General features: G+C 37.4%; 11 protein-coding genes and 1 long non-coding RNA gene across 17 annotated transcripts; 5 read left to right on the top strand and 7 right to left on the bottom strand.

Annotated features, from left to right (window-relative positions):
- The first annotated feature begins 50,144 nt into the window (after positions 1-50,144).
- LOC125803957 (uncharacterized) lies at positions 50,145-53,853 on the top strand. Its single transcript, XM_049482774.1, has 4 exons — positions 50,145-50,210; positions 52,355-52,507; positions 52,664-52,756; positions 53,166-53,853. The coding sequence occupies exons 1-4, from the start codon at positions 50,145-50,147 to the stop codon at positions 53,484-53,486; spliced, it is 633 nt and encodes a 210-aa protein (XP_049338731.1). The 3' UTR covers positions 53,487-53,853.
- A 20,584-nt stretch (positions 53,854-74,437) lies between these two features.
- On the bottom strand, positions 74,438-104,393 carry irf4a (interferon regulatory factor 4a). Of its 2 annotated transcripts, none has more exons than XM_022678168.2 (9): positions 103,981-104,393; positions 103,389-103,718; positions 99,263-99,449; positions 96,347-96,426; positions 95,525-95,678; positions 91,517-91,618; positions 87,230-87,625; positions 79,150-79,262; positions 74,438-76,808 (listed from the first exon to the last, which is right to left on the bottom strand). In XM_022678168.2, exons 2-9 carry the CDS (start codon positions 103,623-103,625, stop codon positions 76,668-76,670), a joined length of 1,410 nt encoding a protein of 469 aa, XP_022533889.2. In that variant the 5' UTR covers positions 103,626-103,718; positions 103,981-104,393; the 3' UTR covers positions 74,438-76,667. The 2 variants fall into 2 exon arrangements, with proteins under 2 accessions (XP_022533889.2, XP_022533891.2); XM_022678170.2 differs by having other exon boundaries at positions 103,389-103,588.
- A 7,994-nt stretch (positions 104,394-112,387) lies between these two features.
- Positions 112,388-149,941, bottom strand: dusp22b (dual specificity phosphatase 22b). Its single transcript, XM_049482066.1, has 7 exons — positions 149,854-149,941; positions 147,023-147,056; positions 146,828-146,910; positions 133,876-133,925; positions 128,093-128,167; positions 122,591-122,762; positions 112,388-115,962 (listed from the first exon to the last, which is right to left on the bottom strand). Exons 1-7 carry the CDS (start codon positions 149,872-149,874, stop codon positions 115,819-115,821), a joined length of 579 nt encoding a protein of 192 aa, XP_049338023.1. The 5' UTR covers positions 149,875-149,941; the 3' UTR covers positions 112,388-115,818.
- A 2,678-nt stretch (positions 149,942-152,619) lies between these two features.
- ripk1l (receptor (TNFRSF)-interacting serine-threonine kinase 1, like) lies at positions 152,620-179,269 on the top strand. Of its 3 annotated transcripts, none has more exons than XM_049482061.1 (12): positions 153,379-153,527; positions 154,666-155,546; positions 155,674-155,841; positions 162,916-163,069; positions 164,844-164,981; positions 166,713-166,950; positions 167,878-168,027; positions 170,139-170,215; positions 171,133-171,208; positions 173,194-173,796; positions 174,002-174,145; positions 175,409-179,269. In XM_049482061.1, the coding sequence occupies exons 3-12, from the start codon at positions 155,681-155,683 to the stop codon at positions 175,702-175,704; spliced, it is 2,037 nt and encodes a 678-aa protein (XP_049338018.1). In that variant the 5' UTR covers positions 153,379-153,527; positions 154,666-155,546; positions 155,674-155,680; the 3' UTR covers positions 175,705-179,269. The 3 variants fall into 3 exon arrangements, with proteins under 3 accessions (XP_007240946.3, XP_049338018.1, XP_049338017.1); XM_049482060.1 differs by having other exon boundaries at positions 153,379-154,348; positions 154,637-155,546; XM_007240884.4 differs by lacking the exons at positions 153,379-153,527; positions 154,666-155,546 and adding an exon at positions 152,620-152,858.
- A 6,386-nt stretch (positions 179,270-185,655) lies between these two features.
- LOC111194206 (opsin-5-like) lies at positions 185,656-199,838 on the bottom strand. The gene is made up of 5 exons (XM_022677675.2): positions 199,750-199,838; positions 195,141-195,303; positions 192,391-192,518; positions 189,939-190,273; positions 185,656-187,258 (listed from the first exon to the last, which is right to left on the bottom strand). Exons 1-5 carry the CDS (start codon positions 199,835-199,837, stop codon positions 186,632-186,634), a joined length of 1,341 nt encoding a protein of 446 aa, XP_022533396.2. The 5' UTR covers position 199,838; the 3' UTR covers positions 185,656-186,631.
- Positions 199,839-208,442: 8,604 nt separating this feature from the next.
- LOC103047051 (alpha-N-acetylgalactosaminide alpha-2,6-sialyltransferase 1-like) lies at positions 208,443-238,797 on the bottom strand. Of its 2 annotated transcripts, XM_049482064.1 has the most exons (10): positions 238,668-238,797; positions 228,951-229,067; positions 227,635-227,890; positions 220,374-220,536; positions 219,490-219,652; positions 218,077-218,215; positions 217,301-217,407; positions 216,180-216,263; positions 215,427-215,526; positions 208,443-209,985 (listed from the first exon to the last, which is right to left on the bottom strand). In XM_049482064.1, exons 1-10 carry the CDS (start codon positions 238,775-238,777, stop codon positions 209,803-209,805), a joined length of 1,422 nt encoding a protein of 473 aa, XP_049338021.1. In that variant the 5' UTR covers positions 238,778-238,797; the 3' UTR covers positions 208,443-209,802. The 2 variants fall into 2 exon arrangements, with proteins under 2 accessions (XP_049338021.1, XP_049338022.1); XM_049482065.1 differs by lacking the exon at positions 228,951-229,067.
- A 10,329-nt stretch (positions 238,798-249,126) lies between these two features.
- LOC103041003 (E3 ubiquitin-protein ligase RNF138) lies at positions 249,127-268,224 on the top strand. Its single transcript, XM_022678173.2, has 8 exons — positions 249,127-249,264; positions 252,119-252,283; positions 253,938-254,091; positions 259,140-259,309; positions 261,174-261,245; positions 264,538-264,652; positions 266,138-266,245; positions 267,237-268,224. The coding sequence occupies exons 2-8, from the start codon at positions 252,162-252,164 to the stop codon at positions 267,324-267,326; spliced, it is 831 nt and encodes a 276-aa protein (XP_022533894.2). The 5' UTR covers positions 249,127-249,264; positions 252,119-252,161; the 3' UTR covers positions 267,327-268,224.
- A 2,748-nt stretch (positions 268,225-270,972) lies between these two features.
- mep1bb (meprin A subunit beta b) lies at positions 270,973-294,433 on the top strand. Its single transcript, XM_022678174.2, has 14 exons — positions 270,973-271,113; positions 272,880-272,907; positions 273,043-273,090; positions 273,177-273,217; positions 275,051-275,129; positions 279,113-279,230; positions 281,664-281,842; positions 284,923-285,141; positions 287,616-287,768; positions 289,027-289,242; positions 289,382-289,852; positions 290,676-290,855; positions 292,495-292,765; positions 293,729-294,433. The coding sequence occupies exons 1-14, from the start codon at positions 271,036-271,038 to the stop codon at positions 293,955-293,957; spliced, it is 2,310 nt and encodes a 769-aa protein (XP_022533895.2). The 5' UTR covers positions 270,973-271,035; the 3' UTR covers positions 293,958-294,433.
- Positions 294,434-299,434: 5,001 nt separating this feature from the next.
- Positions 299,435-301,793, bottom strand: LOC111194245 (calponin homology domain-containing protein DDB_G0272472). The gene is made up of 2 exons (XM_049482063.1): positions 300,188-301,793; positions 299,435-300,157 (listed from the first exon to the last, which is right to left on the bottom strand). The coding sequence occupies exons 1-2, from the start codon at positions 301,577-301,579 to the stop codon at positions 299,753-299,755; spliced, it is 1,797 nt and encodes a 598-aa protein (XP_049338020.1). The 5' UTR covers positions 301,580-301,793; the 3' UTR covers positions 299,435-299,752.
- A 3,041-nt stretch (positions 301,794-304,834) lies between these two features.
- Positions 304,835-429,718, bottom strand: phlpp1 (PH domain and leucine rich repeat protein phosphatase 1). Its single transcript, XM_022678175.2, has 17 exons — positions 427,857-429,718; positions 339,765-339,961; positions 337,665-337,790; positions 333,250-333,398; positions 330,700-330,846; positions 326,356-326,583; positions 324,824-325,026; positions 324,534-324,594; positions 323,667-323,762; positions 321,322-321,477; positions 319,873-320,073; positions 319,490-319,652; positions 318,496-318,626; positions 318,232-318,348; positions 314,122-314,316; positions 312,149-312,377; positions 304,835-310,824 (listed from the first exon to the last, which is right to left on the bottom strand). The coding sequence occupies exons 1-17, from the start codon at positions 429,427-429,429 to the stop codon at positions 309,535-309,537; spliced, it is 5,262 nt and encodes a 1,753-aa protein (XP_022533896.2). The 5' UTR covers positions 429,430-429,718; the 3' UTR covers positions 304,835-309,534.
- LOC125803805 (uncharacterized) lies at positions 317,340-489,705 on the top strand. The gene is made up of 2 exons (XR_007440175.1): positions 317,340-317,431; positions 489,602-489,705. It is a non-coding gene; the product is annotated as an uncharacterized LOC125803805 (long non-coding RNA).
- LOC103044371 (phosphatase and actin regulator 1) lies at positions 433,029-572,202 on the bottom strand. Of its 2 annotated transcripts, none has more exons than XM_049482062.1 (12): positions 572,028-572,202; positions 509,198-509,362; positions 485,177-485,257; positions 476,748-476,960; positions 471,032-471,314; positions 464,035-464,228; positions 462,463-462,619; positions 449,012-449,067; positions 446,518-446,579; positions 443,550-443,690; positions 440,547-440,623; positions 433,029-439,675 (listed from the first exon to the last, which is right to left on the bottom strand). In XM_049482062.1, the coding sequence occupies exons 1-12, from the start codon at positions 572,137-572,139 to the stop codon at positions 439,660-439,662; spliced, it is 1,557 nt and encodes a 518-aa protein (XP_049338019.1). In that variant the 5' UTR covers positions 572,140-572,202; the 3' UTR covers positions 433,029-439,659. The 2 variants fall into 2 exon arrangements, with proteins under 2 accessions (XP_049338019.1, XP_022533899.1); XM_022678178.2 differs by lacking the exon at positions 572,028-572,202 and adding an exon at positions 520,764-521,453.
- Positions 572,203-576,716: the final 4,514 nt, after the last annotated feature.

Raw genomic sequence — 576,716 nt, 5'->3', positions numbered from 1 at the left:
CAGCACCTGCTGCCTCAGCTCCAGCTCCAGCACCTGCTGCCTCAGCTCCAGCACCTGCTGCCTCAGCTCCAGCTCCAGCACCTGCTGCCTCAGCTCCAGCTCCAGCACCTGCTGCCTCAGCTCCAGCTCCAGCACCTGCTGCCTCAGCTCCAGCACCTGCTGCCTCTGCTACAGAACTTGCTCCAGTGCAAGCAGTGCCTGCCACTCTTGTGGTGCCCGCGGCTCCGGCCGCCTCTGACCCTGTGCCCGCGGCTCCGGCCGCCTCTGACCCTGTGCCCGCGGCTCCGGCCGCCTCTGACCCTGTGCCCGCGGCTCCGGCCGCCTCTGACCCTGTGCCCGCGGCTCCGGCCGCCTCTGACCCTGTGCCCGCGGCTCCGGCCGCCTCTGACCCTGTGCCCACTCCCAGAACTTTGTATGCCCCCCGGCCTATCCCCAGGCCTGCTCCCAGGTCACGGGCTCCTAGGCCCGCCCCAAGGCCCCTGGACCTCTGCCCAAGAACTGTGCCCAGGCTGGCCCCTCTAACTACCTCACAGACTTTAGCCAGTCCTGGGCATCCCCAAGTTTTGTTTGTTCCCATGTCTCTCCCTGTCCTAGTCCCAGTGTCTGTGTTTGTTCCCATTCCTGTCCCCGGTGGTTTTTCTGTTCCCATCCCGGTCACCGTATTTGTGTCAGTCCCAGTAAGTGTATTTGTCCCGGTTCCATCGCCCTGTCTTGTCCAGACCCAGTTTGTCCAGCCCAAGTCCTCTGTCCAGTCTAAGCCCCTTGCCCAGTCTATGTTCTCCTCCACAGTCGAGTCTCTGTCCCAATCTAACGTACAGCCCCCTGTCCGGTCTTTCGTCAAGTCTCAGTCCCCTGTCCAGTCTTTCGTCCAATCTCCGTCCCCTGTCCAGTCTCCGTCCCCTGTCCAGTCTTTCGTCCAGTCTCCGTCCCCTGTCCAGTCTTTCGTCCAGTCTCCGTCCCCTGTCCAGTCTCCGTCCCCTGTCCAGTCTTTGTTCATGTCCCCTGCCCTTTCTGCATCCCTGCCCAATGTACAGCCCTCTGTCCAGTCTCAGTTCTCGTCCCCTGTCCAGTCTCTGTTTTTTCCACCTCCCCAGTCTCCATTCCAGTCCCAGTATGTTTCTCCTGTCTAGTCTCCTGTCTCAGTTCCTGCCCCTGTGTTCTTTCTCTGGTCTTGTCTAGCCTTGTCTTGTTTTTCTGTTCCCGCTCTCTCGGCGCCTCTGGTAGTGGCGCCGTTGAGGGGGGGTAATGTCACAGTTTAGCCCATGTCTGTCTCCCTCATTTGGTCTCTTGTGCTCCTGCCCCTCTGTTTACCTGTCATGTGTTCCCTGCCATGTGCTTGTGTTGTGTTTTTGTACCTGTTTCCGCCCTAGCCCCGCCCTAGCCCCGCCCTAGTCCCGCCCTAACTATTAGTGTTCTCACCTGTGTCTTGTTTGTAACCCTGCCCCCTCGTTATCCAAGCCCAGGTGTTCCTCACTCTCCTCATGTATTTAAGCCCCTCTGTTTGAGCGTTCAGTGTTGAGTCTTTTGTATCCTTGTCCTCTGTATGTAAGTGTTCCAAGTTTGTTCAGGTTGTTATCTTTGTGTTCTCAGGTTATTTTATGTATAGAGTTATATTTAGAGTTTCATGTTTCCTCAGTTTTTCTAGTCTTTGTCTTAGTTAGATTTATATCCTTATCTTGTTTTTTTGAGTTATTGCGCTACCCGTGTTTTGTTTTCTGTTTTTATAATCTAGTTTGTTTAAATAAACAATATTGTGCACTTACGTCCATCCCTCCATCTTCATTCGTGACATTTACTCTGATTTCGTTCAGTTTCCTTAGCCTCCAAATGTATACCAACTGGGTAGGTTAGGGTAGTATGCTTGATTAAAAAAGAGAAACTTAATTTCTCTTTTTAAATCAAGCAATATAGAGAAAGCTGTAAGAAGGGCAGTATAGCATTATATTTGAATCCATAATAACACAAAAATCCAACAATGATTTATTAGCATAGTGGTTGTCACATGTCACATTTTTCTGTAAAATTATCCACTGGCCACAAAGTAGAAATCTGTTTTTTTGCCGGAATGTGTCTGATTATAATGATCTAATTACCCAAGTGTGTGTAACATTTAAATTAAATAAAAGGGTATATTACAAATATAGTACCAGTCCAGACAAACCTTCTTATTCTGAGGCTGGTAATTGGGAACTTTTGCTCTACTTTTTTTTCTGGAGTGGTCCTGATGAGAGCCAGTTCCATCATTGTAACGATTTTGATTGTCTTTGCGGTGACTGCACTTTCTCACAAGTTCTTGAAATGTTTCAAATCGACTGACCTGCATTTCCTAAGATATTTTTTTTTAATTAGTTGAGTAATTTTTGTTTCTTATAATATAGATTAGAAAATTAGTCAAATATTCACTATTCACTGTATACCTGTAACTCTACCTCTTCACTACTTTACTTTAACTGATGCTCTCAAACACTTTATTAAGAGGCAATAAATTCAAGTAATTAACTCTTGATGAGTTCAGCACAGCTGTTAACTGAAAGCCTGAATTCCAGGTGACTCTACCTAAAAAAGCAAATCCAGCAAAGATGTGCAAAACTTTCTCTAATCTAAGAAGAATATAAAATATAAAACAAATTCTGACCCTTTTTTGTTACTTTTTACTTCATAACTGCTTGTGCGTTCCTTCATAATTTTGATGTTGTCAATATTAATTTAAAGTCCTAAAACTACAAAAAAATAAAGAAACATTATTGTATGCAGTGCAATAAAGCTAGAAAGACTGTATAAATGCACCTAAAATGCGATTAAAGTTCTTTTCTTAGAAAGTTGACCTGATTCAGAATCAGTTATGCTGTTCTCCAGCACTGCAGTGAAGCAGCTCTGGAGTTGAGCAGCTGGTCTGAGATCAGGAGTTGAGTGGAATACCAAGACCCCCGGCTCTGAGGGGCCGAGAGGACCGGGGGGGGAATGGGCCAGCGACTCGCTGGAGGTACGGGTTATTAGCAGAGATCAAAGTGCATGTAAACATGACAGCCACTTCACATAACCACCCACCAGAGCAGCTCAGAGCCCAGCTTTACTACCAATATAACCCCCCTCAACCCTCCTCATCCTCCCCAGTCTGCCCACCGGGCTCTCAGCGCCCCCTATGGGTTAATACTGAGGCCACACTCTGTTCTAACTCCTTACTATACAGCTCTGGAAAAAAATTAAGACACCAATTCAGTTTCTGAATCAGTTTCTCTGATTTTGCTATTTATAGGTTTATGTTTGAGTAAAATGAACATTGTTGTTTTATTCTATAAACTACAGACAACATTTCTCCCAAATTCCAAATAAAAATATCGTCATTTAGAGCATTTATTTGCAGAAAATGAGAAATGGCTGAAATAACAAAAAAGATGCAGAACTTTCAGACTTCAAATAATGCAAAGAAAACAAGTTCATATTCATAAAGTTTTAAGAGTTCAGAAATCAATGATGGTTTTTAATCACAGTGTTCATATATCTTGGCATCATGTTCTCCTCCACCAGCCTTACACACTGCTTTTGGATAACTTTATGCCTTTTCTCCTGGTGCAAACATTCAAGCAGTTCAGCTTGGTGGTTTGATGGCTTGTGATCATCCATCTTCCTCTTGATTATATTCCAAAGGTTTTCAATTAAATAAAATCAAAGAAACTCCTTATTTTTAAGTGGTCACTTGTTTTTTTTTTTTGTTTTTTTTTTTCCTGTATTTTATGAGTGTCATACTGTTTGGCTAATTACATAAAAAGTTGATCAAATTTGACAAAAAGAGTTCAGTGGTGCCCTGATATTTCCGATGTCTAAGAATGTGTTAAAATTAATATCCATTAATGTTTCATAGATATTTAGTTAAATTGTATGATGTATATAAAATGAAGTTTTCTTATTTATGAACAAAATGATACTTTTAATAATAACCTTTACAATTACAAAAATAGATAATGTGACTTATGAGATAATAGCAAATACAGCATGGCTTTAAACTGTATACTTTTGATCTTGAACATGTTTTATTAAAAAAATACAGTTCTGTTGAGGAGCGTTTTGGTTTTGTTCCATGTTCTGAAGTAAAACACAAAGAAGTTAGCTTTAGATACTTTGTAGATTATCCATTTCGATGAATGACTTTTAGAGGTGAATAGACATTTATTTAAATGACAAAAATCATAAAAAAATATAAAAATACTAAAAAGAGTTAATCTGAGTGATGTCACCCAAATAACCAATATTAAACTAGTTTAAAATGAGCTCTAAATCTATTTTTTCTTCTTTGTTTCTTGAGCATATCACTAAAGAACTGTTGAATAGCTTTAATGTTTTGTTTCATGTTTGTTACAAGTTTTTGATACTTTTTTGACAAATTATTCACTTAGATGGGTAATTCGCAAATGTAGAGACTAACTATTGAGGAGACTCAATATTTTGTTCCATGTTCTTTTAAATAAAGTATTGTTAAGTTCAGAAAAGATACTTCGTAGATGATCAACTTGGTGGGTGACTTGCAGAGGTGGGTATAGACTAATTCACAGTAAAATTACATAAAACGTTACAAAACTAATTTAGTAATAGAAGAGCAGATAATATAAATAATTCTAAATTTAGTTTATTCATGTTTGTCTTTAGTGTAACTGTAGAACCATTGAGAAGTCTTAATATAACTTAAAATTTTAAGTTCACAATAGAAACTTTATAGATGATTCGCTTGTCTTCAATTAAAGACGTTGGGAAACCTGTCACTCATTTGATTGGTAAATGAACAAATTCATTGATAGGTAAGTTTGGAATTTTACCTGAAAAACTGTCAATTCTGAATTATGTATTCAGTATACATTATTTTTTTTTTTTTTAATAATCTGCCTAATATCCATCTGTCTGAAACATTTCAAGAAATTTTAAGATATCCTTAAGTGTAAAAGTCACAAAGACCATCAAAAATATTATGATAGAACTGGCACTCATCAGGACCGACCCAGGAAAGGAAGAGCGAGAGATTTCTCTGTTGCACAGGGTAGGTTTTCAGAGTTCCCAGCCCTTAGAAACCCTAGAAAAGTTTTTTTGGTTTACAATAAGATTCTATATGTGTTTCTTCATAGTCTGGATGACTTCAGTATATATATTTATTCAAAATTTAAGAAAATAAATGTAAAAAAAATTAAAAACAATAAATGAACATTAAAGAAGGTGTGTCCAAGCTTTTGACTGGTACTGCATCTCATTATATTTGTATATACAGTCTATATAAATGTGGAAAAAGTAGGGAAACCTGTCACTCATTTTATTGTTAAATAAACAAATTCATTGATAGGTAAGTTTGGAATTTTACCTTATGTAAACTGTCAATTCTGAATTATGTATTTAGTATACTGTATTTGTTTTTTTGTTTTTTTTTTATCTATCTGAAACATGTTAAGAAATTTTAAGGTATCCTTAAGTGTAAAAGTCACAAAGACCATCAAAAATATAATGATAGAACTGGCACTCATCAGGATCAACTCAGGAAAGGAAGAGCAAGAGTTTCTCTGTTGCACAGGATAAGTACCAGCCTCAGCCTTTTGGTTTTCAGTTGACTTTAGTAGATATGTAAGAAAATAAATATAAAAAAAATTAAAACGTTGAATGAACATTAAAGGAGGTGTGTCCAAGCTTTCAGCTGGTACTGTATCTCATTAAATTAGTTATAAAAAAAAATATCTAAATGTATTTGCTTATGTTTTAAATGACTGTCTGTTTGAGGATGGACCCCCGTTGGGAATAAAAGCTCTTTGGTGGTTTTTGGCTGAGGGTTCAACACCACTCTACACTGTCGAGTTTGAAGTTGGTCCATTTAGCTGGGTATTGACGGCCGGCTGGGTTAACTGATTGATTATATTTCTTTTTTCTGCTTGTCGTTGGCCGCAGGGTCACATGTGAGTGCTTTCCCCACGCTGGTGAATGGTAGGAAAATATACAGCCGACAGGCTAAATTGGCTTCTCCTGCAGAGATGTTATCGTTGCTGGGTTTGTTTTGAAGCCGAAAGCTCCTCGGTTAGGTATGTGTAAGAAACCGTGGAGACAAAACACGCTCAGTTCACGGCCAAAAAACGTGGGCTTTCTCCAGCCGGACTCCGCCGCCGCCGCAAATTCCATTCAGAGCGGTAATGCCGAGGTGCGGATTAGAGTATACAGACCTGAGAATGAAAGGAAAGAAAATGCAGCGTTCAAACAGACGCACAGGACAAACAGCTGTTAAGTTGGAAAACAGTGAGAAATGGATAAATGTGTTTGTGCACCGAAGAGCACTTTCAGGTTCAGCTGGGGGGGGCTTGGGGGGTTGGATTCGTTTTTTTTTTTTTTTTTTTTTTAGGATAGAAAAAACACTTTATCATAACTTTCATTTATATATTTTTGACTAATGATCACTCTGTAAACCCACACGTGGTTTGAACTCAAATATTTTAGTCTGTTTTACATAAAACTGTATATTTCTAAACAATACTGAACTATTTTGAGTTAGTTGAACATTTGTGGGCACATATTCTGTACTATTCAAACTGAGAAAGCTTCCTTTCCATTGGCTTCTGTCACAATCTATTTGCATACTGGGCGTGTCCAACAGTTTCTGACTAACACTCACCATCAGTGTGTAGTGATTCCCCCTCTGGGCTACCTTACAAATAAATCAACTTCCCCTTTAGTTGTAATAACTTGATGTTTTAATTCATGCTAACTCAAGTTTTCATTACCCATTACTTATAAAATTGAGCAAACTGGCTGCTTTAAAAAAGTCGAATAAGGCTGCAAACACAATGTAAACCCATACGTTGTTTGAACTCAAATGATTTAAGTCTGTTTTACATAAAATTGGATATTTCTAAACAATACTCAACTATTTTGAGTATTGAGCTGAACATTTGTGGGAAAGGCTAGGTTAGCTAACCTAGCTAGCTAGCTAGCCTTAGCTTATATTAACTGGGCAACTTATCTCAAGAAACAACCTAAAGTTAACTAGCTAGTTTGCTAGCTGAAGTGAAATTGAAAAGTTCTTTTAGGAAACCATTGCTAGCTATTTAGCTAAATGGCACGGTTGTTAAATTCTGGAGTTTGAAGTCCCAACATGAGGGCGAGCTAGATAACTTCCGTAGCTACCATTTAAGGTGGATTTTTTTCTGGTCCACCTTAAACTACAAAATTACTCTTTTTGTACCTATACTGCAACTTGATTCATATCAATGAATGTGTTTAAATGTGATGCATTTAAAATAAAAAAAAAACAAGAACCTGAGCACTAAAAAAGGATACGTTTTCGTCTTTTTATTTTATTTCATTTTCACTATCTTATTAATGCTGAGTTCAACATTTTAATACTTAATATTTACTTTTGTTGTGTGGGGCCATATATAGCCTACTCCACCGGTGTAAAAATGAACCCTTTAGGTGTTGCTATAACACTAGTGAACAACACTAGCATGAGTAAAATGGTACACTGCCAAGTGTCATATTAACACTTAACATTTAACACTGCTATCAGTGTAATTTGTACACACCGTAGAGTGAGACCATATATGCTCCCAAGTAGTGTTAAAGTTAACTCTTTGCTAATTTTACTGTGCATTACTTAACCTTTTAAAGGCAACCGGTTTCCTCAATTTTTTTTAAGTAAATTCAACTTTTTCGAGCTTACAGTGCAGAGATTTACTCACACACACACATACTTTTATAACAATGTGAAATCTGTAAAAGTCTGCGTAGCGTCAAACGAGACCACGAAAACATTCCGATTCGAACAATCTCTCAGTAAACAAAGTGTATGACTCCTGGCCCGAGTGTGTGCACCCACGCACCCATCCCACCCAGCGAGTGTTTGGAGAGAACGCATCCTCCGAGGAGTTCTCACAGATTCTGGACAAAAACACGCCACACACACACACACTATACCCCACACACTCTGTTACTGGGCTGCACCTCGACCAGGTAGCCCAAATAATCGCTGGCTTTATCTCAGCCATCTGTTTACAGGGTCCGGCCCGTGCCAGAGGGTCTCTCCCAATCACTCATTCAGACAAATTTTATTACAATCATACCGCAGTTATTGCTTTCCTGATGCGAACGCAGACTCATTGTTTTCATTGTTCGCTCCGAGCCCCGAGAATAAACACAAGCATCCAAATACTCTTATCGCAGCCGTGGAGGCTTTTTTTCTTAAATCCGATTTCTCCAAGAACAATGCCTGCAGCTCCAAGGATGTGCTCCCACTGCCAGATTTCTCCAGGAACAAGTTTCTTATTCAGAATGCAACTTTTTTTTCATGTTTTTTTGCGTCATATTTGAGATATGATAACTGATCACATATCTTTTGTTTTATTTTGGGAGGGAAATAAAGAGAAATCATAGGCATGAGCTGAAATTAAAAGCAATAAAAGCCCTTTCACACCGAGTAACATTTTGGTAACATTTGATTTGGATGGCTCTGGAAAAAAAAAAACTGATTTAGTTTCTGAATCAGTTTCTCTTATTTTGCTATAGGTATTAATAGGTATATGTTTGAATAAAATGAACATTGTTGTTTTATTCTTAATACTACAAACAACATTTCTCTCAAATTTCGAATAAAAATATTGTCATTTACAGAATTTATTTGCTGAAAATGAGAAATGGCTGAAATAACAACAACAACAACAACAAAACAAAGATGTAGAGCTTTCAGACCTCAAATAATGCAAAGAAAAAAAAAGTTCATATTCATAAAGTTTTAAGAGTTCAGAAATCAATATTTGGTGGAATAACCCTGGTTTTTAATCACAGTGCATCTGTGCATCCTGGAATGTTCTCCTCCTCCACTAGTCTTACACACTGCTTTTGGATAACTTTATGCTGCTTTACTCCTGGTGCAAAAATTGAAGCAGTTCAGTTTGGTTTGATGGCTTGTGATCATCCATCTTCCTCTTACTTATATACATGATACTGGTTCCTGTTCCAGAATATTAGACCTAGGTAAAAAATTGATTAAAATAAGATGGATGGGCTGTGCTGTGTCACTCAGAAGAGGGCGTGGTCTGTTTTCTTCTCTAAAGCTCGAGTTCAGACAGCAGCTAATAACTGACCAGCCCTTACTGACCAGAGATCAGCTAAGGTCAAACAAAGGTCAAAAAGGCCAATCGCCCTACAGCCACATTTCACCCCATTTCACCCTGATTACTTAACGAGTGAGAGAGTGAGAGAGAGAGAGAGAGAGAGAGAGAGAGAGAGAGAGAGAGAGAGAGAGAGAGAGAGAGAGAAAAAAGAGAATAAGAGACAAAGCAAATAAAGACAAATAGAGACAAACAGAGAAGATGAAAGACAATAAAGAAAACAATGTGACATAAGAGAAAGAAAAAGTGAAAAGAGAGAAAGAGATAGATATAAATAATGTAAGAGAGGGGGATGAAAAACAACGAGAGAGAAGGGTGGAGATGAATAAAGAGAATAAAGAGAATAAGAGAGGGAAGGGAATAAAGTTAAATCTTGAAGGAAAGTGTAGGGAAAGAGAAAAGTAAAATGATGCGAGAGTTAGAGAAATAAGGAAAAACAGAGAGAGAGTAGGCAAAAGAGAAAAAAGTAAAAGAAAGTGGCAGAAGGGAAAGATAATTGAAACAGAAAGAAAAAATAATGAAATGCTGTGAAAGAGAGACGAAAGGAATGAGGAAAAGAGAATAAGAGAGGAAGTAGAGAGATAGAGGAAATAGAGAGGATGAAGGCAGAAAGAAAACAATGTGATAGTAAGAAAAAGAAAAAAGGGAAATGTAAGAAAGTGATAAATAAATAGAAATAGATAATAGAGTAAGAGAGAGAGAGAAGACAGCAGGAGAGAGAGATTGGGTAGAGATAAGGGGGATGAAGAGGAAAAGAGAATGAGAGAGCTTAAGAGAGAGAGAGATTAAGTGAGAGAGAGCAAGAGAGAGAGAGAGGGAAGAGAGAAAGACAGCGAGAGAAAGTGTGGGAGAGGTAGAGCGATTGAGAGAGAGAGATTAAGTGATAGAGCAAGAGAGAGGGAGTGAAATAAAAAGTGACAGAGGATAACAGAGGATGGGAAAAAGAGATATAATGAAAAAAGAGAGGGACAAAAGGATCAAAGAAATAAAGAAAAAGAGCAGAAAAAGAAATGAGAGATTGAGTAAGTGAAAGAGCTAAATAGACAGAAATAGAGTAAGAGAGAGTATAGTAGACATACTATACTATACTATATAATACTATATAATAATAATAATAATAATAATAAGAAGAAGAAGAAGAAGAAGAAGAAGTGAGATCACAATTTCATTCCACATGTGATACGAAGGACAATAAAGTCTTCTTGAATCCTTGAATCCATGAGAAGGAGGGATGAGGGGAAAGAGGAAAAGAGAATGAGAGAGATGGCGAGAAAGAAAAAAAGGAGAACCGGGAAAAATAAAAAGTAACAGAGGGTAAGGAAGTTGAAAAAAAGAGATATGATTAAATAAAATAATTAAAAAAGACAAAAAGGGACAAAATTATCAAGGAATACAGGATAAGAGAAAAAAAGAGAAAGGAGAGAATAAGTGAGAAAGAGAGAGAGAAAGAGAGAGCAGTAGATGATGTGTGTTGTCTGTACTGTTGATCTGCAGTAGTTCAGCTCTGGCCGGGTCTCGGCGGCGGAGAGATTTACAGCCGGTCAGTGCTGGTGTTTACTGACGGGTTCAGCTGGAAGTTTATATGTGGAATACTCCGCTGATGAGGAATGTGGCTGATGGTAGTAAATACTGTATTTAAGAGCAGGGTGAGATTTACAGCACAGTCTTATTTAATTCAATAATAACAGCTCCACTCATCCAGACCTGCTGTATAACATATGGACCCGCTCACACAGTGCACACTCAACCTGCTCTATGTCTCCAAAAGTGCTCAAACACAACAGAATAAATATATTTACTCACTGAATATCAGCACTGTACATATTTAAACATCTCCTAGACACTTAAATACCACACTCCCCCCAGTGGGAGAGAAATGAAGAGAAATCTTAAGCATTAACTTAAATTGAAAGCAATATTATGTATCATTCATAACTTAAACTAACAAATTCAGAATCATTTTGATTTTCCACTGACCATAAAGGCACTTTCATACAATGAAAATTTTTGATATGACTTTATGTGGATGGTCCATAACAGATTACTTATACTACTGCATCTCAATATATATATATATATATAATTGAAAAGTTACTTTATTTACTCTAATCATTTATTTATTTTATTGTTAATGATAATGGCTTACAGCCAATGAAAACCCGAAAAATAGTGTCTCAGAAAATTAGATTATTATAATTGGTACTTTTGGCAGTGTGGGCAGTGTGCCAAGTCCTGCTGGAAAATGAAATCCACATCTTCATAAAAGTTGTCAGTAGCAGAGGGAAGCATGAAGTGCTGTAAGATTTTGTGGGAAAACAAAAACTGCACTGACTTTAGACTTGATAATAAAACACAGTGGATCAACACCAGCAGATGACATGTCTCTCCAAACCATCACTGATTGGTGAAACTTCACACTAGACCTCAAGGCCAGGCCGGTTAAGGTGGTAAAGAATGAACAAAATATTGAGATTGATAAAAAAAAAAAGCTATCAGTCCTAGCAGCCTTGGATATATACATATGTAGGTATAAAACTAAAGAAGCACACTTATGGGATCAGGCATGTCTTGGCTGATTGATTAGGGTACATCATAACTCAGAACCTGTTTCTACATTAGCTATACAGGGGTTGGGCAATGAAACTGAAACACCTGGTTTTAGACCACAATAATTTTTTGTGGTGACGGACAGTTCTGGTGGAAACAGGAGAGTTGAGGTGCACATTGAATTTTGCCCTGATTTGATCAGCCGTGGTTTTATGTTTTTTTGGATGCAATCCAGGTTAGCACCCGAACATCCCTTTCAGACAGCTTCCTCTTACAGCATCCACAGTTAATCCTGTTGGATGTGGTTGGTCCTTCTTGATGGTATTCTGACATTACCCTGGATACCGTGGCTCTTGATGCATCACAAAGACTTGCTGTCTTGGTCACAGATAATCCAGCAAGACGTGCACCAACAATTTGTCCTCTTTTGAACTCTGGTATGTCACCCATAATATTGTGTGCATTGCAATATTTTGAGCAGAACTGTGCTCTTACCCTGCTTATTGAACCTTCACACTCTGCTCTTACTGGTGCAATAATGTGCAATTAATGAAGATTGGCCACCAGGCTGCTCCAATTTAGCTGTGAAACCTCCCACACTAAAATGACAGGTGTTTCAGTTTCATTGTCCAGGTCGACCACAGGAGGATGGGTTCCTCTTACTGAGCTTTGGTTCCTCCTAAGGTTTTTTCTCTTAGTTTAAGAAAGTTTTTCCTTGCCTTTCTTGGGACTTTAGGAGGTTTGGGGTTTAGAAGTAATATTATTTGGTGAACAGTTCCGCTGAGCTGTGATTAAGCTTTGTGGAGGGTTTGAGACGGTCCTGGATCATCCACTTTGAATCATCTCTAGTGTACTTAGCTCTGTGTTAGATCTGCAGGTTCTGTGGGATGTGTAAGGTTGGGCCGGGCTTTGGGCCGGGCTGCTGACTCACGGTGTGAGGGATTACAGTGTGTGCAGGGTGTTTAGGTTTGGGGGCTCTCAGCGAGAGCGTCCATTTGGCCTGATAATGGATTATAGACAGTAAGACAGCTTCCAGCTGGACCTGCACTGCACCACCACAATAAGCTGCGCTGATGAAGGCCAGAGCTCCGGCGGGACGGGCGAGCTCGTGCGTGTGGAGGTGCGTCTGCAGATGTACAGTTGTATGCGGAGGTTTGGGCAACCCTGGCAAAATGATTTAGTAACACCACCCTTTAGCAGGAATTACAGCTGCCAAAAGCTGTTTATTATACATGCCCAACCAGCACCAATACGCACTGAAAAAAATGATGAGTAAAATTTACTTTAAAAAAGTTTCGCAACTTTCTGCATTTGATTTTTTAAATTAAATTAATTTTAGATAAATTTAAGTAACTTCAAGACTTAAATGTTACATAGAGTAAATAAGTGAACTGAACTTCAGTCAATCCTTTCTTTTAGTAAACTTTACTTCATTTATTTTTACTGAATCAATCCTTTCTTTTAGTACACTTTAATTCATTTATTTTTACTGAATCAATCCTTTCTTTTAGTAAACTTTACTTCATTTATTTTTACTGAATCAATCCTTTCTTTTAGTAAACTTTACTTCATTTATTTTTACTAAATCAATCCTTTCTTTAAATAAACTTTACTTCATTTATTTTTACTGAATCAATCCTTTCTTTTAGTAAACTTTACTTCATTTATTTTTACTAAATCAATCCTTTCTTTAAATAAACTTTACTTCATTTATTTTTACTGAATCAATCCTTTCTTTTAGTAAACTTTACTTCATTTATTTTTACTGAATCAATCCTTTCTTTAAATAAACTTTACTTCATTTATTTTTACTAAATCAATCCTTTCTTTTAGTAAACTTTACTTATTTTATTTTTACTGAATCAATCCTTTCTTTAAATAAACTTTACTTCATTTATTTTTACTGAATAAATCATTTATTTTAGTAAACTTTACTTCATTTATTTTTACTAAATCAATCCTTTCTTTTAGTAAACTTTACTTCATTTATTTTTACTGAATCAATCCTTTCTTTTAGTAAACTTTACTTCATTTATTTTTACTGAATCAATCCTTTCTTTTAGTAAACTTTACTTCATTTATTTTTACTGAATCAATCCTTTCTTTTAGTAAACTTTACTTCATTTATTTTTACTAAATCAATCCTTTCTTTTAGTAAACTTGACTTCATTTATTTTTACTGAATCAATCCTTTCTTTTAGTAAACTTTACTTCATTTATTTTTACTGAATCAATCCTTTCTTTTAGTAAACTTTACTTCATTTATTTTTACTGAATCAATCCTTTCTTTTAGTAAACTTTACTTCATTTATTTTTACTAAATCAATCCTTTCTTTTACTAAACTTTACTTCATTTATTTTTACTGAATCAATCCTTTCTTTTAGTAAACTTTACTTTGTTTATTTTTACTGAATCAATCCTTTCTTTTATTAAACTTTACTTCATTTATTTTTACTGAATCAATCCTTTCTTTTAGTAAACTTTACTTCATTTATTTTTACTGAATCAATCCTTTCTTTTAGTAAACTTTACTTCATTTATTTTTACTAAATCAATCCTTTCTTTTAGTAAATTTTACTTAGTTTATTTTTACTGAATTAATGCTTTATTTTAGTAAACTTTACTTCATTTCTGCATATAATATTACCTAATTACAATTACCTAATTTATACAATATTACTCAAATAATTTATGATACATAATAAATTATAGTTCCTGAAATTTAAATTATTTTAGTTAAAGCACACCTTCAAATATTTACATAATCTCAAAGATTTAGTTTGTGAACAGACCAAGTGTCACTGTCTACTAAAAAATATGTAAAAATATTACATGCTATACATGTGTTGAGACAGTGTATAATGTGTGTTTTAACTCAAAATAATTATTATATGTCTCTTATTTTTATTCTTATGATTGATTTATTAGCACTGAGCTTAACTGAGGCCTCAAGTGAGACCTGCAGTTCTTTTTAAATGTTGTTCTGGGTTCTCTTTTTTTGTGACCTCATGGATGAGTTGTTCATGCCCTTTTGGTGTAATTTCTTTAGGTCGGTCACTCCTGGGAAGGTTCACCAGTGTTCCATGTTTTTTCCTTTAGTGAATAATAGTGAATCACTGTGGTTCTCTGGAGTCTCAAAGCTTTACAGATGACTAAAGCTTTAGATCTTTTCCAGACTAATAGATGATCAATGACTTTGTTTTCTCATCTTTTCTTATCGGTGCATAATGTGCTGCTTTTTTTAGAGATATTTTATCTGCTTCATGTTATCAGACAGGTTCTATATTTAAGTGATTTCTTGATTCTACAGGTCTGGCAGTAATCAGGTCTGGTTGTGGTTAGTAGTGAAATTTAAACTCTGATTATTCACAGTTAGTTTACTTTTTTTTATGAAGGGCTTGATTGGTTTGGATAGTTTTTTTCCCCTTAATAAATAAAATAATATTTTAAAAAGTGCTTTTTATATTTACTCAGGTTATATTTGTCTGGTATTAAAGTTGGTGTGATAATCTGAAAAATGTAGGTTTGACAAAAACAGCAAAAACAAATGAAATCTCTAAGGGGGCAAATACTTTTTATGGCACTTTAATACAGACTTATCCTTTAAATTTCAGTCATAAACACAGATTACATTTATAGAAAATGAGAATATCATCTGTAATGTCAGTCTATCCCCTCAGAGACAGGCAGAGTCTCAGTCCTGTATGGTGGTCTGTTGTCTGTGGTCTTTTTTTTTTTCCTCCATCAGGAATCCGGGAATAAGCGTCTTTTGTTTATTGTTTTACCTCCAGTTCCTGAAATTGAAAATGTCCTGGCCTGCTGCCCATCACACTGAGTGACAGGGACATTTCTGCAGGATCTGGACGCGCCGGGTTAAAATAGGACACCCCTCAGCTCGTCCAGAACTGTCTGCTTATGCTTCTGTTTTGTCCAGTTGTTGTCGGGCGTAGGTGAGACGTCTGTCCCAAACATTCCGATACAGATCCTATTCTTAGACTCAGAGTCGTCTGACTTTTTCTTTCCTTTTTTTATTCAGGTTTGAGATTAGATTTGTCCTCCATGTCTCTGTACACAATCAGAGGGGCATTTGTTCTGTGCTTTTTGTCCTTTTTTGGGCTTGAAAGACTTGCATTTCTTATGACTATTTTTAAAATTTATCACAAAATATTAGATTTCAGACTTTAGACGACACAGGAACCGTATTCTCCAGCTAAAACACCTAACAGGCTACAAGTGTATGTAATGAAAATGCCTTTTTTCTCTACAGTAAAATATGATATTTATATTCTGAAAACTCTGAGGGTTTTGGAGAAGACTCCTACAGGACATTTAAAGAAGCTACCTGTCCACTTCAATCATTAATCATTTCAGATCAATAACAGGAATCAGCCTCAAATTTTGTAAGCTGGAAATAGAAATTAAAAATTGTAATAAAACAAAAAGGTGTAGAGGAGGTAAAATGTTTAAATTGGATTCAGGAAAATATTTTCTATTATAATTAAAATTAAGATGTTCATGAAACATGAAACCTTTGTATGTAATTTTTCAACATAAATCCTAAAGATGTAGGCGTTTAATATCAGACAGAACATTGTCAAAAATGCATGGGTGTTTAAGGGGTTATTTTTTATTTTCACTTTTATTTGTTGTTAATCGTACATCCACCTTGTTAATGGAAGCTGCACCACAGGTAATACTTTTCCACCAAAGTAGAACCGGCACCAATCTGGTTTGCAAACCTTATTTTAAACTGGTTTGGTGCATTTCCACCAACAAAAGTAGGTTGTTTGCAGCGGGAACCGAAGAATAATAGGTTATTTAGTGCAAACCGTGACTGCTTCTGTTTATCGCCACTGTGCAGTGCCCTCTGTTTATGACGTATGTGCCTTTTTGGCGGTTCCACTAAAACTGAAAAAGCACCACCGAACTGGTTCTTTTGGTGGAACAACACCAAGTGTAGACAATTTTACTGAAAACTAGCAGTTTGTGAAAACCTAGTTAACCTAGCATTGCAAAGATTTTGAATGTTTCTTTCAGTGTTGACCTTGTTCTGTCTCTGAGATACATTTTGATTTGCTAAAATCTTATTTTTAAATTTTAATCACCATGATATTTTACACTGAGAGGTTGGACAGCTTAAGTTCTACCTGTTTAAGCTGAGAATAGAGACAATATTAAGTAAAAATCATATTATTAATTGCTGAACATGCAGCAACGAATTATCTTGAATACCTTAAAAATGAAACAATGAAAGTTGAGGTGGGGCTATCCCAAGACGACTAGCTGGACAGGGATTTTTCAGACATGTTTAAATAGCTTGATATAATTAAAATATTTAAAACATTAAGAAATTTATACTGGGCATAAACATTTTTTTATATTCTTCTATAAATCACTAACAAAATTTTTTAGTATTTTTAATCATCATTAAACAGTCACAGCCCTAATTACATACCAAATGAGAGCTACTGAAGACGTACTTGTACTTCACCAGTAATTATACTGTTATTACACAGGTTATTAATGTATAACTACACAGATCTTTTAGACGGATTATAAATTGGGACAAAGTATTGAGTATTCAATTTTAGTTTAATTTTAATTCCCAGCATGCTTTGCGGACTATAATTCTTCGTTTGGGATTATCATTGGGTTTTATGTTGGGATTCATGAATGCATGGTTATGTCTTACATTTCATTGTTTAAATAAAATCTATTTAATTGCATTGGTTGCATTGGTACTCTCTTGATGTTGGGTTGGAGGGTGGATAAGGGTCTCCAACTGAACTGAGCCAACTTATACAAGAACTACTGCTCATTTTATGGTCTTCCGCTTTATGTTTCGTATTGTTTTATGATCTCTCTGGTTCTGAAAATAGCTTACTTTGGGTAAATCAGTTTAAAAAGTTTTATTGCAGTATTATTTTATAACCTCCAAATTTTTGCACATGTACCTCCTGCATGTGCTTTTTTCATTTCATCAAGAGTTTTGAAGTTTGAAGTTCCAATAGATGTTCTCCAATGGAGTTAAAAACAGTTAACACAGATTAGTGTTACATTATATGAGACGTTTAATATATATATATGACTCCATACAGTGTTGAATTACTGTAAATGTAGAATGTTAACTTTTTAACTTTTTTTATTTAGAGTTGTTTAAACATTTTACCAATTTGGACCCTATGTTATATGGGATCATGTTAAATGTTTATACAGTGTATATATGAATTTTACACAATTATAATGCAGATACAAGTGTACATCATATAGATATTGACTGGTAAACTTTTCGATATAGTTCTATTTTTATAATCCAGCACACTTCTAACCCCTTTTTTTAAAGTTTTAATACAGATTTTAGATTTAGATGAGAGCTGGGGGACAGAAAGAGAAACAGAGGGGGCGTTTGTCCTCTTTTATAGATGATGTATCCGCTCCCCTTGATCTCGCTGGTTCATTTGCTTAACCTAAAAGTTAAACACATGAGAGGCACGAGCAGATGTCAGGTTTAGGGGGGACGCAGTGTGTACAATGTTTCTTCATTTAGCCGCCGCTGCGGACCACCCATAGAGCTGTCAACTGAAAGCGATACGCAAACCACCCAGCAAGACCAATGTCAACCCCTTTTACTGGCACACACACATACACTGGCCCTTACACTGCCCATACACACACACACAGACACACACACACACACACACACACACACACACATGTGCGCAGACGTATACCCAGTGAATGCAGACCTCAGTGCAGATCCTGTCACTCACACACATCCTGTTTTCCTGATTTCCTGTTTTCAGCCCCGTTCAGCTTCTAAATTCACAGCTTATATAAAATCCTTCCTATAAACTTCCATCTAATTCACTTCTGTATATCAGACTCATCAGATGTGTATAGTTATTATAAATAACAGTTAAAAACATGAAGTTTTAGGGGTTTTCTTATTGTTATTTCATAGTATTTCTCTAAGTAAGTCCCCTAGACTGTGTTTATTAAAAGGAAGAGAAAGGGAGGGAGGGAGAGAGAGAGATAGAGAGAGAGAGGCATAGACAGAGAGAGGTAGAAAGGGACAGAGAGAGAGTGATACATAAAAAGGACAGAAAGGGAGGAAGAGAAAAAGACAGAGAGAAAGAAGGCGAGAAAGAAAGAAATATAGAAAGAAAAAGAGAGAGGTAGAGAGAGAAAAAGGGAGGTAGAAGGGAAAAGAGAGAGAGATAAAGAGAGAGAGAGGCATAGAAAGAGAGAGGTAGAAAGGGACAGAGAGAGAGTGATACAGAAAAGGACAGAAAGAAAGAAAGAAATTTTGAAAGATAAAGGGAGAGGTAGAGAGAGAAAGAGAGAGGTAGAAGGGAAAAGAGAGCGAGAGAGAGAGAGAGAGAGAGAGAGAGGCATAGAAAGAGAGAGGTAGAAAAGGACAGAGAGAGTGATACAGAAAAGGACAGAAAGGGAGGAAGAGAAAAAGACAGAAAGAAAGAAAGAAATTTAGAAAGATAAAGGGAGAGGTAGAGAGAGAAAGAGAGGTAGAAGGGAAAAGAGAGAGAGAGAGAGAGAGAGGCATAGAAAGAGAGAGGTAGAAAAGGACAGAGAGAGTGAAACAGAAAAGGACAGAAAGGGAGGAAGAGAAAAAGACAGAGAGAAAGAAAGCGAGAAAGAAAGAAATATAGAAAGATAAAGAGAGAGGTAGAGAGAGAAAGAGAGAGGTAGAAGGGAAAAGAGAGAGAGAGAGAGAGAGAGAGAGAGGCATAGAAAGAGAGAGGTAGAAAAGGACAGAGAGAGTGATACAGAAAAGGACAGAAAGGGAGGAAGAGAAAAAGACAGAAAGAAAGAAAGAAATTTAGAAAGATAAAGGGAGAGGTAGAGAGAGAAAGAGAGAGGTAGAAGGGAAAAGAGAGAGAGAGAGAGAGAGAGAGAGAGAGAGGCATAGAAAGAGAGAGGTAGAAAAGGACAGAGAGAGTGATACAGAAAAGGACAGAAAGGGAGGAAGAGAAAAAGACAGAGAGAAAGAAAGCGAGAAAGAAAGAAATATAGAAAGATAAAGAGAGAGGTAGAGAGAGAAAGAGAGAGGTAGAAGGGAAAAGAGAGAGAGATAAAGAGAGAGAGAGAGAGAGAGGCATAGAAAGAGAGAGGTAGAAAGGGACAGAGAGAGAGTGATACAGAAAAGGACAGAAAGAAAGAAAGAAATTTAGAAAGATAAAGGGAGAGGTAGAGAGAGAAAGAGAGAGGTAGAAGGGAAAAGAGAGCGAGAGAGAGAGAGAGAGAGAGAGAGAAAGAGAGGCATAGAAAGAGAGAGGTAGAAAAGGACAGAGAGAGTGATACAGAAAAGGACAGAAAGGGAGGAAGAGAAAAAGACAGAAAGAAAGAAAGAAATTTAGAAAGATAAAGGGAGAGGTAGAGAGAGAAAGAGAGAGGTAGAAGGGAAAAGAGAGAGAGAGAGAGAGAGAGAGGCATAGAAAGAGAGAGGTAGAAAAGGACAGAGAGAGTGATACAGAAAAGGACAGAAAGGGAGGAAGAGAAAAAGACAGAGAGAAAGAAAGTGAGAAAGAAAGAAATATAGAAAGATAAAGAGAGAGGTAGAGAGAGAAAGAGAGAGGTAGAAGGGAAAAGAGAGAGAGAGAGATAGCAATACAGAAAGGGAAAGAAAGAGAGGGAGAGAAAAAGAGAGAGAGACTGAGCAAGAAAGAAAGAAAGAAATAGAGTTTATTTCTTTGACAGTTAAATATACACATAATGCAAAATGTCCACAGACTGAATTAAATATGTAATTCCAAAAGATTAAATATTTACAGATTTTAGAAATTACCAGCTATATTTGTGTCTAAATTGAAGATTTTATATAAACATTATGTAATATACAGTACTAGTCAAAAGTGCTGTACAGTACTCAGTCAATGTTTTCCTTTCTTTCTTTATTTCATTTATTTTCTACATTGATTAAAACGAAAGAAATGTAGATAACTAATGGCTTAGGGACATGTATGTATCTATGTAGCAAAGAGTAAAATAAAACTAAACCTGATCAACTGAGAAGGTTTTCTTCACACACACAAACACACACACACACACACACACACACACACACACACACACACACACACACGAAAGAAAATCAGACAGATCCTAGGTGATCCCATAACAGCTAATGTACAGAATTTTCAGATTCTAATGGGAAACAGCACATTGTATAACATATACATAAGTATATATCTATATTTTTTGTCAAAACCTTTATTTTATTTAATTTTGTCTTTTTCTCCAGCCCAAAAAATATTCCAATCAACATGAGGGATTTTTACAGACTTATTTAAACAGCTGATCCTAAAGAATGAAAGTATACAATTTCATTTTCACAGATAATTCTGGAAGAGGGATAAAACAGCATCTCTCAAGAAAACTTTTAGGAAAAGTCAATATTTGATCAATTTAGGCAAAATATGTATTTGTGTATTGTTATTTAATATACAGTATATTACTATAATTGTTGTAATTTTTTGTTGTCTGTTTCTTGCTGTTGTTTCTGTAATTCTTTGCCAGTTACATCAAACAAACATCAAAAACTCTCAAGTAAAGTAAATCAATAGATTAAATTTATGATCACAAATAAAAATAAATTGACCTGTATTGAACTATATGAAATTGAATTTCAAGCTAAACATAAATGTTAAACACAATTTCTATTAATTGTTGCTAAAATGTGCTAAAATTTGCTTATACTTATGCACTTACTTAAAATAAACGTCTAAAAAATGATTCACACTTCCCTGTTACAAAACAAAATTGCTTATTTTTATGTCAAACTTACGGTGGCCGAGAAAGCCCAGCGCAGTGCAAATTGAAAAGCGCTGCAAAAGCACAAAACACATCCATCAAAATTACAACACAGGCGCAGCAAATAGAAAAACGCGCTGCAAATAGAACCACAACACAATGGAAGTGAGTCACAACACAACGGAATTTTCCCGGGGGACCTTAAAAGATGCTGTACCAGCTGTATACAAAGGACAATAAGTGGCAAACAAGCTTCTGAAAAGTAAGTTATGTTTATTACCTGTGATTACCACGGTTGTGTGCATATTATTAAAAGTTCTGCTTCACAAAACGCCTTGTTTGCCACTTATTGTCCTTTGTACACATAGTGAAGTCCGAGACACTGAAGATGCAGCTTAGCTGGTACAGTATCTTTTAAGGTCCCCCGGGAAAATTCCGTTGTGTTGTGACTCACTTCCGTTGTGTTGTGGGTCTATTTGCAGCGCGTTTTTCTATTTGCAGCGCGTTTTTCTAGTTGCAGCGCGTTTTTCTATTTGCTGCGCCTGTGTTGTAATTTTGATGGATGTGTTTTGTGCTTTTGCAGCGCTTTTCAATTTGCACTGCGTTGGGCTTTCTCGGCCACCGTACAAACTTGATTTTTAGGAGCATATAAGTACAATATTTGTATTGTGGACTTCAGTGCATTTAGTGTAATTGTAGTATAGAGAATGTACAGTAAATCATAATCTACCTTTGATCAAAAATTACAATTTGTATAATAGATATAAAAATCCACAGACCCTTCTGATTCTGATTCTGATTCTGACTCTGATTCTTATTGGTCTTATTGATAAAGTGGTGAAAATTTATGACCAGTGAAATATGTCCTTGATACATTAAATTTATACATGGGAAGAACATTTAAAAGTATCATTAATTTAGTATTTTCAGATTGTTTTAATCAATACTCTCTGTGAATACTAATAAAATGAATAAAATAATGTATGATACTGTATTTATGATTAATATAACAATAAAACAATACACATTTAAACAAATAACCAGGTTTTGAAAGGTTCTTCACTTTTGTACGTTTTAAACAATTGAACCATATATATATATATATATATATATATATATATATATATATATATATATATATATATATATATATATATATATATATAATTAAGAGTCTTAGAGATTTTAAAACTCTCACAGTATAATCAATCGTATTTATGCTGTTTTTTAGCTATATAATCATAAAATTGGTTGGAAATCATTAAGTATCTCCAGCAGAGGGCAGCAGCTTACTCCTTTATAACTCCATCCCTGAACGTCAGGACCATCAGACTCTTCATATTTCAGATCAGACTCAGGCTTATAGACTGATCTCAGTTCAGCAATGTGGACATTATTTATTAGTTATGTGTTTCAGAAGCTGATCTAAACCCAGTATATAATCCTTGCTGTTAATAAATCTTGTATACAGTACCAGTCAAAAGTTTGGATATGTTCTAATAAATATTTGCTCTTTATTTGTAATATTATTTAGTAGATTGTAGATCAATATTAAAGTTTTTAAACTAGAAAGGAACACATATGCAGTTAGGTACCAGAGGTATCAAGCAACAGAGTTTTAGGTTTGTTTGTTAATCAATGTAAAACCAGCAGAAAATGCAGCATAAAAGTGAAATATGATGTTAATAAATTATATTAATACATTGGAACAACATTTAAAAGTAACATTAATTTAGCATTTTCTTTAGTTTTTTTTCTTATGTAAAGAATAATAAAACTAATAAAATAATGTATGGTACTGTTTTTATGATTAATACAACAATAGAAAAAATGACAAATTTAAACAAAATTTAAACCATTGTTATTCTGTTAAAAAGGATTTAGACTTTGACCAGAGGTGTCAAGTAATGAAGTATAAATATTTGGTTATCTTACAATTACAAATTTAAATTAGCTTATTAATCAAGGTAAAACAAGCAAGAAAGATTTGATAACTGACTGGATAAATGAAATAAAAAGATGCCAAATAACAAAAAGTCTAGTAAGATTAAACAGTGGCGTGAAACAAAAAGTATTTATTTATTTATTTTTATTTTTTTTTTTTGCTTTTTTGTCAAAATTATATTTTTTCAGATTGTTATGCCTACTTTTATATCAGACACATATGATGACAATATGATGATGATTTTATTAAATAAAGCAAAAAAGAACAGCTATCCTAATCAATCTAGTCCTGTGTGAAAAAAGTATTTGCCCCTTAAACCTAATAACTTGATTGTTTCACCCTTTTGCATCTCTGTGGAAACCATTCAGAGGTGCTTTGGGTCATTGTCCTGCTGCAGAACCCAAGTACACCTGAGCTTGAGGTCACGAACAGATGGCCGGATTCTGATTCTGAAGTTTTCCAGATCTTAAAGCAGCAAAGCAGCCCAGACCTTACCACACTACCACCACCATGTTTTACATTCAACTTGGGAAATATATGAAAAGTGTAAAATGAATCTTAATAATAACATATCTGATTAAATCACTCCGTATGTTAAGCTATAAAAATAAAACCACTTTTAAATCGTCTAAACGTATATATTTTTAGTTATATTTTAGCCCCCAAACAAACTATATTGTTTCTATTTTATTTACATTGTAATCATTTTAATACATAATAATAATCCTAGATATTAGATAACCCAACTAATCTTTTTTTTTTTTTTTTTTTTTTTCAGGAACTACACATCACCACTACCAGTCAAAAGTTTGGACACACCTCTTCTCATTCAATGTGTTTTCTTTCTTTTTATGATTTATTTTTACATTATAAATGTATTATTGAATACTATATATTAAGGCTATACAGGAACACATGCTGAATTATTCTGTAAATTTAAAAAAAAATGTCCAGAATATATTTTATACTTTAGATTTGTCTAAAAATAGCACTTTTATCTTTGAGGACATATCTGCACAGTCTTGGTTTTAATTTTAATCTCAGTGTCTTCATGAGGGAGAGTCACCTGGAATAGTTTTCTCAGCGTCTTGAAGGAAGGAGTTCCTGGATGTGCTGTGGACTGTTGTAAACTTGAACAACGATCAGCTGATAGACCATCATTACCTTCTCAAGGTTCTAGCAAGGTCCAAAAAAAATCAGTTTTCACAAAACCAATAGAAAATACCGAAATTGTTCCAAAAGGGCATGGACAACTCATCCAGGAGGTGACAAAAGAAACCAGAACAACATTTAAAAAACTGCAGATCTCACTTGCCTCAGTTGACCAGGTTTAGATCAGGGGATTCATGTGTAGGACAATCACCTTTTTTTTGTTTTACTGTTTACTACATAATTCCCTATGTGTCCCTCAATCATTACCATGTATCATTACCATGTATTTAATATTAATCTACAATGTAAAAAAAAAAACAAATTAAATAAAGAAATGAAGAAAAAGACTGTCTTAAAACTGCTGCTGCTGCTACTGAGCTTTCTGTAGAAACCGTCTCCTGACAAAAGTAGAGAACTCAACATCTATTTATTGATTCTGTCCTAAAGTAAACCTGTACAGGGAACTGTCTGATTTACCTTAAACACACTTCCATCAGTCAGCGCACCTGATCCCGGATCAGTGCTCTGATAAATATAGAGCTACAGACAGAACCGATACCCCAGTTTTAGCAGTGTGAGTTAAAAGAGGGTTACTGCAGTTCATACACTGACGTGCCAAAAGTCATGAACTTAAAAAAAATATGAGTAAAATTTACTTTAAAAACGTTTCGCAACTTTCTGTATTTGCTTTTTTTAAGTAAATTTAATTTCAGATAAATTTAAGTAACTTCAACTCGGTTTAAGGCTTAAATGTTACATACAGTAAATAAGTGAACTGAACTTCAGTCAATCCTTTCTTTTAGTAAACTTTCCTTAATTTCTGCATTACAATATTACCTAATTACAATTACTTCATTTATACAATATTACTCAAATAATTTATGATACAGTAATTGTAATTAGGTAATAGTGTATGCAGAAATTAAGTATTAGAAATGCTATTAGAAAATCTGTGCAGGATAAAACATTTATTTAAATGGTAAGAATCTACAATCTAATAGGGCATTCAAAAATAACAATATTGATAGTACATAAAACAGACAATTTCTAGAATTTCTCCATGAAAATTATAAGACCTGTAGGGATGATGTAAAGAATTGCTTTCACTATGTAATTAAAAAAAAAACAATTTATTAAAAATGAATTCTATAATAAAGCTCTGAAAAAAAAATAAGAGAGCACTTCAGTTTCTGAATCAGTTTCTCTGTTTTTGCTATTTATAGGTATATCTTTGAGTAAAATGAATTATTTTACTCTTATTTTATAAACTACAGACAACATTACTTCCAAATTCCTAATAAAAATATAGTAATTTAGAGCATTTATTTGCAGAAAATGAGAAATGTCTGAAATAACAAAAAAAAAGATGCAGAGCTTTCAGACCTCAAATAATGCAAAGAAAACAAGTTCATTTTCATAAAGTTTTAAGAGTTCAGAAATCCATATTTGGTGGAATAACCCTGGTTTTTAATCACAGTTTTCTTTCTTTTCTTGGCATCATGTTCTCCTCCACCAGTCTTGCACACTACTTTTGGATAAATTTATGCCTTTACTCCTGGTGCAAAAAATCAAGCAGTTCAGCTTAGCTCATGTTGTCTTGCAGGCTCAGGGTGCATCAGTTTCAGCTTAAACTAAACATGAGCATTTGAGTGTTGTAAAAAAAAACTAGACTGCAGCTGACCAAATTATACATAAGTAAGATAAAAATGCTTCTGGGAAAACGTCTTGTGGAAAGATTAAACAAAGTAGAGCTTTTTGATAAAGTATTTCATATAATTTCTTTAAGTAAATCAGAATGAGGCATTTAAAAAAAAGAACAAGCAATGAAGATTTTTTAGTTTTGTTTTTTTTTGCTGCATCTTGCACTGAATGCCTTGACTGTGTGCAAAGCATCTTGAAATCTAAAGACTATCCAAAAGATTGCTGGTTGCAACATAGAGCCCAGTGTCAGAAAACTGTATGAGGGGTTGTGCTAACAGCGGTTAGCCGTGCTGCTAACTGCCTCTGATTTCCAGTAGGTTTTGTTTCCTATAAAACCTGCCCACTGACTGTCCTGCTTCTTATTTTTGGGAGGTAAAAATAGCGTGAGGGAGAAGTGTGGACGAGAAGCTCCTGATAGGAGGGTCACTTTCGCTGGCTTCACATCGGGCTCATTCCGAGAGAAGCAGAAGTGCTACCTGGGCCACTTGAAAACAGGTCGATCTTTCAGATTCACTTCACAATGAGCCACTGTCTCTAACTCAGACCGACGACTAAAAATACTGAGGGACTGGGGCAGGGGCCGAGCGTGTAAAGAGATCCAACAGACGTCCTGTTCTTAACATAGTAATAGAAAAACGGAAATGACCGTGGAAACCTGTGGACTGTAGTAAACCTGAACAACGATTAAATAATAGGCCATCATGAACTTCTCAAGGTTAAAGCATGTCAGGTCCATGCTATATAATCACAAAATATACAGAGAAAATGACCCAGAAAAATGTATTCTTACAAAACCAAAACTGGTGAACCTTCAAGGAGTAGCCGGCCGTGACAAGTTACTCCAAAAGGGCATGGACAACTCATCCAGAAGGTCACAAAAAAAGAACCCATAACAAAATAGGTTAAAGAACTGCAGGTCTCACTCGCCTCAGTTAAGATCAGTGTTAATGATTCAATAATAAGAAAGAGACTGGGTGAAAATAACCTCCATGGGAGACATCCAAGATAAAAAAAAAACACCATCCATCCAACCAACCAACCAACCAAACATCCAACCATCCATCCAACCAACCATCCAACCAACCAACCAACCAACAATCCATTAATAAGAGACCACTTAAAATGTGTATGAGTTTCTTTGATTTAATCAAATTTTTAAAAAGTGGAATATAATCAAGAGGAAGATGGATGATCGCAGACCATCATACCAAGCTGCTTGTTTTTTTTTTTTTTGCATCAGGAGTAAAGGCATAAAGTTAAACAAAAGCAGTGTGTAAGACTGATGGAGGAGAACATGATGCCAAGATGCATAAAACTGTGGTGTAAGACCAGGGTTATTCCACCAAATATTGATTTCTGAACAGTTAAAACTTTATGAATATAAAGTTGTGGTTTTCTTTGCATTATTTGAGATCTGAAATCTCTGTTTCTATGTTAAATATTCTTTGGACTGACAAAACTAAAGTAGAATTTTTGGAACTTTTTGTGTCTCGTTACATCTGGTGTAAAACTACACACTTAGAAAAAAAGGGTTCTATATAGTACCTAAAAAGGGTTCTTTGGCTCGTAACAATAGTGGAACCCTTTTTGGTGCTATATAGAACCCTTTTCACACCACTGTATATTTAGAAAATGACTTTGTCCTAAACCTTATGGCAAACACGACAAGAGTTTTTGCTCCTAGGCGCTTTCTTCTTTGCTTCAAATGAGTCAAACCTTACTTGACTCTATTGTCATTATTATAAAGCATCATTATTATTATCATTAACAACAAAAGATGCACTCATACACTTATGAGTTTGCTAACCGCAAAGAGGGACTGGTAGGTCAAGGAAGTCCCCCACTGTTCCCCACTGTTCCCACTGCATACTAACTGACTTATGCAATGAATATAAAATGAATATAAAAATTTGCCTTAAATCTAAACATACTGTACCAATTTAAAATAAGTGTCCTCTATAAAGGGTTTATAAATAGTTTAAAAAGCAGTTTAATAATGGTTATTAATTAGGTTGTTAATACTTTAAGAAAAATATTAATCACATATTAGCACTTAAAACATGTAAATAGGAAGAACAACAGTATCAATAAGATTTGTAACATTTTTTATTAAATAATATAGAAAGTCTAATGCTAATATGACTGAAAATTTATGGGAAAATAAAAGGAAACAAAACTGTAAATTTAGATAGATAGTATAAATACTTTTTCATACATTTTTACACATGTATTTTAAAGGATAGTCCCTTATAAATATGCAATTTTCCAGACTTTTCCAGACAATTAATATATACAGCTCTGTCAAATAAATAAATAAATAAGAGTCCACTCAAAAACAATGAGTTTCTTTGAACTTTACAAAATCAAAATCTTCTGGAATGTAATCAAGAGGAAGATGGATGATCACAAACCATCAAACCAAACTGAACTGCTTGAATTTTTGCACCATGAGTGCAGGCATAAAGTTATCCAAAAGCAGTGTGTAAGACTGGTGGAGGAGAACATGATGCCAAGATGCATGAAAACTGTGATTAAAAAACAGGGTTATTCCACCAAATGTTGATTTTTCAGCTCTTAAAACTTTTTGAGGTTTGAAAGTTTTTTTTTCAGCAATTTCTCATTTTTGGCACTTAAAAATGGATTCGTTTCTTTTATTTTACCAAATAAAAAAAAACCCTCTGGAATATAATTAACAGGAAGATGGATGATTATAAGCCATCAAACCAAACTGAACTGCTTGATTTTTTGCACCAGGAATAATTATAGTTAAATGAATAAAGCTATTAACAGAAATGTTAATGGTAACTAATGGGAAATAAAAAGTTTAACAGTAAAAATAAATATTTGAATCACTATTTGATAAAAAAAAACAGGTGACTATTCTGTTTATGTGTATTAACTGCATATTACTGGTTCAACACCTAATTAGTAAACCCTTTATAAACTATTTATAAACCCTTTATTATAAAGAAACCTTATTTTAAAGTGGTACCAAACATACATTAATTAGCTTTTTCTGAAAATGACATTGTCTTTGTCTGTACAGTATTGCAGTGTTTGTACTGTACTTCAAACGTGCACACACACACACACACACACACACACACACACACAGTCACATATATCATGTGTGACTTTGTTTCCCCTCTTTATTCTCTTACCTCAAACCAGCAGCAGCAGCAGGCCTGTGCCTGAGGTGGGGGGATTTTCTCTGATTTCCCAGCACACTGTTCTGGGCAGTCATGTCATTTTAGCGCTGTGTGTGCGGGTGTGCAGGGGCTTTGTGACACAAACCTGTTTACTGTACATGTTTTGGTTTAAAGGAACTCCTGCCTGCTTTTTGCTGTGTGTGAGAAGATGAAGAGTGTGTCACAAAGAGAATGTGGAGAACAAAGGGGGTGAGGAGTAATCTACATGTCATCACATCTTCTGCTGATAATGTCACACCAAAATATATATATATATACTGTTTTTACACTACCTTTATCACATTAGAATAGTTCGAAAAACATCAGTTTAACCTTGGGAGAAAAGAATGCACTGGTCAGCTTTTTATGGGATCAATAAAGTATCTACCTACCTACCAACCAACCAACCAACCACCCACCCACCATGCATTCAACCAACCATCCATCCAACCAACCAACCAACCATCCATCCAACCAACCAACCAACCAACCAACCAACCAACCAACCAATCATCCATCCATCCATCCAACCAACCAACCATTCATCCATCCATCCAACCAACCATCCATCCATCCATCCAACCAACCAACCATTCATCCATCCATCCATTCATCCAACCAACCAACAAACCAACCATTCATCCATCCAACCAACCATTCATCCAACCAACCAACCACCAACCAACCAACCAACCATTCATCCAACCAACCAACCAACCAACCAACCAACCAACCAACCAACCATTCATCCAACCAACCATCCATCCATCCATCCAACCAACCAACCAACCATCCATCCATCCATCCATCCAACCAACAAACCAACCATTCATCCATCCAACCAACCATCCATCCAACCAACCATCCATCCAATCAACATCCATCCATCCATTCATCCAACCAACCAACAAACCAACCATTCATCCATCCATCCAACCAACCATTCATCCAACCAACCACCAACCAACCAACCAACCATTCATTCAACCAACCAACCAACCAACCAACCATTCATCCAACCAACCAACCAACCAACCATCCATCCATAAGAGAACACTTAAAATTTGTATGAGTTTCTTAGATTTAATTAAATAAAAAAACTCTGGAATATAATCAAGAGGAAGATGGATGATCACAGGCCATCAAACCAAACTGAACTGCTTGTTTTTTTTTTTTTTTTTTTTTTTTTTTTTTTGCATCAGGAGGAAAGGCATAAAGTTATCCAAAAGCAGTGTGTAAGACTGGTGGAGGAGAACATGCCTGAAAGATGCATGAAAGCTGTGATTAAAAACCAGCGTTATTCCACAAATTGCAAATATTGATTTCTGAACAGTTAAAACTTTATGAATATAAACTTGCTGTTTTCTTTGCATTATTTGAGATCTGAAATCTCTGTTTCTATTTTTGGTTATTTCAGCCATTTCTCATTTTCTGCAAATAAATGCTCTAAATGTATAATATTTTTATTTGGAATTTGGGAGAAATGTTGTCTGTAGTTTATAGAATAAAACAACAATGTTCCTTTTACTCAAACATAAACCTATAAATAGCAAAATCTGAGGAACTGATTCAGATACTGAAGCTACTAAATTACTATGATTTAGATAATAGTAATTTAATCAGGGTCATTTAACCTTTGCACAGGGATGTAAACAAGTGTCTCATCAACCACCTCCATCAGTCTCCAGCAGAAATTCTCTGAAGTGAAATAGAGCGGGTTCTTGCTGAGTTATCACTGGCTTTCCCCGGCGCTGATATCTAGTAACAAGCCTTTAGTAGAGTAAAGAGAACTGTCCTATTTTCAGCTCTCGGTAATCTAACATCTGTGGCTACAGCAGCCTTCTATCAGAGGCTCATCTCTACTGAAGAGTCTAGACCCTTCCCTATAGTACTGCTTCCAGGAAAGTTAGTGAACAGCAGTGTTACATAATATCACGTCTTCAAGTAAAGCAGGGCATGAAGTGGTTAAACTACTGTGAAAAGTCTTATATCAGTGATATCAGAGAAAATTATATTTGCAGTTGTTTGTAGGACATTTTAAAATTGTACATTAACCCTTAGAACCCTACTAACAGATATTACGTCCCAAATCGCACCTTGTGTTCTCAGCTTAATTACTCAGGAATCCCTTCACACATAAACATAATCCATATATGGTTAGAAAGGGCGGAACTTACTCTTACTAAAATTAGTGATGAAATCCCAGTGCAGTAAAGCTAAATCTACAAGAAACCCATTGAGAAAAACACCTAAAAAAGTGAGATCTCCTTCCCCAACCAATATTAAATCAAATTTACCTTTAGTGCTTCAAACATATTTATATGATGTTTCAAACCAAATAATATCAGTAAATAAAGACTCAAAAGTGTACACAGAAAAAGTGTGAGACTACCTGCTTTACTCAAACTAAAGCTAGGTATGGTGTGCGCACTACTTTATATAGTTTTAATTTTACTTGCACTATTTTACTAAGTAATTATTTTGCACTAAACATTTTTATTTATTTAGACTAAAAAGTTTACATTTTTGTATATAGTTTTCTTTGTGTGTCCTGATATTAAAATACTGAAAGGTATAGGCTGCTCTGAGTGTCAGGTTTTTAGTATCTACATATATCCTAGAGGTGTGATTATTGATTATCAAGAAAAATAACTCCGCCTGATGCTGTTTCTCCATGTATTTTGTCAAAGTAATAATTAATAAACCATGTAATGAACTCAAATCATCAATATTCTTATGCTTTCAGCTCATAAACACTCTAGTCTAACCATTTTTTGTAAATATATCTTATGTATGAATATATTTAAAGTCTATGCATTCAAAAAAAAAAAAAAAAAGAGGCGTTCCTTTTACATTTTAAATGATTATATTTTTGAGCAGCTGTATGTCTTCTGGAGTAAAAGAGCTCATGGCTCATGTGTCGGTCTGATATAATTACTGTGTTATAAGACCTAAAAAAGAGCAACTGACAAAAACGAAGAAAAACACACCAAAACAGCCTAGAGTTCAAAGGGTTAACCTAATGCTAAGGCATTAAATAGATTGGCACCATCATATATTATAGATTACAGTCTATCTATTTATGTTCCCAGTCATTCCTTAAGATCCAGCACTTCCAGTCTGAGTAGAGTAGAGTAGAGAAGACAAGACAAGACAAGACAAGAGAAGACAAGAGAAGAGTAGAGAAGAGAAGAAAAGAGAGGAGAGGAGAGGAGAGAAGAGAAGAGAAGAGAAGAGTAGAGTATAGAAGAGTAGAGAAGAGTAGAAAGGAGAGAAGAGAAGAGAAGAGAAGAGAAGAGAAGAGTAGAGTATAGAAGAGTAGAGAAGAGTAGAGAAGACAAGACAAGACAAGACAAGAGAGGAGAAGAAAGGAGAGGAGAGGAGAGAAGAGAAGAGTAGAGAAGACAAGACAAGACAAGAGAAGAGAAGAGAAGAGTAGAGTAGAGTAGAGTAGAGTAGAGTAGAAAGGAGAGGAGAGAAGAGAAGAGTAGAGAAGACAAGACAAGACAAGACAAGAGAAGAGAACAGAAGAGAAGAGAAGAGAAGAGAAGAGTAGAGTAGAGTAGAGTAGAGTAGAGTAGAAAGGAGAGGAGAGGAGAGGAGAGGAGAGGAGAAACAGCATCAGTAAACAAAAAGTTTTGAAAAAGCAAAAAGCAGTTAAAGGCATATTTTTACAAGCTTTTAATATTTGAGCCGTTTTTATGTTTTCTTTTTTTTGTTTAATGTTTTGAGTTTTGTTATCTTTTAGTTTTAATTGATTTATTTTAATATATTACAGTCACAACATTGAGTAATTTTACTTGGTATTATTATTTTATTTGTCATTTTTACAGTTTTACATATTACTAATTTTATTATTGTATGTTATTTTCTATTTTCTCATCTTCATGGTTCATTTTACTTTACTTTAACTGTGTTTTTTTTTTTCTTTTGCATTTTTGCATCAAAACTATGAATGAACACATGTGGCGTTTTATGTACTTAACAAAAAATGAGCTGAACCTCCACAGTCACCGGACCTGAACCCAATCCAGATGGTTTGGGGTGAGCTGGAGCTCAGAGTGAAGAAGGCAAAGGAGCAACAAGTGCTAATAAACACCTCTGGGAACTCCTTCCTTCAAGACTGTTGGAAAACTTTTCATTTCAGGTGGCCACCTCTTGAAGCTCATTGAGAGAATGATGCCAAGAGTGTGCAAAGCAGTAATCAGAGCAAAGGGTGGCTGTTTTGAAGAAACTAGAATATAAAACATGTTTTTAGTTATTTCACCTTTTTTTGTTAAGTACATAAAACTCCACATGTGTTCATTCATAGTTTTGATCCTTCAGTGAGAATCTACAATGTAAATAGTCATAAAAATAAAGAAAACGCATTGAGTGTGTCCAAACTTATATATATATTGTGAATAATGATGCAAGCCCGGATGTCGGAGAGTATCAACTCATATAAAGAACAGACTGTAGCTAAATCTGGAAGAAAATGAAAAATAAAAACAGGATGTTATTTTTTTTTACCTGAGACCTTTTTTTTTTTCAGGTTCATGACCTTTTGAAAGAATATGGAGATGGAGCGATGAAGCTTTATCTCTGGGTTCTTTCCCACATGACTCATTGAAAAGCTGATTGGCACCAGGCTGCACACACCGCTTGTGGGCGATGACGAGTTTACGAGTCATAGATTTTAGAGTTAGTTCATTGGGTTTATAGAATAAGTCTTTGTTCAGCTATTACTGGCTGTGCCGAGTTGTTTAGGAGGATGTTAAGTGTGGTAGGACATGGTGGTTTGGCCAGAAATCAAATGTACAAACTGTCCAAAATCTGCCGTCAGATAATCTTCCAAGACATGCTATGTTGTTTTTTATTGGTGCTACAGGGCTAATGTAGCTAAACAGCAGCGTAGGTTTATAATCATGGGATTATTAGCATGATTTAATCATCACAGACAACTTTTATGGAGATGCGGGTTTCATTTTTCAGCAGGACTTGGCACACTGCCCACACTGCTAAATGTACCAATTGATCTTATATAATATTCACATTTTCTGAGACACTGATTTTTGGGTTTTCATTGGCTGTAAACCATAATCATCAACAATAAAATAAATAAACGCTTACAATAGATCACTATGTGTGTAATACATCTACATAAAATATAATATATGAGTTTCACATTTTAAACTAATTTACTAAAATAAAGAAACTTTTCAATGATATTCAATTTTTTTTTTAGTTAAATAGTTTTAAAAAGTTAAATATTTTCTTCTGAAAGCTGCTCACGCTTTGCTATATAAACAAGTTGTACAGCTCAATAAACATCATCATTTAACCGGGTCTAATTAACAAATTTACACCAGAAACACCAATCTGTAGAACAGTGTAAGATTCTGGAAATGAGTTTTTTTTTTCTTATTTAAAATATAATACATCTGTTTTCAAGGGTAAATCCACTATATTTGAAAACATTACATTATGTATAGATCACAAATAAAAAATGTCATAAAATGTGTTATAAAATGAAACCACTAGTGTCTTGAGAAAAACGCTATTTTGTTTTAAATAGACCAGAATTTAGACTCTCCTAAAACAAGAAAATAAAAGGATTGTGAAATAACATCACTGAAATCTTGAAGAACACTTGTAATATTATTATTTATGTAAGTTTCAAGTAATTCTACTGTAAGAATTTGAAATTATGGGATGGCAAATATAAAGGAAATTGCCTATTTGGTTGTATAGACACCAAAGTTTGGAGTCCTATAAAACATCAAAGAGTTATCATATGTCCCCACTAAATTTGTAAATTCATAATTCTTTTGTTTTCAATTTCTATGTTTTAAGTGATATTACTGTAGCAATTTGGAGTAATGGGAATATAAAATGAACATATCAAACTTAATCAAATGATACCATTAAATCCATAAAGAACATATTACATACTATTAATCATAAAAGTTATAAGTGATATTACTGTAGAATTTTGAAGTAATGAGAGGCCAAACTTAGAAGAAGTGTCCATTCATTTTTGCATAAAGCAGATTTTGGAGTTCTATAAAACCTGCATATTAAACTGTTATCAAACGACAGTAATACAATTACAAAAAACACATTTCATTCTATAAATTTTAAAAAGTTATAAGTGATATTACTGTAGAATTTTGAAGTAATGAGAGGTCAAACTTTGAAAAAGTGTCCATTCATTTTTGCATAAAGCAGATTTTGGAGTTCTATAAAACCTGCATATTAAACTGTTATCAAACGACAGTAATACAATTACAAAAAACACATTTCATACTATAAATTTTAAAAAGTTATAATTGATATTACTGTAGAATTTTAAAGTAATGAGAGGTCAAATTTAGGAAAAATGTCCATTCTGTTTTGCAGATTTAAACCAGAAACCAAATTTTGAAGTCCTATAAAACTAGTAAATCAAACTGTTATCAAATGACAGTAATAAAATAAAAAAAACACATTCCTTACTATTGATCGTAAAAGTTATAAGTGATATTACCGTAGAATTTTGTAAACCAGATTTTGGAGTTCTATAACAGTTATGAAGAACCCTTTCTATACTATTAATGATATAAGTATCAATTGATATGATATTACTGTCGCATTCTGGAGTAATGAGAGGTCAAACTTAGGAAAAAATGAAGGTTTCAAACTAGAATAATTGCATTAAACTTTTATGATAAAAAAGACCAATTTTGCTACTAAAAACTCAAAAAACGACCACTCTATACAATGCAACACACGCCATACATATCAAACGTTATTTTTTCCACAGTGTTTCAAATGAACTCACACATCTGACACAAAGTGTGAAAGCACCAACACTTTCTTTCATGAGCTCAGAAACTTGATCTCAAGCCCTGCTTTAGATTTCACTGTTAAAGATTCGTAATAATAGCAAATCTAAAGTGTGAAGTTGCTTGTGTTTGGCTGTGATGTAAGCCTTCACTGCTCGGTTTCACTCACTCCTACACACTCGTGCACACTTACACACACACTTTACTACTTTTATAACCAACCGTGCACGGTGTATGTGTAAATATATTTATCAAATGCTAAAATAAATTAAAAAAAAAAGATTCTTATCATGACTTGAACCCTATCTGCAAGCAGAATCCTAAACCTAAGTCTAATACCACACTATAAATAGAGTAAAGTATTTTTATCTTTCACACATTTCGGCCCACGTTTACTGAAAGGCGTGGGAGTGATTAAGAAACGTGATGAACTTAAATTTCTTGGGGGATCTGGGGTTTACTAGAAAACGAAAGGTTAACGGCCTGATGTAACACCACCTTAAAATGTAAAGTTTCTGTCATGTTACAACCTTAAATAAAAAAGATATATGTATAAAAAAATATATAGTCTTTAGCTGACATTCTAGGAATCTTCCTCGCCTCATTGATCATTCTGCGCTGTGCTCTTACAGTCATCTTTACAGGACTTTACCACGCCTATGGAGAGTAGCAACAGTGCTGAACTTTCTCCATTTGTAGAGCGTCTGTCTTACTGTGGACAATAAAACATCAAGGCTTTTAGAGATACTTTTAGAGTAACCCTTTCCAGCTTTATGCAATTCAACAATTCTTGAACGTAGGCCTTCTGAGAGCTTGATCTTTTATGCGAGGCGTGATTTACAGGCGTGGGCATGTTTTTTTATAGGGCAGGGCAGCTTTAAAACCAACACATCCAATCTCATCACATCCTGGCTCCAGTTAGCTCTTAGAAAAGTCATTAGCCTAGAATTTCACATACTTTTACCACCCTACCACCGTGAATGTTAACATGTAAACCATGCAAACATATATATTTTTGTGCATGCTATCAGTTTAAGCAGACAGTGTTTGTCTATTTTTGCGACTTAGATGAAGATCAGAACACATTTAATGACCAATTTTGCCGAAATCCAAGTAATTCCAAAGGGTTCACATATATACAGGGGTTGGACAATGAAACCGCAACTGTTTTGGTGGAAACAGGAGAGTTGAGGTGCACATTGAATTCTGCCGTGTTTTGATCAGTCGTGGTTTTATGTTTTTTGGATACAATCCAGGTTAGCACCCGAACATCCCTTTCAGACAGCTTCCTCTTACAGCGTCCACAGTTAGTCCTGTTGGATGTGGTTGGTTCTTCTTGGTGGTATGCTGACATTACCCTGGATACCGTGGCTCTTGAACTCTGGTATGTCACCCATAATGTTGTGTGCATTGCAATATTTAGAGCAGAACTGTGCTCTTACCCTGCTAATTGAACCTTCACACTCTTACTGCTCTTACTGGTGCAATAATGTGCAATTAATGAAGATTGGCCACCAGGCTGCTCCAATTTAGCCATGAAACCTCCCACACTAAAATGATGACAGGTGTTTCAGTTTCATTGTCCAACCACTGTCATATTTGTATATGACATACTATAATTGTGGTAATCTGATTTATCCCACAACTTGCATACCATCACTCAGGTTTGTGGACAGTGGAGTGGGTGGATGCCAGAGTTTCAGAGTGCCCTCATGTCTATGTTACCTTCTGTTTTTTTTCTTTCTTTTTTATACAGGATGTTGGAGAAGAATGCATTCTCCCAAAATCAAACCAGTCTCTTAACTTTTTGTGCACTAAAATGAGAAAAAGAAATGCATTTGTTTAGCCTCAACAGTTTTCTGACTACAGACTGAGTCACTGTTTAAAGCTTTTCTTATTTATCCATCCCGCTCACCGCCGTTGTAACAAGAGCAATGACTTCATCCAGAATGCAGCCACAGCTGGCTACAGTTGGACCAGTTTTGGCCAAAAATAGAAACACTGTACAAACATGTCGCACGGTAGGTTGCATGTGGACCACGTGCCTTAGAGTTCAAAATCAATACCATGACAACCCATAAATATTGCGACTTCAGACACAATACAGTTGGCATTGTCATAAACAACTTGTAAATGCATTCAATTTGGCTTTTTTTACTTGATTTGTTTGTGATGTGGCAAGTGAAAAAGATAACTCTTGTTATCTTGCACAAATAATGTAAAGATAAAGTATTTGTTTAATTATCTAATTGAAATGTATTGCTGTTTTTCCAACATAAGATCCATTAGCCACCACTCTACTCATACAACTCTACCAAGCTCAATGATTTACAAATACTATATTCTAGAGATAGGTACTACATCACATCCTTTATATGCAAGTACCCAGCTTACAGAGAACATTCTAAAAACATTTGTCATGTAATGTTACAGAAATGTTCTTCACATTCAGGGGTTGGAGAATGAAACTGAAACACCTGGTTTTAGAGCACAATAATTTATTGTGGTGACGGACAGTTCTGGTGGAAACAGGAGAGCTGAGGTGCACATTGAATTCTGCCGTGATTTGATCAGCCGTGGTTTTATGTTTTTTGGATACAATCCGGGTTAGCACCCGAACATCCCTTTCAGACAGCTTCCTCTTACAGCGTCCACAGTTAATCCTGTTGGATGTGGTTGGTCCTTCTTGGTGGTACGCTGACATTACCCTGGATACCGTGGCTCTTGATGCATCACAAAGACTTGCTGTCTTGGTCAAAGATGCACCAGCAAGACGTGCAGCAACAATTCGTCCTCTTTTGAACTCTGGTATGTCACCCATAATGTTGTGTGCATTGCAATATTTTAAGCAAAACTGTGCTCTTACCCTGCTAATTGAACCTTTACACTTTTACTGCTTTTACTGGTGCAATAATGTGCAATTAATGAAGATTGAACACCAGGCTGCTCCAATTTAGCCATGAAACCTCCCACACTAAAATGACAGGTGTTTCAGTTTCATTGTCCAACCCCTGTATGTTCCCAGCTAGATGGATACTAACCTTATGGAAATGTTTAAAAGTAACATTACAATTAAAACACTGAAACAATCGATGTTGCAGCAGTGTCACCAAAACGTTTAAAAATGTTACATAAAAAGAAAACTGTTAGCTGGGTCTGTTGATTTAGTGTCTTTATAATGACACAGAACATTTTTTGTTCAGTCAATCAAGACCAGGATTTCGTCTTTATGAAAGTGAAAAAAACAAACTACTATCTACTAAAATCTGTTAAAGATTTGTGGTTTAGATTTTTCAGCTTGTTCTGGATAGTGTTTTAAAGTGCCTTTATGTCTCTTCTATTAGACTTGTTAGCCAGATGAAAACCTAAAAATCAGTGTCTAAGAAAATTAGAATATAATATAAGACCAATTGGTACTTTTGGTAGTGTGGGCAGTGTGCCAAGTCCTGCTGGAAAATGAAATCTACAGTAGAGGGAAGCATGAAGTGCTGTAAGATTTTGTGGGGAAACAAAACTGCACTGACTTTAGACTTGATAATAAAACACAGTGGATCAACACCAGCAGATGACATGTCTCTCCAAACCATCAATGACCGTTAGTAAAGTTTTCCCAGATTTCATTTTTCAGCAGGACTTGGCACACTGCCCACACTGCCAAAAGTACCACTTGTCTTGTCTTACCAATATAATTTTAGTTTAGTTTTCTGAGACACTGATTTTTTGGGGTTTTCGTTGGCTGTAAGTCATCAGTACATCCTCAATACATCTATACAATATATGAGTTTCACATTTTGAACTGATTTACTGAAATAAAGTAACTTTTCAATGATATTCTTTTTTTTTTTACAGTATATTCAAGAACGTTCTTAACCAGAGATCAGTGTGACATTTACTCAAATTGTTATTATGGAACATATACATGATTATGATTAAATTGGGCTCTTTTATCAAAACTCCCCCCCACAAATATAGCACAGAGTGTGAGAAAATAGGCATGTGGGGATTCTAAATGTGGTAACATGTTTTGAATCTTCGCCTTTAGAGCCTGTTTTGCTTTGACTCATTAGACGCTGGGTTCTTCGAGCCATGCCAAAACCTCAAAGTCTTCCTTGTTTGTCCTTTAGAAGCCGTGTAACTTTTGTCTCCATGTTCTAAATATCCTGTTTACATGCTCTTCTGACAGTCATCAGCGCATTGCGGTTGAGAAACTGGAAAAATGATTGAATGGCGTAGCCTGCTAGAGTGGAAATGGCTCTTCCTGTGCGTGCCCACGCTTTCATTTCTTTGACAAAGGCGATAATATCATTTGTTTACATCGGGACAGACAGACAGCACTTTCTCTCCATGTCTGCGGGGAAGGTGAAAAACGTGGCCATCCTGACTCGCTGTAGAAATGTGTGTGTGTTATGTGTGTGTGTGTTTGAGAGACGTAGCTCACGGAAAGATGTCTTCCTGCTGGGGAAAGCACCAGCTTGAACGCGGGTGTACCACTCTTCCCGCTCACACTCGTTTTTCGGATCTACCGCAAGACGTCTTCCAATTAGTTTCTAGATAACGGACCTCCCTGTAAACAGCCTTCTTTTCATGGAAGCCCTCCCGGAGCCGGCGGGTTCAACGAACCCTGCGACTCTAACCGTCGCCGCTCCTGCCGCTCGGAGTGGAGTTGTGAATGAAGAGTGTGTGGTATGGGCTGTCAAGCTGTGGTTGAAGCCGGGGGAGGTTCAGGGTGAAACATGGGGAAATAACCTGGTGATTGAAGTTCTTTGAAATACATAAATAGACTTATCAGAAATTTTGTCTGTAGGCTCCATCGACAACAAAATACATTCTGCGTAGGAAAATCGACAGAGAGCTCCCAAGCCCAAGCTCATGTAAGCATGAGTGTCCTAGAGTACCCTCAGCCAAGAGAGTGTGGGTGAATTAAGTGGAGGCAGCTACTGATTGATTGGTAGAGTATACCCATTCATTTCAGTGGTGGCTGAATCACAATGCAATAAGATTGTATCTCTGACTTCTGAGATGGGCTTGTTTAAATTGAGCAATGATCTGATGCATTAAAGGACTTTTACATACTTCCTTATATTCAGAAACGTTCACCTTAAATGTCCAATTACTGGCCACTTAACGGACAGCACCTTCTTTTCTATTCAATCACTGGCCACTTTACTAGATAAGCCATTCATGGCCATTCAGCCATTCAGGCTGGATTGCTGGATTGATGTATTGATGGATGGATGGATGGAAGGATGGATGGATGGATGGATGGATGGATGGATGGATGGATGGATGGATGGATGGATGGATGGATGGATGGATGATTCCATCTCAGATAGCATAAAAGATCCTGTGCTCAGCTGATTATTGGTCATGCAGAATTGGGCAGAATGTAATTTACACTCATCAACCCGAGAGCCGATTCTTCCATAGAAAGTGTGTCTGTTACCATTGCCTTTAAGAGTCAGATGAGCTCTGTCTTTGGCATGTTCATATCTTAACAGCGCAGCGCTTTTGTGCTCAGTCTCAGCAGAGGAAACTGACCTGCACGTTCACGCTGTGAAAATGCACCAGCAGCTCATTTAGGGGAACAGCAACGTTATTTTATTCTTTATTCTGATTATTGCTGAGTTAAAAGTCAGGTTTGAGCTCTCCAGAGCGTCTGTGTGTGTGTGTCTGATGATTGACTGTTGTCAGGGTTTTAATCAGTCAGTGGCACTCCTGTGTTTTCTGCCTCCAAGATAGAAACACGCCAGAAATTTACCTGAACACACCTCACTTCCAGACAACCACACCCATCAGTGTAGATTTATTTTTTCTAAACTGTGTACATAGGGCCTCATGGATTTACTTAGGAACAAAAATTATTGTTCTCACTTTCTCACATTTAAAAATACCCAGTCATTTTTCCCCTTGATTAAAAAGTTATCTTGTGGTTGTTATGAGGAAGCGGCTAGACGATGATTTCACAATAATGCAACAACAGATATATATATATATATATATATATATATATATATATATATATATATATATATATATATATAGATAGATAGATAGATAGATAGATAGATAGATAGATAGATAGATAGATGATTATTGTTGTCTATGATTATAGTTTTGGAAGGGGAGGGCCAGACACTAGACAGCTACACTTACCCTCGCTGAACTTTCCCGACAGAATCTAAAACTGCTCTGGTTTTAGATTATGCACAGAGTGGTTACGCTGCGATGCTAAGCTATTGTCCTGGCCTCTGTTTACTTTGCAGCTGAATCCTCTTACAGTAAATGTGTATGTGTGTGTGAGATCGTGTGTGTGTGTAAAGGGGGGGGGGGGGGGTTGTGTGTGTGTGTGTGTAAGAGAGAATGAAAAGTATTAGTCAGCGAGCTTCTAGCTCAGCTAACCCGGTTATCTGCAATGTGGGTGGGGGAGCTACATATGTGTTGTGTTCTCGTGCTTTGAAATGTCATTAAAACCCTACTACCATCTATACACACACACACACACACGCACATATACACACACCTTACAACTCTTACAATTGTATTTACTTACTTGTTTTATTTTGTATTTCCCACTCTGTCTAAAATATAACCATATAGTACAGAAAATTGAAAGTAATGAGGCTAAACAAGCTTTAAAAATGTAAAATAATGAATTACAAAGTCAAACACCAACTCATGCAAGATTCTGCTTCAACTACGGCAAAAAATAAGAATGCATACACATACATTTAAGCTTATCAGACACTATATATATGTATATTTTTTGTTTTAATTGGGTGCATTGTTGGTAGCTCACATTGCACACGGACTTTATGGTTTGTCCATTTTTCAGAGAGAATTGGAGATACAGTATTCTGTTACTTCATTGTACACCTAAGGATCTGAAGTATTGTCCACCGCTATGTGCATTTAGAAGACTTCCCAAGTCTCCCGGAAGTTGCGGGAGACTACCGCATATCAATAACAGCTTTCTGATGCCCGCAAGTCAGTTAAAATATCCGGGAATCTAGAACAAGTGGCCCAAGAGTGAACACAAACGTGCACACTTCCTTTACTGCATAGTGTTTTTTTTCCCCTCCTGGATGGGATGCGTTCAGGAGCATCATGGCTCCCATTAAAACTCAGATCACCTCTGACTACTCTAAAGTATATCCATGTCTGGTAAAAGTACAAAACAATGAAAGTCTTGCCCGCTGTAGCGTTTGTAACAGTGATTTTAACATTGCTCACAGGGGACTAAATGATTGCAAAAGGCAATTTGAGGTAAGTTAATGTGACATACTCACTTTCCACCATCCAACTGCTCATTAACGCAAATGTCGAATCAACCAATCACATGGCAGCAATTTAATGCATTTAGGCATGTAGACATGACCAAGACGATCTGATGCAGTTCTGCTGCAGTTGTTGATGCCAGAGATCAGAGGAGAATGGCCAGACTGTTTCCAGCTGATAGAACATCAACAGTAACTCTATAAATAACCACTCGTTACAATCGAGGTCTGCAGAAGAAGAGCATCTCTGAACATTAGCACAACACGACGTCCAACCTTGAGGAGGATGATGAGCTACAGCAGCAGAAGACCAAGACCACACCCGGTGCAGCTCCTGCAGCTAAGAACCTGAGAAAACTGAGGCTACAATTCAAACACAGGATCACCAAAACTGGACAATAGAAGATTGGAAAAACCTGGTTACCTGGTCTGATGAGTCTTTGATGATTTCTGCAGCGACATTTGGATTGTAGAGTCAGAATTTGGCGTCAACAACATGAAAGATGGATCCATTCTGCCTTCATCCCTAATCAACAGTTCAGGCTGGTGGTGGTGCTGCTCAAATGGTGTGGAGGATATTTTCCTGCCACACTTTGGGTCCATTAGTACCAATTGTCTACCTCTACCTGAGTATTGCTGCTGACCATGTCCATCCCTTTATGACCACAGTGTACCTGTATCTTCTGATGCTACTTCCAGCAGAATAATGCTCCATATCATAAAGCGCCAATCATCTCAGACTGGTTCTTGAACAGGACAATAAGTTCACTGTACTGGAATGCTCTCCACAGTCACCAGATCTTAATCCAATAGAGCAGCTTTGGGACGTGTTGGAGTTTCGGGAGATTCACATCATGGACGTGCAGCCGACAAATCTGCAGCAACTGTGTGATGTTATCATGTCAATATGGACCCTCAGAATCTCTGAGTAATGTTTCCAGTACCTTGTTGAATCTGTGTTACGAAGGATTGAGGCAGTTCTGAAGGCAAAAGGCAAATACATACCTCCCTGAAATTAATCTTAATTGCAATTTGGGATGTATGATTGAAATTATTGGGATTTTGTCTGCTGAATAATTAAGTTAAATATCCAGTATGAGTATTTAATGGTCTATGCAATTTACAATACTGGTTTGTAGTTGGATGATATAAAGAGTTTTTTTTGTGACTTGCTGTGCATATAATTTGAGGACTTCAGTGAAATTTCCTCGAAAAAGTTTCTCCATATATCCAGGAGCAAGATACCCATATGAGAATGGCCATCACTCCAAAATAAATACTTTTTTATGGGTATATTTGCAGTGAATTTGGGAAAAACTGATCAAGAAGTCATACTGCAGAAAAACAGTCACGATGAAGCTAAAATTGGACCAGATTGGGTTTAAAATCAGGCAAAAATTGCACAGCATCTTCCTGCCTTTATGCACACACATACACACACATTTCGAACTGTGAAATAAATGTGACCTTAAAGTAAAGAAAATAGAAAGAAAAGAGGCTTTAAAAGAGCTTTAAATTGGTCTCACGAGTGACTCTGCTTCAATAAGGGTAAAAAAAAACTAAGTATGAGAACACACATAATCACACCCATACACATACACACACACACACACACACATACACACGTACACACACACAGAAGTATCGTATGGTTTTGTTACACATGTGTGGGGCCATAGTGAAAGTGTAGCGGTTTGTAAAGGTGGAGGAAGTCCTGGTCAGAGAACAATGCTGCTGCAAACCAGGATTTACAACAAAAAAAGCTCAAGCCTCGCTGGGAAGTTCTTTAAATGGTTAAGAATGAAAGTTGGGTGTGGTGGCGTAGACTGAACAGACCTTTCTGTACAAGTTTGGATGAAGCCTTTGTTCTCATACACCTTTTCTCTGCTTTATGGGACTGTTTTAAAAGTGTTGAACAAACCAGAATATGTTTTATATTTTAGATTAGACAGTTTTTGCACATCATGGCTGGATTTTCTCAGTCAGCTTTATGAGTTAGAGTCACCTGGAATTCAGGCTTTCAGTTAACAGCTGTGCTGAACTCATCAAGAGTTAATTACTTGAATTTCTTGCCTCTTAATCAAGTGTTTGAGAGCATCAGTTAAAGTAAAGTAGTGAAGAGGTAGAGTTACAGGTATACAGTGAATAGCTCTATTTGAGTAATGATTTGAGTGATGTTCTAATCCAGATTACGGCATAATACAGCACATACAGCAGATTAGGAATAAAAGTACTTTAAGAAGTGAAGGTCAGTCAATACAAAACATTTCAAGGATACTTTAAGAGTATCCTCAAGTGCAGTCACATAGAACATCAAAAACATTATGATGAAACTGGCTCTCATCAGGACCACCCCAGGAAAGGAAGAGCAATAGTTGCCTCTATTCTACACCATGCAGCTGCATTTAGGGTGTGCCAATGTATCTTAACTATCATAACGACAGGAAAAGTTTGCCTTATGTGGCTTAAAACTCACAAAAGACACGTACTATTTTTTAAAAATTAATCATGGGTGTATTTTGGGCGTAACATACAATAAACCAATCAAGGTGTCATGTGTCATTTCCTTTAAGAGCCAGGTGTGCTCTGACTTTGGCGGATTGCTATTTTAATGGCGCAGCTATCTGAAAGTGTCCAACTCTTATCAACAGAGGAAACTCATCTGCTCATTCTCACTTGTTCATACTGATTTTTGTTGAAATAAAAGTTTACATAGCTTCGATAAGACATGTGCTATGGGTTTGTGCGCTGATGCATTTTCATGTGTGAATAACAAGTCGGGTATACGAGTGTTGTGGACGCTGTGGTGCCAAGATAGCAATAAACATCTGACTGTTGACTGTGGTCTGTCTAGGTTGTATTCAGTCAGTGGAGTGCCTGTGTTTTCCGCTGCCAAGATAGCAATATGCCAGAAATTTACCTGAACACACCTCATTTCCAGACCACCACACCCATCAGTGTAGATATATTCAGAAGCACTGTTGCTATTTAAACAAAGAGGCATAAGGCATGGAAATGGTCTGTTGGTGGGGTGTAAGATAGCAATGACCATCAAATCAAGCCTTGTGCAGTGTGTAAAATTGTGCCCTTTACAATTAGATAATGTGTTAGCTCAGGTATCACAGTAACAAAGAACATCCTTTGTTTTAGTGGACCACAGAGGCCATCTCTCTACTGAAACATCATTTACTATAAAGCAATGAAACTCAGCCATGCTTTCTCTTCCCTAAATAATTCTTAATCACTCTACTGTAACTCTCTAGGTTAGCGGCCAGTAAGTATTAAAAAAAAGCAAAAATGATTCTGTATTATATACTATTCTAACAGTCTATTTTCGAACCTAAAAAAAATGTTTAAGTAAGAATTTTGTATGTTAAGTTTAGGTATCTTCTTGAATTGACCTCTATAGAAAGAGTGAATCAGCTGCTTTAAAACAGGGAAACCACACAAATATTAATTATTATTATGAATTATGAACTTCTGTGGTGCACCTTTGTTTATTTCAGGGTACAAGTGTCTCAAAATAACAGTCTTTTTTTTTTTTTTTTTACCAAGTTCTATGTTTTCCTTTAATACAAAGAGGCAATTCAAAGTGCTTTACTGAAAGATTTAAAACACAATGCAGAACAAGTTTAAAATAAGGTTTTAAAATGATAAATTAAGGGGAAAAAAACTTACAAAATGCTCAAATACAGTTTTACAAGTCTATTTACCCCTCTTCTTATTTTGCCTTTAGTTTTGACTCTTTTTTTAGAAGGCTCAAGAGAAGAAAATTACTTAGCATAGCATAGCATAGCATAGCAAGCTAAGCGATTTACAGTTTACAATTGTTTCAGAGTCTTAGCCTATAGTGTTGCTGTGGTGTGCAATTGTTTATATTTTGCTAATATAAATTGCAAACACTTAAAAATTACAATTTAGAGTAATAATGCTATTTAAAATTAGTACAACTCAAATAAATGGAATATATATATATATTTTTTTTTTTTTTTTTTTAAACAGTGCACTTTAAGTTTACATAACTTACAGGTTTCCTCATTTCTAATAAAGTAAAAACAACAGATATTATAAAACCAACAAATTTTACAGTGTAGTAATGTTTAAAAATGCTATTTAAAGTTAGTTCAACTCAAATAAATGGAATAAAATTGTTTTTTTTTAAATATTGCACTTTAAGTATACATAATCATAGATTTCCCCATTTCTAATAAAGTAAAAACAACTGATATTATAAAACCAACACATTTTACAGTGTAGTAATGTTTTAAAATGCTATTTAAAGTTAGTACAACTCAAATAAATGAAAAAAAATACTTTTTTTTAAAAACAGTGCACTTTAAGTATACATAGTTATAGGTTTCCCCATTTCTAATAAAGTAAAAACAACTGATATTATAAAACCAACAAATTTTACAGTGTAGTAATGTTTAAAAATGCTATTTAAAGACTCAAATAAATGGAATAAAATTGTTTTGTTTTTTTTAAGTATACATAATCATAGGTTTCCCCATTTCTGATAAAGAAAAAAACAACTTATAAAACCAACAAATTTTACTGTTTAATACTGTTTCCACTGGTCAACTATTACCCTATTTCTGGTTGGTTAGCATTAGCTTTAGCTTAGCTTTTAGTGCATTAAGCCTCACTACCATTTTCTCCCAAAGCCATCATTGTGTTTAGCCTTGAATTCAAGAATGATCCATATAACCTTTGGCTTTGCTTCACTTTCTTTTCATGGTCTGTTATAAAAGTGATACATAGAGTTTTCCATTCTAGGACAATTTTAAAAACAGCTCTGTTGTGAGATCTTAGATGCAGATTTAGAGAAAACTCTTGCAGAGTGCTGTTTGAGAAAGGAAACAGGAAATATCATCATCTGAAAGCTCCACAGGCTTAAGTATTATTTGTCACAACCCATGTTTTCTTGACAGATAACTGAATATTAAAATCATTGCTTGGAAAGAGAAACTGCATGAAAACAAGGTACCTGGAAAAAAATGTTTCAAACAAAAATTAATGCTTATAAGTTACAATAGTAAAAGTATTTTATTTCATATTTAGTATTTAGTAGTAAACATATTTAGACTTTTTGGTAACACTTTACATTATTAAGTGTTGACTAACTAACATGAATAAATGCATTAGTTACCATGAATAAGACAAGAGGTAATACATTAACAATGCTTAGATAATGTTAATTAAACTACACGAAACTACAGCATTAATTAATGTTACTTTCACAATAACTAACATTAGAAGTAAAGCATTTGTTAAGATAAAAAGAATAAATCATACACTTTCATTAATAATGTTAACTAATGTTCAGTAAATGAGTAACAACTGCATTAGTTAATCTTCTTATCATTTGCTTATACAGTATGCTGCAGCTGTGCATACAGTCATTGTTAAATATATATTATTAAATTTATTAATTATTAGTTATAAATATATTTGTCTGTGATAACACTTACACAGTGGTAGCCAGTTACTTGTTTTATTTACTGATGTCAGTTAATTAATATAATATTATATATTTTACATTTTTACTTTACATTTATTTACTATTGTAAATACATCTTTACATGGATTAGAAGTATTTCAATTTTACTTTATATCAGGTATATTTATATATTACTGAACAGAGCTTATAAAATAAGTATAAGTGCTCAGTAATGTTTAACATATGTTAATAATGCTAATATATGTTATTAATGCATTGGTTAATCATGGTTTATATTTACAATTTCTGCATGTAAGTTAAATTCCAACAAACACACACACACACACACACACACACACACATATATATATATATATATATATATACATGGTGAAATGAAGCATAAGCACCATCCAGACTAATTTAATTTACTTAAATATATATTTAATTTACTTAAATATTTACTTAAATCATGGTTTATATTTACAATTTCTACATGTAAGTTGAATTCCAACAAACACTCACACACACACACACACACACACACACACACATATATATATATATATACATATATATACGTATATATGTATACACATATATGTATATATATATATATACACATATATACGTATATATATGTATATATATATATATATACGTATATATATATATATATACATATATATACGTATATATGTGTATATATATATATATACATATATGTGTATACATATATACGTATATATATGTATATATATATATATGTGTGTGTGTGTGTGTGTGTGTGTGTGTGAGTGTTTGTTGGAATTCAACTTACATGTAGAAATTGTAAATATAAACCATGATTTAAGTAAATATTTAAGTAAATTAAATATATATACGTATATACGTATATATATATATATATATACACTGTAAAAAAAATTAGTTCTCTTATGTTCTGTGAAAATAAAAATAAATGTTGGCACAACATGAAATATAAAAATAGTTACCCCAAAATAAAAAAATAGGCTGTGCCATCAGCTGCAGAATTTTTACCATTCAACATACAATTTTAAATTCAGTGAATGAACATTACTGTTCTCAGTCAACATGTCAAGTCCAAAGCAAAAAAATAAGTTGAGTGAACGACAGTGAAACTACTGCACATGCGCACAACAGGGAAGTATTTCTGGCGCGTTCTAGACCAAAATGAAAACGAAGACCCAGACCCACGGCTTGTTTGGAGTACTTCAGAGTGCATTGAGAGACGTTCAGGTGAGTTTTACTCATAGACTGTCTCTGGTTTTACTGGCCGAACACAATTAACTTAGTATTGTTTGTTGAGTTCGAGCTTTAAATTAGGTTTTACTCAAACATTTTCAAACGCAACTCCAAGCTAGGTAGCGCTAACTGGCCAGCCACTCATGATACTGTTTGAAATAGTGCACCATTCGTTACTTTTTGCAGTAGTGCTAGCTAGCAGTTCCCCTATGATAGCTACTTTTTGGACGAGTGCTTGCAGGTCAGCCACCCTTGCAGCAGCTAGCTAGGTTAGCTAACTCACTAACCTAAGCTAGGTTAGCACTTTACAGACTAGTGCTGGCTAGCCAGCCCCTTTGTTTGCTAACGCTACTTTTCGGACTAGTGGAAGCTAGTCAGCCCCCTCTGATTGTTTAACCTAACTTTTTAGACTGAGTTTTATGTCGTGGTTTAATAAATTGATTTGCGTAAACTGTGTGTTACGAATTTGACTTAACTAACACCACCTGGGCAAACTGTAGTTTATGGTAGGTTAGCTTAGCTGGATCGTTCTGCGTTTAAATTAACGTTTGCGAAAACCCAGTTCGTTTCTAAATAAATAAATAGCTAGTTAGCTTGCTACTGGGGTTATAGTTGGAAGCATTTTTCAGATGTATGCCATTAAAGTGTGGCGCTCCGTACACAGACATACAAGGTGTAATTTTGTTTCTCGTTAATGTTCTCACGGCTAGATAAATTCTGTCGTATATAGTTTGTGCATATTAATACTAGATACTGGGATAACCTCTTAACACGCCCTGGCCCGCCGGCGGGCCAGAAAAATATGATATTTAATATCTGGCGGTGTTTATGAATAGTTATAGGTTCAATATAGATACCCAATATACCATTTTAAAGCTTAGAATCTCTGCTTTTCGGTTATTTAGCATGTTTAGCTGTATCTCCTTTCAGAAATATGCCTTGGTTATGAAAATATGAAATCATAATTTTCATATTTCCGTTTATCGTACGTCCATATTTGATCGAATGCGGACATGTTATACACCATTCGAACCGTCTGCCCCTCCGGATTCCGAAACTGTTCTCCGTTTTACTGTAGGATGTACGGTTTTGCTCTGTAGTTACCTAAAGTCACTCCTCCCCCCCCCCCCAACACCCACCAGCGCGTCCCCCACTCTCTTACCTTCAAAAGGAGTCCAGACTCAAGAAAATCCATCAATCCAGTCTCCTATAATCCACAGTTATATCGAGGAATAATGTGACACAGAATCTAAAGTTTAACTCCTAATTAAAAGCATTTTATTCGACGCTGCGCCGATTCTGGCCCACAGCCAGACAGGGCGGAGCCCACTGGACATGACGGTATGCAAATGAGGTCTGTCAGCCAATCAGGTGGCGAGCTCGGCCAGCTGAAAGGCTAAAGAAGAGAGATGCTTGGCCACAGATCCTGAGTCTAATAGATTTCCACTCAGCAGAACAACCGCTCTTAAAGAGACAGTGCGGATTTCTGTTTGTATATGAGTAGACCACACAAAAACCCAGAGTTTACTGCAAAATGAGTTATAAAAGTGGTAGTTTTTATTCTTATAAAGTTTCCAGTCCTTTGGAGAGAGAATAGACCATTACTGGTTCAAATCACTATAATTCCTAACCAGTAATAGGTAGCAGTTTAAAATTTTATATGATGATTGTAAACACATTATAGCAAAATGTAGAGCTGCCAAAACCCTTGTTCCATATAAATAGTTTATTTTATGTGTCTGAAAATAAAAAAATAAAATAGAAAATCTGAAAAGCGTCTAAAAAATTTTCCTGGTTTTTACCATATTTTGGCCATTACATGTTCAATTGAATAATTAAAGTGTCTTAAATGAATTGTCTAAAGGCTTCTAAGTAATATTAATTCATAGAATTGACTCTAAATTATTTAATATTGGAGTGATAAGCCTTCAAATGTGAGTATGTAATTTCAGGCGGAAAATGGTAAAAATAGGCTTGGAGCTTAAGAGGATAAATAGCAAAGCTTAACGTTTACCCTTGGCATTACATGTGCAAAATGAGTTAATAGAATTAGTACATTATTTCAGTCTTTATGTGAAATATGACGAAATTTGACTGATGGCTGTTTAAATGGTTATTATTGTGTTTTCGTTCACAAGGTGGAAATGCAGTGCCGTTACTGCAAGTTCTCCGCACAGCATCAAGACAATTTGGACAGTCACACCAGAGGCTTGCTGAAAATGTACAGAGCCAAAGCAAATCAGGGAAAAGGTCGAGAAATGGAAGCACTTTTGGAGAATCTGGATTGTCAGGTAGCTTAGCAAATTTAAAGCATGGATTCTTTTTTTTTCTTTTTTTTTATTATTGCATAATCTGGGGAATTTTATGCAATTAATTTAGGTCAACATCTTAAGCTGCCAGTATTAACCACCTCTCCACTGTTTTCTTTTTTTTTAATTTTGAGACAGACCACCAACTTGACAGCACATAGAAGATGTACTGTTCTCCGAGGTCTTCCATTATACATGAGGGAGGAGCCTTCCATTTCGAAAACCTTACTGGTAATTTTTCTTCTTTGCTACTACTAAAATAAAAAAGGTTACAGATGTTATATAAATAAATAAATAAATCTGTAACTATATATGCGATTTAGGATATAGCTAGACTCCTCTGTATTTAGGTCTGTTGCAATAATTGCACTGTCAACGTATTGAACAACAAATTAACATGACCATGATAGTTTTTGCTGCCCTTAATGTTGCAAGTCTTGTTTACTTGTGTATATTACAGTAGCGACATTGTCATTTGTGCTGTTCTGGTCTCTCCTCTGCTCTGTGTCTGTGCTGAGAACGAGTCTCCTCCACACACACACACACAGAGTATTTCACACAGTTTAACTAAGCGACACATCTGCAGTTAGTCAAGATTTCTTAGACACAAGTTTGACTACAATATTATTGTGTTTCATAGGATACAGAGGCATTGGAGGACCACACGAAGAATGTGAAGATTGGAATTTTTGAAGTGGTGAAGGGGAGTGCTGAGCCATCGCGATCACATACAAGTGTGGTCAATGTTGCAGTCGTCCTTGAAGAGGAGGTAGTAATGGCTAACTTGCCTGACTACACTAATGCCTTCATTCTTCTCTTTGGTCTTTTGTATGCACTGAACATAGAATATACAAAAGACTTAAAATACACTTTTGAAGTGGTCCAAAAAGTGTTCCTCCACCTTGGAAATGAGTGCACAGCCAGAGTGCAGTCTCTCAAGAACAAGTTATCGCACATTTAATCAATACATGCATACGTGTTTTTTTGTTTGTTTGTTTTGTTTTTTAATGGTGGTGATGCGACACACAGCCGCAGTGCTTTTATTTTATGTTGTTCATGTGCACCTCTGCTTGTTTTGCTACTCATTTAAAGGGACACTATGTAGGGTTTTCTTGATTATTCATACTTTTTAAAGAAGTAAATTTACAACTTCAAAATGACTGTTCCACTCCATTGAGGTGTAATACACATAATAATATTCCTCTCATGTCTGATCTGGGCTCCACTGTGTTGAAACAAGGCTATGTAAGTTGTGAGAGCCCCACCAATGCTCACATAGCCTTGTATCAACACAGTGGAGCCCAGATCAGCATGAGAGTGATTTTTTTCCTGCGTATTACACCTTAATGGAGTGGAACAGTGACTCTGGAGTTGTAAAAAAAAAAAAAAAAAAAAAAAAGAATTAAAAAAGAAAATTGTACATAGTGTCCCTTTAAGAGTACCTGTTTTGAATCTAGTCTGAGATGTCTGATGGCTGCACAAGTTATTGCACATGTAATCAGTATATGCCTACATGTGTGGCATATATATATATATATTTTTTTAAATAGTGGTGATGCGACACAGCCACAGTGCTTTTATTTTATGTTGTTCATGTGCACCTCTGCGTGTTTTGCTACTCATTTAAGAGTACACATTTAAAATATAGGCAGAGATGGCTGATTTTTTCTGCTCCACATGAGTTCTTGTTCATTCTTGCTTTTCCCTCTGAAAGGGACACTATGTAGGCTTTTCTTGAATTATTCACATTTTTTAAGAAGTAAAGTCACAAATGTGTATATTTAAAGTGAGAGCATTGTTTTGTTTTTGGAAAGTTTTGCTACCTATACTACACAGTTGAAATAATGCTGCTATAAAGAAACTATTCAGTAGTAAAGTAGATTTATTTTATAACTGTTAAGTGTTAAAATCTGATTTCATATTTTTGGAAGAAATATGTGCAAATAAAAATGCATTTGTTAAAAAAAATCGGGGTTTCTTTAATTTTCTGTATATTTTATATTTACTTGATACAATATAAAATTGTTAATTTGGTCAACTTTGATAATGATTATTAATTAGCTGAACTAAACACATGTAGCTGACGCAATGCAAAATATTTAGTTGGACCCACTAGATGTGTTTGGTTTACATATAGTATTTCATTGACTCAAATTATTTTCTTTAATTGGGCCAACATTCTAGGGTTGTCAGCAGAACTTAAAATATGCATCTCGTAGAACTTAAATTAGACCAACTAAAAAAAATAGGTGCAACGGGTCACTTAAAACTTTTAAGTTGGTGAGAGTTAAATTTTTTTACAGTGTATATATATATATATATATATATATATATATATATATATATATATATATATATATATATATATATATATATATATATATATATATACACGTTATGGCAAGCCAAACAGGAAATATATAATAAAAGCTGATATATATATAATGAAAGTCGATATATATATATATATATAATGAAAGCTGATATATATATATAATGAAAGCTGATATATATATAATAAAAGCGATATATATATAATGAACTCCGATATATATATAATGAACTCCGATATATATATAAGGAAAGCTGATATATATATATATAATGAAAGCTGATATATATATATATATAATAAAAGCGATATATATATATAATGAAAGCCGATATATATATAATGAACTTCGATATATATATAATGAAAGCTGATATATATATAATGAAAGCTGATATATATATAATGAAAGCTGATATATATATAATGAAAGCTGATATATATATATATAATGAACGCTGGTAGACCGTCCCCGGCTCGGGGAAAGTGAAAGCAGCTCGCGGGCCGGTGCTTTTTTGCCACCTTCGCCCCCTGACACTTTAAAGCCAGTCCGAGGCCGGTGGCGCTGCACCTCCGTGGAGAGAATGCGCCGCGCTGCCTGCCGGTGGTCGGCCTTCCCTGCGCGAGGAGCTGCGGCCGGCTGAACCACAACGCCACCTTCAGTCTCTCAGGCTGACTGTGCGGACCACCCGTTTACCTCTTAAAGGGTCTTAACAGCTTTCGTTATATATATATCAGCTTTTATTATATATATATCAGCTTTCATTATATATATATCAGCTTTCATTATATATATATCAGCTTTTATTATATATATATATATCAGCTTTCATTATATATATATATATCAGCTTTCATTATATATATATCAGCTTTTATTATATATATATATCAGAGTTCATTATATATATATCACTGTCATTATATATATATATTACTTTCATTATATATATATATATATCAGAGTTCATTATATATATCGCTTTTATTATATATATATTGCTTTCATTATATATATATCACTTTCATTATATATATATCGCTTTCATTATATATATACCGGCTTTCATTATATATATATATATATATATATATATATCAGAGTTCATTATATATATATCAGAGTTCATTATATATATATCAGAGTTCATTATATATATATATTACTTTCATTATATATATATCACTTTCATTATATATATATATATATATTACTTTCATTATATATATATATCAGAGTTCATTATATATATATCAGCTTTCATTATATATATATCGGCTTTCATTATATATATATCAGCTTTCATTATATATATATCGGAGTTCATTATATATATATCGGCTTTCATTATATATATATATCGCTTTTATTATATATATATATATTACTTTCATTATATACATATATCAGAGTTCATTATATATATATCGGCTTTCATTATATATATATCAGCTTTCATTATATATATATCGGAGTTCATTATATATATATCGGCTTTCATTATATATATATATCGCTTTTATTATATATATATCGGAGTTCATTATATATATATATATCGGCTTTCATTATATATATCACTTTTATTATATATATATCAGCTTTCATTATATATATATCGGAGTTCATTATATATATATATATATCGGCTTTCATTATATATATCGCTTTTATTATATATATATCAGCTTTCATTATATATATATATCGACTTTCATTATATATATATCAGCTTTTATTATATATTTCCTGTTTGGCTTGCCATAGCCATAATATATATATATATATATATATATATATATATATATGATGAAATGAAGCATAAGCACCATCCAGACTAATTTAATTTACTTAAATATAAATATTTAATCATTACCGTATGCATAACTGCAATATACACAAGCAAATGACAAGAAGATTAACTAATGCTGTTGTTACTTGTTTATCTAACATTAGTAAAGTATATGATTATAAAGTATATGATTTATTGTTCATCTTAACTTAAATGATTCACTTGTAATGTGAAAGTAACATCAATTAAAATGCCATAGTTTTGTATTTAATTAACATTACCTAAGCATTGTTAATGCATGGGTAATTACCGCATGTCTTATTCATGGTAATTAATGCATTAATTCATGTTAGTTACTCAACACTTGATGTAAAGGGTTACTACGACTTTCTTCCTAAAACAAAAATACAAAATATACTATGTGTTTTTTGTACTGATTCAAATTGCTAAAATATCATTTTACCAATAAATACATAAAGAAATATAATCTGTTTGTTTGAGAGTGTATGAGTCACATGTGCTGGAGAATGCATGTTTGCTATAGCTGCTGTTTGTTACCTTTCTAGACCTATAATTTACTGTAACCTCCCAGATTATAAAGTAATGAAACTCAGCCGTGCTTTCCCTTCCCTAAATATTTCTGAGCAAGGAACTCTCTAGGTGAAGAAGCCGTTAGTAAACCAGCGAATTCACGATGCACCCAAACATGTAGTTTACAAATAATTTTGCTGCTTCATTTTATATATAGAAAGGTTTTATGTACTTATGAATGAAATTTACAATGCTAGAAATTAGATGTGTTATTCTATCTCACATATATACATACAAATACATTTATATATCATTGAATATCATGGAAAAGTTACTTTATCGCAATAATTCATTATTATATAGGTGTATTACATTTAGAGTGATTTATTTTGAGAGTTCATTTCTTTTATAATTGATGATTATGGCTTACAGCTAATAAAAACCCAAAAATCACTGTCCCAGAAAATGTAACATACAGCTCTGGGAAAGAAATAAGAGAGCACTTGATATGTTTCTTTAATTTTACCAAATTAAAAAAAAACTCTTTCCACATGGAGTAAAGGCATAAAGTTATCCACAAGCAGTGTGTAAGACTGGTGGAGGAGAACATGATGCCAAGATGCATGAAAACTGTGATTAAAAAAACAGGGTTATTCCACCAAATATTGATTTCTGAACTCATACAACTTTATAAATATGAATTTGTTTTCTTTGCATTATTTAAGGACTGAAAGTTTTGCATCTTTTTTTTTGTTATTTCAGCCATTTCTCATTTTCTGCAAATAAATGTTCTAAATGACAAAAAAGACGACTTTTTCTCCTACTTCTTACATTTTCACACAATTATCTGAACTTATATATGAAAACAGCCTCGTTACTCCTGTTTCATTTCAGCTCGTTTTCATTCCGGCTCCTCATCGTTCAATAAAACCCCTATCCAGATGAATCTCTCCATCCAGATAGAGTGAATCTGATTGTGATTGGATGAGAAGTATAAACGTATACCAGTCTGACACCCTGTATATATACAGCTTTGAAAAAAATGGGGGAAAAATCTGATTTTATTACTTATAGGTTTATATTTTAGTTAATTGGTTAAAATAACACCCCATAATACCGTAAAAGAACTGTGTGAGAATATTAGAGATGCATGGGATGGATTATTACAGGACTCCATTAGGAACCTCTACAACTCTCTACATGCATGATGCATTCGTTACACTTGCATTACACATTACTTCTGTATGTGTAGCTCAATAAATATGATCCAGAGATTAGACCCATTAGACCCAACTTTTACGTTTATCGTCCTTCTTAATAGCATTTCAATCCGACATTTCCTTCAGTGTTGAACTGAAGCATTATTATTTTGATGATAAGTGTATCAAAGTGTAATTAATCGTGTATATTATGAATGACATGTGAATGAATTCACTTCAGTTCCCAAGGTTCTCCGCTGGTCTCAGCTAGTATAACCACAGCGAAGAGGCCATCCAATGGAATGAGTTCTGCAGTTTACCGTGTTTCCATAGATACTCAAAAAGAGGTTGTGGGAAAGTGGATGTGAAACACCTGGTTGGTCAGCAGGTTCGCCATTTTTTGCAGAGATGTTCAGTTTCGCATTAAAGGTTCGGGGGCGAAAACTCGTACTGTCCACCGCTGAGCCTCCGCCTGCGTCCAGGACTGACGCTATACAGCGTTTACTGTCAGAGGTGTTACCTTACTTTCTTTACCGGAGTAATTATTTATCAGACGAAATTTTGCTTCTACTTCTTTACATTTTCACACAATTATCTGAACTTTCTACTCCTTACATTTTAAAAACAGCCTCATTACTCCTATTTCATTTCAGCTCATTTTCATTCCAGCTTCTCATCCTTCAATAAAACCCCTATCCAGATAAATCTCTCCATCCAGATAGAGTGAATCTGATTGTGATTGGATGTAGAGAAGTATAAACATATACCGTTCCGACTCCCTATTGGTTTATACTGTGATCCATCACACCTGCACACGTCATGCCACACTTCAGAACATAGCAGAGAATTCAACTATAATAATCTCTCAGCCTGAAATCATTATGAATAATTAGTGAATAAAAAATGAAAGATTAGCACATTTAATGGCGTCCCACAGGGCTCAATTTTAGTGTTTATGAAGTTTAAGCTAATTGTCGTAATTTAATGTAATTTAACTCTTTAAATCCTGTGCAAATGAATACTGACGTCATCCAGACTAGGAAGGAACACAAAAGGAATCATGTAGCAACTTCAAAAAAGTGTTAAACAAACCAAAAAATGCTCATACTAGACATTCGTCCAGTTTTAAGAGAGATTTTACTTTCCCACACTCAACTATAGTTAATAATCTTTCAGAAAGAAACCATTATAAATAATCAGTGAATAAAAAAATAACAGATTAGCACATTTTATGGCATCCCACAGGGCCCTGTTTTAGGGTTTATGAAGTTAATGCTAATTGGGTTAATTTAAAGTAGTAAAAAGAGTGAAGAATCCCATGTAAATGAATAGTGAAGTGATGCGGACTATAAAGGAACACATAAGGAATCATGTAGCAACTTAAAAAAGTGTTAAACAAACCAACATACTCTGTGAAGAAGCTTTTAGATGCTCTTATCTGGGGTTAAGCTGTTAACTTGTGGTTTCTGATGCTGGTAACTCTGATGAAACTTATCCAGTACAACAGAGAGAGTTCTAGCTCTTCCTTTCCTGGGGCGGTCCTGATGAGTGCCAGTTTCATCATGATGTCTTTCATGCTCTTTGAAACTTCACTTAAGGATACTTTCGAAGTTCTTGAAACGTTTCAGATTGACTGACCTTCATTTTTTTATCTTTACTTTGTTGAGTAGTTCTTGTTTCTCATAACCTGGATTAGAACATTACTCAAATATTCACTATTCACTGTATACCTGTAACTCTACCTCTTCACTACTTTACTTTAACTGATGCTCTCAAACACTTTATTAAGAGACAAGAAATTCAAGTAATTAACTCTTGATGAGTTCAGCACAGCTGTTAACTGAAAGCCTGAATTCCAGTTGACTCTGCCTCATAAAGCTGACTGAGAAAATCTAAAACCAAGATGTGCAAAACCTGTCTAATCTAAGCAAGAGGGACTAATTTGAATAATGTAAAATATAAAATATATTCTGGTTTGTTTAACACTGTTCTGTATACTAAATAATAATTCCATATGTTTTGTGTTCATAGTTTGGATGACTTTAGTATTAATCTACAATACAGAACATTTTAAAATAATGAAAAAACACTGAATTTAAGGTTTTTCCAAACGTTTCAATGATACTGTATGTTCATTTTTGTGCTTTTTAATTTCTTAGTAGTGAAATAAAAAGTAAAACAAGACACAAAAATTAAATACAAAATACAACCAAAAAACATTGCCTTATACTGTAACTACTAATGATGCTAAATGTGTCTAAGTTCATTCCTTTTTTTAAGTTATGCTTGTTATGCTTTGTTAAGATTAATACTTTTCTAAATACAGTATGAGACAATATATTTATTAGCCTTCACTACTTTCTCCTTTTTATTCTATGGACCCGTATGACACTAAGATGCAAAGGGAAATGAAAGAAGGCACTGCGGTTCTCACATTGCATTCTGATGGAAAATATGTGACCGATTTCCAAAAGCACTGGTGTCGAAAACAATTTCATTTTCATTGTGTTTTTTTTTCGATTTTAATAAATGTGGAAATTAAAACTCCAATGAATTGATTATGTCTTATTTTATATTTTAATATAACATTATAGTCATTGTGGCTTTTAGTAAAATGTGTTTTGGGTAGGCGGGGTAGTGCAATATAGGACTATAGGTGGTGTGGCCTAAGCTTTTGTTCTTGATGGCATTTTTTCTTTATATTACCATACTTTTCAGACTAGATGTATTTTCTGGTTTATTATATATATATTTACACGTGTCATTTTAGTGTGGGAGGTTTCATGGCTAAATTGGAGCAGCCTGGTGGCCAATCTTCATTAATTGCACATTATTGCACCAGTAAGAGCAGAGTGTAAAGGTTCAATTAGCAGGGTAAGAGCACAGTTTTACTCTAAATATTGCAATGCACACAACATTATGGGAGACATACCAGAGTTCAAAAGAGGACAAATTGTTGGTGCACGTCTTGCTGGAGCATCTGTGACCAAGACAGCAAGTCTTTGTGATGCATCAAGAGCCACGGTATCCAGGGTAATGTCAGCATACCACCAAGAATGACCAACCACATCCAACAGGATTAACTGTGGACGCTGTAAGAGGAAGCTGTCTGAACGGGATGTTCGGGTGCTAACCCGGATTGTATCCAAAAAACATAAAACCACGGCTGATTAAATCACGGCAGAATTCAATGTGCACCTCAACTCTCCTGTTTCCACCAGAACTGTCCGTCACCACAATAAATGATTGTGGTCTAAAACCAGGTGTTTCAGTTTCATTGTCCAACCCCTGTAGTATTTTCAAGTCTTTTTTAATTTTTAAGTCAAACGATCTACACAGATTTCCCTCCTGAAAAGTAGTAAAGCACTTTTTTATTTACAGTAAGCTTAGATATCCAATATTTTGTCTTAGGGTGAGTTTTCTTTTCTGAGTGAAGTTTCTCCAGCACTAAGGCTGGGTGCAGCAGCATTAGCATTAGCATTAGCTGATAACCACGGCGCTAGCAGGAAATAAATGCTGAACAATAGTGCTAGACTGAGGAATCCTGAGTGTTCTTGTAATTCAGGGTGAAATCAGCTAGCAGTACATTCCACGTAGCTTGTGAGCGAAAGAGCTAGTACTGTGTTTAGCAGCTAATGCTAATGCTAATGCTGCTGCTCCCAGCCTTAGTGCTGGAGGAAATTAAACACTGAAAACTCGCCCTTATAATGCTTCATTTCAGCAGAGTGGCTTTACTGCTCCTTAATACCTGACTGGGAGAATTCATACATAAGGCACATCAGATTATAAGGTGCACTGTCAATTTTTAGGAAATTTAAAGTTACTTCTACTACTTTTAATACTTTAAGTAGTTTTGAATCCAGTACTTTTACACTTTCACTTAAAAAGTAAAAAGCTTGAGTTGATGCTTCAACTTCTTCTACAGAAGTATTTTAAACCCTACAGTAGTATATATACTTCTACCTACAGAGTAATGAATAAAAATACTTTTCACACCTATTGGTTTAAAGTTGCTTCATGGTGAAACCGTCCATGGTTATTTGGACGCATGACAACACTCACCAATATAGGTGACATTGTCCTCATCCCAAAGCCAAAAGGAAACTATTTTTTGATAACCATTTCCTCTTCTACTCCATTACAGCAGAGATAAGATCAGCCTGGCTGCTGAAAGAGTTTCAGATGCCAGATCAACCAGGGAAATAAAGAAGAAGAAGAAGAACTTTAAGGGGGAAGAAGTGTTATAAAGAGAACTTTTTAGATGGAAAGAAATGATGAGTTAATGCATGTTGTTTTTTTTCCTTTCTTGGCTTGATTAATAAAGCAGAATTGCTTTTGTAAACAGTGCTTTGCAACCTTTCCTGTAATTATATTTGATGTGTGACTCATGTAGTGATTCAGTTCCGTTCCAGGATTATTAAAGTGGTAGATCAGCAAAGAGTCAATTTTATCTTACTTTACCAGTGTTTACCAATGGCCAACGTTTGTGGAGTTTGTTAGAAACTTTGAACGATCAAAAACCTTAATTTTAAGTTTCATAAAGATTCTTTAGCAGTTTAAAGTTTTTTTTACACCTAATCATCTCTATTAACATGTTTTTTATGGATCCAAAAACCATATTTTTTTTCTGGGATATAGCTTAAATATGCATATATCTGTTGACTCCACCCTCAGCTCAAATTTGAAAAAGTTTGGGAGAGGCACTGGGTGATGTATGGGTTTAGAGGTAGGGGAGGAGGCAGAGCTGATTGGCTGAGCTGCTGCAGTGTGTCTTTTATAGCAGTAAGACGCAGATGGTTGGAGTCACCCGGGGGGGAGGGGTATTATTGATTTACTGATCTGCATATTGTACTTTGGTATGAAGACCCATCATCCACGCCTATAGCACAGTTGAACCTGAGAGGGCGCTGCAGAGCTAGAAATTACCACAGTAAAAGCATATTTTAAATGCAAGGAAATGTTTATACAAATTTTAAGCAGTACTGGTATGTTCAGTACTTCAAAGAAACACATTTTAGCTATTAACGGAAAAAAATATATATATGGTTTAGTGTTTAGTGGCCCTTTAAAGCCCCACTGATTAAGCTCCTGACAATGTGAGTATCAAAATATAAGCTTTGAAAGGTCTAAGACTCTTTGGGTTTTAAATAACCTTCTAAAGTGTCTAACGAACCTTGGTTACCTATGTTTAACCAGAGATCCATGTTTGTAAAGATGTTTAAGTGTGAAGAACCTTTGAAAGACCTTAATTTAAAGGTTCCTTAAGGTTCCTTACCTGTTTTAAGGTTCTTCACACTCAACCATCTCACAAAACGTGGAAGAATGAATTTGAAACTGTTTTTTTCATTTAAAGCTAATTTTAAGACTTTACTTCCACTATACAGCGATCTACTGCTGCTGCTAGCATACATGTAAGGAGGTGAAAGGGACTTTCATTTGGTAAAAAAGGTTCTTTACCAGTGTTTACCAGTCATTCATACATTTCTTAAAACTGTTTCTAACCTGCCATTTGACTCAAAGAACTCTTTGAAGCATTTCTATTTTTAAAAGTTTTATGCCACATCACTTATAGTGTGGCTGTTACTGTATATTATGTTATAAGATGAACTTTCTTCTGCTCTGACTCATATATTTTTCATCAATTTCTTTTCTTTTCACTGCAACTTTTGGATCATCTCCAGCGTTCACGGTTTTGGTTCTGTTTTGACTGACACAACCTGTGCCCTCAGTTGACTTGTGCTATCTTTGGACCTGTTATTGATGATAAACACTTTCAGAAGTGAAATGAATAAACACAAGGTGCTTCTGGATTTAGATCAAGCTTTAAGATGTCCTATTTGTGCTCTGGTTTGGGCGACAATATTGTGGCTCTAGTGAGGAAATTGAAAGTCCTTTCAACCCATCATCTTCTCAATGCTATCAGTTATGTCCAATCACACAACAGCAGACAAGACAATTTTGTGTCAATGGGACACTGGAAGATCTCCAAAGGATCTCCAAAAAGACACTTGGACAGTTGTCCAAAAACACATTTGGAGATGTCCAAGAAGACACTTGGGGATGTCCACAGGGATGCTTGGAAATGTCCAAAGGGTTGCTTGGAGATGCCTAATCGGACACTTGGAGATGTCTAAAAGAACGCATGGAGATGCCCCAAGGGACACTTGGGGATTCCCAAAGGGACATTTGGAGATGTCCACAGGGATGCTTGGAAATGTCCAAAGGGTTGCTTGGAGATGCCTAATCGGACACTTGGAGATGTCTAAAAGAACGCATGGAGGTGCCCCAAGGGACACTTGGGGATTCCCAAAGGGACATTTGGAGATGTCCAAAGGGACACTTGCAAAGGTCCAAAAGAACACTTGGGGATCTCTAAAAGGACATGTAGAGATGTCTAAAAGGACACTTAGAGATGGCCAAAAGGATGCCTGGAGATTCCCAAAAAAACACTTGGAGATCTCTAGAAGAACATTTAGAGCCTTAGGAAAGGACACTTGGAGATGTCTAAAGGGAGACTTGGGATGTCCAAGAGGACACTTGGAGATGCGAAAAGGGACACCTGGAAATATCCAAAAGGACACTTGGAGATGCCCAAAGGGACATTTGGAGATGTCCACAGGGGAACTTTGTTAATCTCTAAAAGGACACTTGGAGATTTCAAAAAAGATAAGTGGAGATGTCCAAGGGAACACTTGGAGATGTCCAAAGGGACCTTTGGAGATGCCTAAAGGGACACATGGAGATGTCCAAAAGGACACTTGGAGATCTCTAAAAGGACACTTGTATATCTTTAAAAGAACACTAGATGTTCAAAAGGCCACTTGAAGATGCCTATATGGGACATTTTGGAAGTTTACAAAAGCACACTTGGAGAACTTAAAAAATACATTTGGAGACACTTAAAGGGACACTTTGAGATGCAAAAAGATGCTCATTCATATTCTGACTAGCTTAAAAGTTTTTTCACTTTCATTTTTAGTAAATAATTTAATTTGTATTTCTTCAAAGTTTGGATGACTTTAGTCAATAAGTCAATAACACAGAATATTTCTTAAATGTTTTTAAAACATTTTACATTTTCTGAACGTTTTAAGGTTCAATTGGCACAGTATTACTGATAATGACCCAGAGATAATAGACGTATAGTGGCAGTAGGTTAGTCACGAAGTCTCATTACTCAGTAAATTAGTTTGGCTTCCATCCCCAGGAAACTTCTGAAGTGTTTGGTGAGTCAAGAGCGTGTGAGCAGATCAGTACGCAGAATATCCAGTGCGCTCAGAGGCAGAGACGGGTTTCTCTGAAACGCTGTGAGTGCGGGTGTTCTCTGAAGGCGCTGTACGTGGGCAGACCAGCAGCTGGAGAGGGCAGATGTTTGTCTTCAGAAAACAGCCTCGACCTGGTCTGAGGAAGGAGCTGCTTATTTTTAGGCAAGAACTTCAAAGTGAGGCTGAGGGTGAGGAGGAATCCCCTAACGCCCGTGCCCTCCATATCCTCTAACTGCTCTCCGCTTAGCTGCAGTGACACACACACACACACACACATTTACCAGAAGTGTCACATCACACTTACACACTTACATAACAACACAGCAGAGAGAGAGATAACACTCCATAACACCTGCTAAACAAATACATTGATACATAGTATAGCAATGATTTTCTATTTATAGGTACTGTTTACGTTTGAGTAAAATGAAGTGTTGTTTTATTCTATAAACTACCGACAACATTTCTCCCAAATTCCAAATTAAACATTTATTTGCAGAAAATGAGAAATGGTTGAATTGACAAAAAAGACGCAGAGCTTTCAGACCTCAAATAATGCAAAGAAAATTATATTCATAAAGTTTTAAGAGTTCGGAAATCAATATTTGGTGGAATATACCTGTTTTTTAATCACAGTTTTTCTACCAGTCAGCATTAGCATTATCCACTAACTGTGCTAAGCGCTAGCTCTTTCACTGTCCAGAGGTGAGTTTTATCAGCCTATAACCTGCTGCTAACCCTGGCTAACACTGCTGGAGCAGCGTTAGCATTAGCTACTTACCACACTAAGCAGTAGCTTGGTATATCGGACTGTAGCCTGCACATTTACTATGTTAAAACAAGCAACAATACACGTGGGACGAACCACTAGCTAACATCACCCTGGCTTACCAGAACACTCAGGGCTCCTCAGTGTAGCGCTGTTGGGCAGCATTTACTCACTAATTTAGCCAGTAATGCTGCTGCACCAAGCCCTAGTGGAAATCTGGATATCTAAGCTTATTGTAAATAAAAACAGAAGTGCTTTATTCACCCAAATAAATGGTTTTCAGGAGAGAAATGTGTGTAGATTAACATCCAGAAAAATAGTACAGTTAAACATAAAACTTTGAACTCTATCCCAAAAATGGCAACTTTATAAGAGAAGAAAAGGCTATAAGTTTTTTTAGAAGTCCATGTGAAAAGGTTCCCATGCATGTTATTTCTACATTCTCAGAATAAACGGTACCAAACTGCCACTAAGGTGTTTCCCCGCTTGGCACTGGGGTCTTAAGTACTTAAAGTTAGGGGATATTTTGGTACTATATTCTCTTACTGTAGTTTTTTCCCTAATTTTAAGGGACACATTTGAACTTGGTCTACCATTAAGGGCACACATGCACCGTTTTTTACTGTTGTGAAACTTTTTCTACTGTTGTGAACCATGTAACAGTCCATTCGTCATAAAATGTTAATATACTGTAAAGGACATCCAGATTCTCATTATGTCAAAAAGCCAAAAAACTAAAAATGGAGATACAAGAATTATTGAGTTACAATATAGTTCGCTCACTTTGTATGTGTATACCTATATATTTAAGCAGTTATCTTATTAGCCAATCATATTGCAGCAGTGCAATATACATATAGCTCTGTAAAAAAAAATAAGAGACCACTTAAAAATTGTGAGTTTCTTTGATTTTACCAAATTGAAAACTTCTGGAATATAATCAAGAGGAAGATGGATGATCACAAGCCATCCAACCACCAAACTGAACTGCTTGAATTTTTGCACCAGAAGTAAAGCAGCATAAAGTTGCCCAAAAGCAGTGTGTAAGAGGAGATCATGATGCCAAGATGCATGAATACTGTGATTAAAAACCAGGGTTATTCCACCAAATATTGACTTGTGACCTCTTAAAACTTTATGAATATGAATTTGTTTTCTGTGCATTATTTGAGGTCTGGAATCTCTGGACATTTTTGTTAATTCAGCCTTTTCTCATTTTCTGCAAATAAAAGAAAAGAAAGAAAAATATTTTTTTTGGAATTTGATAGAAATGTTGCCCATAATTTATAAAACAAAACAACTGTGTTCATTCTACTCAAACATATACCTATAAATAGCAAAATCAGAGAAACTGATTCAGAAACTGAAGTGATATATATTTTTTCCAGAGCTGTATTTAGGCTACAATCTCAGGGAATTTCACATTGTGACATAATTTTTGGTGGTGTCAGAAGTGGCCTGCTGGAGAGGTTAGAGCTGACAGAAAGGCTACAGTAACTCAGATAACCACCTACCAACCACCACTTATTACTACTTACACTCAAATATCGGTCAGTCAAGAACACAAAGCTGAGGCTGCAGTTTGCAGTTTTCACAGGCTCACTATCCCTGGACTTTGGAGCCTAATATGATAAATCTTGATTTCTGCTGAGAGACACAAGTGGTAATTCAGTTCAGAATTTGATGTCAATTGCTTCAAGACCAATTAGATACAACCTGCCAGCCTGCCCGGGAAGTGGAAATGGATGTGGTTTCCTTCTGTTATAGCCCATCCCTCTTGAGATTGAATGTCTTTTTTCTTTCTGAGATGCTTCTTTGGCTTTGTGGTAACATCACCAGAAAGCTCACACCTCTTACCATGGCAGTGTGAGACCTGCTAGCTGTTTGATGTTTTCATGGAAATTATAAATAATCCTAAAAATATATATTTTTGAGTAAAATCTGCTCCAAAGATTATACTCTCCATTATTTTCACCCAATCTTTATGGTTGTGCTTTTTGTTGGTTGTTCTTTTTTACATTCTAGGTATACAAAGAACTGTGGGTAACCCAAGGCTGGGAAGGATGCATCTGTTGCATCCCACTCCAAGAGTCAGGTGCATTTCTCAGAACATCCTTCTGTGACAGTTGAACATAATAACATTGATTATCTCATAACAACAGCATATATAGCAATCTGGGTTTTAGATTAGGGAACACTTTATTTGGAGCGTTCATTTTTAAATCAAATAGACAATCAGACTTGTACTTATCTTATCTAACTTATCTAAAACATATCAGCAGTGTAGTAGCATTTAAACATTCAGTAGGTCATTAAGATTGACCAATTTCATAAATTGTACAGTGGTAGTTGTTCTTTTTCTGAAGTTATGTGTTAGTTTTACACCAGATGTAACAGGACAAACACCTTCCAAAAAGTTCCAATTTTTCTCTACAGTCCAAATAATATTTTTCCAAAGTTCTGGAGATCATCAAGATGTTTGTTGGTAAATGTGAGATGGATGGTTGTGTTGTTTTAGGTCAGCAGTGTTTTTATCTTGGAATTCTCCCATGGAGACCATTTTCACCCAGTCTCTTTTTATTCCTATTATTGAATCATTAACACTGACCTTAACTGAGGCTTTAATTGAGAGCTGCAGTTCTTTAAATGTTGGTCTGAGTTCTTTTTTTTGTGACCTCCTGGATGAGTTGTTCATGCCCTTTTGGAATCATTTTTCAGTCGGCCGGTCACTCCTAGGAAGGTTCACCAGTGTTCCATGTTTTTTTTCCTTTAGTGAATAATAGTGAATCACTGTGGTTCCAAAAGTCCCAAAGCTTTAGAAATGTAGACTTTATAACCTGTAATCCAGGCTGATAGATGATCAATGACTTTGTTTTCTCATCTGTTTTTTTTTTATTACTTCAGATTGGGACATGATCTGTTGCTTTTTGAGATCTTTAATCTGCTTCAGGTTGTCAGAAAGGTTCAATATTTAAGTGATTTCTTGATTCTACCAATCAGAGTGCCCAAGATAAACCCTGTGCACTATTGAAAGCACCCACAATAAACACGAGTATCAGTTTCTATGGTGTGGTGGTTATCACGTGAATGGCCCTTGTTTGAAACTTTGAGGGTAGCAGTGCTTCAGTGGTTAGAGCACAGGACTATTGCTCTAACTATTGATACCATGGTCCAGTAAACTACTACTCTTTGACCTTTAAACAAGTCCTGAAGCATCTTTGCTCTTGGCTTTCTTTTCTTTTTTCTTTTCTTTTTATAGATACAGGGTAAGAGCACAGTTTTGCTTAAAATATTGCAATGCACACAACATTATAGGCGACATACCAGAGTTCAAAAGAGGACAAACTGTTGGTGCACGTCTTGCTAGAGCATCTGTGACCAAGACAGCAAGTCTTTGTGATGTATCAAGAGCCACGGTATCCAGGGTAATGTCAGCATACCACCAAGAAGGACCAACCACATCCAACAGGATTAACTGTGGACGCTGTAAGAGGAAGCTGTAAGAGGATGCTGTCTGAAAGGGATGTTCGGGTGCTAACCCGGATTGTATCCAAAAAAACATGAAACCACGGCTGATCAAATCAAGGCAGAATTCAATGTGCACCTCAACTCTCCTGTTTCCACCAGAACTGTCCGTCACCACAATCAATTACTGTGGTCTAAAACCAGGTGTTTCAGTTTCATTGTCCAATCACTGTATAAGTTTGAGTAAAATGAACATTGTGGTTTTATTCTATAAACTACAAATATTTCTCCAAAATTTCAAATAAAAATATTGTCATTTAGAGCATTTATTTGCAGAAAATGAAAAATGGCTGAAATAACAAAGAAAATGCAGAGCTTTCAGACCTCAAATAATACAAAGAAAATAAATTCATATTCATTAAGTTTAAAAAGTTCAGAAATCAATATTTAGTGGAATAACCTGTTTTTTAATCACAGTTTTTTATGCATCTTGGCATCATGTTCTCCTCCACCAGTCTTACACACTGCTTTTGGATAACTTTATGCTGCTTTACTCCTGGTGCAAAAATTCACGCAGTTCAGTTTGGTTTGATGGCTTGTGATCATCCATCTTCCTTGTGATTGTATTCCAGAGGTTTTCAATTTGGTAAAATCAAATTGTTTTGCAAGCTCTCTCTATTGCACACCAAATATTTCTTTCTAGATTGTAGGTCTTTTGCCTTCTACTTTGTCTAGTTCTGTTTTGGGGTATCTATATTTTCTCTTTTCAGTTATCTTATCATATTTGCTAAATGGTCTGGATTTGGTCATGCCTATCTGTCTCGCTATCGTTTTATGGTGCAGCCTAACTATTGTTAATCTGCTTTGTTCTAATAAACCCCATGTCTGTGTTACCTTCTGGCTTTTTCCTCTTGCTTAGTCTGCTATAATCAGATCTGATGTTAGTATTATTTTTATTTTTCCATCATTATTACTTTTATTACTCTTAACACCATCTATACCACTAGTACAGCCAGGCATAGCATTAGTAACATTAGTCTTATATATAAAGGAAGATACAGTGGCCTTGTTCCAAAGAATTTATAAGTTGTAACTAAACAGAAGATGATGGACCCCCCCTTGTAAATCTTAGTTCTTCCTAATGTTTCTTTTCCCACCTTGAGGGACTTTTTTCATGCCACTGTTCCCTTTCGCTTGCTCTGTGGGGCATTTATGGTTTACATGTTGTTGATATGTTGTCCTATTTCTGGATTTCTCTTAATGCTGATTTGCATTATCAGCTGTGAAAAGTGCCATGACTGATTTTTGATAGATTTTTGCCTTCCTCTTCACCACTGTTTCCCACATTTAGATTTCTGTTTGTGTATTTCTTCTAGGAGTCCTGGGTTCCCTTTAAACTAAGGGCCACTTCTCTATTTTAAACATTTATCCTCTACACATTTTTAATATTTTCTATTTCTGACTTTGTAACCTTTTCCAGATTGATAGATGATCAGTGTCCTTTTTATTTTGTCAGATTAGTGCATAATGTGTTGCTTTTTAAAATCTTTTATCTGCTTCATGTTGTCAAACAGGTTCTACATTTAAGTGATTTCTTGATTATACAGGTCTGGCAGTAACCAGGCCTGGTTGTGGTTAGTAGTGAAATTGAAATCAGCTTTCCAAAAAGTGTGATTTATCACAGTTAATTTATGAGGAGGCAAACTCTTTTTTTTTTTTTTTTTTTTTTACAAAGGAATAGATTGGTTTGGATAGTTTTTTTTTAAATCATCAATTAAAAAGCACTATTTAAATGTACTTAGGTTATATGTGTCTGATATTTAGGTTTGTTTGATAATCCAAAATTGGGTAAGAAATGCAAAAAAAAATGCAAAAATAAAAGAAAATACTTTTTTCACAACACTATTGATGTTCACCTGAGAAATCATTCAGACCATCTCAACTTAATTTGTTACAGACATGATCCTGATAAAAGTCTGTAACTGCCAATTAACCTGATTGAGTTGAGATTAAATGTCAGTATTAGTGGTTAGTATTAGGTCTTGGATCTAGATTAAAGTTAAAACTATTTTATTCTATTATTAGTTGATTGTATTTACTTTCTTTATGCTGCAACCCTGGAGTAATAAGTTGGGCTGTAATAATTGTTTTACATTTGTAAACATCTAGTTTCATGAAAAGGTATGTATGCATGTATGTAGCTGTAACAAATCTGATTCTTGAGGGCTCCACCTTCCAACTTACAGACTTTAATATATTGAATCCAATGTTTATTATTAATTAGCATAAACTATAATGTAGATATGTAGAAACTATAATGAAATATTTGATCACTGTAGTACATTTACTGGAGTCCCACAGGGTCCTGTTTTAGGGTTTTTAGGGTTTGTGAAAATGATCATTAAAACATTCATGTAGTAATGTAAGTGAGTAACTGAAGTAAGGGCCTACGCAAACGTTCTTCAATGGTCAGGACCCTACAGGACCACCACAGAGAAGCTATTATTTGGGTCATGGTCCTGTGGACAGCTTCCTGTGAGTAGCAACAGATAAGCTCGGGTCTCTTATGGCATCACATCAATGTCAAAAGTCAAGGGAAATGCAAATTACCTGCGGCTGCTGTTTTTACCCGAGTAAAGTTTTTGCGCTCGAGTGTAGATGGTGTGGTTTTGACAGTTTGGGGGTGGGGTCAGATTCCCTCCCTCAGTGAATGCTATTGGCTGATATCTCCAGGGTTTATGATGGACCACCTACCTCCAAGAGCCAGAGGAGTGCGGAGAAAGAAAGACAGCAGGAGAGTAAGCTAGCTATGCTTAAATCCAAATAACCCACTCTTTAGCGCTGTTAGCTGGGGTGTAGTGCCTGGAGCGACTTGCCCTCCTAAGGCTCGTTCTATGTCGCTGAACCCGGGCTAACAGCACCAGAGAGAAGGTTGCTCCAGGCACTGAACCCGGGCAGACAGAGCCGGAGAGTGGGTTATTTGAATTTTAGCATAGCTAGCTAACTAACTCTCCTGTTGTCCTTCTGTCTTTGCCCTCCATCCATCTGTTGGTGGTAGGCGATCTGTCACTAATCCTGGAGATATCAGCCAATAGCATTCGCTGAAGAACGTAACTTTGACCCCACCCCCAAACTGTCAAAACCACCCCTGTATACACTTGAGTGCAAAATCTTCATTACCGCAGGTAATTTGCATGGTGCGTGAGGACAAATGTGAATTTTAGAGGACAAAAACATCCAAAAAGGGAGAAAAATTAAGCTTGAGAGCGATATTTTGTTCAGCGTGCACACAATTCCCTTTTTTTTGCTAGCAAGTTTTACATTTGCGCTTGCAAAAAGAAAATTTACACACACAAAATGTTAAAACATGCAGATTTTTTTTTCACCTGGTATTTTTGCACCCCAACTTTTGACATTGATGTGACGCCATTGTCTCTGATTTTACTGGTCATCTACAAGGTTAAGCAGCTATAGGTTGAAGTGTCTAATTGAATAAGCACAACGTTTAAAAACTCCAGCAGCACTGCTGCGTCTTATCCACACGCACCCGCAAACACACGCTGACACACCAATCAAATAATTCATGAAATGACCTAAAACTAATGTCATTGCTCTTTATTAAGCCAATTCCTTGACTCCCAGACTCCTAGACGTTGCTGTCATTCAGAAAATCCAGCAGAACTGAGAAAAGGTCTCTATGAATTTCTATGCAATAGAAAAATCTATTCGGTGTATTTAATGCTCCACACAGTTCATACCTACTTCCGTGTGTATATTTCTACATGTATATGTATATACTATGTGAGAGAGCATGGTGGGCTTAATGGGCGGCGTTCTATAGCTGAGGCCTTGACCTCCCCATCCCCCCACCCTCTTCTCTCTCTCTCTTTCTCTCTTTCTTGCTCTCCCTCTCTGTCTCTCTTTTTTGTTTTTCTTGTGGGCCAGCCTTTCCTGTGCACCTGTGAATGTAACTTCCTGTCTCTCTCTCTCTCTCTCTCTCTCTTTTTCTCTCTCGCTGTTTTTATTGCCCCCCCTCAAACCGCACTCCCCTCTCGACTGCCATCACTCAAGCATATCTGAAAGTTAAACAGGAGGACACACACACACACAGACAGAGAGAGAGGCAAGAAAACATGTTCATAAATATATATATATATATATATATATATATATACAGTATATATATATTGCTGCTGTCCAATTAAAAATATGTATCTGCATTTTAGTTTTTACCCTTTGAACCATAAGAACTCCGGATGAACATACCTAAACAGATAAAATCCTACATAAATATATATAAAATACTTGATTTATACGCTTATTTTGCATTGACTTCCAGTCTAAGTTAAAATTAACATTTTTTGCCTTCTCCTGTAACGTGATCATTCTGGAGCTTTTGAGATTTTGAACACGTCTTTCATTGTACAGCGACAATATAAACTCACGTGCATACATGGATGACCTTGTGCATGTGTTCACAGAGGCATGTATTTATAGTTGCACACACAGTTCAATAGCAAAATTTGCAAAGCATACATAAGAGGCAAATGATAGGAGATAATCAACAAAAATCTTTATTATCATTTATCATGATTGTACCAATATTGGAAAAAAATAACAAAAATTACAACTTTACAAAAATCTAACATTGCTTGTATAAAGAGAGAGAGAGAGATAGAAAGATAAAACAAGAAAGAAAAGAGAGAGAGCAAGATGGAGAAGTATGGAGCTTAAATGGTGATGAATGTATTTGTATCTACAAGATACAAGATATTATTTCATATTTGCATGCCATTTAATCATTTTAAAGGCTTAATTGTGTTATTCCAAGAACAAGCCTGAAGCTATTTTTGTTTCAGTGAATTTAGCAATTGCAATAGCAAAAATATACATTGCAAATAAATTCAAGGAACCCCAAAAAAGTGTGAATTAAGCCAAAAGGGAAACATCCAGACTTTAACTCATTAAGGCATTCAACCAATAACAGAGCACCATCTCACAACTGCCAATCAAAATGTACTAATGTCTGAAGTCTAACACAATGGTATTTTAATTAAATATTTTCTAAATATACAAAAATGACAAAATTCAGCTTCTTCTTTTACTCTTTAAGCTCCATAGATGTTTGTTACCTTCCCATCATTTTCATTGTAGCCTATTTTTACACTGTTACCACAGTATTGTGGCCAGTTACCTGCAGGCAAGTTTTTCACCAGCACTCAGTTCACCACAGACAGATAAAGAGACAGACAGACACACAAACATTCTCTGCACCCGAAAAAATAAAAAACATGTCGGTCTTTGATTGTACGATACAGACTCATCTGTAGCCAACAGGTCTCAGAAGTCCTGACTCTTTCTTAGTATTCAGAATTATATAACTTCTTCTTCTGGAACTTCATTCACAGAAATAAACAGAATTAGCTTGATTACATTCAAGATTAGACAGCTTCAAAACAGATCCAGCACTCGCACTTCATTCACTATAACTATATCAAACAGTATAAAAATATAAATAGCCTATAAATCAAGTCGAACAATGTACAGTAAAAAAAAAATGAGAAAGATCTAGCTTGATTTGCTTGGGAAAAGGTCATTTACACAAGGAAGTTACAGTCAGTCATGGAAATTGAAGGAAATGTGATTTAAAAAAAACAGTCCTGAGAACATTTTATACAAAGTACTACAAACGTAATAAAAAGGTATAAAAACTAATACAAAATGCAAGTTAAAAAATGTAAATTTTACGACATTTACGCTTGCAATGAGTTTGTTTTTTTTTACTTAGCGTAGTTTGAGCATTTCATTTAAAAGCTTCTTTCGCACACATTCTGTACATTCATAAAAAAATACATTTTTGCCTTTAGATCCTTCCAGTGCTGGACATTTAGGAAAATAGCCAAAGCCTAGGCAGCAGTCTAGCTATGTTGCATTTCTTAGGCATTATGGCATAGAAGGCTGTCCTAAAGTGATGGACCCTTCGTATACAGCCTAGAAATGCAGGGTATATTTGGAAATATTTTAGGTATGCAACTTATGGGTCCTCCCACAACCTCAGTTAATCAATTCTTTGCATGCTTACAATGCAAAGAAAGGTCAAAAAAGCACCACAAACATGTTGGAAGACACAAAACAACAGGCCTTAGCTTCATTTACAGTCTTACTTTTAGGTAAGTTTCGCTGGAAAAAAGTTCTTTGTGTCACAATGAGCTTAATCTTTTGTGAATTTCCACCAGGTTATAATGTGAAAGAAATAGTACCAATTGCAGTCTCAAATTAAAGTGACTTTGCAAGATTTTGAAGTGATTGTCATTTCTTTTCAAAGACTTTTAGAGTACAGTTGTATGATGTCTGAAGGAGTCTTTATAGCACCCTTCCTCAGCTGCAGCCTATGCTTTGGAAAGTAGCTAATGTATACAAGTATGTAGGTTAGAGATTGAGTCATTAAAGACATCAGAAAAGACGTATGATTTACCAATTGAAGGACCTTAAAAATGACATATAATCGCATCCATATGATACAGATTTGATTGGGAAAACAGCATATAAAACCATGTACCTGTCCGGCCCTCTTGACTCATGACTCGTTCTGAGAGTTCTGAGACAAGTTACTGGCCTGGCATGGTGAGATCTGCCTATTGCATCAGTCTGGCAGTTCATTTTAGTCCTTGCAAAGGTTCCTGCATTGGAAACTTGAATCGTTTCCATTCTTCAGTAGAAACTGGGCAGGTTGATGGAAGAGGAGCATTGCTGAGGGAGTCTGTTCAGGGATTTGGTTCATTGGAAGCTCATTCCTGCATGTGCTGGAGACTTCTCTGGTAGTCCTCCACTGGTAGAGCACCCTGGGATGGAAGCTCATAGCCCCGTAGGTAATGACCATTGGTCTGGCCTGCAAAGTACAGGAGCTGCCTGGCAAACATGGGTTCCACCTACGCAGAAGACAGAACAAACATTGGATGTTAGAATGGAGAAGCAAATGAACTTCGTAACTTGAGGCTACGAATGGTCCAGAAGACTAAGAATCATTGGTTTGAATCCCGAAACATGCTTCTTGGCATCAGCAGCCAAAGTCTGAGAAAAAGCACAATTAGTCATGTTCTATCTTGGGGGGGGAGATAGATGGTGCTCACTCCCACATCACCAACATCACTCACAGTGTTAGCTAATGCTGCATCAGTGCCGGGTCACGGCACCATCTTCCGAGTGTGCTGGCTACCCATTGATGCTGCATCACCAGCAGTTGGAAAAGAGGTGGAGTCTGAATTAACCTGATTGTAGGAGGTGTGGTTGAGGACATTACTAGTGATAAAGTGAGTCCTAGTGAGTGGGTTGAGTATTCGGATACATTTAGAAAAAGAAAAGAAAGGACTTCTTGTCTTTTTTTGCTTTTAGCAATGATATAAAACCCTGTAAACTTGGTTCAAACAATGGATTTAGAAGAAAAAAGATTTAGAAGAAAAAAAGCGAATTGCAGACGTACAAGAAATTCACTCTACAGCAGGAAAACCACTAAAAATGTGCAGGGCAAGGTGCTTCCAGAACCAGGGTTGAGAAACACTGCTGTAAACAACCTAATTTGCACTAGAGATTAGAGATGAGCATGAAGAACGTATATATGAATAAATAACCTCTTAGTTTGCACCCATTAAAAGATGCAAAAACCTTGCTGCAGTCTAAAGCCAATCTTTATCTCTATCTCTATCCATTAATATTAACTGATTTTTGGTCTCTGGAAATTGTTTGGGCAAATGTGTGCTATTTAAGGGGTATTTAAATATATGAAACGAAAGTTTAGGGAAGTGGCCTCATGTCTACACTGTCAGATATTTCCATAAGTACTTCAAAAAGTTATTTACTTACTATGAGCATCATTTCATGTTCATAATTCTTAAATACTTGACTACTGATCTTCTCCATTCTGATACACCAACCGGATGTGGGTGGTTTAATCACACCTGTAAATCTAAATGAATCGATGACATTTAGAATGGCATGACTTATTCAACTCTATTCAAGATCAGGTGAGGCTACTTCTCATTTAATCTTCTTCTAATTCCCCTCCACATTCCAATTCCTAGCAGTATTCTTACAAAAACAGCTACTTAGAGAAACCTTTCAGGTAAAACTGGATCTGAAACCCAATGAAGTGTTCCAGATAACCCAATGCTCAATACCGGAGCAGGAGAAATGAGGATTTAGTGTATTTTCACAATTGAAAGCCCAGAACAAAATGTGAGCCAAGGTTTTTATCACATTCTACCACTTATTTGGGTGAGTAAAGCACTTAAGATTATTTACAGTAAGCTTAGATTTCCAAGGGTAAGGTAGCGGGATGTAAATGTTGCTCGATAGCACTGGACTGAGGAACCCTGAGTGTTCCAGGAAGCCAGGGCAATATTATCTAGTGGTTTGTCCAACATAGCTTGTTTTAAGATGGTAAACATGCAGACTACAGTCCAATATGCCCACCTCTGAACAGCGAAAGAACTAGCACTGTGGTTAGCAGATAATGCTAATGCTGCTGCACTCAGCCTTAGTGCTGGAGAAACTTCACTGAAAAGTCAACCATATAACGCTGTACTTTAGCAGAGTGGCTTTACTGCTCCTTAATATCTGACTGGTAGAATTCATACATAAGGTACACTGTTCATTTTTGGGAAAATTAATGGATTTTTAAGTGCGCCTTATAGTCAGAAAAATGGCTTTTTCAGGTGTTGTCATGAATTCTGCCCCCCTGTTATGTTTATAAATAAGGTTTAATCTATAGTTACAGTAGATACAGGAATCACCAGCATAACCTGCGGTAGACTTATTGCTGCTTGATATGCCTGCACACAATGGTGAATCGGATTTTGACACAACACCAGTTCTTTTTCTTCTTCTATTGTTTAACAGGTGACAATAGCCTGTCTCCACATCCTGTAATTGGTCTGCATATCCAACTACCACCAAAAAAAAAAACATTTTCACACTAAAAATGAACCAAACCATGGCAAAGTTGATCAGGACCAAGACCACCAAGATCACCTTTTGGTTTGGAGCATGGTTCGCAGCACCTTTCACGCTTACATTTTGGTTTAGATGGAGGATGATATGCAGCTACAGATTCAGAGTTTCTTCCTCTGACTTTACTTTATCTACAAGGTGTAGCAGCTACTATAGGTAGGCTTATCTATTAGAATGGACAGTTAATGACCAAAGTGTTTAAAAACTCCAGCAGCACTGCTGTGTCTGATTCACTCAATTAGTTAATAAACAACACAGACGTACCTGAGCTGTGATCATCTTGCTCTGTCGCTGCGGATCTGGATACTCGTCTCCAAAGCACAGCACCACCTGGTACCTCGGCATGGGACGTCCATGATGGATATAACCCTGTAATTCTGGGATCAGAAGAGAAATCATTTAGTCTAACGATTATAAGCCAAGAGAATGATACAGAACAGCTCAGTTTACCAACCTTACTACTAGGATGACTTTTACTTCAATAGTTGACTTGGTTTGCATAGTATAGTGGATAACATTACAGTGAGTAGTTTACTATCTGACAATGAGTGCATTCCCATACATGTAATATTTCAATTATTGCATTACATTACATTTACCTTACATTTACATTCAATTCATGGCAATAAATCTTATCCAGAGCAACTTTTATATACACCCTTATTCCTTTTATATAGTTGGGCCAATGTAGTGTTAGGAGTCTTGCCTAAGGGCTGTTATTGGTGTAGCACTGCATAGTCACCCAGACCTGAAATTGAACCCCAGTCTCCCACATGGTAGCCCACTGGCAGGTAGTGGTGTTATCCACTGCACCGGATAACCCCTTATAACCCCTTTCTAGAAACCCAAGGACGCTTTACAATTTACACATTCTATACAAACAACCATTCATACTCAACACTAATCCGCACACCAGTGAGAGGCTGCAGCCAATAGCGCACAGCGTACTCTCAACCGGAAACCACCGGACTGCATCCAGCACTACAGCATTTACCCAGGACAGAGTGCCAATCCATATCTTATACATACATTTACACACTAATGACTACCGTCCCATTGCACTTACTCCCATCATCATGAAGTGCTTTGAGAAGCTGGTCATGAGGCACATCAAAAACCAGCTCCCGTCCTCACTGGACCCTCTGCAGTTTGCGTATCGTCCAAACAGAACAACAGACGATGCCATCTATACTGCGCTCCACCTGGCTCTCACCCACCTGGACAACAAAGACTGCTATGTTCGAATGCTGTTCATCGACTTCAGTTCAGCATTCAACACCATCATCCCTCAGCATCTGATCGGAAAACTGAGCTCCCTCTGCAACTGGGTTTTAGACTTCCTGACTGAGAGACCACAATCAGTCAGGATTGGAAACAACACCTCCAGCACCACCATACTGACCACCGGCGCCCCCCAGGGCTGTGTGCTCAGCCCACTGCTGTTCACTCTGCTGACTCATGACTGTACTGCAAAGTACAGTTCAAACCACATCATCAAGTTCGCTGATGACACAACTGTAGTTGGCCTCATCAGCAAGAACGACGAGTCAGCATACAGAGAGGAGGTGCAGTGGCTGACGGACTGGTGCAGAACCAACAACCTATCTCTTAACGTGGATAAAACCAAGGAGATGGTTGTTGACTTCAGGAGAGCTCCAGGTGTCCACCACCCGCTGAACATCAACGTCTCTGCTGTGGAAATTGTGGATAACACCAAGTTCCTCGGTGTTCACATTGCAGAGAACCTCACCTGGTCCCTCAACACCAGCTCCATAACCAAGAAAGCCCAGCAGCGCCTCTACTTCCTGCGGAGACTGAGGAAAGCACATCTCCCACCCCCCATCCTCACCATGTTCTACAGAGGGACTGTAGAAAGCATCCTGAGCACCTGCATTACCGTCTGGTTTGGGAATTGCAACACCTCAGACCGCAAGACCCTACAGCGGATAGTGTGGACAGCTGAGAAAATCATTTATGATTTCTAATAATTCACCACGATGCCCTTACAGCTTTCTCTAAAACAAAGACTAGCTTTAATTTGATCAAATGTCTGTCCTGTCTGGTTTGATTTGCTTGGATGCCCACAGTGTCAAAACTGAAAGAAATCATATTAAGAGTATACATGCACTAAAAAAATATGATTACTGAGCTAAAATCTAACTCTGTTTATAGGACCTATTTATAGGATTTAAAGGCTGAACTCATTGGAATTTATAATTTGTAAATTGTTACATAGGTATGTAGTTAGGTAGATGGGTAGGTAGGTAGGTATGTAGTTAAGTAGGTAGGTAGGTGTTTAGTTAGTTAGTTAGGTAGGTAGGTAGGTAGGTAAATAGGTAGGTAGGTAGGTATGTAGTTAGGTAGGTAGGTAGGTAGGTAGGTAGGTAGGTATGTAGTTAGGTAGGTAGGTAAGTAGGTAGGTAGTTAGGTAGGTAGGTAGGTAAATAGATAGGCAGGCAGGTAGGTAGGCAGGTAGGTAGGTAAATAGGTAGGTAGGTAGGCAGGTAGGTAGACAGGTAGGTAGGTAGGTAAATAGATAGGTAGGCAGGTAGGTAGGTAGGTAAATAGGTAGGCAGGTAGGTAGGTAGGTAGGTAGGTAGGTAAATAGATAGGTAGGCAGGTAGGTAGGCAGGTAAGTAGGTAGGTAGTTAGGTAAATAGGTAGGTAGGTAGGTAGGTAGTTAGGTAGGTAGGTAGGTAGGTAGTTAGGTAGGTAGGTAGGTAGTTAGGTAGGTAGATAGGTAAATAGGTAGGTAGGTAGAAAGGTAGGTAGGTAAGTAGGTAGATAGATGTCTCTTTGCTGTGAAGATGCTTATAGATGAGGAAGAAGACACCGCAGACATTGCCTTAGGTGTAATACAATTATTTATTACAAAAGACTAAGACAATATCCTTAAGGCTTCCTATGCCAGCCTTGGAGAGAGATGTTTTCTTGATTCTGATGTTCCTGCTTTCTCCTCTTCCCACTTTGGGAAGCTGCTTAAATGGAGTATTATGGTATACATCTGGAAACACTTAAGACATACATATCCATAGACAGCTATAGGCGGAGTCTACCTAGAGAATGGTTACATACATTTAGAGAAGAGAAATAAAGAGAATATAAAGAGAATCCTTAGACTTACAGCATCTTTCTGTAGGTTAAAATGTACCCATTTTCAGTACAATTGTATTGGTGAATAATCACTACATTGGCATTGCTTGCAACAAACTATGCATATTTGAGTATTTTCCCTCTTTTATTAATGTCCTAACAGTACTGCACACTGTAGTAAAAAGCACACTGATGTATCCCCCCGGGACTGAAGGCTGGTACCCCTGATAAGAATCCTCTAAATAGGGCTGTGATTTCTTCTCCAACAGTCATTCTGCTTCCTCTAATGGTACCAGTACAAAACCACCTGATGAGCAATACAGTGAACGCAGGACCCCTTTCCCACTCTGCAGAGGGGCCCTGATGACTGGTTCAGAGAGCTGAGCGGGCAGGTGCACTCAGGGCTTATATAAACCATGTATAATGAGGGGTCGAGAACATCTGCTTGTGAAAGGTCTTTGGAAAGTCCTCCAGCTCTGAGGTTTTATAAAAAAAACGTTTTTAAAGTGACTAAAATGGATGGAGCAGTGATACTGACGGTTGAGCCAAACCAACAGCGGCCGTGCCATGAGGTCAACCACAAAACGAGGTTACATTTTACCCGCTCAGGTCATGAATAGCATGCTGATGGTTAAATGACAGCTGCTACTGGCAGTGTAGCTTAGCTGTAGGCTTGATGATAGGCCAGCGATGGATTCTACAAGTAGTCAAATTGTGTCCCTTTCTGCTAAAATCCACTTTTTCTTGTTCTTTGTGAAATACTATAGGTCTGTCTGAGTTGTATATGATGCTGCACATGAAACTGTCCTTCAGCCTCCACTGTCTGTAATAGCTGGTAAAAAAAAATCCTCAGAAATACGAGTTGATCAGAGAGACGTTAGGGTGTCGACGTCAACCAGTAAGCTCATGGCCTCGCCCACCTTGGCTCAGGACCGCCCACGGACAGCACTGAACCCGGGACGGAGCAGAGCCTACACTGTCTCGTTAGCCCTGTTTACAGAGCTAGCTCTTGTGTAAGTAACTATAGGTTTAAATAGGATCTCCGGTTGAGAGAGATCTGTGTTTTACCGAGACTTTAAATATACACTAGGGAAGCACAGTTTGACAAGGCAGCACACCTGGACAGAACACCTGTCAAAGCAGGCGCCGTTTGGGTCTGATTTTATGAGTCTGAGGTAAAAGTTAAGTAGCATTAGTTTTCCAGAAAGAAACGTTATCAAAGGGGAGAACAGGAGGGGGGGGGGGTTGGGTTCAGAGCTCGAGTCTGATGTTAAGTGAAGTTTAAGGGTTAATGTTACTTAGCACTCTATTTACTGTATCTATATTACCAAGTGTTTATTATCTAAAGTATCTTTATTACCATTACTGTATTTCTGAAAACAATTTCTCCTCTGAGTTTTAGAGCTGTAAATTTGACTATGGTTGGGAGAGGGGGGCAATTGGGGGGGGGGGGGGGGTTCTCTGCTGCAATACTGTTAGCCAATCAGAGGCGATTTATGTTTGCATGTATGAATATTCATTAACAAGAGCCAAAACCTGTCTTTCTTCAGAGACCTCTAATTCAATGATCTAAAGCAGGACTATATAGAAACACCTGATTTATTTATTCATACTAGAGACCACGACTAGACCACAAACTAAAAAACGATGGAATGAGACCTTTATGTTCACTACTTGGCCAATCACAATTCTACACCCATTTTCCATGGGGATGGGTCATTTTCAGTCATTCTACAGTCAGACATGAGACACAGCAGTGCTGCTGGAGTTTTTAAACACCTTAGTGTCTACTGAACTAATAATAGTCCACCAAGAGCATCGTGTGACCACTGAAACACTGAAGCACAATGTTTAAAAACTCCAACAGCAGCTCTGTAATGGTTTTCTTTCCTGTGGGGTCCTAACCATTGAAGAATAGGGTGAAGAAAGGAGGATAATAATAGTATGTAAAAAAAAGTATGCAGAGAAATTGATACAAGACTACAGGCTACAACTATTATAGAACTACAAAGTGCCTTATATATGAACAGTCGAGCTCATAATAATAATAATAATAATAATGGGTGTAGAAACAAAGAAGGAGGTGGTCATAATGTTTTGCTTGATTGCTTTATCTTAAATAAATTAATAAAAAAAAACTAAACAAAATACACTGTTGCCACTGTTGTTAAATACATGTATATAAATGCCATTTATGGTAAAATAAGACAATAATTACCCTTAATTATCGTTACAGGCCTATTCATCACATTGCTTTCATTACTGATGTTCAGACGCTTGTTAACCCTTTGAAGATCTCCTTTTGTAATTCCCAAACTGGTTCTAGAAATAGCCAGTTAGCGCCTCGACAGACTTAACGCTTGAAGTAATAGTCAGTTAGCACCTTACCAAGACGAGGAAGAAATGACGAGGTGCTACCAAACACTTCGCAAGCGCTTCACAAGAGTAAGCCATAGAATAAGATCAATAGGATGACATTTCATTGTGGTTCAAAATGTTAAAACAGCATCATCTTCCTGACTTCTTGACTTCTTGCTCATTTTCTCCAAAAGATTGATTACTCTTCAGTAGAATCACCGCAAGTCTCATAATTTTTGATTTGCACTCAATTTTCCTTTTTTTTCTAGCATGATTCTACATTCATCATTATCATCATCATCATCATCATCATCATCATTATCTTCACACTCACTGACATCATCACTAATAACCCTATCATCACAGCAAAAGTCTTCATTTTTTTCAGCTGTGAATTTGCATGCCAAGTAGAACGGGGTGGAAACCTGACTCTGAAGGTCAAAAAAACCTCATTAAAAAGTCACGTTAGAAGCAGGCAACAGTCATCAGTGGTTTTTCTACTCATACTTTCAGTCTTAATCACATATTATTGAAACTTTCTGGAAACCAAATGCTGAGTCTAACAGCTAACAGCTGCCCTATGTAGGATATGTAGGTAGCAATCACTGGATTGACAAAGAATCCTAGGGCTGCGTCCCAATTGTGTAATTCACACTATTCACACTTCACAGTTCTGTTCAGACTGGATTAGATTTAGATTAGAACTTCACCACAGGATATCTGTAAAATTTACGATGCACTATATTATAATATTGCAGGTTTTATAGGTGAGTTTATTTTAACATACTAATCAGTTTTGCACTAACAGGAAAAAAATAAAGTGTTGCTATGCCAACATACAGTACTAGTGCATCTCAAAAAAAATAGAATATCATTGAAAAGTTACTTTTTAATATCAGTAATTCAGTTCAAAATGTAAAATAGAGTGATCTACTTTGTTGAGATGCGGATTTCATTTTCCAGCAGGACTTGGCACACTGCCCACACTGCACACAAAAGTACCAATTGGTCTTATATAATATTCAAATTTTGAGTTTTTATTGGCTCTAAGCCACAATCATCAGCAATAAAAGAAATAAACAATATTTTCTAATCATATTCGTTATTCGTTATCAAGTTCCTCAACTACAGTTGACTCTGCATCTACCATCTCCTTTTTTCTGATAACTTTAACCTATATAGTCTGGTTTTGGCAGGCTAGAAAGCAAAAATATTAACATACGGTACAGTGGGCTGTTGCCAGTGTTTCAGGGTGTCTCCATGTCTATATTACTTTCTGGCTCTTTTCCTTTAGTTAGGCTATTTTATTCAGATTTGCCTCAGTCATTAGCTGATAATCTGATAATGTTGCATATTGTCAGTTCTCCCTGAATTCCATCTTTCTGCCTTCTTCTATATTATTTATGCCAACAGCCTCAGCAGACTAGCTACTCACTTTTTTCCATACTACTACATTCTTTATATTCAAAAACTACACAATTTACCAATTACTTAGCCATTGGGATATCCCCAGTAATTCCAAATCATTAAGTTTAGAAGTCAAGATTTACAAAGTACTGTATATCTTCTTGCATTTGGTGCCAATCATTTAGTAGAAGACACTGTACTAAACTACTCAACAGACCTGGGAATTGACCCCACAACCATGTGATCAATAACCCAGTGCTCTAACCACTGAGCCACAGCTGTGCTTAATATATAAGATGTTAAACCACAGAATTATACCTGATTATAGTATATATACTATTGAAACAAAATATAGAGCTTTTAATAATATTATGCATTCAATATCTGTTGCCATTACCTGTATATAAATATGAATGCAAATGTAGCCAATATCTTCCTGTAAAACCTTAATTACACATTGCCCCAGTGATCAAATACTTCCAAGTTATAACCATTTATAACCAAGTGAAAAGTATTGCATTTAAAGGGGATATATATATATATATATATATATATATATATATATATATATATATATATATATATATATATATATATATATACATGTACTTCTCAGGCAGCAGCAGTCTGTTACTCACACAGACACAGAGACAGCGCTGTGTATCCACTTCTTGTATTAAGAATCAAAACATTGCAACATGATATGTTTGATTTAATTGCCTTAAGTGACATCACACATCCTGCGATGTGACTATTGCACATGTGCACATTGCGACGACGATGCTTAAACGATATATCGTGCAGCCATAATCTGGAATGCTCCTAGAAACACTCCAAATGCGAGAAAAAAATCTAGACTTATTCTAACTTGCGTAACAACAGAGATATAATACAATATTAATTCTCCATTTAATGTCAAGGATTTAAATGACATAAAACAGACGCTATTTTTCTCATAAAAACTTTTTCACAATGTACCCACTTAGGTAAAAACTGCCTAAGATGGGCACTGCAACATATGATGTCACTCTGTTGGGCATCTAAGACGAAAATCAGAAATGTACTGATAGAGAATCTTATGTTTAGAGTCGCTTCCATTAGAAAACCTAATAAGCCTCTGCTCTTCTTCACTTATATAGGAACATTATTTACAGCACTGTATCATATTCATTAATTTAAACACCTGTAGGAGATCCCTTTACAGAACTGTATCCCATTTATACTAGATTTCTATTGGAAGAGCAACCATGAAAGGGAACAAATTATAACACATTTTATTATAGGGTATATTATATAATTTATTGCCAAAAAAGGCACTCTAAAGGGCAGTCTGTCAGTTTTTCCCATCTAAAGGGCAGTTCACTGTGGCACTTTCTCTTGCTTTTGCAACTCTAGAGGGTACTTTAGCCTCTAGTGCTGTTATTTCAGCCATGAGGGTACACGGAAGTACAAGTTCTATGTTTTAAAGAGAAGACCATTATCTCACCTGAGAGGAACTGCTGTGTATCCATCAGTTTGCAGGTCTGCTCTTTCTCCAGCTTGTTTGGTTTGTCAGAGTACGGTGCCAGTGGCCCCTCCCAGTACACCCTGCCCTGGCACAGGCGCTTAGCGTAAAGTCCGTCGGGGGTCAACCACAGCAGGACGCCCCGCTCCAGCACGTTGGGCAGCTTGTCGGCGCCGCGCCGCTGCGACTGGGGGTAGGGGAAGGGGAACAGCACCGGCTCCGCCCCGCTGTACAGCCTGTCCTCCGGGCACGGGGAGGAAGGGGAGGAAGGGGAACCTGGAGTAGATGAGGAGGAGATCCGGCAGCCTTCAGGACTCGACGTGGTCACCTCCTTCACCAGGGACTCCCGATAATAGAGGGACACGTGCAGACGGAAGTCTGGTGAAAAGAGAGTGACATACAGGGGTTTGGACAATGAAACTGAAACACCTGGTTTTAGAGCACAATAATTTATTGTGGTGACGGACATTTCTGGTGGAAACAGAAGAGTTGAGGTGTACACTGAATTCTGTCGTGATTTGATCAGCCGTGGTTTTATGTTTTTGGATACAATCCGGGTTAGCACCCGAACATCCCTTTCAGACAGCTTCCTCTTACAGCATCCACAGTTAATCCTGTTGGATGTGGTTGGTCCTTCTTGATGGTATGCTGACATTACCCTGGATACCGTGGCTCTTGATACATCACAAAGACTTGCTGTCTTGGTCACAGATGCGCCAGCAAGACGTGCACCAACAATTTGTCCTCTTTTGAACTCTGGTATGTCACCCATAATGTTGTGTGCATTGCAATATTTTGAGTAGAACTGTGCTCTTACCCTGCTAATTGAACCTTCACACTCTGCTCTTACTGGTGTAATGTGCAGTCAATGAAGATTGGCCACCAGGCTGCTCCAATTTAGTTTGAGAATGCTGACAGATTTGCTAAACAAATTTTAGTATCAGACAAATCTACCCTGACCAGCCGACTGAAATTACTCCAAAAGGGCACGAACAACTCAACGAGGAGGTCACAAAAAAGAACCCAGATCAACATTTTAAAGAACAGCAGATCTCATGTGAATGTGTTAAGGTCAATGTTAATGATTCCATAATACAACTGATTATGGTTTGATAAAAAAAAAAACTGTTGTAATGAAAGAACTAAAAATCTTAAAAAAAAAAAAGAATCACTCATATATTTAAGAATATCGTTTTTTTTTTTTTGTACAATATCGTACGTACATATTTTATAGAAAGCTAATATTACCACCCACAGTGGACAGCAGTGCAGTGAGTGGTAATGATCGTGACCGGCAGCATCTGGCTAAAACTGTCCATGCCAACAGACAAGCGACTTTAGCACAGGTCAGTGGTCTTTAGTCACTGGGCAATAAAATACTACTAGTTATTGTCCCAAAAGACATTAAGCATGTCAATGTAGATAACAGTGTACCATATAATCTATTAGTAATACTTTAATAGGGAATTTCACCAATTAACAAGCAGTGTGAACATTTCCGATTCAGCACTTTCTTAAAAATTTAGTATTTTACACCAAACCCACTTTGAATGAAGTCTGGCAACATGTAAAACGGGTAGAAAAAGAGTTAATTTACGAAAATATTGACTTGAATCACTTGTGAGATTCATGTGAATTCCCTAAGTACATATGAAGTCCATAATTCATTTCAAAAGCTTCAAAAAGTACAGTTTATATTAGTAATTTTCAGTGAAACCAAAAATTTGTATTAGAAATAATCATGTAAATGAGCTCTACCCCCTTGAACTATCGCTTTAAACTGATCTACATCCCTTGCCTTTGTTCCTCTTTCTGGAAAAAAAAAACACACAGGTTTTGTTATTAATGTGAGAAGCTGATGTTTAACAGGGGAAAAGCTGCACCACCTGGAAATGGAGGCGACCAAAAAAGGAAAACTGCAACAATGCAGGGTTTTGTAGTTGATATTATGTGTTGAGGGAGTCTCAAAATTAAGGAAACACCAATATAAAATTTGAAAAAAGCTTCACCAGACTTCAATAATACAATTTATTGACACAAACTGAGTCAAGATAAAGGGGTAAACCTGTTAGACAATGTTTTCTATTAGTGTCTCAAATTGAACTGACTGCCTGCTATATTCACAGACTAATCGATTAATCGATCAGAAGAAAAAAAAAACAGCAGAAACTCATTTCTTTAAGAGAATCTACAAAAAAAACTCTCACCTTGCAGTACAGTCCTCTAAAAGCTTCAATTTCCACAGAGATAAAAGGTCAATGGAACCTATTGTACACCCTGGGCAAGGCGAGTCGCAATGCTCATTGCTATCTTACACTGCGCCGCTAAAATAGCCTAAAATACTACCTGGCTCCTAAAAAGCAATAGCAAGTGGCACCCACGAATATTTAGTAGAATTAGTACATGCCTTTTTTCACGTTTCGAGCTGAGCAAGGTGTACTTTTCTCGTCGTTATGATAGCAAAGACACAATGACAGCCACTAAATAAGCTGCACTGTGCACGGTTCACGGATTGCTAAAATTGGGAACCATAGTGTCTCGTTTACTGCAACCCTATGAACATCTTGCCCTATGGAGCTACAGAATACAGAATACAGTAAGTACAGTACAGTTTATATTATGACTGCACAAGGAAGATAATGTAACAGAATGGCATAGCTTTTTTAACTTATTTTTTCATATATTTTAAATATCCCTATAGACATATTGTCTAAAGTATGGGCCTATGTAATATAAAATGCATTAATAAAAACAGCAATAATAAAAAGCTTAACCCTCCTGTTGTGTTCATTTGTCAGGAACAGCAATGGTGTTTCAGGGTCATTTTGAAACGGTACATGTTTAATTATCCAAAAGATGATCTGAAACCCCAAAAAATCCTAACAAGCAGTGTGAATATTTCATTACTAACTCCATTACTAATTATTCTATCAATATTTAGAGCAATGGTATTCCTTACTTCTAACAGGTGATTGTTCAATAAAGATAATTCACTCCTTTTTCATTAAAAATAACACTTTCACTACTTTATTACTTTTAAAAGACCAACATATAAAACACACTAGTTTTACATAACATTAAAACATTGCAATTTTGTTTTAGCTTTTGTTTTTTTGCAGGGGGTGGTTTCAGATATGTGAGATGAACTATATATATTATATGGTGATTACACTTATTAAGCACTAACAAGCACTAGACACTAACAAGCAGAAGAAACATCATACTGAAAAAAATACTTTTAACCATTTTTACTAGATCTTTAAACTTTAAAACAGGTCAAATTGACCAGGAACATAAAAGGAGGGTTAAGCTAAGCTAAAAATGACTTAAGTTTCTTCTTGCTTCAGGATTTGCAATGGAATCTAGTGAAGCTTCACTGCTAAGCTAGTGAAAATTACCCATCATGCAACCCCTTTATACAGGTGCATCTCAGTAATTCAGTTCAAAATGTAAAACTTATATAATATACAGCACTTCATGCTTCCCTCTGCTACTGACAACTTTTATGGAGATGCTGATTTCATTTTCCAGCAGGATTTGGCACACTGCCCACACTGCCAAAAGTACCAATTTGGTCTTATATAATATTCAAATTTTCTGAGATACTGATTTTTGGGTTTTCATTGGGTGTAAGCCATAATCATAATCAACACTAAAATAAAAAATAGTACATTTTAATACATTAATACATTATAATAATAATAATAATACATTAACATACATTAACCCTTGGGTGGTGTTCGGGTCTGTGGGACCCGTTTTCATTTTTCATCAAATGATACTAAAAAAAGATTTTTTCTAACTCAAACTCATTGGCATTGGCTCATTTTTTCTGAAAAACATAAATCAAAACACATTTTCGATAAACACACACTGTACACCAACACACACACATTTATATTACATACAGTATGTTTGGCCAAGGGCTAATAAACATTGCTTCATTTGTAAATTTGAAACTAATCAAATTTTCTACTCATATCTTGAGTTTAATTCATTTTCTTTTACATTTTATTTAAAAACTAATAAAAAAAAGAGTAGCACTTTTTGAAAGAAATAACATAAGAAAGGTAAAGGGCAAATATTAACCATGTAAGCTGTTTATATTGCTCGCAATTTAGGTGAAGCAAGCATGTGTAAAGCATTTTAATGTAAAATTGCTTAATTTTGCTGAATTAAATACAAGTAACAAAGTAAACGAGTAACAAAAATATGAACACCACACAAGGGTTAATAAAATTTTGTGTGTATGTGTGTTTTTATGTTTACCAGAGATGGCCATGGCCTCCGCTGATCTCATGCTGGGGTCCACTGAGACGGGATGTGACTCTGTTGGGGTGTAGGTATAAAACGAGCCAGATATCTGATAACCTGAAAAGAGAGGATTACAGTTAATCTCATTGCTATCTTACACCCCATCAACAGTCTATTTTCACGCCTTGTGCCTACACTGTTAAAATAGCATCAGAGTTTAGGAATAAATCTACACTGATGGTTTTGTTTGGTTGTCTGAAAGTGAGGTGCTTTCAGATAAATTTCTGGCGTGTTTCTATTTTAGCGGAAGAAAACACAGGAGCTCCACTGACTGATTAAAACCCTGACAACAGTCAACAGTCAATCATCAGAGTCCATTCCTATAGGTGCTCCCAGCTCTCTGCGTACACCCCGGCTCACTAAACAAACACACAGACACACACACAGGCATGCTGCAGAGCCCAAACCTAAAGACTTTAAACTCAACAATAAACAGAATAAAGAATAAATAGCAACACTGCTGTTCCCTTAAATGAGCTGCTGGTGTATCTTTACAGTGTGAACACAAAACTGCCACACTGTTAAGATACGAATGTGCCAAAGTCAGAGCTCACCTGCTTCTTAAAGGGAATGACAACTGGCACACTGATTGGTTTATTTCACGTTATGCACAAGATTAAACACACCCATGATTAATTAATAGAATTAATACATGCCTTTTGCACGATCCGCAACGGATCAATGCTACCCCAAAGAAAGAGTTTCTTTTAAATACCGGGTTTGTGGCATTTAAAGAAATGTATGAAGTCATACTGTATAGTATTGATTTGTGTGATATTGTTTTGTTTTAATGTCATATGATAATGAAAAACAGTTCTTAATAGAGTACTTCCAGGCCTCTCATTTACCATACTTTGTGCAAAACACTCTCAGTGAGCCAAGAAACAGAGAAATAGAAATAGACCTTAGTGTAGAAGTGGGCTCCAAGAGCCAGGGCATTATATAAATGTACTTCCACTCATATATGTCAAGATAAAACATCAAATTATTCATTAACCTCCAATTAAAAAAGTCACATTTACAAAGAAATGCCAAAGTAATGGGTCAGCAACTAGTATCTTGTTTCATGACTTCAACAATGTTTAATAATGATTAAAGGGCCAAAGGCATTGAAAGTTAATAGTTTAATCTGTTTTAACAAACAGTTATTTCCTTTTTTTTTTACTATTTATCCAGAATTCCCAAAAACACCAAAATTACCAAAAAACAGTCTTCTGTGATGTATTCCTAGTACACACGTGACTCTGTGGTTCAATGAATGTTATAAAAACCTTCACAGGTTCAGAAATAGAACGCTCCATCATCCATCTGTACCCACTGCCAAGCCTCGCTCCATCTCCAGTAATTCACTTGTCACGTCTTGCCATGAGCACACTGGCTAGTGTTCACTGACTGGCCCTCACTCACAACAAGATAACACCTCACAACTTACATAAGCGTGGTTGTTCTCACACACTTTAAGATCAATTCACATACTCCTGTCCCACGACTGTTGGCACATTAGAGTAGTTTCACATGTTTAATTAGAGAAAATTATCACAAAAACACATATTTCACACGTCCAAAGCCGGTTCACACAGTGCATACATTATACTGTATGTATTTTTACGTGTGATCACACGTTTTTCTACGCAGTCACACTTTTTTTTTTTTACTGTTGCACTCGTCAGCAACCTCTCGCTCACACGTTTTTTTTATAATTAAGGATTAGAATAAAACAGTCAACCAAACATTAAAATCCTGTGCATCATCAACGCTTTAGGACATGAGGTCATGCTGTAGGTCTGAAGTGAGGTCGTGAGCAGGCAGTGTAGCGTACAGGCAGAATTCTGAGACGTTGAACCACTTCACGCATGATAGACTCAACTCTCGGAAAGCACATCAACGTTCAGCCATACTTATTTCTGTGCAGTTTCTATTTGCAGAGTTGCTACGCTACCAAACAAAAGCTGTGTGAAGCTGCTGAAGCTGTCTGAACACACCTTTAGGCTGCTAGTGTTGGTTTTTTCAAACCACACATTTAATCAAGTACAGGATTCTTAGATATATCATGGAGCGGGGTGTGACTTTGTGCTCTGCGCTTCCTCCTATTTAGCTTTAGCTTTCCATACAAAAAAAAAATCAGAATATCATTGTAAAGTTACTTTATTACAGTAACTCAGTACAAAAATGTGAACCTCATACATTATATAGATGAATACTATACATCTATAAATACGTGTTTATTTCCTTTGTTGTTGATGAATATGGCTTACAGCCAATGAAAACCCAAAAAATCAGTATTATATAATAATATGATCAATTGGTACTGTTTTGGCAGTGTGGGCAGTGTGCCAAGTCCTGCTGGAAAATGAAATCTGCATCTCCATAAAAGTTGTCAGTAGCAGAGGGAAGCATGAAGTGCTGCTGTAAGATTTAGTGGGAAAACAAAACTGCACTGACTTTAGACTTGATAATAAAACACAGTGGATCAACACCAGCAGATATCAGACATGTCTCTCCAAACCATCACTGATCATCAGTTAATTTTACATTTATATCAAGTCTAAAGTCAGTGCAGTTTTGTTTTCCCACAAAATCTTACAGCACTTCATGCTTCCCTCTGCTACTGACAACTTTTTTTATGGAGATGCAGATTTCATTTTCCAGCAGGACTTGGCACACTGCCCACACTGCCAAAAGTACCAATTGCTCTTGTATAATATTCTAATTTTCTGAGACTCTGATTTTTGGGCTTTATTTGGCTATAAGCCATAATCATCAACTTTAATAAAAAAAATAAACACCTAAAATAGATCCCTCTGTGTTTAATACATCTATATAATATATGAGTTCCACATTTTGAACTAAATTACTGAAATAAATGAACATTACAATGATGAACCCTAGGCCCTATATTAGGCCTGTCATGATTAATGTTTTTAATTGACAATAAATTGTCCCAGAGTTTATTGTGATACATTATTTTATTAACTTTATATATAGCTAATATATATATATATATATATTTATTTATTTTTTTCTGATTAGATTTTTAGTCACCAAGCATAAGCAAGCATTGTAAGTTGCTATTATAGGAATTGTTATTATAGTAACAATGACTTGAATCAGTCTCCAGTCAATTTTGTATGATTCTGAGGGATTTTTACTTGATTTAAGTCATACTCAATCTTAATTAGAATTCCCACCTTATTATAATTCATTTAAACTCAAAATAAGCACAAATCATTACCAGCCAATTTATTATGATTACTTTGTCCAAACATAAGTATACAACCAATGCAAAAAATGAGTTTTTTTTTCATCTGTCTCTTTTGTCAAGGGAAGGCTTTTTACTAGATTTTTGGAACATTGCTGTGAGCATTTGATTGCATTTAATGACAAGATCATCAGTAAGGTCAAGATCCTATCCAAAAGGATTGGTCGGAGCTCCATAATTCCAGAGAACACAGTTCCACTGCTCCACAACTCAATACTGGGGTCTTAGTACCCCTCTAGCCCACCCATGGCACTAGACATGATGCCAGTAGGTTCCAACAGGTTGCCATTCTGTCAGCAATACTGCTCTACAGGATTAAGACAAGCTGTGTTTGTGTTTGCATTTGCACATCCGTGTTAGCAACAGAAAATCAGAATTGCCTTTATTGTCACATGGTCACAAGTACCAGCGAAATTAGCCATCAACCCATCCATACAATAACATACAAGGGGGAAACAGGACAGGACAGGAAGACAGGGTAAGCTGCAGCGTGTGCACGCGCCGCCATCATTTCTTCAGTTCGAGGGATACAAGGGGAAAGAAGAGGGTAAAAAAACATACCCCTAGACTGTGCCCTAAAGAGCACATAGCCACATACAATATACACAAAAGACCAAGCAATGAAGGCGTGGAAAGGGTGCAATTTAAAATTGTGACTGATGGCTGATTAGTCCAATAGGAAGCTAAATACTGTAAGTATGTACCGTTGTCGCAGGGTGGCGCGTGCCACTGTAGAGGCCGAGCCGGTGGGTACGGAGGGCAGTAGGGCAGCTCTGCGTGGGGGGGCTGGTGGTGAGGGTGGTCTGTGCCGTAATCTCTCCAGTCTCTCCTTTCTGGGGATAACATGTAGCTTGACATCTGTGGAAAAAACACCCAAAACACACAAAACACATGCTGTGCGTAAGACCTTCATTCCATCCCACAGTAGTACAGTACATATATATATATATATATATATACTGTCTGGTCAAAAAACGTCTCCACCTGGATTTAAGTAAGTAAATGATGTGGGGTTGGTTGATGCTGCAGTTGGTCTGCAGGTTTAGGTTCAGCAACAGTATGTGCTGAAAGTATGAGATCAGCTGACTACCTGAATATACTGAATATAGACCAGGTTATTCCATCAATGGATTTTTCTTCCCTGATGAACACGAGCATATTCCAAGATAACAATGCCAGAATTCATGGGGCTGAAACAGTGATTCAGGAAACATGAGATCATCATTTTCACACATGGATTGAGAGAGAGAGTTCACCACAGAGTCCAGATCTTAACCTCATTGAGAATCTTTGGGATGTGCTGGATGGAGAAGAGAGACTTTGTGCAGTGGTCAGACTCTACCATCATCAATGCTGCTGCAAGATCTTGGTGAACAATTAATCCAGCAACACTGGATTGAAATAAATCTTGTGACGTTGCAGAAGCTTATTGAAGCAATGACACAGTGAATGTGTAAAGCTGCAATCAAAGCTAAAGGTGGTTCAACCAAATATTAGAGTAAAAGTCCACCCCAAGCTTAGCTTACCTGCGGCTGAAGAGGATAAGTAGAATAACCAAGCGACGTCACGTGAGCCGAGGTGTCCTCAATGCTGTTGGATTTGGCACCTAAATAACAAAAAAACAGCGTTAGCATTGAGTGAGAAGGTTCTACAGACTATTACAATTCTTTCCCTGTCCAAATCATCGAACTCAGGTTTCAATTAATCACTTCCATGTCCACAGGTGTATAATAGTAAAAGCAGCAGCTAGGCATGCTGGGACCGCTTCTACAAACATTAGTAAAAGAATGGGTCTCAGGCTCTCAGTGAACTCCAGCACTGTGGTACTGTGAGTGGATCGTGAAATTTTTCTCTACTCAATACTAAACATTCCACAGCCAACTGTCAGTGATATTATAACACAGTGGAAGAGACTGGGAACAACAGCAACTCTCACTGTCAGCCATGTTTCTTCAGGTTTTCATGTCAGCTCCACTAAGCATGTAGAAGCAGTTTGTAGTTCTATGATTTCTGACTGTAGTCCTGTATCTGTTTCTCTTTCACTTTGTTCTTCAATACTAAAGTTAGATCAGGTATAATTTGGGTGGTGAATCATTATTCTTAGCACTGTGCAATGCTTAGTTTTTTTTCTAATTTATATCCCATTTTCTCCCCAATTTACCAGGCCAATTACCCAACCCACTCATTAGGACTCCCCCTATCACTAGTGATCCCCAACACCAGGAGGGTGAAGATTAGCACACGCCTCCTGTTCCTCCTCCTTTTGGAACAGCATTGCTGAGTAGCATCACAGTGAACTCTGAGGAAAGAGCAGTGACCCGGTTCTGATACATCAGCTCACAGACGCAGCCTTGTGCTGATCGACATCACCTTAGGAGTGATGAGAGAAAATAGCGCCATACACTGTACCCACCCAGAGAGAGAGAGAGAGAGCAAAGCCAATTGTGCTCCCTCAGGGCTTTGATAGCTGATGGCAAGCTGCATGACCGGGATTCAAACCACTGGAGCTGCTAAACCACTTGGAGCCTGTTGTTGTAGAGTGTTCAAACACCAACAGTGCCCTATGGTTTGTGTACTGGTGCACTGATGAAGAACTAGGGGACAAACAACACTGTAAACTGTGCAGCAACAGTTTTACCAGCTTCTATCTCTGACTTTTTTTTACTTTATCTACAAGGTAGGAGTGTATAATAAAGTGGTAGACAGTGATTAGTTAAACGCAGTGCTTAAAAACTCAAGCAGCACTGCTGCATCTGATCCACTCATGGTTCTCTTAATGTCTTTTGGCTTTCAGACTCGCACCTGCATTGTTTTCTAAGAGTTGTTTGCGACATGTTTGCCTCAGATCTGAGGTAATTATCTATAGTTAGCCTTTGCACAGACACCACAAATAGAAATAGCTCTCTTATCAGCGTTTCTAGTCAGCCCGGTTAGACCAGTAGTATGATGAACATGTGAAAAAAGGCAGAGCAGCGGCAGCAGCAATAGCTCTCCATCCTCTTGACCCCTGATCGCACAGGCCTCGTCTTATGCAAGGCCCATGGGGCAGCAGAGCTGCTTGGTTCTGTGCTCTTGGTAACCGAAGCCCTCTATAAAAAGCATTGAGGAGGTTTAGCACATGCGGTGGCTTCCTCCCAGCTTCCTGCTCTACTGAGTGAAAGAGCAAAGCACAGTGCACACAAACTCTTCATTTTTGCATGTATGCAGTGTGCTGAAGCAGGGCTCATGCATCAAAATGCAAGTTTTTTCATTTTTGCAACACAGCTAAGAAATACGACCCAATGCATTTCCCTATTAATACTTAATAAAACTTCTGAAGACTTAAAATAAAGCATTCTGCTGCTGCTGCTACTGCAGCTAAACATCAATGCAGCTGCTCAAACTGTGCTAAATGCATAGGAGTAAGTATTATGAGTAAGTGAGCGAGTGAGTATAGAGGTTATAGACAGTTCAAAGCGCTAGACTAGGATCTAACATCTTCGCTACGAGACATTTTTAGTTCAGACAGTGACAAAACACTTGGTAGTATTAATATTTCCCTGATCTACAGTACTGTGCAAAAGCTTTAGCCAACAAAGCAAATTAGATCCATTTATCTTAAGTGTTTTTGCCTGAAAAAATTTAACAAGGATTTCCGATTTTTAACTAAGTATGTTATATCCTGTGAGCCAAGCTGAGGAACAAAGTGTAATTCCAGGTTAGAGGGGTCGGACAATGAAACTGAAACACCTGGTTTTAGACCACAGTAATTTATAGTTCCGACGGACAGTTCTGGTGGAAACAGGAGAGTTGAGGTGCACATTGAATTCTGCCGTGATTTCTGCAATCCGGGTTAGCACCCGAACATCCCTTTCAGACAGCTTCCTCTTACAGCGTCCACAGTTAATCCTGTTGGAAATGGTTGGTCCTTCTTGGTGGTATGCTGACATTACCCTGGATACCGTGGCTCTTGATGCATCACAAAGACTTGCTGTCTTGGTCACAGATGCTCCAGCAAGACGTGCACCAACAATTTGTCCTCTTTTGAACTCTGGTATGTCGCCCATAATGTTGTGTGCATTGCAATATTTAGAGCAGAACTGTGCTCTTACCCTGCTAATTAAACCTTCACACTCTGCTCTTACTGGTGCAATGTGCAATTAATGAAGATTGGCCACCAGGCTGCTACAGTAACACCACAGTAAGACCACAAATCAACGGGTTATATTGTAGCGTATGTTTCTGTATAGTGTTTTAAATTCATGCTTAAATTCGTGCCCCCTTTTGACTTTGAGCACCTGCACACTCCAAAGGTTTTTGCACGGCCCTGGCCCTAGATCTTATATTTCAATTAAATTAAATGTGCAAAAACCTTATTCTGAGCCATTTTGAAGCATTTCTATTGGTCCATTACGAACTTTGATATAACACTGAGCTACTGTATGTAGAAGAACCCAGCTTACCTCTCTTTGCTCCTTCAGGGATGATCCTGTAGACTTTATAAGGGTCTGATATGTCCAGCTGGCTCCTCTCCACCAGCTCGTCAAAGTCGTTGCTCTTGTTGAGGGCACAGCGGAGCCTGGTCTTCCACGTCGGAGGGTCCGGCTTGTCCACGCCTTCCCTGTATTTCCCCTTAAACAGAGCCCAGGCCTGGAACAACAAGAAAACAACATCAACACTGCAGTAAATAACATATTCTACTGATCACCTGCTGGATCCTGCCTACACTTTCTGTTTCTACCATCATCTAAACCCTCTGAGAGGCGAGAGAAGAGGAAAACATGAATGAACGTCTGGTCTGAGCATGACTACCACAGGTGCCGCCAGCTCGGGAACATGTGTGGGCTGCAGTACTCTCCCCGTTTAAACAGAAATGCAATAAAAAAAAAAATATTTTCTTTTATAACCCAAGCTTAGACACTTATAATTATATTTTATTTATATATTATATGTGTTTATTAAAATAACCACATTTTAGAAAAACTCACAGTAAAACACTATTATACTCATAAAATCTGAATTAAAGAACATTTTGGATCTAACGATACAGGTGAGCACAACACTACAATGGTGCTATCTAGTGGGCGGGGCTTAAACACCACACAAAATGAATATTTTCTTTACATATTAACTAATCGTAAAATCGCAAAAAAAAATTGTGATTTCAAAAATCTGTAGATTTTTTTGTTAATTTCTATATTTTCTTACAACCCAAGTTTTATATTATATTTTATATATATATATATATATATATATATATATATATATATATATATATATATATATATATATATATATATATATGCTTCTGTTTATACTGTATAATTAAAGTCATCAAATTGCTCCTTTTATTACGATGTTTTTTACAGCATAATTTGCACAAAACTTCACACTTTCACACAAATGACCTATGCTATATTATTGGAATAAAACTTCACACAGATGGCTCTCTTATAATAGTTTAAATATATTTATAATATATTGCTTAGCACAGCAAGGATAAATATTATGGTTGTATGGTTGCATTTAGGTATTTAAGGCAGTGATTCTCAAACCAAACCTCAGGCACCCGGGAGATGGTCCTGATTTTTGCTATAACCCAGCTGGTGAAACTGAGGGATTGAGCAAACATTTAGTAGACCATCTGGAGGTCCCTGTGGACGGATCTGAGAACCACAGCTTTGAGAAATCTATTTAGTGCAGCAACTTATTGAAAAAAACACAGTCATTGTAATTTATATTATATAATATAAAATATTTGTTATAAAATAACAAATAAGGGATTATAGGCCATATAATACACAATATCAAGCAGATATAGTCTGATTTTGGTAGAGCGGAGAACAATTATAAAGTATGGATTTGGTATTGCAACTGATATTGCATCTTCTGCGATATGACTTTTAGACATGGGCAAATTGTAATATATTGGGCAGCCCTGTTAATCAACTCATTACTAAGCTGTTGCAAAGTTGCAATGGGTGGGTTAAAGCATGGAATACATTAAAATACATTAAAATACAACAAAACTGCAAAGGCAACAACTATAAAGTACTTTCACAACATGCTGAACCAACGACCAACATAATCCAATAAAACATAATCCAACATAATCCATAAATCCACACAAACACAAGAAAGTAGAAGCTAAATGAATAAAATGAATATTAGAGTAGAAGAACCAAAGCAGCATCTTAAAGATCTACCTAATACTAAGTACTGGTGGAAACTGGATGGTCCAAAAAATCCCTCTCCAGTTCTAACAGTTATTAAGTCCTAAATTAAATCTTTAAACTGCTAATTGTTTAAAATTTCTAAATCTCTACATGAGCTTCATCATTTTATGTAGCAATAAAATGAGAAAAATATATAACTACAATATATTTTTGGTCCCATGTTGATGGATAGTGGATGTACTAGCGTAGTTCTATAATTTATTAACCCCTTAAACTCTGCGTTCCTAAATGATAACAATGACAAAATAAGACAGCAACCGATGGTGGTTCCTAAATTTAAGAACTGACATTTACTTACCAATGAATTTTTCGTGTTCCATGAAATTACGTTGGTTTTGTGAATGGTATAAACTCTGACTTGTGATTTTTTCACCACTAACATTATAGAGGTTTATTAGATTTTAGACAAAAAAAAGTATATTAGACTGGACAGATTGGATTGGAAAAATAGTATATGGACCTTGATGCTCTTCTCCAACTTTAAAAGTTAGTACTACTTTGCAATAGTTCTTACTTATTCTAACTTTACATCTGTATCATGTATTTAGAGTTTTAGAGAAATATGTGATGAATAATGTCTTAGAGACTTCAGTTCCCATACTGAATGGTGGATGGAGCAAGACATTTCTTTATATTTCATTCTTAAGTAGATCTTTTAGAGCTTTTTTACTTTTGTTCGTCTGCTCTAATATTTTTACGACTTTCTGATCTTTCTCTAGAACTTTTATTCTTTCATCGTTCATTCATTATTCTATTTCAAACCCAAAAGAAAAAGAGCAGACTGTAGTCAACTTGCTGATGGAAGCTTAGTATTTTTTTCCAGTTCCAGTTGGTGGAATTCTACCAAGATTGTCTAAGACAGTGGTTCTCAAACTGTGGTACGGATACCCCTGGTGGTACGTGAAGCATCCCAAGATGGTACACTAGATAACCTCAAAAAAAAATCAGCTTGCATTAAAATAACTCTAGAACTCTACCATAATCTATCATGTTTCCAGCTGTAATTTTCATTGACCCTAGAGTAAAACCCTGTGGAACACCACAAGATATGCTTATACCAACCAACTATTCACCAACAGTTCAATTAAATTAGTAGCTAAATAGCTAAAAAAGATGTCTTAGTAGGAAAACTGTATAAGCCAGAAACAATAATCAATCAAACAATTTACCACACAAACTAACTTACAGAAAAAAGAAAAGAAAAAGCAGACCACATATCAGGTGACGAACCACTGTCTACAGATATGAGGACATGTATATGTGTGGATTACACCTCTAGATTACTGTGTATAAATAACTATGTGTGTGGTAACTACATGTGTTCCTGTGAAATGGCTAGTAGGTGGTACTTGAACGTTTTCGTTTGGTCATTGGTCTAAAATGTTTTTTTTTTCTTCAGTTCTAAAGCTTCTAGAGCTTTGAGCTGAGACATCTGTTCTTCTTTTTTATTGTTATTCTTCTATTTGTACACTAAATGGTGATCTTTATCAGTTTATAACAAAACGAGAAGAACAGGGTCTTGATAGACTTCCTATCAACAGTTCCTACACTGACGACACTGGTGGATGGACCAAGAAGTTCCTCTTAAGTTACTGAAAGTACTCGGGTAAAATTTGGGAGATGCTACTTTTCATTCCTTAACTTGTTTTTAATTTAAATTTAATTTTTATTTGTTTTGCTCTAGGGTTTGTACTACATTGTGAAAGTTCTCAAATCTAACTATAAATCTGTATAATTTATTTAGAGTTTTAAGAGAAATATGAGAAGAGTTCTGGCTAAGATTGGATGGAGAAATAAACGCTTTTGCAGTTCAAAAACAGATTTCAAGTAGATCGTTTTAGAGCTTTTTAACATTTGTTTGTCTACTCTAATATTTTCACCTTTTTCTGATCTTCCTTTAGAACTTCATTCATCATTCATTCATCCTTTTATTTCAGACCACAAAAAAAACAGACGCTTGTCAACATACTGATGGAAGCAGATTTTCTTCCAGTTCGAAGAATCCTACCTAGATTGTATTAGAAGTTTTTTTTCTGCAGTTTAAAGCTTCTAGAGCTTGAAGCTAAGACGTCTGTTCTTCTTTTTTTATTGTTACTCTACTATTTGTACACTAAATAATGATCTTTATCAATTAACACCAAAACGAGAAGAACAGGGTCTTAACAGACTTCCTACCATCAGTTCCTATACTGACTAAAGGTGGGTGGATCAAGTAGTTCCTCTGAAAAGTTCTTGAGAACAAAATACTTGGGTAAATGTTGGAGATGCTACATTTTGTTCCTCTACCTTTTTTTTGAAAACTCTTGTCATACTTTCTCTGAAGTTAATATCAGGTATCTTCAGGTGGACTCACCTTGAAGAGCGCAGCATCCTCGTCGCGGTTGTAGTCCTGCTTTCCCGCGTGTTTCCAGGGTATCCTGAAAATGGTTTTCTCGTCATTCTCCCAGACCAGGCCGGGATATTCCCCGCTATCAATCTGCTCGATGAGCCACTGCCTAAGCTTGCCATTGCCACAACTGACTGACATGCTGCAGTCCCCATCTAAATTCATGCCTGCCAAAGGACGCATGCGACAGTGGTGACCGGACATGCAGGTGCACAGCTCGGATCATGCAAATGCCAACGTGCCTTGGAGAAGATGCTGAGCCTGCTGAGAGAAGCTGCATGCACTGGAACTGTGAGCCTGGATATGATATAATATCAATTATATTAATAAAATGAATCATGCACTGAAGTCTAAACTAAAATAAAATACGTGTGAGTGCTGAAATCAAAAGTGCCGCACTTTTTGTTTTGTGCTGCACTTTAATTTAATAAAACAATGAATTAAAATGTACTAAAATTTCACTTGAGGCTTCAATAATGTTCTATGATGTTCTAATGGTTCTAAAGGTTCTCCAGACTGCTCAGTCTCCAGGCTGCAGGCTCCGTTCCCCAGCTCTTACCTCAGTGATCGCACTGCGCAATGCTCCTCAATCGCAGCTCTGAAACTTCTCCTGCACCAGAGTGGGCTGAGAGACGCTCCAGCGCTTAAGAAGCCTTCAACTGCAGCGCAAAAGGGGCGGGACCTAAATACAAGTGGGCGGGGCTATAAAAATACACTGAATTCTGTCACCACAATTCACAGTCAACAGAAACATATTATACATATAAGTACTATAATACTTTTACTAGAAACATTTACTAGATCTGGTCACTGGCGTTCATTGGACCCAGGAGCGCCTAGACTCATTTCTATATATTGATACAACATTTAATACATTTAATAAATGTAATAAAAAGCTCATTAATATGTATGAAATCCGGTTCTATTTAAACTAGTTTTACACATATTCAGTACCATAGAACTAAAAAAAAATTCGAGTATGCATCTGCAATGCTTTAATCATGCTAGTAGTAGTAATAATAATAATAATACATTGTATTAAAATAAATACAAAAACATAAAAAAATAAAATATAAAGATATGTCACGTGCTGTCCAGAAAGTATGTTAATAGCGGAAAAGTCAATATTGTTTTTTTTTTTGTTTAATTATGCAATAAAAATGTATTACATCAACACGAAAGAACAACAAAGCAAGCACACAATGATTCAACGACCTCTTAGTTTTAACTTGTTATGATCTGTTGGACTGTTTAAAATTGTGATAGCCTCTATGCTGCGTCAATAATCCATTATATGGAATATATAGATGTGGCATTATATTATATTTCCTATATTATATTATAGGAAAACTCGTTTGTAAAATTGCGTTTAAAGCTTGTTTTAATCAACTTAAACGTGTTCATACATTTGTAAAATAATTCTGAACTGAAACTTCGCTTGTTGGCAAAAAAATTTTTATAGCCGATTGATTGTATCTTATAGAAACTGTTGGCCTTTAGTATTTTGCGTTTGTGTTTTATTTTCATTTTAATATGCATAATCAAACTAATCAACGATTTTGTAAGCCAGAGTGACTCTCTAAAGACTTCAACCAACTAAAATATGCTAATTAATCAGTTATAAAAAATGGCCATAGAACATTAAAGCATTAGAGAATTATCTCTATTTTCTTGTTTTTGATATCTGAGTGCATTGGATGTTTCATACTTTTGTACATTTATTTAAGTTAGGAGGACTTCTACTTTTACTGGAATAAAGGCCAACGCACGCTCTTTAGCGCAGCCATAGTTTTTACTAGAGGTAGGCACATTGAATCGGCGCTCCAGGACTCCGATCATGGTTAAATGTAAAGTCATTATTACATTAAGTCAAAGCCAAAACAATACTACAAAAATAATGAATTACTTTACATTTACAACAAATACAAGAATTCCAATATTCGAGTAGGCCGCCTCTCTGTAGCTTGTTAATATCGCGTCTACAATAGGATAAAACATATTGTGATATAAGCTGTTAGTGATGGTAAAAAGATTGTGATTTACACGACGAATTGAGATCAAATTGTACATAGTGGATCACTAGTAATAAGCAGTAAATACGTAAACATAACTTTACATACATACATACATACATACATACATACATAATTTTACTTAAGCCATAAAGGCACAGACGCATTTCAGAATATTGATACCAAGTTTAAAATTGAATCAGCTGATTTCAGTGAAAAGCTTATATTAATATTTATTTTTCTTATTGTGATCACATGACTGTAAATATTTTAGGTTTAAAATCCTGATGTAACACAAATAACACAACAATTTCATGACTTTCGTGACGTTGATTATATTTTAACATTTTGTTCTAGAAATCAAGTCAAAACTTGTTCAAATGGTTGGAACATATGCGTAAGCAAATAATGCCCTTTTTAAAGGATCTAAAAAATGTCTGCACTTCCATCTTTACAATCTGCAAATATCGCTGTAATATGTGCTGTGATGATGCTCTTAGGATGTTCAGTAGATGTCACTTTGGAGCTTCATGAATTAAAGTGTAAGACAGAGTGCTTTAACCCTTTTAGACCCTGCGTCCATTACAATGGACATCATGTATTTTCTTTTTTTTTCTTTGATGTTTTGTTGCACATAACATTATTTGAGACCTGTTGTCCATCAGAATAGACCATGCAGCAGCCAATAAAACAAGTCAATGCAAGCCAATGAAACAGTAGATTAGCCCCGCCCACTGCACTGAAAAAATGACAAGAGCTCATATTTGCTCATTTTATGTTCTTTAGAACCATTTTTATTAATATAAAATGAAATGTTAAACAGGTATTCAATGCAATGGGCATTTAAATAAATTCAATTTTTTAGTTGGATTCCATTTTTGTATAGATGTTTTATTAGAGTATTTTGCGTGTGCACTACAAGACAGAAAACAGCATTCTTACCGTTTTTTGTCACTGGAACATAATTCAGGGTTCATTCATAATGAAAGGGTTAAGGAATGTTACACAACATCTTTTAAACGTCTTGGGTTAAGACTACAATAAATCATCCATAGAAATTAAATGGAATTAATTTACACAGCAGTTATGGATTATTATAATAAGAATAATAAATGCTGAATTATATACATGTTAAAATATATATTAAAGGTGTGCTGTGCTGCTGGTGGGCGTGGCCTGAGCTCCACGCTCGAGGGGTTTCTCTGAAGAGAGGTAGAGTAGTAAACATCCCGCCGGGGAATCCCACCGAGCCGCCGCGCGCCCGGCCGCGGAACATCGGCCGTCCCAGCGCGCGCTCCTCATCACACTCATCCGTTCCGATATCCGCTGATTGCGCGCGGCTGTTTTTATCGAGTGGGCTGCGGGAGTTTACAGCCGCTCCGCAGCCCGGTCTGATCGGATCCGGTAAATCAGACTCCACCCAGAAATACCCGTCCTACCAGTTTAATGTCAGACTGGAGCTTCTTTCCACTGCTGGGGTTAGTGGTGTTCACCAAACCACGGAGAGAAACGGAGATAATAATACAAAAATAAAATACCCCTATTTAACCCAACCAAACTCAAGAGTTACTGGGTGAAATTAGTGCCATCTGGCGGAATGAAGCATTAGTACCACCTGTACAGGTATGAGACAGCATGTCCAGCTATGATTGTTGACTTACCTTTTTTTGGGACATAAATGCGTATTAGCTGAAACATCATCAATAACACACGAATCTGATCCAACATTAGTTAGTAAATGACATAATAAGAATTACAAAAGGATAAAAACAAGTTAATCAAACTGCCAACTGAAACAAACAAACAAAACTATTCCAAAATCATAATGCATCTCAAAAAAAAAAGAGAAAGGATGTCAAATTAACCCTTTCATACCTGGATTACGCTCCAGATAAGAATTATGTTTTTGGTCTATAATGCAAACAAAATAAGACACTACAACCCTAATATAAAATCTTAATAAATTAAATTTACTATAACCAATTAACTATATTTTTATACCTAAACATGATAAAAAAGTGTTTTAAATCACAAAAAATATAGGAAAAACGAGTTTGTATTACTTTGCCTCATTTGTTCTTTAGTCCTGACGCCCTAATGTCTCAGTTGCCGATTTTTTTTTGTCCAGTCCAGTGGGCGGGGCTAAGCTACTGTTTTATTGGCTGGTTTATAATCTATTCTGATGGACAACAGGCCACAATTAATGTTTGCAGTAAAATAACTTCTTTACATTCTACAAATTTTGAGGGCTTTGAAATCTCCTACAGGCCACTTTGAAAATCGGCCTGTTTTCTCTCTACTTCACTTAATAATTGCAAATTACTAACAGGAATCAACCCATGTTGAAAATAGTCGTTAAAAACTAGACAAACATAGTAAAACTAAAGGTTTGGAGCACATGAACTGGAAAATATTAATTTTAAATTGAAGTGCAGGAAAAAAGTCAATTTTATGATTTTATTCATTATATTTTGACATATTTTGGCAGATTTAGTTTTTTCTCTATTATGATTTCAATTATACTTTTCAGCAATGTTCCTTATCAATCATGAAAACTTTTAATATAATGATTGAATAGAAATACTTAAGATTAAGTGGTGTAATATCAGGCAGACAACTGACAAAAATCCTGGCCTCTAAATAGTAAGAAAGACATCTAAATAATTGACTTAATTTTTATACAGTACAGTATCTTAAAATAATGTCTTTGTGTCTTGAAATATAGAGGCTTATTATCTTAAAATAATGAAACGGTGTATCAAAACAACGACATAGTATCTCAAAATTATAACTTAGTATCTAAATCCTAAATAATACATTGTAAATGAATACTGAAGTGATTCACATTATGAAGGAACACATAAGGAATCATGTAGTAACTTAAAAGTGAACCAAAATACTCTGTGAAGAAGCTTTTAGATGCTCTTATCTGGGGAGCTGTTAACTCGAGGCTGGTAACTCTGAAGAATTTATCCTGTACAACAGAGGAAACTCTTGCTCTTCCTTTCCTGGGGCGGCCCTGATGAGAGCCAGTTCCATCATAACATTTTTGATGGGACTGCACTAGAGGATACTTTTAAAATTCTTGAAATGTTTCAGACTGACTGGCCCTTAATTTCTTCTTCACTAAGCATTTTTTCTTTACTTAGTTGAGTAGTTATTTCTTCTCATAATCTGGATTAGAACATTACTCAAATATTCACTATTCACTGTATACCTGTAACTCTACCTCTTCACTACTTTACTTTAACTCATGCTCTCAAACACTTTATTAAGAGACAAGACATTCAAGTAATTAACTCTTGATGAGTTCAGCACAGCTGTTAACTGAAAGTCTAAATTCCAGGTGACTCTACCTCGTAAAACTTCCTTAAAAAAAATGAAAAATGAGAATGTGTTCCCAAACAATTGACTGGTACTAGATATATGAACAGTAGAAAAAAATCAGATCAGAAAGGGTTAAGTAAAACAATTTTAAGTTTTGTTTTTATTTTATATAAACTTATGAATACAACAAGACAATGTATACAATAAAAATACCACTTAAAATTTATTAGTTTCTTTGATTTTACCAAATTGAAAACCTCTGAAATGTAATCAGGAGGAAAATTGATGATCACAAGCCATCAAACCAAACTAACCTGCTTGAATTTTTGCAAAAAGTTATCCAAAAGCAGTGCATAAGACTGGTGGAGGAGAACATGCCAAGATGCATAAAAAACTGTGATTAAAAGCCAGGGTTATTCCACCAAATATTGATTTCTGGACTCTTAAAACTTTATGAATATGAACTTTTTTTTGTTATTTCAGTAATTTATCATTTTCTGTTAATAAATGCTCTAAATGGCAATATTCTTATTTGGAACTTGGGAGAAATGTTGTCTGTAGTTTATAGACCTATAAATAGCAAAATCAGAGAAACAGAGAAAGTTTTTTTTTCCAGAGCTGTATGTTGCACTCTTTTCACATAATCATTATTAATTTTTTATTTCTGTGTAATTTACTATTTAAATGACTGTAAAAGGAAAGAAAGCAGCTTACGGTAAGTTTCTAGATCATGTGAACAGAAGTCATTCAGGGTAATGAGAGTCTGTTTCACAGCAGAAGCCGCAGAGGCTTTAAAGCTAAAATCTGACTCCAGAATCAGTGCAAATTCAGCACAGCGGCACCTGATCTGAGCACCAGATTAGCATGCACTCTCAGTGCCCTGTCCAGTTCACCAGGATCTGATCTGACGGCCCTACCGTGAATTCAGACCTCAGACATGCTGTTAAAGGACTGAGTTCAGTCAGAATATGAGCTACTATCGCTGAGAAAACAAGCAGTAAGCAGTGAGAATAGTGGACAACATTTCAATCATTGACTGTTTTTTTTAAAGAGTAAAATAACGTAAAATATTATTATAATATACTGTATTATATTCATTTTCCTTAATCCCTTAAAGCAAAGAAGCATAAATGAGAAGAAACTCATCCAGTACTGGATGAAGCTCCATCATTCCACAATCAATCCACAGCTCAATAAGCTCAATAGGGTTTATGCACCTCTAGACTATACCTGGCATTAGACTTGGGGTCAACAGGTTCACTACTGGGTCTGTCTAAATATCTGTTTTTGTTTAAATGATATATTAACCCAGAAATTACTGTGAAAAACAATATTGCTGTCTATTAATAATACATTAATAATACACTATTATAATAAATAAATGTCATGCTTTAAAAAAAATAACTTATTATATTAAATTATCAAAACGTTCGGCATCCTAAACAAATAAACAAATTAAATAAAAAAACACTTTTTTTTAACAAAGTCAAAATACTGACTCCCTCCCTGTTAGAAAAAAAAAACAAAAACAATTATTATTCCTAATTATTAATATACTCAGATATAATTCAATAATAATTCATAACTGTAAAAAACAATATATTACTGTAATTATAAGACAATTTTATGCCACTGATATAATGATAAAATAAAATAAAATAAAATAATGACATTTCATGCTTAAAAAAAGAACTTATTTATAATTAGCAAAATATTTAAATATATAATTATATTAATTAATGACTACAATAATAATAATATTATTAACAATAATAATAATAATAATAATAATAATAATAATAATAATAAAAACAATATTGTAAGATGTTTTGCCACTAATATAATAACAGTATAATAGCATAATAATGCAATTTCATGCATAAACAAATAATACATGTATTATTATTAATTAGCAAAATATTCAGATTTATGACTATATTAATTAAAGGCTATTAAAAAAACAATATTGCTGTCATTTTAAGACAATTTTATGCCACTGATATAATAACAATATAACAGCATGATAATGAAAATGAGCTTATTATCTAATATTATTTTAATTAGCAAAATATTTAGATGTATTACTACTATGATTTTAAAAGCATCTTAAATAATTAAACAAGTAATAAAATAAAACACTAATACTGACTCTCTCCCTGTTCAGAAAAAAATGGCCAATACTGAGGTCAGCACAAATAATCATGCTCATATATTAAATAAGATGTTCATAACAATTGTCATGACATGCCTACTCACAGCTCTACAAAACTGGCAAAAAATGTACCAAACCAAACATAAAGCAGTACTACTTATGAACAGTTCATGCCAACATTCACAAAATAATTACATGACAGTTTATTAAATAAATAAAACTGTATAGACATAACATGCATACATGAATGAAATCATATTGAAGTTTAAATGAAATATATTTCAATATATCTAAAACACTATACCTACATTTACCCCATTAACCCACAACCCCTGTGTTATTGGTAAAGCAATTTGCAGCACCTAAACTAAAGAGATGGACCCGATCTTCCTCTATAACACTGTAATAAAGTCTTATTCCAACTGGATGATGAATGGCTGAAATAACAAAAAAAGATTCAGAACTTTCAGACCTCAAATAATGCAAAAAAAAAAACAAGTTCATATTCATATTCAAGTTTTAAGAGTTCAGAAATCAATATTTGGTGGAATAACCCTGGTGTTTTTAATAACAGTTTTCATGCATCTTGGCATCATGTTCTCCTCCTCCACCAGTCTTACACACTGCTTTTGGATAACTTTATGCTGCTTTACTCCTGGTGCAAAATCTCAAGCAGTTCAGTTTGGTTTGATGGTTTGTGATCATCCATCTTCCTCTTGATTACATTCCAGTTTGGTAAAATCAAAGAAACTCATAATTTTTAAGTGGTCTTTTATTTATTTCCAGAGCTGTATGTAAATACAGTCTTGCTTATTTCATGAACTGTCTTATGTCATTTAGCAAGTGAAGGCATAAAATATTCATAAATTTTCAAGTACAGCTTTATAAATATATTATTTAGTGTGTATGAATATGCTATAGCTCTAAATCAAAATCAAATTGTACCATATTAAAGGAGAACTCTGGTGTAAAATGAACTTTTGTTGTAGTAAAAGATGATAAAAAGTTCTTATCTTTGATGAATAGCACACCTCCGTTCTTCCACAGCATTCTGAGATCCAGAAATTTTAACAGTTTGTTTAAACCCCCTTCAGACTGGGTGACATGGGGCATATTTTGCCCTGATAAATCGCTTTTTCCACTGTTATCCAGCTCAAAGTAGCTCTTTTTAAGTTATTAATGCCTCGTTTTTAATATCAGAGCTCTCCGGATTCTAGCAAGGAGGTGTGGAGCTACTTTGAGCTGGATAACGGTGGAAAAAGTGATTATTTGGGGCAAATTATGCCCCGTATCACCCAGTCTGAATGGTTTTGGACAAACTGTTAAAATTTCGGGATCTTGGAACGCTGTGGGAGAACGGAGATGAGCTATTCATCAAAGTTAATTACATTTTATCATGTTTTACTACAGCAAAAGTTTATTTTACACATCAGAGTTCTCCTTTAAATCAATGAATCAGTCCATCAGACCACCCAGCATTTGTAAAGGCATTCATTTTATTGGCTTGAAAAATGTATGTATGAATAGAAGCATTGGGTTCAGAGAGAGTCATTTCAACCAACCCATCACCCAGAAGGCTTATAACGCTTATAATACTTATAATGTTTTATTCCTTTGACTTGAAAAATATCCATTCCTGAGGAAATACAAGAAAATACAAATTCATATCCAACATCGCTTCAGTAAAAACGCAAGCATCACCTATTTACAAAAAAAGGCAATAAGTTAGGGAACAGTGCGAGCCTACGACATGAGTAAAGAGAGAGAGACACGGTCACAGAGCTGCATGAAGATGTCAATCAATTAGGGTTGCAACGGTAACCGGTTTCACGGTATACCATGGTATTAAAATGCACGGTTATCATACCGTGTGTGTTTGCTTATTACCGGTAAAAGACAAGCCAGCGGAGAAACTCACCCGCGCATGCGCAACTCTGCTCCGCTTCAGCTGCTCAGCACACAGCGGTGAGAACAGCAGAAAGTGCATCAGACTAAACAAATCTCCGTCCGCCTAAAAAAAGGCTAAACTAAAATCAGCAGTGTGGGACTATTTCAGAGACCCGCCGAACGCACCCGAGGATGGTTATCCGATTTGTAATCAATGTGGCCGTAAAGTCACAGCTAAAGGTGGACATACGTCAAACCTGTTCTCCCATCTCCAAGAACACCACCCCGCTGTGCAGCGCAAAGTATGTGTTTAGTTTATAATTTTAATCTGAACATAAATAAAACCTCTTTGTAGTCGTGCACAACCCATGCGGTAAGCGCCCGCAAAAGCGCTGAGTTATCCGAAATTTGGGCACGCAGGTACAGGCGTGAAGTGCGTGCTACGACGGATTCACGTGTCCGTGTAAAGGTCCTGGCCGGACTGGATGTGAAAGACGCCGTTCATTTACATGCGTTCATTTTCAAATTCTGACGTGCCTGTTTTTCATGTGTTAAAACCAGACTCGGTGTGAAAGCCTTAAAATAGAAATCTCTATTGTGAGGATCATGTCAGAAATAAATCACCTCTTTCTGCAGTATCTGGTTATATACCAACTTGCCAGTAAAACGGACGTTTACAACAGTTGTTGATCAGACACTGACCCAGGCTCAGTTTATCAGATATTAAATAATTTAAACTTAAATAATTGTACTGAATAGTTTAAACACAGGATCTTTACTTCTTAGAGGACATGTAATGTGTGACACGTGTGTGTATGTATATATATATATATATATATATATATATATATATATATATTTTTTTTTTTTTATATATACACCCTTAATGCCCTTAAGAGTAGTGGAAAAACCTGGTTTCCTTCACCTAATGGTGTACAGTTTATTTTTTTTAAGGAGACATTATCTATATAGTTGTTCCAGGTTTCTACAATAAATAGTTAATTGAACAAAAAAACCTTTGTTGTAATTTATTTAAGGGTCAGTTTAATAATATATGTAACAAACTGTGATACCGTGATAACCGTGATACCGCGGTATTTTCTGAGACGGTTATCATACCGTGAAAATCTCATACCGTTGCAACCCTACAATCAATATGCATCACTAACCCCCCCGGGAAGAGGCTGGGTTATCAATCATCGCCAACACAGATTCGGCAAGGCTACGTTCACACAGCAGTTACATGTAGGAATTTTTTTCGTCATTTGTGACACAGGTGTGTCACGTGTGGCAGTGTAAACGACAAAAAAATGACCTAATCTGATATATTTTAAATTATTTTGAACATTTTAACCAATGCAATACGTGGTATTACGTGGAAATCCGATACATACCCAATTTGTCGCTATTTGACTGAACCAGAGCAGTCAGATTCAAAGATATGATACGTATTTTATGTCAAAAAGAAGGAAAAAAGGCTGTAAAAAGAAGGGAAAATGGACCACAGCAGTGAGGAAGGGTTTCAGACCTCTAACAGACCTTAGATATTTGAGACTTTGAGATATCTTCTTTCCAATAATATTAAAATGCATGTGTTGAAACTGCTCAGTGTTCCTAATGAAATGGCCAAACTAGGTCACAGGGCGTAGCCACAGCATTAAAGGGTAAAAAAAAGCTGAACTATTAAGCTTAACCTTTTAAACCCCTTTTTTCAACAGTAAAATAACTTATTTATTATATTCTGAAAATTTTGAGGGCTTTGAAATCTCCTACAGGACATTTAGAGAAACTGCCTGTTCACTTTCTCTCTACTTCATTTAATAATTCCAAATCAGTAACTCGGGAATTAAGGAATCATACCAAATTCTGTGGGTTTGAAAATAGATGTAAAAACTAGACAAACATAATGAAATTTGGATAAAGTTTGGAGGACAAGAACTGTTTGATTTGTATTCAGGAAAATATCGATTTTAAAATAAAGACAATTTTATGATTTTATTCTTTACATTTAGACAGATTAACTTAAATATTTTCTGTTACAGTTACAGTTATGCTTTTCAGTAATGTTCCTTATCGAATATGAAAGTTTTTAATGTAATGTTTGAATAGAAATCCTCAAGATTTAAGCCCAATCTCAATTCACCATATTCTCGTTAAGCTATAGGGGTAAGTTTGGGGGAAGGGATAGGGCTTGTTAGACCTTCATACAGAGATTTATTCAGATGCACACTTCAAATAAAGGAGTATGAAAATCACTGGTGAAAAAAAAAAACACAAATATAAGAATTTTCCTTGTTAAAAGTGACGATTAGCTCTATATTACCATAGTTTTATGTGTAGTTTCAATGTTTTATGGCCAAATTCTTCATAATAACAAGCATAGAAAAGATCGCTAGTAGTTTGTCTCAGTAGCTAGCTAGCTAGCTAGCTAACTTTCCTGTTCCACCTTAATTGGTGCAACAGATGGCAGGGGCTGCAGGATTTAAGGTGGAATGGAAAAATAAAAGAAAAAAAGAAAAGAAAAGCTAATTAAAGCTAATTTCAGCTCCCCATCACAGAGGAATTAAGGAATGGACAATAATAATTAATTTCTGCACCATCTTCCTATTTTCTAAAGACATACAATAAAATAAAGCCCCTAAAGTTAACTAGTGAAGCAGCAGCAGTTAGGTTACTGAACTTTACTGAATCGCTCCTGATGACAAATCGGATGCTTGATGAGTTTCCCAATTCTTAGGTGGAAAATTTTGTTCCAAGGGGAAGGGTTACACTCGAAAACAAGGGGTAGGGGTAAGTGGTAGCCCTGAAACCTTAGTAGGGGTAGGAATGAAACCGAAACTTCACGTGAAGCGCCACTCTTTTGTTCATGCATGAACCGTCTTATTACAACAGTGTGAACAGCCCAAAATAAACATCACGTTTGGTGTGAACATCAGATCCAGTCCACTTTCACCTGCTGTGTGAACGTAGCCTTAATGATGGAATGCTTCAGGATTCAGACTCCTCAGCTCGGATACTCTCAGGTGTCGAAAGATCTGCGGTGGGTCAGAACTTCTCCATTCGCTGTGCCGTTGGTGGCAGCGCTCTGAGCCAGCAGGTTGCGTATGTGTTCTTCATCGTCAAATGGGCATTCTTTATACTCCATCCTCAGCCAATCTCTGAACTGCAAGATTAGAAGAAACATCACAGAAACATGAAAATCAATCACGTGTTATGACAATAAATCAAATGGTGGCTTTTTTAAAACATCTACTGTAAATTATGGCTGTGTTAAGTCCTATCTGGACAAGATTAGTTTCTCAGGGGGACGTCTGTGAAAAATATTTCACACTGATATTTCACAGTGATAAAACTCTTGATCCGGATTGCAGTTGAAAAAACAGGAGGACCAGTGACTTTTTAAGGCTTTCTCGGTCACATGACAGAGCGTTCAGTAGCTCCTCCATTTCCACTTGCTGTTGTGTTTACGTAAAAAAAAGTGAAATTATGTGTGCAGTGCAAAGCAGTGGACAAATACCCATTTTATTAAATGTGAGGTGGACCACAGAGTTCAGTGAAAAACATTAGATCATTCAGCCTGTAATTTTCTCAGAAGACATCTGAGAAAAAGACATACATGGTCATTCCGGATGAGAATAAAATCACAGAGGACCCCATATAAAAGAGAAAATGACCCCAGGACCCCCTGAGAAACTAATCCCATTCAGATAGGGCTTAAGTTAATATCTTCTGATGCTAGCACTTTATTTAAAGACTTCCTACACTGGAAGTTTCATCAAGGGGATTTTTAGGTCCCAAGGTTATAATTAGGTATGCACTAATATCAACTGATTTGTCACGGATACCAAACACACAGTTTATTATATAAAGGGCTGAGCATGAAAGAATACTCAGGGACAGGCAAGGTCAGTAACAAAAGGACAGCAGAGACAAGCAACATACCAAAGGGAGCAGGCAAGGAGGTCATACACAGGGTATCCAAAATTAGCAAAAGAGTAATCAAAAGTACAAAAAGGGTTGATAACAAAAAGACAATGACAAAGGAAACATAGGGTAGAAGAACTATAGAAAATAGATTCAATACCGGGTGAGGACTTAGGGGAACACAGGAGTATTCATACAGGGGGAACCAGGTGATAGCAATCTCGATAGCTAGGTGAACCGGAACGCCGAAGCGTCAAGTAATCAGGTATGTCCGGGAGGTTAGACGCAGGTGCATCCTGGGAAATGGAGTCTTTAGAAAGTGAACTAGAGTCCTTGGCAGGCAGACAATCAGCGACAGGACTGACATGATTGGTCAGTTTATGACAAATCATTAGTTTTGCCATTTTATTTACATTTGCATAAATTAAATATCCTGTATTTATTTTTCTCTTGTTTTTTCAAAGAATTTAAAAAGTCAAACCAAGCTGAACTGCTTGAAATTTTGCACCAGGAGTAAAGCAGCATAAAGGTATCCAAAAGCAGTGAGTAAGACTGGTGGAGGAGATCATTCCAAGATGCATGAAAACTGTGATTAAAAAACAGGGTTATTCCACCAAATATTGATTTCTGAACTCTTAAAACTTTATGAATATAAACTTGTTTTCTTTGCATTATTTGAGGTCTGAAAGCTCTACATCTTTTTTAGTATTTCAGTCATTTCTCATTTTCTGTAAATAAATGCTCTAAATGACGATATTGTTATGTGGAATTTGGGAGAAATGTTGTCTGTAGTTTATAGAATAAAACAACAATGTTTATTTTACTCAAACATAAACCTATAAATAGCAAAATCAGAGAAACTGATTCAGAAACTGAAGTGCGCCCTCAATTTTTTTCCTGAGCTGTTTATGGTAAAAATGGAAACACAGACAGACAGGGCAGCTTATCTCAGCAGTGAGAGAATTGTGACATTTTGACGTCTGAAACCTGAGTAATTTCAGCGATAATTGCCTGATCGTGGAGTAGATTTTAAATGTATTCAGAATAATCACTTTTTATAGAATTACTGTAATATTCACTTTATTTATATGCATAAAAAAGTGTATCTTAATTACTTTTTAAATTACGTTTTGAGTTTATTTATAAAATTAAATGAAAAAAGCTTTCAAATTCAGAATAAGCTTTATTTAATTAAAGTAATCAAATACATTTAGGGTTTGGATTATAATAGGGGTGTTTTAGGTGGTAGGTTTGTTTTATCTAGTTTTATCAAATTTATTGTTACACCATTTTTATCACAATACTGAGATGTCTGAGTTGGTGTACAAAAATGTATTTTAAAAAAATGATGCCGGTAAAGCTTATTTTAAAGCTATAACAAAATTAACTACTTAATAAATATAAAAGTTGAAAAAACTTAAAGTAACTACTTTAACAATAGAAATGTCAAATGTACACAAATTTAAAGCCTTTATTTAAATTAAAATGTATTGGAATAGTTTCAAAGCCATTAAATTACACCTGCACACAGTTGTTTATATATATATATTTTAAATATTATTATTTAGTTATATATCATGGGCAGCTTTTAGTTCATACCATCTAAACAAAAAATAACCCTACTATTTTTTGTTTGCAGAAGATCTCTTATAATGAATAATCTGAATTAAATTTAATTTGTTTGAAAAATAAGTTGGTGAGAAATGATGTAGCTTTGTAATTTCTGACGACCATTCAAAAGTTGGGACACACCTCTCATTCAATGTTTTTCTTTCTTTCTTTAATTTATTTTCTATCTTGTTGATTAATGACCTAAACCTGATCAAATATACCAAGAGTGTGCAGATCTGTCCTCAAATATAAATATATATATATATATATATATATATATATAAATGTGATACTTAGAAGAATCTAAAGTATAAAACCAGTATATTTTGGTTTGTTTAACAAAATATTTATTTTTGTTCACAAAATAATTCAGCATGTGTTCCTGTGTTACCTTAATAGCAAGTTTTCAATATTAAATGAAGATTCTCACTGAAGCATCAAAACTATGAATGAACACATGTGGAGTTTTATGTACTTAACAAAAAAATGTGAAATAAAAAAATAAATATTCTAGTTTCTTCAAAATAGCCACCCTTTGCTCTGATTACTGCTTTGCACACTCTTGGCATCATCCTTCTCTCAATGAGCTTCTCAAAGAGGTGGCCACCTGAAATGAAAAGTTTTCCAACAGTCTTGAAGGAAGGAGTTCCCAGCATACCTGTCAAGTCTCCCGTTTTGGCTGGGAAACTACCGGATTTTACTCCTCTTTCCCGCCGTCCTCCCGTTTTAGTATTTTCCCGTAAATTTCCCGTATTATATTAAAATAAAAAGATATAGAGACAGGGCACTGACCGCTCTGTGTCTCCTAACCAATCGTGGAGCCGGATCAAAGAGAAAGTCCCGCCTTTCAGGAGAAACAGCCAATCAGCTTGCAAAGGGGGGTCAGTGTGGGGAAGCCCCTCGTCGCTGTGAGTTCAGGCAGCTAGTTGGAGCAGCTGATGTTAAAACAGATCTGGATATAATAACAGCGATTTTTCTAAAAGAAAGGTAACGGTAGGCTAATCATGTAAACTGTGATGAGATTTGTCTGATAGCTGCTTAAAAATACCTGTCTTAAAATGGAAGGGATACTGAACCTTCGTTGGGCTGGTGGGACGACTTTAAGCGGACAGAGGAAAATATCCCTTATTTTTAAATCTAAAAATTGACAGGTATGGTTCCCAGAGGTGTTTATTAGCACTTGTTTTGTTAAGTACATAAAACTCCACATGTGTTCATTCATAGTTTTGATGCTTCAGTGAGAATCTGCAATGTAAATAGTCATGAAAATAAAGAAAACGCATTGAAAAAGAGAAGGTGTGTCCAAACTTTTGACCTTTACTGTATACATCATAAATGTAGCCATTAGATATCAAATCATAGTGTATAAAAATAAATGAGCTAACTAACAGGAAAACTGCGTATTTTACTGATATAGGATAACAATTAAGTGAGGATTTCTAATAATACATTTCTAATTTATTTGTCACATACATAGTAAAAGACAGTATGACCTGCAGTGAAATGCCTGGAACAACAGTCTGCTCACACATTATTACTAAGCTAAATTAGTAAACTTTTAAACTACACTAATTTAAAGTACAAAAATTCAAATGTGCAAAATATCTAGGTAGAAAGACTTAGATTTACAATATAAAAAAATATAGAAAATATATTTTACACCCTACGGAAGCCAGCTCTCATTTCCAGCAAGGAAGGAAGGAAGGAAGGCAGGAAGGAAGAAAGGAAGGCAGGAAGGAAGGAAGGAAGGAAGGAAGGAAGGACGGACGGACGGACGGACGGACGGAGTGTGCGGAAGCTCTCATTTCCATCCATCCAGGAAGGAAGGAAGGAAGGACGGACGGACGGACGGAAGGAAGGAAGGACGGACGGACGGACGGACGGAAGGAAGGAAGGACGGACGGACGGACGGACGGAAGGAAGGACGGACGGACGGACGGACGGACGGACGGATGGATGGACTAAAAGGACTAAAAGGATGGATGGATGGATGGATGGATGGATACTTTATTGATCCCTGCAGGGAAATTCCAGAAACCACGCAACTCAAGAAAATCTATCTACACTACACTGTGAAACAGCAGCCAGAGACAGTAGATCAGGTGGAAACCGGGGCGTGTGTGTTGTGATTGGCTGTAGGTCAGTATTGGAATATCTGCTCTGTATGTGGGAGCTGATTTCACCTTTATGTGGTGCTGAGCGTTCAGTAACGGAGCGACTGCATCACAGGGAAATAAACACAGCTTTGGCTTTTTTTCTGTGAATGTGAAAGTGTGCGGCAGCGTTTATGGAAATGACGTTGGTTGCAGATCAAAGTCAAAGCTTTTCTATTTCTCATGCTTTTTTATGTCAGAGACCCACAAACATGGAGCGTTACGGTGATGATCTGGTAAAAATGTCATTTACTGTACATTACTGAGTTATTATAATTACTGAAAATATAAATTTATTTCCTCTCTTACCGCAAACGTAGCTGCTCAGTTATAGATATAAAAGTCTGAACACACTTTTTCATTAATATTTGTTCTTTATTTGATTATTTACTACATTGTAGATTAATATTACAGACTTAAAAACTACACTCTAAAAAACAGAGGTACGGTATGAGTACTTTTTTGTACTCAAAGGTACATTACTCTTCATAATTTTACCCTGAAAGGTACAATATTGGTCTTTACAGGGTCAGATTTGTTCAGTCATTCCTAATAACAATAAGTACAGATTTGTACCATTTAAACAGCTAAACGGTACATTCAGTATTCTGTATCACTGTACTAATAAACAATATATATTTTAATTATACATTTTTTATATAAAAGCCAGACAATTTGTTTCATTTTGACATTTTATGACACTCGGTTACCTATAATCATGTTAAGCGTGCGTCAAAAAATATTTAACATTATACAATTAGGTGCAAATGTTGAGTTCTATAAATAATTAAACCATAACAGCTGCTAATTTAATTTTAAATGATGAATTGTTTCAAAAATGCTATCAAAAAATATATATTTTTAAATTTCAGTCGATACAATATAATTCTGATATTGAAATAAACAGTATACTGTAGAAGCCACCCACTGCCTCTGGTGTACAGGATGAACAGTAACCTATAGTGTTCTGCCCTTTTGCTCAGCTTGAATGCAGTGTAATAACAGCAGTGCAGGTACTGGGAATCTTGTTAAAGTTGAGGGTCATGTGGGTTCCAGTCAATATCAGCAGATTGAGAACGATGTTGAAGAATCAGTGAGAAAGTTGAAGTTTGAAGAGCCGGGTCTGGATACTTCAACAAGACAACGACCCTAAACACCCTAAACTCTGCTCAAAATCTACTAAAGCTTTCATTCATGCAGAGGCACAAGCACAACTACCAGATCTGAATATAATTATAGCTCTGTGATGTGATTTAAAGCAGGCTGTTCATGATCAGAAACCTGAATCAAACCTGACTGAACTGGAGATGTTTTATAAAGAAGAATGATCCAAAAATACCTTCAACCAGAAGCTTCAACCAGACTCTCATTGGAAGCTACAGGAAGTGTTTAGAGGCTGTTATTTATGTAAAAGGAGGATCTATCTATTAAATATTGATGTATTAGTTTCTGCTGGGGTGCCCAAATTTATGCACCTGCCTAATATAGTTTAAATAATTAATGCACACTTTCTGTAAATCCTAAAAACCTAATTTCACTTCTCAAATATCACTGTGTTCATCTGCTATATGATATATTTAACTGAAATAGCTGATCCGAACAACCAATGATTTATAAAGGAACAACCTGAAAATATTATTTTTCTATACCACTGTAGGAGCTGTGGTTTTATATGTTATGTGGATTATGATTATAGTTCACTCGAGTCTTTAGTTATCAACCTGGGATGCAGCAGCGACCCAACGCTAGGCTAGGCTAACAGAGTTCTAGAGTCAGTAGAAAGGGGAAACAGCTAACTGGCGATGCTAACTCTATTTCAGAGCTGAATTAATGGCTGGTTTTTAATTACAGATGAATTTGTGTTAGTTAAAGAGGGTAAATTCGTTTGTCGTTTGACGTGATATGTGGATCATGGACATAGTTGCTAAATTACTCACTGTTTTCATCGATTATGAGATTATGAGTGATATTAAAATATTTAAAAATTTTAACAAATATCAACATTGAATTATTGTCCAGCCCTACGCATACGTGTGATGTAAATCTGTGTATATTAGTATTGAGGTTAATTTTGACTGAAGTATCACTTTAACATCACTGTACCTCCTGGGCCTGTGTGTTCTGGAACTCCTCCAGCTGTTTCTGAAAGCCCATGTTGGGTCCGGCGCAGGGTCTCACCGCCCTCACGGCCGCCAGCGCGTCCTGCCACCCCAGCCCCGTCACCGTCATGATGTACGCCACCACCAGCGTCACGCTCCGCGACACACCTGCCAGACTGATTACAGGAGAAAAAACAAATATCCATCACTTACCATCAGAACTGCAGAGTGTTCTTTACACTCGCCGCAATCAGACGCCAATCAGCTAATCTTTTCATAGCATAGCATGTTGTTAACTCACTACTGGATTGTAAGGCATAATGTGCACCATAACATCCATACTGTGATGCATGGGATGTTGGATGATCAACCTTCTACCTCATCCTCAGTCCCCAAACCCAAACTCATTCCCAGCTCCCAAACTCAAACTCATCCCCAGCTACCGAAACCCAAACTCATCCCCAGCTCCCAAACTCAAACTCATCCCCAGCTCCCAAACTCATCCCAACTTCAAACTCATCCCCAGTTTCCAAACTATTCCCCAGCTCTCAAACTCATCTGCAGATCCCAAACCCAAACTCATCCCCAGTTTCCGGACACATCCCCAGCTCCTGAAATCCAAACTCATTCCCAGTTCCCGAACTCATCCCCAGCTACCGAAACCCAAACTTATCCCTAGCTCCCGAAACCCAAACTCATCCCCAGCTCTCGGAACCCTAACTCATCCCCAGCTCCCATACTCAAACTCTTCCCTAGCCCCCAAACACATCCCCAGCACGAAAACTCCTCCCAAGCTCCCAAACCCCCACTTATCCCTAGCTCTCAAACTCATCCCCAGCTCACAAATCCAAACTCACTCCCAGCTCCCAAACCCAAACTCATTCCCAGCTCCAAAACCATCACCAGCACCAAAACTCATCCCCAGCAACAAAACTCATCCCAGGCTCCCAAACCCACACTTATCCCCAGCTCTTAAACTCCTCCGCAGTTATAAAAAACTTATCCCTATCCCCCAAACTCATCCCCAGGCACCAAACTCAAACTCATCCCCAGCTCCCACATGTATATAGGAAATATCACATTTTGAACTTGAACATGATCCATTACAAAAGTATTTCTCAATACTGTACAAAAATGACTTCCACCCCAGCATGTTTCATACTTTCACTATGTGCTGATCATTTCCTTTGAGGTTTCAAGGTCGGCTATTTCTCAATATTTCATCAATAACAGCAGGTAAGCAGTAATACAGTTACTCTAGTGATTGATCATAAACACGTTACACGTAATATAGACAGAATATCGGGCTGAAATCAGGACTTGTGGTGTATAAACATTAAGTCAGTGATCAGTGAGGGTGCTTAACTCTTTGAATAAGGCTAAATAAACACAAAGTCATTGGTCAATAGTTATATAGAGATACACGCTCTCCAATAACATCAGAACAAACCCAAATAAACATAAACTCAGTGATCAGTGAGAGTGTTTATCTCTATATAACTCTATATAACATTAAAATAAACCCAAAAAACATAAAGTCAGTGATCAATGAGAGTGTTTACCTCTATATAACTCTATATAGCATTAGAATAAACTCAAATAAACATAAAGTCAGTGATCAATGAGAGTGTTTACCTCTATATAACTCTATATACCATTAGAATGAACCCAAATAAATATAATATCCGTAATCAATGAGAGTGTTCAACTCTATATAACTTTATAAAACATTAGAATAATAAATCCAAATAAACATAAAGTCAGTGATCAGTGAGTGTTTAACTTTATATAACTCTATATAACATTAGAATAAACCCAAATAAACATAAAGTCAGTGATCAGTGAGTGTTTAACTCTATATAACTCTATATAACATTAGAATAAACCCAAATAAACATAAAATCAGTGATCAGTGAGAGTGTTTAACTCTATATAACTCTATATAGCATTAGAATAATCTCAAATAAACATAAAATCAGTGATCAGTGAGAGTGTTTAACTCTATATAACTCTATATAGCATTAGAATAAACCCAAATAAACATAAAGTCAGTGATCAGTGAGTGTTTAACTCTATATAACTCTATATAACATTAGAATAAACCCAAATAAATATAAAGTCAGTGATCAGTGAGTGTTTAACTCTATATAACTCTATATAACATTAGAATAAACTCAAATAAACATAAAATCAGTGATCAGTGAGTGTATAACTCTATATAACTCTATATAACATTAGAATAAAATCAAATAAACATAAAATCAGTGATCATTGAGTGTTTATCTTTATATAACTCTATATACCATTAGAATGAACCCAAATAAATATAATATCCGTAATCAATGAGAGTGTTCAACTCTATATAACTTTATAAAACATTAGAATAATAAATCCAAATAAACATAAAGTCAGTGATCAGTGACTGTATAACTCTATATAACTCTATATAACATTAGAATAAACCCAAATATACAAAGTCAGTGATCAGTGAGTGTATAACTCTATATAACTCTATATAGCATTAGAATAAACCCAAATAAATATAAAACCAGTGATCAGTGAGAGTGTATAACTCTATATAACTCTATATAACATTAGAATAAACTCAAATAAACATAAAATCAGTGATCAGTGAGAGTGTTTAACTCTATATAACTCTATATAGCATTAGAATAAACCCAAATAAATATAAAATCAGTGATCAGTGAGTGTATAACTCTATATAACTCTATATAACATTAGAATAAACCCAAATAAACATAAAGTCAGTGACCAATGAGAGATAACTCTATATAACTCTGTAATAAAACTTCTTTAATCTTCTCTTTGAACTCCAGACTTCTTTAAGACTCTTAAACACAATATTAACACTTGTATGTCAATAATTTATTAGTTCTCATGTCATTAATATTGTATCACATTGTGAACAACAGGTTAAATAAGGAAATTCTCTCTGCAGATAGGCGTATTTACACTTTTGTATGATACTGTATCTTCACAGCATCTCAGAACTCGAGGGTTTAAATGGGGTGACGGTCATTTCTGTGTACCCACCCAAACAGATGCTGTTGTTTTTTTTAAAGTTCACCAGTAAGGTCAGTGAGGTGTTGGTGAGTTTCGGTAAATCTGGCAACCCGTTTCCTATAAGCTGGTGTTATTTACAGCCCCGGCTGGCGTGCTGGTGCGGTGTAAATGTCGCGTTTGGTAGTATCTTCGCTGGGCTGCTGGTCTAAGGGGAGTGTTTCTGAGAATCGCAGTAGCTGAGTCTGATTGGGCCTCGTATTTATGGTACTGTGCATCGTACAGCGCGCTCAGATCGGACAGGAACCCGTGTTACTGTACGTGAATTTTTGGGAAGTGTAAAAATAGGCTTCCCCTTTTAACAGCCAGCTATCAGCTCCACACCACGACACCCCGCTGAGCAGCGCAGGGCAGAACCTCAGCCGGCCGAGCTCTCACACGCTCTACTGACCTGATAACATCACCATACATCTATCTCCAGAACTCAGAGAGAGAGAGAGAGAGATACAGTACCTTGCAAAAGTATTCAGCCCCAATCTTTAGCCACATTTCAGGCTTCAAACATAAAGATATGAAATTGTAATCTTATTTAAAGAATCAACAACAAGTGGTAGACAATCGTGAAACGGAACAAAATTTATTGGATATTTTAAACTTTTTTAAGACATAAAAAAACCTAAAAAAGTGGGGTGTGCAATATTATTCAGCCCCCTTTACTTTCAGTGCATTAAACTCACTCCAGAAGTTCAGTGAGGATCTCTGAATGATTCAATGTTGATCTAAATGACCACCTGTGTGTGATCAAGTCTCCGTATAAATGCACCTGCTCTGTGATCAGAGTCTCAGAGTTCTGTTTAAAGCTATGTGTTTTTGTGCAGCAAGCATGTGGAAGAAGGTGCTGTGGTCAGATGAGAAGTAACACAGCTCATCGCCCTGAACACACTCACAATCCCCACTGTCAAACATGGTGGTGGCAGCATCATGGTTTGGGCCTGCTTTTCTTCAGCAGGGACAGATTTGGAAAGATGGTTAAAATTGATGGGAAGTTGGATGGAGCCAAATACAAGGCAATTCTGAAAGTAAACCTGTTGGAGTCTGTAAAAGACCTGAGACTGGGACAGAGATTTAGGGCGTTTTCACACCTGTAGTTCGTTTCTCTGGTCCGAATCAGTTAATGAGTTTGTTTACTTGGAGCATTTTCTCGCTCTGTTCAGTCTGGTTTCACATAGGCATAAATGTAAACGCACCAAAATGCGCATCAATAAACCACGCGAGCAGCCTGTGTCCTCTGATTGGTCAGAGCTGTCTGACACGGGAGTATGTTAAAAATAAATATACGAAAAAAGTAAATATAGTGAGAAGATTTTGTGTTCCAGCGCAAATATCTGTGCTTTAACACTGAACGCTGAAACACTGCACTTTCAGACACAGTGTTTCTACATGCAGCAGAGCAGATTTATACATAATAAACAGAGTCACGCGGCTGTGAGCAGTGAATGCAGCGCAGACGGCGCGTGCATGGACACAGTGCTTGTTCACAGCTGTGGTAATTAAATTTGCGTTATCTGGCTAATATATCAGTTTAAACCGTGCTTGCTTTATCAGCAGTTTAGCTCAAATAAATTGACTATATTTAATAGCTGGGTCGGATCGAGACCGGATCACGTTCTCACCACAAGCGAACCGCTCCAGAGTTCGTTTGGTACCGGACCGAGATCACCTCCTCTAGCTGGTCTCGGTCCGGTTCTTTTGATCCGCACCCGAGTGCGATTACTGTTTTCAGACCTGCTCAATCGAACCGCACTAAAGTTACAAACGGACCAGAGTTCGTTTTAACCGGACCAAATAGTGCTGGTGTGAAAACGCCCTTACTGTATCTTCCAACAAGACAATGATCCAAGACATAAAGCAAAATCTACAATAGAACGCTTCACAAATAAACATATCCAGGTGTCAGAACGGCCAAGTCAAAGTCCAGACCTGAATCCAATGGAGAATCTGTGGAAAGAGCTGAAAAAACTGCTGTTCACAAACACACCAACGCTCTCCATCCAACCTCACTGAGCTCCAGCTGATTTGTAAGGAAGAATGAGCAAAATTGTCAGTCTCTCGGTGCGCAAAACTGATACAAACAAGAAATACAAACCCCAAGTGATTTGCAGCTGTAATCCCAGCAAACGGTGGCGCTACAAAGTATTAATGCAAGAGGGCTGAATAATATCGCACGCCCCACTTTTCAGTTTTTTTTTTTCTTAAACAAGTTTAAAATATGCAATAAATTTCGTTCCGCTTCACGATTGTGTCGCACATGTTGTTGATTCTTAAAAAAAAAAAATAAATAAAAAAAATACAATTTCATATCGTTATGTATATTTGTAGCCCCAAAGGTGGCAAAAGTTTGAAAAGTTCAAGGGGGCTGAATACTTTTGCAAGGTACTGTATAACAAAAAATAATAATAATAATAAGGTTACAAAAAACACTCACCAGTGGACGAGGCATCCCTCTCCTTTCAGTCTTGACTCGTGCATGAACATGATGCTCTCCTTAAAATGCTGTGTCCTAAAGTGAGAGTGAGAGAGAGAGAGAGAAAGAGAGAGAGAGAAAGAGAAGTTTAGGATGGTATGTAAAATGCTGATTAAACACAGAGTTTCTAACATTTACATTGACTTTTATTTGATTGCGGATAATATATGAACCCAATCCATATAGGGCCCTATCGTACATCCTGCACAAGGCACATCATGATGCTTATTGCTATCTTACACCCCATCAACAGTCTATTTTCACGCCTTGTGCCCACACTGTTAAAATAGCATCAGAGCTCAGGAATAAATCTACACTGATGGGCGTGGTGGTCTGAAGTGGAAGTGAGGTGTGTTCAGGTAAATTTCTGGCGTGTTTCTATTTTGGCGATGGAAAACACAGGTGCTCCACTGACTGATTAAATCCCTGACAACAGTCAATCATAATAGGAGCAAATAGGAGCAACGAGGCTTATTTTAAAATGTAAAGAGTAGACGTAATCTGTTATTTGGTCTAAGTGGAATAACGATAACAGTGTTTACTGGTGAGTCAAATCTTTCCGTAATTAAAATGTACCCGCAATTCTAGAATGGGCTGCATGTGTGTGTGTGAACTGTATTACTGTGTGAGCTCTGTGTATCTCTGTTAACTGATCAGCTGAATGATTCTTTGGCAAAACTATGACTTAATATGGTCATATTGACTAAATTAAGAAATGCAATAAGCTTGATAGACATATATGAAACTGCTGTATACAGTATTCTCTGATATGAAATGTTGGTGTGGTGATTTTAATAACTGATATTAACCCCAGTCATAATCACACTGTTTCATACTGTACATACTGTTAACCTCACGTCTTTCAAAACACACACTCGCCCAAATAACACTGATTTCCATCATTATAATCTGTACAGCAATAGAGTATCAGCACTAAAAATAGCACTACATTTACTTTTGTTAATATAAAATATGTCAGCACTGTTAAAAATGTGTAAAAAAAAAAAAAGAGAAATCTGATTGTGGATCATTCAGTTTAACTCTCTTTAAAATTCATATTTGTATATTGAGGCACATGTTTGGATAATTTATTTATTTATTTTTTTTTTATGAAAGAAAGATTAGTTATGCGTTTAAGAAAATATAATTTCCCACCTCAGGTATGGTCATAATTTCTCAAGCAGTTATAATAATATTAAGATTTTATTTGATTTGTTTAGGCTACTATTAATTATGAATGCAGTCCAAGAAAAGCACTGCAGCATATTTCTTCAAATTATTAAATACTACGATTAATATCAGTGTGAAAGGGTTGCAAATATAATCTTTTTTTATGAAAGAAAGATTAGTTATGCTTTTAAGAAAATATAATCTAAAATATAATGGAAACTTTTTCCAGCGCTTGCCTTCATATTTTATTCAAAAATATGCATTAATATTAAGATTTTATTCGATTTTATTATGTTATTATTATGAATGCAATCCAATAAACATTGCATATTTCTTCTTATAAGCGAAAATATTAATAAAAATGATTAAATACTAGGGTTAATATCAGCATGACAAGGTAGAAATTCTGTATGGCTTCTGTATGGATCTATTTATCTGCTAAATTGATTGACATTAGTATTTTATTAAGCTTTTAGATAATTTTTGGTCCTGTAAATTACACATACAATTTAACAAACATTTTATATATACTTTTATATATAATAAAATAAATATTGTCATTTAGAGCATTTATTTGCAGAAAAATTGAGAAATGGCTGAAATAACAAAAAAGATGCAGAGCTTTCAGACCTCAAATAATGTAAAAAAAAAAAAAAAAACTAGTTAATATTCATAAAGTTCATATTCATAAGTTTTCATGAATCTTGGCATGTTCTCCTCCACCAGTCTTACACACTGCTTTTGGATAACGTTATGCCTTCACTCCTGGTGCAGAAATTCAAGCAGTTCAGTTTGGTTTGATGGCTTGTGATCATCCATCTTCCTCTTGATTATATTCCAGAGGTTTTCAATTTGGTAAAATCAAGGAAAAACATCATCATTAAGTGGTCTCTTTTTTTCCAGAGCTGTATGTCTGTGAGATGAATCTCAATAGAATATGGATCATGCATCAAGACAGTGACCCTTACCCTGCATTCACACCGGCAGATGACAAGTGGAAGTTGAAAGTTACCAATGAATGGAAGAATAATTTCATAATTATTATTATTATTACTCGTCGTAGTAGTAGTAGTAACATTATCTAATAGAGGGCGTGTTGGTGATGGGTGTGTGACAGTGCTGTCTGTGTGTGTGTGTGTGTGTGTGTCCTGACTGACAGGCTCAGGATGAGCAAGTGCCCGGTCTCCAGCTTTGTTAGAGAGAGTGAGTTTCAGATTCGGTGTGGCGAGGGGTTTCGCTGGGCTGGGAGGGGTTTACAGACTGATCGGGCCAGTGTCTGTGTGTGTGTGTGTGTGTGTGTGTGTGTGTGTGTAAAGGGAGGTGGTGGTGGTGGGGGGTTTTATAAATAGAGACGCAAAGGGGACCAGGCACAGCAGCAGCAGCAGCACACACAGCTCATAACTTCCTTCCTGAACACACAGCACCACAAGAGGAAGTGGTGTGTGTGTGTGTGTGTGTGTGTGTGTGTGTGTGCATGTGCATGTGTGTGTGTGTATGTGTGTGTGTGGCATCCTCTGCAGTTTTCTGTTTAGCTGGTTGACATTATTGTATAGTCGCTGCACACACACACACCCGTTTGCACCATTTAGGCTGCAGATACTTACAAGTGTGTGGACAAAATAATGGAAATAGCACATTAAATTTTGAATAATTGAATAATTATCAAAAAATAGAAAAATCCAGTACGTACAATGGTTATAATGTGTTGTAGACAAATATGAACCTAATGGTTACATGCCTAATCCGCCCCGTTGCAACAAGGCAAGCAAACCAATCAACTGCCTATAGGGCCCCGAGCTGACCTGGGGACCTTAGACAACAAGCCCTTTAAATTCTGTGACTGTCAATGCAGTAAAGTACAACACTGTTACCAGAATCCCCCTCAAGGGGGCCCTCCCACTAGTTACTGACACTAGCCAGCCAGCCAGGTTAGTGATTCCTGCAGTCAGCAAAATATGAAACTTCAGTTATCCATCAGAAAACCAGAAAAGAAAGAAGAGAAATGAAGAAAATTTTGCTTGGGGCCCCCAAATGTCTTGAAACAGCCCTGTATCTAATGCCATGTGTGGGCTAGAGGGGTATAAAGCCCCTTAGTATTGATCTATACAGCAGTAAAGGAACTCTGTTCTGTGGAACAATGGAGCTCCATAAAATACTTGAGATGGCAAACTCTTGTCTCTGAATGCAATCAAATCCTTATGATAGTACTCCAAATCAACAGTTACTCCAATAAAAGCATGGCCAACTATTTGTAATACCCTTGTTAGTGGGCCAGTTACTTGTGAAAATTGAGAAATTATGTAAAATTTAAGTTGCAATTTCTTAACAGCTAAACCCCATAATTTATTTTATATCACAAGGTGTTAAATCAGGAGCCAGCTTGGTTTTGAGGTACTGTCATGTAAGTGAGGTAGGTTGAATATTGCCAGTGTGCTCATGACAAGGTGATATTAACTATAACATTGTGTTTTCTTTCTTTTTATATATATATTTTTTTTTTCAAATTGTAAATTTAATATTGAAGACTATATTAAAGCTCTACAGCAACAGATGCATTATGAATAATTCTGTAAACAAAATGTGTTTATGTAAAGTATAAAGTATAAAAAAAGTATCACATTAATCTTTGAGGACAGATCTGCAGACTCTTGGTTTTAATTTTAATCTCAGTGTCTTCATGAGGGAGAGTCACCTGGAATAGTTTTCTCAGAATCTTGAAGGAAGGAGTTCCTGGAGGTGCTGAACAATAGCTGCTGCTTTTCCTTCACGCTGTGAAGCTCCAGCTCATCCCAATTAAATCACCTCAATCTCAGTTCATCAGGTTTAGATCAGGGGATTGATCAGGTGGAGGATAAACACTTTTAAAATTTTGTTTACTACATAATTCCATTTGTGTCCCTTAATTGTTTTCTTTAATATTATTCTACAATGTTGAAAATATATAAAGTAAAGAAACAAGAAAAACACTGAATGAGAAGGTGTGTCCAATCTTTTATCTGGAACTAAATAACCCAAATTGGAGAGCACAGTGAATGGTGTTAATGATAATGATCGTAACCGGTGGTGTCTGGCAATAATTGTCCAATGCGACGATCAGTTCTACCAGAAATTAAATCCACATTCAGTACAGGAGATTTTTGCTCACATATTCAGTGCAATATATATCCTCCTGAGACTTAGGCATATTCTTGGTGTCCAATTTTAATTTATTTTAGCTATTTAAGATTAGTAGAACCTAAATTAATAAAAACTAAACTTTGCGCAATGTTGCCATTCTTTGCAAATCTTTGTCATTTGGGATCAGAAGGACCCAATTAGTCCAAAAACAACATTTTAGCTTTGATTAGAATTTGTCTATGGCCTTTGTTTCTATCTGTACTGACTGTAAAAAGGTTGACTGGGATTCCTGCGACCTTGTTTTTAACCAATTAAGCATAATATTGTCATGTGACCACTAGACGGTACATGGTATTAAATGGAATTGTCTCTGAATGAGGCCAAAGGGTTAACATTTTTAAAAATTAAATATCGAGCTACAGAGAAGCAAGAATGTAATGTTCCTATACGAGGACGCCGGGTCTCAAGAGGATATTTTTAGATGATTTATTGAATCCTTTGAGATTTTATTTATTTTTTAAATCCTGCCAGATGTTACAATAATAAAAATAATAATAATAAATACATAAATAAAACAAAAAAGTAAAGCACATTTACTCGGATAAGTAACTTTAATCTCACTACTGGATTGGAAATAGTAACAAAATAAATGTTAGTACTTAAAAACACACAGATTTTTAATAAAAATATCACAAAAGCTATTTAACGCCTTATCCTCAGTTAAATATAATGTTTTTAAGATGATTTATTGAATCCTTTGATATTTTATTCATTTTTTACATCCAGCCAAACACTACAATATATTTTGTAATAAGTCAAATTACAAAAAAGTAACGCACATTTACTTGGATTAATAGCTTTAATCTCATTTCTGGATTGGAAATAGTAATAAAATAGTGTTAATACTTAAAAACACACAGATTTTTAATAAAAATGTAATTTAAGCTATTTATCGCCTTATCTTCGGTCAGTGCAATATAATTTTTAGATTATTTATTGAATCCTTTGATATTTTATTTATTTTTTACATCCAGTCAGAAGCTACAATATATTTTTACTATGTAAAATTACAAAAGAGTAATGCACATTTACTCGGATAAGTAAGTTTGATCTCTAATTACTGGATTGGAAATAGTAATAAAATAGTGTGAGTGCTTAAAAACACACGGATTTCATAAAATGTCACTAAAGCACACATCGCCTTTTCTTCAGTGCAATATGAATGTTTTAGATGATTTATTGAATTATTTGATTTGATTTGATTTATTTATTTATTTATTTCGGATCCACATTCTGCCTACTTTTATGCTGCCAGTGTAACCAAAGTAACCAGAGAAACCAGAGAAACCAGAGCAGCCGGTTGGCAGAGGAGAGGATGAGAGAGTGAACGATTTTGGCTCTTTTTTAAATGCTGGCGAGAAAACATCGCTGTCAGATGTGGAGCGTGAGCTACTCACAGGTTTTGCGTGGGAAGATCAGCAGCTGGGATACAGAGATAGGTCATCTCCTAAAAAAGAGAGAAAGAGAGAAAGAGAGAAAGAGAGAGAGAGAGAGAGAGAGAGAGAGAGAGAGAGAGAGAGAGAGAGAGAGAGAGAGAGAGAGAGAGAGAGGGATAAAACATCAATCTTAAGGAAAATAATATGATAAAGATCAGTGATGGCATAGTTACTTAATTAAAAAGTAATCTGACTACTGATTACTGATTGCCCCTTTAAAAAGTAACTTATTTATCTTATGGGTTAAGTGATTTTAAAAGTAACTAACGCTTTTGGGTCTTGTACTGTAGCCAATGTGACTGTAAATGTTTCTTCAAATTTGACGTTGTGTTTGAAGAGCTAGAGTCTGTAACACTTTGTCGGAGCACAGGGTCAGGGTAATGTCAGCATACCACCAAGAAGGACCAACCACATCCAACAGGATTAACTGTGGATGCTGTAAGAGTAAGCTGTCTGAAAGGGATGTTCGGGTGCTAACCTGGATTGTATCCAAAAAACATAAAACCACGGCTGATCAAATCACGTTATATATACATAAACATACATATATAGTGCTTGTAACAAGTGAAATCAATATTCAGGTGATTGGCTTTCAGTGAGGGCCTTGTGCATTGTCGTGATTGTGAACAGGAGTGATTCAGTCAGTGTGTTGTGCGTCTTGGGTATTGTAGTGTGGAGACTGGAGTATAGCTCAGTGTGGGAGAGACAGGAGCACATTTAAAAAAAAACAAAAAAAAAATGCTTATTTTATAATTATATAAAATTATATAATGTGACTCACAACAAAATCCAATATTATAAATTAAATATAAATAAACTGTTGAATTGTACTGATTGACACTATCAACTACACTATTACATAATGTTTCTAGTTGATTAATTCTAAGTAGTATCAGCAAGTACAAAAATACTGTACATACACTCGAATGAAAAAAAAAAAGATCTATGCATCCCTAAAATAAATACACTAAATACATTAATTAAATTAGGTTCAAGAACATATGCAAATGTGGGCATAAAGGCAGCGGAGTGATCTAAGGTTCAAACTAAGCTCTACACTAATAAATAAACTGCAAGTAATGAATGAGGGTGGGCTCCGAGTGGTCCAGCTGGCTAAGTGCTGCCACTACGATAAAGAGATTGCTGGTTCGAATCCTGTTCATGTAGCTTGCCATCGGCTACCGGAGCCCTGAGAGAGCACAGTTGTCCTTGCTCTCTCTCTCTCTCTCTCTGGGTGGGTACAGTAGATGGTGCCCTTTCCTCTCATCGGTCCTAGGGTGATGTGGATCAGCACAAGGCTGCATCTGTGAGCTGGTGTATCAGAACAGAGTTGCTGCACTTTTTATCCTCAGAGTGCGCTGTGATGCTACTCAGTAGCAGTAGTTCAAAAAGAAGCGTGTGTGAGTGTCTGTTTGACTTCACGTGTATCGGAGGAGGCACGTGCTAGTCTTCACCCTCCTGGTGTGTTGGTGCATATTTGACTGTGTAAATTGGGGAGAAAATGAGGAGCTATAGTATATATAAACAAAAATACAATTGCACAAATTGCAAGCTTTTCTTAATTTCTTCTTTGTTTTAATGTAATAAATTCTGATAATCAGCACATATTTTATTTAAAAAAACTATTAAACATATTCAGACTGATGCTAATGTACTCAGTAACCATCACAGTATATATTAAGTTGTGTATTTTTAACCCTTGTGTGGTGTTCATATTTTTGTTACTCGTTTACTTTGTTACTTGTATTTAATTCAGCAAAATTAAGCAATTTTACATTAAAATGCTTTACACATGCTTGCTTCACCTAAATTGCAAGCAATATAAACAGCTTACATGGTTAATATTTGCCCTTTACCTTTCTTATGTTACATTTCTTTTAAAAAGTGCTACTCTTTTTTTATTAGTTTTTTAATAAAATGTAAAAGAAAATGAATTAAACTCAAGATATGAGTAGAAAATTAGTTTAGTTTCAAATTTACAAATGAAGCAATGTTTATTAGCCCTTGGCCAAACATACTGTATGTAATATAAATGTGTGTGTGTGTGTGGGGGGGGCGTACAGTGTGTGTTTATCGAAAATGTGTTTTGATATATGTTTTTCACAAAAAATTAGCCATTGCCAATGAGTTTGAGTTAGAAAAAATATTTTTTTAGTATCATTTGATGAAAAATGAAAACGGGTCCCACAGACCCAAACACCACACAAGGGTTAAGTGTATGAGTGTGTGTAGAGCCGCAGAGTAGAGCTACACACAGGCTTGCAGAGTCTAAAGCCATGCTTCCTCTAGGCTTTATCTGATTGTGTATATGGTAATGATGCTATACTAGACGGGGCAGTTAGTTCACACAGCACAGTGAAGCAATGAACACCTATTGCTAATGAGCGCTGCACTCACACGCTCACTCGCTCAATCGCTCGCCCGCCCACTCGCTGCACTCCCCTCACACACAGTCTGCTCCCTCCATGCTCACACACTCCCCCAATAACACTTGCTTTACTGTAGAATTCAGAGAGAATGGCTTGTGCTACTTACTTACTGTATTTATGCAGTACAATGAGAGTTCAAGTACATCCAATAATAAAGGCTAGTTTATGTCCTGCAGAAAAAAAACAAGCAATACTGGAGCTACCGGGGTGGTTGGTTGCATAATAGCTTTGGTGTTTGGTGCACTTAAATTCCTCATTAGATTCAAACTATTAAGGTGTACAACATGATATTGTAGCAGCATTGGGTGAGGGAGGGATGTACAGCATGTACAGGTGTGGTCCTTATATACGGGGTTTAACATACATTATACCACAGTTCAGTTAGTTCCGAACCCTGCAATGTGATTGGCTGAGAGGCGTTCTTTAAGTACCGTTATCAGCCAGTAATGCACTGTAGCTCTCTACCGAAGCTCTCTATGTCTCGATGTATTACTCCGCCACATACAGGTAATCTAGCAAACTAGATGCAGCGCTTACAAACCAAACAGCGCAGCTACGCTGAAAAAAAATAAGTATAAGTAAAATTTACTTTAAAAAAAAGTTCCGCAACTTTCTGCATTTGCTTTTTTTTTTTAAGTAAATTTAATTTCAGATGAAACTTCAACTTGGTTTCAAGACTTAAATGTTGCATAGAGTAAATAAGTGAACTGAACTTCAGTCAATCCTTTCTTTTAGTAAACTTAATTTCTTAATTTCTGCATACAATATTACTTAATTCATTCAATATTACTCAAATAATTCATGAAACATAATATATTATAATTCCTGAAATTTTTATATTTTAGCTAAAACACACATTCAAATATTTACATAATCTCAAAGATATAATTTTTAAACAGACCAAGTCTCACTAACTCAACACATGGATGGCATGTAATACGTTATGATTAGTATACTAAAAATAATTTATTACATTCCATCCATGTGTTGAGACAGTGTAATATGTGTGTTTTAACTAAAAATTATTTTAATTTAATGAATTATAGTATATAATGTATCATAAATTATTTGCTTAAAATTGTATAAATTAAGTAATTGTAATTAGGTGATATTGTATGCTGGGACTGCTTCTACAAACATTAGTGAAAGAATGGGTCTCAGGTTCTCAGGAGCTCAGTGAACTCAAACACTGTGGTACCGTGACAGGATGTGACAGTCCAGTCGTGAAATTTCACTACTCACTGGTTGGGTTCACGTAAACGTGCACAGAATACATGGTACAGGCTGTCTGTAGGCACTTGCACCCATCTCTGTGCTGAAATCCCACAATGTCATAGAAAATAAACAGTCGCCTGTCGCTTTCCAGTGTGAACGCAGGGTTAGGCGCTCTTACGTCTCTCTGTCTCTTTCTTTATCGCTCTCATTTGTGCTGTCTCTCAATCTTTCTTTCTTTTCTCTCTCTTACTCACTCTCTCATTTGCATCATCTCTCTCTCTCTCTCTCTCTCTCTAAGATATTATCTCTGAGATCTGCATATTGTGATCATCCTCTTCTATACCACAGTTAAACCTCTGAGGGCGCTGCAGAGGCAGAAAGGACCACAATAAAACAGTTTTTTAAAGGTTAGGAAATATTTATAAAGATTTTAAGCAGAGCTGATTATGTTTCATTACTTTAAAGCAGGGGTGTCCAAACTACGGCCCGCGGGCCATTTGCGGCCTGTTTCCTTTTTTGGAGCGGCCCGCGAGGTATTTTAGAAATAGAATGAAAGTTGGCCCGCTGTTAAACAGGTTTTTATAATGTGAGATTCAAAGTTTGAACGCTAGGTGTCAGAAACGGGCCAAAGAGTCTAAAAGCGGAGAGAGTGCGCATTTCTAGTGCAGAAAAACAGGCCAAAGAGTCTAAAAGCGGAGAGAGTGCGCATTTCTAGCGCAAAAAACGGGCCACAGAGTCTAAAAGCGGAGAGAGTGCGCATTTTAGTGCAGAAAAACGGGCCAAAGGGTCTAAAAGCGGAGAGAGTGTGCATTTTTAGCGCAGCAAAAAACGGGCCAAAGAGTCTAAAAGCGGAGAGGGTGCGCATTTCTAGCACAGAAAAAATGGGCCAAAGAGTCTAAAAAAGGAGAGAGTGCGCATTTCTAGCACAGAAAAATGGGCCAAAGAGTCTAAAAGCGGAGAGGGTGCGCAGTTTTAGTGCAGAAAAAGGGCAAAAGAGTCTAAAAGTTACTGTAATTAAGGAGTTTAATATTAAGAGACATCATGAAATAAACATCAATTTGAAAAATCTTACTTTACACAACACTGTCAAAGATAGATAAAGATAGTAAGTCAAGTAAAATGGTGTTTACATAAAAATAATCAGGAAAATGTATTATTTAAAGTGGTATATTTCATTATTCGTGACTTCAAATATATTTCTCCTTCTGGCCCCCAACAAAAAAAGATTGGACACCCCTGCTTTAAAGGAACACATTTCAGCTATTAATGTAAAAAATATGGTTTAAGGTTTAGCTGCTCTTTAAATGTCTGCACTACACTTCAGAATGGAACGTCCCATCATCCGATCATCATCTGATATCTACTATCAGACCTCACACTCCCATAATAACTCCCATAAGTCACACCGCAAGATAACACCTCACAATGTATACAGGCGTGGGAATTCCCAAGCTAGCTATCCCCTGGAGAAACACTTTATCAAATTACATGTTGCTGTTGCATGACTTTTGGTATATTAGTGTAATAAAGTGTATTATGAGTTGATTTTTATTAAAAATGATTGTATGCTGCAATTGTATTGCTTGAAATGATGGCACACATTCATTGTACATGAGCTAGCAATCTCCTGAGAGTTTATCTTATCAGACTCATGCACACACACACACTCACACTTGCATACACACACACACACACACACTCGTATACACACACACACTGGTATACCATACAGTTCCTCAGTTAGCAGCATGTCTGTTATCAGAGCGGAACCAAAAAAGACTGTTCCCCTGAGAAAGGCCTCACTGTACCACCTAGCGTAGGTGTTTTATGAAGCACTGCATGATGGGAACAGATCTCCTGGCTTGTGAGCATACTGTAGGCTTTTCTACATAAATATCAAATAGTTTCTTTGATTTTAACAAATTGAAAACCTCTGGAATATAATCAAGAGGAAGATGGATGAACCATCAAAGCCATCAATTCAAGTTCTGCCTGAATTTTTGCACCAGGAGTAAAGGCATTCAAAGTTATTCAAAAGCAGTGTGTAAGACTGGTGGAGGAGAACATGATGCCAAGATGCATGAAAACTGTGATTAAAAACCAACCAGGGTTATTCCACCAAATATTGATTATTTCTGAACTCTTAAAACTTTATGAATATGAACTTTTTGTTTTCTTTGCATTATTTGAGGTCTGAAAGCTCTGCATCTTTTTTGTTAGTTCAGCCATTTCTCATTTTCTGCACATAAATACTTTAAATGACAATATTTTATTTTGGAATAAAACAACAATGTTCATTTTACTCAAACATAAACCTATAAATAGCAAAATCAGAGAAACTGATTCAGAAACTGAAGTGGTCTCTTATTTTTTTAGAGCTGTATATGATATTTATTTATTGCAATATTTTAAATGCAACAGGAGCAGCAAGATACTTATAGTGACCCAATACTGTCCCATACTTAGTACTGGGGGTGGGCCAAAACCCTGAAATTGCGATGTAACTCCCTTGCAATTTGCATTTGCCTTACTAAAGTTACTGCCTCATTACTCCACATGGTGGTGCTAATGGAATGAATAGGGTAAACCTGCAGCGAAGTACGTTGGTTGGTATTTGCTTGTTTAGGAGTATTTTATCATCTTTAGTAACATAGATGCTGTAAAATATAGCAGAGAATTAACTTGCGATATATCAAATATTGCAGAATCAAAGTATCACAATTTGTTTTATTTATTAAGGATATTTAAATTTTATATATAATCTTTTTTTTGGTAACACCAAAGGGGTACCATAGAGGTCCCAAACAACAGTACTTACAACAGTAATAAACATCATTAAATCATTTAGAAATATCTTAACTAATTATTAATTATCTTCAAACTAGTTAAAACATTATTATACATTACTTAGTTAATACAATTTTAAAGACTGTCGTAAATAATAAAGAATTGAGACATTAGTTTAAAAGAATTATTAATATTAATTTATAATATCCTGACTAATGTCAATTAATAATAATTAGTAGAGTTGTATTAATTGTAAGGTTTTATCCATTTATTAAGTGTGTATACACATTATTATATTATAATGGTGGCATTAAATAGTCTTAAAATGACAATATTCTAATTAAATGGAATTATTTCAATTATATATAATACAAAAATAGGTATTGTAAGATATGTTGATGCCAACATATTTTATTTTATTACAATATTGGATACATAGAGAACATTATTTATATCATATTAACATATAAATATAATAATTTATGTTTAATTACTAAATTCTGGTGAAATATTTCAATCTTTCTATCAATTAAAAAAAAAATCCTGTATTTTTTTAATATTGCACTTAATAAATTGCAATACTACAAATTCACAGAAAAGTCACAGATTTTGACTGACATTTTTATTAATATTTATTAATAATTTAAATTCTGCGTAATGCAATGCAGAGAAAAAGACATCAGTCTAACTGTAACTCTGTAAGATAAAGAGAAGATAGCTCGTTACAGTAGTTTGTTTTACTGTAATTCAGTATCAGGGTTGTGGTAAATGATGTGATGGAAAATCATGCTTTATATTAGCAGTGCAATATTGCCTCATAATGCTTCAGTCTGACGCTGGTGATTCACCTGCACTCATTATAATGATATTTCATATAGGATGAGTTATTTTCCAACATACAAGCCACATTTCCAAAATGACTGGAAACAGTATCAAAATGATTTGATTTTGATGAAATATGAAATTCTGCGAAGGACTGAATAAATTCCTAAAGAACTGTAATAAAAACATTGATAATATAAAATATAAAGCAAAGAATCAGCTGTGGGTCTTTTTAAATTTATACAATACTGACAAAAAACAAAACAAAAAAAAAATATTTAAACAAATAATATATATATATATATATATATATATATAAAATAAAAGGCACTTTAAACTTTGCAAAGACCAACAAAAACATTATGATGAAACTGGCTCTAATCAGGAAGAGCAAGACAGCTCAGCTCAGCTCAACTTAAGTCATCTTATCTAATCCCAACTCAACTCAACTCAATTCAACCCAACTCATGTCATCTCAACCCAACTCAACTCAACACATCTCAAGTGAACCCAACTCAAATCAACTTAACTCGACCCAACCCAATCCAACTCAGCTCAACTCAACTCAAATCATCTTATCTCATCCCAACTCAACTGAACCCAACCTAACTCATCTCATCTCATCTCATCTCATCTCAACCCAACTCAACTCAACACATCTCAACTGAATCCAACTCAACCCAACCCAACCCAACTTAAATCAACTTAACTCAACCCAACACACCTTACCTTAACCCAACTCAATTCAACAGAATCCAACCCAACTCAACTCAACTCGACTCAACTGTTTTGCTGTTTAATACAAAGAATACAGAATCCACCCCAACCCAACTCAACTCAACTCGACTCAACTCAAGTCGACTCAACCCAACTGTTTTGCTGTTTAATACAAAAGGAAAAAAACAAAATGTTCTAATTTTAATTTCTAACAGAGGCAGGTTAAATCTACTGCAATATCAGATCTACAAACATCTAACTATTATTATTACGATATGTTTATCATTAACTTTTGACTCAAAATCAACTCAACCTAACTCAACTCAACACATCTCATCTCAACTCAACTCAACCCAACCCAACCCAACTGAACCCAACTGAACCAAACACATCTCAACTGAACCCAACTCAAATTAACTCAACTCAGCCCAACCCAATTTAACTCAACTTGACTCAACTCAACCCAACTGTTTTGCTGTTTACAATACAAAGTACACAAACTCTTTTAATTTTATATAACATTTCCACCAGAGGCAGGTTAAATCTACTGCAATATCAGATACAAAAACATCCAAATATTAATATTATAATATGTTCAATCATTAACGTCTGGATAAATCTGGTGAGAATCTCTGTATTACTTTATTTAGCTATATTTATCGCTATATACCAAAATATCACAATGTCACTTTCTCCAAATATCAAGCTTAGGTTTTAAAAAAACACATAAATAATTGTTCAATAACTACTATACTATACTAATATACATATTCTGCAGTGAAGACCCTTTACAGGGTTACAGGGGTTAAACTGAGGGGCAAAAAGTCCCTGAAAGCCCCCCTAAAATAAGCTGACACATTTCTCACTCTAAAATAGCCCCTACTGGCATCTACAGCCGGCTAAATAGGATGTGAGCATGTCCAGACTGGTGATATCACATTACTGTAGACCAGCAGGACACAGAGCTCTGACCTTAGCTGGAGAACTGCATGCACCAACATACAACTGACACGTGCATGTGTGCAACTGTGTGTGTGTGTGTGTGTGTGTGTGTGTGTGTGTGGTTTAGTATAAATAGGGGAAACAGGTCTCATTCAGTTCAGTATTACAGTGTTTGATGTGTGGCGCCCCTTACTGGTGCTAAACGGGGGCTTTTTATTGGGTGGTCCGGCTTTTATTAATTTATAAAGCAAGCCAATTCAAAATTTACTATAAAATATGTAAATTCAGGCCAATTTATAGCAAATTATACTTAGCATTTACTCTACTTATTTTACTGCATAAATTCTCCCTACTAGGACTGAAAGATACGGTCAAAAATTATATCATGATACAGGTCTGGAAAAAAAATAAGAGACCAAATAAAAATGACGAGTTTCTTTGATTTTACCAAATTGAAAACCTCTGGAATATAATCAAGAGGAAGATGGATGATCACAAACCATCAAACCAAACTGAACTGCTTGAATTTTTGCACCAGTAGTAAAAGCATAAAGTTATCCAAAAGCAGTGTGTAAGACTGGTGGAGGAGAACATGATGCCAAGATGCATGAAAACTTATTAAAAAACAGGATTATTCCTTAAAATATTGATTTCTGAACTCTTAAAACTTTAGAGAAACTGATTCAAAAACTAAGGTGGTCTCTTAATTTTTATTGCATAAATACTGTATATTTCAATATTGTTTGATGCAAAATAATAATATTAATATAAACAGTATAAAAGCCATTGCAAGTGTTGTACATATTAACACCACATACTGACAGATCTGGGTAATATGAAAAAAATATATATTATATCTTGATTTAAAGTAATTTCATGGCAATATGTATTGCAATGTTCTGACACAGACAAAATGCATCAGCAGAGGCAGATTCCTAAAAACTGCTATTTAAATTACATTTAAATTTTACACTCTCTATAATAAAATGTACAGTGGAGTCAATGTTCTTTTAGCACTGATAATATCTTCAATGTGCTTAAAAAAGCAAACTGTTGATGCAATAAGAAAATGTTTCATGATACAATACAAAATATCATCATATTGAACAGTTCTCGTCCTAACTCACATTTCTAAAAATTTGGTCAACAATACATACAGAGTTGAAAATCAATAATAAATGCAGCTGAGAAATTTGCTTTGTTAAAATTTATGTAAGATGTTTATTCTGTGGCTCCTCCCCCTCAATCTATTTCCCATGTTTATTCCCAGCTATAGTTTAGCAATAACTAACCGTAGCAAATGTTTTCCCCAGACTGTGAGGCTTTTGAAAGTGAAGGGCTGAGCCCTGGCTAGGATTCAGGCTGATGATCTCCTCAGGCTTTTTGAGCAGCAGTTAGACTGTAGACCAGGGGTGTCCAAACTACGGCCCGCGGGCCATTTGCGAGGTATTTTAGAAATAGAATGAAAGCTGGCCCGCTGTTAAGCAGGTTTTTATAATATGAGATTCAAAGTTTGAATGCTAGGTGTCAGAAACAGGCCAAAGAGTTTAAAAGTGGAGAGGGTGCGCATTTCTAGCGCAGAAAAACGGGCCAAAGAGTCTGAAAGTGGAGAGAGTGCGCATTTCTAGCGCAGAAAAACGGGCCAAAGAGTCTAAAAGTGGAGAGAGTGTGCATTTCTAGAGCAGAAAAACGGGCCAAAGAGTCTAAAAGCGGAAGGGGGCGCATTTCTAGCGCAAAAAAAAACGGGCCAAAGAGTCTGAAAGCGGAGAGAGTGCGCATTTCTAGCGCAGAAAAACGGGCCAAAGAGTATAAAAGCGGAGAGAGTGCGCATTTCTAGCCCAAAAAAAAGGGCCAAAGAGTCTGAAAGCGGAGAGGGTGTGGATTTCTAGCGGAAAAAACAGGCCAAAGAGTCTGAAAGCGGAGAGGGTGCGCATTTCTAGCTCAAAAAAAAGGCCAAAGAGTCTAAAAGCGGAGAGGGTGCGCATTTCTAGCGCAAAAAAAACGGGCCAAAGAGTCTGAAAGCGGAGAGAGTGCGCATTTCTAGCGCAGAAAAACGGGCCAAAGAGTATAAAAGCGGAGAGAGTGCGCATTTCTAGCCCAAAAAAACGGGCCAAAGAGTCTGAAAGCGGAGAGGGTGTGGATTTCTAGCGGAAAAAACAGGCCAAAGAGTCTGAAAGCGGAGAGGGTGCGCATTTCTAGCTCAAAAAAAGGCCAAAGAGTCTAAAAGCGGAGAGGGTGCGCATTTCTAGCGCAGAAAAACGGGCCAAAGAGTCTAAAAGTGGAGAGAGTGCGCATTTCTAGCGCAGAAAAAACAAGCCAAAGAGTCTAAAAGCGGAAGGGGGCGCATTTCTAGCACAAAAAAAACGGGCCAAAGAGTCTGAAAGCAGCGAGAGTGCTCATTTCTAGCGCAAAAAAACGGGGCAAAGAGACTAAAAGTTGCCGTAATTAAGGAGTTTAATATTAAGAGACATCATGAATAAACATCAATTTGAAAAATCTTAGTTTACACAACACTGTCGAAGATAAAGTTAAATGAAAGTAATCCGGAAAAAGTATTATTTAAAGTGGTATATTTATTTGTTTTATTACAGAGTCTGTGGCCCGTGACTTCAAATATATTTCTCCTTCTGGCCCCCAACAAAAAATTTTGGACACCCCTGCTGTAGACTGTAAATCCAGCTCAAGACCAGCTTGTGTTGGAGGCTGGTTTCAGGTGGTTCAAAAATAAAATAAAGAAGTGTAATATCCCTTTTAAAACTGATATAATCTTGCAGTTAATTATCAAATCCCTCACTGGTCAGACATGTTTTTTAAAGCATGATGTGTCAGTCACTGCATTGCTGTCCTAACAAAGCTCCACTGTGTTATCTGAGATGCCTATCCGACTGCCTCACATGCCATGAGAGAGAGTAGCTTAGACAGACCATGCATACACACACACACACACACACACACACAGCACACAGCACACAGCACACAGCACTGGAACCAGTCCGGCAAGTACGACAGTCAGGCAGGAGGCGGCCTGATAATCATGCTTCATGCTAGAGGTGCAGAAATGCATCACACCGCTTGATGATGGTGATTCACCTGCATTCATTATACTAATATTTTCATAGAGGTAATTTTTTGAATGAAACTCATGGGCTTTCATTAACGTGATCAGCAGGTCGCTGGTTTGAATCCCGGTCATGCAGCTTGCCATCAGCTATCAAAGTCCCGAGAGAGCACAGTTTGCGCTCTCTCCCCACAACACTTCTAAGGTGATGTTGATCAGCACGAGGCATCCATTACCTCTTTTCCACCAACAAAGTGCTGGTGGCGGTGCCAGCCTGTCGCTTTCCAGTGTGAACGCAGGGTTAGGCACTCGTACTGTCTCACTGTCTCTCTCTCTCTCTCTCTCTCTCTCTCTCGCTCGCTCTCTCTCTTTTGCTCACACCGTTTGTTTCTCTCTTTCTCTCTCTCTCTCTCTCTGATATATTATAATACAGTACAAAATAATCTAGTCTGCAAGACCTAAACCACACAACACTATTATTACTCACAATTATACTGGGAAATTCCAGCATTAAAAAAGAATCATGATTTTAATTCATTTTCAAGTGACTGACACCATTAGTATATTTTAATTTTGACAATATAATGCTGATATTTCTTAAAAAGAACTCAAACACTGAAATGCATACAGTAATATACTTATGAAACAATATTTGTAGTTTAAGCAGTTCAATTAATTCTGTTTTTTTTGTTCTTAATAAAGCGCCAAAATCAGGCTCATTGTTTGTCTGTTCCAACAAGATCTAAAAGATGAAGTCTCTCATGATGACAGTAGGAAAGAAACCTGGTTTCAAGTATTTAATAAAACATTTTTCCACTAAACGTACCGAAAACATACCGATTGCGGTTTATACCGAGGTGTGAACCGAACCGTGAATTTTCTGTACCGTTACACCCCTAATATTTATGTATATTTATTTGTGTATTTATGTATAAGGCTTTACCTGTAAGATTGGAGCGGCCGTGTCGTGGATGGACAGGATGTGTGTGATGTTGTTTCTCGCCAGCTGCTCTCTGTCTCTGGCATCTACACATCATTACAACAGAGAAGAAAGAGAAGAAGAACAATAGCAGCTTTACTGACTGATCACTCTGGGTATTTTAGAAATAGTTAAAATTACACTGTCTGTGTCTGTTACCTTTGAAATTACCCAAGTACAGGTCAGGCAGGACCTGCAGAAAAAAAACAGAAAAAAACGAGCATAAGTTAAGACCTTCTAAATTTAGATTATTAAGATTTGATCCAAAACATCAGGTGTAGACGGTACTGTGGACCAAATTTAGTCAACTTAAGCACTTTTCTAGATGGTTCAGATTTTCAGACCAATTACAGGAAGTTAAAAAAAAAGTCTATCATCATCCATTAAACTACAGAAGAAGAAAAAGAAGTGGGTTTTTAAAGTGCCATAAAAAAGTATTTGCACCCATAAAGATTGTATGTGTTAAGAATTATATCAGACAAAGATATCCTGAGTAATAAAAAAGCAGGATAAAAGATCCTAAAAAGCAACACATTATTCTCCAACCTGAAAAAAAAAATCACTGATCATGTATCAGTATGCAAAAGGTTAAAAAGTAATTTCTAAAGCTTTGGGACTCCAGAGAACCACAGTGAGAGCTATTATTCACAAATGGAGAAAACATGGAACAGTGGTGAACCTTCCTAGATCGAAATTACTCCAAAAGGGCATGGAAAACTCATCCAGGAGGTCACGAAAAAAAAAACTAGAACAACATTTAAAGAACTTTTTGAAACGCGTGTGTCCCGTTATGTCTGGCATAAAACTAACACATCATTTCAGAAAAAGAATACTGAATGTTAAAACATGGTGGTGGTAGTGTGATGGTCTGGGGCTATTTTGCTGCTTCAGGGTCTGGACAACCTGCAGTAATCGATAAAACCATAAATTCTGCTGTTTATCAGATAATGCTAAAGGAGAATGTCTGGCCATCTGTTTGTGACCTCAAGCTCAGGCGTACTTGGGTTCTGCAGCATGACAATGACCCTAAATATACCAGCAAGTTCACACCAGAATGGCTTGAAAAAACTAAATGAAGGTTTTGGATTGGCAAAGTTTTTTAAACATAATCTGTGTTCATGCTCAAAAAACATAAATAGATGCACTGTTACAGCTCAGCAGACCAGGCTGCCTCATCTTCTTCAATACAGGCTTTTTGGAAAGGCAGACCAGCTCTGCTGTGTGGGAAAGAGAAGGAGGCCAGGCCTGGAATGTATGTGTGTGTGTGTGTGTGTTAAAGTGTGTGTGCACGTGTGTGTACATATGTATGTGTCAGGTGAGTATTTTTAGATTTGTGAACTACAGTGGTACTCTCTGTATCTCGCTCTCTATTTGTCCAAATGTTTGTGGACACCCCTTCCAACGCATGCAATCTGCTGCTTTAATTTGCTTTAATTTGCTTTAATTAAGCTTCCATGTCCAATGGAAGTTAATGAACACTATGGATATCTGTGATTTGTGTGTGGAGCCTCCTATATTAAATATGGACGTGATTTGAGTCCGTATACACTGTTCAAGCCAAATGCCAATGGTGACGATCATTACATAAAATAAAATCCACCCCTCGAGAAAATGAGCCAATCAGCTTGCTCGTTATGCCAAGAGTGAATGAGAGTCTGCATGCAAGTGGGGAAGCCCTGTCTGAAAAGCTGAAAAGTCTAATTCCTTTGGCAGTATTAAGGTAAATGCTACAAACTGTTCATAAGATTTTTTACAATCATGTAAAATATAAAATACAGTTTTCAGTATTTTGGTTACATTAACGACTTGCCATACATTTTCTTTTTTTATGACATCTATGTTGTCCATTATGCTTTTCTCAGCAGAGGGAGCCCATTAAAATGAACAGACCTTTTCACTGGATTTATATCTAATTTATTTAGGATTTATATATATATATATATATATATATATATATATATATATATATATATATATATATATATATATATATTTTAATAGTTGCTATTTTAACGAATTGCTATTTGAAATGATACATTGTATTTTGAATGCTACTTAGCAATTAATTCTGGAGTAATATTGTATATTGTTAGACAAAAGTAGCTACGTATGTTCACAAAACTTTGGCAATGGAACGTCCCGTCCATCTGACACCCACTATTGGACCTTTTCCACCAATGTGGATCAGGCTCTGTTCTGGAACCAAAGAATAGCAGGATCTTCAGTGCAAACCGAGAGCCACTGTGTGCAACTCCCTCTGCTGATTACGTATTCTCTGACGTATCCATTAAAACAGTTTTACTAAAACTGGTGCAAACGTGGGCTGGGTTACTGACAAGTTTCTTATAATCTTGAACAGAACCAGTTCCAGAACACAGAAATGAGATATTCTGAATATATATATCAGACCTCACTAGAACTTTGATAATGCATGTCGCCTTGCCATGAGCACATTGGCCAGTGTTTGTCTCAGCGGGCAACACCATGCCAAGGTCCATTGAGACCAATACAATGCCACAGAGGGTTAAATGCTGTCCCATGACTTTTGGCATGCTAGCATAACTGGTGTGTGAGCACACTGAAACTCATCCTGATGACATTAATATGAGTAGTGAGTACATCATGCTCCCTCTCTCTCTTTTCTCTCTCTCTCTCTCTCTCAGTGTACTGGTGGGTGAAGGCAGGGAGTGAGTGAGACCCCTCTGCCCACTCAGGACCACCAGTGTGGGTGTTTTATCAGAAAAAAACACAGAATAAATAAATAAATAATAAATATTCACATTAATACAGAGAAAAACACTGAAATAAAGCAGTAAACCTGCCTACATTCACTCTGATCCACTAACACACTTCACACACTGATAACTTTCCTCTGATTCACCCCCTATACACACACACACACACACACACACACACACACACACACACACACACACACACACACACACGCGCGCGCGCGCGCGCTGACCGCTGTCAGAGCGCTGTTTTACCTTATTAATCCCGTTCCCCATGTCCGCTCCGCTCCTCTGCGCTGCTCACACTGGGGCAGTTTGATTACTCCGCGTCTGATTACACTAGAGTTGCCCTTGCGCTGTCACCAAAACGCAACTGCGCATGCGTACAGCTCAGGCATTGTGGGATATGTAGTTTTGTTACCTTGTTAGGCTAAACGCATTTTTAAAGAGACGCACAAACTATATGACAGTTGTTATAAAACAAAATGGCTATTTATAAAAAAAATAATAAATGGTTTAAGATTATAGATTATCACACAGTCGAGCATAACCAGCCAGAAACAATCCTAATTCAAAATGCAGAGGTTTTAAGTAATAAAGTACAAATGCTTAAATACGGCTCTGGAAAAAATAAGAGACCACTTCAGTGTCTACAGACAACAATTCTCCCAAATTCCAAATAAAAATATTGTAATTTAGACCATTTATTTGCAGAAAATGAGAAATGTCTGAAAAAACAAAAAAAAAAAGATGCACAGTTTTTAGACCTCAAATATAATAATGCAAAAAAAACAAAAACAAGTTCATATCCATAAAGTTTTTTTGTTGAATAACCCTGGTTTTTAATCACAGTTGTTGTTATTTTTTTCATGCATTTGGCATGTTCTCTTCCACCAGTCTTACACACTGCTTTTGGATAACTTTATGCTACTCCTGATGCAAAAATTCAATCAGTTCAGTTTGGTTTGATGGCTTGTCATCATCCATCTTCCTCTTGATTATATTCCAGAGGTTTTTCGATTTGGTAAAGTGCTCTTTTAGCCATAGTTTAGCACATAGCCAAACGTTTTTGGACACTGCTATATATTCTATATTCTGTATGAGACATAAGTATTAACACCCCACCATTTCAGCCAAAGGTTTTGGACTTTAGCATTTAACCAAACATTGTTGGACTAACAGCTAACCAAAAGTATTGCCTGTCCAACATTTAGCCAAAGGATTTTGGACTTTAGCATTTAGCCAAAGGATTTTGGACTTTAGCATTTAGCCAAAGGTTTTTGGACTTTAGCATTTAGCCAAAGGTTTTTGGACTTTAGCATTTAGCCAAAGGTTTTTTGGACTTTAGCATTTAGCCAAAGGTTTTTGGACTTTAGCATTTAGCCAAATGTTTTTGGACTTTAGCATTTAGCCAAAGGTTTTTGGACTTTAGCATTTAGCCAAATGTTTTTGGACTTTAGCATTTAGCCAAAGGTTTTTGGACTTTAGCATTTAGCCAAAGGTTTTTGGACTTTAGCATTTAGCCAAAGGTTTTTGGACTTTAGCATTTAGCCAAATGTTTTTGGACTTTAGCATTTAGCCAAAGGTTTTTGGACTTTAGCATTTAGCCAAAGGTTTTTGGACTTTAGCATTTAGCCAAAGGTTTTTTGGACTTTAGCATTTAGCCAAAGGTTTTTGGACTTTAGCATTTAGCCAAAGGTTTTTGGACTTTAGCATTTAGCCAAAGGTTTTTGGACTTTAGCATTTAGCCAAAGGTTTTTTGACTTTAGCATTTAGCCAAAGGTTTTTGGACTTTAGCATTTAGCCAAAGGTTTTTGGACTTTAGCATTTAGCCAAATGTTTTTGGACTTTAGCATTTAGCCAAAGGTTTTTGGACTTTAGCATTTAGCCAAAGGTTTTTGGACTTTAGCATTTAGCCAAAGGTTTTTTGGACTTTAGCATTTAGCCAAAGGTTTTTGGACTTTAGCATTTAGCCAAAGGTTTTTGGACTTTAGCATTTAGCCAAAGGTTTTTTGGACTTTAGCATTTAGCCAAAGGTTTTTTGGACTTTAGCATTTAGCCAAAGGTTTTTGGACTTTAGCATTTAGCCAAATGTTTTTGGACTTTAGCATTTAGCCAAAGGTTTTTGGACTTTAGCATTTAGCCAAAGGTTTTTGGACTTTAGCATTTAGCCAAAGGTTTTTAGACTTTAGCATTTAGCCAAAGGTTTTTAGACTTTAGCATTTAGCCAAAGGTTTTTAGACTTTAGCATTTAGCCAAAGATTTTTGGACTTTAGCATTTAGCCAAAGGATTTTGGACTTTAGAATTCAGCCAAATGTTTTTGGACTTTAGCATTTAGCCAAAGGTTTTTGGACTTTAGCATTTAGCCAAAGGTTTTTGGACTTTAGCATTTAGCCAAAGGATTTTAGACTTTAGCATTTAGCCAAAGATTTTTGGACTTTAGCATTTAGCCAAAGGATTTTGGACTTTAGAATTCAGCCAGAGGTTTTTGGACTTTAGCATTTAGCCAAAGGTTTTTGGACTTTAGCATTTAGCCGAAGGATTTTGGACTTTAGAATTCAGCCAAAGGTTTTTGGACTTTAGCATTTAGTCAAAGGTTTTTTGGACTTTAGCATTTAGCCAAATGTTTTTGACACTGCTCTATTAGCCAAAGTTTAGCTTACTGTTTTTGGACACTGCTTAATTAGCCAAAGTTTAGTCAAACGTTTTTGGACTTTAGCTTTTAACTAATGTTTTTGGAAACTAATATATCCGACAAAATTATTAGAATTCCACAATTTCAGCAAAATAATTTTTGGACTTTTTGGCATTTTTCCAAGCCAACTCAAAGTTTCCCTTTCTAGTTATTATTATTATTATTATTATTATTATTATTATTATTATTATTATTATTATTATTATTATTATTATTATTATTATTGTACTGTAGGTGTGTGAGTGTGTGAAGCACTAGTCTGGTCTCTGGTGGTGATTAGTTTGGTCTGAAGGGGGTTTTTCTTACTTTCAGTTCTGCAGTGTGTGTGTGTGTGAACCCGGAACACACACACACACACAGCTTCCTCAGGAACTCAGAGGAATGTAGATCAGGGTGAGTGAAACACACAGTCTGATTATTATTATTATTATTATTTTACACTTTATGCTGATTATATACCGAGATTTTACTACTGAACACCCGGCCGGAGGAGCAGCAGCAGGAGAACATGAGCTTCAGCTGGAGTTACTGAAGATCCACAGCTACATTCAGATCTTCAGCCCGGTAACTTACTGCTCTCTGTACACAGTAACACTGATTCATCTGTAGATTGTAGATACTGGGTGTGTTAGGAGATGTGTGGTGGAGGTTTGGCAGTGTCAGACGTGTTAGGACATTACTGGAAGTGTTTTAGAGTGGTACTGGGGCTGGTGCTGGTTGTGGTTGTGCTGTGTTAGTAAAACGTGTTTCTTAAGTTGTTTTGGTGTTGATTTTAGGTGTTTTGTGGAGGTTTGGTTGTGTCAAAAGTGTTAGGATATTACTATTAAGTTGGTTCAGAAGGTTGTGATGCTGGTTTTAGGTGTTGGGATGTGTGCTAGTTGGTGTTTTGGGAAGGTTTGGTTGTGTCAGAAGTGTTAGGATGTTACTAAAGTTGGTTTAGAAGGCATTTGGTTTGTGTTGGTTGGTGTTTTGTGAAGGTTTGGTTGTGTCAGAAGTGTTAGGATGTTACTAAAGTTGGTTTAGAAGGCATTTGGTTTGTGTTGGTTGGTGTTTTGTGAAGGTTTGGTTGTGTCAGAAGTGTTAGGATGTTACTAAAGTTGGTTTAGAAGGCATTTGGTTTGTGTTGGTTGGTGTTTTGTGAAGGGTTGGTTGTGTCAGAAGTGTTAGGATGTTAGTAAACGTAATTTAGAGGGTCTTAGTACTGTGGCTGGTTGTTAAGTGTGTGATGGTGAGGTTTGGTTGTGTCAAAAGTTTTAGGATATTACTAATTTTGGTTTAGCTGGTGTTGGTTCTAGGAGCAAGGTGTTAGCAAGTGTTTGATAGAGGTTTGGTGGAGGTTTTTTGTGTCAGTAGTAAAAGTTGCTTTGCTACATTGCAAGTTGGTTTAGAAGGTGTATGGTTTGTGTTGCTGGTGTTTGGTGGAGGTTTGGATGTGTCAAAAGTGTTAGTATATTACTATTAGGTTGGTTCAGAAGGTTGCGATGCTTGTTTTAGGTGTTGGGATGTGTGCTAGTTGGTGTTTTGGGAAGGTTTGGGTGTGTCAGAAGTGTTAGAATGTTAGTAAAGGTGATTTAGAGGGTCTTAGTATTAGTGCTGGTTGTTGGATGTGTTAGTTGGTGTTTTGTGGAGGTTTGTTCATGTCAGAAGTGTTAGGATATTCCTAAAGTAGGTTCAGAGGCTGTTGAGGTTGGTTTTAGGTGTCAGGATGTGTGTTAGTTGGTGTTTTGTGAAGGTTTGGTTGTGTTAGAATATTACTAAAGTTGCTTCAGAAGACGTTTGGTTAGTAGGTGTTTGGTGGAGGTTGGTTTCTGTCAGAAGTGTTAGGATATTACTAAATGTGGTGTAGCTGGTGTTGGTTCCAGGGGCAAGGTGTTAGCTGGTGTTTGATAGAGGTTTGGTGGAGTTTTTTGTCAGAAATAGTAAAAGTTGCTTTGCTACATTGCTAAAGTTGGTTTAGAAGGCGTTTGGTTTATACTGTTGGTATTTTGTGGAGGTTTGGCTGTGTCAGAAGTGTTAGGATATTAATAACGGTAATTTAGATGGTTTTGGTACTGGTGCTGGTTGATGGGTGTGTGTATGTTGGTGTTTTGTGAAGGTTTGGATGTGTCAAAAGTGTTAGGATATTACAATTAAGTTGGTTAAAGCGTTTGGTTTGTGTTAGTAGGTGTTTTGTGGAGGTTGGTTGTGTCAGAAGTGTTAGGATATTACTATTAAGTTGGTTCAGAAGGTTGTGATGCTGGTTTTAGGTGTTGGGATGTGTGCTAGTTGGTGTTTTGTGAAGGTTTGGTTGTGTCAGAAGTGTTAAGATGTTAATAAACGTAATTTAGAGGGTCTTAGTACAGGTGCTGGTTGTTGAGTGTGTGTTAGTAAGTGTTTTGTGGAGGTTTGGTTGTGTCAAAGGTGTTAGGATATTAATATTAAGTTGATTACGAAGGTGTTTGGTTTGTGTTAGTAGGTGTTTGGTGGAGGTTTGATTGTGTCAAGAAGTGTTCAGATATTGTTCATGTTTGTGTTTTGTGTTTTGAAGGTTTGTTCAGTGTCAGAAGTGTAAGGACATTCCTAAAGTTGGTTCAGATGGTTTTGGTGTTGAATTTAGGTGTTTGATAGAGGTTTTGGCAGTGTCAAAAGTTTTAGGACATTTCTAAAGTCGATTCAGTTCAAGTTTTGCTGTTGTGTTTAGGTGTTGGAGGATGTGTTAGTTGGTGTTAGGTGGAGTTGTTTGCAGTGTCAGAAGTCTTAGGACATAGCTAAAATTGGTTCAGTAGGTGTTACGTGTTGGTTTTAGGCATTAGGCTGTGGTAATAAGTGTTTGGTGGAAGTAAGGTCTTGTCAGAAATGTTAGGACATGTCTGAAGTTGGTTCCGAAGGTGTTTGTGTTGGTTAAAGAGTCCTTAGTTGTTGTGGCTTGTGTTAGTAGGTGTTTTGTGGAGGCTTGGTCGTGTGATACTGGTCCTGGTTGTTGGATATGTGTTAGTCGGTGTTTGGTGGAGTATTGATTGTGTCAGAAGTGTTAGTATATTACTAAAGTTGGTTTAGAAGGCGTTTGGTTTATACTGTTGGTGTTTTGTGGAGGTTTGTCTGTGTCAGAAGTGTTAGTATATTACTAAAGTTGGTTTAGAAGGCTTTTGGTGGAGATTTGTTTGTGTCGGAAGTGTTAGGACACTCCTAAAGTTGGTTTAGAGGGTCTTTGTGCTGTGTGTGTTAGCAGTGTAAATCACTTCCTCAGTGGTGTCAGGTTACACAACTCCTCAGGTGGGCTAGTGTTATAGATAGATACAGAATATGAACACTATAAAAAAAGAATATGTGCATTAGTTTAATATTTTGAACAGTTTCAGGACGATAATACATTTTTATCTTGTAATCTTATCTTAAACAGCCACAGCATGGCTACAGGATCGAGCTTGGACATTTACATGAAGTCCTCGGACTTGATCAGGAAGAAGCGGCTGGACTATGGAGGCTTTGGAGAGGTTTACCTGTGCTACCACAAAACCCTGGGCCAGGTGGTGCAGAAGACCGTGTACACGGGACCACCTCGAAATGAGTGAGTGTTATTGGGTTGGTGTTCTTTAGGAAGGTGTTCATAATTCACCCAGTTCTCAAAAACACTCGATACATCGATTATCTAAAATCCTGTACCTGACATCAGTAACAGTGTATATTATATCTTAAATCATTTATTAATACTTGATTAAACATTTGACTTCAATAATGTTTAGTGAACGTCCAACTAGGGGTGGGCAATATTATATCGTATACAATATATCGTGATACAAAAATATCATGATATTAAAAATCCGTATTGTGATAATAGGGCTGTTCTGTCTTAAAAGTAGTCTATTATTTACTGGGAAGCTTTAGGTGTATTTATTGTATAATTGTTTTAGTTTGCAGTTTATATGCATGCACTAAATATTCTGCAATATTATTTGCTGCATTATATTATTTTATGCCATATTATTTATTTTGCCACATTATGATTATTCTGTTATACTATTATTTTAGTTTTCCTATATCGCCAAATATATCGTTATTGCAAAAATACCCTGAAATATCGTGATATTATTTTAGAGCCATATCGCCCACCCCTACGTCCAACACAAATTCTTTTTAGTACAAGTTGAAAAATTGCTCAGTTTTTCTCCATTTTGCTTCTACATCATAGACTGGAGGGGTACTTACACAGGATTATGTTGTTAAAAAAAAAAGAAAATATATATATTTTTTTTCACACTGTAAATTGAATAATATAAGGAACACATGCATAATTATTCTGTAAACAAAAAATGTTAAACAAAACAGAATACGTTTTATACTTTAGATCCTTCTGAATAAATATCACGTTTATCTTTGAGGACAGATCTGCAGACTCTTGGTTTTAATTTTAATCTCAGTGTCTTCATGAGGGAGAGTCACCTGGAATAGTTTTCTCAGCGTCTTGAAGGAAGGAGTTCCTGGAGGTGCTGAACAATAACTTCAAAAAGCTCCAGCTCATTTCAAATCACCTCAAATCACCATCTCAGTTCATCAGGTTTAGATCAGGTTTAGATCAGGGGATTGTGGAGGACCAACACTTTTTTTACTGTTTACTATGTAATTCCATGTCTTATATAATATGTCATATCATATATAATATTTATGGAATGTATTTACAGAATTAGTAAAAAGTATTAAGAGATATACAATCATGCATGCTCATAATGGAAAAGAACACGTCGGTTAGATGTTCTGAATGTTTATTTAAACTAATTTTCGATTATTTGCCCAGCCCTAAGCTGGTCTAACCTTGATTTACTTACTTACAATTACACTTATATAGCACTCAAGGCACTTAAGGATGCTTACAGTTACATTGCACACACTGGTGAGAAGTGGCAGCCAATCACGCACAGCGTACTCTCAACCGGAAATGACCGTCCACCTGGAGAACTGCATCAGGCACTGAGGAGTTGACAGTCCATATCTGGGTATACAATCACACACAAGTTTAGAATAACAAATTTACCTAAACTCCATGTTTTTGGACTGTGGGAGGAAACCGGAGACCCCAGGGGAAACCCCCGCAGACACAAGGAGAACATGGAAACTCCACCCAGATAAGGACTTGAACTCAGGACCCCAGCGTTTAGTACTAACCACTAAGCCACCGATCCACCGATTTACTCAGAAGTTGAATGTGACATCATTCACCCCAGTACTGATAATGCCACTGCATTGCTTACCTCTTAACCCACATTTCTCATACTTCTCATATTTTTTGTATTAAAAAGTGCACAATGAACGTCTATTTTCTGGTCTGTTTTCATACATAAGGCGCATTTTAAGAGACACTCAGCAGGTCTCGCCACTGGGTGGTGATGGGGAGGCGGGGTAGCAAACTAAGTTAAGTAGAGCTAAGCTAAGTAAACAAAACTGTAATAAAAGAAGACTTTCGCTTAAAGTCAAACGAGCACTGGATGAAATTCTACCCAGATTTCTCTCCTGAAAATAAAAAGTAAAGCACTTCTTTTTATTTACAGTAAGCTTAAGATTCCCAAATTTCTCCAGCACTAAGGCTGGAGCATTAGCATTAGCGTCTAACTGCTCCAACAGTGCTAGCGGGGGTTAGGAGCAGGCTACAGGCTGGTAACACTCACCTCTGAATGGGTAAATAGCAGCTAGCGGGTGAATGCTAATGCTGCTCCAACAGTGCTAGCCAGGGTTAGGAGCAGGCTACAGGCCTATAATACTCCTGGTATTATAGGGGAACAGGGATATAGCAGTTAGCGGTTAATGCTAATGCTAATTCTAATACTGCTCCAGTCTCTGTGCTGGAGAACTAAACTGAAACTCTTGTATAATACTGCAATTTGGTGGAGTAGCTTTACTGCTCCTTAATACCTGACTGGTTAAATTCATACATAAGACGCACTGTATTAAAAGGCGCACTGTCGATTTTTGGGAAAATTAAAGGATAACAGTACATTTCTCAAGTCCTGTGACCTAGAATCCTGTGTTTAGTATTTGCAAGCTTTTTCAAGAATATAGCAAAGAAATGTTCTGTGTAGAATCTCATTGGTTTTCATGGTGTTTTAAGGTCTTTATTATGTCTGTTTTTAAGCACACTGACCTGATGCATTGTCTCACATGACTGCTCTAGTCTGCGGCATTACCCACAATGCCCAGTACTGTGGAAACCTTCTGAAAGCCGCTCATGTTTTGCTGCATGCTGGGTTTTCTACACTGTTCCTGTGAGTTCCTATGAATGCTTAATCCTATTAATAGACGTCATAAACACCTTGTGAAATTGTTACTTCACAGCAGTCAGCAGCCTCTGTCTGTTTCTGCGCCTTCCCTTTTATTGAGCGCTGAGCTGCTGTGGTTTCTCACTGTTCCTCAAACAACTGATAAATAAAACAGTGTCCGGATGAGTTCCAGCGCGAGGGGAGGGGAACACAGAGCATGATCTGCGTCACAGCGCTGCGTTATTATCGCTTTCATTTAGAGTAGAGTCAGGAATTTCCAACAAAACTACTAAGTGTACTAAAATTTTGGAAAAAAATAAGAGAACACTTTAGTTTCTGAACCAGTTTCTCTGATTTTTCTATTTATAGGTTTATGTTTGAGTAAAATTAACATGTTTGTTTTATTTTATAAACTACAAACATAAAAATATTGTCATTTAGAGCATTTATTTGCAGATGCAGAGCTTTCAGACCTTAAATAATGCAAAGAAAACAAGTTAATATTCATAAAGTTTAAGAGTTCAGAAATTAATATTTGGTGGAATAAAACTTGTTTTTAATCACAGTTTTTATGCATCTTGGCATCATGTTCTCCTCCACCAGTCTTACACACTGCTTTTGGATAACTTTATGCCTTTAAAATTCAAGCAGTTCAGCTTATTTTGATGTTTGAATTACTTTTATTATGAATAAAAGTGTTGGGACACTGGGGAATTTGTTTCTTCCTGAATTAAGGGTTTTAATAAAGAGTTTATCCTATTATTGTTGGAGTAACTGTCTCTACTGTCCAGAGAACACTTTCTACTAGAGTTTTTAGAAGTGTTGCCGTGAGGACTTTATTGCATTTATAGCTACAAGACTGGTAATGAGCTCTGGAAGTTGGATGATCATCATCATCCCCAACTCCTCAACTAATCACATCCTAAAGTATGATGGATGGAGCTCCATCATTAGAGAGAACACAGTTCTACTGATCTATAATAGGAGTTTAGACAAGCAGTGTGTGCATTTTGCACATCTGAAAAACGGGCCAAATAGTCTAAAAGCGTAGAGAGTGAGAAGTTATAGCACAGGAAATCGGGCCAAAGAGTCTAAAAGCGGAGAGAGTGCGCAGTTATAGCATAGAAAAACGGGCCAAAGAGTCTAAAAGCAGAGAGGGTGCGCAGTTCTAGTGCAGGAAATCGGGCCAAAGAGTCTAAAAGCGAAGAGAGTGCGCAGTTATAGCGCAGAAAAACGGGCCAAAGAGCCTAAAAGCGGAGAGAGTGCACAGTTATAGCGCAGAAAAACTGGCCAAAGCCTCTAAAAGCTGAGAGGGTGCGCAGTTCTGGCGCAGGAAAACGGGCCAAAGAGTCTAAAAGCGGAGAGGGTGCGCAGTTCTAGCGCAGGAAAACGGGCCAAAGAGTCTAAAAGCGAAGAGAGTGCGCAGTTATAGCGCAGAAAAATGGACCAAAGCGTCTAAAAGCGGAGAGAGTGCACAGTTATAGCGCAGAAAAACGGGCCAAAGCGTCTAAATGCGGAGAGAGTGCACAGTTATAGCGCAGAAAAACGGGCCAAAGCGTCTAAATGCGGAGAGAGTGCACAGTTATAGCGCAGAAAAACGGGCCAAAGCCTCTAAAAGCGGAGAGGGTGCGCAGTTCTAGCGCAGGAAAACGGGCCAAAGAGTCTAAAAGCGGAGGGGGTGCGCAGTTCTAGCGCAGGAAAACGGGCCAAAGAGTCTAAAAGCGGAGAGAGTGCACAGTTATAGCCAAAAAAAACGGACCAAAGCATCTAAAAGCGGAGAGAGTGCACAGTTATAGCGCAGAAAAACGGGCCAAAGCGTCTAAAAGCGGAGAGAGTGTGCATTTGTAGCACAGAAAAACGGGCCAAAGAGAAGCGGAGAGGGTGCGCTGAAAGTAATCAGGAAAAAGTATTATTTAAAGTGGTATATTTCATTATTTGTTTTATTACAGAGTCTTTGGCCCGTGACTTCAAATATATTTCTCCTTCTGGCCCCCAACAAAAAAAACAAACCCTGCGCCTGTGCATGTATCGGTTTCAGCAAATCACTAACACGCCAAACTGTGTTTATAAGGAAGCGCATCGGTCTGCATGCATCTGCCAAAAATAATCACTGCACTTTAGCGGTACATCTTCTTTTTCATCCAAAAATATGGAACAGCCTCAAGGAAAAAGACAGTTTTTTGCTGTGATTTGTTTAATCTGGTTCATTTTAGAGCTTCAACTTGATCTGTCTGAATCCAAAATTATCTCAAACTGACTCTTAGCTTACTATTCATAATATGTTCTGCAGGTTAAATGTCGCATTTGTTTGACAGAACTGTCATATTATATCTACCTCCTCAATGTTGCGGCATTGTAGGGCCAAGCATGAGAATGAAGTCCCAGATAGACCCAGGATGAACTCATGTATACAACCATAAAGTTTTTTTTTTTTGTGGGAAAAAAAACAGTCCACAAGCATCCTCATTCCATACACATTCACTTAGATTTTCACATTATGTTACATGTTTACATTATTTATTGACTGTATCTAAGAATATCAAAGATATTTTAAATGTAGCTGAATATATGAAATAATGTAATATACAATAAAATACAATAGCTTAAAACATATTTTGTATGGACTAGGTCATAAAATCAGTCCGTCAACTAGGACTCAAAAATGCAGAGTTGTATTATTTATCAATAAATTTGATATTACTTGTGTGTCTGTGTAAATGGTTTGATGGATCTGGGATGGTGTGCTTGAACCGGGGTTTGAACTCCCAACCTTTGGAACTGCAGACAGGTGTGCTACCACTGCACTACTTAGAGTGTGTAGAGGGCCTTTAATGTGGCAGTGGAGAAAAAGGGCGGGAAAATCAAACAAAGGATCTGCTGCCACACGGCATGGCCCAAACAAAGGAAAGGAGAAGGAGAAAGAAACTTAGGAAAGGCTTCTTGAAAACCAAAACTTAGAAAAACACTGAGATCTTTTCTCTCTCTTTTTTGTGACTTCTTTTAAGATCTCTTATTTTTTGTGAGCCTTTGTTTCTTTTAGGATCTTGTTTTTTTTTTTTTTTTTCTTCTTTACCCACTGTTACCGGTCACCCCTCTACAAAGGTGTGATGTTGAACTGAGGTTTGGCTGGGGTTTTTAAGCTGTGTTCACAGCTGAGCCTGATTGGCACTAATTACTGCTGGGGATTCTGGGACTTGGAGTTTTTTTGCCCCAGATCCTCCAGCTCTTCTGCTGCAGTGTCCGGGCCCTCTGGTGGGGGTTGGCGGCACATGCCGCTTTCTTAGACTTTAGGACTTTTGTGGTGACATTTTAATAACCGTTTGCTTATTTTATAGAACAAATATTTCTAAAATATTACACTGTTTTACAGATACACATTTGTATGTTTCTGGGGTATGTGTGTGTTGATTAGACCTGGTTAAATTATGTTTATTTAGCTCCTCTAGCTCCGCTGCTACATGCATGCAGCTACCGTAATACACCGCTTAGATCAGGGGTGTCCAAACTACGGCCTGCGGGCCATTTGCGGCCCGTTTCCTTTTTTTGAAGCGGCCCGCGAGGTATTTTAGAAATAGAATGAAAGTTGGCCCGCTGTTAAGCAGGTTTTTATAATGTGAGATTCAAAGTTCGAATGCTAGGTGTCAAAAACTGGCCAAAGAGTTTAAATGCGGCGAGAGTGTAGTTGTAGCGCAGAAAAATGGGCCAAAGAGTCTAAAAGGGGAGAGAGTGCGCAGTTGTAACGCAGAAGAACGGGCCACAGAGTCTAAAAGCAGAGAGAGTGCTCAGTTGTAGTGCAGAAAAAAAGGCCAAAGAGTCTAAAAGGGGAGAGGGTGCGCAGTTGTAGCGCAGAAAAACGGGCCAAAGAGTCAAAAAGCGGAGAAAATTCTCAGTTGTAGAGCAGAAAAATGGGCCAAAGAGTCTAAAAGCGGAGAGGGTGCGCAGTTGTAGTGCAGAAAAACAGGCCAAAGAGTCTAATAGTTACCGTAATTAAGGAGTTTAATATTAAGAGACATCATGAAATGAAACATCAATTTAAAAAATCTTATTTTACACAATACTGTCAAAGATAGATAAAGACCACCATTTTACAACTGATGCTCTCAAACACTTTATTAAGAGACAAGAAATTTAAGTAATTAAAACTTACGAGTAAACTAAAACTTGACGAGTTCAGCACAGCTGTTAACTGAAAGCCTGAATTCCAGGTGACTCATAAACCTTATAAAGGTGACTGAGAAAATATGAAGCGGTGCTACTTTGAGTAATCTAAAATATAAAACATTTTTCTGGTTTGTTTAACACTTTTTCTTCATAAAATAATTCCATATGTCTTTCTTCATAGTTTTATGACATTTTAATATAATTTTGGACTGGTTCTGGTTCTGTATTTGAAGGCAGAAGCCGTCTCTGCTGGAAGAGGGCAGTCTGATGAGCCGGCTGAACCACGAGCGCGTGGTGAAGCTGCTGGGGGTGATTCTGGAGGATGGAGATTACTCTCTGGTGATGGAGCTGATTCCTCGAGGCAATCTGCTGGCCATGCTGGAGAGGGTGAGAACACTACACTCGTTTTTTTTATCACTTAAAGGTTGGGGTTTTCCCAGCTGATCTTCAGTGCTGGAGGACAGAAGTCTTGCGCAATAGTGGGTTTCCCTGCCTTTAACCCACCTGAGTCATGTGAGTGGATACGTCACAGAAACGTGTAGTTGGTTCACATTATACTGTTTGTGCTTAATGTGAATTCAGTGTGAGTATTATACAATACGTTTAAATATATTGCTGAGATCAAAAAAATAAACTGACCCCAGAAAACCCCTCTTTTTAGTCTTAAAATATGGTTGGCTAGTGCTAAATTAAGACAAATAAAGTTTGACTAATGGACCATATAAAGCACAAATGGTTAAAATAATAAATGACTATGTCATAGCACACATTATAAAATTATTATTATTATTATTTTTTTATTGAAGACACGTTTCTGCTCATTTTTGGAACTCAATTGTAACGATTGAGGTAGGTGTGATGGATCCAAGTGCAGAGCAGATAGTAAGATTTATATAATTAATATAATTAATTTTTATGTGTACATATTATTTAATTAATTTGCTTACATATATGGATATAGTTGTATTATTATTAATTAATTAGTTCTATTAATACTTTTAAAATAATAATAATGTAGAAATAAATGTGCTTAAATTATGGCTAGCTAGTGCTAAATGAAGACAAATAAAGTTTGACTGAAGGATCATATAAAACATTCATGGTTAAAATAATAAATCACTAAAACATAGCACACATTTAGATTTTATTTTATTATGAATGATACATTTCTGTAAAATTCATATAGTTATTATCTTTGTGTATATATTATTTAATTTAATTATTTATATATATGTGAAAAAAGGCAGGAAACAGAACAAGGAAAATGACACAAAATGGTATGTACCAACAAAAAACAGCTTTCAGCTTTAAATAAACCAAACTAAAAAAACAACCAAACTCAAAAATGGGCTTTCTTTTCAGATCTCTTTAGCTTCTTTTGAGATCTTTTTTTGAGATCTTCTTTTCTTTTCTTTTCTATTCTTAAACCCACTGTTACCGGTCACTCCTCTACAAAGGTGCGACAGAGATTGGTTTGACGGAGGTTTATATACAGTGCTGCACAGGTGCAGCTGGTTGACGCTAATCACCGCCGGGGATTCTGAGAGTTGGAGTTTTAAGATCCAACTCTATGCCCCCCTGCTGGCAGCCTGTGGTGCATCACCACCCATCACATCAATTGAAATAATCGAAAAACATGTAATGAGATTGATCAGTAAAGCAGTGTTCCACTAAAATCGTAACATATGACCACATAAATCAAAAAAAAAAAAAAAAAAAAAAAATATATATATATATATATATATATATATATATATATATATATATATATATATATATATATATATATATATATATATTTTAATCTTTAAATATTTGCCAATATGTTTATCTGTTAAAATGTTTAAGTGCTAACAAATTTAAATTCAAATCAACCATAAAAACACACTTTGTTTGACCCTAAGAAACAGATTAAAATAATTTATTATAGACTATCAGATATCAATTTATGAACATGTACCAGTTCTGCATATAGGAGTTCATTAGAAACTTACTTATTGTACACTGAATTTCCAAAAACAGCGAATTATGATATACCTACAGTATGTATACCTTTCCCAGTGTAAATGTGATTTAATACAGTATACAATTAATACAGTACATTTTCTCCTGATATAATTGTCATATTGTGTAAGAATGCTTTATTTTGTAATATTTGCAGGTCAGTGTTCCCATATCCATCAAAGGAAGGATCATTCTGGAGATCTTGGAGGGAATGGTTTATCTAACCAACAACCAAGTCATTCACAAGGATCTGAAGCCGGAGAACATCTTAGTGGACGAGCATTTCCACGTGAAGGTACAGAAACATCTAAAATAAAATCAGTAAAGTCACATTTTAATTATATGAAACCTCCAAAGTTCTGGCTTATGGTTTATGTCATTATGAAACAGAAACTCATCCATTCAGATGTATGACTCACCGCTGATGATATTATAGGACATTGTGCTGTATCAGCTTTTCTGTAGTCTTTAAAATGATGAAATACCCAAACTTTGTACAGTTAAAGTGAAAATACAGATCTGTTCATTTTAAACTCCTACATCCTTGTTTTGTATTTCATTTACTTATATGAGTTTCACAAATGCTGAATGTGTGGGTTTGTGTACTGAAAACATAATTTTCCACCTCCTCCTCTTTGCAGTGTATATAATTAAATAGCCCACATGCTTTATAACTTCAGTGTAAATGGCATGGACATTGTTAGACCTGTTTTAATGATTATAATATATTATAATATAAAGTATGGTTTAATTGATAAAGAAAATTAAAAGGATCGGAAGAAAATAAAACTAATACAACAAAAATTTGTTAAAATTAGCTAAAAATAACTTTTACATAATACAATAAAATACAAATAAAAACATGAACTAAAAAAAAAATAAAAGCAATAATAATATTTAAAAAATAGTAATAAAAAAAAGAAGTTAAAAAGCAATAATACAAGACTATTTAATAAAAAAAAAAAGTAAAATAAGGAAACAAATAAAAAAAGGAAATAAAAAACTAAAAGGAGATCTAAACCATGGTGTGGCCAACAACAGCTTATTTGCATAATAGTGACCAAGCTCTATAAATTGGCACTAAACCCACTGTTTTTAGCCTATCTGGGTGATGTATGGGTTTAGAGCACGTAGCGCATGTGTAAAAAAGCAAAAAGACGCATGAATCCCGATTTGACCATTCACATTCATGTCGCATGTCCATGGATCGTATACCTATCTGGTTTAGGACCACATATAAAAGTGACTCATATCTATATGATTTAGCAAGTTGACACCTGACATCTGATTGAGCCACTGACTAATAGTACTTACTGTATATTTAGTCATATGTGACTATTTGAAATCTGGTAGTATGTACAGCTCTGTACAAAATTAAGTTTTTGAATCAATTTCTATGATTTTTGCTATGATTTCTGACTAAAATGAACAGTGTTGTTTTATTCTATAAACTACAGACAGCATGTATCCCAAATTCCTAATAAAAATATTGTCATTTAGAGCATTTATTTACAGAAAATAAGAAATGGCTGAAAAAACAAAAAAAAGATGCAGAGCTTTCAGACCTCAAATAATGCAAAGAAAACAAGTTATCAATATTTGGTGGAATAACCCTGGTGGGTTTTAATCACAGTTTTTATTTATCTTGGCATCATGTTCTCCTCCACCAGTCTTACACACTGCTTTTGGATAACGTTATGCTGCTTTACTCCTGGTGCAAACATTCAAGCACTTCAGTTTGGTTTGATGGCTTGATTATATTCCAGAGGTTTTCAATTTGGTCAAATCAAAGAAACTCATCATTTTAAGTGATCTCTTATTTTATTGAATTTTCTTCAGAGCTGTATGTATAGAACTTTTATGTAGATGTATGTTGTTCACTATATAGGGAGTAAAGAGGTATTTGGGATTCAGACAGAATATCCAGCAGCATATTAAGCCAAATGTTTCAGCTCTATTGTATATAAGGAATTATAATAGGCTAAAATCTTGTGTTTTTTATTTATTTTTTTATTTTTTTATTCAGATTGCAGATCTTGGTCTGGCCACTCATCAGACGTGGAGTAAGCTGACCCGGGACGAGTCCCGCAGACAGAGCCGGCTGGGTGTGAACAGGAAGTCGTCGGTGCGAGCAGCCGGGACGCTGTGCTACATGGCTCCCGAACACCTGGAGAGCGTTCACACTCGCTCTAGTGAAAAATCTGACGTCTACAGCTTCGCCATCGTCGTCTGGGTCGTCCTCACCAGCCAGGAACCGTACGAGAGTCAGTGCAGCACCTGTTTTACAGCATAATACAGTATTACCCATGCTTATTAATGTTTCACACGGTTTATACTGAGCCAGAGACATGACTGACTCTTTTATTTATGTTTATACAGTAAAGATCACAGTGAACAGAGAAGCATGATTGGCTAAAAATGTTTCCGCTAAAATACATGCAAGTAAACACAACACAAAACTAGGGGTGTGACGAGACACTAATATCACGAGACGAGACAAGACGAGACACGATAATGGGTTCACGAGAACGAGACGAGACGAGATTTAAAAATAAAATAAAAAAAAAAACGTCAAAAATGAAAATGGCTTGAAAACTAGAGTTTTAATTGACAAAATGATATAACGCAAACTTAACAAGACTTCGCCTTGCTTTCTCTCTGGGTGGGTACAGTAGATGGTGCCCTTTCCCCTCATCACTCCTATAGGGTGATGTGGATCAGCAGAAGGCTGCATCTGTGAGCTATCAGAACCGAGTCACTGCTTATTCCTCCGAGCGTTAGCGCTGTGATGCTACTCGGTAATGCTACAGCATCAGCAGCAGTTAAAAAAGAGGCAGAGTCTGACTTCACATGTAACGAAGGAGGCGTGTGCTGGCCTTCACCCTCCTGGTGTTGGGGCATAAGTAGTAATGGGGGATATACAGCTAGGAGAGGAGCAGCTGAATGGGTGGGACAATTGGTCTAGCTAAATTGGTCTAGCTAAATTAAGAGACAATAGGTAAACATAAAAAAAATAATACAGCATGTGTTAATAGGCCTTTTGTGTTACATTGATTTTTATTTTTGCTGATAGAGAGAGTGTTTAGTGTAGTTCTGTGCAGCACTTTGTGTGCATGTATCTGTTTTAGTGCTGGTTGTTAATCTGGAGTTGCATCACAGTTTGACTGGCTTATCTCTTTTCTCTCTCTCAGATGCAAGAAGTGAAGATCAGATCTGTCAGTGTGTGCGTCAGGGAGACCGCCCCGATGAGCAGCTCATTCCAGATGATGCACCGCCAGAGATCACCCGCCTCATGAAAGCCTGCTGGGACCAGGACCCTCAGAAACGACCCACCTTTAAAGGTGTTTGGAGGAGGGAAATCTGAGTGCGCTCAAACAAACCAAAGAATATGTTTTATACTGTAGATCCTTCTAAAATAATTATCGCATTTATATTTGAGGACAGATCTGCACACAGATCTTGGTGGTATTTTAATCTCAGTGTCTTCATAAGGGAATAGTTTTTTCTCAGCATCTTGAAGGAAGGAGTTCCTGGAGGTGCTGAACAATAGTTACTGCTTTTCCACTATGAAGCTCCAGCTCATCCCAATTAAATCACCTCAAATCACCTCCATCTCAGTTCATCAGGTTTAGATCAGGAGATTAATGTGGAGGAAAAACACTTTTTTAGTGTTTACTACCTAATTCCTTATGTGTAATTAATAGTATTCATGTCTTTAATATTAATCTACAATGTAGGAAAAAAAATCAAATAAAGAAAGATGCTCAGAAATGAAATGTTGGATGAAATTTAACAAAATAATCAAATACAGAATCAGTTGTTTCACAGATTTTATTTATTTTAACGCTTCCTTCACCAGTGTGTAAAAAAAAAAATAGCAACTACAAAACTACAATTTGCTGCTGCTGTGAAATTTAATAAAGGATCAATAAATCTCTCTCTCCCCCTCCCTCTCTCTCTCTCTCTCTCTCCCCCTTTCTTTCTCTCTCTCTATCTCTCTCTCTCTTTCTTTCTCTCTCTCTCTCTTTGTCTCTCTCTCTTTTTCTCTCTCTCCCTCTCTCTCTCTCTCCCTTCCTCCCTTCCTCTCTCCCTTGCTCCCGCTCTCTCTCTCTCCCTCCCTCTCTCTCTTTCTTAAATTTGAATTAAAATAGCTTTATTGGCATGAATTGCAAATAACAACTGTGGCCAAAGCAAACAATTCAAAAATTATATGAATTATAATAATAATCCCTCTCTCTCTCTCTCTCTCTCTCTCTCTCTCTCTCTCTCTCTCTCTCTCTCTCTCTCTCTTTGTCTCTCTCTCTTTTTCTCTCTCTCTCGCTCCCTCTCTTTCTCTTTGTCTCTCTCTCTTTTTCTCTCTCTCTCGCTCCCTCCCTCCTCCCTCTCTCTCCCCCTCCCCCTCTCCCTCCCTCCGTCCCTCCCTCCCTCTCTCTCTCTCTTTCTGAAATTCAAATTCAAATAGCTTTATTGGCATGAATTGCAAATAACAACTGTGGCCAAAGCAAACAATTAAAAATATATAATAATCAAAGTAATAAATTAATGTAGATACATTTAATGTAATAACAATATATCGTTATATAAGTAGGGTGGTTTAGTGTAGGGTGGGGCTTTGGTTTCTCAGGGTGTTTTCTCTATTTCCCTTTCTCTCTCCCTCTCTCTCTCTCTCTCTCTCTCTCTCCCTCCCTCCCTCCCTCTCTTTCTTAAATTCAAAGTCAAATAGCTTTATTGGCATAAATTGCAAATAACAACTGTGACCAAAGCAAACAATTCAACAAATATAAAAATATAATAATCAAATTTGGACAAAAGTGAAGGATAATAAATAAATTACAATACATGAAAAGAGTAGTAAATTAATGTACATATATTTAATGTAATAACAATATATAGTTATATAAGTAGGGTGGTTTAGTGTAGGGTGGGGCTTTGGTTTCTCAGGGTGCTTTCTCTCTCTCTCTCTCTCTCTCTCTCTCTCTTCCTGCCTTCCTCCCTCTCTCTCTCTCTCTCCCTCCCTCTCTCCCTTTCTCTCTCTCCCTCCCTCTCTCTCTCTCTCCCTCCCTCCCTCTCTCCCTTTCTCTCTCTCCCTCCCTCCCTCTCTCTCTCTTCTCTCTTTCTCTCCCTCCCTCCCTCTCTCTCCTTCCTAAATTTCTTATTGGCATGAATTGCAAATAACAACTGTTGCCAAAGCAAACAATTCAACAAAAAATAATAATCAAATTATGACAAAATTGAAGGATAGTAAATACATTTCAATATATGAAAAAGAGTAATAAATGAATGTACATATAGTGTTTGTAATAATGTATATAGTGATATGTAGGTGGTTTAGTGCAGTGTGGGGCTCAGGTTTCTCAGGGTGTGGCAACTGTGTAAATATTTTGTCTCTCACCATCTCTCTCTCTCTCTCTCTCTCTCTCTCTCTCTCTCTCTCTCTCTCTCTCTCACACAGAAAGCTATAATTCATTCTTGCCAGTCTACAGGGAGAAGCTGGAGACGGATGTGGAGAAGGATCTGCATGGTCTAATGGTACGTGTGAATCTTATTGTGAATTTTAAAAAATATAGCACATAAACTCTGTAAGGATCTGAATGCTCTCAGAATGTACATACAGTGTTTCCAGGTGTTACTGAATAATGATATGATCGTTTATATTATGTACTAAGAATAATTTACAATAGTAAACGGTAGTTAACTTGGTGCTTAGTGTGTACTAAATCATTTATAGCAGTTTCTGATGTTTTAATCATAGTAATTTATAGTAGATTTTAAATAATTAATAAAAAATATATATTTTTTCTTTATATTAGTTACTGAATAGTTCATAGCAGTTTCTACATAATGACTCTTATTTAGCACGGTTAGCGGGCAATGCTAATATTGCTCCAGCAGTGCTGGCCCGGGGTTAGCAGCAGGCTACAAGCCTATAATCCTCCCCTCTGAACGGCAAAAGAGTTGGCGCTTAGCGCATTTACTGGGCAATGCTAATACTGCTCCAGCAATGATAACCATGGTTAGAAGCAGGCTACAGGCTGATAATACTGACCTCTAAACAGTGAAAAAGCTAGTGTTTAGCAGCTAATGCTAATGCTACTCCAGCCCCGGTGCTGGAGAACTAAACTGAAACGCCTGTATAACTTATTTTGAAGAATGATTAATAGAAAATGCTTAATCCTTCATAATAAATACTGAATAATTCATAGTAGACACTGAGTTACCTGTAACAGTGACTGAATATTTGTAGTGGTCACTGAATAATTAATTAATTCATAGTAGAGATTGAATAATTAATCAAAAAAATAAAAAGTAGAAATCAAACCTCAAGTTAGATAAAAAAAAATGGAAATGTGATAATATAATGTTTTTAATAAATCAAAATCATTGAAAAAGAAAATATTTATATCATTTTCATTTGCTCATATTTCTCTCATAATGATTTAATGCAGGATTTATATGAAGGACCTTCAGATCTGGTAGAGAAGATGAAGGCCTTGTCAACGGAGCTGCCGCCGGCTAATGCAGGTGCTCTTAACTTCTTAACAACACTCCTGTACTACTGACATGTAAATGATCAATTTGATGTCTTTAGTTTTACATATATATATATATATATATATATACAGGGGTTGGATAATGAAACTGAAACTCCTGTCATTTTAGTGTGGGAGGTTTCATGGCTAAATTGGAGCAGCCTGGTGGCCAATCTTCATTAATTGCACATTGCACCAGTAAGAGCAGAGTGTGAAGGTTCAATTAGCAGGGTAAGAGCACAGTTCTGCTCTAAATATTACAATGCACACAACATTATGGGTGACATACCAGAGTTCAAAAGAGGACAAATTGTTGGTGCACATCTTGCTGGCGCATCTGTGACCAAGACAGCAAGTCTTTGTGATGCATCAAGAGCCACGGTATCCAGGGTAATGTCAGAATACCACCAAGAAGGACCAACCACATCCAACAGGATTAACTGTGGACACTGTAAGAGGAAGCTGTCTGAAAGGGATGTTCGGGTGCTAACCCGGATTGTATCCAAAAAAACATAAAACCTCGGCTGATCAAATCATGACAGAATTCAATTAGAGATGGGACCGATCCGATACAATATCGGTATCGGGGCCGATATTGACGTAATCCGACGAATCGGATATCGGGCGGGCGCTGCCGATCCACTTACCGATCCATATTCCAGTCCAAAGCTTGAGCTGAACAATAAATCCGCCATAACGTTAACACAAAACGCATCCCTGATCAGGATTCCAGTTTAACAGTTTACCCTGAACCCCCAGCAGCTTCAGTCTGCGGCTGACTGAGTAACTTTAGCTGTTTATCTACAAAAAAAGTCCATTATCTGGAGAGTTTTCACTTTGGAAACGCTGTACAGCAGAACGGTACACGTAAAGTCAGCGTCTGAGAGGTAAACAGATTAACACCAGCAGTCTGTTAGCCTAGCTAGCACTGAACTGACAGCAGCTGCATTTCGGTGTTGTGAAGGTATGAACTACAGACTGGAGTAAACTATATTCATAATCCACATATCCTATAAAACCACAGCATCTACAAACACTAACCAGCACAAACACACCCATCTGTTATTAAAAAACAGTCATTAATTTAGTTCAGAAATACAGTTAGCATTGCCACTTAGCCGTTAGCCATCTCCATTAAGATCTGCAGTCTGTTAGCCTAGCTAGCAAAATCATTCCGGCATTGTGAATGTAATAAATAACTATCTTAAGTGAACTACAGCCATAATCCACATCTAATATCAAACCACAGATCCTACCAACCCTAACCAGCACTAAGAAGTCAATCTGTTATTAAAAAACAGTGATTCATTTAGCTCGGAAATACAGTTAGCATCGCCAGTTAGCCGTTAGCTATTGCAGCTAATCCTCTATGCTACCTGTCAAAATAAAAGTCTCCTGCACAACCGTTGCAAAAAATGCCCTGAATTTAATATTTAACGTATTTAATATTTTACTTTTTTTATATTTAATAAAAATTCAAACATTTTATTTGAAAGGAAACTATTGTGTAATTGCGTATGAAGTGTGTCAAATAAATGACTTTTGAATGCATTTACATTAAATGCACCTGTGGATACTCTTAAAAGGGCTGTGTGGTCTGTTTCAGCCTCATTATTTAACCTTAATCATAGTACTATTAATAAACTAAAAGTATCGGTATTTGTATCAGTATCGGCAATCTTATATCAGTTTTATATCGGTATCGGATCGGAGCTGAAAAAAGTGTATCGTCCCATCACTAAATTCAATGTGCACCTCAACTCTCCTGTTTCCACCAGAACTGTCCGTCACCACAGTAAATTATTGTGGTCTAAAACCAGGTGTTTCAGTTTCATTGTCCAACCCCTGTGTATAAATATATATATTTTCCATGTTAAGATGTTTTTAATGCAGAGATTTCTTTTAAGGAAACTTAAAAACTTTCTAAATCAGCACAAATATATGCCATATAATTAATGTTAAATCTTCATGCTACAGGACTGGAGCCCCCATCCTATCCGCAGAGCACCAGAGACTCTCCCACCCCCCTGCGGAGTTCAGATCTGGGGCCGGTGGAGGCCAGCATCGAGGACCTCAGCCTGTTTTCAGCAGAGAGCCTTCAGGTGGACGCAGCTCCGTGCAGCCCGCCCAACCTGGACCAGAAACTAGCCCAGGAGTTCAACTACCACAAGTGGGGCAGCTACACCCGAACGGAGCCGCCCGACCTCAGCCCCTACAGCTACTCCACTCAGTCCTCGCAGGCCGTGGCCAATCACAGGCAGGCTGGAGATCTTCCCCAGCAGGTGTCCTCGGTCCAGTCTTGGACCAAACCCAGCCCTCAGCCGAGCGCTCCGGAGGAAGCCTGGATGCAGCCGTCAGTTCCGGGTCCTTTTGAGGGTCAGCACAGACCTCATTACGAGAATCAGATGTCCGGCCCGTATCCACATCATTACGACCCCTACCAGCGCCAGCACCCGCAGTTCAACCGCCTGCAGTCCTGGCCCGGGGTGGCACCGCACCCGATGTCCGAATCTACCCCTAAGGAATCATGCGCTGGTCTGCGTGTTAGCTCACCTGTAATATGCCCACAGCCAGAAACAGGTAAATCTAGATCAAGAGATACCAGTCAAAAGTTTAATTCAAGATAACTCTTGCTCTTCCTTCCTGATGAGTGCCAGTTTCATCATAACATTTTTTTTTAATCAAAGTCTGTTTTTTTAAAGATTTTTGGCACATACAGTATACAGACAGTCCCGTGCCCTTTTAAACCCTTTTAAACCCTTTGTTACTTTGTCTCTTTTTGTAGGGCCATCACTGTACATCACTCAAGCCAGCGGGATCCAAATCGGGAACAACAACACGATGAACTTCCGTAATCCTGAAAGCTCTCTCAACTCCATGGCCAGTTCATCCCCCGTCAACAAGTGTAAAGAGCTGCTGCAGAAGTATGGTAAGCCTGTTTATTATCAATTCATCATCATAATCCTGTCATACCATCTGAGGTCAACATTCCTATGAATTTTCCTTGTTAGGTATTGAGGAGCAGTAAAGCCATTCCGCTAAAGTACAGCGTTATACAGGAGTTTCAGTTTAGTTCTTCAGCACAGGGGCTGGAGTAGCATTAGCATTAGCTGCTAAGCACTAGCTATTTTGCTGTTTAGAGATTAGTATTATCAGCATGTAGCCTGCTGCTAAGCCCGGCCAGCACTGCTGGAGCAATATTAGCATTGCCCGCTAACCGTGCTAAGTGCTAGATTTATTCGCTGTTCAGAGGTAAGTATTATCAGCCTGACGTCTGCTTCTAACCATGGTTATAACTGCTGGAGCAATATTAGCATTACCTGCTAACCATGCTAAGCGCTAACAGTTATTCACAAATGCTAATGCTCCAACCTTAGTGCTGGAGAAAATTGTGAATCTAAGCTTACTGTAAATAAATAGAAGCGCTTTAATCTCCCAAATAAACTGTTTTCAAAAGAGAAATCTGTGTAGATTTTAAAAAAGTATTTTTTTAAGAATTACAGTTTTGTTTACTTAGCTTAGCTTTACTTAATTAGTTAATCTACCCTACCAGCACCACCCAGCAATAAGACCCACTGAAATAGGAAGAAAACATGACACCCCTGTTCCCTACTAGTGTCGCATAATGCACCTTATAATTCTGCATTATATATATATTATATAATTATTATAATATAATTATAATAGATGGTTATTGATAGTGCAATTTATAATCTGGTGCATCTTATAGTGTGAAACATATGATAAAGTAGCAAATTATATTAAATTAGTCCTATTAGGATGTGATAAGTCAATCATTGTGTAGCGCAGCTGATAGCCTCCATATGTATTATGAACATGTTGCTGCTATTTTTCCCCCAAAAAAAATCATTATTGCTAGAAGTACACTATAAGACTGGTTATCATCATGTTGGATTAACATCTTTGGGGGTGGCAATCGAGAAGTGCGTAAATCGAGTAGCTGCTCCCATCTCAGTCATTTACAATTAGATGTCTTTACCAGTCTTCTAATCAGTCTTAAAAAAAAAATCTTCCTCTACATCCTGTAGTAAATTTACTACAGTAACTACACCTCTCCAGGTAAGACTAATCCTATTCAAATAGACTTAGGTTTAGGCTTAGGTTTGGGCTTAGGCTTAGGACAGTAATAACCCTTCCCTCGCCTTTATCTCTGTGTGTTTCCTGTCTCCAGAGGACCACACTGTCACTAAGGATCAACTGGATCTGGTTCAGGAGAACGTGGGTTTGAAGTGGAAGGCCTGTGCCAGGAGACTGGACCTGACGCAGATGGAGATTGACGAAATCGAGCACGATTACGACCGCGACGGCCTGAGCGAGAAGGTCCATCAGATGCTGGAGCGCTGGAAGATGAAGGAGGGGTTTAGCGGCTGCACCGTGGGGAAACTGTGCCGAGCCCTGGAGAAATGTGGCAAAGGTGACGTGATCCTTAAGTTGCTGCTCAAATCTCAGGATAACACCGTTCTTTAAAACTCTACCAGCAGGAAATGTGGTTCATTAGTGCCTTAGGATGGAGATGTGGTCATTAGTTGTTGTTTTTTTTTTTTAAGAAATATCGGGGGTCTTTTGTTTCTGGCTTGTGTTGATCTGTTTTATGTACACTTATTACACAGATGTCCTACTCATTTGGTAAGACCCTTGTCTAAGACCAAGCCTTCATTGAGTTTAAACATGGCGTAAAAAAGGACCAGAAGCAAAGAAGAAGAATCAGTTTGTCTAGTAAATCCATGTATTTTAATACCAAAGCTTTTACATTGCCATCAAATCACAGTACCGGGGACTTCCAGTGGTCCAGCAGACTAAGTGCTTCAGCATCAGCAGCCGGAGTCCGAGAGAGCCAAATTGGCCATGCTTCCTTTGAATGGTAGATGGTAGATGGTCCTCTCTTCTCATATAATTTCTTTAATAATGTTGATCAGATCAGAACTGGGATGCTGCACGTTCCTCCAAGCCACTGTTGGCTACCCAATGATGCGGATGGAAAAGAGGCGGAGTCTCTGAGACTTCACAATGTATCACAATGTAGGAGGTGTGCGCTGGTGCTCTTTTCCCTTTTAGTGTTGGGGTCATTACTAGTGATGGGGGGAGTTCATATGAATATGGATTGGGTATTAGTTTTTCCTGTACAGCACATCTAACTACACCTTTACACCTAACATTAGCTGGCTGGCTAACAGCTAACTAGATCACATTGGCTATATTATGCTAGCATCAGACTTACCAAAAAAAAAACTGTGATCAACACAACTTTTAGTTGACTGATGATTTAACTGTGACTCAGCTACTCCATGTAATAATACAGACAACTGGTCTGTTCCAGTCAATGCTGTCAATCACTCCATTCTTAAGTGTAGCTCCGCCTTCTTCCAGTAAAGCAGAATAAGGTTTCTACCAGAAAAAAATATATACAGCTCTGGAAACAATTAAGAGACCACTTCAGTTTCTGAATCAGTTTCTCAGATTTTGCTATTTATAGGTACATGTTTTACTAAAAATGAACATTGAAGAAAAAAAAAAATATATATATAGATACATACACACATACATACATTTTGGTCAATATTTGGTGGAATAACCCTGGATTTTAATCACAGTTTTCATGCATCTTGGCATCATGTTCTCCTCCACCAGTCTTACACACTGCTTTTGGATAACTTTATGCCTTTACTCCTGGTGCGGAAATTCAAGCAGTTCAGTTTGGTTTGATGGCTTGTGATCATCCATCTTCCTCTTGATTATATTCCAGAGGTTTTCAATTTGGTAAAATCAAAGAAACTCATCATTTTTAAGAGCTCTCTTTTTTTCAGAGCTGTATGTCAATATTAGCACAGGGTAAACAGTGTGGACAGACAGTATATACAAGACAGTGAGATGGTGAATGGGCGGGCGGGGCTGTTTTATCATTCCTGTATTCAGTCAGTGGTAACAGTCAATGATTGGCAAAAAGCTGCATTTATGACAACTGACATTTGTTTAATAAATGTTTATATAGGTTTGGTAAGTTGTTATGACAGACATATAAAAGTGCCATATAGCTTAAACCTCTTAAATCTCTTTCAGGATGATTTCGGGACGGTAAATTAGCATGCCTTAAATTTGGTTATAAAAGCCCATATCTGATTGTTTAACCGGAACGCAGTAAACGCAGTGTGATGTCATGCCCAACTGCAACTTCCAAGGTATACACTGCAGCTCCAACACAACAGTATTTTGGGGGTTTTTTTGGGACGGGTTCTGGGTCCAGTGTGAAAATGTTAGTCTGGAGCCCTGCTTGTGAACTGTTATGTTTATTTTTTATATTTGTTATTTTTTCAGCATTTTTAAGAGAGTGAACAGAGTGATAAAGCGAGAAATCTCAAATTGTGAATGTACACTGGACATTTAACAATCAAATCACATTATACGTAATGTTGCTGTTCTATACAGTTTCACTGTAGAGAAACTACAGTGCAAGCCCGCCACAAACAGAGTATTTTTGGTTTAAAGTGTGCTTTTGCATACCTCAGTTGACTCTGTTTGTGGCGTGCTTGCAGAAATGGCTTCTTTCGCACCACTCTCCCATACAGCTTCTCCTTGTGCAAAGTGCGCTGTATTGTTGACCGATGCACAGTGACACCATCTGCAGCAAGATGATGCTGCAGCTCTTTGGAGGTGGTCTGTGGATTGTCCTTGACTGTTCTCACCATTCTTCTTCTCTGCCTTTCTGATATTTTTCTTGGCCTGCCACTTCTGGGCTTAACAAGAACTGTCCCTGTGCTCTTCCATTTCCTTACTATGTTCCTCACAGTGGAAACTGACAGGTTAAATCTCTGAGACAACTTTTTGTATCCTTCCCCTGAACAACTATGTTGAACAGTCGTTGTTTTTAGATCATTTGAGAGTTGTTTTGATGAGCCCATGACGCCACTCTTCAGAGGAGATTCAAATAGGAGAACAACTTGCAATTGGCCGCCTTAAATACTTTTTCTCATGATTGGATACACCTGGCTATGAGGTTCAAAGCTCAATGAGGTTACCAAAACAATTTTGTGCTTCAGTAAGTCAGTAAAAAGTAGTTAGGAGTATTCAAATCAATAAAATGATAAGGGTGCCCATACTTTTGCACCGGTCAAAGTTTTGTTTAATGCATATTGCACATTTACTGTTAGTACAATAAACCTCATTTATTCACATTATGATTGTTAAAGATCAAAGGACTTTACATGACAGTGATGTATTGTTTAAGTGATGTGGAAATACTGACCCACACTTTCAGAAACTGTGATTAATAAAAAGAAAAAGGCAGTGGAGTATCCAGGTTCATCTGTATCTGTTAAGTGACAGAGACCGAGATGGCATGGACTCCACTGGAGCTCCATCTGTCCAAAAATGGGAGGAGTAGTTTGGGAGGGGCACTGGGTGATGTATGGGTTTAGAAGTGGGGCAGGAGGGATTGGCTGAGCTGCAGCAGCAGCAGTTGGCCTCTGATAGCGGTGAGACGCAGATGATTGGACGTCAGCAGGGGGGCGGTACTATTGATATTATTGATTGACTGATTTGCATATTGTAGTTTGTTTGCGTACCAAACTACACAAACACATCCATCACGCCTATAGCACAGTTGAACCTGAGAGGTCGTTGCAGAGGCAGAAATGACCAAAAAAAGAGTTTTTAATTTTTTTTTAAAGCACTGGTATGTTTCGTTACTTCTAAGGAACACATTTCAGCTATTAATGAAAAAAATATATGTTTTTGTTTTTTTAACATTTAAAATAAATGTATCTTTTTAAATCAGAGGGTCAGATTCAATTCAGCAACATCACAATTGCTATTGGCTAATTTTAAATAAAATTAGCATTAATCTACAGTTCTCAAATTGATGCATGCCTAGCAATTGTTATGTTTTTGGTTTTAATTTGTCGTTGGATAATTTACCTCATATTTTGCTTTTTTTTAATATAAATTTAGATGTTTTATTCACCTTTTCTTCTTTTTTCCCCCTCTTCTTCTTTTTTTTTTTTTGATTTGTGAATGTATTAAAAATATGAAAACGGAATGACTGATGTTGTAATATTTCATGTTCAGGGAGCTCCCTGACGTAAACTGAACTGAGTAGACGGGTTTTAGAACATCCCTATATTCTTCTGAAACTCCTTAATCATGTTAATCTGAGCTAAAAGCTAAAGCTGCTGTTTCCATGTGGGTCAGCCAGACGTACTTCCTGTAACTTTTGAAGGTGTAGGAAACAGTACTCACTGCTCTCTGGTTTTATCTGTAATTTCTCGAAAGAAAAGATGTTTTATACTTTAATACTATTTTAATAGTTATTTTAATAGTTCTTTTTCTAGTTATTATGATGAAAGCATAAATGCACATTGTACCATTTAAGTTCACGGGATTTTGTGTTCAAAAAAACTTTGAGCTGTAGTGTATATAGAAATACAGCTCTGGAAAAAATTAAGAGACCACTTCAGTTTCTGAATCAGTTTCTCTGATTTTTTTAGGTATTTTTTTAAGTATATTTTGCTATTTATAGGTTTATGTTTGAGTAAAAGAACATTGTTGTTTTTTTCTATAAACTACAGACAACATTTCTTCCAAATTCCAAATAAAAATATTGTCATTTAGAGCATTTATTTGCAGAGAAATGAGAAATGGCTGAACTAACAAAACAAGATGCAGAGCTTTCAGACCTCAAATAATGCAAAGAAAATAAGTTCATATTCATATTTGGTGGACTAATATTTGGTGTTTTTTAAAGCACAGTTTTCATGCATCATGGCAACATTTTCTGAGATGCACTAGTAACTTCTAATATAAAGTTGGCCAGTGAGGGTTTTGATGACCAGCAGAGGGCGATGTGCTCTTTATTATGACTGTAAAGTCAGCATTATCCAGATGCTGAGTGTTAGATATAATAATATATAATAATAGATATTCATAAACAGAAACAACAGGAAAGCGCAATCATGATCAGTGCATGTCTGAATGTTCACAAACTAAATTGAATATGAAAATGCTGTACTCATTTAGTAGTTTTAAAAATGTTTTCAGATTTAGCTTATTGATGATAGTCACTTCTCTAAACATGATATACCGACTTTATCATCTACACGATGATCATGATGATGATGATGGTGATAATTGTTTATTCAGTCAGTAAGTCATTACATAATATAATAATATAATAACTATTAACAAGCCTTACAAATTAATATATTTTTGACTCATAAAGAAATTATTAGATTTTTTCAATCTTTCCTTTTTTATATCTAATATAAATGTTTTCATGTTAATTTATGATTAACAACAACACCTAAAATGTATATTAAGATTCTAATGTTTCGGTTGGCAACAAGTTATTTAACCCTACCTGATGCAGGGAGTAGCTTCTCATTAGTTAAACAACATGTGTAAATACTCATCCTGAGGTCGTGGAAAAGATGTTCATCTGTTTCAGAAGGGTTAAATTATTGGGATGCAGAGAAAACTCAAAAACTACTAAAATCATGTTAAGAAACTGTCCAAAGCATTATTAAACAGTGGGGGAAAACAATTTTCTTTCAGGAAGGAAAAAATCATATAAAGTTACGTGAAGTCAAAAACAACATTCTAGCCTTAAAGGGGCACTAACCCCCATGATTTTAGCTGACTTTACCCTCTGCTAAAATTTGAAAAAGGCTAGTGTGAGAAAATGAGAGTACTAGTTTGGGAGGGGCACTGGGTGATGTATGGGTTTAGAGGCGAAGCAGGAGGGAGAGCTGATTGGCTGAACTGAAGCAGCAGCAGTTTTCCTCTGATAGCGAGATGTGAGACCCAGATGGTTGGACGTCGTCAGCAGGAGGGCAGTGTTATTGGTATTGATTGATTGATTGATTGATTGATCTGCATATTGTGATATTGTGCGCACCAAAGCACACGGAAACATCATCCTCGCCTATAGCACAGTTGACCCTGAGAGGGAGCTGCGGAGGCAGAAATGACTATAATAAAAGTGTTTTTTAAAGTTTAGGAAATATTTCGAAAAATGTTAAGCAGGACTGGTATGTTTTATTAATTCAGAGGAACACATTTTAGCTATTAATGGAAAAAAAATGTGGTTTAGGGTTTAGTGGCTCTTTAAAGAAAATGACTTATCAGTGAAGCTAACTGGCAAAATTGGCTTCAATTTGCTATGGAAAAGGGTCATGCTGGACCCTTTTCCCTTTGCTCCTCAGCATCCGCTGACCCCGCTCTGTTATTTTACACTGACGGAGCACAGAGTCGCTGTCGTTCCCAGTCTCTTCCACTGTGTTCTAATATCACTGACAGTTGGCTGTGGAATATTTAGTAGTGAGTAGTGAAATTTCACGACTGGACTTGTTGTTGCACAGGTGCTGCATCCTCTCACGGTACCACAGTGCTGGAGTTCACTGAGCTCCTGAGAGCCTAAGACCCATTTATTCACTAATGTTTGTAGAAGCAGTCCCAGCATAACTAGATATTGCTTTTATTCTTATTATACACCTGTGGACATTGAGGTGGGTGAAGGAATACTATTGGGGAATACCATTGGCTGTGTGGAGTGATTGATTAATCATAAAGTTTTAGTTAAAGTTAATTACTAATAATGCACATTCCTGTCGCTCAGCATCATCTGAATGAGTTAAACTATTTCACTATTGAACACAATTACCTCTGATCTGATTAACAGAAGCACTGAAACCTGCAGGCTAATGGAACTGCGCTCTCCAGGCTGCTTTAAATTAGCTTTGAAGTTGTTTCTGCATGCATTATAAAAAGCCTCTGATAATTGTGGGTGTGTGTGGGTGTGTGTTTGTGGGTGTGTGTGTATTTGTGAAAGAGATGTTCTTCACGTTGTGTGTTAAAATAATTACTAGTACACGTCTCAAGGCTGTTAACTTAACCTTTCTCACAGAACAGAATGTGTGAGTATAAAACCCTCACTGGAAGAGGTGAGCAGTTATGTGCTGCGTTAAACTTTTAACAAGTGACTTTTTGAACAAACTGTATTTTTAAGAGTTGTTTAAAAAGACAGTATATTGCACTTTTACTCAAGTAAATTTACAATGTCAAAAATATACTTCATAGTCTGGCTCCTGTGGCGGGTGTTTTAAAGAGGACATATTCTGCATTTTTAGAATAGAAATTATAATATGTCTATGGTCTACACAAAACATGTTCATAAATAATTTGCACAAGATTACCCTTTCGTGAAGAGATCTCACAAGCGTAATTTTCCCAGTTTCATTCACTCTCATGCAAATAAGCTGTTGCTGGCCCCACCCCATGTTTACGCTGAGCATTCACCACTCTTTAATGTTAGCATGTGCTAAATTGCAAAACAAAAACAAGCTAGTTTATGCATACCTGCAGTAGAAGTACAAAACTCATTAGTTAAAAGTGCTTACATCAGTGGGTATAGATCCCTCCCTCAGACGAAGTCTGCTGGCTAACCCTGCTGTGTACTTAATCCTCTTGGTTCTCAACCAAAATGAATAAAATTGCATTTCTTCAACTGATGTAGTGATCTAGTGGGGCTCTGGTGGGGGTTAATGGGTAAAGGGTGGGTGGTGTCAGGTTTGTGGTCAGGTATAGATCCCTCCTTCAGACAAAGTCTGCTGGCTAATCCTGCTGTGATCTACTTTAGTAGGTTCTGGTGGGGGTTGAGACGTGAGGGGTGGTGTCTGGTTGGTTCTATGCAGGTTTTCTTTTATTTTGGCGTTACAAAAAGGGAGGAGCATCCAAACGGCTCATTGAAGAATATGATTCCTGACACCAAACTCTTTCAGCTGATTCACAGAAAAAAGGATGTATTTTTTTGAATGTTTAGGGGCAGTCGAGACCCAAGTGGAAATACAAAATCAAACAAAAAGTGAGTTTTTTTTTTTTTTTTTTATAGTGATTTCTAAATAGTATGTCTCCTTTGATCTTTTATTTTTTGGCAAACCTTTTAAACAAGATTAAAAAAAAGATTATGTAAAATATTGTGAGTGAGCTGAAGTGCTCATGGCGATTTCTGACGAATGGCATTAAAGCGTAACGCGGAGGAACAGCGTGGCCAAAACGAGATGTTAAAAAATTAATATGCTAATGAGCGTTCAGCAATTAAAGCATTACTTTCTATAATGTAAAACAGCTCTCATTAATAATAAGCTACTCTCTGCAGCTTCCTGTTACTGGTTTACTCTGTTAATCAGAGCCGAGGGAGAATTAAACTGAGTAATCGCGCAGCAGCTCGTCCACGCATAGAACATGATTTGCATAAGTAACGAGTCACATTTGCATAATAACAATAAATGTCTTTTCCTCTTTATTACCCTCGGGCTGTAAACTGCATAATAGAACACAAAGACATGGTTACTTAAATGCATTTTAATTGCATAAATGAAACGTGTGCACCAGTCAGCTTTATAGACACAGAATAGACACAATATACTGCATCAGTGCGTCACTGTTTCAAATTAAAAGTCCTTTAAATTACAGTATGTTAGATGGAGCGACTTTTGACATGGCAAATAGTCATGGGATAGCAGTATGTAAAGCAGGGGTCGGCAATAGGTGAGGTTGTTCAAACTATAATGCAAATAATAATGATAATGAAATATTAATAAAATTCTTCTCTGGTGAGCTTTTGTTTACATTCCTCCCCTGTCGCACTTGCCGTGACTTTAGTTTCTGTCAGTTTTTTTTTGTTTTGTTTTTTTGTACCTGTTCTTGTGCTCCCTATCTCCTTATAAGGTCATTTTTCCTGGCCGTGTTCCAATTCATTAGCCAGGGCAGCGATAGTGTGTTGGAACGTGACCCTGATGACACGGGTTTGGTCCCGCGTGAAGAGTGAAGTGTTCATTTTTTTAGTGGTGTCAATCGATTCAAAAATGTAATCCGATTAATCACAACAACTTTCTGTGATGAATATATTTTTTTATAGTAGATATGTAAATAAACGAATGAATGCAAGAAATGTTTAATGCAATTATATGTATATTAGTTAAAGTATAGTAGTATATTATTTTATATTAGTTAAAATAATAGTATGTACTTGGATGTTTGAGGGGAGATAAAATCATAGTTTAGTGCTGGAATAAAGAATGCATGATAAATTGGATTGTAAATATCTCAGCTTGCTTATATGTATTTCTGAATTTGAACTTAATTTGAAGAATATAAAAATCTCAAGAATAAGGAGCAGGGCAGGAATCGCGAGTCTCTGTGTTTATGTGAGTAAGTGAGTGAGTGAGTGAGTGAGAAAGAGAAATAGAGTAAGAAAATATATATAGAGAGAAAGAGAGATAGAGATAGAAATATATAGAGAGAGAAATAGAAAGAGAAAGAGAGAGAGAATAGAGAGAAATAGAGAGGGAAAAATAGAGATAGAAATAGAGAGTGAAAAATAGAGTGACAAATAGAGAGAGAAATAGAAAGAGAGAAAACTAGAGAGATTGAGAAAGAGAAATAGAAAGAGAGAAAGAAATAGAGAGAGAAATAGAGAGTGAGAAATAAAGAGATAAATAGAGAGTGAAATAGAGAGAGAGAGATAAATAGGGAGTGAGAAATAGATAGAGAAATAGAGAGTGAGAAATAGAGAGAGAGAAATAGAGAGAAGGAGAGAAAGAGAGAGAGAAATAGAGAGAGATAAATGGAGAGGGAAATAGAGAGTGAAATAGAGAGTAAGAAATAGAGAGAGAAATAGAAAGAGAGAGAGAGAAAGAGAGAGATAGAGAGAGAAATAGCGAGAGAAGGAGAGTGAGAAATAGAGAGAGAAATAGAGAGAGAGAGAAATAGAGAGAGAAACAGAGAGTGAGAAATATAGAGAGAAATAGAGAGTGAGAAATAGAGAGAGAAATAGAGAGTGAGAAATAGAGAGAGAGAAATAGAGAGATAGAAAGAAATAGAAAGCTCAGCCGTTCAATCATTCAGCCAGAAAACAGATCAGTGTGTTGGGCGGGGCAGATTACAGTGGAAGGAGTGGTCAAACTTGGTGCCTTAATTAATTAATTAGTTGCATTCAAAAAATAGTAACGCGTTACTAATTCCAAATTAACAGCACGCGTTAACGTTTAACGTTGACAGCCCTAGTTTATTTTATTTATTTATTTGTTCCTTTCTTCTTGGGTTTATCTGCTTTGAGATCAACTGTTCTGCAATTGGGTTCAACAACCCTCTGGGCTGGAGAGCTACTAGTCTCTAGCACTCCATCCCATTACACTTAATTTTCCGCCATGTAATGGCTTGGAAAATATCTGGCCCGCAGCCAAAAATTTAATTGCCGACCCCTGATGTAAAGTGATTGTGATCACGTGTTACTGTAGGTACTGTAGATTGAAGCCCTGTGGTCTGCGTGTTGCTGCGGTAGAAGTAAGTACAGCATATATATATATATATATATATATATATATATATATATATATATATATATATATATATATATATATATATATACAGTATAGTAATGCCCTTGTTGTTACTGTAGTTAGTGGAGTCCTCAACATTGCATGTGTTGAGATTTCCAAGATACTCTGAAAGAATTAATTTGGAAGCAGTAGAGGATGGTCCAGTACAAATATAAATGTCTTACGAAAACATTTCACTCCTCAGGAAGGCAGATTTACAATGTGGAATATCTTCACAATGACCATGATCTTCTCAAAAGTAGCCTTAAAGTGACCAATGAGACCAATGAGTCACCTCCCTTCTGTTAAGCTGCAATTTCTTAAGTACAGGTGTTGGACAATGAAACTGAAACACCTGGTTTTAGACCACAGTAATTTATTGTGGTGACGGACAGTTCTGGTGGAAACAGGAGAGTTGAGGTGCACATTGAATTCTGCGTGATTTGATCAGCCGTGGTTTTATGTTTTTTGGATACAATCCGGGTTAGCACCCGAACATCCCTTTCAGACAGCTTCCTCTTACAGCGTCCACAGTTAATCCTGTTGGATGTGGTTGGTCCTTCTTGGTGGCATGCTGACATTACCCTGGATACCGTGGATCTTGATACATCACAAAGACTTGCTGTCTTGGTCACAGATGCGCCAGCAAGACCTGCACCAACAATTTGTCCTCTTTTGAACTCTGGTATGTCACGCATAATGTTGTGTGCATTGCAATATATTGAGCAAAACTGTGCTCTTACCCTGCTAATTGAACCTTCACACTCTGCTCTTACTGGTGCAATGTGCAATTAATGAAGATTGAACACCAGGCTGCTCTAATTTAGCCATGAAAACTCCCACACTAAAATGAAGACAGGTGTTTCAGTTTCATTGTCCAACCCTTGTATGTTATGAACTCTTCTTCTAGTCTTCTTCTGCTCTGTTGGCTCTGCTATCTTTTCAAAAGTAGCTTTAAAGTGACCAATGAGACGTGAAATGTATTAATGTAATCACCTGCACAAACAGTACAGTACAGTTAATGGTCACCAAGCTACTTTTGCATGTCCAGGCATCGTTTCCAAGCTAATCCTGAAGTGTTCGATCTCTGATTTCCGTTTGCCCAAAATCCTGACTCTAAACGGCTTCTTCTTTGTGGACTTTTGCTGCTTTTTGAGCTCCGTGGGTAGCGGTTTTACTGCGCCCGCTAGTGGACACTTCAATGAAGTGGTGCCAGTGTCCATGGTCTCCAGCTGACACGCTTTGGGGTAGCGTCGAAAACACTCGAAAGCATCGCTGCACTTTTCACACACTCGTCCTTTCGCTCCACAACCCGGAAGCTCGCCGTGGACAGAGTTGGGTCTGCAGGATCGTTTTCTCAGCGTCCGCAGGGTCTCGGGTCTGCAGGGACGCTGGAGGATCCTGGAGCAGAAGCAGTGTCTCAGAAAGGCGCGACGCAGCAAGCCCAGGTCACGCCACGCCACCCTGCGGAAGTTGGGCCGCAGCAGCAGGTAGACGATGGGGTTGTAGATGGTGGAGGACTTGGCGAACATGGCGGGCATGGCGAAGGCAAGCGGGGGGATGCTTTTGATCTGGCCGAAGGCGGCCCACATGGACACCACTGCGTACGGACTCCACGCCGCGAAAAAGCCGATACAAATGGCCACGCTGAGCTGTGAGGAGAGAAAAAAAATTATGTAAGACCAGAACTGGTTTGAACTCAAATGATTTTAGTCTGTTTTACATAAAATTGGATATTTCTAAACATTACTCAACTATTTTGAGTTAGTTGAACATTTGTGGACACATATACTGTACTATTCAAACTGAGATCTTTGAGTTGAACCAGTTTATAATAACTGAGTTTAGTCTTTTGCCATTAGCAGCTTCTTTTCCATTGGCTTCTGTCACAATATATTTGCATACTGGGTGTGTCCAACAGTTTCTGACTAACACTCACCATCAGTGTGTAGTGATTCCCCCTGGGCTACCTTGGAAATAAATCAAGTTTAGAAATGAAATCAAGATTTCATTTTCCAGCAGGACTTACTGTATACTGTATAATTTTGGCTGTAATCTCTGGTATAATATCTGGATCTTCTAATATCAGGAACTTTTTGACCCTTAGACTTTTTCCTGACCCACAGAAAAGATTGAGCCCCCAAGACTCTATTTTAGTGATTGATATAAAAAGAAAAAGACCAGTTTCTCCAGGTCAGTGCTCCAGGTTTCAGGTTATATAAGAGTTCATTTTCTTACTGACGCTCTGTAATAATGAACACAACTGCCTCCACCATCAATTCCAGCCTGCCTGAAGCTCCTCCAGAGACAACGAGCAGCCATTCCTCATTCTCACACAAATCATCTCCCATTTGAATTAATAGAAGCTGGAAATCTGGTCAGGTCAGAAAGAGCTGAACTCTAGGAACTGTATATTTAATATGATAGACACTGTAATTTGCTTGTGTGTGGAGAAAGGCTTAATGATTAAGGCTATTATTTTACTAAAACCTTTATATGCTTATGTGGGTGCAATTCTATTTATTTAGTTATGTGTTTTCTATTTAATTAGTTTAGTCTTTAATTTGGTGTGCCCAAAATTACTCACCTGCCTTTATTTAATTTGATTTAAATAATTAATGCACACTTTTTGTAAATCCTATAAACTTCACTACACCTCTCAAATATCACTGTGTTCATCTACTATATGATATATTTAACTGGAATAGCTGATCCATTGATTTCTAAAGGAAAAACTAAACTTTGTCTTTGTACAGGAAGTCATTTTTGCGAAAATAAATAAAGAAATAAAGAAATAAATGTCCTCATATGGGGACGGTAGTTTATTTTAACATGTAAAAATGATCCTTGCCATTAGGGTTCAACAAGAAAGTAAGAAAATAAACTAGTTTTTAAACATAAAAGTGGATGATATGTGTTATCTGGCCCATTGTTTTGTCTGGACTGGCTGTAGAAACCTTTGACTGGGATTCCCGCCATCTTGCTTCCAATCAAGTGAGTGTAATGTTGTTATGTTGTGACCACTTGATGTTATGGACAGTATCTTCATATGAAGGAAAGGGTCAATGTTTTAAAAAATTAAGTATCATGATGCAGAGAAGCAGAAATCTATTGTCCCCATATGAGGACACACACAGGGTTAACAGGGTTAAGAGGTTGACTACTCTCAGTAGCAGACATTTTGACCAGGACTTTTAAACCAAATGCTAGTTTGTGGATCGGGTTTAAATACAAATCTGAAATAAATAAGAGGAGAATTTATAGAATTAACCCTTAGAACGCTACGGATGGTTCGCACCTTGTGTTCTCAGTTTAATGACTCAGTAATCCCTTCACACATAAACATAATCCATATATGGTTAGAAAGGGCGGAACTTACTCTTTCTAAAAATAGTGATCACATCCCAGTGCGGTAAAGCTAAATCTACAAGAAACCCATTGAGAGAAAAACACCTAAAAAAGTGAGAAAATCTCCTTCCCCAACCAATATTATTTACCTTTAGTGCTTCAAACATTTTTATATGATGTTTCAAACCAAATAATATCAGTAAATAAAGACTCAAAAGTGTCCACAAAAAAAGGGTGAAACTACCTGCTTTACTCAAACTAAAGCTAGGTATGGTGTGCGCACTACTTTATATAGTTTTTATTTTACTAATTTTATTATTAAATTAGTAAAATTATTTTATTATTTTGCACTAAACATTTTTATTTATTTAGACTAAAAACTTTACTTTTTTGTATATAGTTTTCTTTGTGTGACCTGATCCTCAAAATACTGAAAGGTATAGGCTGCTCTGAGTGTCAGGTTTTTAGTATCTACATGTATCCTAGAGGTGTGATTATTGATTATCAAGAAAAATAAATCCGCCTGATGCTGTTTCTCCATGTATTTTATCAAAGTAATAATTAATAAGCCATGTAATGAACTTATAATCATCAATATTCTTATGCTTTTCTTAACTCATAAACAATCTAGTCAATCTAACCATTTTTGAAAATATATCTTAGGTGTGAATATATTTAAAAAGCTATACATTCAAATATAAGTAAAAAAAAAAAAAAAAAAACAGGCGCTTGGTAAAATTTTGACCAAAACATGATCAGTTCCAGGAAAATATAACAATTCTGCTTCCTTATACATTTTAAATGATTATATTTATTATGTATGAGCATCCGTATGTCTTCTGGAGTAAAAGAAACATCTGTCTGATATAATTACTGTGTTATAAGACCTGAAAAAGAGAAGAACTGACAAAAACAAAGAAAAAACACACCAAAACAGCCTAGAGTTCAAAGAGTAACAGGAACTTCAGGAGAATCTCCTCTCACCTTAACGATGATGGTGTGGATGTTGCTCAGGCGAGTTGGAGGGGGGATGTGCTGCTCCATGGTTCTCCTGGATCTGCGGAGGGTGAGGAGGATGCTGGTGTAGGACACCAGGATGAGGACGCAGGGCAGCAGGTAGCAGAGGACGAACAGCGCCACCATGTAGGAGCGGGCGCCACTGCGCTGGTTGGAGGAGAGCCAGTCGATACAGCAGGCCGTACCGTACGGCTCGGGCCCATATTCACCCCAGTGCACCAGCGGAGAGCAGGCGAACACCAGGGCGTACGTCCACGCGCACACCAGCAGGAGGCGCCCATGAGCGGCGGTGAACCTGTTACCTGCGGAGAGAGGGGATCAACAAATTCTGAAGAAGAAAATAAAACATTAACTATTTCTACATTACTACTATTAATAATAATACTACTATAATAACACGTAGCATCACTGGAGACAACATATCTAAACTAAGGTCGTTTTCACACGAGCACTATATGGTTCGGTTAACCCTTGTTTGATCTTAAAATTCTGTTTACTCCCCTTTTTCTCCTACGGGTCAAAAATTACCCACCCTACCAAAGCCCTAAAATAAAGCAGCTTAATTGAAGTTTAATGCTGTGTGTATTAGAGAGAGTTTGTTTGTGGCCTTGTTCAAATTACCCATAAGACCCTAGTTTTGTACAGCCCATATGGAAACATGGAAAAACAAAGCATCGCTCTTTCTAATAATATGCCTTTAGGAAAAGTCATAAAAAAACTTGAAAAAAGACAGTTTAAGGTATTTTTTTCTACAGTTAAAAATGGTAGCGGGTCATATTTGACCCACAAGACAACACAAGAGTCTGGTTAAAACAGACTCTGGTTGCTTTGTACCCTTAGTGCGGTTCGATTGAGCAAGTGTGAAAACAGTAATTGCACTCGAATGTGGATCAAAACAACCAAAATCACCTCCTTTAGCTGGTCTCAATTCTGTCCCAAACAAACTCTGAAGCAGTTTGCTTCTAATGAGAACACGATCCGCGTTAATCTAATATATTATGGCAGGCAGCTCTGACCAATAAGAGGACACTATGCGCTCACATAGTTTATTGGTAAGCATTTTGGTGCGTTTAGGTTTGTGCCTGTGTGAAACTAAACCAAATAGTGGGAAAAAACACTCCAAATGAACAAACACATCAACTAATACGGATCATAGAAACTTACACAAAATGTAAAAAATACTCTATTATTGAAATCATCCACACTATAAAGGAACACATGAGGAATCCTGTAGTAACTTAAAAGTTACTACATGAGTACTTTACATGACTAAAGAAGAAGCATGTGGGTGTTGTTTTGGGATGCTGTTAACTTGTGAAAATAGTTAATCTTATTAATCATCTTCAAAAAATTTGATTTAACCATTTAATATAATTATTCAACATAATCAGGCAGAACTGTGGACATGGCAGGAAACCCATCACTCAAAGAGCAGAAAAAGCGAGCCAAAGAGTCTAAAAGCAGAGAGAGTGCGCCGTTTTAGCGCAGGAAAAAAGGGCCAAAGAGTCTAAAAGCGGAGAGAGTGCGCAGTTTTAGCGCAGAAAAAAAGGGCCAAAGAGTCTAAAAGTGGAGAGAGTGTGCAGTTGTAGCGCAGAAAAACGGGCCAAAGAGTCTAAAAGCGGAGAGGGTGCGCAGTTTTAGCGCAGAAAAAAAGGGCCAAAGAGTCTAAAAGCGGAGAGGGTGCGTAGTTTTAGCGCAGAAAAAAAGGGCCAAAGAGTCTAAAAGTTGCCGTGAATCAGGAGTTTAATATTAAGAGACATCATGAAATGAAACATCAATTTGAAAAATCTTAGTTTACACAACACTGTCGAAGATAGATAAAAATAATAAGTCAAGTAAAATGGTGTGTAAATAAAAGTAATCAGGAAAATGTATTATTTAAAGTGGTTTATTTCATTATTTGTTTTATTACAGAGTGTGGCCCCTGACTTCAAATATATTTCTCCTTCTGGCCCCCAACAAAAAAAGTTTGGACACCCCTGCACTAGAGGTACATTATATTGATATTAATGCTTTTATAGCTATAGTAAATTGTGTTATAGTAAATGTGATTCCATCAAAAAGTTCCCTTTTACCCTTCCACAGTTCTATACAGCATTCTCTGCTATAGAATAGTCATGGCACTGACTGGGAGATGGGAGCCAGCTCTTATCTGTTATACGCTACAGTATATTGATATGTGGAGGTGCGGCCATCCTTTAATGGTCACGTTAAGGACGTTTTTTATTGATTGAAGGCCTGAACTTCTCTGAACCATGTTCCTCACTGCCTGGTCCTCATAAAGCAGTGAGATGTTTACATAAAGCGTGTTTACCAGGACCTTCAATACAGCAGATTAAGAGCAGCGTCTTTATTGGCCTCTTGTTGACGCAGCTTACACAACGCACAGTGCAGAGCATGACCTCAGGGCAAGGCTTACCATAAAGAGGGTAGCACACCTTCACAAAACACACCAGACTCAGTAAAGTCAGCGTCGTCAGGCTGCAGATACCAAACAGAACTCCACAGAACGCATACATCAGGCAGACCATCCGTCCAAACAGCCATCTGCACAAACACACAAAAAATATATACTGTATATAAAGCTCTGAAAAATATATTATCAAGAGGAAGATGGATGATCACAAGCCCTTTAAACCAAGCTGAACTGCTTGAATTTTTGCACCAGGAGTAAAGCAGCATAAAGTTATTCAAAAGCAGTGTGTAAGACTGGTGGAGGAGAACATGATGCCAAGATGCATAAAATAAACTGTGATTAAAAACCACCAGGGTTATTCCACCAAATATTGATTCCTAACTCTTAAATCTTTATGAATATGAACTTGTTTTATTTGCAGTATTTGAGGTCTGAAAACTTTTTTATTTTTTTTATTTAAGCCATTTCCTCCATAATGAAATCTAAATTATGATTTTTAGTATTCAAAAACAGTTACATCTCTAATTACATACCAAACAATTGCTGTTGGAAAATGAGAATTTATACAAAACTAATTAAACACTATTACATGTGGAAATTTGGACCCATTATGACATGTAAAAGTACACTCAAGTCAAAATTGATTGTAATAAATGTGTAATAATGTGTATTTCAGCAGTAAAAACACTGTTTTTACAGTCCCTATTATTTAGTTTCTAAACTGAAAGCAGAAGCATTTCTGAGTGGAAAAGAATAAGAATAAAATATTGTGTTTAATATTGTGGTACCAGTGTGCTGGAACGACCATCCCTAGCGCTAAGCCAAAAATATTAATTCTAAAAAAAAAAACTGAGGTGTCTGATTGCTTTTCGCTGGAGTTCTTCTTCTTCTAGCCATGTCACACATCTTTACGTATTGCGTCACACGTACAGCCTCTAAAAGAGGTTCCGACTCAGTTTTACTGAAGGCAAGCGGCTGGTGGAGCATTGGAGACTTCAGAAGAGGAAACTCGGAGCTCAGTAGATCACTCATTCACTCATAGTAGAAGTACCAAAGAAATGAAGGAGTGAAGTTTCTGACTGAGCGTGCTCTCTCTCTCTCTCTCTCTCTCGCTCTCTCACTCTCTCTCTGTCTGACTGAACATAACCTGGAATCGGATTCATCCGCTCTGATGATTCCAGGAGACCGCATCACACCTGTGCAGTTTAAAATGATTCTTCTGCATGCTTGTTGCAATTACCCATTCTCACCAGAGAGGGCTCTAAATCCCCTAAATTCCCAAACCTTCAGACATCAGCTTTAATGTGTAACTACACAGTTATTACTGACACTTATTAAAAATTGGGAGTGAATCTCTAACACTGGGATTACATTACTGTTTTCAAGTCCATTGATCTGAACAGGGATTGTTTTGAAACATAGATACTGTGTGAGAGCTCTCTCTCATACAGGTGCAATAAAAACCACCAAGCTGCTCTTTACTCTCAGGTTTCCTAGGAACAGTTTGTTTTTATGATCGCAGTTAATACTCTGCAAATATTTTGCTTCAGTGAGAAAATCTGATCTTGGTTTGTTTTGGAGAAAAACTAATGCCACCTTTAATAAATAACATAAAAATCTGACATCAAAACTGAGATTAATTTGTTAATCAAAATATTGAGTCATGTCAAAATTACTTTTACTAATCTTTAAACCACATGATGTTGCCCTGTAGTTCCAGTGTTTGATTGTATCCGCGATTCTTTCTAAATGTCTAATTTTACTACATAATCACCCCATGTGCCTCAAGAGAGTCTCTGGGAAAATACACTTATTTCTTATTTCTTATGTTAAACTGAATTTACACCCACAAACATCTATTATAATGGTGCGTCGTTACTGCACAGTTTATCAGCAAGTACTTTTTGTTATTCATTAAAATAAACATTATGTAGCATTTTACTCAGCTCTTCTGAGTGTAATAGGGTAAGTGGCTATACTGTTGTTGCTAATTCAGTAGCACCACACCAAAAAACTGCACTGTGAAACTTTGGTGAAACACACACTCAAGATCTGGGAAACGCTGTTGTAATCTGAGTGATATAAGTTTGAAAAAACTAATATTGCTCTACCAAACCAACCTATTTGTTCTGTATGTATGTATTTATATATACAGTGTTTGGACAATGAAACTGAAACACCTGTCATTTTAGTGTGGGAGGTTTCATGGCTAAATTGGAGCAGCCTGGTGGCCAATCTTCATTAATTGCACATTGCATCAGTAAGAGCAGAGTGTGAAGGTTCAATAAGCAGGATAAGAGCACAGTTCTGCTCTAAATATTGCAATGCACACAACATTATGACATACCAGAGTTCAAAAGAGGACAAATTGTTGGTGCACGTCTTGCTGGAGCATCTGTGACCAAGACAGCAAGTCTTTGTGATGTATCAAGATCCACGGTATCCAGGGAAATGTCAGCGAGATACCACCAAGAAGAACCAACCACATCCAACAGGATTAACTGTGGACGCTGTAAGAGGAAGCTGTCTGAAAGGGATGTTCGGGTGCTAACCCGGATTGTATCCAAAAAACATAAAACCACGGCTGATCAAATCACGGCAGAATTCAATGTGCACCTCAACTCTCCTGTTTCCACCAGAACTGTCCGTCACCACAATAAATTATTGTGCTCTAAAACCAGGTGTTTCAGTTTCACTGTCCAACTCCTGTACGTTTGTGTACTCTAAGGCCCTTCTAAGGCTGAGAGACTGACCTGTGGGAGAAGCTGGAAATGATGGCGAGTGGGTAGAGAGAGAGAGTCAGCCCCATGTCACTGACGGCCAGGTTAATGATGAAGAACTCAGCCGGCTTTAGCCATCGCTTCTTCTTATAGGAGACGTAGAGCAGCGTACTGTTTCCCAGCAAAGAGCAAAATCCTGCAAATGCAGAAGATTAAAATTTCAGTGAGGTTAAACAAAATAGTAAAAAATAGTAGCTGATCTCTCACCAAGAGGTGCACTACCTGAAAGAAGCACTTTTTTATTTTTTCATCCTCTTGTAGTAAAACCCAGTGTATAATCAGACCTGTAGTCATTTACATAGCTGTATGTCAAGTTTTGCATCAATTTGAGACACTTTATCTTGTACTGCTCTTTATTCACACCATCAAAACCTGCACTCTGGACTTAATGTTGCTGCTACCTGCCTACTCTATCCTACTCTACCCTATTTATTTGTATATTTATCTTGATATCTATTTTGTTCTATTCAGTTTTTATTGTGTTCTTTTATCTTTTTAATCTATTTTAACAACAGTGCTGACAATGACAATGACAGTCTCCTTGAATCCTCGAATCCTTGAATCTGGAGTGCAGTTTTTTTCCCCATTTTCTCCCCAATTTACACGGCCAATTACCCAACCCACTCATTAGGACTCCCCCTATCACTAGTAATGCCCCAACACACCAGGAGGGTGAAGACTAACACATACTTCCTCCCATACATGTGAAGTCAGCCACCGCTTCTTTTTGAGCTACTGCTGATGCAGCATTACAGCGCGCTCGGAGGAAAGCGAAGTGGCTCGGTTCTGATACATCAGCTCACAGAGGCCCTGTGCTGCGGACATCATACTAGAAGTGATGTAGGGAGAGAAGGCGCCATCTACCCACCCGGAGGGAGCAAGGCCAATTTTGCCGGGGGGGAAGTTAGTTAGAACTACAGCAGATCTTGAGGTGTGGCTCTTATAAAAAGAATAAAAGTACAACTTCCTCTTATATTATAGCATTAACCCTCCTGCTGTTCTCAAACACCCTTTATTCTCTGGGTCAATATGATCCCAGGAATTTAAACCTTCAGAAAATCATTATAATCACAGATCATTAAACACGTTAGCAAAGTTTTCTCACCAGCGACTTTATGTTTATTTGAAATATTATCAGCTGTTCTGGCATTATTCTGAGTGTTTTATTAGTATTATTTAAGTACTATAAGTAATGTTTTGTTAAATCAGGGCCTAAATTAAAGGGGCATTTAGAGAAAGATTATAAAACTGAATGTCATAATGACCTCAACATTATTGCCACACAAATATGTGTAAAATATTGATATGTTTTATATGTTTTATGCCACTAAAACAGCCTTAATAAAACATACATTAAAGCTGAAACATTTGATGCATTTTGTTTTTCAATACATTAAGAAAAGACAATAAATTTGAATCACAAAACTAAGTCTTTCCAGAGACTTTAAACACTGAATGGGGTCAAATAGACCCCGAAGATAACAGGAGGGTTAAACTGCAAGGATATGAGCTAGAATCACAGCTATGGGTAACATATAGTTTATTATTAGGAGATATTCTAAATTTTAGGGACTGAGTACTGTGTAATATTTATTTGAGAGAAAATTATATTATTTTAAAACAATAAAATGAAAAAAAAAAAAATCAACCTACCTGGCCTACCTAATATTTAAATGGTAGTATTTTTTAAATAGAAATATTTATAATAATTTAGGTGTGCATTTCCACTTAAAAAAAAAAAAAACTATAATAATAATAATAACAGTAATGGTGATTAAACAAACTTTCTTGTTGTTGTCACTATCTAATAAAGTAATTAATAAAATACTCGAATTATAATCTAATTTTGTTGCTTTTTAAAATCAAGTAATTCATAAAGTAACTAAGTTACTTTTTAAAGGATTAATCAGCAATCAGTAATTAGTAATCAGATTACTTTTTTGAAGTAACTATGCCATCACTGGTTGCCACTAACCTCCCTGGAACCTTGTTTTAACAGTTCTGCTCTTACTATCACAGTACTGGAGGCCCTTAAAATCACCCTCCTTAAACAAAAAAAATATATATATTCTTAATGTTTAATTGCTTGAGCTTTTAAATTGGACATGTTGAAATGAGGTAAAATAAGGGTTTCATCTTTCGTCTGGAATCTAATTCTATTTTTTTCTTTTTTCGTTCTCATCAGTGGAGAGTCGTAACCTGCATTAATACTCACATTTCCTCCAAACGCTTTCATGATCATGATCAAAGTTTGTGCGTAATGGCTGCAAATGTGTGTGTGTGTGTGTGTGTGTGTGTGTTAGAGTTAGTACATGTGTGTTCATGTGAGTACATGCGTATTTAAATATGCCTTTGATTCCAAACAGTGGAGTTCATTGTGTTTGCACTTTAAAGGAGGTTTTTGTCTTTGAATATTGAGGTGTAATTTCTCTCTCTTTCATAGTGTTCTTGGTTAACCTGCAGCATGATAAGTTCATTTCCACGGCTGCGGAAGCTTCCAGGGATGGGAAGCTTAAATACAAGAAAACTGTGTTACATTCTTATTTATTGAATTTATTATGAATAGTACAAAATAAACAGCAAAACAAATAGTAATAATATTAATAATAACAATTATACTGTTTGTGTCACGCCTAACAAAGACGATGTAATCCAAAATCCTGACTCCAGTCAATGGACAATCTCTGCCTCAGGACTCCAACTCCCAGCATGCATCTGTAGCTATCACATGTCCAGACTCAACCAATCAGTGCGTTTTCTCTCTTTCGTCATCACCGAAATTCTAAGATTGTTTTCAGCTGTGTGTGATTAACTTTGTGTATTTAAGCCTGTCTTTTTCATGTGTTTTCTGCGAAGTATTGCCACTGTTATCCAGCGACATACCGAGCGTTTTATTCCTGTTTTGTATCTCCGTTTATGACTCTTTTTTTCTCATTTTTGAGTATATTTTACACTCGCCCTCGTCATTTTTACCGTGTGACTCTAGTCTGTAACGTTACATTGTGCTATAGGTTACATAGGGCTCAGGTTGCTGGAAGTTATTCACTTTAGTTTACACTTCCTGACTGTAGGGGAAGCCCAGGAGCAAAAAATACATGCATGTTCCTGATTACTAACATACATATTGTTATATTTGTAGGCAGAGATTGGGATATTTTGTAGTAATATATTTATTGTCAAAACATAAATGCATCCTCTACCACACAATCTGCAGAAACTGTGAGAAAATTGGAGCTGCATGGGATGGATTATCACAGGACTTTTTAGGAACCTCTACAACTTCATGCAATATACTAGTGCATCTGGAAAAAAAATTAATATCATTGAAATGTTACTTTATGTCAGTAATTCAGTTAAAAATGTGAAACTCATATATTATATAGATGTATTATACACAGATTGATCTATTTTAATTGTATATTTATTTTATTGTTAATAATTATGGTTTACAGCCAGAGAAAATCCAAAAATCTGTATCTCAGAAAATTTGAATATTATATCAAAACACCAATTGGTAGATACTGCTTAACTTAGTTTTCTCCCCGCTAATGTTAGCTAGCTCGCCCCTAATGTTAGCTAGCTCGCCCTTAATGTTAGCTAGCTCGCCCTTAATGTTAGCTAGCTCGCCCCTAATGTTAGCTAGCTCGCCCCTAATGTTAGCTAGCTCGCCCCTAATGTTTGCTAGCTCGCCCTTAATGTTAGCTAGCTCGCCCCTAATGTTAGCTAGCTCGCCCTTAATGTTAGCTAGCTCGCCCTTAATGTTAGCTAGCTCGCCCTTAATGTTAGCTAGCTCGCCCCTAATGTTAACTAGCTCGCCCTTAATGTTAGCTAGCTCGCCCTTAATGTTAGCTAGCTCGCCCTTAATGTTTGCTAGCTCGCCCTTAATGTTAGCTAGCTCGCCCTTAATGTTAGCTAGCTCGCCCTTAATGTTTGCTAGCTCGCCCTTAATGTTAGCTAGCTTGCCCTTAATGTTTGCTAGCTCGCCCTTAATGTTAGCTAGCTCGCCCCTAATGTTAGCTAGCTTGCCCTTAATGTTAGCTAGCTCGCCCTTAATGTTTGCTAGCTCGCCCTTAATGTTAGCTAGCTTGCCCTTAATGTTTGCTAGCTCGCCCCTAATGTTAGCTAGCTCGCCCCTAATGTTAGCTAGCTCGCCCCTAATGTTAGCTAGCTCGCCCTTAATGTTAGCTAGCTCGCCCCTAATGTTAGCTAACTCACCGCTAATGTTAACTAGCTCTCTGCTTAACTTTGTTCTCTCCCCACTAATGCTAGCTAGCTCACTGCTAATGTTAGCAAGTTCTCCACTTACCTTAGTTCTCTCCCCGGTAAAGTAGTTAGATTGCAGCTAAAGTTAGTAGGTTTTGCGCTGGCATTAATTGCACCATCTGAAAATTGAATACCTACAGCAACGGTAAAAAATACCTATGATAATTTACCCAGATTTTAAGGCTTTTTTTTAAGGCTTTTAAAGGACAATGTTCATTTTACTCAAACATATAGCTTTTAATAGCAAAATCCGAAAAAAAACTTATCATGTTGAAGTGGTCTCTTCATTTTTTTTTCCAGAGTTGTATATTATACTTACCAAAAACAGCATAAACTACAGCTATAGTGACATCTGCCTCCTTTGGTATGCTGGACTCAAACACCATGTTCTCAGAAAGCCTTCCCATCTGTGAAAAATTCAAATAATAAAAGAGAAGTAGTACATTAGAATGGAAGTACTGCAGTTCTCCCTGAAGACTTACACTGACTATGTAAGCAGAGTGTGAAGAGAATTTAGAATAGGAAGTAAATGGGATTATGGCTGATAGGGATGCATGCAGTGACCCCACTAGTGCTTTATAATACAGAGCTGTGATTCTCTCCCAGCAGGGGTTGTAGGATGTGTTTGAGTTTTTACTGCTGATGCAGAACTTTATAGAGCCAAGTAAGCAAATCTACAGATCATTAGTACATGTATACACTGGGTATACATATCCACTGGGCCAATAAACCAAATAATGCACCTTCATATTATATACACTGCCTAGCCAAAAATAATAAGGTCACACACTCTAATATTTGGTTAGGTCTTTTTTGCCAGTCTGCATTCTCTAAAGACTCAATTTCCCAGGATGCACCCACACTGACACTTCCCTGACTCCCTTCACTGATCACATGACGCTACAGTGTTCCAGCTCTCCGAGTTACTAATTGGCTCCACCTGTCCTCTCTAGTATACATACCCCTCTGTTTGACCATTTCAGTGCTGAGTATTGAGTCTAGGTTTCCTAGCTCTTCTACAACACGTTCTATTAAAGATCGTTAACTCAGACTCTTTAACTCCTCCCATCGGAAACGGGATGCTGCTGCTGACTGAATTAAACCCAGTCACACTACATGGATATTATTCAACCACTCAATTATTTACACTAACACTCACCCGACCTCTTGTACATTCAAGTACACTTACCCATGATTGGGTATTCACATATTCACATATTCATTTTACAGAACTATATTTGTTATATATACATATTAATATTTCACTTAGTCACTTAGTTACTATAACCAACGGCATTGCACCTTACACTTTGCTCTGTTAATTATTTATTGGCCGTTAGCAACATATATTGCACTGCTCAGTTTACAGATAGTTCCCTACCTTGTATAGAACGTTTTTTTATAGCCTTATATATTTTCTATTCTTCTGTGTTTAATTTATGTTGAATATATTTCTTATTGTATTGTGTTGTTGCTGCTGGATGCCTAAATTTCCTTCGAAATCAATAAAGTACCTATCTATCCAAATTTTTAAAACCACATTCCCCACTGTCCTTATACTTGTTTTTTAAACTATATATTTATTTAATAATATTATTTACAGTTATATTATAGAATTAAATTATGACTTATTTTTCTCAAATAATTGTGTTTTTCTCTATATTATGCTCCAGTAACTAATTTATTTAAAATCAATAAGTGCATAAATGAATAATGTTCTTAAAATATTGACCTTAAATCTCAAATATATATGATGATGATGATGATTTTGAGTCTGGAAATCATGATATAATGACTTATATTAACATGTTTTCTCACAAAAAATCTTCTTATTTTATTATTTGGACCAATAATGTGATGTAATATTGATTCCAAGAGTAAATTATTTGAAATAATTATTAGAGAAAATACCTTTAGATCTTAAAATTTTGTAATCATTTTAATTGCAAATTTATGCAAAAAAAAAAAAAAGAGAAAAAAATATTTTTATGTATAGTTTTAAGGAAGTGAAAGTGATAAAGACACTTTAGGTAAAGAGTCTTTAATAAAGAGTATTTAATATTATAATAAAAAGCAATACATTTGTTTTGTGTGAGACACATTTATAGTATATTGTTATTATTACAGTTAAAAAAAATAAAATAAATATAAAATTGCTTCTTACTGTGAATCGTCTGTGTGGAGAATTCCAGTTTTCTTAATAATGATGAAGAAGATCACCTTGAAGAAGAGACTCAGTATCTCTCAGCCCAAACCCCTCCATCCACACTGCTACACCCTCCATCTCCATACAGCACCAGAACATGATCCAGATACAGCCCCTTACAACCTCAACACCACTGACTCAACCACCACACATCTCTCACACTGACTCAACCACGAGATAGTACTACTCTATCTCTCTTACATACTCTCTCTCTCTCTCTCTCTCTCTCTCTCTCTCTCTCTCTCTCTCACTCACTCACTCTCTATCTCTCTCTCTCTCTCTCTCCTGTTCATACTGAGACACTGAGACCATCTTGCTCTTGACCATCAGCCAATCAGAGCTCAGCACTCAGAGCATGAGGCAGCATCATCACTACACACCTCTTTGGTGGAGTAGCTCCACTGATGTTCAGATGATGTAAAATTATATTGTGGCTCAATGTATTTAACCCCTTCTATTATATTACATTAAACATAAATGTCATTTAATATTTGATGTCTTAAAATAAATGGTTATCATTTTATTTACTTAATATTTAGTGACTAATAATTTAATGGGAACAGATGGGTAAACATAAAATAAACATTTTGATATGTTTTTAAAAAGTTAAAATGGGTTTGCTGGTTGCAAAGCAAAAATATGATTTTTGAGGGGTTTTTTTATTACCTCATATATGATAAAGTTCTACCAGGAGTATATAAAAGTATATAAAAGTATATAAAAAAAAGAACTTATAAAATGTAGAAAAATTCTTTACAATTTGATAAAAGTTGAAGTATTTGATTTCTAGGAAAAGTCTTTGATTCCTAGGAAAATTATTTGATTTCTAGGAAAAGTCTTTGATTTTTTAGGAAAAGTCTTAGATTTTTAGGAAAAGTCTTTGCTTTCTAAGACAAGTATTTGATTGCTAGGAAACGTCTCTAATTTGGTAGGAAAAGTCTTTGATTTCTAGGAAAATCTTTGATTTTGTAGAAAAAGTCTTGAATTTTTAGGAAAAGCATCTGATTTCTAGGAAAAGTCTTTGACTTTAAGGAACATTATTTGATTTCTAGTAAAAGTCAGGTGTAGGTCCTGTAATTGGCCTGGGTTTTGTCTCATCTGGACTCTTGCAGATGCTCATATGTGTATAAGGCAGGGTTTCAGCCAAACCTCCAGGTTTTCATGATTCACATTAATAAATGTAAGTGATCTTTATCTCTTTGTAATTTGAACATAATTGACTGTAAAATGTATGAACACATTTATAGCCATCAGGTGTCAGCCTGGAATTCACAACCCCAATTAAAATTAAATAATTAAAGTTAAATTTGTAATAAAATATTATGTGAGATTCTGGGCTCCCCCTACAGGTATGGGATTTTAATTTACTTTTACTCCACTGCAGCAAATAAAAATTACACATTGCACACACTTGGCATCTGTACACATGCATTTCTGGACAAGCTGAGAGATCCAGAAGCAGCGTTCTGGCACAGGGTTGGAAATACTAAGGTGCCAGTCTCTCCAGGAGCTTCATCTTGACTCTGAAAGCTGAACTTTTTAAATAAAAATTTAAGTAAAGCTGCTTTAGGTCAGAAATGCATTAATATAATCTAAATGTCTGTGTTTAAAGCCTGACAAAATGCTAAGTGCTGCAACTCCAACCTGTCATGTCCAGGAAAATGGGTGTGAGTCATACTGAGGAAATTTGAGATTTTTGTCATGGACTCACACTCCTCCTGATTGGTTAGCCTATTTCCCCAGTGCTGTAGGGCTGAGGCAGTGTAAGAGTGGATTACTGCCACGGTGTGCAGCTCTGATATCTGTTAATGGATTAATGCTGCTTATGGGCACCCTGCTGATATACTACAATGACTTCCTGCTGATCTCACATAAAAACACTGCTCAGTTTGACTCCGTTAGACATAAAAAAAACAGCAGAATACAGCACAAATAAAATAAAAAAAAAAACATAATAAAATAATGTTGCTGTTTCTATAAAGTACCTGCTCACGTACTGTCACAGCGTGAACAAGCACACTGTAGAAACCATATCATCCCTAGATTTTGAGACCAGGTTTGGTATCATTAACCACTTGCTTCATTTTTGAAGGCCTCATGGTAAACAGTTATTATTTAATTTATTTAATTTACTTCATATTTTGTGACTTTTCATAATTTAATAGGGACAAATGGGTAAGCATAGAATAAACATATTGATATGTTTTTAAAAGGTAATATATAAAAAATATAAAATACATCAAAATATTTGATTTCTAGGAAAAGTCTTTGATTTTTAGGAAAAGTATTGGATTTCTAGGAAAAATGCTTTGATTTCTAGGATAAGTATTTGATTTATAGGAAAAAGTATTTGATTTCTAGGAAAGGTCTTTGATTTCTAGGAAAAGTCTTTGATTTCTAGAAAAAAGTCTTTGATTTCTAGTAAAATTCAGTTCCATCATGCCTTTGCTGTTGAGCTACACACTGCTCCAAATACTGGTGCGATGATCTGTGAAGTCATTGCATATGACAGTCAGTCACTCCTAGTAGTGATACAAGGGACATTAACAGCTTAGGGATTTTCAGCAGGATAATGCTCACCCACACACAGCAAGGAGCAGAGATTTCCCTGGAAGGTCTCCACCAGTTTCCAGATTTATGAACAATTTAGCATTCATGGGACTAGTTTGGACAACAGCTTTAGCAACCTACCAGTGTAGAGCAGGATCTACAGGTCTAACTTCAACATCTGTAGGTAAACATGCTGCAGGATGCCCAACCGTCTCAATCTCATCTTGTATCCAGACTAGAGTCAGGAGATTTAAGACTCAGGAGGATGTCTCTTCGTATTGCCGGTTATTTGCATGGATTAAATATGTTTTTTGATCACAGAGCTCAAGGATAAACTTACATTAGTGGATTGAGGTTTAAATGTGGAAAGATGGTGAGAAGTCTTTCCCTGCATCACTAATCAGATTTTCTAACATCCATAATGAGCTAGAACTATTTTACCTTCACAAGTAGAACATCTTGGATCTGTTCTTCAGACATGGATTAAGCAGTACCACTTTAATAAATACTGTAAGTCTGCTTTATAAAGGGTTTATAAATTAGTTAACTAATGTCATTAATTGTGTTGCTTTAAGTTTGCTTTAAAACTGCTTTGTATGTATCTCATAAAATAATATATATTATAGTCAGTTTAGACATTTTTTATGTTAGTATACACCAGATTATAATTACTGCAATAATAATTAATATAGGTAGTTAACATTTATAGCATGGTCATCTGACCATGGTCAGCTGATTTCAGGGCATTCTGTGTTCACACGTTTTTAATCGATCAGGTTTTCAAAAGATCATTTAAAACCGGCCTCAGTAAAATCTTAATAATAATAATAAAAAAAAACTAAAAAAAACGAAGTTTCAAAAGGGCACTTTGGTTATATACATATATATATATATATATATATATATATATATATATATATATATATATATATATATATATATGTGTGTGTTAGTGTTAGTAACAGGATACTTGAGAGGGGCTAAAAAGTATTTTTGAAAGAGGATGGTGAAATTTAGATGTTTTTGATGCCCCTTCGTTCCCCTGTTTAAGTAATCTCAACCTAAGTACATTTCACTTAATATACTTAACACATGATTTGTTCGCAGTTCAGTTTGTAATTTTAAGTTTACGCTCAAAGAATATATACAATTATTTAAGATCAAATTATTTAAGGATTTGAAATATATCTAGAGGTCTACGAAGGTTATTTTGGAGCATAAAAGCCATAGAAAAACTGCTTCAGATTCCCTTAAGAACCGTTCAATGAATAGACTTAAAAAGTATGAAAAGTCTTATTATAAAATTTCCATGTTAATGCAGATTTCTGTGTCCACAGACTGAGAGTTTGACTGTTTTGATGACGTTTTTGATGATTATTCTTCATAATTGGGTGAGATCCTCTTTAAAGTAAAGTTCAGAAGGGAGCTGAGAGCAGATATCCTCCCCAGGGCAGCTCAAACACTCACTTCCATAATTAATCCCTGGGATTGGATTTAAATTAATATTGGAGGGTTTAATAAGAAAATTGACTAAAAAACTTACTATTATTATTATTGTTATTATTATTATTATTATTATTATTATTATTATTATTATTATTATTATTATTATTATTATTATTATTATTATTATTATGTATATATACATACAGTTCACATGGGCAGAAATGCTGCATCCCCACACAATTGTTCCGAGTGTTGTTTCTGCAGTTTGCCCAATATTTATATGTTATATCTTTTCTTTTAATTATTCTCACAAAAGATTAAGCTATTAATGACCAGCCTAAAATTTCCAATGATCCAAACTTCATTATTTTAATTCTATATCAATTTACTTTTAATAAATACAATTTTATCAATAGTTGTATTTTTGTATTTTGTTTACCTCTATAGTAGTTATTGTGTAGGTGATACAAAACCTTTTTTTTCTGCAATAAAATAACTTATTTATATAAGTATTTGTATTCAGGAAAATACTGATTTTAAAATTAAGTTCAGGAAATTTTATTATTTTATTCATTATATTTTAACAGATTTACTTAAATTATTTTCTATTAATATTTCTATTACAATTACAATTACAATTTCCAGTAATGTTCCTTATCAAACAATAAAGGTTTTTATGTAATAATTAATTTAGTGGTGTGATATCAGGCAGACAATTGACACAAATCCTGGGCTGTTAAGGGGTTAACTTGAGGAACCTACAGTGTATTATTGCTTAATTATAGCAGAGGTCACTTTGGCCAGCAATTTTTCAAAAATATCAGTTTATGGGAAAAAGATAAACGATTACAGTGAGCTGTTGTTATTATTATAAAAGCACAGTGGAGATTATACTGACTCTTCATTTAATCTGAGAACAGAGACAGCACATCTCCATCTGTCTCAAGGTTCTCCCAAACAAGGTCAAACAGCTGATAATAAAACACCCTGATTTAAAAACAAGAGAAATGCAGTCTGATAGCTCAGCAGAGTCAGAATAATATATATATATATATATATATATATATATATATATATATATATATATATATATATATATATATATATATATATATATATTTTTTTTTTTAAACTGGGTAACATCATACATTATATACAGTGGTGGGAAAAAGTTTGGGTACCCCTTTTTTACGATTTTCCTTTATAAATCATTATAAATCATTATAAATCATTATAAATCATTATAATCTCTGTTTGGATCAACAATTTCACTAAAATGTATCATATATGAAATTGAAAATAACTTCCTCTAAACCAGGGGTGTCAAACTCATTTTGGCCGAGGGCCACATTGGCATATTGGCTGTCCTCTGAGGGCCAGATGTAACTTATAAATGTAATACAATGTAACCAAATGTAATATAAAATGAATGTAATTACTCCTTAATGTTAAATAACTCTCAATATATTATTTATTCAATCAAATATTACAGTTGCATGGAAAAAATGTTTGCTTGTTGCTCTATTAACATAAATCCTCATGTTATGAAATCCAAAAACTCCATCAATCAAGAACCAAACTATTCAAGTGAATAGAAATGGCATCAAGTTATATTAACTTTGATCAAAACGTTTGATACTGAAATAAGACTTAATATATATAAAATCAAAAATTGTGAGCTGTTAAGAACATAGAACATAGATGACAGATTTAGCAGTTCCTCAGATTTAGCAGTTCCTCATCCAACCACTAGTGGGAGCTGCAGCAGCAGCACCACAAGTCCAGTCTTTACTGAGTCAGAGCTACAGCCCAGCCACGGGCTACAGGTACAGGGCTCAGCTGAGCCAGTCTGGAGCGTTTTTAAAATGTTTAAGTTCTTCTGTGTAGAAAATAAAGGTTTTAACCCCACTAACCGGATAATACAGCTCTCTACAGTTCATCTTTCAGCCCAAGCAGCTAACAGCAGCAGTTGTCACGGAGTCACTGCTCGGATTACATTATAAACAGGTCAGTTAGCGCGCTGCTAACCTCATGATGTTTATAACTACGGAGTTTAGTGGACACACCACGGCTGCAAGGTTAGACTGTTGAAGGCTGCTGAAGACTATTAAAGGCTATTGGAGGTTATTGAAAGGGTTATTGGGGGCTGAAATCAGTAAAGGCTGGTTAGATAAGTGATTCACGTGCTCGTCCTTTGCTGAGGTGAAACTGCGACTAGCGCTGTCACTGTGATGTTTATTAACGTCATTAAAACTATTATATCTCTTCTAAAAAGCGTTTATTTTGGTCAGAAACACTCTTCGTAACACAAAAGGCATACCGGTCTTTCGCCTTGAAGCACAGCCGTCCGTCTGCATCAACTTTTCTTTTTCTGGACATTATGGGATAAACATTTGTATGTCTCACTTCCACCCGCGAAGTTACACCTTCCCTCCAGCAGGGTTTCCACATCAATGACTACACTGCCGTGTAGTGGCAGTAAGCCATAACTTCGCGGGTAATACAATCGACAAGCATTGTGGGAAATGTAGTTTTTGGTCAAAGAACGCTTCTGACCTATTTATTATAGACACTAAGATCTTACAAGCTCTCGCGGGCCACATAAAAAGGACGTGGCGGGCCACATTTGGCCCGCGGGCCTTGTGTTTGACACATGTGCTCTAAACCATGATGTTGAACAATCTTTGTTTACAGGTTATTTGAAAGTAGTTTTGATGCTACCATGTTGCCAATCTATAATAATAATAATAATAATAATAATAATAATAATAATAATAATAATAATAATATATTTTATTCATATAGCACCTTTCATTCATAAAATTGCAGCTCAAAGTGCTTTACCATGGGAGAATGACAGTAAGAAATAGCACAAGAAAGCAAGACATAAAAAATCAATTAAAATAAACACTAATAAAATACAATAATCAAAAAAACAAAAATGAAAATTATGATAGAATAATAATACAATCAAAACCAGACAGATATAAATAACTAACTACAGAAAAAAAAGATAATAATAAGGTAATAATAAAAAAGTTATAGTAAATATATAATAAGAAGGATCTAATAGAAAGCAGTAAAAATAAAAGCTAATGTAAAAAGATAAAAAATAGATGTTGTTGACAAATATGTATCGGAAGTGTTTTCCAGATTTTTGGCGCATAAAAACAGAAAAGCCAACAAAAAATTCAGTTCATCACTGAAAAAAAAGAAAAGTTGAAAAGCAGATGACCAACTTCCCTATTAGTGCAGCGACACAGTGAGTTTAGTAAAGGGGGGAAATAACGATTAGTTTATAGTTCTGTTTTAGCTCTCTGCCTCTGCCTTTACACATATACGCTTTTCCCAAATTACTAGTGCGTATGTACAAATATACACAAGTACAAGTACAAATATGCTTCTTGTTCCTTTATTTGGTAAGTAGCACACTATTAGTGTACTACTTTGTTGGGCATAAAAATATATTTGAATATACTGTACTACAATTTTTAGTGTGTTACAAATTTGCTTAATTTTTTTTTTATTTGACATTCATATGTGTTATTTAATAATTACAATGTATCCTATAATTTACTTATATTTATATTTTCCTAAATATAATTTGGGAGCATTGAAATACATTTAAACTGTTATATTAATGTAACACCTTTTTAAACATTTTACAAATGTAGTAATTTAATTTACTTTTTAAAAAGTTTCATGATACATTGTACTTTTTAAGTGAACTACTGTAACAGCTGTTATTAACACACTTTGCTTATGATGTACAAAAGTATATATGGAAATTAGTATTTTAGAAGAATATATATAATAATTATATTAAACTAAAAGTGTAGTTAAAAGTAGTCTATTTTTTAAATACACTATATTAAAAAAAGTATGATCAACGTTTACCTTCAAACTTTTGATGAAAGCATAATATTAACATACGTTTAGTACATACGTAAATCTATCATTTCTCAATATGTTATAAGTACAACTTTGCCCATAACTCCACTTCCTGTTGGTTGCACAATTAAAAACATTGAAATTCTGCAGTGCTGCCAACTACAGGACAGGAGGTTTAGAACCCTGTTCAAAGTAACTAAGCTCAGTTTGTAAATTGATCTGTAGGAAATCTATAAAAAGTGTCTCTTTACGTAAAGAAGTGATGAATCAGGATGAGCGTCAGGTCTGTCCTCCCTCTCGCTGGTAGAGTCTGATGAGTTTATCATCATGGAGTTTCTTCCACAGCTTGATCTCCAGGTTGTAGTCGTGGTTGATGAAGAAAACAACTTCTGTCTTTTTATTCTCATAGTAGTAATTGGAGAAACTCTTATGGTTCTCGGTGATAAAGCCGTATGCATCAACCTGAAATAAAAAAAAAATACATATAACAGGTATTTATATTTAAAATGTACTAGTGCATCCATCCATCCATCCATTTTCCTCCGCTTATCCGGGGTCGGGTCGCGGGGGCAGCAGCCTAAGCAGGGAAACCCAGACTTCCCTCTCCCCAGCCACTTGGGCCAGCTCGTCCGGGGGAATTCCAAGGCGTTCCCAGGCCAGCCGAGAGACATAGTCCCTCCAGCGTGTCCTGGGTCTTCCCCTGGGCCTCCTCCCAGTGGGACGTGCCCGGAACACCTCACCAGGGAGGCGTCCAGGAGGCATCCTAATCAGATGCCCAAGCCACCTCAACTGGCTCCTCTCGATGTGGAGAAGCAGCGGCTCTACTCTGAGTCCCTCCCGGATGACTGAGCTTCTCACCCTATCTCTAAGGGAGAGCCCAGACACCCTACGGAGGAAACTCATTTCGGCCGCTTGTATCCGTGATCTCGTTCTTTCGGTCATGACCCAAAGCTCATGACCATAGATGAGGGTAGGAACATAGATCGACCGGTAAACCGAGAGCTTTGCTTTTTGGCTCAGCTCTCTCTTCACCACGAGAGATCTATACAGCGCCCGCATCACTGCTGACGCAGCACTGATCCGTCTATGGATCTCCCGCTCCATCTTTCCCTCATTCGTGAACAAGACCCCAAGATACTTAAACTCCTCCACTTGAGGCAGGACCTCCTCCCCAACCCGGAGAAGGCATTCTACCCTTTTCCGGCTCAGGACCATGGCCTCGGACTTGGAGGCGCTGATTCTCATCCCGGCCATTTCACACTCGGCTGCAAACTGCTCCAGTGCGAGTTGTAGATCACGAGCTGATGAAGCCAATAGGACCACATCATCTGCAAAAAGCAGAGATGCTATCCCAAGGCCACCAAAACGGATCCCCTCAACACCTTGGCTGCGCCTAGAAATTCTATCCATAAAAGTTATGAACAGAATCGGTGACAAAGGGCAACCTTGGCAGAGTCCAACCCACACTGGAAACGAGTCTGACTTACTGCCGGCATTGCGGACCAAGCTCTGACACCGGTCATACTGGGACCTGACAGCCCGTATCAAAGGGCCCGGTACCCCTTACTCCCGGAGTACCCCCCACAAGACTCCCCGAGGGACACGATCGAACGCCTTCTCCAAGTCCACAAAACACATGTAGACTGGTTGGGCAAACTCCCATGACCCCTCCAAGACCCTGCTGAGGGTATAGAGCTGATCCAGTGTTCCACAGCCAGGACGAAAATCACACTGCTCTTCCTGAATCCGAGGTACGACTATCCGATGAACCCTCCTCTCCAGAACCCCTGAATAGACCTTACCAGGGAGGCTTAAGAGTGTGATTCCCCTGTAGTTGGAACACACTCTCCGGTCCCCCTTTTTGTATAAGGGGACAACCACCCCGGTCTGCCAATCCATGTCCACGCAATGTTGCAGCGTCGCGTTAACCAACACAACCCTACGACATCCAGAGCCTTAAGGAACTCCGGGTCTCATCCACCCCCGGTGCCTTACCACCGAGGAGCTTTTTAACCACCTCGGTGACCTCAGCATCCGAGATTGGAGAGCCCACCTCAAGGTCCCCTGGCTCTGCTTCCTCAATGGAAGGCGTGCTGGTGGGATTGAGGAGGTCTTCGAAGTATTCCGCCCACCGGCCCACAACGTCCCGAGTTGAGGTCAACAGCACACCACACCCACTATAAATAGTGTTTGTGGGATACTGCTTCCCCCCCTGAGACGCCGTATGGTGGACCAGAATCGCCTCGAAGCCGTACGGAAGTCATTTTCCATGGCCTATCCGAACTCCTCCCACGCCCGAGTTTTTGCCTCAGCCACCACCCGTGCCGCATGCCACTTGGACTGCCGGTACCCGTCAGCTGCTTCCAGAGTCCCATGGGCCAGAAAGGCCTGATAGGACTCCTACTTCAGCCTGACAGCACCTCTCACCGCTGGTGTCCACCAGTGGGTTCGAGGATTGCCGCCACAACAGGCACCAACAACCTTGCAGCCACAGCTCCGGTAGGCCGCTTCAGCAATGGAGGTGCGTAATACGGCCCACTTGGACTCAATGTCCCATACCTCCCCGGAACGTGTTTGAAGCTCTCCCGGAGGTGAGAGTTGAAGCTCCGTCTGACAGGAGACTCTGCCATCCGTTCCCAGCAGACCCTCACAATTCGTTTAGGTCTGCCAGGTCTGACCGGCATCCTTCCCCACCATCGGAGCCAACTCACCACCAGGTAGTGGTCAGTGGAGAGCTCCGCTCCCCTCTTCACCCGAGTGTCCAAGACATGCGGCCACAGATCAGATGACACAACAACAAAGTCTATAATTGAACTGCGGCCTAGGGTGTCCTGGTGCCAAGTGCACATATGGGCAACCTTATGCTTGAACATAGTGTTAGTTATGGACAATCCATGACAAGCACAGAAGTCCAATAACAAAACACCACTCGGGTTACGTACAGGCACCGAGATGGGGGGCAACAAGTATGCCAACCCCAGCTCGGCGCCTCTCTCTGAAAGACTGGTTCCAGAGCCAGAGCCGTGCGTCGAGGTGAGCCCGACTATTTCAAGCCGGAACCTCTCTAACTCGCACACCAACTCCGGCTCCTTCCCCTCCAGAGAGGTGACATTCCACCTCCCACAGGTGGTGAGCCCATGGGAAGGGCGGCCCCTGTCTCCTCTTCGGGCTATGCCCAGCTGAGCTCCATGGGCAAAAGCCCGGCCACCAGGCGCTCGCCAGCATGCCCCGCCTCCAGGCCTGGCTCCAGAGTGGGGCCCCGGTGACCCACGTCCGGGCGAGGGAACACTTAATCCACAGTTGTCTCTCTTCATTGGGGTCGTTTGGGCTGCACTTCGTCTGGTCCCTCACCCAGGACCTGTTTGCCTCTCTGAATCAGTTTCTCTGATTGTGTTATTTATAGATTTATATTTGAGTAAAATAAACATTGTTGTTTTATTCTATGAACTACAGACAACATTTCTCCCAAATTCCAAATAAAAATATTATCATTTAGAGCATTTGTTTGCAGAAAATGAGAAATGGCTGAAATAACAAAAAAAAGATGCAGAGCTTTCAGACCTCAAATAATGCAAAGAAAACAAGTTCATATTCATAAAGTGTTAAGAGTTCAGAAATCAATATTTGGTGGATTAATCCGGGTTTTTAACGATAGTTTTCATGCATCTTGGCATGTTCTCCACCAGTCTTTTGGAAAATAGTTCAGCTTGGTTTGATGGCTTGTGATCATCCATCTTCCTCTTGGTTATATTCCAGAGATTTAAATTTGGTAAAATTAAAGAAAGTCATCATTTTTAAGTGGAATCTTTTTTTTCCAGAGCTGTATATAATAATATACATATATTACACACAAAGTGATCTATTTTAAGCGTTTATTTCTTTCATTGCTGATGATTATGTTTTACAGCCAATGAAAACCCCAAAAATCAGTGTCTCAGAATATTAGAATATTATATAAGACATATTAGTACTTTTAGCAGTGTGGGGAGTGTGCCAAATCCTGCTGGAAAATGAAATCTGTATCTCCATAAAGGTTGTCAGTAGCAGAGGGAAGCATGAAGTGCTGTAAGATTTTGTGGGAAAACAAAACTGCACTGACTTTAGACTTGATAATAAAACACAGTGGATCAACACCAGCAGATGACAGACATGTCTCTCCAAACCATCACTGATCATCAGTAAATTTTACATTTCATTTGTAAATCAAGGGAGCAGAGTCTGGAGGAAGAGTGGAGAGACACACAGTCCAAACTGCTCGAGGTCTAGTGTGAAGTTTCCACCAATCAGTGATGGTTTGGAGAGCTTACAGTGTTGTTGTATGAGTAGAATGTGTGTGTATTTTTGGGTACGATTCTCTGGACCCCCTGCAGTTTGTGTATCGTCCCAATCGCTCCACGGGCGATGCCATCACCACCACCCTTCATCTCTCCCTCACCCACCTGGAGAAGAAGGACACTTACGTCAGAATGCTGTTTATAGACTTCAGTTCAGCATTCAACACCATCATCCCACAGAACCTCACCAGGAAGCTAAGCTCGCTCTGCCTCAACACCCCCCTCTGCAACTGGATCCTGGACTTTCTGACGGGGAGACCCCAGTCAGTCCGGTTCGGGGGCAGCACCTCCAGCACCATCACACTGAACACTGGGGCCCCCCAGGGCAGTGTCCTGAGTCCTCTGCTGTTCACCCTGCTGACTCATGACTGTGCTGCAAAACACAGTTCTAACAGCTTTATCAAGTTCGCCGATGATACAACCGTGCTGGGTCTCATCACCAAAGGCGACGAGTCAGCATACAGAGAGGAGGTGCAGCGGCTGACAGACTGGTGTACAGTCAACAACCTTCACCTGAATGTGGACAAGACAAAGGAAATGGTTGTTGACTTCAGGAGAGCACAACACACCCACTCTCCACTCAACATCGACGGGTCCTCTGTGAAGATTTTGAAGAGCAGCAAGTTCACTTGTCCACTTAGCAGATAACCTCACCTGGACCCTGAACACCAGCTCTACAGCCAAGAAGGCCCAGCAGCGTCTCTACTTCCTCCGGAAGCTGAGAAAGGCCCATCTCCATCTCCTCACACTCTTCTATAGAGGGACCATTGAGAGCATCCTGAGCAGCTGCATCACTGCCTGGTTTGGGACCTGCACCGTCTCTGACCGCAAGACCCTCCAGCGTATTGTGAGGACAGCTGAGAGGATCACCGGCATCTCTCTCCCCTCCATCACGGACATCTACACCACCCACAGCATCCGCAAAGCAACCAGCATTGTGAATGACCCCACCCATCCCTCACACAAACTGTTCTCCCTCCTGCCTTCGGGAAGAAGGTACCGCAGCATCCGGTCCAGCACGACCAGATTCTGCAACAGCTTCTACCCCCAAGCCATCAGACTCCTCAACTGCAGAGACTGAACTGATGGTTTTTCTGTACATGCACACACACTCTTACCCCACTTAACCCAGAAAATGGAAAGCACTAAAAACCCTACTACCTCACTGGACTCTATTGCACACTGTGTAATAGAGTAATTACTACCTCACTGGTCTTTTTTTGCACACTGCATAATTTGCACACTGTCTTGTTATTTATTATTCTTTGTCTGTATTGTGTTGTATTGTCTGTCTGCACTTTTGTACTGTTGCACTTATTGTTCTGTCTACACTGTGTTTATGTGCACCATGGTCCCTGGAGGAACGTTGTTTCGTTTCACTGTGTACTCTGTATATAGCTGAAATGACAATAAAAACACTTTGACTTTGACTTTGAAATGATGCTACAAAACACAGTAAAAAGATGAAAAGTAAAGAGTGGGTGTTGTGCCAAAGGTTTTTGCAATAAATAAATACATTTGAGCAAAAATAAACTGGAAATTAGTTTACAATATCTTACAATAACTTACAATATCACAGACGTGGAGGGCCAGGAACAGGGTGAAGGCTCCGTTAGTGGGTCGATACATGGCCCAGTATGTCCCATTCTGCTGTTTAGAGGTCATGAATCTGTGTGGAAATGTTAGATTTTAACTGAAAGATAAAACATTACATTCTCTTTGAAATGCATGAGATCAGATCATGACCTGCATTTCTATTCTATTTTCTTCTCTTTGGGAAATGCAAATAATGAATTTCCATATTTTAAATTTCCCATTATTTTCCCTTGTTTCCAACTCAGATACTTGTTTCTATTATCATGCAGAAAAAAAAAAATTACCCTAGTGAAAATTATTATTATGCTACAGTGCACTAAAGTGTTCTTGTACTTATTATACTTTAATTATAGTATAAAAATAGTAGAAAAGTCTTACTCAAATTATGCTAAGTGTATTTAACTGAACTAAAATGTAACTATTTTAAATAAACTTATGTAAAATTTTAACATGCACATTCATGTTTGTAACCCAATATTTTAAATAATATGCTTACAGTAAAATTATAATACATTTAATAAGTATTGATACAACTGTATCACTATTATTACACACCAGGTATATTAGAAATGTACTAAGAATTGATGTTAAATGTATGTGATCTATTTACATCAGAGTACAAATATGCTTCTTGTTCCTGTCTTTTGTAAGTAGCACACTTCCAGTATATTTAATTGGGTATAAAATACATATTTTAATATAATGTACTACTGCAGCAGATCATACCTGTTGCGAATGTATCTGAGGAAATCTGGATGGAGAACATAAAATCTGCTCTCATCAAACTGACCACCATAGTAGGCCCACGCCCTGTAATAAGAGAGAGAATAAATAATAGTAAATGTAATAAACAGCCATTTTATTACAAGGGTTCATTTCAGTACAATGTCTTAATATAACAGTGTTTGTTCCTGTTGAATATTTGTTAGAATTTTTTATGAACACAGTATATTTTTAACAGTACATTTGTATACAAGATTTATTCTGAATTAACTAACACATTATTACACATCTAAAAGGTGTGTTTTCTTTTCAGTACAATAATAGTTATAACAATTTTACTCAATATTTCTCATAATGCCTCCCTTTTTTCTGAAGTTTCCTGTATTTAAAGCTCTCCTTCCACTAAAATCCATATTTTCTTGTTCTTTGTGAAATACTATAGGTCTCTCTGAGTATATGATGCTGCATATGAAACTGTTTCTCAGCCTCCATTGTCTGCGGTAGCTAATAAAAGAAAATCCTCAGAAATACGAGTTGATCAGAGAGACCCACCTCAGCTCAGGACCGCCCACAGGCGGAGCTTACAGCTTCTGTTTACAGAGCTAGTAACTATAGGTTTAAATCGGATCTCCGGTGGATTCTACATTTTTACTGAGACCTTAAATAAACACTAGATAACGGTAACTAAGCGCGGTTTGACAAGGCAGCTCAACTCGACAAAACACGACAGGCTGTATCTCTGAAAACATTTAGTCCTTTGAGTTTTAGAGCTGTTAAATTGACTGTGGGGGGAAAGCAGGTAGGCGTTCAGTGTTGCAGTGCTGTTAGCCAATCAGAGGTGATATATTTGCATGTATGAATATTCATAAGCAAGAGCCAAAACCCTTGCTTTATTCAGAGACCACTAACCCAGTGAACTAAAGCAGGACTAAATAGAAACACCAGAGCACATGTTTTTACAAAAAAAAAAAAAACGGCTCACATTAGCATTTATTCATACTGATATATATATATATTTTTTTTGATGCATCATTGAGCCAAACACTACAAACTGTTTTGATTAGATTTAGATCAGTGATAAAAAATATTTCTGCAGAAGGAAATTAAAACGCTCCTGCTCTTACCTTTTCTTTTTCTTGAAGTCTCTGTCTGGACCTGCTTTTCTGTTCAGAAGATCCTTCAGGAATATGAAATCCCTCAGTCCTTCAGGGATCATCACAAATTTAATTCCCTGCAGGAATAAAACATTTTAAAGGTTGTTGGATCTCAGTTTTTAGCACTGAATTTAACATACAGTACCAGTCTGGACAGTTTGGCCACACCTCTTCTCATTCAATGTTTTCTTTCTTTGTTTCCATGATTTTTTTATATTGTAAATGTAATATTGGAAACAGTATTAAAGCTATACAGGATCACATGCAGAATTATTATTAGATATTATTAGATATTTTAATCTCAGTGTCTTCATGAGGAAGAGTCACCTGGAATAGTTTTTTCTCAGCGTCTTGAAGGAAGGAGTTTCTGGAGGTGCTGAACAATAGTTGTTTGCTTTTCCTTCACGCTGTGAAGCTCCAGCTCATCCCAATTAAATCACCTCAAATCACCATCTCAGTTCATCAGGTTTAGATCAGGGGATTAATGTGGAGGAATAACACTTCTTATTTCTGTTTACTATGTGATTCTATAACTGTCCCTCAACTGTGTTCATGTCTTTAATATGAATCTACAATGAAGAAAATAAATTCAAGAAAAAAAAAAAAACATTGAAAGAGAAGGTTTGTCCAAACTTTTGGAATTGTTGTGACACTGGAGGTGGAAAACTGTACTAGATCTATGTTGAGCTCTCCATGCTTTTAATGCAGTCATTAAAACAAACATACAGACAGAAGGAGGCTGATACCTCATCATTGGGGACGTTTTTGAAGCCGTACTTCCTGTATGCTATTAGTGATGCTATGAGGGAGAAGGATGTGTGAACATAGACTGAAGTTCTGTTCCCCACGTCTTCCTCATGACCTTCAATAACAGCACCGTTCATCCTGCAGTAAAGACAGAGAATAATAAATCAATTATTTACAGGTTAATGATTGATTTGTTTTGCTTAATTTGTTGGTTGGTTGATTGATTAATTGGTTGGTTTGCTTTATTAATTGGTTGGTTGGTTTATTGTTTGGAGGTTGGTTGGTTGATTGATAAATTTGTTGGTGGATGTTTGGTTGGTTGGTTGGTTGATTGGTTAATTGGTTGATTGGTTGGTTGGTTGGTTGGTTGATTGATTAATTGGTTGGTTGGTTGGTTGATTGCTTGGCTGGTTAACTGGGGGTTGGGTTGTTTGGTTGGTTTATTAAGTGGTTGGTGGGTTTATTGGTTGGTTGGTTTATTGATTGGTTGGTTGAATGGTTGTTTGGTTAACTGATTGGTTGTTTGGTTGATTGATTAATTAGTTGGTTGGTTGGTTGATTGATTGATTAATTGGTTGGATGGTTGGTTGATTAATTGGTTGGTTGGTTGGTTGATTAATTGGTTGGTTGGTTGGTTGGTCGCTTGGTTGCTTGGTTGGTTAACTGGTTGGTTGGTTGGTTGGTTGGTTGGTTGTTTGGTTGGTTTATTGAGTGGTTGGTTGGTTTATTGGTTGGTTGGTTTATTGATTGGTTGGTTGAATGGTTGTTTGGTTAACTGATTGGTTGGTTGGTTGATTGATTAATTGGTTGGTTGGTTGGTTGGTTGATTGATTGATTAATTGGTTAGTTGGTTGGTTGGTTGGTTGGTTGGTTGGTTGGTTGGTCGCTTGGTTGCTTGGTTGGTTAACTGGTTGGTTGTTTGGTTGGTTTATTAAGTGGTTGGTTGGTTTTTTGGTTGGTTGGTTTATTGATTGGTTGGTTGAATGGTTGTTTGGTTAACTGCTTGGTTGGTTGGTTGGTTGGTTGGTTGGTTGATTGGTTGGTTGGTTGGTTGATTAATTGGTTGAATGGTTGATTGGTTAACTGATTGGTTGGTTGGTTGGTTGATTGATTAATTGGTTGGGTGGTTGGTTGTTTGCTTGGTTGATTGATTAATTGTTTGGTTGGTTGGTTGTTTAGTTGGTTAATTAAGTGGTTGGTTGGTTTATTGGTTGGTTGGTTTATTGATTGGTTGGTTGAATGGTTGTTTGGTTAACTGATTGGTTGGTTGGTTGGTTGGTTGATTGATTGATTAATTGGTTGGTTTATTGATTGGTTGGTTGATTGGTTGAGTGATTTAGTGGTTAGTTGGTTCGTTGGTTGGTTAATTTATTGTTTGGTTAGTTGGTTGGTTTCTGCCAGACATCAGTTACCTGAACACATACGTATGAGAGTCTATCTCCTTGCCCATCTTGGAGCCATTGAGGATCCCGCCATTAGCCACCACAGCACAGCGAATACAGGATTCATTAGCAGGAAGTGGTAAGAGCTGAGTGATGTTCGGTTTCTGAATCAGATCCACCGCACTCTTAATGTCTTTGATTTACAAAGAACATAAGAAAAAATGAATGTTAAAAAAATAGAGTTAAAAAAACAGAACATAAACATAAATGACTCTTTATGAAATCACACTAAACCACTTTATCCCCATTTACTAAGCCAATAAAGTGAGTAGCTTCTATCTGGATGCTATGCTAAAAGCTAAACCTGCTACAATTTCTTAAACTTGCTTAGCTGGAAAACAACGGGTTCTGGAGATGAGAGCATCATCATCATCCATATGAGGTTAAAATGTATATTAGGCAAAGCTAAACTAGTTTAGGCTAAGCTAAGCTTTGCTATGTACCTATTGGCTGTTTTGGTGATATAAACCAGCCAATAAAAGCAGCTTTGTTTACTCCACAAGTCCTCTATAAAGGAAAATCAATGTGGGTTTTTTGTACCAGGGTTGTTAAACTGCGAAATAGCTGAGTGGTTAGCATGTTTGCCTTTCGGTACTAGGGTTTTGGGTTCAAGTCCTTATCTAGGTGGAGTTTCCACATTCTCTTTGTGTCCGCATGGGTGTCTTCAGGACATTCTGGTTTTCTCCCACAGTCCAAAAGCATGGCACTCTGTGCTGGGTCAGTTCCTCAGAGCTGGATGCAGTCCTCTAGGTGGACGGTTGTTTCCGGTTGAGAGTAGTCTGTGCGTGATTGGCTGCCGCATCTCACTGATGTATCAGTGCATCAGTGCTGAGTATTATTAATATTAAACTCACCAGTGTAGTTGTACTCCATGAAGCCGAAAGGATTATTGAAGTGAGATAATCGGTTCCACTCGCTCAGGTTTAACTGGTTCTGGTACAGATACATCTTAATGTTTGGAATGAAGGCCTTCTGAAAGTCTTCATTCTTAGATTTCCGCAAAGATTCTGCACAGACCTATAAAACACAAACACAGCAAGGCCAGTTTATTAGAAACACTGATACCTTCATTAATGACCAACCGCTCACTAACTCTCTTTCTCTCTTGGTCTCTCTCTCTCTCTCTCTCTCTCACTCGCTCTCTGTCTCTCTCTCCCTGTCTCTCTGAGATATTGTAATACAGTAAAAATGATCTAGTTTGCCAGACCTAAACCACACAACACTATTATTACTGTCCTCTCACAATAATACTGGGAAATTCCAGCATTAAAAAAATTTATCATGATTTTAATTCATTTTTAAGTGACCAACACTAATGTAATTTCTTTTTTTTAGCTCATGCTGATATTTCTCAAAAAAGAACTAAAACACTGAATATTTGTTAAAGTAATGCTGTTGTTTTTGTTCTTAATAAAGTGCCACAATTATCCTCACTGTTTTTTTTTTTTTTTTTTTTGTTCCAACAAGATCTAAAAGATGAAGTCTCTCTTGATGGCAGTAGGAGAGAACCCTGGTTTCAGGCATTTAAAAAAGTGATCAAGCCCCGTTACAACATCTCATCCCGAAAATCAAAACATGGTTATAAGAAGGATTCATTGTTATTATAAAGTTAATAAAGGTGAGGCTATACAGAATGCCCAGCGTCTTTATGGGACATTCCAGGATTTTGGTACATTTCCTGTCCCACCACTTAAATTTCAAATGCACAGATCCAAAATATCTAAATGACTATTTTTTTGTGAAAAATGTACTTGTTATAATATAAGACAAACTGTAAAATTTGGTGGAAAAATAAGCTCCTTAGATATTATTCAAAAGACCGAATAGCTTTGGACCACCTCAAAAAATGGCCGTTTTCTCTTGTCCCACACATTGGGTGACCAACTCCTTTGGCAAATTTAACAATTAAAATAAGCTCTAAATAAATGACTTCCTCTTGTATATTGTTGATCTGCATCTCCTTTACTTATGAAAACAACTTCTTTGGTCTACATTGTTTTGCATGTTACAGTTTTACTTCATTTCGAACTCGAGTTCTTACTGTGCTAAACTGCTTTCTTCAGGCAGCACTACTGAATAATAATAAAAACCTTTCCACCACCCAAGTAACGTCTTGGCTCTAAGCAGGCAGCGATTGGTCCATGACCGTGGGAAAAACTCCTCCCCTTTTTCCCCACACAAGGGACTCTGCGCTGCCTTGCTTGTAACGCCATTCTTGCTTATTCAGCCGCACCGCTGTGCAGGATTTTTTTTACCTTCCATCACTTTATTTTGCAAATTTTCTTTCTTAAACGGAATTTTAGCAGTTGTGGTTTGGGTCAGCTTTGCCACTCTCACCACACGCTACCTTGTCATTCTAAAAGGTTTTTAGCGACGCGAACCATGGAAAGAACGGCTAAGGTTTGCAAATGCAGCAAACACCTATCCAGAGTGGATCAGCACGAGGAGTGTGTTGAGTGCCTGGGTCGAGAGCACGCCGAAATCGTGCTAGCCGACCCCTTTTTCTGTGTGCACTGTTCCAGATTGCCTCTGCCAACGCTTCGCCACAGAGTCGAGCTGTTTAGACACGAGGAAAAGTCCCAGCACACTCCACGCAGTATAGCTCCTCTGGAGCCTGCTGTTTCGTGGTCGGACACAGATTTTCCTCCATTACAGCCATCTGGGGTTTGCGTGTCTCCCGTTTCGGACGACGTTCCGCATCACCCCGACTTAGTGGAGTTTCACGCTCGTCAGTGGGAGAGCGGCGAGGAAGAAGATGAAATGGAGGAGGCCGAAGCAGGCACGCAGAGTGGCGATGAGCTAGAGAGAGAGGAGGGCACATCCAAGGCTGCAGCTCATAAAGATCCATACAATAAAGAGTTGTTGGATGTTTTAGCTAGGGCTGTCGAAAAGCTGGGCCTTTCGTGGCCGAACCCCCCTCCTCCTCCCGCTTCTATGTTGACGGGCGCCTATTTCCAAGGACCGTCGGTCGCCATCGCCCCACCTTCCAGACCGCTCCCGTGCTGTCCGGATATCACCGCGGAGGTGAGACGTTCATGGGAGAAACCTCTTCAGACGCGTTCTCCTATTCAAGCTTTTCACGCGTGGTCTGCCATCGATACTGAGCCAGAATTAGGCTCGCCATGCCACCCTTGGAGGAATCCATAGCTCGGCATCTCTCCGCCTCAGCGGCGTCACAGAAGCCACAACTGCCTGGCATGCAAAGGCATGCAGGCTAACCGCCTTTTTAGCGGAGAAAACGTATAAGGCGGCTGGACAGTCAGCAGCCATGTTAAACAACATAGCCATCCTCCAAGCGTACCAGGCTCAGCTGCTACGGGATTTGGAAGGTCAGGCCACTCCAGAAACCTACACGGAGCTATGCAAAGCGACTGATTTTTCTTTACACATGCTAAGGTGCGCAGTGCAGGATGCAGGGAGAATAATGGGGTTCTCCGTCATCACACAACGACACTTATGGCTCACACTAACTCAGATGAATGAGAGGGAGAAGAACCTGCTGCTTAATGCGCCTGTCACTGTATCTGGTTTGTTTGGACCAGTGGTTCAGGATATCACCCACAGATTTGAGAAGCAGCAAAAGGACTCGGCTGCCTTCAGCACCATTATGCCGCGCTGAGCCCGCGCTCCGCCCTCCACCCCCGTTCCCACCTCCACCCAGCATCCGTGCAGGCCTAGCACTCGCAATCGCTCATGGAGCTCATCCAGAGAGCAAGTGAGACCTGTTCAGACCCCAGAGAGGAGACAGTCCTCTCCCTGCCAGAGGCCGAGGCTGGCAGCGCCACCCTTTTCTCCCGCAGCCCCAGCATCCCTCAAGTGGAGGCAGGGGAAAAACGCGGCGATGATTCTAGGTGTCCCTTTGGAGGGAGCACATGTATGTGTCAGCAAGTCAGAGTGTTTCACTCCACTCCGGACACAGGCGCTGAAAAGAAAAGCAGAAGGACAGAATTCTGCAAACGTTGTGCATACACAAAACATAGCAATGTCACAGAGCCCTTTGCCAGTGAAAGCCGCGAGGCTCATGTACGCACCAAGCATATCAGTGTCGCTGAGCCCTTTGCCAGCAATAGCCGCAAAGCTCATGTACGCGCCAAGCATATTAGTGTCACAGAGCCCCTTGCCAGCAAAAGCCGCAGAGCTCATGTACACACCAAGCACACTTCCTTATCACACACTGGGTCATCTCAGAGATTCTCAGCCCAATATCACTTTATCCCACTCTCCTGCAGAAAAGAGGGCAAACATTTCTCAAAAATGGAAAGTGTGGAAACGCAAGTGTGCTCCTTCCCAATGGGTTCTAAATACTATTCGAAAGGGCTATGCCCTGCAGTTCGCCAGCAGCCCGCCAGGGTTCACTGGTGTCACACAAATAAATGTTTCAGTCGACACAGAGCCCTATCTAAAACAGGAGATATCTTCCCTTTTAGAAAAAGCTGCGATCCGCCCGGTACAAGAGAGCGAGACGCAGACGGGTTTTTATCACAGATATTTTCTGATACCCAAAAAGGATGGTGGCCTGGGACCAATCTTGGATCTCAGAAAGCTAAACAAAACGCTACGGAAGATGCCGTTCCGCATGCTCACACATCATCGTCTGTTCAGGTCTATCAGACACGCAGATTATTTCACCTCTGTGGATCTGAAAGACGCGTTCTTTCACATTCCTGTAGTAGAGAGGCACAGAAAGTACCTGCGGTTTGCTCATCAGGGCAAAGCGTACGAATTTTGTGTTCTCCCGTTTGGTCTCGCTCTAAGTCCACGCACTTTTACAGTGTGCGTGAACACAGCCCTGGCCCCTCTACGGGAGAAGGGAATTCGCATCCTATGTTATTTAGACGACTGTCTAATTTTAGCAGATTCGATGCGTTTAGCCAGAATTCATACGCAAAAAGTAATAAAACACCTTCAATCCCTGGGTTTTTTAATAAATTGGGAAAAGAGCTGTCTTGTGCCCCGACAGAGTAGGATATTCCTGGGTCTCAAGCTGAACTCGCTCTCGTTACGCGCACACCTCTCTCTCCCCAGACAGAGACGCATTTTGGACACAGCGCGCCTCATGTGCCAAAGTCGATCCGTCAGTGCCCACAAAGTGATGGTGCTACTTGGCCTGTTGGCATCAGCATCAGCAGTAGTGCCTCTGGGCTTACTGCGTATGAGGCCGCTCCAAAGGTGGTTTATCAGCCAGCGTGTTCGCCCGAAAGAGGACCGACACCGCATGCTCAGAATCACAACCCAGTGCCGCTCCAGTGAATTACAGTGGACGAACCCAAAGATTTTTCACGTGGGCACCTCGTTGGGCCCAGTGATTCTCAGAGTAGTCATAAAAACAGATGCGTCCCTGATGGGGTGAGGAGCAGTTTGCGAAGGGCACATAGTGAAAGGGAGGTGGGGTGCGCACGAGACGCGACATATAAATGTATTAGAATTAGAAGCCGTTCGGCTCTCTCTAATTCATTTTGCCCATCGAATAATAGGGCACCATGTCCTGATTCGGACAGACAACACAGCCACTGTAGCATACATCAATCACCAGGGAGGTGTTCGTTCATTAGCCATGCACAAAGTGGCATTGCGCATTCACCTCTGGGCAGACAGGTATCTACGCTCGCTGAGTGCAGCGTACATTCCGAGCCTGATGAACTCGGGGGCAGATCTAATGTCGAGGGGGGGTCCGAAAGCTAGGGAGTGGTGTATACACCCTCAAGTCATAAAGGAGATTTGGGCCCGGTTCGGGCACGCACGTGTCAATCTCTTCGCCTCGCTGCGCGCAACGCACTGCCCGTTATGGTTCTCAATTCAAAACGACAACCCACCTCTGGGTCACGACGCTCTAGCCCATCTATGGCCCAAGACTCTACTGTATGCATTCCCTCCAATCCCACTAATTCAGCAGGTGCTGGACAGGGTGAGGAAACACAGGGTGGATTTAATACTGATAGCCCCTCACTGGCCCTCTCAGACGTGGTTCCCGGACCTGAAGACTCTGTCAGTGGCATCACCATGGGTACTGCCACTTCGGAGGGACCTTCTGTCCCAAGCAGAAGGAGAAGTTTTTCACCCCGCTCCCGAGAAGTGGAAGCTGGTTGCTTGGCACCTGAACGGGAGCGCTTTTTAAAGCAGGGGCTTCCCTTAAACGTAATAGAAACGATTCAGAGCGCTAGAGCGCCGACAACCAGAGCGCTTTACGCATATAGATGGAAAGCTTTTGAGCGCTGGTGTACAGAGGCCGATGAAGTTCTTCGGAGTCTGGCCTCTGACTGATTGTGGTCTCTCAGTCAGGATTGGAAACAACACCTCCAGCACCACCATACTGAGCACCGGCGCCCCCCAGGGCTGTGTGCTCAGCCCACTGCTGTTCACTCTGCTGACTCATGACTGTACTGCAAAGTACAGCTCAAACCACATCATCAAGTTCGCTGATGACACAACTGTAGTTGGCCTCATCAGCAAGAACGACGAGTCAGCATACAGAGAGGAGGTGCAGTGGCTGACAGACTGTTGCAGAACCTGCTGTTAGCCCTTGTTTCTGCCAAGAGGGTGGGTGACTTAACAGCGTTGTCGGTGCATAAATCATGCTTGGAATTTTCAGCTGATATGCGTCGGATCACGTTACGTCCTAATCCGGTATATCTCCCCAAGATTATTACATCAAGTTTTAAATCCCAAGTGATTGATTTAGTTGGGTTTACATCGCCCCCTTTTCAATCAAAAGAGGAAGAACGCTTGCATAAACTATGCCCTGTACGGTGTATTCAGGCTTATCTGAACAGGACCCGCACTTGGCGAAGCGCGAGTTGCGATCAACTGTTTGTCTGTTTCGGGGATAAAGTCCGAGGCAAACCAGTGTCCAAGGAGAGGTTGTCCCATTGGATAGTGGAAGCTATTTCTATAGCTTATACTAATGCGGGCCAGACTCCTCCTGATGGATTAAGGGCGCATTCGACTAGAGGAATTTCATCCCTCACACGGACTCTTCGCTCTGATGCCATCAGGCAGAAGATACAGGAGCATCCAAGCCTCCACTACTAGACTCTGCAACAGCTTCATCCACCAGGCAGTCAGACTTCTCAACGCACAGAGACAGAACTGAACCCCCACCCCACCCACCACTCACCCAACACTCTCACACAAAACTAAACTGTACACCCCCCCCCCTTTACACTCACAAGAACTGAACTTCACCCACACACACACCCAGTCAGCACACAGAGGCTGACATGACTTTATTCCCTTCAGCAATATTTGCTGCACTCTTATAAACTATAAACTCTACCTCAGTAACTGCTGTGATTATATATGTTCTATATGTTACAGAATGTCACACATCTCTGCACCTTATCCCCACTATACACTTTATTATACCGTATCGGTACTGCACTTTCCTGTCTTTAAATTGTCTCGTCCTTTGTATGTATTGTATTTATTGTTATTTAGTGTTATAATTTTATAATTTTATGTTGCACTGTCGTCACTCCTGCACTTTATGTTGAATATTGCTTGTTGTTCTATGTTGCACCATGGTTCCGGAGGAACGTAATTTCATCACACTGTGTACCTGTACTGTAATGACAATAAAAGCCTCTTGACTTGACTTGACTTGACTTGAACGCAACCCTGTTACTCATATTGTAAGACTAATAATGAGTAGAGTCAAAATTTACTTTATATACTTATATAACCATGTTTGTCCTTGATCTTGTATACATAGCTAATTTTCACAGATAGCATCTGTTCCTGGGGTAAACCACAACTTAGCCTAGATTTGCAACCCTGTTACTCGCAACCCTGTTACTGTAAGTTACCAAATATATTGCATAATCTAATTTAAAAAACTGATTTGATGAGCTTGAGCTGAGCTTGACGAATCAAACTTTTTGATAGTCTATTACCTGTATTTAATAAATATATGACTAAAAATGATCAAATTGAAGATCAAATTTTCAGAAGTGACCACCCCTGAAATGTACCAAAATCCTGGAATGTCCCTTATTTTTTTCCACCAACCGTTCCGAAAACGTACCAAACCGCGGGTTTATACCAAGATGTGAACCGAACTGTACATTTTAACTGTACCGTTACACCTCTACTGGCTAGACAGCTGAATTACTCACTCACCGTCTGAAATGCCTCTTCTCCTCTCAGATACACACCGTTTAATTCCCAGTAAGGCATCATCTTAAAGTTTTTCTTGAACATGACGGGAATCACCGTGAGTGCTCTCTGATCTGATGGTGGGATGGTGGATGGTTTGGGTTCTGTTTGATTTAATAGGGCTTTATTTATCTGGATTCCAGCAGTGGAACGACCTGGATCTTTGGGGTCTTCTGTTGTGGTCTTCTTCAGAGCTGTTGGATGGTTTTTGAACTCTTCCCTAGTAAAAAAAAAGTAGAATAAAGTATATTAAGCATTATTATGCTATAGTGCACTAAAGTGTTCTTGTAGCCACATTATTATTAATCAGTATATTTAAAGAGTGATAAAATTGAACTTTTTTTGTACTTATTATACTTTAATTACAGTATAGAAATAGTACAAAAGTCTTACTTAAATTGCACTAAGTGTACTTAACTGCACTAAAATGGAACTATTTTAAATATTTAAATACTTAAGTAACATTTAAACTACTTCATGTATGTAATCCCAATTTGTTAAACTATGCTTACAGTAAATACAATACAAATATATTTATACAAATACATTTAATGAGTATTACCACTGTATCACTATTATTATACACCAGGTATATTAGAAATGTACTAAGAATTGATGTTAAATATATTTGCATTAGAGAACAAAAATATATTCCTACTATTATTCCTGTCTTTTGTAAGAAGCACACTTCTAGTATACTTTGTTGGGTAAAAAAATATATATTTTTTTACTTTTTGCATGTTACACATTCACTTATTTTTATTAATTTTGTTTTACATTTAAATGTGTTATTTAACACTGTATCCTATAATTTACTTATATTTAAATGTTCCTAATTATAATAACCCTAGAGCATTGAAATACATTTTAACTGTTATATTAATGTAATACCTAAATATATTTTAAAGCCTTTTACCAATTTAGTAATTTATTTTCTTTTCTAAAAAGTTACATAATACATTGTACTTTAAGTGAACTACTGTAACAGGTGTTTTAACACACTTTGCTTAAAATGTACAAAAGTATATTTAGAAATAAGTATTTTAGAAGTGTAATAAATTACATTAAACTTTACATTAAACGTATACTTCATAGTAGTCTATTTATTTAAAATACACTATATTGTACTTTTTATGATCAAATTTTACTTTTAAACATTTGATGAAGCATAATATTAATGCCTTTTTAATATATTTTAAGTTAGTACATAAATCTGTTAATATATTTACAGCATATTTAGACATTTCTCAATACAATTAAATATATATATATATTTTCACCAGGTTTTTATGTCGATATCTTCTCTCCATGTCTGAGTAAAGTTAGTGAAGTTATCCATCGCCACCCACTTCCATCCTTTTATCCTCGGGTATAAGAAACCGCGCTGAAAATGATGTCTAGATAACACACACACACACACACACACATACATTCACATATTTAATATTGGGTGAGTCTTATCTTGACACATACAATATTTGCCTTGGATGTTGATAGACCTGTTTTAAGGTGTACAGTAGCGTGAAAAAATATTTCCTACTATACATTTCTTTTGTTTTTCCATTTTTGTCATACTTACATTTTTCAGATAATCAAACAAACTTTTATATTAGACAAATATAACCTGAGTGAATATAAAAAGCACTTTTTAAATGATGATTTCACTTATTAAGGGGAAAAAAACTACCCAAACCAATCAAGTAAATTAACTTTTTGGAAAGCTGATTTAAATTTTACTACTAACCACAACCAGACCTGATTACTGCCAGACCTGTAGAATCAAGAAATCACTTAAAAATAGAACCTGTCTGATAACATGAAGCAGATAAAAGATCTCAAAAATAACACATTATATCCCGATCTGAAGAAATTCAAACACAGATGAGAAAACAAAAGTCATTGATCATCTATCAGTCTGGAAAAGGTTATAAAGTCTATATTTCTAAAGATTTGGGACTCCAGAGAACCACAGTGAGAGCTATTTTTATTCACTAATGGAGAAAAAACACAGAACACTGGTGAACCTTCCCAGGAGTGACCGGCCGACCTAAAGAAATTACTCCAAAAGGGCATGAACAACTCATCCAGGAGGTCCCAAAAGAACCCAGAACAACATTTAAATAACTGCAAGTCTCACTTAAGCCTCAGTTAAGGTCAGTTTTAATGATTCAATAATAAGAATAATAAGAGTCTGGGTGAAAATGGTCTCCATGGGAGAATTTCAAGATAAAAAACTAAATTACTGCTGACCAAAAACAACACAACCACCCGTCTTACATTTACCAACTAACATCTTGATGATCTCCAGAACTTTGGGTAAATATATTCTTTGGACTGACGAGACAAAAGTACAACTTTTTTAAAAAAATGTGTGCCTGGTGTAAAACTAACACATAATTTCAGAAAAAGAACATCATACTGAATGTAGTAAAACATGGTGGTGGTGGTGTGTGTCTGTGTGATGGTCTGGGGCTGATGGATAACTTGCTGTAATAGATGGAATCAGGAATTCTATTGTTTACCAGACAATCCTGAAGGACAATATCACTCTGGCCATCTGTTTGTGACCTCAAGCTCAGGTGTAATTGGGTTCTGCAACAGGACAATGACCCAAAACACACAAACAAGTCCACCTCTGAATGGCTTAAAAATAACTAAATGAAGGTTTTGGAGTGGCCTAGTCAAAGTCTGATTGATATGCTGTGGATGATCTTAAACAGGGTGTTTATGCTGAAATATATTAAAGATATATTAATTAAATTAAATCTTGAATTAAATCTGAAAATCTAGTCAGTTTATAATTACAGCTAAGTTCTTTTATTTCAAATCCAGTATGGTGGTATGCAGAGTCAAAATCAAGAAGATCGTGTCACTGTCCAATTATACCACAGTTAGTTCCGACCCTGCAATGTGATTGGCTGAAAGGTGTTTAAAGAGTGACATTATCAGCCGGTAATGCACTGCAACCGAAGCTCTCCATGTATAACTCTGTCACATACAGGTAGCCTAGCAACGCTATTTATCTTTTATCTTAATATTAACAGCTCTTAACCTGATATTAGTGGCTGATGATGTGGGAAATAATGCATTTTTTTTTTAATCAGTGGGCGATTTATTTATTTTTGGGGCATTGGAGACATGGCGTTCTGCACTGAGCCTCTATGAGATCCAGCGCCTCCCACTGGTGTTTAATGACATCGCATTTGGTTTGTATTTGGCTTGTAAGCGCTGCATCGTTGCTAGGTTATCTGTATGTGGCGGAGTAATACATGGAGAGCTTCGGTTACAGTGCATTACCGGCTGTTAATGTCACTCATAAAATGCCTCTCAGCCAATCACATTGCAGTGTCGGAACTAACTGTGGTATAATTAAGCAATAGAACACGAGAGGGAGTGTGTTATCACGAATAACATCACGGCTGTGATTTGTTCGAAGGCACGAGCCGTGATGTTACTCGTGATATAACACGACCTCAAGTTTTCTATTGCTTTTAAACAACATTTTTTTTTTTACAAAATGAATAAAGAAAAAAAATCAAAGAACTTTAAGAAATTCAGAGTGAATATGCTTTAATATGGACTGTGCCTTTCGCCAAAAAGTAGTTCCACCACAACTGTAACAGAACTGAAACTTAACTACCAAACGGTGTATGGTTCAAGCAGGCTAAGACCACAAAAGTTAGCTTGAAATCAAAATTGGGAATAAGTGAAGATGGTAACGTTAGGAGCGTGAAATAACGCTAATACTCTCCTCTCCTGCTCTGTGGAGTCGTCTTCAGGTGAACGCTGTGCATTTTTTGAGCATTTCTGCTTGTTTTCCTGGGTGGTGTTGGTTTTAGCGAGCCAGCTAGACTGTGGTTAGGTTAGCGTAGCTTGCTTTAGCTCAGCATTAACTTAGCTTAGCCTAGCCTGGCTGGTTAAGTTACCGTTCTGGCTGTCAGACGGCATTAGCCGAGCGATTTTCCTTCCCTTTTTCCACAAAAGACGAGCCAGCGCTGCGGGCGAGCGTTCCGTGGTTGAGCGCTAGCCTGTGCTAAGCTAATGCTGCTGCCGCTGGAGGTGATGATTCAAAACTGTACTATGTGTATACGCCGTTACTCGGAGCGTCTGTTGTGGTCTTCTTCAGAGCTGTTGTGTAAGGGCTGGTGCCAGATCGAGGCATCCTCCAGGGCATCGGAGGGCGCGCCAGCCCAGCGCCGAGCGTTGATTTGGCTAATTACCAACACCTGCTGTGAACACTTCAAAAGCAACGCCAACCAGCCACTCGGCACTGGATCTTTGATGCTATCAGAGCGAATCTATGCCGGTTTCTCGAGTGAGCCTCGGCTCTTTCTTTTCCTCCCTGCTCTATCTACGGCAACAGCCGGATTCCTGCCTTTCCCTTTGGAGAGAGCATTGTTCAGCATCGCTGGCGTGCCTCTCCCGCCAAAGTAGTTTCTTCTATCCCTTTTTCTTTCGAGTTTGGTGTGGCTGTGTAGAGCTGTGTGCTCCACCGCTCTCCTCCTGAGTTTCTGTGTCTGTCTGTGTGTGTGGGGGGGGGTGAAACAGCCGCGAGGCCACGCGGCCTGCTCACCTTCTCTCTCCCGCGCTGTTCCTCTCCTCTCTGGTGGAGCAGCGTTAAAATCCACAATCACCTTAGTTCATTTCTTTGTTTAGTTTGGAAGCCCTTTGTTTAATTAATCCTCACCTCGCGCCATAAGAGGTAGCCGGCACTTACCGGCGGTCTTTGTTTTAATTCACTCCCCTTCTCTCCCAACCTTTTCGGCGGAGGCTCTATGGGCGAATAAAGCGGCCGCATCCCAATCCGCTCGCTGGTTCAGCGGTTAGAGCATTGGGCTGCGACCGTGACAGCCTGGGTTCGATCCCCGCGTGGAGTGGGGTTTAATAATAATTATATATACATATTATTACATAATATTATTTAATATATAGTTAATATATATTAACAATTATTATTATTATTATTATTATTATTATTATTATTATTATTATTATTATTATTATTATTCTTTCTCTTGGGTTTACCTGCTTTGAGATCTACTGCTCTGCACTTGGGTTCTAAAAACCTTCTGGGCTGGAGAGCTACTGCTCCCAACCCATTACATGTTGGATGGTTTTTGAACTCTTCCCTAGTGAAAAAAAAAGTAGATTAAAGTATACTAAGCATTATTATGCTATAGTGCACTAAACTGAACTTGTAGCCACATTATTATTAATCAGTATATTTAAAGAGTGCTAAAATGGAACAACTTTTCGTACATATATTATACTTTAATTGTATAAAAATAATACAAATGTCTTATTTAAATTGTGCTTAGTGTACTTAACTGTACTAAAATGGAGCTATTTTAAATATTTTGAAAATATATTTTTTGAAACATTCTTCTTCATGTATGTAACCTCATATTTTAAATATGTGTACAGTAAAATTATAATATATTTAATGAGAATTACCACTGTATCACGATAATATACCAGGAATATTAGAAATGTACTAAGAATTGATGTTAAATATATTTGCATTAGAGTACAAATATACTTTTTTTCCTGTCTTTTGTAAGAGGCTCACTAGTATACTCCATTGGGTATAAAAAATATATTTTAATATACTGTACTACAATTTCTAGCGTGTAAAAAAGATATTATAATTTTAGATCATTGAAATAAATTTGAACCGAGTGTTTCAGCCCGGTTACAGAAAAAGATTTACTTAGTGTAATTAACTCATCAAAATCAACATCATGTATATTAGATCCAGTACCCACACAATTATTGAAACAGGCACTGCCAAAGGTGGGAAAATCATTACTAGAAATAGCAAATTCATCCCTTAGCATGGGCTACGTACCCAATTCTCTTAAATTGGCGGTCATTAAGCCCATTATCAAAAAGCCAAATCTGGACCCCCGCGAGCTTGCTAATTATAGACCAATTTCTAATCTTTCCTTTATAGCCAAAATCCTAGAAAAAATTGTGTTTAACCAGCTGCGCTTGTATCTACAAAGTAATAGTATGCATGAGGTTTTTCAATCTGGATTTAGACAAAACCATAGTACTGAAACAGCTCTACTTAGAGTAACTAATGATTTACTTTCAGCTCTTGATAGGGGCAGTAATGCCATCCTTGTACTGCTAGATCTAAGTGCTGCCTTTGACACCATAGATCACGCTATTCTACTTGATAGGTTAGAAAATCTTATAGGAATTAAAGGATCAGCCCTCACCTGGTTCAGATCTTATCTGAGAGATCGATTCCAGTGTGTTTACTTAAATAACGAATGCTCTTATCAGTCTAGAGTAAAATATGGTGTCCCTCAAGGATCAATACTGGGTCCATTACTCTTTACTCTTTATATGCTACCACTGGGTAAAATTATCCGTAGGCATGGTATTAACTTTCACTGCTATGCTGATGACACGCAACTTTACATATCTGCTAAACCCAACGAGGAGCTCTGTATAAATCAAATAACAGACTGTATTAAAGACATTAAAAATTGGATGACACACAACTTTCTCTTACTTAATTCTGATAAAATTGAGGTCCTTCTATTAGGTCCTAATATTGATAAAAACATAAATGTTAATACTGTAGACATAGACGGTCACTTAATTATACCTGGTAAAACTGTGAGAAACCTTGGGGTCATCTTTGACCCAATTCTTTCGTTTGATGCTCACATATGTAGCATAGTCAAAATTGCATTCTTCCACTTAAGAAATATAGCTAAAATCCGCAGTATACTCTCTCTGGAAGATGCTGAGAAGCTGGTACATGCATTCATAACCTCCAGGCTGGACTACTGCAACGCGTTGTTGGCTGGAAGTCCACATAAATTACTCCATAAACTCCAGCTAGTTCAGAATGCAGCCGCAAGAGTGCTTACCAGAGCTAGAAAGTTCGATCACATTACACCTATTCTTTCATCCCTACATTGGCTACCTGTTAGATTTCGTATAGATTATAAAATACTTCTCCTGACGTATAAATCCCTCAATGGTCTGGCCCCGCATTATCTACAGGAACTCCTTACTCCTTACAATCCGCCACGTTCACTCCGCTCCCAAGACGCTGGCCTGTTATTAGTCCTGCGTATTAGAAAAAACTATGCAGGAGGAAGAGCGTTCTTTTATAAAGCTCCCCAACTTTGGAATAGCCTTCCTATTAATATACGGGACTCAGACACACTCTCAATCTTTAAATCTAGACTCAAAACATTTCTATTTGCTCAAGCTTTTGAGTAATGTCTCATTACAATTTTCTTCCTCTTACAGCTTATCCAGCAAATATAAACCCTGTTCTAATCATCTGCTTTCTCTTTCTCTCCCCATGTCCTGAGCTGCTGCTACCAGTGCCCATCCCACTCCAGCAGAGTTTTATAAAACCATTCTAACCCCTTTTTCCCTCCTCCCTCCTCTGTTCTCTCTCTCTCTCTATCTTTCTCACATGTGCTGAGACGCCTGGCTGGCCGGTCTTCCTGGATGTGTCCGTCTGTGGTTCCAGCTTTCAGGAATCAGCCCTGTCCTTCTACTCATCAGAATTATTTCACAACCCTTCTAACTTCTGCTTTTTTCTCTCTTCCTTTCCTTTCTGTTTTCTCTATCTATCTCTTTTACATGTATGGAGATGCCCTGTTCCTGATGTTCCCAGCCTGGCTCTCCACTGCCCGCTGTGTTGTTCTCCAGCTCTGCAGCCATGCACTGATTACCATTAACACACTCAGTATCTGTTTCTGTATTAGCCATAGCTCTATAGTTTGTGCCCATCACATTCTTATATTCATAAATTAGTACCTGTTATATTAGCCATAGTTCACATTAATTCTCTGTACTGTTTTTGTTCTGTTATTTGTTTGTTGTTTGTTTGTACTGAGCGGGTCAACCCGAGTAGGATGGGTTCCTCGGACTGAGTCTTGGTTCCTTCCAAGGTTTCTTCCTCTTAAAGGGAGTTTTTCCTTGCCACTGTGTCACCATAAAATTGGCATCTCTGTGGTGCTGCTCATAAGAGGCGTGGACCTGTTTTTCCTGTAAAGCGGCTTTGTGACAACCTTTGTTGTAAAAAGCGCTATATAAATAAAATTGAATTGAATTGAATTATACTAATGTAACACTTCTCAACCAATCAGATTATGAGGTCAGAACTAACTGTTGTATAATACATGTTACAGCACGAACCTCGAGTATATTATTGCTTAAATATTTCTGGACCTAACTGTATGTAAGTCATTGTGTGTTAATAAGAAGTGTCACATCAGACCCTTATCTCCTGAGCCATCTTCTTCTTGTGAAGATTCACACCTCCTCAAAAGTCAACTTGAGAAACCACAATATACATCTACACAAACACAGTGTTCATATGACCTTCTAAACCCGCGTACACAGCAGATACTCAGGTGAGACATGCGTGCAGATAATCATTAAAGCAAATATACCCAACGAGAATAAAAAACATTAAACTTTTTATTATTACAACCACTGTTCTGCTTTTGTTACTGTAAGCTGCCTCCCTTCCCCCAATGTACTTTGGCTGTTGGCCAGTAGCTGACTCTTTGTTTTACTAAATGTCAATATTGAAGATCAGGTTGTTGTATCAAGAATCAAGAGAACAAAAGTTTGTTGTCCATTTTATTACATTAAATTTATTAAAATTGATAGTATTACCCTAGTGAAAAAAGCCTTAATATTATGCTATAGTGCACTAAAGTGAACTTGTAGCCACATTATTATTAATCAGTATATTTAAAGAGTGCTAAAATTGACTTTTACCTTTTATTGTACTTATTATACTTTAATCATAGTATAAAAATAGTACAAAAGTCTTATTTAAATTGTGTATTGAACTGTACTAAAATGGAACTATTTTAAATATTTAAATACTTAAGTAACGTTTAAACATATTACTTTATGTATGTAACCCCATATTTTAAATATATGCTTAGAGTAAAATTATAATACATTTCTGTACATTTCTGTACATGCACACACACTCTTACCCCACTTACCCCAGAATATGGAAAGCACTAAAAACCCTACTACCTCACTGGACTCTATTGCACACTGCGTAATAGAGTAATTACTACCTCACCTGGTCTTTTTGCACACTGCAAAATTTGCACACTGTCTCGTTATTTATTATTCTTTGTCTGTATTGTGTTGTATTGTCTGTCTGCACTTTTGTACTGTTGCACTTATTGTTCTGTCTACACTGTGTTTATGTGCACCATGGTCCTTGGAGGAACGTTGTTTCGTTTCACTGTGTACTCTGTATATAGCTGAAATGACAATAAAAACCACTTTGACTTTGAAGTACTAAGATAAGATAAGACAATCCTTTAATAATACCACAATTAGGACGTTTGGTAATATAGATTACAACTGTATCACTATTATTATACACCAGGTATATTAGAAATGTACTAAGAATTGATGTTAAATATACACAGGAAATTTGGCAGTGTTAAATCAACACTGTTAGTGTTATATTAACACTGAGAGTGTAAAGTTTAACACTAACAGTGTTGATTTAACACTGCCAAATTTCCTGTGTATGTGATCTATTTACAGTACAGTACAAACATGCGTCTTGTTTCTTTGTATTGTAAGTAGCACACTTCTAGTACACTTTGTTGGGTAAAAAAAATATATATTTTTTAACTTTTTGCGTTACACATTCACTTAATGTTTTTTTTTATTTGACATTTAAATGTGTTATTTAATATTGTGTCCTATAATTTACTTATATTTATATTTTCCTAATTATTATTATAGAACATTGAAATACATTTTAACTGTTATATTATTGTAATACCTAAATATATATATTTTAAAACATTTTACCAATGTAGTAATTTAATGATACATTGTACTTTAAGTGAGCTACGGTAACAGTTGTTTTTAACACACTTTGCTTAAAATGTACAAAAGTATATTTGGAAATTGATATTTTAGAAGTATATTGAATTACATTAAACTAAAAGTGTACTTCATAGTAGTCTATTTATTTAAAATATACTATATTGTACTTTTAAGTTTACTTTCAAACATTTAATGAAAGCATAATATTAACAAAGTAAAAGAAGCATAAAAAAGACATAAAACACTTAGAAACACAATTAGAAGAGGTGTGCTTAAACTTTTAATTGGTACTGTACATGCTTATATTAAACAAAATATATATTTTTTCTACCTTTCATACTAAGATAGTGCTTAAAATAAGCAATCTTAAAATTTTGTAAACAATTTTTATTGTATCTTTTGTACAGCTCTGGAAAAATAAGAGAGCACTAAAAAATGATGAGTTTCTTTGATTTTACCAAATTGAAAACCTCTGGAATATAATCAAGAGGAAGATGGATGATCACAAGCCATCAAACCAAACTGAACTGCTTGAATTTTTGCAACAGGAGTAAAGCAGCATAAAGTTATCCAAAAGCAGTGTGTAAGACTGGTGGAGGAGAACATGATGCCAAGATGCATGAAAACTGTGCTTAAAAACCACCAGGGTTATTCCACCAAATATTGATTCCTAACTCTTAAAACTTTATGAATTTGAACTTTTTTTTTTTTTGTATTATTTGAGGTCTGAAAGCTCTGCATCTTTTTTGTTATTTCAGCCATTTCTCATTTTCTGCAAATAAATGCTCTAAATGATGATATTTTTATTTGGAATTGGAGAGAAATGTTGTTTGTATTTTATAAAATGAAACAACAATGTTCATTTTATTTGAACATATACCTATAAATAGCAAAAACAGAGAAACTGATTCAGAAACTGAATTGATCTCTTATTTTTTTCCATTGCTGTATATATATTGTATCTTATATTTTTTTAATACAAGAATAAGAATAACTTAATTGGTAACTTTATGTGTTTATTTTTAGTTTAAATTAAGGATAAAAAATAATATAATTTTTTTTGCAGTGAACTTAAACTAATTAGGAGTTGTTTTAACTGTAAATAAACATAGTAATGCAGGATTGGCTGTGCTGTAACTCACCTGAAGTTGACGGATCTTGTGTAAAGCGTGTAAACCCAGGCTGTAAATATGATGTACAGTATGATCAGCGTGAATCTGAAAGGAGTAACTGCAGGACATTTCGTCTTCATATCTGAAGCTCCTGTGGAGTCTTCTCAGAGACAGTGACTGAGTGTGTATCTTAAACACGCTCTTATCTCTGCGTGAGAGGAGAGACTTCGGATTCCTCAGGGTGGGACAGAATTAACAGGTTGTGTATTTATAGCATTAAAATACTGTATTTTTCACACTAAAAGGCACACATAAGGCATTATAAGGCGCATTATTAATAATCTATTTTTATACATAAGGCACAATATATATAAGGTTCATTTTAAGAGACACTATAAGGAACTAATTCTAATTCAGCAGGTCTCATTGCTGGGTGGTGGTGGAGAGGAACTTAAGTAAAGCTAAGCTAAACAAACAAAACTGTAATAATATATATATATATATATATATATATATATATATATATATATATATATATATATATATATATATATTATTACAGTTTTGTTTGTTTAGCTTAGCTTTACTTAAGTTCCTCTCCACCACCACCCAGCGATGAGACCTGCTGAATATATATATATATATATATATATATATATATATATATATATATATATCCCTTTCATGCATAGAGGTCACTACAGTGTACAGCTGTTTAAAATATTTTTTTCTTTAAATATGCTTGCAATTTTGGGCACTGCTGCATATAGTCCACTGTAGTGGAAGCTATTGCATCATCCTATACAAAAAATCCCATTGGTTGGTCATTGTAATGGGAAAAAGAAGTCAATGAAATCAAGATGGCCGGCAGACAGGGAAAACCACCAAACACCTTGGCTATTTTTGTTTCTACCTTTTATAAAATTATATCACTGCAGGTAAAAAAATATATAATTACATCAAGTAACATCTAAGGTGACATATTATGTAAAGATTTTCGAAATTTTGATGTTATATTTGAGGGAATTGTAGATTAATCATCTGTCCACTTAATTGTACATCATGCATCATTAGCTATTTTTCAACTTTAATGCAATGTCAATTACTTCCAGTGTTAAAATAATTAAAATAATTCATATTGTTTAATGTTTTGGCTGTAAATCAACTTCTTTAATTGAGGAATGTCTGCCAGTACAGACAGTTGCAAGCAGAGAAGTAGGGTCAAGCAGTGATAGTGAAGGTGAGTCTGGAAATGTTACTGAGGGAGTTGAGGCTGAGGAACGGAGATGAAGGAGATGAGGCTGTTGAAACTAAGGGCACCCCAATATCCAGTATGCCCCTGGAAACCACTGGCCCCAGCTCAAGAAAGTATAAAATGCCAGCACACGAAGAACCAAGTACATCTGCATGCAGTGTCTTGTAGCTTTGTGCCCTGTATGCTTTGGCAACCATCATAGAAAATAGTCTCAGAAATTAGCAACAAGCATGATTTGACAGGAAATATGATACATGCTATAAAATACTATAAGAGAACATGCTCACTTAACAGTTCAGAGACTTGACAAGAATACAGTATGATAATACCAGTCACAATCAAGATTCTGTAAGGTTCTACGGTTCAGAGACATTTTCTTGTGTCACAATATCCTCCTCAGTTCCACTATTCCAACAGAATACCATATTACAACTGTATAACTGAATTACATTTGTGTTTTTTTTACAACAAAAAATGCATAAAGTACACTTGAGTGGACAGATAAATATTTATTTATCGAATAAAGATAGAATATATATTTTTTTCAAACCTTGTTTTACATCCCTAAGCATGTATAAAAACACTTAGAAAAAAAATCCTGACTGAGTTTATTATAATTCATGCATGAGAGGGATATATATATATATATATATATATTTAAACTCAAACGAGCGCTGGACGTTAATCTACACAGATTTATCTCCTTAAAATGCTTTCTTTTTTATTTGGATGAGTAAAGAGCTTCCATTTAATTACAGTAAGCTTAGATTTCCCAAATTTCTCGAGCACTAAGGCTGGAGCATTAGCATTAGCAGCTAACTGCTAGCGCTTAGCAACTAATGCTGCCTGACAGCACTACACTGAGGATCCCTGAGTGTTGTGGAATGCAAGAGCGATATCACCTAGCGGTTTGTCCCATGTAGCTTGTTTAACAAGGTAAACGCACAGGCTACAGTTCAGTATACTCACCTCTGAAAGATGAAAGAGCTAATGTGGTTAGCGGGTGATGCTAATGCTGCTCCAGCATTGCTAGCTGGGGTTAGCAGCAGGCTACAGGCCATTAATGCTCACCTCTGAATTGCAAAAAAACTAGCGCTTAGCCCACTAAGCAGTGCTGCTGGAGTTTTTAAACACTTCAATGGGCCCTATTTTAGTGTTCTATAGGTGAGCCGTCAACCATGCACCATGCAGCTTGATTTCAGGTTTCAGTGTGTTTTTGCTATCGTAACCTCAGGAAAAGTACACCTTGAATGACTTAAAACAAGCAAAAGGATTGTTTTAATTCTCTTAATTAATCATGGGCATGTTTTTTGGGCAGAAAATGCAATAAACCAATCAGTGTTTCTCTTGCTTCTTTTTCTTTAAAAAGAGCCAGAGGCACTCTGACTTGGCAGATTGCTATTTTTTTTTAATGGTAGAGAGCTTCCGTGCTTCTCAGCAGAGGAAACTGACCTACTGGTTCACATTGTGAAGGTATGTCAGCATGTCATTTAAGGGGACAGAAATGTTTTTTTTTTTGTATTCTGTTTATTGTAAATGTAAAAGTTGGGTTTGCACACTGCATGTTCATGTGCATGTGACAAGTGGGGGTGTACCCGTGTTTCAAAGATAGCAATGAACTTTTGACTGTTGACATCTGTCTAGGTTTTATTTAGTCAGTGGAGCACCTGTGTTTTTTGTTGCCAAGATAGCAATACTCCAGAAATTTACATAAAAAGCGCCTCATTTTCAGACCACCACTATTCAGAAGCAATGTTGCTCTTTAAATGAAGCAGTGTTTGGTAGATGATTATCAACACTGTAATCTGTGCAGCAACAGATTCAGAGCTTCTGTCTCTGACTTTACTTTATCTACAGGGTGTTTCAGCTGTAGGTAGGAGTGTGTAACAGAGTGGAGGACAGTGAGAGATTAAACACAGTGTTTAAAACCTCCAGCAGCACTGCTGTGTTGTAAATACTTAAATATAAGAAAAATGCTCTTATATAATGTTTTATTCATTAGGAAATACTTTCCTAATGAATAAATTTGAAGCTGGCAGATGCTTTTTATATTGTGGCAGAATGCATTTCTTGAAGAATGGACCAATAGAAATACTAAAAAATTTACATGGAATTTTACATTGACCTCCATTGAAAGTTTTTCCCTTTTGTTGCAGAACTGTCATTTTGGAGGCAGTAGAGTTTTGCATGCCTTTTAACAGGGTTCATACACTTTTTAACCAATAAATTTATTTTTTTTCAACGACTTTTCCATGCCAGGCAAATTTTTGTGATCATACGATTGGGCGAAAAAAAACAAACTAATCAACTAATACTGTAATCAAATTTGATTATATTATGCCTAAAATGAATGACACAATCTTTTATAATAAAAATATGTGTCGGATCCTGAGAGCTCTATTGTTTAGGGCTAAATTACTGAATAAACTCTGAGCTGATGGATGAAACACAAACATTTTTAAACCAAATTTCCATGACTTTTCCTAATCTTTTGGGGTATTTTTATTTTTCCAAAACTTATCCAGGCCTGAAAATAACTATTTTCAAATTGCATGACTTTTTTCAGATTTTTCATGACCATACGAACCCTGTTTAATATGAACAGTTCATCTTTATTGAGTTGAGTTTTGTGTTATGTGTTCTTTTCATGGTCATCATGGTCTCGGACGCTGATACTGGGTGATAAGGTTATTGTGACTGGATACTGTTTATACAGAGCTGTTTATACAGGATGCAGACTGTCTCAGACACAGCGCTATAGGGGATATGATAGTGGAAGTGAGTGAAAGGCCTTGAGTCTGTCCAAGAAGTAGAATTAAAACAAATTACAGTTAATTTATTCATGTATTTTATTGCAACAGTTTTCAGTCTCCAGTCTTTAGGCTATGGTGAGCTTTTATTTCCATGTATTTACATCTGGATCTGATACACAATTCAGAAGATTCAGCGCCTTCTGTGTAAACCCACCCATTTGTTTTTAAATAAAAAATTAAAGTAAATTAAAGTAATTAAGACTTAAGACTTAATATCTGGTTGCAAATCCTTTTCTTGAAATAACTGCCTATCCAGAAAGAAGCCAAATCATGACACTACCTCCACTAGGGGTGTCACAATTTTGATATTTAATTTAATTTAATTGGACATTTTCATCTCCTTAAAGAAAAACTTGAAAATATAAAAATAACAGTTGTTTTGTCTAGCCTCAAATATGTTAATAGTTTTGGTACCTTAAGGAGCATCTTTCTCTCAGATAAAGTTAATAATATATCTTTATTAAAGAAAAAAACTTCTCATTCTCAGGGACATTCTTAAAGTCTTATTTTTTAACTGTTTTTAAGTTTTTAAGTTTAACTGTTATAGTAGGATAGAGTTCAGTTTGTTGAGGCTCTAAATGTTCTATTTTGTACATGACTGTTCCTGTATTTTGTTATTATTTATTTTGTTATCTAAAAAGCCACTAGATGGCATTACATATATATCTTAATTAAATTATTTATATTTGACCATTAGTGCCTAATGTGGTGTATTACAGATCACTTGTATCACTTTGCGTCACTTATATCAAGCCCACCTTTTGAAATAAGATATTGTAAATTTGATTAATCAAACCAATGACTGACCATAGACTAATCTAAAACTGGCATAGTCCTCTCTGCTATAAAAAAAAAAGAACAAAAAAATCGAGAATCAAATCGAATCGTGACCCTAAAATCGGAAATAAAATTTAATCGAGGATTTAGAGAATCGTGACAGCCCTAGTAAAAATCTGTACTTATTGCTGTTAGAAAAGACTTTGTACTTAGGAGGGAATAAATCTGACCCTGTTAAGACCATTATTGTTCCTTTAAGGGTACAATTATGAAGAGTGTACCTTTGAGTACAAAAAAGTACTCATATCGTACCTGTTTTGGGTATGAGTGTAGGGCAGGGGTGTCCAAACTTTTTTTGTTGGGGGCCAGAAGGAGAAATATATTTTAAGTCACGGGCCAAAAACTCTGTAATAAAACAAATAATTAAATATTTAATACTTTTTTCCTGATTATTTCATTTAGGCACCATTTTACTTGACTTGGCTGTCTTTATCTTTGACAGTGTTGTGTAAACTAAGATTTTTCAAATCGATGTTTAATTTTATCATGTCTCTTAATATTAAACTTCTTAATTACGGCAACTTTTAGACTCTTTGGTCCGTTTTTCTGTGCTAGAAATGCGCACTCTCTCCGCTTTTAGACTCTTTGGCCCGTTTGTCTGCCCTAGAAATGCGCACTCTCTCCGCTTTTAGACTCTTTGGCCCGTTTGTCTGCCCTAGAAATGCGCTCTCTCTTCGCTTTTAGACTCTTTGGCCCATTTTTCTGCGCTAGAAATGCGCACTCTCTTCGCTTTTAGACTCTTTTACCCCGTTTGTCTGCACTAGATATGCGCACTCTCTCCGCTTTTAAACTCTTTTGCCCCGTTTTTCTGCGCTAGAAATGCGCACTCTCTCCGCTTTTAGACTCTTTGGCCCGTTTCTGACACCTAGCGTTTAAACTTTGAATCTCACATTATAAAAACCTGCTTAACAGCGGGCCAACTTTCATTCTATTTCTAAAATACCTCGCGGGCCGCTCCAAAAAAGGAAACAGGCCGCAAATGGCCCGCGGGCCGTAGTTTGGACACCCCTGGTGTAGGGTGTTTTTTACTCACTTTTTTTCTCTCCCCTAACATTTAATCCTTTACAGCTTCAAAAATAAAAACAAAATGTATTATGCAAATTAGGCGATGGCATCATTTAGTGACTTCTAGAGACTTTTAGAACAGCCAATAGCTACTTTCCTTACTGAGGAGTTGGCAACACTAGTCCTGGCCCTGATCAATAAACCATTTTTGTTTAGGTTTTTTTTGTGTTTTTTGTGTTTTAGTTGTTGTATTTTTAAGGATGGTGTTAAAGCTTTTCTGTCTGTATGATGTAATAAAGCTTTATGCAGTTGCTAAAGGAAGTCATGGCCTTTCAGGCTCAGATTGTGCAACTCTTTCAGCCGACCCTTATCCTTGAAAAGGTCAGGCTGTTTAAAAGACCCTTCCTTTCATGAGCTTCATGAATCATGAACACTTTTTCTCTCTCTTTTTATCTCTCTCTCTCGTTTTTTTTCTTTTTGACAAACATAATCCATTTCTCGCACCTCCGCCAGCATGACTACTGAAGCGCTTAATGAACTGGCGCTCTCCTCATTCTGTCTTGGCGAGGGCAGCGGAGCTCGGCCCGCAGGCTCCCTCTCTCCTCACAGCCTTATCAAAAAGGTGCTCTCCGCAAATATGAAAGAGATCAATACTTACCTTCACGCCCATAATTCCACCCCCCTTTTGCTTTGATGTGCGGCCAGAGGATATTGCACGGTGCTTTAAAAAGTGCTAGAAAAGTAAAAAAAAAAAAAAAAATACTGCTGACCCAGAAAGAAACTGCTTTACGTAAAAAAAGCTAAAAAAAAAAAAAAGTGTTGACTTTTATTAATGATATGCAGCTCGATGGAGCTCATTTTAAGATGTATTTCATATAAAAAAAGTGAGAACTTTTTTCTTTTTAAAGCAGAAATACTCTCTCTACTATTTAATTCATAGTCTAACCAAAGTTTATGGGTCCCATATAGTGTATTTAAAAATATATATATATATATATACTATGAACTACACTTTTAGTTTAATGTAATTCAATATACTTCTAAAATACTTATTTCCAAATATGCTTTTGAACATTTTTAGTTAAGTATGTTAAAAAAAAAAAACTGTTACAGTAATTTACGTAAAGTGCAATGTATCTTGTAACGTTTTATTAATTAAAAAAATAATTTAAAAAAATAAAAGTAAATGTAGTACACAAAAAATTGTAGTACAGTATTTTAAAATATATTTTTATACCCAACAAAGTATACTAGAAGTGTGCTACTAATAAAAACCAGGAACAAGAATCATATTTGTACTTTAATATGAATATATTTAACATCAAGTGCTGAACACATAAAAAAAATACTGCTGACCCAGAAAGATACTGCTTTATGCTAAAAAAGGTAAAAAAAAATAAAAGTGTTGACTTTTATTAATGATATGCAGCTCGATGGAGCTCATTTTAAGATATATTTCATATTAAAAAAGTGAGAGCTTTTTCTTTTTAAAGCAGAAATACTCTCTCTACTGTTTAATTCATAGTTTAAATATGAGTTATTTGAGCTAACCAGAGCCTGAACCAAAGTTTATGGGTCCAATATAGTGTATTTAAAAAAAAAATACTATAAAGTACATTTTTAGTTTAATGTAATTCAATATACTTCTAAAATACTTATTTCCAAATATACTTTTGTTAATTTTTAGCAAATTGTTAAAAAAACAACAACTGTTACAGTAGTTTACTTAAAGTGCAATGTATCATGTAAAGTTTTAGAAAGTAAATTAAAGTACACCTACTATTAAAAAATAAATAAAGTAAATGTGTAACACACTAAAAATTGTAGTACAGTATATTAAAATATATTTTTATACCCAACAAAGTATACTAGAAGTGTGCTACTTACAAAAGACAGGAACAAGAATCATATTTGTACTTTAATATAAATATATTTAACATCAAGTGCTAAACACGTAAAAAAAATACTGCTGACCCAGAAAGATACTGCTTTATGCAAAAAAAAAGGTTAAAAAAATGTTGACTTTTATTAATGATATGCAGCTTGATGGAGCTCATTTTAGGATATATTTCATATTAAAAAACGTGAGAGTTTTTTTCTATTTAAAGCAGAAACACTCGAAGCGAAGTTTATGGGTCCAATATAACACCCTTCTAACACCCTGCTAAATGTTAGGAAAATGGGCGTGGTGGTAAAATTTGTATTAAACTGGATATATTTTACCTATTGGAAAAAATATATACATAATTGTACTTAAAACATATTGAAAAATGTCTAAGTATGCTGTAAATATACTAACAGATTTATGTACTTACTTAAAATATATTAAAAGTACATTAATATTATGCTTTCATCAAGAGTTTGAAAGTAAACATTTTTAAAAAGTACAATATAGTGTATTAACAAAAAAAATCTACTATGGAGTACACTTTTAGTTTAATGTAATTTAATACAATATTTTATTCCAAATATACTTTTGTACATTTTTGTCATGGTCAGAACAGAATAGCAGACAAGCGCAGATACTGATAAAAACAAATTATGTTTATTATAATAATAAACAGATGTAATCAGGGTCGATACAGAAACAATGGTGATCACCAGTAGACAGAGCAATGAAGACAAAACCATACCATAAACGAGAGACAGTCCAGAGTTCATACACAAACAATCCAGTATCAGAGATAATCCAAGAGGCGGTGGTGAAAGCACAGTCCAGGTCATACACAAACAATCCAATATCAAAGGCAGAGGCAAAAATCGGCGTCGAGAAAACAAAAGCAAGGTCATACACAAGATAAACTGAGACAAGAGATAAGTAACGCTTTGTACGAGGAGAATCTACAATACGCGGCGTGGTAGTCTGTTTGGCGTGCACCTTTATAGTGCCAGTAATCAGTATTCGGGACTTCCAGGAGGAAGCAGGTGAGGTGTCACGTGATCAGGTGAGTGCGTGATGTCAGCGGGTGGTGCATTCTGGGTAGTGTAGTTGTTAACCTGAGAACCTCCGTTAGAGCTTGGTGTGGAAGGGACAGAGGAGCTAACAGCACCAGACGTGACATTTTTTAGCAAAAACAGCTGTTACAGTAGTTCACTTAAAGTTCAATGTATCATGTAACATTTTAGAAAGTAAATTAAATTACTACTACTAATTTTAAAAAATTAAAGTTAATGTGTAACATGCTAAAAATTGTAGTACAGTATATTAAAATATATTTTTATACCCAGTGAACATAAATATACTAGAAGTGTGCTACTTACAAAAGACAGAAACAAGAATAATATTTGTACTTTAATATAAATATATTTAACAAGAATTCTTAGTACATTTCTAATAAACCTGGTGTATAATAATAGTGATACAGTTGTATCAATACTCATTAAATGTATTATAATTTTACTGTAAGCATATTTAAAATATGGGGTTACATACATGAAGTAGTATGTATTTAAATGTTACTTAAGTATATTTAAAATAGTTCCATTTTAGTACAGTTAAGCACACTTAGCACAATTTAAGCAAGACTTTTGCACTATTGCAGTGATTTTGCACAGTGGTTTTAAAAGTGCTAGACAAGCTTAAAAAAAAAAGCTGTCACTTTTATGCAAATAAGCAGGTGCTGGCCACTAAGCTAGTTCATGTTTAACTGTTATAGAAATATAAAATTCACTACTTAAAGGAGTAAATGCAGAACTCTGGTGTAAAATGGACTATTTTTGTAGCAAAACATGATAAAAAGTACTTTTCTTTGTTGAATAGCCCACCTCCACTCTTCTACAGCTTTCTGAGATACAGTAATTTTGTGCTTTTTGTCCAGCACTGTTTACACCAACTGTATTGGGGCATATTTTGCCCTGGTACATTTATTTTTCCACCGTTATCCTGGCTCAAAGTAGCTCCAAACCTCCTTGGTAGAATCAGGAGAGCCCTGACATTTAAAACAAGGCACTAGAAACTATAAATAAAAGTGCACAAGAAGTTTATTAAAAAACACGTTTTAAAAATCATATTTTGCTACACCCAAAGTCAATTCTCCTTTGTGGGTACAGATCCCTCCCTCAGACAAAGTCTACTGGCTAATACTGCTGTATTCTGTCTGAGGTTCTTAACCAGCAGATTAAAATGGCTTTTTTTTTTCATCTGATCTAGTGGGTGGGGCTCTGGTGGGGGTTGATGGGTAAGGGGTGGAGCCAGGATGTTTTATGCAGGTTTCCTTATTCACAATAATAACGTCACAATAATAGAACATCCAAACGGCTCATAGAAGCAAATGATAATTCCTGACACCAAACTCCAGAACTTTCAACTGATTTCCAAAGTGTAAAAACAGTATCATGCAAAAAGTGAGTTTTGCATAATATGTCCCTTTTAAAAGTTACAGGAAAAAAGCACAGTATTCTGAAAAATGACAGGTCTAGGTTTTGCATAAACGGAAGAGTGAGACAGATTTAAAGTGGAAGTAAAACAATATAAACAGATGGAACAGATATTACAGTGTTTTCCACAGAGCCTGCAGGCTTCAGCAGCAGGTTTAGACAGTTAGGTGTTTTCCACTGCTGTTCAACAAGCCACTCAGAGAGAAAGTGAAACTGGAAGTGCAGGCTTGTGTGTGTGTGTGAAGTGTGTGTGTTGAGCAGACGGAGAGAGACAGGCTTTAAATCAGCTGTGTTTAAACGGAAGAAGAGTTTCGGAGGATCAGCGGCGACTGCACTCACTGTAAGTGTTGAAAGTTACTCACAGTAGACAGTATTTCTCAGAGTATATAGTATTTATATTTCTGGCTCTGCTGCTGGAATGTAGTGTAGCGTGTAGTGTGAGGGGGTGTTTGGGCAGCAGCAGTAGGCCTTGTAGTATCTGTAGTATCTGTAGTGTTTGCAGTGTGTTTATATTTTCACTGTAATAAGTAATAAGATATATATTTATACTTGTCTGTTTGTGTTTCTTCTGAAATCAAGGGTATTTAAAAGACTTTATTCTTGTTTTATTTCAGTAACTGTCTCCCCTTTAAAAAAAAAATATATATATATATATATATATATATATGTATATATATATATATATATATATATATATATATATATATATATATATATATATATATATGTATATATACTTAATTGTACTTAAAATATATTGAGAAATGTATAAGTATGCTGTAAATATAAAGTACATAAAACAGATTTATGTATCACTATTATTATTATACACCAGGTATATTAGAAATGTACTAAGAATTGATAGATAGATAGATAGATAGATAGATAGATAGATAGATAGATAGATAGATAGATAGATAGATACTTTATTTATCACGCCCTAAATTTCCTTCAGGATAAATAAAGTATCTATCTATCTATCTATCTATCTATCTATCTATCTATCTATCTATCTATCTATCTATCAATTCTTAGTACATTTCTAATATACCTGGTGTATAATAATAATAGTGATACAGTTGTATCAATACTCATTAAATGTATTCATTAATAATTTTACTGTAAGCATATATTTAAAATATGGGGTTACATACTACATTAGGTAGTGTGATGTTTAAATGTTACTTAAGTATTTAAATATTTAAAATAGTTCCATTTTAGTACAGTTAAGTACACTTAGTGCAATTTAAGTAAGACTTTTTTAACTTTTTTTATACTATAATTAAAGTATAATAAGTACAAAAAAAAGTTGTTCCATTTTAGCACTCTTTAAATATACTGATTAATAATAATGTGGCTACAAGAACACTTTAGTGCACTATAGCATAATAATGCTTAGTATACTTTAATCTACTTTTATTTCTCTAGGGTCTACTGTCCAGAGAACAATTTCTACTATTCTACTACCAATAGTTCCATGTTTTTCTGTTCTAGATAGTCCTATTTAGGGGTGGGCGATATGGCTCTAAAATAATATCACGATATTTCATGGTATTTTCACGATAATGATACTTTTGGCGATATAACAATTCTAATTTAAATTATTTAGAATTTTCTTATTGCACGCAATATGATATGGCTAACTGAGATATTTAAAAAATAATAATTTGATCAGATTTGTAACAGAAGTCAATGATCCAGAATGTCATGATACTAGTAATGAACTCCAAATATCTACAAATATCCAGGATTAAAGTACAATAAATGATACTGGACAGATATAATCTGTCTCTAGTAGATATATAATGGGTAATTAGAACAGTGTGATTTTTTCTTTTGCTAAATTAGGTAATTAGGGGTGGGTAATATGGCACGATATTTCAGGGTATAATATCGTTGACGATATTTACATTTTTTGGCGATATTATCACTTACGATACGATATGGAACACCCCTAGTCCTATTCTATTGGCAATACTTCTACTACAGGGACTAGACAATCTATGTTGTACATCTGTGTCAGCAGTTGGTAAAATATAAAAGAAGCTCTATGCTTTTTCTTTCAGTTTGAGAATGCAGCTAATTTAATCCAAGCCTTTTAAGCCTGGTTGCTCTGTGTTAGCATTGTGGCTCAAACTTCTAGCAGCTAGAATGTTATGAAAGACCAATTGGTACTTTTTTTTACCAGTGTGGGCAGTGTGCCAGGTCCTGCTGGAAAATGAAATCTAATTGCATCTCTATAAAAGTTGTCAGTAGCAGAGGGAAGAAGCATGAAGTGCTGCAAGATTTTGTGGGAAAACAAAAACTGCACTGACTTTAGACTTGATAATAAAACACAGTGGATCAACACCAGCAGATGACATGTCTCTCCAATCCATCACTGATTGGTGGAAACTTCACACTGGACCTCAAGCAGTTTGGACTATGTGTCTCTCGACTCTTCCTCCAGACTCTGATCCCTTGATTTACTTTAAATGAAATGTAAAATTTACTGATGATCAGTGATGGTTTGGAGAGTCATGTCTGTCATCTGCTGGTGTTGATCCACTGTGTTTTATTATCAAGTCTAAAGTCAGTGCAGTTTTGTTTTCCCACAAAATCTTACAGCACTTCATGCTTCCCTCTGCTACTGACAACTTTTATGAAGATCCGGTTAGATTTAATTTTCCAGCAGGACTTGGCACACTACCCACATTGCCAAAAGTACTAATTGGTCTTATATAATATTCTAATTTTCTGATACACTGATTTTTTGGGGTTTTCATTGGCTGTAAGCCACAATAATCATCAACAATAAAAGAAAAAAACACTTAAAATAGATCACTCTGTGTGTAATACATCTATATAATATAAGTATATATAAAAAAGTAACTGAAGGGTGAGAACATAAAACAAGACAAAGAGGATTCTGTATCCAGCCTCCTCAACTCAGCTCCATATTTAATCTCTATTTCATCTCTGACCGCTCAGGGTGCTAAGTGATTATGAAGTTATCGGGCTGGAACATCATCTGAAATCATCTTTAATTACAGCTGATTTACATTTTCTTTTACATCTGCCCACAAAAAGGAATATTTAATGGCATCTTTGTACTGTGCTTGGCATCAGCTCAGCAGGTGGTTGGGTATGAAAGCTCTGTGAAGACTCTGCTGGGTTAATCAGGCCCCCTGTGTTTCCTGTGTTTCCTCCCACAGAAATTCATCCAGAGCTGAGAAATCAGTCAGAAACAGCAGCACTATGAGTCCAGAATCCAGCACTGCGGACCAGATCACGAGCGCAGACTCAGAGGAGGACTACGACTGTCCCATCTGCCAGGAGGTCTTTAAAACACCGGTCCGCACAAAGAGCTGCAGACATGTGTGAGTGAACAGACTCACGACTCGGCATATTGTTTTTGATTTACCTTCATATAAGCTCTATATATCCATTTTAAAGGAGAACTCTGGTGTAAATTAGGCTTAGGATGTAGTGAAACAGGATTGTAAACTTACGAGTATGAACTGGTATAACTGCTGTAAGCCACCTCCATTTGCCCAAATCATACTAAAACACAACATTTGTATTCGAGGCTTCCAAAAAGCTTACAGTGCTAGTGATAGGGGCATAGCATTACCCAAATAAAGAAATCGCTATTTTCACTATTTAATTTTCTGGAGTGATAAAGGAAGGATATACCATTCTTCTTCTTCTTCTTCTTCTTCTTCTTCTTCTTCTTCTTCTTTAGGTTCAGTTGAATCCAATATGAATCCAACTGACTAGTGCCCCCTTTTGATTGTTCATTAGTGGATTATTACAGTGTATTACTGTGATTTTCTACAGTAGTGGGATTATTACTGTGATTTTCTACAGTAGTGGGATTATTACTGTGATTTTCTACAGTAGTGGGATTATTACTGTGATTTTCTACAGTAGTGGGATTATTACTGTGATTTTCTACAGTAGTGGGATTGTTACTGTGATTTTCTACAGTAGTGGGATTATTACTGTGATTTTCTACAGTAGTGGGATTATTACTGTGATTTTCTACAGTAGTGGGATTGTTACTGTGATTTTCTACAGTAGTGGGATTATTACTGTGATTTTCTACAGTAGTGGGATTATTACTGTGATTTTCTACAGTAGTGGGATTATTACTGTGATTTTCTACAGTAGTAGGATTATTACTGTGATTTTCTACAGTAGTGGGATTATTACTGTGATTTTCTACAGTAGTGGGATTATTACTGTGATTTTCTACAGTAGTAGGATTATTACTGTGATTTTCTACAGTAGTGGGATTATTACTGTGATTTTCTACAGTAGTGGGATTATTACTGTGATTTTCTACAGTAGTGGGATTATTACTGTGATTTTCTACAGTAGTGGGATTGTTACTGTGATTTTCTACAGTAGTGGGATTATTACTGTGATTTTCTACAGTAGTGGGATTATTACTGTGATTTTCTACAGTAGTGGGATTATTACTGTGATTTTCTACAGTAGTGGGATTATTACTGTGATTTTCTACAGTAGTGGGATTATTACTGTGATTTTCTACAGTAGTGGGATTGTTACTGTGATTTTCTACAGTAGTGGGATTATTACTGTGATTTTCTACAGTAGTGGGATTATTACTGTGATTTTCTACAGTAGTGGGATTATTACTGTGATTTTCTACAGTAGTGGGATTATTACTGTGATTTTCTACAGTAGTGGGATTGTTACTGTGATTTTGACATTTTTAAGTGAATTACTGTGGATTTGGCCCCAATGAGAGAATAACACTCTAAAAGTATTTACAGTAGTTAATTGTGCAGGAACACAGTATATTACTGTGGATGTCACAGCATTTTTTTACAGTGCAGTTTATATTTATATCTTTTCTGTGCATTACAGACAGAAAATATAATTCTTATATTTTTTTCAGTACTGGAATGTAATTCAGGTCTGAAAAGGTTAAGCTCTACTAATACAGCTGCATGGTTTTGGGTTTTCTGCTGATTTCTTTATAAATTATTTCTTTTTCTTCACCAGGTTCTGCAAAAGTTGCTTTGAGACTGCAGTGAAGAGTCAGGGGGCTCACTGCCCGATGTGTCGGAGCCCTGTGTCTGAGAAAGCGTGTAAAGCAAAGGATGTCCAGCAGAGGATGAGGGAGAGAAGCAGCCGGTGCAGAGCCTGTGGAGCAGTGGTCAGTATTTACCCCTTAGAGAACACGTTTTAGGATTTACACAATTACACTAGTTTTACAAGCAAGTGAGGAACAATAATAGGGCTCCCTTTGGTTCAATTATATGGATTAATATTGATTCGATTGTTAAAAATTTGATTATGGGACTCCGAGAGGTCCAGCAAACTAACTCGCGGCCACTATGATCAGGTAATTGCTGTCGAATTCCAGTCATGCAGCTTGCCATCAGCTGCCGGAGCCCCAAGAGAGCACAATTGGCCTTGCTTTCTCTCTGGCTGGCTAGGGTGATGTGGATCAGCACAAGGCTGCATCTGTGAGCTGATGTATCAGAACCGAGTCGCTGAGCTTTCCTCCGAGCGTTAGCGCTGTGATGCTGCTCGGCAATACTGCATCATCAGCAGCAGTTCAAAAAGAGGCGGAGTCTTACTTTACATCTAACAGAGGAGGCATGTGCTAGTCTTCACCTTCCCTCACCCTCCTAGTGATAGGAGTGCAGCTGAGTGTGTGGGATATGGCCACAAAACCATATAACCATATAGAGTCCTATAGTGCACTACCCCCACTCCCCAAAACACATGCCTCCCTGTTTCAGCTGCATATATGCTGATTGTAAATGAATGTATTTTAGTAGAATGTAAATATATTAAAGATATTAAAGTTTAGTTGGGCTGGAGTTTATCTGGAGTTCTCTTGAGTCTCTGCACAGATCATCTTCATACTAGACTACATACGTCTGCTATGTTCTTGCTGGAGTGTGTGTGTGTGTGTGGGGGGGGGGGGGGGGGGGGAGCGGGGCTGACATGTGCAGGTGTGATTAGATCACAGTATAAACCAATAGGGTGTGAGAATGGTGTATGTTGATGTTTCTCTACATCCAATCACAATCAGATTCACTCTATCTGGATAAAGGAGAGATTTATCTGGATAGGGGTTTTATTGAATGATGAGAAGCCAGAATGAAAACGAGCTGAAATGAAATAGGAGTAACGAGGCTATTTTTAAAATGTAAAGAGTAGAAAATCCAGATAATTGTGTGAAAATGTAAAGACATCTTTGTTTTAGAAGAGTGTAGTTTAGGTGCTGTGAGGTTAATGAGTCACATTTCCTGAACCCATGTGGTTATACCAAGTGTCTGACAGTAGGCGGCGCTGTTTCTTAGTTCCCGTAAAGGCCTGTGTTGTCAGGAAATACTGATAGAAGGAAAGTCCCGCACAGTCCTTAGATAATGTAAACACACATAGCAGTTAATTTGAGCAGGAACCCCCACCATTTGTGTGTTACTGCTGCAAATAAGTATTTGAACACCTGTGAAGATCAATGATAATATTTGGTACAATAGCCTTTGTTTGCAATTTCAGAGCTCAAACGTTTCCTTTAGTTTTTCACCAGGTTTGCACCAAACACTGCAGCAGGGATTTTGGCCCATTCCTCCACACAGATCTTCTCCAGATCAGCCAGAGTTATGGGCTGTTGTTGAGAAACACAGAGTTTGAACTTCTTTGAGCTTCTTGCGGAGCCACTTGGTTATCCTGGCTGTGTGCTTTGGGTCATTGTCATGTTGGAAGACCCAGCCACGACCCATCTTCAAAGCTCTAACTGAGGAAAGGAGGTTGTTCCCCAAAATCTCACAATACATGACCCCGGCCATCCTCTCCTCAATACAGTGCGGTCGTCCTGTCCCATGTACAGAAAAACACCCCCAAACATGATGCTTCCACCCCCATGCTTCACAGTAGGGATGGTGTTTTTGGGATGGTACTCACCAAATACTTATTTTCCTCTACAGGTAAAGGACAATGAAACTGAAACACCTGGTTTTAGACCACAATAATTCATTGTCCCGACGGACAGTTCTGGTGAAACTACATCATATTAAAAGATAATTCTTTGTTTTTAATCAGGTGCCAATTAGCCCAAACTGCAAAGAGAAATAAAAAAAAGCATGTCATGCAAGAGTTCGGGTCTTAGGAGGATGAAAAGGACCATAAGGAACCCAAAGGAAGGCTAAAGCCACTCACTAGTTCTTGGAGAAGGGTTTCTCTAGCTTTAATTACATGTCATGAAAGACTTACATAAGGTGTTATTTAGTATTATAAACACTGTCCTTCAGTCAAGTGCTGCTGTTTTGACCCACATTCTTCTCAGTAAAAGAGATCTATAATAGTGTAGTGATTTTTATCTTTTTAAAATTAGAAGTAGAAGAAAGGACCTCATTCATTCCTACAATGGACTCTTCTCTCTGTTGTGAACAGTGAAGCACTTTCACACGTTGAAGGTCACAACAAAGAAAAGAGGAGGCTCTTATTAGAACAACAAATTAATCTGTTTATATATATATCTATAAAAAATAAAGCATAAAAGCAATACGCTAAACATTGTAAATGTATAAATATGTATATTATTATATACAGCTCTGGAAAAAAATAAGAGACTATAAACTATAGACAACATGTCTCCCAAATTCCATTTATTTGCAGAAAATGAGAAATGTCTGAAATACAAAAAAAAACGATAGAGAGCTTTCAGACCTATAATAATAATGCAAAGAAAACAAGTTCATATTCACAAAGTTTTAAGAGTTCAGAAATCAATTTTTATGTGGAATAACCCTAGTTTTTAATCACAGTTTTCATGCATCTTGGCATCATGTTCTCCTCCACCAGTCTTACACACTGCTTTTGGATAACGTTATGCCTTTAATCCTGCTGCACAAATTGAAGAAGTTCAGTTTGGTTTTCAATTTGGTAAAATCAAAGAAACTCATCATTTTTAAGTGGTCTCATTTTTTTCCAGAGCTGTATAATATAAATCATAACTGGCCAATCTGTGTTGCACATACTTTGGAAATAATTATTTATAAATTTAATGAATTAGTTAGTTGCTTTTACATTCAGTACCAGTCAAAAGTTTGGACAGACATTGAATTCACTGGTTTTTGATTATTTTAAAATGTTCTGCCTTGTAGATTAACACTAAAGTTCAGGGACGTGCACAGGAATCTTAAAGGGCAGTTGCTCTAACCTGACAAAAAAAAAGAAAAGAAAAGAGTCTCTCTCTCTCTCCTGTATTCGTCTCTTTTCCGTGGGCATTTAGAATTTTCTGCATTAACACAAAGTGCATGTGAATAATTAGAATAGTGCTTTATGTCCGTCCTTCATCTTGCTTGATAAAATGAAATGTTATCAGCTGCATGTAACTTAGTTTGGTTAGCCTCCCACGAAACAACCTGAGCCATGTAAAACGTTGACTGCAAGCTAGCTGGCTGTCGGGTTTTTTTGCTACCTAAACGTGGCACAGTAGTTGTCTGTCAGATTATTTAGGATCACTAAACGTTCTAAACTCGACGACATCGGACTTTTTTTTTTTCTAGTGAAGCGTGCTGCGTGTCCCCCACTACGCCCGCGTCCCTCCCTTTTTTCTCTCGAGGTGTCTGAATCTGAATGATTGACTCTGAAAACTTTGTTTTAAGAAACTTCAATCAAAATTACGAATTATAAAGTAAATCTTGTTGAAATATGAATCAAATTTGCCTATATTATTTTTTGCCCTCCCCTCGGAAAGGCAATATCAGCCAAGGACGGCAAAAGGGCAGTTGCTCAAGCACATTGGGCCATAGCGTCTGCACGTCACTGCTAAAGTTATCCAAACATATACAATTATTTAGTAGACAAAAAAAAGTGTTAAACCAAACCAGAATATGTTTTATATTTTTGATGATAGTTTTGCACATCTGTATTTTCTCAGTTAGCTTTATTATTAAGTAGAGTCACCTGGAATTCAGGCTTTCAGTTAACAGCTGTGTTAAACTTATCAAGAGTTAAAAACTTGATTTTATTTTGTTCTCTTAATGTGTTTGAGAGCATCAGTTGCAAAGTTTCAGAAACCACAAGTTAACAGCTCTCCAGATAAGAGCACATAAATGTTTCACAGAGTATTTTTTGGTTTGTTTAACACTTTTAAGTTACTACATAATTCCTTACTCTAAAACTCTAAAACTCAGCTCACTGGTGTCACTCAATCATTTTAAACTATTAATATCTAACCACCTTCAGACAGCCTGTTCCTGTTTTACTTAACCTTATTTATCCTTAAATTTTATTTTAGTTCTTCTTTTAGTTTTATTTCCTTATTTTTATTTATTATTTTTATTTTGTTTCCTTATTTTATTTTCATTTTATTTATTTTTTTTATTATTATTATTCTTATAGTTATTATATTATTATTTTTATTATTTTATTAGTTTTGTATTTTTGCTTTTTATCTTATTTTGATTTTCTTTTATTGTTATTACTATTTTTATTATTATTGCTTTTAATTTTTGTCAATTAAACCATACTTAATTATAATCATTCATTTAAATTTTTATAATAATAATAATAATTATTATTATTATTATTATTATTATTATTATTATTATTATTGATTTATTTATTAAATAATTTGTATTTATTAAATAATAAAAAAGATATTTTTTTTCTATTTTTATATTTTATTTACTGATATTTTACAATAATTAAATTTACCTTTTATTTTCTCTGTCATGTCAATCCCTGTTTCTGTAAATGCTCAGCTACATTGAAAATGAAGGCTGCCCTCAATGTGCATCCGAGTTAAAATAAAGGTTGATTGATTGATTGATTGATTGATTGATTGATTGATTGATTGATTGATTGATTGATTATGAGTTCCTTCATAGTCTGGATGACTTCAGTAGTTGGGTGGTGATTGTTCTGACCATTTTGATTGGACAGTAGAAACAGTTACTCCAACAAAAGCAGCATAAATTGTTTTCAAGACTTAAACTGAACAAAAAACACATACATTTTTACTGATTGATAACATTTAGGGTACATTTTTCGCATCCTATAGATTTAATATATTTAGCCTTATAAACTTTAGAAAACAAATCCTTAGTATTAGATAAAGAATATTAACACACACCTTACAATAAACTGACAAATCATAAAATCTTGTTGTAATTGATTATGTAATTTGAAAATGTCCTTCTTCTTCTTCTTCTTCTTCTTCTTCTTCTTGTATTTTCTCAGAAATTTCTCAGCAAGATGAGACTCCACTATAAAAGCTGCAGGAAGTACAAAGAGGAATACGGGCCAATCAGTGATGCACCACCACCTCCCTCCTCCCAGAACCCAGTTCAAATACCAAGCCACAGCACTGGATTTATCCCCATCATCCCAGTTTACACACCAGTGAACAGGTACGCTAACACAGGGTCTGATCAGACGGTTTGGATTAACTCGTAGTTCTATTAAATTATATTCAGAAATCTGCCCCTTCAGTGGACAGATTTTTTGGTACCACTTTAAAAGAAGACTACCTTTATAAAGGGTTTATTAATGGTTTACAAATAGTTTATTAATGGTTACTAATCAGTTATAACACATACACAGAACGTGCAACAATATAGATGGCTGTGGGTTCACTATTTGGCATACAACAGGTCATTGTTGCCCTTTCTATGTATGTGTTATAACTGATTATTAATCATTATTTTTAAGGCATTTACAACCTAATTAGTAACCATTAATAAACTAATTGTAACCCATTTATAAACCATTTATAAAGGTAGTCTTATTTAAAAAGTGGTACCGATTTTTTAAAAAAGGTGCCTCAAAAAGTCTGGATTGGACCATTTTCCTGCACTTTGATGTTTTTAATAAATTATAGTCCGTAGGGTGTGATTCAGTGGATTTATTAGTGGGAAAAAACACCAAAAACACAGCATTTGCAACAATAATCAACAATAAAATAAATACATGTTTAAAACAAATTAATATGTGTGTAATACATCTTTATAATATATAAGTTTCACATTATTTATTTATTTATTTATTTATTTATTTATTTATTTTCAATGCACCAGTATATCTGTATTGGGTGTCTCAATTGTCTCAATTCTTAGGGAAAGGTTTTCCCTCCTTCCTCTTATAACTCTGTTCCAAAAGGAAGAGTTACACTCAAAAAGGTACAGGTACAAAAGAGAAGGGCTTTAGATTGAGCCTAAATGAGGAGGTGTCCCAATACTTATGTCCATTATATATACTGTATAATGCACCGGATGTGCAGGTCACAGCTCTCGGTCTCGATACGCTCCATTAGGTAGTCAGAGCAGTAAAGTGAAACAGAGGAGCTCACAGTGAAACATCAATACCTAATCACAGCCAGCTCTGGAAATGTATGAGGAGAGGAAAACAGTGTAGCGTTGTGTTTATGATCATTTATGATCTTTATGACTGTTTAGTTTTCAGCCTCCTCTTAAATCAACTTAAATACATTGAAACAGACCTTGCATACTCTTGTGTTAACCCACATATTATGTAATTTCCTCGATTTTTGATCTTTTTAAAGAAGTAAAATTACAGCTTTAAACTCACTGCAGCGCTGAATTGAGGTGGAATAGGAGGAATAGCGGTGCTCTCATGTCTGTGCCGGAGCTCCTCTGAGCTCAAACCAGACTCTGTACGTTTTTCCGAGGCGGCCGTGACCAACGCTTGCGAGAACTGCGACCTGCTTTCCGACCTTTAGTTCTAACAGTTCTACAAGGACTTCTGGTTCATTCTTTACAAACTAACATACAGACACTCTGGCAGAAGCTGGAAAGAGACCGAATATGTCGGTGAAAGCCAGAAAACGAGAAATAGAAACTAAAATCGGCCTGAAAGATTTATTACACTCTGCAACTGTAGGGGGAGCCCGCGAGCACAAAATCTCAATCCTACCTAGTGGAGCTTTAAGAGGCAGGTGAGCTCTGATTTTTGGCGCGTTCATATCTTAACAGCGCAGTGCTTTTTCACATCTCAGCAGAGGATACTGACCTGCGTGTTCATGCTGACAAGGTACTCCAGCAGCTCATTTACAGGATATATATGTAGATATATTCCTAAACCCCAACGCTACTTTAACAGAGTGGGCCCAAGGTGTGTAAATATACTGTTTACGGGGTGTAAAATAGCAAAGAGCATCGTGAAGCGCCTTGTGCAGGATATACAATAGTCCATTATCTATCTTACATACTTTAATACAGAAATGTTATTAATTCATGCACCACTATCTCTTCACAGTCTTCACAGCAGCACACTGCCCTGGATGCAGTTCCCCCTTTTCCTGCCTCCTGCATCTCCACAACCACTAAGGTACGCTTAGTATTTAAAGCAAACATAACTAAACATCAAACATTAGTTCAAGATATTAACCCTTTCAGACCTGATTTATGTTCCAGCGATGAAAAATATATAATATTGCACTTTTCTGTCTATAATGCACTCAAATAAATAAATAAATAAAATACATTATTTGTATTTTATATTAATTGCAGTGGAATGATTTGTTTAACATTGTTATTTTTATTAAGAAATAACTTTTTTTTTTCATTTATAACATTCCTAAACTCATAAACAGTATTTACTCTGCCTCATTAGCTGGGATGCTTTTATGCTTTACCTTGTGTGTGCAGACTTTTATTTTTCCAATTCAGTGGGCGGGGCTAAACTGACGTTCTGGTGCACAATATGTCTGAAGCTGTGTGCAAAAAAACACAAAAAATAAGAAGACAGATGTTATCCATTGCAATACACACAGGGTCTGAAAGGGTTTATCTAAATATATGCCAATCAGCCAAAATATTAAAACCACTGCCAATGAAATGAACATTTTTTTATTGTCTGGTTGCAATGATACCTGTCAAAGCAGAAAAAATATTAGTAGGAGTAAGAGTTTGAAATACTGACTGGGTCAGAACAATTCTGAATGACCATTGGATGATTATTAACTGAGGAAAAAAAAGGAAATGAAATTAGATCTGATTGCATTTATAGAATACAGATAATGTGAAGAGATTAATAGAGTGTGAATCACGTCTCTGGCAGATCTGACTACAACAGCCTAATACTGTAAAAGCAGAGAGCCAGAAGGTAGCATAGACATAAGGGCACCCTGAAACACTGACATCCTGTGCAAATGGAAAAGGTCCATGCTTTGATGGGTCAGAGCTGGTTTGGTGGCACAAGGGGAACCAAACAAAAAAATATTTGTAAAGTGGTTTTAATGTTATGGATTCAATCTGTTAGGGCGTTTTCACACCAGCACTATTTGGTCTGGTTAAATCGAAATCTGGTTCATTTGTACCCTAACCCTGCGTTCACACTGGAACGCGTCGAGACGCTTGAATCGCCCAGCATTTGTCGCTTTTGGGCGTGTCAAGCTCAACGCGCGCGTTTATCATGGTCCAGCCTCCCATAAGAAAAAAGGCACAAAAAGGAATTGCTTGCCCACTTTATTCTACAGCTATAACTCCCAAACTTGCTGGACTCTTGAGCGTTTCTGTGATTTACCTGCTCTGGAAACACAGCCGTTCCTGCAGATCGGCGTGGGTCCACCCCGTTCAACAGAATGAGCAGGAGCTTGAGGACGTCAGACCTCCTTGTTTGTGATTGGTCCAAAGAAAAGCTAGAAGCCAATCAGGTTAGAATGTCGCTTAACCCCGTCATAATTCATTTGCATAAAGTAGTCACTCTGTCGCTTGTCGCCTCTCGCGTGTCGCGGCAACAAATCGCGCCCTGCCATAGGAAATGAATGGTCACCTGTCGCTTTGTTGCTTTCCAGTGTGAACGCAGGGTTAGTGCATTTAGACTGAGCAGGTGTGAAAACAGTAATCACACTCTGGACCGGGACCAGCTAGAGGAGGTTCACTTGTGTTGAGAACATAGACTGTATATAGCTGGACAGAGCATCGTCTCTCAAAAGTGAAGCCACCACAGGTCGGGCGCCCCCTGCTGTTCGGTTTCAGAAAGCTGTGTAACTCCACCCATTCCCATAGGTTTCAATGGCAAAACAGACAACTTTCAATCACGTTTTTTTCCCCAATATACTGTAATTCTGCCTTCTTTATTTAAATGCAGCAGCTAGTGTAACATCTGTTTAAATTGTACAAATTTTTTATCCCCACAGAATTCGTTTTTTTTTATGTTATTCAGCTCTATTAAAAAAAGGTGTGGTTATTGTAAAACTGCTGGTTATGGGCGGGACCAATAACAGACCGTTAGCTCCGCTCCGCCCCACTCTGCAGCCTGTGACCGCGAGGCAGCCCTCAGGGGCGGGGTTATTTAAATGAGTAGGCGGTCTCTCCACAGTCTTTCTCCCTCCTCTGGTCTCTATTGCGCAGAATCGGGTGTCAGGATCGCCAACATGGCGGAAGATTTTGGCTTCATTTTCATTGAATGAATGAGAACGGAGACATGGCGTCCATCTTTTTTTACAGTCTCTGGTTGAGAACATGATCCGGTCTAAATCCAACCCAGCTATAAAATATACTCCTTTTATTTGAGCCAAACTGCTGATAAGGCACAGTTTAATCTAATATAATAGGCAGATAATGTTAATTAACCACAGCAATGAACTGTGAAGCTGTCTCTCCTGCTCCATGCTGTTTACACATAAAGAGCGCTGTATGTGCAGCGTTTACTGCTCGCGGCCACGTAACTCTGTTTACTATGTGCAAATTTTCAGCGCTCTGTGTTAAAGCAGCTTCACACTGCACAGAGATACGCAATGGAACACAGAATCTTCTCAATATATATTTACTTTCTTGCTCCTGCGCCAGACACCTCTGACCAATCAGAGGAGACGATGTGCTCGCGTGGTTTGTTGGTGCGCATTTTGGTGAGTTTAGGTTTATGCCTGTGTGAAAACAAACCAAACTCATCAACTCAAGATACTTTCACAACTACAGGTGTACAGATTTACTGAAATCTATTTTGTATCAGTAGAAAACCTTTATTATTTTATCTGTTCACTTGTGTAGTGTTATAAATCTTTTTAATTACTCTTCAAAGTATATCTAAGTAAATATTATATCAGCAAATATCTACTTAAATAGTCTTAAATGTGCGTTTTACTATATTAGATTAATAGCAAAGACACAAATAAAAACGTAGTACCTTTAAAACTCTTTAAAAGCTCTTAAATTCAGCTTATGTCTTCAACTAGAGCCACTTTAAGACTGTAATAACACATAAGCACAGATTTTCAATGAATTCACCTTTAATGTGGCTTTTTCAGTAATTAAGACAACGCTCCTGTTCTGACCTTCACTGAAGTTTTAAGTCAAAGCTTCTGGTTTGGGGAAAAATGTGCTTCAATTAACAATCTTGCTTTGGAAATAAATGTATAAATTGGGAACATTTTTGCTGATTAAATTACATTTACTGTTTTAAAAGCCAGTCATTTCCAGCATCTTAGTGAAGGCCTTTTGCCTGTGCAAATATTTGCTTTGTAAAATGTGCACCTATTGTGTAACATGCATATTTTTCCATCGGATGTACATGAAGTAATTCCACACATACTCACATACCATATCAACATATTTATAAAAAAAAGAAAATACAATTTCATAACAGATTGTTTTTCTATTGCTTTTGTGTTTGTTAGTGTCTCCAGTGCAGGGAGAGTGTACCCGTGTCCATACTGCCCTCTGGAGGGACTGAGGGACATGGCTTTGGTCCAGCACTGTGTGAACCAGCATGCAGGAGAAATCAGACCAGCTGTAAGATTCATATCTTCAATATCAACCAAACACTCTCACACTTACCTGCAAATATCTTTTACTGAATATATCTACTTATATTTCATTTTTTTAACAATTATGTGTAATTAGAGTTTTTAGTGAACTGGGAAAATCTGCTTTTAGCTACAGAGCAGCACCAGCGAGCTGGAATTAACTACAGGAAACTCTAAAACTCACTCAATCATTTTAAACTTTTCTTATCTTATCTAACCACCTTCAGACAGCCTGTTCCAGTTTTAGTTGAGTTTTTCTTTTACCTTGTCATTTATTTTAATTTTATGTTTCACCTTTTAGCCCTTTTATTTTATTTATTTTATTTATTCCATCCTTTTATTTTGTTTTGTTACTGCTTTTTATTCCTTCCTTTTAATTTTTTTTTATAAATTCTTTTACTTACTATTATTATTATTTATTTTAGTTCCATCATTTACTTTTTTATAATTGTGGTTATTTTAGTCTTTTATTTCTTTAACTGTGTTTATATTTTAATATCCTTCAATTAATCTTTTATTATTAATTATTTTATTGCTCTACATTTTAGCTTGTTTGCATGTCCTTTTATTTTGAATAATTTTATTTTTTCTTAATTAATTTTCAATCCCTTTAATTCTATGTATGCTCGGCAACATTGAAAATGAGAGTTTCCCTCAATGCATTTACCAAGTGAAAATAAGGTTGATTGATTGATCGAGTTAAAGTAGAGATAATGCAGGTAAAATATTACTCCCGTAAGTAAAAGTCCTCACTTTAGACCTCCCCTTAAGTAAAAGTGTGAAAGTACTTGCCTTCAAATGTACTTATATATCAAAAGTAAAATGATCATAATTTGTTTCACTGTAAATCATAAATTAGTTCGAACTTGAATCAATTTAAAAGTCTGTGAAACTTTGTGAAACTGACTTTTTTCCAAACATTACTCAAGTACTTAGAGTTAGGTTAACATATGTGGAAATTTAAATAGGATTTTTTATCAAAATCATCTTATAATAATAATATTTTGGTCCGTTGCCATATAGTGCACTATATATAATGGTTTTAACCCTTTAAGTAATAGTAAAAAAAAGTGTGAATACTGTATTAAACATTCTCAAGTGGGCAGGGTTTATTTAATTTTGGGGGTTGTAATATATATTTTAATATTAAGCCCAGACTGTGATGTAACAGTTTGAGGGGTTTGGAATTGGTTTGTACTGCTTTCTGTTTGCATACTGTGTAATACAGACACCATCGTCTTTCCCAAAAGGCTAAACTATGCAGAGATATGTCCTATATGATCAGTGGATAAGGGGGTGTAGAAACAAACAGATGCTCAACGTTGTGCTTGATCTGTACAGTATATATTGCATATTTTCCATAGTTTATTTAGCCCTAGTCACTCCTTATAATTTCATTTTCATTTTAAGACACTATTTGTTGAATGAAAGCCTTCATTTTTCTCATTAATTAATTATTTTTTATTGAAAGGTGTGCCCAATCTGCAGCCAGTTGCCCTGGGGCGAGCCTTACTACTGTAGCCGTAACCTTATTGGCCACATGCGCCTCAGACACTCCTTCAGCTACGCCGGATACATGGTAAGATTCCAGGAAATGCTTATTAAAGGAGAAATCTGGTGTGAAATGAACTTGAGTTGTAGGAAAACATAATAATAAGTACAACTTTTTTTGGAATAGCCCAACAGCTAGTAATAGGGGCATAGCATTGCCAATGCAAAAAAAAAAAAAAAAATTTTTACACCATTAACAAACTGAAAGTAGCTCAACACTTCATTCATAGAATTTTAAAACTCCTGCTTTCCTGTGCATCAGCTTCAGAAGAGGCTTGCTTCTAGGACAGTCCGTACAGACAGCATTGATATAATTTGTGGCGAATGCCTGAGCACTGAAGGCTGACCTCTCAATTATTCATCCTCCACAGCAATGCTGACAGCACTCATATGTCTACATTTTGAAGGCGCAACTTCTTTGGTCGACCCGGGGTTGGGGGGCCGTTCTAAGTGAAATCCATCCTGGAAAACTGCTGTATGACCTTGGCCATCATGTTAGCAAACTTCTTATCGCCTAGGCCATCTTTGTAAAGAGCAACAATTCTGTTTGTCACATCCCCTGAGAGTTCTTTGCCATGAGGTGTCATGTTGAATAGAGAGAATTGTACCCAAAATACCAAATTTAACACATCTGCTTCCTATTCACACCTATTTTGAGTTCATTTCAGAAGATAGTAAGTCTATACTGCTCTACAAGCTATACTATGTTATAACCAAGTTAAATTTTATAGTGTTGTCCCATATAAAGATATAAAATATATACTTAGCCGTTTTTTGCAGCAATTTACAGAAATGTGGTGTAGAAGAGGGTGTTCTCATTTTGTTGGATAGATATTGAGAGAGTTTATTTCTCTCAAGATTTCTTCATCTCTCTAAATGTGTTTTTTAGCCACTGTTTTATGTTATAATTGATGATTATATATGTTTGGACTGGGTTACATGATTAAAACATACCAATGCATCCAAATACATACATGCTTACAAACTAATCCATTCATAATTTCCATTATTCCAACCAGAATGAAGAGGAGGATGAAGACATCCAGGTCTGTCGGGCTCTGCAGAATTCAGTCCAGGACTTTCCTATAATCTACGCCAATCAGCCATAACATTAAAACCACTTGCCTTTTTTTTAGCATTGTGCCACCAAAACAGCTCTAACGGCAAGACGTTTTGACCCAGTTATCTAGATTTCACAGATTTTGTTTCTTATCAAAGTGTCTCAGATCTTTGATTATTGATTATTACTGCTTTTAACACAAACCAATTTAAGAACTGACCATTTTTGCTTGTATGTAGATCCCATCTCTAGATAGATAACCACTGGAAGCAGATAATTAGAGTTATTCACTTCACTTGTCAGTGGTGTTAATGTTATGGCAAATCAGTGTAATATTAAAAGTGATTAAAGAGCTTTTTGTCAGGGACAGTTGTACTATAGCAATAGAATTTAGCTCTGTATTTGCTAAAATCCATAATTAAAATGTATTTTAATGAGGGCATTAATTGTTGGTATGAGGGTGTTCTTATCATTATTGTTGCCAGAATTTATCGAACTTAGTTTGAATTTAGGTGAAATTATGTATTAAGTTTAATTACAGATTAATTACAAAAGTTTATTTTTCTTTATTTTTATTATTTTAAAATTTAAATTAAAGACATAGGAACTATGAAGGAAGGCATATATAATTACAAAGCAAACAAAAAAGTGTTAAACAAGCCAAAATATGATTTAGATTTTTCTAAAATAGCATTTTTTTGCTTTTATGCCAAATTTGCCAACTCTTTTGAATTATTCTCTCAATCGGCTTCATGAGGTTAAACCTGGATTGGTTTTCCAACTGTCTTAAAGGAGTTCCTAGAGGTTCTGAACAAAAAAAGGCAATCGTCTGCTACCTAATTCCATATGTGTTCCTTCATAGTTTTTAATATTATACGTTTTTTTTTACTATTAATCTACAATGTAATAAATTAAACAAATAAAAAACAAATATTAAAATATCAGAATATGTGTCCAGACTTTTAACTGGTACTATACATCTATTAAAATAGTATTTTTCTATACTACTATATATATATTAGTACTGTTTTAGGACACAGTATATATATATATATATATATATATATATATATATATATATATATATATATATATATATATATATATATATATATATATATGTCCAAGTAAGGTTTTTTAATATATATATATATATATGATGTAAAAGTGGAGTTTCCAACTGAGCTTAATAAACAATCATGGGCTCCTTTCCTTTGCCAGGGCTTGTTGTCTGCCAATGAAAAAACACACCACTGATTAATAACCTAAATTAGTTTTTAGATACATATAGCCTCACTTAGAGCTATGCTATGCTTCAAATAGGTTTTTTAAAGAAATTGCTGTATTTTATAATAAAGAACATAAGGTTCTAGCTGTGCTCTAAAGTGTGAAAAGTATCTCCATTTATTACTCTGTAGGTAGAAGTATAGATACTAGAGTTTAATAAAATACTTTTGTAGTAGTTAAAGAAGAATCAACACCAGATTTTTACTCTTTAATTAAAAGTGTTTAAAAAGTACTGCTTTCAAAACTACTTAAAGTATAAAAGTAAAAGTAAAGTAAAGAGAAAAAAATAAAGCCATTAAGAACAAAAGCTTAGGCCACGCCCACAGAGTTCTATAGTGCACTACCCCCCCTCCCCAAAACACATTTTACTAAAAGCCATAATGACTTTAATGTTCTATTATTAAAATGTTAATGTTGATAATATAATTTGGGATTTTGCACTCGGCTGTTCCCTGTTTCAGCTGCATATATGCTGATTGTAAATGAATGTATTTTAGTAGAATGTAAATATATTAAAGATATTAAAGTTTAGTTGGACTGGAGTTTATCTGGAGTTCTCTTGAGTCTCTGCACGGATCATCTTCATACTAGACTACATACGTCTGCTATGTTCTTACTGGAGTGTGTGTGGGGGGGGGGGACATGTGTAGTTGTGATGAATGGTATGTGTTTCTACTTCTCTACATCCAATCACAATTAGATTCACTCTATCTGGATGGAGGAGAGATTTATCTGGATAGGGGTTTTATTAAATGAGCTGAAATGAAATAGGAGCATGTTCAGGTCTGATGGCAGGGCTTCTACACTGAAAAAACGTTTTCCAACTTTCTGCATTACTAAAATTGTAATATTTTTAGTTAAAACACACATTCAAATATTTACATAACTTTAAAGATTTATTTTGTAAACAGACTTTTTAAGTTTAAGAAAGTCTCACTGTCTCAACATGTGGACGGCATGTAATACATTAGTATCCTAAAAATAATGTATTGCATGCCATCCATGTGTTGAGAATATAAAAAATATTTAAATTTCAGGAATTATAATATATTATGTATCATAAATTATTTGAGTAATATTGTATAAATTAGGTAATTGTAATTAGGTAATATTGTATGCAGAAATGAAGTAAAGTTTACTAAAAGAAAGCATTAATTCAGTAAAAATAAACTAAGTAAAATTTACTAAAAGAAAGGATTGATTCAGTAAAAATAAAGTAAGTAAAGTTTACTAAAAGAAAGGATTGATTCAGTAAAAATAAATGAAGTAAAGTTTACTAAAAGAAAGGATTGATTCAGTAAAAATAAATGAAGTAAAGTTTACTAAAAGAAAGGATTACTTCAGTAAAAATAAATGAATTAAAGTTTACTAAAAGAAAGGATTGATTCAGTAAAAATAAAATAAGTAAAGTTTACTAAAAGAAAGGATTGATTCAGTAAAAATAAATGAAGTAAAGTTTACTAAAAGAAAGGATTGATTCAGTAAAAATAAATGAAGTAAAGTTTAATAAAAGAAAGGATTGATTCAGTAAAAATAAATGAAGTAAAGTTTACTAAAAGAAAGGATTGATTCAGTAAAAATAAACGAAGTAAAGTTTACTAAAAGAAAGGATTGATTCAGTAAAAATAAATGAAGTAAAGTTTACTAAAAGAAAGGATTGATTCAGTAAAAATAAATGAAGTAAAGTTTACTAAAAGAAAGGATTGATTCAGTAAAAATAAATGAAGTAAAGTTTACTAAAAGAAAGGATTGATTCAGTAAAAATAAATGAAGTAAAGTTTACTAAAAGAAAGGATTGATTCAGTAAAAATAAATGAATTAAAGTTTACTAAAAGAAAGGATTGATTCAGTAAAAATAAATGAAGTAAAGTTTACTAAAAGAAATGATTCAGTAAAAATAAATGAAGTAAAGTTTACTAAAAGAAAGGATTGATTCAGTAAAAATAAATGAAGTAAAGTTTACTAAAAGAAAGGATTGACTGAAGTTCAGTTCACTTATTTACTCTGTGTAACATTTAAGTCTTGAAACCGAGTTGAAGTTACTTAAATTTATCTGAAATTTAATTTACTTAGAAAAGGCAAATGCAGAAAGTTGCGAAACATTTTTTTCAGTGTACAGTAGCTTTCATTTTTCAGCAGGATAATGCTCACCCAAGGAATGTACATATATGTATTGGGACTATAGCTGGAAATTGCAGTATCCAGGGTTTAAGCCCTGTAGTTTATCTTCACAGCTAAATCTTTATTATCTAGCTCTGTATCAGTTTTATGACACTGGACTGTTCACAGACCATTGTCAGGTTTTTGTCAATCATTGATCTGCCGTCCCGCTCACCGTATCAGCTCCATCACGCCAGCTACGCAGAATTCAGCCTCATGCCCCTTTTACAACTCAAACCTGGTACAATAACTCCATCAGATCAAAGCCAGATTCACTCAGCAGAGCTCCAGCTCCTCACCGTACTTTCAGCATGAGGAACACGGCTGCAGTCTCTGTGTTTATTATTTATACTCTATTAACTCTTCTCACCTCTCAATTCAACTGTCTGGTAAGTTTTGTCTTATAAAGTTTCAGTCAGTTATGTTTCAATGTGTTTAAACCCATTAAAGCATGGGTGTATTGATCAGTTATTAATCTGATTGATTGTTTTACTGTATACTTTTATACTCTTCCACTTTTTATACTTAATATTTTAATGTATCTTTATCTTTATCTGTATCATTTTATCGTTTTCTTCTTTTGTAACATCTGGGTACTTTGTATAGCTGCTATTTAAAGTACAGCTCTGAAAAAAATGAAGAAAGAAAATGAATCAATTTCTCTGATTTTGCTATTTAGAGGTTTAATTTTGAGTAAAATGAACATCATTGTTTTATTCTATAAACTACAGACAACATTTCTCCCAAATTCCAAATAAAAATAGTCATTTTTATTGCATTTATTTGCAGAAAATGAGAAACGGCTAAAAAAAAAAAAAAAAAAAAAAGGCGCAGAGCTTTCAGACCTCAAATAGATTTAAAGTTTTAAGAGTTCAGAAATCAGTATTCGGTGGAATACTCCTGGTTTTTAATCACAGTTTTTATGCATCATGAAATGTTCTCCTCCACCAGTCTTACACACTGCTTTTGGATAACTTTATGCTGCTTTACTCCTGGTGCAAAAAATCAAGCAGTTTAGCTTGGTTTGATGGCTTGTGATCATCCATCTTCCTCTTGATTATATTACAGAGGTCTATCTATCTATCTATCTATCTATCTATCTATCTATCTATCTTAATTAGCTACTAATTATTCAGGTATTAGAATACACTAATACAGTTTTCAATAACTTATACAATACAATTATTTTTAAATATTAAAAATATTAATAACTCAGTGTCTGTTGTATATAATTAAGGACCTAAAATAAATTATTATTATTATGATATTTTTCTTGTTCTGCCACTTCTGGGCTTAACAAGAACTGTCCCTGTGGTCTTCCATTTCCTTACTATGTTCCTCACAGTGGAAACTGACAGGTTAAATCTCTGAGACAACTTTTTGTATCCTTCCCCTGAACAACTATGTTGAACGATCTTTGTTTTTAGATCATTTGAGAGTTGTTTTGATGAGCCCATGATGCCACTCTTCAGAGGAGATTCAAATAGAAGAATAACTTGCAGTTGGCCACCTTAAATACCTTTTCTCATGATTGGATACACCTGGCTATGAAGTTCAAAGCTCAATGAGGTTACCAAACCAATTTTGTGCTTCAGTAAGTCAGTAAAAAGTAGTTAGGAGTATTCAAATCAATAAAATGATAAGGGTGCCCATACTTTTGCACCGGTCAAATTTTGGTTTAAGGCATATTGCACATTTTCTGTTAGTACAATAAACCTCATTTCAATCCTGAAATATTACTGTGTTCATCAGTTATTAGATATATCAAACTGAAATGGCTGTTCCAAACACCCAAATATTTACAACTAAAAATGATTAAGATTAATAGGGGTGCCCAAACTGTTTCATATGACTGTATATATATGCTTCTAATATTACTAATATTCACATAGTAACATCTGCATAATATTTAAAAACAACCACTGTGCTTCTTCAGTATCTGCTATGCATCATTCAGCACTCAGCATTTAGAATAAATGATTCAGTTAATTATTTAATAACTACAATAAATCAGAGAGTAAAGAAATGATCCATTACATGCTGTAGAACTGTGTCAAATATGCAGTTAGTTACTGAAAAACTATCATGTCTTATGCAGTTGTACGTTGCGTGTGTTTTTTTTCTGAATTTTAATTCCTCTTTTTCTCCCTTTTAGCCAAAACCCAAAGTGCCCAAGGTCATAGGTAAGACATTTTTCTCAGTAATGAGCTTTAAATTACGTGCAGTTATTAAAAACAAATAATTTATCACACTAATATGAGCTGTAATTAAGTACAGAATGACCTGAATTATCTCTGTATGTTTGATTGGTTGAACAGAGTATGATGTGGATGCTGGAAAAGAGGATCTCTTTGATGTGAATGACGGTAAGAATTAGTAAAACACTGTTTTTGTCACTATTGATAGTAAACATGCATTATCACATCTTATCATTTTTGATGTTGTTTTTCAGCTGCTGGTCTGGATCTTTTTGAAGGAGATATTGTATTTGAGGTAAGCTTTTTTTTACACACTCTGTTAAATATAAAAGATATTTTTTTTACAAATTCTTTTACTGATAAAGTAAAATAGTGTATTTATTTAAAATCAAGAAACCTTAATATACATAATATTATGAGTAATTTTTACATATTTACTGAAATTTAGGAATAGAATTGTTATAGTATTTTATAAAAGTACAACAAAAAGTATACTATAATCATTTACACATACAGTACCAGACAAAAGTTTGGACACACCATAAATTCAGTTTTTTTTTTATATTATTTTAAAAATGTTCTGTACTGTAGATTAATACTAAACTCATCCAAACTATGAATAAAAACATATGGAATTATTTTTAATTGTTTAGTTTAGTAATATTAGTGTTTAACAAACCAGTATATGTTTTTTTTTTATATTTTAGATTCTTCAAAGTAGCTCCTCTTGCTTAAATAGAGACAGTTTTGCTCATCTCTGCTGGATTTTCTCAGTCAGCTTTATGAGGTAGAGTCACCTGGAATTCAGGCTTTCAGTTAACAGCTGTGCTGAACTCATCAAGAGTTAATTACTTGAGTTTCTTAATAACTTGTTTGAGAGCATCAGTTAAAGTAAAGTAGTGAAGAGGTAGAGTTACAGGTATACAGTGAATAGTGAATATTTGAGTAATGTTCTAATACAGATTATGAGAAGCAAGAACTACTCAACTAAGTAAAGAAAAAAAAAATACTTTAAGAAATGAAGGTGAGTCAATACGAAACATTTAAGAACTTTAAAAGTATTTTCAAGTGCAGTCGTTGCAAAGATCATCAAAACTATATACTAATGAAATTGGCACTGATCAGGACTACCACAGGAAAGGAAGTGCAAGAGTTCCCTCTGTTGCACAGGATATAATTAATCCAGTATTCTTTTATAATGTAGAAAAAAATATATAATTATATTGGTATCGGCAGATAATTGCTTTTTTTTTTAGAACTGTCAGCAACAAACCGATACTTAATGATGACTTAATTTTGTTACTTTTATGCCTGATATTATTGTATCAGAAAAAAATGACTTAAGGTTTCATGTTTAATAAGAAACATCAGTAAAAATCTTAGTTATAATTGTAATAAATATAAAAATTGGAAGAAAATATGCAACTGTAAAAATATAGTGAATAAAAATCATAAAATTGTCTTTTTCCTGAACATTTTAAAATCAATATTTAACTGAATACAAGTCAAACATTTTGTGTCTCTCAAACCTTTATTTTTGTCACAGTTGTCTAGTTTTAACGTCTATTGTCAAATATGCAGAATTTGGGTTGATTCCTCTAATTAACCTAAAATTATTAAGTGGGGTAAAGAGAGAGAACAAACAGCTTCACCAAAGCCCTCAATGTTTTAAAAAATTAAAAAATATATATATTTTACAGCAGAGAAAATGGGTTCTGTATCATCTACACTTGTAGCCTGTTTACGGGCCAAAGCCTGTTAAGGGGTTAAGCTATCTATCTATCTATCTATCTATCTATCTATCTATCTATCTATCTATCTATCTATCTATCTATCTATCTATCTATCTATCTATCTATCTATCTATCTATCTATCTATCTATCTATCTATCTATCTCGTATTTATGTATTTTTGATAAAGAGAATATTTTGTTTCTGAATCACATTTTATTCCAAACTCTATGCAAGATCCACCTCAGAATCCATCAGCCAGCTATCTCTTTAAGAGATCAGAAATCAGAGGTGTCTAATTTCGCAAGGTAGTTTACCTGCCATGATAATAAAGAGATAAACCGTCAACAGTGTCTGATAACATCTTGTGTAACATCTTAATTTGCTTTGATTGCAGAAAGAAGGACGCAATTCCATAATCGGGGAACAGTACCTGTGGCCAAAGACGGTTCCATACTACTTTGAGGATGATTTGGGTGAGTAGCATCAGTATGGATTATGTCACATTTGACACACAGTGTCAAAAAGCCAATATTTCTCCAAAATAGAACTTTATATGGAGAGGATATGAATTTATGCATATGAATGTCCATATTTTCCAATGTTTTAATTTAAAATAATTTTTTTTTTCAAGATTTTAATGGAATATTTCTAATTTTTACTCTTTCTTGCCAATTAGAGTGATGTCAGCTTACATACAGATTTACAGATTTCTTTTGTTTTTGCGTTTTTTCATACTTGCATTTTGCAGATTATCAGACAAACTTTAATATCAGACAAATTAAAGTAAATATAAATATAAAAATCATGTTTTAAATTATGATTTAATTCATTAAGGGGAAAAAAAACTATGCAAATCAATCTAGCCCTGTCTGAAAAAGTGTTTTCCCCCCTTAAATTAACTGTGATTAATTACACTTTTCTGGAAAGCTGAGTTCAATTTCACTACCAACCACAACCATCAAGAAAATTATTTGTTATATATAATGCCAAGAGATTTAGTTTAAGTAAAATTTAGATCATTTTAAAACATTTTTACTTAAAATAGTTATATATGCAATTATTATTTTGCATATTGTGGTTGTTTCAGTCTTAAATTTTTCTGCATGGCTGTGTTATCAAGCAGAGCTGAAGCAGTTTGGTTATATAAGATTTTATTGCATGGTCACACTTGCCAAAAAAATTGAAGGAAACAACACAGTCATTAAAGAAACTCAGATACTGCTAGAATTCAACCTTGCAGTTACGTACTAGTGTTTCAAAAATGGATTAAACAGTTTTTATCCAGTGTATAATCTTAATTACTTTAACAAATTCTTATTTCTAAAAACACACTTACTTTTATTTATTGATTCGGTACCACTTTAAAATAAGATTACATTTATAAATGGTTTCTAAATGGTTTACATTTAGTTTACTAATGGTTACTAATTAGGTTTTAAATGCCTTAAAAATCATTAATAATTAGTTATGTGGCTGTGGGTTCACCATTTGGCAAACAACAGGTCTACGTACCTTTCTACATATGTGTTATAACTGATTATTGATGCTTTTTAAGGCATTTACAACCTAATTAGTAACCATTAATAAACTAAACCATTTATAAACCCTTTATAAAGGTAGTGTTATTTTAAAATGGTACCATTGATTTATTTAAAATCAATAATGCACCAGTTATTTATAGAATTTTCCAGTTTGTTAGGGCTGCTGCACCTGCGCAGATCTCCACAGAACAAGGGTGCATCCCCATTAGCAAACTAACCAACCTCCACTCTCAACACAACCAGCAAGAACAGGACTTTATACTTGAATGAGTACAATAATTATCACAAAAAAAATCATATTGCATTCATATTGCAATGTGGCTGCTCTCCTTATTAATTAGGTCTATGTATCTGTTGACTAGCAGCCTAGAAATTACATTTCTATTAATTACATCTTAGAAAAACAAGGTTTTTATACTTTATAGTTATTTCTTCAGTTTTAATGTGTTTAATTGTATTACCTCCATATCTAAATGTGTTGAAATGAAAATTAAGGGCCTTATTTTAGCTCATTTTAGCGCCCAGGGGTGGGTTTCCCGAAAACGATCAATCTTAGCGAATAACGAACGAACTAACGAATGACGTGTGTAAAGAACGAGCCAGTTCTGCGAGTGTTTCCCAAAGAGCTTCGCAACGTGAAAATTAACGAACGAGGTTAAAGAACATCTTTGTTGACTCCTCCCCCGAAACAGCGCGCTCAATCGATCCACAAATATCGATTCAACACTGCAATATGCAGTATTTATTCACTATTACACCCTAAAAACGTAGAAATGTGTTGTAATTAACAACATTATACTCCTAAAGATACATATGACTAAATAAATACTCGAAAATCTAATCTATTTTAAAACATTAAACTTATTTTTACATTTTTAAAACTATTATTGTTAATATATGTTATATTAATAGATATTATACTAATATTATTAACAGTAATATTGATAGTAATATTAATTTATTATTATTCTAATTTTTATTATTATAAAAATAATATAATAATACATATGTTCCTGTGTGTGTGTATATATATATACATATATACATATATACATATATATATATATATATATATATATATATATATATATATATATATATGTATATATATATATTACATTTTAAACCAACAGAAATATGTTTTGTACTTTATACTGTGAAGCTCCAGCTCATCCTAAATCACCATCTCAGTTGGGTTAATGTCAGGGGATTGTCAAAGCCATGCACCTTTTTGTCTACTAATTCCATTTGCGTCAATTAGTTTTCATGGTTTTAATATTAATCGACAATGTAAAAAAAAAAAAAAACATGGAATGAGACGTGTCCAACTTTTGACTGATATTTGCGAGCTGACACACCCCAGAGTTTGCCCAGATGAACTTGGTGACTTTGCAGCTTTGCTTAGACCGTGAGCATCATCTGCAGGAATTGACTGATTGCATTTCTTGCCGCATTAATGTCAAGACTTCTATCATCGCTAATCTGGATTTAAATAATTTACTCGTGGGTTTGATTGCCCAGTTAGACTACAAGCCACAGTTGGCATTATAATATAATATAATATAATGTAATATAACTTATTCACTCATTTACTCACTCGTCAACCGCTTTATCCGTTAAGGGGCGCGGGGGGGGGGGGTGTCGATGCTTGGTGGCTGGAGTCTATACTAGCTGGCATCGGCCTGAAGGCAGTGTACACCCTGGACAGGATGCCAATCCATCACAGGGCAGACAGACACAGACACACAGACTCACACACTCACACCTAAGGGGCAATTTTTATCCGACATCTAATTAGACTGAACTAATTTCTTTGGACTGTGGGAGGAAACCGGAGCACCCGCAGACACGGGAAATGAAATAATATAATATAATATAATATAATAATTATATAATATAATAATAATTATATAGTAATATAATTGATTATAATTAATAGTAATATAATATAATATATTAATATTAATAATTATATAGTAATATAATTGGTTATGATTAATAGTAATGTAATATAATTGCTTCAAACACGGAAATTATAATTTTTCTTCCTCAAAATTGGCGGTCCCTGGTGTTTAAGGTGCTGAACTGCAAGTCGAGATCCCCTAAAGAAGCTCGTTAAAAATAACGACTGGGTGAGAGCACTCGTTAATCTGCGATCGAGTTTACGTAGTACTTTAGTTACGCACGGGTTTGGGAAACACTCTTTAATTAACGATCAATCTTAAGTATGAGTTAACGAAGTTCTTAGCGTTACGAAGCTTTCGGGAAACCCACCCCTGCTCAATTGCATATCACGTAGCAGGATTTGGGGGCATGTCAGTGTGTCTTTGGCATCGTGAGGAGGTAAAAAAAAAAATTCGCCTTTCACAGAAGGCATTAACTAATTCTCTTTTTTAATCATGGGTGTGGTTAATTTTGTGCGTAACGTGAAATAAACCAATCGGTGTCTCAGTTATCATTCCCTTTAAAAGGCAGGTGAGCTCTGACTTTGTCGAGTTCCTACCTTAACAGCGCAATGCTTTTGTGCATCTCATTAGAGACAGATACTGACCTGTGTGTTCACGCTGTGAAGATACACCAGCAGCTCATTTAAGAGAACAGTAATGTAATTTTAATCTTTATTCTGTTTATTGTTGATGTAAAAGTCAGGTTTATGCTCTGCAGCAGTGGGAGCACCTATAGGAATGCACTCTGATCATTGACTGTTGTCGGGGTTTTAATCAGTCAGTGGCGCACCTGTTTTTCACCACCAAAATAGAATAGAGAGTGTACAATAGTGCCTTAAATGTCTACATTTTTCAATATGTTCATAGAATATTCTATTTTAACATGAACTCTCTACACAGCTGTGTTTTTTCATGTTCAGCCTTACATTTAACTGCCCCGGTTTGAGTGTCTGGATGCTTGTTTTACAGATATCAATGCCAAAGGTGTTATAATGAAGGCCTTTGAACAGTATCGCCTGAAGACGTGCATTGACTACACACCCTGGAGTGGAGAGCAGAACTATATCTCTGTGTTCAAAGGCAGCGGGTGAGTAAAACTGTGAATAAAATTCAGATTTAAATAGCTCTGTGCTGTAATAATCTTCTACACGGCCAATGTTTATTCATTTATATACCCTGAAGAGTTCAGAGCTAATAGTATGTTATTTTACTGTAGTTCAGCTGCTTATCAAACTCTTACAGCTTTTGTAGTGAAGATATCATAAATATTTATAACTCCTATACGCCAATAAATCTTCTGTCTTAGTTTAAAAGGCTTGGGTCTACTGACATGCCAAAAGTTATGGGACAGCAAGATGTAAATTGATCATGAAGTGGTACCTCAGGGAATGGCTCGAAAATGCCCACACTTGTACAAGTTCTGAGGTGCTATCTTGTGAGTGAGGTTGAACACCGGCCAGCATGCTCACGGCAAGTAGATGCATATGAATTACTGGAGATGGAGTGAGGACCGATAGTGTGTTCAGATGGGAATAGAATAGATAGTAAAAAGGTTAATATTACCACCCAGAGTGGACAGAGCAGTGCAGTGAGTGGTAATGATGGTGACCGGCCGTGTCTGGCTATTATTGTCCATGCCATCAGACAAGGGGCTTGTTCAGAAATAATAAAAAAACCTATATCTTTATTTTGCATTTAAGCCCTTCTAATAAATAACTTACCTTTTTTGCCATATAATCTAAATTTTAACATTCAAAGAACTTTAAAAAGTGTGCTTTATTTTGACATGTATCTATTCATTCATTCACAAAACCACTTACAAGTTACAAGAGTAAACAAAAAAATGTGGAAATGGTTGATATATTGTTCATCTATACTAATCATTCAAAGATTTCAGAGTTTCTTCGCATTTTGTCAAAATTTCATGATGATTGGACTAATAGAAATGCTTAAAAATAAATTGGAATAAAATCGTCATACTGTGTATTGATTTTCATTAAAAGTTAACACTGAACACAACATTAAAAATTGCTGTTATAGGCACACATGGTTACTATAATTATGTATAGTAATATAGAGACAGGTTATTCCTCTTATCACATGCTTATTAATAATTTCTCTCAGCAATAAGAGAGTCAGAAACTGTAGAAACTCCTGATCCCATTAGATATGGACAGGTGTAGGCGAGTAGCGATTTTCTTGTAGCCATTGCCTGACTTGTGAAGGTCAACACACATCTGCCTCACTTGAATGGTATGTTCCTTTGTCTTTCCCATGTTGAAGATAAATGGCCTCTGTGTCACGTCATATTTATACCCCAGGGAAACAGGAAGTTGTGAATTACTAATTAAATGTTCCTACATACTCTGATCAACTTCGTAAACTACTGTAGAAGTGACAGAAATACTTTTATTAAATTTATTTCCTAAGAATTGTTAGGGGTGCCAATAATTGTGGAACAGGTGATTTTATGAAGAATAATTATTTCTTAGTCAGGGATTTTATTTCCCCCTTAAAATTTACTTGAGTTAAAGGTTGGACTTTACTTTTTTTCCATCGTGGTCCTATATTATTTTGAACAAAACTCAATTTATGAGAAGCTAAAGAACACATCTTAACCAGGGGTGCCAATAATTATGGAGGGCACTGTATATGAATGAATGAATTTAAACTTATATAGCGCCTTTCTAGAACCCCAAGGACGCTTTACAATTAACACGTTTTACACACAAGCACATTACACATCAACACTCATCCACACACCGGTGAGAAGCGGCAGCCAATAGCGCACAGCGTACTCTCAACCGGAAACAACCGTCCACCTGGAGGACTGCATCGGGCACTACAGCAATTACCCAGGACAGAGTGCCAATCCATATCTGGGCACAGTCATACACACACACTTACGCACACACAAACCTACATACATACCACACACTTTACACACATACACACCAGATCAATTTAGAATAATCAATTTTTCTATATATATATGAACTCATTTAAAACAGTCACAGGCTTTCTGGTGGTGTTTAGAAACTCTTTATTTTCATTTATACCCTTACAATAAATAACTTACCTTTTTTTAATGTAATCTAATTTTTAACATTTAAAAAACTAAAGTGTGCTTTATTTAGACATTTATTTATTAATTCACAAAACCACTTAAAATAAAATAAGCTACAAAAGTAAATTTAAAATAATCAGAAACAGATAAATACAAAAAATAAATAAATAAATAAATAAATATATATATATATATATATATATATATATATATATATATATATATATATATATATATATATATATATATATATATAAAACAGTCACAGGCTTTATAATGGTTCAGTGATCCCAGCGAGCTGAGCTTCAATGTTTATCTATAGTTATCTATATTATTTATACAATACATTGTGCCAATCTTTTACATAATTCAATATACTAGTATATAAATATCATAAACAGTATATATATATGTGTGTGTATAATATAATGATGTGTTTCTCTGTATGGACAGGTGCTTCTCCTCTGTGGGGAATCGTCATGTTGGGAAGCAGCGGTTGTCCATCGGTGCAGGATGTGACCGAATCGCCACTATTGAGCACGAGTTCCTCCACGCTCTCGGCTTCTGGCACGAGCAGTCCCGCTCTGATAGAGACGATTACGTCACCATCATGTGGGATCGCATCTTAGAAGGTACTGCAGCACCTAAAATTTATATATATATATTTTTTTTTTTTATTATTTGAGTTACTTGCAGAGTGAAAATGGCTCACCATCAGTGTGTAGTCAGCGTCCTTCACTATACATCCTCATAAAACTTATTTTTAAGTGTAGCTGTCTGTAAGAGCAAGTTAACCCTTACTCTGCTGCTGAGAGTGGCTTTCTATTGGCTGCAGGCTACAGTGGCCACCCATGCACTAGTGTAGAATTAGGCCATGCTCAATGTTATATAAAAGCAACTACTCTTTCTTAGCAATTAGAGTGATGTCTTGTTGTATTCATCAAAATTTATTCTAATATAAAGCTTGATTTTAATGAAATTCACATGTTTAAATATTTAATTAAAAGCTTTTTAGGGGTCCTATTTGGGTATCCTCTAGAACCATTGTTTTGAAGGACCCTGTTTTTAGTGTTGTAATATCTTTGTTTTCTATATTCTAGTTATCTGCACACGCACAGGGTTTTATATTGTACTAAAAAAACAATTGACTTGTTGCAATGCTAGAACCCATTTTGGCCATCACTCGTGTTGAAAGGCGGCCTTTTTTTCTCACGAAATTCATTTCTATTAATGACATTGCATTACATTACATTGTAAAAGCATTTATTCAGTGTTTCATTAGCAGTTTTATTATCTCTATATCTCAGTTTTGTTTAAATGAAAATTTAATGTCCATATTTTTCAATATGTTCAAACAATAGAAAGGTTTTCATGGAATATTCTATATTTTTACTCTTTATTGCCAATTAGAGTGATGTCAGCTTACATAAATTAGTTGTATGAATGAGTTGAACACAGTACATTTCACTTAAAATGATTTAGTTGTTAGTAACGATAATAATAAACAAAATTGCACTGTGCTTACATCTAAACTAAAGTTTTAAATTAAACTCAAGTATCAAAAAACTATACTAAAAAGTATTATTTGATAAAAAATACAATTATTCTGCCTATTTTTAAGTTTAAAAAATGTCTGCATGCCTAACTACTTAGATTTTACAGTGCATCTTATTCACAATCCTTTCATAATTTGAAGTGAATGTGTTAAACTAAAACTAAAATGTGTAGAATGTTGGATACTTTTTCTATATTTTAAGATATAGTTGCGTTTATTATCATATGAATTTAGCTGCTAACTATAATTAAAGTCTTTATGAAAGGGATCAGTGAGTTTAGTTCAGGAAACATATCATAATTTGTAGTGTAGTCTCAATATTTACAGCATATAACTACAAAAGACCTTGTGTTTATCATTACCCATGCCTCTTATCTCATTGGCTGATCTTATGCCACGCCCCCTATTCACACTGGCAGTTAACACACAGCAGACAGCAGTAATTACTTGTAATGGCACTTGTTGGGCACATATTTGGGTGCAGAGTCCATGTTGAGTTCAGGATTACTCTCTTAAACACATGTTAAGACACACGTCTCAATATGGACAAGACACAACACTTAATATCATCACTGTCAGTCAAAGCCTTGTATTTCTAGTTGTGCTGTTTTTCATTTTTTAGCAAATGAATGATACATGAACCAACAGAAATGTTTCAAAACTGAATAAAGTTTGAATTAAATCTTATGTACATTGATTACCATTAAATGTTAAAGGAACAATATATACTAAATGACAGCAAGCGTATAAAACTGAGGCCAAAGTTCAATAAAAAAAATTAAATAACAGAGAGACTCAAACACTAAGCTCCCATGGGTTGCCAAGTTCTGGAAGCTGAACCTACACAACCTACAAGCACATGATAAGTTCAACATACTCTGGAAAAAAATACTTAAAATTGTTTTTACCAAATTAAAAATCTCTAAAATATAATCAAGATGGTCACAAGCCGAACTGATTGAATTTTTGCACCAGGAGTGACATAAAGTTATCCAAAAGCAGTGTGTAAGACTGGTGGAGGAGAACATGATGCCAAGATGCAAGAAAAGGACTGTGATGAAAACCCAGTGTTATTCCACCAAATATTGATTTCTGAACTCTTCTTTGCATTGTTTGAGGTCTGAAAGTTCAGCACCTTTTTTGTTAATTTGACCATTTTACATTTTCTGCAAATAAATGCTCTAAATAACAATATATATTTTTGGGAATTTTGTAGAAATGTTGTCTGTAGTTTATAGAATAAAACCACAATGTTCATTTTACTCAAACATAAACCTATAAATAGCACAATCAGAGAAACTGATTCAGAAACTGAAGTGGTCTCTTAATTTTGTTTAGAGCTGTATAAACAGCTAAACATTCAGTTTCTGCTGTTTATTTCTATGTATTGATGTTCAAAAACTGTATATATTTTTTAATTAGACATTTACAAGTAAAGATAGGTTTCAATGGCAGTGTTGTACGTAGTCTTACTGTCCCACTTCAAATCCCTCTGTTCTGTTTGGATAAAAATTGGATAAACCTTTTCTTTTACTCAGACAGTTTTTTTTAAATGTGTTTTTATAACATAGAAGTTTTTTTAACATTTGATTTAAGTAATTGCAGTACATTTCCTTGCTTACAGTATTGCAATATATTGGGATAAGTTGAACTGTAACATCTGTATTGTGATAAATATTGTGTGGCCAAGTTCCTGCTTAACATAGTGTGGCGTGGAAGAGGAAGGAAGACCCGTGAGACTCATGATGAATGCTCATAAGCTCTTTTATTAAACAGGCTTGCCACTCACTTACAGTCTTTAACAAGAATAGGAGAGCTAAAACCAAAGGCCACCAACCCAGCTGTGTGTCTCCCAGATGGCAGATCCAGAGTGGTGCCCACCCTCTCTGCATAACCCCTCCCAAGGGAGATGCCCCACCCCTGTCATCCTCGCACACAGGAGAACAGAAACATACCTGCAGGCAGCCACACACACAACCCAGAGCCGCCACAATAGCATGTTTCCTTAATATCTAATGCCATATCCTGTTTATTTTATGTGTTAGTAAAAAAAATATATATTGTATTTTGGAGATATATAGGTTTTAGCATTAGCCTTCATATGTCACGATGACGAATGCAGTTCTCCATTCATTCATATCATATTTTATCCCTCAGGCCGAGAGCACAACTTCAACAAATACGACGACACCACCTCCAGCAATCTGAACGTACCCTACGACTATGGTTCCATGATGCACTACAGCAAGAACTCCTTCCGTAACGGCACCGAACCCACCATCGTCACCAAGATTCCCGCTTTCCTGGACGTCATCGGCCAACGCATGGAGTTCAGCGACAGCGACCTGCTGAAGCTCAACAGGCTCTATAAATGCTGTAAGTCTTTTAGTTATTAAGATGCTCATGTTTTACATAGATTAAGAAGGAATCAGGACCACGACTGTCAAGGGTCTGAAAGTGGCAACTTGCCAAACCTGCAACCTCGTTATCAATGTCCTGGTGCTCTAACCACTGAGCCACCATTACCTCAGTGGTAATGAGGTCCAACAGCAGGCTCAGTGATCACCAGTGCCTCACAAACCCCCTTCAAATATCTAGCAGGTTTAATATCTGGACCAGTTAGCGACCCTATGGCCTCTTTCACAATGCAGAATCTTTTGTGGCCAGAACAAATTAACGGGATACACCAAATATGAGTCTCTGGAGCAGATAAACATGAAACTATTGGCACCATTCCTAATGCCAGGCATGGGAAACAGTGGGACTGAGGGGATTGCCCCCTTACTTTAGGAATTGGGATGAGCTGGGGAGTTGAGTTACTGGTCTTGATAATGTTCAAATCAATGCTTCAAAATTAGCTATTTGGATAGTTGTACATAAGCTAGTTTACTCTTTGGCTAAGTGTATACAAAAAATGAGACGTTTAGCTATTTGGCCAACCTGTTAATTTAGCTGTTTGGCTAAGCTGCTATTTTAGCTGTTTAGCTAAGAGCTTAGCCCTTTAGCAAGTTTATCTATTTGGCTAAGTGTAAATAAGTGGTATTTTGGCCATTTGGCTAACTGTATGTAAACTGCTAATATGGCTTGCTGTTTAGCTAAACTGTTAGTTTAGCTGTTTAGCAAGATAAGCTGTGTATACAAATGGCAAGTTTAGCTATTTGTCCAACTTGTTACTTTAGCTAAACTGCAAGTTTAGCTATTTGGCTAACCTGCTATTTTAACTGTTTGGCTATGCTGCTAGTGATTAGCTATTTGGCTAAGTATTAGCTATTTGGCTAAGTATATATAAGCTAGTTTACTGTTTGGCTACGTTTATACAAACGGGAAGTTTAGCTATTTAGCCGACATGTTAGTTTAGCTGTTTGGTTAAAGCTTAGCTGTTTAACAAGTTTATCAATTTAGCTAACATGTAAATAAGTTGTAATTGTACATACAGTTGTATGTAAACTGCTAATATAGCTAGCTGTTTGGCTTGGTTACTAGTTTAGCTATTTGGCTAAGCTGCTAGTTTCTGCTAGGTTGCTAGTTTAGCTATTTGGCTAAGATGCTACTTTAGCTGTTTGGTTAAGATGCTATTTTTGCTGTTTGGTTAAGATGCTACTTTAGCTGTTTGGTTAAGATGCTATTTTTGCTGTTTGGTTAAGATGCTACTTTAGCTGTTTGGTTAAGATGCTACTTTAGCTGTTTGGTTAAGATGTTACTTTAGCTATTTGGCTAAGCTGCTAGTTTAGATTTTCTGCTAAGATGCTATCTTAGCTATTTGGCTAAGATGCTACTTTAGCTGTTTGGCTAAGTTTATATAAATTGCTACATTAGCTGTATTGTTATTTTACTTGTTTGGCTGAGTGAAGCTTCTAATAAGCTTCTAATTTAGCTGCTTGTCTACAAGTTCAGCTAGCTTTGGCAAATTTTACTAGAAATCCTTCTCTGGACTGTAGACAGTAATTTTCTCCAACTAATTTAGAAACAATAAACATTTTTACCCTTTCAGACCATGTGTCCATTATAATGGACATCATGTGTTTTCTTCTTTTTATTTTAATGTTTGGTTGCACATAATAATAATTTAGAGAAAAACAAAATCAACTCATTAGGACATTAGGGAATGGCTAAGAAATAAAAGCTATTTTTCACTCATTTTATGTGATTTAGGATCATGTTTAGAGTTGTTTTTTGAAATAAAAAAGGTCAATATCACATATGATAAATAAAAGTGTCAAATACATGCTTCCAGTGCAATGGGCATTAAAAAACACTCAAATACATTTCATTTAATTGGATTTAATTTTTATATAGTTTTTATGTTAAAGTATTAGAGTGTTCATTTCCATGTATTAAATGCAGAAAACAGCATTCTTATAGTTTTACCTCACAGGACTGAATGGATTAATACACCTGATTTAAAAAAAAAGAATTAAATACCATATTTATGACTTTATTCTGGCCTTCACTATGATTTTAAAACATTTAGCTCCTTCAATGGTTTCATTAGAGAATTGAAAACCATGAAGGTTCGAGAGGACTGTCTGCTACTTGGCTTCCAAGCAGTAGAAATCATCCCAACCAACCAGATCCTAAATCTCAAATTCTACAGTCTAGACCCAAAGCCTAGATGCCCTTATTGAACTTTCCACCAGTAAAAATGATCAATATTATGAGTACGAACATACATAGCTGAGCATGGACTTTTTGTATGCATATCATCTTGGTAAGTCTACAGTTTTGACAGTTGTATTGTCTTGTATGATGGTGTATCAGGGTAAACCTTCAGTATATCAAAATTTATGACTGTCCAAAGTGTCTGATTTATTACTGCTGGTTGATGTTATCTTTCTTTTTTTCTCCTCAAGCACGTTCCTCCACTTTTCTGGACACCTGTGACTTCGAGCAAGAGAATATTTGTGGGATGATCCAAGGTGCCGATGATCAGGCGGACTGGGAACGTGTTGCCAGAGCAGCTGGTGGTCCAGACACTGACTTTTCCAACATGGGGCGCTGTTCTGGTACTATATTTGTGGTCTAACTACTTCTTATCGGGCAACATGGAACTAAATTACTGTATTAAAACATAATAATGTACTTAAACAGCTGTTTTACAAATAATGCCAAGCTGTCAGTGTCTGTATTGCTTCCATGGCTTGGCATCTCTGCTGAAAAATCCAACTCAAGACCATTTTCTGCTGGTATTCTGGTTTCAGGTGGTTTAAGCTGGTCTATGCTGGTTAAGGTGGATGGCAACCAGCATGAACAGTAAAATTAAGTTGTTTGACCAGCAAGGTCTTGGTTGAGCTGCCAAAGCTCAAAGAGGATCAACAGGACCATGCTAGTGCCACAACATGACCAATACCAAACCATACACTATACTCGTCAAGAGCTGGTCTACCAATTTTGTCTTTCTGGTAATGCTTAACATGTTCTTGGACTAAGACCATTGGTTGACCAGGGTGAGATTGCTTGGTCCACTTTGACCAAGCTATAAAATTAGCATGAACTGGTTGTATCGTTTATGTTTATGGACTAGCATGGTCTTATTGATCAAGCCTGGTCATGCTTGGTCTTACTTGGTCAACATGATCATTCATTTCGACTTGTTGGTGATGCTGGTTAGTCCAAAATGATCATGCTTGTCGACCAACATGGCTACGACAAACAAGGCCAAGTTGTTTGGTTGTCTAGCTTGGTTTAGCTAGTTTGATCATGTTTGTGGACCAGGTAACTACGGTGGCCCTGAAGTGCAAAACAAATTAACATGTCAGAAAACAAAATTACAAAAAATTAAAACAAATTTACATACGAAAAATAAATACATTCAAGAAAACACAATGACCAAAGAAACAACTATTTTACATGGGCTAAAAACATTACATTTCAGAAAAAACTAATTTACAAAATTTACAAGACGCTAAACAATTTTGCCTGCACTGAAACATTTTTAAAAACTGCGATTTCTGACGGAAAGGGAGGGTCTAACATACAAGAAGTGTTTGTTGCGGACCATTGTCAGTCAAGCTGCTTCACGGTGAAAGAGAGAGTGAAGTTTGGGAAAAGTGTTTCGCGTCTTGTAAATTTGTTTTAATTTTCGTAATTTTGTTTTCTGATATGTTCATTTGTTTTGCACTTCAGGGCCACCGTAGGTAACCCATCAATCTCAAACTAAAACATACTCAATGCTGGTCAACGACTTAAGATGATCAGATGGTTTGATGATATTTCCAGGTGATTCTCTTGCTGTAAATCCCTCCTGGTGTTTTTTTTCCTTAGGTACAGGTTACTTCATGCACTTTATCACCTCCAGCGGCACCCCAGGCCACACAGCTCTGTTGGAAAGCCGACTGCTGTACCCTAACCGAGGCTACCAGTGCCTGCAGTTCTTCTATTACAACAGTGGAGACCCCACTGACCAGCTGGCCATCTGGGTGCGGGAGTACGACGAGGCCAATCCTAATGGTACACTGCGCTTCATCCAGCAAATCAATGGTGAGTCTGGAGAAACTACAATAGTTTCTACAATAGCTATGGAAAAAAACTTGACTTTTTACCCATCAGAATCAGTGATGGAGAACTAGGATTAGATAAACATGAGCTAAACCATTTTTTCCATCTTTCTTTTTTCCAGGACCTCCCGAGGACCAGTGGCAGCTCCACCACGTCAGTTTGAACGTTTCCAGAAAGTTCCGCGTGGTGTTCGCAGGCACCAAAGGCTCTGGGAGCTCCATTGGAGGGCTTTCCTTGGATGATATCAATTTATCAGAGACCACCTGCCCAGAACATATATGGCGGATCAAAAACTTTAAGGATGTGATTGAAAACACACCGATGGGCACTGCCGTTTACAGCCCACGCTTTAAATCCAGTTACGGCTACAGCTTCCAGATGGGGCTGTACCCCAACGGCACTGAGTCGTCTCCTGGGGAGCTCGGAGCCTACGCCCACCTGACGTCCGGGGACGATGTGGTCGATGCTGGGCTTGTCTGGCCGTGTCCATGGAAACAGATGACCATGATGCTGATGGACCAGCACCCGGACATCCGCAAGCGCATGTCCAACCAGAGGAGCGCCACCACTGAGCCTGAAGCAACAATTGAAGGTAGGAATAAAGATTTTACTTTGTCCAAAGTTAAATTTTGGGACCATTTGGGGCTACACTGGAAAGTAGAAAATTTCATTTTCCCAAGTTTTTTTCCAATTTGCTAGCTTTTAACATAATCTGAATTTCACAAAAACGAAAACTTGAACATTTCCTCAAATATTGTTACAAACTTCAGAATTGAATCAGTTAAGACATCAAAAGGTTAACATCCTCATCCTGTACCATAAATGAAACAACATCAATTTCATAACTTATTGTTTGAGAAATCGTGTCAAAACTGTTTTAATAGAATGTAAAACCTTCATTAAATAATTTAAGTTGTTAAAATGGTTGGAACAGAGCTGTAGAACAAAAAACTACACTTTTAAAAGGAGCTCGTCCCATTTCCACACCCAGAGTTGCCAGGTATAGAACACAACTCCATGCAAATAGCGTTTTGCAGCCATAAAAATGGGCAAGCTGGCTATTTTTCTCCTGCATAGGTAATCACTGAGCTTCAGTAAGGTTTGTTAACCAAAGCTGGATAATTTATCACCATTTATCACCAGTGTAGAGTGGAGTAGAGACATGTCATTTCAACAATAGAGTGCAGCATAATAATAATAATACTGAAGGATAATAATAATACTTAATTATTTACTGAAGGTTGTGATGTCACTGATGTCAATGGTTAAATTTTTTAAATGGATGGGGTTATCTCATGTCAGATGACAAGGTGGACAGGCAATTCTTGGACACGTTTAAATAGCATCATTCAACTTAAGTAGGCAGAATGATGGTCATGTTATATTAATGTTGATATTGTATGACTGTATTATAGGGTCTGGGATGTTTTTCTGGGATGATCCGAGGAAGGTGGGGGTGGAAGTGACAGAGGAGGGCGGGACTAAGTACTTCCGGGGTCCTGGAGCAGGAACATCTGTATACCTGACCCAGGCCAGAGCTCTCAGCAGAGATTTCATCAAGGGTGGAGATGCCTTCTTCCTTCTCACCATGGAAGGTGTGTGAATTGGAGCGAAATCAAACTATACACTCATTTACTAATGATGTATATAGGTCCCTATAATTTCCATTACATGGATAGAAATAAGTTAGAAAGTTTTTAGAGTTCAGAAATCAATATTTGGTGGAATAACCCTGGTTTTTAATCACATTTTTAATGCATCTTGGCATCATGTTCTCCTCCACCAGTCTGACACACTGCTTTTGAATAACTTTATGTCAGTCCTCGTGCAAAAATTCAAGCAGTTCAGTTTGGTGGTTTGATGGCTTGTGATCATCCATCTTCCTCTTGATTATATTCCAGAGGTTTTCAATTTGGTAAAATCGTAAATTAGAAACTCGTAATTTTTTTTCCAAAGCTGTATTTAATTTTGTCTGTAGTTTGTCCATTCTTCATTCACATGTATTGTACTAATATATATTCTACTCAATTCTATGCTGCTCATTAATCCTCACTACAATTCTATTCTCAATTCCAAATTTATATAAACAGTACCAGTCAAAAGTTTGGACACACCTGAGATTCCATGTTTTTTTATTATTTAAAAATGTTCTGTATTGTAGATTAATATTAAAGTCAGCCACACTATGAAGGAAAACATATAAAATTATTTAATAAACAAAAAAAGTGTGGTCCAGTGAGCTAAAGCGCTGCCACTATGATGGTTTGAATCCCAGTCATGCAGCTTGGCAGCACAATTGGCCTTGCTCTCTCTTGGAGGGTAGATGTACTCTTTCCCCTCATCACTCCTAGGGTGATGACGATCAGCACAAGGCTGCGTCTGTGAGCTGATGCATCAGAACCAAGTCGCTGCACTTTCCTCCGAGCGTTAGCACTGTGATGCTACTTGGTAATGCTGCATCAGCAGCAGTTCAATAAGAGGCGGAGTCTGACTTCACATGTATTGGAGGAGGTGTGTTCTAGTCTTCACCCTTCTTGTGTTGTGGCATCACTAGTGATGGGGGAAATACAGCTGAGTAGCAGCTGAATGGTTAGAACAATTGGCCAAGTTAAATTGGGAGAAAATGGGAAAATTTCTTAAATATTTTACTTCCTTTACAGTAGCACCTCTTGCTTAGATTAGACAGTTTTGCACATCTCTGCTGGATTTTCTCAGTCAGCTTTATGAGGTAGAGTAACCTGGAATTCAGGCTTTCAGTTAACAGCTGTGCTGAACTCATCAAGAGATAATTACTTGAATTTCTTGCCTCTTAATAAAGTGTTTGAGAGCATCAGTTGTAAAGTAGTGAAGAGGTAGAGTTACAGGTATACAGTGAATAGTGAATATTTGAGTAATGTTCAAGTAAAGTAAAAAATACTTTGAGAAGAAATGAAGGTCAGACAATCCAAAAAGAAACATTTCAAGAACTTTAAAGGAATCCTTAAGTGCAGCCTATGCAAAGACAATCAAAAATGTTACAATGATAAAACTGGCACTCATCAGGAGAGGGAGCTCAAGGAAAGGAAGAGTAAGAGTTTCCTCTGTTGTACAGGATAAGTTCATCACAGTTACCAGCCTTTTAAGTTACTACATGATTCCTTATGTCTTCCCTCATAGTCTGGACCACTTCAGTATTTATTTACAATTACAATTACTTTAATTCTGTAATTGTGTGTCTGATTTTTTGTTCCACAGATATATCCCACCTGGTGCCTTCACAGCCCCTCCCCCCAACTACAGTCCCGCCTACAAATGAAACTACAACTCCTCCCACAAATATAACTGCCACAACCTCTACAGCCTCTCCTACCACTGGATCTACCACATCTGGATCCACCACATCTGGATCCACCACAACTCCCCAGCCTACCATAACCACATTACCCCCCCATGACCCGTGCTCCACAGTGACGTGTGAAAACGACGGGGTGTGTGTAAAGGAAGGTGCCACACAAGCCGTGTGCAGGTTCGTACAGTAAAATCTTGCAGCTCTATCGTTCCACAGGTTCACTAAATAACACCTACAAATGCTAAAATGGAAACCCTATGGTTAACCCTTTAATAAATGAAGGAAACAATAATGTTAAATAATGTTTGTACTTATTGTTGAAGGAGGTTTCCAATGTTTAGAGTCTGGTTGAGTAGAGTCTACATCTATAAAGACCTCAAAGTAAATTAAGAATACTTGGTAACACTTCCTATGAATGTCATCTCTATTAGACTACATTATCTACATTCCTAATATATTATACTGCATTCATAAGGCATTATAAACGTGGCTATAAATATTCATAAAAATGCATAACCCATTATACCCATAGTTTATTAAGCATTATGACTTGTGATCATTAAACATTATAAGCTGTGCTTATGATATATATATATAAATGTTAAAATAGTATATATCTAGCTATTTTAGCTAGCCGGCTGGACTGTGGTTAGGTTAGCGTAGCTTGCTTTAGCTCAGCAATAAATTAGCTTAGCCTAGCCTGGCTGGTTAGGTTACCATTCTGGCTGTCAGACGTCATTAGCCGAGCGATTTTCCTTCCCTTTTTTCCACAAAAGACGAGCCAGCGCTGCGGGCGAGCGTGCCGTGGTTGAGCGCTAGCCTGTGCTAAGCTAACTGGTGCCGGTGATTCAAAACTGTACTGTGTATATACGCCGTTGCTCGGCGGAGTGATGCAAGTTTAGTGTGAGAAGGCCGTGATGTTATCACAAATATCAGCACAGCTAAATCACTTCTCAACCAATCAGATTGTGAGGTCGGAACTATAATAAGTTGTATAATGCTACTTAATACCTGACTGGTAAAATTCATTCATAAGGAGCACTGGATTATAAGATGCACTGATGATTTTTGGGAAAATTAAAGGATTTTAAGATAAATACAGTATTTAAATGTACGGTATATATATATAATTCTCTGCAGGTGTGCAGTTGGTGACGACTGGTGGTACTATGGAGTCAAGTGCCAGTTTAAGAGTTCCAGCCAGGAGAACGTGGTGACGGCGGCCGTGGCCTCAGTGGTGGTCTTCGCCGTCATGCTGATCGTGACGGTGGTGAGTGTGGTCTGTCTGAAGAAGAAGTACATGAAGAAGATGGGCGATATGGGTACCGGAATAACCATGCAGAATTTATCAGCAAAACTTCCATCGTAAAGCTTTTTTTTTTTTTTAATGATTTTTATTAATAAAGTGCTGGAGAACACACGCAGCATATCATATCAGACGTATGAACTCATAATTAATAAGAGCTTCAGGAAGCCTTTGGGCTCACTGTGTAATTGGATGTGAGGTAAATTACCTGAGGGCTAAAGCAGAGCAGTGTGCATTTCAGATGCATACTTACAGGATTTTATTCATTTTCATGTATACTTTGGTCTGAAAGAAATTAAATTAAATGTTTTAATGTGTTATTTTTTTCCCCTATATCTTAATTGTATAATTATACATGCCTTCCTTATTAAAAATTAAACTTATTTAATTTTTATTTAATTCTGCCTCAAAACTGTGGAAACTTGTAAAACTGCTGACACTGAAACAATGTTTGAATTGTAGATATTGCTGGAATAATTATATGCAAAAATATAATAAATAAATATAAAAAAAAAATCAGTCTGACCGCACTTTGACTTCCAAATGGTTCCAAATGATTTAGTAATATTTTCAGTATATTTTTCTTTATTTATTTATTTCATTTATGCTCTATATTGTAGATTAATATTAAAGCAATTGTTTAAACTATTAAGGGACACATAGCCTATGGAATTACGTAGTAAACAGTAAAAAACAGTCTTTGTCCTCCACATTAAACCCCTGATCTAAACCTGATGAACTGAGATGGTGATTTGAGGTGATTTAATTGGGATGAGCTGGAGCTTCACAGCGTGAAGGATAATCAAACAACTATTGTTCAGCACCTCCAGAAACTCCTTCCTTCAAGACGCTGAGAAAACTATTCCAGGTGACTCTCCCTCATGAAGACACTGAGATTAAAATCTCACCAAGAGTCTGCAGATCTGTCCTCAAAGATAAAGTATAAAAACATGGAGCTTAAATGTATTCAATATTAACTTTACTATGCATGCAGCAGTGCTGACACCTAGTGGAGTAATGAGTTTGTAGAGAGTAGAGACAAGTCTCTGTGATGTTTGATATCATGGTGTGTAGATGTATTAAACACAGAAGGATGTATGTTAAAAGTTTATTTCTTTTATTATTGATGATTATGGCTTACAGCCAATGAAAACCCAAAAATCAGTATCTCAGAAAATATAATATTATATAAGATCAATTGGTTCCTTTGGCATTGTGGGCGGTGTGCCAAATCCTGCTGGAAAATGAAATCTGCATCTCTATTAGGGGTGGGAATCGATTACTATCTCACGATTCGATTCGATTCCGATTTTGGGGGCCACGATTCGATTCAAAATCGATTTTTGATTCAAAACGATTTGAATTATAAATATTTCTGCTTCTGGCTTATGAATCGTATTGAAAAAAAAACCCTCCATAATATACACTGGTCCTGGAGCAAGTAATGTGTTACAAAAACAATAAAATGTGCAGGAATGTGGGTCCTCAGTGACAGAGGAATCACTGGGATATCACAATGACGTTAATGAACAATAAATACATAAATAAATAACACTGCTTTATTACCAGGCTACTAGCGGTGGTGTGTAGGTGACGCTGCTGGGCTGATGTGATGATAGCAGTGGAGCGCTAAAGTTCAGGAGCAGCTGCTGATTAACTAGTTAATTTAAGGTGGTTGTATTTCTTCAGAAAGGGGGCAGGAGGTGGAGAAATCAATTCATATTGTCCATTCCTTAATTCCTCTGTGATGAGGAGCTGAAATTAGCTCTGATTAGCTTATTGTTATTTTTCCGTTCCGCCTTAAATGCTGCAGCCCGCTGCCACCTGTAGCGTTATTTAAGGTGGAACTGGAAAGTTAGCTAGTTAGCTAGCTAACAGTTACTGAAACTAACTACTAGCGATCTTTTTTATGCTTGTTATGAAGCATTCTGCCATAAAACATTGAAACTACACGTTAATCTAATGTAATATAGTGCTTGTTCTGCCATCTTACCGGTGATTCTCAAACACCTACGCTCTGTGTGTGTCTGGAAGATCTCCAAAGGGACAAGCGCTATCCCCAGGGTTGCCAGGTCCAACAAAAATACCCAGCCCAAAATCAGTCTAAAACCCGCCCCTCAGAATCGATTTTGGGACATTTTAAATCGATTCTGAATCGTAGTAAATGAGAATCAAGATTCTTATGTGAATCGATTTTTTGGCACACCTCTAATCTCTATGGCTCTCTAAACCATCACTGATTGGTGGAAACTTCACACTAGACCTCGAGCAGTTTGGACTGTGTGTCTCTCCACTCTTCCTCCAGACTCTGATCCCTTAATTTACTTTAAATGAAATGTAAAATTTACTGATGATCAGTGATGGTTTGGAGAGACATGTCATCTGCTGGTGTTGATCCACTGTGTTTTATTATCAAGTCTAAAGTCAGTGCAGTTTTGTTTTTCCACAAAATCTTACAGCACTTCATACTTCCCTCTGCTACTGACAACTTTTATAGAGATGCGGATTTCATTTTCCAGCAGGACTTGGCACACTGCCCACACTGCCTAAGGAAGTACCAATTGGTCTTATATAATATTCTAGTTTTCTGAGACACTGATTTTTGGGTTTTCATTGGCTGTAAGCCATAAACATCAGCAATTAAAGAAACAAACGCTCAAAATAGATCACTCTGTGTTTAATACATCTATATAAAATATGAGTTTCACAATTTTTTTTCAATGATATTTAAATTTTTTACCTCCCTGGACATGGCCAGAACAGGGAAACTGTCAAATTAAAGATGCAGAAAATAGAAATGGTAACCAAAAAGACAGAAATTGAAAGTGTACTCCAAAGGCAAGGTAGATCAGTGTCAGATTGCACAATTCATCACTGTTATAGTCAAGTGGGACCTGACTAAATAACTAAATAAATGTTTATTACAAACACTTGTGATAGATTTCCCACATAAAAAAAAAACATATTTTAAGAAGAAAATGCAAGATACTGAAGATTTGACATCATATATAGCCATTTTCATACAAAAAGGAGCAATTTTTTGACAAAATTAACAAAATTTGGATCACTTTGGATCACAAAAATGGTTCAATATGCTCATAATGGTAAGACTATAGTTTTATGTATTGTTTTAGTGTTGGTAAAAAAAGTAAACAGGTTTTTATGTGATAAATGGATGAATATTGCTTGGGTAACTCTACTAGCTTAATATTCAGATTTTTTTTTTATTATAACAACTTGCGATGGATCTTCCACACCAAAAACTCAGATTTTTGATTAGTTAAAAAAAAAAAATTCCAATAATAAAACAGGACACTTTCAAAAATTGACCAAAAATGCTGAGACTAAGTATTATATATAAGACTAAAGTATTGGTGTGTATGCTCTCAGAAGAGAAGGTGCTTTTCCTGGCGGGGGTGCTGAATTCAGCACAACACCGTCACTTCAATTTTTCTTACCTGTAGTAGATCACTGTATCCCAGGCAGATGAGCAAATACATTTGTCAATATAGTGTATATTGTCTGGTGAAAATATAAACTCTTCTCAACTAAAGAATCATCTGCAAACAGAAGACGCCATCAATTGGTTCCAACCTTTTTCTCAAAAAAACTTGCATGCTGCTGCTTTTTTTTTAAATAATACTTTTATTTATTAAAATATTTGGATCACACTCAGCATATCAGACATATGAACTCATAATTAATAAGAGCTTCAGGAAGCCTTTAGGCTTATTGTGTAATTGGATCTAAGGTAAATGACCTGAGGGCTAAAGCAGAAGAGTGTGCATTTCAGATACACCATCAATTGAGGTTCTTTATTTCCATGTATACTTTGATCTGAGAGAAATTAAATTTTTACAATGAGAATGCATCATATTGAAGATGATTTTTAAACAGTAATCTTAAATATATATATATATATATATATATATATATATATATATATATATATATATATATATATATATATATATATATATATATATATATTTATATATATGAAGAGTTTGGTTCCAAAACTTTATAAATCCATTTTTATCAATTTGAGTAAAAATGTGTTTTCTTTAGCAAGAAAGTGGTAGGCTGAAAACAACCGTTTTCTGTTTCAAACTATTAAATACCATACTAAGGTTAAAATAACACAAAAAAATCAAATCAAGATTTTAATATTTAAAGATTTATTTTTTTTTAATTATTCGTTTTTTCGCAAAATGCAATAAATCCATGCCATGTTTTTTTTTTTTCAAAATATCTTTGGCATCAATAGAACATTTTTTTGACTAAAAATGTGCAAAATACAATAATAAATAACAGTAAATTGTACATCTGAATAAAATAGTTTGACCATTGGGCCTAAAAACACAAATTTCAAAACATGTGCAAAATTTAATTTACGAACAAGACATTAAGACTATAAAATCCCCAAAATCACGTTACATTAACCTCTTAAGCTCCAAGCCTATTTTTACCATTTTCCGCCTGAAATTACATACTCAAATTTGAAGGCTTATCACTCTAATATTAAATAATTCAGAGTCAATTCTATGAATTAATATTACCTAGAAGCCTTTACACAATTAATTTAAGACACTTTAATTATTCAATTGAACATGTAATGGTCAAAATATGGTAAAAACCAGGAAAATGTTTAGGCGCTTTTCAGATTTTCTATATATATATAAATTAGGACATTTTGGTCCAAAAATGATGATGATGAAGGTTAGACTATAAAAAGAAATTGATGAAACTTCATAATTATGTATTGTATAAACTATAAAGTTTTAACCTAATCAGCTAAATTTTCTAAAATATTGTTAACAAGATGTGATTTCCAACATATAAAAAAATAATTTTAAGAACATATTTTTTTTTTCAATAAATTAGGATATTTTCAAAAATGTTTCAAAAATGCTGATGAAGGTAAGGCTTCTTATGTAATTTGTCAATTTCATTAACATAAGAAAATTCTCATTGAACTCTTCACTTTAATTACTTTTTTTTCCCCTTTTTTTAGTAGATCAATATTTTACCTTGGCAAAGAACTGTCATGCTTCTTAAATAAAGTGTTCACCTTCACTAAAGAACCTTTAACCCTTGTGTGGTGTTCATATTTTTGTTACTCGTTTACTTTGTTACTTGTATTTAATTCAGCAAAATTAAGCAATTTTACATTAAAATGCTTTACACATGCTTGCTTCACCTAAATTGCGAGCAATATAAACAGCTTACATGGTTAATATTTGCCCTTTACCTTTCTTATGTTACATTTCTTTCAAAAAGTGCTACTCTTTTTTTATTCGTTTTTTAATAAAATGTAAAAGAAAATGAATTAAACTCAAGATATGAGTAGAAAATTTGTTTAGTTTCAAATTTACAAATGAAGCAATGTTTATTAGCCCTTGGCCAAACATACTGTATGTAATATAAATGTGTAGGGGGGGGGGGGGGGGTGTACACATGTACAGTGTGTGTTTATCGAAAATGTGTTTTGATGTTTTTCACAAGAAATGAGAATTTGATGATTTTTTTTTTGTTTATTTAATATAAAAAGTGTTTATTTAATTAAATATAAAGTACATATAAATTACAGTATGATTTTTGCAGGCAGCACATTAATTCTGAGGGGGTGGCAGCAGTGTGCTGCTTTGCTATTACTCCCATGGGCGTGGTAGTGGAGGGGAAATTAGACCTGATTACTCAGGGCCCGAGAAGGGAGAGGGGAGAATCCTGAAAAAAATCCTGATTTTTGGAGTGAAGTTCTTGGAAACTCCAGAAAAGAAAAGGGGTGTGATCTCCTCTTTGTTGTCGCTGGTCTTATTTTTCTGGCTGATGTTTCTGAAGGAGATCTGTTGGTCTTCTTACTCACAGCTGTTCAGCAGCTCATGCATTTCTTTATCAAACTGCTCGTGCGAATCCAGCAGCTTGGTTTTCCTGCTACTGGTAAAAATCTTCAGAGCAGGCAGCTTTGATTCCTCTGAGTCTTTGAGTGTCTTCAGCTCTGATGTTTGATCAGCTGTGGTGGATTGGCTGCTTTTACACTCCTCTCTGAGCTGTGGTTTCAGCCTGGTTGGACCAATCTCTAGAGGATCGCTGAACCTCACCTTCTTCGGCTTCTTCTTCTCCCTCGCCTTCATTTCAGCTGCCTGTCTCTCTTTCTCCTTCTTTTCAGCTGCCTGCCTCTCTCTTTCCTTCATTTCAGCTGCCTGCCTCTCTCTTTCCTTCATTTCAGCTGCCTGTCTCTCTCTCTCCTTCCTTTCTGCGGCCTGTCTCTCTTTCTCCTTCTTTTCTGCAGCCTGTCTCTCTTTCTCCTTCATTTCAGCTGCCTGTCTCTGCCTCTCTCTCTCCTTCATTTCAGCTGCCTGTCTCTCTCTCTCCTTCATTTCTGCGGCCTGTCTTTCTCTTTCCTTCATTTCAGCTTCCTGCCTCTCTCTCTCCTTCATTTCAGCCGCCTGCCTCTCTCTCTCTGCCCTCTGCTCTCTCCGCAATCTCCTTTCCTCCATTCTTTTCTTTTTCTCCTCAGTTCTTTCTATTTCTATCTCGGTCAGTCTGTTGACTACCTCTATCTCCTCCCTCTTCTTGTCCTTCTTCTTCTCCTTTTTCTTCCCTATACCCGTCTCCTGTACCTCCATCCAGCTACCCTCGATCTCTTCCTTTTCCTCCTCAATTTTCCTCCACTCCTTGTCCATAATCTTCATTTTCTTCTTCTCCTGTCTCTCCAATTCTATCTTCTGCCTGTGTACCTCGTTTCTAAACTGCCTCTCCTTGTACACCTGCTTTGCTCTCTCTCTCTCCATTTCTTTCTCAGTTACCTCTTTTTCGGCCTCTATATTTAGCATCTCAATCCGAGTTTTAATCCAATCCTGGTCCATCTTTTTCGACCTCTCCACTACAATCTTTCTCTCGGCCTCCAGCATCTTCTCTCGTCTCTCTTTCATCTCTTCAATGTCACTGGATGCTTTCCTTCTCTCCTCCTCAATCCTCACTCGCTCTTTCATAAAGCTGTTGTCCTTTTTAGACATTAATGCTTTTCTCTCCATCTCAGTCAACAGCTCTATTTCTGTCTGATATTTTTCTCGATACCATCTCATCTCCTCGAGCTGCTCTAAAGCAGTTTTCTTCCAGTGCTGGGCCACTTCCATGAGGAGACTCCTTTCCTGTTCTGTCAGCCTTTCTTTCTCTTGCTCTATTTCTTTTCTTTCTACCTCCGCTCTCTGTCTCTCCACCTCCGTTTCTTTGTGTTCCTTCAACAGAGCCTGGCATTCCTCTTTTTGTTTCTCCAGCTGTCTAACTTTCTCCATTACTGCCTCTACTGTTGCCTCCAGAACCCTGACTTTATCCCTGAGTTCTTCCTGTTTGAGCTTCTCACTCATCTCCTCCGTCGCTGCCTCCAGAGCTCCGACTCTTTGCTTTATCTCCTCCTGCCTCATCAGCTCTTCCATTTTTGTCTCTAAAGCTTTTATTTTATCGGTCATCTCCTGTGTGACCTTTTCTTCCTCCACCCTTCTCTCTCCACTTTCTAGCTTACTTTCCAGATCTTTACTACTACATTGCTTCTTAAACTGCTCCATCCTTATGTGCGCCTCGCGCCTCATGATGTCCTGAAGCCTCTCCAGTCGCTCCTCCAGCCACAGCCTTTCCTTGATGAACTTCACCTCCAGGTGCTCTCGGATTACCTGGTACCACATGCTGGATTTCAGTCCTCACTCAGTCGCTGGGTTTAGATATCGATAGGCTACTGATATAAAGAGATGCGTGCGCTCTGCACCTCAAAGTGACCGCGGAGTAGAACGTTCCTGGGTATTCACCGTTCTCCGGCTATGACGTCATAGCGCGCGCTGACGAAAGATGGACAGGTCTGCATGCGCGAGTGTATGTGTGCGTGCGTGCGTGGGCGCGTGCGTGCGGGTGTGTGTGTGTGGAGACCGAGAGAGTGCGCGCGCTTATGGTCTGAATCACAAGCTAAATACCTCTGCAGTCTTTATTCCTACATATTATAAGTGTCAAATTTATTATTATTATTATTATTATTATTAATATTAATATTATTAATATTTATATCAATACATTTATTTTGATAATATAAATAATTTGTGTTTTAATGTTCAGTACCAGTCAAGTTTAGACACACTTCTTCTTATTCAATGTTTTTTCTTTATTTCTATGTAAAATGTAAAAATATAATATTGAAGACTATATTAAATCTATACATCAACACATGCTGAGTTATTCTGTAAACAAAAAGTCTGATGGAAAGCTGTATAGTACTTTTTATTTTTTTTTAACCCTTATGGATTACATTTAGATGGGGAAGTTCAGGATTTAAATATTTCAGTGAAAAATAGTTTTTCTTCAACTTGGTTGAGTAAACTAGTTAACATGTATAAAACGGTTTTAATTGGGTTTAAACTGTATTTTGTATTTGTTGCAGGTGTATATACTTTTTTTAAGTATGTTTTTTATCTACAGAGTGTTAATTCTATTATTTCTAGAGTTAAATTAAAAACTCTACAGAGTGTATGTTTTTTAAACTCCCTCAGTGTTAATTCTCTACTACCAGCACAGCCACACTGCATGCTTTTCTGTCAACACTTTTAAAGCTAGATTATTTAGCTAAGATAAATAAAAAAAGACCTTGTTTGATTCATTTTCATCCTTAAAAAGCACCACACAGTCACTTCATGTTCGCATTTTCCACTTAAGACTGAATCCACAATGCTAAAACTAGCTCTTCTAAAATGGCACAATCTGCTCCACCTGGCTGTAATTTAGCAGTCTGCACAGTTTAAGGCAGAACTGCTAATTTCATTCCACCCTAAATAGTTTTGCGGTGGTGTAACTAGATGTTATATTCTAATGGGGCCCATATTTTATATATATATATATATATATATATATATATATATATATATATATATATATATATATATATATATATATAAAAACTGAAGTGATTTTAAGCTGTGGGGCTAGAATGTTTTTTTTTAATGTAATTTGGTTGGCTATCTACTGTTATACTATTATACTATATTCCTAAAATTAATGAATTATTTTTCTGTTATCCTATATAGCCAAGTATATCGTTATCGCAAAAATACCCCAAAATATCGTGATATTATTTTAGAGCCATATCGCCCACCCCTAATATATATATAGTCCCAATCTCTCTATTAGCAGTTAGGTTAACTAGTTAGTTAGCTAGGTTAGTTAACTAACTAGCTAACCTAGCTAAAGGTAATTAGCCTAACCTAGACATCCAGCCAAATTACATAAAAAAAACATTCTAGCCCCACAGCTTAAATTTATTTGTTAATGAATCAAGAACAATTACAAAAATAAAGTGGTTTACCACAATACTGCTAGTCAGTTAACATAAAAGCCAGCTTCATGTGTTATAATTTATTATACTGGTATATTACTATAATATACTTAATATGGTGCTTGACAGAAAAGCTAAGCTAACTAGCTGACTAGCTAGTTATGTAGCCAAATTACATTTAAGGTGGAATGGGAAAGTTAAGAAACCAATTTTAACCTCACAGCTACATATCATTTGTTCTTTAGCTCTTTGCGGAGTATTGTAAATAGTTTGCTAACTCTTCTACTACGCATTTCTTTTGATTTTTTTTTTCCCCTTTTCCTTTGTTACTGAACCATTTTGTGTTTTCTGACTACTCTCTTGCCTTGCACTCTGTTTCGTTTGTTTACCGTTGCAGACCTATTTTTGTATTCTTACTAGTGCTGGGCGATTCTTCGAAAAATATGACAGAATAATATCATTGCTGACTTTTTCCAACTTTATTTCAAAGTGACGTTAAACCCAACTTTCGCAAATGAGAATTACTACCTTTTATTGCAGAAATATATATGTATTAAATGAAAACAGATGAGGTAGATGCAGTAGCTAATTTTTTTCAAAAGAACAATGCGTCTCCATTGTTCAGCTCTCATGAGTTTAATAACGTAAAGAACGTCGCAAACCCACGTGTCTGCGCGTGACCGTCAAAAAACGTAAAACAGCGTCATGTCGCAAAACCACATTATGAAGCTTTTTTTTTTTGCGAAGATTACTTTATAATCACTTATATAAACTGAGTTTATGCAAAGTGACCACGCCAATACATTTAATCGTAGCCTACTTTATATATTTGCATGAATAATAGATGAAATTACTGTAGAATCGATAGGGGTGATAGAAAGTAAGTAGCACGATAGACACTTTTTTTTTATCGTCCCCACGATATTTATCGTCATATCGCACAACACTAATTCTTAGCACTCTTTTTGGCTTGCCCTTTTACCTGCTGGTATCTGCGAGCATCTGTCCTTGCTTGGCTTGGCCTGCATGACACATACAGTATTAACCCTTGTGTGGTGTTCGGGTCTGTGGGACCTGTTTTCATTTTTCATCAAATGATACAAAAAAAATATTTTTTCTAACTCAAACTCATTGGCATTGTCTCATTTTTTGTGAAAAACATATATCAAAACACATTTTCGATAAACACACACTGTACACTCCCCCCCCCCTTTGCTTCATTTGTCAATTTGAAACTTAACAAATTTACTACTACTAATCTTTCTTTTACATTTTATTAAAAAACTAATAAAAAAAAGTGTAGCACTTTTTGAAAGAAAGGGTAAAGGGCAAATATTAAGCATGTAAGCTGTTTATATTGCTCGCAATTTAGGTGAAGCAAGCATGTGTAAAGCATTTTAATGTAAAATTGCTTAATTTTGCTGAATTAAATACAAAGTAAACGAGTAACAAAAATTTGAACACCACACAAGGGATAAACCCAATGGGACGTTACTGAAGTTCATATGCATGCAATGTAAAAAATACTACTCATGCAACTCAACCATGACTCGTGACTGTTACACCCCTACATAATAACCCAGATGTCCCATGTGTTCAAAAATGCAACAGAAACAAGAAGCGGTAGAATGATAAATTTAAGATTTATTATAACAAAAACAGGAACTTTCTGTGTGGTTTGCTTACAATTCCTAATAGATAAACTTTGTTTGCATTTCTGGACTTGACAGTCATGCTGGTGACAAAGGGAGTATGATCTGTGTATAATCTGTGCGTGTGTGTTTGTGTATACCTGTGTGTATCTGTGTCTGTGTGTGTATTTGTGGTTAACCGGACAGTGACGACAAGACTGAGCATAATGTGCAGTTCATTTTCATGTCCTCCATTAGTTTTTGTTTGTTTGTTTGTCTGTCTGTTTATTCGTGTCAATGATCGGAATACAGATGTGTTCTTGCATGTATGAGGAAGGAATAAGCTTGTCATAGACACACAGTTCCTTTAAAAAGCATCCGTATACAATATTTCTTATTTACAATCATTGGAAAAAAAAAAACGAAACGAAAAAACGAAACGAAAAAAACAAAAAAACAAAACAAAAACGAAAAAAATCACCATTTCTCGCAGAGAAGATTAGTAAAAAAGTGACTAGGTCACCATAAAAAGAGTAAGCAACTCCTAGGAGTTAGTCTTTCCAATTACTACTAAATTTCTACGTTTACAGGCCCGAAGCCTTGATTTAGTGAAGAAATACAGTCTTACATAATAAGTGCCCTATCTACAACAGATAAGCGTGGTATTACTGGTGTGTACTACGCATCACCATCCATTTCAAACAAAATAAAACAAAACTAAAACAAAAAAACGATTCAGAGCATTGCTTTTCTTATTTATTTTTTTTTCTTCGTAAATCATCTCTTTAAGAAGTCTCTTGCAGCATTCGTTTCCTCACATAAAAAAAGAAGATATGGTAAGTTTAAAATAATAATAGCAATAAAAAAAAGAATCAGAAAATCCAGAATTCTCGTTGTGTGGTAATAATAATGCGTTGTTAACTTTCGCAACAAGACTAGTGTTGTTGAGTTCTAGAGAGACACTGATTTTTTTTTTTTTTTTTCGGTATGTAAATAAACCCTAAACAGTCATCAGTAGATCAGTAGTGAACTGCTTCAGCTCTTAAAGGGTGTGGCACAGAGTAGTGTGCAGGGCAGGGTAGGATCAGATAACAGGAGGAGGAGGAGGAGGAGGAGTCTCTTAAAGGGATTGGCTGATGTGCGTTCCCATTGGCTGGCTGGCTTGAAGGAACTCGGGTCGTCGTGGTGATGTTTCTCATGTGGGCTTCACATGAGCTTCACATGGGCTTAGTACCGCAGGCTGCTTAACGTAATGTAGCATCTTCATGTTTTATCCTGCGACAGCGCTAATCCAGGACACGATAAAGTGTCTAAAGTGGCATTAATTCCATATAAATACGCATTAATTCCTTATTTCCTAAAGCGAGAGAGCTCATATGTCTCATGTCTCATATGTCTCACGTGTGGAGGGCTGCCACTAATACAGGACACCAAAAATACCAAATACCTGATTTCACTTATTACTAATAAACCGTTACATTACATCAAATGTTACTCTCATGAAGAGAAACTCCACCAGTGCAGTGGATAACACCCTCGCCTGCCAGTGAGCTACTATGTGGAAGATTCGGGTTCAATTCCTACTCTGTGTGACTGAAAGCTGTGCTACACCAATAAGAGCCCTTGGGTAAGACTCCTAACACTACACTGGCCCAGTACTGTAACAGGAACAAACTTGTAAGTCTCTCTGGACAAGAGCGTCAGCTAAACGCTGTTATAATGTAAAAATTGAAATATAAAATCATTCAGAGTTGTCTGGTGTTTTCTTTTAAAGCTGATAATGTGCTTCCTGAAGCATGAGCCACTGAATAATGCCAGCTTTGAGCTAAGATTTTGATCTAAAGGTCATACAAAAACCTTGTCTGGCTGTTGTTCTAGTTGTATGAACTGTATCAAAATGTCATAAAAAAAAATAAAAAAAATCGGAATGAATATGAATGAATACATTCTCACAAAAAAAGAAGCTCCAAAATGACTAGAAATGAATCCTTTTACAATGACCGCAATATAAAGATAATATATTTGTTCCTTCTTCTACTGTCAAGTTGCCATTAAATGTGTTTAAAACTGTATAAACCTTGTGAAGCACCCCAAGGTTTATTTGGTACACCACCAAATAAATGTTTTTTTTAATGCTAAATCGTTATTGTCTGATTAAAACATTATCTTTAAAATGATCACATTTTTATCCTTATGTCATTTTGCAGCCTTTTTATTGTAATTTGAATTTTACATTGTGTTTTACCTCAACATCAGTATCCGCACATCCAATTTACAGCCAATACTTTGAGTTTTTTGCGTAGACTGTGGGTGGTACATGATCTAAAACGTTTAGAGCATAGCACACGGAGTAAAAAAAAAAAATGACTATATCACTTTACTAATGATCAGACTTTAGATGACAAAGATTTTTGGAGAACAGTTTTGAAAATCTGCTGTGACTGGTGCAGTTTGTCTGCATGGGAAAATGTCTTTAAATATTGTAATACAATGTAAAACAACTTAGTGAAATATTCGAAAACCCACGATTATAGCTTGACAAGGTTTATCACACCAAACAACTCTGCATGAGTTTGTTATTTCTACAGCTTATCTCATAAGGATGCATCGAAATTAAATATATTTGCTGAAACTGAAACTATGAATATTTGTCCACTGCATCAATTAAACCGCCTAAATGTGTTATTTTGTCTTGTTTTGTTTTTTTTTAGGAAAATTCAATTACAAAACTACAATTTATAATATGAATATTCAGTGCATTCCTATTTATCTTGATAACTGAATTAAATGCAGACGCTTCCAAAAACTGGTGGAATTCCTCTTTATAAGAAAAACAGAAGATCGTAAGGAGTTTTGTACTGTCCAGCCCTGAAACCAATACTGTGGACACTATACTGTGGCATATTTAATAAAGGCTTCCAAACGCCAGTCCAATAGCCAGTCCTGCACACACTGTTTTTTCACAATTTCAGGTTTATATTTCTCCCTTCCTCACCCCTGAATTAGCTTATTATCTCCTTACCATCTCCTCTATTCACCTTCCACACAGTAAGGTTGGCCACAGCTAGGAAAACAGTGCAGAGGTGCTTCACACTTCACCACGGTTAACACTGTTAAATCCCTAAAACACCTGATCCAGCCTGATCCAGGTGGGAATTGAGGATGCCTTCTCTTCCAAGAGAAATAAACTGCAGATCGCTGGTCTAGGTGCTCAGGTATCATGACTTTTGGTCCTGTACTCTTAAAAATAAAGGTTCCTGATTGGTTCTTGGCATGGCTGTGCAGTTCTAGGAATAAATCCTTACAGTATATGGAGATTCTGTAATCTTTATAAACTTTCTAATACATCTCTTTAACAAAAATAGTTCTCCATCCTTTATAAGATTCCTACAAAGAACCCTTAAGGATACCCTTATTTCTAAGCATGGAAAGCTGGAGTCCAGCACAGTTCGGTGAGTTCCTGCTCAGGTGGACCTGGTTATCAATGATTTTTGGCCCAGCTTTGGCCTGGTTTGGCCCGGTTTCTCAGAAACAGCTTAGTGCTAAGATTATGATAACTAGTATAGATCCTTTAAGATCAATCGATTGTCTTTGGACTAAGATACTTATAGGAAACAAAGAACTGACCTGGTAGTTATTGTGTTAAGATCATAATAACTATGATCACTAGTAGAGAGAGAGAAGTGTTCATTGTGATACTCTCTCGGACCTTTAAGCTCAATAAATCATCTCTAAACTAAGATGCTTTTGTTAAACAAACAACTGGCCTGGTAATTATTGATTGGGGCCAAGTTTTGGCCCAGTTCTGGCCCAGTTTCCTAGAAACAGCTTAGTGCTATAATTATAATAACTAATAGAGAAAGACTTTGTTCATTGTGATACTATCTTGCCCCTCTAAGACCAATTAATCATCTTTAAGCTAAGATGATTTTGGGGATCCTAAAAGTGACCTGAAAATGAACTGTATGGGCCCAGTTTTAGCACAGATTTTTGGTTCAGTTTTGGCCCAGTTTTAGACTAGTACTCATTCGCCCCTTTAGGCACAATCAATCACCTTTGAGCTAAAATGCTTTTGAGAAACCCAGAACTGGCCTGATAATTAACTTTCTGAGCCCAGTTTTAGCCCAGTTCCGGCCCAGTTTTAGCCCAGCACATTCAATTGTGTTTAAGCTAAGATGCTTTTGGAAAACCTAGGACTGACTGGACAATTAGCTGTCTGGGCCCAGCTTTAGCCCAGTTTTAGCCCATTCTTGGCCCAATTTTAGCCCAGTACTCGCTCACCTCTTTATCTTTGAGCTTAGATGCTTTTGAGAAAGCCAGAATTGACTTGACATTTAACTGTCTGTGCCTGGGATCAGCGCAGTTTTGGCCCTGTTTTGGCCCTAATTTTAGCCCAGTACTCAGTCGCAGCCTTAAGATAAATCATGTTTGAGCTAAGACGATTTTGGGAAACCCAGGACTGACCAGGCAATGAATTGCCTGGGCCCAGCTTTGAGTCAGTTTAAGCCAGTTTTAGCCCTAATTTAAGCCCAGTACTCAACCTTCTTTGAGCTAAGATGATGTTAGGAAACTGTGTTAGCTGGATCAGGAGATAACTGTGCTGGACTCTATCTAAGCCTTCAGGACCAAAAGTGATGACCCCTCTCTTGCTATACTGGGGATGGTTTCGAGTATCTGTTTTCTAATTGAATTATTAGAGCGGCGTGTCGTAATAGTCGGCCGGCTGGTCGCCGCTCTTGGCGGGCCTGGTTTGCTGCTCCTGCTGATGCTGCTTCATGATCTCCTTCACCTCCTCCTCCAACTCAGGTGGGATAATGAACTGGTCGTCCGGGTCCGGTTGCGCCGGCGCCGTGAAGTATCCACCAGTTTTTTTGGAAGGCGCCTCGGCTGCCACTTCGATCAAGTTGTGGCTCCTTTCCTGCGGCGCAACCGAGCCGTTCCCTCTCCTCTTCCCTGCCAGGGTTTTGTTGAGAACCTCGTTGGTCATCCCAGGAGTAGGAGTAGTCCCTGGTTTCTCGTTCTGCTTTAGAGAATTTGATCCTTCAGCGTTGGTTGACGTTAACGCAAGAGTTGACGCTGACACTGTTGTTGGAGTTGGCGCTTCTGGTGCTGGATCAGTAGGACCAGTGTCTTCAGGTGCCTCAGGGGTGCAGGGTGGAGGAGGTGGTGGAGGTGGAGGTGACAGGAGGTGCAGACAGTGGATATCTGCTTCTACTTCCACTCGACTTCCATTGGAGAAGACCCCAGCGATGGGTTCCTCGTCCTCGCTGTCCAGGCCATTGTCGGAAAGGGCGCTGGAGAAGGTGGCGCTTGACAGCTGCCGCTGGAAGGAGCTGGCAGCTGCCATGATGGACGTAGCCACCGTAGAGGAGGTGGCAGCTGTCGTGCTGGAGGACGCCGGGTGAAGCGAGCAGCAGGGGAGAAGGCGGTTGTTCAGGTTGGTCTGCAGGGGCTGGTGGGCTTGCTGGTGGAGGTGGAGATGAGCCTCCTGGAGCAGAATCTGGGGTTCATCCGAGGAGGCGGTGGAACCAACTTCCGAGCTCATCTCCGAGGCGCTGACCTCAGAGCTGATCTCGCTGCAGGAGGACGGTGGCACGCCAGCCGACGAGGACGACGGCGGGTAGAGACCCGGACCAGGGCTGGGGGGAGGCTGAGGAGCCGCTGAGGAACAGCAGCAGCAACAGCAGTCTTCTGCCACGCTGAGCTGCACCACCACAGCGCTCAGGCTGTCCGTGCAGCCGTACGCCTGCGCCAGAGTGCACAGCTTCTTGGCGGCGGCCAGAGCGTCCGGAACCTTCCGTACCGCCTCCACTGCTTCGTCCGGGTCTAGAGCTTCGAACAGGCCACGGCTGCCCAGGATGAAGAACTCGTCTCGGGGTGTGAGGGGGAGCGTGTGGACGTACGGCCGAGGGAGCACGGCTGGGTACAGGAAGGAGTAGCCCATGATGCGAGTGGAGTCAGTCACGCCATTCACTTTGTTGTCCTGTTAAAGGAAAAGAAAGAATGGTCACTTGTTAAAAAAATCCAAAAAAAGTGAAAATATTTTTTAGGTAAAGTAAAAAAAAATTGTAATACATGCATAAAACATTGATAAAAGCTACTGTAAGATACTGATGAGTTGCTTGTGACGCATGCCTGCTAGCTGCATTTTACCTCAGAAATTGCTGTACATAAAATGCTAGCTGTTGTAAGTATTAATGTTAATTAATGCTGTAAATCTGTAGCTAGCTGTTTTATACCTTAATGGTGATAACATGAGCTAAAGGGCTAACAGTGTGGTTTAATGTTGGTAATGACTTAACCACAGTACCACAGTAATGGCAGCTAAAGAAACAACTGATGTTTAGTCAGTAATAGTAATGTTTCTAAAAGGTCTGTGATCTACTTGTAATAGTACTGACCCAAAGTGCTTTCTGTAGTTTACCTAAGTATCAATAATTCTACTACAATGCTAACTATAGTTTATCTAAGTGATACCTGTAGCTAAAGAGCTAACTGCGGTTTACCTCAGTGATTACAACCATAGCTAAAATGCTAACTGCAGTTTACCTCAATGAAAAAAACTATAGCTACAATGCTAACTGCAGTTTACATCAGTAATCATTCTACAATGCTAACTGCAGTTTACATCAGTAATCATTGCTTAAGATTAGTTTATCTAAGTGATACCTGTAGCTACAATGCTAACTGAAGTTTACCTTAGTGAAAAAACTGTAGCTACACTGTTGACTGTAGGTTAACGCAGTGATTATATGGGTAGCTACAATGCTAACTGCAGTTAACCTCAGTTATGATAACTGCTTAAAATATAGCTGTTGTTTATGTTATTTGTTATAAACTATTATTACTATTGTTATAACTAGTGTATCTCAAAAAATTAAAATATAATTTAAAACTTACTTAGTTTCAGTAATTCAGTTACAAATGTAAAAATCATGTATTATATGGATGTATTACACCCTGAGTGATCTATTTTTGGTGACTATGGCTTACAGCCAATGACAATCTGCAGATTTCATTTTCCAGCAGGACTTGGCACACTGCCAAAGGTACCAATTGGTCTTATATATTATTCTATTTTTTATTTTTATATATATATATTTTTTTTCATTGGCTTTAAGCCAAAATCAGCAACAAAAAAGGAAATAAACACTTAAATTAGATCACTCTGTGTGTAAAACATTTATATAATATAGGAATTTCACATTTTGAACTGAATTACTGAAATAAAGTAACTTTTTTGAATTATATTCTAATTTATTGAAATTAACTAGTAATTAATAGCCGCAGTGTTAACTGTAGTTTACCTCAGTGATGATGGCCTTGTGCTGCCGGACTCGGCTGTACTCCTCCTCCAGGCCGATGTTGTGCAGCAGAGACAGCGGCAGGGCCTTGCCGTCACGGCACAGCACTGCCTGGCACTTGCCCACGTTGGCGGCGGTTAGCGTGAAGCAGCCTGCTGGATCCGTCGGGTCGTGCCGGATGTGACAGAGCACCGCCGATCCGCCCAACTTCTGCCCAGCGGTGCCCAGTTTCCTGTGTGGAGAGAAAGAGAACACAATATATTTACTTCTTTCATTTTCACACAATTATCTGAACTTTCTACTCCTTACACTTTAATAAAAACAGCCTCGTTACTCCTATTTCATTTCAGCTCGTTTTCATTCCAGCTTCTCATCCTTTAATAAAACCCCTATCCAGATAAATCTCTCCATCCAGATAGAGTGAATCTGATTGTGATTGGATGTAGAGAAGTATAAACATATACCATTCCCACTCCCTATTGGTTTATACTGTGGTCCATCACACCTGCACCCCCCCTACACACACACACACTCCAGTAAGAACATAGCAGACGTATGTAGTCTAGTATGAAGATGATCCGTGCAGAGACTCAAGAGAACTCCAGACAAACTCCAGTCCAACTAAACTTTAACTTTAATATATTTACATTCTACTAAAATACATTCATTTACAATCAGCATATATGCAACATTAACATTTTAATAATAGAACTTTATAGTCATTATGGCTTTTAGTAAAATGTGTTTTGTGGAGGGGGGTTTTGAAACCAGTACTTTTTTTTAAACACTTTTACTTAAAGAGTAAAAAGCTTGAGTTGATACTTCAGCTTCTACAGAAGTATTTTTTTTTTTTTTAATTTTTCCCATTTTTTTCCCCAGTTTACACGGCCAATTACCCAACCCACTCATTAGGACTCCCCCAATCACTAGTGATGCCCCAACACACCAGGAGGGTGAAGACTAGCACATGCTTCCTCTGATACATGTGAAGTCAGCCACCACTTCTTTTTGAGCTGCTGCTGATGCAGCATTACCGAGCAGCATCACACCATGCTTGGTGGAAAGCACAGCGACTCGGCTCCGGTACATCAGCTCACAGATGCCCTGTGCTGCAGACATCACCATAGGAGCGATGTGGGGAGAGAGCGCCATCTACCCACCCAGGGGGAGCAGGGCCAATTTTGCTCCCTCTGAGCGCCGGCAGCTTGATGGCTACAGAAGTATTTTAAACCCTAGTATCTGTACTTCTACCTACAGAGTAATGAATGGAGATACTTTTCACACCTTTGTAAATTTGGCCTATTTTATTCGAAATAATCCAGATTTGGTGAATTAAAAAACACTTTATGGCACTAAATAATTTCCAAAGTAATATTCCTATAATATCCTATAGTATCTGTAACACGCAGGGTTCGTACACCTTTTACAAGGTAAAATTTAAGCACTTCTCAAACACATTCAAAGCTTATTTACAAGTAGCTGCAATTCAGCGATAATCAATATATCACAAAACTATAAAACTACTGAGAAAAAAAAAAACACTTAGTAAATAGCAGGAATCATGGATTTATTAGTGTTCTTCACATGGATTTACCAATTTTCTTCACAGCATTGAGCAGCTAATGTAGTATGTCATATTCAGAGATGAATTTAGAGCATTTATACATAAACACACACTCAAAATTATTGATTTGCTTTTTGTCACACTGCAAGAGATGGTATCATGTTTATGTAAACTCAACCAGAATTGTGTTTAGTAACAGCAGAAGGAAAATAAATTTTACGTGCTGCAATTTCTTCTTCAGATAGTTATTTATTGTACATTTATTGTAATTTCAAGCATTTTTTAAGCACTTTATCCAAAATCCCAGCACTCTCCAGGCCTGGAAAACAGAATATTAAAATTCCAGCACTTTTTTGATGCTCTGCCGCCATCTAGTGTTTAAAAGCTGCTTAGACTCCTGTGTATAGGTTACCTCTGCATGACGAGGAAGGTGTTGGTCATGTAGTCTTCCTCGCTCTTAGTCCGGTGCAGCTCCTCGGCCAGTATGTCGTTCATGGTGCACTGGAGCAGGTAAGGCACCTCCACGTTCCTGTCTCCATCAAACACTCCGTACAGAGCTTCCCTACTCCCACAGAAACTACTTACAGACAACGCCGCCACACACAGCCTGAAACACACACACACACACACACACACAGATATGAGAAATTAAAAAGATTAGTATTTCTAAGGGTAGCACATCCATTTTGCTAAACCAAGATAGGACTACTTAGATATTTGAAATCATAGGCTGTATGGGAGTGCATTCATTAATTCATTTTTAATTAATTAACTTTACCAAATTGAAAATCTATAGAATATAATCAAGAGGAAGATGGATGATCACAAACCATCAAACCATCAAACTGAACTGCTTGAATTTTTTGCACCAGGAGTAAAGCAGCATAAAGTTATCCAAAAGCAGTGTGTAAGACTGGTGGAGGAGAACATGATGCCAAGATGCATGATTAAAACCCAGGATTAAAAAACAGGGTTATTCCACCAAATATTGATTTCTAAACTCTTAAAACTTTATGATTATGAACTTGTTTTCTTTGCATTATTTGAGGTCTGAAAGTTCTGCATCTTTTTTTGTTATTTCAGCCGTTTCTCATTTTCTGCAAATAAATGCTCTAAATGACAATATTTTTATGTGGAATTTGGGAGAAATGTTGTTCATAGTTTATAAAATAAAAAACAATGTGCATTTTACTCAAACATAAACCTATAAATAGCAAAATCAGAGAAACTGGTTCAGAAACTGAAGTGATCTCTTATTTTTTTCATGAGCTGTTTACTGTAGGTTAACTAAAAGCTTCACACAACTTTAATAAAAGTTGTATAAAGTATATCTAAAGGCTCTACAATAACCTTAACTTTTACAAAAACCTTGTAAAACGTTGCTAAAATGGTTCAATTGTTTATAATGATTTTATTAAACATCTATAAAAGCCTTATACATAATAATATACATTTTAGTGCAGGGGTGCCCAAACTTTTTTTGTTGGGGGCCAGAAGGAGAAATATATTTGAAGTCACGGGCCACAGACTCTGTAATAAAACAAATAATGAAATATACCACTTTAAATAATACATTTTCCTGATTATTTCATTTACACGTCATCTTACTTGACTTACTATCTTTATCTATCTTTGACAGTGTTGTGTAAACTAAGATTTTCCAAATTGATGTTTAATTTCATGATGTCTCTTAATATTAAACTATTTAATTATGGCAACTTTAAGACTCTGTTGTTCTGCGCTAGAAATGCGCACTCTCTCCGCTTTTAGAGTCTTTGGCCCGTTTTTCTGCGCTAGAAATGCGCACTCTCTCCGCTTTTAGACTCTTTGGCCCGTTTTTCTGCGCTAGAAATGCGCACTCTCTCCGCTTTTAGACTCTTTGGCCTGTTTTTCTGCGCTAGATGCGCACTCTCTCCGCTTTTAGACTCTTTTGCCCCGTTTTTCTGCAATAGAAATGTGCACTCTCTCCGCTTTTAGACTCTTTTGCCCTGTTTTTCTGTGCTAGAAATGTGCACTCTCTCCACTTTTAGACTCTTTGGCCCGTCTCTGCCACCTAGCGTTCAAACTTTGAATCTCACATTATAAAAACCTGCTTAACAGCGGGCCAACTTTCATTCTATTTCTAAAATACAGGGGTGTCCAAACTACGGCCCGCGGGCCATTTGCGGCCCGTTTCCTTTTTTGGAGCGGCCCGCGGGCCGTAGTTTGGACACCCCTGTTTTAGAGGCTTTATAAGAGTGGTCTCTCATCTCTCAGAGCTGTATATCTTGTTTAAAAGATTGCATGAACAGTATAGAAAAAAAGTTTTCCTGCTGTATGAACGTAATTAGAGGTAGTTTAAGAGTAGCATCGGGTGCTGTCACTTTGAAAGAGTAAACTGTGAGGAACTGGTAGTTCAGCATGTTGGTGTTTTAGTGCCGTGTCAGACTGCAGCAGTTCTAGTGGTCTAAACGCTGCAGACTGGAGCATTAATCCACATTTAAAGACCTGATTCAACTCTTCAGCTAATTAACAAGGCCTGTGTGAGCTGGAGGCAAGTGAAAGGAGAGTGCTGTGTGGATGAAAACTAGATTGACCACTGTAGGAAACTTTTAACCAGACAAAATAAATGAATAAATAAATACAGTACCAGTCAAAGGTTTGCACACACCATCTTTTCTTCTTCCGGTACTGCAGTGTCCTGTCTTTTAAATTGTCTCGTCTTTTGTATTTATTGTTATTTAGCGTTATAGTCTTATGTTGCACTGTCGTCACTCTTGCACTTTATGTTGTCTATTGTATTGCTGTTCTATGTTGCACCACCATAATTTCACTACACTGTGTACCTGTATTCAGATGTAATGACACTAAAAGCCTCTTGACTCTTGACTTGACTCTTTAGGATTTTTTTTTATTGTAAATTTGATATTAAAAACTGTATTTAAAGCTCTACAAGAACACACGCTGAATTCTGATATCTATGTAATTGCATACGTGTCCCTTAATAATAACCTCCTAGGACCTGGAGTCCACATGTGTGGACATTACATTTTGGGTTGTCTAGCCCACAACACTACATTTTGCTCTACAAGGGCCTGGTGTCCTCATATGAGGGCATTTTACTGTCACCTAGTGGTGGCAGAAGAGTTTAACACGTCACAGTTTCGATTTTTTTCAGAAATTTAAATGAATTAAAATTTCTTCCATGTTAAAACAGCACTTCAAATGAGCCATATTGCTCAAAAAGTGCAAAATTGTTGTTTTTACTTTTGTTTTGCACATTATTACTAATCGCAACTTTATTGTGTTCTATCAATATATAAAACTACAGTCCTCATATGTGGACTTATTTTTTTCTCAAAAACCACATCATCAGGGTTTATACACTTTTTTACCAATTAATTTCCATGCATTTTTCATGCCTTTAAGGCAAATTTTCATGACCATACAATTTTTAAAACATCAGTGCAGACATGGACAATAAAAGCAAAAATCAACTAAAACTATTATCAAAATTGATATAATATAGTTTGTCTAAAATTAATTAAGATAAAATGTTGACACACAATGTTTATGATAAAATGTGTGTCAGATCCTCAGAGCCCTATTGTTTAAGGGCTAAATGAATGAATTAACTCTGAGCTGATGTACAGGGGTTGGAGAATGAAACTGAAACACCTGGTTTTAGACCACAATAATTTATTGTGGTGACGGACAGTTCTGGTGGAAACAGGAGAGTTGAGGTGCACATTGAATTCTGTCGTGATTTGATCAGCCGTGGTTTTATGTTTTTTGGATACAATCCGGGTTAGCACCCGAACATCCCTTTCAGACAGCTTCCTCTTACAGCATCCACAGTTAATCCTGTTGGATGTGGTTGGTGCTTCTTGGTGTTCTGCTGACATTACCCTGGATACCGTGGCTCTTGATGCATCACAAAGACTTGCTGTCTTGGTCACAGATGCACCAGCAAGACGTGCACCAACAATTTGTCCTCTTTTGAACTCGGTCATGTCACCCATAATGTTGTGTGCATTGCAATATTTAGAGCAGAACTGCGTTCTTACCCTGCTAATTGAACCTTCACACTCTGCTCTTACTGGTGCAATGTGCAATTAATGAAGATTGAACACCAGGCTGCTCCAATTTAGCCATGAAACCTCCCACACTAAAACACTAAAACAGTCCAACCCCTGTATTTTGACAGCTCAAAATATATTTTTTCCATCGATAAACTGAAACACAAAGATTTATAGGCCTTTTTTTTTTCCTTGTCCGTATGAAGCCAGCGTCACGTAAATGTAAAAAGATAATTCTTTGTTTTTACACTAATCAGGTGCCAATTAGCCCAAATAGCAAAGAGAAATTAAAAATGCATGCCATGCAAGAAGGTTAATATTAATCTACAATGTAGAAAATAAATTAAATAAAGAAATACAAAAAAAAAGCATTGAATGAGGTGTGTCCAAACTGTTGACTGGTTCTGTAGATTAAAATCAGGACGTACAGAGGCAGCTCAGTGTGTTGTTTGTGTGTTACTGACTTGTTCTTCACTCCAGACGCCTCCGTGTACCCATGACTCCACACCGCCGGCCCCCCTGCAGCCTCGCTGGCGGAGAATGACGTCGGCGGCGGGTCGATCCGGAAACAGCGGATATTACTGCAGCAGGAGAATAAAACACCACCGCTATTAAACACACTATACTGTACACACACACACACACTGCAGCAGACCCAGCTGAACCATCAGTGCATGACTAATGCAGCTCACACACAAAGAAAGAAACCCTCCCACACAGGGGCTTACTTCAGCTGTTCCAGCGTTTTGTGGTCCAGGTTGAGTCGTGGGTTGCCGGTGAGGTCGAGCTCCTGCAGTTTGGGAGGCAGATTCTCGGGCAGAGTGATCTCCATCAGCTCGTTACAGCTCAGATCCACACACTGAGCACAGGGGGAGAGGGGTTAGTGATTAAACAATATAAAACAATGTGGTAAGCACTGACTATAGGGTTATAAACCCCCCTTGTATGGAGCTGTGGAGCAGTGAAAAAACTGTGTTCTCTGGGATGAAGGTGCTCCATCTACTTTATTGTACAATATAGAGACATGAGCTCCATACTATTTGGAAATGATGATGTCATCTATTGTGTTCATATGCATGTTTGTCCACATATATACATACATACTAGTGCATCTAAAATCTATAGATGTATTACACACAAAGTGATCTATTTTAATCATTTATTTCTTTTATTGTTGATCTTTTTTGACTATGGCTTACAGCCAATTACAACCCATAAATCAGTGTCTCAGAAAATTAGAATATTATATATGAGCAACTGATACTTTTAGCATTGCGGGCAGTGTGCCAAGTCCTGCTGGAAAATGAAATCTGCATTTCCATAAAAGTTGTCAGTAGCAGAGGGAATCATAAAGTTTGGTGGAATAACCCTGGGTTTTAATTACAGTTTTTCATGCATCGTGGCATCACGTTCACTTCCTCCACCAGTCTTACACACTGCTTTTGGATAACTTTATGCTGCTTTACTTCTGGTGTAGAAATTCAAGCAGTTCAGTTTGGTGGTTTGATGGCTTGTGATCCTTCATCTTCCTCTTTTATGTTCCAGAGGTTTTCAATTTGGTAAAATCAAAGAAACATCGTTTTTAAGTGGTCTCTTTTTTTTCCCCAGAGCTGTAAATTGAAATATTTACAAAAATGTGAGGGGTGTGCTCACTTTTTTTGAGATACTGTGTGTGTGTGTGTGTGTGTGTGTGTGTGCATGAGAGAGAGAGAGAGATCTTACCTTCATGTCCATGAGCTGCATGACCTCAGGGAACACCTCGATGGCGTTGGAGTGAGCGATGAGTGTGTGCATGCGTCTGCAGTTCAGGATGGTGGTGGGAACCGCTTTCAGCCTGTTCCCACTCAGGTCCACTTCCTCCAGCTCCTCCAGCTTCGCCATTTTACTGCACAACCAGAGCACATGGGTTAGTGTGTGTGTGTGTGTTAACACTGGCCATCACATTGTTAATATAGAATAATGTGTATAATTGTGTATTATATTTTATATATTGTGTATTCTATTAAAAAAATAAGGAATAATGTATAAAATTTAGCTTTAAACATTATCTATAACTATAAATATGTGTGTGTGTATGTGGGTGTGTGTGTGTGTGTGTGTATTACCTGGCTGGAAAGGTCTGTAGGTGGTTGTAAGCGAGGTGTAGTATCCTCAGGTGTGTGTGTCCGGTCAGTAGAGGTACACACTTGTCAGTGAGGTGGTTATTGGTCAGGTAGAGCTCCTGTAGAATACTGTTGCTCTCCTCTGATAGGCTGGAGGGAGGCAGGCTCTCCAGCTTATTGGCTGAGGCATTTAGGCACCTTAAACTGCAAACAACAGGAAGAAGCGTCAATTCAGATGTTTACAACTATAGTAATTCAATTTTTTACTTACCATTTTTTCCTACATAGTGAATGAATAGTAAAATGATCCAGACTATGAAGGAACACATAAGGAATCATGTAGAAACTTAAAAGTGTTAAACAAACCAAAAAATACTCTGTGAAGAAGCATTTAGATGCTCTTATCTGGGGAGCTGTTAACTTTCAGTTTCTGAGGCTGGTAACTCTGATGAGCTTATCCTGTACAACAGAGGAACTCTTGCTCTTCCTTTCCTGAGGCGATCCTGATGAGAGCCAGGTTCATCATAACTTCAGGATCCTTTAAAGTTCTCGGATTTTTTTCTTTATTTAGTTGAGTAGTTCTTGCTTCTCATAATCTGGATTAGAACATTACTCAAATATTCACTATTCACTGTAGACCTGTAACTCTACCTCTTCACTACTTTACTTTAACTGATGCTCTCAAACACTTTATTAAGAGACAAGGAATTCAAGTAATTAACTCTTGACGAGTTCAGCAGCACAGCTGTTAACTGAAAGCCTGAATTCCAGGTGACTCTACCTCATAAAGCTGACTGAGAAAATCCAGCCAAGATGTGCAAAACCTGTCTAATCTAAAATATAAAACATATTCTGGTTTGTTTAACACTTTTTTTGTTTATTAAATAATTCCATGTTTTTTTTTACAATGTAGAACGTTTCAAAATAATGACATTTATAGTTTGTCCAAAATTTGACCAGTACTTGACCTGTTAGTTTTATTAGTGCTTTATTATTATTTGCATACTAATAAATGGCAAAAATTAGAAGACTCTAAATATGTAGAGGAAAGTGAGCAATATTCTGGTGAGCATTACACTTAGTATTGTAATACTACAGCAAGACAATCATCATTCTTACAATGTTGAGTATTATACATTACAGTTTAATATATTTAAATTGTATTTAAAACAGTAAACATTGAGATTTCAGGCATTCTGGATATGAATTGTATAGATTTATCATCTACAGCTTAATCATGGTCATCATGGTCTGGCACACATATTGTTATTTATTTCTGTATATTTTTATTATATAAAATATGCTAAGCTGTGAAGCATTTGAATGACATTAGAATCATTTCCATTACATCCCTCTGTGACCAAACTCTGAGCAGTTTTAGTATATTTCTGTGGAACAATAAGTAATAATGTAGGAATTATTACAGCAGTGAGTGAGTATGAACAGTCGTACCTGTCTGATTTGAGGAAGAGGTTACAGGGCAGCTCCACCAGCTGGTTATGCTGGACGTCCAGAACCTCCACCACAGGTCTCTCCACTCGATCAGGCAAACGCTGCAGACGATTATGTCCCACCAGGACCTTCCTCAGACTGCTACTGCAGAACAACCTGAGAGACACAGCAGTGAAGGTCAGAATAACAGTTTAAAACTACTTACAAATGAAGATTATGTTTTGAGGCAAAGATACGGCCAGGAATCTCCAATATAACATAAAAACCTTCACAGCAATGTTCTACTGGACGGTAGAGACAGTTACTCCAACAAAAGCAGGATAAACGCTTTTAAATACCCTTGATTTCAGAAGAAACAGTGAAATGTATGTGTATGTGCTCAGATTAAAATAGATTAACAGGTAATATGAAATATAATATTCCTCTGTAGACCCTGCTCTATCCTTACAGCCCTAACAGACAGACAGAGTGTGATGAACACAGACATACAAATGAACAGAGACAGATAAAGAAATAGACAGACACAGACAGACATACTGTGATGGACAGACAGACAAATAAACAGACTTAGGTAAGCAGACAGACAGATGGAAAGAGTCAGACAGACAGCCAGGCAGGCAAGCAGACCGATGGACAGTCAAATGCATAGGCAGAGACAGACAGGCAGATAGGCAGGCAGGCAGGTAGGCAGATGGACAGTCAAATAGATAGATGATAGACAGACAGACAGACAGTCAGGCAGACGGATGGACAGTCGAATAGATAGGCAGAGATATATAGAAGATAGACAGACAGGTAGGCAGGCAGATGGACAGTCAAATAGATAGATAGATAGATAGATAGATAGATAGATAGATAGATAGATAGATAGATAGATAGATAGATAGATAGATAGATAGATAGATAGATAGATAGATAGATAGATAGATAGATAGATAGATAGATAGATAGATAGATAGATAGATAGATAGATAGATAGATAGATAGATAGACGGATGGACACTCAAATAGATAGGCAGATAGATGTTAGACAGACAGACAGATTAGCAGGCAGGAGGATGGACAGTTAAATAAATATGCATAGATAGATAGATGATAGACAGACTGGCAGACAGGTGGATTGACAGTTAAATAAATATGCATAGATAGACAGACAGACAGACAGGCAGGCAGGCAGATGGACAGTTAAATAAATATGCATAGATAGATAGATAGATAGATAGATAGATAGATAGATAGATAGATAGATAGATAGATAGATAGATAGATAGAAAGGCAGGTAGGCGGATGGACAGTCAAATATATAGGCAAAGACAGACAGACAGACAGACAGACAGACAGACAGACAGACAGATGGACAGTCAAATAGATAGACAGAGATAGATAGATGATAGACAGACTGGCAGACAGGTGGATGGACAGTTAAATAAATAAATATAGATAGATAGATAGATAGATAGATAGATAGATAGATAGATAGATAGATAGATAGATAGATAGATAGATAGATAGATAGATAGATAGATAGATAGATAGGATGGACAGTCAAATAGATAGGCAGGGATAGATAGATGATAGACAGACAGACAGACAGGCAGGCTTGCAGGCAGATGGACAGTCAAATAGATAGGCAGAAAGAGGTAGATGATAAACAGACAGACAGATAGACAGACCGACAGGTAGGCAGGCAGATGGACAGTTAAATAAATATGCATAGATAGATAGACAGACAGACATGTAGACAGATATGTAGACAGACATGTAGACAGACAGACAGAGAGACAGTCAAATAGATAGGCAGAGATGGATGGATGGACAGATAAATAGATAGATGAACATGAACATAGTGAAACGGATGCAGGAAAATATAAAGAGAGAAAGAGAAAGAACAGAGATAGAAATAGAGAGAAACAGATAGAATCAGAGAGAAGGAGAGAGAGAGACACACACTGTGAGAGTGGAAGTGAAGCATAAGTGGGTCGTAATGGAGAGAGTCCTCAGCGAGCCTACAGCCCCGATTCATCATCCTGACATCAGAGTGTAAAACACATCTGCAGCACTGTGTGTGTGTGTGTGTGTGTGTGTGTGTGTGTGTGGTGCGGTTGTGTGAAAGACAGTTACATGATCCTAAAGATAGAAAACAGAGTGGAAAAGGGAAGTGTGTGTGTGTGTGTGTGTCTTTGTGTGTGTGTCCTTCACAGCGGGCCGGCTGACGGCTGTAATAAACGGTGATTTATGAAAAGTGAATCCGTAGCACAGCTGGACAGCACCCACACACACGAATGACAGAAGTGACAGTGTGTGTGTGTGTGTGTGTGTGAGAGTGTGTGTGTGTGGGTACCCACCACGGGGGTAGTTCGCTGATGCAGTTGTGACTGACATCCAGCACCTCCAGCTTCTTGCTGTCACTCAACCAGTCTGGCAGCGCCTCCAAACGATTCCTTTATTAAACACACACACACACACACACACACACACACATATATGAGCATGTATAGTGACGGTAACATCTAAACTCATAATAACTATCATACTTGTCTAGATATTACACTATAAAAGACTCTATGCATACAAAGGGTTAGCCTCACTGATAAGTGCTTTTCTATTGCATTGTGTGTGCGGTAAAGCTCTTACTTTCACTATTAAACATGATATCCATGAGTTCTAGTGCTGATTTTCTACGATTTGATTTCACCAAAGATTTAAGTGATCACAGATCATGGTTATTCAAGGTAATGATGGAAGATGATGTCCCCCCACTGTCCTGATGTCACTGTATAATAATACATCGGACAGTTCTGCTTAATGCATGCCAATAATTTGACCTGTCTTTTCCATGTCCACTTATCGTCTTTCACATGGTTGTTTAACAAGTGAGAAGCTACTCCCTGCATCAGTTAGGGTTAAATAACGTGTTGCCAGTTGAAACATTAGAAATCACCTATGCAGTAAGTTTTATCCAATTATCCAATGGGAGGCTCTTACCTACGTATTTGCTTAGTTAAATCCAGGTGTTGCATTATTAGATTAAATTAGATTCAACTTTGTCATTGCTCAGTCCAGGTATGTGGCAACAAATTGTATAATTCAATTATATTTTAGGATTATAAGGAACACTGACGATTTTTGGGAAAATTAAAGGATTTTAACTGTGGGAAAAATTTTAATGTGGGAAAAATTTGATGATACGAAAGGTGAGAGAGAAATCTTACCTTGAGACGTCCATGTAGGTGAGGTTGGAGGCAGCTGGACTCACTTCCAGTTCACGGAGCTCTGCAAGAGGAAGAAAAAAAAAAAAGCAAAACTGATCAGCACTGCAGTTTCTACAGAAGTCAAAAGTGGGTTTAGATATTTTAGAATAAAAAAAAAATATTGTGAGTGCAGGAAGAAGCATTTCATCAGCTGTGTCGCTGTTTCTAATGAAAACTTATCATTAATAATAACAGTAATAAAAGAATAAAAGGGAAATAAAGTGGATGAACCGTAAGCTGTGTGGTGTTACCATTATTAGAGGCATGGAGGGCTTTGAGCATGCAGCCCCGCAGCCGCAGGCAGCTGATCCGGTTCCTCTGGCAGTGCAGAACCTCCAGCCGGGGGAAGAGCGAGGCGTCCAGCTCACTCAGCCGGTTATCCCGCACGTCCACCTGGGTCACGTGACGCAGGAAGTCTGGCTCATCTGGAACGATGCTGGATATCTGATTCAGTCTTGAAGAAAAAGTAGAGAGGTTTTTTTTTTAACCCTTTAAAGTGTGTTTTTTCTCCTACAGACCACAAAGGCGACCCAAAGAAAATTAATTCGCCCTGGAATTACCTAAAATATTTAATCATATAAAGCTAGGGGTGTCAACATTAAAGCGTTAAAGCGCACTGTTAATTTGGAATCAGTAACGCGTTACTATTTTATTTGTTAAGTTTTATTTGTTAAGGCAAGGCACCGAGTTTGACCCCTACTTCCGACCGTAATCTGCCCCGCCCCCGCTCAACGCACTGATCTGTTTTCTGGCTAAATGACTGAACGGCTCCAGCAGTCCAGCAGTAACACTCCGGTTCAGACTTGCAGCTCAGACCCAGTTAGAGAGCTTTGCTTGGTTTCTCTATCTCTATTTTTCTCTCTCTCTCTCTGTCTCTGTCTCTTTCGTTTTCTATCCTATTAATTAATTCATACATGCACTAATGCAGCATTAATACACACTTCATTTACAGTCCAATTTATCATGCATTCTTTATTCCAGCACTAATATACATATAATTGCATTTTACATTTCTTACATTCATGCTTTTATTTACATTTAAATATCCACTGTAAAAAAATGCTTCTAAAGAAAAACAAATGCGATTAATCGCAGTTAATCAGAGAATTTGGTTGTAATTAATCGGATATTTTTTTAATCGATTGACACCACTATATAAAACATTACAGGCTCTGAATGCTTCAGCGGGCTAAAGCGCTGCCGCTATGCTTAGGAGGTTGCTGGTTCGAATCCCGTTCATGCAGCTTGCTATTGGCTACCGGAGCCCTGAGAGCACACAATTGATCTTGCTTTTTCTCTCTGAGTGGGTACAGTAGATGGCGCTCTTTCCCTTCACCACTCAAAAGGGTGATGTCGATCAGCACAAGGCTGCATCTGTGAGCTGATGTATCAGAACCTAGTCGCTGCGCTTTCCTCTGAGTGCACTGTGATGTTACTCGGCAATTCTACATCAGCAGCAGTTCAAAAAGAGGCGGAGTCTGACTTCACATGTGTCTTAATGAGTGGTTTGGGTAATTGGCTGTGTAAATTGGGGAGGAAATGGAGAAAAAAAAATTATTAACCCCATTGCTTAACTGAAAAACTTTGCTTACTGAGCCTTTAAAAGACTGTTTTAGTCTCAAAGGCTACCAACACAGGAGATTTCCAGGAGCAGAAGGAGGTGCAGTATTGGTTAACATCACTTTTTCCCTCTGGAGTGAAGTGATGCTTTACGATGCTGATTCTGTATTTTAATAAACATGCTCTCAGGTTCCTCAGGAGCAGTGGAACAGTGTGTACTCACCGGAGATCGATGTATTTAACGGGCAGCAGGCGGAAGGCCTGCAGAGTGAGGGTCTGCAGTCTGTTCCCGGCCATACACAGCCTCTCCACTGCGGGCAGCCGCTCCAGAACCTGCGGCACCTCGCTGAACTCGTTAAAGGAGAGACCCAGGTACACCAGCCTCTGCAGAGAGCCCAGCTCAGCCGGCAGAGACGACAGCAGGTTCCCGTCCAGGAGAAACGTCTGCAGACTGGAAGGAAACACAGGTAACACAGTTAGGTATAGGTATGGTGATAATCATCCAGCATCCTGACCTCATTAATAACTGATGTTGCTGAATGCGATAATTTAAATTATTGTTATTTTAAGACCATTAAATTCCACTAACATAATGATAGTATAATAGCATTACAAAGCAATTATGCAATTTGAAGACAACACATTTTAACTATTCATAGTTTGAGAAATATATAGGTGTGGACTGCACCTACTGCACCTACTACTATGTTTTTGGGGTCACTATTTACTGTTATATACTAGTGCATCTAAAAAAAATAGAATATCACTAAAAAAAACTAATTTATTTCAGTAATTTAGTGCAGTATTTCCCCACAAAATCTTACAGCACTTCATGCTTCTTCCCTCTGCTGCTGACAACTTTAATTGAGATGCGGATTTCATTTTCCAGCAGGACTTGGCACACTGCCCACACTGCCAAAAGTACCAATTGGTCTTATATAATATTCTAATTTTCTGAGACACTGATTTTTGGGTTTTCGTTGGCTGTAAGCCATAATCCTCAACAATAAAATAAATAAACACTTACAATAGATCACTATGTGTTTAAAAAATCTATATAATATATGAGTTTCATTAAAGTATCAAAGTAACTTTTTAAATGATATTCAATTTTTTTGAAATGCACTAGTATGTGAACAATTCATCACGATTATCCAATACTATTGAAGTCATGTCTATTTATTGTACAATAATTCAATAATGTAATTATTGCGACTCTATATAAGTTAGTATTGTTTTTATTAAATAATTTATTGTTATGAGATTTCTTATTCAATATTTAATATTGAGCCAAAATTTAAAATGGTCTTATGGTGTGACTCTCAATAATAGCTTTTAAAAATGGTTTAATATATTTAAACTTTTATAAATGAAAAAGAAAAGCACGAAAATGTAAAAAAAAAAAAAAAAAAAACATAGTTTTTTTGTAAAAATGTCTATTTTAGTCAATTTTAGTATTTCTAAAAATGTGGCAACTTCATACATTTTGTCAGTTAAAAAAAAAACAAAAAACATGTCCTCCAGTGTGACACAATATCCTGATTTTAATGCAGGCAAATGCACTGAGAACTTTATTTGGTTGAAGGACCCAATTTAGGGTCATATTATATAAAAAAAAAACGGGCAAGTCCATGATGTGCACGATTTTCTTAAATATAGTTTTTAATATATAAATTTTACACTGAAAATATAAAATTTAACTTTAATGTATTTTCTATATTTTAATTGTAAACTATATATTAAACTATACACTTATTTATTTATTTATTTATTTTAAAAAAATATATATATATATACACACTTATTAAAAGCATATGCAGATGTGGTTTGCTAACTGCTAACTCAAGGTTATCTATCAACAGCATGCTTATTACATGTGCTGACGTTCTTTGATGTGGCAGGACAGGTCCTCCAGAGTGATACAGGTGTGCATCACAGCAGTGGACATTAATATCACAGGATAAAGAGGATAAAGACCTAGATAAGAGTCACCCAGCGCAGTACTGGTGATCAGCAGTGTGTGTTTGTAAACATGGTGTGAGTGTGGGAAAGTCCCTCCCCCGGTCTGTTGTTGGTTGTTAATGTGTGATGGTGAATCAGTGCAGGGAGGATCCAGTAGGGGGCAGCAGTGAAGTGCTAAAGTGTGAACGCAGGCTGTGCAGTTTCAGCTTATTCCAGATTATTCTCCCTGATAACCAATCAGATACCACTCTGATCACTTTCAGAGAGCAACAGGTTTGTGTGTTCATTCTGTCCATCCATCCACTCACTCTATCCATCCATCCAGTCACCCAAGTCACCCAATCAATCATTCATTCATTTATTCACACTCAAATCTCTACATAAATGAATATATATGAGAATGGATGGATGGATGGATAAACAGATATGAGGATGGATTGGATGGATCTATCCATCCATTAATCCATTCTCATATCTACCCATTCATTCATTCATTCATTCACACATCTACATCCATCCATCCACTCACTCAAATCAATCTATTCATTCATTTACCAAAACCAAATCCATCCATACGGTCATTCATTCATTCACACAACCAAATCCACCCTTTCATCCATCATTTATTCATTCACTCAACCACATTCATCCATCCACTCACTCATTCATTCCCTCACTCACAAATCCATCCATCCACTCGCTTACTCATTCCCTCACTCACAAATCCATCCATCCATCCATCCATCCACTCACTCCCTAATCCATCCATCCATCCATTCACTCATTCATTCCCTCACTCACAAATCCATCCATCCATCCACTCACTCCCTAATCCATCCATTCACGCACTTACTCATTCCCTCACTCACAAATCCATCCATCTACTCACTCCCTAATTCATCCATCCACTCATTCATTCCCTCACTCACAAATCCATCCATCCACTCACTCCCTAATTCATCCATCCACTCACTCCCTCACTTACAAATCTATCCATCCATCCATCCATCCACTCACTCCCTAATCCATCCATCCACTCACTCATTCCCTCACTCACAAATCCATCCATCCATCCACTCACTCCCTAATCCATCCATCCACTCACTTACTCATTCCCTCACTCACAAATCCATCCATCCATCCACTCACTCCCTAATCCATCCATCCACTCACTTACTCATTCCCTCACTCACAAATCCATCCATCCACTCACTCCCTAATCCATCCATCCACTCACTCACTCATTCCCTCTCACAAATCCATCCATCCACTCACTCATTCATTCCCTCACTCACAAATCCATCCATCCATCCATCCATCCACTCACTCCCTAATCCATCCATCCACTCACTTACTCATTCCCTCACTCACAAATCCATCCATCCATCCACTCACTCCCTAATCCATCCATCCACTCACTTACTCATTCCCTCACTCACAAATCCATCCATCCACTCACTCCCTAATCCATCCATCCACTCACTCACTCATTCCCTCTCACAAATCCATCCATCCACTCACTCATTCATTCCCTCACTCACAAATCCATCCATCCACCCACTCACTCCCTAATCCATCCATCCACTCACTCACTCATTCCCTCTCACAAATCCATCCATCCACTCACTCATTCATTCCCTCACTCACAAATCCATCCATCCACCCACTCACTCCCTAATCCATCCATCCACTCACTCACTCATTCCCTCACTCACAAATCCATCCATCCACTCACTCCCTCACTCACAAATCCATCCATCCATCCGCTCACTCACTCATTCCCTCACTCACAAATCCATCCATCCACTCACTCATTCATTCCCTCACTCACAAATCCATCCATCCATCCACTCACTCCCTAATCCATCCATCCATTCACTCATTCATTCCCTCACTCACAAATCCATCCATCCATCCACTCACTCCCTAATCCATCCATCCACTCACTCACTCATTCCGTCACTCACAAATCCATCCATCCATCCATCCATCCATCCATCCATCCATCCATTCACACAACCAAATCCATCCATCCATCTACCTATTCACTCACTGACTCATCCATTCACACAACCAAATCCATCCATCCACTCACTCCCTCACAAATCCATCCATCCATCCATCCACTCCCTCACTCTCAAATGAATCCATCCATCCACTCACTCATTCCCTCACTCACAAATCCATCCATCCATCCATCCACTCGCTCGCTCACTTGCTCACTCACCCACCCATATAGAAATCCATCCATTCATTCATTCATTCATTCATTCATTTACACTACCACATCCATCTATTCATTCATTATTTAATTCACGATCCTCAATCCATCCATCTATCCATTCCTCCAAAGAGTCACACTTCCAAATCCATCTCTTCATTCATTCACACTACCAAAATGATCCATCCATCCTTTTATCAATTTACACTCTAACACTTTCTAAAATGTATATATCCATCTATATTGCTATCATTCTGCTACCTTTTACTCTACTCCTTTTATTCTATATCTTTTACTCTACTTTTTCATACAATGGCCACTCTTCTTCCTTCATCCCTCCATCATTTAATGTTCCTGCTCTCCCACAGGTCCCTCAGTTCTTACTTGTTCATGAGTCCGACGCTTGGGTGGAGGCTGCTGAGGCAGTTACAGCTGAGGTTCAGCTCAGTGAGGGTGGAGATGGAGCTCAGAGCCAGAGGGAAAACTCCCAGCTGATTATTAGACAGGTTCAGACTCCGCAACCGAGAGAACCTAAAACACACACACACACACACACACACACAAAATACAGTTTATACATTATTATATATTATAAAGAACACAACACATTATATTAGCCCTGTTAAGAACTTACAAATATATATAAATGTTAGATAAGCAGAAAATTTACTTTATCTAACATTAAATCAGCCCCTGAGGTTAAATTTTGACACTGCAGGACATAAACAAAATGAACACAAATACACAGTAAATACAAACTGCAGTAGAAATGACCCTGGAGCTGCATTTTTATACAATTCCATTAAGAACTTCCACAGTTTATTATTAGCTGTATTAAACTACACACACCTCCATCACATCCTAGATGATCAACTAGTGTGAATATTGCAAAACCCACATCGGGGCCCCCCTGAGCCCCCACGCCATACAGCTACACTTTTTACCCAGCATGCAGTGCGGCGGCGAGAACGCCGTGTCCGTCATGGGGGCCCGCAGGCCTTTGAAGCTTTTGTGCTTCAGTAAATATGATCATAAACAAGAGCGAGAGACAATCAATCCTCTCTACACACACAGCCTGAACGGAGGAGTGGAAAAACCCCACTCACTACTATACAGAGAGAGAGAGAGAGAGAGAGAGAGAGAGGGGGAGAGACAGAGAGAGAGAGAGAGAGAGAGAGAGAGAGAAAGAGAGAGGGAGAGAGAGAGGGGGGGCACAAGCTGTGATGGCATGTGAGGTTAACTGAGTGTTTATAGGGAAACAAAAAGGGTCAAGCATTCTCCCTTTTATCGCTCTCTTTCTCTCTTTCTCTGTCTCTCTTCTATCTCTCTCTCTCTCTCTCAGGCTCGGGGTCTTCTGGCAGGGCTGAGACTCAGTGGTGTGATGTGAGGGGGTGCAGAACAGGGCTGTGTTCAATGATAAAACAACAGTCGTGTTAAGTTTTGCCACTGATTTGAAAGGGTTGTTTTGTTGTGGATTTTTGGGTTATGTTTGGAAGTAGGGAAGGGTTGTTGGGTTTTGTTGAGTTTGGGGTTCGTCGTTAAGTAGTGGCATGTTTTCATTGAGTAGGGAAGGTTGTTGGGTTGTGGGGTTTTGTGGTTGATTTGGTAGGGCTGTGGTTGAGTTGGAGGCTTTGTCAGTTAGTCAAATGGATTTGTTGGCGAGTTGTAGGAATTTGTTGGTGACTTGGGAGGGCTGTCGTCGAGTTGGAGGCTTTATCATTGAGTTGTAGGGATTTGGTGGTCAGTTGTGTTTTTTTTTTTAGGTTGAGTTGTATGGATTTGTTGGTCAGGGGAGGTTTTAGTGAATTGTAGGAATTTGTTGTTGAGTTGGGAGAGTTGCGGTCAAAGGCCTTGTTTTTGAGTTGTAGAGTTTTGTTTGTGAATTCTAGGGATTTGTTGGTAAGTTGTAGGTATTGGTTGGTGACTTGCAAGAATTTGCTGGCAAGTTGTGGGGATTTGTGGTTGAGTTGTAGGGATTTGTTGGTCAGTTGTCAGGTTTTGTGGTTGAGTTGTAGAAATTGGTTAGTGAGTTGTAGGGTTTTCTGGTTGCACTGTAGGGTTTTGTGGTTGAGTTGGGATGTGTTGGTCAGTTGTAAGGTTTTATGGTTGACTTATAGAAATTTGTGGTTGAGTTGTTGGGGTTTGTTGGTGGGTTCTGGGATTTTGTGGTTGAGTTGTAGAGTTTTGTTTGTGAATTCTAGGGATTTGTTGGTAAGTTGTAGGTATTGGCTGGTGACTTGCAAGAATTTGCTGGCAAGTTGTCAGGTTTTGTGGTTGAGTTGTAGAAATTGGTTAGTGAGTTGTAGGGTTTTCTGGTTGCGTTGTTGGGTTTTGTGGTTGAGTTGGGACGTGTTGGTCAGTTGTAGGGATTTATGGTTGAGTTGTAGGGATTTGTGGTAATTTGTAGGGTTTGTTGGTGGGTTGTAGGGTTTTGTGGTTGCATTGTTAGGTTTTGTGGTTGAGTTGGAATGTGTTGGGTCAGCTGTAAGGTTTTATATTTGCATTGTAGAGATTTGTGGTTAAGTTGTAGGGTTTGTTGGTGGGTTGTGGGGTTTTGTGGTTGAGTTGTAGAGTTTTGTTTGTGAATTCTAGGGATTTGTTGGTAAGTTGTAGGAATTGGTTGGTGACTTGCAGGAATTTGTTGGCAAGTTGTGGGGTTTTGTTGTTGAGTTGTAGGAATTAGTTTTTTCACAGTTGTGTGGTTTTGAGTTTAAGTTGTAGTGATTTGTTATTGAGTCGCAAGGATTTGTTGGCGAGTCATGAAGTTTCAAGGTTGAGTTTTAGCGATTTGTTGGTGAGTTGTGGGGTTTAGTGATTGAGTTGTAAGGTTTTGTGGTTAGTCTTCCAGTCAACTGCTTAAATATTCAGTGCACTAATATATAAACACACTGATGTCTTTCTGTAACACACACACAGACACACACACACACACACCTCTGGAGCTGCTGTAGTGAGTGGTCTGCGGAGAGGAAGTTGTGTTTGAGGTTGAGGTGTGTGAGGTCTTGGCTGTAGAGCAAATTGGGAGGCAGTTTCTCCAAACTGCAGTACGACAAGTCCACCGAACTGATCCTCTGAGACACCATCTAAGAGAGAGAGAGACAGACAGAGAGAGAGAGAGAGAGAGAGAGAGAGAGAGAGACAGACAGAGAGAGAGAGAGAGAGAGAGAGAGAGAGAGTAAATGATTCAGCACTCTCTTGAGTCTCTCTTTGATGAAGCAAAATAAGACACACACAAGACATTTGCATTTAGCCAATTAACAGATAAAAGATCTGACCCTTGAAGTCAAACAACACACACACACACACACACACACACACACACACACACACACACACATACACACATACACACATACACACACAGTTTACAACGCTGCTACACACAGTCTGTCAGTATTGTTTTTGATTTATTGCACAATAATAAAATATTACCTCAATAATTAGTCTGATCTCAATATTCTCATTCTGTTTACTTAGCATGGAGAGTCTATTAACATTAATGTGCTGGAATATTAATTCTGCTTAAAAATACATTGTTTAAAATGGTATTTAACTTATTTAAGATACTCAAATACAATTATTTCTGGGATCAGTTTTATTTTTATTCTGGCAGGTGAAGGGTTAAGCATTTCCATTTACAGTTAACCAGTCCTGATTTAATGCCTCAGCCATACCCGCCTCACTTTCACTCAACAGCTTCACTAACTCAATCTCTCTCTCCTTCCCATCTCCATCTCTCCAACTGCTAATCTGAGGGCTCCCCTGGGACTCTTTGTGCTGACACTATGAGGCTGTTTCCAGGAAAAGCAAGACAAAAGCCGAAGAAGAGCAGAAGAAGAGTAAAAGAAAAGCAGGAGACAGCAGGTAAAAGATGAAAGAGGTTGAGGAAAAGCACACAGAAATGGTGGATGGAAATGTGAGGGACAGCTGGAGAAACCCTAGGTGAAAAAGTTAAGGAAAGAGGAAAAGAAGGAGGAAAAGTAGTGAACCAGTAGAGAAAATGTAAGAAAAGGAAATGAAGAGAAAAGGCCAAATTAAAGAAGAGAAGACAGAAAAGCAGCTGGAATGTAGAAGAAAAAGCAGAGGGACATCAGAAAAAAAGGAAAGGAAAAGCAAAAAAAAAAGGAAAAGGAACAGGGAGGCAGGGAGGTAGAGAAAAAATGAGAAGGAAAAGCACAAAAAATGTAGGGCAAGAGTAGGCAGAAAAAAGGGATGAAGAATAAGTTTAAATGGGAGAAAATAGGGAAAAGCAAAGAAAAAGCAGGAAAAAGCAAGAGAAAAAAGGGTAAAAGAAGGAAAAAATCTGAAAAGACATAGACGAAGGCTGACAGGAAGGCAGAGACAAATGCACAAGAAACAGTAGAGCAAGAGCAGAAGGAAAAGCAGAATAAAATGTGGAAAAGGTAAGAAAAAAACATGGATAAAGCAAGTGGAAAAGCAGGGAAAAAATGAAGGAAAAGTTTGAGAAAAAAATGAAGCCACTGCACAAAGAAAAGTACAGCAACAGTAGAAGGAAATGCAAAGTTAAAACAGGGACAAATAGGAGCAATGCAAAGGAATAGTGTAGAAAAAGAAAGAGGAAAATCAAGAAAGAAGAGAAAAACTGAAGAAAATGCACAAGAAAAAGTAATTCAAAAATAGAAGGAAAAGCAAAGGAAAAGCAGAGAAAAGCAGGAGAAAAGCAGGAGGAAGCATGAAGATAAAGCTGGGAAACAACAGGATGAAAAGAGAAGGAAAATCAGAAGGAAACAAACATATAGCATAGGAAAAACAAGAGGAAAAGAAGGAGGATAAAAGAAAATGCAAAATGTCAAAAGGAAGGACAAAAAATGAGGAAAACCAAGATAATCCAAGGAAAAAAAATGCAGTAGGAATGTAGAGAACTTTTTTTAAGGAAACGTAGATACAAAACTTTACTATATATCTCACATATTAATGATTAATAAGCTGTTATAATTGTTTCAGTTATTATTACATTAATTATTAATGCATTAATAAGCTTGAGCTGGTTAATAAAACGTAAACTGAACTGTTGCTTCTCATTCTGCTGAGAATAAACACAGTGAGTGTGTTCTCTGAAACACACACACACACACAGTAAAGATTAATGGGGCTGATAACGGTAATTAAGGTTAGATATAAAGATCATAGATCACACACCGCCGGTAAACACACACTCCAGCAGCCCGGATACAAACACACCGGCTGCGGCCAAAGTTCACAGACAGAGAGAGGAGTGTGTGACGGGGGTGTAATGTAGGACAGCAGGCTGCAGCCTGATGCATTATGGGTACTCAGTACTGTTTCATAAATCAAACCGACACACAGACACACACACACACACACACACACACACATACACACACAGCTAATGGCCTTCTGGAATATGAATGTGATGTAATGTGAAACACACACACACACACACACACACACACACACACAGAGGACCCCGTTTGGGTTTCGGTTGCAGGGGTCCGTGCAATCACGTCTCAGACTCACAAGGACGGGAGGGAGTGATGATTGATTGGTATCTTTTCAGCCAATCACATTACTGCAGCTTTAACCCTTCTGGCTCCTTTCCAGAAGAAGTGTCTATAGTCGTATGCAAATCTTGGTCACGCCCGGATGAAATGCATTGTTGAGTAGGCGGGGCTCAGAGTGATCCTGCAGAATGAGGTGCTGCCATACGATTCCAGAATCTCTGCTTCTCCATCAGCAGCCGGAGTCCGAGAGAGAGCTGTTGGCCATGCTCTCTCTCTACAGTGTGAAGAGCTCCCCCTGTTGCACATGTGTGCTCTCAATGTTAACGCATTAAGGGTTGTATTTTACACCCTGTGCAAGGGCACTGCGATGCTCATTACTATCTCACACCTCGACAACAGTCTACTTTCACACCTTCCACCTGCGTCATTGAAATAGCAACAGTGCTTGTTAATATATCTACACTGATGGGTGTGATGGTCTCGAAATAAGGTGTGTTTATGTAAATCAAACGCTGATTGGTGTATTTCACGTTACGCACAAAACGATTAGTTCATGCCTTTTGCACATTTCGAGACGTGCAAGATGTACTTTTCTCGACGTTACGATAGCAAAGACACACTGACGCCCTAAATCAAGCTGCACGGAGCAGAGTTAATGGCTTGCTAAAATATGGCCCTAAATCTTGAATCTAAAATTTTAATAAACATCTTTTAACCTTTAAAAAACACTTTTATTGTGTTAATTTCCGCCTCTGCAGCGCCCTCTCAGGTTTAACTGTAATATAGGCGTGGATATAGGCTAGAGGTCTGCATAGGACTGCTTTTTTTTTTTTTTTTAAAGATCTAAGCATTGATTGCAGCCAGATCAAGAATCTTGCAGTAGAGGTGGATTTAGACGCCGCCGAGTGGTTCAGCGGTCTAAAGCGCTGCCACTATGAGCGGGAGGTCGCAGGTTCGAACCTCCGCTCATGCAGCTTTGCCATCAAGCTTCCCGCGCTCAGAGGGAGCAAAATTGGCCCTGCTCCCTCCGGATGCGTACAGTAGATGGCGCTCTCTACCCATATCAGTCCTAGGGTGATGTCCGCAGCACAGGGCATCTGTGAGCTGATGTATTGGAACCGAATCGCTGCGCTTTTATCCAAGTGCACTGTGATGCTGCTCGGCAATGCTACAGCATCAGCAGCAGCTCGAAAAGAACCGGTGGCTGGCTTCACATGTATCGGAGGAGGCGTCTGTTAGTCTTCACCCTCCTGGTGTGTTGGGGCATTACTAGTGATGGGAGGGATGAGTGGGTAATTGGCCGTGTAAATTGGGTAGAAAATGGGAAAAAATTGGAAATAAAATTATATATATATATATATATATATATATAATGGATGAAGGGATTGATTTAGGAATAAAAAATATTTTAAGTTTAATTAAATTAAATGAATGTATTAAAACTATTGCATGATTATTATAAATTTATAGACTACTTTATTATTAATATTAATTTGTGGGATTTTTCTACAAGTATATGTGGTCCCCCTCCCTCGTCACCTTGATTGATTAAACTCCCACTCACACCAATAACAATTCAATTTTGTCTCGTGCCTCAAGACATTCTGCCGGGTCCTGCGAGTCCCACGGGAGTGCAGTCCTGTAGTCTGAGCTTATTCTGCTGGTAAAATCCCACTGAGACTGAGCTTCTTCCTTACTGCACCACCCCCACCACCCCACCCAGCCTGGTGCAATCCCACCAAAACACTACAGAGCTTCTGCAAGGTCACCACAATCCCAGTATGTCACGGTGTTGCGTGAGACAGTTATTCCATACACACACACTTATACACACACACACACACACACACACACACATGCTCAGACCTTTGCTGCGTGACGGTGCCAGCGGAGGTGCTCGGTGAAGCTGTCGAAGCTGATGTAGTACGTCTGACTCTGAGGCCCGGCTGAGCTGAAGGCCAAACAGTGGCTGTGTTTCTTCACCTCCTCTACCTACACACACACACACACACAGGGGGAGAGAGAGAACAAGAAGAACAAGGTCACCTTCTGCAGGTAGGTAAACACGTTGACTGAGGCAGCCAGAGGTCATAAAGTTCTTTTCAGAGCTCAGAGTACCTGGACAAAAAAAGTATACCAACAAAACTACCATGCAGGCCACGTACGTTTTGACACACCATCTCTTTTTCAATGCGTTTTCTTTATTTTCATGACTATTTACATTGTAGATTCTCACTGAAGCATCAAAACTATGAATGAACACACGTGGAGTTTTATGTACTTAACAAAAAATGGCCTGGCCTCCACAGTCACCGGACCTGAACCCAATCCAGATGGTTTGGGGTGAGCTGGAGCACAGAGTGAAGAAGGCAAAGGGGCAACAAGCGCTAATAAACACCTCTGGGAACTCCTTCCTTCGAGACTGTTGAAAAAACTTTTCATTTCAGGTGGCCACCTCTTTGAGAAGCTCATTGAGAGAATGATGCCAAGAGTGAGCAAAGCAGTAATGAATGAACACAAAGTAATGTGTTCATTCATAGTTTTGATGCTTCAGTGAGAATCTACAATGTAACTAGTCATGAAGATAAAGAAATCCAAACATTTGGCCTGTACTGTATATTGGACACCTGCTTTATTTAATAAATATATAATAATATGTAGTACCAGTCGAAAATGTGGACCCACCTCTTTCCAATGTGTTTTTTCTTTCTTTTTATGATTTAATATTAAAATCATAAAGAAATAAAATAACTAAGGGAAATTAAGCTACACATATGGGGTTACATAGTGTACAGTCTACAGTTTTCTTCAGTTTCTTCAGATTTCACTATGAGAAGATGGATAACATATTCTGCTATGTCTAACTGACCTTTATACACATGTGCAATTGCATAACCTGTACAATAATCTGTAATAATGTGTACTTCATAAGTAGTTACACTGTTATTACAATCAATCAATCAATCAATCTATCTATCTATCTATCTATCTATCTATCTATCTATCTATCTATCTATCTATCTATCTATCTATCTATCTATCTATCTATCTATCTATCTATCTATCTATCTATCTACACAGTTATTAGAGACACTTATTCAAAAGTGGGACAAAAATATTACATCACAGATAAAATTCATTACAAGCCGTGGCATATTCTGCTATTCTAATACTATTTTTACATAATTTTTGCTGCACATGCTTCCAATTAAACTGCATTTTTTACACTCTCTGTAAAAAAAACATTACAGTTTGGTCACTGTTTTTTATGTATTGATGATATACTCTATATGTTTTTTTTAAAGCATATTGTTAATACATTTACATTTACAGTGTCAGCATTTGGCTGATGCTATTATTGAGAGTGACTTAGGAGTCTAACCCAGGGAAAAATTAAGAGACTGCTTCAGTTTCTGAATCAGTTTCTCTGATTTTGCTATTTATAGGTTTATGTTGGAGTTAAATTAACATTGTTGTTTTATTCTATAAATTACGGACAACATTTCTCCCAAATTCCTAATAAAAATACTGTCAAATTAGAGCATTTATTTGCAGAAAATGAGAAATGGCTGAAATAACAAAAAATACAGATGCAGAGCTTTCAGATCTCAAATAATGTAAAAAAAAGAAAACAAGTTCATATTCATAAAGTTTTAAGAGTTAAGAAATCAATGTTTGGTGGAATAACCCTGGTTTTCCTAGTTCTCCTCCACCAGTCTTACACACTGCTTTTGGATAACTTTATGTCTTTGCTCCTGGTGCAAAAATTCAAGCAGTTCAGTTTGGTGGTTTGATGGCTTTTGATCATCCATCTTTCTCTTGATTATATTCCAGAGGTTTTCAATTTGGTAAAATCAAAGAATCTCATCGTTTTTTCAGTGGTCTCTTATTTTTTTCCAGAGCTGTACTGAAGTAGAACTTCTAGATCTGACACATAAGCCAGTAGAAAAGATACATCCTCCATACCTTTCCCCCAATGAGAGGCAGAATGTGCATCTTGCCCACGTGGCTGGCTTTAACAGACGACACCATCAGGCAGGTTCCGCACAGGATGACCTGCCGGCGGCTCCAGCGGTTGACGGGTAGCTGCAGTTTGCCTTTCCGGACGTTGTATGTTCCTGAAAGCTGCACTCGCTCCGAACTCTCGATGTTGTGAGGCTTTCCTGGAAGAGAATAAAGACAAAAAGAGAGTTTTAGGAGAGGAAAGGACTGAAATAACTGTTTAAAACTGTTTAAAATACAGCCTTATTGAGTATCGGGCTTATTAATACACTTTCATTCTATTGAACAATGATTTTCTATGGAAATTCTACACAAACAGTTAAGCCTGAACCATCAAATAAAATTCAATATATATTTACCTTCTAACCTATTAATCTTAAAGATTTAAGGATTTTAATACTTAAGCAACCACAGCAACCGTTGCCTAGCTACCACCCTTCAGCATCATGATGACAACTGTCTGAAATACAAGAGCAACCATGGCCACACTGCAGCACTAGCATCTAGCATCCACTTAGAATCCCCACTGGGGATACCACAGTAACCACCTTGCAACTCTATAGCAACCAGCAAGCAACCAACCACATAGCAACACCACAGCTTGCAACTAGTGGTGTGCCATATCGTATCGTACGCAATAACATCACCAACATTTTTTAATATCGTGAATGATATAATACCCTGAAATATTGTGTAAAATATCGCCCACCCTTTTTTTTTTTTTTTTTTTTTTTACTGTTTTTAGCAAAAGAAAAATTCACACTGTTCTCATTTCCCATTATATATCTACTAGAGACAGATTATATCTGTCCAGTATCATTTATTTTACTTTAATCCTGGATATATGGAGATATTTGGAGTGCATTTTATTAGAATCATGACATTCTGGATCATTGACTTCTGTAACAAATCTGATACAATCATTTTGGGGTGTGCCATATCATTTCATATCATACATCATATATCGTATGCAATAATAAAATATAATTTTCATTTTGTTGCTGTAGTGTATTCTTGAAATATGTTTTTTCTAACTCAGTGTTTTTTTGTCATATCGCCAAGAGTACTGTTATCGCGAAAATCCTACTGCAATGCCGTACTAACTGGCCTCCCGGCCTGTGTAGTAAAACCACTACAGATGATTCAGAATGCAGCAGCACGTCTGGTCTTCAACCAACCAAAACGGGCACATGTCACTCCGCTGCTCATTGAGCTCCATTGGCTACCGGTTGATGCTCGCATCAAATTCAAAGTGCTTACAATCGCCTACAAGGTGATGACAGAACAGCTCCTTCCTACCTGCACTCGCTCCTGAAGGCTTACGCTACCTCCTGGCCGCTGCGCTCCTCCAATGAACGTCGCCTCGCTTTACCAAACACTCACACAAAGCAATCCAGACTGTTCTCATACAGAGTTCCCCAATGGTGGAACAAACTACCTTCCACTACCAGATCAGGAGAATCTCTCACTATCTTTAAGAAACTCCTGAAGACAGAGCTCTTCAAAGAGCACTTACTCTCCTAACACCTCTAACTAACTACCTTCTACTACCAGATCAGGAGAATCTCTCACTATCTTTAATAAACTCCTGAAGACAGAGCTCTTCAAAGAGCACTTACTCTCCTAACACCTCTAACTAACTACCTTCTACTACCAGATCAGGAGAATCTCTCACTATCTTTAAGAAACTCCTGAAGACAGAGCTCTTCAAAGAGCACTTACTCTCCTAACACCTCTAACTAACTAACTAATTCTAACCTCATCTCCTTCTTCCTCTTCTCTACTCCTCTATCCCATTATTTCCCTCTGACCTCCTTAAGGCCCTATCTATAGATGCTTTATTTTTAACTTCTATTATTTTTGTACTTAACCTCTTCTATTATTTGCACTTCAATATTGTAAGTCGCTTTGGACAAAAGCGTCTGCCAAATGTAATGTAATGTAATGTAATGTAATGTACTGTATTAAATATCATGATATTATTTTAGGGCCATATATCACCCACCTCTAGTAAGTATAGACTATAGAATAATTTTACACACCTGTACAGATTTTCTCTACTCTACAGAAGATGATAGAGTAGATTCTGCTTGTTTTTTTTGCCTGGAATTTTTGCACCAGGAGTAAAGGCATAAAGTTACGCAAAAAGTTATTCAAAAGCAGTGTGTAAGACTGGTGGAGGAGAACTTGCTATTTATATATTTATAGGTATATGTTTGAGTAAAATGAACATTGTTGTTTTATTCTATAAACTATGGACAACATTTCTCCCAAATTCCAATTAAAAAATATTGTAATTTAGAGCATGTATGATAAAAAAAAATGGTTGACATGACATAATAAAGATGCAGAGCTCAAATAAGATTTCAGACCTCAATAATTCTGCTTGGTTTTTCTGCTCTTTTGCGAGTATTTATTTATATTATTTTCTCTTCAAAAAGCTAGAAAACCCCTCAAAAAACCCGAAATCAGAACAATACAGTCTCTGCACTTGTTGTTCTGTATTGTGGAGTTCTGGTAAAATGGGTTGCCGCGCTCCTCCCCCACGGCCTTACAAGCAGCAGGTGCTTTAACCTTTCCATCCTGAAGGAGCAGAGAGCTCCAAGATCCGCGAGTTCACCAAAAATGTCAAAGTGCTCCGAGAGCTTCAATAATTCAGCCTTGCTTCTCTTCCACACGTGCAGCTCCGCCTGTCGCACAGAAACGCTACAGAATCCAGGAAGCAGCAGACATGTGTGAGGTTTACCACTCTAAACTGGACATGTGTGAAGTTTAACACTCAACCGAGTGAAGGAGAAAAGGGTCTGAGATGCTATACATAGAGCTGCTGATGTTCAGAATGTCACAAGGTCACGACTAGGGGCATCCTCTAAAACACTAAAACATCACATTCATATAGCTCTGAAAAAAAAAATAACAGATCACTAAAAAAAATGATGAATTTCTTTAAATTTTACCAAATTGAAAATCTCTGGAATGTAATCAAGAGGAAGATGGATGATCACAAGCCATCAAACCACCAAACTGAACTGCTTGAATTTTTGCACCAGGAGTAAAGCAGCATAAAGCATAAAGTAATCCAAAAGCAGTGTGTAAGACTGGTGGAGGAGGAGAACACGATGCCAAGATGCATGAAAAAAAAATGTGATTAAAAACCACCAGGGTTATTCCAACAAATATTGATTTCTGAACTCTTAAAACTTTATGAATATGAACTTGTTTTATTTGCATTATTTAAAGTCTGACAGCTCTGCTTCTTTTTTTGTCTTTTTCTGCAAATAAATAATTTGAATGACAATATTTTTATTGGAATTTGGGAAAAATGTCTGTATTCTGTTTATAGAATAAAACAACCACGTAAATTTTTTCCAGAGCTGTATACCGGATTATAAGGATTATAATCAATGAAAATCTATTTTCTGGCCTATTTTCTTTATACATAAGGCGCACAGGATTATAAGGTGCATTAAACCAAACTAGTAATGACTGCTATAACGTTAATAAAGCAATTTTATTTACTTTTTAAACACATTAGTGATCCTAGAGCCAAGAAGTGTTTGGGCAAAAGTATTGGGATGCCGGCTTATTTCTATATATATTTGTTGTTTTTTTCCGAAATCAGAGGCATTTAAAGCTTTTTTTGATGGAAAAACTACAAAATCTTTACTGTACAGGGAGGACATAACTAAGGATGTGAGGATTTGATTGCAGCCACAAGATGAGCAAGCATGAACATTGTGTTTTTACCTTTTTTTTCAGTATACTAACTGGAAAACTTTTCATTTAGGCAAGTTCAGTTGACTAACGTGTGTCATGCTACAATTCAGTTCGTTTTAATTCGATTTTAGAGTGGGTTTGCTAGTTTATATTAGTTTTTATTTTTTTATCAGTGCTTAGTTTGAGTTACTTTCTTTAAGTTCTAGTATTACTTTTAGTTTTTTGGGTACTTTGGTTATTTGTGAGGTGCAGGATTCAAAAGTGTTGTAAAAATGTAAAAAAAAAACGACAAAAGAAATTATTTCAAAAATATTTAGTGAAACAACCAACTGTCCACAAAAACTGTATCAGTCCACAAGAAAAAAATATATAACGCTGCTGCTTAAAATAGCCAATAGGACACACATGAACATGAAACACACATTATTATTTTATTTTATATGGCCATATCGCCAACCTCTAGTATGCATAGACTGAATTATTTTACACGCCTGTACAGATTTTCTGTACTTTACAGAAAGTTCAATTTACTAAAATGTAAAAAAAAAAAAAAAAAAAAGGCACAAAAAATTCATTTTTGTGTGTGAATCCTCCTTTCAAATTGTAGAAATGGAAGTCAATGTACATTTTTTTAATTCCTAGTCATTTTTCAGCATTTCCTATTGGTCCATTCATCATGCAATTCTGACACGCAAAAAGCTCTAGCAGATAAATATAGTAAATGTCACGTACAGTAAAGGTCAGAGACAGACGCCCTTCCACAGTCTCTGCTCATGACAGTGATGGAACACCCAGAAGATCGTATCTTCTGTCCAAACAGGAACGAGCGCTTTAAAAAAAGAACAATACGAAGTCGGAAAGAGAAACAATAGCGGTCAGCAGCCCGGTGCCCGCCGCATCACCGCCCGCGTCCCTCCGCCCAGACTGGAGCGGGGCAGTGTGGGGCATGAGGACGGGGACGTCCTGTTTATACGCGGGGGAAGTGGGCCGGGACTCATTCGCACCCGCAGAGTTTACAGAGCAGAGTGTCGGCGCAGAGCGGCACTGCGCACTGATGAGCTGCTGGCGACGCTGCAGGACGAATCCCTGCAGGACTGAAGGTCACCTGAGCCTGGAGTTCGTCTGAGCAGCCGTTACAGCGGAGAGAAAACAGATTAAAAGTTCATAAAGCAGGTAAAAAGACATGTCATCTGCTGGTGTTGATCCACTGTGTTTTATTATCAAGTCTAAAGTCAGTGCAGTTTTTGTTTTCCCACAAAATCTTACAGCACTTCATGCTTCCCTCTGCTACTGACAACTTTTATGGAGATGCGGATTTCATTTTCCAGCAGGACTTGTCACACTGCCCACACTGCCAAAAATACCAATTGTTTTTTTCTGAGACACTGATTTTTGGGTTTTCATTGGCTGTAAGCCAAAATCATCATCAACAATAAAAAAGAAATAAACGCTTAAGATAGATCACTCTGTGTGTAATACATATATACATGGGTTGGACAATGAAACTGAAACACCTGTCATTTTAGTGTGGGAGGTTTCATGGCTAAATTGGAGCAGCCTGGTGGCCAATCTTCATTAATCACACATTGCATCAGTAAGAGCAGAGTGTGAAGGTTCAATAAGCAGGATAAGAGCACAGTTCTGCTCTAAATATTGCAATGCACACAACATTATGGGTGACATACCAGAGTTCAAAAGAGGACAAATTGTTGGTGCACGTCTTGCTGGAGCATCTGTGACCAAGACAGCAAGTCTTTGTGATGCATCAAGAGCCACGGTATCCAGGGTAATGTCAGCATACCACCAAGAAGAACCAACCACATCCAACAGGATTAACTGTGGACGCTGTAAGAGGACGCTGTAAGAGGACGCTGTCTGAAAGGGATGTTCGGGTGCTAACCCGGATTGTATCCAAAAAACATAAAACCACGGCTGATCAAATCACGGCAGAATTCAATGTGCACCTCAACTCTCCTGTTTCCACCAGAACTGTCCGTCACCACAATAAATTACTGTGCTCTAAAACCAGGTGTTTCAGTTTCATTGTCCAACCTCTGTAGATAATATATGAGTTTTACATTTTGAACTGAATTACTGAAATAAAGTAACTTTTCAATGATATTCTAATTTTCTGAGATGCACTACTATATATCTAAAGCCAGTGTCGATATACACAATAACGTGCAGCAAGAGAGAGAGACAAACCAGTAAAGCTTTATTATGTACTTTTACGCTAATAAAAATAATAAAAGATGGCATCCCTATACAGCGATCAAAATATTATGACCACTTAGCTCAATCAAAAATATCTCTACGACAAACTCACATAAAACACATTACACACACCCCTACACGTGATCCCAATGTGAGTTCTACACAGTGTGTGTGTGTGGGGGTGTGTGTGTGTGTATATAGTGTGGAGGGGGTGTGTCCGGTGTAGTAGAGGGCTTCCTTCCTCTCCTCCTGTTCAGGAAAGGCCGGTTTCCCTGGACAGCTCCCACTTACGGATATACACCCCCCCCCCCCCCCCAACACACACACACACACATACGCACACCCTGCAGGACCTACAGTACCATTCAGAACTTCAGAAGACAAAGCATAGTGTTTTTCTTTTTTTCCTACATAGTAAATGAATACTGAAGTGATTTAGACTATGAAGGAACACATAAGGAATCATGTAGTAACTTAAAAGTGATACTGAGGCTGGTAACTCAGAGGACAACAGAGGAAACTTTTGCTCTTCCTTTCCTGTGGCGCTCCTGATAAGTGCCTCTCACTGCTTTACAACTGATGCTCTCAAACACATCAAGAGAGAAGAAGTTCAAGTAATTAACTCTTGATGAGTTCAGCACAGCTGTTAACTGAAAGCCTGAATTCCAGGTGACTCTACCTTATAAAGCTGACTGAGAAAATCTAAAACCAAGATGGGCAAAACTGTCTAATCCAGGGGTGTCCAAACTACGGCCCGAGTCTAAAAGTTGTCGTAATTAAGGAGTTTAATATTAAGAGACATCATGAAATTAAACATTAATTTAAAACATCTTAGTTTACACAACACTGTCAAAGATAGATAAAGATAGTAAGTCAAGTAAAATGGTGTGTAAATGAAAGTAATCAGGAAAATGTATTATTTAAAGTGGTATATTTCATTATTTGTTTTATTACAGAGTCTTTGGCCCGTGACTTCAAATATATTTCTCCTTCTGGCCCCCAACAAAAAAAGTTTGGACACCCCTGGTCTAATCTAAGCAAGAGGTGCTAGTTTGAAGAATCTAAAATAAAACATATTCTGGTTCCATGTTTTTTTCTTTATTGTTTGGATGACTTACGTCTTAATTTTACATTGCAGAACACTGAATTTATTTCAGAGGACGGCTGAGAAAAACACATACATGGTCGTTCTAGACGGGAATAAAATCGCATAGGACCCTCCATAAAAAAAAAAATAATAATATATACCCCAGAACCCTCTGTGAAACTAATCCCGTCCAGATAGGGCTTTAGCTTCAGTTTAGACACAGTGATACATCAACTTTTTTGTGTTTATACAGAATTAAAACACCTAAAATCTCTTCAGGAGTAAAACTATGTATGTCAGCACATTTTCAAGCTTCCAAACGCCACATCCACACCAACACTTCAGCGCAAGATTTCACAAGCCGTCTAGGAATGAGTGGAATTGCTCTGCAAAAAGGAGAAAATATCAGCATTGAAAAGAATGGCCTCAACTTTCAGTTTTAGTGAAAACCAAACACGGACAAAAGCAAGACAATGGTCTCAAATTACTTCAAATTAATATAAAACATTAAAGCAGCAGTCCCTAACATTAAGATATTCCTAAATTGTAAGCATTAATACTTTGAGTTGGGAGGTAACACTCCATTATCATACATTCTAATCAATAATATCAATGTCCTGCCTTGATTATCTATTATACTGCACTGTCTAATATATTAAACCTGAAAACATAGTGGTCTGGAAGGTTGTCGGATTAGATGGACTGTGTTTAATAAATTAACAAAATGAACAAAACTATATATTTTTCACACTATAAGGTGCACTAAATTTTTTTAAATTTTCCCAAAAATCGTCAGGGCTCCTTAGAATTTAATGTACCTTATGTATGAATTTTACCAGTCAGGTATTAAGGAGCAGTAAAGTCACTCTGCTGAAGTACAGAGTTATACAGGAGTTTCAGTTTAGTTCTTCAACACCGAGACTCGAGCAGCATTAGCATTAGCCGCTAACCTTGCTAAGCGCTAGTTAGTTATTTCGCTATTCAGCGTTTAGTATATTGTCCTGTAGTCTGCATATTTCCTGGCTTACTGGAACACTCAGAGTTCCTCAGTGTAACGCTGTGGGGCAGCATTTACTGTTAGCTGCTAATGCTAATGCTGCTGCACCCAGCCTTAGTGAGAATCTGGAAATCTAATCTTACTGTAAAAAAACAGAAGCGCTGTTTAAACAGACCTAGATAAACAGTTTTCAGAAGCGAAATCTGTGTAGATTAACATCCAGAGCATTTGAAGAAATAATTAGAAGAAAAACATGGCGACACCCTTGGTTCTTACTAGTGTCGCTCAATGCGCCTTATAATCTGATGTACAGTACCTTATGTATGAAAATACACCAGAAAATAGACGTTCATTGATAGTGTGCCTTATAATCTGCTCTAAAAAAATAAAGTTCTCATGAAAACACATAGAATTTTACACCGCTACTTTTTTTTTTACATTTACGTGCTTTAAAAGTACTCTTTCACATGCTCTCTGCAGTTACACATTCTCACCAGAGAGGCCGCTAAATCCCTGAATCTACAAATCCCAAATCTTACAGATTGTCGCTTTAATTTCTATTTAAAAGTTTTGAATTATTTTTTATTTTTTTCTCAGCATTTTTCTGGAGATTTTGCTCTGACAATGACGACACAACGGCTGCAGAATCATAGACACGGTGATATCTGCAGAGCTACGGCTCATTTTCTGCCGCCACCCTGAGAGAACAAGGCCAGGTCCCCAAACAGCAGCTCATTACAGAGTCCCTCAGCGGCCTCCTGCTAACTGGGCTACACACACTCCTCACACACTCCTCTCAGCGTACCATAGAGTCCTGACCCACATACTGATACCACTTTGTGTCAAACTCTCTCTCTTTCTCTCTTTCTTCCATCTGTTTTTCTCTCGGAGAGAGAGAGAGAGAGAGAGAGAGAGAGAGCAGAAGAAGGAAGAGGCAGGTGGGACCACCTTCCCTGAGAAAGCGATAAAGCATGCTGATTAGAGGATCATGCCAGTGTGAGGAGCGCCAGGGGTGTGGAGGTGCACTGTGCACCTGGGTGCATCACACTGGAAATATCAGAATTGATTGTAGAATTGATCAAATCAGATTTTTTCCACTTTTTTTTTAACTTGGCAAGAATGTGGGGGTCAGGAAGCTGAGAACGCCTTCTCTCAACGGTCTAGAGAGTGCAATTAGTGTATTCACACCATACCGATTCAACCAAACTACACTAAAAGTATATGTGTGACAATAGGGGTGGGACAATATATCAATATCGTAATACAGCTCCACTTAAAAATGATGAGTTTCTTTGATTTTACCAGATTGAAAACCTCTGAAATACAAAAGCCATCAAACCAAGCTAAACTGCTTGCATTTTTGCACCAGGAGTAAAGCAGCATAAAGTTATCCAAAAGCAGTGTGTAAGACTGGTGGAGGAGAACATGATGCCAAGATGCATAAAAACTGTGATAAAAAAAAAAACAGGGTTATTCCACTTAATATTGATTTCTGTACTCTTAAAACCTTATGAATATGAATCATGAATTTGATTATTTGTTTTTCTATTAGCCATTTCTTATTTTCTGCAAATAAATGTTCTAAATTACAATATTTTTATTCAGAATTTGGGAGAAATGTTGTCTGTAGTGTATATAACCTAACAACTAACTATATTTATTTTACTCAAACATATAGCTATAAAAAGTAAAATCAGAGGAACTGATTCAGAAACTGAAGTGGTCTCTTAATTGTTTCCAGAGCTATATATCGATATTGCAATATATTTTATAGTTTTGACTGTATCGTATCATTAAATGGCATAAGGGTAAAGAGAAAAGTAGAAAATAATAGAAATAATAAAGCAAGAATAATAAACTGACTAATATCAATTTTATATTGGTGTTAATGGTGTAAATCTGGCTGAAATTTACACCAATACAACAAATCCCTATTATTTGATTAATTAGGAATATTTTATCCTCTATAATAACACAGATGCTGTGAATATATCGAAAAGAAAACACCCCTACAAAACACATAAAAAGCAACGTATAAATCACTCAAAGAGAAAAAAACTACTCAGATATTTTCATTAAAGGGCTCTTAAAGGGACAGTGTACACATTACTGAATACTGGCTGTTACATATTTCCCCCAGGTCATTTAAATTATCAACCCCCCCCCCCCCCCCCCCCCTCTTTCTAATTCAGAAATCCCTACAACCAAGCACTCCGTTTCTTGCAACTCCTTTTGTACCACCTTTTTGGTCTAACAACCACTATTTGAAAAAACTTCTTCTTCTTTTCAAAGGTTTACTTACAAAAAACAAAGGCAAACATTAGACTGGACTCATACAGCTCGGTCAAAAAACTGTTGCTTCCAACGTACCTAACAGCAATCTGGCTACTCACGTACATGCAGTGGAAATGACGTGTTACTGACGGAAGCCAATAAAATAGCAGAAATGTTCTTTAAAGTTTTTATTTTTAATTACTGAATGATGCATTTTATAAAATACAATCATTATAAATGCCTAATAAACAATTTTCAACATATTTTAACTAAATTTTATTCTTCAAATAAAATAACTCTTATTTGGTTCTTAGAACCAAGCTCAGATGTTCGCAATAGAGTTGACAAAAAATCAAAAATCCTCCATCCAATTTATTATGCATTCTTTATAACCTTGCCACACATTGGCTTTATCTCCCCTCCAATATAATAATTACATTTTACATTTCTTACATTCATTATTTTATTTACATTAAATTATACGCTATTAAAACTGGCGCCTTATAAAGATGAACAAGTGCGATTAATCACAGTTAATCAGCGAACATTGTTGTGATTAATCTGATTTAATTTTTAATTGATTCACACCACTAGTGAAAAGTGTGCAAAGTGTGAACAGAATCCAGCCAAAGTAAAGAGTAAATCCAGATACTATCCGGATATGAAACGCATGTTAACAGCAGGTGTAAACGGACTCCCAGTATGAAACACTCTTTAGGAAATAGCGATGTAATGCCTTCAAGGACCTCAGTTTGGGAGGGCAACTGGGGTGACTGATCTAACACGCCTTTGTGTCTTTCAGTGTGTGAGTGTGTGTGTGTGTGTGTGTGTGTGTGTTTGAATAAAGCAGTTGTTGAAATCAGAAGCAGTTTCTTTAAAGACAAAAGACAAAGAGAGGACAAACAAAAGCATAACAGAACCGATAGAGAGAGACGCACAGCTGTAGATCAGGCCTTTAAATAGCTTCACTGTTTTGGGCATCGTATCTGTGTGTGTGTGTGTGTGTGTGTGTGTGTGTGTGTGTTCAACTGGGGGCATGGCTGTCAGTTCAAATACTAATGCCTGACTTCTATGTCTTCTACTATCTATGTCATCACTATTACACACTATCTCACTAGTGGTTTATCCTGCATTTCTTCTCAAATCAAGAGTATTTAATGGGAGCTAATGCCTACTTTACTGCAGTTATAACCTATACTTGTCAGGGAAGGCTTTACTTTACACACTGGAACATTGATATAGGGAGATTTTGACTGTAATCAGTCCATATATCAACCAATTACACAAAGAGTGATCTATTTTAAGTGTTAATTTCTTTTATTGTTGATGATTTTGGCTTACAGCCAATCAAAACCCAAAAATCAGTGTCTCAGAAAATTAGAATATTATATAAAGCCAATTGGTACTTTTGGCAGTGTGGTCAATGTGCCAAGTCCTGCTGGAAAATAAAATCCACATCTTCATAAAAGTTGTCAGTAGCAGAGGGAAGCATGAAGTGCTGTAAGATTTTGTGGGAAAACAAAACTGCACTGACTTTAGACTTGATAATAAAACACAGTGGATCAACACCAGCAGATGACAGACATGACTCTCCAAACCATCACTGATCATCAGTTAATTTTACATTTCATTTGTAAATCAAGGGAGCAGAATCTGGAGGAAGAGTGGAGAGACACACAGTCCAAACTGCTTGAGGTCTAGTTTCCACCAATCAGTGATGGCTGGAGTGATGTGAGGAACCTGCTGCACACACTGCGGGAGCTCGTACTGTATCAGCAGCTATCTGAGGCACTAGAGGACACAGGAGAAACCAGGACCTGAGAGTGTGTGTGTGTGTGTGTGTGTTTAAAGTAGGGCTGCAGCTATTGAATAGTTTAGTAATTGAGTATTCTACAGAAAGTTCATTTGATTAATTGAGTAATTAGATAAAACATATTTCTTTTTTAAAGACATTTCTAGGGTATCTGCACATTTATAAAGCTCAAACGTAACAAGACTGCAGTTCCTGCTGAAACTGCGAGTTAGCTGGTTGCTAAGCTGCCGCTAGGTGGTTGCTAAGGAGTTGCTAGGTGGTTCCCAAGGTTTTGCTATGGTATCTGTAGTGGTTGCTACAGTGTTGCTAAGTGGTTGCTAGGTGTTGCAGCTAAGGTGTTGCTTGGTGGTTGCTAAGGTTTTGCTATGGTATCTGTAGTGGTTTCTACGGTGTTCCTAAGTGGTTTCTACGGTGTTGATAAGTGGTTGAAAGGTGGTTTCTAAGGTTTTGCTATGGTATCTGTAGTGGTTTCTACGGTGTTGCAGCTAAGGAGTTGCTAGGTGGTTGCTAAGGTTTTGCTATGGTATCTGTAGTGGTTTCTACGGTGTTGCTTAGTGGTTGCCAAGGTGTTGCTAGGTGTTTGCCAAGGTTTTGCTATGGTATCTGTAGTAGTTTCTACGGTGTTCCTAAGTGGTTGCAAGGCGGTTGCCAAGGTGTTGCTATGGTATACCTGGTGGTTGCTGGTGTTGAAATATGGTTGCTAGGTGGTTGCTAGGGTGTTGCTAAGGTGTTGGTAGGAAATCCGATAAGGACTAACATTTTAGCACTGAAAGAGAATCGAAGAAGAAGAAGAAGAAGAAGAAGAAGAACCACTCTATATCATTTTGATGCTGATATGTTGAGGCATTCTTGAGTTATTAAGCTGAGAAGACGACAAGGTGAGATTTCAGCGCCTTCGTAAGCGTGTTGTGCCACATTGAACGCAGTGTGAAATGTCGAGTTTTACAAATAAATGAATTATTTTTTTTAATCAAGTTCACCAAACCGTTTCATGAAAAAATAAGAAGATACACTAATTACCAGTAAAAATGTATCTCTGTAGTGTCTCGGGTTCTTAGTGTGAAAAAGGGGCTTGTGGGAGGTCTTTAGCAAGGGCCTGCAGGACTGCGAGTGTGTGTGTGTGTGTGTGAGAGAGAGCGAGAGAGAGCGAGCGAGAGAAAGCGAGCGAGGGGGAGGAGGGCTCTGGTCTCTGTGGAAACCGCACTTTCACACTTGGTGAAGGACTTAATCTTCAATTAGTCTGCAGCTAATCCACTAAACACCCTCTTTAGGAACTATCCAGATGTTCTCCTGCTTACAGCAATGTGTGTGTGTGTGTACTCAATGCCCCTAGACTACAAACCAGACTTCCAGTGTGTGTGTGTGTGTCAGCAAATAGTCAAAATCTTTCAACGAGTATACACACATACAAGATCCAAGCATATCATTATGACCGGCGTAAACCATGCAGCAAAAGTTTCAGAGCTTCAGTCGCTTCTGACTTTACTTTATCTACAGAGTGGAGCAGAATAGGTGGGAGTTAGTAATGGGTGATTATGGCCTAAAAAATAAGATTATTTGATTATTTCACAAAAAATCAGATTTTTGATCATAATTAATTATTTTTCCTCCTACTAAAAATCCAGCTACAGATGAAGAAATTATTTAAAACTAGATTTACCTGTAAAAAAAAAATGGTGTTAAGACGCTTTGGGTTGAGTTAACTTATATCACGCACTGAGAAATAACGCACTAAACAGGTCACAAAAGAAACTATGAAGGAGAGATTATTATTGTTTTTCACAATTAATCACGGATCCATCAGTTTTTAGAAATGGTTGGATTAATTTCTAGCTAAATATTTGCTTTTTAGTCTGTGGCAGCCTCTGTTAACCAGGGTAAGACGGATAAACACTTCAGAAATGAGGAGCGTTTTTGGATATTTTAGATTAAAAAGATAAAATCTGTAAAAATGTAAAACTGTGAATTAATCATAAAAATTGCCCAGCACTAGTGAGAGTGTGTAATAGAGTGGAGAACAGTGAGTGATGATTAAACACAGTGTTTAAGAACTCCAGCAGCACTGCTGCTGCATCTGATCCACTCACTCGTACCAGTATATGAGAATTAGATTATCACAATGTGTTAGAAAGTCCATCTACCAGGTGGAAAGGTAAGCAGATGAACAGCTAGGCAGGTATATATTAAACACGCAGACAAACAGATATACAGTATATATATATATATATATATATATATATATATATATATATATATATATATATATATATTTTTTTTTTTTTTTTTTTTTTTAAATCAGCACAGTCTAAATCTAAGCACATACTAATCTTTTCCTAAACGGCACCTCATGGTAAAGTGTGTGTAGCTGCCAGCCTCTCCACACCGCCTCCAGGAACACGTCCAGCACCCCCCCCCTCCACCCATCCTCCACCCCTCAGCTCCCCCCGGCCTTCAATCTGTCGCCCCGTTCCCCGGCGCAGGGCAGTCGTCCTATCAGCAGGCGAGATGCGGCCATAATTAATTGTCTGATGAATGTCAAACTGACGCTCTGGCACGCAGGCCTGGCTCACATGCACACACACACACACACACACAACCTGTTGCTGCGTGCAAACACACAACCCTTACATCCATATGCACCCAATAATGTCATATTCAGACAGACACAGACACATATCTGTACAATGGCTGGTAAATCATCTACAACAGTTTATTATAATATAAAGCTGCCAGTTTATGTATTTAAAAAAATAAAAGTCCAAAATTGTCATTCAACTGAAACACTGTTAAATAATGATGTCAAAAGTTCTATTTATAGGGATGTTTAGCCCTTTTTTATCATAAAAAAAAAAATCGTTATCAATTCGATACTTTGAATTCGGTACAGATACCCAAACAATACTCTTTTAGAAACATTTTTCTTAATTGTAAACAAAAAATATAAAAACTTTAAATGTTTTTACACAGACCTGACACACACCACACACTCATATCTGCACACACACACACACACACACCTGTTCAGATTTACTCAACGCACACACACTAACTCCCCAATGCTCTCTCTCTCTCACACACACACAGGCAGACAGACGTATCTGCACACACCGGTTCAAATTCACTGAACACACACACACGCCCGCACACAAACTCCCCAATATCCCACACAGACAGACAGACAGACGTATCTGCAAATTCGCAAGTTCAAATTCACTGAACACACACGCACACACACAAGCTCCCCAATATTCCACACAGACAGACAGACAGAGACAGACAGACAGTTCAAATTCACTGAACACGCACGCACGCACACAAACTCCCCAATATTCCACACAGACAGACAGACAGAGACAGACAGACAGTTCAAATTCACTGAACACACACGCACGCACACAAACTCCCCAATATCCCACACAGACAGAGACAGACAGACAGACAGACAGACAGTTCAAATTCACTGAACACACATGCACGCACACAAGCTCCCCGATATCCCACAAAGACAGACAGACAGAGACAGACAGACAGACAGTTCAAATTCACTGAACACACTTAAACAAACACACACACACACCAAGTCCCCAATACTTTCACACTTAGACAGACAGACAGACAGTATCTTAAACACACACACACATTTTAGATTTATATGCACCCATCTAACTCACACTCTCACCAGTACTCAGACAGACAGACAATCAGACAGACAGACAGACAATCAGACAGACAGAGAGACAGACAGACTTGGAGATACATATCTACACACACCAGTTCAAATTCACTGGACACACACACACACACCAAGTCCCCAATACTTTCCCACTTAGACAGACAGACAGACGGTATCTTAAACACACACACACACACACACACACATTTTAGATGCATATGCACCCATCTAACTCACACTCTCACCAGTACTCAGACGGACAGACAGACAATCAGACAGACAGACAGACAGAGAAACTCAGAAAGAACATGAGCCTGGTCAAACACACACCACACACACTCTGAGATATATATCTGCACACTCCTTTTCTATTTCACCACACACACACACACACACACACACACACACTGCCATGTGCAGGTGTTGAGTTATGAGACTCCTCTGAACTCAGAGTTTCAGTACACTCACACACACACAGAGAAGATGCCAGACGTTCCTTTATCACACTGCACACTAATCTACTGGATCCAACACACACACACACACCACACCTGCAGCAAGCTAACCAAACTCATATAAACCTCTGTGTACAGCTGCAGTGAACACATAATACACGGACAAAAGTATTGGGACACCTGATATCCCCCTACTTGTCAGCAGGTTCATGTCTATCTGCTCTATAGAGTTACTGTATATTCTAGACAATCAGTAATGAGTGCAGCTTAAAGCAGATAAATAAACTGTTAAGAAGAAGGACCCACACACACACACACACACACACACACACACTCCAGCAGCTACACTGCATTCCCCCCAGTCGCCACTAGAGGTCTCAGAGATCAGTGTGGAGCTCCAGCGCTGGATGATCAGTGTCTGAGAGGAGAGCCGGGCCGGACCACAGCCGCTCCAGATCCAGATCCAGATCCAGATCCAGATCACACACAACTCACTGACCATCACAGATTTTACAGCACTTCATGCTTCCCTCTGCTGGCAACGTTTATGTAGACGCAGATTTCATTTTCTAGCAGGACTTGGCACACTGCCCACACTGCCAAAAATATCAATTGGTCTTATATAATATTCTAATTTACTGAAACAACTATTTTTTTGGGTTTTTATTGGCTGTAAGCCATAATCATTAACAATAAAATAAATAAACACTTAAACAAAATAGATGACTCTGTGTGTAATACATCTATATAATATATGAGATTTTTACTCATAACTGAACTACTAAAATAAAGTAACTTTTCAATAATATTTAAATGTGTTGAGATGCACTAGTATGTTTATATACTCACAATCTGTGACCTGGTTTAAAGCGAGATTGAAGATACAGTAGGGATGTGTGATGATTTGGGATGCACATTATCGACAGATAATTCTTTTTTTTTTTCTTTTTTTTTTTAGAATCGTAGGCATCGTCGATATTTGAAACAGATACTTGCTGATGTATTTATTGTTGTAAAGTTAGTCGGCACTGAACACTCTACTTTTAAAATCTTTTGGTTTTGTTTATTTTTTATTAATTTTAATAGATATATTATCTTGTTTAACCTGTTTTTTTTTTAAATATATATATACTTTAAAGCTGTGAACAGTCTACGGAAAGCCTGATGAACTGAGATGGTGATTTGAGGTGATTTAATTGGGATGAGCTGGAGCTTCACAGTGTGAAGAAAAAGCAGCAGCTATTGCTCAGCACCTCCAGGAACTCCTTCCTTCAAGACGCTGAGAAAACTATTCCAGGTGATTCTCCCTCATGAAGACACTGAGATTAAAATTAAAACCAAGAGTGTTCAGATCTGTCCTTAAAGATAAACATGATCCTAATCTAAAGTCTCTAAAGTATAAAACAGATTCTGATTTTGTTTAACTCTTTTTTTTAAAGAATAATTCAGCATGTGCTCCTGTATAACTTTAATATAGTCTTCAATATAAAAAAATGCAATGAAAAATGTCATAAAAAGAAGAAGAAAACACACATTAAATGGGAAAAGGTGTGTCCAAACTGCTCCTTATACTTTTACACTGTCATTTTTACTGTACTACTTTTTTTTCCTCATCTTCTTCTTCATAATAGCTGTGACTTGGTTTCACACTACTGACACGCCCCCTCTGATTTATTTTTCTGCTGGGAAGTGTTTAAACATGTCAAACTCTGCTGCTGTGGGAGATCTGATATGTGATACTGCACATTCCAGTGCAAACAGTCTCAAACGCTGTTTAACACGACTATTTACCACCCTGTTACTTCATCTCTCACTCACGAGGGATCATGGGAAAAAGGTTTAAAATTAGCATAGCCTAGCCTAGCTTAGCTTAGCCTAGCACTGTAAGGATTAGATAGATAGATAGATAGACAGATAGATAGATAGATAGATAGATAGATAGATAGATAGATAGATAGATAGATAGATAGATAGATAGATAGATAGATAGATAGATATGATACGTAAACAGTAGATGAATGAACTAGTGAATGAACTACTAGTGCAAAATAGGGTAGAACTATAAGAATAGTGTTATGGGCATCAGCAAGATAGTGGGACCATAGATGGGGGTATGTCCATGGTGTGGCCAGAATTGCTGGAAAGAAAAGGTGTCACAGAGTCTTCAGTTTGCTGTGCTGAGATGAGTTGAAAAGTCTTATGGCCTGAGGGACAAAAGACTTTCGAAGTCTGTCTGTGGAGCAGGACTGGGACAGGATTAGAAATAAGACATACTAGACATACTAGTAGTTCCCGTTTTGGAGCAAATCATTGGTTAGAGTTAGCTCATAGCCTTCTTAGCTTTGCTTCCATATGTCTCCATAGTAGCAGCTGCATTTTATTTTAGGGTCAAGACTGTGATGTAACAGTTCTGGGGTTTTGAAATCAGTCTGTTTTATAGCTCTACTCTGGTTTTGCTGGATATTAATTTAAAGGAGGCTATTTTAGGTTAACAGTTTGCCACTTTTCACCTAGTGAATCTAAATTCAGTTAGAATTATTTTAAACTGCACCACAAAAAACAGTTTAATTCCAGTCCTTTTCAGAACGAGACGTTTAAAAGCTCGGTCCCTTTTATGCAAACAAGCTCTATTTTTACGCTGAATATTTACCACACGTTAGTGTTAGCTTGTGCTAAATTGCAAAACACAAACAAGCCAGTTCATGCTTAATTGCAAGAGAAGACACACAACACTTAAAAACTGCTGACTTGCCATGGATAGTAGGTACAGATTCCTCCTTCAGAGAAAGTCTGCTGCATAATCCTGCTTTGTACTGTCTGTGGGTCTAAACCAAAATGACTGAAATGGCATTTTTTTCAACTGATTTAGTGGATGGGGCTCTAGTGGGGGTAGAAGGGTGGTGGCAGGGTGGTTCTTTTTTTTGTATTTGTAATTTATTTCTATATTTTTTCCCATTTTCTCTCAATTAATGTAGGCAAAGTGTCTCACAGACACTCTCACAGACGCAGCTTTGTGCTGATCGACGTCACCCTTTGGAGTGCCATCTACTGTACCCACCCAGAGAGAGCAAGACAATGGCAATTGTTCTCTCTCAGGGCTCCGGCAGCTGGTGGCAAGCTGCATGACCAGGAGTCAAACCAGCTTTTTTTTTTTCCCAATCATAATGGCAGCGCTTTAGTCCACTGGACCACTGAGAGTGGTTCTATGCAAAAAAAAAAAAAAAAATTAATAATTTATGAAGTGTTTATAGGGGCAGTTTAGACCCAAGTAAAAATACAAAAGCACACAAAAAGTGAGATTTTAACAATATGTGCACTAAAAAAGCCACTTTTTCTTAAGTTAGAATCTCTAAGAGCACTGGAATCAAGTGAACATCAATAAATACATAGCTCCACCCAAACTAACACAGATCACAGGCTGCAGAAAGCCCGGTCACGACTGAACCTGAATTCAGGCCACTCCATCTCCAGAGCCCACAGCAGCTCATCCCTGAAGTTCACCATCAGCAACTATCGATTCACTGGAGAACCATCCGGAATCACATTTCCCCGTCCAAAGCACCTGATCGAAAAAATTAATTGCAGGCTATTCTTAGAAACAGCTGAAGACTGAGTCTGCTCAGCACGTCTGCAGCTCAGATAGCATCCGGGATAAACGACAACCTCGCTAACTGTCCACCAAACGTTAAAAACACACGTAACACACTCCCAGACCAGGCCCAGATTAATAAACATTAATAATCAGTTATAACACATACGTAGAAAACGCAATAATGACCTGTTGGTGGCCAAATAGTGAACCAACAGCCATCTATATTGTTGTCATTTCTAATTGTGTGTTAAAACTGATTATTAATTATTTTTAAAGCATTTACAACCTAATTAGTAACTATTAATTAACTAATTGTAAACCGTTTATAATCCCTTTAAAAAGGTAGTCTAATTTTAAAGTGGATTTTTTCTAGTCTATTTTTATACACAAGGCGCACCCGATTATACGATGCATCATGCAACACTAGTAAGGAACAGGGGTGTGGCCATGTTTTAATTCTAATTCAGCAGGTCTTGCCTGAGTGAGGGTTCTTGCACCTATGACCTTTTTAAAACCTCAATAAATATCATTTTCACCAAAAAGTAGTCATAATTCCTTTAGTTCTCTCTCCCCGGCAACGTTAGCTAACTTTCTGTTACCTTAGTTCTATCCTGGTAACGTTAGCTAGCTCATTTGAGCTAGCTTATGTTAGTATGTTAGCTAACTCGCTGCTAATGTTAGCTAGCTTTCCACTAACCTTAGTTCTATCCCTGATAACGTTAGCTTACTTGCTTTAGCTAGTTAAAGTTGGTATGTAAGCTAGCTTGTTGCTAGAGTTAGTATGTTAGCTAGCTTGTTGCTAAAGTTAGTATGTTAGCTAACTTGTTGCTAAAGTTAGTATGTTAGCTAGCTTGTTGCTAGAGTTAGTATGTTAGCTAGCTTGTTGCTAGAGTTAGTATGTTAGCTAGCTTGTTGCTAAAGTTAGTATGTTAGCTAGCTTGTTGCTAGAGTTAGTATGTTAGCTAGCTTGTTGCTAGAGTTAGTATGTTAGCTAGCTTGTTGCTAAAGTTAGTATGTTAGCTAGCTTGTTGCTAAAGTTAGGATGTTAGCTAACTTGTTGCTAGAGTTAGTATGTTAGCTAGCTTGCCACTGAAGTTAACGTTAGCTAACTCGCCGCTAATGTTAGCTAGCTCTCCGTTAATCTTAGTTGTCTCCCCAGATCAGATGCTTACGATGGTTATTGTAAACCATTTATAAACCCTTTATAAAAGGTAGTCTTATTTTAAAGTGGTACCCATTTATCTTACCACCTTATTTTTGAGGAAGGAAATCAGATTAATCACTAGGGCTGCAACTAATGATTATTTTGGTAGTCGACTAACCTGATGATTATGTTTTCGATTAGTTGATTAGTCGATTGGTCAGCGATTATTTCTGCCATGTTCTCTTTAAAATATCTTTAAAAACAATAGAAACATATTAAAATAATTTAAAATCCATTTAAATGTCTAGATCTTGTTTAAAAATGGAAAGTACTGATATTCAGTGAGTAAATATGTAATCTGTTGTGTTTGGGCACTTTTGGAGACATAAACTAAGTTGAGTGTAAACCGTTGTGCTCCTGTCCCCAGCACTTTGTGTAATGCAGTACTGTTACTGTTACAAATTAACGATTAGTCGACAAATATAAATTTAAATCGATATTAAGTCGATTATATCAACTAATCGTTGCAGCCCTATAATTAAAGAGTATTCTTCGATTAATCACAATTAAACCCTCTTCATGAGGTAGTCACTTTACGAGGAATGGCTTTCAGTTAACAGCTGATGAAACTGGCACTCATCAGGACCAGGCCAGTAAAAAGGAAGAGCCAAATCTAAAGTATAAAACGTATTCTGGTTTTGTTTAACACTTTTGTTTACAGAATAATTCAGCATGTGTTCCTGTATAGCTTTGATATAGTCTTTTACATTAAATCTACAATGCAAAATTTCAATGAAAAAAGGTGTGTCCAAACAGAGTATTTAGATTTGTTTAACACTTTTAAGTAACTTCATCATTCCTTAAAATAAAGTTGTGTCCAAACTTTTTGAATGGTACTCCATACATCCTAATAAAAATGAGTTATCGTGACAAGTCTAAATATATAAATCTTATATTGGCCTTATAGACAGGCCCACAGCACTGTACACATATATAGCTCCCACAATAATCTGATTTAAGACAGTGGAGTCACGCCCATCAGTGTTGACAGATCAACAGTGGAAGATCTTTGATAACGACTCCTTCACTCACAACACGCCCAGACTGTTCTGGAAACAGACCCAGCACTGCCTGACACTCCAGAAATCACTGAAGGGATTTTACTAATTTGCTAGTTGATGGCTCAGATCCTCACAGCAATTCTCTTAACTCTATCAGAAAGTCTTTCCTGGACAGTAGAAACAGGTACTCCAACAAATGTATGGCAAACTCTTTTTAATACCCCGAATTTCAGAAACAAAACAATAAAACAGTGGTAGGTATTACCAAATGCTATTGCTCACATATATACATTTATACATGTATATATATAAATATATACAATATATATATTTTACTATTTATAGAAATCATCTGACTATAAAGCGGACTGGATTATAAGGCACACTATCAATGAACATCAATTTTCTGGTCTATTTTTATACATAAGAAATGCAACACTAGTAAGGAACAGGGGTGTGGCCATGTTTTAATTCTAATTCAGCAGGTCTTTCCTGAGTGAGGGTTCTTGCACCTTTGACCTTTTTAAAACCTCAATAAATATCATAATTATTTTAGTTCTCTCCCCGGTAACGTTAGCTAACTTTCTGCTAACCTTAGTTCTATCCTGGTAACGTTAGCTTGCTCATTTGAGCTATTTTAAATTAGTATGTTAGCTAGCTTGTTGCTAGCGTTAGTTATCTTACTGCTTACATTAGTATAATAGCTTAATCGCTGCTAATGTTAGCTAGCTTTCCGCTAACCTTAGCTCTATCCTTGATTACGTTAGCTTGCTCATTTGAGCCAGCTTAAGTTAGTATGTTAGCTAACTCGCTGCTAACAAGCATTTATTTACAGAAAAGAGAAATGGCCAAATAACAAAAAAGAGGATGCAGAGCTTTCAGACCTCAAATAATGCAAAGAAAGCAGAATCATATTAAGTTAGAAACAACAGCACAATGTTGTAACCAAGGAAAAGTCAAATCAATATTTGGTGGAATAACTCTGATTTTTAATCACGGTTGTCATGCATTTCCTGCCTTGTTCTCCTCCACCAGTCTTACACACTGCTTTTGGATAACTTGGATAACTATGCCACTCCTGCTGCAAACATTAAGCAGTTTGGCTCGGTTTGATGGCGTATGACCATCCATTTTCATCTTATATGATATTACATGATATTACAGAGGTTTTTAATGGGGTTCAGGATTGGGATTGGGCTGGTCATGACAGGGTCTTGATCTGGTGGTCCTTCGTCCACACCTTGACTGACCAAGCTGTGTGGCATGGAGCATTTTCCTGCTGGAAAATGTTTTATCTTTGTATTATTTGAAGTCTAAAAGAGCTAAACATCACTAAACAGTAGCAGGTACTGTCAGCACGTGTCTTTAAGCTCAGACTGACAGTGTCTTCACGCCTGATCACACGACTGTGAGGAACTGGTGAGCATAGTTAGGAATCCCAGCATGTGTGGAATAGCTGGAATTGCAGGCGTGTGAGGTAAGGTTTCCGGTGATTAGCAGCATTCAGGAGCGCAGTGCCCCCGGGGGGGTGAGACGGGTAACCAGACACTTCAGAACCTCTACAGCACTGACAGCCTTTCCTAAACTGCCTGTAACCGAGGCTACATCAGCCATAACATTAAAACCACTGACTGCCTGCCCTCAGTACACTCACAACACTGTCTGTTACACTGTAGAAATCAGTAGAATCTGATCTACAGTCAGCTGACTGAAGCCCTGTAAAGATGGGATTAGTTTCTCAGGTTCCTGAGATAAATTTCTCTTTTAAGGGGGTCCTCTGAGAAAATTACAGGTTGGATTATCTACTGTTTTTCTCTGAACTCCGTGGTCCTCCAGTAATTTTAGTCCCGCCCGGACGCACATCTCCGAGTTTCATCTCCTCACGTTTAATAAAATATCTATTTGTCCATTGCCGCGCAACATAATTACAAATTGGGCGCTCGTTTCCACGGAGATCTACGTAAACACAACAGCAAGTGGAAATAGAGGAGCTATACCAAACAATAATGTTTTCTTTAAAAAAAAAATACACATTTTTATTGAGAAGTTCAATAAAACTATTTAGGCTTCTGTATTTTTTTTATATCACAAAAACAAAATGTACTGGAATGTCAGATTTTTTCCCCCCAATATTGGTAAACTCTAGCGCTTATATTTCTCAGCTTTGGTTCAATTTTAATGAACCCTGGTGTGATTGGTTACTGGTTACTCTGTGTGAACGCTGCTTTTTGTGCACACAAAACAAGTGCCCGTCTCTAAATGTGAACACAACACAAATCTGTAGTCTGTATTTCAGTAGAAAATCATAGATGGGTTATACAGAACACAGAACCATTACATTAAAACCACTCATTATCTAGGTACAGATTAGTCAGCGACTGAACGGTCAGTTCTTAAAGTTAAGGTGTTGAAGCAGAAGAATTTGTAAGTGTAAGATTCACTTAGACAAGAACCAAACTGATGTTCTGGGTCAGAATGTCTCCAAAACAGTGTATTCCAAGTCTGTAGTGGTCCATATACCAACAACTGCATCAACTCAGCTACTGTAGGTCACACCCATTGTTGAGAAGAAGAAGAAGAAGAAGAAGAAGAAGAAGAAGAAGACGAAGAAGAAGACGAAGAAGACGAAGAAGAAGACGAAGAAGAATAGGAAGAAGAATAGGAAGAAGAAGAAGAAGAAGAAGAAGAAGAGCAAGAATAGGAAGAAGAAGAAGAAGAAGAATAGGAAAAAGAAGAATAGCAAGAAGAAGAATAGGAAGAAGAATAGGAAGAAGAAGAAGAAGAAGAAGAAGAAGAATAGGAAGAAGAAGAATAGGACGAAGAAGAAGAAGAAGAAGAAGAAGAAGAAGAAGAATAGGAAGAAGAAGAAGAAGAAGAAGAAGAATAGGAAAAAGAAGAATAGCAAGAAGAAGAAGAATAGGAAAAAGAAGAATAGCAAGAAGAAGAATAGGAAAAAGAAGAATAGCAAGAATAGGAAGAAGAAGAATAGGAAGAAGAAGAAGAAGAATAGGAAGAAGAAGAAGAAGAAGAATAGGAAGAAGAAGAAGAAGAAGAAGAAGAAGAAGAAGAAGAAGAATAGGAAGAAGAAGAAGAAGAAGAAGAATAGGAAGAAGAAGAAGAAGAAGAAGAGCAAGAACAGGAAAAAGAAGAATAGGAAGAAGAAGAAGAAGAAGAAGAAGAATAGGAAGAAGAAGAAGAAGAAGAAGAAGAAGAATAGGAAGAAGAAGAAGAAGAAGAAGAAGAAGAAGAAGAATAGGAAGAAGAAGAAAAAGAAGAAGAAGAAGAGGAAGAAGAAGAGGAAGAAGAAGAAGAATAGCAAGAAGAAGAAGAAGAAGAAGAGCAAGAATAGGAAAAAGAAGAATAGCAAGAAGAAGAATAGGAAGAAGAATAGGAAGAAGAAGAAGAATAGGAAGAAGAAGAAGAATAGGAAGAAGAAGAAGAAGAAGAAGAAGAAGAAGAAGAAGAAGAAGAAGAAGAAGAAGAAGAAGAAGAAGAAGAAGAAGAAGAAGAAGAAGAAGAAGAGCAAGAATAGGAAAAAGATGAATAGCAAGAATAGGAAGAAGAAGAAGAAGAAGAAGAATAGGAAGAATAGGAAGAAGAAGAAGAAGAATAGGAAGAAGAAGAAGAAGAAGAATAGGAAGAAGAATAGGAAGAAGAAGAAGAAGAAGAAGAATAGCAAGAATAGGAAGAAGAAGAAGAAGAAGAAGAAGAAGAAGAAGAATAGCAAGAATAGGAAGAAGAAGAAGATGAAGAAGAAGAATAGGAAGAAGAAGGTTTGTCCATATAGTGTATAAGTTACTGGTCTCCTTTTCTACTATTTATCATTATTATTTTTATAGGCCTATCTGTTTTGATTGTATACAGAAAGCACAGTAATGGGCTACAATACCCAGAATGCAATACCCACTCACCACAACCTCTCTTAACCTCTACAGACAACTCAAAGCCCAGCCACAGAGTTCAGGTTTCAGGACTTTGCACTACCATAGCCGCCTATTAGCACCACATCAGCCATGTGTGTTCAGTTAGCACAGCATCGTTAGCATGCTAATCTAAAGCGTCTGGTTTACTGCCAATATCAGGTGTGTGTGTGTGTGTGTGTGTGTGTGTGTGTTGCACTACTGGTTGTTGACGCAAATCAGCTCAGCTGGCCCGTGCCCACACTCCCGAGTCCTCTGGTTATGTAATGTGTGTATGCAAGAGTGTGTGTGTGTGTGTGTGTGTGTGTGTGTGTTACGAAACCTTACGTTTGTAACACGAGCCCTTGGACAGGAGAAAGGTAGAAACCCTCCTCCATTCTCCAGCTTAGTATAGTCCATGCCAGTCTACACACACACACACACACATACTTACTACTAACTCTCTGTTAAACACACTCAAAATGATTCATATAAACTATATAAACAGAGTGCAGTTCATCAGTGTTGCAGTATCACTGTGTTATAGGTGTTGCCAGGTGGTTGCTAAGGTATACCTATTAGCATTAACATTTCTCAGTTGCAGAGGTATTGATAGGTTTTCATTAATTTAATACTTTTGCAAGAATGCAAACACGTATTGGGACACCCGCTCACACATTGTATCTTAAGAAATTAAGGGTATTAAGCTAGCAAGCAGACTTTGTCTGAAGGAGGGATCTATAGCTACTGTGTGTGGCTAGTCAGCAGATCAAGGAGATTTAAGTACTTTCAAATGCTTCAAAAACATATATCACAGTTAGGTATTAAACTAGCTTGTTTGAGTTTTGAGATTTAGCACGAGCTAACACTAACTACAAGTTTAAATGTCAAAAATTATGTCCTGTTCATATATTGTACAATATGATATATACATATATATATACATATATATATATATATATGTATATATATATATATATACATATATATATACATATATATATATACGTATATATATATATATATATATATATATATATATATATATATATATATATACACATATATATACATATATGTGTATATATATATATATATACATACATATATATATATATACGTATATATATATATATACGTATATATATATATATATAGAGAGAGAGAGAGAGAGAGAGAAAGATAGATAGAGAGAGAGAGAGAGAGAGAGAGAGAGAGAGAGAGAGAGAGAGATGTAGTGTATATCAGTGCAGATCACTCTTCCTCTGGATGTTTTATTGATGTGTGAAGTCGGAGCAGCTTTGATACTGCAGTCAACAATACACACACACACACACACACACACACACACACACACACACACACACACACACACACACACACACTTCTCTGCTGTACAGTTTTTCATGTTTGCAGTCAGTCAGTGACAGAACTCCATAAATCAGATCCAGGATCAGGTCAATGCCTGAGGTAACCATGATATAATATACACTACATGGTCAAAAGTATTGGGACAGCTACTCAATCTCTGCTTCAAGGTTTATAAAAAGCTTTTTATTCCTGCTTTTGTTGGAGTAACTGTCTGTACTGTCCAAATAAGACTTTCTACTAGACTGTTACAGCATTGCTGTGAGGATTTGATTGTGTCAGCAAGTATTGGATAGAGGTCCATTATTCCAGAGAACACAGTTCCACTGATTCACTGCTAAATGCTAGTTACAGGAACTTTCATATGTGTGTGTGTGTGTGTGTTTGTGTTTGTGTGTGAGTAAAAAAGAAAAAAATATTCTTTCATAGAAACGGTTGCGAAGTTGCGCTAGATTAATCTCTATCAGTGATCGTGAGCAAAGCTAGTCAGCATGGACATCTGTTAGCCAATATGACAGGTCCAGTAGTTAGTGTTCTCCTCCAAGCGTGTTGAGCTCTAGTGATGTTGCATTAGCACCCACTCATCACCAGTTTGCAGTATACATGCATTTCTGGACAAGCTAAGAGACCCAGAATTAGAATCTACAGTGCAGGACTGGTGGTAGAGTCATAGGATTAAAGGATTTTACAGTAATCTAACCAACATAAACAAACATTTTATAAAGTGCTGTCCCTTAATATCAGCCAGATCTGCATCTTTGCCTCTTGTTTCCTTTCTTTCTCTGCCAATGGGGCCAGTGAGGAACTTCAAAACATGTAGGCTCCTGTGTTTGACAACACTTTAGAGCAGGGGTGTCCAAACTACCCGCGAGGTATTTTAGAAATAGAATGAAAGTTGGCCCGCTGTTAAGCAGGTTTTTATAATGTGAGATTCAAAGTGTCAGAAACGGGTCAGAAACGGGCCAAAGAGTCTAAAAGCGGAGAGAGTGCGCATTTCTAGTGCAGAGAAACGGGGCAAAAGAGTCTAAAGGCGGAGAGGGTGCGCATTTCTAGCGCAGAGAACGGGGCAAAAGAGTCTAAAAGGGGAGAGGGTGCGCATTTCTAGCGCAGAAAAACGGGCCAAAGAGTTTAAAAGTTGCCGTAATTAAGGAGTTTAATATTAAGAGACATCATGAAATTAAACATCAATTTGAAAAATCTTAGTTTACACAACACTGTCAAAGAAAAAGAGAGTAAGTCAAGTAAAATGGTGTGTAAATAAAGTAATCAGGTAAAAGTATTATTTAAAGTGGTATATTTTATTATTTGTTTTATTACAGAGTCTGTGGCCCGTGACTTTAAATATATTTCTCCTTCTGGCCCCCGACAAAAAAAAAAAAAAATTGAACACCCCTGCTTTAGACAGCTTTATTATTACAAAAATAGCACATTATAAAACAGCTTTTTAGTATTGCTAACAATGTTGTAAATCTGTGCATAAAAATAATTATAAAATAATTGAAAAAGCGCGCACCATATTTTCGTAGTTCAACGGCTATTTATTTTTTTTCTCCCCATTTTAATGTGTTACACTACTTAGGATGCCTAAATCGAGGGTCAAGGGAGTTGCCATGTTTTCTGTTCACAGTCAAATTTCCGTAGAACCTAGATCTGGTGTCTCAAAAACATCTAAATTTGACTGTGGTCCTTCAGCATTTCCTTTGAATCCACCTGTAGCCCTACATCATTCATGACTGTAGAAATCTCTATTTTTAATATAATTTATTATTATTACAGTAAGCTTAGATTTTCAATGTTTTTTTCGGGGGGCATCACGTTCGCTCTGCAGAGAGATCTTGTGCAGCTCCACCAAAGTCACATAGCGCAGCAGCGGCAGCAGCGTTCTGGCGTTCCTTCGTTCCTAAGTGAGAATGATAGAGATAGGATTCACTCAGTTTAAATCTTTCCTAGCGCCATGCTAACGTGTTCCAACAGAACTGGGTGTGCATGTGCATTTGTTTAACTGGTAAAGATAGAGGGAGGGAGATAAAGCCAGAGAAAGAGAGAGAGAGAGAGAGAGAGAGATAAACGAGAGTGAATGTGTTATGACAGAGCACGCTACGTGTGAAATGCGATTTCCCTTTTCCAGTTTGAAAGGCAGAGGAACTGGAGTGCATCACAAACAGAACACACACACACACACACACACACACACGTATAAATACACACACACGCCTGAGCAGCCTGAGTGGTTCCCTCAGTAATAACACAGTAAGAGCAGAGCCAGAGTGGCCTGTTACACAACACAGAGAGAGAGAGAGAGAGAGAGAGAGAGAAAGAGAGAGAAAGAGAGAGAGAAAGAGAGAGAGAGAGAGAGAGAAAGAGAGAGAGAGAGAGTCACTCAGTGTGCTGTTCACGTGAGGCTAAAGGCAGCAGCCGAACCCTCCGTCCACACAAGCCAATGGGTTTTCACTTCATTCAGTGCCAGGGTGAAACACACTGTGCCCAGCAGCTACAGAGAACAGCCTGGCTGGAACACAGTGTGTGAAAGGTGCCCGACATTCCACTCCACACAGCTTTAAATCTGGCCTGAGCTCCTGATCCAAACCCCAACACAGCCTGAGAACATTCCCAGAGCACCTTTCAGGAGTTTAATCCACTCACACACAAATCTGCATTCAGATCTGAACCCAAATTAACAAAATTCCCTGTGGACCTGATTATAGACTGACAGAATTCCTGATCTAATCCTGACTGCAGTGCATCACAATTTCATTGGAATCTGACCGTAGCGTCCATTTTTTTTGTTTTACAACTGATGATGTCGCAAAGCAGCTTTACAGAAATGTAAAAGAAGGACAGAGAATCAGACAAAACAGAGCAAGGCCAATTGTGCTCTCTCAGGGCTCTGGTAGCTGATGGCAAGCTGCATGACCAGGATTCGAACCAGATAGCTGGATCACTACCAAGCATAAGTCTGTTCTTATAGCCCAATTAAATTCTGTTTCTAAATGAATCATTATTCCATTATTCCAAGCTGACTGTTGCTGAACTAAATTATGTCCAAACACAACTGTAACCTTTTAATATTCCATGCGAATCCAACTGTTACCAAACTAAATTCCTACTGAAACTGAATGCAGTCCATCAAGATCTCAATGGAATCTGACCGTAGCGTCCAAACCAGAATACGGTCTGAGATTAAATTAAATCCAAACCCAGACTGAATCCAGACACACATTTCACATTTTACTGCAGAGCAACGCCATTTCAGATTCATTTAAATTAAATTAACAATATTCCATTCAGAGCTGAACGTAGACTGACAAAATCCCTAATCTATCTGCTCACCATCAAAATGTCATTGGAATCTGATTTAAGTGTCCAAACACAAATATGGAGTTTTAATATTATTTTTTTATTGAACTGAACAGGCATTCGAAAGACAGGCATCAAATGACATTTTTTTACATTTTAATCCCCCTCCCAAAAAAAAAAAAAAAACACCCCACACCATCAACCCCACCACCCATCCCCTATACCCAACTTAAGCTGCCTTATGGTTCCATTTAAAAAAAAAAAAGGTCATGTAGAGATTTGGTTCCACACACTAAGGTGTGCAATAAAAATAATGTTGTAAGTTTACTCAGTCTAAGGCAGGGGTGTCCAAACTTTTTTTGTTGGGGGCCAGAAGGAGAAATATATTTGAAGTCACGGGCCACAGACTCTGTAATAAAACAAATAATGAAATATACCATTTTTCTGATTACTTTCAGCGCACCCTCTCCGCTTCTCTTTGGCCCGTTTTTCTGCGCTATAACTGCGCACTCTCTCCGCTTTTAGACTCTTTAGCTCGTTTTTCTGCGCTAGAAATGCGCACTCTCTCCGCTTTTAGACTCTTTTGCCCTGTTTTTCTGCGCTAGAAATGCGCACTCTCTCCGAATTTAGACTCTTTGGCCCGTTTCTGACACCTAGCGTTCAAACTTTGAATCTCACATTATAAAAACCTGCTTAACAGCGGGCCAACTTTCATTCTATTTCTAAAATACCTCGCGGGCCGCGTTTCAAAAAAGGAAATGGGCCGCAAATGGCCCGTGGGCCGTCGTTTGGACACCCCTGTTCTAAGGTGAGATAATACTGGGTTCCAAATTCTGTAAAAGTTTTTAGTTGATCCTCTAAGTGAATGCTCGATCTTTTCTAATCTAAGAAATAGTAAAAGGTCACTTAGCCAGTGTATAAATTTGAGTGGGTAGGCCGATTTCCAATCCTGCAAAATTTTTGTCCTTGCTAGGAGAGTAGCAAAAGCAATGACTTCTTTCTTTTTGTTGTTAACTGGGCCAGCGTTTTCTAGAACCCCAAAAATAGTTGTTTAATATGGAGTTTGAAACCAAACCCAGACTGAATCCAGTCACACGTTCTGAATATGACTTCAGGATGACAGAACTTCCACGTGAATCTAAACGATTCCTGATTTAATCCAAACTCTGAGTGTAGTATAAGCAAATCATCTAAATCCAACTCCAGCCACATCAAATGTGACTTTAGACCTGAAGAATCTGCTCACAGCCATCTGGTGTCTCAAAAAAACTGCATCTAAATTTGACTGTGGAACCTAAATGCAGTCCGTCTACATTCCATTTGATTCTGACTTTCGTAGCCCTACAAACTTCCATCTGAATCCAACTGTAGACCAACGAATTTGGGTTCTAATACATCAGCTCACAGATATCAGCCTTGTGCTGATCTACATCACCCTTTGGAGTGAGGAGGGGGAAAAAGCACCATCTACTGTACCCACTCAGAGAGAGCAAGGCCAATTGTGCTCTCTCAGGGATCGCTGGATCACTACCAAGCATAAGTCTGTTCTTATAGCCCAATTAAATTCTGTTTCTAAATGAATCATTATTCCATTATTCCAAGCTGACTGTTGCTGAACTAAATTATGTCCAAACACAATTGTAACCTTTCAAAATTCCATGCGAATCCAACTGTTACCAAACAAAATTCCAACTGAAACTGAATGCAGTCCATCAACATTCAATTTACAAACAACTGTAGCCCTACCATATTTCACTGTAACCCAAAAACATCAAATAGCAACAGGCTCTGATAAACCCATGTACAAGAAATGAAACTCCTTCAGCTGCGTCATTAAACCGGCAAACAATAGGAAACATGATAACAAAAGTGAAGTCCAACCCTCTTACACTTATCTATGAGGATGTTACTTGTTCTACTGATGTTGCTGATGAACTTTGCTCTCAGTAAACAGGTCAGTCAGGATCCCACTTACTGAAAGAGTGTTTGTTTTGGAGGCCAGACTTCACGAACACACGCTAAGCTATTTTACTACAGTATAATTCAAGCTAATATTATCACAATTCAGAATTTGTCTATTTTCTTCTGTATGTGTATATATTAATATTATATATTAATATTATACGGGGGTCATTGGTGTGGATTAGGTATTGCTTCTGTTTATTTGCTCATTACGATGTTTTATCTGCTCTTTACTACGCTTTTGGAGACTTTGAACTTTTACTCCATTACAACCAATAGAGAAGCTTCCTGGTTTAGACTGAATGGAAGCTATCCAACAGTATGTGGCGACTCTGCTGAGTTCTGAATAAGTTCATATTTAAAGTCTGGAATTGAAAAAATTATAAACTTTCATTTACACCGATCAAGCATAACATTATGAGCATATTCTTGCTTCTACAGCTCCTCTGATCAAATAAAAGTATCATATTTTATGGACTATAAGGCACACTATCAATAAACATCTATTTTCTAGACTATTTTTATACAGACGGCGCATTTTCAGCAACAATAGTAAGGAACAAAGGTGTCGCCATGATTCTTTTCTAATTTTCTTTCAAAGTTAAACGAGTGCTGGATGTTCATCTACACAGATTCCTCTCCTGAAAACTGTTTATTTGGGTGAGTAAAGCACTTTCGTTTATATACAGTAAGCTTAGATTTCCAATATTTTAGCCACGGTTAGCAGCAGCGCTAGCCGCGGTTAGCAGCAGCGGTTATCGCTAGTAAATGCCGCCCCATAGCGCTACACTGTGGAACCCTGAGTAGCTTGTTTTATCACAGCAAACACGCAGACTACAGTCCATTATACCACAGTAAGTTCCGACCCTGCAATGAGATTGGCTGAGAGGCGTTCTATGAATGCCAGTTATCAGCTGGTAATGCACTGTAGCTGCAACTGAAGCTCTCCATGTATTACTCCGCCACATACAAGCAACCTAGCAACGATGCAGCGCTTACAAGCCAAACAGCGCAGCTACAAACAGAGCAGAAATTGAACTTTTTTTAACCTGCTGAGATTTTATAACCAAGCAGATCGTTATTTTTTTTCTCGTCCTCTTTAACTCAAAATCTTTGAATAAACAGCGATAATGGAACTGTGGTATATAAGCAATAATACACTTGAGCTTTGTGCTATAACATATAATATTGACACAGCAGTGCCAATAAAACACATTATAGCACAGACCTCGAGTGTATTATTGCTTAAATATACTTACCTTTAAATAGCGAAAGAGCTAGCGCTGCAGTTAGCGGCTAATGCTAATACTGCTCCAGCCTTAGTGCTGGAGAAACTTCACTGAAACTCCTGTATAATGCTGTACTTCAGCAGAGGGATTTTACTGCTCTTTAATACCTGACTGGTGGAATTCTAAGGCGCACAGGATTATAAGGCATATCGACGATTTTTTTGGGGAATAAATTACAGAATGTTGTCCTGTATCTTTTTCTCTAAATACTTTATTATTTTCCTCCACTCAATCTGTTCTTCAATGGTCAATTCAATGGTGTGATCTATGTATATTATCTAAACATGTACTTAAAAAGTCCAAGTAAAATAGTAAGAAGTAAAAAAAGTAGTTTTTCACGACAGAAACAATCTCTGACAGGGCATTAAATATCACATAAGCTCCATTCCCACAGTCTATCAGACACAGTCCGCGCTCTGCCAGCACTTCGACAGACTTTCACATTAATCACCGTCTTATCTCACTGATCTTCCTCCTGCAGGATCTAAGTGCATCTGTTTAATCTTCCTTGTAAACCTGTCCTACAACTATCCTAACCGCACTCCCAGAGGCCGACGGGTTCCGCTTTCATCCGCAGAATTCCTTCCGTATTCTCTCTTTTTTTCTGCATGGAGAGATTCTCCATTTGAGTCTTGGATTCTCGCAGGGGTTATCATGATATTAAATATCATGATAAAAATATCATGATTAAATATCATGATATTAAAAATCCATATCGTGATAATAGGGCTGTTCTGTCTTAAAAGTAGTCTATTATTCACTGTGAAGCTTTAGGTGTATTTATTGTATAATTGTTTTAGTTTGCAGTTTATATGCATGCACTAAATATTCTGCAATATTATTTGCTGCATTATATTATTTTAGTTTTCCTATATCGCCAAGTATATCGTTATCGCAAAAATACCCTGAAATACCGTGATATTATTTTAGAGCCATATCGCCCACCCCTATTGGCAACCAAAATTTTTAGGCTGGAAATGGCAACACAGAAGTTTTGGCATTCGGCTGAAAAGGTTAAAAAAAAAAAAAAAGAAAAAAAAAAAGAACAGCATGATTTATAGTGTTTTTGATGATGCAATCAAATCATAACCAGTGGTTGTCGATTGAAAGTGAGACAAGTTTTCTAAACACAAAATACTTGGTAAATGTAAAATGTTTAAAAAATTGAAACCATTATTAATACTTAATTTTGGCCAATTTTTGAAAATTATTATTTTAGTGCTTTTCTAACTCAAACTACTGGAGAGTGTTTGCTTGTTTTCCAGTCTTCCAGTTCTTTGGTAGTTTCCTTCCTTCCTCCTTAACATTTTAGATCAAGATTTTCTTTTTGAGTCAAGGATCCTCCTCATAATCTTGGAAGAGTTTCTTATTTTGGCATTTGACTCTTCTCAAGGGATCTTCCTTATACTCTTCCTTATACTACATTATTTCTCCTTTCGCCTATTGAATCTTGTATCCTCTCAAAAGATCTTCCTCATACTATTAAACTGTTAAATTTTTAAGCCTTGGTTCCTCTTAATGGTTTATCCTCATTCTCTTGGCGAGTTCTCCATTTGAGTCTTGGTTCCTCCTATTTTTTATGGCAATAATTGAGTCTTGGTTCTTCTAAGAGGTTCTTCCTCATTTTTTTTTTGCCAGTTAATTCTTGTGAGTACTGATTTTATTCAGAAGCTCTTCCTCAGTCTGTTGGATAGTTTATTTTCTTAGGATAATCTTCCTTTAGTGTCTGTTTCTTTCTGGGACTCTTCCTCATACTCTTGGATAGGTTTTAGACACTATTTCTAAATACAAAATTCTTGGTAAATGTAAAATGATGAAAAATATAACCAATACAAATAAGTTTTTGCCATTTTTTTTCTTTTCATTTTGATGAATCTCTAACTCAAACTACTGGAGAGTGTTTCCTTGGTTTCCAGTCTTGGTTCTCTGGTAGTGGCTCCTCATCAACATTTTAGATCAAGATATTCTTTTTGGGTCAAGGTTCATCTGAGTGGTTCTTCCTCATAATCTTGGAAATGTTTCTCATTTTGGCATTTGGATCTTTTAAAGAGATCTTCCTTATAATCCATTCATTTTCTTTTTCACCACTGGTTCTCCCAGTGGTTCTTCTTCCTCATACTTCTAAGTAGTTTCTTCTATCTATTCAAGGTTCTTCCTCATACTCTAGAATTATTTCCCTTTTTGGATCTTGAATCCTCTCAAAAGTTCTTCCTCACACTCTAGAATTGTTTCACTTTTTAAACATTGGTTCCTGTTAATGGTTTTATCCTTATTCCTCATCTTGTTTCACTTTTTAAATCTTCAATCCCCTCCGACGTTCTTCATTGTACTCTTCAATTGTTTCACTTTTTGGATCTTGAATCCAAATGAAGATTTTCTTCATACTCTTGAATTCTTTTACTTTTTAAACCTTGGTTCCTGTTAATGGTTTTATCCTCAAATCATCAATCTTGGGAGAGTTTGTAATTTTGGCTCTTTGTTCTTCTCAAGGGATCTTCCTTATACTCTTCCTTATACTACCTTATTTCTCCTTTTGACAATTGGTTCTCCCAGTGGTTCGTCTTCCTTATACTTCTAAATAGTTCCTTCTATTGAGTCGTAGTTTATATTCAAAGTTCTTCCTCATACTTTTGAATTGTTTTACTTTTTGAATCTTGAATCCTCTCAGAAAATCTTCCTCATACTCTAGAATTGTTTTACTTTTTAAACATTGGTTCCTCTTAATGATTTTATCCTCAATCCTCAATCTTGAGGAAGAGTTTCTCTTTTTGGCTTTTGGTTCTTTTCAAGGGATCTTCCTTATACTCTTCCTTATACTCCATTAATTTTCCTTTTGACTATTGGTTCTCCCAGTGGTTCGTCTTCCTTATACTTCTAGATAGTTTCTTCTATTGAGTTGTGGTTTCTATTCAAGGTTCTTCCTCATTCTCTCAAATTGTTTTGCTTTTTGAATTTTGAATCATCTCCGAAGATTTTCCTCATACTCTAGAATTGTTTCACTTTTTAAATCTTAAATTCTCTCAGGAAATTTTCCTTATACTCTAGAATTGTTTCACTTTTAACACCTTAGTTCCTCTTAATGTTTTTATCCTCAATCCTCAATCTTGAGGGAGTGTTTTAATTTTGGCTCTTGGTTTTTCTCAAGGGATCTTTCTTATACTCTTCCTTATAATTCATTATTTCTCCTTTCAACTATTGGTTCTCCCAGTGGTTCTTCTTCCTTATACTCCTAGATAGTTTCTTCTATTGAGTCAAAGTTCCTATTCATACTTCTTCCTCATACTCTTCAATTCTTTCACTTTTTGAGTCTAGAATCCTTTTAGAAGTTCTTCCTTGTAATCTTTTGCTTCATCTCCAAAGTTCTTCCTCATACTTTATAATTGTTTCACTTTTTAAACCTTGGTTCCTCTTAATGGTTTATCCTCATTCTTTTTGTCAGTTTCTCCATTTGATTCTTGATTCCTCCTATTTTTTATAGCAATATTCTTTTTGAGTCTTGGTTCTTCTAAGAGGTTCTTCCTCATTCTCTTAGTGAGTTCACTCTTTTGAGTTTTTCTTCCTCAGTCTGTTGGACAGCTTATTTCTTAGGATAATCTTCCTTTTGTGTCTTTGTTTCTTTCAGGGATTCTTCCTCACACTTTTGGACAGTTTCTCCTTTTGAGTCTTGGTTTCTGTCAGCAGTTCTTTCTCATTTTCTTGGAGACATATTTTCACTTTGGTTTGGTTGGTTTCCAACAAGGGGTTTTTCTTACATTCTTGGAAAGTCACTTTGTTTCTCTTATCTATTCTTTCTCATCATTGTATAAAGTTTCTAGTTGTGAGTCTTAATTTCTCTTAAGGAGCGTATTTTAATTTTTTTCTTGGCTCTTTTAAGAGGTTCTTCCTCATTCTCTTGGTGAGTTCATTCTTTTGAGTACTGGTTTTATTATGGAGGTCTTCCTCAGTCTGTTGGATAGCTTATTTTCTTAGGATTAATCTTCCTTTTGTGTCTTTGTTTCTTTCAGGAATTCTTCCTCATACTCTTGGACAGTTTCTCCTTTTGAGTCTTGGTTTCTCTCAGCAGTCTCATTTTCTTGGAGACGTATTTCCACTTGGGTTTTGGTTCCAAACAAGGGTTTTCCTTACATTCTTACATTACATTCTACATTCTTACATTCTGAACCACCACTTTTTACCAGCATCAATTATGTATTAATGAACTTTTCATGGGTAAAATTCCTATTATTGCCAAACAAAGTCTGGAAACAGCTCATTTTTGAGACTACAGAAACCAGTGCTGGCAGACAGTCATACAGCCAAATTTGACTAAAAGTAAGATGCCAGACCAAAAGTCCTAAATATTCCTGGACATAAAAAAAATAACTACAAGCTCTATATATCATCCAATCCACCAAAAATTAAAACCACATGTGCTCTGGGTTTAAAAGTTCTCAGAAATGAAAAGTCATCTGAATCACTAATCCAAAAAAGCCATACAAGGTCTTAGTCTCATCTGAATCACCAGTAAGTAAACCTATGAAGCACTGTTTCCATACACGTTTATGGAATAAGGCTATATGGGGGCAGAGTTTCAGCTGAATCATCAAATGTTACAATCGTGAGGCACTGACCTAACCTACATCACCATCATTTTAAACTGTGAGACACTAATTTCTTACAGAATCAGCAATAATTAAAGCTATTTGCCAATTGATTCATATAAAATGACCACAAATTAAAGCTGCAGTCATTGGTTTCTTATAAAATCACCAATAATTGAAGCAATTTAGCCAATTGATTCATATAAAATTACCACAAATTAAAGCTGTAGTCATTGGTTTCTTATAAAATCACCAATAATTAAAGCTATTTAGCCAATTGATTCATATAAAATGACCACAAATTAAAGCTGCAGACTTTGGTTTCTTATAAAATCACCAATAATTAAAGCTGCAGACATTGGTTTCTTATAAAATCACAAAAGAATTAAAGCTATTTGCCAATTGATTCATATAAAATTAAAACAAATTAAAGCTGCAGACTTTGGTTTCTTACAAAATCACCAATAATTAAAGCTGCACATATTGGTTTCTTATAAAATCACCAATAATTAAAGCTATTTAGCCAATTGATTCATATAAAATGACCACAAATTAAAGCTGCAGACACTGGTTTCTTATAAAATCACCAATAAATAAAGCTACAATCATTGGTATAATCTAAAATCACCAAGAATTTAAGCTGTAAGTCATTGATCTAAAATAAAGTCACCAAAAATAAATGCAATGCAATGTTATCTTATAATTTCACCAATAATTAAAGATTTGAGGTACTGGTTTCAAATGAATTGAACAGAAATGAATCCTATTATGCATTGGATTAATCTAAATAATTAAAGCTGCAAGGCATTAAAATCTAAATGACCAACAATGTAAATCTTGAAAATTTTGTTTCATTTAAATTTCACCAGAAAGTTAAAGCTGTAATGCATCGTTTCTTATGAATTCACCTAAAACTGAAGCTCTGATGCACTTGTTTCATATGGATTTGGCATTGGTTCATTCTAAGAGGTGGTTCTAATAGATGTGATGCACTGGTTTAAAATCACTAATATCTAAAGTTAGGAGAAGATATTTTAGAATAATTATAAAAGATTAAATCATTTGAGGTGTTCGCTTCACCCCACTTATTAAAAACTTAAAGCTAAAGCTACAAGGCCGTATGTATGTAGGTATGTATGTATGTAGGTATGTATGTAGGTATGTATGTAGGTATGTATGTATGTAGGTATGTATGTAGGTAGGTATGTAGGTAGGTAGGTATGTAGGTAGGTATGTATGTAGGTATGTATGTAGGTATGTATGTAGGTATGTAGGTATGTATGTATGTATGTATGTATGTATGTATGTATGTAGGTATGTATGTATGTAGGTATGTATGTATGTAGGTATGTATGTATGTATGTATGTATGTATGTAGGTATGTAGGTATGTAGGTATGTAGGTATGTAGGTATGTATGTATGTATGTATGTATGTATGTATGTATGTATGTAGGTAGGTAGGTAGGTAGGTAGGTAGGTAGGTAGGGATGGATGGATGGATGGATGGATGGATGGATGGATGGATGGATGGATGGATGGATGGATGGATGGATGGATGGATGGATGGATGGATGGATGGATGGATGGATGGATGGATGGATGGATGGATGGATGGATGGATGGATGGATGGATGGATGGATGCTTTATTTAGCCCGAAGGAAATTTAGGGAATTTCATGTGAGTTAAAGGACTGTGAATGACAGTTTTGAGGTTCTGGTTTCATCTGAATCAGCACAAATTAAGCAGTTCAGTTCTTCTAAATGGAAAAAAAAAAAGATATACTGAAGCTTTATGAAGTTTTATGAAGCCTTAGTTTCCCACAACAGACCAAACCCAGTTTTTACACTGATTTAACTGAAATGATCCTCTGAATCTCAGCAGATCAGCAGCGGGTCAGGTATATGCAGGGCTCTGGTGATGGAGTGATGGAGAGATGGAGAGATGGAGTGATGGAGTGATGGGATTGTGGACGTGTTTTCTCCGTGAACAAAAGCTGGCGGGGGAGCGGGGAGCCCCCCGGATGGGGATCAGGTTCTCCTGCACTGTCAGAATGAAACTGGAGAGGAGGATGAGGATGAAGAGGATGAAGAGTGACCTTCAGGTCAGACGTTACGTAACGGGGGGTATAGAGTGGCGCTGTTTACATCAGTGAGGCTCGGTTTGGTATGAAGAGGAGAATTTCATCTTCTGGACCCTTTTCTAATCTTTAATTTCCTTCATTCATCAATTCTTTATTTCATATCTAACATCAAAATGTGAAAGTCATATATTATATAGATGTATTACACACAGAGTGATCTATTTTAAGCATTTATTTATTTTATAGTTGATTATGATTATGGTTCACAGTCAATAAAAAACATCCAAAAATCAGTCTCTCAGAAAACAAGAATATTATATAATAAGACTAATTGTTACTTTTGACAGTGTTGGCAGTGTGCCAAGTCCTGCTGGAAAATGAAATCCGGGAAAACACTGCACTGACTTTAGACTTGATAATAAAACACAGTGGATCAACACCAGCAGATGACATGTCTCTCCTCTAAACCATCACTGATTGGTGGAAACTTCACACTAGACCTCGAGCAGTTTGGACTGTGTCTCTCTCCACTCTTCCTCCAGACTTTGGAGAGACATGTCATCTGCTGGTGTTGATCCACTGTGTTTTATTATCAAGTCCAAAGTCAAAATCTTACAGCACTTCATGCTTCACCCTGCTGACAACTTTTATGGAGATGTGGATTTCATTTTCCAGCAGGATTTGGCACACTGCCCACACTGCCAAAAAAAAGTACCAGTTGGTCTTATATTATATTCTAATTTTCTGAGACACTGATTTTTGGGTTTCCATTGGCTGATCAACAATAAAATAAATAATTGCTTAATCTATTTAATATATGAGTTTCACATTTCGATCCTAAATACTAAAATAAAGTAACTTTTCAATGATATTCAACCTTTTTTTTTTTTAAATACCAGCAAAATGGCCAGAAATAAACATAAAATCACAGTTTGACTGAACTGCCTGAATTCCTTTTCTATGATGAAACATGAAGCATGATTTGATTGGTTTACAGAACACTGTGTAAACCTCTCTCTCCATTACTCAACAGCTCAGTGTGGTTTGAGCCGCAGAATGTGTGCTGATTGAGACACACAGTTAGCGCCATGCTATCTGCCGTATAAAAAATACTAATTTTTTTCGACTAAAAAATAATCATTAGTTTCAGTCTTATTTCCCTCATTAAAAAGTATGATTTCCAATACAGTACCCTAGTTTTCCTTATAATAAGAATAAAGGGAAATGAAAAAAAAAAATGCTACCAGTTCGTCTCAGTAGCTAGCTATCTTACTCCCCCATTCCACCTTAAGTGTTGCAAAAGAAGGCAGAGGGTGCTGCATTTAAGGTGCACCGAAAAACAATATATATATATTTCAACTCCCCATCACACACATAATTTATGCACCAATTTATATAAAAGAGATATAAAAATAAGAGATCACTTAGTTTCTTTGATTTTACCAAAATGATTTTTTTTTGGAACATAATCAAAAGGAATATGGATGATCACAAGCCATCAAACCAAGCTGAGCTGCTTAAATTGTCATCCAAAAGCAGTGTGTAAGACTGGTGGAGGAGAACATGCCAAGATGTATGAAAACTGTGATTTAAAACCAGGGCTATTCCACCAAATATTGACTTCTGAACTCTCTTTTCTTTTTTTGTTAATTCAGCCATTTCTCATTTTCTGCAAACAAATGCTTTTAATGACTTGAATGACTATTTTTATTTGGAATTTGGGAGAAATGTTGTGTGTAGTTTATAGAATAAAACAACAATCTTCATTTTACTCAAACATAAACCTATAAATAGCAAAATCAGAGAAACTGATTCAGATACTGAAGTGTTTTTTTTTTCTTTTCACTTCTTCTTTTCCCTCCCTCACTCTCCATTCTCTCCCTTCCTCTTTTTATCTTCTGAAAACATTCTATTTCTATGACTTATATACTTATACATATTTATATTTATATGCTGTAATAATATAAACAGTAAGTGATTACCTCACTAATGCTCTGATTAGTAACTGCTCTAAAATGATCCGAAATCTAGTAGAAAGTCTTCTCTGGACAGAAGAGACAGTTACTCCAACAAAAGTAGGATAAAATATCTTTAATAACCTTTAATACTCTCATTTTGAAAGAGAATGAACAAGCAGGTGTCCCAGTACTTTTGGTCATACGCTGTATTTCTGTCACTGTGGGTGAGGAGAGTCGGGGTCATTTTTAGAGCATTGTCTTATTTCTAATTGGGGTGTAAATACACTATTCAGACGTTTCCTGTGGGCACATAATACATTGTGTTCAAAGCAAACCAAGCCTGATTCACACTCCTGAAGCAGGACATTATCACCAGCTTTTACAGTAATTACAGGACTTTTACCTCATTCACACACACAGCTTTTATAACACTCTTACTCGCCATAAAGATCTCAGTCATCATCAGCCTGAACAACATACAGCTCCTTTATATCTGAATCATATACAGAAATATACTGTTTTGCCATGTATTGTCTTGTCTTGCCATGTCTTGTCATTTATGTGTTGTCATGTATGGTCTAGTCTTGTCATCTCGTGTCATGTCTTGTCTAGTCTTGTCTTGTCATCTCGTGTCATGTCTTGTCATTCATGTCTTGTCATGTCATGTATTGTCTACTCGTCATGTCTTGTCTTGTCATGTTTTATCTTGTCATGTGTTGTTGCGTCTTGTCACGTCTTGTCATGTCTTGTCTAGTCTTGTCTTGTCATCTCGTGTCATGTTTTGTCTAGTCTTGTCTTCTCGTGTCATGTCTTGTCATTCATGTCTTGTCATGTCATGTATTGTCTACTCGTCATGTCTTGTCTTGTCATGTGTTGTTGCGTCTTTTCACGTCTTGTCATGTAGTGTCTAGTCTTGTCTTGTCATCTCGTGTCTTGTCTAGTCTTGTCATGTCATCTCGTGTCATGTCTGGTCATTTATGTCTTGTCATGTCATGTATTGTCTACTCGTCATCTCTTGTCTTGTCATGTTTTATCTTGTCATGTGTTGTTGCGTCTTGTCACGTCTTGTCATGTATTGTCTAGTCTAGTCTTGTCTTCTCGTGTCATGTCTTGTCATCTCTTGTCTTGTCATGTCTTGTTGCATCTTGTCACGTCTTGTCATGTATTGTATAGTCTTGTCTTATCATCTCGTCATGTCTTGTCTTGTCTTGTTTTGTCATGTCTTAATATGTCTTGCTCCGTCTTGTCTTTCATGTCTGTCATCTTGTCTTGTCATGTCTTTTCTTCTTATGCCATATCTTGTAATATATAATCATGTCTTTCATGTCATGCCTTGTTATGTCTTGTCATGTCACGTCTATTCTTGTTTAGTCTTGTCTTGCCATGTCTTGTAATGTTATGTCCTGCCTTGCCATGTCTTGTCATGTACTGTCTTGTAATGTATTGTCTTTGTCTTAACACGTCTTGTCCTGTCATTCGTGTCTTTTCATGTCATGTCATGTCATGTATTGTCTAGTCTTGACCTGTCATGTCTTGTATTGTTATATCTTGTCTTTAAATGACAAGACAATTTATGTCTTGTCATGTCTTGTTTTGTCTTGTCTTGCCATGTCATGTCTTGTATTCTCTTGTCTTGCCATGTCTTGTCATGTCATGTATTGTCTAGTCTTGTCTTGTTATATATTGTCAATATTTGTCTTGTCATGTCTTGTTTTGCCATGTCACATCATGTCTTGTATTCTCTTGTGTTGTCATGTCTTTTCTAGTCTTATCTTGTCAGGTCTTATCTCTTGTCTTGCCATGTCTCGTCTTGTCTTGCCATGTCATGTCTTGTCACGTCAAACAAACATAAAGGGCAATACTTGACTCAGCAAAAATGATGGCGATTATGTCCATATATTGAATGATCAGAGAATAACAATTATTAAGTAGAATTACTTTTATTTTGGCCCATTGCTGTAAGAATGGGACTACTTTTAGCAACGTGAGCATCATCAGGCTGATGACCTACAAACTACAGCTTCTTTACATCTCAAACATATACAGAAATATACTCCAGCAAGAGTATTTTTCATGCAAACTAATAACAGTAAAAACAGTAATTGAGAGAAACCGCTGGGAAACCGCTCCTGGGTGGCGCAACTGTCTAAGTGCTGCGTATATATTATGTATGCATACACTGCATAATGCCATATAACTGTGGCAATGACTTAAAATGATTAAGAGTAGGGATTAATATATTATTAATAAATTATGTATTAAATATCATATATTTGAGATGGTTAGTGATTAGAGAGGGTTAAATGCCTTAAAATAAACTAAAAAAGGGCAACAAAAGTGGGTTTAGTTCTGAGACAGAAAACGACCCGACTGCAGGTCATACTGAATAGAGCAGAACTGGGCGTTCGACATGCAGCTACAGCAGCAGAGAGAGAGAGAGAGAGAAAGAAAGAGAGAGAAAGAGAGAGAATGAGAGAGTGTGGGAGAACAGGGCAGGAAGGCTTAACGTAGGGAGGAGCTAAAGCACACAATCATGTTGTAAGAGTGAGGAAGTCTCATGAGAGTGAAGGGGGAGAGAGAGAGAGAGAGAGAGAGAGAGAGAGAGAGAGAGAGAGAGAGAGAGAGGTGGGGAAGCCAAAGACTCGTGCAGTAAGTCCACGGAAGTGTATGAATGAGGCTGATGTTGTTGCACATTCTCTCACCCCCACGTGCCTCTCTCTCTCTCTCTCTCTCTCATTCGTGTACTCTCTCACTCTTTTTTTTCTCCCTCTTTTGTTTAGTTTAAAATTTAACAAGGCCTGGAACTCAAGAGCCAGTGGGCATCCGGGGTGTTCTGGCACCACTCCGTGTCACATGCAGGAGCCATGTGAGAGAGCGAAGCGAGAGAGAGAGAGAGAGAGAGAGAGAGCACAAGAGAGAGAGAGAGAGAGAGAGAGAGAGCACAGGAGTGAGAGAGAGAGCACAGAAGTGAGAGAGAGAGCGAGAGCACAGGAGTGAGAGAGAGAGAGAGCACAGGAGTGAGAGAGAGAGCACAAGAGAGAGAGAGAGAGAGAGAGAGAGAGAGAGAGCACAGGAGTGAGAGAGAGAGAGAGCACAGGAGTGAGAGAGAGAGCACAAGAGAGAGAGAGAGAGAGAGAGCACAGGAGTGAGAGAGAGAGAGAGAGAGAGCACAGGAGTGAGAGAGAGAGCACAGAAGTGAGAGAGAGAGAGCACAGGAGTGAGAGAGAGCACAAGAGAGAGAGAGAGAGAGAGAGAGCGCACAGAAGTGAGAGAGAGAGAGAGCACAGGAGTGAGAGAGAGCACAAGAGAGAGAGAGAGAGAGAGCGCACAGAAGTGAGAGAGAGAGCACAAGAGAGAGAGAGAGAGAGAGCGCACAGAAGTGAGAGAGAGAGCACAAGAGAGAGAGAGAGAGAGAGAGAGAGAGAGAGAGAGAGAGCACAGAAGTGAGAGAGAGAGAAAGAGAGCACAGGAGTGAGAGAGAGAGCATGAGAGAGAGCACAAATGGAAGAGAAGGAAAATGTATGAGAGAGAGAGAGATGATCACTCAATCTTTTTACTATTAATATTTTCTTCTCTCTAATCTGTATGCTCATTTGTTTATTTTATCAATGTTATTATTTTATATTTATATTTATCTATTTTCTTGTATTATTAATGGCTTTGCCAGTAATGTATATAATTACATGCCAATAAAGCACAACTAAACTGAGAGAAAGAACGATAGGGAGAGCATAAGAGGGAGAGAAAGCATGAGAGAGAGAGGAAGAGAGAAAGAGAGAGGGAGCGAGGGAAAGAGAATGCATGAGAGAGAGAATGAGAGCGAATGAGAGGGAGAGCATGAGAGAGAGAGAGAGAGGGAGAGAAACAGAATGCATAAAAAAGAGAGAGCAAGAGGGAGAGCACGAAAAGGAGAGAAAGTATGAGAGAGTGCATGCGAAAGTAAGATGGAGAGAAATAGAATGCATGAGAGAGGAAAAGAGAGAGAGAACGAGAGCATGAGAGATAGGGGGAGTGAAAGAGAATGCATGAGGGAGAGAGAGTGCATGAGAAAGGGAGAGCACTAGAGAGAGAGAAACAGAAAGAGAGAGAGAGCATGAGAGGGAGAGAAATAGAATGCAGGAGAGAGAAAAAGAGAGAGAGAGAGAGAGAGAGAGAGAGAGAGGGAGAGTGCAAGGGAGAGAACGAGAATGCATGAGAGAGGATGAGAGAAAGAGAGAATGAGAAATAGAGAGCATGAGAGGGAGAGAGAGCGAGAGAGAGCACTAGAGGGAGAGAAATAGAATGCATGACATAGCGAGATAGAGAGATAGCGAGGAGAAGAGAGAGAGAGAGAGAGAGAGAGAGGACTGTAATACAGGCAGACGGTGAGTGAGTATTGTACAGTGGAATCCCCACTTTTTCCCACATCGTTATCAAACTGCAGCTGAAAACAATTAAGGAAGGGTGTTAATTTCCTCCGAACAGACGGACACTTCTCCTTCCAGAACACTTAAGTGGATCTGCTCCTCTTTAACAGCTTTTAAACGAGAAGATAATGAGGTACAGCACTGCCCACTTGCCCTCTTCCTTTCACCAATGCTCTAAAATGTATTAAAAAAGCCCATTAGATTAGATCAGGGGTGTCCAAACTACGGCGAGGTATTTTAGAAATAGAATGAAAGTTGGCCCGCTGTTAAGCAGGTTTTTATAATGTGAGATTCAAAGTTTGAACTCTAGGTGTCAGAAACGGGCCAAACAGTCTAAAAGTGGTGAGAGTGAAGTTGTAGCACAGATAAATGGGCTAAAGAGTCTAAAAGCGGAGAGAGTGCGCAGTTGTAGCGCAGAAAAACGGGGCAAAGAGTCTAAAAGCGGAGAGAGTGTGCAGTTATAGCACAGAAAAACGGGCCAAAGAGTCTAAAAGCAGAGAGAGTGCGTAGTTATAGCGCAGGAAAACGGGCCAAAGAGTCTAAAAGCGGAGAGAGTGCGCATTTCTAGCGCAGAAAAACGAACCAAAGAGTCTAAAAGCGGAGAGGGTGCGCATTTCTAGCGCAGAAAAACGGGCCAAAGAGAAGCGGAGAGGGTGCGCTGAAAGTAATCAGAAAAATGGTATATTTCATTATTATATATTTCTCCTTCTGGCCCCCAACAAAAAAGTTTGGACACCCCTGGATTAGATAGTAGAGGAAAACCTACACAGTTCATGAGCAGGTGTCCCAGTATTTTTGCTCCTGCAGTGTATTTGGAGCAGTAGTGATCTGACTCATCTGAATCCTCTCTACTAAAACACTCAGTTCAGTAAATGCATGATGGGACGTGATGAGGCTTGTTTAAAGAGAGCATTACGTTGTTTACTTCAGGTGGATTACATGAATACCTCCATTCATTAAAACACCCACAGACACTGAGCTGAACCGGCGCTGAGAGGTCAGAGCGCTCACGGCGCACAATACAGATTTAAAAAGTCAATATCGTGATAATAATTACAGTGCATGACTGTGCTGCTTCCTCCTCCCTGTACGCACGCCACAGTGAATCAGCTTTAAACTCTTCACATAAACTGCCTGTAAACGGGCGTGACATGTGACCACTGATTAGCAGAGATTTCATGCACGACAAAAGTCATGGGATAGCAGTATATAAACTGAAAATGAAGCGTTTCTACAGGGGATGGCTTAGAAATGCCTTGTGAGGGTGCTAACTTGTGAGTCATTCTGTCAGACAGTGGACAGTGCAGTGCATGGTAATGATTGTGACCAGCAGTGCCTGACCAGAACAGTCCATTTAAACAGCTTTAGCCTTTAACAGGACATGGCAAAAGTCATAGGACCCAGTTCTAGTTTCTGTACAATGACTTTTGGCATGTCAGTGAACATCAAATTAAGTCTAGGTTCTAAGGGTTTCAATCAAAACTCCAACAAGCACAATCAAAACCTAACAAAAACATCACAATCAAAACCTAACAAAAACATCACAATCAAAACCTAACAAAAACATCACAATCAAAACCTAAACATGCTTTAGTGGGTTCAGGTTCAACGACATCACAATCAGAGAACGACTTTCAGAATTTTAGTATGTCAAAAAAGTGAAAAACAAAGCTCAAAAATGGAGATACAAGGATTTGATCTGATATCACCAATAAAGTACAGCTCTAGAAAAAAAAATAAGAGATCACCTAAACATTATAAGTTCCTATGATTTTACCAAATTGAAAACCTCAAGAATAAAATCAATAGAAAGATGGATGATCACAAGCCATCAAACCAAACTAAACTGCTTGAATTTTCAAAAGCAGTGTGTAAGACTAGTGGAGGAGAACATGATGCCAAGATGCATAAAAAAATGATTAAAATTCAGGGTTATTGCACCAAATATTTATTTCTGAACTCTTAAAACTTGAATGAATATGAACTTTTTTTTTTTTACATTATTTGAGGTCTGAAAGCTCTGCATCTTTTTTTGTTGTTTCAGCCATTTCTCATTTTCTGCAAATAAATGCTCTAAATGACAATATTTTTAATTGGAATTTGAGAGAAATGTTGTCTGTAGTTTAAGGAATAAAACAAAAACATTAGTTTTACTCAAACATATACATATAAATAGGAAAATCAGAGAGTTCTATATACAAATGATCATCATGATATCTGCCAGCAATGGCTGTGATCTATATGAGGAACAGGTTATGGTATGTATGCTGAGCTGTATATATGGGGCAGTATGCTATGACCAGTGTTGGGAGTAACGCGTTAAGGAGTAATCTAACTAATTACTATGACTGTAACTATAACGCCGTTACCATTTCCGACACCCCGTTACTGCACGTTACTTTAGCAGCTCTATGAACTTTTTTTTTTATTTCGCTTTGCCCTGGTTAACCCCTCCTCTTTCCGGTGAACTTGAGCTTCTGGCCGCTGTGCCTGTGGTTTGGCGTGGTGAAGTGAGGCACAATTGTGACGATTTGCTGCTCTAATCAATTCAGTGATTGCCGTGGACAGCCCAAGTTCCGAATTAAGGACGTTAAGCTTTTTTAGCTGCTCCGGTTTTTGTGGTGCTGCTGCTTTCTCTTTTAGAGTTTAAATTCTCTGCCAGAACCCGACCTGACCCAAAGACCGTCCCAAAATCGGGCTCCTATTTTTATTTTATATAAAGCTCTGGTGTGATAATCACAATGTTGATAAGTAACCAATTATTATTGTTCACTAAAGCGAACGAAATAGCGAAAACTGAAAGTGAAAAAACATTTGTGTTAACTGAAACTAATAAAAACGGTAATTAAAAGGAAAAAAAAATCTCGAACTGTATTTTGTGTTTATAAAACTAACTAAAACGAACTGAAATTACTGATAGAATACCCTCATTTTCGTGTTTAATTTATTTATAAGCGCTGTTGTAGAGCGGAGTTGTACAGCCGGCGGTGTTGTGCCGAGCGTGCGGCACCTCGTGGTCCCTTAGTTCTTGTGTAAAGCGCTCGCGCTAGCCGCAAAATACGACAAAAAAACACTGAGAAACTGCAGAACTATGTATGGGATTACAATATGAGCGCCAGGCAGATGAAAGAGAAACAGGAGATACAGTGTGTGAGAACATTTACCTGTGAGTAGCTCATACACCAGAACAGGCAACTCTCTCTCTCTCTCTCTCACGTTTCTTGATCTCTCTGATGAGATGTGTAAAAACTAATAAAAACTAGCAAGCCCACCCTAAAAACTTACTGAACAGAAAATAAAAAAAAATAATAAAATTAAACTATAATAAAAATGAAAAATGTAATCACGTAGCTCTGGGGGCACGTGAACGCCTCCGCGTTTGACTTGCAGCACTGTGTGTAGCTGTTCTTAAAAATCATTTAAATTAAATAATAGTTCTATGCTTTTATGTTACAGTGTTAATTAACATAATTCTGATCATATTTCGCTCATTCAATCAGCCCGAAAACGGATCGGGTCGGGCTCATAATGACAGTTCATGGTTCGGGTTGAGTCGGGCTCGGGCAGAATGTGCACGGGCTCCGGCTGGGTCGGGTCGGATTTTTTGGGCACGATCTAAGCTCTATTCTCTTTTGGTGAAGCCGTTATATTAATACCATTTTAACGGTCATTAGATTGTTGTTTTTGTCCATTATTTTGTTTTTTTATATATATACATATTTCCTTTGAGTGTGGCTTGGTTTGTTTAATTTCATCCCATTATATGTTTTAGTAATTTTCTTTGGTTGTGTGGAGAATTTCGTTTTATTTTTTTGAAATTCGTTAGATTATATTTTTGTCAACATTTTGGGTTTATTTTCGTTTGTTATTTTTTTTAATAATAATAGTAAATGCATAATTGATTTCCTTTTTTTTTGACGGGCGAATAATAAAAAGTAATGCTATAGTTACTTTTACTGGTAAATAATTACTTTTATAGTGGAGTAACTTCGTTAGTAACTCAGTTACTTTTTTGGAGAAGTAACGAGTAACTATAACTAATTACTTTTTCAAAGTAACGTGCCCAACACTGGCTATGACCACCAGGGTTAAAGGCTATCAGGAGATGTGCTGTGTGTGTGTTAGAGAAGCTCCAGACAGTGGGACTGGGCTGCGTTTAGCTGGAGATCAATGCACTTGGCAGCAGAGTCAGCGTTATCAGTGTTTGCTCTTTATGGAGGCCAATGGGAGCGATCTTCCCACCCCTCCCAGGTGAAAGTGTAGCGGGCGGCGGCTAACCACAGCGGCCTTATCAGCAGATAGATTTACCTACATTAGCCTCTCTCCAATAAACACGCAGCACTGTGAAAACAGGCCCAACAGAGCCTAAACCGGTTCCTAAGGGTTCAGGCTGGATGACATCACAAATATTATTTAATAAGGTTCTTCAATTCAGGGCCTGGAGGTTCAAAATCCAGCAGAGCTCAACTCAAACAACACCTATGAAGCCATAATGCCTGGAAATTAACCTGAGCTGAACTGTGTGTGTGTGTGTGTGTGTGTGTGTGTGTTTAAGCAGGGAAATCACCAAACCCTCCAGGACTGGAACTGAACAGTCCCGCTTTATGACATCATAGTCGTATTTTTAAACTTCAAAAGGGTTCAGGCTGTACGGTATATATATATATATATATATATATAAACAGTTTCAGGTCTTTCAGGACATTTTAGGCTTAATCTTAATGTACCAAATGTTCCTTTCAACAGGAAATCAACAATTAAAACATGGGTTTTTAAAAAGACTGGGCTTCATACCTATCTGGGAAACTACCCCAAAGGGTTAAACTATTATGACATCACAATCATAACCTCAACAAGTTCCAAGGGGGTGAGATTTTATATATGGCTGCACAATATTGGAAAATATACTGGAAAAATCTTACATTGCAATTGTTCTTTTATCGATAATATATATAACGTGAAATTAAACAATGCAGGGCCCATGACATCATCAGCCCCGGCCCCATCCGCATGCTGTCTTGCGTCCGGACCAATCAAGAGCTGAGTCAGAATAGAATAGAATAGAATAGTTTATTGTCCCTGAAAAAAACAATTTTAAGAACAATGTTAAAATGGTGAAATGCAGTTTTAGCGTTCTCTCTCTAAGGCAGCGTTTACAATAACAAACTTAATAAAAATCATAATATATATATATATATATATATATATATATATATATATATATATATATATATATGTATATTAGCACCATATCAGAAATAAAAAGAGAGTAAAAAAAGCAATAAAATAGCTGCCAACGTTTGAGGAGCTCTGAGCCACAGCAGTTGCTCGAGCCGCCATCTTGGATCTAAAGCCCAGAACAGCGCCGAGCACTCAAAACCCACAGGAAAACAACAGTAATCGGCCCTTTAATGAGACATTTAAGTGTTTTTTTTAACTGTAAATAAAAGCCTTTTTCTGGGATTAAAAGAGTGAATTCAGCTGTAACTGGAAATATCTGCACTGCAAAACTGTGCTGGACTGAGGTGCACAGCTTTCAACACGTGCTCATGTTTACAAGCACGTGCCCAACCATGTGGATGGAGGCCATGCGGTTACCTATCTACTTCTTGTGTCAAGAATCGAAACATTGCAACATGATGTGTTTGATTTAATTGCCTTAGTAACATTGCACGTCCTGCATTGTGACTATTGCGCATGCACACATTACGAAGATGATGCTTAAACAATATATCGTACAGCATTAGTTTTATATCACAATTCTAGCTTATTCAAGCTCAGATTCAGTGTAAATTATCTCACTATACATTATTTACCTCATATTATTAACAAGCCGTATATGGTCATGCAACAAGACAATGACCCTAAGCACACAAGTTGTAATACCAAAGAATGGTTTAAGAGGATTACAGTTAATGTTCTGGAATGGGGCCAAGTCAAAGCCTGGACCTTAATTCAGTAAAAAATTGAGTTGTGGATGGACCTGAATTGAGCAGGTAACGTGAGGAAACCCACAAACATCACAGAGGTGATGCTGTTCTGTATGGAAATCACAGCAGATACTAAAAGCAAAAGTTTACATACTTTTGCCACTCACAAATATGTAATATTGGATCATTTTCCTCAATATATACATCAACATTATACATTTTTGTTCCAAACTTTTAAGCATCATTGTAAATACAAAATAACAGTCTGAATATCTCTTAATTACTATCCTTTCCTGAAAAAAAAAAACTGCCAATGATCAAGACTAAGCTCATCCATGTGCATCATCAGATTCCTAGTTTACTCCATAAATCTCCATACATCTACACTCATCTAGTCTACAGTGCAGTAGAATCATCCCCTCAGTCGAAGCCTCCTTCCACAACTGTATGATTGCAGTGCCACCCCAGAGATCAGGAGTTAAAAACGGAAGACTCTGTTGTCTGTTATCTCACAGGGTTACGAGAGAGAGAAGCTGCAGCTAAATCAGTCCGAGCCCCCTCTCCTAAATCCTCTAAAGGAGGCGGTCTCCAATCCCAGACTGGGCCGCTTTAATGCTTAAACTTGCAGATGTTGTATTGCGTTAGCTCGACTGCTGTTGATCAAAGCTCGGTAAGCTCGCTCCCCACTGTTCCGCCTCTAATCTTCCTCACTCAACTCTGTGTGCGAGAGAGTGTGTGTGTGTGTGCGCGAGTGTGTGTACGTGAACCCGTTCAGGTCCACACTGCAGTGGACATGGAAGGTCCCAGAAAAACTGATAAGAATCCCTGCAATGGAAATCTGTACCTATTAATGTAAGTCTTTAAAACCTCCTCTCACGAAAACTATATAATATTAGGGCTACAACAAATGATTATTTTGGTAGTCGACTAATCTGGCGATTATTTTTCCGATTAGTCAATTAATCAACGATTATTTCTGCCATGACCTCCCTCTCTGCTTGCTGTGGGTACGGCTGCTGTTTCTAGCTTTTTCTGTCTTTGTTTCACATCGATAAAAAGAGCTGAACAAGGGATTTAAATGCCCTTTAAATGATCAAGCTGCCGGCGCTCAGAGGGAGCAAAATTGGCCCTGCTCTCTCCGGGTGGGTAGATGGCGCTCTCTCCCCACATCACTCCTAGGGTGATGTCCACAGCACAGGGCGTCTGTGAGCTGATGTATCAGAACCGAGTTGCTGCGCTTTCCTCCGAGCTCGCTGTAATGCTGCTCGGTAATGCTGCATCAGCAGCAGCTCGAAAAGATGTGGTGGCTGGCTTCACATGTATCGGAGGAAGCATGTGTTAGTCTTCACCCTCCTGGTGTGTTTGGGCATCACTAGTGATAGGGGGAGTCCTAGTGAGTGGGTTGGGTAATTGGCCGTGTAAATTGGGGAGAAAATGGGAAAAATAAGAAATAAAATTATAAAAAAAAAAAAAAAAGAAAATGTGTAATCTTGTGTTTGGGGACTTTTGGAGACGTGGGCCAAGTTGAGTGTAAACTGTGTGAGTGTCCCCAGTACCTTACATAGTGCTGCAAATTAACAGTTAGTCGACAATGAACATTTGTGGTCGAGAATTTTTTTATAATCGACATTGCAGATTATATAGACTAATCGTTGCAGCACTATATAATACTTTAGAAATAAAAATAGGCTATTAGAAATAGCCTAGCCTAGCCTAGCTGGATACGTGGCTGTGTGACTACGTCATTACGCACTGACTTAGCCCGGCTACGGAGGCTGATTGTGTTCAGCTCTGCAGCGAACTGACGGCAGTAAAAACGCCCATCTGTGAAATATTTTATAAATAATACATATCAGAATACCACAAAAATTTTATCACGTTATTAAACATTTCTTATCGCGATAAATACCGATATCGAATTATTGTCGAGGCCTAACCCAAAATCTACACGTTTATCATGATTAAAACCAGTATATCACTCTCACTGGTTATATATAACCCTTATCAGTGTTTCAGTGTTTTCTGGAAGAACAGTATGAAGGTATTGTGAGGATCTGAGGTTCTGCTGCTGGTTGTATCGATCAGTGCGGTTCTGCTCAGGCTGAGAGGAGTGGTGCTGATGCGGGGCTTCAGCAGGCGGAGCAGATGGAGGTGGGTGGAGGAGCGGGGTGGGGGTGGGGGGGTGTTGTGTATCGGTTGACGGACAGGCTCACTGGATCAGCTGTCAGAAGAGTTGATGTAGTCACGGAAACAGCAGCTGATAGCTGTCCGTCAGATCGCCGCGGGCTCCGACTTTAACACTACCTCAGTGAGTGAGCCGTCATGCTAACTGATAGCATTAGCGCTGATTGAGTGTTAGCAAGTCAAAAACACAGAAATCGATAATACATGAAAATATATCCAGCAGACTGCAGAGCGGGAGCCTGGCTTTCATCCGCGTTAATAAAGTTATCGTTTGGAGAATCGCTGCTAACCAGAATAATGAATTACAGAAGCACCTGTAATTGTGATGTCATAATACCTAAACCCTTTGAAGCGTGCTTCATTGTCATTATTATGTCAGAAAGCCTAAAGCTTTTGAATCTTCTTTTTACAACATGATAGTAATGTTATAAATCATGAAGACTTTGAAGATTGTTTATTGTTGTGATGTCATAAAGCATGAAGACCTTGGGAACGTCTTCATGTTCTGATTGTGAGGTCAGAAAGCCTGAACCCATTTCAGCTGGGTTCGTCATGATTGTGATGTCATCATGTCTATACACCAATTGCAGCTGGTTACGTACCGACTGTGATGTCAAGTGTATTTATTAGAAGACAATAAAAAAATCCATCCATCCATCCATATTCTTTATATAGCTACCATAATAATCCATCTAAAACTATTGACAGTATCTATGTACAATATCTATCTACAATATTATCCATAGTATATATAATATCAACCTATTCTGTAAATTCTGCTACAAATCTGAAAAAAAAAATCTTGTATTTTTTTTATATTATAGTTAGGGGTGTGCCATATCATATACAATAATAACACATTTTTCATTTTGTTACAGTAGTGTATTTTTGAAATATATATATATTTTTTAATTTCATGTTTTATCATATCGCCAAGAGTATCGTTATCACAAAAATACCATGAAATATTGTGATATTACTTTAGGGCCATATCGACCACCCCTAATCTACTTAAAATATTGATCTGTTTTTAGTATCTATTTAGAGGCACTCCCCGTCCAGCACATTTTAGAGGATTCCCTGCTTTATAACGATCACTGCAGCTCTGAAGGGGCTTGTTAATGAGCTGACTGGTTGAATCAGGTGTGTTGGGATAAAGACACACTATATATTTAAGGAGCAGGGGGCGGAGTATCTGAGAATTTACATAAATAAAGAACTGCACAGTGCTAAGAGTTACTGAGGAGGAGATGTGGCACTGGGCACCAGTGAGAAAAAGGGAAACACACACACACACACACAGCTGATATCAGGACACAACACACACTGCGGGAAACGACCCTAATGAAGGACAGTCCATCACACACACACACACACACACACACACACACACACACACACACACACACACACACACACACACACACACACACACAGAAACACACACACACACACACTGGTGAACTGGCTGAGTATTAGAGTGGCGTGTAGCCCAGCTGTTAAAATGCTGCAGTCGTGACAGCGGTGAGAAAAGCTTCCTGTCTGTCACCAGCAGCACCTCTGCCCACAGTCCCGCCCCCTCAAATCCCGCCAGGACAGGGCACATCGGGACACAGCGGGACACAGCACTCACAACACACACAGCTCTGTGTATACTGTAACTTATTTACTCACTTTTATTCCATAATAACATTTCATTTTTCTATAGATTTTACTAATAAAAAACACCACATACAGCTCTGGAAAAAAGACCACGTAAAAATTATGATTTTCTTTGATTTTACCAAATTGACAACCTCTGGAATATAATCAAGAGGAACTGCTTGAATTTCTAAACCAGTAGTAAAGGCATAAAGTTATCCAAAAGCAGTGTGTAAGACTGGCGGAGGAAAACATAATGCCAAGATTCATGAAAACTGTGATTAAAAACCAGGGTTATTCCACCAACTATTGATTTCTGAACTCTTAAAACTTTATGAATATGAACTTGTTTTCTTTGCATTATTTGAGCTCTGAAAGCTCTACATCTTTTTTGTTAGTTCAGCCATTTCTCATTTTCTGTAAATAAATGCTCTAAATTACAATATTTTTATTTGTAATTTGGGAGAAATGTTGTCTGTAGTTTATAGAACAAAACAACAATGTTCATTTTACTCAGATATTTTGGAGCATTTCTATTAGTCCATTAATCGTTTAATTTAAACTTAACGTAACAAAAACAAATGTCAGAGTAATATAAGGTTTTAAAAAACAAGCTACAAAAATGTGCATGTTAACCGTGACAATATTCCATAGATTCATTTTATTATTATTATTATTATTATTATTTTCATAATAGTCATGGGTAAGAAAGGCTAGTTAATACACATTTCTACTCTGCATGACACAATATATAAGATAATTACCAGTTTATAGAATAAATACAGTACCCATAAAAAGTTTGCATAGACCTTCATTAATATTTGTGCTTTATTTGTATTGTTTTCTACAGTGTAGATGTAGTGTGTTTCTAAATCATACTGGTCTTTACTGGTGAAGTAAAGCTGTGCTGGTATTTTATAATGTATGGAAGTCCTCCTTCACCTCCGTCATTAGTGAGCTGTTTGTCTGCGCTGCTCTGCCTCTGGCGGGATGTATTTTTGGCGGCGCACTATTTTGGTTCCACATGGGACACGGCAGCCCTGAAAACCCAGCAGCTCTCCTCCACACCAGCAAGCCTGACACCTACTGTACCTCCTTCTACATTCAAACAGGGTTACAGCTCCTCCTCCTCCTCCTCCTCTGAGGGAGGGGTAGATAGGGGAAGAGACTTATGGATATTTTAATAATATACAGTATTAAACCCAGTATCATTCAAACTCAGTAATTTACCACATTACAATATTCTCAATTTAAAAGCATCAATACAACCCTGAGAAATTATAATACAGTAAATAAGTCAAGTAAAAATCTAGTCTGAACTAAACCACTAAACCACACATCACCATTACTACTGTCTCATGGATGGATTTAGAACTGGATGGATGGATTTAGAACTGGATGGATGGATGGATGGATGGATGGATTTAGTACTGGATGGATGGATTTAGTGCTGGATGAATGGATTTAGTACTGGATGGATGGATGGACGGGTTTATTGCTGGCTGGAGGGATGGATGGATAGATTTATTACTGGATGGATGGATGGATTTTGTACTGGATGGATGGATGGATTAGTACTGGATGGATTTATTAATGACTGGATTGATGGATTTTGTACTGGATGAATGGATGGATTTAGAACTGGATGGATGGGTGGATTTAGTCCTGGATGGATGGATTTAGTCCTGGATGGATGGATGGATGGATTTAGTACTGAATAGATGGATGGATGGAATTAGTACTGGATGGATGGATGGATTTAGTACTGGATGGATGGATGGATGGATGGATGGATAGATGGATGGACGGATTTTTAGTACTGATGGATGGATGGATGGATAGATGGATGGATGGACGGATTTTTAGTACTGATGGATGGATGGATATTTAGTACTGGATGGATGGATGGATGGATGGAGGGATGGATGGACGGATTTTTAGTACTGGATGGATGGATGGATTTAGAACTGGATGGATGGATGGATGGACAGATTTTTAGTACTGGATGGATGGATGGATTTAGAACTGGATGGATGGATGGATGGATGGATGGATGGATGGATGGATGGATGGATGGGACGGATTTTTAGTACTGGATGGATGGATGGATGGATGGACGGATTTTTAGTACTGGATGGATGGATGGATGGATGGACGGATTTTTAGTACTGGATGGATGGATGGATTTAGAACTGGATGGATGGATGGATGGATGGATGGATGGATGGATGGACGGATTTTTAGTACTGGATGGATGGATGGATTTAGAACTGGATGGATGGATGGATGGATGGATGGATGGATGGATGGACAGATTTTTAGTACTGGATGGATGGATGGATTTAGAACTGGATGGATGGATGGATGGATGGATGGACGGATTTTTAGTACTGGATGGATGGATGGATTTAGAACTGGATGGATGGATGGATTTAGAACTGGATGGATGGATGGATGGATGGACGGATTTTTAGTACTGGATGGATGTATGGATTTAGAACTGGATGGATGGATGGATGGATGGACAGATTTTTAGTACTGGATGGATGGATGGATTTAGAACTGGATGGATGGATGGATGGATGGACAGATTTTTAGTACTGGATGGATGGATGGATTTAGAACTGGATGGATGGATGGATTTAGAACTGGATGGATGGATGGATGGATGGATGGATTTTTAGTACTGGATGGATGGATGGATTTAGAACTGGATGGATGTATGGATTTAGAACTGGATGGATGGATGGATGGATGGATGGATTTAGAACTTGATTGATGGATTGATCCTATCCATCACACACTCACACACACACACACACACACACACACACACACACACACATGGAAGTGAAACACTAAAATAGTCTAGGTCATGAAAAAATAAAGAAAAAGAAAACACTTCCTCCTTAATATAACTGACCCAACTACACAATCCAGAGCCCTGACCCACTTCTGAATCCTGTCGTTTACCAGCGTTCCTGTCCTCCTGTACCTGCTTCCCTCCATCCCTCACACAGAAACACAAAGCCGCTCTTATGTAACCTCCTGTTATCATGCTTCCCTCCTCTCTCTCGCTGCAGCTGCCAGCTCATCTGTATACACACTCCTAGACTAAAACACAGCAGGGCTGTCTCGATTAATCGATTAAAACTGAATGTTTCACTCAATTTTTAGATATTTAAATAAAGTCTGAAACAAGATTAATGTATGTTACATTGTTTTCTAAACTTTATTTAGTCTGGTTAGTTTTGGTTTCACACTGTAATTAAGTGAATAAGCTCACTAAAGTACTTTACAACATTGTGTCATCATCACCAATGTGGGCGGAGTCTCCCTGTACTTGACACTCATTGGTTTAACCCTTTAAATGTGTCAAAACCATATTAATGTCATAATTAACATCTACTTTATAGGCCCTAACATAGAACCCTGTGGGACAAAACATAAACCTAGGGTTCGATGAGTTACAAAAAGTTGCATTCCAGGTGTTGTGCTGAATTCTGCCTCTCTGCCAGAATCAGACACCCTGCAGGTGCGTCCCACAGAAGACAAAGTGCAACAGATTCCCTTTTATTTATGTTTTTTCCCACTAAATTTACTTAATGATAAAAAAAGCATTTGTCCATCCTTCCACACATCCACTAAGGGTTAATCTACAGTTACAGTAGATACAGCATTCACCAGCTTAATCTGTTGGACCCAAGGGAATCAGATTTCGGCACAACACCAGTTCTTTTTAATCTTCTATTGTTTAGTGCGAGATGATAGCCTGTCTCAGCTTCCTGCAATTTCTCTGAAAGTCCAAACTATGCAAAAATCTATTTTCACGCAACAAGACCACCTCTTTTGGTTGGACCAAATTTTGTTTTTTTTGCTATGAAACATGACCATGAGTGTAGACTATTAAAACAATCTAATTCAAACAAAACCAATCCCTACACTTACCAGTTAGCTTTACCAGTTTACTTCTCCAGCACCGAGGCTTAGGCACTATTAGCATTAGCCGCTTACCATGCTAAGTGCTAGCGCTTTAATCATTCAGAAGTGAGTATTATCAGCATGCTGCCAACCCGGCTAGCACTGCTGGAGCAGCATTAGCATTACCCGCTAACCCGACTAAGGCAAGGAAAAACTCCCTTAGAGCTATAAAATATATGTACCATATATTATCACATGTACTATCAAGGCTAATACTGTATATAAGGGGGGACCCATCCTCCTTTGGTCAGACAATGGTCTAATATATCCAGGTGAACAGTCACACCAGCAGCGGAAGCAGTTCACGAGCAAATCACGATCACACATGATCACTAAACAGGCTGCTCAGGAACAGAGTTAGCATCCAACAACAGCAGAGCAGATCATTACAGCTCAGCCGAAACCCTAGAAATCAGCATCCAGACCCCTGTTTATACACAACTGCAAAAAAAAAACGCTGAAAAACTGAAAATATCAGCAGAGCAATCTCTGGGAACCGCTGCACTGCAGATCCAGCACATGAAGCAGAGCGCCCGGCTCCGAACGGCGGAGGATAACACATCTTTAAAGATGCACAGGAGGCCCCGAGCATTTGTTGCCCCGGGCAACAGCTGACACATTTGTGAAGGTGCAAAATATATAGGGCCAAAAACGACGGCGTCAAACGTGCACGCTCGGAGCCCGCAGCTCACAAATGTGACCCATCTGTGCTGCTGAGAGAGAGAAAGAGAGAGAGAGAGAGAGAGAGAGAGAGAGAGAGAGAGAGAGAGAGAAAGAAAGAAAGAGAGAGAACATATTTCACACCAGAATCACAGCCAATCCTGGTTTGGCTTCAGCCAGGTTCAGTTTTTGGTACAGTGGTCATCAAAAAGAAGACCATGAGGTCCAGCTATTTATAGTTTAATATATACACACATAATAACAATGGGATTTACTTCATTTAATATTTGGCAACCAAAAAGATTAGTAGGGAAATGGCAAAAAAGCACCCTCAGTTTAGGGGCCAAAAAGCGAAAAAAACACTGAATAATTAACACAGAACGATGACGCTAACAATGGCACTTTTGATGACGCCATCAAACTGCAACCAGCTGGAATGTTAAAAATGTTCAATGTTAAATAAATATTTTAATTGATTTAATTATTTATCATTGATGACATTATTGATTATTACAACATTTATAATGTCTTAGTAGTGTCAATTCATATAATAATTAGTTACTTTTTTTTTTCTTTTCCTAGGTAGGCTCATGCTTAGCACCAGATTATGAGGCACATTTAGTGACACTAGTAAGGATGCCTAAATCAAAGTGAGCAAGGGTGTTGCCATGTTTCCCTTCTAATAGGGAAGCTGGGGGAAGCACATAAGTAAACAAAACTGTAAAAAAAAAAAAACATTTTTTAAAGTCAAACAAGCACTGGATGTTAATCTACACAGATTTCTCTCCTGAAAATTGTTTTATTTGGGTGAGTAAAGCTATTCTGTTTATTTACAGTAAGCTTAGATTTTAAGTATTTTTTCTAAGGGTGAGTTTTCATTAAAGTTTCTCCAGCACTAAGGCTGGGTGCAGCAGCATTAGCATTAGCATTAGCATTAGCGTGAACCCTGAGTGTTCTGGGAACCCAGGGCACTATCAGCTTTTTCTGCTGTATCATTTTCTGTGTAACCAATTCATACTCCTGATTTTTCCATGACTTTAAGGCAAATTTTCATAACCATACAATTTTGAAAACATCAGTGCAGACATGGAAAATAAAACCAAAAATGAACTAAAACTATAATTAAAATTGATTATAGTAGGTCTAAAATGAATATGACATACAATCTTTCATAATAAAATGTGTGTCAGATCTTGAGAGCTCCATTGTGTAAGTCTAAATTACTGAATTAACTCTGAGCTGATGTTTTTTTTTTTTTTTAGCTCAAAATAGATTTTCTTTATCGATAAACTGAAACACAAAGAGTTGTAGACAAATTTCTAAGACTTTTTCAAAACTTTCTGGGTATTTTTATTTTTCCAAAACTTATCCAGGCCTGGAAATTGTCAAATCATGACTTTTTCAGGTTTTTCATGACCATAAAAACCCTGCACCTATTTCACAAGGAAATTTTAGCACAGTGTAAAATACAGTTTGTGTGTTCAAATTATTTAGTAAACCAAAAATCGGCAAAAAAGAAGATACTCGTTTTTCATTGGACAGCGGCGATATGCTGATCAACAGGCATCGCTCACATTGGCATATATTGGATTTTTGGGGTAAATAATTTGTCACAGTTAGCCCCCATTTACCTAGCTATTGACAGCCGGCCACATTAGCATTTCTGGGTCAAACGATTCCTTTAAACCTGCTCATTTGTATTTCCTGGAAGTGTGGAGCAGAATTGCGAAGTCGCCGGACTGAGAACATCAGCGGAGTCATCGCTTCTGCCTCGGAGACACATGCCCATGACCCAGCAGTCACGCTCGGTGCACCGGCGGGCCATATGCTGCACAGGGCCACGTGCCCAGTGGACGACAGGTTGGGAAAAGATTACCAGGGCCTCGCTAAAAATCTGGCTCCATTACACATGGACGAGCTCCATTTAGGCTAGCTGAACTGTATGCTAATGACATGCTCAAGCACCCCGCTGCCCAGTAAACACTCCAACTGTAGCGTAAAGCTTTCCCATTACGCCTCGCTCTTCAACACTCACAGTTCTGCAGCCTCTGCTGAAGTACAAAAGTGCTATAAGGTGTTTTTAAAAGGTTTGCAATCATTTCAAGCTAAAGAAAGAGAAACAAATAAAACAACTATGCAGGATCTGAAGGGATAGCAATGTAAATCAGTGTTCTGGTGCTGGTACAAGTGGATCAGACACAGCAGTGCTGCTGGAGTTCTTAAACACCTCAGGGTCACTGCTGGACTGAGTATTAGGGCTGCACGATATATATCGTTTAAGCATCGTCATCGTGATGTGTGCAAGCGCAATATTCACATCGAGGGACATGCGATGTCATTTAAGGCAATTAAATCAATCAAACATGTCATGTTGCGATGTTTTGATTCTTGACACAAGAAGTTATAAGAAGATACACAGCGCTGTCTCTGTGTTTGTGTGAGTGACAGGCTGCTGCTGCCTGAGGAGCGTAAGGGGAGGCAGGAGTAAACACGAGGTGACCGCATGGCTCGTAAACATGAGCACATGTGGAGAGCTGTGCACCTCAGTCCAGCACAGTTTTGCAACGCAGATATTTCCAGTTACAGCTGAATTCACGCTTTTAATCCCAGAAAAACGCTTTGATTTACCTTTTAAAAATGATTTATTATACCACAGTTAGTTTCAACCCTGCAGTGTGATTGGCTGAGAGATGTTTTATGAGTGCCGTTAACAGCCAGTAATGTACTGTAACCAAAGCTTTCCATGTATTACTCCGCCAAATACAGGTAACCTAGCAACGATGCAGCGCTTACAAACCAAACAGCACAGCTACAAACGGCGCAGCAATGGAACTATTTTAACTTGCAGAGTTTTATAATCAAACATCGTATTTTTTTGTCCTCTTTAACTCAAAATCTTTCAATAAACAGCGACAACGAAACTGTGGTATAATCGCAATTATACACTCGATGTTCGTGCTAGGGCTGCAACTAATGAATATTTTGGCAGTCGACTAATCTGACGATTATTTTTGCGATTAGTCGATTAGTCGATGATTATTTCTGCCATGTCCTCTAGCTTTACAATTGAAATAACAGAACATTGTCGATTATATCGACTAATCGTTGCAGCCCTAGTTTGTGCTTTATAGCACTTCTTTTCGTATATTATTGCTTAAATATAGTTATAAAAATAAAAAATATATGTAAATATATAAAATAGCCAATACACATACAAACACAAGAACAGAGGACCTGTAGATATGTGTCAAAAATTGGTCTTCCCATGAATACAAGTTCATTTTTCGCATTCTTGGTATTGAAAAAACACAACTGATGTGTTTTAAATGATGAAAAATTAAACATAAGTCTTTTTCTTTCCGTTTTTTTTGTTTTTGTTTTAGTTTAGTGATCCAGTTCCAGCAGGCCTCGCATGCATGCAGAATGACCGAGCAGAGCTTGACCCACTTGCCAGTTAAAATAACTAATGACAGCGAACAGATGTTTCACTGCAAGTATGCCGAGATGTGGGAGGACCTACTTGTCATGTACAGTAATGAACAACATGTGGTTACTGCACAGCAAAGGGAAAGGAACTCGTGTAGACCTCACTGTAACAGTAAATGATTGGCTACTGGCCTACTGCAAAAAAAGAATGATTAACGGTCCAAATGTGCAAACTCAGAATGTGCTGACTCTCAGTGAAATGTGCTTTTTCTGAACACCAAATATGGTCAGATAGCAGATATGCAGACTCAAAGAGTTTTAAAGCCCCTTTATGTATCAATTACGTACCTACACTTACACGCCAAATGTCCTGGGATAAGAACTAATATTGTGTCCCGTGACTTCTGCCATTTCCCATGGAAGCGACTCACATCAGAAATCACATGCTTTCATGGACAATTCTAGCCAGATGTCACCGTTCACAATCATTACCACCCACAGAATTAAGGAATCACCACCAGACCTTATTCATAGGGGTATGTAAGTATATGAAGTATCGATATATCAGATCTTTCAGACCTCAAAAAATGTGAAGAAAACAAATTCATATTCATAAAGTAGTTTCAAGAGTTCAGAAATCAATATTTGGTGGAATAACCCTGGTGGTTTTTAATCACAGTTTTTTTATGCATCTTGGCATCATGTTCTCCTCCACCACCAGTCTTACACACTGCTTTTGGATAACTTTATGCTGCTTTACTCCTGGTGCAGAAATTCAAGCAGTTCAGTTTGGTTTGATGGATTGTGATCATCCATCATGATCATCCTCTTGATTATATTCCAGAGGTTTTCACACTGGTAATTTGGTAAAATCAGTGTGCACAATGCACGTTTTTGATAAAAAAAAAAAATTTTTTAGAGGTCTCCGAATCCTCAAAGCATTCAGACTGTCACTTTAATTTACAATGTTGGCGGATAAACTCTGTAAATCTTCTTACCAGATTCTTTTCTACTCAGAGATTTTGATATCTATGAATTCTCTAATGCAGAGAACATTTTGTAAATTTTGAAATCCTTGGTCAGGGTTCATACATATTTAAATTTTTTTTTCTTTAATTTTATAACCCTTCAAGGCAAATTTTCATGATCGTACGATTACCATTTTTGAAACATCAGTGCAGGCATGGACAATAAAACCAAAAATCGACTAAAACTGTAATTAAAATTGATTAAAGTAGGTCTAAAATGAATCAGCTCCATTGTGTAGGGCTAAATTACTGAATTAACTCTTAGCTGACGTATTTGCTAGCTCAAAATAGATTTTTTTTCATCAATCGATAAATGGAAATACATGTTTGTAGAGTGAAAACTTCTATTTCTACTTTTCCAAAACTTTCTGTTTTTTTTTTTTACTTTTCCAAAACTTCCAGGCCCTGAAATTGCTATTTTTTTTTTTTTAATTCCATGACTTTTTTTTCAGTTTTTTTTATTACCGTACAAAACCCTGCGTGGCACTATGTAGCCAATCAATAACTTCAAAATCCAGCACTAGAAACTGTATTTAAGCTCCAGATTTGAAGCCCTGGGCTCTAGTGGGGAAAAAAGCCACTAAAATCAATATTATAAAAAAGTGATTTATTTATAAACCTAACTGTTTGAAATGATGTAGCTCTGCTGCTACTCGGTTGTTGATATATGCCGGGTACAACAATGAAAGTTAAGAGTTAAAGTTAAAGAGCAATAAGGATAAATAATTGAGAGCGTGAAAGCGGTGTCCTGATTTGGCTGAAGGAGCTCTGGTTTATTTCTCTGCTGAAAAGGCCTTTCGGTTCAGCCTGTCTGCTTCCGTCAGCGAGAAGACGCTTCACTGCTCTCCACATTCGGCCTGGCTCCCGCACAGAGCGCCAGTGCCCAGCAAATTCCCCCACAAAACCCCAATCACAGCTGAGCTAAATTACATCAAATCTCACTTTACAGCACAGGGACCAGCACTGAACCACTGCAGGAATATTAAAAATGCACTGCTGCTGCTGCTGCTGGTATGTGGAAAAAAGTAAATGTCTTAAAAACATCTAGTTTTAATGTACATAATATATGTGCACGAGTAATGGAACATGTATTAATTCATTCATGCATTGCTTCCTCTGAATTAAAGAGTATTAAAAAAAGAAAATAACTCTTATATTGCATTTGTTGGAGTAACAGAAAACTCCCTAAACTCCCTAAATCAGACACTTCCCTGGAAAAGTACTGGATGGAGCTCCATCTGGCATTACGCACTTTACACACTTTTCCAATAGGTTAATATTTATCTGCTTTATCCAGAGAGTCCTATTCTATTGGCAGTCCTATTGGCAAAATCAGTTTATCTGTTTTTGCTATTTATAGGTTTATGTTTGAGTAAAAGGAACATTGTTGTTTTATTCTATAAACTACAGACAACATTTCTCCCAAATTCCAAATAAAACTATTGTCATTTAGAGCATTTATTTGCAGAAAATGAAAAATGGCTAAAATAACAAAAAAAGATGCAGAGCTTTCAGTTCATATTCATAAAGTTTTAAGAGTTCAGAAATCAATATTTGGTGGAATAACCCTGGTGGTTTTTAATCACAGTGTTCATATATCTTGGCATCATGTTCTCCTCCACCAGTCTTACACACTGCTTTTGGATAACTTTATGCTGCTTTACTCCTGGTGCAAAAATTCAAGCAGTTCAGTTTGGTGGTTTGATGGCTTGTGATCATCCATCTTCCTCTTGATTATATTCCAGAGGTTTTCAATTTAGTAAAATCAAGGACAAACATCATTAAGTGTTCTCTTAAGTGTTCTCCATTCCTATGTGTAGCCCCGCCCTCTTATATTATAACAGAACAAGGTTTTAAAAACTTTAAAATGTGCTATTATTAGCACAGAGAAAACTAATTGTTGGGATTGTTTGACACTGGAAACTGTAATAAAGTTTAGAGTTAAAGATTAAAAATGAGATGGAAATGGGCGGGGCTGTTTCATCACTAAAACATATGGTATGGGTGGGGCTACACTTCATACTGCAACCAGCCAGTAGAGGCGCTAGATCAGTAGTGGTTGTGCACTGTCCTGCTTTTATACAGTTAGTCAATTATAGGAAACATTTAAAAACGTTAAAATTTCCAACAATAGAAAGAATTGGAGAGGGTGGAACACTTTTTCCAGCCCTGTATTTTGACAATCTGACTTTTTCCACAAAATAAAAAGGCCATGTTTATAATTCAAATGTGTCGTGATCTGCTGTTGAAAAGGAACACAAGCTCATGGACTTTTATACCCTGGCAGAAACACGGAACTATTCCGGATTGGTGTCTATTTTTCCGCCAGCTTATCTGTGGAAGCGCAGATGATACTTGGTATGTTGTTTTAAAGAAGTGTGTGTACGTGTGTGTGTGTGTGTGTGTGTGTGTGTGTTTCTAGGAGAATCCTTCTGAAATGTTAATGCATAACAGAGAACAGGCATCGGTCTGAGGAAATCTGCTGTCAGTGACCGCAAGGAGAGTTAAAGTCAGAGCTAAAGGAAGGAATTCACTGGGGAAAAATGCTGCTAACACAGCTAGCAATGACTTAACGCTAACACAAATGACACTGAGGACTGCTCACATCTTAAAATACTAAAGTTATTAGTCATTACAGTGGAATTAAAAAAGGAAAATTTTGGGCACCCTTGATAATTTAAATTAATTTCCTTAACAAATCATTGGTTGTTCAGATCAGCAATTTCTGTTAAATATATCATATAGCAGATGCAAAAAAATGGGCCCCAACTGAAAAATGACATCGATATTTAGCAGATCCTCTTTTTGCAGAAATAACATCCTCTAAACTCTTCCTATTGCTTCCAATGAGAGTCTGTTTTTGCTTCTGTTTGAAGATATTTTGGACCATTCTTCTTTACAAAACATCTCCAGTTGAATTGTTGCACTAGGAGTGCCATAAAGTTATCCAAAAGCAGTGTAAGACTAGTGGAGGAAAACATGCCAAGATGCATGATTAAAAACCAGGGTTATTCCACCAAATATTGATTTATGAACTCTTAAAACGTAAAAACGTTAAATCTAAACTTGTTTTTTAAAACAACAGTGTTCATTTTACTCAAACATAAAATAAATAGCAATAAATAGCAAAATCATAAAAACTGATTCAGAAACTGAAGTTGTTTCTTATTCCCCCCCCCCCCCCCCCACCCCAGAGCTGTATATTATCATTGCATGTCTGAATATATCTAAAATATAAAAGACAATTGCTATTTGAAAGGGAGTAAAATATTACTATGCTAATTTATTCATGTCTATTTATCATTGCCATAAAATGAAGATGTCTTAAGATAAGTAGGGCTGGCCCGAATAGCGTTTTTTGAGCTCCGGATATTCGGCACTGATTCGAAGCGAATATTCGAATATTCGTTTTTTTAAAAAAGAGGTAAAAAAAAAAAAAAAAAAAAAGCAAATCACGGCCCCTTTAATCCACTGAAAAATGTTCAATTTGCTCTGACCGACGAGACATATTCACCCCGGATTTTTGGTGTTTTTATCCCGGATTTTTGTGTTTTCACCTCATATTTTTTCTGTGTTTTTAGCCCAGATTTCTTTGTGTTTTCATCCCGGAATTTCTGCTGCCCCACACCGCGGCTTATCCGCTGCGTAAGCAGGCTAGGAGGCTGCTGCTGCACGGTTTCTCCGCTGCGCAAGCCAGCCCAGTAAATTGCTGTTTGTGTTTTCACACTTAGGTTATTTGCTTAAAAAAAACAAACAAAAAAAACGTTTGTTCAGGAAGTATTTTATATTCTTAAACATTGTTGATTATATTAGAGGACAGTCATTGTAAACTGTACTTGGTCTATTTCGGTTAAAGGATTGTGCAGGGCATAGCCGTATTACTGATTTTGTATTTTTGCACTTGGGCTATAAGCTCAATATTAAATATTTCGTTTGCTTAGAAATTATTTTGTATTTTTAAACCATTTTAAATTATATTAGATAAGAGGAAATTCGTTCAGACATCATTTTTGTAGGCCAGGCTTTTGTAACCGATTTAGCCCCTACTGTTGCCACATTACCCCTTACGTTTTATTATATAAATCAGTTTCGAAGAGCCTGCATTTTTTTTATCATGTCTGCGCGAGACTGATTTTTAAACCCACTCTTCCACGCTCCCGCGTTTCTGTCTCGTTACCGCGCCGCAAAAAAATTGCTTCTTTTAATCCCGCGCCCGCCCGCCACATACACATTTCTGCCGCTCCCGCCCCACGTTCCTAATATAAATTAAATAAACTACATTTAATGCTTCAAATTTACTTATATATTTATTAAAACAGCAGCGCTGAATAGTGTGGTCCCGTTCCTTACCCCAGTCCAAACACCATCGGTGTGTGCGTGTGTGTGTCGGTCCATCCTGCGCGTTGAGAGTTTTCTTTAGGTTTTTTTTTTTTTACAATTATTACAGTTTTCTTAACTATTTATTAATTTGCTCCCGCATCGTCTGGATTAAACTCCCGCTCCAGCCAATAACAGTTCAGTTCTGTCCCACGCGCAAGATATTCTGACGGGACCCGCGAGAACAGAAGTGGTTAGAGTGAGGTGGAACTCTGGAAAGGAGAAAAAAAACGAATATCCGAATACCAAAATTAAAAACCGAATACCTACTCAACGAACGAATATCCGAATACCCGAATATTCGGGTCCAGCCCTAAAGATAAGACAATCATATTTTCTTGCAATCAAGTTCTGTGACAATATACAGTAAAGGTCAAAAGTTTGGACACACCTTCTCTTTTTCAATGCGTATTCTTTATTTTCATGACTATTTACATTGTAGATTCTCACTGAAGCATCAAAACTATGAATGAACACATGTGGAGTTTTATGTACTTAATATAAAATGACCCGACCTCCACAGGCAAAGGAGCAACAAGTGCTAATAAACACCTCAGGGAACTCCTTCCTTCAAGCCTGTTGGAAAACTTTTCATTTCAGTTGGCCACCTCTTTGAGAAGCTCATTGAGAGAATGATGCCAAGAGTGTGCAAAGCAGTAATCAGAGCAAAGGATGGCTGTTTTGAAGAAAGTAGAATATAACATTGTTATATTTGTTAAGTACATAAAACTCCACATGTGTTCATTCATAGTTTTGATGCTTCAGTGAGAATCTACAATGTAAATAGTCATGAAAATAAAGAAAACGTATTGAATGAGAAGGTGTGTCCAAACTTTTGTCCTGTACTGTATATATATATATATATATCGCCTCAGCAAAAACGGGTCTACTGACAGCAGTAGAATGCAACATTACTGCAGTCTAATACTGTAGTCTTATCAGTGGTGGTTTGCAGCTTCAGCAGGCTGGTATATATGGGTGTAGCCGGCTGGTCTGAACTGCAGTTGACCCGCTGGAGCAGCAGGGCGGCCGGTATCACTGCCCCCGGAGCCGGCACTGCGGTCCTGTCTTTAATCCAGTGCTGCTGTATATCTCCCTCCCACCCGGCTCTCTCACAGCCAGGCATGCCTGGAATTCTGAAGGAGCCAGCGTACATTCCTCACATGCCTCGGGGGAGGGAGGAGATGGGGGGATTTCCGGTTCCTTGTGTAGAAAGACACCAGAGATCAGATCAGAGAGAAGAGAGAAATAGAGAGATTATGGAGTGAGAGATATATTATTGAATAGAGATATAGAGCGAGAGACAGAAAGAGAGATATAGAGAAATAGAGGGAAATAAAGCCAAAGCAAGAAAGAAATAGAGAGATACAAAGCGAGAGAAATAGATAAAGATATAGAGCGAGAGACAAAGAGAGACAGAGCGAGAGAGAAATAGAGATATAGAGCAAGAGAGAGAAAAAATTAAATTGAGAAAGTAAGAGGGAGAAATAGAGAGAGTTATAAAGTAAGAGAGAGAACTAGCGATATATATAGAGAAACAGAGAGAAAGAAAAACAGACAAAAAGACAAAAAAGAGATATAGACAGAAAAAGAAATAGAGTGAAAGAGAGTTTTAGAGTGAGATAAAGAAATAGAAAAATATAGAGTAAGAGAATTAGAGAGATATAGAGCGAGAGAGAGTTATAGAGTTATATAGTTATAGAGTTAGAAAAAGACAGATAGATAAAGAGAATGAAAGTGAGCGCTATAGAGTGAGAAAAAGAGAGATATATAGAGTGAAATAGAGAAATGAAAAGATAAAATACAGAAAAAGACAAAAACAAAACGATTGAGAGAAAAGAGAAATATAGAGTGAACGAGAGATAAACGGAGAGATATAGGCTAAGAAATAAATAGAGAAATAAAGAAACAGACCTAGAATTGAGAGATAGAGAACAAAAAAAGAAAAATAGAGAATTACAGAGTGAAAGAGAAAAATTGAGGTATATAGAGCGAGAGAGAGAGAGAGAGAGACAGAGCGAGAGAGAAATAGAGATATAAAGCAAGAGAGAGCAAAAGTGAAAGAGATCGAGTTATAAAGTAAGAGAGAGAACTAGCAAAATACAGAGAAACAGAGAGAAGGAAAAACAGAGTAAGAGACAAAAAGAGAAAAAAAGAGATTAGAGAGTAAAAGAGAGATCTAGAATTGAGAGAAACTAAAATGAAAAAGAAAAATAGAGAATTAGAGTGAAAGAGAAAGAAATAGAAGAAATATGAATAGGAAAAAAGAGATAGAAATAGAGAAATAGAGGGAGAAAGATCTAGAGTTCCAGAGTGAGAGAAAAACAGCGAGATATACAGCAAGAGATAGAAATAGAAAAATAGAGGGAGAGAGAGATATAGAGTTACAGTCAGAGAGAAATAGGGGATGAAAAAGAAAAACAGAGAATAAAGAGTGAGATAGGAAAATAGAGATATAGAGTGAGAGAAATAGAGAACGAGAAATAGAGGGAGAGAGATAGGCTGACACACTTTCTCCGTCAGCGTCTAAAGAAAGAGAAAGCCGACTGACAGGCTGCGAGGCCAAGCTCAAGTGACCTGTTGTTAATCTGAGTCACATGGAAGCAGCAGCAGCGCAACCACGCTAGTCGCTGCCGGCTAGCGCTAGCCTCCAGCACGCTCTCTGACTCACGAGACACGCGAGAGCTCATATAACGACAGTAATGCAGGAAAAAAAAAAACACCACTTCCACAGTGACTCAGCACTGCTGAGTGTTCAAATGATCAAACTCAAGTGTCATTAAATAAATGGGAAGCTACATGCTAAGCTAACGTCAACATCTGTGCTTCACTGCACGGGTAACAGTCATGCTAACGACATGCCATCACTCTGATTCCTGCGTTTTATCTTAGCAGAAACTGTGAACAAAAGAGATTTTAAGATAGCATTCCTTTTGCATACCAAAAACAAAGCAACAGAATGTGAATGGAATTAGCCTACACTGCTAACTCTATTATGCTGCATTCCATTTGAATGTTTTTATATTTTTTAGTTCCAAAAAGGTCCAAAAATTTCACATCGAGCTCTAAATACATGATGACTACACCACACATCCACAGTAGTAAAAGTAGCAGTATTATACAGTTTATTTCTACAGTTATATCTTTTAAATCTACTGTATCTTACAAAAGTGAGTACTTCCCTTACATTTTTTCATTATCTCTATAAGCAAATTGTGCCCAAGCAGCCATTTTCCCTTTCCTGTCTCATGTGACTCAATAGGATCACAAGGTCTCAAATGTGAAAGGGTAGCAAGAAGGTCAAATTTGGTGTTTTGGGTACAATTCTCTCATACTGGCATTGGATATTCAAAATGGCACCTCATGGCAAAGAGCTTTCTGAGGATGTAGGGAAAAAAAATAGTTGGCTCATTAAATCAGCCATACACACAGTACTGCCCAACTTCTATCTGGACACGTTTGCATGATAAAAAAATACAGCAATAATACATGATCAACTGGTATCACTAACGATGCTAACAATGCTTACAATGATAACCTGATAAATATAAAGTAAAACATATTTTGCCTGGATTTGCCATGAAAGACGGTAAAAAAAATGTTAAATAACCTTTATATAATGTTAAAGGTTTGTAAAAAATAAAAAATAAATTACACAAACAAAAAGCAAAGCAAAAACACTAGGGACCAAAGTTTTAAGGACTCATCATTTCTTTGTAAGTCAAGGGTATTAAAGGAGAACTTCTGTGTGAAATTGACTTTGGGTGTAGTAAAACATGATGAAGAGTACTAAGCTTTGTTGAACAGCCCACCTCCGCTCTCCCGCAGCTTTCTGAGATCCAGTACTTTTATTCTGTTTGTCCAAACAGGCTAGAATGGGTTTTAATGGGGCATATTTTTTTCCCCTGCAGATAAATTGCTTTTTACACTTTTTTTCAGGCACAAAGTAGCTCCAGACATGATCAGTAGAGTGACTAGCACATAATGTTGCAGCCTTGTGTATTTCAAATTCTACCAATGACATTTAAAGCTACTTTGATTTGTCTACAGGGTCAAAACATGCCCTGTTAAAACCCATTCTAGCCTGTTTGGATAAACTGCACAAAATGGCTGGATCTCGAAAAGCTGTGGGAAAACAGAAGTGGGCTATTTAACAAAGGTTAGTACTCTTTATTATATTTTACTACACCCAAAGTCAATTTCACACAGGGGTTCTCCTTTAAAAAAAAATAAAATAAAAATAAAAATACCCCTCTAACTCATGTCTAGGTTCATGTCTGTTTATCTGCTAATATAATGATAGATCCTCTCTACAGAGAGCTTATACTGCACCTAAACTGTGTGTATACAGACCCAACACAGACTGTTGTCCCATACGCCACAGTGTTTAACCCTAAACTAAACTGCAGTATAGAAACTGAAGAGGCAAAACAAACCAGCACCTCAGAGATGGAAACTTTCTTCCAATAACAGTTAAAAGTGTGTTGGTACACAAAAGTAATGGTTTGACACCTAAAACAGTTCAAACTTTACGAATTACTACTTTATATATCTCCATTTCTTCTAAGCTGTACCTTCATAGATTAAAAGTGACAAATTATACCTGTTTTACACAAGTTAGAATAATTCTATGGGCTATAGTAAAACACGTTTGTGACGCTCTTTACACAAACTCACTCTCACATAAAGATAAATATATCACCAGCTCTATTATAGTCAGTTTCAGTCCCCTTTTAGAATGAGCCATTTAAGGGCTCCGTCACTTTTATGCAAATGAGCTGTTGCTGGACATGCTATGTTTATGCTAAGCATACCACACATTAATGTTAGCTTGTGCTAAACAAGCTAGTTGATGCCAAACTGTGATAGAAGCACAAAATTCATCATCTCAGTAATCAGTAGGTATAGATCCCTCCCTCAGACGAAGCACTGGCTCAACTAGCAAACCGAACTGCCAGATCTTCAAGTGATTTAGGATCTAGTGGTGGGTGTTGACGGGTGAGGGGTGGTGCCAGGGTGGTTGTACGCAGATTAACTTATTGTGACATCATAATATAGGGAGCTATCCAAGCAGCTCATAGAAGGTACTAACATGGATAATGGGACTAAATCATAAAAGGCATTATTACCATGGTAATTATGGTGACTGGTGGCATCTGGGTAGAACTGCCCATGCTAACAGACTTAAAACGATATTCGATATTCAGCGCAGGACATCTCTCAGAACATCTTTCAGGACACACATACCTCAGGATGGTGCATCATTCTTTAGCTTCTAAGGGACAAAGGGACATGACAGAAGTCATGGGACACAATACTTTTTAGCATGTCAGTGTAGTATGTAGTATGTTACATTTTGTGTCTTTTTTGGTTGTATTTACAGTCTCTATTTTATAATGTATATACATATGCTGTCTCTATCAACTGTATCAAAGCACTAAGGCACCAAGGCACCGAGGCAAGTGCCAGGTACCCGTAGACGCCCTTGGCTGATAAAGTGATTCCGACACTAAAAGTGTAACGTAACACAGAGCATCCTTCTGCTGAGCAAACTACAGTCAGCAAAGTGCAGTCTGTGGTTCTCCAGATCAGGTTTTGACTCATGGCATGAATTGTCTTTAGCAGTGGATAAGCTTTCGCTCCTGCATGTGCATTCTGCATTACTGTCGACTCCTGAGGGCATCAGTAAGCCTCTCCAGCCTGCCTTACGATTAAGGGCGGCAGCAGAGATAAGTCATGTGACTTCAGCGAGACAAACGAGTAGTTAGTATGCTTTACAGAACTTCAGTTTACTGCCTTCTCTACGCTTCAGATACAACACAGAATGAAGATAACGGCCTTGGAACGCAGCAAATGCTGTTTTTAATGCCATTTTATCACTTTATCCAGCTCTAATCACAGTGTAATCCTTACACATCCCTTTATGGGGAAGATTAGTAGCAGAGAACATAGAAGAAACAGGGCATACACGGTATGGTATTAGATAAATTCGTTAATGAGCTTTATATCAGGAACTTTGTATAGCAGTACCATTGTTCCTTGACTTAAATACTGTGTACCATAAAAACTTAATTTTTAAAATAACCTTCTTCCAACTCACTAGAAAATAAATACGCTGTTTTTTATAGAGCCTTTAAGACTTTTTGATGCTTTATGTGGGTGGGGAAACAGGAAATGCATTTGCCAACCCCTACTCTATCCACTGTGGGTCGTAATGCCTTCTACCCATTCTTCTGGTACCCACTATCAAGCCTCACTCTAACTCCCTTAATTCTTGTCACCTTGCCATGAGCATGCTGGTCAGAGTTCAGCCTCACTCACAAGACAACACCTAAAATTAAGGGCTCCGTAACTTTTATGCAAATAAGCTGTTGCTGGACAGGCTATGTTTATGCTAAGCGTACCACACATTAATGTTAGCTTGTGCTAAACAAGCTAGTCTTTGCAAAACTGTGAAGCACAAAACTCATTATTTGAAGGTACTAACATCTCTCTAATCAGTAGGTATAGATCCCTCCCTCAGACGAAGCACAAGCTCAACTAGCAAACCGAACTGCCAGATCTTCAACTGATCTAGGATCTAGTGGTGGGTGTTGACGGGTGAGGGGTGGTGCCAGGGTGGTTGTATGCAGGTTAACTTGTGACGTCACAATATAGGGAGCTATCCAAACAGCTCATAGAAGTTACTAACATGGATAATGGGACTAAATCATAAAAGGCATTATTACCATGGTAAGGATGGTGACTTGCCATGAGCATGCTGGTCAGAGTTCAACCTCGCTCACAAGAGAACACCTCACATTTACATTTATGACATTTAGCTGACACACTTTTCCAGAGCAACTTACAATGTTATTCCTATTACAGAGATGGACCAACGTAGTGTTAGGTGTCTTGCCCAAGGTCTCTTATAGGGGTTGTCTCCCGCATGATGTGGTAGCACACTGGCTCACAGGGAGTGTTGTTATCCACTGCGCCACACCAACCACTATGCCAACACAACCACCTTGCAACTTAAACAAATGTGGGTGTTAATAAGGCATGTCCTGAAGGATGAATTATATACTTAATACTTAAGTTACATTTATTTAAGTTACATCCCATGATGTTTGGTATGTCACTGTAGTCCTTTGTATATATAAATATTAAGTTAATTTTTTTTTATGCAAATGTATTGATACTAAATAGAGGGATATAAGTAAATTAGCTTCATACAGTATGGGCATGTGAATGGTACACTTCTGAAGCGTCAACAATGTTTAGACCAGGGGTGTCCAAACTACGGCCCTTTTTTGGAGCAGTCCGCGAGGTATTTTAGAAATAGAATGAAAGTTGGCCCACTGTTAAGCAGGTTTTTATAATGTGAGATTCAAAGATTGAACGCTAGCTGTCAGAAACGGGGCAAAGAGTCTAAAAGCCGAAAGAGTGTGCATTTCTAGCGCAGAAAAACAGGCCAAAGAGTCTAAAAGCAGAGAGGGTGCGCGCTTCTAGCGCAGAAAAACAGGCCAAAGAGTCTAAAAGCGGAGAGAGTGCGCATTTCTAGCACAGAAAAACAGGCCAAAGAGTCTAAAAGCGGAGAGAGTGCGCGTTTCTAGCGCTAAAAAACGGGGCCAAAGAGTCTAAAAGCGGAGAGGGTGCGCAGTTTAACCGCAGAAAAACGGGCCAAATGAGTCTAAAAGTTGCCGTAATTAAGGAGTTTAATATTAAGAGACATCATGAAATTAAACATAAATTTGAAAAAGCTTAGTTTACACAACACTGTCAAAGATAAAGATAGTAAGTCAAGTAAAATGGTGTGTAAATGAAAGTAATCAGGAAAAAGTATTATTTAAAGTGGTATAATTCATTATTTGTTTTATTACAGAGTCTGTGGCCCGTGACTTCAAATATATTTCTCCTTCTGGCCCCCAACAAAAAAAGTTTGGACACCCCTGGTTTAGACACTACATTTTACAAAAGTGAGGAAACTCCTCTTATATTTGGGAAGAGGTTCATGGCAACCAAAGTACAGCAAAAAAAAAAAAAAAAAGTTGATATATGATTGTTGACTATAGAAACTATTCCTTTAGAACAGTACTTGGATATTTGTGATGGTCCCACACCATACCTAAATTTCAGCCGACCTTAAATGACCTTTCTGACTTGCCTACTGAAACTCAAACCCCTACCATGTTTTTCGCTCAGGAAAAGCGATCAATATCCCTCAAGAGGGAGGGTTTGTTCTACAGCAGTGGATCTATTAATTCAGGGAATATCAAGGCTACAACTTCAGCACCCAGTGCAGCCACAGGCAGCCTAGATACACAACACGTTTCTGAGGTTAGAGCTGAGGAAGCTGTAAAGGGTGGGGTGATGTGGCCTAAATATATCACCAATACTTTGCTACAAATGAAGAAAAATGCTGTCGGAAGAAGTCAGAAGAAACACGCCCTAGCTGCGGACTCACCAGCGCAGAATATGGAATACGGTTAGCCTGCTTATTGTGAAATATCCAAAAATAAACACAAGAAGCAAGAGGCTAATACAGTTAAGGAAACTGGGTCAATGTGAACCGGTGCAGCATCAAAGAGCAAGAACAGACACTCATTTGGGCCTGAAATCACTCCATTGTTGATCTTCTACTGATGAGCTTTTGAAGAGCTTCCTCAGGCATATCTAAATGGCCTATCTGGACACCAATCAGAAATCTGGACGCATCTATAATTTCCCTATTTTATTTATTATTTGAAATCGCATGACCTACCCTACAGTTAACTTAAATGAACATAGGCAGAAAATAAAAATAATGTATGTTAATTTTACCAAAGCTAGCTAAACTTGTAGACAAGTAGCTTAATTAGAAGCTTATATACACTCAGCCAAACAAGTAAAATAGCAATACAGCCAATATAGCAATTTATATAAACTTAGCCAAACAGCTGAATAGCAGAATAACTAAACTAGCAGTATAGCCAAAAAGCTAGCTACATTAGCAGTTTACATACAGTTAGCCAAACAGCCAAATTAACACTTATTTACACTTAGCCAAAAAGACAATCTTGCTAAAACAGCTCAGATCTTAGCTAAACAGCTAAACTAACAGGTCGGCCAAATAACTAAACTTGCCATTAGTATACACTTAGCCAAACAGCTAAACTTGCTAAACAGCTACACTAGCAGCTTAGCCAAACAGCTAAAATAGCAGCTTAGCCAAATAGCTAAACTAGCATTTTAGCCACACAGCTAGCTATATCGACAGTTTATATACAGTTAACCAAACAGCCAAATTACGACTTATTTACACTTTGTCAAATAGATAAACGTACAAAATAGCTAAGCTCTTAGCTAGTTAAACTAGCAGCTTAGCCAAAGAGCTAAAATAGCAGTTTAGCCAAGTAGCTAAACTTGCCATTTGTATACACAGCTAATCTTGCTAAACAGTTAAACTAACCGCTTAGCCAAGCAGCTAAACTAACAGGTTAGCCAAACAGGTTCACAAGCAGCCAAACAGCACAATTAGTCATAAAGCTAATGAAGCAGCTCATATACACTCAAACAGTTAAACATGCAGTTCATACATGCTTAGTCAAAAATCTAAACTAATAGCCTATAAAGGGTTTTAGCTTATTATAAACTTAAAATATTTGCATATCAAATATTTGCAGTTTTTCAGGAGTTAGGTACTTATTTAACACATGCAAATTTAATGTGCATTTATGTGCATGGTGTTTTGTGATATACCACATTTTTACACATGCCATCTTCCTTCACTGTACTCCCAAAATATCACACTCACTCTGCAGAAGCCGGGACACCCCCCTCAGCCAAATACAGCAGAGCTACCATCCCTCTTCCTCCTCCTCCTCTTCATCCTCCTCCAAACCAAACCCCCTCCATCCCTCCTCCTCCTCCTACTCCTCCTACCCTAAAACCCATCCGTATTCTCACCATCCCTCTTTTCCCCAGCTGAGTGAATGAAAGCACTTCCTGCAGCTATCTCTCTCTCTGTTAGTGTGATGGGGTGGGCCGATGGATCTTGGCACAGGCCGGGCAGTGAGACAGTAGCCGAAAGCTTGCCAAGAACAGAAAGGCCACACTGCATCTGAATGACCAGAGAGAGCTGGGAGCGGAGAGGCGGCCTTTAACCCCCCTCCTCCTCTTCTTCTTCTACCCCAGTTCGGGCCCCTCCGTCCATTCCAGCAACACAGCATTCAGGCCTTTCAGGCGGATGATAATGGAGCGAGATCCGGAACAAGGCCGGGGTCCAAGCACCATAAGTTGGCCGCGTCGGCTTTGTGGCCATGTCATGCGCGTCCGTGGGAGCAGAGGACGCTGCCATGTTTTATTACCCGCGACGAGAGGCCGATGAGAAAGTGTGCGAGAGCGTGTGAGTGAGAGAGGGAGGAAGAAAGAGAGAGAGTGAAATAAAAGTGAAGTGAGTGAGAACGAGAGAGATTTGAATTAAATAAACCACTGTGGCTGCACTGAATGCCGATGCATGCAACTACAGGCTGTGTGTGTGTGTGTGTGTGTGTGTGTGTGTGTGTGTGTGTGTGTGTGTCAATTACTGGCTATGTGTGTGTGTGTGTGTGTGCATGGGAATATTCCCATTAGACAACCCTCACTCCATCCTCAAGTAGGCATGTCACAATAGCCATTTTTGTTTGAACGATATACAGGGTTCGTACTAGGGGTGGGCGATATGGCCCTAAAATAATATCACGATATTTCATGGTATTTTCGCAATAACGATATTCTTGGCAATATGAAAAAAAAAAAAACACTTATTAAAAAAATTTAGAGAATATATAAGAATATATATAAGAATTGTTATTATTTTATACAATATGATATGGCACACCCCTAACTGAGATATAAAAAAACATATAAGAATAAACAAATACAAGAGATTTGTAACAGAAGTCAATGATCCAGAATGTCATGATACTAATAATAATAATGCACTCCAAATATCTCCATATATCCAGGATTAAAGTAAAATAATTGATACTGGACAGATATAATCTGTCTCTAGTAGATATATAATGGGAAATGAAAACAGTGAGAATTTTCCTTTTGCCAAAGACAGCAAAAAAAAAAAAGTAGTACCCTGATGTGATAATTAGGGGTGGGTGATAGGACACAATATTTCAGGGTATAATTTCGATCAGGATATTAAGAAAAATTGGCAATATTTTTGTGTAAGATACGATATAGCACACTCCTAGTTCATACGGTCATGAAAAACCTGGAAAAGTCATGGAGTTTGAAAGTAGCAATTTCCAGGCCTGGATAAGGTTTGGAAAAGTCATAGAAATTTGGTCCACAAATCTTTATGTTTCCATTTATCGACGGAGACAATCTATTTTGATCTAATAAATACATCAGCTCAGAGTTAATTCAGTAATTTAAGTCTAAAATAATGGAGCTCTTAGGATCTGACAGACATTTTATTATTAAATATAAGACTTTTAAGACCTACTATAAGACATTTTTATAATAGTTTTAGTTGATTTCGGCACTGATGTTTTAAAAATCGTATGGTCATGAAAATAAAAAGTTATCAAGTCAATTGGGAATTCTGGGAACAACTACAACAACAGGTCCCAGAAGGGAGTATTTCTCAGTTAGTTGGGTACTTTTAAGACTAAGGAAAGTAAAATAATGCTCCCATACCTTAACAATCTCACTGCAGGCTTAAGTTGTCCAGTTAACTTGAAATTCTACAACTTCAACAAACAATTACAACAATTCCAACAACACAGGATTTCTTAATTAGTCTGATAATGTAAGGTTAAGCAGGCTAAGGGAATGACCCAGTTACATGACCCTGACTTTGGGCTCAAGATATACAGTTAAATAACACATCCAGCTTCACGCAACATTCACCTCTATTCTTTTTCTGCAGTATTGTACTGACAATTTAACAATATTGAGTGAGAACAAGAGACATTTGGGTTAAATAAACCATGCAACTTGAACTACTAGTAGTGGGTGTTTGTGTGTATTCTTAATGTGAGAATATGTGTCTGATTTTAGGTCCAGGACTCTGAACTGAACTACATCAGTCCGGATGCACGGTTAAATATTTACGTTCTAGTTTGCTTCTTCAACCAACAATCACTGTCTAGACTTGTAGCGTGAGTAGCGCGAGGATGACACCACACTTTTTTTTTTCCACTGTCAAACATCAGAATCTTAATGAGGAATACATGCACAGGTGGGAAAAATGAAGACCAGCACATTTAACCCTTTAAAGTGTGACTTTCAGCATGTTGCACCTTTAGCATCCTTCTAAAAAATCTCCATGAACTGAGACAACTAAGCAAAACTGCAGTGAATACGGACATCCATATATGGAATATGGATATATAGAGGCCAGAAGGACTACAAGACGGAGGCAGAGCTGCTATTTTCTATTTTCTCCTGAACAGGTTAGCCCCTGTCCTGATAGGCTTATAAGTTTACAGAGTTAGTCAGTTCACTCTGAGGCCATTTTAAACTTGGAAACAAGACCAGCTTCTTATCTGTTTGCACGAGGAGAAACCAAAATCAGATTATCATTTAAGAAACATATTTTACATTACTGAAGAAATCTAATACAAACAAATCCTGAACAGTTTGTAGGGTTTGGCTCAATAATGCACCAAAAAAAAAAAACATAATTTATCGTCCTGTTATGGCTGCTGCACTTGCGCAGATCTCCACAACTGGCATAATGGCACCCATCTTGCCCTGCTTCTTATACATTTAGCTTTCTCAATCTGGCAACCAGTGTGAGCTTCATATCTGAGGAGAAGATGGCAGAACAGACAACTCTCTCCAGTGTTTAAAAACTGGACTAGCTTTGATTTAGTACATGCTCTTCCTCCTTTACAGCTCCAACATGGAAAATGTAAAAAGTACCACAACCATCAGTAGCTGCAGATTTCTGTACTCTGCCACACTGAACCCCTTGAACCCCAGGCTTATTATTCAGTCAAGACTTTCTATGCTGTAATTATGAATTATTCAGAACCTTCTATGAAGCTAATCTGCAAGTTACGCTCTTCAGAGAGTGAGAGGAACTGAAGCGAATGCCTACCGACTGACCACTGGAGGAGGAAAAGAGCATATTAATGCCTATTATAAGCCGCATTTAACAAAGGTAACCTGCTTTTCAAGTAGTGGTGAATGGACCAGACGTTTAAGAAGCACCTTCTTATGGCCATAAGGATATTAAAGGTTATACCCTTTACAATAACTATATTAATTTGGACCATATATTGTCCCAGAAATAATAATCAAAATAAATAAAAAGAGTCACTAAACCCTATAACATATTTTTCCATTAATAGCTGAAATATGTTCCTTTTAAGTAATGAAACAAACCAGTCCTGCTTAAAATCTTAATAAACATTTCCTAACCTTTAAAAAATGATTTTATTATGGTAATTTCTGCCTCTGCAGCGTCCCCACAAGTTCAACTGTACTATAGGTGAGGATGATGTTTCCGTGTACTTTGGTACGCAGACACATCACAATATGCGGATCAGTCTATCAATAACAATCAATAATACCGCCCCCCCTGCTGACATCTAACCATCTACGTCTCACCCCTATCAGAGGCCCACTGCTGCTGCTGCAGCTCAGCCAATCGGCTCTCCCTCCTGCCCCACCTCTAAACCCATACATCACCCAAGTGGGCCTACAAACTACCCCTCACATTTTGTTTGGGCTTTTTCAAATTGCAGCTGAGAGTGGAATCAGCGACAAATCAGGCGGTTTAGTGCCCCATTATTAAGATCCTTTTATGTCATTATTAGAATAATTCTATAATAGCGTAATAATGTAATTACAGCCACAAAATGAGCAATAAACATTTAATTAGAAACAAAATTCAGATAGTGGAATTGGATCTAAAAAAACAGAGGTAACCCTTGATCTTCCTCACCTGGGGCGGTCCTGATGAGAGCCAGTTTCATCATAACGTTTTTGATGGGATTCATTAAAGTTTTTTTTTTTCTTTATTTAGTTGAGTAGTTCTTGTTTCTCATAATCTGGATTAGAACATTACTCAAATATTCACTATTCACTGTATACCTGTAACTCTACCTCTTCACTACTTTACAACTGATGCTCTCAAACACTTTATTAAGAGGCAAGAAATTCAAGTAATTAACTTTCAACAGAAGTCAATTTTACTTGCTTATTTCAGATGATTTTGGAACGATTCAATTGGACAATTCTCTAAGAGATTCAAACACAGCATAAGGGACAGTTTATGTGTCAAAATTATGTTGTAAACTAATAATTTACATTACACAGTTAACACACAAATAGCTATATTGATGCTATATGGCAACCCTTGATCTAAAGGCCTATAAACTGTGAGTTAAAGGTTATAGAATATAAAAGTCCCCCAAAATATTGCTTGATATAAAAAATTCAAATTCTTTTTAAAAAAGTACTTTTAAACCCGATTTCAGAGTCGTGTTAATGTGGAGAGCATGTAATTGGAGAATTCCTAATGTGATTCCGGAATCTAAAGCATTCTCAGAACAGCTTACGTGCCATTGTTACATCACAGACGGAGCTGAGCGCCGCGGCATGCTGCCTCCCTCGAGACGGCGGCACATGGAGGCGCAGAGCAGGAGCCGGGATTAGAGGCAGGCCTGAGGTTTTCACTGCGGCTCAGATTGCCTTTCACTGGCGTCCCCGAGCCGGGAACCAGGGGTGAGCTACAGTAGATTGCATCATACACACAATAATATCGCTATAATATTTTAAATAATAATAATAATAATAATAATAATAATAATAACTAATATTTTTGTGACTGATGAGAGCCAGTTTCATCATCATAACATTTTTAATGGTCTTTGCAGTGACTGCACTTGAGGATACTTTCAAAGTTCTTGTTTTTTTTTAATCTTTTTTCTTTATTTAATTACCATAATCTGGATTAGAACATTACTCAAATATTCACTATTCACTGTACACCTGTAACTCTACCTCTTCACTACTTTACTGATTACTGATGCTCTCAAACACTTTATTAAGAGACATGAAATTCAAGTAATTAACTCTTGACAAATTTAGCACAGCTGTTAACTTTACAGAAGAGAGACAAAACCTTTTTAACTTTCAACAGAAATCTATTTTACTTGCTTATTTTAGATTTTAGATTTTGGAGCCGTTAAATTGGTCCATTCATTAAAAAAAATTAAACACAGTATAAGGGAGAGTTTATGTGTTAAAATAACGTCGAAATCTGTCAAAACTCTTAAAAAAAAAAAAAAAAAAAAAAAAAGACTTTACACAATACACAAACAATGTCTATATTGATGCTATATGGCAACCCCTGGTCCAAATAGTAATTAACTCTTGATGAGTACAGCACAGCTGTTAACTTTACAGGTTGAGATAAAACCTTTCAACGGAAATCAATTTTACTTGCTTATTTTAGATGATTTTAGAGACGTTTAATTGGTCCATTCGTTAATAAATTTTAACAGAGTGTAAGGTACAGTTTATGTGTTCAAATTACGCAGTAAACTGACTAAACTGATTAAAAAAAGACATTACACAGGACACAAAAATGGCTATATTGATGATATATGGCAACCCCTGGTCTAAATAGTATTTAACTCTTGATGAGTTCAGCACAGCTGTTAACTGAAAGCATGAAATCCAGGTGATTCTACCTCATAAAACTGACTGAGAAAATCTAAAGCAAAGATGTGCAAAACTGTCTCTATATGAGCAAGATTCTAAAATATAAAACATATTCAAATTTTCCACTGAATTTAAGGTGTGTCCAAACTTTTGACTGGTACTCTCTACACACACACACACAATCACATGCCCTACATTAAGTATCCAGTAAACAAAAAGCACAGACACAGGATTGCCGAGACCAACGAGCTCAGACGCCAGGTCACATGACTTCCTGCTCAGGTAGAAGCACCTGTGTGAGCAGTTCTGTGTATGTGGATCTACTGTAACTGTAAAACGATGGAACGAGGAATTAAACAGACAGAAACAGGTAAATCCACTTCTACCCCCAGATAACACACTCGTCCTGAGACCTGCCAGTGTTTACCATCACTCAGACTGATGCTCCAGTGTTGTCCCTACACCCTGCAGGACGGGGGACGCCTGCTGTCCCTGTCCCTGACCGTCTCTGGCCTGAAACTCTTCATAAACACAGCAGCAGATACACAGCTATTCACAGACTCCTTATTTAACACAAATTACTCCAGAATTTAATACTACAGCCCTGTAAACCACCTGTACTGGAGTTTAATGGGGATTTCTGTTGTCGTATTTCTGTTTTTGCACCTGTGAAGCACTATCAGATGTGTGGTGTGTGTGGTGTAGTGGATAACACCACTACCTGCCAGTGAGATACCGCACTGTGTGGGAGACGAGGGTTCAAACAGTCCTTGGGCAAGAACTGTTTAATAGGAATAACCTTGTAAGATGTTCTGGATAAGATCATCAGCTAAATGGCGTATAATATTTAAAAGGGAATTCCACTTTTTATTTATTACTTACTTAGTTTTATTATATTCCTAGTTTATTTATTTATTTGATATTAACAAAATAAATATATAAAGTCAGTGTTTTGGCTAGAGAAATAGGTAATAATATAACAAAAAATATTAAATAACACTAGTGATGGAAATTCATTCAATTAAAAAATATATATATATATATATATTTTTTTTTTTTTTTTTTTTTTTTTTTTAAGAGTTGTAAAGGATGAAGATGCCTGTAAATAAATATATTTTAAAGGACTTACGTGTTTACATGTATTCAAATCATGTCAATAATAAAGATACAAATGAAAATAAATAAATAAATAAATAAATAAATACATAAATACATAAATAAAAAAGTCAGTGGAATTAACACTGATCAATACTTAATACCATCATACATATTTATCATCTTGTTCTAATATTGTATTCATCATAATATACTTAATATAAAAAGAAGATTGGTATGTTTCCTTACATTTGATTTAAGCTTTGTTTGTGTAGGATATTAATTCATATTGCTCATATTGTGATTCCAATGTTTCAATATTCTCAATTAATAAGGACTCCCCTTATTATGCTACTATGTTATTGAATTAGAGGAATAAATTATTAGTTTGTAAAAGTACAATAGTGTTGTATATTACAATATATCATCCAAACAAAAACAGTTAACTAAAAAAATATAATAAATCACATATATAGGTTAAAATATGATAACATTCTACTTTAAAACAATATTTTAAGCATCAGACATAATTTTCACAGTTTCTTATTCGTCTGATTCGTCTGACTCTACACAATTCTAAATCTCCCAGTTTCTCCAGAACAGAGAGTTTGACACTAAAGCGCTCAGGATGAGTTTGTTTACATCGTAAAGCTTTAATTAGGGAGAAAGTCTGAATAATGGATGAAATTCCCCTTTAAGTCGTTGTGGAGGTGAATCGGATGTGCAGTGCAGGTGGTTTACAGTACAGGCTGCCAGAATAGAGGTCCTGAAGCGACCCTAGCACAATCAGCACATTAACAACAACCACCAATGCCCTACATACACAGACTCTCACTGAGATGCCCACTGAACTTCTGGTGCAACAGGAAGACGTTGTTTCATCACAGATCCAAGGTGCTTCCCCTGATTAAGATGAACTGAGGTTAAACTGAGGTTAAACTACAGATACAGCAAGGTAAATTCCTGTCAAGTCATGTCCAGCTGCCTGGCCTGGATGAGTGAAGGAACATCTTCAAGGCTGCACCAAAAGTCCAGTACAGTCACCTTGCTTCACCACTACCTGCTTTTTCAAAGACCTGCATGTATAAAAACATTTCTGAGTGGCCCACTTGTTATCTAGGCTCAGGTATAGTAGCAGGTTACTCCTAATTCGTCCTCATCCTCAGGGACCCCCAAGAAAAGCACTTCTTTTCACATTTAAAAGCAAAAGTGACCTCCAGCTTTCTTTACCTGCATAGAAGCGAAGCAGTGATCCCAGCTCTGTATTCATGCCCTCTTCCTGCACCCTCCATGGGTCCTTAAATCCCAGTTTGAAGAGGAAGTCGTTCTGGATCTGCAGAGGCCTCTCATCTCGTGCCAGACGCCGGGCTGCCTCGCCATGAAGCTGCACGTAGAGCGCCGGCGAGGTGTCGTGACCCTCAGCCTCCTGGGTCTCCTGGTTCTCCTGGGCCTCCTGGTTCTCCGGAGCCTCGGGCTGCAAACAAAGGTGCTGGGAGTGACCCGGAGAGCCCGGATTAGAGCCAGGTGTGACAGGTGCCGGGCTCAGAGGCTCCAGCCTGTTCCCGTTCATGTCTGTTCCGTCTGTTATAACAGACGACTCTTGGGTCACCTGGTGGCCACCTGGGCCATCACCAGGTACAGGGCCATCAAGCTCCAGCTCGTCTGAGGAGCTTCCATAAGCATCCGGGCCCTCAAACGGTGGGCTGAGTACAGACGCATCGGTGCCCAGGATCATATCGTCGCTTAAAGAGTCTCTATGCTCGGTCAGCCGTGACCCCAAGCTCTGCACCGACCCCTCGCTGTTCCCGTTCGGCGTCAAGGGGCTGGCTGAGATGGACACCTCAGGAGAGTAAAGGCTGAAGTCGTCAGAACGTCCACTTCCTTCATCCTTCTCGAACAAGAAAAGTCTGAGTCTGTCATTTTGTCTATCATTTTGTCTGTCACTTTCCGGCCTCAGGTGCTCAAACCGAGCCGGGGCCAAGTCAGGGCCTTCCGCGAGAGGCCGCCCACTTCCTATAACGCGAACCACACACCCTACCTTGCCACCGGTGGTTTGACCAAGGCGCTGGGCGATCTCGCCCGCCGTGGTCTCCAAAGTGCACAGAACAGGCCGAGGGCTTGAGCGGTCCCACGACCTGTCGTGAACGTGTATGGCACCTCTGTGGAGGTCAGCTCGGACCCACTGCCGGTCAGAGGCCTGGAGCTGGACCACTGCGGCCTGCCGGTGCCTCAGCAGGGCCTTCCTGTCCAGGCTGCGCGTGTGCAAGGAGGAGGAGGATGAAGATGAGGAGGAAGACGAGGAGGAGGATGATGAGGGCACAGCAGCTGAGCTCAGCTTGGCAGAAGCAGAAGCGGCGGACAGATTTCTCTTGAGTCGCCGCCTTTTGAGCAGAAGGGAACTTGAACTGGAGCCGGTACTGGTACTAGTACTGGTACTTGTACCAGTACTTGGAGTCACTCGGCCATTCTTGGCAGCTTTTATGGTGGTTCTGTTGGGCTCTGATAATGGAGAGCGCTGGCCACCCTTCAGGGCATCCATGCGGGAGATCTCGGGTTTGGGTTCCACACCACTGGCACTGGTACTGATACTGGTACTTCCACTGTTACTGGCGCTGGCACTTGCAATGCCGCCGCCACCACCACCACTGACACCGCCACCACCCCCACCGTCGTCCACCCCAGAAGCTCCAGACGGGCCTCCAGGCTTCTTCAGCTTGCTGATCTCAGTACTGCTGGGTTTCCACGAACCTCCCGTGTTAGAGCCGCTCTCCGCCGGCCTGAATGCTGCCCGCGCACTTTCCATCTCCGCCAGCCGTGCAGAAAAACAGCGGCGGCGGCGGCAGCAGCGGCCACAACAACGCCACAAGTAGACGCGCCGCCTCCCGCTCAGCTACAGGACGCGCACCGCTGCTGTCCGGAGGAGCAGTCCGCCGTCTGAGCGGCGCCAGGCAGGTCGCTGCACATCCAGGTCCCGCCGCGTCCCGGCTCCCTCCCCGCCGCGGTAAACGGCCTCGGCTACTTCTGCTGTTGTCAAATCATGGAGACTTAACGGGGCAGCGGCGCGATCAACCGGAGGGGCGGAGCCGCTCCACAGAGTACACTCTCCATCCAGGGAGAGAGCGGGGCGCGTCCCAATCCGCGCACACTCGCGCCTAGCGCACTACGCTAACCGGAAACACACTACTTAGGGCGCTACTATGTTTTTTTTAAGACACTTAAACCAAACTTTAACTGTTTTAACCTGATAGATTATTTAAAAACATTTATTATCTAATAAAGCTATTTTTTTCTATTCATATCACAAAAAACATAAAAATAATAAATAATATTGTAATAAACAATAATATAAATATATGATTATAGTCATGTGCATTAGTAATTTAGGCTAAAATAAATGCAAATAAAATAAGACTTATTTTATAAGATTTATTATTAAAGTAGTGAATATAGTAGTAATAGTGAAATAAATTAAACATAGCCTACTATTATTAGAATAACGATTCTATTAAGTAAATGCTTTACAATACATTTACAATGTTTTTTATGTATTGAAAGACAAAAAAGAGACATAATATTGTTACAAAGTATATAAATAAATTATTTCAGAAATGTACATTAGTATTCTCAAATAAATACATATCAAAATAAGACTTATTTGTAAGATGTATTGTTTACTTTTGTAAATAAAAAAAAAACATAAAAAAATTGGGTAATAGTAATTTGGGTAGATTACTACCTGTAAATATTGGGTGTTTTATGTATTGGAAGACAATATAAAGATATATAAAAATAAATAATATTGTTAAATAAGAATATTGTTATGATTTCAGAAACATAAAAAACATTAAGAAACTCAAAAATAAAGCCTAAGATGTGCTTTATTGTTATTATGTCATCAAAATAATTATATTAGTATGAGTATATTAAGTATATTAGTATGACTGACAAATAATTGACTACATTCAAATATTTTCTAGCTCTACATCTTTTTAAAAACCTTTTAAAGGATATTAGACATTGTCATAATGTGATAAACAAAAAGTAATGTATGTATATGTTATGCATATATTGTGTATATAACATATGTAGGCTATACATGTCTCTAAATATTTAAATACGTATTTGATTTGCTCTGCATTATTATTTTTATAATATATAATTTGTGTTTAAAAATGATTAACACAATTAATATGCACAACTGGCTTGTATGTAAAAAAAAAAAAAGTCAAGGGAAAAAAAGAAAAATGTATCCTTAATGTTTATCAATAATATTAAATAGTTTATTAAAATACTTAAATAAAAATATTTAACCTTTTCTTTTTAAACAGTATCTAGCTAATTCAAACATTCAATTACATAAAACGATGATAAAAGCCCCAAAAACTCGATTAATTGCCATAAAACTGTGTATGTTTGTGTTTAAGCCGCTGCTAGAGCACTAAACACTAGTTACACACTATATATGGATCCTCACTAGTGCACGGAGACGCGGATTAGACGCGTCCACGCAAACATCCGACGCTCTGACGCAAACACGTAGCTTTGCATATTCATGAGGGAACTCCGTAACGGCGCGAGCTGCACACTTTTCATTTTGCTGATGGGAAATGTAGTTTTCTTTAGAGCAAGCGCGCTAACACTTCTTAGGAAGCGTGCGCTTATTTAAACTACATTTCCCATGATGCACTGCGCAGGGACAGCGACAGCGCGAGACCGTCCATTTCATTAGGCGGGATGTGCGTAGCTGTCTGGTGTTGATAGTTTTTGGGGTTTAAATCGTTTTTTTTAAAACGATTTAACGCTTTTTATAGCGATATAAAGCAGTGTGAGTGATAAATACAGCATAAAATAGTTTTCGTCTATATTTTTTAAATCGATAATCATGTAAAAATTATGGTTACGAGGGTTGAATTTTTGTATATTTTAGTTTATTTAATTTAAAAATAATATAAAGTTGTTTTATTAGTATTATACAGTGTGTTTTATCTGTTTAAATATCTGTAAAGGAGGATATTTGGAGTGTAGCGGCTAAAAATAGATTCGCCATCTTGTAGAGTAAAGTTTAGACCTCACTAAGAGGTAAAGAGCGCCATCTAGAGCTCAACAGAGAACACTACTGTTTCTACTGAAATCAAGGGTTTGTACAGGTGAAGAGTTTGTAAGGTAAGTTCTAGGCATGATGGGTCAGTGTAACGTTTAGCAGTTTATTTTCTGACTGTGTCAAGCTAAATTCGAAAATAGAAAAATTGGTATAAAACTATAAGCAAAAAATATATAATATATATATTTTCCATTCTGTAGAGTAAAAAAGAAATGGGTTTTCATCCAATTTTTCAATTATATAGTTTTTTTTTTATTTCAGCCTTTGGAAAACAAAGTTTCAAGAAAAAAATCTTCTCTCGATTTTCATCTTGTAACAAATACATGTCTTTAATTCTTGCAAAAGGCAAAATTAAAAGCTCAGAAAATAAAGAAAAGATTAATTTTATATTTTTTCTTGAAAATCCAATTGTGAAGAGCATTTATCATTTAGAGCATTTATTTGGCTCTATTTTAGAAATGGCTAAAATAACAAGATCCAATATTTGGTGGAATAACCCTGGTTTTTAATCACAGTTTTCATGCATCTTGGCATCATGTTCTCCTCCACCAGTCTTACACACTGCTTTTTGATAACTTTATGCCTTTACTCCTGGTGCAAAAATTCAAGCAGTTCATTTAATAGTTTGATGGCTTGTGATCATCCATCTTCCTCTTGATTATATTCCAGAGGTTTTCAATTTGGTAAAATAAAAAAAAAAAAACATCATCATTAAGTGGTCTCTTATTTGTGTATGTTTGGAAAGCCATGTCATCTGCTGGTGTTGATCCACTGTGTTTTATTATCAAGTCTAAAGTCAGTGCAGTTTTGTTTTCCCACAAAATCTTACAGCACTTCATGCTTCCCTTTGCTACTGACAACTTTTATGGAGATGCGGATTTCATTTTCCAGCAGGACTTGGCACACTGCCCACACTGCAAAAAGTATTAATTGGTCTTATATAATATTCTTAATTGCTGAGTCACTGATTTTTGGATTTTCATTGGCTGTAAGCCATAAACATCAGCAATAAAATAAATAAAAACTTAAAATAGGTCACTATGTGTTTAATACATCTATATAATATATGAGTTTCACATTTTGAACTAAATGATTGAAATTAAGTAACTTTTCAATGATATTCTATTTTTTTAATGCACTAGTAGATTATCATACTCCAGCACGGTACTGTAATAGCAATGTGTAAATTGAGCATTACGTGTTACCTCAGGGAATGGTTGGCTTGGGAATGCCTACATCTGTATAAGTTGTGAGGTGTTACCTTGTGAGGGAAGCAGTGGAGTAAATAAGGCTACTCAGGCTGAGGTTTTGGTCATGGCGTTTAATGAAGATAAAGCAATCATTTGAACACTGGAAGCTGAATCATCTCCCAGCCAAAAAATAAAAGGGTGCGCACACACACTCACACACTCGTCACACACACATACTTATCACACACAGAACACACTCACTCACTCCTCCTCCAGACGTGTGTATGAAAAAGAGAAACACTTCTTTATTGCTGAATAATTCACACATCTGGCCCAGCCTGTCCAAACCGAGGACAGGACCAATAGTTTGTAGATGTTTCAATTTTAAAAGGTTTGTTTTAAAAAGGGTGTTTTAATGTGATAAATGAATGTGGTAAAGTCTAAATCTGGATCTGTGCCGTCTGTGCATACATAAAAAAAAAAACATGGAGAAAAATAAAATACTGTTATAGAATTATATGAAGTTCAATACTTTCTGTTGAGTCTGTCTTTTGACCTGAATCCTTACCAACTACTATAGTTCTATATATCCTTAATATTACAATGTATTATCTATTTAAATACTTTAATGGCTTTTGAAATACAAGATTAACCTGTTGTAGAAGGTATACAATATATAGTAGGGTCAGTTTCCAAAACAGTTTCCAAAAGGGATTAAGTCTAGTCCAAGAATATCATTAAAAAAGTTACTTTATTTCAGTAATTCAATTTAAAATATGAAACTCATATATTATATAGATGTATTAAACACAGTGATCTATTTTAAGCATTTATTTGTTTTATTGTTGATGGTTATGGATTACAGCCAATGAAAACCCAAAAATCAGTGTCTCAGAAAATTAGAGTATTATATTATAAGACCAGTTGGTATTTTTGGGTATTGTGGGCAGTGTGCCAAATCCTGCTGGAAAATGAAATCCACATGTTTATAAAAAGTTTTTTTCCACGAAAATCTTACAGCACTTCATGCTTCCCTCTGCTACTGACAACTTTTATGAAGATGAGGATTTTATTTTCCAGCAGGACTTGGCACACTGCCCACAGTACAGCTAAAAGTACCAATTGTTCTAATATAATATTCTAATTTTGTGAGACACAGATTTTTAGGGTTTTTTTTAATTGGCTGTAAGCCATAATCATCAACAGTAAAAGAAATAAACGCTTAAAATAGATCACTCTGTGTTTAATACATCTATATAATATATGAAATTCACATTTTGAACTAGATTACTGAAATAAAGTAACTTTTTAATGATATTCTTTTTTTTTTTAATACACTAGTGTAGAACTAAACTACTTAATCCCTGTCTGGGGAACCAACCTATAGTATCTAAAACAGGTCCACCACTGTGACTAATCAAAGAGCTCTCCTTGGTACTATATATGGATATATGGACTATATATTTTACTTAGTGTGGAAAATGTAGTGTACATAAAAACAATGCACTTTTATTGTAGGCTCCCCTAAACAGGCATGTGTATTTCCAATTTGCAAAAGTGCTTTAAAAAGGAAAAATAAAGAAATACAGTTTAATGATCCTAAATTTGTGTCCTAAATCATTGGAAACCATTCAGCTGCCCTGTTTTCCCAGCCAGTGAACAGACCTATTCTGAAGTCATGCATTGTTCTGTAATACTTGGCATTATGTACAGTTTGTACAGTAATTAATACTAAAAAGTGATCCAGACTATGAAGGAACACATAAGGAATCATGTAGTAACTTAAAAGTGTTTAAAACAAACTAAAATACTCTGTAAGGAAGCATTTAGGTGCTCTTATCTGACTGTTTCTGAGGAAACACCTACTCTTTCTTTCCTGAAGCAGTCCTGATGAGTGCCAGTTTCATCATTATACTATTTTTGATGATCTTTTTGGCGACTGTTCTTGCTTCTCAAAATCCGGATTAGAACATTACTCAAATATTCACTATTCACTGTATACCTGTAACTCTACCTCTTCACTACTTTACTTCACTGTAATTAACTCTTGATGAGTTCAGCACAGCTGTTAACTGAAAGCCTGAATTCCAGGTGACTTTACCTCATAAAGCTGACTGAGAAAATCTAAATCCAAGATGGGCAAAACTGTCTAATCTAAGCAATAATCTTAAATATGAAACAAATTCTGGTTCCATGTGTTTTTTTCTTTATAGTTTGGCTGACTTTAGTGTTAATCTACAGTACAGAACATTTTTGGTACTATATACATGTGTAATATTGAATATTACACAAGTACACTTACTTAATATATAACATTTAGAAATAAAATCAATTTTAGGAATTTTAATTTTAACTTTTTTTTTACTACTTGTTTAGTGTTAATTTTAAAATACCATTAATTTCCATTGTAGACAAATCCAGCTAAAACGCCCCAATTTAGACACGATGCCTAGTACAGAAGAACATCACGACTTCAGACAGACGACTGTGTGCGATCAGCAGCTGGTTTTGATCTCTTTGATCTGGATTTATTACATTTTCTTGGAAAATACAGTTAAAAATAAATATAATAAAGTCCAGTGGTGTTGGTGTGCATGTTTCTGATCAGTGGGGATGATCACGGCAGATCTGTATATGAAATATTCACTAAACCCGTTACCACTTAACCTATATACCCATCTATAACCACGCTCATGTACAGCACCCCACACAGTTTTTCTGTTTTTTATTTTTATTTTTTATTTCATTTTATTGTTTTATTTTATAGAAAATAGGTGAAATCCCTGCTTAAACTCTGTGAACGATGCATGCTAATATCTACTTTTAGGAGGGGGGTTTGGGGGTTGGTAGTGGTGGTGTTGGGGGGTGTTGGGGGTTGATAGGGGGGGAGGGGTGCAGGTGATTTTGGAGCACATAGAGGGCGCCAAAACCTTTTCACAGCAACATCAGGTTGAGAAGAGAAGCAGAACACTGAGAAAAAAAAGAGAGAAACTCCACAGATTATATTGTCCCAGAGTTCAGGTTCAGCCATTTCTGACCATTTTGAAGAAAAATTTCGTCGCCATCCAATGGGAAAAAAAAAAAAAAAAAAAAAACAAGTATCTCCATTTTTGTCGATTTTTAGTTTTCTACAAAATTTGAATCGACAAACTGTCTCTTACACTGTGCCAAAATTTCACGATGAACGGACCAATAGAAATACTTCAAAATGACCTGAAATAAACTCTTTTTACATTGACTTCCATTGAAACTTTAGAAGGTTTTTTCTCTCTCCTGTAAAGTTGCTGTTTTGGAGATACTTCTTTTTTTTTCAATTATAGGACAGCGATGTTTAAATTTAAAATAATAAAAAATAAATAAAATAAAAATAGGAGTACATTAGGTCGGGGCTGTTTGGAAATGTGCCATTTTTAAATTTCACATTCTTGTTCATGCTGTGTGTGTATTTGTGCGTGTTGAGAAACACTAGCATACACGTGAGCGGATGGGCTATATAACCCACCATGAATGCCCTGGAGGAAAAAAATACAAATATTAAAGGAGAAATCTGGTGTGAAATGGACTTGGGTTATAGTGAAACATAATAATGAGTACAAACTTTTGGCTAATAGCCCACCTCTGTTCACTCCCAGCATTCCCAAATACAGCGCTTTTAGCTGATGCTCCCAACTGGCTTACAATGCTAGTGATGGGGGCATATAAAAGGGGCACCCATGCAAATATATTTCAATTTTAACACCATTAACAAGCTCAAAGTAGCTCCACTCTTCATTGGTAAAATTCTGAGAGCCCCAACATCATCAATCGGACTTATTGTGACTTAATTTCTAGATTAATTTCTTGATTTTCTAAAGGTGAAAAAAACTATCTGTGCACTTTTAAAGCTCTCAGTGCCTTGTTTTAAATGTCAGGACCGTCAGAATTCTTCCAATGTAGTGTGGAGCTAGTTAGAGCTTGTTAATGATGTAAAAATAGTCATTTCTTTGCATGACTTACGCTACATTATGCCCCTATCTCTAGCATTGTAAGCCTGCTGGGAGCATCGGCTAAAAGCTCTGTATTTCTAAATACTGAGGGAGAACGGCTGTGGAATATTTGATAAAAAGTTTCTACTTGTTCTCCTGTTTCACTAAAACCCAAATACATTTCACGCCGGAGTTCTCCTTTAACTTGAGTCAAAAAGCTGCACATCCTGTTGGACAGCAGAGAACTGGAAAATCATAATAAAAACACATTATACTAATTATAAAAAAACATATAAAGCATCTTAACCTTCAAAATGACTACAGATTACAGGACAGTAAAAAAGAAAAGGTAAAAAGAAAAGAAAAACAGTAATGGTCACCCACAGCACACAATTACCAATATTGCTCAGAACAACCATTAAATTAAAATAAAAAAGAATAATAATAATAATAATAATAATTCAAAAGAAAAATAGAGGTGGTGGGAGGGGGTTGTGGGTCACGCATATCAGTGCAGCTATATAACTCTAGAAACTCTTAATCGTAGGAGTACAAACATCAAAGACTGTGCGATCCAAAGACCAGAGTGTTCCTGTTCGTCCACACGCAAATAAAACATGAGTATAAAAAATGAACAGTAATAAATAATCAGAAATGTTTAAATCCCTGGGTTTCAAGTCCATCTCTGGACTCGAGCGAGATTCCCCGCAGCCTGCCAGGCTGAAGGTGACCTTCACAAAATGTAATAATAAATAAATAAAATGGAGAGAAAAAAGGAAAATATATAAATAAATCAAATAAATAAATGAACACAGAAAATATCACAGATCAATATTTAAAAAAAAGACCAAGCAATAAACAATAAAAGAGCAGGGATGCACCCAAATCCTAAATTAAAGAAAATGAACCATTTGGCAAAAAGCCACATTTATTAATTAACCACTGAATAAATACAAATGCCTGAATTTCTTTTGGTGTAAATTATTATTATTATTATTATTATTATTATTATTATTATTATTATTATTATTATTATTATTATTATTATTATTGTCTTTTCATTTATTTGTCTGAACCCTAAAACTGTATTTGAAAGATGATTAGCTATATTATTAATAATAAAAGAGCTTTTTTGTCTAGCTAAATAATTTTGGTTGTTGATTATGATGTGCATACTACTACTACTACTACTACTACTACTACTACTACTACTAATAATAATAATAATAATAATTTGTCTTGCTTTTAAAGAAAACTTAATTAATATTATTTATAATATACTTTTTAACTTATTTGCCAAAAATGCGTTTTTTTAAATGTATCTCTGTAAGACCAATTTCGGTTGCCGAATATGTAGACAAAATAATTATGATAATATTAAAAATAATGAAGTGTTGTTTTTGCCATTTTCACCTAAATAATTTGATTTCAATGAAAACATAATTTATATCATTCATAATTTGCTTTTTTTACTTATTTGTCCATTGTTTTTTTTTATGACTGTATGACTAATTTTGGTTGCTTAATATAATATTCGGTGCATAATGATAATAATAATGATAATAATGATAATAATAATAATAAGAACAATAATAATTTTTACTTATTTGTCCAATGTGTGCTTTTTAGACTGTATTTCTGTGTTTGGTGCATAATAATGATAATAATAATAATAAAGTGATTTTTTTAATATAATTTACAGCTGAATAATTTCGGTTGCCAAATATTTGGTGCATCCCTACAAACAAGACATTAAAAAAAAGACGTACAAACATTTAAAAAATGGCAAACGAACCCAGAAGACAATCAACAACCCCCCCTCCCCAACCCCCCCCCCCCTCCAGATCAGCCAGTCCAGCGGGAAAGCCCTTCCTCGTGTTTCAGTAAAGGTTTCCTTTCAGTGTTTTTAGAACAATAGAATAATTGCACAGTTAAAATATCCTATTTAATAACTCATATAAACACAATATTTACATTTCGGAGAGTTTGGGGTTGGGGGGGGGGGTTTACAGGGTTTGGGGGTGCAAGCTGAAGGTCTGTACTGGTTTTGGCCCCCGGTGGGGGATCTGGGGGGGTGGGAAGGGGGTTGTTTCACAGTTTGCTGCAGAGCTTCAGTTCTGCACAGTCTGTACAGTTTTCTGTTCTGTGATTTCGGGCGATGGAGACGTTTAAGGAGCCACAGGCGCCACCAGAGGGCGCCGCAGGAGCGAAGTTCAGGTGAAGGATCAAACAGCAGCTCCATCCATCTGAGAGAAGAGCGCCACCTCCTGGTCTCCTCTGCTAGTAAACTCTGCATGGATGAAGCCTTCAAAAGGGGCGTGTCTAATCCTGTGTTCCAATGATGATGAAGAAGAAAAAGAAAAAAAAAAAAAATCAAAGGGCAAAGGGACTGATGGAGATACGTGGATTCCATTGGTCCTTTCTGGACCTCCTCCTCCGTTAATTTTAACAGAAATGATGGTGGGATTTGGAGCTCCACCCCCCCCCTTAATAAGAAAGCCCAGGGTTGTACCCAGTTGGTGCTTTGCTACTGTAATAAATAAGAGTCCCAGGCTGGCACAGGATGGGCACAGGGGGGGCTGGCGCTGGCAGAGGGTGGAGTGTGGGGGTGGTGGGTGTTGGTGTCGGAGGGTCGAGGGGGGGTCCGAAAAAAAAGGCATGTTTAAACCCGCCCCCTCGAGGACTTGGCTGTGTGTGTAGATTCGGGCACCATTGACTGACCAGCACTTGTGGTTGGTAGGTGGAGATGCTGCTGGAGCACTCCGGACAGTGGAGGTCTACGGTCTGTGAAACCTGCACACGCACACACACACACACACACACACACAGTAATTAATCACATTTATTACTCTGAAGGTAGAAGTATAGATAGTAGAGTTTAATAAAATACTTCTGTTGAAGAATCAACTCAAGCTTTTTACTCTTTAAGTAAAAGTGTTTTAAAAAACTACTTAAAGTATAAAAGTAAAAGTAATGTAAGGAGAACAAATAAAGCCATTAAGAACAAAAACACAGAGTCCTATAGTGCACTACCCCCTTCTCTAGAAGTAGAAAGTTCTGATAATTGTGGGAAAATATAAAAATAATTACTCCAGGAAAGTATAGATAACCAACATTCCTACTTAAATAAGGTAATAAAAGATACACCCATTAAATTAATGAATAGATAATTTTTTTTTAAACATATTTGAAAAATGTTGTAAGGCTTTAAACTGTGCCCTGAATAAAATAAATAAAATAATGTAATAAAAAAACAATAACTGAAATGTAGTTGCCAAATATTTGGTTGTAATAATGATGATAATATATTAGATAAAAAGGTGTTTTAATGGAATATAATTTATGCAACAGTTCAAAAGAGCAAGAAAATGATTTTGTTTTTCATCCCAAAGTGAATATTTAACTAAATTGTAGGACAAAGGGTACTTCAATAATAACAGCAGTAAGTAATAGCAGACTTGTTTAGGTTGTTAAACTGTCTATAGAAATGTGACGCACTGATGATCTGTGTGAATGAGAAGCTGCTGCTCATCATTATTATCTCCTTCTTTTCATATTAAATCCTGCGTCACTCTGTGCTGAGATTATGGGGCTAATATGAGCACGTGTCTGCAGAGTGACCATCTCCAGCTCATCACGCGACTCATCACCTGATCATCCTCACCTGGTTAAATGGCGGCTGGACTCGTGCACCTCCATCTCATTACTCTTATAGTCATTCAGCTCCTTCCGTATGGCAGCCTGCAGGACACACACACACACACACACACACACAGTCACGTTAGAGCTCCTGCAGCACTTAGCTTCACCCAGAGTATCTCAATTATGCAACATCCACTCACCTGCAATATTGCAATATCACCCACACACACACACAGTGTTGCATAACATGCATCAAGTCCCATAAAGTGCACAGACTGACCCAAATGTGCATCAGAAGAACCAGGAACACACACATACACACATCACACAATAGAGTAAATGGAGTTAAAGTAACAAACTCATAAAAACAAGCTTGAGTTAAAGAACAAGTCTTACATCAATCCATTGAGTTTAGAATCACATTAACTGAGTTAATCAGAATGAGAGGTGAGGAGGATTAATCACAGAACTCTGTTCTTTACTTTAACTTTATTAAAGTCTCTATAGTGACACTAACTGAACAACTAGAGCATCAACAGTGATGAATACTCTCCCTTTCTCTCTTTCTCCCTCTCTCCATTCCTCTCTTTCTCTGTCTCTCTCTCTCTCTCTATCTATCCCTTACTGTCAGTTTCTCTGTATCTCCCTTTCACCACTCTCCCTCTGTCTTTCTCCATCTCGCTCTCTGTTTCTCTCTCACCTTTTTTCTGTTTCTCTCCATCTCTGTTTCTCTTCATCTCTCTCTCTCTGTTCCTCTCACCCTTTTTTCTGTTTCTCTCAATCTCTTGTTTCTGTTTCACTCCATCTCTCTGTTTCTCTCCATCTCTTTTTTCAGTTTCTCTCCATCTCTTTTTTCAGTTTCTCTCCATCTCTTTTTTCAGTTTCTCTCCATCTTTTTTGTTCCTCTCCATCTCTCTCTGTTTCTCTCCATCTCTCTCTGTTTCTCTCCATCTCTCTCTCTCTGTTCCTCTCCCCCTTTTTTCTGTTTCTCTCAATCTCGTTTCTGTTTCTCTCCATCTTTTTTGTTTCTCTCATCTCGTTTTTCCCCTCTTTTTTCTGTTTCTCTTAATCTCTCTCTCTGTTTCTCTCTTTCTGTTTCTCTTGCTCTCTTTGTTTTTCTCCCTCTTTTTTCTCTTCCTCTTTTTTCTCTGTTTCTCTACCTTTATTTTTTTGTTTCTCTCTATATCTCTCCGTTTCTCTCACTCTCTTTTACTGTTTCTCTCCCTCACTTTTTCTTAGTTTCTCTCCCCCTCTTTTTTCTTTCTCTTATCTCCGTTTCTCTCCCTCTCTTTTTTCAGTTTCTCTCCCTCTTTCCTGTTTCTCTCACTCTTTTTTCCTTGTTTCTTTCTCTCTCTCTGTGTTCTATTCTGAATTCTGCTCCAGTACACAGCTCTGCTGAAGCGCCAGCAGCAGCTCTGTGCTGTTTACACATTTTCTGATAGAAATAAAAGAAAAGGAGGAAAAAAATGTAAAAGAATAAAAACAGAGAGAGAGAAAAACAGGTGGAGAGAAGAGAGAGGCGAGTGGAGAGACACTGAGCCGCGTGTTTGAAGTAGATAAGCTCAGAAATGAAGACCGGCCGCCGAGACTTACTGTCTCTTCCTATTGTAAACAAAATGCCAGTCGGCTCCGGGTAACATCACAGGTGAAGGGTGTCCTTCCACACACACACACACACACCTAAATACACAGCCTCTCTCAATACCACATCACCTCATATTACACCATTTGCAGCAATAATGTGCTAAAATGTCGAACTTTAGCTCAGACATGTCTGGGTCTGAATTTTGATTCTTTATTTGTGCACTGGAGCTACAGAGCTAAAGCAGCTAATGAGCTACAGAGGCAGTAATTTTCCAATAGACGCACTTATGAGTTGATTAAGTTTGAAATTATGGAGTTCAGTTTGGATTTATAGAGCTGATTTTGGAAAGACAGAATTTTCTAATGAGTCTTCTATCACAGAATTGATGTTTAACATCAGTTTGGAATCACCGAAACAAGTTTTGGACTGGTTTCCTCCCACAGTCCGAAAACATGGAGATCTGGTGAACTGGACACTCTAAATTGTCCTGGTGTGTAAGTATGCATGTATGTGTGTGAATGTGTGTGTGACTGTATGCTCAAATGGGTCAATATCACAGTGCCCAATGAGGTCCTCGCGGTCGACGGTTGTTTCCGGTTGAGAGTATGCGGTCTAGAAAGGCGCTATAACTTTATTGATTGGTAAAATCAGAAAAATCACTGGGTGGTTTGGAGTAGGATTTAGTTCAACATACAGTATTTTTTGCACTATGAAGCGCACCGTGTTATAAGGCACACTATCAATACATGTCTATTTATACATAGGGTTCACTGGGTGCATTAAGCGACACTAGTAAGGAACAGGGGTGTCGCCATGTTTTCCCGCAAGACCTGTAACGCTAAGCTAAATAAATCAAACAAGTGCTGGATGTAAATTGTGCTGGATGAGTAAAGCTCTTCTCTTTATTAACAGTAATCTTAGACTTCCAGATTTCCACTAAGTCATTAGCAGCTAACCGCTAGTGCTAGCAGTGGTTAGCAGCTAATGGTGCCAGACAGCGCTACACTGAGCAACCCTGAGTGTTTCGGTAAGCCAGGGTGATATAAGCTAGCGGTTTGTACCACGTAGCTTATTTTTGTACCATGTACCTCTGATCGGCAAAAGAGCTAGCTCTTAGCGTGGTTAGCGGCTAATGCTAATACTCCTGTATAACTCTGTACTTCAGCAGAGCGGCTTTACTGCTCCTTAATACCTGACTGATAGGGTTCATTCATACATAGGTAGCATCGGATTAAAAGGCACATTAATGATTTTTGGGAAAATGAGAAGATTTTAAGTGCACCTTATAGTGCGAAAAATACAGTAATTAAATCAAGAATGCTACAGAAAGTAGAAAGTAGAGTTCTGCACTATGTTTACTCGTTCCTCTCTTTTAGGGGACTCGGATCTGTATTTGTCTAAAGACAGAAGTGTATTTTAGGGTAACAGAACTGGACTTGCCTTGTCTGCGGCGGTCAGGCGGGTCCAGGGCTTGTCGGCCCGCCGGTCGTAGTCCTGTGCGTCAGCCACCTCCACATAATCACAGAAGTGGATCAGGATCTTGGCCTGCCGCAGCTCCTCCACCGTGGGCCTTTGGCTGAGCTGAAAACACACAATCAGAAGAGCGTTTTACCTCCACGCTGGAGTTCAGCGCCTTTCTCAAAGATACAATCAAAAATACTCAGCTATCCAGTACTATCACTGCAGTTACTGGCTTATATCTATGTGTCATATAAGACTACATTAACATGAATAAAGTTAAATTAGATGAATGATTTATTTGCTTCAGATATTCCTATTCTATTGGCAATACTTCTCTAAGGGGGCTGGAAGAGCTGTGGGTGTGCATTTATACATCTATGTCGGTTGCACAATAGTTGCAAATTAAAGTAGCTGAATTATGCAGTCAGTAGAAGAGACTGATCCTTTTGTTTTAGGATGCCCTGATTCTTGATAGGCTGGAGGGGTAGGTAAGGGGAAGTGTTTGGGCTACACAACTCTTCAAACTGAGATTTTTCAGAGAAACACTCAAAACATAGGGGTATGAGAATCACTGCCACAAGCCACCAAATAAACCCACATTTGTTTTCTTTTTTCTTGGTTAAAAATGGTAATAACCACTATATTACCATAGTTTTATGTGTAGTTTCAATGTTTTATGGCAAAATTCTTCATAACAAGCATAAACTAATCACGAGTAGTCCATCTAAGTAGGTTACTAGATATCTAACTTTCCCATTCCACCATAAATGGTGAAGCAGAAGGAAGACCCTAAAAAAATAAACAAATTAAAAGCTAATCAAAGCTAATTTCAGCTTCACATAACAGAGGATTTACGAAGTGGCAGTAATAATTAAAGTGTCCGTATTATTTTGTTTCTAAGCTGAAGGCAGAAGCACTTTTGAGTCGGAAACTGGATATAATATTGTGTTTAATGGTTCCAGTGTGCTGTAACGACCATCCCTGCTAAGCCTAATATATTCATTCTAAAAACTGGGGTGTCGGGTCCCTTTTTGCGTGAGTTCTTCTTCTGGCCACGTCATGCGTCTTTACGTACTTACGTCAAACGTACAGCCTCTAAAAGAGGATCTGGCTCCGTTTTACTGAACGCGAGCGGCTGGTGGAGCAATGGAGACTTCAGAAGAGGAAACTCAGAGCACAGTAGCTCCTCCATTCACTCATAGTAAAACCAAAGAAATGAAGGAGTAAAATTTCTGACTGAACTGCTCTCCCTCTGTCTCTCTGGAATCGGATTCATCCGCTCTGAAAGAAGACCGCATCACACCCGCCCAGTTTAAAATGATTCTTCCGCATGCCCTGTGCAGTTACCCACTCTCACCAGAGAGGGCCCTAAATCCAAAAACTTATGGACATTATGGACAGCTTTAATCAAAGCACCACCTACCCCCTTTCTGAAGACATATGATAAAGTCCTAAAATTAACTAGTTAAGCAGCAGCAGTTAGGTTGCTGAACTTTATATAGCACTCCACTGCTTTAACGCTATATATCTGTATCGGGTGCTTGAAGGATTGTCCCAATTCTTAAGGTGGAGGATTTCACACCTTTCTCTTATAACTCTGTTCCAATTGAAAGGGTTACACTTGAAATCAAGGGGTAGAGGTACAAAAGAAAAATATGATTTGGGTCTTTTAATAAAAGCAAAAGGTGCAAGTTAGCATATTGCTAACATAACACTGTTTAAATTATACTGATTCACATTACATTAATTTTCAGCAAAACCTTAACACTAGCATTAGCACTAGCACTGCTGGGAAAACATGCCCTTAATCCAAAAGCCTAAAGGCAGTCAGATGTACTGTAAGGCGAGCTCACGAGGAACAGCATGCAGCTAAAGCCTGTTTGTTCTTTTCAGTAAAAGAACAGAAGATAATAATCTTTCCGAAGCTCTTTGAAAAAGCCCTTTGTAACAAGGAGAGATAATGCGGACTCATCGTCTCCAGGCACTCAGATGAATCATTTCATATCAAAAGGCTATACGAGGCCCTTTGAGGTGAGCGACTTGAGAAAGTCGTAGCGCAATTGCTTAGCAACAGACGAAGCGCCAAAAGCCAGACTGGACTTTCTATCTGTCTGGACGGGAACTTTTAACTCAACCCTCAGGATGAACTGGAGTAGAATCTGAAACTATCTTTAAAGAAGAAGATCTGAGGAAAAACAACATTACATGTGGAATTTTCACTCTTTTCCAAAATGAATTCTATTGGTTGAGACATATTTGAAGTTTCTGAAGTTTACATCTTTACTATTGGATCTGGAGCTACGAGGCTAATGTAGCTAACAAGCAGTGAAAGTTTAAACTCCATTGCAATTTCTGGAGAAACTGCAAGTGTGATTGCAGTGCTAATTGGTTGCTATGTTGTTTTTAAGTGGTTGCTAGGTGGCTGCTGAGGTGTGGCTAGGTGGTTACTTTCCAGATTTCCACCAAGGCATTAGCAGCTAACCGCTGGTGCTAGAAGCAGTTAGCGGCTAATGCAGCCCAATAGCGCTACACTGAGGAAGCCCTGAGTGTTTTAGTAAGCCAGGGTGATATTAGCTAGCGGTTCATCCCACGTAGTTAGTTTTACCATGGTAAACACGCTACAGACTACAGTCCGATAAACTCACCTCTGAACAGTGAAAGAGCTTCTGCTTAGTGGCTAATGCTGATGCTGCTGCAGCAGTGCTAGCTGGGGTTAGCAGCAGGCTACAGGCCAATAATACTTACCTCTGATCTGCGAAAAAGCTACACTTAGCAGGGTTAGCAGCTAATGCTAATAGTGCAGAAACTACAAGTGTGATTGCAGTGCTAATTGGTTGCTATGTTGCTTTAAGTGGTGCTAAAGTGTTGCTAAGGTGTGGCTAGGTGGTTGCTAAGGTGTGGCGACTATGGATGCTAGGCTGCTCTGGGTGAGTGTGGTGCTCCTTACCTTGCGGGATAATCTCCGTTTGATTTCTCTCTTCTCCTCCAGCTCCTCCTGTTCATTTCGAGCTGCAGAAAATAATAAAAGAAAAAGTTTAGAGACCATTTCAGTTTCTCTGATTTTGCTATTTATAGGTATATGTTTGAGTTAAAAGGACATTGTTGTTTTATTCTATAAACTACAGATAACATTTCTCCCAAATTCCAAATAAAAATACTGTCATTTAGAGCATTTATTTGCAGAAAATGAGAAATGGCTGAAATAACTAAAAAGATGCAGAGATTTCAGACCTCAAATAATGCAAAGAAAACATATGAATTTCATATTCATAAAGTTTTAAGAGTTCAGAAATCAATATTTGGTGGAATAACCCTGGTTTTTAATCACAGTTTTCATATACAGCATCTTGGCATCATGTTCTCCTCCACCAGTCTTACACACTGCTTTTGGATAACTTTATGCCTTGTGATCATCCATCTTCCTCTTGATTATATTCCAGAGGTTTTCAATTTGGTAAAATCAAAGAATCTCATCATTTTTAAGTGTTCTCTTTTTTGTTTTCTCAGAGCTGTATAATCTCATAATATTACATCTTTATTCTCATAATATTACAACTTAAATCTCATTATATTCTTTTAATATTATTACAACTTTATTTCTCGTAATATTATGACTTTTTTCTCAAAGTTTTCTTAAAGAGTGGCCCTAAAACGCCTTTATAGAAGTGTACGAATTGTAAAACTGTACGATTATTCTAAGAGAGCATCGTCCTCTCGTTCCCTTCACTTTTCCCCTAATCGCTGATTTACGCCGCCCTGTTAGAACGGACAGTTCCCGTTAGCAGAAGTGAGCTGAATGTGGGCCGGATGAGCAGATCTGAGGCGGCTGTGACTGAAGGAAGAAGAGCAGACACGTCCCTGGAGCGTTCTGAGCGCTGGATCCCTCTGCACTGTGTTATCAGGAGAAAAAGCTCCACTTGCTCCAAGAAAGCTGCAGGCCCAAAAACACAGCAGGCTGTCTGCAGCACATCAGTAACAGATAGGGCCTTTTGGCTCTGAAAACGTACATACTATCAAAGAGAGGCGGCTATTCCACTGGGCTGAAGTTTCTCCTGCGTTTGAAGCTGTTTTATATTTATTTTTCTGAGCAAAGAATCTGGACCACTTATGTAATATAGAAGAACCTACAGTCCAACCGTCATTCCACTGCAGCTCAGAGACACTATTAACTAAACGTTCTCAAATATTCAAATATTACATCAAATCCTTATCAAATCTTTATTTAAAACATAAGGATAGCGGCATATTTAGCAAATGTGATTCTTTTCTCGTTCCATTAAAGTGTGTCCTATTTTTGAATGTTGTTTGTAAGCTAGTCCCAATAACTAATTTTATATGGATCATTTATTTTGTCCCAGAAATAACTGCAATATAAAATAGTGCATCTCAAAAAAATAAAATAAAATTGAAAATTACTATATTTTAAAATTTAAAAAGTTTAAAATGTTAAACTCATATATTATATAGATGTATTAAACACAGAGTGATCTATTTTACGCGTTTATTTCTTTTATTGCTGACGATTATGGTTTACAGCCAATGAAAACCCAAAAACCAGTGTCTCAGAAAATTATACTATTATCCTCTTGAGACCCCGTGCCTCATATGAGGACATCACATTTTTGCCTCTCTGCACCATTATACTTAATAATAATTTAGCAAAACTTTAACACTTTGGCCTCATATGGACACACTGCTGTATCATCTAGTGGTCACATGACAACATTCAACACTCAACTCAACTCAACAAGAGGGTGGGAATCCCATTCAAAGGTTTTTACAGCCAGTTCAGACAAAAACATGGGCCAGATACAAAACTCTTACCCAATTTTATGTTTAAAACTATTCTCCTGATGTTTATTTGCTCACTGTCGAAAGATAAAAGTTGGTTTTTTTGGCTTATTGAGTCGAAAATAGTTATTAAATTTTTGAATAATTGAATACATCCTTTTTTTGCTTGTTAGATCCTAAAGTCAGGGTCTCAGGAGGTTATATAAGACCAACTAATACTTTAGGCAGTGTGGGCAGTGCGCCAAATCCTGCTGGAAAATGAAATCCTCATCTCCATACACGTTTTTTAGCAGAGGGAAGCATGAAGTGCTGTAAGATTTAGTGGGAAAACAAAACTGCACTGAGTTTAGACTTGATAATAAAACACAGTGGATCAACACCAGCAGATGACACGTCTCTCCAAACCATCACTGATCATCAGTAAATTTTACATTTCATTTGTAAATCAAGGGAGCAGAGTCTGGAGGAAGAGTGGAGAGACACACAGTCCAAACTGCTCGAGGTCTAGTGTGAAGTTTCCACCAATCAGTGATGGTTTGGAGAGACAGGTCATCTGCTGGTGTTGGCTGACAACTTTTATGGAGATGCGGATTTCATTTTCCAGCAGGATTTTTTTTTTCCACTACAGCAGATTCAGTGTGTTCACTCACGTTTCAGGATGTTCCTCTGTTCCAGCTCCTCGGCGGTGGGTCTCTGGCTCAGCCGCCTGCACACAAACACAACACACACCCGCCACGTTTGTTCAGTATTGTACAGATTTTACACTGTTTACTGTGTTTCTCTGGGAAAAAGGAGAAAATAAAGGAAAACGGCGGCCAACAAACATTTCTTGGCAAACTAAGAGAACTTGAGTTAAACAAGCTAAAACAGACCGACAGCAGCAAGAGCTCTTACAATCTGTCACAAACCAGAGACAATCAACAGTGAAAAAACATTAATACTATTTTATCCTTATAGTGACGAGTCACAGTATTGGTGTTCCTAATGTACTGTTAAAAATCAGTAATTAATTCATCAGTAATTAGTAATAAGTCTTAACAGCTGCATGTTATGAAATGTTAGCAAAAATAAAAAAAAACATTTTAGCATTTTTTATGTAGCAATGTAGCGTGTTTTTTTTTTTTTTTCTTAATCACAGAACAAATAATGCATTAAAATAAATGAATGAATAAAATTTCTTTGAGCCCTTTAATCCAGAACTACAATTCCAGTTATTATATTGTGATATAGGTGAAAAAACATCTCTGCTTTGTCAAGTCCACTTGTGGACAAATTGAGAAACTGTTGCCCGTTTGTCTTTAAATTCATTTATTAATTCTATGGTCAATATAATTAAAATGTAGAAGTAGTTTTAAAGTTGAAGGGACTGTTAATGTATCCAGGTTATAATTCTGCATTATAACCTGCTAATATGGCATACTTCTAAAATAAAGATATTCATGCATTTGGATCTCAGCTAAAATAATTTGAATTGCATAAACACTTAAAATACTTTCTTAGCAAAAATTGATAAAAAAAAAATATATATATATATATATATTAATTAACTGTAGAGAACTTAATTAATTAATTTAATTGTCAATCATGATGTCTTTTATTTGCATTATGGCCCAGGTATGTACCAATTTAAACACATTCATAAACCTAAGTTTGTTTTAATTTCTATTTGTGTTTCCAGTGGGTTCAGGTCTGTACATACACTGTAAATAAGAGGGAATATTACAGGTGTTGGACAATGAAACGAAAACACCTGGTTTTAGAGCACATTCATTTATTGTGGTGACGGACAGCTCTACAGTTCTGGTGGAAACAGGAGAGTTGAGGTGCACATTGAATTCTGCGTGATTTGATCAGCCGTGGTTTTATGTTTTTGGATACAATCCGGGTTATCCCCCGAACATCCCTTTCAGACAGCTTCCTCTTACAGCGTCCACAGTTAATCCTGTTGGATGTGGTTGGTCCTTCTTGGTGGTGTGCTGACATTACCCTGGATACCGTGGCTCTTGATGCATCACAAAGACTTGCTGTCTTGGTCACAGATGCTCCAGCAAGACGTGCACCAACAATTTGTCCTCTTTTGAACTCTGGTATGTATGAACTCATAAATGTTGTGTGCATTGCAATATTTTGAGCAGAACTGTGCTCTTACCCTGCTAACTGAACCTTCACACTCTGCTCTTACTGGTGCAATGTGCAATTAATGATTAAAGATTGGGCACCAGGCTGCTCCAATTTAGCCATGAAACCTAAAATCCCACACTAAAATGACTACAGGTGTTTCAGTTTCATTGTCCAACCCCTGTATATCCTTATTCACTCTGTTTGTGATATTCTGATAGCAGTTTATTTTATTTTATTTATTGAGGTTACGCTCATATATTATGCAATTGCAAGTTGATAGTGTATTTTTGTGACAGTTTGGAAATACAATAAACCTGCATGGTTCCCCTTCTGATCCAAAATACATTCATTTCTATATGATTTTAGTTTTTTTTAAGATACAGCCTGAACATGAACCTGCTAAAAGAAACACTCTGTTCAAAAACAGCGATTTATAAAATTAATTACATAACAAAAGACTATTCGATGTCTGAAACCTGCAAACAGGGTGTTTCAGGTTTGGGACAGAAAGCCTGGGCCCACAGTGCAGGTACGCTCTGCCCCTCGGGCTCTCTCTGCAGCCGGACGCTGAGGCTGACGCCCGACCCTTATCTAACGCAGCAGCGTCTGATTGACAGTCTGAGCGACAGGCGGAGCCGTGCTGTGGAAGCAGCTTTCGCTACAGCTCCGGATAAACGTCCGTTTTTGTCCTTGAGGGACCTGGGGGTCTGCGATAGCGCTCACGTGCGCCCGCGTGTGCTGTAAAGCACGTTTGGTGCTCTGAAAGAAGCAGGATCTGAGCTATTTTTGTCCAAAATGCTGTGAATTCAGTTCTTAGCTTCAGTCAGGTTTATTCAAATTAGCTCTCTCTATAAACAGGCTTACCATTTTTATTTCCTCTCGCTTTTTTGTTTACTTCTGCATTTTGAGTGAAAAAAAGAGTTTTATTTGAGCGTTTAACAAATTAAAAAAGAAATAAGTTTAAAAATAACTAATTTCATACACTGACACGACTGAAATGCCAAAAGTCACGGGACGGCAGTATGTAAACTGATCCTGATTAAGCTGTTTAGGCTGTTACCCTAGGAACATGCTTGGGAATGGGCACACCTGTATAAAGTCGTGAGGTGCTATCTTGTAAGTGTGGCTGTATGAATAAAAACTAAAATGTCACTTGTACAGCGCCTTGCAAAAGTATTCATACCCCTTGAACTTTTCAAACTTTTGCCACATTTCAGGCTTCAAACATAAAGATATGAAATTGTAATTTTGTGAAGAGTTCTGTTTAAAGCTATGCAGAGAGCATCACGAAGACCAAGGAACTCACCAGGCAGCTCCGAGATACTGTTGTGGAGAAGTTTAAAGCCGGATTTGGATACAAACATCTTAAGGAGCACTGTGCAAGCGATCGTATTGAAATGGAAGGACAATCAGACCACTGCAAATCTACAAAGACCCAGCTAATCAGAGATGCAGCCAAGAGGCCCATGATCACTCTGGATGAACTGCAGAGATCTGCAGCTGAGGTGGGAGAGCTGTTCGAGCTGTTTTGTAAGGAAGAATGGGCAAAAATTTCAGTCTCTCGATGTGCAAAACTGATAGAGACAAACCCCAAGTGACTTGCAGCTGTAATCGTGGCAAAAGGTGGCGCTACAAAGTGCAAATAATATTGCACGCCCCACCTTTTCCAATTTTTTTATTTCTAAAAAAAGTTAAAAACATTCAATAAAACTCGTTCCACTTTACGAGCGTGTTCCACTTGTTGATTCTTCACAAAAGAAATTACAATTTCATATCTTTATGTTTGGAGCCTGAAATGTGGCAAAAGGTTGAAAAGTTCAAGGGGGCCGAATACTTTTGCAAGGCACTGTACGTTCACATGAAAAATTTTATCCAGATGCTACTGGTCTCAACCAATACACTGCAAATAATGATACCTAAGAAAGTGAAATAAAAGATTTAATAACACTTCCAGACGTATTACACTGGCAGCGTGCTCATGGCAAGGCAACATTACCCATGGGAGATAAGATAAGATAATCCTTTATTAATCCCACAATGGGGATATTTACAAGGTTACAGCAGTGCAGAGGAAAGGACAGAGAAACAGGTCAGATAGACAGTTCTGATAGAGGGTGAAGATGGATGAAGGGACGATCCATTTCTAAAGTTGTTTAAAGCAGGTACTTAACGTTTCTCCATTCACAGTGTAACGTGTGAACAGGAAATACATCATAATAAAAGACTTTTTATATTACCACCCACAGTGGACAGTGCAGTGGGTGATAATGATGGTGATAATGAACGGCACAATCTAGCTAGAATTGTCCATGTGAAGAGACAAGCGACATTAACATTGCACTGTGATGCATGCTTTTTAATGTGAGATAAATATGTATTTATATATGTGTGTGTGTTGGTGTGTGTGTGTGTGTGTGTTGGTGTGTGTGCGAGAAACCCAGAGCCGCAGTGAGCTGGCGGACCACACACACACACACCAACACACTGCCAGCTGTCTGCCGTTCTGTCACTCGGCCTCGTTCAGCTCTGCTCTTTAAAAGCTGAGGAGAAATCTAGCACTGCCTCACTTTACTGATTAGCGTTCTACCGCATTTAACATTGTGCCGGATTGTTTCAATAATCGTCTGCAATGTCACAAGATTAATTTAATCCAGTGCTGCATTAATTTTTCACCAAGATCTTGCAGCAGCATTGATGATGGTAGAGTCTGACCAACCACTGCACAAAGCAGCTCTTCTCCATCCAGCACATCCCAAAGATTCTTAATGAGATTAAGATCTGGACTCTGTGGTGAACTCTCTCAATCCATGTGTGAAAATGATGATCTCATGCTCCCTGAACCCTGAACTCTTTCACAATTCCAGCACCATGAATCCTGACATTGTTATCTTATAATATGGCCGTGTTCATCAGGGAAGAAAAATCCATTGATGGAATAACCTGGTCTATATTCAGTATATTCAGGTAGTCAGCTGACCTCATTCTTTCAGCACATACTGTTGCTGAACCTAAACCTGCAGACCAACTGCAGCATCAACCCCAACCTATCCATCTATTCATCTATCAATTGATTGATCGATCCATCTATCTATCGATCCATCTATCTATCGATCCATCCATCCATCCATCCATCTATCTATTGATCCATCCATCTATCTATTGATCCATCTATCTATCGATCCATCCATCCATCCATCCATCTATCTATTGATCCATCTATCTATCTATTGATCCATCCATCTATCTATTGATCCATCCATCTATCTATTGATCCATCCATCTATCTATTGATCCATCTATCTATCGATCCATCCATCTATCTATTGATCCATCTATCTATCGATCCATCCATCTATCTATCGATCCATCCATGCATCCATCCATCTATCTATTGATCCATCTATCTATCTATTGATCCATCCATCTATCTATTGATCCATCCATCTATCTATTGATCCATCCATCTATCTATTGATCCATCCATCTATCTATTGATCCATCCATCAAGCCATCTATCCATCTATCGATCCATCTATCCATCTATCGATCCATCTATCCATCTATCGATCCATCGATCCATCGACCCATCTATCGATCCATCTATCGATCCATCTATCGATCCATCTATCGATCCATCTATCCACCTATCGATCCATCTATCCATCCATCTATCGATCCATCCATCTATCTATCCATCGATCCATCCATCGATCTATCCATCGATCCATCTATCGATCCATCTATCGATCCATCTATCTATCTATCCATCTATCTATCCATCTATCTATCTATCTATCTATCGATCCATCGATCCATCCATCTATAGATCTATCGATCATCTATCTATCGATCTATCCATCTATCGATCTATCCATCTATCGATCCATCTATCCATCTATCAATCCATCTATCGATCCATCTATCCATCCATCGATCCATCTATCCATCCATCGATCCATCCATCGATCCATCTATCGATCCAGCTATCCATTCATCGTTCCATCCATCGTTCCATCCATCGTTCCATCTATCCATCTATCGATCTATCTATCGATCCAGCTATCCATCCATCGTTCCATCCATCGATCCATCTATCGATCCATCTATCTATCTATCGATCCATCAATCCATTTATCGATCTATCTTTCGATCCATCTATCTATCTATCGATCCATCCATCCATCCATCCATGAAGCTGCTATCCACTGTGTGTGGTAATATCGTCATTTTAAAACTAGATAGATAGATAGAGATAGATAGAGATAGATAGAGATAGAGCTAGAGATAGAGATAGATAGATATAGAGATAGAGAGATAGAGAGATAGAGAGATAGAGAGATAGAGAGATGGATAGATGGATAGATGGATAGATGGATAGATGGATAGATGGATAGATGGATAGATGGATAGATGGATAGATAGATAGATAGATAGATAGATCCCTCTAAATGCACCTGTTGTAAACTCCCACATAAACAAAGATTCCCATTTACCTACAGTCATGTCGTAAAAATAAGTCCAGGTGTGAATTGATTATATATACACAGTAAAAAGCCTGGTTTGGACAGACCTTAAATTCAGTGTTTTTTCATTATTTTAAATGATCTACATTGTAGATTAATACTAAAGTCATCCAAACTTTGAAGAAAAGCAGAATATGTTTTAAATTTTAGATTCTTTTAGATTCAAAGTAGCACCTCTTGCTTATATAGAGATAGTTTTGCACATCTGTGCTGGATTTTCTCAGTCAGCTTTATGAGGTAGAGTCACCTGGAATTCAGGCTTTCAGTTAACAGCTGTGCTGAACCTGTCAAGAGTTAATTACTTGAATTCATTGTCTCTTAATAAAGTGTTTGAGAGCATCAGTTAAAGTAAAGTAGTGAAGAGGTAGAGTTACAGGTATACAGTGAATAGTGAATATTTATCTAGTAGTATTATGTTACATATTACAGGAAGCAAGAACTACTCAAATACAGTAAGTTAAGAAAAAAGGAAGGTCCAAAAAGAAGAATTTCAAGCACTTTAAAAAAAGTATCCTCAAGTGCAGTTTTAACAATCATTTCAAAAACAATATGATAGAACTGGCTCTCATCAGGACCGCTACAGAAAAGGATCATCAGAGTTCATCAGAAACTGCAAGTTAAGAGCACCTAAAAGCTTCTTCACAGAGTATTTTTTGTTTTTATTAACACTTTTAAGTTACTACATGATTCCTTATGTGTTCCTTCATAGTCTGGAGGACTTACATTTCCATTTACTGTTTTAATGTACATAGAAATTGTACACAACATTGTATTCAACCTATAAACTGCTACTAGAGTGTGGGTTTTGCTTGCATGAAGTCAGAACTAGTCAGCGTCTGAATAAAATGAATAAATAGTTGATGTCATCAGAAACACAGAACACACGTAACACACAGAGGAGCTCTTACTCCACTGTTAGCATTATTTTGTGCATCAGAGTGAATCAAATCATCCATTCTGCTGATGGACCAGTGCTGGGAGGGCAACACACACAAACACATCTGCACTGGAAGACACTGTTACACAACAGACCTCTGTGCACAACACCATGCTGTAATTGGGTTGCGTAAGCGAGAAGGACCCAAAGTGACAGCTGTTTGCTTATTTGTTCCAGGTTAAAAGTGAGGTCAAAATGTCCTCAACGAGCACAAAAGACGTCTGACGTCACAGACGCCGCAATCATTCATGGCTGTCTGCTTTAGAACTGAAGCTACATCACATTCTGTCCCTCTCTTTCAGTCAGAAACTCTTGTGTGAGTGCTATTGATGAGCGTCTGATGGAAAACGTCACTGATGTTTTTGGACGGTTTCTTTAGGTGGTCATTAGGAATCTATATCCATTGTTAAAGGGTCAGTCATAGCTGTTTTAAAGCATATATATATTAGTGTATCTCAAAAAATTAGAATATCATCGAAAAGTTACTTTATTTCAGTATTGTAGAGGATCTTGTATCAGTTTCTTAGAATAAGAATTAGAATTAGAATATTATATTAGACCAATTGGTACTTTTGGCAGTACTGTGGGCAGTGTGCCAAGTCCTGCTGGAAAATGAAATCTGCATCTCCATAAAAGTTGTCAGTAGCAGAGGGAAGAAGCATGAAGTGCTGTAAGATTTTGTGGGAAAACAAAACTGCACTGACTTTAGACTTGATAATAAAACACAGTGGATCAACACCAGCAGATGACATGTCTCTCCAAACCATCACTGATTGGTGGAAACTTCACACTAGACCTCGAGCAGTTTGGACTGTGTGTCTCTCCACTCTTCCTCCAGACTCTGCTCCCTTGATTTACAAATGAAATGTAAAATTCACTGATGATCAGTGATGGTTTGGAGAGACATGTCATCTGCTGGTGTTGATCCACTGTGTTTTATTATCAAGTCTAAAGTCAGTGCAGTTTTGTTTTCCCACAAAATCTTACAGCAGTCTTTTACTTTTTGTTTAGTTTCAGATGCTAGTGAAGGAGGCTGACACTTCAAAAGAGCTTAAGCTACTCAGAACTGTTCCCCTCACTACAGTAGGGTACGGTAAGCTGAGGTGTTGGAGCAGGCACAGTTATCATCACTGGGACACATGGCGCTCACTGGCGTCGGTGAGAATTCAGCAGCAGTGTCTCTAATGGCAGTGTGTGTGTGTGTGTGTGTGTGTGTTGGGTTGTGTTGGCAGAGCGCTCTGGGACAGTGACAGCTGCCTCTGAGGATGAGGACGGGTGCCAGCCGCTCCAGGACAGTGTTCCAATAATCCCTCTGCTCCCTTCCTCTCTCCTCGCTGCCTTTTATCATCAGGCCCGAATGAAAGCGTGCGTTTGCTCCGAGACGTCGCTTTGTGTCGAGCAGAACCGCCATCAATCCCATCACTTTAAATCCCGAGCCTCTCCGAGCCGTCTGCGGTTAAACTGCGCAGGAGCTCAGGGGAGTCATCACACCGTGCTGCAGGCTTTCATTAAGACTTTCATAAATCCTATTTGTGGCATCATAGCAAGCTTATGAAATCGCTTACATGTTCAGAGAAACAATGGCCACAATAGTCCCGTCAATTCTGTCGTATTCTCTTCCCAACTGTAATTGAGTCATCCCGGGAAATGGGAGCAATTTCCCGTCACAGTATTTAAAACTTTCAAGAACAAACAAGAGTTTATCAATTTATTAGATTAGCACTGTCGAGGTGAAGGTATGATTAATTTCCACTGCTGAGGTAAATTAATGAATGAAATTGCACTGCTGAGGTAAATTTATAATTAGAAAAGCACTGCTGTGGTAAATGTATGACTAAAATTCCACTGATGAGGTAAATATATGATTAGATTAAAACTGCTGACGTCTATTTACAATTAGACCAGCACTGCTGAGGTATATTAATTAATAGTATAACATTACTGACTTATAATAGAATAGCATTGCTGGGGTACATTTATAATTAGAATAGCGCTACAGTGGTAAATGTATGACTAATTTCAAATGCTGAGGTAAATTAATGAATGAAATTGCAATGCTGAGGTAAATATATGACTAGAAAAGCCCTTTTAAGGTAAATTTAAGGTAAATTTATAATTTAAAAAGCACTGCTGTGGTAAATGTATGACTAAAATTCCACTGATGAGGTAAATATATGATTAGATTAAAACTGCTTATGTCTATTTACAATTAGAATAGCACTGCTGAGGTAAATTAATTACCGTATTTTTCGGACTATAAGGCGCACCGTATTATAAGGCGCACGATGAGTGAACGGTCTATTTTTAGTGTTAGTCCATACACAAGGCGCACTGGATTATAAGGCGCACTAAATGAAACTTTATTTATATCAGTAACAATAACTCTGAGCAATAAATCCTTCACAATATCCGCAACGCTCCTGACAACGGTAGCCGCAACGCTCCGACAGACCATAATATTATGTTGAAGCACAGCAAGTACCGCATTACTCCGCGAGGCTTCTGACTATAATAGCGTGTTGTGCCGAATTCGGTGAATAAAACGGTTTTAAAACAGAGATAAAGATTGGATAAGTTTCATTTCTGGATGAAGTGATTTCCAGCGCTGTTTGGATATAACTGTGGATTACAGGAGACTGGATTGATGGATTCTCTTTAGTCTGGACGCGTTTTGAAGGTAGGACCTGTGGCTGAGCGCGGGTGTGTGTTCGGGGGGGTGGCGGCAGTGACCGGAGGTTACCCCAGGACAAAAGGAGAGCCTTTTATTACTGGAAACATGCGCTCTGACGCAGCTCTAATTCATGAAACATACATCCTACAGTAAAAGCACAGTTCTGGAATCCGGAGAGCCAGACGGTTCGAATGGTGTATGACATGACCGCATTCGATGAAATATGGACGAACGATAAACGCAAATATGAGAGTTATGAATTATTAAAATCATAACCAAGGCATATTTCGCCCTAAATGTTTATTTTCTGAAAGGATATTCCGCTAAATAGGCTAAATAGCTCAAAAGCAGAGATTCTAAGCTTTAAAATGGTATATTGGATGTCTATATTGAACCTGTAACTGTTCATAACTATTCAGAAACACAGCCAGTTATGAAATATTAAATATTTCTGGCCCGCCGGTGGGCCAGCGCGTGTTAAGAGGTTAACTTTACTTAGAAGTGGGCGCTAAAAAGAAACAGTTTGTGCTATTACCCCAGAACGGGTGGAAAGGAAAGTTTACCGGCACCTTGTTCTGGCCACGGAGCTACAGTGGAAACTAGCTACCCTGAGCCACAGCCGAGAGGCAGTACGGCAGTCAAAGGTAACCGCGCGCTAGCCCAAGAGGGGGATCTTTTTCTGGCGTGGGTGAGGAATTCTGCACAACAGAGAGCCGTGTACCACATAAAAATCGAGGTCAGTAAACACAAGCAAAATCCATACACAAGGCGCACTGCATTATAAGGCGCAATGACGATTTTTGGGAAAAAATAAGTATTTTAAGTGCGCCTTATAGCCCGAAAAATACGGTAATAGTATAACATTACTGACTTAATCGTAAATGTCCATTTATGATTAGAATAGCACTGCGGGAGTACATTTATAATTAGAATAGCACTACAGTGGTAAATGTATGACTCATTTCAAATGCTAAGGTAAATTAAGGAATAAAATTTCAATGCTGAGGTAAATGTATGACTAATTTTCACTGCTGAAATAAATAAACGAATGAAATTGCAATGCTGAGGTAAATTTACGACTAGAAAAGCACTTTTGAGCTAAATTTATGATTAGAATAGCACTGCGGTTGTAAATGTATGACTAAAATTCCACTGAGACATAGGTAAATGTATGCTTAGATTAAAACTGCTGATGTCCATTAACTATTGGAATAACACTGCTGAGGTAAATTAATGAGTAGAATAATGTTACTGACTTAAATTTATACATACAATTGCAGTGCTTGAATAAATTTATATGTAGTTAATAGTAACATGGTTTAGGTAAGTTAACTAATAAAATTGCACTGCTCTGGTAACTGTATGAAGAGAATAGCATTGCTGAGTTAAGAGTAAGACTAGAACAGCATTGCTCATGCACATGTATACCAAGAACAGCATTGCTGAGGTAAATGTATGACTAAAGTTGCACTGGTAAAGAAGTTACGATTAGAATGGCAAATGAGTAAATTGATGACTAAGTACATTTTTGACTAAATTTTCACTGTTGAGGTAAATATTTGGAGTAGAACAGCATTGTTGAGGTAAATGTGTGACAAAAACAGCATTGCTGAGCTAAATGTACGACAAAAACAGCATTGCTGAGGTAAATGTATAACTAGAATAGCATTGCTGAGGTAACTGTATGACTAAAACAGCATTGCTGAGATAAATGTATACCAAGAACAGCATTGCTGAGGTAACTGTATGACGAGAACAGCATTGCTGAGGTAACTGTATGACGAGAACAGCATTTCTGAGGTAAACAGTTGGAGTAAAGCAGTATTTCTGAGGTAAATGTATGACTAGAACAGCAATGCTGAAGTAAATTTATGACTAGAACAGCATTGTTGAGATAAATGTATGACTAGAATAGCATTGCTGAGGTAACTGTATGACTAGAACAGCATTTCTGAGATAAAGTGTATACCAAGAACAGCATTGCTGAGGTAAATGTACGACTAAAGTTGCACTGCTAAAGAAGTTACGATTAGAATGGCAATGAGTAAATTAATGACTAAGTACATTTTTTACAAAATGTTCACTGTTGAGGTAAATATTTGGAGTAGAACAGCATTGCGGAGGTAGACGTGTGACTAGAATAACACTACTAGGTACATTTATTTATTTTTTTATTAAAATTGCACTGTTGAGTATGTTTCTACTCTATGTTCACTTTCAAATAAAAATGTCAATATCTAATGCGCAGTGTTTGAATGGAGTTGCGCACTCATAAGGCTTGACTGAGCTTGTAAAGCTCACGCAGTGTCTGTTTACTGGATTAGCAGAGACACCCAGCAATCCCCTGCAGTGTTTATGAAGCCAAATGTTCAAATCACTTCAACATGTGTTAAATGATTTATAAAAAAGGTTCGGGTTCTGTGATCTTGTTTAGCGAGCAGCAGCCGTCGAGCATCAGTTTCCACTCTGCGTTCTGACTGCAGCCAACCCACCCCCCCCCCCCATCCTTCTGAAGAGGAAAACGCAGCACCCAACAGCTTTAATCTAGTTTAGCTGCCAACAGCCAAGGCCGCACTGCTGCCATGATGAGTCACAGAACGTGAGAGAGAGAGAGAGAGAATGGAAAAGTGAGAGAGAGAGAGAGAGAGAGAGAGAGAGAGAGAGAGAGAAAGAGAGAGAGCAGTAGGCAGTAGGAGGAGGTTTCTCTGAAATTAGGTCAGCTCAGTTCCACCATACTGGTTTTAATAAGGCAGGACTGCACGGGACGTGGTGATGCTCAGGACGGGGTGGTTTGTTCTCTGGGACGTTCGCCCGCTGAGTCAGAGGCTCATGGACAGAGGCATGAAGTGACACCCGCGGCTGAGAGGGGTTTTTAGAAGCCGATTAGGGATTTGTCCCAATCGCACGTGTCTCATTCATTGAGGGCTTGGGTTGCCATGTTGGCGTGGGCACCGATGTGCACATGCACGTGATCGGGACCGTTATCAGGACCAACCTGTCCTGACCTTGGATCAACCAAGTCTAGGGCTGCAGCTATCGATTATTTTAGTAATGGAGTACTCTACTGAAAAATACACTCGATTAATCGAGTAATCGGATAAAACATAAAATGAGAGATTTCCTTACATAAGAATTTTCCCTTAATAATGAATGACCATGATACATTTCCACATTGAGCATGGGGCAATCTTGCTCGGGGATAGAAGACAGTAGCATGTCAAGTTCATGCGTGAACTCGCCCATTTGTCCAGGAGGACGGTAGATGACAACGACAGTAAGTTTTGATGGAGTATTAACCAGTGTGGCATGATACTCGAACGAGTTGTATGAGTTTGCAGGTAATAGTGGAGTGTATTTTAAGCCATTCGCGAGCAATAGGCCAGTTCCACCTCCTCGTCCTGAGAGACGAGAAGTATGTACTAGGTGCGAATCCTGGTCATGCAGCTTGCTATCAGCTCCCAGAGCCCTGAGAGAGCACAATTTTCCTAGCTCTCTCTGGGTGGGTACAGTAAATGGCTCTCTTTCCTCTCTTCTCAGTCTTCTCAGGAGGGTGAAGACTAGCACATGCCTCCTCCGACACATGTGAAGACAGACTCTGCCTCTTTTCCAATTACTGCTGACGCAGCATTGCTGAGTAGCATCACAGCGCTAACGCCCGGAGAAAGCGCAGTGACTCGGTTCTGATACATCAGCTCACAGACGCAGCCTGATGGCAAGCTGCTTTACGGGGATTCGAACCAGCGATCTCGCAAACACTTATCATCCCAAAAACTCAACTAGATAACTTTGAGTCTACTTTGCACCGTACTGTATAAGTATGTGTACAGGTGTAAGTGTACTGGTGCTCACCGTGTGAGTTTGGTGCCGATCTGTTGTCTGGACTCGTGTCTCTCCTCGTCCGTCTGCATGGGCAGGATGTTCTTCTCCTCCAGCTCTCGTTTAGACGGCCGGTTGCTCAGTTTTATAGCCAGAGAGTCTTTCCTCAGCACCTTGCGTGCTAAAGAACCTGCAATCATACGAACACAGAGGGTAAATCAGAGGTAATTCAGAAATAAAGACCTTTTCTCAAGAGCATGTGCTTCACTGTGAACTTTAAAACTGCCCTAATACAATCATCAGCAATCTCCTGTCCTGCACACTCTGTTCCTGAAGCTGAGGGACGGGTGGACGTATTGACCTGAGGAAAATGCTCATCCACCTCTAAAGGAATAGAAGTGGTACAATATAAAGAAAAAAAATATTTTATCAGTCTGATGGAAACACGATTTCAGGTACAACAACCTACGAAAAAAAAACATGATAATATAAAATATAAGCTGAAATAAGTGAAAATGGAGATGTTATTTATCGATTTTTAAGACCCAAAAGCCTTATATCTCTATTTTTACCAATATTTCACTTTGTGACAAAGTAAGTAATAGTTTGTGTACATTGTTTCCACATTTCAATATGAATTTATCAATAAAAATGCTTCAAAATGACTTTTTTTTTTTATTTATTTTTTTTTATACAAAATCTGTTTTATGTTGCCTTTGACCCTTGGGCTTTGATACTTGGGGGCAGTTTCCAGAACATGGATGTTTGTCTTCATTCAATATAATGTGTAATTCAAAACTAAGTTTAACTCTCCCTACATATCAAAGCCCTCATCTAAGGGGCTCCCAAGTGGCGCAACTGTCTAATTGTTGGTCACACATTAGGAGATCACAGGTTCTATAGTAGACATTACTTAGTTAGTGTTCTCCTCCAAGCGTGTTGGACTGTCCAATGATGTGGTTTTATTGCTATTTTAAAAGGATGCAATGTCTGACTTCTTAATACTGGACAATGCACTTGCTAGTCACAAACCTCTTAATACTGTAGCACTATGATTGATATTACTAATCCAATAATATGATACTTAGGGGCGTGTTTAAAAAAATTATGATCGTGTTCTTCATGAAGTGCTGTTAATTAAGACTAATATTTTAATAATAGAACATTTCATATCATTTCTTTCAAACTTCTTTTATTCTAACTGATTTCTCCTTTAACCGAAATTGAATCGAATCGGAAAATCAGTGGTGATACCCACCCCTAATGACAGTTGCACCACTTGGGAGCCCCCACATAATGGCTTTGATACATAGGGCTGTTTCCTGGACAGGAATTAAGCCTAGTTTTAGAGTGCACGTTATTTTAAAGGAAGATTTTCCAATGAAGAGCTAAAATCTAGTCTAGGACTAGGCTTAATCCACATCTGAGGAAATCATTCCCCATCATTGGATAACTTTTTAACACCTTACCCATTACAATTAAGCAAGCAGGCTGTATATAACATGATATTTTAGCTATTCAAATACATACATACTTAAAGTAAAGTAATTTTCTAATTTTCTAATGCAAAATAGTTTATATTAGTAATATTAGATATGGACTAACTTGTAAAAAGTGAGTCGTCGTCCTCTTCATCGTCTTCATCCTCGTCCTCCTCTTCCAGTTCGTCCTTGTACATGCTGGGCAGGTCCTCGTAGTCGGACTCGTCTGGCATGTTTTCTTTGTCGTCCTCACAGTCGATCACCACCGTGGGCACAGGCCGGACATCCAGCAGACCACACTGAGAATGCAGTGCAGAACTGCACAGAAAAGAAATGAGGTTAAGGGTACATTAATGAAGAGTCTTTATGACAGAATGTCTCATTCATTTAGATATTAATTAAAAGTAGTTTTTAGTAGAAGACATTATTAATAATTACAAATGTTTTTACTATCTCAATTATCCAATTTTCACCCCCAATTTACACAGCCAATTATCCAGGACACCCTCCATCACTAGTGATGCCCCAACACCAGGAGGGTGAAGACTAGCACATGCCTCCTCCGATACATGTGAAGTCAGACCCCGCCTCTTTTTAAACAGCTGCTGATGCAGCATTGCTGAGTAGCATCACAGTGCTAACACTTGGAGGAAAGCGCAGTGACTCTGTTCTGATACATCAGCTCACAGACGCAGCCTTGTGCTGATCCACATCACCCTAGAAGTGATAAGGGGAAAGAGAGCCACCTACTGCACCCACCCAGAGAAAGCAAGGCTAATTTTGCTCTCTCAGGGCTCCGGTAACTGATGGCAAGCTATATGAACAGGATTCAAAACCGCCAATCTCCTGATAATAGTGAAAGTGCTTTAGACTGCTGGACCACTCAGGAGCCACCAATTAATCACTATTATCAACATTCTTAAGCGTTTAAATTTAGTAATGATTAATGTTAGTGTTAACTAGTATCACCTAATCATTCGTTGAGACATTACTTACTTAACATTTAATAATGTTTATTACTGATGTAAAGTACTGTTATTTGAAAATAATAAATAAATAAAACTTTTATGTAAAGTTTTTGTTACCAAAAAATGTAATATAATATAAAATTTTAGGGGGGTTCTGTTGAAATAGACTGATTGATGATTATGATTATGATTAGACAGTTATTTAGAAAGAGTGTAATATTTTAATAATTCTTGTATAATCTAATATAAATCTAATATAAATTATATGGACAAAAGTATTGGGAAAAATGCTTACTCCTTGTTTCTACTGAAATCAAGGGTATTAAACAGAGTTTATCCTGCTTTTTCTGGATTAACTCACTCAACTTTACCAACTGAACTGCCAAAAGAATAAGACTTTCTGGAGCAGATGAACATGAACCTATTGGCAGCATGCATAATTCTAGGACTATTAATACTAATTTATACGTTTGCATTGAATCAACACACTGTCTACGGCATAAACTGTGCTTCATCTAATATAATCTATAGAATTTCAATAGGATGAGCTGGAGAGTTTCATTTTTGTAACAATGCTCCAAAAAATCAAATAGAAAGCCTTCCACAGACAGTAGAGACAGTTACTCCAACAAAAGCTGGATCAACTCTTTTTAATACCCTTGATTTGTTATGTGACCTTCCATCAGAAAAATGAAACAATGCAGAGTCTGACCTAATCCAGAGCATAATTACACAAGCAGTTTAGCTCGTGTTTACTACTGTCACCACCCACACACACCCACGACCAAACACCCCCCCCCCCCACACACACACACGTCATTCCTGTGTGCTTATGTAAGCTGTTTGATCATTACTGTAATAATCTTAATATTCAGTTAATCCTAACTGCAGTCTGCTTTTATTACAGAACAGTGTTTAATATAAACATCTCAGAACCAGAACATACTGTTACAATAGACTGAGGTCCAAAAATGTGAGGGCCCAAAGATATGAGGCCCCAAAGACATGAGGCCAAAAGATACACAGGGTTCAACACTACAAGGCAAAAAGACACAAAGGCCCAAAGATATGTAGCCCAGCGATTTATGGACCAAATATTGGAGGCCCCATATACATGAAGACCAGCAATTTAATGTCCAAACATATAAGGGCCCAATGGTAAGAGGCTCACAGATCTAAGGCGCCAAAGACAAAAGGTCCATTAGTATAATGGCCCAAAGACGCAAGTCCCAAAAATTTTAAGCCCAAAGATATGTGGGTCAAAAATACAAGTCTCAAAGACACAAGGCCCCAAAGATATGTGGACCAAATACACAAAGGCCCAGGGATTTAGGCCCAATAATATGAGGACTCTAAGAAAAAAGGCAAATGATATGTGGGCCTAAAAGCATAAGGCCCCAAAGATACAAGTCCCCAAAGATATGAGGCCCCAAAGATACCCAAGGTTGAACACTACCAAAAAAGCCAAAAAAATAAAACAGAGGGCCCAAAGATACGAAACCCAGCGATTTCAGCTCCAAACATAAGAGGGCCAAACATTTTGAGGCTCCCAGATGTAAGGCCAAAGATACGAGGCCCCAGAGACACAAAGTCCTGCGATTTAAGGCCCAAAGACATGAGGGCCCAAATTACAAAGCTTACAGATGTAAGGACCCAAAGACATGGAGGCCCAAACAACAATACAAGGCTCCAAAATAAAATTCCCAGAGATTTAAAGCCAATGATATGTGAGCCCTAAAATATAAGGCCCCAAAAATATGAGGCTCCAAAGACATAAGGCTTAACGATACACAAGGCAAAAAGATATGACCAGCAGTTTAAGGTCCAATAATATTAGGGCCCATAGAAGCAGGTCCCAGAATTTCAAAGATCAAAAAAAAATTTGGGCCACAAATACAAGGCCCCAAAGACATGAAGATAAAAGATACAAAATGCTCAATGCTACAAGCCAAAAATACACAAAAGACTAAAAATATGAAGACCAGCAATTTAAGGTCCAAATAAATGAGGGCCCAAATGTACGAGGCCCCAAAGACACAAAGCTCAGCGATGTAAGGCCTAAAGAAACGAAGCTCATAGATGTGATGCTACAAAGACATGAAGCCCAGCATTTTAGAGCTCAAACATAGAGTGACAAAAATACAAGTCCCAAAGACATGAGCCCCCAAAGATATGAGGACCAAATATAAAAACACCCAGTGATTTAGGCCCAGAAATATGAGGGCCCATAGATATGATGCCCCAAAGATACAAGGACCAAAGATGTAAGACTCAAAAATACAAGGCCGCAAAGATATGGGGCCCAAAGAGGTGTTTACCACCAACAATGCGTTCATTGCCAAAATTCAGTTTGCTAATCTGTTGGAAATGACCTGGAGAACAGTGACGCATCCCTACCAGCACAATCCGGATTAGCGGTGCATTCATTTGTAGATAGCCACAGTTAAATCTATGATAAGCCTGTCTGAATACATTCATAATGTGAAATAGAAAAACAAAAGCAGGCAATTAACCAGAGCCTGAATCTTCAGAGGTATCCAGCACAACAGGAAGAGACTAAATTAAGAGACATTTAATGTCTAAAAGAAACAATCTTAATATCCATGACAATGTAACAGAAGCATGGTGAACAACACCCACACTGAAGCCTCACCTACAGAGAAAGATGGATAGAGAACAGAAGAGAGCCCAAATAACATAATAAATAATGTGAAACTACAGCCTCAGATAGCACACTTATGTTATGGAGGCTTCATTCCCCTCTAGCCCACACCTGGCATTAGGCAAGATGCCAACAGATTCACGATTCATGTTCATCTTCTCCAGAGAGTTCTAATCTATTGGCAATATTTCTTTTTTTTTCTAATTTCATCACGTTTTTCTCCCAATTCATCACATAAGCAAACTGTCCCACCCATTCAGCTGCTACTCAGCCTTTATATCCCACTTCACTAGTGATGCCACAACACAAGGAGGGTGAAGACTAGCACATGCCTCCTCCAACACATGTGAAGTCAGACTCCGCCTCTTTTTGAACTGCTGCTGATGCAGCATTACTGAGTAGCATCACAGCGCTAACACTCGGAGGAAAGCGCAGCGTTTTGGTTCTGATACAACAGCTCACAGACGCAGCCTTGTGCTGATCGACATCATCCTAGGAGTGATGAGGGGAATGAGTGTCATCTACCCACCCACAGAGAACAAGGCCAATTATGCTCTCTCTGGGCTCTGGCAGCTGATGGCAAGCTGCATGACTGGGATTCGAACCAGAAATCTCCTGATCATAGCTACTGGTGATATTTCAATTCTCAAAAGTAAACAAGCTCCATGTGTCCATTTGCACATTTTCTTTCACTCACTCCACACAGTCTGAACTGATCAGGACCTCTGGTCTGTTATGTAATGGGCACTAGTTATGGCACTAGCAGGTTGGCATGAGGGAGAGCCTGGCAGTGTTTGAGCTCTGTGTCACAATGCCAGCCCAGACTCAGAACAGCAGCAGCAGAAAAACACACATCATGATGCCCAAGCTTAATCTCACAGGAGGCCAAAGTGGGCCAGAGACTCTGTGGTGGGTTTGTTAGGTGGGTCAGCCCTCCGAACACCATTAGACCAGTATAGTACTGTGGCCTGCTCCCATTCTGACATCTAAAGAGAGCACAGCTAGCCTGTAACATGTCCCATGTTCTTCAGATACACCATCAGCCATAACATTAACACCACCCTAAAATATTGAGTTGGCCCCCGTTATTAGAAATTAAACACACTACAAAACAGTAGTTTTAGTAAACAAAATTCTAATTCAGTCCAGAATTTTTTAGTACTGTCTATAATATATAATAATGAGGCCTCAAATACGTGAGACCACAAAGACATGAAAATATAAGCCTCCAAAGATTGAAGGGTCCCAAAGATACAAGTCGCCCAAAGACATGAGGCCAAAAAATTTAAGGCAAAAAGATTCAAGAACTCAATGACACAAAGCCCAATGAATTAAGTCCCAAAGATCTAAATACAAAGATCACAAATACAAAGCTGTGAGGGCCTAAAAATACTAGAACCCAAAGATATGAGGGCCTTAAATAAGAGGCCCAAGAGATACAAGGGCCACAGATATGAGATCCAGATATACGAGACTACAAAGACACAAGGCCCAGTGATTTTAAGGTTCAAACAAATAAGAAAAAAGGTTCGAAAACATAAGGGGCCGAAAACACGATGCCCAAAAATACAAGGACCCTAAGACATGTGGCCACATGACATGAGGGCAAAAAATATAAGGCTCCAAAGATTTAAGGGTCCAAAGGATACAAGGACCCCATTTATATAGCCCAAAAAATTAAGGCTCTGAGATACAAGGCAAAAAGGTACAAAAACTCAATGATTCAAAGCCCAACAAATTAAGGCCCAAAGATATGAGAGCCCAAAAATACAAAGCTCACAAATGTGAGTCCCCAAAGATACAAGAACTCGAAGATAAGAGGGCCTATAATATGAGGCCCAAAAGATACAAGGGCCACAGATATTAGATCCAAAGATACAAGGCTACAAAGACATGAGCCTTAAAAGACACAAGGCCAAAGATACATGAGACCCAACACTATAAGTCCCAAAGATATGAGGCCCAGTGATGTAATGTCCAAACAAAAGAAGTTTAAAAAAGGGCCAAAAACACAATGCTTAAATATATGGGGTCCCAAAAGAAATAAGGCACAAAAATATAAGCCACGAAAGATACAAGGCCTCAAACAAACAAAAGCCTAAAAATATAAGGCCCAATGATTTAAAGCTCAAAGATACAAGAACTCAGTGATACAAAGCCCAGCAAATTAAGGCCCAAGAATATGAGGGCCCAAACATACAAAGCCCAAGAGTTACAAGGGCCACAGATGTGAGATCCATAGAAATAAGGCTTGTGTAACACCTTAGCCCATGTCTGTCTTCTGTTTCTCCCTTACTTGGTCTCTTGTGCTCCTGCCCCTCTGTTTTCCTGTCAAGTGTTCCCAGCCATGTGCTTGTGTTGTTGTTTTTGTACCTGTCTCCACCCTAGCTCTGCCCCAGCCCTGCCCTAGCTATTAGTGTTCTCACCTGTGTCTTGTCTATAACCGCGCCCCCTTGTCATCCTAGCCCAGGTGTTTCTCACTCTCCTCTTGTATTTAAGCCCCTCTGTTTGAATGTTCAGTGTCGAGTCTTTTGTATCTTTTGTATCCTCTGTATCCTTGCTGTCCGTATGTATCCTAGTCTTAGTTTAGTAGTCTGTGTTTCTTAGTCTTTGTTCTAGTTTTATATTCTCCTTGCCTTGTTTTTTTGTAGTTGTTTGCGATACCCGTGTTTTGTTTACTGTTTTATTTTATCTTGTTTGTTTAAATAAAATATTTGCACTTACGTCCACCCCTGCTCATTCGTAACAGCTTGAAGACACAAGGCCAAAAGACACACAAGGACCAAAGACACAAGGCCAGTGATTTAATGCCCATTAATTTAAGGTCTAAACAAATCAAACTTTAAAAACACCACGCCCAAAGATACGAAGCCCCAGGGACATGAGGCCCAAAAACATAAGGCCCAGAAAATACAACTGTGCCAAAAGATACAAGGCCTCAAACATACAAGTACCAACAATTTAAGGCTCAAAGATACAAGGAAAAAAGATACAAGAACCCAAAGATATGAGGGCCCTAAATATTCAATCCAAAGACACAAGGTTACAAAGACATAAGGCCAAAAACTTGACATTCAAAGATACGAGGCCCCAAAGACATATGAGGGCCCAAAAGATACAAGACCAAAAGATACAAGGCCCAACGAATAGAGGCCCAACAATTTTACGGCCCAACAATTTAAGGCCCAACGATTTAAGGCCCAACGATTTAAGGCCCAACGATTTAAGTCCCAACAATTTAAGGCCCAACGATTTAAGGCCCAACGATTTAAGGCCCAACGATTTAAGGCCCAACGATTTAAGGCCCAACGATTTAAGGCCCAACGATTTAAGGCCCAACGATTTAAGGCCCAACGAAACAAGACAAAGACACTGACTGTTCACTTACTGCCGAAAATTTAGATCCCCTCCTTTTAAATAAAGATAAACATAATGGTCTTAAATGTTATGGCTAATCAGTCTATGTTACAGTAGCAGTGCCACGCCCTCACCTCTCCAGCCTCTGCATGGTGAGCGCCAGCGTCTTGTTGAGCTCCTCGATGATGCGGCTGGGAACGCCGCCGTACTGCAGCTGGTGCGGGTGGCCGTGGTGTCCTCCAAGGCCTCCGTGGTGCATCATGGGAGCGCATTTCTGCGGGTAGGAGGCGAGGGGGCTCGGGGTGGAGACGGGGGGCTCCAGGCCTCCGGACGGCACGCAGATCATCACCTTCTTAGGAGGTAGAGGAGGAGAAAGCTTGCCCTGCCCACAGGACAGCTTCAGGGGCTGGCATGGCTCTGAAAGGGAACAGATGGAGCACACAGCAGGTCAGGATTAATACTGAGAACACGGTCCAGATGTTTTCTGTCCAAATACTGAGAATAACTCTGCAAGCCTTCTAATTATGCTTATAATGCGCTATAATGCATATTTACACAGCATTCTGTACTTCTGTTTTAAGGTACTAGAGTTGCCACCAATGTGTCCTGACTCCCACTCATCCCTCGCACGAACTGTTCTCCCTCCTGCCTTCGGGAAGAAGGTACCGCAGCATCCGGTCCAGCACGACCAGATTCTGCAACAGCTTCTACCCCCAAGCCATCAGACTCCTTAACTGCAGAGACTGAACTGATGGTTTTTCTGTACATGCACACACACTCTTACCCCACTTACCCCAGAAAATGGAAAGCACTAAAAACCCTACTACCTCACTGGACTCTATTGCACACTGTGTAATAGAGGTAATTACTACCTCACTGGTCTTTTTTGCACACTTTTTGCACACTGCATAATTTGCACACTGTCTTGTTATTTATTATTCTTTGTCTGTATGGTGTTGTATTGTCTGTCTGCACTTTTGTACTGTTGCACTATTGTTCTGTCTACACTGTGTTTATGTGCACCATGGTCCTTGGAGGAACGTTGTTTCGTTTCACTGTGTACTCTGTATATAGCTGAAATGACAATAAAAACCACTTTGACTTTGACTTCATGATGAATAGACCAAAATTACAAAATCCAAAATTACATTTTACATAAAAATATTTTTTTTTGTGATAACATATATAATAGCAAGAGCATTCACTAAATGTTCAAATGTTTGTGGAACCTCCTTCTAATCAATGGACTGATGTATCCAACATTTATACTGACATTTCTTATACAATACCAGTCCAAAGTTTGGACACACCTTCTCAATCAAACTCAATTCAGTTTTTATTTTTCCTACATTATAAATTAATAGAAAAGTCTATTACTATTATTACTATTACTATTAAGTCTAAAATACTATTATTTAGGTGCTCTTATCCTGTGCAACAAAGGGAACTCTTGCTCTTCCTTTCTTGGGGCCGTCCTGATGAGTGCCAGTTTCTTCATTACAACATTTGTAATGGTATTTGTGGTGACTGCACTCAAAAAAGAGCTATTCACTGTATACCTGTAACTCTACCTCTTCACTACTTTACAACTGATGCTCTTAAACAAATTAAAAGGGCAAGACATTCAATTAATTTGACAACTCTTCACAAGTTCAGCACAGCTGTTAACTGAAAGCCTAAATTTCAGGTAACTCTACCTCATAAAGCTGACTGAAACAAATGAACAAGTGATGCTAATTTGAAAAATCTAAAAAATATATTCTATATTCATAAACTACATTACAATATATTATTTTCTGTATTTTAAGAGCCCAACAGTGACATTAGTGTGGCAGTGGGAGACCTGGGTATTTAACCCAGTCCTTAATAGCCCAGCACTCTTAACTCTTTAGGTTTAATTTTCTGAGCAACATCTTTCAAGTGGCTGAAAGGTTTTAGAAGAATCAAGAAGGTCTGAGGGCAGAGGGTCCCTGGTTAGATTGCTTTTACTGTCAACATTTAACCATTTAATCCAGGGGTGTCCAAACTACGGCCCGCGGGCCATTTGCGGCCCGTTTCCTTTTTTGGAGCGGCCCGCAAGGTATTTTAGAAATAGAATGAAAGTTGGCCCGCTGTTAAGCAGGTTTTTATAATGTGAGATTCAAAGTTTGAACGCTAGCTGTCAGAAACGGGATAAAAATGTCTAAAAGCTGAGAGAGTGCGCATTTCTAGCGCAGAAAAACAGACCAAAGAGTCTAAAAGCGGAGAGAGTGCGCATTTCTAGTGCAGAAAAAGGAGCAAAGAGTCTAAAAGCGGAGAGGGTGCGCATTTCTAGTGCAGAAAAACGGGGCAAAGAGTCTAAAAGCGGAGAGGGTGCGCATTTCTAGTGCAGAAAAAGGAGCAAAGAGTCTAAAAGCGGAGAGGGTGCGCATTTCTAGTGCAGAAAAAAGGGGCAAAGAGTCTAAAAGCGGAGAGAGTGCGCATTTCTAGTGCAGAAAAAAGGGGCAAAGAGTCTAAAAGCGGAGAGAGTGCGCATTTCTAGCGCAAAAAAAGGAGCAAAGAGTCTAAAAGCGGAGAGGGTGCGCATTTCTAGTGCAGAAAAACGGGGCAAAGAGTCTAAAAGCGGAGAGAGTGCGCATTTCTAGTGCAGAAAAAAGGGGCAAAGAGTCTAAAAGCGGAGAGAGTGCGCATTTCTAGTGCAGAAAAAAGGGGCAAAGAGTCTAAAAGCGGAGAGAGTGCGCATTTCTAGTGCAGAAAAAAGGGGCAAAGAGTCTAAAAGCGGAGAGAGTGCGCATTTCTAGCGCAAAAAAAGGAGCAAAGAGTCTAAAAGCGGAGAGGGTGCGCATTTCTAGTGCAGAAAAACGGGGCAAAGAGTCTAAAAGCGGAGAGAGTGCGCATTTCTAGTGCAGAAAAAAGGGGCAAAGAGTCTAAAAGCGGAGAGAGTGCGCATTTCTAGTGCAGAAAAACGGGGCAAAGAGTGTAAAATTTGCCGTAATTAAGGAGTTTAATATTAAGAGACATCATGAAATTAAACATCAATTTGAAAAATCTTAGTTTACACAACACTGTCAAAGATAAAGATAGTAAGTCAAGTAAAATGATGTGTAAATGAAATAATCAGGAAAATGTATTATTTAAAGTGGTATATTTCATTATTTGTTTTATTACAGAGTCTGTGGCCCGTGACTTTAAATATATTTCTCCTTCTGGCCCCCAACAAAAAAGTTTGGACACCCCTGATTTAATCATTTGTGATTCAATGGCTTTTAAACAAGGCACCATGCACTAGTCTCTGTGTGTCTGCCGCTAATCTGTTCAATGCCACTAATGGGTTAAATTCAGAGGTTGAATTCCTCATTCCTTATTTTTCCTGACCTTTTTGGGTCTGTTTTAAATTAACTGATACTCGTCACTGATGCCATTTATCCTCCCAGCCCAGGCAGATACCAAAACCAAGTAATTAATTAAAAGATGATTTAATGTTGATCAACCATCAATTACACAAGTGCTTATCAATATCAAATTGCAGGATTACATAACCCCAAACGTAGTTTTGTAAGAGAGGCTCTAATTTGGCTGGAAAACAGGCCAAACTGATCTGTTAATTTCTGTCAATCTCACTCTACATCACTCTTTACAGAAAAAAAAAAAATATTTAATAGTACTCTAATAATCATTCGCTTTCTTTGGCATTAGACACAGTGGACCATAAGGTTCAGGTTTATCTGCTGCAGAGAGTCCTATTCTATTGGAAATACTTCAACATGGACTGCACAAGCTGTGAGTTAGAGTGTGTGCATGTGCACGTTTGTGTCAGCAATGGGTGCAATGTAAAGAAGTGGTGTTTAGTAGGGGTGGGCGATATGGCTCTAAAATAATATCACGATATTTCAGGGTATTTTTGCGATAACAATATACTTGGCGATATAGGAAAACTAAAATATGAGGAATATATAATAATATATAATATAACAGGAATATAGTATAATAGTATAACAGTATAATCATAATGTGTCAAAATAAATAATATAGCATAAAATAATATAATGCAGCAAATAATATTGCAGAATATTTAGTGCATGATTATAAACTGCACACTAAAACAATTATACAATAAATACACCTAAAGCTTCACAGTAAATAATAGACTAATTTTAAGACAGAACAGCCCTATTATCACGATATGGATTTTTAATATCACGATATTTCTGTGTCACGATATATTGTATACAATATAATATTGCCCACCCCTAGTGTGCAGTGAGACCCTTTTAACCCTTCAGAGAAGGGGTGACAATAGGTGCATGTAAATCATTGTATAATATTTAATCAGGAAATATATATATTATAGCTATTGTAAACTATAGGCATATATTTCATAAATTAACTGAAGTAAAAAAACAGCAACTAATTCAAAGCATTAGTCTGTGTTTTCAGTTGCTATATGACTCATATTTGACTGACAGCGGTACTAACCAATCAAAACTGCTTTTTAAAATGGCTTCTACTGATTTTGAGAAGGGTGTAGTAATGAGTCTGTTAGCAAAGTCGTAGGAAAATCTAACCAATCAGATTAATGATTTTCACTACGGGGGCGGGCCATGGCTGTCTAACCCCCTAAAGGGGCTATGCATTGCATAAAATGGAGCTCATGCTGGATTAGTTCAATAGTTAACTAACTATTATAGAACTCCGACTGAAAATAAGACAGATATTGTTTCGTATCATATTAAAAAGCACTTTTAAAGGCTGTCCTTCAGTGTGAAACTACTGTAATTCACAACAATAGGCCGCCTGACTGGTGAGTTTTTGTGTGTACTTAATGTTTTGGCTGCTCTGGTGTACTATAGGCATACAAATGACTGATCTTAGTTAAACAGCTGTACTAAGCATTGATTATTGTGGCCTGTTGTAAATGATACGTTTGTTATATGTAGCAGTTTTATTTGTGGGCTGTTAATGTGTATTACGTTTATATAACTATATATTCAATCAAGACAGATAATATGTAAATATATATAGTTATTGTAATATTCATATATGTGTAGGTGGGTGGGGGTGGGGTGTTGTAGAAGGGGTACCCACACTATATTAACTGCACGCCACTGATATAAAGTAGCTAAATACGTTTATTAGAACAAGATGTTCTCTCTAGCTAGAGCAGCTCTATATTCCTCCATTTCTACACTTTAATCTGCATGAAAACTCCTCATATAAAAGGTTCTTTGTGTGTTAAAGCGGATTTTATTCTAAATATAGCTGCAGTAATTAAGTGACGGGCCAGAACTGAGCCGTATTCTCCACAGACGGCTCTGATCCGACCGGACCCTGCTGAAGTGTGCTACTCTAATCAAAGCAGAAAGCATGAAGCCAGCACTGTCAACAGAGAACACACACACACACACACTAAACAAACACAACTACACACTTAGACCACACACAAATAGACCTATTATACACTGATCATGTTTCAGATCTATTTATATACAGAGAAACAAAGAGAAAAGAGAGAGAGAGAATTGAAAGAATTAGGTGAAGATAAAAGCCCTTCCTCAAGATAAGGTGAGATAAGTGAGGACAAGATGGAAGCCAGAGAGAAAGTGAGAAGAGAGCAGGAAAAAAAAAATGGGAAGGAGAAAGAAAAAAAGAGAGACTGTGAGGAAGAGAGGGTTTAAATGTGAGAAACTCCGGTTAGCGAGTAATGCTAATGCTGCTCCAGCACTGCTAGCTGGGTTAGAAGAAGGCTACAGGCCAATAATACACTGATGATTTTTGGGACAATTTAAGTATTTTAAGTGCACCTTATTGAGCGAAAAATACTTAAGACTTCAGGACTTTGGGCTAAGGGCTCAGGACCTTGACCGGACTCACCTGTGCTGTGGTTGGACAGCCGGGGAAATGGCTTTGGGGGCAGTGCAGGCGGCTGCTTGGGGAAAAGTGGAGCTTTGGCAGGGTTGATATGGTTCTCCTGAAGGTCACCTGGAAACGCAACTGATTTCTTAACAGGCAGAACCATGGACGACTTCATGGAGGGGTCCTGAGGACAGATTCCACCCTCCATGGAGGCCCTGAATTCGATGGTGGCTGCGGGGAAGAACAGAAAGAAAAATGCTCAGTGAACACATTCTTCCTCTGTAATTAACATCTTAACGCAGAACCAATGATCTGAACAAAGCACAGAGAATGCAAATCAATCAAACCTCCTAAGAGTAACATCTGAAATGTTCGATTCAGTGTTCAAGACTGTGCTCAAACAGGCAGACGGCAGCACATCTGCACTGTGAAGCACATACTTCTCTGTTTGGGGGAAAATTCCACCAGAAGAAATCAATGTGTATTAGAACATTTGTCCCAAATGTATTTCCACAGAACTCCACTTGAATATGACTTTATCCAGGCCTAACTGTTTCCCAAAGCAAAGCCAATACAAGCCAGTTCAAGCTGGACAGTCTCCTGAACCAATCAAGGCTATATCCCGATACAAATCACATCCAAATTGGGCTGTATCCCAATACAGTTCCTCCCAAATGAGACTTTATCCCAAATTGGGATGTATCCCGATTCAAAATCATCCAAATCGGGCTGTATCCCAATACAGTCCCATCCTAGTTGGGCTGTATTCCGATACAATACAATCCAAGTTGGGCCGTGTCATGATACAAGCCTATTTAATTTTTTCTGTATCCCTACACAATCCTATCCAATTTGGGCTTTGTCTCAATACAAACTCCCCAAGTTGGGCTGTATCCCGATACAATCCCACCCAAGTTAGGCTCTGTCCTGATACAATCGCACCCAAATCTGGCTGTATTCCGATACAAACTCACCCAAAAAGGGATGTGTCCCAATACAAACTTACCCAAATTAGGCTGTATCCTGATACAATTCCATCCAAATTAAGATGCATCCTGATACAATCTCACCCAAGTTAGGCTGTGTCCCGATACAATCTCACCCAGGTTAGGCTCTGTCCTGATACAATCTCACCTAAGATGAGATGTATCTCGATACAATCTCACCCAGGTTAGGCTGTATCCTGATACAACACCTTCAAATTTGGGCTGTATCCAGATACAATTCCATCCAAGTTGGGCTGTATCCCAATACAATCCCGATACAATACTGTATCCTGATACAATCCCATACCAATTGGACTGTCTCCCCATACAATCCCATCCAAATTGGGCTTTATCCCAATACAAATTCATTCAAGTTGGGTTGTATCCCAATACAATCTCATCCAAGATGAGCTGTATGCCAATACAATCCCATCCAGACTGTATTTTGATATAATCCTGTCCAAATTAGGCTGTATCCCAATACAATCCCATCCATCCAACCCATTTAAGAGAATTTTGTCTATATATCAAATATATTTCAATGGAATTTGACAAACCCTTTGTAGATCCTGATAAAATTCTATCTGAACCTGAACACATCAACAATTGTCTAAAATAGTGGAGTCTGGTCCTGTCAGGTTTCAGATCAATTCTAATCTCGATACAACAACGTTCGGACATTCCAACACACAAAGGAAGGACCAAGCTGACCTTTGGAGTCATGAGTTAATCCTTATTCAGCTTAATGGATCAAACTACTGAAATACACAATGTCAAGCATGCAAAAATAAATAAATTAATAAATAACCAACGCAGGGTCACAACACTAAAACCCAGGACACAACTACACACACACACATACACACACATACACACACATACACACACACACACACAGCAGAACAAAGCATCCTGAGCAGCTCAATTAACATCTCTTATCAGCACAAAGAGAAATCAAACGAGGAGGAGGAAGGAGGAGAAGCAGAAGAAGAGAAAACATCCCACCAGCCCGCCCGCCTCATTAAGCAGCACCCTTTTGATGCGTTTGATAATTTTTATGCAACTTAATTATCTCGACGGGCTGGAGAGCAGATACGCGGGCCGGCGGCAGGCGGTGCGGCGGGCGGCGCGGCACGGAGACAATTGTTCCGGTAATAGTGGCCTGATTCAAATTCAACCTGCATAATTGGCATTTGTGCGCCATGCAGATGCCCTTACGGAAAGATGCAGAGGATTGTGTGACTCACGCACTCCGTTTGTTCCTTCGTCCGCGGTTAAAAGGTAATTTCCCTCGACAGTGAACCCCCACAGCTTTCCCCTCTCATTTAAAACGCTCTACCATACAAGGCTCCAGCAGCCGGTTAAGAGTGAGACAACTCACTGTTGACTTATTGGCTGGTTCTGGGCTGTTCATTAGTGGTGGACGCACTATAAAGTGTAACTTAATCCCAGTAAAGCCTGTAGATGAAAGCGCTTTTTAAGCAGTGCAACAATTTGGAGGGATTCTTATTTCAAGTTCAAGTATGAGGGACATGCACTGTGGTCAGAAGTGTCAGTATTCCAGGTCTTTCTTAGAGCTTTAAAGCAAAGATAAAACCAGTTCAAAAAGCATGGTCTGTCATTGTGTCAGTAAACTTCTGTGATGCAACATATAGGTATTCTTTTTATTCATTTTTCAACAAGATAATGCAAAACCACACGCTGCACATACTGCAAAGCCATGGCTGCAAACGAAGAGGGACAAATCTAGCCATACATCACCATAAACTGTTGGCCAGTGTTCATCCTCTCTCACAAGATAACACCTTGTCACTGCTGCTTCTCCTCATTCCTTTATCTTTCTCATCTTCTCTTTTTCTGCATTTTTTCTTCTTTCTTCTCAATTTCCTCGTCTCCTCGTCTGCTTTTTTCCCCTTTCCTCCTTATGTCCTTCCTCTTTTCCTCCTCCAGCTCCTCTTCCTGCAGTTTTTGCTTCTCCGCTTCTCTCTTTCTTTCTCTTTCCCCTTCTCTTCCTCTTTCATCTCATTCTCTTATTGTTCTTCTTGCTATTCTCTTCCTGTCTTCACCTCCATTTCTTTCTGTCTTTGCTTATTCTTTTCATTTTCTTTTCTCAGCTACTTCTGCCTCTTCATATTCTCCTCCTTTTCCTGACATTTTTATTTAATCTTCTTCCTTCTCCATTTCCACTTCTTCTCGCTATTCTCTTCCCGTCATTACCTCCTTTTCCTGTCTTGCTGATCCTTCTCTTATTCTCCCTCCTCCTTCTGCTGTTTTTGTTTCTTCTCATTCTTTTCTTTCTCTTTTCTCCTCTCTCCATCTTCCTTTTCTCCTTGCTATTCTCCTCCTGTCTTCTCCATTTCCTCCTGTCTTTTGCTTATTCTTTTCATACTTTCAGTATTTTCTCTGCTTCTTCTGCCTCTTTATATTCTCCTTCTTTCCTCATATTTTTTCTCATTCTTTTTCCTTCTTCTTCTGTTTTACTTCCTGTTCCCTTTCCTCCCCTCCATTTTCTAGTATTCTGGTCTTATCCTCACCCTTTACCTTCTCTTCTTCTGCCCCCTCATCTTCTACTTTTGTATTTTCCTTTCCCATCTTCGTACTTTTCTTTACTTATCATTATCTTTCTAATATTTTCTTAATTTTCCTTCTTCTTCATCTTTTTATTTTCTTTCTTTTGAATGATGGAGCTCCAGGGAGTGTTTAGAGCATCATGAATCATCATTCTAATCCATATTACGGTAAAAACTACTCAAATAAGTAAAGAAAAAAAACACTTTACGAAATGAAGGTCAGGCAATCCAAAAAAATGAAACAACTTTGAATTTTGTAACTGCACTTGGGGACACTTTCAATCAAAACGTTATGACAATGAAACTGGCACTCATCAGGAATGCACCAGGAAAGGAAGAACAGGAGTTTCCTCTGTTGTACAGGATAAGTTCATCAGAGTTATCAGCCTCAGAAACCACGAGTTAACAGCTTAACCCCAGATAAGAGCACCTAAACGCTTCTTCACAGAGTATTTTAGTTTGTTTAACACTTTTAAGTTGCTACATGATTCCTTATGTGTTACTTTATAGTCTGCATCACTTTAATATTCATTTACACAGGATTCTTTACTCTTCTTACTACTTTAAATTAACCCAATTAGCATTAACTTCATAAACCCTAAAATAAGGCCCTGTGGGACGCCATAAAATGTGCTAATCTGTTGTTTTTTATTCACTACTTGTTTATAATGGTTTCGTAATAATAATAATAATAATTTATAATGGTTTATAAAGATTATTAATCATAGTTGAGTGTGGGAAAGTGAAATCTCTTAAAACTGGACAAATGTCTTCTCGGAACACCGGGAATGATTAGGTCACTTCTAGGAAGAGTGTTCAAACAACTTTCCAGTAATATGGACCTAGACCAGCATTCAATTTTAACTGATTTATACATCTGAGCACACACACACACACACACACACACACACACACACACACACACCCTAAGACCTTTAACACGGGTGTAAGCTAATCAAGCATTCGACATTTCCGCATGAATTAATCCCTGCTGTATATTTCACCCTGAGTAAACACACACACACACACTTATACACAGCAGTTCTAAGAGCTTTAACGTGTGTAAGCTGATTAAACCCAAGCAGCCAATCAGATGGCAGATTCCCGAATGTTTTCCACGATGCCAAACTCAAAATTAAACGAAGGAAAAAAAGCTAATCTGCCAGTCAAAACCCGACTGTACGACTTCCACCCAAACCCCCACAGTCGTGAAATTCCTAAACCAGCTTTACATAAAGAGAGATGATCAGAACCCAGAGGTCAGAGCCGCTGACCTTCAGAGCAGCTCACGCTTTCCCTTAAACTCACAGCAGCTCTCCACCCCCCAAACATCTCAGTAAACCAGCAGAGTTCTGCATCCCTTCATTTCTAATATATAACTGAATACAACAAGCGTCCATCAGTACTGCAAATTACAGCTGCATATTCAGCAACTCCACCTCCTTCACGAGGTTCTCCGTCTTTTCCTACTTGTCCAATTTGCCCTCCACCTCCTGGTCAATTCTTTCTCTTTCTTAATCTCCTCCACCACCCTTTTCTTTTGCTTCCTCTTCCTCTTTCTCACTTCTGCTTGTTCTGCTTTTCTTCCTTTTTTCTATTCTCAATCTTTCATTCTTTTCCCTTTTCTCCTTATTCTTCTTTTTCTTCATTCTGAGACTGACTTTCTTGTTTTTCACTTTTTCTTCTTCATTTCCTTCTCAATCTCCTTCTCTTGTCTGTTTTCTTTTTCTTTAACCTACTCTTCATCTTCCACCTCTTTCAATTTCATCTTCTTCCTTCTCCATTTCTACTTTTCCTCACAATTCTCTTCCTGTTGTCTCCTCTTTTCCTGTCTACTGTTATTGCTTCTCCACTTTTTTTTTACCATTTTCTTCTCCCTCATCTTCATCTTACACCTCCTCTTTTCCTGATTGTTCCAACTTCCATCTCCATTTCCTCTCTATTTCCTTCTCAATCTCCTCTTTCTGTTGCTGCTTCTCTTTTCACAGCTGCTTCTCCTCATTCCTTTAGCTCTTTCTTTACTTTAATCTTCATGGTCCAACTCTTCCTCTCTTTTTCTGCTTCCTTCATCTTCTTTCTTCGCCATTTCCACCTCTCCTCGTTATTATTTTCCCATCGTCTCCTTCTTTTCCTGTCTAATGTTTTTGCTTTTTCGCATTCTTTTATCTTTTTCTTTTCCCTCCTCTTTATCTTCCACCTCCTCTTTTCCTACTTTTTTAATTTCCTTCTCCATTTCCTCTTCTGTTCTATCTTCTACCTCCTTCTCTTTAACTGCTTTTTCTTCTTCCTTCCCAATTTCCTCTTCTCCTTGCTATTCTCTTCCTGTCTTCTCCTCCACGTTATGTTCTCCTCCTCTTTCTTTCTTTCTTTCTTTCTTTGTTTTTTGCTTATACTTTTAATTTTCTTTTCTCTGCACCTTCTGCCTCTTCCTGCCTTTTCCTGACATCTTTGTTTTCCTTTTTTTTCTTCTTCTTCTCTTATACTTCCTGTTATCTTCCTTCTCGTCCATTTCCTACTCAGTCTTCTCCTTATTTTACCTTCTGTTTATCTGCTTCCTCCTCTTCTAGTTTCTTATTATCCTTCTTCATCTTCTTACTTTTCTTTACGCTTTTCCTCAGTCTATTCTTGATCTTTTTCTCCTCTTCCTTCTTCTTTGTCTTTCCTTCTTTTTTTCTTCTTCTCATTTCTTCTTCCTCTTATCTTTCTTTTCCTCTGTTTCTTAGTCTTCTCCTCCTCCTTTTCTTTCCCTTCTCCATCTACCATCTACTAAATTTTCTGAACCTTCTTATTCTTTTCTTATCTTTTCCATGTTCTTCTTCCATTTCTCTTCATTTCCTCCTTCTCCTCCTTATTATTCCTTTCTTCATTCTTATCTTCTTCCTCTTCCAGAGTGTTGGGTCTCTTTATGCATACTCTCCAACCACCCAAAAAAAACACACTGGGTACCACAGCAAACACATGGCAAACACCTGATTAACTACTTTGAAACACACTTCAGCAAACACTGGGTTACTACAGTAAATGCCAAGCTACCACCTTACAACACCCTGGCAACCATAAAGCAACACCATTTAAACTATTGTGCAACACCATAGCTACCACCAGCTGGAACACCACAGTAAAAGTGTCACCCTAGTAACCACATAGCAAAACATAGCACCACATAAACTGTGGAAAAAAACATTGTCTAAAATGTCCTTTTCTACTGTCAAAACTGCTGTAAAACTGAAGCATTTAAAAGCAATAAGTATCCACAGTGCTTCTCATTTATTCCTTATTATTTAACCATTTATTTATACATTTGAAAGTGTTTTTAAAGGGGTAACTGGGCTATTTTGGACGAGACTGAAGCAAAAGCTTTGCTGTTTGAACTTCTTCAGGCTATTTTTAGTGCCTCCAGTCATACAGTGGTTATGCAGTAAATCTCCTGGGGAGAAGAAAACAATAGAGGCCGTCGCCACTGATCCAAAAATAAAATACACTCTTCAGCAGTTCTTAGAAGTGCTACTATTTAAAAGGACCCAAGACAACATACACTGGTAATATGTGCCGTTACCAATAAATACAGCTAAGTTATGTAACAATATATGTTATAAAAGAGCAGCTTTAAAGCTAAGTTGATGCTCCACTGACTGTAATAGAAGGAATATTGCCTCCTGTGTAAAACCCTGTAATATTGCTCTACTGATGGATCTATCAGCTTGTCCAGAAATGCATGTGTACAGCAGTCAAAGCATTGTTTGTATTTACTGCAGTGATAGAGAAGTAATAGTGAATTACACTGTTAAACTGTAGGGTGATCCTGAGAGTAGTATTAAAGGTGCAATACAATGCATTAATTAGTTTTTTTTTTTTTAAGTTTTTCTGATGCATAAATAGTAAGCAGTCTACTTTACATGGAATAAATAACATACTGAATTTCTTTATTTTTTTGGAGTTTAAACAGAAAGAATTGGTAAGTCTGAGTGAGCAAAGCCAAATATATTAATTCTAAAAACAGAATGGTCTGATAGGTCCTCTTGGCAATTTTTTTGGCCACCAAAAGAAAAAACAAACAAACAAAAAAAAAAAAAAAACAGATTTACAGGCGCATCTCAAAAAATTTGAATATCATTAAAAAGTTACTTTATTTCAGTAATTCAACTTAAAATGTGAAACTCATACATTATAAAAATGTATTACACACAGACTGATCTATTTTAAGCGTTTATTTCTTTTATACATGTCTCAGTAAATTAGAATATTATATAAGACCAATTGGTACTTTTGGCAGTACTGTGGGCAGTGTGCCAAATCCTGCTGGAAAATGAAATCTGCATCTCCATAAAAGTTGTCAGTAGCAGAGGGAAGAAGCATGAAGTGCTGTAAGATTTTGTGGGAAAACAAAACTGCACTGACTTTAGACTTGATAATAAAACACAGTGGATCAACACCAGCAGATGACATGTCTGACATGTTTATGTGGATTTCATTTTCCAGCAGGACTTGGCACACTGCCAACAAGTATCAATTGGTCTTATATAATATTCTAATTTTCTGAGACACTGATTTTTGGGTTTTCATTGGCTGTAAACCATAATCATCAACAATAAAAGAAATAAACGCTTAGAATAGATCACTCTTTGTTTAATACATCTATATAATATATGAGTTTTACATTTTTAACTGAATTACTAAAATAAAGTAACTTTTCAATGATATTCAATTTTTTTAAGATGCACCTGTATCTGTTCTGAAAGGTAATTTACTGCATTCTTGCTGCAGTTACACATCCTCACCAGAGAGGTCTCTAATTCCCCCAAAACATTCAGACTGTCACTTTAAGGTGGGCACAAGATTGGCTGGATTGCAGCATGGTGATGCAACTTTCCATGGATTGTCACACACTTACCTTTTTCAAAGATCTCCTTCAGGACCCCCCGCTTTATCAGCTCCTCTCTGGTCTGCCTGGCCGACATCTCCCTCTCCAGAGCTGAAAACACAAACAAATAGCAGTTTAAATAATAGTTATTTTATAGCAGTATTTGCAGGCCTGGTCGATATATCAGAGAGGTGATTAGAAAATGTAATATTGAAGATTTTATGAGTATTGCTGATAATATAGCTAAAAACAGGATTAGATTCTAGTGATTCAATGAATTTAAACTCACAACCACCAAAAAATTAGGAATAGTTTTACCACCCAGCAAACACAGAGTTGCTGATATTCCGTTCCACCTTAAATGCTGCAACTTTTGCAATCCACTGATACAATGTACACATAATATAACAGCTGTACTATTTAAGGTGGAATGGAGAGTTAGCATTCAAAGCAAATGTAAGCCTTGTTTAGTCTGCTAACTAGTAACATAAGTAACTAGGTGGTTACTATGGTATTACAAGTGGTTTATTTGGTGTCTCAGGTGTTTGTTGCTGTAGACTTGATTGGTTGCTAGGAGCCTTCTAGACAGTTGTACAGTTGCTATGGTATTCCACAAGCTTGATATGGTGTCTCAGATGGTTACTAGTATGTTTCTATGAGATTGTTTTGTAGGTGGCTGCCTAACAGTTGCTATGGTAACACGGATGGATGTGTTTGCTATGGTGTCTCAGGCGGTTGCTAGCTATGTTTCTATGTAGTTTCTGTGGAGTTCTATAGTGGTCTCTAGTGGTTGCTAGGTGACTTCTAGACAGTTGTTGAGTTGCTATGGTGTCCCACGTGTTTGCTACAATGTCTCAGGTGGTTGCTAGTATGGTTTCAAGCTGCTGCTGTGGAGCCTCATAGTGGTTTATAGTGGTTGCTAGGTAACTGCTAGACAGCTGTACAGTTGATATGGTATACCACATGTTTGCTAGAACGTTTAGGTTGCTACTGTGGAGCTCCATGGTCGTTTATAGTGGTTGCTAGGTAACCGCTAGACAGTTGTACAGCTAATATGGTATTCCACGTTTGCTAGAACATTTAGGTTGCTACTGTGGAGCTCCATGGTGGTTTATAGTGGTTGCTAGGTAACTGCTAGACAGCTGTACAGTTGATATGGTATCCCACATGTTTGCTAGAACGTTTAGGTTGCTACTGTGGAGCTCCATGGTCGTTTATAGTGGTTGCTAGGTAACCGCTAGACAGTTGTACAGCTAATATGGTATTCCACGTTTGCTAGAACATTTAGGTTGCTACTGTGGAGCTCCATGGTGGTTTATAGTGGTTGCTAGGTAACTGATAGACAGCTGTACAGTTGATATGGTATCCCACATGTTTGCTAGAATGTTTAAGTTGCTGCTGTGAAGCCCCATAGTGTTTTTTATTGGTTGCTAGGTGACTTCTAGACAGCTGTACAGTTGCTATGGTATCCCATGTGTTTGCTACAGTGTCTCAGGTATTTTCTATATATAAATGTTCCTATATAGTTTTTGTGGAGCTGCATGGTGTTTTGTAGACTGTGGCTATAGGTAGCTGCAAGGCAGTTGCTAAGATATATAAGTGGTTGCTGTGGTACCCCTTTTGGTCGATCCATGTTTGGGAAATTGAGCCCATATGCAGGCTTTCTGCAGCGTCTCATTCCTTTACTGTACATCAGTCAGTGCTTTTCAGGTTATGATCTGAGATGATTTCATTGTGCTGGAGCAGATAAAAGCAGTCAGCAGGCTCAGCAGCCTGAACTCATCTTACAGTAATGCTTCAGACTGCAGAAGCCCAGTCCCAGCGGAGCCACTGGGCTATTTTTAGAGCCCAACAGTTGAGGGACTTAACTTTTCTCCCCCTCAAACCATCTGCACCCCTCCACAACCACCACCAGCACCAGCAGCACTGCCTCTGAAGTGAGGCGGTTTGTCGCATTAGTAATTTCAGAATCTGCTCCTTCTAAGGAACCAATTAAGAACGTGAAGAGCATTAGCACTTGTGCTTGCTGTGCACGGTTCTCCCCTGCAGGCTGAGGAACGCTGCTTTAACAGCAGGGGAGGGGGCGAGTTCAGAAACGAAGCAGCGCTGTGGGAGAACGTGCACGTGATGCGCATGCTGAATGCGCACCTTGCACACTCTGATCAAGCATAACATTATGACCATTTTCAATACTCAGAACCCCGCAGGAGAGAAAAACACCACAGAGCAGCTATTATTATTATTATTATTTGGGTGGTGGGTGGTTATTCTCAGTACTGCACTGATTAGCATGGTGGTGGTGTATGAGGCGTTAGTTGTACTGTATGTGTTCAGCTGGTACAGTGAGTGGATCAGATACAGCAGCAGTGCTGCTGGAGTTTTTAAACACTGTTTACTCCACCACTCACTGTCCTCCTCTCTATTACACACTTGAATCTGTTGCTGGACAGTTTGGGTTGGTGGTTTCATGATTGATGCATGATGATTGCTTTGCAGTTGGCAGTTATTGCATCCTGCATGGTTGCTGTGGTGTTTATTTGTTTCGGTTATCCTCTAGTCCTTTGGTTACAGGATGCTGTCCCCAAGAAAAAAGATGTTGGTAAGGGATTCTAAGGTGTTAAAAAACTCCAGCAGCAATTTAAAGTGGTTTGTTGGGTATTGGCTAGGTGGTTGCTATGGTGTTGCTATTGTTGCTAGTTTTGGGTTTATATAGTGATTGTTAGGAGGCTACTTTGGTACCCAAAGTGGTTGAGGTGGTGTCTACATTGTATGCTAAGGTGTTTCCAAGTGGCTGCTGATAAGATTTATAGTGGTTTCAAGTCTGCTGCATGGTGGTTGCTTGACAGATGGCAGCTTTGGCATCCTAAGTGGTTGCTGTGGTGTTTTTTGGGGGGTTTGGTCATTATCTAGTCCTTTACCAGTAGTCAAGAAGCAGAGACACTGAGGTGTTTAAAAACTCCAGCAGCACTCCTTCAAAGTGGTTTGTTAGGTACTGGCATGGTGCATGGTGGTTGCTAGGCAGTTACAGCATCCTAACTGGTTGACGTGATGTTTTTTTTTTTTGAGTGTCATAATTTAGTCCCTCATCAGTGCTGCCCACAGAGCACAAGATGTTGGTGAATGATTCTGGGTCTACTGATAATCACTGCGGTATTTGCTAGGTGGTTGCTACGGTGTTCTTAGCTGGTAGTTTTGGATTTGCAAAGTGCCTACGATTAGTAGTTGCTTAGGTGTTTCCATGTGGTTGCTGAGCATTTTCATTGTGGTTTCTTAACTGTTTCATGGTGTAATCCCAAATGGTTGCTGTGGTATCCCAAATGGTTGATATGGGATACAAGAACTGTATACAAACTATGAGCCTCACTTTTTTTAGTATTTCTTATTGGGCTCAAACTCCATTCTAAGCAAAAAAAAAGGGTTCTACAAAGTACTTAAATAATGATAAGAAAATGTATCTACAAACAACTGACATACCTTTTCAGCAGAACTCCATATTTACTACACGTGAACCAATTTGGCACCCAAAAAGTTCTTCAAGTTCTTAAAGTTCCTTACATAACCCTCATCTTTACTAAAGAACCCTTAAAGAACCGTTTTTATAAGCATGTTGTGTAAATGACAGTGTCAGTGCTGCGTCATGGCCTCCTGCGTGGAGCCGTGCTAAAGGGGAAATATGGGCCTTAAAATGAGGGGCTCAAAAATCCCATCCTGTGGGTCGTCTGCAGAGAGAACCGATAGGCCGACCACATCCAACTTCAAAGCGTTCTGTTGTAAAGCCATTTCTCCACTCCACTTCATTGCAAATCTCCAGTGAACTGCTGCACAGTGGAAGCTCTGGTAAACACCCCCGGCAGCTCGCCCCGGTCCCCGGAGGCAGAGATGAGACGTCAGCAGACAAGTGAAGTGGTGAAGTGTAATCTGGGAGGCTGGTGCAGGCATCTCCTGTGGATGGAAGTGTGAAGATTAAGACCTCCAGAACGTGGCCGTGTCGGCAGTGATGGAAGTAATAAGAGTCCCTTTAGAACGAGTCTGATAACAAATTAGAGGAACACAAGCGTCAGCCGGGTTCCTCAGGAGAGCAATAAAATAACGCTGGTGGCGGGAGCACCGACACGCTGTTAGTAAAGTGGGAAATGGCTCAGCTAATTGCAACGGCATTGAGAGGCTGATGAGAAGCAGCCACAATCCTGAGACAACAGAAACAGAAACAAAAGCTGGGGCTCAAATTATGTTTTATAAAGAGATTGGAGCCGTTAGATGACTTTCGCCAAGGTCTCAGACCTTAAATAGCCTCTGACAGCCTCACACCAAAACTCAACAGAACCCTACCATGATGTGCATAGCATTGCTGTGTTTGGTGATGTGAGGTTGGACAATGAAACTGAAACACCTGGTTTTAGACCACAATAATTGATTGTGGTGACGGACATTTCTGGTGGAAACAGGAGAGTTGAGGTGCACATTGAATTCTGCCGTGATTTGATCAGCCGTGGTTTTATGTTTTTTGGATACAATCCGGGTTAGCACCCGAACATCCCTTTCAGACAGCTTCCTCTTACAGCATCCACAGTTAATCCTGTTGGATGTGGTCGGTTCTTCTTGGTGGTATTCTGACATTACCCTGGATACAGTGGCTCTTGATGCATCACAAAGACTTGCTGTCTTGGTCACAGATGCTCCAGCAAGATGTGCACCACAACAATTTGTCCCGTTTTGAATCCCGTATGTCACTCATAATGTTGTGTGCATTGCAATATTTTGAGAAAAAAAAACTGTGCTCTTACCCTGCTAATTGAACCTTCACACTCTGCTCTTACTGGTCCAATGTGCAATTAATGAAGATTGGCCACCAGGCTGCTCCAATTTAGCCATGAAACCTCCCACACTAAAATGACAGGTGTTTCAGTTTCATTGTCCAACCCCTGTACATGAAGTTTGGAGGTCTGTAGTTGCACAGGTGTAGTTGCATCCTATCACAGGAACCATAGGAACCAAAGTTCAATAATTAGGAAGAGCGAGAAAATACTTTTGGCAATATAGTGTTTTTACCAAGTCCAAGTACTGACCATATAATGCAGGGTTTAAATCTTTAACGTGCCCTATCTTGTAGAAATCAGTTCTTAATCTCAGTTTTTAAAAAACCCGATTTAACTAATCAGCTCATTAACACATCCGTTCATAGTGACGGTGCGTGAGTTAAAGCAGGGAATCCAGTAAAATGTTTATGGCAGAACTGGAATTGAAAAACATTGCCAAAGACAGATAGATGGAAAATATGTTCTTTCCTTCAAAGTAAATTCTATATTAAATTTCCTTTGGAATCAATGAAGCATCCATCCATCCATCCATCCATTGTTTTATTCATCTATCCATCCATACCAAAGTAAACCTAGTCAGATCAATATGACCTAGATTTCACTAGTTGCTGTAGTTGCTCATTCAACTGCTAAATGTTAATACAAATGCCATTCACAGCTGCAGAGCCCCATTAATGCCTGTAAAGAACCGTTTTTGTTTAGTTTTATCTAGGCCCTGTGATTAACCCCAAGAGGTTGTTTTTCCTTTCAAATATCAATATGTTTCATGTCCACTGGACTGCATATTGCTGGGCAGTATGACCAGAACTTGGGATTGAACTTTGCATCAATTGTGTAATTCCATTAGTCTCTTTCTGAGTGAATAATTGCTCTTTGCTGTTGTTTTTCTTTTTTACTCGGATAAAAACACTCATATATTGAGGAACAGCACCAGGAGCTTCTCAGATAAAGTGCCGTTCTCATTGCTCTCCACGCAGAAAACATTGAGAGGGAAGTTTGTCACTCTAGTGTGTCAGCTTGTTATGCTAACTGGATGAAAAGGTTTACCCCCCAGCACTAATACATATGCTTATAACATTACTGATTTTTAACCAGTATACCCCACTAGAGATATCATTGTACGTAATTTACATATTAAATTCACCTGATTCATCTTTGTGATGATCTAAATTATGGAAATGAATGAATTCTCAAATCTCAAAACCCCCATCAGGAGCCGGATGCAGAACCCACACGCCCGTCAGGCAGATGTGCCCAGAAGCGAAATGTCACTCTGTGAATCAGACTGTGATTCAGAGCACAGTACAGCAGACACACTCCACCGTATCACTCCTCCAGCAGCGGCCCGGCTCACTCATTCAGCCAGGACTCAAATTAAAAATGTAACTCGCCAGAGGTTTATGACATAACGCCGCCGGCTAAGCCCTGCATGGGTCACTGTCAGATGTTACTTAACTCCTCGGGCTGCAGATAACACAGCAGCCATGTTCCTGAGTTAGCATCTGCTCTAATCTCCTCCGAGACCAAACTGGGACCCTCACACATTAAAGATACGGCAGAGAAATCAAAACGGCACAGCAGAAGAACTTTCTAGAGCACTGAAAGAGGATCAGGCTGTGTTACTTAAACAGCATCAGATAACAGAACAGATAACCAAACATAGACCTGAAGTCATCCTGACATTAAACCTCACATTGATTCAACTGAACGTTAATGTCTGGGTACTTTGGGCACATTAGAGCAGCAGTCCTTAATATTTACTTTATCTATAGTATTTATTAATCTATAGTATCTATCCATCCATCCATCCATCTATAGTATATATTGACCCATCTATAGTACCTATCTGTCATAACTATTTATCTATAGAATCTATTCATCCATCCAAACATAATATCCATATTCATCCAACTATCCATCTGTCTACAGTAATTATCAATACTATTTATTTATCTATAGTATCTATCCATTCATACATACATAGAATCTATCTATCTATCTATCTATCTATCTATCTAACTTTCCATCCTTCCATCCAACCATCCAACTATCCATCCAACCATCATCCATCCAACTACCCATCCATCCAACTACCCATCCATCCAACCATCCATACATCCAACCATCCATCCATCCATCCATCCAACTATCCATCCATCCAACCATCCATACATCCAACCATCCATCCATCCATCCAACTACCCATCTATTCAACTATCCATACATCTAACTATCCATCCATCCACCCATCCATCCATCCAACTATCCATCTATCCATCTATAGTAACTATCTATAGTTTCTACTTATCCAGTCATCTATCCATCCATACATAGTATCTATCTAAACTATTTATCCATCCATTTAACTATAGCATCTATTTATCAATCCAATTAATCCATCCATCTATAGTAACTAACAATAGTATCTAATAATCTATAGTGTCCATCCATCCATCTATAGTATCTATGTACCAATAGTATCCATCCATCCGTCCATCCATCCCTATCTATCTATTGTAACAATTTATTTATAGTATCTATCCATTAAACAATCCGTTCATCTATAGCAACTGTCTGTAGCATCTATTTATCTATAGTATCTGTCCATCCATAGTATCTATCCATCATCCAACTATCAATCCATCTATAGTAACTATTTATAATATCTATTTATCCAGTCAGCTATCCATCCATACATAGCATCTATCTATACTATCTATCCATCCATTCAACCATAGCATCTATTTATCCATCCAATTAATCCATCCATCTATAGCAACTAACATTAGTATCTATTAATCTATAGTGTCTATCCATCCATCTATAGTATCTATATACCAATAGTATCTATACATTTGTTCATCCATCCATCCATCCATCCCTATCTATTGTAACAACTTATCTGTAGTATCTATCTATACATTCAACTATCCGTCCATCTGTCTGTAGTATATATTTACCTGTAGTATCTGTCCATCCATATTATCGATCATCCATCTATCAATCCATCTATAGTATCTATGTACCAATAGTATCTATACATTTGTTCATCCATCCATCCATCCATCCATCCATATATCTAAAATAAATAACAAATAAGAATCAAGTTTGGGGTGCAGGGCCACTTAAATTGGTTTTATTATAATTTAATGCCCATCTCTATAATAATTTTATAGAAATAACTGTGATAAATGATATTTTAATTATATATACTGTAAATAATATAACTTTATGCCACTGATATAAAGTCAGCAGACCTTCTTATTTACGTTGGGGTGATATTGTGGTAAAATAAAAAGGATCAAGGTCATGTTCATAGGTCGTTTGATAAGTCAAATCAATAATGTAATTATTGGGACAGGCCTAATTGCATTAACTACATCAATGTTTGAACTGTAAAGAAAGAGGTTTGTGATGATTCTACACACAACATGCCCACAGTCCACAGCCAGCTCTGAAAAGAAAAGCTGGTGAATCATCTCAGTTCATCCTCTCCTGCAGATTCACATTTCCCAAAGAAGAGAAGAGTCACAGAGACAGGAGGTCAGCTCCGCCAATACTAATCGGACAGGAGCTCATTTATAAAGACGGACGCAGTGGTGCAGAAAATGAGTCAGAACTGAGGCAGTCATCACAACCAACATCCAACACACGGCACAGAGCTGATACAGAGAGACGTACAGCTCAAACACACAGGATCTACAGTGTCCTAATACTTCTGCTTCAACAGCAATTTCCCCAAATCATCTTCTCTGGACAGTAGAGACAGTTACTCCAACAAAAGCAGGATAAACTAGTTTTAATACCCTTGATTTCAGGAGAAACACTAATTCTAATTCTAATTCTAAATGGTTGCTATGGTATCCCAGGTGTTTGCTATGGTGTTGCTAAGTGGTCACTAGGGGGTCGCTATGGCACCTACTCTGGTGTAGTGTCCCAATATTTTTGTCCACGTAGTATTGTGATTCTAAATGGTTGCGATGGTGTTCCAGGTGTTTGGCAAACAGGATAAACTCTTTTTCCAATTCCCTTGATTTCAGGACAAAGAAAAAGCAGGTGCCCAATTACTTTTGTCCACATAGTATTGGGATTCTAAATGGTTGCTTTGGTTTCCCAGGCAGCTGCCATTGTGTTGCTAAGTGATCGTTCTGGTATCAAAGTTGGTTGCTTTTGCTCTGGTGTAGGTGTCCTAATACTTTTGTCCACGTAGTATTGTGATTCTAAAAGTTTGCTTTGGTATCTAAGGTAGTTGTCATGGGGATGCTAAATGGTTGCTATGGTATCCCAGGGGTTTGCTACCACTGGTCTTGGTAAGAGGTATTTGATGTGGCTGTTCTTGCTCTGGTGCAGGTGTCCCAATACATTTGTCAATTTAGTACAGTGATTCTAAATGGTTGCTATGGTATCCCAGGCAGGTGCCACGGTATTGCTAAGTGGTTGTTAAGGGGTCACAATTGTCAAGTGGTCGCTGCCTGCAGGTGAGGTGGTTGCTCTAGCTCTGGTGTAGGAGTCCCAAAACTTTGTTCCAGGTTGTATAGTGATTCTAAATGGTTGCTATGGTATCCCAAGTGTTTGCTATATGGTCCTGGTAAGTGGTTGCACAGCATTACAATACATTATGGTGATTCTAAAGGGTTGCTAAAATGATGTTAAAAGCAGGTGTCCAAATACTTTTGCCCATATAATATAATTCCAATTAAACAGCACGGCATGAGCGCAGTTACAGTCAGGTTACAGTACTGTGGTTTTACTGTAACTGAACACCAGGGTAACACCGAATTTAAGCTAATAAAAAAAATCAGCAGCTATTTTAAAACATCCCATAATTAGCCGCTGTTCAGTTGAAAGCTGGGCTGGATTGTGAATTAGGCTACTCCCTATTTACACTTCCGTAGCCTACATACAGCAAGCGAGTGGTTGTGACCCAGTTTAGTGCAGTGTCGGAGGCTGTGGGTGGGGTTTAGGTAGAGCTGCTGTAGATCACGCTGTCAGTGTAAAAGGTTACAGTACGCTGAATTATACAGGGTCATCCTGCGGTTAACTGCCGACACCCTCAGATCACTGACTCAGCTCTACCTCACTTTTATTCCACTGCAGATCACAGCAGATGTGCGGATATTACTGTGGACCAAATGCTGGTGCATGATGACATCATCCAAAAAAAAAAATATATATATATATATATATATTTTTTTAAGAAATGTCTTGTTTTAAACAGATGTGCAGGATGACTGTGTATTTTAAAGCTAAAGCATTTTAGCTCCACCTCCAGGCAGCTGTTAAGCTATTGCTTTTTTGTTGCTAATATATTCCAGGAGGTTTTTAAGGTGTTGCTAAGTAGTTGCCTGGTGAACGCTGTAGTGTTACTATGTAGACACCGTTGTACCCCAGGTGGTTGCTACGATGTTGCTTAGTAGTGTCACTAAAGCATCTGAGGTGGTTGCTATGGTGTTGTTAAGTGGTTGCTGCTGTGTTACTTAGTGGTCACTCTGGTATCCTATGTGGTTGCTATGGTATTGTTAGGTAGTCACTAGCTGGTTGCCACAGTGTTTCTAGTGTCACTATAATTGCCAGGAGGTGTTTGCTATTTTATCACAGGTGGTTGTCAAGTGGTTACTAGAAGAAAATGAGACCACTTCAGTTTCTGAATCAGTTTTTTTGTTTTTATTTTGCTATTTATAGGTTTTTGTTTGAGTAAAATGAACATTGTTGTTTTAAACATTGTCTATAAAATACAAACATTTCTCCCAAATTCCAAATAAAAATATTCTCATTTAGAGCATTTATTTGCAGAAAATGAGAAATGGCTGAAATAACAAAAAAAAGTTGTAGAGCTTTCAGACCTCAAATAATGCAAAGAAAAAAAAAACAAGTTCATATTCATAAAGTTTTAAGAGTTCAGAAATCAATATTTGGTGGAATAATCACAGTTTTCATGCATCTTGGCATCATGTTCTCCTCCACCAGTCTTACACACTGCTTTTGGATAACTTTATGCCTTTACTCCTGGTGCAAAAATTCAAGCAGTTCAGTTTGGTTTGATTGTTGTGAATTTTCAATTTGGTAAAATTAAAGAAACTCATCATTTTTAAGTGGTCTCTTATTTTTTTCTTCCAGAGCTGTATAAATATTCACAGTAATAGGATATAATGGACGATACAAAATTATTGTGGATAAAAGCATCATGGTCATATATTGTACCATAAGTACCATATAATTGACTTGTACAGCAATATCATTATTGTGACAGGCCTATACTGGTGGGATATTTGTAATGTGTGTATATATATATATATATATATATATATATATATATATATATATATATATATATATATATATATATATATATATTGAACAATATAAATTATAATCAGTCTATTACAGCAGAGTAATGTGATTTTACTCCCATAATAATGTGGCACAGTTTTGAGATCTGCACCATTACCATAGCAGCAAAGCAGCACAGCTCCCACACGTACTCGTGTACACACACACACACAAACACTAACATAAACACACACACACACACACACACACACAAACACTAACACACACACACACACACACTCAGCTGCTTGGAGGCTGATGCAGCTCTGTTCCTCCCTCAGGCCTCGCTAATCCTCCAGCATCCTCAGCCCCACCTGCAGCATCTGCTCACAGACACACACACACACACACACACACACACACACACACACACACACACACACACACCTTGCATCACAACTGGGTCAGTGTTAAATATGCGGTCAAAAATTCCTGTGGACAGATCCTCTAATCTGCCATAACATTAACACCACCTGCTGAATACTGTATAGTCACCAGCGATCATACCCACAACACAACTCTGACCTGTTCAGATATGAATCCACTTCTTTATTGCATGCAATAATGGATTCAGCTGCTTTGCACCTAGTTGCACCCATTGCTGTCACAGATGTGCAAATGCACACACACATATAGTACAGCTTGTACAGTCCCCTATTGAGATCAATTACAATCAATTACCAAACTCAAACTTTACCACATACATGCTTATCTATGCACAGTAAGCTAGATGTGCAATCCACACATACTGATTTACCTTTCATCATGCATTTATCATATACCGCCACACCACTAGAGGTGCTATAGAGAAGAAGCATACTAATACAGCTTGCTAACTAATGCTAGCCACTTAGCATAGCAAGCTAAGACACAGTCGAGTGACAGTAGCTCAGCTCTGTGGAGTCAAACGCTCGTCTCTCTCTCTCTGTCCTGTCTGGCGAGAAATAAGAACAGAACTTTATCTGAGGAGCTCCTGCTGCTGTTCCTCACTGTATTAGTGTTTTTTATCTGAGTAACATAGAAAAACAACAACAAACGACCAAAGCAGAATCAGTTCGGATTACAGAATCATTTATTCAGCAGAAAAGATAAAAATCCCTGAAACTCTGGATACGAGGTGCAAAAAAAACACCAAAAGCAGTAACTATAGCCTTTTTAAATATATTAATACTGCAGTTTTGATTTAATATTAGTGCACACTGAACTGAATGAATTTGTTGAATGAACTGGAAAACCAATTACTACCTAAATAATTAAATGTCTCATATTTTACAAATAATAAACGTGTGTCTAACCTGTGCAATAGAACATTTGAGAAATATCTCTTTAAATACTAATTTCTTTCATGTTTCTAGAACTATTTTAAATATTTTGTTTTGTAAAGGAAGCCGTGTTAAAGTTGTTGGCGTATCTCTTTTTAAGGTCTATTGTTCGTGTTCTTCAGCTGCCTTTTTTATGTTAATTAAGTCTGATTTCTTTATATATTGTGTGATTTTGTGGGAAAAAGTAAACCCAATACTAATCAAAGCCTTAATCTAAAGCCTTAATGGTTTATATTTTATATATTACTTACAGCACAGTAAGTCACAAACCTATATTAAAGTCCAGTCATGCAAAAATATATAATGATGTACAGTGAAACCATCAAAATATTGAAAAATACCATGACATACATTTTTGGTCATACTGCCTAGTACTACATTAACACGTAATTTACACTGGTAAATATATTGTTTGTGCAAAGAATACAGTAAAGCAATGGTAAAGCTAACTCTACAGAATCTAGTTTCACATCTGAGGCGGTTCTCACTCTCTACACTCCACTCATCCACTTTACACTCGCTTTTACATCCGCACACGCTCAGACTGGTGTTCATGCTGGTGCCATCTGTCTTCCACTGCCTTCCAATATGTATCCCATAAAATCATCACATGCAACAGATTTCACACAGAGCAGCCAAAGAAGTGCACTGTGAAGATCACCATCATCATCATCATCTCTAACATCAGTGTCTTTATAGAGGAGAGTAAAATTACAGAAACACGGATACACAGTCCTGTGCCAAACTTTTACACCATCAAAAGAAACAGAGACTGTAAAAAAAAGATGGACGCCGTGTCGCCGTTCCCATTCATTCAGTGAAAATGAAGCCAAAATCTTCCTCCATGTTGGCGATCCTGATACCCGAGTCTGTAAAGCGCAGTAGAGACCAGAGGAGGAAGAAAGACTGTGGAGAGACAGCCTACTCATTTAAATAACCCCACCCCTGAGGGATGCCTCGAGGTCACAGGCAGCAGAGCGGAGCAGAGTGTATATAAGCAGTGTAACCTCTGCTTATATTGACAATATACGCAGAGGTTACACTAGCTGCTACATTTAAATAATGAAGGTAGAATTACAGTATATTAGAAAAAAACGTGATTGAAAGTTGTTCTGTTTTGCCATTGAAACCTATGGGGATGGGTGGGGTTACGCAGCTTTCTGCAACCGAACAGCAGGGGGCGCCCAACCTGTGGTGTCTTCAATTTTGAGAGACGATGCTCTGTCTAGCTATACACAGTCTATGAGAAAAAACTGATTAAAACTACAGTATATATTTAACTGAGAGTATCTACACTTATCACTTTTAATAACACTACAATAAACCCTAATAAACATACAGTAGATGATGTTAGCTAGACGTTAGGTAGTCTAGCTGATCTTAGGTAGTCTATCTGATGTTTGCTAGATATAGCTAGATGTTAAGTAGTTTACCTAATGATAGCTAGATGATATGTACTTTAGGTTCTCTAGCTGATCTTAGCCAAATGTTAGGTTCTTTAGCTGATGTTAGCTAGATGTTAGTTTGTCTAGCTGAGGTTAGCTAGATGTTATGTACTTTCAGTTGTCTAGGTGATGTTAGCTAGATGTTTTCACTAGTTGAAATTAGCTAAATGTTAGGTAGTCTAGCTGATGTTAGCTAGATGTTAGTTTGTCTAGCTGATGTTAGATAGATGTTAGGAACTCCAGCTGATGTTAGCTATATGTTGGTACTCTAGCTCATGTTAGCTAGATGTTCGGTAGTTTAGCTAATAATAGCTAGAATATTTGTCTTTTAGGCTCTCCAGGTGATGTTAGCTAGATTTTAGATTCTCTAGCTGATGTAAGATAGATGTTAGTTTTTCTATCTGATGTTAGCTTGATGTTAAGTGCTTTAGGTTTTCTAGCTGATGTTTGTAGATGTCAATTAGTCCAGATAGTATTAGCTAGATGTTAGATAGTCTAGCTGATGTTAGCTAAATGGTAGGTACTCTAGCTGATGTTAGCTAGATGTTAGATAGTCTAGCTGAGGTTAGCTAGATGTTAGGTACTCTAGCTGATGTTAGCTAAATGTTAGGTAGTCTAGCTGATGTTAGCTAGATGTAAGGTAGTCTAGCTGATGTTTGCTAGATGTTAGGTAATCTAGCTAATAATAGCTAGATGTTATGTATTTTAGGTAATCTAGCTGACGTTAGCTAGATGTTAGGTTCTTTAGCTGATGTTAGCTAGATGTTATATTGTCTGGCTGATGTTAGATAGATGTTAGGAACTCCAGCTGATGTTAGCTATATGTTGGTACTCTAGCTCATGTTAGCTAGATGTTCGGTAGTTTAGCTAATAATAGCTAGATGATCTGTCTTTTAGGCTCTCTAGGTGATGTTAGCTAGATTTTAGGTACTCTAGCTGATGTTAGCTTGATGTTAGAAGCTTTAGGTTTTCTAGCTGATGTTCGTAGATGTCAATTAGTGCAGATGGTATTAGCTAGATGTTAGGTACTCCAGCTGATGTTAGCTAGATGTTAGATGAAGTTAGCTAGATGTTAGGTAGTCCAGCTGACGTTAGCTTGATGTTAGATACTCTAGCTGATGTTAGTTAGATGTTGGGTACTCTAGCAGTTGTTAGCTAAATGTATGATAGTCTAGCTGATGTTTGCTAGATGTTAGGTAGTCTAGCTAATAATAGCCAGATGTTATGTATTTTAGTTAATCTAGCTGGTGTTAGCTAGACGTTAGGTACTCTATCTGATGTTAGCTTGATGTTAGGAGCTTTAGATTTTCTAGCTGATGTTCGTAGATGTCAATTAGTCCAGATGGTATTAGCTAGATGCTAGGTAGTCTAGCTGATGTTAGCTAGATGTCAATAAGTCCAGTTGATGTTAGCTAAATGTTAGGTACTCTAGCTGATGTTAGCTAGATGTTAGGTAGTCTAGCTGATGTTAGCTTGATGTTAGGTACTCTTGCTGATGTTAGTTAGATGTTGGGTACTCTAGCAGTTGTTAGCTAAATGTAAGGTAGCTGATGTTTGCTAGATGTTAGGTAGTCTAGCTAATAATATCCAGATGTTATGTATTTAAGGTAATCTAGCTGGTGTTAGCTATGTGTTAGGTACTCTATCTGAACTTAGCTAGATGTTATGTACTTTAGATTCTATAAGTGATGTTAGCTAGATGTTAGGTATCCTAGCTAATGATAGCTAGATGTTATGTATTTTGAGGTACTTTAGCTGGTGTGACCTAGATATTAGGTACTATAACCTTACATATTAGTTAAGCGTTAATGTTACCTAAATATCAGGATAAGTCTGTATAATGCACTTCACTACACTATGCAATGTTTTATAGAGTAGTTCAATATATACATTAATATATATTGCAGAATGTCAGCTTTTACCATCTGTTTTCATCTTGCTTGGCAGGTACAGCTACTCAGAACAGAAGGCAAAATCCTCGTGGCTGGTGTTCCAGATACTGCAGACTATGCGGCAAAACCCAAACACCGCTTTCAAAAGAGCGAGAGAGAAAAACACAGAAGACGAGGCGAGACTGAAAAACTGGGTCACATCAATTAGCCTGACAAACTCTGAAGAAAAGGCCATCTAATGGAAAAAGTCTGAACATGACATTTAAGAGCCTTTAAAAAAAAAAAAAAAAAAAACTCGCTCACCTCAGAACGGCCTGAGCCTTCAGAACACCTCGCCGGAGGACAGCGCTCTCGCGTGGTTAATAATTATGGTAATTACACACAGAACACACAGAATAACAATGTTAAAAAGTGTGTGTGTGTGTGTGTTTGTTTATGGGAATGACAGGGCTGGCCCAGTTTAGCCTCCGTTCTCCCCTGGTGTCACAGTACCGCTGCCACAGAGTGATGCAGGCTGCACAGATACGACAGATGCTGACAGCACTGTCAGGTACAGCGTTCCCAGTCCACTGCGTCCACTTCCCCAAAAACTCACCGAAATGCAGAGCTCACTTCAGGATAGCTCACTGAACATACATCACTAGTGATGGGAGGGTGAAGACTAGCACATGCCTCCTCCGACCCATGTGAAGTCAGACTCCGCCTCTTTTTGAACTGCTGCTGATGCAGCATTGCCGAGTAGCATCGCACCGCGCTCGGAGGAAAGCGCAGCGACACCGTTATATAGTGTAGGTGTTTCACTTAGTGCTGTGCGATATGGCGATAAATGTCTCTTCTACAGGAATTTCATCAATTATTCATGCAAATATATAAAGTAGGCTACGATGAAATGTATTGGCGTGGTCACTTTGCATAAACTCAGTTTATATAAGCAATATAAGTTATAAAAGTAATCTTCGCAAAAAAAGCTTCATAATGTGGTTTTGCAACATGTCGCTGCTTTACGTTATTCGACGGACACTTAAAAAAATGTTAATTGAGTTTATTTTGATAACTCAATTTAAATACCTGTATAATTTTGGAAAAATTAGCTACTGCATCTACCTCATCTATTTTCATTTGATATATATATATATACGTATACATATACGTATATGTATATGTATACGTATATATATATATATATATATATATATATATATATATATATATATATATATATATATATATATATTGCTGCACTAAATAGAAGTAATTCTAATTTGTGAACGTTTGGTTTAATGTCATGTGTAATGTGGTAAATCATGATATATACCATTATCGTGATAAAAAAAATTCCATATTGTGATATATGATTTTTCCCATATCACCCAGCACTAGTTTCACTACAACAAAAATTAAATGCAAAGCCAATGGTATTATTTCATGAAGTGACCCGTGACGATTGATCAGCTGACCTATCTGGAAACGTAGTGGTGGAACAAAGTGACCCAGTTCCTGATTGGTATTGGAAGAGGGAACTATGTCAGCTGAACACTCACCCACTCAGAAGCTTTGTTCTGTTACAACAGCTGTTCTCTACAGACGCTTTGGAGAACTGGAAAACATTTTATGATGAGGAGTGTGAACAAAATAAGGCTTGTGGGGCATGGTCTAATATTTTATGTACTCCCCAATAGGGGTGGGCAATATGGCCCTAAAACATCACAATATTTAAGGATATGTTTTGCAATAACTATACACTTGGTGGTATAATAAAACTTTGCATTTTCAAAATACATTTCTAGAAAATACTACAAACCAACTTACCAAGACCCTAATCTTATATAACATAATAAAAAAATAAACTGTATAAACTATGAATACAGTAAATAGCAAAAAAAAGAAAAAGAAAAAAATCTAATAGAATATTGCCATTATCAGAATATGGATACTGTGATACTTTTTACTGTGCATACGATACAATATCACATACAATACAACATCATTGTATGAGTTAATTACTTTAATTTCTTGTGTCTTACTGTGTTTGAGAGCATCAGTTGTAAAGTAGTGAAGAGGTAGAGTTACAGGTATACAGTGAATAGTGAATATTTGAGTAATGTTCTAATCCAGATTATTAGAAAAAAGAACTACTCAACTAAGTAAAGTAAAAATGACTAAGAAATGAAGGTCAGTCAATCTAAAACATTTCATGAACTTTAAAATGATCATCAAGTACAGTCAAAAAATATCAAATAAATGTACGATAAAACTGGCACTCATCAGGACCGCCCCAGATAGGAGCACTTAAACGCTTTACAGAGTATTTTGGCTTGATTCACACTTTAGTTTTCTATCGAATATTTTTTTCCGCTAGGTGGCGAGACTTTTAAAGCTAAGCTAAGTAAACAAAACTGTAACTGTTTTTTCTTTAAAACCGTTTATTTAGGTGAGTAAAGCACTACCATTTATTTACAGTAAGCTTAGATTTTCAGAACGGTAAAAAAGCTAGCGCTTAGTGAGGTTAGTGGCTAATGTTAATGCTGCTCCAGCAGTGCTAGCTGGGATTAGCAGCAGGGTACAGTCCGATAAACTCACCTTTGAATGGCATCAGAGCTAAAACTAGCTAATGCTAATACTGCTGGTGTTGGAGAACTAAACTGAAACTCCTGTATAACTCTGTACGTCAGTGGAGTGGCTTTACTGCTCCTTAATACCTGACTGATAAAATTCATACATAAGACACACTAGATTAAAAGGCACAAAGGACTATTTTCGGGGAAAATTAAAGGACTTTAAGCGCAGCTTATGTTGTAAAAATACAATTCATGATTCCTAATGTGTTCCTTTATAGTCTGGATGACTTCAGTATGTATTCATTGACAATATAAAGAAAAAAAATACAATTTAAAACACTGAATCAGATTCAGGTCATGTTTGGTCCACCAGCTTGGTAATAATAATAATAATACTAGTCATAATAGAAGATCAGTATGGTCAACCTTGGGTAAACTAGTTCCTAGCATCTAAACCAATATCAAACTCAACCAATATCATCCCAAAATCTGAGCTAGAAAACCATCTTAACCAGATTAACCCGGTTTTAGCAGGCCACACAGTTTCTTTCAGCAGAGCAATCAATCTCTGCAGTCATGGCTGAAAACTCCACCATAAACATTTCCAGAGCTGAAGGTCAGACCAGTGCACTGACTGGTCGGCTGATTGATTGAATCACTGGCTGGCAGTCTGTCACCGCTCCACGTCTGTCTGCCGCCAATCAAAGCGAGAGCGCCGCTGTTTACTGATGAGTCAACCCGAGCCCCGTCGCCGGCTCTGAGCTGGGTGTGAACGCGGCACTGCTGTGAGTCAATTCCCAGTCCTCCGAGACTGCAGGAGAAACCTACACAGGCCTGCAGAACACAAACGCCGCTGCTGCTGCTGCTGCTGTAGATCTCACAGATGTCCTGCAGCTACGCATGAATCAAACGTACGCTGGGGAGAAGGGTTAATCCCTGACAACAGTGATTCCAGCTTCATAAAACAAAGATTTACTCAAAATATTAAAGAAATTATTTAATTATTTCCTGAGTGTCCAGCGAATAGCATCCATAACACAAACACAACACCTGTGGTTAAGTAATGCACTGACCTCTACTGTCCACTGTGGGTGGTAATACTAGCCTTCTATGATGTAATCCTGGATCACTTGTGACACTGTGGATGCTGGAATTTAAATTAATTAAACGTTGCTTCCATCTATATGCACCACTATTAGACCAAACACCAACTCCCATAACTAAAGTTGCCTTTCCATAACACTGGCCAATGTTTAACCTCCAGAGGTGTCAAGTAATGGACTACAAATACTCCATTACCTTACTTAAAACAGAAATTATAATAATTATAAATTATAAGCCTCGTTACTCCTATTTAATTTCAGCTTGTTCTCATTCCAGCTTCTTGTTGTCCAATAAAACCCCAATCCAGATAAATCTCTCCTTTATCCAGATAGAGTGAATCTGATTGTGATTGGATGTAGAGAAACATCAACATACACCATTCTCACACCCTATTGGTTTATACTGTGATCTAATCACACCTGCACATGTCAGCCCCCCCCCCACACACACACACACTCCAGCAAGAACATAGCAGACGTATGTAGTCTAGTATGAAGATGATCCGTGCAGAGACTCAAGAGAACTCTAGATAAACTCCAGCCCAACTAAACTTTAATATCTTTAATATATTTACATTCTACTAAAATACATTCATTTACAATCAGCATATATGCAGCTGAAACAGGGAACAGTCTAGTGCAGGGGTGTCCAAACTTTTTTTGTTGGGGGCCAGAAGGACAAATATATTTGAAGTCATGGGCCACAGACTCTGTAATAAAACAAATAATGAAATATACCACTTTAAATAATACATTTTCCTGATTACTTTCATTTACACACCATTTTACTTGACTTACTATCTTCATCTTTGACAGTGTTGTGTAAACTAAGATTTTCAAATTTATGTTTAATTTTAATGATGTCTCTTAATATTAAACTCCTTAATTACGGCAACTTTTAGACTCATTGGCCCGTTTTTCTGCACTAGAAATGCGCACTCTCTCCGCTTTTAGACTCTTTGGCCCGTTTCTGACACCTAGCTTTCAAACTTTGAATCTCACATTATAAAAACCTGCTTAACAGCGGGCCAACTTTCATTCTATTTCTAAAATACCTCGCGGGCCGCTCCAAAAAAGGAAACGTGCCGCAAATGGCCCGCGGGCCGTAGTTTGGACACCCCTGGTGTAGTGCATCCCAAATTATATTATCAACATTATCATTTTAATATAACATTATAATCATTATGGATTTTAGAAATGCTTATGTACCGGCATGGTTACCACTTTCGCCTCCCAGTACTGGGGTCTTGGGTTCAAGTCCCTATCTGGGGGAGTTTCCTCCCACAGTCCAAAAACATGGAGATTGCGTAAATTGGATTGGACCCTTAAATTAATTCTCTGTATGTGTGTAAGTGTGTGCTATGAATGTAAGTGTCTGTGTGTGCATGTGTAAATGTATGCATGACTGTGCCCAGGTATTAATTGCTCAACTCCGTCCTGGGTAAATGCTGTAGTCCCTGATGCAGTCCTTCAGGTGGACGGTTGTTTCCGGTTGAGAGTATGCTGTGCGCTATTGGCTGCTGATTCTTACCGGTCATTCATTTATTCATTAAAGTTGATACTTCAACTTCTACAGAAATATTTGAAAGCCTAGTATCTGTTACTCTAACTGAGCAATGAATGTCAATACTGACACCTCACTTACAAGATAACACCTCACAACTTTTACAAGCGTGGGCGTTCCATGCCGTCCCATGCTTCAGTTCATGCCGTGGACGAGTTAAGTCTTGCACCTTCGCTTTCAACACTGTTTCTTTTTCTCTATGATCTTTTTTCTTCTCTTTTTTCACCGAGTTCACAAACCAAACCTCAGTGGATCAAAGGAGCATGCGGAGGAGCGCTGCCTCCCTCGGCACCCCTCCGCGTCACAATCGATCAGGCAGCGTGTAAATAAGCAGAGTGCTCCGCCGCCCTCCCTTCCAACTGGCCTTGACGGCTCCGGACCGCCGAACCCCACACATCAAAAGTCGGGTAAAAAATAGCTGCCTCGGCGAAAACCCTGCCGCGTACCCCTAAATCGATTCTGCACTGCCTCAGTTGCCTCGCAGCGCAGCCTGACAGCTTTAACCCATATTCTGCCCGCCTCCCTCTCTCTATTTCTCTCTCCTACGCTGGAAATAGAGTGGGAGGAGGACTGGGAGAGCAGCTTCCATGCTGCACCACCTTCCCACTCATGCGATACCATGATAAACGCAGCTCGGGTTCTCCGGACACTATCGATCGATTCGTGCTTGGGCTGCGAGATTTTCGAACACAGCAACCGTTCGAGGTTAGCAATGAGATCAATGGCCCATATTCTGAAAAAAGAAACTGGCACAACTCTGATAGCAACAAAGAAACGGCCCAAACTTGGCTGAGGTATGGCAACATCGTCTGAGACTAGACATCGGCTAAACAGTTTAAAATATTCAGAAAAATTTAGCTACATAACTGGGGTGTTGGCCCAAGTGGCACAGGCACATTGCCATATTGTACCCTGCAACCTGGTTGTTGGCACAAGAGGTTTGAGCAGATTGCCGTATTATACTCTGCAACCAGGATGTTGGCAAAAGCACCATTATACTCATCAAATAAAGTGCTTGGCGCAAGTGGCGCAGGCAGATTCCCATAATATACTCGCCAAATGGGTGAAAGTACAAGTAGAGGGTGCCAGCAGCAGATTACACTCTGCAACCGGGGTGCTGACACAAATGGCTGAGGCCGATTACTTAATTATACTCGGTAACCAGGGTTTTTAAACAAGCATCACGGGCTGACTGCTATAATATACTTGGCAAACAAGGTGTTTTTACAAGTGGCTTGCACCAACTTCTGTATTGTATTCGGCAACCAGAGTAGACACATGTCTCAAGCTGATTTCCAAACTGGAAATAACACCACCCCCTGCCATTGAGCTATCATGAGCACATCATGCAGGAGACTAGGGTTCAATTCCTGGTCTGGGTGACTAGGTGCTGCGCTACACCAATTAGAGTCCTTGGGCAAGACTCCTACCACTACATTTTGTCCCAGAAATTATTGCAATACAAGATATTGTTGGCATTTTTAGATCACTAATTTGGCATTCATAAAATAATAACATAATATCGTAACAAATTAATTAACCCTTTTAAAGGCGATAAACTTTCCATTCCTGTTGACGCACCCAATTTTGGAACCTAAAAAAAAGTCCCATCTTGAACCAAAGTACGTTATAGTAGGTTCTTCAGTGTGTACTATATATATTTACACATTGCAAAGAGCAGAGGTAGGGGAACTGTGGGTCTGCCCCACACAATGAAGTGCAACCCCGGTCTGTCCCAGCTGGCCCACATTGGACCGATATAAAGGCTTCCTTGCCTGAGCTTTCACTCGAGAGATACGCTGATGGTGAATGGAATACTGAGGCAACATTAGCGTAAGTTAAGCAACTAGAGCCACACTGGGCTGTTACTCTGTTTCTTTAAGTTTATTTTGGGTACATGTTGTAAGTGCAAACACAATGGACGATATCACGATTATTAAAATGACTGCAGTCATGTCCATTTATTGAAAGAAAAGTCGATAATGTTGTTATTGTGACAGGCCTATCGATTACCATATTATACTTGCTAACCAGAGTTTTGGCACAAGCAATGCAGGTAGATTCCCAAATTAAATTCACTTACCAGGGTGTTGACAATAGTAGCTCGGACCGATTTCTATATTATACTCAGCAACCGGGGAGTGCTGGCATATGTGACCCAATCATTTGAGCCAGGATACAAACTGAAGTCTGGCCAATGCAACTCAAAGTTTTTGGCATGCTGTTTTCTGACTGGAAATGAGTGATTTTTGCTATCTGGGAAGTTGGAAAGACTCAGAAAGACTGGAAAAAACATGCAAACAAACAAAGAAACAAACAACCAACAACCATCTCTAACTCAAAGCCGGAGCTTCACTTCTCAGGGGCCTGGTTCTAAGCGTCAGTATCGAGGGAGTTTGCGTCAATCATCCAAAAACAGCAGGGTTACGAGCACACAGCGGCACAGATAAACCTCCCAGGGTTCTGACGCTCTTCAAAAACAAAATCCCAAACTTCACAACACTCGAAATCCTTCATTTCAGGCAAGAATACCTCGTAAACAAACCTACAAAACTCCTTTTATTTAGGGTTCTTTAGTAAAGAGAATGATATCATGTATAATCATGAACACATCTGCATACTTTATTTACTGTCACAGCTAAGCGGCTTTTCTTAACTCTGATGAAAAACTATGGTCAATAATAATTTAAAGATTATTTTTCTTTAAAATGGTTCTTGATGGGTTCTAGATCTCATTTTGTACAATATTGAATGGTTCTTTATTAAAATAAACATTTTATAGAACCATGTCAAGTCAAGTAAAATCATTAGTAATTTAAATACTTTTGAATTTATTTATCTATTTACAAAAATATATTTTTAATTGAGTTAATTGTTTTTTGCAACCAAAATAATCTGTGATTGACTAAATAAACGAAAACATTGAATAATTTATACTGATTTCTTTGAAAACCAGTTTAGTATTCGATAAAAAAAAAATCAGTAACAGAGGTCGAGTCAGAGTTCCCAGCAGCTCCTACCTGCAGACGTCTGTTTGAACTTCTCGCTCTTTTTCTTCCTCCACTTCCAGGGCTTGAAGAGTCGTCCGAGAGTGGCGAACTTGCTCCTGCGGCGGATGGGCGGCGTGTGGGTGCCGGGGACGAGGGATTCGGAGCGCATGGCGGCCAGTCGCTCCACGTCCTCCGCTGAGGAACACAGAAAGATAATTAAGTTAGTTAATGAAGCTAAATTACCTTTTTGATCAGTATGACAAGTTTCACAAGTTCACAAGAATAACCAAGTTTGACCAAGCAGGTTGATCACGCAAGTCAATGACCAGCATCACCACCAGTAAGATCAAGCTGGTGACCATGAATACCAGCATCATTACCAAGCCGTTAAACCAGTATGAGCATGCAGGTTAATAAGCACGAATTAGCATGACCCAGAATTCACTGCAATAAATTCCATCAATCTGTCCACCAATCTGTCTCCCGAACAATCAATCTGTCCATCAAAGTGTGTCTATCCATCTGTCTACCAGTTTTTCTCCATATCAATCAATCAGTCAGTCTGTCTCCCTTTCAATGTATCAATCAAACTGCCTCCCTAATAGTTTGTCCATCAATATGTCCCCATCTTAATCTGTCCATCAATCTGTCTCCTCATCAATCTGTCTATCAATCTGTCCATCAATCTGTCTCCATATGAAACTGTCCATCAACCTCTTTCCCTACCAATCTGTTCATCAATTTGTCTCCTTAGCAATCTGTCTATCAATCTATCAATCTGTATCCAATCTGCCCATCAATCTGTCCTTCTCTCAATCTGTCCATTAATCTGTCCCTCTTTCAATCTGTCCATCAATACGTCCCTTTCCCAATCTGTCCATCAATCTGTCACTTTCTTCATCAGTCCATCAATTTGTCACCTTATCAACCTGTCCATCAAGCCGTATCCATATGAATCTGTCTATCAAATACTCTCCCTATCAATATGTCTATCAATTTCTCTCCTTAGCAATCTGCCAGCCTATCAATCTTCCAAATAATCGGTCTCATTATCAATCTGTCCGACAATCTGTCTCCATATGATTTCTGTCCATCAATATTTTAGCCTATCAATCTGTCTATAATCAGTCTTTCTATCAATCTGTCCCCCTATCTCTCAATCAATCAGTCTGCCCATCAATATATCAATCCATCTGTCGATTAATCTTTTTCCATATCAATCTGGCCATTATTGTATCAAGATATGTATCTATCAGTTAATCTACTTTATGTATGTATCTATTGAGACAGACAGTCAGACAGACAGACAGTCAGTCAGACAGACAGACAGACAGATAGAGGTGAATGTCAGGTGATTAAGATCACAGTATGCAGACAGGTGTAAGAGTGTAAGGAGATTGAGAGCTGATAATACTGTGGTTCAGTCACGCCGATCACGCGGTCGTTCGGCTGGCAGGGTCTGATCTCAGCACGGCCTTCTGGGAAGGACTGGCACTGTTTACTCAGCCCGGCATCTCAACGCTGACAAACTCATCACATATGGGCTCATAGTTTAACGTCATTCTGTACAGGAATACCAGCACCCAGTTTAACTCATCATCACCACCACCACCATCATCATCATCACCACCATCAGTGTGACTCAAACAGGAACTACAGCAGGGGAACGGGACATTTTCAGGCAGTTCAGAAATTCACTGAGACAGTTTTGGATGCTGGACGAAGGACTAGACTAATTAGGCTCTGATTAGACCTGCGGATGATTAATTGCCATGTAAATAATATTTTCTTAGATTACTGTATTCAGCTATTAACACACAAGCCTAAACTGGCTCATTAGCCATGTTGCCTCAATGCAGTTTATACTTAATTATAATGACTGAAGATATACATAGATTTAGCTCAATTAAAGAAACATAATATACTTTATTATTACAGCTATTATATTATTTGATAAGAAACACATCATTTTTTATGTTAATTTACACAAGTTTGTTTTAGCACAGCCAATGCAAAAAACACTAAAAAACTATATCTGTATTATAAACATATACATGTTTTAATGTATGTGATTAATATCAGCATAGTAGGCAGCATAGTGTCTACATTTGATACCACAGCAAGCACCTAGCAACATTATATCAATGCCGGGGATACCATAGCAGCCACTCAGCAGCAGCATAGAAACTACATGTTTGAATGTATGTGATTAATACAAATTTATTTTTATCAATTTATATCGATTTATATATTTGTTCCTTTTCCTTCCATTACTTCTACAGCAGCCACATTACAGCACCAGAGAAACCACCTAAGACTGTTGTCACTACTACGCACAGTTACGATAGGTTAACTGCCTCCAATACAAAACCAATCATCTTGCCATAGTGTAGCACCCATTTAGCAAAACCATAGCAACCACCTAGCAACCACTTTGAATAAGCATTGCAACCATCTAGCAACTTTACGGCAAACAACCAAGCAACCACTTGCCAGCAGCATAGTGTCTACATTTGATACCACAGCAACCACCTAGCAACATCATAGCAATGCCAGGGATACCATGGCAGCCACTCAGTAGCAGCATAGCAACTACTTGCGATACCATAACAAAAAAAAAGCAAACACTTAGCAGCAATATAGAAACCATCTTCCAAACCACCCACATCACCACAGCAACCACCTAGAAACATTATGACAAAAAAAAAAAACACTTGGCAGCAGCATAGCAACTTCTTGGGATACCATAAGTAAAATAAGCAAACATTTAGCAGTAATATACAAACTATCTAGCAACCACCTGGGATACGAAGAAAACCACCCACATCACCTAGCAATCACTTAGCAGAAGCATAGTGACTACATTTGATACCACAGCAACCACCCAGCAACATCATAGCAATGCCAGGGATGCCATAGCAACCACTCAGCAGTAGCATAGAAACTACTTGGGGAACTATAACAGAAATAAGCAAACACTTCGCAGCAGTATAGAAACCATCTAGCAACCACCTTGGATATGTGGGAAACCACCCACATCACCACAGTAACCACCTAGCAAACACTAAGCAGAAGCATACCTACCACCTAGCAGCTTTATGGCAAACATCCAGTTAACCCCTTGGCAGCAGCACAATGACTACATTTGATACCACAGCAACCACCTAGCAACATAATAGCAATGCCAGAGATACCATAGCAGCCACTCAGCAGCAGCATAGAAACTACTACATAGAAACAACAGAAATACGCAAACACTTTGCAGCAGTATAGAAACTGTCTACCAACCACCTGGATGCAAAGGAAACCAGCCACAGCAACCACCTAGCCTAGCAACCACTTAGCAGCAATATGTCAAACAACCAAGCAACTACTGAGCAGCAGCCCCATAGCAATCACCTAGCAACATTATGGCAAACAACCTAGCAACCACTTACCAACACCACAGCAACCACATAGCAACCACTTAGCAGAAGCATAGCAATCACCTAGCAACCAGTAGGAAAAGCTTAGCAACCACCTAGCAACATTATGGCAAACAACCAAGCAACCACTTAGCAACACCATAGCAATCACCTATCAACCCCTTAGCAGATGCATAGCAACCACCTAGCAACATTATGTCAAACAGCCAAGCATAGTGAGTACATTTGATACCTCAGCAACCACCTAGTAAAATACATACAAATGTCATGCAAATGTCATACAAATGTCTGGAAAACCATAGCAACCCCTCAGCATCTCACCATCTGGAGTACCATGGCAACAATGTCTGGAAGTTGGAAATGATTTAGCTGCACAAACATTCAGATAATACACTTTTCTACTTTATCTTAAAACACCTATTAATATATCTTTTAAACAAAAACAAGAATATACATTATTTTATACAGGAAATAATAATTTAACACAACACACACACACACACATACATATATATATATATATATATATATATATATATATATATATATATATATATATATATATATATATATATATATATACATTAGAAATTGATCTCTCTAGTGGGAACTGAGTGTGGTTAATCAATAATCAATATGAATTAGCTAATACAAATGTAATTATTCAAAATGGAATTAATAACTGAATAAGATATAAAGCAGATAATTAATCAGATCATCTTGACTGCAGATTTTGGGTAGCACAGGGTTACATAACTGCACATGATTATGAAGTGTATGCAGTTATGTTTATTAATTGTGACAGGTCTAACTCTTAATGAATGTAAAGAGGAGAAACAGCTCATTAATCAGAGGAAACATTAATATAATATTTCAGACAGGCTCTAAAAATAGGAGCTGATTTTCAGAGTGTCTGAATTCTGTTTGAATAAAGGGAATATATTTTGCAGGATGTGAAAATCTGCATTTAGCTCTGAACTGTCACTGCGTATAATCGTCTCCTTCGTTTGAAGAGCAGAAGAGCAGAGCGCCTGGACGCTGACTGACTGTGACAGTTCTGATGTCTCCATGCTTTCTGAAACGCTGACAAAAGCACAGCACACTGATGCTCACTTCTAACACAACAGAAATATATATATTTATATTTATATAAACTCAGAATAAACACGACTAAGACAGACTTGAGAGAAGAGAACACTCTTTAAGATTCTTAAGGTTCTTCAAAGAGTCCATAAAAGAACCACTCTTAATTTGTTAATGAACCATTTGTTTGTAATAGAACTGTATGATTGTCTAGAATATTTTGTACTGTATAGCGTCGCTGTCCGATGAAAAACACTTATGTCCAAAACAGCAACTTTACAGGAGAGAGAAAAAAAATTCGAAACTTTCAATGGAAGTCAATGTAAAAAGAGTTTATTTCAGGTCATTTTGAAGAATTTCTATTGGTCCATTCATCATAAAATGAATGAAAATGGGCTATTTCTAAAGATTGTTTCAGGTTTATATCAGAGACTGTAAAAAAAGATGGACGTTGTGTTGCCGTTCCCATTCATTCAATGAAAATGAAGCCAAAATCTTCTGCTATGTTGGCGATCCTGATACCTGAGTCCGCGCAGTAGAGACCAGAGGAGGGGGAAAGACTGTGGAGAGACAGCCTACTCATTTAAATAACCCCGCCCCTGAGGGCTGCCTCGAGGTCACAGGCTGCAGAGCGGAGCGGAGCTGACGTTCTGTTATTGGTCCCGCCCATAACCAGCCCTTTTACAATAACCACACCTTTTTTTGAATAGAGCTGAATAACGTTTTTAAAACCGAATTCTGTGGGGATATAAAAATTTGACAATATAAGCAGAGGTTACACTAGCTGCTACATTTAAATAATGGAGGTAGAATTACAGTATATTAGAAAAAACGTGATTGAAAGTTGTCTGTTTTGCCATTGAAACCTATGGGGATGGGTGGGGATACACAGCTTTCTAAAACCGAACAGCAGGGGGCGGCCGACCTGTGGTGGCTTCACTTTTGAGAGACGATGCTCTGTCCAGCTATATACAGTCTATGGTTTATATGAATCGGTATCAGATCATTTAAATGACGATCGATTTAAGAGATAGATAGATAGATAGATAGATAGATACTTTATTGATCCCCGGGGGGAAATTCTTGAAAGAATCGATCAAAGAATCGATTTTTTAAACACACCCCTACTGACTAATATTGTGCCCAGGCTAATTTAGTCTTTGTGTTTCTGCAGCAAAGAAAGAATACTTGGTGTCAAACTCTTTACTAGAACACGCGATTCGTGAAATGAAGAACAGAACACGATAAAACATAAGAAAAAGAACATCCACACAATCCAGCAGAACACGTTTGAAGTTCAGCTACTTCTGCAGGCATGGCGATACGCTGGAACTCATCAGGGACGAGCAGAAATGGAAGAAGAAAGGGTGAAAATTCATTAAGCCGGTCCCGCGGTGAATTAGCAGAGTTCTGCGGACCGGGAGCTGCAGGGTGAAAGTAGGACACGCCGCTCGTCCCCAAACAACACGAGCTGTTCTCACATATTTACATTCAGGAACGCCGTTCTCCTTCAAGAGAGCGAGAACCCGGCGAGATCTGCACATTCTGATCTCAGATCTCAGATTTCAGCCGGAGAACAGAGGGAGACGGAGCTGCCGGAGCCTCGGGGGCTCGTACTGGGCTTCATTAGAACCCCGACCATGTTTTATTCCAGTCTGATTACAGCACTGCAGTGTCCTGTTAAACCCAGTGAACTGATTTTTATACAGCACACACTCACACACACATTACAGACAGAACATCCAGCTTTAAAAGAACCATATTCTACAGCTTTCTTGCACTTAAGGTGCTAAGCTGAGCTGAGCTCCACTTTTAACGAGGGGTAGGGCTGCAATTAATAAAGATTTTAGTAGTCGACTAATCTGCCAAAAATCATTTAGATTAGTCGATTAGTCACAATTACTTTTTGCCATGCCCTCTCTGTCTCTCTCTCTGTGTCTCTCTATCTGTGTCTCTCTCTCTCTGTCTCTCTCTCTCTGTCTCTCTCTCTCTGTCTCTCTCTCTCTGTCTCTCTCTCTCTGTGTCTCTCTCTCTGTGTCTCTCTCTCTGTGTCTCTCTCTCTGTGTCTCTCTATCTGTGTCTCTCTATCTGTGTCTCTCTATCTGTGTCTCTCTCTCTCTGTCTCTCTCTCTCTGTCTCTCTCTCTCTGTCTCTCTCTCTCTGTCTCTCTCTCTCTGTCTCTCTCTCTCTGTCTCTCTCTCTCTGTCTGTCTGTCTGTCTGTCTGTCTATCTCTATCTCTATCTCTATCTCTATCTCTATCTCTCTCTCTCTCTCTCTCTCTCTCTCTCTCTATCTCACACACACAATAAAGACGCGGCGTCGACAATGAAATTCCGTGTCGATTACGTCGACTTTGCAGTTCTAACTAGGGGTAGGACAAAATATTGATATCACAATATATCATATAATTTTCATTTAAAATACCATATTTTTCGGGCTATAAGGCGCACCGGATTATAAGAAGCTTTTTAAGTGTCACTAGTAAGGATGCCTACATCGAAGTGAGCAAGGGTGTCGCCATGTTTCCCTTCTAATAGAGAAGCTGGGGGGTAGTAAGTAAAAAAAAACTGTAATTCTGAAATAAAATAAAAAAATTCTTTTAAAGTTAAACGAGTGCTGGATGTTAATCTACACAGATTTATCTCCTTAAAACTGTTTATTTGGGTGAGTAAAAAGCTTCCGTTTATTTACAGTAAACTTAGATTACCAATATTTTGTCTAAGGGTAAGTTTTCAGTGTTTTCAAGTTTCTCAAGCTCTAAGGCTGGGTGCAGCAGCATTAGCATTAGCTGCTAACCACAGCGCTAGCAAGACATAAAATTCAACTTGATAGTGCAAGACTGAGGAACCCCTGAGTGTTTCAGCAACCCAGGGCGCTATCAGCTAGCGGTGCGTCCCGCATAGCTTGATTTAACACGGCAAACATCTAGACTAGAGTCCAATATACTCACCTCTGAGCAGCAAAAGTCATAGAACTGCAGTAAGTGGCTAATGCTAATGCTGCTGCACACAGCCTTAGTGCTGGAGAAAATTCACTGAAAACTCACACTTATAATGCTGTACTTCAGCAGAGTGGATTTACTGCTCCTTAATACCTGACTGGTAGATTCATACATAAGCTGCACTGGATTTAAAGGCACACTGTCGATTTTTTTGAAAATTCAAGGATTTTAAGTGCGCCTTATAGTCCAAAAAATATGGTACATTATCGCTATGTCGTGTCAAAAATGTATATTTTTGTTGTTACATAGTAGGGGAGAAACGATTACTCGAGTAATTTGATAACCTGGACTACAAAAAAAAAAAACGATTAAGTAAATTTCACAGAAGCATTTCACACTTTCAGACTGCTTTTAATTTGGCACAGCATGTTCACAAAAAAATGCACCTTGTCTTCTTTTCAGTTTAAAAACTCAAGAAAAATTTAACACTAGGCCTGTCACGATAAACATTTTTGTGGACGATATATCATCCCAGACATTATTGCGATAAGCGATGTTATTGTCATTTTAAAACCATTTAAATTCCACTGACAAAATGACAATAGTATAGCATAACAAGGCATTATACTCATTTAAATACAACAGCATTTTAAATAATCATAGTTTGGAAAATATATATATTTTTCTACACCTATTGCAGCAGTCCACACTGTGTATGGAGTCACAGTTATTGAAGAAATTGTCATTTAGCATGACTGGCTAAAATACTGTTCACTGATATATATGTGAACAAACATTAAAATGAACACAATAGACAATAGCACGATTATCAAATATTATTGAGGTCATGTAATTGTTGTAACAGGCCTATTTAACAGATCAGCATAAACCTTATATATGTCTATAAAGAACTAGAAAAAGATTGAAACCGCCATTTAAACCTTGGGTTTAACCTATCTTTACTGTCCAATTAAAAACAAGTATCACCAAAACTGCAACTTTACAGGAGAGAAAAAAAAATTAATTAAATTTTTAATGGAAAACAATGTATAGAGAGTTTATTTCGTCATTTTGAAGTATTTCTGTTGGTTCATTCTTCAAGAAATTTTGACACAGTGTTAAGAACAGTTTGCATGTTTAAATTTTGGAGTAAACTTAAAATCGAAAAAACACAGATACATGTTTTCTTTATTTATTGGTTAGTTGGTTGGTTGTTGAGGTTTTACTGACACTCCATTGCAATATATATGTCTAGATAGAGTACAGTCTTTAATAGATTATAGGATGGAGAGGGAAATGTAACTCAGTACATATGTATTAAATTTGATGTTTGAGGTTAAGATGTGATAAAAAAAAAACTTTAAAATCTTCCCTGGTGGGATTTTTTTCCCAAAAAGGTCCTCCTAAAATTACCTTATATGGTTATAGTCTTATTTATTGGACAGCAACGTTTTATACCCTGTAACCAGAGCAGAAACTATGGTCTAAAATACACTAAAGTTTTTTTTTAACAGCAGAGAAGCAGTAAAAGTTAAGTTCTGCATGTTTTGGACCCTTTAAATGAATCATGAATCTGGATCTGGAGTCTGAGAGCCGGAGAATTGAACCGTCCCACTTTGAGCACCGCCTGGCTGTAAGTAGAACACCAGCTGAACCCCTGCTGTTACACCACTCAGCCTCACAGCGTTCATCACATGCAGCCCAGCATTCAGAGCTGCTCACTTCACTCACTGCAGTTACCCTTTACATAAAGCACATACTTCATATGCATTTAGGTTTTTCAGACCTCTGGAGCATCAGTAAAATTAGTTATTTATCTAACAAAACATTTTTAAAAAATTAAATCGCGAAAATAACATACAATAGCAGTCAAAAGTTAGATTTGTTTCTTACATTGTAAATGTATACTAAATTTCAGATCATGAAGGAGCACATAAGGAATCATGTAGTAACTTAAAAACAGTGTTAAACAAACCAAAACACTGGTTTCTGGTAACTCTGATTAACTTGTTCTGGGGTGGTCCTGATGAGTGCCAGTTCCATCATCATACTTAATTAAGTAGTTCTTGCCATAATATGGATTAGAACATTACTCAAATAGCTCTATTCACTGTATACCAACTCTACCTCTTCACTACTTTACTTTAACTAATGCTCTCAAACACATTAAGAGACAAGTAATTAACTCTCGATGAGTTCAGCACAGTCCAGGTGACTCTACCTCATAAAGCTGACTGAAGAAATTCAAAGCCAAGATGTTCAAAGCTGTCATTTAGGCAAGAGGTGCTACTTTTAAAGTATCTAAAATATAAAACGTATTCTGGTTTGTTTAAAACCATTTTAATTATTAAATATTTCCATATGTTTTTCTTCATAGTTTGGATGGCTTTAGTATTAATCAAATTTTTTTTTTTGTTAATAGAATAAAGATTTGCCACACTATGATCTAAACACATTAAACACCACTAAACAAAAATAAAGAGTAATTTTTTATTGTATTTTAACCAAAACACAATCTATTATTCAACATATACAGAAGCACACAACAGCAAACACTGAGAAAACACCACAAAACTCCCCACAGACCTCAGCGACCACAGCGGGGATCAAACCCACAGCCACAACACCCTGCAGGAGCTGCACAACACCACTGTCTTCGCATACACACTTACACTTGTGTTTATTTACAGGTTTCTGACTTTAAAACATGGTGTATTTACACCAACACTCCATTTTAATCAACTTACGTAACTGACGGTCTCCCTCTCTCTCAATATACACAAATCTTTATTTTAATCTCTTTAGCCATTTATATTTCCTCTACATAGATTTAAAATCATATTTCTTTCTGTGAGTGATATAGTGATATAACCCCATGCCTCTTTACCCACCCCCAACAATACACACTATAATTTGAATTTGTATCATTGAGTTACATAAAGATACACACACACAAACATATTTGTTTTTCTGACTTTGTGGGCTCCCTATATCTCTATTTCTATCAAATTTCAATTCCATCTCTCTGGACACACTCAAACTCGTATTACTGTATTTAAGAAGCAGCTATATTACCTCCCGATCTACCACGTTCCCACATTATAATATACAACCACATAATACAAACACACACACACACATACACACAAAATATACACCCACATATTTGTACTCCTACAGGTCTACAGGTCTTTTACATCTTCTATTCTATATTTCATTCTCCTGCCATCTCTCTCTCTTTCTCTCTCTCTCTTTACAGTCACACACATTAGTGTGTGTTCCTGCAGCATCTCCACAGCCTCCTGAACGCCATTGTTTGTTTGTGTGCGCGCGCGTTTCTGCACGTCAGTCAGTCACTAGTCACTAGCCTGTGTGTGTGTATAAATGTGGTGCTGTATATGTACGGTTGTGTGTTTATCAGTCATTGAGCTGTATGTATATATTTATATATTTATATGTGTATGTGTGTGTATGTGTGTATGGTTGTGTGTTAAATAGTCAGCCATTAACCTGCGTGTTTGTATGTATTGTAGTGTGAATGTGTGTGTGTGTGTGTGTGTTTGTATATGTATCAGCAAGTTATTGGTCTGTGTGTGTGTGTATATAGGTGTTTGTACATGTATCAGCAAGTTATTGGCCTGTGTGTGTGTTTTTGTATATACATCAGCCAGTTTTTGCCGTGTGTGTGTTATGTGTGTGTGTGTGCGTGTTTGTGTGTTTATATATGCATCAGCCAGTCATTGCCCTGTGTGTGTATTTGTATGTGTTTTAACCAGTTATTGGCCTGTGTGTGTACTGGTATGTATGGTGTGTGTGTGTGTGTGTGTGTGTGTGTGTGTGTGTGAATCTGCCAGTTATTGGCCTGTGTGTGCATGGTGGTGTGTGTGTGTGGTTGTGTGTGTATATATGCCAGTTATTGGCATGTGTGTATGTTAGTGGCGGTGTGTGTGTGTGGGGGTGTTTGTTTTTGTATATGTATCAGCCAGTTATTGGCCTATGTGTTTGTGTGTGGTCGTGTGTGTGTGTGTGTATATCAGTCACTAGCCTATATGTGTGTTTATGTATGTGCGTATATATATACATATACATAATTGTGTGCAATATATGTACGTGTGTGTCTTTGTGCGCGCGCGCACAGTCGCTCACCGTCCCGCGCGCCGGTGCTCCTGCTGCAGTTGCTGCAGATGTGTTTGATCTCCTTGCCGATGTGGCAGTGCAGGGTAAAGGGCATCCCGCCACCCCCTCCGCCTCCACCCCCGCGCGGGGGCCGCGCGCTGCCCGCCGCCTTGTGCCCGCTCACGCTCACCATGCGGGCCAGGCTGAAGCCCTTGCGCTTGGGCGGCGGCGGCTCGGGCTTGGGGCTGAAGCAGCGCTCCGCCATGGGGTGGCAGGCCGAGCTGAGCATGCCGGAGAGCGGCGGGAGCGGCCGGGGGCTGACGGTGATCGTGGTGATGCTGCTGATGATGCTGCTACTCCTCCGCCTAGCCCACCCGCGCGCGCGCCTCCATGACATTCGCGAGCTGCATGACCATCCCTGCGCTTTAAACAGAGCTGAACGAGTGTGTGTATGTAAATTAGCGTGTAAGAGGTGTGTGTGTGTGTGATGGTCAGCAGAGCTGTGTATATGCAGCCTCCTCACTCAGGTATCCTGCAGTGTGTGAGTGAGTGTGTGTGAGCGCGCGCGTGCATGCGTACTGCTGGCTGCACTGAAAGCGAGGCAGCCTCGCTCTGATCCAGATCAGCGCGAGAGAGGAGAGGACGAGAAGAAGCTCCCTGATTGGTTGCCCGAGTCTGCTGACGTCAGGCCCATAGTGTTTTAAAGAACCCGTATCTTACACTGTTATTCCAGCATCTCTGCATTTAAAGGGGAAGTCCACCGAATTAAAGAAAATGCTGCAGAATTTTATAAAGATTATTAAGATTAAAATAAAAATGATCCTTTAAAAATAATCTGACGTAAGCTAATTAATCAACAGAGATAAGCGAGCTTTCATTTAAAGGGGAAGTCCACATAATAAAAAAAACTGATGCATGATTTTATAAAGATTATTAAGATTTAAATAAAAATAAGCCTTTAAAAGTAAGAGACAAGCAGAGACAAGTGATGTTGCATTTAAAATGGAAATCCACCGAGTTGTACAATTTGCAGCATTATTTTATAAAGATTATTAAGACTAAAAAAAAATAACCCTTACAAATAACATATATTGATCAGCTGAGGAAAGTGACCTTGCAATTAAAGGGCAAGCAACAACTTATGTTGCAATTAAAGGGGAATGTAAAAAATAAACTAAAAAATGGTGCACAATTTTATTAAGATTATTAAGAATAAAAAAAACATTTTTTAAATATTTTGTAAGCAAATTAATCAAAAGAGAAAGGTGACATTGCATTTAAAGGGCAAGTCCACTGAATTTTAATTTGATGCATATTTTCATAAAGTATTTTTAATTTTTTTATTTTAAATTCTTCCCCATTTTCTCCCAATTTTGCGAAGCCAATTACCCAACCCACTCATTTGGACTCCCCTATCACCAGTAATCCCCAAACACAACAGGATGGTGAAGGCTAACACATGCCTCCTCTGATACATGTGAAGTCAGTTACCGCTTCTTTTCAAACTGCAGCTGATGCAGTATTGCCAAGTAGTATCCCAGCACACTCGGAGGAAAGCACAGCGACTCGGTTCTGATACATCAGCTCACAGACGCCCTGTGCTGCGGACATCACCCTTTAGTGATGTGGGGAGAGAGTGCCATCTACCCACCCGGAGAGAAAGACCAATTTTGCACCCTCTGAGCGCCTGCAGCTGATTGCAAAGCTGCATGAGCGGGGTGGTGCTACTAGGCAATTCTGCATCAGCAGCAGTTTGAAAAGAGGCGGAGTCTGACTTCACATGTGTCTTTACCCTCCTGGTGTTGTGGCATCACTAGTCCTTATGAGTCCTAATGGGTAATTGGCTGTGTAAATTGGGGAGAAAATGGGAAAAAATTAGTAATAAATTATTTGAAAAGATGACCTTGAACTTAAATAAAGGCCTAAAACTAAAATAACTGAAATAAAGGGCAGTGACGCAACAGCAGCCGTGTCCTGACCATCCGGAGCAGCACTGCAGTTCTCAGCTCGTCCTTTGGATGTTTGGAGCCGGAGCTGGGATGGAACAAGGCGCCATCAAAGGGCGCACTGCCCCTAAATGTCCTGACTGCAGCTGGATTACGGTTCCGCTGGGTTCCTCACTATCTCGCCCAGGCACCGACCTCATTTCCCTGCCTGGTCCTGATAGCAGAGCTGCAGTTCGGGTTGTGGTGGGTGGGTGGAGGGGGGGCTCCAGCACGCCTCTAAAGAACAGGACGTACAGATTCACTCGTGCTGCTGCTGCTGCTTCTGCTTTGTTAAGCCCTTAAGCAGTCCTGCCAGGAGAGAGCTGATGCATTTTCAAGTGATGCTCCTGGAGGAGCTGTTAGAGAAGTGTGGGTTAAGTTACGAACTTTGTGCAGAATATCTATAGGCAAAAAGCATGTATTGTGCAGCTCAAAACGTGCAAAAGGCATGAAGTAATTCTCTTAATTAATCATGAGTGTGGTAAATTTTGGGCGTAGCGTAAAATAAACCAATCAGTGTTTCCGTTTTCATTCCCTTTAAGAACCAGGTGAGCTCTGACTTTGGCACGTTCGTATCTTAACAGCGCAACGCTTTTGTGCGTCTCAGCAGATACAGGATACTGATCTGCATGTTCACGCTGTAAAGATACTCCAGCAGCTCATTTAAGGAACAGTAATGTTATTTTATTCTTTATTCTGTTTATTGTTGATGTAAAAGCTGGATCACAAAACATTTTGAGATGCCTATCAACATTTACGATACAATATATTTTCATTTCTGAGGCCCCTCCATTTGACTATTAGGGACTGACCCCATGCTTTTGGGCCCCTTATGAAAATTGATGCAGGGTTGTGGCACTGCTCTGACTTCAACTTCTGGCTATTAGGGGTCCTAGGAAAGAGGGGGGCATATTTTTAGAGGGCCCTGGTTATGAGAGCCCCTACCACGGGACCCTAGAGAAAAGCAGGGCATACCATTAAAGGGCCCTTGATCATGTAGTTCTAGGGAACTACAAATTGCTAGGCAAGCTACCATATTTCATAAAAGATGTTTTTTTTTTTTTCAAATATGCGATTCAGGCCCTTACTAAATGTTTCGGATTTAATATTGTTTCAAAATGATTATGTTCAATTTATTTTAAGTGCAAAGAGACAAATGAATTTAGCAATTTTGCAATTATTTAAATTTAAGACAATCACTTTGCTATCTTTGACACCGATTGAATTGAATGAAATTGGCCAAGGGTGTGATTTCACTTATGTAAAAAAACAAGTAATTTGACTAGTTCCATGTTTCCCCTTTAATAAACAACAGTAAAGAGACCAGTGGTCACTCTAGCTCTAAAGGAATGCAGGCAGGGTGAGGGTGAGGGGCCCTGGGCAACTCCTTGCCCAGGGGCCCAGACTATCCTTAATCTGTCCTTAAAGAGTAGAATTAGGAATTAGAAAGTTCATTGGTGACTGTTTTTAACCGGTGGTTTTAATAATGACTGGTTTTAACCGGTCAGTGGCGCACCTGTATCCCCACTGCCAAAATAGAAACACACCAGAAATGTACCTGAGCACACCTCACTTCCAGACCACCACACCAAACCATCAGTGTAGATTTATTTCTAAACTCTGACACTATTTTAACGGCGAGGGCGCAAGGTGTGAAAATAGACTGTTGACGGGGTGTAAGATAGCAATGAGCATCGCAAGGGTGTACGATAGGGTCCTATGAATGTACAGTATGTGTGGTCTATGGTGTTATAATCTGATTTGCTAGGATTCTAGGTTTCTCCTGCACTAAAGCTTGGAGTGTAATTGATTGAAATGTTCTGTACGCTTGTTGTGGAGGGTTATTACTCCTGAACAGATCCTCAGGCAGGCATTAGCGAGGGCAGGCTGTGTGACGTGCGTGTGTGTGTGTGTGGGGCGGTTCAGTCTGATGAAATTGAGTGGATTTGTATATTTCCTCATGGCTGTTTGGCTGGACATCTGGGAGGTGCGGTACGCTGGGCGCTGGGGGGCTTTAAACATGAAGCAGCAGCAGCAGCTGGCTGAGGGAGACTGATCCGCCATGTCTCTGAGCTCAAAGGGCCAAGGAGAGGCTGCGAAATCAGCATAATCTACCTTCCAGCACATCATACAACCACACACACACAAACACACACCGTACCTATAACACACAGATGAATTCACCCTCTGCATCATCTGGTGCTCCAGGAATGACATGTTCTTAATCACAGGGTTTACAAAAGTACGTATATATATATATATATATATATATATATATATATATATATATATATATATATATAAGCTTGTTTCCAAGTGCTGTACGAGTACAATAAAAAAAAATATCATTAAAAAGTTAATTTATTTTAGTAATTCAGTTCAAAATGTGAAACTCATTTATTTCTTTTATTCTTGATGATTATTTTGGCTTACAGCCAATAAAAACCCAATAAAACGGAGTCTTAAAATTATAATATTATATAAGACCAATTGATACTTCTGGCAGTGTGCCAAGTCCTGCTGGAAATCTCGATAAAAGTTTTTGCCGGAAAACAAAACTGCACTGACTTTAGACTTGATAATAAAACACAGTGGATCAACACCAGCAGATGACCTGTCTCTCCAAACCATCACTGATTGGTGGAAACTTCACACTAGATCTCGAGCAGTTTGGACTGTGTGTCTCTCCACTCTTCCTCCAGACTCTGATCCCTTCATTTACAAATGAAATGTAAAATTTACTGATGATCACTGATGGTTTGGAGAGACATGTCTGCCATCTGCTGGTGTTGATCCACTGTGTTTTATTAGTAAGTCTAAAGTCAGTGTAGCTTCTACCAGCAGATTTTACAGCAAGATTTTGTTTATAGATTTGCAGTAAATGAAACTCTATTTGCCCAATTTTAACAATCAGTGAACCGTGCACCATGCAGCTTGATTTATGGCGAGTCAATGTGTCTTTGCTATCATAGTGACAGGAAAAGTGCACCTGGTTTGGCTGTGTTTTGGTGGTAGAGTGATGGGCGGGTTCAGCTCAGTCTCTGTGTGTTGGGGAGTCTGACTGCCTGGTGGAAGAAGCTGTTGCAGAATCTGGTAATGGATGGTGAGATGCTCGGGTATCTTCTGCCGGACGGCATCAGAGCGAAGAGAGAGTGTGAGGGACAGGTGGGGTTGCGGATACAGTACAGGCCAAAAAGTTGGACACACCTTCTCATTCAATGCGTTTTCTTTATTTTCATGACTATTTATATTGTAGATTCTTACTGAAGCATCAAAACTATGAATGAACACAGGTGGAGTTTTATGTACTTAACAAAAAATGAGCTGAACCTCCACAGTCACCGGACCTGAACCCAATCCAGATGGTTTGGGGTGAGCTGGAGCACAGAGTGACGAAGGCAAAGGGCCAACAAGTGCTAATAAACACCTCTGGGAACTCCTTCCTTCAAGACTGTTGGAAAACTTTTCATTTCAGGTGACCACCTCTTTGAGAAGCTCATTGAGAGAATGATGCCAAGAGTGTGCAAAGCAGTAATCAGAGCAAAGGGTGGCTATTTTGAAGAAACTAGAATATAAAACATGTTTTTTCAGTTATTTCACCTTTTTTTGTTAACTACATAAAACTCCACATGTGTTCATTCATAGTTTTGATGCTTCAGTGAGAATCTACAATGTAAATATTCATGAAAATAAAGAAAACATATTGAAAAAGAGAAGGTGTGTCCAAACCTTTAGCCTCTACTGTATGTTGTAAGAGACTTGTCATGCAAACCATTAATATGTTTCTAGTACTTTTGTCCTCCTAACTTTCCTTATCCAGTATATAAAAAAATGAAAGATATATGAATGGTCTTTTTTACTCCAAACTACTTCATAATGAATAATTCAAACATCATCATCATTTCCATCATTCAGTACTGAGTATAATATCATACACAGTGTAATACTGAATAATCTCCGTTATTCATTCACCTCCCCCACGTCTCCCGCAGGTACCCACCCCGTCACGGCCCTGCGTCTCTACGTCTTGAATAACAGCCCATGCTTTCTGACGCATGACCTGAGCATGCCTGCAGCCGCATGCCACATCACAACCGCCCAGATGCCCGGTCACATGACCCCGTGATGCGCCCGGTTGCGTAACAGCGTCTCTGCTGTCTGCAGACGTGGCCACCCTCTGCCAGATTCATTCATGAGGAACGGCGGGATGAGCTGGTTTTGCCCTCTGTTTGCTCTGTGTCTGTCTCACCCTCTCTCTGTCTGTCTGTCTATCTGATTCTCTCGCTGTCTCTCTCTCTTTCTCTCTCTCTCAGTCCACCTTAAGCACCGCAGCTTGTTTTTCAGACCATGTTTTCGAACATCAGGACTTTTAAAGCTATTGTTTTTTGTTTGTTTTTTTCCCATTACGTGATGTCACAGAGTAAAAAACATTTAAAAAAAGCTTTGTTAATTTGTTTTTAGTACTTTTATAGCTTATAGGATTAAAGCTGTTTGTTATTTGGAACAACTGCCACTGTATTCATGCATTAATCTGTTAAATCAGCAATATTATGTAAGATTTCCACCTTAAAACAATTAAGCAATTCAGAATCGTGTTGATTCTCTATTGACTGTAAAAAAAATAATTACATTTTATTTCAATTCCGGGTGTGAATGCTGCGACTGCACTCTGTCACTTTGGTGGAGCTGAAAGAGATCTCTAACCCGAGTAATATTAGTGTAAAATCCTAAAATAGTACTCTACCAACTCACGCCACATGCTCCTTTCACTACAGATGCTGCTTCTGCATCTCTTTTCACCAGCTTGTCCAAAAATGCGCGTGTACAGCACTCAATAAGGGGCATCTCCGAGTGTGATTTGTATTTACAGCTGTGGAGTAAATTTCTCTCCCAACCTGTAGGGGGAGCCCAGGTGCCAGATCCCTGGCTCTGATATGTCAACCAATAGACACCTCTCTCTGGCTCTGGCTGCTGATGGCGAATCAGAATGACCCATGACACAAACTCAATTCTCAAGCTATTGTTTGAGCATCTTAGTCTGCTGATCCACTCAGACACCCATTGTTCTCCTTATTTTAAAATTTTAAACATGCTTAATGTAGCCTAATACAAAAGTTGACAAAAGTATTGTGAGACCTGCTCATTCAGTGGCTCTTTTAAAATTAGTATAAGTATTAATCTACAATGCAGAACATTTGAAAAAAAAGGGTGACACTTTACAATAAGGGGACATTAATTAACAGTACTTACAGAATGTCTCAACTAATTATTAATTTACATTGGTTAAGACATTATTAAAAGTTACAAAATCATTTGACTAATGTCACAATGTATTATTATTTATAACATTATAAAACTTTCAAATTAATTAATGTTTAATCGTTTTAATAATGTCTTAACAAGTATCAATTTATAATACATTCAGACATTATTGTAAAGTGTTACCAAATAATGAAAAAACACTGGATTTAAGGTGTGTCCACACTTTTGAATGATACTCTACATCTTTGTCAGCAATGGGTGGAACGTTGGAGACTTCAGAAGGGGAAACTCAGAGCTTAGTAGCTCATTCATCCATAGTAAAACCAAAGAAACGAAGGAGTGAAGCAAGCTCTGAAGCCAAAAAGGAATGCAATAGAGTCCTCAACTAAAACCCTAAATTCCAAAACGTACAGACATCAGCTTTAATGTAGCTGAATCCTGTAATTAAAAGTCACCAAAAGGGGTGTCCGCCCTCGTTTTTGGATCCACTGTGACTGTATCTGTATCTGTATCTAAAAATATAGTGATGCTACCAAACATGAGCACTGATAGAAATTCTTAATAATGGCTCGATTGACCCGAAATGTCCTAAAACTCATCAACGATAGTCATCACAGCCCCGTCTGAAGCCCACGGGTCAGCACACGTAACAGTGCCGGGACCGACACCACCGACCCTCAGCCAAAAAAGCTATAACTAATGTCAGAAGTATGTTTGAGCTGGTCTGCGTTTGTGTGGAAATGTTAATTGGTTACAACAGCACCTTTGACACCACTTTGAAGCCGCCGGTGCCGGGTCTGTGACAGGCGTGACAGCTGCCGCCGGAGCTGCCTTTTTGTTGAGCTGATTTGACATGCAGTGACTCAGAGGGATTTGGGAAGAGGGGGGATGAGGAGTGAGTGGCATGGAGGAGAGGAAGATGAATTGCTGAGTAGAAGTGGAGCTGTTAACGTCTCTCAGCGTTCCCGGAGCATAATGGGATATAATGACTTCAGGAGATACGCCGTTTCCCACACCCTGCTGACTCATTCTCTCTCATGCTTTCCTCAAATTTCTTCATCTCAGTAACGGGAGACTGTGAGGGTAGACCACAAGTTGGGTCTCTGAGGAATAGTTGTACCTTTAGGAATACAAAATATTTTCACAGAGATCTATTAATGTCAATTATTTGTTCCACACAGCAAAAAATATATCATAGAAAGTTTAGGCGAAAAAACTGTCTGTTTTCTGGTCTATTTTCATACATTATAAAGCGCATTATGTAACACTAGTAAGGAACAGGGGTGTCGCCATGTTTTCCTTCCAATTTAAAGCTAAGCTAAGTATACAAAACTCTAATTCTTAAAAAAAAAACAAAAAAACATTTATTTTAAGGTCAAACAAGAGCCGGATGTTAATCTACACAGATTTCTCTCCTGGAAATAAATGAATTGGTTATTCGGGTGAGTCAAATTCTTCCATGTATTTACAGTAGCTAACACAGTAAACCCACAGACTACAGTACAATATACTCACCTCTGAACAGTAAAAGAGCTAGCGTTTAGTGTGGTTAGCGGGTAATGCTAATGCTGCTCCAGCAGTGCTAGCCAGGTTTGGCAGCACACTACAGGTTGAAAATACTCACCTCTAAATGATGAAAGAGCTAGCGCTTAGTGTGGATAGTGGCTAATGCTAATGCTGCTCCAGCAGTGCTAGTCAGGATTAGCAGCAGGCTACAGGTCGATAATACTCACCTCTGAACAGTGAAAGAGCTAGCGTTTAGTGTGGTTAGCGGGTAATGCTAATGCTGCTCCAGCAGTGCTAGCCCGGGTTGGCAGCAAGCTAGAGTCTGATGTACTCACCTCTGAACAGTGAAAGAGCTAGCGTTTAGTGCGGTTAGTGGGTAATGCTAATGCTGCTCCAGCAGTACTAGCCAGGTTTGGCAGCACACTACAGGTTGAAAATACTCACCTCTGAATGATGAAAGAGCTAGCACTTAGTGTGGTTAGCTGCTAATTCTAATGGTGCTCCAGCAGTGCTAGCTAGGTATAGCAGGCTAGCTACAGTCCGATATACTTGCCTCTGAACGGCAAAAGAGCTAACGCTCATCTTGGTTAGTGGCTAATGCTAATACTGCACCAGTCTCGGTTTTGGAGAACTAAACTGAAACTAAGGTGCACAGACTTTTAAGGCACAATGATAATTTTTGAGAAAACTAAAGGATTTTAGTCACGCCTTATAGTGTGGAAAATATGGTAATTCTTCGAAAGTCAAGTATAACTAATATTTCTAAATTAAAAAAAACAAATATCCATATATCAACCATATATAGTTTTCCCTTAAATTGTATTATTTATTAGTTATTTTCTTAAATTCTATGCTTGTGTTGTTACTAAAATCAATAAAAGCTAATGGCGTAGCTTTGTTTTTTTTTCTTCTGTTTTTCACTTTTGGTTATTTTGAGTAATATGTAAACTGTAGTCAAATAATATTAAAGGAACAATCAGTACTGAAATTACTTTAAAAAAACATAGCATGCAAAAAATGCACCAAGGCATGCACTAATTATTTTAATTAACCATTCCCTTTAAGAGCCAGATGAGCTCTGACTTTGGCGCGTTGGTATCTTAACAGCGTGGCGCTTTGTGCGTCTGAGAAGTGGATACTAACCTGTAATCACAAAGCTCTACTGTATTTTTGTCTTAAATGAAGTAAAGGACTAGTTTATCTATTATATCTTCAAAACTTCAGCATGGATGCCCTCTCTTCTCTTCTTTTTCTCCCAAGAAACAGTACTGGTGATACCATCACTGTATAACGAAGGCCATTTCCACTTAAACACACGTTCCCCACTTTATATCTTAATTGAAAATTAAAGTGGAGTGATGAAAGTACTCTGTTCTGGTTCTCCTCAGCTCTTGCCGTGGCCTCCAGGCCTGGAGATGCAGTTATGTAATTATAATCTGGAAGAAGCTCATTTCTCTTAGTGCCACAGATCTTGGCAGCACCCGAATGAACTGCAGTCAGGCTGTCCTGCGACACGTGTAATCACTTATGTAAAGCCTGTTTTCTCCGAGACATGTGAAGATACTCACTATCTTTCTCTCTCTCTCTCTCTCTCTCTCTCTCTCTCTCTTTCTCTCTCTTTCTCTCTCTTTCTCATGGTCAGACTGAATAAAATTACTTTTAATCAGTGTAGCAAATAGTTTTGATGTTTTAACACCTAAACGTCAATGTGTGTTTCAAAAGTCTTTGCTTATGGTTCAGAAAAATTAAAAATTGGGCCAAAAAGTTGCCTGTTTCTTGCAATTTTTACAACAGATTAAGGCGTATGCACTTTTTTTATACTATTATAGCATCATAAAATATGATTGTAGTACAAAAATATTACTGGGAGCAAAGTAGCAAAAGCTGTGAAACAGCAAAGATGATTTTATGTTAAGTTACGCATGCTGTTTGGCATCAGCAGCCGGAGTCTGAGACAGCAAAATTGGCCACGCTCTCTCAGAGACATATAAAGATACTCCCTCTCTTTCTCTCTCTCTTTTTCTCATGGTCAGACTGAATGAAACCACTTTTAATCAGTGTAGCAAATAGTTTTACTGTTTTAACACGTAAAACAATAAAGTGTGTTTCCAAAAGTCTTTGCTTATGGTTCAGAAAACGTAAAAATTTGAGCCAAAAAAGTTGCCTTTTTTACTTTCAATTTTCAAATCAGGGTTGGGCGTGTGCACTTTTTTCATACTATCATGCTGTCATAAAATATGAATGTAGTACACAATATTACTGGGAGCGGAAGGTAGCAAAAACAGTGAATATGTTATGCACCCTGTTTGGCATCAGCAGCCGGAGTCTGAGACAGTAAAATAGGCCATGCCTTCTCAGAGACATATGAATATACTCTCATTCTTTCTCTCTTTCTTTTTTTCTCATGGTCAGACTGAATAAAATTACTTTTAATCGGTGTAGCAAATAGTTTTGATGTTTTAACACCATAAACTTCAAAGTGTGTTTCCAAAAGTATTTCCGTTTACCCTTATGGTTAAGAAAACTGAAAAGTTTGGCCCAAAAAGTTGCCTGTTTCTTACAATTTTTAGATTACAGTTGAAATAAGGAAGAACCGTGTGAAAGGAGGATAATAATAAACATACAGAGAAACAGATTCAGAACTACAGTCTGTATTTATAAAACTACAAAGCGCTGCTATTTGATCAGTGGAGCTAAAATAAATTAAATGGAAAATGGGCGTAGAAAGAAAGTCTCTGATTTAGCTATTTATAGGTTTATGTTTGAATAAAATGAACATTGTTGTTTTATTCTATAAAATACAAACAACATTTCTCCCAAATTCCAAAAAGAAATATTGTCATTTAGAGCATTTATTTGCAGAAAATGAGAAATGGCTGAAATAACAAAAAAAGATGTAGAGCCATAATGCAAAGAAAGCAAGTTCATATTCACAAAGTTTTAAGAGTTCAGAAATCAATATTTGGTGGAATAACCCTGGTTTTTAATCACAGTTTTTTATGCATCTTGGCATCATGTTCTCCTCCACCAGTCTTACACACTGCTTTTGGATAACTTTATGCTGTTTTACTCCTGGTGCAAAAATTCAAGCAGTTCAGTTTGGTGGTTTGATGGTTTGTGATCATCCATCTTCCTCTTGATTATATTCCAGAGGTTTTCAATTTGGTAAAATCAAAGAAACTCATAATTTTTAAGTGCTATCTTATTTTTTTCCAGAGCTGTGTAGTCATAAAGGCATTAAATTGCAATTATTTCTGGGGCAATGAATTGTGTATACCATAAATTACTGTATCTACAACATCTACATGTTCCTGGACAGAAGATGCTGGATATAAATGGATGGGAATGAGATCATATTCAAGCTCTTCCCAGAATGATGATGGAAACGATGATGGTGACACACTCTGCTTCCTTTAGTACAAACCCAGGCCAAGCTCTGCTAAGTGACTAATGAGGTCAGTCCGATCAGTCCGGAACATTCCCCCACACACACACACACACACTGCACATGTCAGGACTGGGGTCAATTCTGTTCCAGTTCATCCAGTTCAGCTGAGGAGCAATCGTCCAGCTCACGGATCACACTGATCATTTTCTGAGTCATTAATTTTACACGGCTCCTCCACTGAGGTGATCTGAGGATGTGATCGGAAACGGATGGCACTCGGCCAACCTTACACCACACTTTGGGGAGCGGGAGGTGGTAAGGGGGAGGGGGGGGATTCCAGATGGTTCACTCCTTTCCGCATCAATACATCAGACCTTTATGAGACCTTTAGGCCTGATGTGATGGAGCCAGGTGGTGCGGTCCAGGGCAAGCCTTTTCCAAGAAATCCTACACACACACACACACACCCACACCCAGGCACATACCAATAATGATCAGTGTGATCTGTGAGCTGGACGATTGCTCCTCAGCTGAACTGGATGAACTGGAAAAGAATTGCCCCCAGTTCTGACATGTGCAGTGTGGGGGGGGAATGTTCCGGACTGATCGGACTGCTCTGGATAAGGGCGTCTGCTAAATACCGAAATGTAAATGTAAATAATCTGTTTTCCTGACTTTGTAAGATGTTTCCATGTAAAATACGGCTTAAAACTTTTAGAACAAATTCGAATATCATTGAAAAGTGGCTTTATGTTAGTAATTCAGTTCAAAATGTGAAACTTATATATTATATAGATGTATTAAACACAGAGTGACCTATTTTAAGAGTTTATTTCTTTTATTGTTGATGATTGTGGCTCACAGCCAATGAAAACCCAACCGTCAGTATGTCGGAAAATTATAGTATTATACAGCTCTGTAAAAAAAAATAAGAGACCACTTTCAAATGATAAGTTTCTTTGATTTTACCAAATTGAAAACCTCTGGAATATAATCAAGAGGAAGATGGATGATCACAAGCCGTCAAACCACCAAACTGAACTGCTTGCAGGAGTAAAGCAGCATAAAGTTATCCAAAAGCAGTGTGTAAGACTGGTGGAGGAGAACATGATGCCAAGATGCATGAAAACTGTGATTAAAAACCAGGGTTATTCCACCAAATATTGATTTCTGAACTCTTAAAACTTTATGAATATGAACTTGTTTTCTTTGCATTATTTGAGGTCTGAAAGCTCTGCATTTTTCTTTTATATTTTAGCCATTTCTCATTTTCTGCTAATAAATGCTTTAAATGACGATATTGTTGTCAGTCCTGATGCTGTCAGTCTGCCTATTCTGGACAATTGTTCTACTAAAGACTCCGAGCATTTCCCAGCATTCTCAGCCCATGGACTACAGTAGCTGTGTCTCAATTCAGGGTCTGCATCCTTCAAAGGACTCATTTGAAGGCCGATTACGTCCTGCCATCGCAGCCTAACCATCCTTCGAAGGACTCGCCTTCCTTCTGATTGCTTGTTGCTAATTACTCATTGCTCACACCTGTGTTTAGCTGTATAAATAGCCCACTGTTCACTTTGCTCCTCACCGAGTATTCTCTGAAACCTTTTGGCCAAAAAAGTTTCAGATCAGGGTTGGGCGTGTGCACTTTTTTCATACTATCATACTGTCATAAAACATGACTGTGGTACACAATATTACTGGGAGCATGAAGTCGCAAAAACAGCAAAGATTATTTTTTTTATGTTATGTTATGCACGCTGTTTGGCATCAGCAGCCGGAGTCCGAGACAGCAAAATTGGCCATGCACTTATCTAGTTTACTAGCTCTCTTACAATGTGTTTTCCTTGCTCTCTTGCCTTTTTGTTGCCGACTCTTTTCTGCTCTTTGTTTACTCTATTGTCTAGCCTAATTGTTCTGCTGTTGAGCTTAAATTTAGTTACCATCCTTGCTTTCCTCTCTGCTTTCTGGTATGTTGTTATTTATTGCTGCCCTGTTGTTCACTAGTTGTACATTGTACACCAATTCCTTTGGGATCTGTGTTAACAATAAACCTGTGTTTTATAATCCGCATTTGTCTCACCTTGTCCTGGCCCTGGTTACAATTGTTATTTGGAATTTGTGAGAAATGTTGTCTGTAGTTTATAGAATAAAACAACAATGTTCATTTTACTCAAACATAAACCTATAAATAGCAGAGAAACCGATTCAGAAACTGAAGTGTCTCTTATTTTTTTCCAGAGCTGTAGTTTTTATATGTATATTATTACTGACTTGACTAATATTGGGACTGGAGGCTCAAGATCTTCTGCTTTAAGATGGAAACTGAATTGCTCTGAATCTACAGCTCTATCACTGACTAAACAAAAACAGCAACAAAAACAAACAGCGGGGAAGCTCTATTTATACCCAGAGCTCTGGTGTGGTCAGCAGAGGTGTGCAGGGCTCCGGTCAGCAGCTCGTTATGGGGCTCAGATTCAATTAGCACACAGTCAGGGGGCGGCGGCACAGTGAACAGCACTGCATGCCAAACCAGTACCAACATACAGACCAGAGGACACGACAAGGTCAACACACACATTACAGTGATACACAGATCTGAACACATAAACCACTGTGCAGTCATTTCTCCTGCAGCTATCAGTACACCTGCATAAAAAAATACCTAAAAATGGGTATTCTAATCATGCATTTAACTCAGGAGGGCTATTCTATGCACACATTTACCTCAGCAGTGCAGCATTAGAGATTTATTTACCTCAGCAATGCTCCTCAATCTAATTTGAGTTGAGATTTACAGAGAAAGGCAGCTTTTCCTTTAGTAAAAAAACATGCTAAATCTAATTGAACTAAGCTAATGTACATACTATCCTAGCCCTGTAAAACCCTTATTTTTCAACTAGAAAATGGCCAGAAACAGGTATCAAGTGTGATAAGTGATCCTAAACACTTTATTTACTTGAATCTATCTAAGTATAGAATAAAAATAAACTTAAACCAAACAGATTTGGCACCCCTGCCACAAAGTGCACCCCCATGGGCACAAAAATAAACTTTGTTTATGAAAAAATTTGAAAAACGGGTGTTTTGTGCAGTGATTGGTGAGCGCACTAAAAAAACTTTACGACTTCTTGTCATCATCACCTACTTAAGTGGAGTGTCCATATACAGATGGACAAAGTTTCTGTCACCAACTGTTGTTTTTTCCTTGGTCTACCTGTTCAATATCTGTTGCTTAGTATACCAGTGACGACTTTCTTCTTCAGGTCATTCCAAATGGTTGTACTGGCTATGACCAATACACTATTTTCCATCTTATCTCGGCTTTACAATCAATTGCTTGTTTTTTGACCCATAGACAGCTCTCTGTTTTTCATGTTTAATCTGCACAAGCAAAACCCAAATTTGAAACTGAACGTAGACATTCAGCACTATTTATTGTTTGAATAAGTAATGTATCAAGACACACCTGGGCAACAAAACACACCTGACAGTCACATGTTCCAATACAATCATTTTGCTCACAAGAATAATGGGTGGTCTGGATCTTCTGAACTGTGTATCAGATCCAAAGGTAAAAACCTGGAAATAAAAGCTGAAAGGTGGATATTTTGTGTCATATTAATCTTTTAATATTGAACCCAAATGTTTTTAGCATGTTTTATAGCAGAAATAATGGAATTGGCCTTATTATTCCAATCCTTTTTAGAGGACTGCACTTGACAGTAATTGGTTTATAAGAAGGGTTTGGTTTGGATACACTATTTAGTGTAATTGAATTAATTTCCTATTATATTATAAGAAAAGATAAGAGAGGACTCAGATATCATAGGACACTTTTAGAGGTCTATTGGGGTCCATTTCTTGTGACATTGAAAGGAAACTACCTTAGCTAAGCTAAGCTTAACATACACCGGAAAAAAAGTTTATTGTGCATTTTAAAGGTAAAAGTTTACAACACATTACTGCATAATTGTTATGTTATAAGTATTACACAGCTTTTCTAGAATGTGTTTCCGCATAAATAAATGCATTATAGCACTGTTATAATTCTTTACAATAACCATATGTAGTGACCAATGTTTGGGGTCTTTATTTGCCAGTTAAATACATTATTTTTAGCACTATAAGGCGCACCGGATTATAAAGCGCACTATTAATGATTGCCTATTTTCTGGTATATTTTCATATATAAGGGTCATCGGATTATAAGACGCATTATCCAACACTAGTAAGGAACAGGGGTGTCGCCATATTTCCATTCTAAGTCAGCATGGTTTACCTAAGTTCAAATTATTTGGGTGAGTAAAGTGCTTCCATTTATTTACAGTAAGCTTAGATTTCCAGATTTCCACTAAGGCTGGGTGCAGCAGCATTAGCATTAGCAGCTAACCTCTGTTAGCGCTAGGAAATGCCGCCCAACAGCAGTACACTGAGTGTTCCGGTAAGCCAGGGCGATATTAGCTAGCGCTTCTTCCCACATAGCTTGTTTTAACACGGTTAATGTTCAGACTACAGTCCAATATACTCACCTCTGAATGGTGAAAAGCTAGCGTGGAAGCAGTTAATGTTAATGTTGCTCCAGCAGTGCTAGCTGGGGAAAGCAGCAGGCTACAGGCTGATGATGCTCACCTCTGAACGGCGAAAGAGCTAGTGCTTAGCGCAGTTAGCAGCTAATGCTAATGCTGCTCCAGCTTTAGTGCTGGAGAAACTTAATTGAAAAAAACATTACTGTAAAACTATAGCTAGTGATACACTGTAAATAAAAAGTAAATCACTAAGAGTAGAACACACTGCAAAGTCATGGTAACTTGCTCTTATTGCCTACAACACTGAGGCAAGGCAGTCAAACGTTATATATAAATACTATATAATTATATAATAACTATATAACTACATATCAAAGGAAAAATATACCTGGTAGGCAAGATGCCACACTGATAGTGAGATAGAATGAGCAAATACTGTAATATATTTAAGTGCACTAAGCTTTTCTACACCCCTAACAGACACTAAAATCTGTGATGTCTAATTTTTGATGTAATAAAAATGTGTGCAGTTGTAATGTGTATGTGTCCCAATACTTTCCAAAAGCCACCAGATTCAAAGCTAAATGAATAAAGGAGTCACCTCGAAAGCTATAACATCTAAAAAGAACCTTATAATTAAAAATAATTCACAGAAACTACCAGTTCACCAGTTCTGGGCATTTCACATTCCACACAAACTTTTAATTGGGAACCAGAATGTTTAATATGATGTAAATTATTCTGTAATTATTCCGAGAATTTTACACTTTAAATGAAGCTCTTTTATCTTATCTCAGCCTCTTTGGCGTGGCCTGAATTTGCATATTTTCAGGGTTTTTAACGCGTGAAGATCAGCGCCTGGTGCATCTCCAGCAAGAAGTGCTGTTCACATCATTCCCAAAAAGCTTCATTTCTCTCTCAGACGATTGTCTTACCCCGAGGCAAACTGCATTTTTAAACACGCTCAGTTGGAAGAACCACAAGATCTGCCTAAAAAAAAGAAAATCACCCCACTGCAAAAAAATGAAAAATAAAATCAGCATGAGGAGCTTCACCAAGCAAAAAAAAAATATATATATATACATATATATATATATATATGTATATATATATATACATATATATATACCCTCCTGAGACCTGGACTTTTGCTTTGTGTGCATTTTTTTCTTTCTTCTAGCTATTTAAGATTAGTAGGACTTAAAACTAGTATAAAAACTAAACTGTGTTTTTGCAAAAAACTACTTCTTGTACAAAAACATCGTTCTCATACGGGGACAGCAGTTTATTTTAACATATAACATTTATCCTTGACATTTGTGATCAGTAGGACCCAATTTGTCCAAAAACTAAAATTTTAGCTTTCTACACTTAAAAAATAGTTTTAACCCTTTCATGTATAGAGGTCACTACGGTGTACAGCTGTTTAAAGTGTTTTTTTTCTCTATATATGCTTGCAATTTTGGGCACTGCTGCATATAGTCCACTCTAGTGGAAGCTATTGCATCATCCTTTACAAAAAAAAATTCCATTGGTTGGTCATTGTGCCGACAGACAGGGAGAAACACCAAACACCTTGGCTATTTCTGTTTCTCTTTTAATTTTATAAAATTATACCATTGCAGGTAAAAATAATATATTAATTACATCAAATAACATCTAAGGTGACATATTATTTAAAGATTTTATTTTTTTTAATTTTGAACTGCTTGGATTTTTGCAGCAGGAGTGGCATAAAGTTATCCAAAAGCAGTGTGTAAGACTGGTGGAGGGAAAACATGCCAAGCTGCATGAAAACTTTGACTAAAACTAAGGATATTTAACCAAATATTGATTTCTAAACTCTTCATTTGTTATTACCGCCATTTCTCATTTTCTGCAAATAAATACTTTAAATTACTTTTTTTTTTTTTTTTGGAATTTGGGAGAAACGTTAATAATATATTAAATATTTTTTATCGAATAAAGATAGAATATATATTTTTTTCAAACCTTGTTTTACATCCCTAAGGATGTATAAAATACTTAGTAAAAAATCCTGACTGAGTTTATTATAATTCATGCATGAGAGAATTCAATGCAAATTTTCACCAAGCCTATGTTTCTGTCTGGATTGGCTGTAGAAATGTTTGACTGGGATTCCCATCATCTTGTTTTTTATAATCAATTGAGTGTAATGTCATGTGACCACTAGATGGTACAGATAGTGTCTCATTATGAGGCCAATGGGTCAATGCTTAAAAAAAATATAAAAGTATCATGATGCACAGAAGCAGGAATGTAATGCCCCCATACGAGGATGCATAAGCAGGATCTCAAGAGGATATATATGTATATATATGGTCTTCCATTTCCTTACTATGTTCCTCACAGTGGAAACTGACAGGTTAAATCTCTGAGACAACTTTTTGTATCCTTCCCCTGAACAACTATGTTGAACAATCTTTGTTTTTAGATCATTTGAGAGTTGTTTTGATGAGCCCATGATGCCACTCTTCAGAGGAGATTCAAATAGGAGAACAACTTGCTATTGGCCACCTTAAATACCTTTTCTCATGATTGGATAGACCTGGCTATGAAGTGCAAAGCTCAATGAGGTTACCAAACCAATTTTGTGCTTCAGTAAGTCAGTAAAAAGTAGTTAGGAGTATTCAAATCAATAAAATGATAAGGGTGCCCATACTTTTGCACCGGTCAAATTCTGGTTTAATGCATATTGCACATTTTCTGTTAGTACAATAAACCTCATTTCAATCCTGAAATATTACTGTGTTCATCAGTTATTAGATATATCAAACTGAAATGACTGTTGTAAACACCCAAATATTTAGAACTAAAAATGATTAAGATTAATAGGGGTGCTCAAACTTTTTCATATGACTGTATATATATATATACACCAGCATTTCATCCACCTTGACCACACTGTAAAAAATATATGTATTTAAGCAGTAAGTTAAGCTATAACTTACTTTGTTCATTTATCTTCATACCCAACTTATCAAATGAAGTCAACTAGAGTTTATGAGCATGTCAGTGCAGATTTTTAAGTTTAAGTTTTATAAAGTGGAAATTTGAAACTGTGAGTTTTTAGCGCACACCTTTCCCATTTGCACATTGCTTGGGTCACCCTGCCCCCTTCATTCACCCTCATCTCAGTGTTGAAGGCTATAAGAACAAGTTGCCGTTTGCTGCACGGACGAGTTTCACCTATATGTAAAATCTTATTGTCACACTCAACATTTCACTTATAAAACTGTGCAGGAATCTGCCCCAAGGAACTCAAATAACTAATATAAACCAAATAACTAGAATTAATACTAAAGATTAATACTAAAGTCATCCAAAACTAAGTGAAAAACATATGGAATTACACCTCTCGCTTAGATAAGACAGTTTTGCTCATATCTGCTGGATTTTCTCAGTCAGTTTTATAAGGTAGAGTCACCTGGAATTCAGGCTTTCAGTTAACAGCTGTGCTGAACTCATCAAGAGTTAATTACTTGAATTTCTTGCTCTCTTATGCTGTTTATACACTACACGACTCTGAAAAGACTTTCAACAGACTAAAGTCGGACACCCTCTCACATCTAAAGACCCATCATGCTTCTGGTGGGTTTTACATACAATACATATTACATATTAAGCTACAAATAATCTGTATATTATCAATCAATGAAGCTCAACTTTTGTTCTTAATTAACAGTTTATTTTTCAGACACATTGTTAGTTCTTGATCTTTTTTTACTAGAATATATTTTGTGTTCAACTCGTCCTATTTGCTTCTTTTATTTTCCTTTTTTGGCTACAACCTTGTACAGCAAAGAATCACAGTTTTACAGTTATACAGTTGCCTTAGATTTAGATAGAATTTATGCAATAAAGAATATTATTCTTGCAAAATGTGTATTTATTAAACTTGTTTGTATAAAAAAATCAGAAAAAGTATTGCAAAATAAAATAACTTTAAATATACTTTAAAATAAAAAAAAACTTTAAATATGACTACCTGTGTTTAAAATACTGTATATATATATATAAAAGTAAGAACCACAACTCCACTCTAGCAAAACTCTTGTGATTTTAGCTCTACACTGGACATTTGTATGTGACAGTGAAATCACTTGAAATGTGTTTGAGAGCATCAGTTAAAGTAAAGTAGTGAAGAGGTAGAGTTACAGGTATACAGTAAATAGTGAATATTTGAGTAATGTTAAGTAAATATACTAAGTAAAGAAAAAGAAAATACTTAAAGAAAAGAAGGTCAGTCAACCCAAAATCTCAAGAACTTTAAAAGTATCCTCAAGTACAGTCACAGCAAAAACCTTTAATAATGTTATGATGGAACTGGCACTCATCAGGACTGCCCCAGGAAAGGAAGAGCAAGAGTTTCTTCCTCTTGTTGCACAGGACAGGTTAACCACAAGTTAACAGCTCCCCAGATATCTAAATGCTTCTTCACAGAGTATTTTTTGGTTTGTTTAACACTTTTAAGTTACTACATGATTCCTTATATGTTCCTTTATAGTCTGAATCACTTTAATATTCATTTACTATGTAGGAAGAAACTGTATATTTTGGTGTGTCTGATATCTGTTCTGATATCTGTTCTGATATCTGTATGGAGAAGATGCTCCACACTGTCAGGTGGTAACAGTGTGTGTTTATAGTGAATCAGTGTGTTTTGGAGGTGTGATGAGAGTGTCTTCACAGGGTCAGGGAGATGGAGAGTCTCTGGAGAACACAGTTCTGGATTCTACAGATCTGCTCTGATACCTTCTGTCCTCTGGCGCTATCTAGTGGTCTGGCTGTGTAACTTCAGAGACTGGATGAGGGACAATATTTATATTCTTAAGCTAGAAATAGAAAAATACATCAGTGAGCATGATTTCTGTACACAAATTCATTCTGTGATGTTATAGATATTGTTTAATTTCTGCATATTAGAGTCATATTATATAATCATATTATTAAGAAAAGTATACTTAAATATCACCTTTCTAAGACTCAATGACACTTTATAAATACCACTCTACATAATACTTTATATTAGAATAAACACAAATAAACATAAAGTCAGTGATCAGTGAGAGTGTTTAACTCTATATAACTCTATATAACATTAAAATACTAAACTCAAATAAACATAGTCAGTGATCAGTGAGAGTGTTTAACTTTATATAACTCTATATAACATTAAAATACTAAACTCAAATAAACATAGTCAGTGATCAGTGAGAGTGTTTAACTTTATATAACTCTATATAACATTAAAATAAAGCCAAATAAACGTAAAGTCAGTGATCAGTGAGAGTGTTTATCTCTATATAACTCTATATAACGTTAAAATAAACCCAAATAAGCATATAGTCAGAGGTTAGTGAGATTGTTTACCTTTATATAACATTAGAATAAACCTAATAAACATAAATCAGTATGAGTGTTAAACTCTATACACTGTAAACCCAAACGTTGTTTAAACTCAAATGATTTAAGTCTGTTTTACATAAAATTGGATATTTCTAAACAATACTCAACTATTTTGAGTTAGTTGAACATTTCTGGGCTCATATACTGTACTATTCAAACTGAGATCTTCTTTGAGTTGAACCAACTTATAATAACTTTTAGTCTGTTTTGTCATTAACAGCTTCTTTTCCATTGGCTTCTGTCACAATCTATTTGCATACTGGGCGTGTCCAACAGTTTCTGACTAACACTCACCATCAGTGTGTAGTGATTCCCCCTGGGCTACCTTAGAAATAAATCAAGTCCCCCTTTAGTTGTAATAACTTGATGTTTTAATTTACTTATGTAAATTAAACTTGATGTTTTAATTTAATTAACTTATCCAGTCTTACAGTATAACAAAAAGAAAAAAGTTAAATCAACTTCCCCTTTAGTTGTCATCTCTTGATGTTCTAAATTATACTAACTTAAGTTTTCTCAACTTGTTTAAGCAAATTCAACTTAACCAAGCTTACAGTGTATAACCCTGTCTATATTATTAATATACACTGAAATGATCCAGACTATGAAGGAACACATAAGGAATCATGTAGTAAACTAAAAGTGTTAAACAAACCAAAAAAAAACTCTGTGAAGAAGCTTTCAGGTGCTCTTATCTGGGGAGCTGTTAATCTTTCTAAGGCTGCTAACTCTGATTAATTTATCCTGTACAACAGAGGAAACTCTTGCTTCTCCTTTTACTGTGGTGTTCCTGATGAGAGCCAGTTTCATCATCATAATGTTTTTGATGGTCTTGCACTTGAGGGTACTTTTAAAATTCTTGAAATTCTTCTTTTTTCGGATTGATTGACCTTCATTTCTTCTAAAAGTATTTTTTCTTTACTTAGTTGAGTAGTTATTTCTTCTCATAATCTGGATTAGAACATTACTCAAATATTCACTATTCACTGTATACCTGTAACTCTACCTCTTCACTACTTTACTTTAACTGATGCTCTCAAACACTTTATTAAGAGACAAGAAATTCAAGTAATTAACTCTTGATGAGTTCAGCACAGCTGTTAACTGAAAGCCTGAATTCCAGCTGACTCTACTTCATAAAGCTGACTGAGAAAATCCAGCAGAGACGTGCCAAACTATCTCTATCTAAACAAGACTTTAAACTATAAATTATTTTCTGGTTTGTTAGACATTTTTATTTAGTAAATAATTCCATATGTTTTTCTTCATAGTTTGGATGACTTTAATATTAATCTATAATGGTACTGTAAATGTTTATAGTCAGTTAGCTGTGCTTCTCACAGATAAGCTAAGAAGAGGAATGTGTGTGTGTGTGTTTGTGTGTATACACTGCTCAGTACACTGAACTGTGGTGTACATTAGTTATAGAGCCCCGAACTCCCCATGAAAACACACACGAGTCAGAGCTGGAAGCCCCAGAGGAGCTAAATCAGATAAATATTTCAGGCTGGAGATGTTTCTGCAAATATCATTACAGTAAACATGCAGGACATGTGCTGAATAATACATACAAGTCTGAAAACCCCTTATAAATAATCTCCTAACCAGAATATCAGTAATATTACAGACTAAGGGAACATTCGGATCACTGATGTTGTGTTTATTTGGGTTCATTCTAAAGTTATATAAAAAGTTTCACAGAGATTTTTGCACAGTGCTGCACTTTTGATTTGATTGGCTGTAGATTACCTCCATCACCATTAACATGTAACAAACACACACACACGAATGCATGGCAGAGCGCAAACCCGACTTTTAACTCAACAATAAACAGAATAAACAATAATAACATTTATGTTCCCTTAAATGAGCTGCTGGTGTACCTTCACAGTGTGAACGAGCAGCTCAGTATCCTCTAGGGGTGTCACGATTTACATATTTAATCGAAATCGATCTAAATTATGTCATGGTCTCGAGCCTCGAAGTCAAAAAGAGGATTGACGATCCCTCCCTCTATGCTACGCAAGCATGCGCGCGCTACGCAAATGGCTATGGAGGACCAAAACTAAACATTTAAAAAATAAATAAATAAATAAAAACGTAAGTAAATCACTCAATAAAAGTAATATGGTGATAAAAACGCTAAAGAATAAATATAATTAATATGAAAATAAATATACAAAAAAAATTGTATCCTATTAATTTGTTATTAATGGGTTTCTTTATTAACATTTCTTTTCGATTTACTTTTATTTATTTACATAACTATTTATTTCTGCATTTATTTATTTCCCGATTTATTTATTTCGTTTTTTTCCTTGTCCTTATATGATAATGAAGGGGGCGTGTTTTTCACGTACAGGCTTAGCAATCAAGCCCAGAGAGAGAGGAGCTGAAATGTCGGGGTGAAGTTCAGTATTGGATCTGCTCAGAGAAGCAGCTGCTCTCCTCAAAGAAATGGATTATAGTCTGTATTACCATCTAAATGATCTTTATCATATAATCTCCCACGTTACCAAAGTAACCGCCAAATGGGCAAAACATGTACAATCCATATATAGTATCTGACATCGATCAACCAATAGGAATGCTGAGACACCGTGACATCATTGCTGGACAGCCCCTTCATTATCATATAAGGACAAGAAAAAACAGAAATAAATAAATTGGGAAATAAATGAATACAGAAATAAATACATTGAGAAATAAATAAATACAGAAATAAAATAACGAATAAAAATGAATGCAGAAATAAATAGTTATGTAAACAATAAACAAATTTAGAAAAATTAAACAATGTTAATTGAAAAACCCATAAATAACAATTTATTATGATATTTTTTTATGTATATGTATTTATTTTGATATAATAATTAGAATAATTCTTTACCGTTTTAGTCACCATATTACTTTTATTGAGTGATTTACATACATTTTTATTTATTCATTTATTTTTATTTTTGGCAGTTTTGGTCCTCCATAAATGGTGCAGCAAACTGTAGCCGACGCCGCGGACACTGTGACTGCTGAAAGAGCAGCCCTTTCTCCAGAGAATGTGAACATTCCCATCTTCTTAAAGAGAAACTTGAAAATATAAAAATAACAGTTGTTTTGTCTAGCCTCAAATATGTTCATAGTTTTGGTACCTTAATGAGCATCTTTCTCTCACATAATTAATAGTTAATAATATATCTTTGTTAAAGAAAAAAACTTGTTATTCTCAGGGACAGAAAAAGTCTTAAAGTCTTATTTTTCATGTTTAACTGTTATAGTAGGATAGAGTTCAGTTTGTTAAGGCTCTAACTGTTCTATTATTTTGTATTATTTTATGACTGTTCCTGTATTTTTTTTATTTATTTTGTTATGTTGCACATTGCTGTTTTAATAGTGCACACTGCTGCTACCAAAAAAAGCCAATAGATGGCATTACATATATATCTTAATTAAATTATTAAAATTTGACCATTAGGGTCTAATGTGGTGTATTACAGATCACTTGTATCACTTTGCATCACTTATATCAAGCCCACCTTTTGAAATAAGATATTGTAAATTTGATAAATTAAACCAATTAAACTACTGACCATAGACTAATCTAAAACTGGCATAGGCCTCTCTGCTGTAAAAAAAAATAAAAAATAAAATCGAGAATCAAATCGAATCGAATCGTGACCCTAAAATCGGAAATAAAATCGAATTGAGGATTTAGAGAACCGTGACACCCCTAGTACTCTTTGCTGATATGCTCAAAAGCGATGTGCTGTTAAGATACGAGCGTGCCAAAGTCAGAGCTCACCTGGTTCTTAAAGGGAACTCTCAAGATACCAAAGAGACACCGTCATGCCCCTAAATCCAGCTGTACGATACGCAATTGACCAATGCACTATACTAGATCACTAAAATAAGGCCCAAAGTGCAATTAATCAATCAATTAATGTTCTTATTTGATTGACACAAATAGTGATTATTAACTAAAACATTATAAACATATAAATATAAAATGTATATTTGATTTCCTAATTAAATTATGTAATTTCAGGACAATATGACATTACTAAACAATCATAGTATCATATTATCAGAGTGAATTGTACTAATGTAATCTACTAACGCACCAGTAGAGGGAGGCAGTTCTCCAGTTTTCTGTTCACTGCTTCTGCAAAAAAATGCCACACATCTGCTTCAGACACTTCCAGAACCATGAGGGGCTTAGTGCTCAGTGTTTAACCCAAATAAAACACACCAGAATTGGGTAATTATCAGAATTCTGTGCCTTCTGTCCTTTAAAACCTTATTTATCATATGTTTAAGACTGTATACAACACAGAAATCATATTTTCCAGCGTAATCAACCTTATATTTCCTGTCATACATGCAGTGTCCACCCTGTTATTGCACGGTGTGAAGCGTTGTGATGCTCATTGCTATCTTACACCCCACCAACAGTCTATTTTCATCCCTTCCACCTACAGTGTTTAAATAGGAACAGTGCTTGTGAATATATCTACACTGATGGGTGTGGTGGTCTGGTGAGGTGAGGTGTGTTCAGGTAAATTTCTGGGTTATTGCTATCTTGGCAATGGAAAACACAGGTGCACCACTGACCGAATACAACCTAGACAGACGTCATCAGTCAGACGTTCATTACTATCTTGAAAACACAGGCGCACTGAACGCACTCAACATGATTACACCCCCACTTTTACATCAACAATAAACAGAATACACAATAAACGAACATCGCTGTCCTTGATTAATGCTTACCCATTAAGAAAATTAGTATATGCCTTTTGCAAGCAATGTAAGATGTACTTTTACCGTTGTTACGATAGCAAAGACACGCCCACATGCACTAAATCAAGCTGCACAATGCATGGTTGACATGCTATAATATTAAAATATATATATATATATATATATATATATATATATATATATATATATATATATATATATATATATTTAAAAGAATGGTAAGAAAACTAAATATTATTATTGTAAAACATGAACAGTGAAGTAAGATCTCTTTACATGCAAGTCTGAATCTAGTATATAATATTAATAGACATATTAATATTATTATTTCCTATAACTTTCTTTTAAACTTGTTCTACGTTGAGTCTTAAATCTTTCCGTAAAGCACTTTGAATTGCCTCTGTGTATAGCCCTGCCCTAGCCATTAGTGTTGTCTCCTTGTGTAAAGTTTGTAACCCCGCCCCCTCGTTTCCTACCCAGATGTTCCTTACCCTCCTTTGTTTCAGTGTTCCTTGTGGAGTCTTTTGTGTGCTTATGTGCTGTGGATCACTTTGATCATTTTGTTTCAGTTCTTTTGTTTCTTGTTTTCTTAGCATTGTTATCTTAATCTAGTTTTGTTTGCTTAGTCTTGTTTTCTTTGTTTTCTGTTTTATTTGATGTAGTTTTGTGTTTTATTTTATTAATTGAAGTCAAAACCTGCATTTACGTCCGTCCCTTTATCCTTCCACTCGTGACACTTATATATATACATACTTATATATATACATATATATACATATATATATACATATATATGTATATATATATATATATATGTATATATATATATACATTTAAAAAGAGAGATTATAATATAATAATATACATGATATAATAAAATATATCAACAATATATTGAGAACTGGGAAGTTGGGGATAACACAAGGTGTCTGACAGATTTCTGATTGGTTGAGAGGAAGGAAGTATGATGTCCTCAGAATCCTAATATTATCTTAGTGTTAATAATATTTTAGCAGAAAACAGTAGACTTAAGCTTAAGCTTTACCTCAGTTAAGTACACACCACAATCTCATCAAACCCAGAGGGATGAAGTGCCTGCGTCCAAGAAAAGCAACAAAGTAAGTTAGTTACTGACGCCGACCTCGTTGCCACGGCAACTTGCGCGGATACATCTTTGATGTCTGTGCATGCAAATCCGATTCAGCGTAATCTATGACTTTAAGATTCGCCGCACCGTGTGTGTTAAACCGACACCCAGGTCTCGACCCCGTAACAGAACACCTCGTTCCACTAATTAGCTTCCCCTCGTTACTGAGGAAAGCTCATTAGTGAGAGCAGCAGTGCTGGGCTGCGGGCGAGAGCAGGACTTCAGGAAAACTGCAGCACCTGCTCTGGTCCTGTAAATGAGGTCCTGCTAGAGCTTTCTGGGAGGTTTTAGTATGATTTGTGCAGTAAAGTCTTTGGAACATCGATGGTCCCAATTATGAGTGTAGGACTAGAGCTGAGAGAGAACGAAATTAAGAAATACACTATATTGCCGAAATTACTCCAAAAGGGCATGGACAACTCATCCAGGAGGTCTCAAAAGAACCCAAATATGCAGGTCTCACTTGCCTCAGTTAAGATCAGTGTTCTTGACATAATAGTAAGAAAGAGACTGGGTGAAAATGGTCTCCATGGGAGAATTCCAAGATAAAAAACACAGTTGAACAAAAATAACACGATAATAAACGACCAATCGGTAAACTCACATTTACCAAAAAAAAAAAAAAGACTGATGAGACAAAAGTAGAACTTGTTTGGAAGGTGTGTGTCATGTTACATCTGTTGTAAAACCAACATATAATTCTAAAAAAAAAAAAAAAAAAGAGCATACTGAATGTTAAACATGGTGGTGGTAGTGTGATGGTCTAAAGCTGCTTTGCTGCTACAGGACTTCCTGGACCTGAACTCTACCAGACAATCCTGAAGGAGAATCAGAATGCAGCCATTATGACCTCAAGCTCAGGTGTGCTTGGGTTCTGCAGCAGGACAATGACCCAAACCACACAAACAATCTACCTCTGAATGATTGAAAAAAAAGAGTTAAAGTCTGATTGAGATGCTGTTGATGATCTTAAAAAATCTGTTTATGCTGGAAAATCCTCCAATGTGTCTGAATTAAAATAATTCTGTAAAGAAGAGTGGTACAAAACTTCTCCACAGAGATGAGAAAGACTTTAATAAGTTATCGGTAAAGCTTGATTGCAGTTGGTGCCGCCAAGAGTGAGCAACCAAGATATTAGATTAAGGGGCAAATACTTTTTCACACAGAGCTAGATTGGTTTGAACAGTTTTTTCCCTATAATAAATGAAAATATAATTTAAAAAATGCTATAAATAATTTTAATAAAGTTTTTTATCTAAATTTATCTAAAATAAACTTTTAAAAAGTATTTAGTACTTTTTATTCTAAGACTGAATCCAGATTAAACAGATTTAAGCTTTCAGGACACATCAGAGTCCGCAGCTTTACTGCGGCTAATGATGACAAGTCCCAAATACCAGTATCGCAGAGGCGCAGTGCTGCAGCTGAAACATGACAGCTCCTCTAACCATAATTTCACACTCCGCTGCTGCCAGGAGGAGGAATCCATCTGTTTACATCATCAGAAGCTGTTTTGTGGGTAATGGATTGTTCTGCTAGAGCAGAAAAGCAAATTACCTCTCTATTTATGCAGGTATGATTTCATTTAGTCCACTAAAGCAAAAAATGTCAACTCTGAGCTCTTAAAGGGAAACAGCAATGCGGCATGATCCCCTCGCTCTAACACCCTCAGCTCTGATTAGAAAGAGTGTTTTAATTAGAAAAAAAAGCTGTGAAAATATCTAAAATGTATTGATTCTACATTACCAAAAGAATGTAAGGCCGAAATTACTCCAAAAGGGCATGGACAACTCATCCAGGAGGTCACAAAAGAACCCAGAACAACATTTAAAGGACTGCAGATCTCACTCGCCTCAGTTAAGTACAGTGTTAATGATTCAATAATAAGATAAAGACTTGGTGAAAATGACCTCTCTACTGTATTTATTAATGTCAACTCTGAGCTCTTAAAGGGAAACAGCAATGCGGCATGATCCCCTCGCTCTAACACACTCAGATCTGATTAGAAAGGGTGTTTTTTTATCAGCAAAAAGCTGTAAAAATATTAGTAGAAATATAGTGATTCTACATTACCAATAGAATGTAAAGGCCGAAATTACTCCAAAAGGGCATGGACAACTCATCCAGGAGGTCACAAAAGAACCCAGAACGACATTTAAAGGACTGCAGATCTCACTCGCCTCAGTTAAGTACAGTGTTAATGATTCAATAATAAGATAAAGACTTGGCAAAAATGACCTCTCTACTGTATATATTAATGTCAACTCTGAGCTCTTAAAGTGTAAGAGCAATGCGACATGATTCCCCTCGCTCTAACACACTCAGCTCTGATTAGAAAGTGTGATTTTATCAGTAAAGAAAGCTGTAAAAACATCAGAAATATATCGATTCTTAGATGGCTTGGATGCAGCAACTCAACAGTGAATACCCGTTTACATTGCTGAACCTTCCCAAGAGTGACCAGCCTACCGAAATGACTCCAAAAGGGCATGGACAACTCATCCAGAAGGTCACAAAAAAAACCAGAACATAATATAATCAACTGTATCCTCACTCGCCTTAGTTAAGGTCAGTTAATGTTTCAATAATAAGTAGGAGACTGTGTGAAAATGACCTCTTTCATTACTCACAATTACTCCAAAAGGGTATGGACAACTCATCCAGGAGGTCACAAAAGAGGCCTCAGTTAGGGTCAGTGTTAATGATTTAGTAATAAGAAAGGAACTAGATGAAAATTACCTTTCAATTTATGCAGGTATGATTTCATTTAGTCCACTAAAGCAAAGAACGTCAACTCTCAGCTCTTAAAGGGAAACAGCAATGCGGCATGATCCCCTCACTCTAACACCCTCAGCTCTGATTAGAAAGGGTGTTTTAATCAGCAAAAAAACTGTGAAAAGATATTGATATAAAATATATTGATTCTACATCACTCAAAGTATGTGAAGTTTGGATGCAGCTGCTCGACCATGGATACTCGTTCACACTGATGAATCTGCTGAAATGACTCCAAAAGGGCATGGACAACTCATCCAGAAGGCCACAAAAAAAAAAAACAGAACAACATCTAACCAACTGTATCCTCACTCGCCTTAGTTAAGCTCAGTGTTAATGTTTCAATAATAAGAAAGAGACCCATAAATACCTCTCTACTGTATTTATGCAGGTATGATTTCATTTAATCCACTAAAGCAAAGAACATCAACTCAAAAGATCTGAAATATATTGATTCTACATCACCAAAAGTATGTGAGGTTTAGATGTAGCTGCTCGACCTCGGATACTCACACTGGTAAACCTTTCCAGGAGTGACTGGCATATCAAAATTACTCAAAAAGGGCATGGACAACTCATCCAGGAGGTCACGAAAGAACCCAGAACAACATCCAAACAACTGCAGGCCCCACTTGCCTCAGTTAGGGTCAGTGTTAATGATTCAATAATAAGAAAGAGACTGTGTGAAAATGACCTCTCTGACCTCTTATGCTGGTATGATTTCATTACTCGAAATTACTCCAAAAGGGTATGGACAACTCATCCAGGAGGTCACAAAAGGGTCAGTGTTAATGATTTAATAATAAGAAAGGCACTCTGTGAAAATTACCTGTCAATTTATGCAAGTGTGATTTCATTTAGTCTTCTTAAGCAAAGAACATCAACTCTGATGTGACACGATTCCCTCTCTTAAATACAGTGGCTTGCAAAAGTATTCATATCCCTTGAACCTTTTCACATTTTGTCACTTTACAACCACAAACTTAAATACATTGAATTTATAGAGATTTTAAGTGATAAACCAACACAAGGTAGCACATAATTGTAAAATGAAATAAAAAAATGGTACATTTTGATATTTTGATGTGCAAAAGTATTCAGCCCCCTTTACTCTAACTAAACCTTCTAAATACAATCCAGGGCAGTCAATTGCCTTCAGAAGTCACTGAATACATTTGCATGTCACCCTTTTGTCACCAGGTTTTTATTTGATTATTTTTTTTTAAACTATGCATCATTGTTATTCCACTTTACAATTATGTGCTATCTTGTGTTGGTCCGTCACTTGCAACCTTAATAAAATGCATTTAAGTTTGTGGGTGTAAGGTGACCAAATGTAATAAAATGTTCAAGGGGTATGAATACTTTTGCAAGCCACTGTAACAGTAAATAACTGAGGATCATTTTCTTCATTGATATTTCCTGAAGAACAGTGTAGAAACAGAGGAGGCTCGGTGTAATCTTTCATTAGTTCACAGTAAATGGACTGCAGAGCGGCCATTATTCACCTGGACGCTGATTCTGATCTCCATTATTTCTCATGCTTTGCTCATAAATGAAAGCGAGAGACCTGGACAGTCTGTTTAACTCATACTAAAGAGATGATAGATAGATAGTGGGGATACACTTATCCCCACTATACACTTTATTATACCGTATCGGTACTGCACTGTCCTGTCTTTAAATTGTCTCGTCTTTTGTATTTATTGTTATTTAGTGTTATAATTTTATAATTTTATGTTGCACTGTCGTCACTCCTGCACTTTATGTTGTCTATTGCTTGTTGTTCTATGTTGCACCATGGTTCCGGAGGAACATAATTTCATCACACTGTGTACCTGTACTCAGATGTAATGACAATAAAAGCCTCTTGACTTGACTTGACTTCACTTGACTTGGTGTTTTGGGCCAATTATATGCTGAGAATTACAGATTTACAATTTAAACTCTGCGCTGTTGATCGTGCTGTGGTTGCTGTTCCATTATAGGCAGCTGTACACATGCATTTCTGGACAAGCTGAGAGATGCAGAAGCAGCATCTGAAGTGAGAGAATCATGCAGACTGAGGTGATAAAGTAATATTACACACTGAAAAAAATTTACTAAAAAAAACCTTTCACAATTTTCTGCATTTGCTTTTTTAAGTAAATTAAATTTCAGAAACATTTAAGTAACTTCAACTCGGTTTCGAGACTTAAATGTTAACTGAACTTCAGTCAATCCTTTCTTTTATTAAACTTTACTTCATTTATTTTTACTGAATCAATCCTTTCTTTTTGTAAACTTTACTTCATTTATTTTTACTGAATCAATCCTTTCTTTTAATAACTTTACTTCATTTATTTTTACTGAATCAATCCTTTCTTTTAGTAAACTTTACTTCATTTATTTTTGCTGAATCAATCCTTTCTTTTAGTAAACTTTACTTCATTTATTTTTACTGAATCAATCCTTTCTTTTATTAAACTTTACTTCATTTATTTTTACTGAATCAATCCTTTCTTTTAGTACTTTTTGTACTTAATTTCTGCATACAATATTACCTAATTACAATTACTTCATTTATACAATATTACTCTAAATAATGTATGATACATAATATATTATAATTGCTGAAATTTAAACATTTTCCAGTTAAAACACACATTCAAATATTTACATAATCTCAAAGATTTATACACTGAAAAAAACAGTGTGCTTGATCTACTTAAAAAAAATCATGTCAACTTTTTGCATCAGATAATTAGGTAGATCAAGCAAGAGAAGTCATTTAATTTACTACTTAATTTTCTCCAGTAGTGCTAACATACTTTTTCAGGTAGTGTCCATTGACTCTACATGGGAAATTTAAGTATTGTCAACTTAATTTTTTCTTGTACACTGCTGACTTAAAAAGCTGAGTTAACTCAACTTTAAGTGTTTAATTTGTCCTTTTTAAAAAAATGATATGTTTAGTCAAATAAACTAACAATTCATCTTTATTTTAACACACACTTTCAAGTTAATAAAACTTCAGTAATATTCACATAACTTATCATTTTAAGTTAACCATGAGTATTCTCAACATATTTAGTATATTATTATTTAACTGCCATTACTGACAGTATAATACTGGAGCAATACAGGAGTAAACTCTGTAAAGAGTGAACTCTGCAGCTCAAAGCCAGCATACTGTGATCAGTAGAAACACAGAATAGAGTTAATGTGCTCTTACAGCTCTACAACACTGAAACCTGCCAATCAACAGGTATATTATAATTACTGCACGCCCAGGATCAGGTAGCTTTGGGTAACAGACAACACAAAGATGGTAAGTAAGGGAGAGGCCACACCCAATATGCAAATATATGGTACCAGGAGCCTATAGGAAAGCTGCATGAACCAACACTGTAGAAAGAGCATTGACACAGGTAGTGACTAAAACCCTAGTAAATATAACAAGACTTTAGTTTGTTGTGCAGATTTGTTGTGAACCTAAAAAGAGTAGTTGGGATTACATAAATAAATTATATTAAGGACAAAATACACAATGTCTTGTATTCTGAACAAATGTGGAGTAATTAAAAACTCGATATATATTTATGTAAAGGTAGAAACATATTTTTTTGTTGTTAATAACACAGATTTAATTACGTTACATTTACTAACGCTCAGATTTATTTATAATAATATACTAAATATGTTGAGAATACCCATGTTTAACTTAAAATGATAAGTTATGTGAATATTATTAAAGTTTTATTAACTTGAAAGTGTGTGTTAAAATAAAGATGAATTTATTTGACTAAACAGGGGTGGGTTTCCCGAAAGCTTCGTAACGCTAAGAACTTCGTTAACTCGTACTTAAGATTGATCGTTAATTAAAGAGTGTTTCCCAAACCCGTGCGTAACTAAAGTACTACGTAAACTCGCTCGCAGATTAACGAGTGCCCTCACCCAGTCGTTATTTTTAACGAGCTTCTTTAGGGGATCTCGACTTGCAGTTCAGCACCTTAAACACCAGGGACCGCCAATTTTGAGGGAGAAAAATGTAAATTTCCGTGTTTGAAGCAATTATATTATATTACTATTAATTATAATCAATTATATTATATTATATTATATTATATTATATTATATTATATTATATTATATTATATTATATTATATTATATTATATTATATTATATTATATTATATTATATTATATTATATTATATTATATTATATTATATTATATTATATTATATTATTCCCCATGTCTGCAGGTGCTCCGCTTTCCTCCCACAGTCCAACGAATTTAGTTCAGGCGAATTGGATGTCAGATAAAAATTGCCCCTTAGGTGTGAGTGTGTGAGTCTGTGTGTCTGTGTCTGTCTGCCCTGTAATGGATTGGCATCCTGTCCAGGGTGTACACTGCCTTCAGCCCGATGCCAGCTGGTATAGACTCCAGCCACCAAGCCCCCCCTAGTATTTATTTAGTCATATGTATCTTTAGGAGTATAATGTTGTTGATTACAAAACATTTCTACGTTTTTAGGGTGTAATAGTGAATAAATACTGCATATTGGCAGTGTTGAATCGATATTTGTGGATCGATTGAGTGCACTGTTTTGGGGGAGGAGTCAACAAAGACGTTCTTTAACCTCGTTCGTTAATTTTCACGTTGCGAAGCTCTTTGGGAAACACTCGCAGAACTGGCTCGTTCTTTACACACGTCATTCGTTAGTTCGTTCGTTATTCGCTAAGATTGATCGTTTTCGGGAAACCCACCCCAGATCATTTTTAACAAGGACAAATTAAACACTTAAGTTGAGTTAACTCAGCTTTTTAAGTCAGCAGTGTACAAGAGAAAATTAAGTTGACAATACTTAAATTTCCCATGTAGTCAATGGACTCTACCTGAAAAAGTGTGTTAGCCCTACTTGAGAAAATTAAGTTGTAACTATATGAAAAAGTTTGTTAGCACTACTGGAGAAAATTAAGTAATGACTTCTCCTGCTTGATCTACCTAATTATCTGATGCAAAAAGTTGACATGATTTTTTTAAGTAGATCAAGCACACTATTTTTTTTCAGTGCAGTTACACAGTTCACCTCCAAAGTTACATAGTGCAGTAGCAGCATTCTGGACCAAAATGCTACAGCATTGTAACATTGTGTAATCTGGAATGATGGAGCTCTATCCAGTACCATTGGGATGAGTTAAGGAGGAGTTGGGGATGAGGTGGGCTGGTGATCAGATTATCCAATATCCCTGAGTTTAATAATAACACATAAATCTAATGTAAGTTTGACCTTGATTCCGTAGAGCAAAAAAGAGACAAAAAAAAAAAAAAACACAAAAATAGATAACACTCATAAATGAAGCAGAACTACTGTGTGTGTGTGTGTGTGTGTGTGTGTGTGTGTGCGTGTGTGTGCGTGTGTGTGAGACAGAGAGAGGGAGAGATAGAGTAACACAAAATCCTGACACTGAGACATGAGAGATAATGGGGCCCGGTGTGTGTGTGTGTGTGTGTGTGTGTGTGTGTGTGTGTGTGTGTGGTCTGCTGAAGACAATTGATGCCCCTGGAGATGCACTCTAGTGATAAGCTACTGTGGGTAATCCTCTTCTCTCTCAGGTTGTATCAGTGATATTAAACAGCTGTCAGGGTTTATAGCACTGATTTACACTCATATAAAGCACTTATACACCATATACAGCCCTGAAAAAAATTAAGAGACCGCTTCAGTTTCTGAATCAGTTTCTCTGATTTTGCTATTTCTAGGTTTATATTTAAATCAAATTAACATTATTGTTTTATTCTATAAACTACAGACAACATTTCTCCCAAATTCCAAATAAAAATATTGTCATTTAGAGCATTTATTTACAGAAAATGAGAAATGCTCAAATTAACGAAAAAGATGCAGAGCTTTCAGACCTTAAATAATGCAAATAAAACAAGTTCATATTTATAAAGTTTTAAGAGTTCAGAAATCAATATTTGGTGGAATAATCCTGGTGGTTTTTAATCACAGTTTTCATGCATCTTGGCATCATGTTCTCCTCCATCAGTCTTACACACTGCTTTTGGATAACTTTCTGCTGCTTTACTCCTGGTGCAAAAATTCAAGCAGTTCAGCTTGGTGATCATCCATCTTCCTCTTGATTATATTCCAGAGGTTTTTAATTTGATAAAATCCAAGAAACTCATCATTTTTAAGTGCTCTCTTATTTTTTCCCAGAGCTGTATATTAAAGTTTGGACACACCTTCTCCTTGAGTGTTTTCCTTTGTTTCTTTCCTTAATTTATTTTCTACATTGTAGTTTAATATTGAAGCAATTAAGGTGAACAGTAAAAAAAGTGTTTATCCTCCACATTAATCTCCTGATCTAAACCTGATGAACTGAGATGGTGATTTGAGGTGATTTAATTGGGATGAGCTGGAGCTTCACAGCGTGAAGGAAAAGCAGCAGCTATTGTTCAGCACCTCCAGGAACTATTCCAGGTGACTCTCCCTCATGAAGACACTGAGATTAAAATATCAACAATGTTTAGATCTGTCCTCAAACATAAATGTGATACTTATTTTAAAGAAGTAAAGAAAACAGATTCAGGTTTGTTTAACACTTATACAAAATAATTCAGCATGTGTTCCTGTATAACTTTAATACAGTCTTCAATATTAAATTTATAATGTAAAAAATTATAAAAAGAAAGAAAACACAAATCACAACTCGCTTATATAGAATCACACAGCCAGTTTTTTTTTTACTGCATCTTTAAGACTTTAAGAGTTTAGTGATTTTAGAAACCTTTAAAATGTTCTATATTTTTGGTGCAATTTCTAAAACTAGATCATAAAGATTCAATTAATGAAATGCCAGAAAAATATGTGACTTATGTGACTAAAATCAAGATCTCTTCTATTTTAAATATGGTGTAATAGTGCAAATGGTCACTATAGTAAATGTGGTGAAAAATTATGAAATTGTTAACATTGTAAAATGATAAATATGGCAGAATGGTAATAGTCAAATTGTGAATATGATAAAATAGTGAATATTGTCAAATGTTGGATATGGTTAAAACAGTGAATAAAATAAATATGGTAAAAAAAGGTGAATGGTGAATGTGAGATCATTGTAAATTCATTAAATATGGTAAATACTGTGTAAAATTCTAAAAAAAGGTGAAAATGACAGAAAAGTAAATAGTCATTAGTTGCAGTCCGAGCGTTAAATAGACTGACTATACAGAGAACCGGACTGAAGCTCTTCACATTTCACCATCCAAACACACAACCATCAATATTTTACTGTGTCACTGCCCACACCTCACACACACACACACACACGCACACACTGCTGTAACCGCACTGCTGCGCTGCGCTCGGCTGCACATTAGTGCTGCATGCAGCTCTGAGCTCTTTAGCTGTTCATGCACTCACTGCTGTACAGGCTTTTCCCATCAGCTCCACCCGTCCAGATGCAGCTTTTACCCCAGCTGTTCCAGACCCACACTGAGCTAAGTGCTCTGATCTCAGAACTGCAGTCTATACTGTCTGTATATTACATTACTGACCCATAAAAACCCATACAGCTCAAAAATAATCATCTCAAAAACTCTTACTCTTATAAATATCAGGATCAAGTTTTCAGATTTATATTTAAGTCTGGTTTATAACAGTATATAACAGCACAGAGCATCATCAGACTTATTACAGAACAGTAAACTGTGAGGTTATATATCCGAGTTTATACATTATATAAATATATGTAGTGAATGAAGGTCAGTGATGTAATTCAGTATAAATGGAGGTCAACAGTAATGTATTACTAAAGCCTTTCTCTTTAAGGTCAATGTGACTTTCATCACCACAAACAAAACCACAGTTACAACATACTGTTGAGTGTGTGTGTATATATATACATACAAGAGTATGTGTGTGTGTTAAATATGTGTCTGTTAGTGTCTTAAAATAATGTGATTACATCTCAAACTCTTCTTATCAAGAGATACTATCTTGTTATTTTGAGATACTTAGTTGTTATTGTGAGATAATAAGTCATTATCATGTAATTATTAAGTAATTATTTTGAGGTTATTTTGAAATACTCTCTAATTGTTTTGAGACACTATCTTATTATTTGTGATATTAAGTCATGATTTTGAGATACTAAGCCGTTATTAAGTAATTACAACATCATTATTTTGAGATACTATCTAATTATTTTGAGATACTATTACTATTATCATTCTTTTGAGATATTAAGTCATTATTAGGTCATTATTTTGAGATACTAAGTCGTTATTAAGTAATTATTCTGAGATATAACATTGTTATTTAAAGATACTATCTAATTATTTTGGGATACTATTATTATTATCGTTATTTTTAGATATTAAGTCATTATTAGGTCATTATTTTGAGATACTATTACTATTATCATTCTTTTGAGATATTAAGTCGTTATTAAGTAATTATTCTGAGGTATAACATCATTATTAAAAAAATACTATCCAATTATTTTGAGATACTATTAATATTATCATTATTTTGAGATATTAAGTCGTTATTAGGTCATTATTTTGAGATACTAAGTCGTTATTAAGTAATTATTCTGAGATACAACATAATTATTTTGAGATACTATCTAATTATTTTGAGATACTATTATTATTATCATTATTTTGAGATACTAAGTCGTTATGTTGAGAGACTAGCTAATTGTTTTGAGATACTATCTTATTATTTTGTGATATTAAGTAATCGTTTTGAGATTTTAAGTTGTTATTAAGTCGTTATTTTTAGATACTAAGCCGTTATTAAGTCATTATTTTCAAAATACTATCTAATTGTTTTGGAATACTATTTTTTTTATATTAAGTCACTATTTTGAGATATCAAGTTGGTATTTTGAGATGATGAGGCGTTATTTTGTTATATTATGTCATCATTTTGAGATGCTATTTTGCTGTTTAAGGATAACAAGTTGTTGTTGTAAGATACTTAGTCTTTATTTTGAGATATTAAGTCATTATTAAGTCATTATTTTGAGATACTATTTGGTTATTTTAAGATACTATCTAATTGTTTTAAAATAATCAGGTGAGCTTCTGATGGAACTGGAACTGAGTTTTGTTCTTAAGACTAGCTCACAACATCTCCACTGATTTCTTTAACATGAGAAATTCGTTTTGTTTTTACTGCATTTATGTTTATCTGCATTTGTTCTAATGTGATCTGGAGATTTTATAGTATTAACTCTCTTATTCCTGAGATAACTTATAATATTATGCACCACACAGGACTGTAAGTCACAGATCATCCCCTACTTGTTCATTTCTCTGACTGATTACAGATCAAATTCGTTCTTAGGAAAAACATAGCGCATCCAACAAGAATGAAAGCCTTGTACATCTTTAATAAAACTGCAATAAAAACTGAATGGCCCTCAGAATGAGCTAAAATATTATTATGTGAACATGCACACACTGTGACTCCTCTGGCAAACCAACAGAAAAACACTTGCGACACTGCTCACGTCCGGGCTGATTGATTACCTCTGGGGTAAAGGTGGGGACACTATACATTTCATCTGATGCCAGGCTATTGCTTTGATGCAGCAGTTGGCAGCAGCATGCATGCGGATGTGTAAACACAGCTCCATCCTCACAGTTACTCGCTGCTTACAGCCTGCTCTGGCTCTCACATCAGCAGATACAGAGCATCTCATGTTTCAGGAGTTACTGATGCTCTTTCTCACTAACAAAACCACAAAGTGGAGCATAAACAGGGCTGTTAATAGTGATTATGGAGTGATTGTGGAAAATACTAATGAAAAAAGATGACTATAACATATTTAACAGTTGATTATAAAAGTATTACATTGCATTACAGTACAACTTATAATCATGATTACAAATAATTACTATTACAGTATTTTTCACACTAAAAGGTGCACCGTATTATGAGGTGCACTATTAATATCATATGAACGTCTATTTTTTGGTCTATTTTCATACATAGGACGCATTATGCAACACTAGTAAGGAACACGGGTGTCGCCATTACCGTTTTCCTTCTAATTCAGCAGGTCTCACTGCTCTTAGCTGTAAAGCTACGCTACGTTAAGTAACCAAAACTGTAATTCTTAAAAAATAATAAATATAATATTATTTTAAAGTCAAACGAGTGCTGGATGTTAATCTACACAGATTTCTCTCCTGAAAACTGTTTATTTGGGTAAGTTGAAGCTTAGATTTCCAGATTTTCACTAAGGCTAGCCACCAATAGCGCTAAACTGAGGAACCCTGAACGTCTATTTTCTGGTCTATTTTCATACATTATTATGCGTATTATGCGACACTAGTAAGGAACAGGGGTGTAGCCCTGCTTTCCTTCTAATTTAGCAAGTCTCACTGCTCAAAGCTGAAAAGCTAAGCTACATTACGTAAATAAAACAATAATTCCTGAAAATATATATATATATTTTAAAGTCAAACAAATGCTGGATGTTAATCTACACAGAGTTCTCTCCTGAAAAACTGTTTATTTGGGTGAGTTAAATCTTAGATTTGCAGATTTTCACTAAGACTAGCTGTCGATAGCGCTAAACTGAGGAACCCTAAGTGTTCCAGTAAGCCAGGTTGATATTAGCTAGCGGTTCGTCAAAAAGGTTGTTTTAACACGGTAAACTGAAAGGCAACAGTCCTAGGGCTTAGTGTGGTTAGCGGGTAATGCTAATGGTGCTCAAGCAGTGCTAGCCAGGGTTAGAAGCAGGCTACAGGCCGATATTACTCATCTCTGAGTGGTGAAAGAGCTAGCGCTTAGCACTGTAAGTGGCTAATGCTAATACTGTTTCAGTCTCAAGTCTCAATACAGGAGAACTCTGTACTTCAGCGGAGTGGCTTTACTGTTCTTTAATGCTTGACTGGTAAAATGAATATATAAGACACACCAGATTATAAGGCACGCTGTCAATTTTTGGGAAAACTTATTGTCATGACTTATACATAGAGGCTTCACAGAAAGTCTTTGTTTCATTGGTCTAATAGTATAAGGATATGTTCACATCACCAGCCCCTCATTAACAGCTGTACCCATGCATTTCTGGACAAGCTGGGAGATGCAGGATCAGCATGTGAAGTAGTAAGAGAATTATGAGGAGTGAGGTGGTAGAGCAATATTATTAATATTACAAGATTTTACACTAATATGGCTCAGGTTACTCAATGTTACAAAATTCTAGGGGGGATCTTGTGCAGCTTCACCAAAGTTACAGCAAGCAGTAGCAGTATTTCGGCATCACAGAGTGAAAATTAACATAGTTATGAATCTGATATCATAAGGAACATTTGCTAAATAATGTTGCTTTAATTCAGTGACTGTCATTTCATCAAGTATAATGAATTCAGGTTTTAATATGCTTTACTACAGTATGTTCATCTATTTTAATCCTGATTATGTAGAGTGTGTTTGTGTGTGTGTGTGTGTGTGTGTGTGTGTGTGTATGTGTGTGTGTGCTGCTACTATCCACCCACAGGCTAAAGCTCTGAGAGCTCAGTGTGGGCGGTGCTAAGAAGCACACACTCATTAAGAAAATACTCCTCCACTCACGATGAAACGGCAGCAAGCAAACGACGGCCAGATGATTTCCATTTCACAAAGATGTAAAGTAAAGCAATATTAGTCAATTTTATCAAACTCTATTTCCTACATTAAGTTTACGTATGATTATTTGTGTATTTATGTAAAGTCTACAAAAACCATCTATGTTCACCATGTTCAGAAGCTCCGCCCACTTCTCTACTAGACTCGGCAGAATATGGGAAGATGGACCATCACACAATGCAAAAAAGTATACTGAGATATGCTGCCTTCAAGACTAGGGTCCTTTTTTAGCAATCTTTAGGCAAGTTGTCAACCGTGCACCCTGCAGCTTGATTTAGGGCATGTCAGTGTGTCTTTGCTATCATAATGACTGGAAAAGTACACCTTGTGCATCATGAAACACAAAAGGCCTGTAGTAATGCAATTAGCAGTTACTTGCAGTTACTTGCTATTCCCTTTAAAAGCCAGGTGCCCTCTGACTTTGGCGGATTGCTATTGTAATGGTGCAGCGCTTCTGCGTTTCTCAGCAGACGAAACTGACCTGCTTGTTTGTTGTAATCCAATTAAAAGTTGGGTTTGAGCGAAGGGCAAACAGACTAAAGACTTATTTTACTTTATTATAATGTTTCAAGATTAAATAAGTGTTTATTAAGTTTACAATCAACCAATAGGAAGGTTTGACACGTGTGTGTATGTCAGAGAGAAAGAGAGAGACAGAGAGAGAGAATATCTTGTGTCCCGGGCGTGTCAGTGTGACTTTGCTATCGTAACGACAGGAAAAGTACACTTTGTGCATCATGAAACAGAAAGGGTTTGTAGTAATGAAATTAGCATGTTACTTGCTATTCCCTTTAAAAGCCAGGTGCCCTCTGACTTTGGCGGATTGCTATTGTAATGTTGCAGCGCTTCTGCGTTTCTTAGCAGAGAAAACTGACCTGCTTGTTTGATGTAATCCAATTAAAAGTTGGGTTTGAGGAAAGGCCAAACAAACTAGAGACTTAATTTACTTTATTATAATGTGAGAGAAAGAGAGAGAGAGAAAGAGAGAGAGAGTAAAACCACCTATGCTTCACCAGGTGCTGTAAATTATGTGAGGAATTTGGGGCCAAACTTGGAGATTATAAATGTATTTTTAAAAATATGCTAATTTCACCTGTTAACTTAAAATCTGCTAATCTGATAATGAAGACAGTAATAAATTATACACAAACTGGCACACACACACACACACACACAGGTTTAGGAGTAAGTGAATATTATGGTATATTTGCTGGAGCAGGACCTGCACCACCCCATCATCTCTTACATAAGGTGAGGTGGAGTCAGCTCACACTGCTGAACCAGCACACTGCACCACCGTCACTGCCACTATACTGAAAATACAGCCCTGCATAACACTGACACAGCACACACACACACACACACAGCTGCAGCAGCAGCAGGAGGACATCTGTGTGCAAGAGGTGAAGACCAAAGCACTATGGGATGAAGCTACCCTGCAGGAAATGAATATCTCTGCTAATGATGATATTATAAACATTATTAATCAGGCTGCATCTACAGTTTACTGATCTATTAATATGTAATCATCCTACATTAACATGCTTTAGATGAGAACTATTATCTGCCATTACATATTATTAATATACTACATTTAATACTATTTCTAATTATCATATCAGCATTTAATCTACAAATTCACCATATATGCCTACATACTATGGGACCTATATATCTATGCACCGATGGTCATGGTGTCATCTGGAAGTGAGGTGTGTTCAAGTGAATTTCTGGCATGTTGCTATTATGGCAACAGAAAACGCAGGTGCACCACTGGCTGAATACAACCTCGACAATTTAGACACCAGCAGTCAGGCGTTCATTGCTATCTTGGCAACACAGGCATGCAGGTCTACACCCCTGTTTGTTACGCACACACAAGGAGGCGCTGCAGTGCACAGGATACTAGAATAAATTAATATTAACCTGTGTCTTATTTGTGCAGTAGAACACTTGCATACTCAAACATTGAGTATTTTAGGTCCGTTTATAGTGTTTATGGAACTATTTAATTTTTTTGTTGTTTTGAAAAGGGAGTCATATTAAAGGTGTTGGCTCTATTTTTTTGATAGTTCGACTTTAAAAATTTCCTACATTTTGCAAATGCAGGCTGATTCCTTAAAATAATGTGTAATTGTGTGTGACAAAGTAACAGTAAATATAGCTCACCGGTCAATTGTGCATCATGCACCTGGATTCAGGGCTTGTCGATGTGTCTTCGCTATCATAACAACAGGAAAAGTTCACCTTGCACAGCTCAAAATGTGCAAAAGGCATGATCTCATTCTCTTATTTAATTATGGGTAGGTGTACGATAGGGCCCTTAGAATAAGTCACAAACCTACATAAAAGCCCAGTCCTGCAAAAAATCTAAATTACCAATAATAACAAAAATAAAAATACAATTATAAGGGCTCCAGGTAGTCCAGCAGACTAAGGCATTTCCACTACGAGCAAGAGATTGCTGGTTCGAATCCCGGTCATGTAGCTTGCCATCAGCTGCCAGAGCCCTGAGAGCACAATAAGCCTTGCTCTCTCTGGGTGGGTAGATGGCTCTCTTTCCCCAGTCTCTTTCTCCGAGCGCGCTGTGATGCTACTCCACAGGGGCGTTGCCTGGGTTGCCCTACTAGCCCACCGCGCTTCGCAAAACCAGCAAGCTGATTGGCTGTTTCCCTGAAAGGCAGAAGTTTATTCTTGAACCGGCTCCGTGATTGGCGTTTAGAGATTTTCCATTTACACAGCGGTCAGGGGCCTGTCTCGTCATTAATAATACAATGATTCGGGGCTGCTGGAAAATTATTTGGGGCTAAAGCCCCGGAAGCCCAGGCCAGGCGACGCCCCTGCTACTCGGCAATACTACTTCAGCAGCAGTTGAACAAGAGGCGGGGTCTGACTTCACATGTGCTAGTATGGGTGGGACAATTTGCCTAGCTAAATTGGAAGAAAAAAAAAAAAGAAAAAAAAACTGATATACAGTGAAACTGTCAGAATCTTGAAAAACAAATTTGATATACCTGCACCTGTCTTTTTGTTTGAACTCTTATATTTCCCTCACTGAAGATCTGACCGGGAGTCATCTCTAATATAAAGTGCTCCAGATAAAAATGTACTAAACACTCTCTGGGGTGGACGTTCTGTACCTTCAGTACAGAAACAAAAGCACATCATACTGCTGTGAAAAGGTACAAACATGCACTTTGTTCTGGGACAGTGAGCATAGAGCAGATTTTGGAAACACAGCTGCTGGACCAGGCTGTTCCTCAGAGGGAACATTTACACTGCAGAGGGTGAACAGTCTGTTCTGCAGGCTGACGGGTTGGAAACAGGAAATATGGGCAAGAGTAAGAATCTGAGACACTTGGACCAGAGCCAAACTGCGATGGCTAGACGACTGGGCCTGAGTGTGAAACCTATACCCTACAGCACTGATAAAGAAATTGGTTTGTTGCTCCACACACACACACACACACAAACATGCCATTAGTCATGGGACACCTGTATAAGTCATGAGGTGTTATCCTGTGAGTGAGGTTAAGCACTGTCAGTGTGTCTTTGCTATTGTAATGGCGGGAAAAGTACACTTGTACACTTGTGCGGCATGAAACACACAAAAGGCATGTACTAATTCTATTAATTAATCAATCACGGGTGTTGTAAATTTTGGGTGTAACATAAAATAAACCAATCAGTGTGTCACTGCCATTCCCTTTAAGAGCCAGGTGTGCTCTGACTTTGGCAGATTGCTATTCTAACTGTGCAGCGCTTCTGCACTTCTCAGCAGAGGAAACTGACCTGCTCGTTCACACTGTGAAGGTGCAAAAGCAGGTAATTTGATGTAAAAGTTGGGTTTGTGCAATGGCTCACACACACACACTTACTAATATCTGAAATGTGTTCCTTTAAAGTGATGAAACATACCAGTTCTGTTTATTTTTTTTATAAACATTTTCTTACCTTTACAAAACGATTTTATTGCAATAATTTCTGCCTCTGCAACGCCATCCCAGGTTCAACTGTGCTATAGGCTAAATCACCCAGAGCCCCTCCCAAACTACCCCTCCCATTTTTAGCAAAGGGTGGAGTCAGCTAAAACCAGGGGGTTAAGTTACCCACCAATAGAAAACAACAAACCAGAGTAAGAAGGGCAAAACGGTGTCATATACAGGTAATTCAGCAGAAAAAAATGGCAGGGCAAAAAGAGAGTTAATACACAAAAAAAGTTTGTGAACAGTAAACAATCGATTTAGAGGGAAAGGTAAGGGAGTAGTCAAAAAAACACAAAAGGTTTTGGTAAAAAAAGGAGAAACAACAAAAGAAACGCTGTAGAAGAGCAAGCGATCTAGATTCAGTTCTGAGAATTGAGCTAAAGAAACAGAGGGGTATTTATACTACAACAGACCAGATGTGTGCAATTAGAAGCCGGGAGAGAGTAAACCCCATAGCGTCACATGATCAGCAGACTCAGGAAGGTCCGGTATTAGTGCATGCTGGGAATTGAAGTATTCGTATTGAGAATCAGAATCCAGAGAAAGCAGATTGACAGCATCAGGACTGATAATGACTTTAATAGAAAGTGTTACCGATATTATTAATAAGACAAAACAGGTTGATAACAAAGGAAAAACAACAAAAGAAACATTGTAGAAGAGCTAGCAACCTAGATCAATTCTCAGCAATGTGCTTATGAAACAGAGGGGTGTTTAAACTAAACAGGCCAGGTGTGTGCAATCAGAAGCTGGGAGAGCCAGAGTCAGGAAGGTCCAGTGTGAGTGCATGCTGGGAATTGGAGTCTTTGTAGTGAGAATCAGAGTCCAGAGCAGGCAGACTGACAGCATTAGGACTGACAGTGATATTAATAGGAAGTGTTATTAAAAGATATTATTAATAATACTATTTGTCCCCCCTCACCACTCAAAAATACAATGTTAAAGGAGACTGCTTTAATAGACTACAGATCACAGAAACAGAAAGCCTCATAATTCACAGGTAATAATTATTTTACATTTATAAACCCAGGCTTGGTAAACAGACAGGGTGTGGCCAAAGTTTGCAGCGGGACAGAATCCGAAATCTCTGCAGCAGATCGATGGAATGGAAGCAACAGCAACACCAGCTCTCCTGTCACTTTCACACCCCGCAGCTACAGAGTGCAATTCCAGATTCATCAGCACCTCCGCCAGCCCGCCAGCACCCGGCCCATTCATCAGGACTGCAGACAGACCCACTGCCATACACTACACAGGGTGGGACTCTCTCTGTAGACACTGCAACCAAATCCCAATCCAGACGAGCGATGGAGGGACGCAGTGCCGCGCTGGATCCAGCATCTTCTGCTGAGATATCTGAACTGTCTGTCGAATGAGGAAGAGAAAAAGTGAAAGGGAATAAACGAGCAAAGAACTGCTGACGTCCTGAGCGGCGATTAGGAATTCAGAGCACGTCCACAGTTCAGGCATTCAAGCAAACCAGGGTACAGGAGGCGATCGTTTCAGCACTGGACAGCTCCTCACATTATATAACATTATAACCACCTCTTTGTTTATACTATTCTATTATATCATCAATTTGTAGTTCTATTATAGTTACAGATTGTAGTTCTGTATACTATTTTCGGAATCAAGTACTCTACTGAAAAATCGCTCCGATTAATCGCATAATCGGATAAAACATATTTGTTTGCTTAAAGATTAATTTAAAAATACACAAGAGAAAACAAGACATTTCACTTAATAATGAATGACCAATCGGTTTCCTTTTTTTAGATAAGTTATATTTTTTAATTCACAACATACATTTCCAAACTGCAAACACGAATAGAAATAAATAAAGGAATAATAATAATTTAATAAGTACAAACGAACGTCTATTTTCTGGTCAACTTTTATTTTGTTCTAAAATGTTCTACTAAACAAAAGTTCCTGTTCACCTGTTCATTTTGGTCAACCAAATCTGCTACAAACAAAGAAATAATCCATCAAACACCAATTTCCATACATTTTTTGTTATGTTTAGATGTAAAGTCAGAGGCAGAAGCTCTGAATCTGTCGCTGCACAGTTTGTGTTGCTCTTCCTCTAGTCCTTCATCTCTGGTTTAAAAACTCCAGCAGCACTGCTGCTATATCTGATTTACTCACTGTACCCATAGCACAACACACACAAACACCTCATACTAGTGCTGGACGATATGGGAAAAATCATATTATATATCGACATAGAATTTTTTATATCACGATAACGATATATATCATGATATATCACATTTGAGTATGTTTTCAGTTATTCTGTGAAAAATATGACAAAATAATATCATTGCTTAGTTTTTTTTCCAACTTTATTTCAAAGTGACATTAAACCAAACTTTCACAAATGAGAATTACTACCTTTTAGTGCAGCTATATATATATATGTATCAAATGAAAACAGATGAGGTAGATGCAGTAGCTAATTTTCTCAAAATTATACAGGTATTTAAATTGTTTAATTAAATTGTTTATTTAAATAAACTTGATTAACATTATTTAAAGTGTCCGTCAAATAACGTAAAGCAGCATCATGTTGCAAAACCACATTATGAAGCTTTTTTTGCGAAGATTATTTTATTATATCACTTATATAAACTGAGTTTTTGCAAAGTGACCTCGCCAATATATATTTGCATGAATAATTGATGAGATTACTGTAGTAATGATAGGGACGATAGAAGGTAAGTAGCACGATAGACACTTTTCTATCGATATTTATCGTCATATTGCACAGCACTAACTCATACACCGCCACCATGCTAATCAGTGCTAATCACTGCAGTGCTGAGAATAATGCTGAGAACCATCACCCAAATAATAATAATATTAATAATAATAGCTGCTCTGTGGTGGGTTTCTCTTATGTGGGGTTCTGAGTATTGAAGAACAGATTAAAAGGAGGATAATGATAATGATAAAGTATGCAGATAAACAGTCAGTCAGTCCATTTTTTAGCAGTCATTCAGAATAGAAGCAGTAGTAGCAGCCTACTGTAGCACCACTGTAGTACTCGCGCTCGCTCGCACTGACTCAGCTCTATAAAAAGGATGCCAGGTTGCCATGGCAACAGGGGATGCAGCTCCATGCTCACTCTGCATTTTGCACATCTGCAAACGTGGCACACGTATACCCACGCTCGCACACACTCTCTCTCACACACACACACACACCAGCATCACAGCACCAAGCCCATCGCTCGCTGACCACTGCCCACTGACCACTGCCCACTTTCCTTCATCAAACCAGAGCCTAAAGCCTGGCATCGCTGCCATGTGGCCGAGGCTAATGTACGGGCCCTGAGTGATTAGCCGTGTGTATTATGTAACTGAGTTAGTCAGCTAGCATGGTAATCCAGCAGGGCTTAGATAATCAAACAGCTCGCGAACGTTTCACAGCACTCTAGAGATCAACCTAGGGCACTTTATGTAAGCCTAGGGAGCTAGTAGTGAACAGGGCACGGTGTGCACTGCTGTGAATACTGTCAGTCAGGCTATTTACTCTACAGTCCAGTACCCAGGTGAAGATACCGATGCTAAAAAAAACTAAAAATCTAGTTCTGACTAGGTTTATATGGTATAAGCTGGTTATTGATGGTTAGATTGGTTGAAAAAGGGGGTCTTCTACTCAGAAATATACCCTATAGTGAGTGGTAAGCTAGCTGGTTAGCCAGCTCAGAGTTAGCATAGAGCATGCTACACTTGTTTTACTGGTCATGCTTGTGGGCTAGCGTGGACTTGATGGTCTTGATGGTCATGTTCGTCAACCAGCGTCCCAGCTAACAAAGAACGTTATGAGAATGTTAGAATGTAGCAAAGGTTCCAGGAAGGTTAGACGGTAACATTGAAGAAATAATGTAATAATGGTTTGCACACTACCAATAAATATATATAAAAATGTTTCAAGAACATTGAGAAAACTTGACAGGTCAAAATTTCTAAGGACCTTCACTGTAGCATCCAGAAAATGTTTTAATAAAACTAGAACATGTTGGCATGTTCATTCTGGTCAGCCATCATGGTCAAGTTTTGTCATGTCAGCCATGATTGTGGACTAGCATGTTCCTTCTGGTCATGCTGATACAGTATCTATCTACCAGCTTGGTGAAGATGCTTGTCAACCAGCATGATCTTGGTGGTCATGTTCGTCAACCTGCATCCCAGCTAAATGTGAACAACGTGAACATAAAAGAAGGTTATTTTTTCAATGTTTTAAAAAGGTTCCAGGACGCTTAGCCTGTAACTTTACAGAAATAATGTTCAGAAAACATGTGAATATAGTTTGCACCACAATTGTATAAGAACATTTCTCACAGAAGAATATGGAAATATTAAAAGAAAAAGAATAATCACTGTAACGTTCTACTCTATGGGAAATGGTTTTACTAACCAACCAATTCTTGACTTGTTAATTCTGGTCAAGCAACATGGTCAAGCTTGGTCATGCCAACCAAGACTGTAGACCATGTAGTGCCATATTTTGACCAGTGCCACTTTAGCATGAATCCAATGGGTCTTGGATCTCTCAATGAAAAAATATACAATCCAATGGGCTTTAAACCAACTCCACCAAAGGGCTTCATTCCAACCCCACCACCGGGCTTCATACCAACCCCACCAAAGGGGCTTCATACCAACCCCACCAAAGGTCTTCATACCAGCCCCACCAAGGGGCTTTACACCAACCCCAACAAGGGGCTTTACACCAACCCCACCAGAACCAACAAGAGCACTTAGCTAATTCTCAACATCCCATAAATAACCATACACATCTTCACATCTCCACCACCCGCAAATATACACATATGCACTGCAATAATAACAGCTATAGAAGAAGGGAGGCGCGTGCCCGTGCCCTACCTGTCCTCAGGCTGAAGGCTAGCCGGCCCTCGCTCAGGTACGGAGTGTCGCTCTTGGACCGCCCCCTCCGAACAGGCCTGCGGTCAGCGGCGTCCTCCGGGCAGCCCGCCATAGACCCGGAGCCGCAGAACCGCACCGAACCGCACCGCACCGCACCGCACCGCACGCTGCCTGCTGAACACACGCGCTCTACTCCTCCTCCTCCTCCTTCAGCCAACCGGCCACTGATTACTCCCTCCCTCACAGAGAGAGAGAGACAAAGAGAGAGAGAGAGAGAGAGAGAGAGAGTAAGGGAGAGAGATGCTGGACAGGGTTGCCAGATCCTCTCTTCCTTTTTTAGCCAATAAAATACTAAGCATTTTTAAAGCCCCACCCAATTAACTACTTAAACGGGCTTATACATCTTAATAGAACTTGTATATTTGGCTGAAAAAATGAAAATAATATATATAGCACTCATAAAGCCTCAGACCATGATGCTACCACCACCATGCTTGACTGAAATTATGTCATATCTTCAAACTGAAAACCTCTATAATATAATCAAGAGGAAGATGGATGATCGGAAGCCACCAAACCAAACTGAACTGCTTGAATTTTTACACCAGGAGTAAAGGCATAACGTTATCCAAAAGCAGTGTGTAAGACTGGTGGAGGAGCACATGCTAAGAAGCATGAAAACTGTGATTAAAAACCACCAGGGTTTTTCCACCAAATAATGATTTCTGATCTCTTTAAGTTGTTTTCTTTGCATTATTCTAGGTCTGAAAGCTTTGTCTCTTTTTTATTTCAGCCATCTCACATTTTCTGCAAATAAATGCTCTAAATTACAATATTTTTATTTGGAATTTGAGAGAAATGCTGTCTGTAGTTTATAGAATAAAACAACAATGTTCATTTTACTCAAACATAAACCTATAAATAGCTAAATCAGAGAAACTGATTCAGAAACTGAAGTCTCTTATTTTTTTCCCAAAGCTGTATATGTGCATATATACCTCCTCCCAAAGTGGACCCAGATACCAACACATATACCATCCCACGTAGATCATGTGCCACCCATGTGAACATCACATAAGCATGTTGACTGGATTAAATGACAATCACGCTTTAGGTCAGTCCTGGTCCTGGAGATCAACCACCACAGTGTATTACACCCCCCCTTATCTTACACACCTGATCCAGGTAATGAATGGATTCTAGCTGATAGATTTCTGGTAGATCTCCAGAACCAGAAATGATGCCTTAGGTATATGAACTGTGAGTCAGCTCCCCATGGTGGATTATACAGGAATTACAGGACAGCAGAGGTGACTCATAAACTCCAATCTTTTTATTTTTTTATTTTTTTTATTTTCAGGATTCTATGCCCTGGATATAGTCATTTATTTATCTGTTTATTTATTGTTCATTTTTAAATGGATTAAATTAGTAATATTGATTACTTTATGGTATAATCATTAAGAAATGTACAAAAATGAGTAATTATAAATACATAATATATAGATACTGATGTTCCATGACTTTTGGTATGTCATGGTAAATCTCTGTATGTGTGTGTGTGTCTGTGTGTGTATGAGTGAACCTATTTCTGTAGTAACACTGTAGGGTAATAAAATAAGTGTAATTAAATTAATTAAATAAAAATAAAAAATTTAATAATAAATTAAAAAATGTAATATAAGTTTAAAAAAATACTTCTATAAAAGTTAAATTATCAACAATTATCAAGTGTAAAAGTACGGGTTTCAAAACTACTTAAAGTATAAAAGTACAAGCAAAATAAGGAAAAAAAATTAAGCCATTAAGAACAAAAGCTTAGGCCACGCCCACAGAGTCCAATAGTGCCCAAAACAAATTTTACTAAAAGCTATAATGACTATAATGTTCTATTATTAAAATGTTAATGTTGATAATATAATTTGGGATTTTGCACTCGGCTGTTCCCTGTTTCAGCTGCATATATGCTGATTGTAAATGAATGTATTTTAGTAGAATGTAAATATATTAAAGTTAAAGTTTAGTTGGGCTGGAGTTTATCTGGAGTTCTCTTGAGTCTCTGCACGGATCATCTTCATACTAGACTACATACGTCTGCTATGTTCTTGCTGGAGTGTGTGTGTGTGTGGGGGGGGGGTGGTCGTGTTCAGGTGTGATGGATCACAGCATAAACCAATAGGGAGTCAGAACGGTATATGTTTATACTTCTCTACATCCAATCACAATCAGATTCACTCTATCTGGATGGAGAGATTTATCTGGATGGGATTTTATTGAATGACGAGAAGCCGGAATGAAAACGAGCTGAAATGAAATAGGAGTAATTTATTAATGAGTACAAGCTTAAATATGTATCCCTCCAGTAAAGTATAGATAACCAACATTTCTACTTAAACAACGTAACTTTAAGTATTTGTACGTCATTACACTGTACGACACCTCTGCCACAGAACAGCTCCTGTCTCATTACTATGTCTGTGTATAAAGCATCAACTTGAGTCATAAATAGAGGGCATTAGGTTATTGTTATTAAGCTGTATTAAGCTTATAGCTTGTATAAGTATACTTACACTGTAAGTAGTTCACAAGTAAATCAGTCACTACAGCAGTAGGAGGATCTCAGACTGAGCAGACAGGAGCTCAGCACTGACGTCAGTGTGTGTGAAAGGGCTTTAACTGCAGACAGTGTGAGGGATTGTGGAGCTAATGGCAGGAATGGCATTCTCATAATCACAACTTTAACAGCTCATAACATACCATACACTGGGGTACCTCTCATGACGTGCACACAAACACATAGACACACACATATATCTTCACAAATACACTGACTATTTACACATTATTAGTGCATATCCATTAAAAGTAGAAAAGTAGAAAAAATAATTATATGGGGAAATATGTATTTTTTGCAACATACATTCTGTATATACCAAAACACAGAAAATAACAAAATAGTATTGGAACTTATATGTATATATGCAGTAGGCGAGAGTGCCACCTTGGTCCCCAGGAAATTACATGTATAATTGTGCCCACAAAATAGTAACATTTTAATTAACTTTTCAACAAATTTTGGTAAAATCGCTAGAATGTGCTCAGTGTCCTCATGCTATTAGCATAGCCGCCATTTAGCTATTTTTTTTTTTATGTTTTTTTGCAAATTCTATGCTAAAAACTCAATACTTGTAACTTTAATTCCTGTTACTCAAAACATAAAAAGTAAGTGAGTCCAGTAACAGGAGGGAACTTTTTGTTATAAATATTAATTATTTGAACATACAGTTAACCATTTCTTTCTCATAAATATTTTCTTAAGGGAAATTTTTCTCAAAGGAATTAGTGGATTTCCTTTTTGTACATCACATGAGTTTTGTAAACGTCTTTGTAAAAAATTAAATAAAGCTGACTAAGATTAACTAGTACATGTTTTGAATATTAAAATACATGTGTTATTAGCTACAGAGTTAAAAAAAAAAGATAAAAAATTATAATATATAATTGGAAGAGTTAAAACAAAAAATGGCACCTATTCTTTGGAATGGCACATTTTTATCTTTTCAAGAACCAGATCTGAAATTGATCAAGTTAATTATCATGTAATTTATTAAACAAATGGGTAAATGATTTTAATTAACTTTTCAACAAATTTTGGTAAAATTGCTAGAATGTGCTCAGTGTCCTCATGCTATTAGCATAGCCACCATTTAGATATTTTTCTTTTTTTTGCTAAGTCTATGCTAAAAACTCATTTCTGTATCTTTAATTCCCTTTACTCAAAACATAAAAAGCAACAGGAGTGAGTCCAGTAACAGGAGTGAGTTCCAGTAACAGGAGTGAGTTCCAGTAACAGGAGTGAGTTCCAGTAACAGGAGTGAGTTCCAGTAACAGGAGAGAGTTCCAGTAACAGGAGTGAGTTCCAGTAACAGGAGAGAGTTCCAGTAACAGGAGTGAGTTCCAGTAACAGGAGAGAGTTCCAGTAACAGGAGGGACCTTTTTGTTATAAATATTAATTATTTGAACATGCAGTTAACCATTTCTTTCTCAAAATTGTTTTTCTTAATGAAAGAATCAAAGGAATTAGTGGACTAGCTTTTTGTACATCACATGAGTTTTGTAAACATCTTTGTAAAAAACTAAATAAAGCTGACTGAGATTAACCAGTACATGTTTTGAATAGTAAAATACATGTGTTATTAGATTCAGAGTTACAAAAAATAGATAGATTTAAAACAACCAATGGCACCTATTCTTTGGAACGGCACATTTTTATCTTTTCAAGAAGACCCAAACCTGAAATTGATCAAGTTTATTATCAAATAATTTATTAAACAAATGGGTAAATGATTATAATTAACTTTTCAACACATTTTGGTAAAATCGCTAGAATGTGCTCAGCGTCTTCATGCTATTAGCATAGCCGCCATTTAGCTATTTTTCATGTTTTTTTTTTTTGCTAATTCTATGCTAAAAACATAATAATTGTAACTTTAATTCCTGTTACTCAAAACATCAAAAGTAACAGGAGTGAGTTCAGTAACAGGAGTGAGTTCCAGTAACAGGAGGGACCTTTTTTTTATAAATATTAATTATTTGAACATGCAGTTAACCATTTCTTTCTCAAAAAAAAATTCCTTAATAAAAAAATTAAAGCAATTAGTGGACTAGCTTTTTGTACGTCACATGAGT

The sequence above is a fragment of the Astyanax mexicanus genome, chromosome 8 (assembly GCF_023375975.1).
Source record: "Astyanax mexicanus isolate ESR-SI-001 chromosome 8, AstMex3_surface, whole genome shotgun sequence".
NCBI classification, from domain to species: Eukaryota; Metazoa; Chordata; class Actinopteri; order Characiformes; family Acestrorhamphidae; genus Astyanax; species Astyanax mexicanus.
This window is presented reverse-complemented; position numbering and strand designations above follow the sequence as displayed.

Bases quoted from the DNA above. Each gene is read 5' to 3' on its own strand.
- dusp22b (XM_049482066.1), bottom strand. From the start codon at position 149,874: ATGGGGAACGGGATTAATAAG. The intron at 146,911-147,022 runs GTAACAGACACA...AATGATGTGTAG, and splicing joins GTACTTGGGTAATTTCAAAG to ATGCCAGAGACAGAGAGCAG. The intron at 115,963-122,590 runs GTACAGTGATGT...CTAATCTTGCAG, and splicing joins AGAACACACAGGCCCAGGAG to TTCAGAGATTGGCTGAGGAT.
- LOC125803957 (XM_049482774.1), top strand. From the start codon at position 50,145: ATGAAAACGAAGACCCAGACCCACGGCTTGTTTGGAGTACTTCAGAGT. The intron at 50,211-52,354 runs GTGAGTTTTACT...TTCGTTCACAAG, and splicing joins GTGCATTGAGAGACGTTCAG to GTGGAAATGCAGTGCCGTTA. The intron at 52,757-53,165 runs GTAATTTTTCTT...TGTGTTTCATAG, and splicing joins CCATTTCGAAAACCTTACTG to GATACAGAGGCATTGGAGGA.
- phlpp1 (XM_022678175.2), bottom strand. From the start codon at position 429,429: ATGGAAAGTGCGCGGGCAGCATTCAGGCCGGCGGAGAGCGGCTCTAAC. The intron at 326,584-330,699 runs GTAAGAACTGAG...GTTTCCTTCCAG, and splicing joins AGCGTCGGACTCATGAACAA to TCTGCAGACGTTTCTCCTGG. The intron at 324,595-324,823 runs GTAACACCACAC...TTCCTCTTGCAG, and splicing joins CCTCCATGCCTCTAATAATG to AGCTCCGTGAACTGGAAGTG.
- LOC103041003 (XM_022678173.2), top strand. From the start codon at position 252,162: ATGAGTCCAGAATCCAGCACTGCGGACCAGATCACGAGCGCAGACTCA. The intron at 252,284-253,937 runs GTGAGTGAACAG...TTTCTTCACCAG, and splicing joins ACAAAGAGCTGCAGACATGT to GTTCTGCAAAAGTTGCTTTG. The intron at 261,246-264,537 runs GTACGCTTAGTA...TGTGTTTGTTAG, and splicing joins GCATCTCCACAACCACTAAG to TGTCTCCAGTGCAGGGAGAG.
- LOC111194245 (XM_049482063.1), bottom strand. From the start codon at position 301,579: ATGTGGTACCAGGTAATCCGAGAGCACCTGGAGGTGAAGTTCATCAAG. The intron at 300,158-300,187 runs GCTGCAGAAAAG...AAAGAGAGACAG, and splicing joins TGAAGGAGAAAGAGAGACAG to GCCGCAGAAAGGAAGGAGAG.
- irf4a (XM_022678168.2), bottom strand. From the start codon at position 103,625: ATGTCCGGTCACCACTGTCGCATGCGTCCTTTGGCAGGCATGAATTTA. The intron at 99,450-103,388 runs GTGAGTCCACCT...TTGTTGTTCCAG, and splicing joins AGGATGCTGCGCTCTTCAAG to GCCTGGGCTCTGTTTAAGGG. The intron at 96,427-99,262 runs GTAAGCTGGGTT...TTTGTTATTTAG, and splicing joins CCCTGAAGGAGCAAAGAGAG to GTGCCAAATCCAACAGCATT.
- LOC111194206 (XM_022677675.2), bottom strand. From the start codon at position 199,837: ATGGGAAGGCTTTCTGAGAACATGGTGTTTGAGTCCAGCATACCAAAG. The intron at 195,304-199,749 runs GTAAGTATAATA...CTGCATTTGCAG, and splicing joins TGTAGTTTATGCTGTTTTTG to GATTTTGCTCTTTGCTGGGA. The intron at 192,519-195,140 runs GTCAGTCTCTCA...GTGTTTGTGCAG, and splicing joins ATTTCCAGCTTCTCCCACAG to ATGGCTGTTTGGACGGATGG.
- ripk1l (XM_007240884.4), top strand. From the start codon at position 155,681: ATGGCTACAGGATCGAGCTTGGACATTTACATGAAGTCCTCGGACTTG. The intron at 164,982-166,712 runs GTACAGAAACAT...TTTTTTATTCAG, and splicing joins ACGAGCATTTCCACGTGAAG to ATTGCAGATCTTGGTCTGGC. The intron at 170,216-171,132 runs GTACGTGTGAAT...GATTTAATGCAG, and splicing joins AGGATCTGCATGGTCTAATG to GATTTATATGAAGGACCTTC.
- LOC103044371 (XM_022678178.2), bottom strand. From the start codon at position 521,130: ATGTCATGGAGGCGCGCGCGCGGGTGGGCTAGGCGGAGGAGTAGCAGC. The intron at 509,363-520,763 runs GTGAGCGACTGT...TGTGTTCCTCAG, and splicing joins GAGCACCGGCGCGCGGGACG to CGGAGGACGTGGAGCGACTG. The intron at 446,580-449,011 runs GTGAGTGAACAC...TATTTTCTGCAG, and splicing joins ACAGAGGAACATCCTGAAAC to CTCGAAATGAACAGGAGGAG.
- mep1bb (XM_022678174.2), top strand. From the start codon at position 271,036: ATGAGGAACACGGCTGCAGTCTCTGTGTTTATTATTTATACTCTATTA. The intron at 275,130-279,112 runs GTGAGTAGCATC...CTTGTTTTACAG, and splicing joins CTACTTTGAGGATGATTTGG to ATATCAATGCCAAAGGTGTT. The intron at 289,243-289,381 runs GTGAGTCTGGAG...TCTTTTTTCCAG, and splicing joins CTTCATCCAGCAAATCAATG to GACCTCCCGAGGACCAGTGG.
- LOC103047051 (XM_049482064.1), bottom strand. From the start codon at position 238,777: ATGAAGACGAAATGTCCTGCAGTTACTCCTTTCAGATTCACGCTGATC. The intron at 219,653-220,373 runs GTGAGTTTAATA...TGTAAATCAAAG, and splicing joins CATGGAGTACAACTACACTG to ACATTAAGAGTGCGGTGGAT. The intron at 209,986-215,426 runs GTAAGTTATTGT...TTTTTATTTCAG, and splicing joins CCCTCCACGTCTGTGATATT to GTTGATGCATACGGCTTTAT.